General features: G+C 36.6%; 2 protein-coding genes and 1 pseudogene across 4 annotated transcripts in view; 1 reads left to right on the top strand and 2 right to left on the bottom strand.

The window, feature by feature from the left end:
* LOC112607733 (histone-arginine methyltransferase CARM1-like) overlaps positions 1–210,548 on the bottom strand; it is a 271,632-nt gene extending 61,084 nt beyond the window's left edge. Inside the window, 5 exon segments of the mRNA XM_025358879.1 lie at positions 26,602–26,702; positions 46,175–46,295; positions 47,329–47,435; positions 86,884–87,009; positions 210,380–210,548. Of these exon segments, the coding sequence (XP_025214664.1) occupies positions 26,602–26,702; positions 46,175–46,295; positions 47,329–47,435; positions 86,884–87,009; positions 210,380–210,548 (624 nt within the window).
* Positions 210,549–251,777: 41,229 nt separating this feature from the next.
* On the bottom strand, positions 251,778–563,266 carry RFX3 (regulatory factor X3). 3 transcript variants are annotated; one of them, XM_025360417.1, is made up of 18 exons: positions 563,016–563,266; positions 528,915–528,982; positions 435,048–435,172; positions 380,257–380,354; positions 363,755–364,013; positions 340,622–340,696; positions 332,064–332,245; positions 326,850–326,969; positions 315,866–315,987; positions 314,007–314,119; positions 309,731–309,846; positions 309,099–309,253; positions 304,698–304,795; positions 301,465–301,614; positions 295,583–295,791; positions 280,615–280,768; positions 262,307–262,349; positions 251,778–258,747 (listed from the first exon to the last, which is right to left on the bottom strand). In XM_025360417.1, exons 3-18 carry the CDS (start codon positions 435,162–435,164, stop codon positions 258,509–258,511), a joined length of 2,250 nt encoding a protein of 749 aa, XP_025216202.1. In that variant the 5' UTR covers positions 435,165–435,172; positions 528,915–528,982; positions 563,016–563,266; the 3' UTR covers positions 251,778–258,508. The 3 variants fall into 3 exon arrangements, with proteins under 3 accessions (XP_025216202.1, XP_025216201.1, XP_025216203.1); XM_025360416.1 differs by lacking the exon at positions 528,915–528,982; XM_025360418.1 differs by lacking the exons at positions 528,915–528,982; positions 563,016–563,266 and adding an exon at positions 562,662–562,759 and having other exon boundaries at positions 257,131–258,747.
* On the top strand, positions 505,426–506,126 carry LOC112608483 (annotated as a pseudogene).
* Positions 563,267–576,716: the final 13,450 nt, after the last annotated feature.

Raw genomic sequence — 576,716 nt, 5'->3', positions numbered from 1 at the left:
AATGACTATAGGAATGGTGCCTGGAGACATAGCAGTCAGATTTATAAAAATTCTGCCTACTATTGGCCTTATTTACCTTTGACAGGGTCGTTTTGGAAGTATTTTAGTTGCACTCACACATGCAAGCCGCTGGGCTTCTGAGGATTTATGAAGATTTCTTTTGTGACTTCATTATAAAGGCGCTTCTTTCCCAAGGGGTCTATTCATCAAGGCATCATGGCAGTGTGCTTCCTGCCTTTGGCCTTGCCGTGAAAGCCCTTTCAAACAAACTGTGCACAGCTGCAACGCAGAGCGTGCCGCCTCGAGCACATGAATTAAATTAAACATCATTCAGTAAGTATGAGAAACAGGCTGTCAAGACATCAGGAGGAAAAGTGAAAAATTCAGTCAATTTGTCCTGATCCTTCCTTGACATAATCTGCATATTCGCAGCTATTGGGATCTGGTTGGAGTGGAATATTTCTCCAAGAGAGGGGCTGCATATTACTCTTCTAGAATATCCCCTAGCACCAAGCCAGAAACATAATAGCACTCAGAAAATACGTACCACAGAATTTTTCATATTATGGCTGTATTATGTATGTCTTGCAGATGTAGTGTCATTCCTAAGTAATAAGCACCACTTCTGGGTTTAATACCTAACAGCTTTTGTCATTGACTTACTCCATTTGCTGGTAACCTCTTGCCTATTTATTACAACTTTACTTCGAACTAACTAAGTGTATAGAACAATAGTTGCCTGCCACCAACATTAATTTACCCAAGTAAATAATGTGGCTTTTTATTCCACCTGAAAGGAATAATAACAGCAATTAGCATTGGGACAATGCTTTAAAGCTTTAAACAAAAGGCTTTTACATGCTTCATTGTATTTAGAGTAGGGTAGGTATATGTTCGGTGTTCCAGCCAACTTCACCTGTACAGGATCTGTTCTTCCACCGGTAAATTCTGGTAAATTCTTTCTCCCCTATTCTGATCATATGAGGCTGGGGAGGCTGCTAATTACAGACAACTTCCCTTACCCTGGCCACAGAAATGGGCACGTGATTCAGGTCTAGGCAATCACCGTACTCCCATACTTCCCACAATAATGACTGGGAGGGTAGGCAGCCAGGCTAATCAAAATCTTTCCCCAGATTTTTTTCAATGTAGATGTGGAGGAGAAGATGACTTGTTTTCTGAGTCATGGATCTGAAAGGATATTATTCAGTGATTGTCAGTCATCTCCTCCACATGTAGATGGATTGTCTATAGTACAAGAATGAATCCAACAGAGAAGGAAACAGAGCTAAGGTTGTAACCACAGGACCAGCTCAAACCAGTTAACCATTGCTTAAGTTGTTACTGATGTTGCTAACCACGCCCTCTCTAGACTGCCTGGTTACATGACCGAGTAAATTTTCTTTTTTCTAAGCCAATATGAGTTAGCTTTCTGTGATTTGCAACCAAATACCTAGCTAATAGATTTTACAAAATCAGACAGATTTTTGAAGATGAAAAAACTAGACAGTTTTCCCATTGTCTAAAAATATTCTCTTCCCTTCTCCCAGGTAAAATCATACGTTCTTGCCCCATCCACATCAGCCTGAGACACATGACTTGCTTTAGTCAGTAAAATAAGCCATAGCCATGGACATGTATGTGAGCAAAAACTGGGCTTTAGGCCTAAGAAGTTGAAGTCCTGGCCGGGCGCGGTGGCTCAAGCCTGTAATCCCAGCACTTTGGGAGGCCGAGATGGGCGGATCACGAGGTCAGGAGATCGAGACCATCCTGGCGAACACAGTGAAACCCCGTCTCTACTAAGAAATACAAAAAATAGCCGGGCGAGATGGCGGGCGCCTGTAGTCCCAGCTACTCGGGAGGCTGAGGCCGGAGAATGGCATGAACCCGGGAGGCGGAGCTTGCAGTGAGCTGAGATCCGGCCACTGCACTCCAGCCTGGGCTACAGAGCGAGACTCCGTCTCAAAAAAAAAAAAAAAAAAAAAAGAAGTTGAAGTCCTTTGATATGTAGCAGACCTTGCCTATCCTGACTGATAACATCTATACTAAGTGCTACCCCAATATCAACCTAGCTTATTTGATTTCAAATTCTACAGTTCTTATTTACACCATACCAAGCTGCTTCTGGCAAACCTACTCTCCAAGTCTTCCAGTGCATCTCTGAAAAATAAGAATCTTATCAAAACACAAAGCAATATAAAACAAAAAATCCTGGTCTCATGGCAAATCCTGGATAGAGCTAGGATGACTGATGTGAATTAAAGTGATAACACTGATAATAACAACTAATATTAACATCCACTAAAAGGCAACCTTTATGAGAACAGGGGCCTAGGATGTTTTGCTTAATGTTTTGTCCTAAGAAGTTAGTACAGCATCTGGCACATTGTAAAGCTCAATAAATATTTGTTCAGTGTTAAAAGAAACACTTAGAATTTGCCAGATTTTGTACTAAATTCTTCGCCATATTCTCATCTGATTCAGTTACTTAACAGAAATGTATTGTGGACCTCCTATGTGCCAGGTTATAAACACCAGGGACAGCATAGACCAGGTTCCCGTTCTCATGCTGCTGAACCCTATAGCTGGCCTTCTCAATATTGATATTTTGGACCAGATAATTTTTTTTTTTTTTGCTGTAGGGAACTTCTCTGAGCATTTTAGGGTGCTTAACTGCATGTCTGGCCTCTACCCCTTCCCTCAGTGTGACAAAGAAAAATGTTTCCAGACATTACCAAATGTCTTCCAGGAGGCAAAGTCATCCAAAATTGAGAACCAGTGGGCTAGTGGCAGAAGACAGAAAAGCAGAGTATTGATTTGAAATGTATTTGATATAAAAGTGCCATTAATAAAAATAAACCAGGATAAAGGAAAAGAAAATGATCCAAAGGGAGATTCTTCTTTACATAGAGTGATCAGAGAAGACCTTCTAAGTGAACATTTGAAGGGAACTGAATGGAGTAAATGCTAGTCTTGTGGCTACCTGGGGGAAGAATTTTTCTAGAAAAGGGAACAGTTAGAGCAAGGTCCATGTGGTAGAAGTGTCCTTGCTGTGTTTGAGAAGAGCAATAAGGCCAGAAATGCTGGAGCAGAGTGAGCGACAGAAGCATGAGAGTAAACAGAAGGAATGGACGGTCAACCATGAATGGCTTTGCAGGCTACAGCAAGGACTCTGGATTTTATCCAGGTTGGAATGGGAAACCACCACAAAGTTCCAGAACAAAAGTGTCAGGTCCTAACTGACACTTTTAAAAAATTTATCTGACTGTATTGCGGAAAACAGAATAAAAGGAACAAGGGATGAAGCAAGTAGACTAGTTAGGAGGCTCCTCTTGTATTTCAGGTAGGAGATGGCTTAGCCTGAAGGGGAATGTTAGAGGGCTTGAGAAGTGGCTGAATTCTGGGTATGTTTTAAAGGTAGAGTTTACTAGATTTGATGTGTTGAATATGGAGAAAGAGGAAAAGGAGTTGATGATAAGGCTACATTATTATTGTCCTCATTTCACAGATGAGGAAACCAAAGTGCAGAGAGTTTAAGCAGTTTTGCAGGACCACATAGCTAGTAAATGAAACCCAGACACTTATTTCAGAGCTTATACTCTTCATTTTTATATTATATTACCAATAAAAAGCTGGCAACCTAGGTGGGAAAACAAAGCCAATTGAGGTGCTCTAGGCACCATTTTCTTCATACATAGCACTTTATTCACCCTCTTTCTGGCTCAAAGACATCTAAGACATACCTATATAGTCATAATACAAAAGTAAGCAACAATAAGAAAATGGCAGAGTTGGATCTTTTCATTACTGGCCCTTAGGCCCATTTTGATAAAAAGATCATGGATATCTGTCATGAGAATACAGTTGAAAATATTCAACATTACAAAAAACTTATTTGAAATATATATTTACACTAAATATCATTAACAACAAATCTTACCATAAGGGTATGTATTGTGCCACTAAAAATCATCAGAATTTGTAAGACATTTAAACAACTTATCTTTTGAGATATGAAGACAAACTTTTACGATTTTAAAGCAATGTTGAAAGTTTTGTATTACTCAGTTCAGTTCTTCATAAAATTTCCCCAAACTTTATAACCCAGTTATGATGTTCCTTATGTAATAAAAAAAGATAACAAGCCAAATATCAATGAGAAATACTTGTTTTCCCTGTAGTGGTAAAAATGGCTAAAATAATACACAGAATCAATGTAGCAAAAAACAGAAATAAATTCATTTGTCAGCAAATATTATTGATGATGCAGAGAAAACATTATTGATGATTTTAGAAAAATTCAGAAATATGTTATATGAGTGGTTTGCTATATATATTTGTATTGAGTATAGATCTTCTTAAGAAAAATGTGTTTCAATAACAAATATCAGATCAACTACTTTTTTGGGAATCAACTAAATGAAGGAGTTCTGGAAGAAGATCTCATGATCTTTAATAAACTCAGTGTTTCATGGGAAAACTGTATAACCATAACTACTGATAGAGCAATGACTTTGATGGAAATTTTGAAAATCTCACACAAAGAGAAAGTTGTAGAGATGGCTCTACATGTGATATTTATTCACAGCATCATGTTACTAGAGACAAGAAGTTAAGGTTACAAGTCCATAGGGGACTGTGTGGTGTGGTTAGTTTTATATTCAAGAGAATTTTTGAAAGATGAAGAAGTAGGAAGCACCATGAATCCAATGTCCCTACCTAGACAACAATTGCACAGGCAAAATCTGTTTTATGTAACTATGTTGAAATTCCGGTGTAAATTGAAGCCTTGCAATTTCCAGGACAAGGCTTAGATGGTAAATTGTGGTTAATTTTGGTCAGTTGCAACTTTTAGCTCAGCAACAGCTACCCATTCCCTACCTCCAGCCTAGCAGCAGGCAGCTGTGCAAAGTGTTACTGAAGAAGCTCTTATGCAGCCTGTGGGAGCAAGGGTGAACAATAGAAACTCTGTCCTCCAAATATCAGGGTTCTGTGTTCTGTTCATTGATTTTTGCTTCTGGTTATGGAGGTGCAGACACAGAGGCAGGAAGTCATTGTGGCCCCTTCCCTCCAATTTTCATAAGCTTCTCTCTCCAAAATTTGCAGGAAATTTCAAAAGTTGGTACCATGATTTCCATCATTTTTCTATTTTCCCCTTTTGGGAGTCAGACATTAAAGACTAGGGCATTCAAAAGCATCTGCATACATAGGGGAAATTAGTAAGTTACTGCACATGCCCAGTGAAAGTTTATACTTCAGGCTGATTCTTGGTATGGATACAGATTAAAATAATAAAAAACACAAATTTTAAAAACAGCAAACCCTGGGGAAAGAGAAGAATCTGGTTTCCTACTACCACACTAATACATTCAAATGTTCAGTTTCTTGGGGACAGAAATTGTCTTAAAGATGTCTTAAAGATGCTCAAAAAACTAAAGAAGAAATGGAGAAAGTAAAAAAAAAATGTATGAACAAAACTGAGATATCAGTAAAACGATAGGGAAACCAAGAAGAAACCAAAAAAAAAAAAATTGGAACTCAACAGCACAACAACTGAAATAAAAAATTTATTAGAGGGATTCAAAGCAGACTGAAGCAAGCAGAAAAAAGAATCAGCAAACTTGAAGATAGGACAATTGAAATTATCAAGTTTAAAGAACAAAATGGAAAAAGATTGAACAAAAATAAAGCCTAAGGGACCTATAGAGCACCCTCAAGCAGACCAACAGGTGCACTAATGGAGTTCAGAAAGAGAAACAGAAACAGATGGAGAGATTATCTGAAAAAAAATCATAGAAAACTTCCCAAATTTGATGAAAGATATGAATATAAATATCCAAGAAGCTCAACAAACTCCCAATAAGATGAACTCAATGAGACCCACACTGAGACACATTACAATCAAACTGTGGAAAATCAAAGACAAAGAGAGATTTTTTTTAAAGACAGGGTCTCACTCTGTCACCCAGGCTGGAGGGCAATGGCATGATCACAGCTAACTGCAGCCTTGAACTCCCAGGCTCAGTCAATCCTCCCACCTCAGCCTTTCAAGTAGCTGGGACTACAGGCATATGCCACCACATATGCCTAGTTATTGTATTTTTTGTAGAGACCAGGTCTTACTATGTTGCTTAGGCTTGTTTTGAACTCCCAGCCTCAGGTGATCCAGTCACCTCAGCTTCCCAAAGTGCTGGTATTACAGATGTAAGCCACTGCACCCAGTCTCCAAGAGAAAGTCTTGAAAGCAGCAAGAGGGTACAGGCATGGTGGCTCATACCTGTAATCCCAGCACTTTGGGAGGCCAACGTGGGTGGATCACTTGAGGCCAGGAGTTTGAAACCAGCCTGGCCAACATGGTGAAAATCCGTCTCTACTAAACATACAAAAATTAGCCAAGCATGGGGGTGCATGCCTGTAATCCCAGTCTTGGGAGGCTGAGGCAGGAGATTCGCTTCAACCCGGGAGGTAGAGGTTGCAGTGAGCCAAGATGGCACCACTGCACTCTAGCCTGGGTGACAGAGCAAGACTCTGTCTCAAACAAATAAACAAATAAACAAACAGAAAAGAAAGCAGCAAGAGAGAAGTGACTCATTACACACAATAGATCGTCGATATGATTACAAGTAGATTTCTCATCAGAAACTTTGCAGGCCAGAAGCCATCGGTGGATATATTTAATGTGCTAAAAAAAAAAATTTAAAAAAAACTGTCAACCAAGAATTTTATACCCAAAACATCTGTCCTTCAAGTATCAGGAAGAAATTAAGACATTCTCAGATAAACAAAAGCTGAGGGAATTTGTTACCCCTAGACATGTCCTACAAGAAATCCAAAGGGGGTCTTGCAGGTTAAAATGAAAAGGTATGGCTGGGTGCAGTGGCTCACACCTATAGTCCCAGCACTTCGGGAGGCCAAGGTGGGCAGATCACGAGGTCAAGAGATCAAGACCATCCTGGCTAACACGGTGAAACCCCATGTCTACTAAAAAATAGAAACAATTAGCTGGGCGTGGTGGTGGGTGCCTGTAGTCCCAGCTACTTGCGAGGCTGAGGCAGGAGAATGGCGTGAACCCAAGAGGTGGAGCTTTCAGTGAGTGGAGATTGTGCCACTATACCAATCCAGCCTGGGCTACAGAGTGAGACTCCATCTTTAAAATAAAATAATAAAAAAAAAGATAAGATATTAGACAGGGGCACAAAGTTGTATGAAGAAAAACATATCAATGTAGGTAAATACATGGACATTTATAAAAACTAGCATTGTTTTAACAATGGCTTGTAACTCTACTTTTCATTTTCTACATGATTTAAGAGGATAATTAACTTTTTAAAACATTTCTAGTTTATGTTTTTTTGTTGTTGTTTTTTAAGATGGAGTCTTGCTCTGTCACCCAGCCTGGAGTGCAGTGGCATGATCTTGGTTCACTGCAGCCTCCACATCCCAGGCTCAAGTGATTCTCCTGCCTCAGCCTCCCAAGAAGCTGGGATTACAGGTGCCTGCCATTGTGCCTGGCTAATTTTTGTATTTTTAGTAGAGACGGGGTTTCACCACATGGTCAGCCTGGTCTTGAACTCCTGAGCTCAAGCAATCTGCCAATGTTGGCCTCCCAAAGTGCTGGGTTATAGGCATGAGCCACCACGCCTGGCCTATTTTATGTTTTTGGATACACAATAATGTAATCATAATCATTACAATTACATTAAATGGGAAGGGGATGTAATCGTCCCCTTCAGCTTTATTGAGGTATGACTGACAAATAAAAATTGCAGATATTTAATGTATACAACATGATGGCTTAATCTGTATAAACACCGTGAGTTATTGTCATAATCAAGCAAATTAATATAACAAGGATGTAATTTAGTGACATCAGTGAATTAAAAGGAGTGGAGGCAAAGCTGGAAACAAAGGATTTAAACAACACAATAATCCAACTAGATCTAACATACATACACAGAACATTCTACCCACCAACAGAATGCATATTATTCTTTAGTGCAGATGAGACATTCTCCAGTATACACCAGATGTTATGTCACAAATTATGTTTTAAACATTTAAAAATAGAGATATTATACAAAGCTTCTCCAACCACAATGATATGAAGTTAGAAATCAATAATCAAAGGAAAACGAGAAAATCAGAAATTTGAGCAAATTGAAGAACAGCATCTTAAACAACCAATGGATTTAAAAAAAAACAGAAGGAAAAGCAGAAAACACTCAGAGATGAAAGAAAATGAAAGCATACCAAAACGTATGAAATACAGTGAAACCAATACAGGAAAATTTATAGCTGTATATTCTTACATTAAAAAACAATCAAAATCTCAAATTAACAACCTACCTTAATGACAAGGAACTAGAATAAGAAGGACTAGCCTTAAAGCTAGCAAAAAATAAAAATAAAATAACAATAAAGATTATAGCAGAGATAAATGAAATAGATAATAGAAAAACAATAGAGGACAATCAACAAAATAAAAAATTTAGTTCTTTAAAAAGATCAACAAAATTGACAAACTTATCTAGACTGACCGTATTTGTCAGGGTTCTTCTCCAAATAAGATGAACTCAAAGAGACCCACACTGAGACACATTATAATGTAGCTGTGGAAAATCAAAGACAAAGAGAGAATTATTTTTAAGACAGGGTCTCACTCTGTCACCCAGTCTGGAGAGCAATAGCATCTATCCTATTAGGGAGAGGACTAATAGGATAGATGAATATATGATGGGGAGTTTATTAAGGAATATTGACTCACATAATCACAAGGTGAAGTCCCACAATAGGCTGTCAAGGAAGCCAGTGTGAGTCTCCAAACCTCAAAAGTATGGATGCCAACAGTACAGCCTTCAGTGGCAAAAGGCCTGAGGCCCATGGCAAACCATTGGTGTAAGTCTAAGAATCCAAAAGCTGAAGAACTTGGAGTCCAATGTTCAAGGGCAGGAAGCATCCAGCATGGGAGACAGATGAAGGCCAGAAGACTCAGGAAGTCTTCTCTTTCCAACTTCTTCTGCCTGCTTTATTCTAGCGATGCTGGCAGCTGATTAGATGGTGCCCACCTAAATTTAAGGGTGAGTCTGCCTTTCCCAGCACACTGACTCAAATGTTAATCTCTGTCGGCAACAACCTCACAGACACACCCAGGAACAATACTTTGCCTCCTTCAATCCAATCAAGTTGACACTCAATAATAACCATCACACTGACTAAGAAAAAGAAAAGAAGAAACCTCAAGTTATTATAATCAGAAATGAAATTGGTATATTACTACTGAATTTACAGAAATGTATTATAAGAGAATACTACAAGCAATCATATGGCAACAAATTGGATAACCTAGATGAAATAGACAAATTCCTACAAACATAAAACCTACAAAGACAGAATCTTGAAGGAATAGAAAATCTGAGTAGACCTGTAACTAGTTAGGAGATTGAATTAGCAATAAAAAAATCATTGAAGCCGGGTGCGGTGGCTCAAGCCTGTAATCCCAGCACTTTGGGAGGCCGAGAGGGGCAGATCACGAGGTCAGGAGATTGAGACCATCCTGGCTAACACTGTGAAACCCCGTCTCTACTAAGAAATACAAAAAAAAAAAACTAGCCGGGCGAGGTGGCGGGCGCCTGTAGTCCCAGCTACTCGGGAGGCTGAGGCAGGAGAATGGCGTAAACCCGGGAGGCCGAGCTTGCAGTGAGCTGAGATCCGGCCACTGCACTCCAGCCTGGGCAACAGAGCGAGACTCCGCCTCAAAAAAAAAAAAAAATCATTGAACAAAAATATGCCCTGGTCCAGATGGCTTCACTGGTGAACTAACAGCAATCTTTCTCAAAGTTTTCCAAAACATTGAAGAGGAGGAAACGCTTCATAACACAGTTTATGAAGCTACTATTATCTGAATGTCAAAGCCTGACAAAGAAACTACAAGAAAATAAAACTGTAGACCAGTATCATGAACATCGATCCTGGTCTGATACAACAACACAAAATGCTAGCAAACAAAATTCACCAGCATATTAAAAGTGCGATTCACCACAACCGAGTGAGATTTATTCTTTGAACGGAAGGATGGTTCAACATATGAAAACTGATCAATGTATAATAATTCACCATATTATTATAACAGAATAAAAGGGAGAAAACACAAGTGATCATCTCAAATAATGCAGAAACAATATTTGACAAAATTCAACACTCTTTTATGATAAAAATACTCAAGAAACAGGAATAGAAGGAAAGTGCCTCAGCGTAATGGAAGCCATATAACAACATCCCATAGCAAACATCATACTCAATGGTGAAAGACTGAAAGGTTTTCTTCTAAGACAAGGAAGAGAGCAAGGATGCCCATTTTCATCACTTCTATCCAATATAGGACTAGAAGTCCTAACAAGTAATTTGGCAATAAAAAGAAACAAAAGACATCCAAATTGGAAATGAAAAAGTAAAATGATCTCTGTTAACAGAAAATATGACTTTATATGTAGAAATCTTAAGTATTCTACAAAAACCTGTTAAAACTAATGGACATATTCAGCAAAGGCAAGGGACTTGAATGGACATTTCTCCCAAGAAGATATATGAATGGCCACTAAGCATATAAAAAGATGCTCAACATCACTAGTCATTAGAGAAATTCAAATCAAAACCACAATTAGAATGGATATATATAAAAAAGAAAATAACAAGTGTTGGTGCAGATGTGGGAAAACTGGAACCCTTGTGTACTGTTGGTGGGAATGATACAGCTGTTGTTGAAAGCAATATGGCAGTTCCTCAAAAAATTAAATGTAGAATTACCATATGATCCAGCAATTTCATATCTGAGTATATACCCAAAAGAACTGAAAGCAGAATCTTGAAGATATATTTGTACTCCCATGTTCACAGGATTATTACTCATATAGGTGAAACAGTGAAACAACCTGCTATGACTTGAATGTGTGCCCTCTATAATTCAGTTGGGATGGTATTAACAGGCAGGCCCTTTACAAGGTGATTAGGCCATGAGGACCTTTCCCTGTGAATGGGATTAAGGCCTTTATAAACGATATTTCACGCAGTGTTCAGCTCATTTGTCCTTCCACCTGCCTTCCACCATATGAGGACACAGTGTTTCTCCCCTCCAGAGGATGTAGCCTTCACCAGACAACTAAACATACTGGCACCTTTATCTTGGACTTCCCAGGCTCCAGACCTGTGAGAAATAAATTTGTCCTTTATAAATTACCTAATCTCAGTATGTTGAGCAGAAAGTACCTCAGCAGCATAAAATGGACTCAGACACAATCTAAGTGTTCATCAGTAAATGCATGAATAGGTAAAACATGGCATACACATAAAATGAAAAATTATATAGCCTTAAAAAGCAAGGAAATTCTGACACATCCTACAACATGGATGAACTTTGAGAACATTATTCTAAGTGAAATAAATTAATCACAAAAAGAAAAATACTGTATGATACCACATATATGAAGTACCTACAGTAGTCAAAATTATAGCAACAGTGGTTACTGGGAGCTGAGAGGAGGAGGAATAGTGACTTACTGTTTAATGGACATAGAGGTTTCATTTTGTGAGATGAAAAAAGTTCTGTGGATGGATGGTGGTGATGGTTGCACAACAATATGAATGTAGTTATTGGCAGTGAACTGTACACTTAAAAATGGTTAAGATGGCAAATGTTATGGTGTGTGTGCTTTATCACAACAAGAATGTTGAAAAAATGACCTTTCAGAGATAGTAGACTGTTTATAGTACTTTGGAATAACACACAGATGTCCTTGAAAATCTTTTCAGGAATGGGCCTTTACTGGTATGGTTGTTTAAGAGCAAAGTATTTAGGAGAGTTGCTCCACTTACAAATCAATCATGGAATTTTCTTGTTAAAGACAAGAGTTGAAACTTTCTGTAATGACAAGTAGCTGTCAAAATTATCCCATCCAGGAAGTATTTTTGAAAAAATAAACTTATTTTGCCATTCTGAAATGATGATTTTTTAGTAATGAATGCAAGAAGAACTATTTTTCAAAAGAAACTCACACTATGGAAAGAACATTTTGAAAGTGGCTCACTGGAACATTTCATTGTTATATGGTTTTATCGCTAAAAATTATATAAAAACCTTATATCTGCAAATTTTAAAAACTTGGCAATACAATTTTAAAACTTAAAAACAATCTTTCAAAAGAATAATTTAAATAATTTTAAGTCTGTTTCTTAAAATGTAAAAATGCCACACATCCTGATTCATTTGTAAGAGAGCTTCTGATTGACATCAGGACAAAGAGAAATGCATTAAATGAATTTCACATGCTTCGCATAATGGTGAATGGGTTGAAAAGTGAATATTATTTACTTAGCTCAAACCATTTTACTTTTCTTCCATTTGAATTTGTATATCTGATGTTTGTTTTTTAACAGCTGCAACAGCCCTTATAACCAAATATCAAAATACACTTAACATGCAAACAGATCTTTAAATCACAATATCACCAAACAGTCAATCAATATGTTAAATTACATAACACTATAGGTTTCTGTGTGCCATTAGTGAAATCTATAGATTTTTAAAATATTGTTTATTTCATTCTTATATTTTCTCCCTCTTATTTTTTATATTATCACACTAATACTCACACAGGCTACAACATGGATGACTGGAAGTACATGTTGACCAGAAGTTTACTTTTGTTTTGGAGGTATGATTTACATATAATGAAACACTAATTTTAAATGTATAGTTTGATATGTTTTAATAAATATATATATCCATGTAACCACCACCACAATCAAGATATAGAAAATACCCATCCCCATCAAACTTCCTACATGCCTCTTCACAGTTCACAGTTCATCCTACCCCCCTTTAACATCCACCATCCCTCAGCCACCACTGATCTGCTTTCTGTCACTGTAGATTAGTTTTCCCTGTTTTAGAATTTCATACGAATGATTCATACAGTATACGCGTCTTTCGATTGGCATAATGTTTTTAAGATTCGTCTATATTGTTATGTACATAGATAGTTCACTTTTGTGGCTTAACAATAGTCCATTGTTTAGATTCACCACAATTGGTTTATTCTTTCATTTGTTAATAGGCATTTGGGTTGTTTCCAGGTTTTCAAGTACAAATCTTTGTGTGGACATAAATTTTCATTTCTCTTAGGGAAACACAAAAGAATAGGATTGCTGGGTTATAGGGGAGTGGATGTTTAATTGTGTGAGAAACTGCCCAGTTATTTTTGAAAGTGTGTCATTTTCTATTTCTACCAGCAATATATGAGGCTTCCACTGGCCCCACATCCTTGTCTACTTGCTTATTGTCATTCTTTTAAATTTTAGCTATTCATGGGTATACAGTGACATCTCATCATTTTAACTTTGGAGAATGTTTCTAACATACATAAAGTGTGAATACAGTAATACACGTATAGCTTCCAAATTAAATCACTACGTATATATTGGCAGGATCGCCCCAAATGTTCACTGGTCATGATACCCAGCCAAACCCTTGGAGATATACACGGTAATGTCCAGGTCACTGCCTTAAGTGCTAGCTACCACAGTACTTACAAATTTGTTTTTTCAGATACTACAGCATGAAGGTTTTAGAGTTTAAAATGTTGTATTTTTAAGGAGTTTAAGGAGGAGAAAGAATGATTTTCTTGCTTTTACTTCTAACTTTGGTAGGTGCTAGCAGAGGCTGCCTATCCACTGGGGTAGTGAGGAGACTATGCAGCGTGTTTTCGCTCCAGTGTTGTACCCTGTAGTGACAGCTTTGGTTTCACCTGTGATTGAAGTTCATTTGCACAGAGGGTGCCCCTAAAGAAAAACACATTTCCCCTTCCAGCATTGCCCAGAAGGCAGCTGGGCCCCAGCAGTTTCTTGGACACTTTACTTGCCGTTCACACTAAAGTTTAGGGACGCTCATCCGTCATTTCACGGCTTGTTGGCAGAAAAACAACAGTGCAAATACCAAGAAACCTCAGCAGTGAGTCAGTTTCAAGCAGGTCAGATGTCCCGTAATATGCGCAGTGTGATAGTTTAATCAGAGAATCATGCGGTATTATTGCTTCTGCCTGAGAGGAGAGCTTTTCTTTTCAAGAAAGCGCTTTTCAGATAGCTATTAGGTTGCTGAATGAGGAACTGCACAAAAGAAATGCTGGCTCCTTGTGGTCTTTCAGATCATTAAAAAGTAACCCAGGTGGCAAAACCAGTTATCATTTTCTCAGCTACAGTAGATAAAAGAGCAAGACTGGACACCAATCTGTGGCTACATGATGGTAAAACCATCAGCCCAGAGCAAAACAGGGTTCATCAATTCCGTGGAAAATACAGAGTCAAAGAGATTACCTGGCATTGTGCAGGCACCAACCTGTTGATTTGACTGATTTTGCTTTTTCAGATGTTGATCTAGTCTTGAAAAGTCTCACACACCCAAACTCACTGATCCTGATTTTCTCTCTGTTGCAGTACCTTGTACATACAGGATAAAATTCTTGAGGTACCCAGCTGGAAAAGGAAAAGTTGGGGGGACGTGAGGCCAATTCCCTGCTAGGGTTAAAGGAGTTCCAATACATTGTTAGCAATGATTAGTAATCAACCATCTGAATGCTTTTTAGTTTCATTATAATACAGAAATTATTAGGAAATAATTTTTAGGCAGATAGAAAGGGCAAAAGGAGTTCTTGGAAAGGCTTTTTTTTTTTAAATAAAAGCAACCCCCGAACCATTTATTTTCTAACAGAAAATGGCTTGAAGGGCCAGGTCGGCAAGATTTGATATGCAAATGCTGGCCATTAGAAACGGTCCACCCAATATGGCGATTCCTGCCTCCTTCTTCTTGTCACCAGGTGTGCCAAGAGTCATGGCTGCCTCCAAGTAACACCATGTGTTCAGAACATCATGGAGACCCATATTTGCATACTAAAGGGGTAAGGTAGGAGGGCCCGGTTTTTCCCGGGCTACCTAAATGACACACCTCATCAAAACCAATCCCCTGGGCCCTATGCAAACCAAACACCGCCTCCTACAGCATCCCAATATAAGCAATCACTTTCCATTGCACAGGAGATTTCTCTTTATTTGAGTCTCCCCTCCCTCTGTCTCTGTACAGGGGAGCTATTTTCTTCGTCCTTCCTTCTTCTTGCCTAATAAACTTTCTGCTCCTTAAAGCCACTCCATGTGTATTCATGTTGTTTTATCTAAATTGGCATGAGACCGAGGGCCCTGGTATTCCTCCAGTCACTGAAGCCATATCAATTATTTAGTGTACTTAAATTATAGTCCGTCCCAATGTTCCTTCTTTTCTTGCCAAGAAAACATGCAGACTAATTACAATCCCCCTAGAATGTGTGGCTGCTGCAGTAGAAAAATGCTTTAGATCAACAAGCATTTTCTCTAAACATGCTGCTTCTCTCCTGTAATGCCCAGAATCAAATGGGTCCTTAAATAGGGGCCCATGACAGCAATGCACAATAGTGGCTTCTAGGAGCAGATGGGTAAGCAGAAAACTAAAAGAGGAAGGTAGGTGGCTGAGAGAAAGACTTTGGCTTAGAAAAGTAGATTTCAGAAGCTGCAAAGTGAGCTAAGGAAGTTGCTTGAATTGTGGTTTAAATACTGAAATGACAGACATATCAATGTTGGAAACAAGAACAATTTCTCATGGCAGAGGTCTCTTAGTCTGTTTGTGCTGCTCATACAAAATACCCGAAACTGAGTATAAAGAAACGTATTGCTCCCAGTTCTGGAGTCTGGGTAGTCCAAGATTCAGGTGCTGCAGGTTTGGTGTCTGGTGAAGGTCCGTTTTACAAAGATAGATCTGTCTAGGTGTCCTCATATGGTGGAAGGGATGGATAAGGTCAAAAGGGGATGAACAGTGTCCTCATGCATCAAAGAAATGAAAGGGCAAAAGGGAACACCCTAAACTAGTTATCCCCAGCTCTTTTCTAGGGTACAAATACATTCATAAAGGCAGAACCCTCATGACTTAATCACTTCCTAAAAGGTCTTCCCCACCTCTTAATACCATCACAATGGAGATAAAGTTTCAATAGTGAATATTGTGGGCACTGATACCATAGCAAAAGGAAAAGCAACTGGGGATTTGGACAAACTACTTAACTTCTCTAGGCTCCCTCTGTTAATTAAGGAAATTGGATCTCAGCTTCCAAAGTTTTTCTTGATCTCCTTCTGCAAGCAAAAGTTAATCCAGAAGCCCAATAAGTAAAACTGATAGAAGGGGTGTTGTTCTCATGGTAGAGGTTTTTGGGGAGGTAGGCTTGCTGTTGAAGTTCAAGCTCCCTTACCCTTCTAACTTAGTCCCGGAAGGAACTTCTTGGTGCATCTTTCAATAGCACTGTGGTAAATCATTTTTAGGGGTTGTTTCAGTTTCGATGTTACATAATCCTACTGGTTCTCAAAGTGTGATGCCAGAAGCATCATTATTAGACATGCAGATTTTCAAGCGACTCCCCATACTTACTGAATCAGACACCCTGGAGATGGGCCCCAGCAATCTGTGTTTTAAAAGCCCTTCAGGGGATTCTAGTGCACCTCTTTGAGAGCCATTGTTTTGCTCCCCAATGCTAAAGAGCTGTGTTCCTTCTGAACAGTTGCCAATACTGAGACCATTCAAGGAGAATTGAGTAGACTGGGGTAAGCAAGGAAAGAAGCAAGTGGGGAAAGAACTTAGGAACAACTGTGAATTTCTCCTGAGAATCAGATACCAGAGAGCTGCTCAAGACACTGCCCTGCCAAGTCTTTAGATCCTTTGAGAAGAGTTGGGAAACAAGTACATCCTCAGCATCTGTAATGTTTGGGTTTTATTTAAAAAGCAGTGACAAAGGACATTTCAACATGCAATTGAAACACCATGCTCTTGAAAAAAATGTGCTCTGCCTGGCCCTGTCCTCACCACTGTTGCCTAGTGATCCCCCTTCCATGATATTTGTTTGGTTAGTTTATACAGAGATATGGATGAAATGAGGCCCCATAATAATGTCAATGATAACCATGATGACAATAATAGCAGTAGCTGGAGAATGGCAGGCACTGTGCTAATTTACATCGGTTTTCTTATTCAATCCTTATAATATCTTTATGAGGGACTATTGTTATCTATAATTTTATAGGTTAAAAAAATGAGGTCAGGAAAGGTCAAGTAACTTGTGTGGTAGGCAAAATAACGGCTTCCCAAAGATGTCCACATCCTGACTCCTGAAAACTGTTAATGTGTCATATTACATATCAAAGGGATTTTGGAGATATTAAAAATGGTGAAATGGGGAGATTATCTTAGATTATCTAGAAGGGTCCAAAATGGTCACCAGAATCCTTATAAGAGGAAGGCAGGAGGGTCAGAATCAGAGAAGGAGATATGATAATGGAAGCGGAAGTCAGAGTGATGTAGCCACGATCCAAGTAACGTGGGCAACCTCTAAAGGCTGGAAAAGGCAAGCAGCTGATTCTCCTCTAGAGTGTCCAGAAAGAACAGATTTCTGCAACACCTTCATTTTAGCCCCATGAGACCCATTTCTGACTTCTGACCTCCAGAGTTGTAAGATAATACAACTGTATTTTTTGTTTAGCTACTGTTTGCATTAATTTTTTACAGCAGCAATAGGAAACGTAATACATTTGTCAAGGTCACACAGCCATTAGGTCATGGGGCAGGGATACAACGTTACACTGTCTGATTCCAGAACCCACCCTCAATTTGAATCCTTGCAAAGGTATTTAGGATCTACCCTACAGGGATGTGAATGTCAAGCGAGATGAAGACACATGGATTCTCTCTCCCAAGTTGTCTTTTGTCCTCATCAATCACCAATCTAGCTATGAGAAGGCTCTTTATTTCTTGGATGAGGCTTTGTGGCAAACAGTGGGACATTCCACATGGACTACTTTAAACTCCTCCTCTAAATGTATTACTTGCTGAATTTGCCAATGGAGCAGGGTTCCTCTTTGGATGGCAGAACTGTCTCTGTGTTTAAGTGCTTCATAACAGGTTGCTTGGTAAGTGAATGGTTTTTCTCTTCCTTCCTGAATGAACTATCTACACGGGTAGGTGCTAGTCAAACACATTCACTTCTTCACTTTCAAGGGGACAACCAGTTCCTGCTTACCTGGACATTCTAGAAGGAAGCACCAAGGAATTGTTTTCACAAGTCATGCCCCACCTTCATGACTACCTTCTCTGAGGTTCTTTCTTAACTGTGTAATGTGGGGATGGTATTGTTTGCTCCAAGCACCACAAAGACTCTTCCTGAAGATCTATGAGTTTATAGATGTGGAAATGCTTTCAAAACTCAAAAACTTCAGCTCTGCCAAATGCTTATTATTGTTTCCTTAACAGATTCCTTATTGCCACCTTTTAACTTCATTGTCAGTGCAAAAATAAAAAGTGTTGACAGGCTGGATGGAATCTTGTGACTCAGGCATTTGGTGTCTGTGGGAGAGTGAGGAGGAAGGAGAAGTTAGCAATTGGAGACACTTAAGAAATTGGAGAAAAACCCTAGCTCAAAGAGTTGAAATCAGGATAAATTCATACAGAAAAACTTCAAAGTATATGCTTTTTCTAGTGTTCAAGATTGAAAATGAGAAGTACCTTTCCAATAATTGGCCTTCAAAGCATTTATGAAGACATTATCAACACATTTAAGATGGAGGACCCCATGTGTTTTCAAAAATCTCATTGCTAGCAGTAAGACATGAAAAATGAAAAGAGGGCCGGGCGCGGTGGCTCAAGCCTGTAATCCCAGCACTTTGGGAGGCCGAGGCGGGTGGATCACGAGGTCAGGAGATCCAGACCATGCTGGCTAACCTGGTGAAACCCCGTCTCTACTAAAAATACAAACAAAAACTAGCCGGGCGTGGTGGTGGGCGCCTGTAGTCCCAGCTACTTGGGAGGCTGAGGCGGGAGAATGGCGGGAACCCGGGAGGCGGAGCTTGCAGTGAGCCGAGATCACGCCACTGCACTCCAGCCCGGGAGACACAGCGAGACTCCGTCTCAAAAAAAAAAAAAGAAAAATGAAAAGAGGACCATTTAAGTTCTTCTCATCCTTCAGGATCCAATTGAAGTCACATATCTTTTCTGAAGGCTTCCCTAACCACCCCAGCTCATGGGAATGGTTCCTTGTGTAGACATGGCATGTTTCATCTCTGCCATTCATGGGCACTTGGCATTCACTGTGTGTCAGGAATTTTATTTGTTTGAAAACCAACTGGATTTTAAGTTATGTGCTCTATGTCCTCCCAGGTCTTAGAATAATATAGACTACATCAGATCAGGTGATGTATTCAATTTCTAGAAAACTTTTGCTTACAACTAAAGGACTCATACCATATCGCCTTGTGGCTTTTCCTAAGCTTTTGGTATTATCCTGCTTGCTCCCTCACTCTAACTATCCTCCTTTGATTTACTGTCATCTTTTCTTTACCTTACATCAGCTTCCTTTTGGTAGCCCAAAGTCAGAATCCTGGATCTTGAAGTACATGCTGTGACATACCAGACCAATCCTTGCTTCTGGACCAAGGTACCCATTCCCCCAGCTGCTGGGAATACTGGCAGATGATGGCTCTCAGGTGAGTCATATTCTAAGTGCTGCCCAGGAGAGCCATCTTACCCAAGGTCACACTTCTTCCTCAGTGTGTGTGCATAAAAAAATGTGGAATATAAAGTTCCCCGCCTCAAGGTGGTTCAACTCTGAAGGGCCACCCCAGCTCAAGAACTCCCTGTGCGATTGGCTGAGTCCTTTAGTATGACTATATTGCAGCTTAACTCCCCCCTCGGCCAATCTGTCCTGCTTCCTTCACTTCCCCAGAAGTGAGGCTCCTGAGAGCTTTCCCAATATACTTCCTGCTTACAAACCTCCACATAAGAGGATGTTTCCTAGAGAAGCTGCTCTATGACAGATCTTTCGTATAAATAAGAGGACAAACAGTGTCCACAGCAAGGAAGATTGATGGAGGCCTGTCTCACCTAAAGTCAAGCCAGACCAATCTGGCCACAGCTACCAATTCCTGGCAGTGAACACAGCCATCATTCTGGCCATAACATGCCAGAAAGGTGAACTTTGGCTATTTGTGGTCTCTGTCATTGCTCTCCAGTAGAACTTTCTGTGCCGATGGGAATGTATTCTACGTCTTTCCTGTCCAATGCAATAACCAATAGCTACTTGTGGCTACTGAGCACTAGAAATGCTATGGTGACTAAGGAGTTTAATTTTTTACTTTTATTTTTATTTTATTTTAGTCTCACTTTGTTGCTCAGACTAGAGGGCAGTGGTGTGATCTTGGCTCACTGCAACCCCTGCCTCCTGGGTTCAAGTAATTCTCATGCCTCAGTCTCCCGAGTAGCTGGGACTACAAGTGCTTGCCACCATACGTGACTAATTTCTTTTCTTTCTTTTCTTTTTTTTTTTTTTTTTTTATTTGAGGTGGAGTCTCGCTCTGTGCCCAGGCTGGAGTGCAGTGGCATGATCTCAGCTCACTGCAACCTCCACCTCCCTGGTTCAAGCAATTCCCCTGCCTCAACCTCCCAAGTAGCTGGGATTACAAGCACATGCCACCATGTCCAGCTAATTTTTTGTATTTTTAGTAGAGACAGGGTTTTACCATGTTGACCAGACTGGTCTTGACCTCCTGACCTCAGGCAATCCGCCTGATTTTTTGTATTTGTAGTAGAGACAAGGTTTTGCCATGTTGGCCAAGCTGGTCTCAAATGCCTGACCTCAAGTGATCCACCCACCTTAGCCTCCCAAAGTGCTGGGATTACAGGTGTGAGCCACTACACCCAGCCAGGAATTTAAATTTTATTAATTAATTTATATTTAAATAGCCACATGTGTGTGATGGCTACCATATTGCACAGAGCAGCTCAAGATGATGAGCTGCTCTACAGAGGGCATGTCACAACAGTTCCAGTTCCATATGCCTTTACTTCCACCACTTCATGATCTGGAAGACACTTGGTCTGACCCTTAAAAATCATTCTGATGAGGCATATCTAGGAACTGTATACTAGTGATGTCTAATTATATAGTGGCCCAATAATGACTCTGAACATTGTTAAATCTGAGTGCCAGAGAACTTTGTTGTAAGTTTAAGTTGATTATAGCACAGAAATCTAGTCATAATCACTCACTTTAATTGTCTTTTATTCTGGTGACCCTTTAAGGAGTTTCTCATTTAGGTAGAGAGATATAACATCTATCTGTGTATAAATTGAAATTAAGGAATTCCCTTTTCTCGATTTTATACTTGTATAGATTTCATGAATGCTTACTTCTTTTCCATTTTGTCTATATAATCTCGGGGACTTTGCTTTATGTTTCGTATATAAGAAAAGGAAAAAAAGAGCAAGAGATAGCTTCCAGCTTGAGGTGGGAAGGTTCACAGCTTGGAGACCCACGGGAGATCTTTATCCTGCCCTGTTCCTTAAACAGGAATGATATCTTATTACTGACCCAGAAATGTCACATGGGACCCACAGTGAGAGCATGTAGCCACACCTTGCCAAGCTTGTGACCACTCCTGCAAAAACATGTACATGCATGCCATACAGATAAGAAGTCATTGCCATCAGCCTGCCTACCAAGGACCAACCCTTACAAAATCAGGCTGTTCTACTAAGTGAAACTGAAATTGAATTCAATGCAATTTGAAAGTATTCTGTTTACTTAAAGCCTAGAAGCCTGGCGTGTGAAGAAGAATCCAGGGACAGGAGATGGTTGTTAAATTTGTACATTTTTCTTTCTTGTTGCAATTTTATCTTTGCCGAGAAATTTAATGAAGACTCCGGAGAAAAGAATTAAATGTCTGCTGGTTCAATTACCAAGTAATGAAAAGGTCGAAAGGAGCACCATGCACTGTGTGCGGAGCTGCTAGTTCAGCCTATTCTTAGAGTAAAATTCTTTTCCGTGCTGTTCACAGTCGCATTTTGCCACCCACAAACTGTACAGATGAGTGTTGGTGTGAGAAGCAAAAACCACGTGCTGGTACAGATCATCCTCCACAAGGTGAAAGGGCCTTGGTCCCTGGGGAGCATCTCATGACACCCACGCAGGAGCTATGGGCAGAGTAGAGGCCATGGATTTCAGGAGGGACCAGTCTGTTGTTAAATCCACACTTTGAGAAGATTCTAATCATCCTTGGCGCTGAATACATTTTTAACCAGCCTGTTCTTAGGACCACATGCAGGGGAAGCCTCAGGAGCAAAACAGACTTGCGAGCAAGGATTTCAAGGGCTCCCAGCAGTCCCTGACAGCATTTGGAAAACCACTGCTGTCCCCAACCTGCCCCAGTTGTACATAGAAAAGAAAGATTCCTGTAACACACAAATCCTCTACAGAAGCTAAAACCAAAGATAAACTATGGTGCTTTGGAATTCCTTAGAACTTTGGTTCTAATGTTTTCAAAATCAAGCCTCCAAGAGACTGAGGCAGGAGAATCGCTTGAACCCGGAAGGCAGAGTGTGCAGTGAGCCGAGACCACACCACTTCACTCCAGCCTGGGTGAAAGAGCAAGACCCAGTCCCCCCGCTGCCACCACCCCAAAAATCAAGCCTTCCTAGAAATACTATGCAAGGGAAGGGAAGAGGCAGTTAAGTATAGACTCCTCTCACCTCAGCACCATGGTGACAGTCTCCTTGCTCATGCTGGGACCACTGCAAACACCTGTTACCACCAACACTGAAAGACTGAATGAGAAAGTCATCATATAGCTTATTCTTCAGCTTTAAATCAAGTTCTCTTTTGGTTATATAAAAGTCTTGTTTTTAGGAAATACACACTGAAATGCTTAATGATAAAGGGTTATGGCTATGATATATATAACTGACCCATAGAAAAAGTATGTGTCTCTATATCTCTGGACATACATGTATGTGTTCATATACATACATGTATATGTGTTCATATACTTACATGTGTGTTCATATACATACATGTACACTCATAGTGTTCATATACATGTGTGTTTTTCATATATACATTCATGTTTATATAAATGTGTCTATATGTTCATAAATGTGTGTGATCATATACATATGTGTGTTCATATACATATGTGTATACATATTAATATTAATGTATGTTTGCATGTGGTGGGAAGGCAAGCTAGAACAAATGATAAAGCAAACAGGGTGAAATGTAAACAATAGGTGAATCTAGGGAAAGGGAATTTGAGTAGTCTTTGAGCTCTTTTTATTTACTTATTTGCTTATTTTATTTACTTATTAGAGATAGGGATTTGCTGTGTTGCCGAGGTTGGAGTACAGTGGCTATTCACAGGCACAATCACAGTGTACTTGCACTTGCTATGGCTGGAGACAGGATTATGGCTCAGGAAGGTGAGAATATCTCTAGCTAATTTCTTCCTCTTTTTCCTTAAAGTACTATATCCAAGGACATTAGATGTTTAAGGTTTTAAAAGTAGCTAAAGTATCTCAAACCACTTTAAAATATATGAAAAAAACAAACTATATGAAGAAAAGAAAACTCCCAAATTATCTATGCCACTCTTTTATTTTATTTTTTGGTCTCTTGTATAGGATACAACAAGATCAATACCTTATGAAAAATCAAAGCTCTTTGAATATAGGAAGAGACCTTGATTGTTACTGTTTCTCCTGTATTGCCCAACAATGGAATTGTAGAGTGCAATTGAGTAAAGACATGAATAAATGAATAAGCAGCACCTAAAATAAAGTTCTAAATTCAACCCCTCACCTTGAGAATTCATTTTAAAATCTACTAATATCTAAGCAGAGGCATTTTTATCTATGGAGTTCTCTCTACATATTTTTATCCTCCTTTTCTCTATTCTTTTTTAGACCTCTGTATCTAAAGCTGACTAGGGCCATTAGGAAAGAGAAAATGTAAGGTACAAAAGGGGAGAAGATATTTGCTACATACATTACTGATATAGGATTAATATCTAGAAAATAAAATTCATTCCTACAAATAAATTAGAATTAGACAATTCAAAAGAAAAATTGTCAAAAACCTGAATACGCATTTTACTGAAGAGAAAGCACAAATGGCCAAAATGCTTGCAAATATGTTCAAAGTCATCAGTAAGTGGAAAAAGCAAATTAAAACCACAAAGATCCTGTCATAACCACTAAATTGGCAAAAATTTCAAAGTCTGACAATACCAAAGTGCTGACAAAGACATAGAACAATTGCACGCATATACTGCTAGAGGGAATAAAAATGGGCACAGCCACTTTGGAAAACAATTTGGCATTACATAGCAAAGTCGAAGGTATGCACACCCTATGACTCAACATTTCCACTCCCGTGTATGCCTGAGAAACTTCAGCAAAGACGCAGTGGAGACCGTGTGCAAAACTATTCATAATAATACTTTCATAATGGAAGCCATCCAAAGTCTGCCAACAAGACCAGTAACTTGAGGCATATCATATCACGAGACACTCTACAGCATTGAAAATGTATAAACAACAGCTGTATGCACCAACAAAGATGGCCCTCAGGAACACGATGTTGGGTGAAAAAAAAGCAAATTGCAGGAGAATGCATACTTATGAGCCCATTGGTGGAAAGTTCATAAGTGATATGTTTTTAGGAATAGAAATATATGTGGTAAAAGTATAAAGAATAAGAGAGTGATAAATAAAAATTCACAGTAGTGACTACCTCTGTTTAGGGCAAAAAAAGTAATGTGGGCCGGGCGTGGTGGCTCACGCCTGTAATCCCAGCACTTTGGGAGGCCAAGGCGGGCGGATCACAAGGTCAGGAGATCAAGACCATCCTGGCTGACACGGTGAAACCCCGTCTCTATTAAAAAAAAATACCAAAAATTAGCCAGGCAGGGTGGCAGGCCCCTGTAGTCCCAGCTACTTGGGAGGCTGAGGCAGGAGAATGGCGTGAACTCGGGAGACGGAGCTTGCAGTGAGCCAAGATCATGCCACTGTGCTCCAGCCTGGGTGACAGAGCAAGACTCCTTCTCCAAAAAAAAAAAAAAAAAAAAAAAGGAATGTGATCAGGAAGGACAAGGTACATGGGCCTTTAAAGAAAATGCTAATGGTCTATTTCTTAAAAGGGGAAGCAGGCACACATTCATTGTATGTTTTTCTTTACACTATATATATACACACACACATATATATACATATATATATATACACACACACACACACACACACACACATACCCACAAATATTATTTGGCGTGTAGTCAATATTCAATAAAAATGACATTTAAGAACTGGTGAAGAAAAAAATGACTGAAAATATTTTCTTCAGGACTTGCTGGAAAAAGAAAAGAAAATACAACAACATACCAAGCCATTAGACTCTGACAATCTTTCCCTTCAAACATGCCAGAGTTGTTTACTTGTCTCTGGGTTCCTCTTTGCTCACTTATGCCAAAACCAACTATCACTCAGAGGTACCAGTTTTCCGGACTGGAAGAGGGTTTCATGATGCTCATCTGAAGCAGCAGCCAAGCTTTTCTCTCTATCTGTCATCCTACCCCTCATTAAAATTCAGCCCTCCTCCAGGTATGAATGACAAGCACATTACCCTGTTCACACGGGTGCACACATATCCAATTCTGCAGTTTGATTGGGTTATTATTACATCCAAATATTACTGAAAGCCATTATTACCTGACTCTTGACTTTGACTTATTTTATAATATTTGTACACATTTCATAACGATAATAGAGCACTACATTTAAAACAAATCTTCTCCCTCTCCTCCAATCAGAACCTGAAATCTTAAAAAGCTCCCTGAAACACAGAAACCTGTCTCTTCCTCTTACTACAACCATGTAGCAACAGCCCCTTAAACCAAAAGTAAAATTTAGAGTGGTGTAGCTATTGTCATTACAACACTTAAAAGGAAAAAAATAAATCTAACTGCAGTGAAATATTACTCCTCACCCGGATAATTAAAAGAAAACATTCATGCCTCCCTTCCTCTACCCCAGCTCCATCTGCCACCCAGTGGATGGGAAGGGAGAAGATTTTGCTACAATTTCAGTATCGTGACAATTAAAAAAATTAATTTTTTCATATCAATCACTATAGGGAAATCAGGCTTGATTGGTGGTAACATTCCAATACAGCAAAAATTAGAGACTGGTTTTATTAGTCCATTTTCACACTGCTGATAAAGACATACCTAATACTGAGTAATTTATAAAGAAAAGAGGTTTAATGGACTCACAGTTCCACGTAGCTGGGGAGGTCTCACAATCATGGTAGAAGGTGAAAGGCATGTCTTACATAGTGGCAGACAAGAGAGGATGAGAGTCAAGCAAAAAGGAGTTTTCCCTTGTAAAATCATCAGATCTTGTGAGACTTGTTCACTACCATGGAACAGTATGGGAAAACTGCTCCCATGATTCAATTATCTCCCACCGGCTCCCTCCCACAACACTAGCAATAAAGGGAGCTACAATTCCAGATGAGATTGGGGTGGAGACACAGTCAAACCATATCACTGGTTAAAAAAAAAAATTATTCTAAATGACCTACGTGGAAGACTCCATCGCTGGGTACCCTGAAGTATACTGAAGACCCACTTATTAACTGCCTTAAAACTACAACCACTTACCTCAGCATACTGTGCTGCTGAACTGGCTTCAACTGCATAAACTCTCCTAGCTCCAGCCTGTATGGCAAAAAATGACAGGATTCCCGATCCACAACCAACATCTAGAACCACCCGAAAGGAAAGAAGACAAAAAACAAAAAGTGTGAAAACACAAACAAGTGCTTGGCTACTGGCACAAAGCCAGCTTTGGGTGTTGAGGTCAGACTTATTAAAATACTAGCTTTGATGTTTCTAGTGGCCTTACCTTGGCAAGGTTATGAATCTCCGTGAACCTTGTTTTTCTCACATGTTAAATGGGGTTAATAACAAACACTCTTAGAATTGGATGTAGAGATTAAATAATATGAAAGCATGCAAAGCACTTGGCACATAATTGATGTTTCACGAATTATTGCTATTATGATAGTTTCTTTGTAACATGGACTGCTTTGAGGATGCTTAGGGCCAAGAGAAGTAGGTGTCACAAATGAGCTTGCTCCACCAATTCTATCAGCATAAACAAACAAAAACAGTGGCCGGTAATTTTTGGAATGATATATCTAGGTTTAGAAATCACTGAAGATAGTCTTGAAAAATTCAAAAGCGAGGTGTGTGCTTTTATACCAGGCCCCCTCCATAAAGTTGGAGAGGTTTCTCGGAGGGTAGGAGCAGATGAAGGTAGTGGAGTGATGAAATTTTTCTTCCACTCTCTGTGTTCAGATCTGGATCTTAGATCAAGAAAACCGCCATTTACTGGCACAAAAAGGCCAACACTGAACCCTGCATGCAAGGGGTGGATGGTATGTGGTCAGTCCCTTTCTCCAAGCACTGCTGGAGCTAAGGCTCGAATCTCAGCCTGATCATTGAAATTTTGAGTTACTGTATTTCTGTCTCATTGATGCCTTTTAGTCTCAGCATCTTTTGGCACTAACTTTGAACAAGACATTTTACTTGGCTTTACCTCCTCACAATAACAATATGAGTAGACAACATTATTATGCCCATGTAATAGGTTAAAAAAAATTCCTGAAAATCGGAGACACTGAACAACCACCTCAAGTTCAGCTGGCAATAAATAGGGAGGCTAAGAGTTGACTCTGAACATGTCTGCCTTCATGCTCATGTTTTTTATTATCATACATTGCTTGCTGACATTCGCCTTCTATAAAACTGACATTTCAACACGGCAATACCAATAGACAATGGTTGACAAGGAAACAAAGCAGTATGTTTGTTGGAAAAATTAGAAAAGTTAAAAAATTATAGCAGGAAAATTTGCCAAAACACAAGAATTATTAAGATGTGTGTGTGTGCATTTTAACTGCAATATCACACTGTGATGACACAGATACTGTGCCATTATTCTAAGAGAACATGCTGTTAGTAATGGGTTCACAGTGCTCACTTATATTAATCTAGAGCTGTGGCTGTATTCCATACGGTTTCCTAGGGTTTGGGTAATTAGGAGCATTACCAATTTAAAATGTCACCCAGACTCCAAAATTGGCTATCAGGCTGTCTATACTTTTAGAAATAACAGTATTCTCTTTTCCTCATCCTCCCCAGGAAATACATCATCTTCATGTGGCCATGGTCTGTTGTAAGAACACTCACAAGTGCCATTTAAGAAATGGAGGCTGTTAAGTTGGAGAATGCAATCCACGGTCCCAAAGAAAAATGCACTACATTCAGAAGAACCTTTCTAGAACTTTCTTCGATTAAAAACACAACACTCTAAATTTCAAGTTCAGCCCAGGGTATGGATGCAAAGTTAAGAGACAATGGAAATTGCACCTGGATGCTCTGGGAACAGGTGCCCTGGAAATGTGTAAATGAAGTTCTTTATCTAATTTATTAAGATGGCACAAAGCACATCTTAGAGCAGTGTTTTCCAGTTCTCGTGATGCTGAAGACTAAAAACTAAAGGAACATCTCACCATTAGCAGAGAGATGGGGGAAAGGAAATTGGGAGAAAGAAAAAGAGACAGAGATGGGAGGGAGCCTTATGTGGTTGGGCTTTTGGAAATTTGGTCCATTTGGTAAAAAGATACTTTAACAGACCCAGGCCATATCTAGAGAAGTAGTGACAAATTATAAGCTGAGAAAATTTTCTAAAAATGCAAGCCAAAGTAACTTTAATCATTTGGCTATTTCAAAACTGAGTTAGGCCTTGAAAAAGAATCCAATCTTTTGCTAGCACTGTCCAGATAAGTCCATCTGCTGCCCACTTATGTGGATATTAAAAAATCTTAACAAGTAAATTTTCAGTCATGCCACGGGAAGAGACAGTGAGGAGGTAGAGGGACATTTCCCTTTCTCTACATAAGCCATGCAACTTTGGAAAACAAAGCCTTGGAGGACCAAGGATAAATTCTGTGGGGAAAACACCCTAAGAGTCAAAGCAAATACTTAGGCTCTAATGGAAACACACTACCTCAGCCCTTTCCATCTGTGGTTTCCAAGACTGTGGAAGAAGAAAAGTCATTAACACAGGTAATTCCATTATGCTTTCTTACGTAGCACCTTAGGAAGCATTGGAGCTGCCTCTAATTGTATTTATTTCTTCTTATAGAGGTAATATTGAGCTCATTTCTTATTCTACCATTGGTAGGTCATCACAGAAGTGGATATATTTCAGGAACTTAGCAGTCATTGAGTTATACTTTCATGCTCTGGGAAAAAATATCTCCCCTCAGGCAGAGGCAAAGTAGAGCAACTAAAACCCTTTTATATGTAGAGCAGTTTGCAGTTGCCAAAGGATGTTTGCCTGACATTATTTGATCTTCATGCCTCTCTGGAATAGAGAGTACATATAGTTTTGTGCCCATTTTATTGATAAGCTGAGGCTCAGAGATACTAAGTAGCCAGCCTAAGTAGGTAGCAAGGGTTGGTAAGCAGCAGTTGGCAGAGTTAGGATGAAAATCCAGTGTTTAACTCTTTACACAACTCTCACTCTCTTTTTGTACAGAAAAAAAAAGAGAAATGAGTGTACTGTGAAGAGATGCAAATCTGGCCGTATCACACTTCTAACAGTTCCACACATCTGGGGGAGAAGGAGAAGGTCTCTCTGGTATGTTGTCCTGAGTCCTGAGCCATCCAGTAATGGCTGACCTTTTTAGTCTCTTCTTCTTTACTCCTCTCCTTTCTTCCACACACACCCTAGGCTAGGAATCACGTCCCTTTACTTCATTCTGTGCTCCCTCATGTGCAATTCCCTGTGGCAGTGGGAGCCATCACCCCATACCAAATGTTCACGCTCTCTCAGAATGCAGCTGCCAGGAAGCAGCTGCCTACCCAAGACTACATCTCTCCACCCCCTTGCATCTACATGCATGGCCAGTGGAATGTGAGGCAAAGTGATTAGTGTCACTTCTGGGCCAAGGTGGTTAAAGGTCCAGCATACATTCCCTGCACTGAAGATGAAAACAGCCTGAATCTCTGGATCACCACTTTGGGAAGAGCCACTCAGAACACACTGGACATGGCATGAGCAAGAAATAAATTTTATTATGATAAACAGCTGAGATTTAGAGATCGTTTTAGTAGTAGTTGGCATCCACTGATCAATACATTGCCCCTAGATAACATTCCCTCCTCTCATTTTTCTACCTGGGAAACATCCTTCAAGACCTAGCTCAAATCTCATATCTCAGGGATGCATTCCCTGATTCCCTAGTTGGGGTAGGCTGGGTTCTCTGGCACCTTGCATGCCACTCTCTAACAGCACTTATCACAGGATATGACAAGTAGTTATTTACACAGTTGTCTTTCCTGCTTAGCCTGTGAGCTTACCAAAGACAGGAGTCACATCATCTCTCAGTACCTAGTGAGCACAGTAGGAAACATAAAAACCATTAATAAATATTTGTTGCCTAAATGACTGAATGGGATGGCCCAAGATAGCAGTCTTCTAATTCCAACATCATTTTGAAATATCTTCAGGAAAGGCCTAAGACTTTTGTCTGCCATTTGGACTCTGGAAATGCTCTTGCATCACAAGGCAGCACCCAAAGAGGATGAGCTCAGCATGCCCTTGCTTCATTCAAGATTCATAGCCTGTAATGTTTCACTGAACCTTCCTTGTCTTCTGCATTCGGGCCTCTTTCTTATTTCTTGGCCTCCATGTTACCCCACGCATCTGACACTTTTTAGTCTTGATTTTCATGACCTCTATTCTTCCTCCTTGACTATGATTGGAACACGATCACCCTTCTGACTAGCTGAGGTAGCCTTCCGCCAAGTCCTTCTGCCTGAAAACAGGCGTTCTTAGAAGACTTTATGCTCATTCCTGCCACAGGCCTTAGTACATTCTGTTCCTTTTGCTTGCTATGCTCTCCATTACACACAATCTGCTTTCAGTCTGCGGTCATATTCTTTCACTTACTCAGTGACTATTGTGCTGGATATTTTCTATTTGCTCCTCCAGATCTATCCTCCACTCTTCTCATCTTGGTCTTTGGCAGGAGCCTGACCTATATCGACCGTAACAGTGGGCTTTCTTGCCACTGGATTCTAGTTGGGATAAGTCAAGGGAAATGACAATAGGAGATCAGAGGGAGTGAGGATGGTGAGGTCAGATTATTTATTCTTTTGGCTTCCTTTTTTCTGTGTCTCCACGGTTCTTGTCGGACTCCCATCTCTTACAGCTCTGATATTATGTCACATTTCCAGTAGCTACCTTTAGGTCCAGATAGAATAACAGGTTCACATTCTTGCTGGTAACAGAGTGCTTCACTATCCCTTCTTTGTTCCCCTAACTCTGCCTACATCTTTGTAAATAGTCACGTTATCTTTAACTCTCATTAAACACCCTGTGTGATGGTTAATACTGAGTGTGAACTTGATTGGAATGAAGGATACAAAGTATTCATCCTGGGTGTGTCTGAGTGGGTGTTGCCAAAAGAGATTAACATTTGAGTCAGTGGTCTGGGGAAGGTGGATCCTTAATCTGGTAGGCAAAATCTAATCAGCTTCTAGCAAATATAAAGCAGCCAGAAAAACTTGAAAAGGAAAGACTGGCCTAGCCCCCCAGCCTACATCTTTCTCCTGTGCTGGATGCTTCCTGCCCTTGGACATTGGACTCCAAGTTCTTCAGTTTTGGGACTTGGGCTGGCTCTCCTCGCTCCTCAGCTTGCAGACAGCCTATTGTGGGACCTTGTAATCACATAAGTTAATATTTAATAAACTCGCTTTTAGATAGATAGATAGATTATAGATATAGATATGGATATATCTCCAATTAGCTCTGTCCCTCTAAGAGAACCCTGACTAACACACCCTGTCATGTGTGCTGTCTCTCTCCTGCAGGGACCCTGGCTGTTAAACCAACTCATCCTTAAGGTCACAAACATCTCCACCTTTTAATCTTCAGTGTAGGGAAGGTATGCTGGACCATTAACCACTTTGGTCCAGAAGTGACACATCACTTCCTCTTACATTCCATTGGCCATGCATGTAGGTGCAAGGGGGTGGGGAAATGTAGTCTTGGCTAAGTCCCAAACATCTCCCCTGGTCTTTGCTCTCCTACCATGCTAAGTCCTCTTGTTGTATACTTTCTTATCAGCATCTCTTCATACTCTTTCTTCATAACATTCACCAGAATTTTAATTTTTCATATAATGAGTGATTATTTGATTAATATCTGCTCTCTCCCCTGGATAGTAATCTTCATTAAAGGAGAGACCCCATCTGTTTCTCACTATTGAATCTGACATGTAGTACAGGGTCTGGTGCACAGTGGAGACACTCACTAAATCTTTGTTGAACAAACTGAAGGAATGAAAAGGTCTCTCACTACCACAAAGAGAGGACAGATTCATGATCCAGAAAATATAGTACAAATCTGTCACCTTGCTGAGAAGCCACCTTATACCAACATAAGTCCTCACCAACCTAGTGAAATTAAGAATCTTTCAAAGGATTACTTTCTTTTGACCTTGCCATACTCTCCCTATATTACCATCCAGTTAGGTCTTGTGGACAATCACCTTCTAGAGAGTGAATTCATCCTCAGCTGCCTCTTGGATACACAGGCAGTGACTGTAGACATGGCTATTTTTTGGCTTATACATAGTGGTGCCTGAAGATAGTATGAAATCCCTGGCAGGACTAACTGGGAAAAGTCAACAACTGGTCCATGTAATCGTGACCAAATGTCCGGGGGATTTATTGGTAAGAAAAGTTTTAAAAATATTAGAAAGAAAGGGTTATCATTTTGCTTTACTGATTATTTTAATTACATGTTCTTGTAGTTTCCTGGGCAAAGAAATCCTGCAAAATGCTTGGACAGGGCTTACATAGCTCCAAGTCGATTCAAAACTATTCATTTGGATTTAGTAGGTTAAAATTAACAAGGAGTATATAGATCCTTATGAAAGTATGAAACAAAATTACCCTTGAATAAAAGAGTAAAAATAAATACAGTCATCTGTTGGTATACATGGGGGACTGGTTCCAGGAATCCCCTTGGATACCCAAAGCCTTGGATGCTCAAATCCCTTATATAAAATAGTGTGCTATTTACATATGACACATGCACATCCTCCTGAATACCTTAAGCAGTTTCTAGATTACTTATAATACCTAGTACAATGTAAGTGCTATGTAAATAGTTGTTGTACTACATTGTTTAGGGAATAATGACAAGAAAAAAGTGTCCATACATTTTCAGTACAGATACAACCACTCATCTTTTTTCCAAATATTTTGTTCCACAGTTGGTTGTATCCATAACATAGAACCCACAGAAACAGCGCAGGAATATGAAGGACCTATTGTATCTACTACTTCTTGTATACTTACTGTATGCTATGCCTGTTTAGTACTGTGTAGGAATTACCTTTTTAACTTGTGATGACAATTATTATTTTCTCCATTTTGTAGATAAGGAGGCTGAGAGTCAGAGATGAGATTTTTTAAATTATCTAAGTTGAATCCTATACTATCAGCCACTCTCTCAACTTCAATTCTAAATTATTATTTGTTCTATTCAGACTAGAGTAATACTGGCCATATTTAGACTTATTATTCACTCTAGCTTTTTATAATTGTCTTCAAATATGAAGGTTTCGATTATCCCACAATTGGTTCCTCAAGTGATATCAGTTATTATTTACTAATTCTTCTTTATTTTTTGAGCACATCAGTGGCTGCTCTGAATTGCAATGCCTGTTATTATTGCATGCCTTATATTCCTATGTTCTGTGTCCTACTTCCACAGACATCACTCCTTCCTGCCCTCATTTTATTCCATCTATAGTCAACTCACTAGACAGCCCAAAGCCACATGTGGCTGAAGCTTGTGCTCAGTGTCATGTGCTTCATTATCACTGTTGGCTGCCACAGGTTGCCGACCCCCATAGACTGCATCTAGTATCCGAATCTTCCAATATCCAAACTATGGACTGACAGGTAGACTGAGCAGCTCCTGGGCAGTAACAGAAAGAGGAAGCTGCACAGACTTTTGCAGTCCATCGCATCTCCTACTCCAGCTTTTATCAGAGAAGAGAATGTCCAAAACATCTCAGCAACTACAGAAGACATCCTCTTATGGCCTTTTCAGCCTGGACTTAAATCTTATTCAGATACTTAGCACTTTCATTATGGCAGGAAAATTCTGCAGTGATAGCTCCTCCTAAGACAGAACTCTACATCTGTGCAGTGAAACTTGCTTGCACGCAGAGGGTTGCCTGTGTTTAAATAATGCAGAATTAATGCTTATGAGCACATTCTGTTTAGTCTTCTGGAAGAAGACAGATAAACTTATTATCAACCTTTTAACCACCCTTCTACCAGTTCTATAACTATTTTCCTTTCTAATTAGGGAATATTCAAAACATGTGATCATGCTTAGTTTCTCTCCTCACAACTAACCCTGCTTTAGACCTGGGCGTGATCACTCAGCTCTAGACCCTTAAACACTCTTTCATTCATTCACCAATGTGCAAGCACTGCCAGGTGCTGAGAATACAAAGATGAATAGAGCAGGACTGTCTGGGAGGAGGAATAGGCATTAACAAAGAAGTACAATCATGTGCTACAGTGGCAATAATAGAATTATGTAAGGGCATAGTGTGAGCAGAAGGAAAAAGAGCCTACTTTACCACGGGGTCTGGAAAGATTTCATTGAGGTGACCTGGGTACTGGAAATTGAAAAGTGAGTCAATATTGTGCCGTTTAAATGATGGAAGACGCAGGACCTCCGGGAAGTATGGACAAAGGCATCTAAGAATGATAGAGCCAGTTGCATATGGGAGGCAGTAAATTGCATCAGGAGCATGATATGAGTATTAGAGGTAGAAGCAGGGCATGGTTAAGACATGAACATGGCAAGAGCAAAACCTGGAGAAACTGGCAGATGCTTGATCATAAATAGTCTTTTGTGCAAGACTTGGCTTGATTCTTCAGCAAAGAAGAATCATCGGAAAGTTTTAAGTAGAAGGATTATTTCATAGGATTATGTCATAGTTGCATTTCAGCAACATCATACTAGTGGCATGGATTGGAGGGCCACAACATCAAGGGTAACAGAACCTAGCAATCCTAACCAGTGTCAGTCCCCTCTCCCTTCCTCCTTCCAATCAGAACTTCAGTTTTATTGAGTATTTACCCTCCTCTATGTGGTTAACCATCCACAGATCCAGAGAGGGGATCTTGATTGGTCTAGGGCAATCAAAAGTGGTTCTATTCCTCTTGCCAATGATGGGTTTAGGCTTGGGCATGTGATACGATTTTCTTCATGAGTCTACTGAGAAAGACTACTTGGGAAAGATTTCCTCCCTCCTAAAGAGACACACAGAAAAGATCCCTCCTATTTCCTGAATGTGGTTAAATTTGGATGTGATGCTCAAAGTAATTGGCTAAAACAGTCAAAGGTAATGTGACTTCATAGATTAAAACACCATAAAGTTGCATTACCTTTGACTGTTTTAGCCAATTTGAGTAGGGATTTTTCCTATTCCGAGTCAAAGGTATCTTAACTGGTACAAGCAGGAAGAGTAGTTGCAAAACTTTTGCAATATTCCAGGAAAGAAACAGTAAGAATGAGAACTGGGGACTTTCTGTGGGACAGGAGAAGTGAAAAGATTGCAGAAATGCTGAGACCATTGAATCTAAGGGATTTAGACTTGAAAGGAGAATAAAAAGTATAGATTGACTCCTAGGTTCCTGGCTTGAGTGCTGGTTATAATGCATTCTGGTTTTGCCTCAAGCCAGAAGAGAACGCTTGCCTTGCTATCTAGCAGAGGGGTCCTAGAAATTGCTTACACTGATCTTTGAATCCTGGAGCTAGATTTTCTTGCTGATGTTGCTGCTGCTGCTGTTGCTGCTATATTCACTACTGCCTGAGGAACCTATTGCAATGATTTCTTCTAGGTCCTCATATCATTCATTAGCACAACAAACAGTGCACACTTCATTTGTGCCATGTGCGTCCTATAGTGGAATTTCCTTGTTTCTGTCGAGGCAGCAGAAAGCACTGCAGCACTTACTTGACGCTCATGCGCATGTACCCTTGAAGTGTAAGGGAGTTAATACCCAGTGAGGGAATACTTTGACCAATGGGAGATGGCAGCTAATGAATACATCATTCTCCATTTCTCCCCTTAGAGGAACTATTTGAGGATGAAGTGGCTTCATATTGCCCCTTTGAAGATGTCCTATGACACAAAGCAATCAGTTTTTCATAAAGCTGTGGCCAGCTCAGTAATGTACTGCTTTCTACTTGCTCTCCCTCCTTTCTCCTACTCCTGTTTTTCTGAGATTAATACTCCCTGATAAAGGGCCAGCCCAGAAGCCTTTGCCTCATGCTCTGCAATTTAGGGAATCTAGACTGAGAAATTGGTGGTAGTTACAGGAATATCAACATGTTTATTGAAATTTCCCTGTGACTCTGTCTTTTCTGGGTTTCCAGAACTTCTCAATTCTAAACCTAAGCCACCACTCTGAGGTTAAAGTGGACATGCCAATACTACAGACTTAGGAAATTAAGTGAAAAGAGAATTTAGGCAGAAGCTCTAAATTCATCAGAATTTTTCTGGTTCAGTGCCAGAAAAGACCAGGGTCTAGTACAGTTAGCCCTCAGTATCTGTGAGTTCTGCATCCAAAGATTCAATCAATAAATCAAAAATATTAAAAACAAAACACCCCATAAAATAACAATATAACAATTTAAAAATACAAATAAAAATACAATATAAAAATTATTCATATAGCATTTACACTGCATTAGATATTAATCTAGAGATTATTTAAAGCATACAGGAGGATGTGCATAGATTATATGAAAATGTCACGCCATTTTATACAAGAAATTTGAGAACCCACAAATTTTAATTTGGGGGGTATGTGTGTATCCTGAAACCAACCTCCCACAGATACCAAGGGATGAAAATACAATATTTTGAAGAGCTTATTGGTTGGTTGCTTCATCCAATTTAACTGCTTTTTAATGATCTTATCCTCTTTATTTACTTATATTCTTAGCCTGTAAGCAGACATTAAAACAAAGTCATCTGTTTTAGATACTACTATGTCATACAGAGCCTTCTATATAAGCCTTTGGGAAGTCAGTAGTTGCCCCAAATTGGCCCTTCATGGCACTGTCTTAGAGGAAGAGTGAAAGGGTTGGAAGTTCAACTCTAGGAACTTTCTAAAATGCTTTGTGTTCAGTGGCTAGGCAATCCACCAGGCAGAAGTTAATTTCAATGAAATCCTGTAAGTGAAGTATTAATCCATCAAGCCCCTCTTTTTCTAACCCCCTCCCATGCACAGCTGGTGCACTGAGAATATCACCTTATCAACATGTCCCTAATTTAAGGAGTTTGCAAAGGTAATATATAGTGCCATTTACCGAATATCTCTGGTTCTCCTTATGGGCAGATGTAGATGTGCATTTCCCTGCTTTGTTGAAATTAGGAGTGACCATATGACTTGCTTTGGCCAACGTAATGTGGTTAGAAGTAACACTGGCCACTTTCAGGTGGAAGATTTAAGAACTAGCTGTGTGATTTGCTAGGTCCTCCTTTTCTCTACAACAGGAAATAGTAATGCTTCTCATGGAGGCTGTTCCATCAGCCTGGGTCCTGGAGTGAGAATGATACAAAGTAGAGAAATAAAGCTCTGTTGGATTAAGCCACTGACATTTAGGAGTTGATTGTTACAGCAGTACAGCCCTGACTCACAAGCCTGGGTAAGCTGTATCTTTGAGGGTCCGATGATTTCTGATTCTGATTCCCCAGTCACGTGTGCAGCATTCCAAAGCTGTGCTGAGACTCTCCAAGAAGTTGCTTACTAAATTTTTACAGTCACCATGTGGTTAAGTGTGCTTACCACAATTTAAAATTAACTTCAAAAAGATCAAGGTCACATGTCGCCATCTTGAAAGGGGCAGAGATGTGCTTTGAGCACAAATATCTTGGTTAGAAAGCCACCTATTGCATTGTACCCTAAAACCCTCAGCTTTCTTTTCCCCAATTACTCTAAAAATTAGTCTGTGACCAATACTTATTCATAGTCTTCTTGGCTCCCCTGGGGAGCTGCACTTTGCTTTCATACCAAATGAAAGCATTTCCTTTTGCTGACTCTGGCATCTTTCTCCAGTAACCTTTCAGGAAGTAAGTCTACTCAAGCTCAAGATCCTGGCATAGATATACTCCTGCTTCACTCACAGGCAGAAGATCTGTTCAGTGGGTCCCCTTTGGGCTTAAGGGACCAAAGAGATCAGTTAAACCTAGACTCATTTTCTATCACTTTCTCTTCGCCTTTATTACAGGGAATTAGTCTCAGAAATGAGTTATTGTGATATCTAACTTAATGAAACTAGTCTCTATACTATACTGCATTGAATAGTATCTACCTCCCCAAAATTCATGTGTATCCAGAACCTGTGAATGTGACCTTATTTGGAAATAGGGTCTTTACAGAAGTAATCAAGTTAAGATAAGGTTATAATGAATTAGGGTGGGCCCTAAATCCCATATGGCTGGTGTCACTATGAAAGGAGAGAAATTTACACAGAAACACATACTGGGAGAATGCCATGTAACAACAGAGGCAGCAATTGGAACAATGCATCTATAAGCCAAGGAGCACTAAGGACTGCCAGCAACCAGCAGAAGCCAGGAAGAGGTAAGGAAGGATCCTCCCCTAAAGCCGTCAGAGAGAGCACGGCCCTGCAGACATCTTGATTTCAGACTTCTAGCCTCCAGAACAATGAGAGAACAAATTTCAGTTGCACTTAGCTACTAACTTTGTGGTAATTTGTTATGGCAGCCCGGGAAAACTGAATCACACTTCAAAGCCCAAGCTATAGAAAAAGCATACACACACACACACACACACATATATATATATATATATATGCAGATACTGTTTTTCACCATCACATCCTGCTCCCCTCACATTCCAAAAATCACATAGCGAAATGTCAGTTTATCAACCTAGAGCATAAAACAAATGACTTTCTGTCACCCCTAAAATCATCCTGCAGTACAGACTTTGCATACAGACAGACCTGAGTTTGCATGTAGCTCTGCCACGTAGCAGTTGTTTATGCTAAAGCAAGTTAGTTAACTTTCTGTAGCTCCAATCCCTTTATCTATACTATTAGCCTAACAATATGTACTGCATTTGTTTCTTGTACAGCACACAGGGCATTTGCCATTCTTTGGTGCCTCTCAGCATGAGAACTCCTTTCCTATGTTTGGGGAATGCCCCACATTCCACGGCAGCACCAGCCTCTTGCTAGGGAAGTGAAGGTGTCAGCTAAAGCACAAGCATGACCCAGGCTCTGCCAGGAAGATGTGCTTTGCATGGGAGCTCAGAGTGTGAAGATGTAGGGACTACATGGAATCCACTATGGTGAGGTCATATGGTGGCATCCGTTACCTCCAGATCCCAGAGAATCAGAGGGAAAGTTCTTAGGACAACATTCAAGATTGGTATTTAGTGAAAGTTGTGTACATTGCAGTATTTATGTCTGGCTGCACTGCTGTCTTTCTGAGATCAATTCTGCAACATGATTTTGAAAATTATTCCAGATATGTAGCTTCTAAGACTCATTATCTGAAGTTCCTGTAACCTTTAAGGAAATTCTTTTACTGTATTAATTTCTGATGCTGGCAACTAAGAACCTTGACTAACACACAAAGATTAAATTATATAGGATATGTGAAGCCCCTAGCAGAAATCATAAGTAATTTCTTTTTCTTTCTACTCCCACCCACAGGCTCTGAACAAGGATTCTGCCACCACAGGGTTAACATCTATGCTGGTCAAGAAGTAGAGAGACAGTAGAGATGGAAGGAAGCAAGCACTCACCGACAGCACTATGTGGCAGATCTAGGCTGTAGCCTTTATTCTGGTCAGTGATGAAGGTCAGGCCTCATTAGTGTGTGCAGTGTTTTAAAGTGAGGGAGAATTTCAGAACAGGACTAGAAATGGACTCAAAGGCCTTTGACCACACTGATGATAAGCACACACCAAAGAAAACTCATATCAGAAGAACTAAAGCTCAGGCTCTGCAGTCTGAATATCAGCTGATGGTCTGAACAGGTTGCTTTCCATGTTTGTTGTTATTTATGTTTTCTTTTAAGCTTTCAAATCCCTAAATCCCTTCTGCCTAAGCCAAACTCACATTTGGATGCACTAAGCAGCTGTTGCAACTGGGGATTCTCTCCTCTGTGAAAACACTGATTTAAAAAAATAATAAGCTCTCAGCTCCTGCTCACTCTCACAAGTTTCCAGCAACTGGTGCCCTGACAAATGAAGTGTCAAAACATTTCCAAATTAAAACCCCACAGCTCACACAGCCCCATACCCTCAGCAGGATGGACTTTCCCTGCTTGTGCCCAGTGCACACTTGAAGAAACTAAAAATAGCCAGATGGCAATTAACAGAAACTCCAAGAAGGGGAGATGGGTTGGATTCTAGTGGGGTCAGTTTCCTGGAAGGATTCCAAATGGAGTTCTCAGCCAGCAGTGTGCTCTGGCCAAGAAAGGATTTTCATTAAAACTGCATGGAGGAGGCAGAATGAAAAATCAAGATGTGGAAGCTTTAAAGTAATAGCAGAGGTGGAAACCCATGAACATCAATAATAATAATCCTTGCTAATACAGAGTTCATATACACTGTATCATCTTGAACTTGTAAAAGCTCTAGAAAATAGCTACTACTCTTATCGTTTTCCTACTTTTATAGATAAGGAAGCCAAAGCCCAGAGACTGTAGACAACCTGCCCAAGATCTCAAGACAAACAGGACAAAGGTCTATGGCAGGTATATGGTAAGTGGTCAAGCAGGAGTTTCAACTCAGCTCTCTGGTTCCAGAACTCATGAATGTAACCATCGTGCAAGGCAACCTCATTGTATTCACGGGGATGTTTAAGTAACCAAAATGTTTTTATCCCATCCTTAGGTTGGAGAAACAAAAATCTCCCTTAGCAATTTTAGCCAACCTTCCCATGGGCAATGCCTTTCAGGGATTATGTGTGCAGGCTCCAAAGTTAGACTAAGTAGGTCTTATTCTGGCCTTTTTATTTCTAGTTGTATAAAATCAGGTAAATTATCAACCTTCCTGGGCCTTTATTCTCTCATCTCTAAAAGACCAATAATATTAGTATTTATCTCATAAAGTTGTGATGAAGATTAAAAGAAATGGTGTGTGGAAAGCCCTTAGCATGGTGCTTGCCCATACTAAGCTGCTCAATAAATAATAGCCATTGTTATTGATCATTCTAAAACCCTGTGCTTTTAGGCAGTCAATTTCAATGCCCTTTTAAATAGTCAATTTCAATGAGAAAGAATGCAAGGATTTAGTGAAAAAGGAGCATCCTCCACAGACTCCCAGGCATTATTCCAGAATGCTCTTCAGTATGATGTAAGCAAACAAAAAAAGGACTAAAAAAGATGGAGTGAGGGGTCCCAACCATCCTGGTTTGTTTGGAACCAGGGGATTCCTGGGAAACTAAAGTAGGGCCAGTTTTCTCCTTCAATTTTCAGAAGGGAGGAAATATTTACTCCCAGGAGAGGGCAGTAATGGAATTAAGAGTGGTCATTTCCCCTCCCTCTTTTTTCCCCTTGGCAGGAATGACTCACCTTGATGATGACACTGGGAAATAGGATGGAGCAAGCATAGCACATGCACTTGTGAGGGGTCGGCCTGCCCACTCCCAACCAAGTGTGTGTCCTTGAGTTTCCCATGTGAGAACCTTATGGGGCAGGCTCTGGACTTGTTTGGGAGACCAGTTGTTTGGCATGCAAGTGAGTGGAAAAGTTCGGTTTGGGAGCAGAAGATTTAGGAAACTGCATTTGGCCATAGGTCTGAACCCTGTTCTGCAAACAACAACAATAATGTTGATACTGTGATTTCTTCCTGACATCTGTGTCTATTTCTAAATTGGTTCAGAACTCAAAGAAGAAAAGGGATATAATTAATTATCAACCATGTGATTAATTATCACCTTCATAACCCCTAACAGATGGATGCCTATTTCATTTCATTGGCAGAGGAACCTATTTCAGGAAGGCAGGGAAAGGGTATTTTGTAAAATCAAATGAAGTTAGAGCTGGGAGTGACCTTAAAGATAATCTAGTCCAATATCTTCATTGTTATAGATGAAAATATACAAAAATGAAATGGCCAAGTGATACAATCCATGTGAAAAGTCTGTGAAAGACTTTTATAATGTAAGTTATTAGTGTCATTAGTAATTTAGGGAGTGGTTTTTAAAGTGGTAACCAGAATTTAAAATAGATCATAGATAACATAGAAAATAGATTACAGATTAAAACTAAAACTAAGTCCCTATACAGAGAGAGAATATTTCCTAAATAAAACTAATGGCTCCAGGAAACATGCTCAAACCATGAAGAAGAAACCAGCAGTTCAGAGTTAAATTTTATTTTAATTGGAAAAAGCCTACCTTAGGTTGACAAGATTGCTTACTCACAACCTTGAAGACCAGATAAGCTCAAAAATGAACTAGTTTTTCTCCTTTGTCTTCATCCTGCCCATCTATCCTAGCAGATCCTCTTCATTGGGAATGTTTACTTCATAATTGTTAACCAGGCATGTCCCACTGGCAAAGTAAGGTTGTTTGCTGGGCACCTCAAGACATACGACATATAAGACTCTTTGGCTAAACCCCACCATTTCTGGTCTCACCTTTGCCTCTTACCCATTACTTTCACCCATCAGAGCACATAGAAGTGGCTTTTAGATAGTGTCCAGTCCTGGGTGGGTTGGAGGAGGCCCACTTCACCCTCTCTCTCTCTCTCTCTCTTTCTCACTGAATACAGCTGTAACACCTGGACAGAATGCCTCGAGCAACTATTTTAGGCCTTCGAAGAGTTAAGAATGTCAGGCAGATTAGGAAATGTATTAGTCCATTCTCATGCCGCTAATAAAGACATACCTGAGACTGGGTAATTTATAAAGAAAAGAGGTTTAATTGACTCACAATTCAACATGGCTAGGGAGGCCTTAGGAAATTTGTAATCATGGCAGAAGGGGAAGCAAACACATCCTTCTTCACATGATGGCAGGAAGGAGAAGTGCCAAGCAAAAGGGGAAAAGCCTTTTATAAAACCATCACATCTCATGAGAATTCACTCATTATCCCAAGAACAGCATGAGGGTAACCAATCCATGATTAAATTACCTCCCACCAGGTCCCTCCCAGGACATGTGGGGATTATGGGAACTACAATTCAAGATGAGATTTGGGTGGGGACACAGAGCCAAACCATATCAGGAGATAAGACTGGGATTTGAAATACTACCCAACCAACAGTGAGTTTACTCCTTTTTTCCTCCAGTAAACCCTGGCCTAAAGTCGACACACCAGAAATGGGCACCAGGGTACAAAGAGACCTCCTGAGACACCCTGTAGTTCTGGTTTTAGCAGCAGGAAAGTAAATTCCGTAGAGTCAGGGTGTGAAAATTCTCTGTGTTTCTCTCTTCTCCCCCTCCTCTCTTCCCTCTATTTCCCTCCTTTTCCTCCCTTCTTCCACACTCTTATCCCCAAGAATCTTGTGGTATTACCAACATCAGCCTGAATTAGACAAAACCATAAGGGAAGGAAACCTTCCTCCCCATTCAGTGGAGCTGTCATTCCCAAGGCTGGGCTGACCCCCAGTGCTTTTTTTTCTCTCTCGGTCTCTCTCTGCTTGGCCAATATGCAGGCAAAGTCATGGAAGTACATGGCAGAGTAAACTTGTTAGCAAGAGACTGAAAAGTGATCACAGGAAACCAAAAAGTATCACGGAAAGGAAGGAGCTTGGCAAAGCATCTTCATACACTTTCATTTATACATTCCTGGGGTCATCCTCAGCCTGTGCATGGATGGATCTGGTACTAATTAGCATACCAAACTTTGAGAACTCTGCCCAGGTGCCAGGCTGACCACTGGGTGACATACACAGTGGACAGATCCAAATAGCACCGCCAAGGCTTTGAAAAATGAATTGACATATGAAACATAGCCCTCAGAAGATCAACTATGGGGAGGGAAATTGCAGCCCAAATCCAACCAAGAAGAATTGGGAAAACCTCAATTCTTATGGGAAAAGATAATCAGCTGAAACTAACACTGCCATGACATAGAGGTCAGAACAATCTGACAAAGACTTTTAAAACAGCTATTATTAAAAAACTTCCAACCAGCAATCATGAACACCGCTAAAACCAATGGAAAATAGAAAGTGTCAGCCAAGACACAGATGACAGAACAAAGTGCCAAATGGAAATTTTGGCATTGAAAAATATGACAACTAAAATAAAAACTTCACTGATGGGCTCAATAGCAGAATGGAGATGACAAAGAATAGAAAGCCATGTGCAAACCAACTTCTAGCTGGGGGCCTATGTATCACTACCTTTCATTCATCTTTTCCTCTGTTTTCATTAAACGTTGTTGTATAACAATACCATACAGTTGTATATACTTGTATGCAGCTGTATAATTGTATTGTATACAACTATAACTACTGTTATGCAACAATAGTTAGTGAAAACAGAGGTAAAGATGCAACAATATTTAGTGACTTAAACCAGAAACAATTTATGAATTTTCTCAATTCTGTGGGAGGGCTGGGCAGTTTCTCTCCTGGTCTTGCTTGGATTTGTTCATTCTTCTGCAGCCAGCAGGAGGGTTGGTTGGACTGGAAGACCAAAGATGGCCTTGCTCACAGGTCTGGCAGCTGTTGGCTGAGATGCCTCAGCTCTCCATGTGACCTCTGAACTCTAGCAGGCTAGACTCCTTCACAGTATGGTAATCACTGGGTTCCAAGAAATTGAGAGAAAAGCTATGAGGCTCCTTAGGGCCTAGGCTCTAGAACTCAAACAACATCACCACTGTCATATTCTATTGGTCAAAGCAGTCACAAAGTCAGCACAGAGATAAGGGGCAAAATATTAGAATGCTTCTTGATGAGAGAAGGAGCTACATGACTATGTATGTGTGGATACAGGGAGGCATGATTATTGGGATAATTATTTCAATATCTTACCACAACCTTTCTGGGGAGTAATGCTGCAAAACTCAAAGACCATGGATCTACAATTATTATGTCAGTAGACTAGACTGTGAGGCTTAGAGAAGTTCAGCATTTTGCCTACGATCACACAGCTAGTTAAGGAGAAAATATGAAACTAGGTCCCATACTGCCGAGTCTTTGGACTAGTACTATTGCCTCAGAGATAAGCTGTTGAGTGTTTTGAATAGTTTTTCTCTTTAACAGGTAGAAGAACCCTAGACAACAGTTGTATAATGTGCTGGCAACCATTCATCATTCATATCCATTTCGTGAGGGAAATAAATGCATGTACTTGTGGAGTCTATGAAAAAACTGAAGTAGAGTGTCTCACGAAGAGTTATTTATTATGTAGCAATAGAGCTCCTAAACTGTTTGATGCACCAAAACAGTATATTCAGTCTCTCGACACTCAAAGGTTAATAATTTTAGTGAGATAAATTCACATAACATCAAATTAGCCATTAATTATTTTAAAGTGTACAGTACGGTGTCATTTAATACATTCATTACATTGGGTGACCATTACCTTTATCTGGTTATAAGATATTTTTATCATCCCCAAAGGAAACTCTGTCCCCATTAAGCAGTCACTTCCTATTTCCCTTTCTCCCTCATCCCTGGCAACCACTAGTGCACTTTCTATCTCAATAAATTTATCTATTCTGATGCTTCACATAAATGGAATCACATGATCTTTTGTGACTGGCTTCTTTCACTTAGCATGTTTTGGGGGTTCATCCATGGTGATGCATGTATCAGCATTGCATCCCTTCTTATGAATAATACAAATATGAATAATAGTCATAATATTCCATGCGTAAATATACCACATTTTGCTTATATATTCTTCAGTTGATGGGCATTTGGACTGTTTCCACTTTCTGGCTATTTTGAATAATGCTGTTATGAACATTTGTGTACAAGTATTTGTTTGAATGCCTGTTTCAATTCTTTTAGGTGTATAACTAGGAGGGGAATTGCTGGGTCATATGGTAATTCTACTAAAGTTTCATTTTGATTCTGGTCTTGAAAAGGTTTCTGAAATGCATGAGATTCATAACCTGCTGCCGGTATTACCTTGTCTCTAAAGTCAATGTGATTCTGGAGGACGGCTCTGTGGTAATTGGCTGTCCTCACAAAATCTTGCATCATGTTCTGCTGTTGAGAAATGCAGCCATAAAACTACAAGGGAAGGAGAAAAGAGGGGGAGTAAACAACCCACAAAGTCAGCACGATCATGAGCATCTGATTCTGACAGCCACTTTGGTCAAGAAAGACATGATCTTTCACAAACAGAGAAGCTGAGGCTCTGAGAGACACAGTGACTTGGCCATGTTGGCCCTATATGTAAAGCATAGAATTCTAAGTAGATCCCAGACTTCTGACTACATAGATTCAATAGATACAGGCCTAGATATTGATGAGATAAGTACTCAAGATCCCTTCCTAAATTAGAGGTTATGAGAGAGCACAAATCAAGAGTAATAGACAAGTTGGGATGGTTGACACCTGCAATCCCAGAACTTTGGGAGGTTAAAGTAGGAGGATCACTTGAGCCCAAGAGTTGGAAGCTGCAGTGAGCTATAATCACACCAGTGTGCTCCAGCCTAGGCAATAGAGCGAGACCCTATCAGAAAAAAAAAAAAAAAAAAAATAGAGTCAAGAGAGAAAGGATCCAGGGCCAAAAGGGATGGCCTGCCCTGATGAGCCCCATTAGCCTCAACAGAAAAACAGAACTTGGATAGAAATCCTGGTGGAGGTGGAAGTGGGGCAGAAGGTAGTAATCATGGTAATCCTGATGGAAACAGAGGCAAGCCAGTTGGGTGATGTGGTGTATATAAGTCCCTGAATGCTAGTAAGAAATATTGTTGTAATTGGCACCATTTAAGGCCTTTCTATGGGCCAGGTACCATGCTAAGTGCTTCACAGTCTCATCTAATTAAATTAAAGCATCATGACAATCAGGTGAATTATGTTTCTCAGATGAGGAAGCTGAGGCTCAGAAAGATCCAGCAACTTGCCCAAGTCCTGACAATGTAATAAGTGGCAGAATGGGGATTTAAATCCATGTAATGCTGATGCTGCTGGTCTGGCGACCACATTTTGAGAACCACTGCAGTATCAATTATCTCCTCTCCACCCACCCTGCCCAGATGTGTTCAGAGGCACACCTTGAAACAAATCAATTTATTCCACAAAGGATAACTCTGCTGACCTGGAAGTACTGTGCAGCAGACGCTTCTTCTGTCCACTGGCTGAACACCGAGTATTCCTTTTTTTGATTTCGGCATCTTTTCAAAGTATTTGCAAATGCACTGAATTCTACAAGGATATAAAGCAGATCCATTTCTTCACCTTGGAAACCATAGAGCTCACCATTGCACTCTGTAAAAAATTCCAACTGTGAAAATATTAGAATATGAAAATGGCATATTCATCCCTGAACACATACATGATAAGAGATGGCAAGGCGGAAATGGGTACTATTCCGAGCTGTGACACCCTTATTTACACTTGTCAGACATATTTGCATTCAGAAATGTCAAGTGAGAGAGCACAAAGAAACACAGGCAGAGACTGGGCTCCAGAAATTCTCCTGGTGCTGCGCTTACAAAGCTCATAGATTTATACTCAGAAAGTGCTCTAGGGAAGGTGATTGTTGATAATAAGAAAAAAAATATATGTGAATACAAAAAATAGAATGTATACATACATATACACACATATATTTTATATAGACATTCATATAACCTCATTCTATTGTCATGACCATTTTTTCTCTCTCATTTAGTATTACCTAAATGTATAGAGAAAAGGTAAAATAACTGGGGATATTTGAATACAAAGAAATGCTTTGTCATTGGAGGAAAGAATATTGAAGTGAAAGCTCAAAAAATTCCAGAAGTGATATTGCTAATAGATAACACAGTGTTCACAGTGGCCATTTCCTGTGACTTCTGCCTCAGAGATGTGAATACTGCCCAGTAGTCTCCACTGTCTGTGGCCTCTTTCCATTCCACCACAGGCACTGTGACCAGGTCTCTCCCTTATACTATAGCCTTGGCTGGATCCCTAATGCCCACACACTCTTGGTTCATGATAAGTTCTCTGGCCCCTCACATTCTAGACCCAACCTAGATAGTCTAGATGATCCTGTCCAGTAACCTGTATGCACTTTCCAGAACCCTCTCCGTGCTGTCTTCCTGCACACATGAGACCTGCCCTATGACCTCCATGCTTCCACCATGCTGAACACTTACAAATTCCCACATCAACCCAGTCCTGGCCAGGAATCTTGACTTTGAATCCCTCTATTTTTTTTTCTGTTAGATTATCCTTTGACGTCAAATTCTATTCATCCTCCCAGATTCTATTCAACTAGCATTTCTTCACTGCTGTATTCTGGAACATCATAGACAGAATTAATTGCTGTAATAGAGTGGATCTCAAACTTAGCTCTAGATCAGAATTACTCGGGAAGATTTTTTAACCTACAGGATACTGGACCCTCACCCTACATCTAGTAATTAAATGTTCTAGTGGTAGGGAAAAGGCATCTCTATTTTTAAAAAAGCCTCCAGAGTAAATTCTCCTGTGTAGCCAAGGATGACAAACATCTTTCCAATCTCATGTTCTAAGCTTACCATCATCATTCACGCTATACTGAACTTACAGATTTAAAAAAATCACCATCTCTCTACCTAAATCAAGTTTTTGGGAAACTGTTTAGGGGGTGTCTTAGTCCATTTTGTATTACTACATCAGAATACCACAGACTGGGTAGTTTATAAATAACAGTAATTAATTTCTTACAGTTCTGGAGTCTGGGAAGTCCAAGGTTAAGGGACGATATCTGGTGAGGACCTTCTTGCTGTGCCTTACCATGGCAGAAGGCAGAGGGCCTTCTCTGTGCAAGAGCAAGAGCAAGAGACAGAGAGGGTCCCCTTTATAACAACCCACTCTATTGACATTAACCATTACATGAGAGTGGAGCCCTCATGGCTTACTCTGTTGTGGGAAGTCAGGGACCCTGAACGGAGTGATTGACTGAAGCCGTGGCAGAAGAACATAAATTGTGATGATTTCATGGACATTTATTAGTTCCCTAAATTTATACTTTTATAATTTCTTATGACTGTCTTTATTGTAATCTCTGAACATAAATTGTGAAGATTTCATGGACATTTATCACTTCCCCAATCAATACCCTTGTGATTTCCTATGCCTGTCTTTACTTTCATCTCTTAATCCCATCATCTTCTTCGTAAACTGAGGAGGATGAATATCGCCTCAGGACCCTGTGATGGTTGTGTCAACTGCACAAATTGTTTGTAGAGCATGTGTGTTTGAATATGAAATCTGGGCATCTTGAAAAAAGAACAGGATAACATTGATGTTCAGGGAACAAGGGAGGTAACTTTGAACTGGCCGCCAGTGATCCGGATGGAACAGAGCCATATTTCTCCTCTTTCAAAAGCAAATAGGAGAAATATCGCTGAATTCTTTTTCTCAGCAAGGAACATCCTTGAGAAAGAGAATGCGCCCTGAGGGTAGGTTTGTAGATGGCCCCCTTAAGGTGTGCCGTCTTTTATGGTCAAGCGAAAAGGATGAAATAAGCCCCGGTCTCCTGTAGCGCTCCCAGGCTTATTAGGATGAGGAAATTCCCGCCTAATAAATTTTGGTCAGACATGTTGTCTGCTCTCAAACCCTGTTTCCTGATAAGATGTTATCAATTACAATGCGGGCTGGAAACTTCATTAGCAATTTTAATTTCGCCCCATCCGGTTGCTCCTGTGATCTCACCCTGCCTCCATTTGCTTTGTGATATTTTATTACCTGGTGAAGTATGTGATCTCTGTGACCCACACCCTATTCGTGTACTCCCTCCCCTTTTGAAAATTGTTAATAAAAACTTGCTGGTTTTACGACTCGAGGAACATCATGGATCCTGCCAACACATGATGTCTCCCCCGGACACCCAGCTTTAAATTTCTCTCTCTTGTGCTCTTTCTGTTTATTTCTCAAACCGGCGGAGACACCTAGGAAATAGAAAAGAACCCATGTAACCATCTGGAGCAGGTTCTCCCGAAATTACTCACTTCTTAAAAGTCATACTTCTTTTTTGTTTTTTTGTTTTGAGTCAAAGTTCACTCTTGTCACTCAGGGTGGAGTGCAATGGCATGATCTCAGCTCACTGCAACCTCCACCTCCTGGTTTCAAGCGATTCTCCTGCCTCAGCCTCCCGAGTAGCTGGGATTAGAAGCGCCTGCCACCATGCCCAGCTAATTTTTGTGTTTTTAGTAGAGATGGGTTTCACCATATTGGCCAGGCTGGTCTTGAACTCCTGACCTCAGGTGATACACCCACCTCGGTCTCCCAAAGTGCTGGGATTATAGGCGTGAGCCACCATGCCTAGCCAAAGTCACACTTATTAATACTGTCACAATGGCAATTAAATTTTAATATAAGTTTTGCAGGTGACACTTAAACCACAGCAGAAGTTTAAGCCTCATTTATCGCTAGTCTCTAGAACACAGTGCTAATGTAGTAGCCACCCTAACAAATAAGTCTGAAATGTAAATTCAATACATTTGGGAAAATGACCAATGAACTTGGTGAAACTATTTAATTTGAGAAGCAGCCCTGTGAGGCCCTGGGGCCATCCCATGTGGGGACAGATAGTTCGAAAAAAGATCTTGTTGGAAAATAAACATGCAAACACGTGTAACCACTGCCTCTCCTGCACAAGGGAATGCCATCTCCTCGAAAGGACCTCGAGAAGGATAATGGGAGGAGTTCTTGGTGGAAATGTAGATCAGGATTAGATTTACAGTATACCCTGAACAATCACTATTTCACCAATTTGTAAGGGATCATACCAAATAATTAACCTCACCTCACTAATGTTTCCATGTGGATTTTTAAAAATGAAAACAGAAGGATTCTTTGATTAAAAATGTCTCTTCATTATACAATTTCTGTCAACTCTATCTTTTGCAATTATACCTCTATAAAGGAAAGGATGCAAATGATGATTTAAAAATAACTACAAAACCAACAAATGAAAAGTATAAAAAATTTAGAAAAATGCAACAAATCAAAAAGAATAAAATAAAAAGAAAAATTCCATTATAGAAGTGACTAATTATGCTTAACATTTCGGGTATGCTTGTGTGTGTGTAAAAATTCCTCTTACTTATAAAATTACATTGTATTATTTTATAACCAGTAATTTTTATTTAACATGCTATGAATAATGTCCTAGGACATTAAGTAGTCTTCTCTACCTTATTGCTAATGGATATATGATTTCAGCTTAATAATGTGCCATAATTTGACCAATTCCCTGTGGCTAAATTTCCAAGCCTCACTCCAAGTCTACTGTATCAGAATGATAAAACCCAGAATCTGTATCCCTGGTGATTCTGGTAACAAGAAAGTTTCAGCCAATAAAGTATGGCAACATTCACATAGTAAGAATATCCTATTACAGTAAAAGCAATGCCATTTCTTCACAGCATCTTCCTACACATAAAAATCAATGTATTGGTGGACATTTCTGTTCTCCTATGATTTTTTTTTTTGACCTGTTCTTTCTCTTTCTTTCTTTTGTTTTCTCTTTTTTTTTTTTTTTTGAGATAGGGTTCACTCTGTCCGCTAGACTGGAGTTCAGTGGCACCATCTCAGCTCACCACAACCTCCACCTCCTAGGTTCAAGCAATTCTCCTGCTTCAGCCTCTCAGGTAGCTGGGATTATTGATGTGAGCCACTACCGCCTGGCTAATTTTTGTATTTTTAATAGAGACAGGGTTTCGCCATGTTGGCCAGGCTGGTCTTGAACTCCTGACCTCAAATGATTCACCCTTCTCAGCCTCCCAAAGTGCTGGGATTACAAGTGTGAGCCACCACACCCGGCCTTAACCATTTTCTTTTGCAATTAAAAAAAATTTTCTCTTACTTAACCATATAAAATTTAGAAATGCAGAAAAGCCAAAAAGGAAAAATAATTCCCAGAGATAATCACTGATAACATTTTGGGGCTTTCCCAGGAATTTTTATTTACATTTTTACATCTATCTCCATATTATATACAACAATACTATTGTACTCTATTGGTTTATGACCTGCTTTTTCACTACTAGCAATATACTGTTAGCTTTCTTCTGTGTCAACACTTTTCATAGAGACTCACTCAACTACACATAAAGCTACAAAGCTCCTTAATTGTCATGTCATTTTGCTCATTTCTCCAGTTTGTTCTCAGAGGCAACATCAGAGACTAAGTAGATCTTAATTTTTCTTAATTTCAACAATGTTTTTTGACTATATTCCCTTAAATTCTGGACTCAACTATTTGCTTATAAAATTTGATTGGGAGTCAAAAATATCAAGTCTGTTAAGCTACAATTTCCTATATTTGCGTTTTTCTCTTTTAAAAAGATATTGGACAATATTTACCCGGCTCTAGTTTCCTGGCACCTCTCCAATTCTCTCTGAGTTCTCAGAGATTGCCAGCAGTGGTTTCTGTCACCCATTTGTGAGTTCTTTGAGTCTCTGTTGTTTGGACTTTCAAAGCCTATGGTAAATTAATTTGTTCAACAAATAATCTTTTGAATATTCTCAACAGTTGCAAGTCTCTATCCTTTGGGGGAAATTTGAGCCCTTAATACAACCCAAAATAATGGATGCCCAATTAAGTTAATAGGATATATGGCAAGTTGAAAAATATCATTTTTGGTTAAAAAACAAGATTTTGACTATAAAGTTACACAGCTGGTCTTCTTGTGTAGCTCGCCAATTATCTCCAAAAAGAAAATGTAAAAGAGAAGCTTCAATAAAGTTTTGTGTTACACCAGCATCCATGCAATACATAAATAGCCTACAAAATAAGTACTAAGCTGGATGCGTCAGTTCTACTGTTTGATATTTTAAAAATCCAATTTTATTATATTATTAACAGTGTTAGTCTGCTTAGGCTGCCATAATAAAATTCCACAGATTAGGTGGCTTAAACAACAGAAATTTATTTTCTCAACGTTTTGGAGACTGGGAAGTCCAAGGTCAAGGTGCCAGATGGTTACGTTCCTGGCAAGGGTTCCCTTCCTTGCTTGTAGTTTTCTGCCTTTTCCACTGCATCCTTACATGGCAGGGACAGCAAGCTATTGACTCTCTGATGTCTCTTTTTATAAGGGCATGAATTCTGCAGAACCAAGGCTCCACCCCATGACCTCATTCAAACTTAAATTGCTTCGTTACTCCAAATACAGCCATACTGGGGTTAGGATTTCAACCTGTGAATCTGGACGGGACACAATTCAGTCCATCGCAGACACTATAGTCACAGCTATTTATAATCCTAATACAGGGGCCACATTTAACAAAGCAAAAATCACAGCCTCTTGTTTGACAAGTTTAAGATGTATTTATGGGATTGATGGGATTTAGAAAATCAGGAATATCCTGACAAGTCCAGGAATTATCATCAATTAATTCCTTCCTGTGGGGAATTCTGTCCAAAGAATGTTTTTGTTGTTGTTGTTTGTTTGTTTGTTTTCACAATTTACCCTCACTTTTATTTTAATGGTTAAATAAATGTGTATAAATTTTAAGAAGCATCTATGTTTCCACATGGTGTATAAAGAGTCAAAATAAATAAATAAATAAATAAATAAAAACCTGTGTAAAAAGGAAAAGAAACTTAATTGTTGATTTCTCCCCTCTCCTCAGCTACTTTGGAGAACCCAAAAGGAAGGGAGCAGTAATAGCCTATCCTCCTCCTCCTCATCCTCAGTTCTCCAAACTGAGGGACAGAATTTGGGGTAAGAGAAGTGAAGGGCTCTTTAAATCCAGCAGGTAATTTTGCTTTTGGAGAAGATTTTGGGAAGGAGTGCTCTTTTTTTTTTTTTTTTTTTTTTTTTGTGGAGGAGTCTTTTGATCTGCAGGTTCGATTTGTTTGAAGGACGCTGTTAATTCTGTAGAGCCAGAATGGTTACGAGGAGAGGGAAGAAGGGCCAGCTGGTTTAGAATATAAGAAAGTCAAAATGGATGTCCACATTAGAACAGTGGCTCCTTCAGCTGCTCAGGGTAGAGAGGTGAGAGGACATGGATTAGAACTGCTGCTCTGGAATAAAGAAGTCCCTATGGGGATATGGTCTAGAAGCCTGAGGGCAGTGGGCTGAGTATGTAAGGATGGAGAACTGCCCTCAGTTATTTGTAAAAGCCCAGTTCCTCTGACTAGAGCACATATCATGAGTAAAATGAGAACACCTTTCAAAGGACACATCTACCCACACTGTTTCTAAAAGGAATGACCTGGTGGAACTACGATTATAAACTGTCAGGCTGTAAACCATTGTGTCTTGCAATTGTTTTGGTCACAAATACATAAATGTAATTTTCTCTATCGTGTAGATGTTTTACCAAGGACATAGCTGCTCCATGCTACAGCCATGATTCCAATTATTTTCCTTCCATTCTCAGGCTTGATTTAGGCTTCTTCATGACAAACCATTACTTTTCAATTTTAGTATGTATTTCTACTCATGAATCAATACAGACTACTCAGATGTACCATTTTCTTTTTGTTCTGCTACTCCTAAAAGACCAGATTGAAGGGATCTGTTTTTGTTTGCTTGCTTTTCTTAAATAGCTGCTATTTACAAGTCACACTGCCTGTGGTGCTTTCCATACGAAGAGTTTATTTACCAAGACACTAGCGTCTTTCTGTGCCAGGAAAGGGTAATACCTGTCTGACTACCTCAGCTGTTCCGGCCACATGTCCCAACATTATACCAGAAAATATACAACTGTCAATATAATAGTCATGGTGTGGATTTTTATAAAATAATGTCAAACTCTAGACATTGCTGCCAAACTGATTCTGGGCTATCTTGAAGAATTTGCAGACAGCTCATTTCAATTCACTCTAGTCCATCAGCTTGAGCTTACCCAATTAAGCTCTCTTTACTGGACACTCAAGGAAGAAAAAGATACCATTTTAATCAGTGTACAAAGAAGAGAACAACACTAACCACTTGCTTCATTTAATTATTCTTCTCCCAGTTTCACGGTCTGAGCATTTCTCCCTTGAGATGGATGTGGTTTAAGGTAGACAGGTAGACTGTCTTAGGGTAGATTCCCCATATTCTTTTTTTTTTTTTTTTTTTTTTTTTGAGACAAAGTCTTGCTCTGTCGCCCAGGCTGGAGTGTGGTGGCACAATCTCAGCTCACTGCAAGCTCCGCCTCCTGGGTTCACGCTGTTCTCCCACCTCAGCCTCCCGAGTAGCTGAGACTACAGGCGCCCACCAACACATTTTGTTTTTGTATTTTTAGTAGAGGCAAGGTTTCACCGTGTAAACCAGGATGGTCTCGATCTCCTGACCTGGTCAGTGCTGGGAGAAGTGGGATTACACTCAGAACATCATTCAACAGGATGGATGTGATATCTACAGCTGGAATACTGGTCTTCTCTGTGTCTGTCTCTTATTAGTTCTGTGTATAACATATAGGATAATAATTACTATTTTGTCTAGTTACTTAGTTTTTTCTATCTTGCTCCATAGAATGTAAGCTTAAAATATTTAGCAAGTACAAAGATTTATTCACCATCAAATCCAAGAGCAAAGTATGATACCTGGCACATAATAAGTATGCAATAAATATCATTGAATGCATAAGTAAATGAATTAATGAAGGCATTCTTTGTTTTTCTTCCTTCCCATTCCTTCTCCTTCTTCTTCCTTTTCTCCTCCTGCTCCTCCTCCTCTCCTTCTTCTACCTCTTCTTCCTCATCTCTTCTTTCCTTCTTCTTCCTACTCCTTCTTTTTCTTCTTTTCCTCCTTCTCTTCCTCCTCCTTTTTTTATTCTTCTTTTTCTTTATTTTTCCTCCTTGTCCTCTTTCTCCTTTTTTAATCCATTTCCACTTCTACCTTTCGACTGGTTCACGTCTTCTAAAGCAATTACCTCAGAATAAGGAGTTTATTTTCTCATTGACTTATTTCTTCCCTAATCATAGGTGTGTAGACTTAACTATCTGGGCTCCACCTATTTACTTAAAAAGTCTAATCATAAAGTTCTTTGAGTTAATGTCTCAGTGGCAAAACTAAATTATCTGATCAATCATATATTTCAAGTCAAAATCCATTTATTATCTAAACTCCTAAATATGACAATGTACTTTTGCTTCTCTTTTTTTCAGTGGATAGCGACATATTTGCATAAGACAGTTCCCACACCTTCTTCATCCCAACTCCCAAAGTTAGATAAACGTAAACCAAATTTTAGGAATTTTCCTATACAGATATACTGTGTGTGTTATTCCAGAAAAAGGCACAGATATCTCAGGTGGTGAGAGTTGAAGTAGTATAGGAAAATGAATACATTCCAAACATGTATATAGACAGGGGACTCTGCTGCTTAGTGAAATTCAACATAAGGGTGGCCCTTCTTACACCTCATACAATGGTTTGTTTACTTAGCAAAGTAGCAGAAAGCAATATAAAGCAGATTCTCTAAGTGCCCAACATAAATAGCATTATTATAAGACACTGTATGTTCCTATCGCATACATGAAAAAACTATAAAAATGCACAGCTTCATCAAACTTCAAGCTAATTTCTCCCTTTTAGTGCTTTTGTCTCCTCTTTGAAAAGAACTTGTCAGCATTTCTTGAAAGCAGCCATCAAATCAAACTCTCTTAAAACAAAGTTACTTATAACTTCTAAGAAACTGAATATATTATTTGGGTTTCCTCTTCACTCAAAGCCTTACAATTAGCAACTAAACCTACAGTTCATAAGTTGTGTAACACTAACGTAACACAATTTTTGTCCAACCAAAAGATTGGTGCAAAGCACTGGGTAGGACTATTGGGAGTATTTTGTGTATTTGTCAAATCTTTAACTGTCAAGCATCTTATGGCAAAACAATTGAGATCATGTTTTTTCAAATCAGAGATGATCTTCATGCATATCTTCAAAACCAATGAACACTTATTGAGATGACAAGTAGTGACCTAAACATTAGTAAAATAGTAATGTTAAGCATTTATAAAGGCAAAGATGGTTTGTTCATTTGTTTGAACATTGAGTGAGATCCCTAATCCTTGTAGAATCCTGGTAGACTTACCCTGATGCTCTACCCATCAACAAAGAAAGCCCAAGATGTAAGAACTGCGTGGTCTCCAATAAACAGATGGAACAGGAGATCAACCTTAAATAGAGGAATAACTGACTGAACTGGAACAGAACCAAGATTCTAAGGTATTTCTGTGAAAACTCTTTTATTAACAAGTGGTGGAAAACTCAACTACGTATAATTTGAATAGGAGCTTCATGGCTCACAAAACCCAAAAATACAGGATTAAAGTTCAATTTTCAAGAATAGCTATTTTCAAGTTCTCCATTGCTGTTGTTAGGGCTTGCTCTCTCCCTTGTGTGTGCTCTCACTCTTTTGCTCTCTTTTTTTCTTGTTTTCTTGCTCTGCGTTTCTCTGTTTTCGCTTCCCCATTGGGCAGGCTTCCCCCTCATAGAACAAGATGATTACCAGCAACTGTAAAACAACAATGCTACAAGCTCAGCAACCTCTGTCCTTCCAAAACGTTCCAACAAAAGCCCAATATTGAGTTTTGTTGAACCATGTTAAATTAAAGACCCATCTCTGAATCCATTTCTGTGGCCAGGGGATCAATGCCAATGGACTAGCCTTGAGTCAGCCTTATCTAACCCAAAAGGAAGACTGGGCTTCCATTATCAGAAGAGAGGAGAGTATATTAAAGATAAGCAAAATCACAGCTAACTACTACTGAAAAAGAGGTAGAAACATTATAGAATAAGCTAAAAGAAACAGGACTGAGAAAATATCCATGCTTTGGGGGCAAATGGGAGGAAGGTGAGTCATGGAAAACACCCACTCTGGTCATCAACTTCTGAAATCTTGGAACTTGCATTAGCTTAAGCCCAGATTTTGCTTCCAGCAGCAGGTGGTTGTTGTGACAGGCTACTACAAGTCAATTGGTGGAAAATTTCTGGTTCTAGAACATGTTGAGTCTCTGACACTGCCTAGGTTGCCAACACTGTTTCTCTGTCCACACTCATTAAGAACAGGGGGCACTGCTCCAAGCTTCAGATGTTCTGTTTACACCACTGGACCCCATAGCCAACAAGTAGATTAAGAATGAGCTGTTGACCAGAGGGTAACTCAGCCTGAATCAAAAGACTAAGGCACTGTAATCAAAGAGGGACAGATTCTGAAGCTCTCACGTTGTCGGTGGTAGTCAGGTAATCCTATGTCTTGGTTCACCTGGAACATCTCAGTTTGTACCTGCTGTCCTGGAGAAATGATCGATCCCACTGCCTTTCACCCTCAAAAGATTCCTGATTTGGATGATAAATGATTGAATCATCCTGCCTATAAGTTCACGCAATTTTGGGGGAGGTAGCCACTCACAACTGAGAGAGATGGGGAGACAGAAAGATGATTATGAGGAGACAAAGCAACACCTAAAAGCTGGAGACGATGTATCTGCTTCCCCACCATGGTACCAGGACACTGTCTGGGCCTGAAATGCCTTAAATTCCAGGAGACATTTCACTTCGATAACTTTTTATTTTTGACTTGAGCTACTTCGTATAGGTAGCTTTGATTAAAACAGAAATTCCTCCAATTTAAAATAATGTATTTTTTTCCTGGGTCATTGCCAGACACTAGAGTTTGCTGAGAGTGTATTACTTTTGTTTGTTTTTACTAAAAATTTTATATGTTTTAATGTCTTACTCATTTCAAGTGCTTTTAAAATCTGCACCATGCTTTCCTGAACCCTAGCGGTGAATCAGTCTATTTGCAATTAGGCCTATTTCTACCACTGTGCTTTACCCAGTCCAGTGAAAACCACCCCATATTAAGATTACTTGGGATGAAGATGGAATTTCAAACAATCTGCTAGTCATTTGAAGGTCACCAGACTTGTAGAAAGACAAATGGTACCTTCATTCACTAAGTAAGGCCAGAATGCACCTTCTGGAGCATTTAACATGTATTCACAGAGGGACTAATTTATTTATGTTGCAGCATGAGCTATTATTCAATTAGTTCTCATAGCTTCCTGAGGCCTCTGCATGCCTCCCAGCAAAAAAAGCAGCACAGGTAAACACCGAACAGGTGGCATAAAGGTACATTTCCAATTTGATTAGATTTACATTGTTTAAAAAATGACACTTGACAAGTGAAATAAACATTTTCATGATTGCTTATGCCATAATCCCTCCATTCCCCTGACAAATAACTTTGGAGAAGCATTAGTGGAATCCTATATAGTATTTAAAAAATTGAAATAGCAGTCTGTATCTTCACTACATAATGCTTGGGGCACTTTATTTTGCCAAGAGAAAACTTTGCATAACAGGTAGACTTCAAAATCTCTCTGGGCTTTCCCTTTATATATTATCCATAAATGAATGAGACAAAAACACCTACAGACTCAGTTGAGAAATGCTATAGCTGTAACAAGACAGAGGAAAGAAAGTATTTTGTACCTGGAAGAGTTGAGATTTCAAATCAAATAAAAAGACCAGTTTGGATGACAAGTAACTGCTTTGTTAGTTTTGCGATGCGATTTTTAAGATCTAGCTCTCTTCCCATTCAAACATGCATTTAACAGTAATTCTACATGGTTGTACTACCTAATCCTATTCAATAAATTCATCTTGTATTCATTTTTTTAGAGAGCAAAATTTACCCACTGTAGTTCTCAGTGAAGTGAATCTATGATAATTGGCTAAAAGTGTGATGTGCATCTGTCCTCTTAGCTCAATCTCTTTGCTTTTATCTTGTTTTCTCTTTCATATTTATATTGATAGTCAACTGGGTATAAAATGAGCAGAGGCTAAATCTGGTCTAAATCTGGTCTATAGGAATATTTAATTTGGCCATGATATGTTTTAAAACTCAGAAGAATGTCACAGGAAACAAGGATTTCTACCTAAAATAGTATGGCAGGGCACACGAGGGTCTGAATTACTGTGTAGCAACAACCAACATGAGGGAAGTAGCTACTGCAACCTTTTGAATGGGTATGAGATCTCCAGTTGCCATAGTTGCCCCATTGTCTCTTCTTTGCAACTAGCCCACTTCATGCATTTCCATGACTTGCTTGGGCTGTATAGGCATTTGAGTCTGTGCCTCCCATATAATCAAGGACCCATTACAAAACTTCATGGATAACAAGTCCGTAACTTAAAATATCATGTACTTCCCTTCTATTATCCAGCACCACGAAATCATAAAAGCTAAGAAAAGTGATAGCCAAACATATTATTGTATGCTTGTTTCAATCAATTGACGATTTTATTTTAAATGTGTAAGAGAAGTAGTTGTGCTTCTTGGCAATGACCTTATTTGGTCATTTTGTGCAGATACTCATTAGGGCAGGTTTAAACTCAAAGTCTAGAGCTATCAGATAAGTTCTGGTGAGTCAGTGACTATCATTCCCAAACAACATGTTTTTATGTGAACATAGTACTGTTGATGGATCTCAGCTACGAATGTGAGTTTTTCTCAAACCATTCATCTCCCCAACCTTCCTGTATAGTTACTAATGATCCATGGGATCCTGGAGTATGGCATCTATATTGAAGAGTGATTCCACTCAGAGAGGATGCTCATGGCACCCACTGCCTTATCCTTCCCTAACAAAGTGATCAACCATCTACTCTATGACAAGCAACTGATAGATACAGCAATAGTTAAATTAGTGCTTTCCGGCTGACATCCATCTGCACTTTCCTTACATAGAAGAGGGGATAACATGGACTGAAAGTCAGGAGGATTCAATCCAGGGATATTGGTTATCATTCAATATTTTTAAAACCACAACCAGCAGATCTTTTTATATATGCGGCTTACCTGCAGCTTTAACAGCAATCCAGCTCTAGAATGAGTGTCAAATCTATAATTCTTTGATACTTTGATAAAAAGGGATATTCTAAATCTTATTGAGAATGCAGCTATTGAGTGACTGTTGAGTCTAGAATCCTTGACACTCTGGTATGAAGGCATACTCCAGGTCCTATTGGGAACCCATACAAAAAAATTTCTTCAGATCCAAATGCCGAAAGAAGCTTTGTTTGACATATTCTGCGCTCCTGCCACTACTCTATCTTTTATGGACTCTGGAGATCATGTAAATTCACAGTGTTTCCCCTTTTGCTTGAATGCCAAGATGCCCAGAGTCAAAAACATGGGTTGGCAGTCATACTTATGAGTCCTCTAATATGCAGATTTGTGTTTTAATTTCCTCTTGGCCTCAGACTTCTGTGCTTTGTATATGTTCTCTAATTTTGAACTTTATTTATATTTTACTATAGAGATGTGTGAGGAAACTCAAACTCTGCGGTAAAAGTTAGGAGATGGATACATGGATGGATAGATGGATGAATGGATGGATGGATGAACAGATAGGTAGAAAGACTGATCAATTAATCCCATCAAAACTACATGAAGATTTAACAGAGACTGATTAAATTATGCTGCAATTTTTCTGCCTCACTTTCCACACAATAACCCACCCTGCTCTGAACAGCAAACATGAGGACTTTGGAAGCAACAGCCTCGGTCCCATATGCTGAAAGCAGATGGGAGCTGCACTGTCTTCACAGTAGCAGCTGCCCAGGAACCAAAGTGAAGAGGAGGAGGCTGGGGGAAAGGAGCACAAGGGGACAGAAACACAAAAGAACAATCAGGAGTGGAGAGGAGATACTTCCTGCTGTCAGTCTCAGCCAGGGTCAAAAGCAAACACGCACTCAAGAAGTGCTCCATTTAGTACCATTTTCACATTCATGGTGTCACTTAATCCAATCCCCATTGCCAAGAGGTTTTATGATCTCCATCATACAGATGGAAGAGAGATACAGACACAGTTTGCTCAGAGACAAACCAGCCAGGCCACTGTTCATTCCAGCACCAGTATCTGCATTCCAGAAAGTGGGAAATTCTGAAACCCAGGATTACCCTGAGGGGCATATTCTACCTCAGAATAAACTGTTTATCAGTTGACGATGACTGAGAAGAAAAGACACACACAAAATTAAGATGTAACATATTCATGTAACATAACTAACAGGGAAATGGCTTCAGCTCCAACCAGAAAGATTGGCTAGATAGGGAAAGGTTTTTTGATCCTAAATTTTACAAAATCAAGACTGAAAATTTCTCTGTGTAACTGCAGATGTTTTTTCTTTGGAGATAATTATTTGAAAACTAGTCATCTATTATTCTGGACTGGCAAAGTGTTGCCAGAAATTTATGAAAAATACTCTAGCTGAACTCCTCCTGTACTTATAAAGCAGGTATCTATCAATTATACAATGTGTGATTTATTACAGTAAAGCAACAAGAACACCAAGTTTATATAATACTGTACCTTAAATTGTTTCCTGTGTTGTCTATACACAGGTACACATACACATGTACACACACACACAACACACACAAAAATATGAATTAATTCTAAGAGGTATAGTATAGAAGTATTCAGTGCAGAGGCACAGAGCTTAGACTCTCCCTCTTTCTCTCTTGCTAGGTAGACAGATAAAATCCGCATGCATACATATTATATGTACATGTGTTATATGTTAATACCTATTTATACACATGAGTGCAGGTGTGCATGCGTGCATGCACACACCCATATAGATATCATATAGTAAGCACTTAAATGAGTGTTAGTTTAGGTTAGAAATTCTGTTTCATTTTGATAAAGGAAAATGGACATAGGTGTGAATTTTTTCCAAGTGGCCCCTAGGTCTCCTCTCCACTGGGGATCTGTTTCTTTCACAATTACCCCAGGGTAGGATGGCCCTTTCTGAGTTTTTTCTTTGAAGGTCTAGCATTGAAATTCATACCAGCACTATGGAAGGAAGCCAAGAAAGCCAGCTTTTCTTGGAAGGCTGCATGCCTCAGAACAACCTGAGCCAAGGGGGCCAGAGTGCTGGCGGTGAGTCAGCTCCTTATTAAAAAGATTTATTGATCACCTGCTGTGTGCTAGGCACAGGAGTGGGGAAGATGGAGGGGGGCTACAAACAAAATTAGAAATGAGACTTTCCCCATCAAAGAATATGTGATGAGGGGAGAGAGAGAGAGAGAGAGAGAGAGAGAGAGAAGATAGAGACAGAAGAAACTGACACACATGAGAACTACTGCAAAGCAATACATTGTTACACACAAAATGGTTTTAGAATAATTTGTATTCAAAGATCCAGGGAGACAGAGCTCTGTGCATTCCATCATGGAAGGCTGCTTAGAAGAGGTGAACTGTGAGCCAAAGAAGAAGGAGACATTTGGATAGGCAGAAAGGAGGATGGAGGGTAAGGGCTTGAGGCAAAGCTTCCAGTGGAGAAATTTGGAATCACTATGCAGGCAAAGGTGTAGCCTGATTTTTCCAGTGTGAAAGAACTGAGATATGGAGTTACAGAAAAAAATAAAGGCTAAACAGAAAGTTCACTTGGTGATGTAATGTTACATGTAAGGTTGGATTTGTCATTTTATGCAACTGGTAGCCTGTGTGGGTCTTTGAGAAGGGTCTGATGGCAATTTCAGCAGTTTTCTTTGTGTTGAACTTTGGTCCTGCCATGAATAGCATAGCAGACTTTATGATCAAAATTCATTAGGTTGCAACCTACATGAGGAAAGGAAGCATGTTTCTGGCTTGTTCAGCATTATCCAGGTCAGTAACTGGTGCACTGCAAAAACCAATCATTCCTATGATGAATAGGAAAAAAATCTTCTATTAATTAATAACTTATTTATTTATTGAGACAGGGGTCTCATTCAATCATCCAGGCTGGAGTGCAGTGGCACCATCAGGGCTCATCGCAACCTTGGCCTCCTGTGCTCAAGCAATCCTCCTGCCTCAGCCCCCAGAGTAGCTGGGATTACAGGCATGTGCCATCACACCCGGCTAATTATTTTTATTTTTTAGTAGAAATGAGGTCTCACTATGTCGCCCAGGCTGATCTCAAACTCCTGAGCTGATGTGATTCTCCCACCTCAGCCTCCCAAAGGGCTGGAATACAGGTGTGAGCCACTGCAACCAGCTACCTATTTAGTAATTACAATTTAATATATTGTGTTAGTAAAGGTTCTGTAGAGGGACAGCACTAATAGGATAGATGTATATATGAAGGGGAGTTTATTGACTCACACAATCACAAGGTGAAGTCTCACAATAGGCCGTCTGCAAGCTGAGGGGCAAGGAAGTCTGTCTGAATCCCAAAACCTCGAAAGTAGGGAAGCTGACAGTGCAGCCTTCAGTCTGTGGTCAAAGGTCCAAGAGCCCCTGGCAAATCACTGGTGTAAGCCCAAGAGTCCAAAAACTGAAGAACTTGGAGTGCGATGTTTGAAGGCAGGACACATTCAGCATGGGAGAAGGATGCAGGCCCAAAGACTCAGCAAGTCTGCTCTTTCCATGCCTGCTTTTATGCTGGCAGCTGATTGGATGGTGCCCGCCCAGACTGACTGTGGGTCTGCCTCTCCCAGTCCACTGACTCAAATGTTAATCTTCTTTGGCAACAGCCTCACAGACACAACCAGGAACAATACTTTGCCTCTTTCAATCCAATCTAGTTGACGCTCAATATCAACCATCACATATATATAAAGTGCTTTGCAGACTGCCTAGCACAAAAGAAGCTCCATCAAAGTACTGTTCTTCTTTTCTCCTCTTTATCTGCATCCTCCTCCTCCTCTTCCTCTTTTTTCTTCATGAGAAAGGCAACAGAATACAGAGTACTCATCATCATCTCAAATGAGTCCTGTCCCCTGGGACCCCAGGGCAGCTGGGTATCACCATGCAGATTGTGCACTGCACAACTCCAGTTTACAACACGCACATAGGCTATGAAGAGAACAGTGTTCCTTGGAATTATGTTACACAGCAGCCCTATGCAGACAAGCTTTTCATGTCATACCCAACTTGGAAACTCCTTTCATATTTCAAAATTCTAGAATAACCTCAGAAACCCTTCCTGCCATCACAGCAGAAGGCAGATCAAAGAGTGGACAGAGCAGAAAGAAACTATAACAGTGCAAAAATGAGAGAAGTAATTCCCAAGGTAACTGGTAGCTGCAGCAGCATTTTTAAAGTGTATTGGAAGAAAAGAACTCTCCTAAAGGGTTTGCAGAAAGGAAGAATGGAGAGATTACTACTTGAGAAGCATGGACTTGAGTCACTACAGTCGAAGAAACATAAAAAAGCTCTGCAATTGTTATAAAATCCCTGATTCAAGATCCTGAGAGACGAATGGGGCATGGAACAGCACAGAACATGAGCAGACAGCACACGGAAGAACTCGTGGGTAATGTTGATCCAGGAAGACTTCAGGAGACAAACTGAATTTATCAGGACTGTTATTATGGGATTTATCGATTCTTTCTGGAAGCGAGATTAGCTGTTAGCATCTGAACATCACTTTTTATTATTTTAGTCTCAGAAGTATGTCCTATGATTTATACGTAATATAACAGAAAACAATTTGGAGAACCGTATGCTGTTAAAACCATATGGAGGTTCCAGTAATTTACAAGAAGTCACTTTGTTATCTTTGTCTTTAAGGGCTGAGCTTAAAAATTCTATAACTAAAGACAGGAACATAGTCTAGGTGGTCCCCAGGTGATATAGCCCAGTTAGGATTCTGGTTGGTGGCCAGATTGGGTGAAATCAGTTATCTCACAAAAAGAGGTAAGGGTATAGTTCATTTCTAAGTAGAAGTTAAAATAATGCTAACACATAAAAACATAGATTACCATATTTCTCACCTCACTTGTAAATGACTTATGAAAAAATGAATACATTTTATTAGAATACCTTCTATTTAATAGAAATTCACCAGTGACAAGGTGCTATCTGCCATAAGCTGAACTGCACTACATTACAAATGATGGAAAATGGAAGTTCTACTCCTGTGGCTGCCAAGGGACCGTGAGCAGATGAAAGGGCAAGGGGTGCTGGCAAAGGCAATGGTGATGCTGGATTTAAAATGTTGCAGCACAGTTGTGGGCTGCAGGAGATTAGCAGAAATGCAAGGACTGACCTTGTGTGGCAGTCCCAGGTGGGTCTGCTGTCTCTTTGAGCAGACACCCTGAGCATTCCAAAACCCTAAGAAGCAGTACTGCACGCAGTGAGATGACAAATTGTCACTGCTGTGCCTCTCTTGCAGACAAAATCACTCTGCCATGTGTGACAATTATTGGGGCACATGGCCACCTCCCTGCTAGACTCCATGTTCCTGGGGAGTGTACAGCTGTGTCTGGTTTATGTTTTGATCTCCTAGAGTGCCTAGCTCACCACTGGGCCCACAGTGGAGCCTCACAGTATCCTGAATGATATACATCTTTTTCTTTTTTCTTTCTTTCTTTTTTCTTTTTTTTCTTTGAGACAGGGTCTTGCTCTGTCACCGAGGCTGCAGTGCAGTGGCACAATAGCTCACTTCAGCCTTGAACTCCTGGGCTCAGGAGATCCTCCAGAGTAGCTGGAGTATCTCATTTAGTCAACTAGTAGCCCTCTGTAGTATGTATTGGAACTATCCCCATCTCATAAATGAGGACACTGAAGATTAGAAAGATGAAGCAGCAGACGTTAAGTTACACATCTGATTGCTAACATCCACAGGTTTTGCAAAAGGCCATGCTTTTAACCACCATATTCCTCTGCTTCTAGATCAGAGGTTGGCAAATTACAGCCCACAGGCCAAATCCAGCCCTTTGTCTCTTTCTATATAGCATATTAGCCAAGAATAGTTTTCATGTTTTTCACATGGTTTAAAAAATCAAAGGAAGAATAATATTTTGTGACAAATGAAAATCATATGAAATTCAAATTTCAGTGTCCATAAATAAAGTGTTACGGTAGCACAGCCACATTCATTTGTACACATATTGTCTCTGGCTGCTTTCATGCTACAGTGACAGAGCTGAGTGACTGCAACAAAGCCCATGGCCCATGGAGCCTAAAGTGTTTACTATCTGACCCTTTACAGAAAAAAAATTTTCATCCCTGCTCTGGGTCCAGATGCACTAAGAGGCAGACATGCTCCTCTGTCCAAAAGTGAAGACAGATTGACATGTAAGGCTAGAGAAATCCTGGAGTGATGAGTGCTAGGTCAGCTTACTTATATCCTATCCCAAAGGCCATGGCTACAGCCTGACCACACCTGAAACCAGCGAGGCAGGCAACACCAGGCAGTTGGCTCAGGCCATTTCTTGGCAGCGAGGATAGAACTAATGGTAGTTCTGAAGGTCAGTGAAGATGCTCAATAAACCATTGATTGATTTGGCCAACTTGCAAGCAATATGGGTCTTGTGGTTGACTGAGTTCTGCAAGTGGTATAAAATTACGTTTAGCTTTGAGTCGGCAACCTCCTTTCCCACTGAGCCCTCTGCAGAGCAGCCGACAAGCTGCAGAATTGACAGATTTGAGTATTACCGCCGTGTGCTAGGGACGGTAACTGAGGAATGCCATAGCCAGGAGGCAGACAGCAGGAAGAGAGAGATGTGCAAGCCAGGTGCCTGCACAATCCAGTACCTGCAGGATGAGAAAGGCTCAGTTGAATCTTCTCTCTGCTCAGCCAAGAGAACTCAGTGGAAGCAGGAGGGAACCCTGAGGGCCAGAAACTAGCCCTGGGATTGGGGACTCAGGAAAGGGGATGAGATGGTCGCATGATTGCCCAGATATTTTATGGACCTCCTGCCAGATGGTCAAGGCAAAGGCCACCCATGTCCTAGTAGGGGCTGGGACAAAGTGGCCACTACACTAGTTCATACCAGATGCTCCATACAGGATGTGACTGATTGTGACCTGGTACTCTATAGCCACTGTTCTGCACAGCTATCCTGAAAATGTGCAGAAATAGAGGGAAGAGAGTAGCAGAAAACCACATCCTCAGAAAAAAAAAATGGTACAATAAGTAAAGCACAGGCTTTGGGGGCCAGAATCCCCAGGCTTCAGTTTTACCTCTGACACTACTACTCCTTGTATGATGATTGTTTGGTCACTTAATTTTTCAGATTTTTGGTGAACTTCTCTGCAAAATGAGCTAATATAGTTAATATTAGGAACTTCCCTGTAAAATGAGCTAACATAGCTAATATTAGCTCATTTGTGAGTTATGTATTTTGTATCAGTCAAGATTAGATTTGTATGTATGTAAAAACAAAAAAACTCCCCAAAATTATAGTAGATTAAATGAATTAGTAATTTATTTTTCTCTCTCATAACAGAAGTCCAGAATTAGACAGTTCAGCAGTTCCACAGATGCAGACACAGAGAAGGACAAGGCAAAGGCATCCTTCTCTGATGTGCTTAGAACACACTTTCCATCCTTAGAGTGCCTTGAAGTCACAAAGTGACTGCTGCAGCTCTGGAAATCATGTCTACATTCCTGGCAGCGAGAAATAGGAGGAAGCAATGAAGAAATGACACGCCTTTTCTCTGAGTGTGCCTGTGTTAAGGAAATTTTGCAGAAACCCTACCCAACTTCAGCTACTGTCTTTACTTGCAAGGCTCACTGGGAGGTGCAGATTTTTAACTACACCCATTGCCACACCTAAAAATATAGGACTTCTGTTACTGTGGAAGAAGGAGAGAATAGAATGGGGAGACAACTAGCAGTCTTGATCACCACAAATGCCTACTTTGAGGGCTGCTGCTCTTCCCAAATGTTCTAGTGCACATGGAAGAACATTGTAAAGCTGAAGAGGGTCATGCACAGAAAATCACACTCCTTGGCTTCTCCTACAAGGCCCTTCATGACTGAGCCTCATTCTGCCTTTACTCAGCCGAGGTGTCTTCCTCTGGAAGCTTCCCTGGGGTTCCAGGTTGGGCTAAGTCTCCCTTTGCTGTGGTCTCACGACGCCTGCTGGACTTCTGTCCCATCACTCTCCCCATTACTTTGAAATAACCATCGGTGCCTTTATCTTTCCCTCAAGACCTGCACTGGGCAATACGATAGCCACTAGTCACAGGAGGTGATGGAGCCCTTGAAATGGGGCTAGTCAAAATTCACATGTGCTGTTAAGTACAAAATAAAATGTACTAGATTTCAAAAACATAGTAAAAAGAAAACCAATGTAAAACGTCTCATTAATAATTTTCTATACTGCTTTCATATTTAAATGATAACACTTTAGAGATACTGGGTTAAATGAAATATATTAGTTAAATGAAGGTCATCTGTTTCTTTTGGTTATTTTAACATGTACATCTGAGGCTTGCATTTACGGCTTATGTTGTACTTCTCTCCTAGAGGGCAGGAACTAGGCTCTATTGATTTTTGTGTCTCTAGCATCTGCATGGTGTCCGTTTGGTAAGTGTTAGATGGATGAAATCATGCATAGGATAAAAGCCTTGGTGCCAATGTAGCAAAGGTGGGAAATAGGGAAAGAAGATAGCAGTAAAGGACAATGACCTGGCAGAATCAAATGGGCCACACGAAGGGCCTTGAGAAAGCTTCAGAAGAACCAGTGTCCCCTATTGTGCAGTGGCTGCTACACAGCCCCTGGAATTACATGGGGCTTGGTTCAAATCCTGGCGCTCCTATTAACCAGCAAATGATCTTGACAAGAGATACTGACTCTGAGCCTCCTTCTTCATAAACTAGCAATGATTATAGCACCTTTTGAAAGAAATGAAGGGGATTATGTTGGTAGGATGCTTGGCATGGCCTCTGAAGCATAATGAATGATCAATACATGTTGGCTCTTTTCATTAGCTTTTATGGGCCTGTTGTAAAAGAAAAGCAATTTTTAAAAAGTTGCCCGAAGCCAACCAGCATTAAGTCATTTCCCTGCTGAATATTAAAACAGAATTTTTAATCTGAGATGACAAAAATAATTTGAGCTGGCAGATGGCATAGTGTTGTCACCCACTTTGTTGCTTGGAACTGAATGGATTATACATAAATACCACTGAACTCTTTCCTTGTTTTGAAAAGCACCTGACTCCAAGATCTGCTGCAGTGCTCTGCGGTGTTGCAATGGCCTGGCACCCTAGTGCTGTGGCACAGCAGTGCAGGCAACGGAACTGTTCATGTTGACCAAATCAGTCAGGACAATTGGCTGTGCTTTGTAACACACAATCTTCAAATCTCAGTGACCTACAACAAATTTACTTCTCAGTTATTCTGCATGTCCATCACAGACCACTGTAGGGCCTTTGCTGCATGTTACCCTTACCCAAAAACCCAGGCTAGAAAGTGCCTGGGATCATGGATGCAAGAAAACAGGAACATGATGATTCTCACAATGATGTGTAAAACCTTCAGTCAGAAGTGACACATTGCTCTCACTCACACTCATCGGACAAAGCAAGCCATATGTCCACACCTAACTTCGAGAGAGTAGGGAAGTATAATCTCATCATGTGACTAGAAGAAGGAGACAAGAATGAATGCCCATGAATGGCTCTTATGACCGCCACCGCACGAGTAGATGGTTTCTCGATGGCAGAGAGATGATGCCACCCAGTGTCCCAAGATCAAATTCTGGTATGTTAACAAAATCCTCCTCAGTTTCACATCAACAGAATGTAAAGAAATACAAATTTAAAGGATGTACTTTTTTTTTTAGACCAACTGAATTAGGCAGTATTTAAAAACCTCCAATGTCCAATTTTGTGAGGTTTCAGTGAAATGATACATTCAAACACTGCTGTAATCATCATAAATCACAAAACAGAACATGTGTTTTGGGAAGCAATTTGGCAGCACATAGCAGAGCAAAAAATAAAAGTTCATATCCTTTGGCAGAGTTGTCCAACCTCTTAGGATTGATCTGAATGAAATTATCCAAAACCTACCCACCCAAAGACATCTATTTATTCATAATTTTCAAAGTTGCTATCACCAATTATAATAGAAAAAAATATTGTTTATGACAGAAAAAAGCAGAAACTATTTAAATGTTCTACTATAGGTGATTGGTTAAGGAAATTACAGGAATTCTTGTGTGGAATATTATTTATATATTTTTGAAGTCATAAAGTCAAACAAAGGTGAAAATATGCTTATTATACAGCGTTAAATGAAGATGGTGAATATAACATTTAAATAATGATCACAACTATTCAAAAATGGATACAAAACAAAAATGCTGAAAATAATTAAACCAAAATAGTAATAGTGATATATTAACCTTATTTTTATCTCAAATACAATAATGAAAAATAAATTTGAACATGGAATCTGAACAAACTACAACGTATCTCCAGTTGAGAGGGGTTCTCTGAAGCACCTGCTTGTGCAGAAGCTCTATTTAGAACATGGTCTGTCAATGAGAACAGGGATCTGTAATAGTGCCTTTTCTTATAGGTGCTCAAAAACAGTTATTGTATAAATAAATGGAAAAAGATGAATAAAGAAAAATAGAAAAGGAATAAACGTATGTTGAGCTGAGAACATGAAAATGAAAGGGCCGTCTTAACCTATTCTTAAGAACCCTGAATAGGTAACAATAATCACTAATAAGAGAAGTCGTTTTCAGGCCCAGGAAAACAGCTTCCCAGGATCAGTTCTGTGTGGGCAAGAAGGTCTAGCAGCCACAAACCAAATGGAAAAAACTCTCTTCCTCCTTGACGTTACCTCTCAGAAATCTCCTCCACTTTTGTTTCCTTCTCCCATTCAACCATCCCTCCCTGGATTTTGCTCCTCCTACCCCCAAGACTGGTCCAGAACAGAGTTTGAGCTGGAACAGCTGCTTGTTAGAAAGAACAAGGTGTTTTCTCTTAACCAAAGAGAAAATGAGATAAGGGTGATCTTGCTGTCACTCTGTGATCTTCCTTGTTCTTTTAATGATCTGCTCCAAACTCAGATCACTTAATGGAATGCCCAGGAAAGCCTATAGGTTTTCCATAAGTTTTCCTATGAAATACAGACCTTACTTAATTTAAGTATACAAGACAGCCATGTACAGTTGGGCAGGATGTGCATTGCACAACCCTGGGACGATTTTTTTTTAATCAAAAGCATCATGGATTTATTTATTAGAAATTATTTAGCAAATGGCAGTGAATTCATTTTTCTAACAAAATCAGTATATCATGATAACTTTCTGACAGATGAAAGAAAAAACTATCTTAAGGAAGGTTGGTTTTTTTCTTCCCAATTTGGACAAGGTGCCATGTGGACTATGATAGTCCTTGAGCACACAAACTAGCCCTTGCCAGTTCCTCCATGGTCTACGCTAGAAAGGGGTGGCATACTCAAGTCCTTCACAGTCACACAGGTGCCATAATAGGTGAAGAAGGCCAAAGTGTGTGTATCTTTAGAAGGTAGGGAGGGTTGAAAAAGCTACATTGGAGGGCACAATATGGAAATTTCCCAATATGGAAATTCTATAAGTGGACTGACAACATATTGTCTCATCAATAAATTCTTAATAAAGAGTTTCCTTTCCTGAGGTGGGTTTAATATAGCACACCGCCTCTTCATACATGGTCAGTGGGTCCATAGGATGCAATATAACCTCCTGAGAGTCCATGAATCAAACTGGTTTGGGGGTATCACCTCATCTGGGAAGCACAGGGAGGTTTCTCTTACAAAGAGAAGTTGAGAGGTTTGTGGGAGGCACTTATCTGGTGACAAAGTGCTCAAAAAATAGAAAATCAATAAAATAAAATATTACATCCTTAGCACCCAGCACAGTACCTGAAGGACTGGGAGTTCTAAACACTGAATAAATAATTCTTAAACTGAGTAACGGACAGTATAAATAGTGTTCCCTAGTTAAGTCTAAAAAAGAGAAGGACCCTCAGTTCCAGGAGATATCCACCCCTTTCCCAGAAAACTCATGAATAATCCACCTCCTATTTAGCATGTAGTCAAGAAATAACTATAAGTATACTCAGTCAAGCAGCTCATGCCGCTGCTCTGCCTATGGAGTAGACATTTTTTTATCCTTTACTTTCTTAATAAACTTGCTTTAATTTTAGCCAAGAACAGAAAATGTCAATTGAACTAGAAGTTCTTTTCATAAGTAAAAAATTTTAAAATAGCTGTATGGTATTCCAAACCACCCATCACCTGAAGATGAACAGTTTTGTTTTGTTTGTTGTTTTCAGTATATTGCTATTATGAATAATGATTTAATGTTAATAGTTTCTTAAATTTCATTTTCCTCATTTATGAATATATTTAGGTTAAATTCCTAGAAGTTAGGTCAAAAGACATATTTTTTTTTTTATTTTAAAATATATTACCATCCAGGTGCAGTGGCTCATGCCTGTAATCCCAACACTTTGGGAGGCTGAGGTGGGCGGATCATTTAGGTCAGGAGTTCGAGACCAGCCTGGCCAACATGGTAAAGCCCCCATTTCTACCAAGTATACAAAAATTAGCCAGGTGTGGTGGCAGGTGCCTGTAATCCCAGCTACACTGGAGGCTGAGGCAGGAGAATCGCTTGTGCCCAGGAGGTGGACGTTGCAGTGAGATGAGATCACACTATTGCACTCCAGCCTGGGCAACAGAGTGAGACTCTTTCTCTCTCTCTCTCTCTGTTTCTCTCTCTGTCTCTTTCTCTGTGTATATACATGTATATATACACACACACATATATATTGCTGTATACATATATACACATATATTGAATACATATATATACACACACATATATATACAAATACATACATATATACATATACATGTAACAGGGGAATACCACTATGCCCAGCTCATTTTTTTTTTTTTTTTTGTAGAGTCAGGGTCTGCCTGTGTTGCCGAGGCTGGTCTCAAACCCCCAGCCTCAAGCAATTCTCCCATCTTGGCCTCTCAAAGTGCTGGGATCACAGGCGTGAGCCACTGCACCCTGCCAGAACATTTTCTTTTGTGTTAACTTATTAAATAATACATATTCCTTTCATGCTCCTAAGAGAACTAAGACATTTGAAAGCATTTTGAAGAAGAAAGAAGGGGATACAAATGTTAATGCTGAGCACAGTGTGTCCTATAACAAATAACTATGTTCTACTTCACCCAGAAGCTAATAGTCAAATGCAGCAAATTCCAAACCATAAAGATTTTCAAGTTCCATTAGCAAGCCACCCCATCCTCCTGCTATTGCTACTGTAATTGTTAAGAGAGCATTTCAAGGCAGCTCCAAAACTCTTGATCAATACACCTTAGATAGCCAGCAGATTAATCAACTTGTAGATGAGTAACATTGTTCCTTTGTAGTTCCTCATACCCTAAATCATGTTTTTGTGGACTTTTCAAACATTATGAGTTTTTTCAACTTTTATGATGAAAAATTTCAAATGTACATAGATAGATTGATATAGAGAATCCTATTCCCAAGATTTAACATTTGTTAAGATTTTGCCATCTTAATTCATCTGTACTGCCATGCCTTTTGGGGTTTTTTTTTGGCTGTACATTTTAAAGCAAATTCCAGACATCATGTTATTTTACCCATAAATCTTTCAGTAGAATGCATATTTTGTGCACATGCTAGCAGGAAACAGGGACCAGAGAATATGGTCTATAATAAATACTGAGAGCAGAGAGGCATGGAGCAGTCATGCTCCAGCTGGGTTTAAGTGAAGTATGAGTTTTCCCTATAAGAGAAAAAATTGAAAAACAACTGCTAGAAAAAAAATGGAAAAACAGCCGGTAGAAACTTGGAGTCTTTACTTTTTGCCTTCTTATGTAATTGTCTGAAGCCTAACCTCACATATACTCAATGAAATATCATCTATGATACAGGAAAGGGACATAAAACATAAACACTTATAGTTTGCAATTCCAATTATCCCCCCTCAATAATTAATAGGACAAGTAGACCAAGAACGATTAGGGATCAACCAACTTGACCCAACTGATATTTAGAGAAAACTCCACCCAACAAGAACAAAACATACATTCTTTTTAAGTGCGCATGGAACATTCACCAACATGGACCATATTGTGGGCCATAAAACAGACTCCAACAAACGTGAAACCATTCATATCGTACAGAGCATTTTACCATATCATGAAAGAATTCAACTAGAAATCATAAAAAGATATCTGGAAAATTCCCAAATAATTGGAAATTAAATGTGCCCAAATTATCCATGGATCAAAAAATAAATCCATAGTTCAAAGAGCAAATAACAATAAAAATTAGAAAATATATTGAACTGTATAGAAGGAAACCACAACATACCCAAATTTATGAGATGTTGCTAGAGCACAGGGTAGAAAGAAATGTCCAGCATTAAAGGAGTCCATACAACAAAGCAAAGAATTTAACAATCTAAGCTTAAGTTGGAGAAGTGTAATCAGAGAAACAAAGTAATCAGAGGAAAGAAAATAACAAAGACAAGAGAAAGAATCAATTAAGATAGAAAATGGACAAAATAGAGAAAAATGAATGAAACCAAAAGCTGTTTCACTGACAAGATCAATAAAGTTGATAAGCCTCTTGTTAGGCTAATCAAGAAAATAAAAAGACAAGACCTATTATCAATATAAAACATGAGATATTTGAAGAAATGACACCAATTCTATACAGTTCCCCAAAGATTAGGGAGCATGTCCCAACTCATTTTATAAGGCCAATATTACTCTGATACCAAAGCCCCACAAAGGCATTAAGAAAACTACAAAGCAATACCAAATGAACACAGAGACACAAATTATTTATAAAATTCTAGCAAAGTTAATCTAGCAATATATTAAAAGGGTCATACATCATGACAATGAGGTTTAACTCAGAAATTCAAGGTTGTTTTAACATTGAAAAATCAATATATTAACAGACTAAAATAAAAATGATATAATCATCTCTGTAGATTCAGAAAAAGCATTTCATGAAGCATACATTCAAAGTAGAAACTCTTAGCAAATTAGAAATAGAATGGACCTTTCTCAGCTTAATAAAGGGCATCTATCTTTTTAAAAATCTACAGCTAACATGAGGAAAACGAAATGTTCCTGAGTTCATGAAAGAGGCAAGGATGCTCACTCTCCTCTACACAACATTGTACATTGTACTAGAGGTCCTAGCTGGTGCAATAAGGCAAAAAAAGAAAAAAGAAAAAAAAAAAAGAAGAAGGAAGGCAAGATATACAGACAGGATAGGAAGAAAGTAAAACTGTCTCTAATCACAGCTGGTATAACCACTTAATGTAGAAAATTCTAGGAACCTATCCAAAAAATCTTATAAGAACGAAGTGACTTAGCAAGGTTGCAGGACACAAGGCTAACACAGAAAAAGATCAACTGTCTTTCCAAAGCCATGGATAACTATTGGATACTAAATTTGAGGTGAGAGGCTGTATGATGAGGAACAGGATATTTGTGGGATCTCAAAGTGCTTTTGCACAGATTGCTTATGAGTTATGGTTAACAGGGAAAGAAGAGTAACTTTGCAGTGGAGAAACTGGAAAAAACCCTGACTGGAAAAAAATTTGGTGACCAAATCCAGTGAGGGGTAGATAGACTTTGGTGCTCCCCGATGTGATATCCTGAGAAGGATACAATAGAAATTGGGTAGTTTTCTGCCTGGGGATGTGTAAACTAATCTTTTCATGAGGAAACCAGAAAAGAAACACAAATGGGGAATAATATAACATAACTGGTCCATATTCTTTGAATATCTCAATGTCATAAAAGAAAGAAAAGGCTGAAGAACTGTTTCAAATTAAAGGAGACTAAAGAAACATGACAACTAAATGCAAGACTTGATCCTGGGCCAGATCCAGTAATGGAGAGGGGAAAATATGGTTTAAAGGCATAAATTGGGACCATTTATGAAATTGGACTATGGGCTATAGATCAAACAAATATTGTATAAATGTTAAATTCCTAAATTTGATAACTCTACTGTGGTTATGTAAGAGAATATTCTTATTCATAGCAATGCCCAATGAAATACAAAGGGTAAAGGAATGTGTCATATGCAAATTACTCTCAAAAGGTTCAGAAATAAAATTATGTGATTATATATATGCACACACTCATACAGAGAAAGAGATAAACCCAATGTGACAAAATATTATACATTAATGAATCTATTTAAAGGGTATTCATAAGTTCTCTGTTATGTTTATGTAACTGTTCTGTAAGTTTGAAAATTTTTCTAATTCCTGAAGAAACCTTCCATGACTCATAAATCCCCAGAATAAAGTCTGCCAGTGTCTCTATTTGTTTTTTCAGTTAGTGAAATGTTGATAAAAGTTGGTTTTCCCATGTTCTTGATATCATCCCATATAATGACATGAGTTTTCTACGTTAGATGGCAGCAGCCAATGCAATGAAAGGTGAAGGGGAAGTCTGGAGGACATAGAAAGAGAAGGGGCCTTGTATTTTATTTTTTGTCACCTAGGCAATTTCCTTAATATTTGTGAGCCTTAGTGTCTTTGCTGAAAAATGTGAATAATCAAATATACCAACCTCATGGGTCTGCTATGAGAATTACAATGAGAGAGGGTATAAATGCATACCTTTAAAAAGTATATAAAAAGATATAATTCCCAGACATGTCAAGCCCCTGTTACAAGTTCTCCAAAGCTTCTTATCTCCCTCAGAACACAGCTAAAGTCCTCATTATGGTCCCCAGTGTCTCACCTGACCAGGCCTCTGGCAATCTGATCCTGTCTCCTGCCTTCTCCTCCATCCTTTGAACACATCCTGCCTCAGGGGCTTTGTAGTTCTGCTCCCTCTGTCTGGACCACCCTTAGCGCAGATGCACACGGTTTCTCCCCATCCCCATTGAAATTTTCTACTCAGATGTCATCTTATTATGAGGCTACCTCCCTCCAAAATTACCTATATACAGTACATTCATTTAATCCCCAGTCATTCTGTTTCTTATTCTGGTTTGTCTTTTCTGCACTTATCACACATAACTCACTATATATTTATTTGTTTATTGTCTGTGTCCCTTCCTTAAAATGTTCAGCTTTGTAATTGTAAGAGCTTCTATTTATTCAGGGCTCTATCTTCAGCACATAAAGAAGTACTTGGCACATAAGTGACTCTCAATAATTATTTGTTGAATGAATGGATGAATGGATAGATGAACAGGAATTAACCTTGCAGATATCTTGTAAGTACATAGTCAATGTTTCACAGGTATTACCATAAGTCCATTAAATAAACTTAAAAAAAAAAAAAGAACTTAAAAAAATTTTTGATACTTTGCCAGGTGCAGCGGCTAACGCATATAATCCCAGCACTTTGGGAGGCCGACGCAAGTGGATCACCTGAGATCAGGAGTTCAAGACCAGCCTGGACTACATGATAAAACCCCATCTCTACTAAAAATACAAAAATTAGCCAGGTGTGGTGGCGCGTGCCTGTAATCCTAGCTACTCAGGAGACTGAAGCATGAGAATCACTTGAACCTGGGAGGCAGAGGTTGCACTGAGCCGAGACTGTGTCATTGCAGTGAAGCCTGGGTGACAGAGCGAGACTCTGTTTAAAAAAAAAAAAAAGAAGAAAAAGAAAGGCACTCATTAAACATTCCCACTGCTTCCAAAATACAATGAATTAAAATACATTTTATTTTTAGGATTTCATACTAGTATTTGAGATTACTGGAGATTATCTGACATACGACTAAATCAGGCTTGGAAATCACTGAGTCACAATTCTGAAGAAGGAAGAGAGGGAAGAAATAGTCCTCACACTGTCATATTTATATATTTGATCATTTCTTTCCTAGTGGTGCCTCCTAATTATCAATACAGGTCAACTCCCCAGTAAAGGTGGATTTTTTCTTACCCAAGTTACAGATACTTGGCAGCTGTTCACTCACTTCTAAATATAAAATAAAAGCCTTGCATTTCAAACTCCATATCCTCTTATTCCAGGAAATCAGCACACATCTTGAAAACTCAGCGATTGTATCTGATAGGCAGTGATATAAGTAGACAGCGTTCTGTCAACACCCAGGCTGACAAATGACAATCAAGATCCACTGCCACCTGGGATCTGGGCCATCTGGGACCTTCCAAGGCACATCCTGAGTTAAGGCTTATCCTGATTTTCATTACTGAAGATAGGAATTTCTTGTTTTTATTAAAACTGACCCAAATGTACTCCAATCAGGATTGTAAGATATTATATTTGACCTATAAATATAAGTCAACATGGCTCTCTTTATCTGGGAACCAGTTGTTGTGAAGGCAGAATTCCTTCATATATGTTTTATTGCTGCAGATAAAACTCAGTATTCAAAAACTGGTTTTGTTTTTTTTTTTCATTTTTAACATAAAGGACTCACCAAGATGTCCACATGGACTGATCCACCAGGGCTTACCAAGCTGTACTGCCCACGAAGTATAACTTACAAACCCCTTATACGCATGCCTGTCTTCCTTGGCTTCTGGGTTGCATCTAACTCTGCTGACAGAGTGATTTTGCTCTCACTGAGTCTGTTTCTAAATTATTTCTGGTTTATTGCTATCTGGATATCTGGTTGTATTTCTGTTTCAAGCCTCCTTAAATTATTTTTATCTAATGGATATCTGGTCCCCTCAAATAAGTGAACAGCCCTAAGGTTAGTATTTATCCTCATTCTGTGTTGTTTCTCTATAGTTTTCAGGATATCTTGAATGACTGAAGCATCTGCTTCTCTACAACCAGGTTGGTGGGGGCACAATTTTTTAAGATGTGAGGCTTGTCACAGTTGAATTATTAAGAAAAGGTATACTATGGAATATCTTATACTACAAATATCATTTTATCTTAGCTGTAGAAGAAATTCTAAATTGCCTCATCCATGTCTGTTTTTCCTACAAAGATTGTTCGTGCATGTACGAGTGTCTGGTTTGATCGGATCTATGAATTAAGCTTCCTATACTAACATTCTCTCAGTGTTTGTGTGCCTATACATAGGAGTATCTTTTCACTTCTCCACATGGAGCAAAAGTATTGGGAGACATTCCTCCATCGGTCTCATACTGGGGTTCGTACCCATCTTGCTGAGTATGCCAAGAATGCAAGACTTTCTCTTTGCCTGGGCTATTTCTCAGAGTTATGTATGCAGCAAGCAACCTCAAGGGATGAAGTGACATCTTCCTCTGGAATCAAGGCAGGCTTTCTTACTTCTTGCTATAAAATAGCAGGTTCACCAAGCTCAGTGATCCTCTTCTATAATGCAACTGACTGCATCCATAGGTAACCACCTGGCCTCTGCATCTGCCTGTGGGAACTGGGGCTCACAGAACTGACAATTTGCTGACCCTCTGGCTACTGCTCTTTCTCTGAGTAATAAAGTCTTTTATCTCTGACCCAGGATTCCTATGTCCTTTGTCAGCATCCATGAAACAGTGACATTGTAACTTGTTACCTTGCAAAAAGGATAAAATCTCAGATTCTTCACGATTCTCGATTTAAAAATTGGCTTTTTAATATGGTCTGTAATGGTAGCCCTGTGTGTCAGTGGTCAGTATTTTGGAGACACACTTTAAGATCGCAGGAAGATTCCTGAAATAATAGAAACATGTTATTTGCATACATTATAGGAATATCAAAGTCTAAAAGGCTGATCTATCATTGATGGGAAGGAAGCATTTGCAAATATTTTATGAGTTGAAGTCTGCTTTGCCTGGCTTTGAGAGCAGAAGGTTCTGACTCTGTTCAATTGCATGAATGGGCAAGGATGTGTGTTAGAATGAGAATACAGAGGAATGGAAGTGTTGATTGAGTGTGGCTTTTCATCCAAATCTAAAGGGTTCTAAGTGTATGAATTTCTTTTTCTTCAAAGAAATATGGAGGACTTCTCTGCTCATAATCATGACATTAAGTGCTACCATACCTTCCCACCCATTGGCATAAGAAAACTAAGCAAAATATGTGAAACAATAGTTGTCACACAATGGAGAACAGTCCATGCCAAACTGTGATCCTTGAAAGAAGGTAAACCAATAAGGACAGTGCTGTGATTAAGTTGGTTTTCTGCCTTGAGGCACTATCCAGACTTCAGTGTAGGGAATGGGAAGCAAAATAGAGCAAAGTGGTCTTGCTGAGTTGAAAATACAAAGAATGGCATTCAGGGAGGCTGACGCTGCTGCTGGAATTTCCACAGTGGATTATCAAACAGAAAGTTATATCAAGAAGGAGCTCAAAATATCTGCAAAAGGCTCCCCTTGTGTTTCTAGCTTGATAAATTCTAAGCAGCACATGTATAGGGTAAGTTTCCACAAGTGGACAAAAACCTCTATGGGAAAAGAACAACTTTAAGGAGCTCTAATTGTTCTAAGCTGAACAATTCCCAGAGATAATACAACAAGGAGAAAGTTTATAGTTTCAACCAGTCAGTGTGAAAATACCTTGTTGAACACTTCAGACATATATCAGAAAACTCAGTTTGGTCACACTTTAGTAGCATATCTAAACTAGACCCGGAATAAAGATTTCTTAGCCATAGCAAAGCTAAAAATAAGCCTCAGAAGAATCAAGCTGGTCTATACTAGCTAATCTGTCTATCTGAGCAAACCTCAATTTTCCTTAAAGGAAGGTTACAAAATCCAGACACTTGACAGCACAACATTTAGAATGTCCAGCTTCAATAACTGAAAGATATATGAAAAATTCCCAAGTACATGGAAATTAAACCACTTCCCATTATCCCAGGGATCAAATAAGTAATTACAATAGAAAGTAGCATATATTTTAAACTGAATAATAATGATGATGCAACATACCAAAATTTGGTTATATAGATAATCCATGCTTAGTGGAAACCTAATGGTTTTAAGAAATTATATTAGAAAAAAATAAAAGAATGAAGTTAGTGACCTAAGTTTTCACTATAAGAAGCTGTAACAAAAGAGCAAAGTAAGCCCAAAGAATGCAGAATGAAGAAAATAATAAAAATAAGACTAGAGATCAATGAAATAAAAATATAGAAAAACTATAGAGAAACTAATACGGCCAAATTTGATTTGTTGAAAAACTAATAAAACTGCTAAACCCCTACCTGATCAAAAAAAAGGGAGAGGAAACATTAATAACAACCATCAGAAAAGAAACAGTAGAAATTATTACAAATCTTACAAAATTAAAAGGATAACAAGCAAATTATGAACAATGAATCTGACATCTCTGATGAAATGGAAAATTCCATGAAAGGATATAAAATATCAAATTGAAACAAGAAGAAAATCTGAAAATCCCCATATCTATTAAAGAATTACCATGAATATTACCATGAATAAAATTTCAAGCTTCAATAAATTCACAGGTGAATTCTATCAAACATTTAACAGACAAATAATATCAATTGTACACAAAGCACATCATTCAAAGAAATTAACCAAAGTTATAGAATATGATCATATCAATAGTTTTTTTTTTTTTTTAATACTTTAAGTTCTAGGGTACATGTGCATAACGTGCAGGTTTGTTACATATGTATACTTGTGCCATGTTGCCGTGCTGCACCCATCAACTCGTCAGCACCCATCAACTCGTCATTTACATCAGGTATAACTCCCATGCAATCACTCCCTGCCCCACCCCCCCATGATAGGCCCCGGTGTGTGATGTTCCCCTTCCCGAGTCCAAGTGATCTCATTGTTCAGTTCCCACCTGTGAGTGAGAACATGCGGTGTTTGGTTTTCTGTTCTTGCGATAGTTTGCTAAGAATGATGGTTTCCAGCTGCATCTATGTCCCTACAAAGGACACAATCTCATCCTTTTTTATGGCTGCATAGTATTCCATGGTGTATATGTGCCACATTTTCTTAATTCAGTCTGTCATTGATGGACATTTGGGTTGATTCTAAGTCTTTGCGATTGTGAATAGTGCTGCAATAAACATACGTGTGCATGTGTCTTTATAGCAGCATGATTTATAATCCTTTGGGTATATACCCAGTAATGGGATGGCTGGGTCATACGGTACTTCTAGTTCTAGATCCTTGAGGAATCGCCATACGGTTTTCCATAATGGTTGAACTAGTTTACAGTCCCACCAACAGTGTAAAAGTGTTCCTATTTCTCCACATCCTCTCCAGCACCTGTTGTTTCCTGACTTTTTAATGATTGCCATTCTAACTGGTGTGAGATGGTATCTCATTGTGGTTTTGATTTGCCTTTCTCTGATGGCCAGTGATGATGAGCATTTTTTCATGTGTCTGTTGGCTGTATGAATGTTTTGTTTTGAGAAATGTCTGTTTATATCCTTTGCCCACTTTTTGATGGGGTTGTTTGCTTTTTTCTTGTAAATTTGTCAGAGTTCTTTGTAGGTTCTGGATATTAGCCCTTTGTCAGATGAGTAGATTTTGCAAAAATTTTCTCCCATTCTGTAGGTTGCCTGTTCACTCTGATGGTAGTTTCTTTTGCTGTGCAGAAGCTCTTTAGTTTAATTAGATCCCATTTGTCAATTTTGGCTTTTGTTGCTATTGCTTTTGGTGTTTTAGACATGAAGTCCTTGCCCATGCCTGTGTCCTGAATAGTATTACCTAGGTTTTCTTCTAGGGTTTTTATGGTATTAGGTCTAACATTTAAGTCTCTAATCCATCTTGAATTCAAAATCTCCCTAAGCTGATAAGAAACTTCAGCAAAGTCTCAGGATACAAAATTAATGTGCAAAAATCACAAGCATTCTTATACACCAGTAACAGACAAACAGAGAGCCAAATCATGAATGAACTTCCATTCACAATTGCTTCAAAGAGAATAAAATACCTAGGGATCCAACTTACAAGGGATGTAAAGGACCTCTTCAAGGAGAACTACAAACCACTGCTCAGTGAAATAAAAGAGGACACAAACAAATGGAAGAACATTCCATGCTCATGGATAGGAAGAATCAATATCGTGAAAATGGCCATACTGCCCAAGGTAATTTATAGATTCAATGCCATCCCCATTAAGCTACCAATGACTTTCTTCACAGAATTAGAAAAAACTGCTTTAAAGTTCATATGGAACCAAAAAAGAGCCCGCATTGCCAAGACAGTCCTAAGCCAAAAGAACAAAGCTGGAGGCGTCATGCTACCTGACTTCAAACTATACTATAAGACTACGGTAACCAAAACAGCATGGTACTGGTACCAAAACAGAGATATAGACCAATGGAACAGAACAGAGCCCTCAGAAATAATACCACACATCTACAGCCATCTGATCTTTGACAAACCTGAGAGAAACAAGAAATGGGGAAAGGATTTCCTATTTAATAAATGGTGCTGGGAAAATTGGCTAGCCATAAGTAGAAAGCTGAAACTGGATCCTTTCCTTACTCCTCATATCAATAGTTTTTAAAAAGTTTGACAAAATCCAATGCCCAACAATGATAAAATTTTCTGCAAACTAAGGATAGAAGGGAATTTCCTGAATCTGAGAAAGATCATCCACAAAAATATATAACAAATATTATACTTTATGGTAGCATATTGGACTTTTATGTATAATTGGGAAACTGTCAAGGACAATTGCTCTCTTTTGCCTATTCAATAAATTGTTCAATATATTCAATAAATTGTTAAAAGTACAATTCTCACCAAACTGATCAATCTCAATTATAATTGGATCAAGCATTTTTGTAGAAATTGACAACTTAATTATAAATATATACAGAAATGCAAAGGACCAAAAGATCCAGAACAATCATGACAAAGAAGAATTAAGTTGAAGGATATAGACTATGAGACCTCAAGAGTTACTTTAAAGGTAATCCAGACAATATGATATTGGTATAAGGATAATCAAAGGAACAGAATAAAGTGTTCAAGACTTCTATTTGGTCATTTGACTTGAAAATGTCTTTTCAATAAACATTATTAGAATAGTGGAATATCTATATGAACTAAAAATAATTCTTGGCCTCATACCTAATACCATATGAAAAATAATTAAGATGAATTACATACCTAAAATATAAAAGCTAAAGCTATGAAACTTCTAGAAGGAAATAGAGGATAAATCACTCAGTATTGGAAGTAGCAAAGGGCTCTTAGGACACAGAGAACAATAAACAAAGAAGAAGAATGATTAATTAGACTTCAAATTTTAAAACTTCTGCTCAACATAAGACAACATTATGGAAATTAATAAGCAACTACAAAACATCCATAAATTACATATCTGATACAAGCCTGGTATCCTGGATATATACAGAACAACTACTCTATGGACACACAACCAATTAGTAACAGGAAAACAATTTGAATTCACAAGCATATGAAAAAGTGCTTAACATCATTAGACATCAGGAAAATGGAAATTGAAACTGTAATGAGATATAACTCGTATCTCATGAAAGATCAAATATTAGCAAGAATGTGGAACAACCAGAACTGTCATTCATTATTTCTTGCTGGGAGTGTAAAATGCTAAAACCACTTTGGAAAAAAATTCTGGCTATTTCCTATAAAACTCATCATGTGCTTACTCTATGACCCAGGAATTTTACTCTTAGATTTTTGACTCAAGAGAAATGAAAAAAACTATGTATAGAAATATATTGGAATGAGAAAATTTATAGCAGCCATATTCATAATAGCCAAAACCTGGAAACAGCCTCAATATCCATCAAAATGAGAATAAACAAATTGTGGCTATTACTTAGCAATAAAAATGAACAATACTAATACTTGTAACAACATAGACAAGCCTGAAAACACTATGCCGAGTGACCTTAATGAAGAGAGTATATATTGAATTATTTCATTTATAGGAAGTTCTAGAAAAGACAAAGCTACTCTATGGTGGGAAAAATATCAGAACAGTGATGATTACCCCTGGCAGAATGGCAGTGGGGAATGACTGGGAAAGGGCATGAGGTAATTTTCAGGAATGATAGCATCTTAAGATTTGTGTATTTCAATGGACAGTTTGGAAATTTAACCTCAATAGAAACAAATAAAAATCATCAACAAATTTTGAATTCTAATTAATGATATGCAAGTTGAAATATATGGAGGTGAAATATGCTATTAAAATTCACTCTGAAATTCATGATTAAAGATAAGGTAGTTTGATGGATAAATAGAGAGATAGATATATGGATAGATATATGATAAAGAAAGTTCCTCACTCTGGCTGACTCCAGATTCAGTTTAGAAATCACTTTAACTTCTTTATCCCAAGGTAGTTAATAATAAAAGAGCTTTGGATATTTTAGCTAACCAGAGAAGAATCCATACCACTGCTGGTATTTTACACTGTATGTGGATTAACACCATATGTGAGATGGAACAACTTATATCTAAGTTAAAGAAATGACACTCAACCATCCAAAGTTGACCCAAGGCATTGTTGGTTCTAATTTTCTTTATCAGACTGGAAATCTTTCAGAGGGTAGTTCAGTACTTTCTTAAAATACTTCTAGTTACACTTTCACTTACTTCTCTGTTGTTTGATTTTTGTTGTCCACAGTCTAAAAATGCTCAATAAATGATTCAAAGACAAAAACAGGATGAAATCATTCTGACCAACACTTAAACTGAAAGTCACATTTCTGCAAACAACCTCATTTTCAAGGAGAATTGACCACAGTGGTGAAGATCTGGACAACCTTTGGTGGTCTCCCCTGCAGCTTTGGATGACGGAAGACCAAAAGGAGGGCTAAGAATAAAAACATTCTCATACTCTAGGAAAAGATGGATTGTTCTCTAGCTATGGTATCAAGTAACTACCAAGACCAGTTTAAAATCATTTCATCAATGCATGAGAATTGACTTGTATCAGGAAACATGCTTTGAAAGCCAACTAATCAGTAACCACTGAAAGTGAGCCAATCAGGAGATTCTTCTCTGAATAAGACAGGGGGTCTGGATAGGCACAAAACTTACCAGCATGAGACTCAAACTTCAGCAAAGCACTGCTGTACCCCAGAGTAATCAAGATGGACTCTTTCCCCACACAGCAACATTCAGTGTCTCTGTTGAGTAAGCATTTAAAGACACAGACACCATCGTCTATATAGAGTAAAAAGAAAAAAGGGATTAGATAAACTCACTTTGGCCTTTGGAAAAAGTATTCACAAGTGTCATTCCTACTTTTCTCTCATGTTCCCAAGGTTCCACTTCTGTCTTCTTGATATAATGCCTCCTAGACATATGTGAATATGAGAATCAGAGATGAGAAGAATCTAATCATGGCCAAATACCAATTCTCTGCATGTGGATTAAAGCAGAGCTCAACACTGACTCCTATTTATTGGCTCTTGCCTCTATGTCCAGGGCCCCATTGCCCACAATTCTTACAGTGCCCAAGTCAACTGTGTGTCTCCTGACAGCATCCCAGGAGAGTTAAGTCAATGTCTCGAAGACATTCTCGATCGCCTGTTATTTGCCAGAGCTATCACAACAAATCTCCATTGTGTTATCATTGCCAAGGTTCCTAGTGAAGGCAAGACAGAAAGTTTTGGCCCAAATATGCACAGTTAATAAGTGGCAGAATTGGAATTCAAACCTAGGTGTTGTTAAAAGAAAAACTTTAGGCCAGGCACAGTGGCTCACGCCTGTAATCCCAGCACTTTGGGAGGCCGAGGCGGGCGGATCACGAGGTCAGGAGATCAAGACCATCCTGGCTAACACGGTGAAACCCTGTCTCTACTACAAAGTACCAAAAAAATTAGCCAGGCATGGTGACGGGCACATAGTCCCAGCTGCTCAGGAGGCTGAGGCAGGAGACTGGCGTGAACCCGGAAGGCAGAGCATACAGTGAGCCAAGACTGAGTCACTGCACTCCAGCCTGGGCGACAGAGTGAGACTCCATCTCAAAAAAAGAAAAAAGAAAAACTTTAAACAAATTAAATCCAACAGTGTTTAATTAAGCAAAGAATCCTTCATGAATCAGACAACTCCCAAACTAGAATAGGTTCAGAGCCACTGTGACTCTGCAATGTGATCTGGGAGGATTTACTGACAGAAAACAGCAAAGTGATGTACAGAGAAAGGAACGAAGTGAGGTGCAGCAACAGCTGGATTGATTCGAGCTTGGCTTTGGTCTTATCTGAATAGTTGGTTGCCTGTGATTGGCTGAAGCTTGGTGATTGGTACAAGAGTAGATTACAGTCTGTTCACACATCCCATTATGTTACTATGTTCACTATGTCCAGAGAAACCTTTAGGCTGAATTTACAAGGAGGTAGCTTTAGGCTAAACCAGACCGTATTTGACTCCAAAGCTCATGTTCCTTCTACCACAATGTGCTGACGAAATCATGATAAAGACGGAGCTTAGATAGTTGAGAACTTACTTGCTAAACCTCCTTTTACAGGTTACACAGGCCTTTAGCACAGTGTGATGTAGTGTGGTGGAAAGAGCAATGAACTTGGGGTTTTACTGTTATCTTTGAAAGCCAACAGGAACTTCAATTACCTAACCACACTGAGTCATAATTTTTAATCAATCATGTAAAATTAAAATATTGGTGCTTATTTCATAGGCTTTGGTGAAGACTGAATAATAAAAGTAAAATAATTTCTCAACTACTATTAAAATAATAAGGGATTATTATTGTTTCATCCATTTTTAAGACAGATTTTTTTTTTTTTTTGAGACAGAGTTTTGCTCTTGTTGCCCAGGCTGGAGTGTGGTGGCATGATCTTGGCTCACCACAACCTCCACCTTCCAGGTTCAAGTGATTCTCCTGCCTCAGTCTCCCAAGTAGCTGGGATTACAGGCATGCGCCACTACGCCCAGCTAATTTTTTTGTATTTTTAGTAGAGACAGGGTTTCTCCATGTTGGCCAGGCTGGTCTCAAACTCCTGACCTCAGGTGACCCACCCGCCTCGGCCTCCCAAAGTGCTGGGATTACAGGCGTGAGCCACCGCCCCCAGCCACCAAGATAGATTCTTATGGCCTTTCATTCTTTCTTATAAAATCAAATACAGAAAGTGTATTAACTTCAAGACATAATTATATGTAAAATTCTACTGTTACACATGAGCATATGCACCTTCATGCACACACATTCAACACACACACACTCACATACACAGAGTTAAGATGACCAAATATTTTCAAATGTTTTCATCTGTTACTTTAAGTGAATGAGTATCTCTTGATGAAAGCATTCACAAATATCTGTCACAAAATGTCTTGGCTGGTTAAATAGTACAGATGTTTTGAAAACATTTTCCTGGCATCAAACATGATTACAGGTTTAGGTATTACAGTCCAGTCAGTGTCTCAAAGGCATCAGTGCCTCCTTTCAGGGAAGTAACCATGGATGCAGATGCAGAACAAGGGATGCTGGGGCTCTTCTAAGTATGTTATCTTGAAATCATAAGAAATGTTTTTCAAGAAATTAGAATTTTTAGTATTTTGCATCTGTTCCTCCTATGGTTTAGAAGTAGAATAAGATAAAGAAGGGAGGAGGATTCTAGGCTCCTACTGTTTCTGGTACATACATGACTATTGTAGTCTGTAAGCTCTTTGCTGGCAGTAGTAATTTTACTTTATTTTCAGAATCAATGCCTCTTTTTTCTCAGTCAAAACTCAAGCACAGTGCCTCATACTTAATAGATATTTGTTGAATCAGTAAAAGCATTTCTCCACGTATTGGTACCATCCCAGAAGAGATAAAAACCTTCAAAATTTATCTGGTTCAATTTTCTTTATTCTGAAAGGCTCAGAATTTCTGTTTTGTAGTTGTTTGTTTTGTTGTGATTTGATTACAACATAAATTGAGTTTTTTCCCTATTTTTATAAATTGCAAAATGTCTGTCTATATATTATTCTCTTTCTTCACCTCTCCCTATCCTCTGTTAAAATATGGGTGGAGAAGGTATTTTTAAGCATGCCATAAAATCCAGAAAGTACAAGTAACTACTCAAAAATTTAAAATATACTGATGTAAAACAATTTTAAACACTTTAAACAAAATTGAAAAACAGTGATAAGCTGGGAAAATATTTTCAACATACATAAATACTTAATATTCCCAATATATAATTAGCTCTAAAAAATAAGAAGCAAGCATCCCTATTGAAAAGTCAGTAAGAGGCTGGGTGCAGTGGCTCACTCCTGTAATCCCAGCACTTTGGGAGACCAAGGCCGTTGGATCTTTTGAGCCCAGGAGTTCAAGATCAGCCTGGGCAACACATTGAAACCCCATCTCTACTAAAAAAAAACAAAAAATAGCCGAGTGTGGTGGCCCATGGGGGCTGAGGTGAGAAGATCACCTGAGCCTTGGGAGGTCGAGGCTTCAGTGAGCTGTGATTGGGCCACTGCCCTCCAGCCTGGGCAAGAGAGTGAAACCCTGTCTCAAAAAAATAAAAATAAAAATAGAATAAAAGTTAGTGAGAGGCATTAGCAACTAGAAAAATGCTAATAGCAAAAAAAAGTGAAAAAACAATCTCAGTAATAATAATAAATTTAAAAAATGAAGTCTTTATCTCATTAAAATTTTAAAAATATATTGATATATCAAATGTTGGAGAGAATATAAGAAAATAGTGAATGACTATTATTGGAACTGTACATTTCTGTATTTCTGGAATGTATTCTGCCCTTATGAGTCAAAATCTAAAATTTATATATTCTTTGCTAGACATTCTACTTATCATTATTTCTTCCAGGCTGTACTTTTTCAAGTGTGGATGGATGCATATTCAAGGATATTCTTAGAGTTGTTTACTATAGCTAGAAAATTCAAAGAAGCTGAGTCTATCACTTAACACAGTTGTTTAAATCAAATACAGTACACCTCCGTGTTCAGGTTGTAGACAGTATGTATCTATCTTAGTAGCAATTTAATTTTGTTTTTAGCTTCATAGAAAGCTGTTTAAGGCCAGGCACCGTGGCTCACACCTGTAATCTCAGCATTTTGGGAGGCCGAGGCAGGCAGATCACCTGAGGTCAGGAGTTCAAGACCAGCTGGCCAACATGGCAAAACCCTGTCTCTATAAAAGTACAAAAATTAGCCGGACATGATGGTGGGTGCCTGTAATTCCAGCTACTCGGGAACTGAGGCAGGAAATCGTCTGAATACCGGAGGCGGAGGTTGTAGTGAGCCGAGATCGCGCCATTGATTGAACTCCAGCCTGGGCGACAGAGCGAGACTCCATCTCGAAAAGGAAAAAAAGAAAAGAAAAGAAAGCTGTTTAAAAAGATACTCACCAAAGTGGGACTTGAACAGTGAAAACGCATGGACACAGGGTGGGGAACATCACACACCGGGGCCTGTCAGGGGGCGGAGGACTAGGGGAGGGATATCATTAGGAGAAATACCTAATGTAGATGACGGGTTGATGGGTGCCGCAAACCACCGTGGCACGTGTTTGCCTGTGTAACAAACCTACACGTTCTGCACATGTACCCCAGAACTTAAAGTATAATAGTAATAATAATAATAATAATAAAAGATACTGACCAAAATGTCAACAGTGGTTCCCTCTTGATGGGGAGATTTGGGGTCATTTTAATTTTTCCCTCTATACAGTTCTGCCTTGTTTGACATTTCTAGGTGACTACTTATTTTTATAATCAGAAACAAACAAAAAGAAACAAACAAAAAACGAACAAAAACAAGAAAACTATTTTCATTTGGTAAAAAGCAATCAAACAAAAAACAAACTACCATTAGTGTATTTCACCAGCCTCATTCTTTTAATTTTTTCTTTTATTAGATATTCATTGGTATTTCACTTAAACATATTTATTAAGGAATTACTACATCCAATATTACTATTATTCTAAAGTGTGGTAGTGGGATCACAGCTCACTGCACCTCCCCTTCCTGTGCTGAAGCTGTCCTCCCACCTCAGCCTCCTGAGTAGCTGGGACTACAGGCCCACATCACCCTGCCCGGCTAAGTGTTTTTGTTTTTGTTTTTGTTTTTTTTTTTTTTTTTTTTTGCAGAGATGGGGTTTCACCATGTTGCCCGGGCTGCTCTCCAATTCCTGGGCTCAAGTGATCTACCTACCCCAACCTCTCGAAGTACTAGGAATACAAGTGTGAGCCACCATGCCCGGCCTAATTCCCATTTTTAATCATCCATAAGAATGAACATCTTCCCATGTCTTTTTGCTAATGGTATAACTTCTTGTGTTGCATATTTTCCTGTCCTGTACTAACCAGGTTAATACATAAAACAAACATTCTAAATGATTTCTGTTAACTAATGAAATCAAGATTAAATTGCAGCTATTTTAGGGGAAAATATATTACCAAGTGAGAAATACGTCTTTTTTAGTATAAAAATTTACGTTAGAAAAATGAAATATGATTTAAAAATTATTGCAGAACACACATAACTCTAACAACAAGAAACGCCACAACCCTGATGGAGAATGAAGTGGTGGGGACTCTCTCCCAAATGCCTTAGGCTGAGACTCAGGGCAGTTACCTTTCTATGACTTTATTATTGCTGCTACTACTATGAATAACTATAAATAACTACATTTGCAGAACATTCTGACTCCCTTTCACAATCATCTCATTTCGTCTTTTCAGTGGCCCAGTTAGTTGACTGCCTCTGTATATTTACTATCATTTTACTTTTGAACTTTGCTTCCATCAGCAGGACTCTGCTACTTCTTCAAAGGGCAAGGCCTGAGCATCAAGGAACAGCAAAGGAACAAGCAGAAAAAGTTCATATCCACAGAACTTAGTCAGCTTTAGGAAAGCCCAAGCCTTGATGAAAAATCACATTTGCCCAGAGGTCTCTCAAAGAAAATTATGACGATGGTGACTCCAGACCCTTACCCTACCCCACTCCCTCAGCCTCTTCTGACAAAACTTCCGAAGGCACACCAAGAAATCCAGGATTCACTCATTTTACAAGTGCAGATGAGTAACCACAGAAAATGCCACAGAGTAAAGTCAAGAGTATTGTCCTTCCTTCTCTTAACCAACATTTCTCTACTTTTTAAATATATACCCCTTTCCTTTCAGCCTATACAAATGCAAAAGTCCAATCTTCATAGGAAAACTACAACACTAGTTGACCAAGAATATTAGAAATCAGGCAAAGTCTAGAACAGGGGTTCTACAAAATATTTTTATTCATAAATTATACTAAACAGAACATAACTCATTATCTAACAATATAGTACAGATGCAAACTCTATGCTAAGTGACCCTCTTAATATTTCCCTATCTAGAAATAGGAAGTTAGTCTACCTAAGGACTGTATTTCCCAGAAATCGGTAACTAAAAATAATTACCTAGGCAGCACCTATACAGATGGAATAAAGTATATAGATAACTGTGTAGTTATTATTTTTAATAAACAACCACAGAAAATGAATGAAAAGAAAGATTTGTTCCATAATCCAAAAAGAAAGAAACTTCCATAATGCATGATTCTGGAACTCCCAAAAAACCTAATATTAAAATTAGCTATCAATACTAATCATATTATACAGTTTTTTTATGAGATGTGACAAAAACAGTAATAAATTGCATATTCACAGCTTCTCTCACTTCTCTACCTACTAAGGAGAATTTTGTTTCTAAGATTAGATTTTAGTTTTCTTTTTCTTTTTTTTTTTTTTTTTCTGAAGTGATGATAGTGAAGAAAAACTGAAAAGGATTGATTCAGGTTGAAAGGGGCCAAAAGTTAATAGCAGAGGAGAAATGAAGAGAATGGAAAAATAAACTAGAAACGAAAGATTTGGAAGAGGCTTTAGAGTTAAGACAAGAGGTTGAACCAAATATGAGATTACCACAAGAGATGGAAAGACAGCTTTTAAAGAGCATATGTCAAACTCAAAATACAGATACTAATAATATCACCACCAATTATGAGTACTGAAACCGTTGTTTGGTTTTGTTGTAGGTTTGGTTTGGGAGATTATTTAGGTGAGTCTGAGGTAAACTCATGAATCCTTTAAATCTGAATCTATAGGTTAAATACAGGAAGTCAGAGATTTCAAGTATGACAAGAATTCAGCACGTTGTTACAGGCTTGAAGACAGAGGGAACAAGGAATGTGGGTGGCCTCTAGATGGTGAGAGCAACCCCAGCTAACACCCAGAAAGGAAATGGAACTTCAGTCTTACAACCACAAGGAACTGAATTCAGCTAACCACAAGATGAGCTGGGAAGCAGAGTTTTTTTTTTCTCAGATCCTCCAGACTAGAGCTCAATCCAGCCAGTACTTTGATTTCAGCCTTCTGAAACCCTGCAGAGAATTCAGCTACATTTTGCTGGACTTGTAACCTACTGAAACTGTGAGCTAATATTGGGTTATTGTTTTAAGCCACTAAGATTGGGGTAGTTTGTTAAGCAGCAATACAAATCTAGTACAGGCAGCTAGTCACCAGATTACCCTATATGAAGCCTAGAAGTCATACCAATAATCAAAACTTCAAAACTGCTTCTTAGAACCTCACATCAAAATGAATGATCAGCCAAAGTATACTAGCTATTTGAGGAAAGCCTCCAAAATGAAAAGAAAAGCAAAAACAGAAATAGAACTTCAAGGAGACAGAGATGAAACAGAAAACAGTAGAAAAAATTTAATATAATTAATATAGAAGACTTTTTCATTCAACAGTTGTTTATTAAGCACCTGTAAGTGTCAGGTAGCATTTTAGAAGCTAAGAAATCAGGAAAAAATATTGTGTTAATAAACTACCAACAGAATACTACGAAAAAGAAACAAAGCAAAGAAAAACAGTGAATTTTTAAATGTAGCTGAAATAAAACATTCAATAGAAGAATTAAATGGTAAGTCAAGAAAATCACCTAAAAATAATAGAACAAGAAGAAAAATGACAAAGAAAAGATGAGAGAAAAGAGAAGAATATTAAATAATTACTTTTGATGTTCCACTGTTCAGCCAATAGAAGTTCATTCATTCATTCAGAATGAATGAATAGAGAAAGCAGAGGGGAAGAATTTAGCAAAGAAACCAGGAATTTTTCAGAAATCAAGGACACATGTCTCCAGGTGATAAAGACTCCTCAAGTATCTAGATCAGTGAATGAAAAATTACATACACCAAGGCAAATTGTTGTGAAGTTCAGAGCATAGGGATAAAATTAAAATCCTAAAAGCCTCCAGAGAAAGAAAAAACAAAATAGGGCACAGATGAAAGAAGTGAAATAGAGTGACAGTGGACTTCCATAGTGACCCTGGAGGCTTGAGGTAAATTGAAGAATTTCTTTACAATCATAGGGCAAAATAATTTTCTATACCTAATCAATCAATCAATCATGCAAAGGTAGGATAATACATTTCCAGGCATACAATAATTCAAATGGCTTACCTTCCAAGAACTTTTTATTAGGAAACTACTAGAGAACATCTCAGTAATAATAACCAATACAGAGAAGTAGCTGGAAAAAACAGAGAGAAGGTTTTTCTCTAATATCCAGTATAAGGGATGAGTAATGGAAAGTATCATGATGACAGCCATGTCACAGGTGGAAGCTTTAAACAAAAAAATGTTTGCAAGATAGGAAATTTCACAGCTGCAATGAAGGATATCTGCATAAGTGCACAAATATTATAATACAACCACACTGGAAAGGGGCAGGAAGAGAAGTGAGGCTATGCGGATACTGTGAGGGTGTTGGATTTTCACCCACTAGAGTCATTAGGGAATGTCCAACATTGATAAATCAACAAACATCATCAAAAACATATTCTTTAGAAAATGGAATCAACACTAGAAAAAAAAGGAAAACAGCTAGTTTAGCTAAAAATGGTTGCCTCTAGGGAGTGGACTCAGGAGAAGTGATGGTTCAAGGAACTTTCATTTTTCATTATAAGCTCTAAAGTCCTGTTTGAATTTTAATTACATGTATGTGTTATTTTGAAAAAACGATTTGAATTAACAATAAATAACATCTACTTAGTGCTTACTTTATGCTAAACACAGTGCAAGACACTTCATGTACATAATCTCATGTAATCCTGAAAACCCTCTGACATGGGAAATGTTACTCCGGTTTTTTTAGACTGTGGATTTGAAGTACCCAGAGATTAAGCTCCCAGCCTGGGATTACACAGTTGCTAGCGTATCCATGATTTAAACCCAGGAAGCTTCATTCCAGAGGCCACATTCTTAACAAAACACCACATGTTCTCACTCGTAGGTGGGAACTGAACAATGAGATCACTTGGACTCGAGAAGGGGAACATCACACACCGGGGCCTGTTATGGGGAGGGGGGAGGGGGGAGGAATTGCATTGGGAGTTATATGATGTAAAGGACGAGTTGATGGGTGCTGACGAGTTGATGGGTGCAGCACAGCAACATGGCACAAGTATACATATGTAACAAACCTGCACGTTATGCACATGTACCCTAGAACTTAAAGTATAACAATAATTAAAAAAAACAAACAAACAAACAAAAAATTCTATTTTAATTGAGAAAAATAGAAATAAAAGAAATGAGTAGTAAAGTTATAACTGGGTTAATTTATTTGCTGGGTAATTCAACTTAAAAATAATTTTTTTATTAATAGTAAGGTGATGAGCAAAAATGAACATATTGCTTAAGCTATTAGATATTTCACCTTACATTTTCTTTTCATGATTTTAAAGATTATAATGACAACAAAAATTATAGTACAAAGGAAAAATGCAGACTACAAATTTGTAAACACTGCTTGATCACAAATATGTAAATCCTGAGATTCAGGATGAAAAGATAGATTTTTTTTCCCTTTGTACGCCAATAAAAATAGTTAATATATAAAAAAAGAAAAGAATAGGGAGAGAAGGTAGAGAACTAGGTGGATGCATTTGCGTAGAGGTCAAGATGCATTTTGAATAGAAAAGCCCTGAACCCCTAGACTCTATTCTTTTTTGAAATGCTATATTACCATAATGATCTGCTGGACCAACGTGGGCAGATTTCTTTGACAGGAAAAGCCAGTGAATTCCCCAATGAGAAATTCACCATGAGGAAAGGGAGAGTCTGGACCAGGGGCATGTGTTCAATAGTAGATTGTGGGGTTTTCGGGTATTCTGGTTCTGGCACAGTATGGCTGAATCTGGAAGCTTCTTTATGTCCGCTACCCAGGCATAGTACTGAGCAGCTGAGTGTGAGCCAATGAGTTATCACCTTGAGTGTGCACATATAGAGATTCCCTGCATAGCAATGCGGAAATGAGGGGTCTTCGGTTTTTTATATTTGTCAGCCGACAGTTTCTAAACCCCACCCCTCCATCTGCCTCTTGTGCCCCACATCTAGATAAACTGATAAGAAAGCCTAGATTATCCCTCCTGATTCAAACAGGCAATCCCTTGCCCATGTGCGGGAACTTCCACCCTGGTCCCACCTCCTGACCACAATAAAAACCTAGGCCAGTCTCCTTTCCTTGCTTTCTTTCAAGTCATTCAGAACTGCTTGAGAGGTCTGCCCTGCTCTTGCTAGAGATCTAAATTACATAAGCAATAAACTTTTGCATAGCCTCTTGGTGTATGTGGGGTCGTCAATCTCAACGTCTGCACAAAACAGCGTGGTAGTCCGTCTGCCACTGCAGGTAACCGTAACAATTGGATGAAGGCAGGCAAGACTGTGGGGCATCAGTTTTCAAAAGCAGCAGCACTCGTACTGGTAGCAATGACAGTCAAAACTGGTGAATGACCAATTTCGAGTCAGCCCCTTTGGTTCTCGCATGCTTGAAAGTAGGATTGGCCAAAGTAGGGTTGGCCCCTCATAATAAGTAAAACCTTGAAGTTCTTAGATGAAAAGTGAGACAGACATTGAGGAAAACGTTTACTTAATGTGGTTAAGAAGAGCCTCAAAATGATTAAGTGGAAAAATAAAAGTGATGTCATTATAACTGAACATCAAGTTAGCGAAGCTCATCTTGTCAGACTCCCTATTATTTGAGAGTCACTTGAGAGAGAAGCAGAAGGAATTGCAAGCGTTTTTTTTTTCTTTCTTTCTTTTTTTTTTTTTTTGCATGCCTCTGTGTCACAGATACTATAAAGGGAACAAAATGTAAACAGTTCATGGAAGGTAGGTCATAATATCTCCATGTTACACATAAAGAAACTGAGGCTCACATACATTTGTATAACTTGTCTAAGATCACAAAAGATAGGTGCAGCTGGGAAGACATCCCCTGCCAAAATGATTATCCTCAACTGGACTCTGAAATTCTACCTGAAAATTCTACCATTTAAAATTTATTTTTTAGGACTTTCCACTCTTTAAGAATCTTTTGTATCTAAAACATAAGTTCCTTTCTAGTAGGTTAATGCCTTAATACCTTATGCAAGGGAAGAAGGCTGATGGGTAACAGGGAAGAAAAGTATGAGGTTACTTGTTAAAAGGAAGATGAGTGCTTGAGAACAGAGCAAAGGTGCTGGTGAAATGGCTAAAAAAAGAAAAACACCGCCCAGGCAGATGCTGACTGGAGTATGGTGCAGAGAAAAGATGTCCTGGATATGCCCTACCATCCTGGAATGTCAAAGCTCTACTTGACCCTTACAGATAACCTAGCCCAATTTTACAAATGGAGAAACTGAACCTCAAAGATGTAGTTACTTCCCTTGGTTAATACCCATGTGTTGTTAATACCCATGTATTGCAGGACTAGAATGAGGGTCAGCCAGTGCTAGTCTCTATCTCAGGGCCACTTCGGTTCATTTGTCATGCAGAATGATGTCTTCCCTTTAGCATTTACTAGATCTAGACTATGACCAAATCCAATCCAGGCATTATATGAAAGCCTCTACTATTTGGAGGAAAAAATATTCTATCAAAACTTTAGTCCATTTGCATTTCCACTTTAATGGAAAATGTTATTGAGATCAGTAAGTTCATATGCAGTTGTACGAAAGAAATATAAAGTTACCATGTACATATCACCTAGTTTCCTCAAATGATAATATTTTGCAATGGTAATATTTAGCATTTTGCAATGGTAACATTTAGTATACTATCACAACCAGGTTATTGACATTGATACAATCCACCAATCTTATTCAAATGTCTTCAGTTTTACTTGTAATCATATATTCATGCCTCTATGTGTATATGTGTATTTTATCACATGTGTAAATCTGTACATTCACTACAACAGTCAAGATACTCACAAGTATTCTTTATGTTGTCCGTTTATAACTACACCACCTCCTTCCCACCCCACCCTACTTCTCTAACCTCTGTCAACCACTAATCTATTCTCTATTTCTAAAAATTGATCATTTCAAAAATATTATGTAAGTGGAGTTATGTAGTAAATAACCTTTTAGTAATTGGCTTTTTTTTTTCACATATCAAAGTTCCCTGGAGATTCAGCCAAATTGTTGCATGCATCAATATTTCATTCCTTTTTATTTCTGAGTAGTATTCCATGATGTGGATTTATCACAGTTTGTGGAATCATTCAAATGCTGAACCATTTATCTGGGTCAGTTTTGTTTTGGGCTAATACTAATAAAATTGCTATGAACATTTATGTGCAAGTTTGTGTGAACATAAGTTTTCATTTTCCTGGGATAAAAGCCCAAGGGTGCAATTGCTGCGTTGTATGGTAACCACACTTACAGTTTTATAAGAAACTGCCAAATTGTTTTCCATTGTGACTGTGCCACATAACATTCCCATCAGCAATAGAGGAATGATCCAATTTCTCCATATTCTCAGAAACATTTGGTGTTGTCACTATTTTTTATTTTAGACATCTTGATAGTTGTATAGTGATATCTCATTGTGGGTTTAATTTGCATTTCCCTGATGACTTTTGATGCTGAACATCTTTTCATATGGCTATTTGTCATCTGTATATCATCTTTGGTGAATGTCTGTTCATGTCTTTTACCCATTTTCAAATTTGATTTTTTTTTTTACTGTTGAGTTTTAAGAGTTCTTCACATAGCCTAGATACTAGCCCTTTGTCTGGTGTGCGGCTTGCAAATGTTTTCACCCATTCTGTACCTTATCTTTTCATCCTTTTTAACAAAATCTTTTACAGATCCAAAGTTTTTAATTTTGATAAGGTTCAACTTAACAATTTTTCCTTTTATGGATTGTACTTTTGGTGCCAAGTCTAAGAACATTTTGCTTGAATCCCTTGACGTTGCCCATTCTATGGTCTCATTGCACCTCAACTGGACAACCATGATAGTCTCTCCACTGCTATCTGCTCCTGCCATTGAAAATGAATTCATCCTACCCCAAACTGCCAGACTGTAATTAATGTAGCACAGGTACAATCACAGAAATGCTGTCCTCAAAGCTTCAAGAGGTCCCCACTGAATACTAAAGTACAATCTCTCCTACCTAGAATTGTAACTCATGCACCCCACCTGCCACTTTTTCTGCTTCTGCCCAGCCAACTCCCTTCCCCCTTAATATGCCATATTCTGGACAAAACAACTACTAGCTGCTTTCCAAGAAGCACTTATAATTATGGTAGTGGTAGAGATGTGAACTGGGAAGAATGGACTTCTGAAGTGATACATAAAACTCCCTTTCTGCCACTGAAAATTCTACCTAACTTATCAATACCCATTTAAAATGCCACCATCTCCATGGAACTGTTCTTGATTGCCCCCAACTGGCATGTGTTATCTCCCTCACTCCACTAAACTAACAGCACATTGCACCTCTCGTACCACACTTATTTCATTCTCCCATTTGTACCCCAGTCTTATACATTTTGCAAGATGTCAGTCTGCCCAACGGCAGGAATTGTATCCTCCTCATCTTTGATTCCCCTGCAGGACCTGGTACACAAAAAGGACCCAGAATTGTTTATTTGACTGGAACCACATCAGCGTCACACCAGTTCAGATGCACATGGCCTATTCACCATATAAAACAAAATAAAAAGGCAAACTATGCTCATTTTTCTAGCCGCCAGGCCAGCTTTAAGATTTTTCCTAACCATTTCCTCCTTTCTTCCACATCCTTCCCTCTACACATAACCAAAGCAGAAAGAAGAAAAAGAAATAAACGCTGAAGCTGACGCCACACTGAAATTTTATTTTATTTCTTTATTTTTTACAGGGCTTTGATGCCTGGGTCTGAAAAAGACAATGACTCCTGCCAAATGTTGTTGGTTTGTTTTTTATTTTTTAATTTTCAAAAAATTTTATGGGTTCAAGGTAGGTGTACATATTTATGGTATACATAAGATACTTTGATACAGGCATGCAACAAGCAATAATCACATTACGGAAAATGGAGAATCCATCCCCTGAAGCATTTATTCTTTGTGTTACAAACAATACAGTTATACTCTTTGAGTTATTTTAAAATGTACATTTAAAGTATTATTGACTTTGGTTGCCCTGTTCACACTGAAATTTTAAACACCTCTGTGAGCAATATTTTCAAATCAGAAGTAAGTAATGTTTCATTCTATCTTGAGTGCAATAGTGTGCCATGCCTCTAACAACTTCTCTAGGAGCCTACTGCACCCTCGAATTTACTTACAACTCCCATCTTGGCAATTCTTCAGCTCCCCTGTAATTCAAGGCAGAGAAGCAATGAGGTGGTATTGCCTCGGTTTTCTTCTAGGGTTTTTATGGTTTTAGGTCTAACATTTAAGTCTCTAATCCATCTTGAATTAATTTTTGCATAAGGTGTAAGGAAGGGATCCAGTTTCAGCTTTCTACTTATGGCTAGCCAGTTTCCCCAGCACCATTTATTAAATTGGGAATCCTATCCCCATTTCTTGTTTTTGTCAGGTTTGTCAAAGATCAGATGGTTGTAGATGTGTGGTATTATTTCTGAGGGCTCTGTTCTGTTTCATTGGTCTGTATCTCTGTTTTGGTACCAGTACCATGCTGTTTTGGTTACCGTAGTCTTGTAGTATAGTTTGAAGTCAGGTAGCATGATGCCTCCAGCTTTGTTCTTTCGGCTTAGGACTGTCTTGGCAATGCGGGCTCTTTTTTGGTTCCATATGAACTTTAAAGTAGTTTTTTCCAATTCTGTGAAGAAAGTCATTGGTAGCTTAATGGGGATGGCATTGAATCTATAAATTACCTTGGACAGTATGGCCATTTTCACGATATTGATTCTTCCTATCCATGAGCATGGAATGTTCTTCCATTTGTTTGTGTCCTCTTTTATTTCATTGAGCAGTGGTTTGTAGTTCTCCTTGAAGAGGTCCTTCACATCTCTTGTAAGTTGGATTCCTAGGTGTTTTATTCTCTTTGAAGCAATTGTGAATGGGAGTTCACTCATGATTTGGCTCTCTGCTTGTCTGTTATTGGTGTATAAGAATGCTAGTGACTTTTGCACATTGATTTTGTATCCTGAGACTTTGCTGAAGTTGCTTATCAGCTTAAGGAGATTTTGGGCTGAGACGATGGGGTTTTCTAAATATGCATGTGTAAGGACTTCATGTCTAAAACACCAAAAGCAATAGCAACAAAAGCCAAAATTGACAAATGGGATCTAATTAAACTAAAGAGCTTCTGCACAGCAAAAGAAACTACCATCAGAGTGAACAGGCAACCTACAGAATGGGAGAAAATTTTTGCAAAATCTACTCATCTGACAAAGGGCTAATATCCAGAACCTACAAAGAACTCTAACAAATTTACAAGAAAAAAACAAACAACTCCATCAAAAAGTGGGCAAAGGATATGAACAGACACTTCTGAAAAGAAGACATTTATGCAGACAACAGACACATGAAAAAATGCTCATCATCACTAGCCATCAGAGAAAGGCAAATCAAAACCACAATGAGATACCATCTCACACCAGTTAGAATGGCGATCATTAAAAAGTCAGAAAACAACAGGTGCTAGAGAGAATGCGGAGAAATAGGAACACTTTTACACTGTTGGTGGGACTGTAAACTAGTTCAACCATTGTGGAAGACAGTTTGGCAATTCCTCAAGGATCTAGAACTAGAAATACCATTTGACTCAGCCATCCCATTACTGGGTACATACCCAAAGGATTATAAATCATGCTGCTGTAAAGACACATGCACACATATGTTTATTGTGGCACTATTCACAATAGCAAAGACTTGGAACCAACCCAAATGTCCATCAATGACAGACTGAATTAAGAAAATGTGGCACATATACACCGTGGAATACTATGCAGCCATAAAAAAGGATGAGTTCATGTCCTTTGTAGGGACATGGACGAAGCTGGAAACCACCATTCTCAGCGAACTATCACAAGAGCAGAAAACCCAACACTGCATTTTCTCACTCATAGGTGGGAATTGAACAATGAGAACACGTGGTCACAGGAAGGGGAACATCACACACCGGTGCTGTTGTGGGGTTGGGGGAGGAGGGAGGGATAACTTTAGGCGATACACCTAATGTAAATGATGAGTTAATGGGTGCAGCACAGCATGTCCTTTGTAGGGACATGGATGCATACATGGCACATGTATACATATGTTACGAACCTGCACATTGTTCACATGTACCCTAGAACTTAAAGTATGATAAAAAAGAAAAAAAAAGAAAAGAAAAGCAATGAGGTGTCAGAGAGTCCATTGTTTCTAGCACTTTCAGGAAAAAGATTAGATCTTTTTCTTTTTACAATCCCAATTCTTGCTTATCAAATACATATCTACTATTTTGAGCACATAGATTATAATTTTTAAATGCTCATTGAATTAAACAAGTGAATCAAGTCACTGAAGCCTTGTTAGCTTCCTAAACCACATTAGAAACAAAAAGAATAAAAGAGCATTACAGATAACAACATATCAAAAACTTGGTATTTTTAGCTGACTTTTTTTTTAACACTGGCAAGTGGTTTGGATCTATTGGTGTATAAAAAAATGTTTTCTCCATTATAATAATATATCTAGAAAATGTGTATTTCTCCATAGGAGTGTAAAATTCTTTCTACTTTACCTGAAATGCTGCCTCTCTCAAATGTAAATGTAGTTTCATTGTGAAAGTCTCTTTAAGATAACCAAGTATTGTACAGTCTATATCTTGTCTGAGTAAAGGTTTTGTCAGATCAACAGATTTCTCCTTTTGGTTCTAGAAATTAACTATCCTCTTGTAGTCACCCACTCAAGAAGAGTTGCTCTGATGTGGATTCACCAGCCATACTAACAAAAAAGTGGGAGCTACCAATGAAAAGACATAAAATAACTTCACTTTCAAGAGCTGTTCTAGACATTCATTTTGGTTTTTGCCCTGCAGTAGATATGGTGAAAGCAGACGTCTGCAATCCTTGATTTGGGGATTCACTCTTACATGCACGTGCAACTAACATTTATGAGCATCTGATATAAGCCAGACACTGTCGATTGGCACTAAGGAAAAGTGCAAAAATAAATAAACTGTAGCCACAGCCTTGAGAGAGTGCACAGTGCAAGGAGAAGAGATGTGTTCAAAATGCTATGGTACCTCAGAAAAACAAGCAATGAATTTTGCCCGGAAGATTCCTCATAGGAGACATTACATTGAATCTGAGCCTTGGAAGAAATGTAAGAGCTTGCCAAGTAGAAAGGAAATACAAGGAAGATGGGGAAACAGTCTATATAATAGGCTAGCAAATAAATGTATCACAAATGAATGTGACAGATCCAGGAATAAGTGGTTCTGTGTGGTTTGCAGATGGAGTAATGAGTCTTAAAACATCAGCCTGCGTAGGGAGATTGGAGCAGGGATTTTAAAAGATTTTGATTTACCACAGTTAATGTTTCTCTTTTGATTGACAACAATTGCTCATAGCAACATGAAGAAATCTAGGAGAACTGCGCAGCTAACTGCCTGTGTTGAGTGTTTTCAAATCCTTTACCTCATTTGGGCCTCACAGCTATATCATGAGGTGGCGTTTCTTATGCCCATTCTGCAAATAGAAACCTAGGACCCTAGGTTATTAAGTCTCTGTATCAGCTCACCCCAGTCTGTGTTGCTTCAAAGTCTGTTTCCATTGCTCTGCGTTGTGTATCTCCTCGCTTGACAAGTTAAAAAAAAAAAAAAAAGGTCAGTGGGGGAGGAGGACAAAGAAAGGGACTTCAAATTTCTCAGTATATGAGTTCTAGGATCCTGTTTTCAAAGTGGTGTTTTGTTTATAAGTAGGTATAAACATCCCCTTTTCTATTTAATCTTAGCTACTCTTAAAAGCCCATTTTAAGCCCTATCTTGAAGGGTAGAGAATCACTTTGGCCCATGAGTATCACCTCACAGGAATTAAGCATAGCCTTCATTACATTCATTTCTTGCCATACATTGTCAATCTTCTCTTTCTGAACCAGTCTTATCACCCTCTTAGTTGATAAGCTCCTTCAGATGCCTTACTTATGGCCTTTTGCCAGCAGCCCCCACCTCAATGCCTTACACACAACACACATTCCCTACATGTTGGTTCCCTGAGTATAAATTAGGACTCTTTGGCCCGGTTCTGAGGAAAAAAATTGAAACACTCTATAGAATTTTCTCCAAGAAAATTTTGAAGCCAGATGGTTTCACAAACAATATTTTATCAAACATTTGAGGAAGAGGTAGTTTCTCTGCTATTTAAACTGCTTCAGAGCAAAGGAAAAGATGGAATGTATCCTAAATCATTTACAAAGCCAATATAATGCAATAATAAAACTTGATAAAGATACTCCCGAAATAAAGCTTAAATCCCATTAGGAGTATTGAGGCAAAATGGAGACAACACAGCTTTGCATCTGGGTTAGAGCACTTACTCACTTTATCTCCTTGGTAGTATGATTTAACTTTTTCATAACTATGGTTTTACTAACGATAAGATAAATCAAATAATAGTACGGTATGACAATATAGGGCTACTCCAGGTTCAACAAAAGTAGTCATGATGATGATGATGCTCACATTTATTATTTGTCTGGCACTGTTCTAAGACCTTTATATGCATGAATACCTAATCTTCTCAACAACCCTAAGGTAGGTATTACTCTAATCCCCATTTTGCAAGTGAAGTACCTGTGACAGCATGAAGAGAAGTACCACAGTTATACAACTTGTAAATGACAGTACTATGGTCTGAATGTCGTCTGTGTCTCTCCAAAATCTGTATATTGAAATTACAACCCGCAATTTGATGGGATTAGACCTTTGGGAAGTAACTCTAGTATCAGGGCAAAGCCCTCGCGAATGGGATTAATTCCGTTATAAAATACACACAAGGGAGCTTGTTTTCCCTTTCTGCTATGTGAGCATGCAGTGAGAAGGTGTTGTGTGTGGGGAACCAGCCCTCGCCAGACACTGAATCTGCCAGCACCTTCCAGCCTCCAGAACTGTGAGAAGTAAATTTCTCTTGTTTACAAACTTCCTAGTATTTTGTTATAGTGGCCCAAACAAACTAAGCTGAGTCAGGATTTGAACCTAGGCAGACTGGCTCCAGGTCTCATACCCTTAGCAGCTCCTCTAGTCATTAATATTAGTGTCATATTAACATGGCAAAGGAAAATATGTGCTATATTTTATCAATGCAGAAAAATAAAAGAACAAGAAAAAAAACAGCTTTTTGTTGACAAATAAACTTTAAGCGATTTAGGGTACATCTTTATTTAAAAAAATTTGTATTGAAACAAAGATCAATATTGGACTTAACTTTGAAATTCATTTAAAGTCACAAACAAGACCAATTAGTCTGCAGAAATTTCTATTAATTTACATTGTTCTTAGAATTTCTAATGATCATTATCCTGAGCATTGCAGCCAATGTAATTAGGCATGAAAATAAACAAGAAGTCTGGCTTAGCCCATTTGCATTGCTATAAAGCAATACCTGAGGTTGGGTAATTTATATTGAGAAGAGGTTTATCTGGCTTACAGTTCTGCAGGCTGTACAAGCATAGCACCAGCATCTGTTTCTGGTGAGGGTTTCAGGTGCCTTCTGCTCATGGCAGAAGGCTAAGGGGAGCCGGTGTACATAAATCACATGGCAGAAAGTGAGAGAGAGGGGAGGAGTTGCCATGCTTTTTAACAATTGGATCTCAAGGGAAGTAAGAGCTAGAATTCAATCCTGTGAGAATGACTTCAAGTCATTCATGAGGGACCTGCCCCCATGACCTAAATCCCTTCTACTAGGCCCACCTTTAACAATGGGGATCAAATTTTAACATGAGATTTAGAGGGGACAAAAATCCAAACAATAACAAGGTCTAAGCATTGTAAAGGAGACGGTATGATCATGGATCTGAAAGTATCAAGAAAATCAACTTAAAACTTATTCACGCTGGTAAGGGGAACTGGTTGCAAAATAAAATTACTCAACAGTTCTATATGTCTGCAAAAAACCCAAAGTTATAAAAAGTCTAATTCAAATAATTCTATTTTAAATAGCAGCACAATTATAAAACAAATAGAAATAAACTTAGCAAGATATGTGAAGGACCAGACCATATAAACAGAAAAGAACTACAAAATCTGCAATGCATAAAAGACAGATAAATGCAAAGTCTACAAGTTACCTATAATTCCAACAAGAAGTTCAATGTTTTTGTGAGGAAATTTTTCTATGATTCTAAATTTTGTTCAAGAAAGTAAAAAGATGAAAAAAAAAACCTATGGATTTCTTTTTTTGGAGGATAGGAGTGAAATGAATAAAAAGCCAGATACAATATCACAAATTATAAGTAAAAGTTGTGTTCTATCAGTACATTCATGGACAGACAGATGAATGTAACAGAGGGAAAATAAAAACAGAAATAAATGTATCTAATAATTTAGTATTTTATAAAAATCGCATTTCGAGTCAATATAGGATGAATTGATTTTTAAACAAATAATAAACAAATTTAGTCTCATGGCAGAGGGGAAATTTCCTTTAAGTGGAAGAAATCCACGCTTCTTTCCCCCTTTCTCCAACTCTGCTGTCTCAAAAGCAAATGTGATGGCTGGAGCTCTATCAGCCATTCTGTAGCCATTAATATGAGTAGGAGCAGAATGGTAGACTAGCGAGTTGAAGGGTAGCTCAGCACCTAAAGATGTCCTGAAGCCAACACTGGACTGATAACTACTGAACTTATTTTATGTCAGAGAAAACTGGACTTCAATATTTTTAGAGACATTTTTACTTGGGAGTTTCCTCTCATATGCAATTGAGCTGAATCCTACCTGATACAGATTCCTACCTAACAACTTAAATGCAAATAAACATTACCTTTTTAAAGAGTAAGTAGACATTTTAGAAATAAGCCAGACTATAGAGAAATGTTTCTCACATCTTAGGGAAGAGAAGGCATAAGTGTATACACAAAAGCAAAATATATAAAGAAAAATTGACAATGAAAGAATTAAACTTTTAAAATATAAAAATCAGGAAAATGTACATCTTGGGAAATAGTTAAATAAAAGGTATTCAAAATTATCTTAAAAAATGAAAAGTTTCATATACATCAACAAGAAAAAGCTCTCAAATAACTGAATAAATAATATTATGAAGCAATTTCTAAGGAAGAATAACATTTGGCCTGTTAACATGTGAAACATATAAAAATAGTAGTGTGTATTGTTTCCCTTCCTGTGTCCATGTGCTCTTATGTTCAGCTCCCACATATAAGTGAGAACATGCTGTGTTTGGTTTTCTGTCCCTGTGTTAGTTTGGTGGGGATAATGGTTTCCAGTTCCATCCTGTCCCTGCAAAGGACATGATCTTGTTCCTTTTTATGGCTGCATAGTGTACCATGGTATATACGTACCACATTTTCTTTATCCAGTCTATCATTGATGGGCATTTGGGTTGATTCCATGTCTTTGCTATTGTGAATAGTGCTGCAATGAACATACACGTGTATGTATCTTGGTAACAGAATGATTTCTATTCCTTTGAGTATATATCCAGTAATGGGATTGCTGGGTCAAATGGTATTTCTGGTTCTAGATCTTTAAGGAATTGCCACACAGTCTTCCACAATGGTTAAACTAATTTACATTCCCACGAACAGTGCAAAAGTGTTCCTATTTCTCCACAACCTCACCAGCATCTGTTGTTTCTTGAGTTTTTCATAATCACTGTTCTGACTGGTTGTGAGATGGTATCTCATTGTGGTTTTGATTTGCGTTTCTCTAATGATCAGTGATAAAGAGATTTTTTCATGTTTGTTGGCTGCATGAATGTCTTCTTTTGAGAAGTGTCTGTTCATGTCCTTTGCCCACTTTTTAATAGGGTTGTTTTCTTCTCATAAATTTAACTCCTTTAAACATGTTTAATATACAGAATTAGTGAATATTCAAGGAAATTGGCACATTTGTACAATATTAGTGGGAGTATCATCATTATAACTTGATCTATAGGGCAATTTATTAATATCTGTCAAAAATATTAATAGTATTTACAATATTTGATTTCAGAAATCTATAGGAATTTGTCCTAGAGAAATTATTACGGTAATGTGTGACAGTGTCTGATAAAACATTTTGCTGTAACAAAGTGTATAACCGTGCAAATGTGAAGCAAACTAAATGTTCAAATAGAAGACTAATTAAGTAAAGGCCGTCCACACATGAAACAACATCATTCAACCATTAGAAATATTTAGTTAAAAAATCATCATGAGAAAATATTCACAATATATTGTAATATAAAAGAAAAAAGACAAAATATTTGCAGGATAATCTTTTTGTATTTTTTTACAGTAGCATATACACAAAATATCAAAAGGACTAAAATTATATAAAGACCTTGGGAAAATGTTAATCTATAAAAGGGTGTTCGTGTTGATCCTCCATGGTCTGGCTGCAGCCTACCTTCTCAGACTGACTTCCCAACCTCCAACTCACATTTTAGTCCTATCCAACTACGTACCACCTCCAGAATAAACCAGTACTTCCCACATCCATGTCCAGGCTTATGAGATTCCCTTTATCCCTCTCACCCTCACTTCATGCATTCATGCCTTCTGTATCTTCTGAAGCTCTATTTCCAGCTCTCATGCTGTGGAGTTATCTTATTTCAAATCAGGACAAACTGCTTATATTTCCATTAAGGCAAATATTTAGATTAGCTTGAAATGCTAGATAGGTCTTCATAATTTGCCTTTTTGGCTATTTTGTTTTTATATGCCTCAGACCCAACTATTGTACTTTACATTTAATAAGGACTTGGTGAGCAAAAGGATGACAAGTAATTACTATTATTAATAACTAATAATCCTTCCAATGTTGTCTTGGCCAGTTCAGGCTGCTTTAACAAAGTAGCATACACTGGGTGGCAATAAACAACAGAAATTTATTTCTCAGAGTTCTGAAGCCTGGAAAGTTCAAGATCAAGATATGGCAGACTCAGTGTTTGTTGAAGGCCTGCCTCCATTTTTTACCAAGTCCACATGACTAGTCAGTGATGGATTTAAGCCCAACTGTCATTCCACTACATCTTCATGTGGCAGAAGCAGGAGAGAGCTCTCTGGATTCTTTCATGGGGCACTAATCTCATTCATGAGGGCTCCATCCTCATGACCTAATAACTTCACAAAGGTCCTCCCTCCTCATACCATCACACTGGGGGTTAGGTTTCAAACATATGAATTTTAGGATATAAACATTTAGCACATAGCAAACCTCTTCACCTTTTTTTTTTCCTGCTCCTTATGCATCTTTGCAATCATTTTCAATCCTTACTAAAAGGCAGCAAGGAATAAATTAATAACCACCAAAAGACCAGACATTCATGGAACACTTCCAACATTACAGTTAGGGGACTGAGCTTCATGAGGCTCATACTTTTCCTCAAAGCAGAGAAGCTGGTATTAGAAGCTGGCTGTTTCATTTACCCCAAAGACTGTGCTTGTTCCATGTGCATGTACTGTCTCAGCCATGTCCTAACAACTTCTCTGTCCATGGAATCTCCTCATTTTAAAGCAATAGCTGCAGCCTGCCCTAAAGTTGAGTAGGTTCTAGAAGCTTAAATAGAACAGATTTTAAATAAATAAAGCTTAAATAAAACAGATTTTAAAAAATTCTAAGGATACGATGGAAAAAGATCCACAATAATCACTGTGATATGCCTGTAGATAAGTTGAGTCCAAATGAAAAGCCACACTTAGAATTTCCCCGCCACCTATGGTCTACTGTAAAAACACTCTATGCTATTTGGACACTTACAATTTTATTATATAAATAATGATGACACTAATCACATCAGTCAGCAACAATAAAATGTGATTGCAATGTCAGCAGCAATAAAAGTCTCCATTGATGGGGTGCCTAATATGTGCTGAGCACTTCACATATATTCGTTTAATTAATTTTCATAATAACCCTTCAAGGCTGCTGTTACTCTAGAGATGAGAAAAGTGGAGCTAAAAATGGTAGAGCAACTTGCTTAAGTTTACAACTGGCAAATTATGGGATCAAGATTCATCTCCAAATCTAGTTGCCCCAGATCTCATGCTCTTTTTGCCTTGCAACTTTGTCTTCCATCTGTTTGAAGTGCGCAACAGTATAATTCATAATAATTCATTGTACTTTGACATTTATTAGACATCTACTATGAGGGTTGCGCTAGATAATGAGGATGTTAAGATGGACATGGCTTTGTCCTGACCCTAAGGTATGCACAATGTAGTAAATAAGACAAGGCCACTACCTATGATTGTGTAGGCTGTTTTTCTGTAACTTCATTAATCACCATCCCTACAAACTTCCAGCAAATAGTTCCACTTTGAGCCAGGCAACAAAGCAGTCCAGAGAAAGACAAACCTATACGCAACCAAGTTGTTCATTTTAAGTGACAAAGACACTTGGTTAATATGTCTTAACCCATTTCACTAACCCAAAGAAGAGACGAACTAGAAATTTGGGCAGTGAGGAAGAGTCTAGGGAGGAAATCTACTTCTGGGCAGAGTGCATAGCTTCACTCACTTCATGCCTGAGCCAGTCCTACCTGGTGGTAGGTTCAACAAAGACCTGCTGGCCATTACCTGCTGGACTTACCATGGGTTCCTTCAGTAAAACTATGTACATTTGAATGCACACAAACAATCATCCATTTGAAAAAGGTGCTTGGAAAAAGAGAACTGTCTAGCTCAAGTTGTCAGGGGCAGGAAGAATTGAACCATTCATTAGAAATAAAGATACAGCAATATGGTATGCTTTATACTCTCACATTTTGGAAAACATTTTCAAAAAGGGAGGCAAAGCTATAAGGAAATCTTTCTTCTCCCTCAGTACAAAGACCCCTGCCCTCTTAGGAGATGTTCCTTTACGTTCTTATTTCCAGCATGACCTCTTTTTAAAAAAATTACTGGGTTTTTTTTTTTTTTCATTTCAATAGCTTTGGGGTACAAGTGGTTTTTGGTTATGTGGATGAATTGTATAGTGGTGAAATCTGAGATTTTAGTGCACCCATCACCCAAGTAGTGCACATTGTACCTAGTATGTATTTTTTATCCCTATCCCCTCCCATCTTCCCTGTTATGAGTCTCCAAGGTCCATAATATCTCTCTGTAACATGGCCTCTTTTAAAAAGAAAAAAAGGATGAGTAGGTACAGGCAGAGGATGAGAGGTACAGGCAGATTTGGTTGTTGTGCGGAAAGGGAAATTAGGCAATTTGCTTATTTGCTTGTTATTCATTTATTCCTTCAAGAGGATGAATATATAAATGCTTTACAAAATTCAAAAGCTAGAAAAGAATATGCAGTGAAAGTAAGTCTCCCTCCTGCTTTTGACCCCCAGTCCCCAATTCCTCTCCCCAAAGGTAACCACTGTTACCATTTGAGTACCCTTCTAGAGATACTTTATGCACATACCAATCCATGTTTGGCTATATTGACATCGGGTTTAGCATTCACTCTATCCTATGTCTTGTTTTATATCATCTTAAAAAATATATCCTGGATTCTGCACCTTGAATTTTTTAAATGTAGCAATATATCTTGGCAATTATTCCATGTCAGTACATATAGAAGCGTTTTATCCTTTCCAATGGCTGTATGATATTCCCTCATACAACTGTATCAGGTTTTTTTCATATCACTTGCTATTACAAAAAAACATTGCAATGAAAATCATGTTACATACATCGCTGCATGCATGCGTAAGTGCGCATATGTTTTCTCTCCTCTCTGGCTTATTTTACTTTCTTTTAATCTCTGGTTTCTGTGATTATGCTATATTATATGCTGGAGTCTTTTTTTTTTTTAATTTGTTCTGCTTAGAATTCACTGGGCCTATTGAGTTGAAGATTCACCTTTCAGAAGTTACTGAAAATTATTAGCTCTTTATCTCTTCATATATAGCCCTTGGCTCATTTTTTCTTCTTTTCTCCTTCTGGAACTCCAATTCACAGTAGGTTATACCTTCTCAAACTGTTGTGCATGTCTCTTACCAACTCTTTTATGATGGTGCATGGGGCTTTGCTCTGTAGTGCTGTTCTCTAGGCTCAGGTAGAAGACTTAGATAATCTAAGTCTAGCACCACTCTAACCCATCAAAGAGTACGGAAACAGATTAGACAAAGCTGAATTAATGAACTGTAAACACAATTTAGGCAATCTTCTTGAATGCATGAGAGAAAGAAAGAGACAGAAACCATAAAAGCAGTTAGAAGACTGATGTCAGAGCAAGAAGATTGAATACACATCTAATTTAAGTTATATAAGGAGAGAATAGAGACAATAGGAGAAAAGTCATCCTCGCAAATATAATGGATAAGAACTTCCCAAACCTAATGGAAAATAGGAATCATCATATACTAGGAGCATGAGTTGTCATCAGGATAAGGAAAATAAATTCTATCTTTAGATACATGTAGCGACACTTCGGTATATCCAATCAAAGGTAAAATCAGAAAGCAGTAAGAGAATAAAAAACAAATCCACTATAAAAGAATGAAAATTATATTGGCATTGCCAAAAGAAAGGAAGCTGTATCTGTATCAACAATTTTCAGAATCATAAATTTTTTAAAGTACTTTTGACTTGGAAAGTGAACTACATGGTCACAAAATGTGGAATCTACTAATTCCTCATGAAAACAAAAGGCTCAAGGCCAAAGTTAAGTTGCTTTGTTTTGTTTTTGTTTTTGTTTTTTTGAGATGGAGTCTCGCTCTGTCGCACAGGCTAGAGTGCAGTGGCATGATCTCGGCTCACTGCGACTGCCGCCTCCCAGGTTCAAGCAATTCTCCTACCTCAGCCTCCCGAATAGCTGGGATTACAGGTGCACACCACCATACCCAGCTAATTTTTGTAATTTTTAGTAAAGATGGGGTTTCGTCATGTTGGCCAGGCTGGTCTTGAACTCCTGACATCAGGGTGATCTGCCCACCTCAGCCTCCCAAGGTGCTGGGATTACAGGTGTGAGCCACCATGCCCCACCCCAAGTTTAAGTTTTATGCCAAGCTCTTTTCATGAAATCATTGAGTTTAAAGCTGTATAAGACACTAGAGGTCATTTCATTCAACTTTCTCATTTAAAATTTGGACCTGAAGCTCAGGGAGTAAAGTGAGTTGTCTGTGTCATTAGTTCACAGCGGATCTGGAGCTAGGACTTTAACGTCTTCCACTCCTTGCAAGTGGCAATCTGCAAAGTTAAATTTTTCTTTATTTGGTTACATTTGCCTTAAAACACTTATTCAAAAAAACCTAAAATCATTCACCAATTTATGTACACACAGATTTCCTTCACAAACCCTCTTTCACACACCGATAGTGATTATCATAGATTAGAGAGCAGACCAAAGAATGGTCAGGCCTTTTGAAACTCTTGGTAAGTCAGAAGCAGCTCATGTGTACTTTAGGCAGCTTACTGCAGAGTTACTCCACAGTGACTGGCATTTTCTACACAATCTAAGAGAGTGCACACATTGTCCTTAGATGTGCTATAATTGCATTTTCATTGCTCAGCACTAGCAAGGTTCTGTAGGCTATGTTGTAGCTTTCCCATTTCTGCCTGGAAAAATCTGAGAACACACAATCACCTTCCTTATTAGTTTCAGGTAATTTGTTTGAGGGTCAAGATTCTAGATGTTAGCTTGGATAATTAAAACAGAAAGATATTTGGAAACATTAGGTCCAAGATATCTCTTTACCAAGTAAGTGAAGAATCTCTTATAGTTAATTAAATCTAGAATCATAGAGCTGAAAACAACTCGAATTCCTTGTTCAAATTCCTTTACCTTTGCTCAAAATGTTCTCCATGACCATTAGCATCACATTACATGGAAGCTTGTGTTGGAAAGGTAGACTCTCAGGCCCACCCCAGATACTGACTCAGAATATGTATATCAAGATCCCAGGGTGATGTGTATGAATAAGAAAGCTTGAAAAAAAACTGTTCTAACCATCCAAAAGTGAGGGTTGTCTATCCTATTTTTTACACCATACCACATAAATTCTTTTCTTATTATTTTATGCTAATTCATTCCTTTATAACACATATGCCTATATTCTCAGCACCTTTGCTGTTTGAAAAATAGAATCCCTAAGAAGTGAACATATACTTGGAAATACCATTAAAGCTATTAGACATTTGAGTAAATCTCTGTCCCATTCAAAAGTAATTTCTAACACCATTAAGTTAGGCTTAATTCAATGACTGCTTCAATTACCCTTGAGAAATAGATAATTTAATGTTTTTGCTCTTTTGTGTGCATAAAGGCAAAACAAAAAACAATCTAATCAGTTATTGAGTGAGTTCAACTCTATGTTCCACTTGCTATCATAATAATCAATGACTTTGGAGGCATTTCCAGGTTTCCTTAATAGCACTAAGTTTTTTTTAAGATGTGCAAAAGCAGCTAATGTTTCATTTTTCAAAGTGGTTACTAAATAGACAGATAAGCCATTTAGAATTTTAAAATGTAGAACATTTTCAATGTTCTTTCACAATTAGGGAGCAACTAGGCAATGTTTTTCTAGTGCTCTTCTAATGCAGGAAATCTTTCCTTGCAAGTTTTCAAGAAATCCTAGGTTTAAAGAAAGAGTGACACGATGACTATCTCAGAGGGTCCCCAATGTCAGTGACATGATAATTTAGCTCCACATTTTCAGTTTAGAAAGGAATCAAAAGTCCCCTTATAAAAGGCATTATGGGATGTGATCTGATACAGCACTTGCATTTTTACTGCAGCCACAAAAAGATGATTCAATATTTAGATCAGTATGTTTTTAATAAAACACAATGAAAATTTTCAAATAATTTGAATTACTTTTCAACTTTAGAAAGCACAAATAAGTGTGGATGGCATTATTTGTTCAATTATTTGTGTTGAGACAATTGGATAAACCTTTGAGAAATAAAAATAATTACATATTTACCTGTTACTTCTCCTCCAAAATAAGTATCAGTAGATTAAATATTTATTTGAAGAAAAAAATGAAACCATAAAAACATAACATGTGGGTAAATGGCTCTATCAACTTGGGCTGTATAATAGCTATATATTTTCCAGGCGTGATACTACAGGCAATAGCCATGAAAAACGAACCAAATACATTTGGCAACATATTCTTAAAAAGCACACAAACTTAAGACAAATTGCAAGCTGGAAAATAGGTTGTAATACATGACAAAAGGATAATATCTTTAAAGACCCATGAAGAGTTACATAACTGTTTTTGTCTACCAAATTTGTAAAGGTATTTTTCAGTATTTTAGCAAGGGTAGGTGAAGATGCAGAGAAATAGCATTCTCATACAATAAGGGTGTAAATGATATAATATTTTGTAAGAGTAATTTGGTAATATATATAAAAAGTTTTTAAATAGTCATGTCCTTTGACCTAGTAATTTCAGTTTGGTGAGTTTATCCTCAGAATACAATATAGATCGTGTGGAAAGATTTAATTGCAATTCTACTCATCACAGTGCTGCTTGCACTTTTGAAAAATTAGAAAATTTTAAATGTCAAGCAATAGGGGATTAATTAAATAGATTTTAGTTCTTCTACATAAAGGAACACCATGAAATTGCCAAAAATGTTAACACAGATAGTTGTTCCTCATGTATTTCAAAAGAATAAAATGTTTTACACGGCTCTAACTTTATAAGGAAAAAATATATACATTTAGAAAAGTGTCTGAAAGCATGCCAATAAAGCTTTAAAAGTATGGTTTTTTTCTTGGTAGGTAAAATTATGGTTTATCTTCTTCTTGCTTGTCTCCATATAAAAATTTTTCCAGTAATTAATATGCATTGCTTTTTAGTAAGAAAAGACAAAAAAGTTATTTCTACAAAAAAGAAAGAGAAATATAGCATATATCTCATATGCCTTGAAGTGGTAATAATAACTTAGTACTATTTTAAATGAAAAGTCACAGAAAGTGAATCTCATGTTTGCATAAGGCCTTACGATTTTTGCCCTCTAGGGAATTAGGGAATTATTAGAAAGTATTTGACACTGAATTCGGTAAGTGCATCCTCAAAAATGAGAAAATCAAGGCTGAGTGTTCTTAATTTCCCACATTTCCCTAAAAATTCACAGATTTCCCAAAAACATGAGTGTACATTCATAAATAGTATGGTCTGTTTGCATTTCTTCCCAACTCACTTTTATTTAAAACTGCCATGCTGTATTCTGAGTTGTGAGCTTTCCTGACCTGACCACCTGCTTTTTTTCTTCTTTTTACTTTTCTTATTTTTTTGTGGGGGGACAACTAATGATGAATTTATTACATCATTGAAATTCATATCTTACTCTTTATAGGAAAACTACCCTTAGTACATATTTTATGTTCGTCGACTTTGTGACACATTATATTTACTGGATCTGATAGCCTCTTTAACCATTCGTATCTTTCTTTTTTTAATTGATAAGTAAAAATTGTCTACATGGTATAAAGCATAATTTTTTTGATATATGTATACATTGTGGAATGGCTAAATCAAGCTATTTTATATATGCATTACCTTACATACTTATTTGTGTATGTGTGTGTGTGTGATGAGAACACTGAAAATTTCTTCTCTTAGTAATATTCAAGTATAGAATACATTAACTATGGTCACCATGATGTACAATAGGTCTCTTAAAATTCCTCCTAACAAATTTTGTGTCCTTTGACCAACATCTCCCAATTCTCCCAGCCCCTATCCTCACAAAATTGCTATTTTATCCTATTTCTATGAGGTCTTTTTCCTTAACTGTCTTCATCTGTTAAATTTTTCTAATAAATTCAGAACTTGAGACTTGTACACAGATGAGGGATCCTGAGTGTCCAGCTACCTACATACTAAGGCCACTTTCGGAAATCACAGAGGCCAAAATTTTCTTTGTCCTATTTTCTCTTCTCTGCCACATTTCTAACCTAGTTTCCATCACTGTGACATCTTGTGAGGACCAGGCTTTTCAGACTGTAGATCCTCAACTTTTGAAATACTCTGTCCTAAAATACATGTATGTATGCATACACATTTAGAGTCATAAAAATATGCCACACATACATATAGTATAGGTTTAAAGTAGTATTTGGCAATAAACAGAAAATAACTTAATAGTAACTTTGGATGTGTTTACCAGCTAATTATCAAATCACACAAATTTTTAAACTTAGATCCCCTTCATTTATTAGACACTATTTTTTGTATAAGTAGATTAAGATATGCCTTAATTTTACCATATTTGCAGTTTTGTGGAAAATATTTCTCATTTCTGCAAGCCCTTAAGTTACCCCTCTAGGGTAACTTAAATTAAGAAATACTTATTCTCCATAATGGACCTATTAACAGAGCCCCAGCTTATTCGCTTTTCTCTAAGGTATATTCTGGTAGTTTAATTTACTTTCTCAAGCTCATCTTTAGTCCTTACACAATGTTACACAAATATTAGTAGGAATGAATGCTTGTAAGCATTAGTTCAATTCTGCAAGCATTGATGGAGCCCTGTAATATGCCATTCTCTGCTAACTAAGAGGGTAACGCAGAGCAGGAAGAAGTTGTGCCTCAAGGTGTTCATAATCTCAACTTGCAAGTTGAGTGTTGCAATATGAATAGCGTTATGGTGACAGTGTGCACAGAAACAGAGCTGCTGCCCAGATCTGGAGAAGAGGGCAGGGGTTCCAGGAGACTTGCAGGAGAGAACTCTAAATTAAGGCTTAAAAAATTACTACACAAAGAAGTGAGAATGACCTGATCCAGTTTGACCTTGTGATCCGCCCCCCTCGGCCTCCCAAAGTGCTGGGATTACAGGTGTGAGCCACCGTGGCTGGCCCCCGGCTCACTTTCAACAGGAATTAACTCAACTAGCAGAAGCCCAATTCCAAGAAATAGGGCCACCTTTATTTAACCCAGGAGATTTGGTATTGGTGAAAGCCCTCCCTTCTCTCTCTCTCTCCTTCCCTAAACCCAAGCTGGGAAGGGCCTTACACCATTCTCCTTTCCACCCGCTCAGTAGCAAAGTTTCAGGAATTGACTCTTGGATACATTACACTTAAGTCAAAGCCTGGAAAGCTGAGAGAGCAAGCCCTGACAGCCCAGAGGAACACCCCGGATATCAATGCAAAGAAATAGGAGATCTTACACTGAAAATCATAAAACACAAATAAACGAGTAAGGGCTACTCATCCTACTCAGTCTCACCTTTACCTTACTAGACACTTTCAGTCATTTCTACTTTTCCTCTTGAGATTCACCATTAAACATTGGAGCTTCTTTTTGACACGTATTTGTAGGGAGATGATCCATGGGATTACGTTTGTAACTTCATAGACTCCCAAAGGGAAATTCTGTATCTTGGATTTTGCTTAATTATTATCCTTATAGTAGGGATAACAGTTACTGACAAGAAGTGAACATGAAGATTTTACTATCTCTGAGTCTGCTGGGATTTTTTATTGGATTTAGTGATATGTCACACCCTTTAGCTCCTACCATGATATAAGCCATGGCCCTTTTGTACAACAAGAGTAATTCCTGAGTCTGTCTTGAGCAGTTTGCTCAGTTCAATAACCATAAGAAACCTCTCAATGACCCAGAACTTACTGTCCTAGAGTTCCCTTTTTTAGCTTTACTTTTAACCCTTAAAGGCTTATCAGACATAACTGGGACATGATATGGGAGCACATTCAATCGGATAACTAACTCCTCTCAGGAAAACGTTCCCCGCAGACCTCTGTACCAGGAAACACTCTCCCCAATGATAAGCTTCATACCCTCAGGTTGGGAAAAGTTGACCGAATCATAGCAAATGCCTCTCTCTGCTTTAAAAGCAGCGGGGAAGGACCATACCTGGGATATCTCATATATTATAACATCACACTTGTAATTGCTGATAACTCAGAGATCCGGGGAGGAAAATGCAATAGAGGTATAGTAAAGGGATTGGAAGCTCTATAGGGGGGCTTTCAAAATCTAGCATCTCCTCCTGGTTGGAAGTCCTGATGGGAATGGCATGCTCTAAGTAACCACCTTGACACATGGTACTATAATGTAAAGAATAACACATGGGCCTCTTCTAACATGCCCCCTCATGAAATTCCAGACCCCTGTATGATGTTTGCTAATAGTAGTGGCCTACAAATCTGTGGGTGAACAGGAGACGTCTGGACTGACAGCTCTTGCTGCAAGGATTATCTGAGATATTGGCCAGGACATATTATGTTCCTAATTTTTCAAAACTCCCTTTGTCAGGTGTACCCTTCTCATTTAGCATGTAAAGTTCCAAGTGGCATTGTGAATGACTATCCTGAGTATGGATATCCCTATCCCAAAGATGCTCCTATTATCTGTAAGGGGGGAAGCTTCTAAGATATGAGAAAGATCTGCCTGTGTCCCTCACAAGCCAAAACTTAGAACCATCCCTTCAAGGGACAGGGCTATATTTCCTTTGTGACTCCTGGCTACACTTAATCCACCCCAGGCACTGGAAGGGAACCTGCACTATAGTAGCAGTGGTCCTCAACCTATTATTTTTAAATCCACTGACATGGCAGCATCATCTGGGGATACACCTAACCTAGGCTATTTATTTATTTATTCGAGATGGAGTTTCGCTCTGTCACCCAGGCTGGAGTGCAGTGGCAGAATCTTGGCTCACTGCAACCTCTGCCTCCCAGGTTCAAGCAATTCTCCTGCCTCAGCCTCCTGAGTAACTGGGATTACAGGCACCCACCACCACGCCTGGCTAATTTTTGTATTTTTAGTAGAGGCGGGGTTTCACCATATTGGCCAGACTTGTCTCGAATTCCTGACCTTGTGATCCGCCTGCCTTGGCCTCCCAAAGTGCTGGGATTACAGGTGTGAGCCACTGCTCCCAGCCTAACCTAGGCTCTTTTATATAGAGTGCACTATCTCAGATATGCTGAACAATAGAGATCTATCATTTTCATGCCCTCATATGGAGATGTAAGTGAAAGAGAAGACTGGAGTGGGGGCATGCACATGACAATCCCATCTTAGAAAAACCATGGATAGGGAGTTCTATAGTCAGAGGCCTATTCTGGTTCGCTGGTATTCCTCTCCTTGAAAGATCAGTGCTTAATATTTCCATTACGATGTAATGAGGATGGAAGGTGACAGTAGGGGCCACAGAAGTACAACAATACATAAACTCTTTAGCCTATGTAGTAGCACAAAATAGATGGGCCTTGGAGAAGTCCTTATGGCAGAGATGGGGGCTACCTGTGCAATTTTGAATGAAACATGCTGCTTCTGGATCAACACCTCTAGTCAAGCAGAAGAAACCCTACAGGTGCTTAAAAGTCAAATTAGAATCATTGACAGGTTAAGAGAAAAATGCTGGCTCCAGCCCCAGGTGGCTACAATCTCTCTTTAATTAACTCCAGTCTTCCTTGTGGAATTGGTTAGCTACTTTATTAAGCCCCCTCTTGATTGTATGTCTTATATTAATATTTGAACCTTGTATACTCACTACTATTAACTTGAATTGTTTCCTCTCGCCTAGAAGAAATCAAACTCCAAATGGTGCTGCAGGCTGAACCATACATGGACACACCTTTCTTTCAAGGACCCTTACTTAGGTCAACCTCAGGAGGAGCCTTAGCTACTGTTTCCCACACTAAGCCTCTTTTCAGCAGGAAGTAGCCAGGAAGAGTCATTGTCCAACACCCACTAACAGCAGTTATAGGGTTACCACTCCTGAGAGGGGAAATAATGCAGGAGCTAAAAAGAAATTATGTAGGCAGTTAGTGAGGGTAAAGGAGTCCTCGGCAAGGCTTCTCTTTAACAAAAAGCCGCCCCCAGATCATTTCTTTTCAACAGAAAGCAGTCTGTAAAATCGAGCTGCAGACATAGATAAGCGGGCTCGAAGCTTGCATGGGTGAATGCCGCCAGCTGTGCCAACAGGAAAAGGCTACCTAAGGGCCTGACAGGTTCAACATGGAGGCTCCATCTTCCCTTTTCCTTGTCAACCACATGTACGGTAAAGGAACAGGCACCATGGCGCCAGTCAGGTAGATAACTATCTGCATAATAAAAGATTAGGGTGGGGCCGCCAGCTCCTTCACACACTATGCAAATGGCATACCTGGTCTGACCAACCTCTCGTGCCCTATGTAAATTAGACACTGCCTCCTCAAGCTTATCTATAAAAACTCCTGCACTTCACCACAGGCTGGAAGACCCCCTCGGGAGCCCCTCTGTCTCTGCAGGAGAGAGAGCTTTTCGCTTTTTCTGTTTCCTCTCACCTATCAAAGCCCTGATCTTAAACTCACTTCTTGTGTGTCGCATCCTTGATTTCCTTGGTGTGAGATAATGAACCTTGGGTTTTTACTACAGACAATAACGCTACTTCACTGCTATGGACCTTCTTGTATACGTTTTTGCTTGAACGTATGTTTTCAATTCTCTTGAATATATCTAGGAGTAGAATTGCTAAGTCATATGATAGCTCTCTGTTAAATTTTTTGAGAAATTGCCAAACTATTTTCTACTAGGTCCACACCATTTTACATTACCCCCAGCAATGTATGAGGCTTTCAATTTTTCCGCATCCTCCCCAACACTAGTTATTGTCCCTTTGTGTTTATTATTATTATTATTATTATTATAGCTATCCTAATGGGAGTGAAGTGTATCTTATTCTGGTTCTGACTTGCATTTCTCTAATGATTAATGGTGGTGAGCATCTTTTCATGTGCTTATTGCTCATGTTATGTTTTCTTTAGAGAAATGGCCATTCAAAGCAAATTTTTTTAATTTTCAGCAAGTCCAGTTTATCTGTTTTTTCTTTACTGGCTTGTGCTTTTGGTATTATATCTAAGAAACCACCGTGAAAGATCAAAGTCACAAACATTCAGTACTATGTTTTCTTTCAAAAGTTTGATAGTTTTAACTCTTACACTTAGGCCTTTGATCTGCTTTTAGTTAATTTTTTGCTGTAATGAACAGATGCAAGTTACTTTCTTTGGATATCTAGTTGTCCCAGAACTATTTGCTGAAAAGACTTCCTTTTCCCCCATTACATTGACTTGTCACCTTTCCCAAAAATCAATAGATGTATTAATTTATTTTTGGACTCCCAATTCCAGTCTATTGTCTATCCTTATGCCAGTATTATATTGTCTTGATTACCATAGTTTTGTAGCAAGTTTTAGAACTTGGAACTGTGATTCCGTCAACTTTTTTTTTTTTAAGGATTATTTTTGTGTATTTCAGGCCACTTGCATTTTCATATGAACTTTAGGATCAGCTTATCCCTTTCTGCAGAAGAGGCAGTTGGATTTTTTATAGGGATTATATTGAATCGATAAATTTCAAGAGTATTTTCATCTTAAAGATATTAAGTCTCTCAATCTACGAGCATGAGGTGTCTCCCATTTATTTGTCTTATTTAATTTCTTTCAAAAGTGTTTTGTAGTTTTTAGTGTACAAGTCTTACATTTTTGTTAAATGTATTTCTAAATATTTTTTCTTTTATTCAAACAATTTGGAATTTTTTGAATATCACTGTCAGATTTGTCATAGCTATTGTAGAGAAATGCAACTGATTCTTATATGTTGATCTTGCATCCTACAGACTTGCTGAACTACTTCATTAGCTCTTAGAAGTCTTTTATGGGTACCAGAGGATTTTTTTTATATACAAGTAGAGATAATTTCACTTTTTCATTTTCACTCTGGATGCCTTTTATTTCATTTTCTTATCTATATGCCTTGACTAGAACCCCCAGCACAATGTTGAATAGAACTGGTGAGAACAGACATCCTTGTATTGCTCTCAGTCTTTGGAGGAAAGTGTTAAGTGTTTCCCCAGCAGGTGTGCTCTTAGCTCTACTTGAAGGATTCTAAGTAGATTGAAGGGTTACAAGACTGGAGGCATGGAGATGCAGGTTAATACCTGGAAAGTTTACTTTCTTTGCTTTATAAACTAAGGCCAATTACATTTTTACAATATTTAGCGTCTGCAGTGTTTCTCAGTGTATTGTTTCTCTCCATACTCTGTCCTCCTTACAAGGAAGAGGCAGCTCCTATCCTCCTGTTTCTAACAAGATCACTTCTCTCCCAAACTACCACACCGCCTCTGCAGAAAGGCTGAAACACTATCTCGTAGTCTCAGTCACTCAGAGAACAGCAGTTTGCCCCAAGAGAACTTTTCTTATCCTTTGCTGTTACACCACTAGGAACTGTAGAAGAGAGCAGTGGTCCAGTGGCCCCATATCTTCCAGCTGACTGCCCAATTTGCTGGTGTTCAACATTTGTCCCGTTATGCCTCACACTGCCATTACCTTATGTAGCACTAGAATTTCAAGCATTGTAGGTCTTTCAGTGATTTGACCTGGTGTCCCATAATTCACTGGTCATCAACACCCTGAAGTAGACTCTTCTTTTCCTCAATAACCTCAACCTTTTTTCTGAAGTTCCCTTCTCCTTCTCCTTCTTCTTTGACATTGTTTTGCTCTTGTTTCCCAGGCAGGAGTGCAGTGGCACAATCTGGGCTCACTGCCGATCGCCTGAACCTCCCAGGTTCAAGAAATTCTCCTGCCTCAGCCTCCCGAGTAGCTGGGATTACAGGCATGTACTACCACGCCTGGCTAATTTTATATGTTTAGTAGATACAGAGTTTCACTATGTTGGTCAGGCTGGTCTCGAATTCCTGACCTCAGGTGATCCACCTGCCTTGGCCTCCCAAAGTGCTGGGATCACAGCCATGAGCTACCGCACCCGGCTGCCTCATCTTCTTTTATAACAAATCTAGCTGACCCCTAATAAGCCCACATCTGCATGTCTCTCAATTCAAAACATTGACATACCCAATATATTACTTCTCTATTTCTACGTTAGCAACTTAAATCAATATAGATTTATTGATTAATTCAGTGTTCTGTAGGTGAGAAATTAATTCAGTGTTCTGTAGGTGAGAAGTCCTTTTGTTAATGACTGGCTCCTTTTTTGCATTTAGACTTCGGTTTAAACATCACCCCTGAATAAAGGCCCTCCCTGACCATTTTGTCTTAAATCATCTCTCAGTGACTCCTTATCACATAATACTATTTTATGTCTCCGCATAGCTTTATCACTATCTGACATTTTTATGTGTTCGTATATTGGAAACTCTCCATTAACATACTTATTTGGGGCCCCATTTTCCTTTATGTGCTCACTTTATTAAACTTTATTATTATGCCTATTATTTTTTTCAGTTGATTCTCTTAGCTTTTCTAAGTAAACAGTCTAACATTGTAAGGCAATAACTTTGTGTTTTTCTTTCTACTTATTTTTTAAATTATTTTATTGCCTAAAATTTTAATGACTACAACAAAGTCAGGCTGACATTTTAATAGATGAATTTGGTCATTTACCAATCAGAAATTAATCAAGTCTAAATTCCTAAAGAATCTTTCCTGTTATTGCAGAATTGCTCTAGTAAAGTAATAGTTGAGTAAATGGTCAGACTTAGAAGAAAAATGCTTCTTTGCATGGGAAGATTCAGATTTGAAAAACAACTATCAGACCATTAATGAAAAAAATCAGCTCCTCCCTAATACAACAATGTCAGTAGAAAGAAGCTATCCCAAGAACATGATTGAGCCTAAGCATATGGTTATATTATTTTAAAATGTATATTATTTGCACAAATTTCAAACAGTCTTTTTGACCTTGACTAACTCCAGATCCATTTCTCCTTTCTGAGGAGTATCGCAGAGCTCCTCCTCTCCCTGGAAGTCACAGAGCCTTGTCTGCCGATCACAGTGTGATGTTTGGAAAGGTCCTTAGGCTGTACTCATGCGAGGGGGTGGGGGGAAGACAGTGTAAAGACAAGCCACAGCAGAAAATATTTGCAAAAGACATATGTGATAAAGGACTGTTACCCACAATTTACAAAGAACTCTTAAAACTCAATCATAAGAAAACAACCTGATTTTTAAAATGGGCAAAAAACTTTAACAGACACCTCACCAGAGAAGATAAACAGATGAAAGTAAGCATATGAAAAGATGCTCCATATCATATGTCATTAGGGAAATGCAAATTAAAACAAGAATGAGCTACCACTACATATCTATTAGAATGGCCAAATTCCAGAACACTGACAACACCAAATGCTGATGAAGATGGGAAGCAACAGGAACTATCACTCATTGCTGGTGGGAATGCAAAATGGTACAGCCACTTTCGAAGGCATTTGGCAGTTTCTTAAAAAACAAAACATATTCTTATTTGATCCAGCAAACATAGTCCTTTATATTTATCCAAAGGAGTTGGAAAGTTATATCTGCACAGAAACCTTTCCATGGCTGTTTACAGCAGCTTTATTCATAATGGCCCAAACTTGGAGGTAACCGAGATGCCCTTTAATAGGTGAATGGATAAATAAACTGTGGCATATCGGACATGAATATTATTCAGTGCCAAAAAGAAATCAGCTATCAAGCCATAAAATGACACAGAGTAAACTTAAATGAATACTACTAACTGAAATAAGCCAGTCTGAAAAAGCTGCATGCCATATGATTCCAATTACATTAAAAGGCAAAATTGTGGAGGCAGTAAAAAGGGATAAATAGGCAAAGCCCAGAGGATTTCTAAGGCAATGGAAATACTTTATATGAACTATAATGGTGGCTACCTATCACTATACGTTTGACATTTGTCCAAACTCATAGACTGTACAACATCAAGAGTGAATCCTAATGTAAAGTAGACTTTGGGTGATAATGATGTGTCAATGTAAGTTCACCGATTGTAATAAATGTGTCACTCTGGTGGGGATGTTGATAATGGGGGAGGATATGCATGTGTTGGGGGCAGGTGGCATATGGGAAATCTCTGTACCTTCCTCTCAATTTTGTCTTGAATGTAAAACTACTCTTAAAAAGTCTTTAAAGGAAAATCAGAAATCTGTAAGTTTTTAATTTAAATTTTAAGTTCAGGGGTACCAGTGCAGGTTTGTTATATAGGCAAACTTGCGTCATGGAGGTTCGTTGTACAGATTATTTCATCACCCAGGTATTAAGCCTAGTACCCATTAGTTATTTTCCTGAACCTCTTCCTCCTCCCACCCTCCACCCTCTGATAGGCCCCAGTGTGTGTTGTTCCCCTCTATGTGTCCATGTGTTTTCATCATATTGCTGCCACTTGTAGGTGAGAACAAACAGCATTTGGTTTTCTATTCCTGTGTTAGTTTTGCTAAGGATAATATCCTCCAGCTCCATCCTCCAGGGATCCTCATCCCTGCAAGGACATGATCTTGTTCTTTTTTTGTGACTGCATAGTATTCCATGGTGTATATGTACCACATTTTCTTTACCCAGTCTATCATTGGTTGGCATTTACATTGATTCCATGTCTTTGCTATTGTGAATATGCTGCAATGAAAATACATGCATATGTATGTATATAACAGAACAATTTATATAACAGAACAATTCCTTTGGGTAAATAGCCAGTAACAGGATTCCTGGGTCAAATGGTATTTCTGTTTTTAGATCTTTGAGGAATCACCACAGTGTCTTCCACAATGGCTGAACTAATTTATACTCCCACCAACAGTAAATAAGCATTCTTTTTTCTCCACAACCTCCCCAGCATCTGTTCTTTTTTGAAAAAGCCTGTAATCTTAACGAGTTACGGAACATGGGTATGACAGTAACTATTAAATATTCATCTCCTTCCTGAAATGCAGTTCTTAAGCATGGCAAAAACCGAAACACTTCAATGGCACCACGTATGAAATAATAATGGTCAGAGTACCTTTATGTCATATTTTTAATTTTAGATTAATGTCTCAATTATTTGAACATTTAGTGTGATGTTTGCTATACATTCATGATATAAATTCTTTAACATGCTAAGTGAGTTTTAAAATATTAACTAATATTTTAACACAATGAAGATTAAATTTATTACTTTTTGCCATCTTTTTTTATTTTAGTATTTATGCATACTAAGTGCTAGATTTTATTAATAGGCATTCTATGTTAAATTATCCCTGCATTTCTTTGATAAACTGATGGCTGTTGTTAGTTATTATTTTACTAAACTTCTATATTTTATTATTCTAGCATAGAATCAATATGTGCAGACAAAGACCAAGAATTCTTTTTGCACAGATTATTTGGTTTATTTTTACATTTTTACTTCTGTGGAAGAGTAGCCTATTGTGGCTTTGCTCTTTTTGACATATTTTGGCAATCAGTGGCATGTTAACCTCATGAAAATGAATACAATGCCTTAGGAAGTTGACCAAAATGTTCCAACTGTGTAACAGTTTTAACAACATTGGAAATATCTAAGGATATTTAAATATTTGATAAAACTCTCCCAATTAACTATCTGAGTCCAGTAAAAAATGGTGTTAAAAAATTCCTCCAAATTATATACTTTCTTATCTTTGAGGGCATATTTTCTGTACTATTAATATATGCTGGCTTCTTGCTTGGCAAACTTGTAAACCCAGGTTTCTTAGGCCAGTGCATTAGCAAAAACAAGAAAAAAGGTGGAAAAGTGGGCAAGTAGGTAACTGCAGGGTTATTCCACTTCAAACCCATATGATACTGTAGCACTTCTAAAGAAGTCTAAAATGATCAATGCAAGAATATCTGACTGTTGCCATTTTCTTGTCCTTGTCCTTTGAGTCTAGAGGCACGGATTTGTTATTGATTAAAAGTTATTTACTCTCAATGTAGACCCATTATTTAGCTACCAAGACAATCAGAGTTCTGAGGAATCAACTCTGTCAATACTTGCTCATAAATAAAAAGATTTATTTTAACTTATTTCTTTTTAAATTTTGAAAACCATGCTACTTTTGAAGTAGTGAGACCCATGCACATGTGCATGTACACACACACTTTTTTTTTTTTTTTTTTTTTACTAAATGTGATTAAGACAGGCTTTAAGAAACTGGTCCTACTGTCTAAACAGTGCCACCACAAAGAACTTCAGAGGAACCATTCATTGGTTTCTATCAAATAATCCCATGTAGTTCATCATCTACTCAGTCTCCTTGGTTTACATTTTACAAATAATTAATCTTGGAGAACACACCAGGAGTTTATGCTGCTTAAATCTAGCCTCTGAATGCTTCTGATGAGTTATGGATATGGTAGATATTTGGTTGCACGAGCTTTAATAACTTCTCCAGATTAAAATTTACTTCATGCTATATGGAGTAGAACTCTTGGTCTTAGTCTGCACATATTGACTCTTTGTTAGCACAGATGGAAATTTTTTTTCTTTTTTTTTTTTTTCTTTTTTTTTTGAGACGGAGTCTCGCTCTGTCGCCCAGGCTGGAGTGCAGTGGCCGGATCTCAGCTCACTGCAAGCTCTGCCTCCTGGGTTTACGCCATTCTCCTGCCTCAGCCTCCCGAGTGGAGTGGCTGGGACTACAGGTGCCCGCCACCTCACCTGGCTAATTTTTTGTATTTTTTAGTAGAGACGGGGTTTCACCAGGTTAGCCAGCATGGTCTCGATCTCCTGATCTCATGATCCGCCTGTCTCGGCCTCCCAAAGTGCTGGGATTACAGGCTTGAGCCACCGCGCCCGGCCATTTTTTTTCTTATGATAATATTGATCTTACCTTAAGTCCCTAGCCTCAACCTCTACCCTGCAGTTCACTTCCAACCAAAATATGTGTGTGTGTGAGTGCATGAAAGGTAGTAAGGCATGGGGACTAGCTCTACTCAGGCATGCGACCTTCTCCACCACCATTTTCATATGAGAATGTTAATTGCATACCCAGCTCAGTTGATAGTTAAACCATATGACTCCTTACTCAACTGGCTACATCAATGGCTGTGTAAAAGGAACTTATCCAGAAACATAATTTGGAACTCTGCTGCCCAGTAGCTATCAAAACCTGGGCTAAGTAAGAGTAATATTTATGAAAAACTGTCTCCCTCTATATTAAGCCAAATCATCACAAAGATGTATATCAAATGTCCATCCTTCCTCTTATACCTCTCCCCTTTGGCTTACCATTCCTTCTATATATTTTATAGAGACCACAAATTAATTATTTTTCAATTTTCATGCTGGTGGCTAAAAAACTTAAAGTGAAACTTGTGGTATACCCTTAGCAAGTACATAGCACAGCACCATAGGTTATGTCTTTGACATAACACTAATGCCATTTCATAGCTTTACCTTTTTTTCTCTTTCTCCTTTTTCTACTTATAATTTACTTTTCTTACTATGTCTTACTTAAAACTTTGTCTCCTTAAATAAATTTTGGAACAAGATAGGGAACATATAAAGATAACACATAAATAGCTGATCGTTCTGCCTTTGAAATTCCTCCCTAATATTCACCCTCTCCATAGATGTTGAGTGAAATTTCTAATACACATGATTTATCATGGCACTGCCCTCCTTAAAACTCTTTGAAGGGCCTCCATCATACATGGTACTGATTCCAAATTCATTAGCCCGGGGCCTCCAACATCTGTTTCTCCAAATCTTCTATCTTATTTTAGGAGACAGTACAGCATAAGAGTTAAAAGTGTAAATTCTGGCTTCACCAAGTAACATATACTGGCCACTTGACAAGTAATTAACTCTTTTGGGCCTCAGTTTCCTCATCTGTGAAAAGACAGTAACAGTAACTACTGTACAGGCTATTGAGAAGATAGAAAGAGTTTTTATACACAAAACATTAAGAACAGTTTGTGAGAACCTTCAAAAGTAGCTATTGTTATTAATCTTTACTCCCTTCTTTATTAATTGTGATCTGTTCATAACAAACTACTTGGAGTGACCTGTAGCTCCCTCTATATTAAATAATTCCTAAAACACTCCATGTTATGTTCCCAACCTTATCTACTTTTTACAGCAGGTGAATTATTCTTTCACCAGACCCAGACCAAGTGTCTAGCATCTGCAAATAAGTAAATAGAGTCTTCCTACTCCCTTCATCCCACCCAACCTTCCTGGCCTGCAAAGTTGAACAGAACAACTCTTTGTCTTACTATACTTTACTTTGTGGAGTCTTGTATTAGAGCACTTAGCTCACTTCATTTCAAATATGCATTTATCTATTGGCCTTTCTTACTGAATTGGGAGTTCTTGGAAGCCCAAGATTATAACCTAACTACAGCTGTATTTCCAGCAAAATAAACTATCAATATTTGATGAGCTGTGAATAAATGAATAAACGAATGAGCAACTGAATGAATGAATGATGGTACCGTATTATGAATAAATAATGTAAACCAAAGAAGGGATTTAAGAACAGAAGTAATAAAAGGAATTAATGATTAATGATCTGGGGGATCACAAAGCAGATTATGTTTTAGCAAGCCTCGCAAAAATACACTGAGATTTATAAAGACCAAATGGATAGCAATACACATTTTATTTCAAAGGCAATGTCATTATAAGTGAAGTGCCCATCCTGGCTAAGTGTCTGCTTCTAAGTTAACTGAATTTGCTTCTCCATAGATTATACACATTGAATGAGATCTGTATATATGAGTAATGTTAGTCCCTTGAAAACTACTCAAAACTGTAAGATCAAAAAGTTAGGAAATGTACCTATGGGAACATTTTATGGTTAACTACATAACATGAACTCTTCTTCACATAATATTTATATTATTACAGTTCTCAGTATGATATGGTCACCCTGGATTTATATTGACGCCTATACATCCTTGCCCTTATGTCTCGGGGCCAATACTTAGCATTTTCAAGAAAGCTACTGGAGGTTACAAATGTTATCTGTGGCTCCATGACTCATTAAGAGTATTGTTCCATCCAAGAATGATCATGACATCTTTAGAACCACAGTCTAACCTATATATTTTCATAAAATTTCTTTCAACAGATCCATTAAAAATCTATGAATAAAATAAAACCTCACCTACCCAATTAAAAAAATCAGAAATCACCTAAAAGAACATACTTGAAAGAAAAAGAGACAGAGAGAGAGAATGGATTAGAAGGTCGTGTTTATTTTATTGACTGGATCAAATTAAGTGCCTGCCTATTAGATTTTAAAGAAATTTGGTATTTTAAAGAAATTAGTTATTTAAAATTAAGTCAAAATTATTTAAAAGATTATTGATTTTCATGATATGAAATAAATTTAATCAGAATTTCATTATATACTTGTTTCTTTCTTTGATTTTTCTAGATTAAAGCATGCACGTTTTCTGGGAAACAGTAAAACACTTTTCTATAGCCAAAATGTTTTAAAAACTCACAATTTCACTATTAAGAAAGTTCCAAAAATGCATTTCCTCATCCTGTATCATATTCTAAGTAAATTCAAAATATAACTTAGAAAAGAAGTATGAACAAATCATAAGTGTCCAGCTTGATAAATTTTCACAAATTACACATATATCCATTGGGGTATGTGTATGTTTAAATTGCCAATTTTCCAAAGTGGTTGTATCCATTTACACTCACATCAGGAGTATGTGAGAGGTCCAGTTGCTTCCCATTCTCACCATTTTATGTCAGCTTTAAATTTTATCTACTGTGGTATGTGTGTAATGATATATTATTATGTCTTTACTTTTCATTCCCCTAATAACTAGTGAGATTAAGGTCTTTTTTCTCGTATTTATTATCATGTGGATACTCACCTTTGTGAACAACCTATTGAAGTTTTGTCCATTTTTAAATTGAGGTTTCTGCCTTTTTCTTATTGATTCATAGGAGTTCTTTACATACTCCAGATAAAAGAACTTTACTGGAGATATACTCTAACACTTTGTGTATCACATGCTGTCAGTCCTCCACACTATGCCCAGCAGTTACCTGCAGCTTGGTGGATGCTTCCCATTTGTGCCACTGACATTTTAGCGTATGTTTCTGTGCCTCTTTGCATGGTAGCTTCTGGTTCAGAAATGGGCTCAGCCCATACTCAAGGCAGGCTAGAAGCGCCGGGGAGTGAATGTCCTCAGGAACAATTCTCCATAAATGTGGGGCAGGAGATGGTGGATAAATAACCTGGTTTTCTCAGTTCTCAGTGAAACAATTCTGAGGCCTGTCCAATACAATTTCTCAGGGGATCTTTGGAACTGAGCCACAACTACCCCATGAACTTTATTGGGTTTCCTTCATTTTCTGTCTCATTTCCCTACTTCCTTGTTGTAGTTTTTGCTTTTACATAAGATCAGTTCCCAAATAAACTACTTTCACCCAATCTTTATCTCATGGTCTGCATTTGAAAAAACTCAAACTTAGGACTTCTCAATATTTTCATGGAATCATTTGGTGAGTAAAAGTTTTTAATACACATTTCTATGCAGTCTAACTGTTGGAAAATTTTTTGTAGAAACTCTAGTTACCAGTTTTCTAGCTAAATTTGCTTCACTTCTTGAGTGTTATCAAAACTCCTTTTTTTTCTTCCAAAGAGCCTTTCTCATTGGCATTCTGTGCTCATTCTCTATTCATGACCTACCAGCACTTCCCTAAAAAAGAAACTCAACATTTGCCAGCAGAAATGTAGGTTGGCCTATTTGGAATAGATGGGTTAAATGTGTGTGCCAAACAAACACAGCTACAGACAGCATAGTGTTCACTAAGCAAGGTCTTTTATTCTCCCTTCTTTAAAATTCCATTGACAGACTACAAACAGAAAGTATCGGTCTATTCAGTGTGTATGGCACATAAAATCCAGCCAGCTAAAGCACTCTTTCCTGGTAGAGCCCACTCTCTTAATAGACAACTTATTGTCATGTAAAGACTCAGTAGGGTTGATGCACATAATGTCTGAGAATAAAATCAAAAGTTATAGAATGTTTCTTGATGCTCAGTGAGTTGTGCCGAGGACCACCAGCTGGACATTGCAAGTGTTTTCACCAGAATTCACTGAGAACCGTGCTTAAAGATAGAGCACTGTGATTTGATAATGATTTTTATATATGACTTGAGAGAATAGAATAACAGGGTTTTTTTTAGATTTAATTTTTAGAAAATAGAAAATAACCTAGACAAAGGGTACTGAATTCAAGATGAAAGTCAAAATTAGAGAAATGGTCTACAAGCACTATTATGAATTAGGAGGCAACTTGCTTTTTCAGTTAGTGAATCTGCTTTTTTTCACATTTGTATCTTTAGAATTTAGCACAAGCCTGGCACATATTAGAACTCAAAAATATTTTTCAATGAGTTAATAAATGAAAAAACATATAAACAATGCAGCATGTTAAATGCGTTAATTTTTATATCTAAAAATATGATCCATATAAATCAATGTTTTATGAAAGTAAATGATCCCTCTAAGAACTGAAACTTTTTGGGGGGGTTCAATAACTCTTTTTTTCTTTTTATGAGACAAGGTCTCACTCTGTCACCCAGGCTGGGGTGTAGTGGCGCAATCTCAGTTCACTGCAACAACCTCTACTTCCCAAATTTAGGTGCCTCTCCAACCTCAGCCTCCCAAGTAGCTGGGACTACAGGCACGTGCCACCACATCCAGCTAACTTTTTGTATTTTTTTCTAGAGACAGGGTTTTGCCACGTTGCCCAAGCTAGTCTCAAACTCCTGGGCTCAAGTGATCCACACACCTAGGCCTCCCAAAGTACTGGGACTAAAGGGGTGAGCCACCACACCCTGCCAATTTAATAACTCTTAATGAAATTTTTCTGGAAAAAGTTCACCACTAGATAAAATATGTATGCTAGTGGACAAGGTTTAGACTCTAACATGAAGAAATCAATAAATGACCTTCTTATACAAAACACTAAGCATAATTTAAATTCTATTAAGGACACAATCTTGCATCATCCTATGCTATAGTATTATATCCTCTGCAACTATTCATTCAACATACATTTATTGGTTGTGTCCTGTATTTAGGGTACGGGACTAAGTACTGGCAACAAAGTGCTTTACAAAATACACATGGCAGAGTTGGAAAAATAAACAATCATATAAAGAAAGAAAGAACAATATTCCATCATGATGGAAGGAAGTTGGAAAAGTAGACGTGCAGTGAGAGAATAGAACAGCAGATGTGATAGAGTACAATAACAGTACACAAGCAACTCACATTTATTGAATACTCACCATGTGCAAGACACTGTTATCTGCCCTAACTGGGAGATAAAAATAGAAAAGACAAAGATGTTGCCCTTGGGTAGGGGGCTACAATAATGAACCTTACAGACACATAATGCATTGGAGATACAACCATACAGACATACAATGCATTGGAGATGAAGAAGAGGGTCATAGCAAAACACAAATTGACTAAAATTAGTAAATAATTAAGATCACAGACTTTGAAGGCAAAATTTCTGGGTTCGAATCTAACTCTACCCCTTTCTGAGTGCCACTTGGTACATCACTTAACTTCTCTGTGAATGACAACAGTTATGAGGATTAAGTTAAATAATAAATATAAAGACCTTGCACAGGCCTGGTAGATTGTAAGCACTCAGTAATGTTAGCTGCCATTAAGATTATTCTAATTATGAGTACCATGCTACAAATGAAATCCTTGTTGTAAGAATGGGATTTCCACAGCAGACAAGCTCAGTTGTCTACAACATGATATTAATGAGAAGCAGGTCATATATTTGAAGCCTCAATGAGCTGATGGTTATCTCATTCTTTTCCATTATCATAGGCCTTAATTCTTGCTGACTGCCATGTAAATGGCTATAATGGTGCACAAAGAGCTCTGTGTGATTAAGGGTAAATAAGATGTGAAAAATAAGTTTGTGTATTACAGAAAAATTCTAGGAATAAGACCTATCAAACGAGACATATACTAGAAATAACGTATTTCTACAAGGAGAATGATAAGGAAGATCCAGGGAGTAAGCATTATGCTTTTCCATCATTAGTAGAATACTTCCATTTGGGTGTCCAAGTTTTGTTTAAAGAAGCATTAAATAAATTAGATTGAATTTGTAAAGATTCATAAAAATAATTAAATGAATAGAAACAGCACTTGTATACAATGGTGATATTGTCCCATCAACAATATAATCTAAAAAAAATATGAGGTTGCATTCCTGATAATGATTGACTATGCCCTATTAGAATTAGTATAGTGTGCCATTTTCAGAGCTTTTAGCTTGGGGGCAGGCTTCAGTCTGCATACCATGCAGGGTGGGCAAAGCTTTGAAAGAAAATGTGCAATAATTCTAGTCTGAAGAACAAGAAGACATAATTTAGGGTAACCACAGCTGCCAGGTAGTGAAGGAATAACCCCAGAAAGAAGAAAGTTAGAGAACTGGAGCCAATTCTGTAGATAAACTCCATGCAAACACCTTTTGATAGGTAACCCATTCATGTATGAGACAAGCATTAAACACTTTAGTTGAAGCTAAATAAACTAAATTAGATTTAGGCTTCTGACCAAGAGATAGAATTTGGAGTTTGAATCCAACCAAGTTACTTCCCTGCATTAAACAAAAATTCAAAATCTCCATAATGTAAAACTCACAATGTTCAGGATGCAACAACAAAACATTGACCTATAAGTAAACAGAAAAATGTAACCCACTCTCAAAGAAAAGACAACCAGCAGAAAATGCTTCTAAGATGATCCAGATGCGGAAAGAGCAGACCAAAATTTTAAAGCAGTTGTTTACATACGCCCAATGATGTAAAGGAGAATATAATTGTAATGAATTAAAAGATAGGAATATTAAGAGAAATAGAAACTATCCAAAAAAGAAAGGGAAATTCTAAGACATAAAAAAAAATGTGAAATAATTTATAGAATGGGCATAATAACAGAATGAGATGAAAGGAATTACACAGTGAACTTATAATGGGTCAAAATGATCCAATATGAAGAAAAAAATATTTTACAAGTTGTGAAAAAAGTCTCATTGGCTCGTGAGAAAATATAATTTGTGTTTTAGAAGGAGAGAGAGAAGAACACAGTAGAGAAAATATTTAAATAAATATTGACTGGATGTTTCCCAAATTTGGCCACAGACATAAAATGTTAGATACAAGAAGCTCAGCAAATCCTAAGAAAGAAAAATGTCAAAAAACATGCCTATTTAATCTTACAAAAAGTACATATAAAAATAAAATCTTAAAGTAGCCACAGAAAAATAATATAACATATAGGGGAACAGCAATTTGAATTACTCTTGTCTGTAACAATGGAGTTTACTAGAGGATGAAAAAACACTTTTTAAGGTCCTGAAAGGGGAAAAAAATTGTTACTGGTATAGTATACCAAAAATTCTATATTCAGAGAAAATATTCTTCAAGAATAAAAGCGAAAGTAAGACATTTTTAAATAATGGAAAACAAATTTGTTGCTAGCAGACTTGCAATATTTCAAAAAATCGGGAGAAAGTTATAAAGGCTGAAGTGAAATTATACCAGATGGAAACTTGAAGCATCAGGAAAAAATTTTTTAAAATCGGAAATGGTAAATATATGTGTAAATGTATAATATTATATTTTTCTTAATTTCTGTATACATAATAGTTTAAAACAAACATACATTATAGTTTAAAACAATAATTATAACATTGTCTTCTGAGGATTGTAATATGTGGAGATGTCATACATACACAAAATAACATGAACAATAGGAAAGTAGTAGAACTATATAGGTGCAAATTTTCTGCATTTTACATAAAATGGTACAATAGTAACTACCTGGCTGTGAAAAATTAAGATGTATGTTATAATCCCTTAATCAATCCCTAAAGGAGGCATAGCTATAAAGTTAACGAATAAGTTTAAGTGGATTTCTTTAAAATATTCAAATAATCCAAAATAAGGCAAGAAAGAAGGAAAAGAGAAACAAACTACAGAGGGGGCAAGCAAACATTAAATGACAGACCTAAATCCAATCATATAAATAATTATATTATATCATATTATTGGACTAAACACTTTAATTAAAAGGCAGAGATTATCAGGATTAAAAAACAAAACCCAATTATATGCTGTCTATAGTAACTTAAATACAAAGATACTGATATGTTGAAATAAATATGTGTGTGTGTGTGTGTGTATGTGTGTGTATATATATATGCAATTAGTAAGCCCAAAAAGGAAAAGTTTGGAGTGGTTGTATGTATAGTAGATAAAATATATTTCATGAGAAAGGTATTACCAGAAACAAAAATAATCATTTCATAATGATAATAGGATCAATTCACCAGGAAGACAATCATATAGGTATATGTTTCTAGTAACAAAGTTTCAAAATACGTGAAGCAAAAATTGACAGAAATAAGACCAATAAAAAGTAAAAACATACACAATGTGAACAATGCTATCAACTATCCTGATGTAATTAATATTTCTAGAATACTCTCCCCAAAGCTGTTGAATACATATTCTTTTCAAGCATACAATGTGCTGACACCAAGACAGACCATATTGTAAGCCATAAATGAAGTCTCAAAAATTCTAAAAGGTGTAAAATCATATTGAGTATGTTCTCTGACAACATAGAATTAAAATAAGAATCAATAACAGGAATATATCTATTTTTAAAAACTCAAAATTCAACATTTAGATGAAATGGACAAGTTTCTTGAAAAATATAACTTACTGAACCGACACAAAAGGAAACAAATAATCTGAATAGCCCTATATAATAAAGAACTTTTATTTGTTGTCAAAAACCTTGTCCACAAAGAATATTTTACCCTCACAGACTCAGATGGTTTTGTTGGTGAATTCAATGCCAAATATTTAAAGAAAAAGTAACATCAATCTCATATAAACTCTTTCAGAATATAGAGAAGGATCAATTTCCCAAGTCACTTTTGAGTTTCCCTAGCAAAACTGTAATACCAGAATCTACTCTGTAACAAAAATTAAAAATTACAAATTTCCCTCATGAACACATAAAAGTTCTTAGCAAAATAAAGCAAATTGAATACAGTAGTACATTAAAAAGGACAATACATCATGATCAATTAGGGTTTTTCAGGAATTTAAGGTTGCTTTAACATTCAAAAATCAATCACTGTAATTCAGCACATTAACAGTCTAAAGAATGATCAGTTCAACAGACAAAAAAATGACATAATTCAACAATCACTGAAAGTAAAAACTCTCAGAAAACTAGGAATAGAGAGAATTTTCTCAGTCTGATAAAAGGCATTTACAAAAGAAAACAACAACAAACATCATACTTAATGGTCTAAAAATGTTAATAGTCAAGCCACAGACTAGAAAACATTCTCAAAATATATTTGACAATATAATGGTACTGAGGATTTATGAAATACTCCCATAACTCAATCATGAGAAAACACAATCTCCCCTCAAAATGAGCAAAAGATATGACACCATTTTGTTTGTTTGTTTGTTTGTTTTTGTTGTTCTTGTTGTTGTTATTTAAAAAAAAAAAAAGGCCAGGAGCAGTGGCTCACGCCTGTAATCCCAGCACTTTGGGAGGCTGAGGCGGGCGGATCACGAGGTCAAGAGATCCTGGCCAATATGGTGAAACCCTATCCCTACTAAAAATACAAAAATTAGCTGGGGGTGGTGGCACACACCCGTAGTCCCAGCTACTCGGGAGACTGAGGCAGGAGAATCGCTTGAACCCGGGAGGTGGAGGTTGCAGTGAGCCGAGATCACACCACTGCACTCCAGCCTGTAAGACAGAGTGAGATTCCATCTCAAAAAAAAAAAAAAGAAAAGAAAAGAAAAGAAAAGAAAAACACATGGCATAAGCATCTGAAACAGTATTCAACATTATTACTCATTACTCACGAAAATTAAATTAAATTAAAATTACCAGGAAATACTACTGAATACTTGCCAGAATACTGAAATTAGAAAGAATGATAACACTAGTGGTGAGAATGTGAAGCATCCAAAACTTTTATGCGTTGTTGGTAGGAGTGTAAAATGATATAATCACAAGAAAAGGTCTAGCAGTTTCTTACAAAACTCAACATCTCCCCACTCTGTGACCCAATATTTTCAATCCTAGGTATTTTCCCCAGACAAATAAAAATATACGTCAAAAAAGGACTTGCACAAGAATATTTATAGGAGATTTATTCAGAATTCCCAGAAACTAGACAGAGCCCAGGTGACTATTGATAAAAATATATTTTAAAATTGCAGTATATTAGTACCATAGTATAAAACCCAGCAATAAAAACTGAACAAACTACTGATTCTCAATACAGCACGGATGAATCTGAAAAATATTATGTTATGTAAAAGAAGAATTATACAAAAGAGTACATAGTGTATGATTTCACATAGAAGACAGGCAAAACTAATTCAAGAAAAAGATACTGGAATAGTGGTTGCCTCTGGGGCAATGGATAGGTCCAGGACAGAGAAGGTTTCTAGGCAACGGTAATGTTCTCCTGCATGATAGGGTCTGGGGTGACATGGGTGGAAGCATGTGTACAACTCATCAACTGGTACTTGTAAGATTTATACATTTCATTTCATGTCTTCAAAAGAAAAAAGTAAACAAATACTGAACTTTATGGTATACACGTTGACATGTCTAGGGAGAAATGTATTGATGCTTACAACTTACTTTGGCTTTATTGTGGCTTTTCTGTAACATATTTATTCATTTAATCATAAGAATAATAAGTCAATACATGTTAATATAAATAGCGTATTTTATAATCATTATTTTTTTTAAACAGCAAAAAAAATTGTAAGTGTACCACTGTTTAAATTTTTGAAAGCCCTTTTATATCTGGCTCATTCAAAGACAGCTGGATTGTCATATTTGTTTCTGTATTAAATCTGTCGCTGTATCACATGTCATGTAGCCTCTGCAAAACTCCACCATACACTTGTGAGAGAATGAAACTGAAATGATTGTGGAGGTCCAAGTCCAGCATGTGCTGCATAGTTCAGACGGCTTGGAAACCCAGGAAAATGATGCAGTGTGACTCCAAATGCAGTCTCATGACAGAATTCCCTCTTGTTTGGGAGACGTAAATTTTTGTCTTATTAAGGGCCTTGGACAGATTGGATGAGGCCCATCCACATTATGATGGATTATCTGTTTTACTTAAAGTCCACTAATTTAAGTGCTTTATTATTATTATTTTAAATAGACAAATATTATATATATTTATGAGGTACAAAGATATGTCTTAAAATACATACACATTGTGGAATGACTATATCAAGTTAATCAATCTATGCATTACTCACATGCTTATCAATTTTTTTGTAGCGAGAACATTTAAAATCCACTCTCAGCAATGTTCAAGCATACAATACATTGTTATTAACTATAGTCACCAGATTTTAACTAGTTTCTTCTAACTGAAGTTTTGTATCCTTTGACCAACATATGCCCAATCCCCACCATTCTCCCAGCCCTCTGGTAATCACCATTTTACTCTGCTTCTATGAGTTCAGCTTTTTAGATTTCACCCATGAGTTACGTCACACAGTATTTGTCTTTCTATGCCTGGCCTATTCACTTAATATAATGTCCTCCAGGTTCATCTATGTTGCTGCAAAGACGGGATTTCCTTCTTTTGGGGGGACTGAATAGTATTCTATCGTGTATATATGCCTCATTTTATTTATCCATTCATCCACTGATAAACACTTAGGTTGATTCCATATTTTTGGCTATTGAGAATAATGCTGCAATAAACATGGGAATGTAGATATCTCTTTGACAAATTGATTTCATTTCCTTTGGATATATAACCTTCAGTAGAATTATTGGATCATATGGTAGTTCTATTTTCAATTTTTTTTGAGAACTTCAGAGTGTTTTCCATAATGGCTATACTCGAAAACTTATTTTGAAATGCAATAAGAAACAAAAAGGTGGATTTATGAATGGATAGAAAAATGCATTTATAGGTACATGATAAAGAAAACATAAGAAAATGTTAATGGTAGAAGCTGTGTATTGGGTATGCGAATGTTCGCTCACAATATAAAATTTTCATGTTAAATGGAGAAAATAGTACTTATGAAAATTTAGGTGACAATATTTTAAAGTGGTATTATCTTTAAAATGGAGAAACTGTGGCCATCATAACTATTTTGCATCATTTATATCATCAAAGCATACAAATCTGGAATATTACTTAAAATGTATATTTTTAAACAACTATGTTTATGTTATATAACATTTTAATCAAAACTGCATCAGAATATCCAATCTGTATCCACCACTAGAATATGATTTTGAAAGATGTATTTTGAAAGCCAGTTATGAATTGGTTTTGAATAATTATCTTCAAAATAGATAATTATTTACCTCAAACATTTTATATCAGTATGTATCAAGTTCTAATTACCTGAGAAACTTAATGGCTTTCTATTTTGAATTGTTTTGAATAAAGCAATCCTCTTTATTCAACTATTTTTATTACATAGGGAAGCAAAGAAAATAAACTTAAGTAGCAACATTTGTGTTAAAGTAGAATTTCTAAGTGGCAATTATAATTACTAATAATTTTACCAAGAAGGATTACAAAATTTCTGCTACTTCAGGTTTTTAAATATAACACAAATTATGAACATCTTGGAATTGTTTATGCTTTATGACAGATGGCTCCTTGATATATACCTGTAGTACTTCAGAACCGCTAACATAAACCAGAGAAGATAAACATATGGCAACTCATTTATTCAATGCAGACTATATTAATCCATCAGGGCACTCCTTCCCACCTAGTCCAATGCAGTCTCAGAATCCTTCTCAATACAGTGCCAAGCAGGCATTACTAGTTGGTCAAAGTCAACATAAAAGAAGAAATTTAGTGATCTTGACCCTTGTCTGTATGTGTATAGGTCATAGACATAGTAGTCGTGCTACTGCTGACTACAAATATGCCTTGATGGTCACATAGTTGAATTCTGTTGACTGTGGACACTCTTTGAAAACACAAGTTGGGCTGCTAAGAAATTTGTAAATTTTAAGTTTTCTGATAGTAGAGGCAAAATAATGCTTGTACTTTTAGCAAAACAAATTTGTATAGAATTGAAAGTAATATTAACAAAGAGAGTCAAAATTTGAAGATACCTGTATCATATTTTATTTAGTAACATATTCTACCTCATTCCCAAAAGGACTTAAATGTCCTGAAGAAGTCTTCATCGCGAGAGGCTTTGTTTATTTTTTGTGTATGTGGTTTTTAATGAGGAACTTCTGGTCAAAGATGGTGGAGAGAAGATGTTTTAATTCAATTTGTCTCATTATAAGCCCACAGGATGATGTAAATGTGATAAAAGGACAGGAGGTATGTTTTGACTCCATTTTTAAAAGGCCAGGACTAACCAAATATGAGAAACAATGACATTATTTGAATTCCTGGGTAAATGCCTGAAACCAGTTCATTCTTTGAAATTTGTTACATTACTCTTTCTTACTTATTGCAATTTAAGTTGTGTTTCTGACACCTGTAACAATCCCCAGAAGTACATTGTTATTCTAATAAAAATACATACATAACTTGATAAAATAAAAGGGAATTTAGAACACTGGTGAAAGAGCAAAAACATTATCTAACATGTATGAAGAATTACATGCATTGTTCTAATTGTTTTGTGTATGGTACTCATTTAATTCTTACAAGAAATCAATGAGAAAGATTCTGCTGTCATCTTCCTTTGACAGATAAGAAAATGGAAACACAAAACATTGAGAAATTAACTTACCCAAGGTCACAAAGTTAGTAAATGGGGACACTGGCAATTGAGCCCAAGGTTTTCAGCCTCAGAGACCACCCTGTTAATCAATAGCCTACTCTACCTCTCTGCTTAAAGGTGGAACAAGTACACAGACATACATCCCACAGTCCTATACATTTGCTGGAAATGAGCTATCAATTTTTCTGAGACCTTCCTATCTGGTTGATAGCCTGGTTACGCAGAAAGATAAACATAATCAGTTACTGGCCCGCAATGTCTAGACGATAAATATGTATTAGTTACTCATGGAAATCAAGGATACATAAAGAAATTTGTTCTCTGAATTTTCATGAGGAAAACACAGAATGGTGGACAATGGTTTCCACACATCTATAAGAAACACCAAGGTAAGTTTCATACTGCTTCTACTTAACGTCATTCTACTGAAGTTGAGAATTTCAGGACAAACTGTAATTAAATGAGAAGCTATGCTCCTAGAGCTCAAAAGAACACTCTCCGGTCATAAATAGCCTAGTTTTATCCAAGATAAAGCCTAATCTATCTACAGGAAGGGATTACCTGAATTGTTTAAGACACCTACCTCTATAGTATTATCTTATATTGTTGAGTTTGTAAACTCTGGGGCAGCACATGGTTGTGTTACATTCTCTCTTAAGAAATTTGAATGCCCATGATCTGGTAAAAAAAAAAAAAAAAAAAGAAAACCAGACAGACAGACAGACAGACCTACATGTTTTGATATTGAAAACTGGGAGGGCCAAGTAAGATAATTCCCCAAAGAATAAGCCACCCTGCTTTCACAGGGGGTAGACTCTATGATGGAGGACCAGTGGATAGAGCCAACATCTATTGAGGAAACAGCTCTGGATTTGTTTTTACCCAAATGAGGTGGAAAGGATGGTACTCCATGCTTCTTTTAAAGATAGCAGGATTGTGATATTCTTTTTCCTGGAAAACTAGGCGTTATCAATTGTGAGAAATGTAACTTTCTGTTGAACCCTCTGAGATGAATTATTTACAAAGTTAACCCCAAGGCAAGTCCTTGAGTTGACCTATTACATAGTTACATGATATAAACCAATTAAACACCACAGAACATCTGTTAAAAATAATTTCTTTGGTTAAGAAACAGTTTATTGTGGGCTGTAGTAGATTCTGTCAATAATTAGATTATCTAGCAGGACCAGCTGTCAGTTGAGTTCAATCCTAATTTGTGGTAATAAAACCAGTTCCCTTATATTTTTCTTGTCTATTTTAAAGGGATATGGTCTCAAAATTGTTTGACATCTTTCAAATCAAATTAAGGTAAGAGAAGAACTGGCCAAACTTATCCCAGCTTTACAGCATGAGGAATTCTTCCTTTCTGTGTAGATTCCCTGATTATTCCGATTTTCTAAGAGTATTAGGTTTGAAGCTCTATGTAAACGTCCGTAGACAAAGTTTTTACTGAGATTAAGCAGGTTAGCTGGCGTTTGTGCACTGAGTAAAAAAACAGAGGAAAGAATAATTTTAAAAATATGGAAAATATTACGTAGTTCCTGATATATTTCTCTATAAAATTATCTTGTATATTAGTAACCTGTTTTATGCTAGCTCTACCTAAAGCTCACTTGCTTTTTATTTAATTATTTTATTTTATTTCATCACAGTAAAAACACTTAGCATGATTTATACCCTCTTTAAAAAGTTTTAAGTGTACAATATATTACTGTTAACTATAGATACAATCTTATTAAGCAGATCTGTAGATATTATTTATCTTGCTTGACTGAAGTGGAATCATGCAGTATTTGTCTTTCTATGTCTGGCTTATTTCACCTAGCATAATGTCCTGAAGCTTCATCCACATTACAGCACATGTTAGAATTTCCTTCTTTTTAAAGGCTAAATAGTATTCCATCATATGTGTATACCACATTTCCTTTATTCATTCATCCATTGGTGGACATTTAGGTTGTTTCCACATCTTGGCTATGTTGAATATAGCCATAGCAATGAACATAGGAGTGCTAGTATCTCCTTGAGATCCTGATTTCAATTCTTTTGAAGAAATTCCCAGAAGTGGGAATGCTGCATCCTATGATAGTTCCATTTTTAATTCATTGAGGAACATCCACACCGCTTTCCATAGGACAGAACAAATTTGCCTTCTTACCAACAGTGTGCAAAGGTTCTGTTTTCTCCACAACCTTGCTAACACTTATCTGTTGGTTTTTTATAATATCCATTCCAATATGTGGTAGGGTGATATCACTTTGTGGTCTTGATTTGCATTTCTCTGATTAGTGAAACTGAACAATTTTTCATATTCTTGTTGGCCATTTGCATGTTTTCTTTGAAGAAATATTTATTCAAGATCAAAGTCCTTAGCCCATTTTTATTTGGGTTGTTAGGGTTTCTTTTACTATTAAGTTGCAGGAGTTCCTCATATATTTTGAATATTAACCCCTTATCAGATATATGGTTTGCAAATATTTTCTTCCATTCCACAGTTTGCTTTTTCCTTTTGTTGAATGTTTCCTTTGTTGTGCAGGAGTTTTTTAGTTTGAAGTAGTTCAATTTTTTTACTTTTGTTTTTGTTGCCTGTGCATTTTGTGTTATATCCATGATTCATTATCAAGATCTTTCTCTTACGTTTTTACTAGAACTTTTACAGTTTTGAGTCTTACATAAATGCCTATAATCCATTTTGACTTGATTTATGTTTATGGCATAAGATATGGGTCCAAATTAACTTTTTTGTATGTGTATATCCAGTTTTTCCAACACCATTTGTTAAGAGGCTATCCTTTCTCCATTATGTATTCTTGGAACCCTTGTCAAAGATCAGCTGAACATATATGAGTGAATTTATTTCTGGGCTCTCTGTTTCTGTCCCATTGGTCAATATGTCTCTCTTTGTGCCAGTGCCATTCTGTTTTGATTACTGTAGCTTTGTTATATATTCTGATATCAAGGAAGTTTTTTGCCTCTTAGTTTTTCTTTCTCAAAATTAATTTGGCTATTTTGGGTCTTTTGTGATGCCATAAGAATTTTAGAATTGTTTTATCTATTTCTGTGAAAATGTCATTGGAATTTGGATAGGGATTGCACTGAATCTGTGGATTTCTTTGGGTGGCATGTACATTTTAACAATATTAAGTTTTCCAATTCATGAACATAGGATGTTTTTCCATTTGTCTATGTCTTGTTTAATTTCTTTCATCAATGTTTTATAGTTTTCAGTATACAAGTCTTTTACCTCCTTAGTTAAGTTTATTCCTAGGTGTGTTATTCTTTTTGGTGCCATTGTAAATGAGATAGTTTTCCTAATGTCTGTTTCATGTAGTTCATTGCTATTGTATAGAAACACAATTGATTTTTGTATGTTGGTTTTTGTATCATGCAACTTTACTGAATTTGTTTATTAATCCTAACATTTTTTAAATGGAGTCTTTAGAGTTTTCTTATATTAAGATCATGTTGTCTGCAAACAGGGACAATTTTACTTCTTCCTTTCCAATTTGGATGCGTTTTATTCTTCCTGTTGCCTAATTGCTCTGGTTAGGACTTCCAGTACTATGTTGAATAGAAATAGGAAGAGTAGGCACATTTGCCTTGTTTCATATTTTAGAAGATAACCTTCCAGTTTTTCACTATTGAGTATAATGTTAACAATGGGTTTTTCTTATCTGGCCTTTATTATGTTGAGGTAATTTCCTTCTATTTCTAGTTTGTTGAGAATTTTTTATTATAAAACGGTGCTGAGTTTTGTCAAATGCCTTTTCTGCATGTATTAAGATGATCGTGTGTTTTTTTAATCCTTTATTCTGTTAGTTGTGACATGTCACATTAATTGACAAGGATATGTTTGAACCATTCTTGCATCCCAGGGATAAATCCCCCTTAGTCGTAGCATATGATCCTCTCAATGTGCTGTTGAATTTGGTTTGCTGGTATTTTGTTAAGAATTTTTGCATTTATGTTCATCAGGGTTATTGGCTTGAAATTCCTTTCCTTGCATGTCCTTATCTAGTTTTTGTATGAGTTAAATGCTGTCCTTTTAAAATGCATTTGGCAGTATTTCCTCCCTTTCAATGTTTTGGAAGAGTTTGAAAAGTAGTATTAATTCTTCTTTAAATGTTTGAGAGAATTCACCACAAAGCTATCTTATCCTGAGCTTTTCTTTGTTGGGAGATTTTTGATATCTTCATGATTTAGTCTTGGTAGTTTGTATGTTTCTAGAGATTTATTCATTTCTTCCAGGTTATAGTTTGTTGGCATATAATTATTCATAGTAGTCTCTAGTTTTCCTTTTATTTTTGTGGCATCCCTTGTAATTAATCTTCTTTCATTTCTGACTTTATTTATTTTAATCTCTTAATTTTTTTTAGGTTATCCAACTAAGGGGGTTTTCAACTTTGTTTATCTTGTCAAAAAAAAAAAAAACACATCTCTCAGTTTCATTGATTGTTCTATTGTTTTTCTTTATTTCTGCTTTAATATTTTGTTATTTTCTTCCATCTGCTAACTTTGGGTTTAATTTGTCCTTTTTCTATATCCTTGAGGAATAAAATTAGGTTCTGTATTTGAAATTTCTCCTTTTTAATGTAAGTGTTTATCTCAATGAATTGCCCTATAAGTACTTCTTTCGCTGAATCCCATAAATTTTGGTATGTTCCGTTTTCATTTTTATTTCTCTAGAGATATCTTCTAATTTCCTTTTTTATTTCTTCTTTGGACCAAGTGGTTAAGAGTGTATTGTTGAGTTTCCACATCATTGTGAATTTTACACTATTCCTTCTGCTATTGATTTCCAGCTTCATTCCATTGTGGCCAGAAAAAACTTTGTATGACATCATTCTTCTTAAACTTGTTAAGACTTGTTCTTGTGACCTAACATGTGATCTACAATGGAGGAAGATTGGTATGCACTTGAGAAGAATGTGTATTCTGCTGCTGTTGGGCGAAATGTTCTGTAAATGTCTGTTAGGTCCATTTAGGCTTATGGTATTATTCAACTTCTTTGTTTTCCTACTGATTTGGATGTTCTGTCCACTGTTGAAAATAGGGTGTTAATGTCCCCTACTATTATTTTGTTGCTTTCTATTTTTCCCTTCAGATCTGTCCATTTTTAAGTATATAGTTAGGTGCTTTGATGTTGGGTACATATACATTTGTGATTGTGTTTTCCTGATAGATTGACCTTTAATCATTATAAAATTCCTGGTCGCTGTGATACTTTTTGACAAAGTCTATTCTCTCCAATATAATGTAGATGCTTCAGCTCTCTTTTTGCTACCATTTGTATACAATATCTTTTTCTGTCCCTTCACTTACAGTCTATATGTGTTCTTAAATCTAAAGTTAATTTCTTATAGACAGTAGTTGAGTCTTATTTTCTTTCTACCACTCGGTATCTTTTTATTGGGGAGTTTAATCCATTCATATTTAAAATAATTATTGACAGAGCAAGATTTACTAATACCATTTCGTTAACTGCTTTCTGTTAGTCATGTAGGTTTTAAAAATCATTTCCTCTCTTGCTGTCTTCCTCTGTGTTTTGATGATTTTTTGCATTGATATATCAGCTTTTATTCCTTTTTCTTTTTCTTTTGTTTAACTCCTATGGATATTTGTGTGTGTGGTACATAGAATTAACCACCATAGGTACCAAGGTACTCAATCATGTCACTTCTCCAGTTGGTGATTTTAGATGACTAGTTATATTAATTAACATCTCAAGGTGGGGAGAAAAAATAGTCCTGAATGTAGGTTAAAACATTTCATAAAGACATAAGTAAAGGGAGACAGAGATTTTCTTATAACGACTCCATAAAGGAGGCAAGCACAATCCTCTGGGCCTGTTCTCTGAATTTAAGAATCTCCAACTGACTGAGACCAGCTCAAATGCGTGTGTCTGTATTCTCTTTGCCTGACTCTGATTTTTTTTTTATGAAAAATCTGTGATTCAAAAATTTTTGAGGTTATATTTGGAAAGTTCTTATTATTGGTGGCTCTATTTCACAGGTGAATCATCAGCTACAACTGGCATGGGGATGGTGATGTTTGACACAATTTGTGACATTTGTACCACATGCTATTTCCCAGATCCTGTTCATAGGCAAAACAAAACAAAACAAACAAAAACAAACAAACAAACAAAAACCACCACCACCAACAACAACAACAACAAAAAAACACAGAACACCAAATCCTAGGTTAGGCTAGGATTTGTAGCCATGTCATCCACGTTAGACTGACTGCATAGATTAGCTGACTGACTGGGATAAGAATTAGTGATAGGAAGAAATAAAGCATGACTTGTATCACTTAATCATATAAACAGACTCTCCTTTTAGCTCTGCCACTTGACTGAGTACTCTGGGAAAGATATTTCTCTGTAAAACTAGTTTTCTCTCGGAAAAGCAGGGATATCGCTTGTGCTTTCTCCCCTCATAGGATTTGCACAAACCTGCTACAGGAGGAAATCATACAGATACTCAAGCAATACTGTTATATAAAAGTCAAAGACTTCAGAAAACTTTGCCTGATGGTGGCTTTTCAAATATAAATTTATGGACCATTTCAGATATTGATAGCCACAACAAACTTATTAACGTTGGAGAGCCACATTGAAAACTCCTCATTTCAAGAGAATATTTACTAAAATTATTCTAGTCCCACTTACCCTAATTTGGAATTGGAAACACGAAACATGGAAATTCACACATTCTTACAGATTAACAAACTGACTACTTTAATTAATTCTTCTTTACTGGATACATGACAAAAATTTCCTTGATGTATATTCTATCTCAGAACATATGAATAGGTTGCTATAGGTTTTACAAGCTAAATAAATCCTCAATATTATGAAACTCTGAAATCAGATCTTTGTTAATAGATTAAAATTGTTATCTTAAAAAACAGTGAGCTGTGCACATTAGTTATACAATACTATAATTGCATTTTATTCTCTTAAATAAATCTTCACTCAAAATCAAATGTTGTCCAAATAAATACACCTATTCCTTTAATTCAAAACAATTACCAAATTTTCTCATTAAGAAGCTAATTAGAAAAACCTTAAGGGATATGGCATATCTCTTATTGCTATGGCACATTGCTGATTATATGACCATTTGTATAATGTCGGAAAATCAGACAAACAGAATATTAGTACATCAATATAGATTGTTACAAGAATATTTGAAGAAGAAAAAAAAAGCTCATGTCTCCAAAGCGCATTCTCACACAGTTTAAAAATAGACAAAGACATTACTAGCAACTGAACCCACTCAGCAATTGCAGGAAAAGGAAAAGAAAACAATGATTTCATTGCAACCATTTTTTTAAGTGGGGAGTACAAACATCATTTTTGTTCAATAGCAAAAGCTTGGGATTTTAGTATATTGGGCTTCATTATCAGTGATTATTATCTGATCATTAATTATTATTATTTTTTAACAATAATTGCATCAATCTCCTCTATCATCCTCCTAAAGCCATCTGACATTCTTCTTTTTTTATTATTATACTTTAAGTTCTGGGATACATGTGCAGAATATACAGGTTTGTTACATAGGTATACACATGCCATGGTGGTTTGCTGCACCCATCAACCTGTCATCCACATTAGGTATTTCTCCTAATGTTATCCCTCCCCTAGCCCCGACCCCCCAACAGCCCCCTCTATGTGATGTTCCCCTCCCTGTGTCCATGTGTTCTCATTGTTCAGCTCCTACTTATGAGTGAGAACATGCAGTGTTTGGTTTTCTGTTCCTGTGTTAGTTTGCTGAGAATGACGGTTTCCGGCTTCATCCATATCCCTGAAAAGGACATGAACTCATCCTTTATTGCGCAAGACAGTGTGGCAATTCCTCAAGGATCTAGAAACAGAAATATCATTTGACCCAGCAATCCCATTACTGGCTACCTACTCAAAGGATTATATATCATTCTGCTATAAAGACACATGCACATATATGTTTATTGCAGCACTATTCACAATAGCAAAGACTTGGAACCAACCCAAATGTCCATTAATGTTAGGCTGAATAAAGAAAATGTGGCACATATACACCATGAAATACTATGCAGCCATCTGACATTCTTATTCATAGTAAGTCACTATTCATAGTAAGTCACAATTAATTTTACCTTGGGAATTGTTTCTAGAATTTTCTAACACTGCTGAAATCACCGAATATATTCAGCATGTCACAAACCAGAAATGAGAATTCTTAGGTGATCAGAAAAATATCAAAGTTCATGATGGATTTGCTCCATCATGGGCAAGTTACATGGTGCAATTAAATAAAATGTATAGCACATTCCAAAGGAGCAATTATTCAGCCACATAATTCTTAGGTAATCTTGAGATGATCCCTCTACCTTCAACAATTAAAATGCTAGGGGTGTCAGCAACTTTGTATGTATTTCCAGTTGTTATTTGATAAAACAGTTATATGAATTTTACAAATCAAAATCCTACTTGACGGAGCCACAGAAATACAGTTTAGTAGAATTCTCTACAAAATAAATTGAACTATGAAGTAAGAGGAACTTAGTGAGCACCTACAGTATAAAAAGCAAAGAAAAATGAAAACAAAATAAATCAGACATAAATCAGATGGGCACCTCAGTGTGTGCCATGAAAAGGTCTGAGAAGCCCTCTAGAAAGCATGACAAACTTCCTCTGCTACAACAAAACAATCATTACATTCTCTCTGTGAGGATAAGAAGAGAACAACAACTGTGCTAGGCCTACAAAATTATTCTGCAGCATAAGAAAAACATATTAAGTAATAGTAAGGATCTGAAATAAAAATCACCTTTCTAAAACAACTGTATGGCAAGACATAAATTTTAATTATATACTTCAAGTTCTCAGTAAGATAAAAGGAGACACTGTCCTTTTAAGGTAAAATATTACAAGAGGAGTACAGGCTAAGATAAAGCTAACCTTTATGAAAATTACAAATATGGTAATTAAAAACTATAATTGGTGTAACCTTAAATTACTTTGAAATTTATTTTGCTATATGGTAAAAAGTAATATCTCACTTTTTTATCCCTGAAAATTTTGCTATATAATATTTTCTCCAGCTGATAATCACAGCAATTTTATCATATACTAAATATTTTAAACACTAAATTCTCTTCCTGGACTATTTATGGAATCACAAACTTACTGTCCAAATTTGCACCAGTACAAAACAATTTTAATTTGGATAGTTTTATACACAGTAAAACTGGTAAAGACAAGTCTCCCCTAAATTTTCTCCTTTTAAAAACTTATTTTAAAATTATTCTTGAAATCATTTCATTGAATTAAACTTCCAACAAATTCAATTGAGATTTTTATTGAAATCGTATTAAGCAAATTTATTAATTCTGAAACTCAAGAATGAATATTAATTCTGAAACACATAAATGAAAAATGAATCCAAAATAAAAGACACAAGAATATTAATGATGATTATTTTCAAGTAATGGAATTTTGGGTCATTCCAAATTTCTTCTTGACACCTTTTTGTGTTTTTCATACCTTCTACAACAGACATTTATTACTATTATAATCAAGGATTGCTTACCTATAATAGTATAGTAAATCATAGATTCAACATTGCAGAGAATTGAATCATAGAAATATCAAACTTATTTCTAAGGTGCTTCTAGAACCCAGGTGAAAATGATAGAGTTCATGATAATTAATGATGAGATGTGTGGGGACAGGAAAATATTATATTAATTTTCTTTTATTTCATAGGAGTCAAATGTTATTATATTTTCTTTATCTTTAATCATTATGTAAATGCAGATTTAAGAATACATTTAAACATTTGAAGTACGATATGTTAGGAAAAAATCAGGATGCCTAATTTTCCAAATATTTGAGGATGAAATAATATTAATGAACTCTACCATGTATTGACTGCATATCATGTCCTATTTAATCCTCGGTCCACTCCATGAGATGGGAACTATTACAACAGTGGTAAAAACAACAGCAAGCCATAAAACTTAGCAGATTTGGGGTTTTAATTCATGATTGTTTGATTCCACAGTGTTTTATCTTAAACTCCATATATACTCCCTTTCACAGTACCATCCCACAATATCTCACAATAACATCCATGGTATGTGAAATTGAATACTTAGGTCTGTTTCTGCGATACCAATTCTCTTCCACTGATGATTCTGTTAATTGTATTTTGGAGGAAATTTTACTATCTGCATTAACAACAGTGAATCTTTCCAACGTGCAACACAATATGTTTCTACATTTATCCAAGTTTTTCATGGATTTTTGTAAAGTTGTAAAGTTTCTTCATGTAGATCCCTAGACACTTATGAAGGCTATTCCTAGAGATTTTATATTTACAGCAACAACTTAAACAGAACTTATCCCATTACATGTTCTACTATGTTTTTGCTAATCTGTGATCATGTTATTGATTTTTGTATATTTGTTTTGAAAATCTGGTCACTTAGCTAAACTCTCAATAATTCCATTTTTTTTCAATTGATTCTCTTTAGTTTTTCTGGCTAGACAATCATATCAGCTATATATTTTATTTCTTCCCTTCTTTCTTATTTTTGATGATTGTTACTGAATTGGTTAGAATTTTCCAGAATAGTAATTGTTTATAGCAGGTGTCTTTGTCCTGGTCCTGACTCAAAGAAAAAGCCAGGACTAATTTTCAGCCAGTTGATTGGCATGCCTACAGGCAAATGAAGAACTACTGTCCTGACACCCCCAAGAAGCCCCCAGACTCCCACCAAAAATGTCAATGCCTGGCACAGCAGGGAACTTTAAAGAACTCTGCTTCAGCACAAAGGCTCCTGGCCATCCTGATAGATGGTGCCTACACTGTGCTTAGCAGCGGTTAAAGCTTCTCAGATTTCATCGTAAGGAAACAGGCTGTTAGGTGAAGGTATGTAGCTGTAAACATTAAGAAAGAATTCTTTTCTTCCCTAGTTTAATAGCAGAAAAAAAGTAGTTCGAATATTTTTTGATACAATGCCGCACAGTTATTTAGAATGGCATTTAGAGAAGTTATGTTTTAGCATACAGAAATGCTATGATATGATAAATTTTTTAAAATCACAGATTTTATGTACATTTGAAAAAATATTTTTTAAATGCTTAAAACAAAGAGACTTAGAAACACAAAGTATTAGTGATGATTGTCTTAGGGGATGGTTTTGGCTTTGTCTGCCTTCCAACTTTTTGTAGTTTCAAGTTTCCTTTACATAATGAGTCTGCAGTGCTTCTATACCAAGAAAAACCAAATGACTTTATGCTGAGAAATGAATGTACTTCAGTGCTCTCAAAAATGTTGACACAATTTGTATATATGTAAATTAAATAAAAATAATTACTGAGAAACATGTGGGGGAAAAAAGTACAAGAAATCAGTATACGCTGAAGCATAGACATGCAGCAGAATACACAGTACTAGAAATTATTCATTTATTATTTACATCCCTACATAGTTCTGATAAAGATTTCAGGTTGTTTACAAGATTTGATGAGGTCAAAAAAGGGAAAACTTCTGACAAATCTCCTTGGAGAGTACAGGTGAACTTGGCATACATCGGTCACAATGCTTTAATATTGTGCTATTTTAGTATATCCCTGTGCATACCAGTCACTCTTACAACTGCATAGAGTTCTGAATCAAAGCAATGTTAAATACATACTGACAGTATTCTGAAAGCACTAACTGTGCTAAGCCATAAAATCAAACCAGCACTGATACTTGACATCATTTGAACCCACCTATTCATTTTACTTCCTTGTTAGAAGAGCTGAAAAACAATGTCTAATGAATCCTTTTCTTTCACTGTTTGTCTGTAAGCGCTCACTGAAAGAAATAAAGACTTCAGGCTTAGAGCCCTTTCAGGTGTAACAAAGAAAATAACTGGAGTATTCTCTACTGCAGAATCACAAAACGTAATTGAAAGACAGCAGTGGCCATGCATTCGGTAGTTAAGGGGCTATGAACCAAGCCACCCTCCACTTTGTGGAGATGAATGCGTTAGCAATAAAACATGCAGTGCCAGCTCTCAACCGAAAGCTCCAACAAGATAATAGTCAAACTTTACCTGGTGTCCATGACATATAATTGGATCTGAGTGTGAATTAATCTAATAAAAGTCTTATATTCTCATTATAATTTAAATTAGCACAAAAATTGGGTATGTTACACTATGACAGTGCACTTCTGCCTAAATAACATATTGCCAGACATCTTTGTAATTACTACAAACAACCACCAAGGAGAAGTGAGCCAAATAAGTTTACTAAGCAACAGCAATTAGCTTGTGAGATTTTGGTTATTACCTGTGTAAGCGTCAATTTGCTCAACTCTAATCATGAAATGATGATGATGATGATGATGATGACACTTTTCTCATAAGGTTGTTGTACAGCTTAAGTGAAATAAAATGACCTACATGTAGTGCTTAGCATAATACCAATATGTGGTTTTGTAATCACTGCATAAACTTGTGCTGGTCTGTGACCCTCTAGTGGAGCATTTCATTTCTCTCTTTAATGCAGAAAATGTTCTAAACAAACTACTACAATGCCAACCAGTATATTTCATAACAAGCAGAGAGCAAGCCTAAATCCAGCAATCCCACGAAACCATTTTAAATTACTAGCAAATGGCCAAGGGACCAACCCAGGCAAATAGAGATGATAGCAGAACCCAGAGGTGCTGCTCCTTAACAACCAGCTTGAACATTCAGCCATGATAATGTGCTTAAAATGAATGGAGGTCAAGTGAGTAACACAATTTCTTAAATGCTAATAGGAAAATGGGAAGTGAATGTGTGAAATTGTCAGACTTGACAGGCTGCATAATGTTTCCAAATCCTTGCTGGGAAGTACAGCCATATCAAGGGTATTGCTTTATCAAATGATTCTTAGAAAAGTAAATTCATACCTCATGCAGCTGTGTCCGACTAACTGAAAATGTGTACTAAAGAGTTGAAAGGCCTCTTTTCTGACAATCCTCTTGAAAAGGTTCTGATAACTTCATAAAACCAGCACCTCTACCCAGTGGAAGCCTGGCCCACTAATAGTCCCAGTGAAAGACTTTTAACTAGAACATCAGGTAAATTGATGAATTAGGGCTCCTGATTTTTGTTTGCCAAGATGTTATGCCTTGATGAAACCCGTAGCAACTCTGAGTGCTGGAAACTGTGAATTTCCATAAATAACCTCATTTTAATTTCGCACTTCTTATAACTTTCAGATCAAAAACCTAGACTCTGCTAGGTCTTCTGTGTGGTTCATCTGTTAGTTCCCGTGAATCAATCTATACTCATCAAATCATCTCTCTTCACAATAAAGCAGTAAGTTGACTAATACATTTGAAAATTCACAGAATATTAGAGCTAAAAAGGTCCTTAAAATTTTCAGTCTGAAACCCTCATTACCTAAATTTTTTAAAATAGAGTAGTACAGACTGGTTAAGGCACTTGATCAAACTTGCACAGCAGATTAATTTCAAAACGAATAAGTGACACTAGCAATGAGCATTTTGATGCTTTTTGAATATTAGTGGTTTTCAAATAACTTTTAAAGCAGAAATTTGTATCATTTTAAAATAAAATCATATACAGAACTCCAACACTTATATTGGTTGGTGCAAAAACAATTGCAGTTTTGTCATTGAAAGTAAAGGTGAAAACTGAAATTACTTTTGCACCAACCTAATAATAATCAGAGATGCCTGCTGAAGGCCAGAGTAGGAATTGGCTAACCTAGCTTCTCCTTGCCCCTCTTCTCACTTATTGTCCCTCCCAAACCCTTTCCCAATTCTGTCATAGATAACTCCTCTGCAAAACCTTGGGATCTGATGGAGCGAACTCTGAAAACCTTTGTGCATATCATCATGGCCATTCTACCATTTCTGCTAAAATACTGGAGCTCGTTGTCTGTATCTTCACCATTGGGTTATATCACTATTGGGGATTATCCTCTGTGCTCACTGGACACATCCCTAGAGCCAGAGGCTCCTAGATTCCTATCCCCCATTCCTCTTCCTTTCCACCTGCTCCTGTTCCTGCACGTATGTGACTTAATTATTTCTCCTGCTGTTTCCTCTGCATTTAGGCTATAGCCATGGATAACTTTCTTAACTGTTTTGGATGCCTGAGCAAATCTATTTTATTCTAAAATATATCAAAGCAAAGAAAAACAGATTTTCTGGTTCAAAATGTCAATACTGTTTTACAGTTGGCCCCTTCTTAACTTGGCAGTCTGTTGGAAGAAAAAAAATGGAAATGTTCTTTCCTGGGATTTCATCATTCTGACAGTGATCTGAGTGAACTTATTCTCCAGGGGCTTGAGAAGCCCAGTGTCACCAGTATACATAGTCAAAACCAACATGTATCATTACTTTAGGCTTCAGGAAAATCATGGGCTTGAAAAACCAGTTCAGGGCATTCCAACTGAAAGCAATAGACAGAAAAAGAGTATTCTCAATTTCTAATTGCCTTTATTTTTACATATACTACAAGCTCAATGAAATTCTTTTCATACTATAGTATTTACACAACATAAATAATAATTTCTATTCCCTAGAATACCTTATTTCCCCTCTTCACTCAATGTTTCCTGTTGGCATTTGGGAAAGAACAGTTTTTGCCATGTGTAGATTATCCTGTACATCAAAAGACATTCAGCATCACTGGCCTCCACTCACCAAAGGCCAATAATGCCACTCTCCAACCATTTTGTGGCAAGCAAAAATGCCCCTGTATATTCTAAACACCTGCTAGGAGTATACAACCATCCCTGATTGAAAACCAATCCCTAATCATCACTTAGTCCATTATTTCTTTCGTGCTTTTCCCTAGGCCAGGCCAAGTACCCCTTGTCCTGTTCCCATAACACCTTTGCATTTCTTTGGCACTGTCCTTAATAAAGGTTTTTAGCAATATCCATTTATGCATCTGTTCCCATTGCCCTCCACCCCATCTATGAATATTTATATTTCATATCATATTTTGAATATCATATTTCAATTAGCCTTTGTATCCTATTAAATGCTCAGTTAATGTTCAGCAAATAAAATGAATAAAACAAAGATATATACCAGAGAGTCTAGTCTATGCTAAAGAAAAAAGGGGGAATATTTTTGAATTTTGCAAAATTTTGGTGCCTCCATCATTTCAACTCCCTGAAACTAGCCCCAAATTGGTAATTTTGGAAAAACTTTGTGGAGGCATTTGTCTTTTTTGGAAGAACTCATATTATTAGTTTCTAACTGCTATTGAACCTCTTTACTGTCATCATTAATAAGAAAAAATCTGATTCTACCACCAATAACAAATCCATTCCAAATAATTATACTAACCCTATGAAGATTTTGGTACAGTTTTAAAACCTCTGTGTGTAAAGGATTTTTTTTTTCTATTTATTACCCCTATGTAAAAGCATGAGGACGCAGTAGGTTAGCATAGTCAAACTAGTTGCAGAAAATGAAATAAAAACCCATATTTTACCTTAAGGGAATTTCAGGTACCAACACCAGATAAAAGGAGTATAACAGTACATTAGAAGGCTTCATCAGAGTATGTGAATTATAAGAGACACACCTAAAACATAAGGACCCAGAAAAGCATCCACGGACCCCTTATTGTATGAAGTTTCCACATGCTTCAATTTATTAAACTTTCACTATTTAATCCCCAAGAAGTGATACTAGTATTGTTTCCATTTAACAGATCAGGAAAGTAAGGTTCCCAGAGGTTAAGTAATCTCCCCAGAGTCACAAAACACATAAGTGGCAGAATCAAGATTTAAGCTTGGATCTGTCTGACACATCCACGCTCTAAAACACCATGCTCAACATTTACCCACACATAGAGGGCTAGACTCTTTCAGCTAAATTAAAGGTACTTAAACATAAGCTACTATATACTATTATTGCTACCAAGTCACACATTACACGGTCTTCATGTGTTACTGCTCCCACATCATGGCTGTTTTCCTAAGGGGAAAAGGTGTATGGGTTTTTTGATACCTATAATGTACAGGTGGTATGGTTTACAGTAAAATTTTAGTTAATCCTTATAATAAAGATTCCTGTGTTTTCAGATAAAGAAACTGAGATTCCAAGGTTAAGTCATCTGCCAAATATTATCTTTCTCTGAGGTCACACAACTAAGGAAGACTCAAACTGGGATTTTACAAAAGTTAAGACCCACTATTCCATTGTGCTGCCTATATAATATTTTAAAATAAAAACAATTAGAAGAGACTGAGTTTTCTAAGATGTATAGAAATATTGGCTCAGGCAGTATTTCCAAGATACCAACACTTTAATTAAAATAGCTAATCCTGTTAGGGCAATCACTTAGGCTGGTAATCAAACCAAATGATAAAAATATTTCCAAAGAAAAAGAGTGAGGGAGATTTCCACTAAATTAATTAATAAATTAATTTTTTAATTTATTTTTCTTTATTTATCTTTTTTACAGAATTAAGAAATAATTTAGAAGAGGTTTTTTTGACCAATATTCCTCATCTTCAAACAAATTCTGGTCCATTGGCCAATACTCAGGAAAAATTTCATGATTAATAATTATATTGAATTATGCAAATAGAGCTGTAGTTCTCATCTGACTGCATTTTGTGCTTTATAACAGTCTTTTCTAATCAGTAAAGATTAGTGACAATATGTTTTGTATAAGTAATTATAAAACTGCCATGGTATTTAGTACACTTCATTATATTTTCAAGCATCAGACTCTCAGGTTATTAAATTAGACATGCTACCACTGGGAAATCTGGCAATTTTTCCTAATTAACAATGACAAAGGGAGATAAAAGGAAATATTGTTTCATGGTCCAAATGTACTTAGAAGGTAGGATCTTCTAAGAGGCACCACGTTCAGCAATACTCGTGAAACACATACACACATCAGGCTCCACTTTCACTAAATAGCATAAAGGAGGCACTCAATAAAAAAGCAGTGCTAGATGAAATCTCTCTTTTCCCCCTATTTGTGCTTTGGATGCTATTTCAACACAATTAGAATCAAAATGATCATTTAAGGAAATGTTACAAGTTACATGTGGTCACCAATGAAATCAATATGGCCTCTCAAATAACAGTTCCAACGGAACAAATTATGCATAATTTTTACCTTCACAACTCAATGACGCTTGAAATGAAATCCCTTTAGACCCTTTATGCATGTATGTCTTAGTAGTTAATGACTTGAAAAGGGGGGTGGTTATCAGCAAGATTTCTGCTACTGCATGTCCACCTCAACTTAAGGGGTCAAGAAGAGGTGCTGAATAAATGTATTTAGGTGCTGAAAGCACACTGTTTCTTAGCCTACAGAAAAATGCTACCTATTGGGTCCTCATGCTCTTACATAGGGGTAATAAATGGAAAAAAGAATATAATCCTTTATATACAAAGGTCTTAAAACTGTATCAGAATCTTCATAAGTCTCAAAATCATAGTTTGAAAGAAAAAATTAGAGAAAAAAATTCTCAATTTCCCATCTCTCTCTCCTTTCCAATATAGAATGTTTTTCCTGGGATATTACCAAAGTAAATATGGGCAAGATTAGATACAAGGAAGTATTTACACTAAGTCATGAAAATTAAGTCATGGATACATATATATGTATACACACATACACAAATATATATATGTACATACTTTTTCTAGAATAATAATGATGGCTAACAATTACCATAGTGCTATGTGCTAGAGACTGTTCTAAATGCTTTTCTGCTAACTCATATAATCCTCATCAGGTAGGTACTAATACGATCCTCGTTTTGCAAATGAGAAAATGGAGGCAAAGAGACTTTCCCAAGGACGTAAGTGCTGGAGTTAGGATATAAACACAGGCAGTCTGGTCCCAGGGTCTGCACACTTAAAGGCAAGAGCTGCTTAGCATATCCCAAACACTGCATGTGCTAATACCTGCTACTCTCCAACTTCTTCAATATGCTCATCTTTGCTCTTCACTCCTAATCACACGGACTTCTTTTAGTCTATCCTATTCCCTATGCCAGTTGCAGGGCCGTTGAATATACTGTGCACTCTATCTGGATCACTCTGTTTGCTCCTATTCAATTTCAGCTTCTTTGTCACTTTCCCAGAAGCAGCCTTCCCTGACCTCCCTAATTACCTGCTGCCATGATTAGAGCTTCCGGCAGCACCATCAGCACCATACAGTCCTCCTTCAAAGATTATGATTATACTTGTCTGTATAACCATGTGATTGACATCACTTTCCCCCACTAAATAATCAGCTCTATGATGGCAGGAACTGGGTCCACTTCTGTTCATCCCCAGTGTTTCTGCCAGTGCCCCATACATAGTATGTATTGAATGACTGTAAGGGGAAATAATAAATAGACTGCTATCATAGCCTCTGAGCAGGTGTATCTTTCAGATGTGTTTTTCTGAGTTTGAAAAATAAAAATTACTCATGCATAAAAGACAAGTAAAAGGAGAGGGTATATATCAAAGAATAGAGGTTAGAGAAGGATAGACCATGGGCCTCATTCATCTGTTTAGCTAACAATCACTAAGCACCTTCCTGTTAAGTATCAAGTAACAGAGATTGATAAGGACAGTTCTAGAAGGGAATAATTTGTGATGAGTAGTTAAACAATTGCAATATAATTTAAGGGCAACATATAGAGGGAAGAAGATGGAGCATCAACTCAACATGGGCTAGTTAGGAATGTTTCCAGTGACAAACAGATCTCTAGCTAGGTCTAGGAGGAGGCAAATGTATTTTTCAGGCTGGCTGGAAAGAATTAGATACAATCTTATGTTCAAAGTTATAGACACATGGGAGAACTCAGTGTTCAAGTGACTACAAAGGGTTTGGAAATGCAATAGTGTATGGTAAAGTTGGGAATGAGTGGGAGAGGAGGTGGCTAAGCATTGGCCACATCTGGGGGTAATTTTATACCATGCACAATAGTCCTGACTCCGTGCATGATCAATGAGAAAAGTTTGAATAGTTAGTTATAAATGTATGACACACTTAATATAAAATGGCACAGATTATTACTCTATGCCTAAATGTTTCTTATCTGAACTTTATAGATTCTTCATGCCTTCGCCATCCTGGCCATATTTGCCAAGGCTTTTCGTTATCTCTACATTGGGGCCCTCTGGGTTTCTTTAACTTCCATGGCTTCAGGGATCCCCTCCATTGAGCTGATTCTGCAGACACCATATTTAACCCCGCACACTTTCTCAGTTTTATTCCCACAGTTTTTACTTTCATCTGGGCATTTTAACTTGGTTTTTGGCTCCCTTTGTCCTGACCATTCAGTAGCTCCCCATCGTGACTTCTCTGTATGTATTAATATAATTTCATTCATGATTGGGGCCTCAAACTCACACTTCCTCTCTTGCTGGGCAAGTGAAAAAGTTATATTTATGTATATTAGAGGAACCTTGCTGGTAGCAATGTAGAAATTATATTTAGGTGGGAACTGGGGTGGGTACTAGAAAGGCCACTGAAGCCTTCCATGTATCTCCCCTCACCCTGACAGAGCTCTTCAAATATTTAAAAAGAACTACACTCTGGGAGAGAGGACCTTAGGTCCTGAATGTGGGTAAGGCTTCCACATACAGCTGTGTAGGTTTGACTACACACATAGGTTCCCAGCAAGGGGTTTATCAGGAGCTGAAACCCAGGCCATGCTCTTGTTTATCAAATCTTTTGTATCTATACAGAGAGAAGTATGTTTTTCTAACTCAATAATAACAGTCCTATATTTAGAAGTCTAACAGAGCAAACAAAGTTTAAGGTAACTCTGGAATCACACAGCAGAGATGCAGGAGGAAAAAGAAGAAACATCATTCCACTTAGAGAACTGAAGTTGTCTGTATCTTACACAATTGGAGCAGAGGTCTCAGCTGATTGACTGCTCCATATCCACATCCAAGTGAAGCTTGACAACCAACACACCCTGCCCTCTTACACAGAGCTTAAAACCAGGCTTCTTCTCACTGAAAAGTAAAACGTGTTAGGGAAGCAGATACAAATGCAATGCTAGTGGAAACTCAGGCCAGTTTATAGAATTAATCACCACGCAATTGCATAAGAAACTTCTGTCAACCCTGTACAATATCAATCTAGTCTTTAAAATAATCTGCTAAGGATCATTTCTTCAAGGAAAACCAATGACATGAAAGAGAATAACCAAGAGAAATGATCAGACATTGACATCAGAAAAAATAGAAATAATTTACTAAACAAGAAAGATTATTTTAGAAGTTTTGATATCTTTGATAGAGAGATTTAAATGGATACTGCATCAAATGTTTGAATCTAGTTTGTGGGTTTAGGGTTCACTATACCCACCATTCAATGTTTTTTTTTTTCAAATGTTTTTCAATTGTGTTCAAATGTTTTTTAAAAGTTAGGTGTAATGCTACTATAATCAAAAGAGGGTAGTATTTGCAAAAGAACAGACCAAAAGATCAATGGAACAGAATACAGAGCCCAGAAATGCAAAGCTTGGTCAACTAAGCTTTGAAAACGAGTAAAGTCAATACAGTGGAAAAAAGATACTCTTTTCATAAAACAGCACTAGAATCACAGGACATCCATATGAAAAAAAAAAAAAAGAATCTAGACATAGACTTTACACCCTTTGCAAAATTAACTCAGAATGAATCGCAGATCTGTATCTAAAACTACAACCCCTCAAAGACAACATAAGAGAAAATTCAGATGATCCTGCATTGGTTGATGACTTTTTAGATGCCATGCCAAAAGCACAACCCATGAAGCAATTCATAAGCTGTACTTCATTAAAATTAAGTATTTCTGCTCTTTAAGAGACATTGTTAAGATAATGAAAAAATAAAACAGACTGAGAGAAAATATTTGCCAAAAAATCTTGTCTGATAAAGGATTGTTATCCAAAATATACAAAGAACTCTTAAAACTCAACAATAGGAAAACAACCCAATTTAAAAATGACTAAAAGACCTTAACAGACACTTCACCAAAGTATACAGATAGTAAAAAAGCATATGAAAAGATGTCCAACATCATCTCATTAGAGAAACATGACTGAGAATAACAATGAGATAAACCACTACAAGCCTACCAGAAAATGACCAAAATCCAGAACACTGACAACACCAAATGCTGATGAGGATGGGGAGCAACAGTTACTCTCATCCATTTTTGGTGGGAATGCTAATTAGCCCAACCACTTTGGAAAGTGGTCTGGCAGATTTTTATAAAAAACAAACATACTCTCACCATATAATCCAGGAGTCACACTTCTTGGTGTTCACCCAATGAAGTTGAAAACTTAGGTCCACACAAAAACATGCATACACATGTTTAAAGCAGCTTTATTCAAAATTGTCCAAATGTTAAGTCAACCAAAATGTTCTTCAGTAGATCAATGGATAAAATAGACTCTGGTACATCAGACAGTAAAATATTATTCAGCACTAAAAAGAAGCAAGCTGTCAAGTCATGAAATGACATAGAGGGAAATTGAATGCATTATTACTAAGTGAAAAGAAGCCGATCTGAAAAGGCTACATACTGTATGATTGTAACTATATAATGATCTAGAAAAGGCAAAACTTTGGAGACAGTAAAAAGTTCAGTGGTTGTTAGGGGTTAGGGGAAGGGGAAGGATGAATACGCAGGGCACAGAGGATTTTTAGGGCAGCGAAACTACTCCGTATTACTACAATGTTGGATTCATGTCATTACGAATTTGTCCAAACCTATAGAATGTCCAACACCAAGAGTGAATCCTAACTTAAACTATGGACTTTGGATGATAGTGATGTGTCAGTGTATATTCATCAAATGTGACAAATGACCCCCTCTTGTGGGCGATGCTGATAAGGGGGAGAGCTATGCGTGTGTAGGCACGGGAATATATGGGAAGTCTCTATACCTTCTACTCAATTTTCCTGTGAACCTAAAACTGATCTAAAAAATAAAGTTTGTTTGTTTGTTTATTGAGATGGAATCTTGCTCTGTCACCCAGGCTGGAATTCAATAGCACGATCTCGGCTCACTGCAACCTCTGCCTCCTGAGTTTAAGCAATTCTCCTGCCTCAGGCTCCAGAGTAACTGGGATTACAGGCACCCACCATTATGCCTGGCTAATTTTTTTTTTTTTTTTCTGTATTTTTAGTAGAGATGGAGTTTTGCCGTGTTGGCTAGGCTGGTCTTGAACTCCTGACTTCAAGTGATTCGCTTGCCTCGGCCTCCCAAAGAGCTGGGATTGTAGGCGTGAGCCACTGCGCCTGGCCAAATAAAGCTTATTTCTAAAAAGTTAACAGACAAAAGGATACTACTTCTATAAAAACAAAGACAAGGATAAGCTATTATAACTGAGGATGCAAAACAAACAAATAAAACTCTGAAATCAAATGGTGTGATTATTACAATGAAAAAGTCTAAAAACCAAATGAATGAAAGGGCCAGTAAATGCTGGTGAAGAAAAAATTTTAAAACAACAATAACAAAAGATTCAGACTCATTATGAGGTTTCAGAATACCAAGTATAGAAACAAAGTAAAACCACTAAAAAGAAAAAATGATTACCTATTAAAAATGATATCAAACCGGGGACAAACTTCTCAACACACACCAAACACTAGGAGACTACACAGAAACACATTCAAGTGTCTCAGGGAAAATCATCTCGAAGCCAGAATTAGATAGCCGGCACAGATAGAAATTAATTTCAGGGCAAAATAAAGACAGCATGGATCATGCAAGATTCAAAGAATTTACCTCCCACATCCCTAGTACAAGACACAACGACAGTAAGAATGATTTAGAAGTGGAAAGAAGGATCAAAAGAAATTAAAGAGAAACAAGGAACCCTTGATATTGGGACATTGTCCCTTGATTAGCAAGGGCTTAGAGATGTGAAATTACATCTTTTTTTAAATTTTAAAAAATAAATCCTAGGCAATACTTGGTTCTGTTTTCAGCACAAGTTAGATCATCATAACAGTAAGCTATGTTATTGAACTTAGAGACAAAACAAAGGATACTAACAGCTATGGAGCAAGGTATAAATGGTCAAAACATCGAAAACATGAACAAATATGTGCTTAAGAAAATCAATAGATGAAAGAAATAAGGTGAAAGTTAAAATGCTCTCACTTCTCATTCTGCCATAGCTAGAGCCAATACTTTGAACCCAAACTGCATAACAAAGAAAAGTATATCATTTGAAGCTGTAAACTTTTAAAGGTAGCTCCACATCAGGCATTGGATTTCAGCAAAGGCAAAAGTGAAGTTTTTAAGATGGTAGAGCCTTAAACATAGTCCACTTAAAAAATTCCTATTTAAAATGGACATATTGTAAAATTATCTTACATAAGGTGACAATAAATGTTCCTTTTAAAATATTTTCTCTTTTCATACTTTTTTTTTTTTTTAATCCCAGGAAGCCTCAATACAGTAGCAGGTGTATTTTACATAAATGACCAAAATGTAACAATATAAGTATGCCTCACATCTTGATCTCCATCTGTTTCCTTGTTAGAAAATTAAACAGTCTTAGAGCAGATAATCCTTTCACAAATTATTCTTTCAGATGGTCTCTGTGTGTGGCATATTCATTTGAGCCTTACATCTCTTAAAGTTAGAAAGACCTCTTTGGGCTCTGCTCTTGGGACATCACTGTTTTTCCAACACAAACTCCGTCTTTATATTGTGCCAGCTGACTATGAAATTCACTAGACTACAGTGAAGTCTGGCCTTCATGAGGAGTTCAGGAGTTAACCGCTACTGAAAAAAAAATCTGTGGGAGGAAAAGTCTGTCATGGTTAATGATATGATTTATTGCAATTACAGAAAACTACCCTGATTGTTCAAATTGCGGTCTGTGGGCCTCAGCCAGATTAAATGCCAGGCTGCGACTAGCACAGGGGAGGTAATCAAATAATTGCCTTTGCTAAATAACACTGTCCTTAATTCACCCAGAACACTTTTAAAAGTGTAAATTGATATGACATGACTGAGAGAAACAAAACACCAGGATTTTAAAAATTAGATTATGCAACACAAATGCACCTAGTGTTAGCTGACCAAAACTTATTTTTAATGCAATTTTTCTTCAAAGATATTTGAAGTCTAGTTGTTATATAGAGCCAGTGATGTCACATAACCTGAGATCTAGTTGTTACAAACTCTAACATCTGCCATTTGCAAAGCCAAGAAAAGCTTGTCATTCAAGAAATTTGAGGGAAAGAGGAAAAATTGCAAAAATCAAACTTGGAAAGAAAAAGAGGAAGAAGTGAAATAGAGGTATCATACATGTTCCAATGAGATATTATCCACTGAGAAGATAGTCTGCCTGCACTAAAGGGGATAGGGTAGCATATTGGAAAGTCTCTCAACTATCAACAATTTGTTCCAGTCAAAATTAAAAAAAAAAACCATTCTGGTCACCTGTATTATCAGTGATATATGTGATGATCTGAGTCCTCAGTAGTTAAACAAGGACATGCTTTTTCAGTCCAAAAGAAAACTGAGCAAAGGATAATAAGGATAAGAATAGTTAATAGAGGGGCTGGGCGCAGTGGCTCATCCTTGTAATCCCAGCACTTTAGGAGGCCAAGGCTCACTTGCACTCAGGAGTTCAAGACTACCCTGGGCAACAGGGTGAAACCCTGTCTCTACAAAATACAAAAAAATAGCCAGGTGTGGTGGCAGGTGCCTGTAGTCCCAGCTACTCAGGAGACTGGGAGGCAGAGGTTGCAGTGGGCCGAGATCATACCACTGCCCTCCACCCTAAGCGACAGAGCAAGACTTTGCCTCAAAAAAACAAAACAATGACAACAACAACAACAAAATGAATAGTTAATACAGTATGCTTGCTATGTGCATTATCTTCCAAAACCCATTATCATCCCTAGCACATCCAGATGCAGGCATTTCCAAACAAATACTAAAGGGTATACATTAATTATAGCTTACAATGAGGTCATCAGAATTGGAAGAAGCTTTATTACATCCTCCCAAGAAGCATGAACTTGAACTTTGTTCTAAAGTTTAGAGATGCCTACACTGATTTTAAAATCTACTGAGGAAAACAGAATGGACAGAGAGAGATACCACAAATAATCCACTATGAGTCACCAGAGACACACATGGATTCTATCAACACAAGGAAAAAATGAAAATACATACACATAATTTAGGCACCTTAACACACAAATCAGTTTGAGGGAATGAGGAAGTATGAGATATAGATTGACCTGGATTAAGGTTAACTAACTCCAAAAACTATGTGATTAGACATTAGAGGAAAAAAAAAAAACAGAAAGAGATGTGAAATGTCAGAAGAAAGAGTAGACAGGCAGATGTCCTCATCTATTTCAGGACATTGGCCATGGAGTGGGGCTTGATGGTATCAGAGGTATTTGCCTGAAAAGGCTTGTGGCTATCAGATCCACTCTGAGAAGCAAGAACCAACGTAAGTCATGAAGTTGAGGGCAAATACCAGGCACAGAACAATGCGGGGACAGGAACCAAAAGGAACCAAAATCAGAATCAAAGCTTTCCAAATATAGGAACATAAATAAAGAAAAAATAAGAAACCAAGAGAAACAAAGTTACAACAGAAGCAGGGAAAGGGGAAGAAAATAATTAACTACTTTCAACACTGGTGCTGGCTGTGAGCAGTTTTAGAGGACTGGACTTGTCATTCTCATGGCTAGGCATTTCCTTTGGCATCTGTTTGATTTGTTTTTGTGTTCTCCTTTTCCATAAACTTAACGTTCAGTAGAGACAAGAACTCTGACAACACAAAAAAAGGCCCGAGTCTCTGGGGTGAAAACCTGAGCTTGATATCTTTTCTCAGACATGCATCCTGTTCAGAAAAAGCTTGGTGATTATTTCCTCATCTTTCTGTAATATAGCAATATTTATTTATTTCTAAAAGCAATTGTTTCTGTCCTTCTGTGTACTGGTTTCTGTATCATTGCTATTCTTTCATTCCTGAAATACTGTCAGACAATTTACTAATACTGTTAGTTGTTTTAAAAATGCTACTACTAGAGTAACCAAGAGTAAATATTGAGATCCTTTGTAAAAGAAGAAACAAAATAGAAAATCTTCCAATATTAAAGTAACTTAACATGTCTACTTTATGCCAATAAGGAGCAGAACATATTATTATGTTAGTAAGAGAAACGCATGTGCTTAGCTGTCAAGATATATTGATGAATAAGCCACAGTACCTGAGTTTAGAATGTGTAAACAGCCACAGCAGAACATTACTCTAACCCTAATATTAAATATACAGTTGAAGAGTCGAGGGTACAAGACAACCAAATGAAATGAATTCAAAAGGTGACACGGCCCTCTGAGGAGAGATGAGAGACACAGATTGTTTCACTCTCAGCAGACTATGAAAGAAGGAGGTGACAGTCTTAAAAGCAGGAAGAAAAAGAACAACTGAAAGATAAATGCACTTGTGAAGACTGAAGGTGGACTAGCACAGCAGTTTAGAATCCCAGGGAGCCCAGCACAAGTGGAGTCCTCACTTACTCAGCAACTGTTTCCTGTGAGTCTCTGCTGGGTGCTTATGAGAAACACTGAAGACAGGGTAGGAAACCCAGGAGTGCCATCTCACCCCTGATGGCGCAGGACTCAGAGCCTGATGAGTTATGAGAGGAGCAGGATGACCCCGGGAAGCCCATTTGTGTTTGGGCCCTTGCATGAGAAGCAGTCTGTGATTGACTGCATCTGGAAGGCAAGTACAACCTCACGTGTACCCCAAATTTTACCCTGATGTAGACCAAAAGACATCTGCCCCTGGGGAAGGAGTAAGAATCTCAGAAGTTGACCCTTATTTGAATATCTGTCCCAGGAGAGGGATAGAAAACTTGTTCCCCACCCTACATTGACATTAGGTAAAATCCATATGCTATTAAAAAAGGATCAGAATGCCTGTTCATACCCAAATCTTGTAATGATATAAAGCAAAATTCTGCCGATCCTGAAGGGGAACCCACTTACACAAAAGACCACCCACCAATACAGGGTAGAGTTAGGCTGCTATGAAGGTAGAGACAGGGAATTTGCTTCTGACGTAAGCATAGACTGAATAGAAAGGGGAGACTATTTACCACTGGAGGAAGAGAAGTGAAGCTCAGGAAGTCCTGCTCCCAAAACTCAGGCCCACGGGGTCTGCCTAAGACTGAGACTGAGGAGGAAGTACTGGGAAATTGTCCCTCCTCACACTATGCTAACAGCACCTCAATGAGTAACAAGCAACAATCATGCAAAGAAACACCATCTGTGACACAGCCATGCAAAGCAAGATGAAAACTGAGGCACAGAAAGACAACAGCAAGAAAAAAGACCCATGTCAAGACATAAAAGCATCAGTAAAACCAGGCCCAGAGATGGCCCGGGTATTAGAACTGTCAGCCAAACAATTTCAAATAACTATGTTTAAAACATTAAAACTTCTATTGGAAAGAGTGAATAACACACACAAACAGCTGGAAAATTTCAGAAAAGAGATGGGAGCTGTCAAAAAGACTCAAATGGAAATGCTAAAAATGAAAAATATGATACCTATGAAGAATAATTTCAGAGAGTAATAGCCGACCAGACATAGCATAAGCGGGAATCGCCAAACGTGAAGACAGATCAATAGAAATTATCCAAATTGAAATACAAAGACTAAAAGTGGAAGAAATAAAAAGAACAAAACATCCAAGAACAAAGAGGTATCAGATGACCTAACATATACATAACTGGAACTCAAAAGAATAAGAGACACAGAAGAGTCCAGAAGACGTGTTTGAAAAAATAATAGAGCCGGACACAGTGGCTCCTGCCTGTAACACCAGCAGTTTGGGAGGCCGAGGCAGGTGGATCACGAGGTCAGGAGTTAGACACTAGCCTGGCCAATGTGGTGAAACCCCATCTCTACTAAAAATACAAAAATTAGCCAGGCATGGTGCCCAGCTACTGGGGAAGCTGAGGCAGGAGAATCGCTTAAACCCAGGAGGCAGAGGTTGCAGTGAGCCGAGATTGCACCACTGCACTCCAGCCTGGGTGATGGAGCAAGACTCTGTCTCAGGAAAAAACAAACAAACAAACAAACAATAGATTCAAGAAGTTCAAAAAATCCAAAGAAGAAAAACTGTAAATAAAAACACACTTCTGGCATATCATAGTGAAAATGTTAAAAGTCAAAGATAAAATTGGGAAAGGAGAGGGAAAAAGACATTTTACATAGAATGAAACAAAGCAAAGAATACAATAGAGATCTCATTGGAAACTATGCAGTCCAGAAGACAGTGGAGAGAAGACAGTGGAGAGACATCCTTAAATAAATAAAATATAATACAAACTGGTCACTGTATAAATATACAACAAGCAAAAATATCTTTAAAAAATAAAAATACATTAAAGCTTTTTCAGACAAAAAAATCAATGCTGAAATAATTTATTACCAGCATGCCTGCAATATTAAAGGAAATAGTAAAGGAAATTCTTCGAGCAGAAAGAAAATACCAAATGGAAATTTGGATCAACACAAGGAATGAAAAGCACTGAAAACATACATAAAAAGATGAGGGACAAATGTAAAAACATTTTCAATATTTCTTTTCTTTTTTAAAAAAATTATACTTTAACTTCTGGGATACATGTGCAGAACGTGCAGGTTTGTTACATAGGTATACACATACCATGGTGGTTTGCTGCACTCATCAACCTGTCATCTACATTAGGTATTTCTCCTAATGCTATCCCTTCCCTAACTCCCCACCCCCTGACAGGCCCCGGTGTGTGATGTTCCCCTCCCTGTGTCCATGTTTTCTCATTATTCAACTCCCACCTATGAGTGAGAACATGCAGTGTTGGGTTTTCTGTTCCTGTGTTAGTTTGCTGAGAATGATGGTTTCCAGCTTTATCTGTCCTTGCAAAGGACATGAACTCATCCTTTTTTATGGATGCATAGTATTCCATGGTGTATATATGCCATATTTTCCTTATCTAGTCTATCATTAATGGGCTCTCGGGTTGGTTCCAAGTCTTTACCATTGTGAACAGTGCTGTAATAAACGTACGTGTGCATGTGTCTTTATAGTAGAATGATTTACAATCCTTTGGGTATATACCCAGTAATGGGATTGCTGGGTCGAATGGTATTTCGGGTTCTAGGTCCTTGAGGAATCGTCACACTGTCTTCCACAATGGTTGAACTAATTTACACTCCCCCCAACAGTGCAAAAGTGTTCCTATTTCTCCACATCCTCTCCAGCATCTGTTGTTTCCTGACTTTTTAATGATCGCCATTCATTGGCATGAGATGGTATCTCATTGTGGTGCTGATTTGCTACAAAGAGAATAAAATACCTAGGAATACAACTTACAAGGAACTCCCTTTGTGAATGGGAGTTCACTGGTCTCTCTAATGACCAGTGAGGATGAGCTTTTTTTTATATGTTTATTGGCTGCATAAATGTCTTCTTTTGAGAAGCATCTGTTCATATCCTTTGCCCACGTTTTGATGGGTTTGTTTTTTCCTTGTAAATTTGTTTAAGTTCCTTGTAGGTTCTGGATATTAGCCCTTTGTCAGATGGATAGATTACAAAAATTTTCTCCCATTCTGTAGGTTTCCTGTTCACTCTGATGATAGGCTCTTTTGCTGTGCAGAGGCTCTTTAGTTTAATTAGATCCCATTTGTCAATTTGGGCTTTTGTTGCCATTGCTTTTGGTGTTTCAGTCATGAAGCCTTTGCCAATGCCTATGTCCTGAATAGTATTGTCTAGGTTTTCTTCTAGGGTTTTTATGGTTTTAGGTCTTACATTTAAGTCTTTAATCCATCTTGAGTTAATTTTTGTACAGGATGTAAGGAAGGGTCCAGTTTCAGTTTTCTGCACATGGCTAGACAGTTTTCCCAATACCATTTAATAAATAGGGAATCCGTTCCCCATTGCTTGTTTTTGTCAGGCTTGTCAAAGATCAGATGGCTGTAGATGTGTGGCATTATTTCTGAGGTCTCTGTTCTGTTCCATTGGTCTATATATCTGTTTTGGTACAAGTACCATGCTGTTTTTGTCACTGTAGCCTTATAGTATAGTTTGAAGTCAAGTAGCACGATGCCTCCAGCTTTGTTCTTTTTGCTTAGTATTGTCTTGGCTATATGGGCTCTTTTGTGGTTCCATATAAAATTTAAAGTGGTTTTTTCTAATTCTGTGAAAAAAGTCAATGGTAGCTTGATGGGGATGCCACTGAATCTATAAATTGCTTTGGGCAATACGGCCATTTTCATGATATTGATTCTTCCTAGCCACAAGCATGGATTTTTTTTTTTTTTTTCCTGTTCATTTGTGTCTTATTTCCTTGAGCAGTGGTCTATAGTTCTCCTTGAAGAGGTCTTTCGCATCCCTTGTAAGTTATATTCCTAGGTATTTTATTCTCTTTGTAGCAATTGTGAATGGAAGATCACTCATGATTTGGCTCTCTGTTTGTCTATTATTGGTGTATAGGAATGCTTGTGATTTTTGCACATTTATTTCGTATCCTGAGACTTTGCTGAAGTTTCTTATCAGCTTAAGGAGATTATGGGCTGAGATGATGGGGTTTTCTAAATATACAATCATGTCATCTGCAAACAGAGAGAATTTGACTTCTTCTCTTCGTATTTGAATATCCTTCATTTCTTTCTCTTGCCTGATTGCCCTGGCCAGAACTTCCAATACGATGTTGAATAGGAGTGGTAAGAGAGGGCATCCTTGTCTTATGCCAATTTTCAAAGGGAGTGCTTCCAGTTTTCCCCCATTCAGTATGACATTGGCTGTGGGTTTGTCATAAATAGCTCTTATTATTTTGAGATATGTTCCATCAATACCGAGTTTTTTGAGAGTTTTTAGCATGAAGGGGTATTGAATTTTATCGAAGGCCTTTTCTGCATCTATTGAGATAATCATGTGGTTTTTGTCATTGGTTCTGTTTATGTGATGGATTACATTTATTGATTTGCTTATGTTGAACCAGCCTTGCATCCCAGGGATGACGCTAACTTAATCGTAGTGGATAAGCTTTTTGATGTGCTGCTGGATTCAGTTTGCCAGTATTTTATTGAGGATTTTCGCATCGATGTTCATCAGGGATATTGGCTTGAAATTTTCTTTTGTGTTCTGTCTCTGCCAGGTTTTGGTATCAGGATGATGCCGGCCTCATAAAATGAGTTAGGGAGGAGTCCGTCTTTTTCTATTGTTTCGAATAGTTTCAGAAGGAATGGGACCAGCTCCTCTTTGTACCTCTGGTAGAATTCGGCTGTGAATCCATCTGGTCCTGGACTTTTATTGGTTGGTAGACTATTAATTACTGCCTCGATTTCAGAACTTGTTATTGGTCTATTAAGGGACTTGACTTCTTCCTGGCTTAGCCTTGGGAGGGTGTATTTGTCTAGGAATTTATCCATTTCTTCTAGATTTTGTAGTTTATTTGCTTTGAGGTGTTTATAGCATTCTCTGATGGTAGTTTCTATTTCTGTGGGATCAGTGGTGATACCCCATTTGTCATTTTTTATTGTATCTATTGGATTTTTCTCTCTTTTCTTCTTTATTAGTCTGGCTAGTGGTCTATCTATTTTGTTTATCTTTTCAAAAAGCCAGCTCCTGGATTCATGATTTTTTGAAGGGTTTTTTATGTCTCTATCACCTTCATTTCTGCTCTGATCTTAGTCGTTTCTTGTCTTCTGCTGGCTTTTGAATTTGTTTGCTCTTGCTTCTCTAGTTCTTTTAATTGTGATGTTAGGGTGTTCATATTAGATCTTTCCTGCTTTCTCCTATGGGCGTTTAGTGCTATAAATATCCCTCTAAACATTGCTTTTGCTGTGTCCCAGAGATTCTGGTACATTTTGTCTTTGTTCTCATTGGTTTCAAAGAACTTATTTATTTCTGCCTTAATTTCGTTATTTACTCAGTAGCCATTCAGGAGCAGGTTGTTCAGTTTCCATGTAGTTGTGTGGTTTTGAGTGAGTTTCTTAATCCTGAGTTCTAATTTAATTGCACTGTGGTCTGAAAACTGTTATCATTTCCATTCTTTTGCATTTGCTGAGGACTGTTATACTTCCAAGCACTTGGTCAGTTTTAGAATAAGTGCTATGTGGTACTGAGAAGAATGTATATTCTGTTGATTGGGAGTGGAGAGTTCCATAGATGTCTATTAGGTTTGCTTGGTCCAGAGCTGAGTTCAACTCCTGAATATCCTTGTTAATTTTCTGTCTTGTTGATCCATCTAATATTGACAGTGGGGTGTTAAAGTTGCCCACTGCTATTTTGTGGGAGTCTAAGTCTCTTTGTAGGTCTCTAAGAACTTGCTTTATGAATCTGGGTGCTCCTATATTGGGTGCATATTTAGGATAGTTACCTCTTCTTGTTGCATTGACCCCCTTACCATTATGTAATGCCCTTCTTTGTCTTTTTTCATCTTTGTTGGTTTAAAATCTGTTTTATCAGAGACTAAGATTGCAACCCCTACTTTTTCTTGCTTTCCATTTGCTTGGGAAATATTCCTCTATCTGTTTATTTTGAGCCTATGTGTGTCTTTGCACATGAGATGGGTCTCCTGAATATAGCACACTGATGGGTCTTGACTTTATTCAATTTGCTAGTCTGTGTCTTTGAATTGGGGCATTTAACCTGTTTACATTAAAGGTTAATATTGTTATGTGTGAATTTGATCCTATCATTATGATGCTAGCCGGTTATTTTGCCCGTTAGTTGATGCAGTTTCTTCATAATGTTGATGGACTTTACAATTTGGTATGTTTTTGCAGTGGCTGGTACCAGTTTTTCCTTTCCATATTTAGTGCTTCCCTCAGGATTGCTTGTAAGGCAGACCTGGTGGTGACAAAATCTCTCAGCATTTGCTTGTCTGTAAAGAATTTTATTTCTCCTTCACTTATGAAGCTTAGTTTGGCTGGATATGAAATTCTGGGTTGATAATTCTTTTCTTAAGAATGTTGAATATTGGCCCCCACTGTCTTCTGGCTTGTAGGGTTTCTGCAGAGACATCTCCTGTTAGTCTGATGGGCTTCCCTTTGTGGGTAACCTGACCTTTCTCTCTGGCTGCCCTTAACATTTTTCCTTCATTTCAGTCTTAGTGAATCTGAAGATTACGTGTCTTGGGGTTGCTCTTCTCGATGAGTATCTTTGTGGTGTTCTCTGTATTTCCTGAATTTGAATGTTGGCCTGTCTTGCTAGGTTGGGGAACGTCTCCTGGATAATGTCCTAAAGAGTGTTTTCCAACTTGGTTCCATTTTCTCCATCACTTTCAGGTACACCAATCAAACATAGGTTTGGTCTTTTCACATAGTCCCATTTTTTCTTGGAGGCTTTGTTCATTCATTTTCATTCTTTTTTTCTCAAATCTTGTCTTCACACTTTATTTCATTAAGTTGATCTTCAGTCTCTGATATCCTGTCTTCCAGTTGATTGATTCGGCTATTGATACTTGTGTATGTTTCACTAAGTCCTTGTGTTGTGTTTTTCAGCTCCATCATCAGGTCATTTATGTTCTTCTCCAAACTGGTTATTCTGGTTAGCAATTCCTGTAGCCTTTTTTCAAGCTTCTTAGCTTTCTTGCATTGGGTTAGAACGTGTTCCTTTAGTTCAGAGGAGTTTGTTATTACCCACCTTCTGAAGCCTACTTCTGTCAACTTGTCAAACTCGTTCTCCATCCAGTTTTGTTCCCTTGCTGGTGAGGAGTTGTGATCCTTTGGAGGAAAAGAGGCATTCTGGTTTAGGAATTTTCAGCCTTTTTCTGCTGGTTTTTCCTCATCTTCATGGATTTATCTACCTTTGGTCTTTGCTGTTGGTGACCTTCAGATGGGGTTTTTGTGTGGACGTCCTTTTTGTTGATGTTATTCCTGTTTGTTAGTTTTCCTTCTAACAGTCAGGCACCTCTGCTGCAGGTCTGCTAGAGTTTGCTAGAGGACCACTCCAGACCCTGTTTACCTGGGTATCACCAGTGGAGGCTGCAGAATAGCAAAGATTGCTGCCTGTTACTTCCTCTGGAAGCTTCGTCCCAGAGGGGCACCTGCCAGGGTGGAGGCTAGCTGGATGGTTACCTCTAGGCTAGCTGGAGCTCACCTGTATGAGACCCCTGCTCTGTTGTCCCCTGCTGGGGGGTGTCTCCCAGTCAGGAGACATGGGGGTCAGGGACCCACTTGAGGAGACAGTCTGTCCCTTAGCAGAGCTCGAGTGCTGTGCTGGGAGATCCACTGTTCTCTTCAGAGCCAGTAGGCAGGAACGTTTAAGTCTGTTGAAACTGGGCCTATAGCGCCCTTTCCTCCAGGTGCTCTGTCCCAGGGAGTTTTATCTATAAGCCCCTGATTAGGGTTGCTGCCTTTCTTTCAGAGATGCCCTGCCCAGAGAGGAGGAATCTAGAGTGGCAGTCTGGCTACAGCAGCTTTGCTGAGCTATGGAGGGCTCTCTCCAGTTCAAACTTCCCAGTAGCTTTGTTTAGACTGTGAGGGGAAAACTGCCTACTGAAGCCTCAGTAATGCCGGACGTCCCTCCCCCCACCAAGCTTGAACACCCCAAGTCTACTTCAGACTGCTGTGCTGCCAGCGAGAATTTCAAGCCAGTGGATCTCAGCTTGCTGGGCTCCGTGGGAGTGGGATCTGCTGAGACCACTTGGCTCCCTGGCTTCAGCCCCCTTTCCAGGAAAGTGAAAGTTCTGTCTTGGTGTTCCAGGTTCCACTGGGGTATGAAAAAAAAAAAAAACTCCTGCAGCTAGCTCGGTGTGTGCCCAAAGAGCAGCCCAGTTTTGTGTTTGAAACCCAGGGCCCTGGTAGCATAGGCACCCGAGGAAATCTCCTGGTCTGTGGGTTGCGAAGACCATGGGAAAAGCATAGTATCTGGGGCAGAATGCACCGTCCCTCACTGCAGGGTCCCTCACACTTCTCTTGGCTAGGGGAGGGAGTTCCCCAACCCCTTGAGCTTCCCGGGTGAGGTGATACCCCACCCTGCTTTGGCTCACCCTTCGTAGGCTGCAGCCACTGTCTAACTAGCCCCAATGAGATGAGCCAGGTACCTCAGTTAGAAACGCAGAAATCACTCATTTTCTGTGTTGATCTTGCTGGCAGCTGCAGACCAGAGCTGTTCCTATCTGGCCATCTTGCCAGCAACTTCAGTATTTCTTTAAATGATCATTAACTCTCTCCCTGGCTAGAAAGGGCAACACCAGCCTAGTCATAGGGAAAAGCCAGATGAAGACAAACCAGACAAAAAGGGGGACTCTGTTACCTACTGTCTATTGCCAATTAAGGGTAGTTCAACCATAAACCCATTTGTTCCCATTAATGTCATAATTTAGTTTTATTTTCTTTTTTCTTTTTGAGATGAGGTCTTGCTCTGTCACTCAGGTTGGAGTACAGTGGCAGCATTGAGGCTCACTGAGGCTTTGACCTCCCAGGCTCCAGCGATCCTCCCACCTCAACCTCCCAAGTAGCTGGAATTACAGGCACAGGCCACCACATCCAGCTATTTTTTAGATTTTTTGTAGAGACCGAGTCTTGCTATGTTGCCTAGGCTGGTCTTGAACTTCTGGGCTCAAGCGATCCTCCCACCTCTGCCTCCACCTCCCAAAGTGCTGGGATTACAGGCGTGAGCCACCATGCCCAACCTCATGATTTACTTTTTTTATGAAAAGGGTAACTGTGTATCTCTGCTTCCAGTCCAGATGAATTTACAGAGACTGAAATATGCTCCCACTTAAAACAACTGAAAAAAATATTCTCAAGAAATTGGACATCAGTCATCAAAGAATAGTAATGTCTGAGACATGGGAAACAAGTGAGGTGAGCCCCATGATTTTCCCAGCTTACTACATTAAAAATTTCCAGCTCAGTGTCAGGGGATGCAGTCAGAGCCATGCAAACTCCCAAATTAAAGAGGTGGAGTGCAGAGTCCAGAGAGACCAAGGCAGCTAAAGTTCATAGAACAGATTAACAGAAAGTAGAGAGCTATAGAGAAAAGATCTACAGACATCTGTAGATGATCCCCCTTGAGTATTTGCAGAGTAGTGATTCATGCATGCAATTTAGGCCAGGAAAGAACCCCCAAAATGATTAGAGGAAATAGTGATCAGAGATCACACATGGCCAGGAATAATGCCTGATCTCACTGGCCAGTTGGGAAAACCCAACTCCTGGGACATGGAGTCCAGTACTTCAGAAAAGTCCTGCCTCAATATAGGGTATAATTAGCCCTACACTAAACCCTGCTCTGTTTGTATCTAACAAATCTTAAAAGCAAGATCTATAAAGATAAAAATTTCCAAATAACTGCATCCCAGAACAAACTCAAGAATATTTATAGAAAAACAAAGATATTCAGCATCCACAAAGGTAAAATTCACAGTCAATGGAATGTGCAATCTGAATTCAACTGAAAAAATACCAGGCACGAAAGGAAATAGGAAAATAATCTATGTTGAAGATAAAAATCAATCAACATCAACTGAAAATTGATGCAAATGTTAGAATGATCAGATAAGGACATTAAAACAGCTATTATATTAATAACTACATTCCATATGTTCAAAAGCCCCAGGGTTCATTCGGTAGTTCATGGCTGTCATCAAGAGTTGAGGCTCTTTTCATCCTTCTGGTCTGCCATACTTATATATTGATTATCACCTTCAGGCTTATTTTTTATGATGCTAAATTGACTGCTGCAGTTTTAATCTCAGTGAATTACACAAATAATATCCACAACAATAAGAAAGGCAGAAAAAAGGCTTCTTCTAATGGGCCTTCCAACTTTGCCAGAAACCAAATTCTTTCCCCAAATCCCTAAGTAAATCTCATCTTACATATCATTGACCCAAACTGGGTCAGATGCCTAAACCTAAATTGGTCACTGGAAAGGAGAATGGGATGGCTACGAATGACTTACATCAATCACCATTTATCTCTTGAGGCTTTATTCTGGTTGCACGATCAAATTGGGATTATATCAACAAGAAAAAAAAAAACTTTGTTCTCCAACAAGGGTAACTGTTGGAGAATTGTAGAGAGCAGCCAGTTTCTCCACGACACCCCAGCAATCATGCATGTACCCACAGAGGTCATGCAAGCAAAAGTTTGTACTGTAACTAATCCAAGTATTGGAGGAATGCCCTATGATCATTCCAAAACACAAGCCGGTAGGAGGCTCCTGAGGAACCATCTTGAAGCCATCTCCCATTCATCTCCCTATTTTTCTTGGGAGGCTGTCAGTTTCCTACTGCCTCCAGGTTCTGATGAGTTATGGGGCTTCATGTCCCACTGCTCTTAGGATATATTAATAGCTCCACACTATAAAATTGCTTAGCTGTCATCACGAATTGGCTCCTCTGCCACAGGGCATCCCACAACTCACACTGTACTCATCTGGCCTTTTTTGTTTTGGTGTCATCATTTTCGGTGTGTGGAATGAGGACCCAGAGAATTGGCATCTCAGGGTACTCCTTCTTTAGCTATCTATGAAACTGATAAACAGTCTGAAAGTAGAAGGGCCTTATTGTATCTTACCAGCCATATCAGTCAGACGTTGGCCTCAGCCCTGCCTGCTGGGTACCTGACAGGAAATACCAATAGTATCTGCCATACCCAATAAACATCCAGCATAATTCGAGGGCGTATACACAGAAAATCAGCAAGCAGGATCCAAACTTCAGAGCCTCCATGGAAAACACTTATGTTGTATAAACCAGGGGTTGTCAAACTGCAGCTCATGGAACAAATCCTCAGTCTGATTTTGTATGATCTACGAGATAAAATGGCCTTCATGTTTATAAAGAGCTATGAAACACACACGGGGTCAGGGGTTAGGTGGAAGAGACTGAATGTGGTCCACAAAAGCCTCACATATTTACTATCTATCTGACATTTATAGAAAACGTTTGCTGGACCCTGGTCTAAGCCGTCAGTCTCGAGACTTCCTAGGTTCTTCCTCCTTTTATAACTTAAAGCTTTTAGCCTAAATTATCCTGGATTTATGAGTGAAAGAGCTGGGCCTCCAAGAGCTTACATAGTATGCCCAGTTAGTGAGTGGCAGAGCAGATTCAAACTTCTGACCTGCTTCAAAGTCCAATCCTCCTTTAAATCTTCTACGACCAGTCAATATTTGTTCCATAACTAGCTACCTTAAATTATTTTCCACAAAATGATTATTTGGGCATTCATAAATCTTCCAGTAGAGGAAAATTCTATAAATTTAGAATTTAGTCACTTAGTGATTCTACTAAGGGAAGCATTTGAATCTTAAAAAAGAAAAGAGAAGAAAAAAGAAAAAAGAAAAGAAAGCTACAAAATCAGCCAAATCCACGTTTAGATATTAGGTGTTTGTATCTTATATGCTCTTGTCTCCCTATTTTTGGCCAGTTCTACTTCCCTCTTTCAAAGAAAGTGGTTACAAAATGAAGATAAAATTCACTTAATCTTGCTAGCTATGAGGAGTTTTGAAAAATAGTTTTTAAAAAATGGACAGAGAAGAAAATGTAACTGTCAGTTTAAATATATGTAATTAACTCATTAAACAAAACATTTTATTAAACACTTATGTGCCAAACCTTGTGATAGGCAAATATTTTAGATAATATCAGAATTCCGTGTCCATTTTTACCTAGTCACTTCTGTCATAAATGAGATTCTGCTCTATTTAGTCTGGAATATTTTGCTTCAAATCCAACCTCATTCAGTTCTATGAGGTACCTACTACAGTGGTCACAAAGTGAAAGGCCTCCAGGGACCAGGCAGGGAAATTAAGAACTAGAGCTGATATCCAGGGGATGGAAACAGTAAGGAGGGATGTGGGCCACAGTGCAATGGAGAGAGTATTTCCTTGGCATGAGATGAGGCAAGCCTCTGTGGCAAGAGTTATAGATTTTTTGGAGGAAGCAGAAGTCTGGATTTTCATGTAAAATACCTCCATTGTTTAATGTGAGCTCGACTTTAAAAAAATACTCTATGGGCCAAACAAAACCCATCCCTGAGGCGCAGCTTCAAAGATGAGTTTTGTTTGATCCACAGCATCATGTAACTTCTGCATAATAGGTAAACTAGTTTTACAAGACCAGTCTCAAAAGGAATGTGCCTTATGCAAAATCCTTTCTTTTTTATAATTATTATTATTTTTTTACTTTGAGATAATTGTCGCCAAGGAAAGGGTTCACATGCAGTTGCAAGAAATAATACAGAGAAAACCCATATATTCTTTACCTTGTTTCTCCCAATGATAATATCCGGAAAAAACTATACTACAATATCACAATCAGGATGTTTTTCTTTTAGGGTTTATTATTCCACTACTTTTTAAATAGAGGAAAAAACTAATAGATAAGTAGATAGGTAGTTCTCCTGATATTCCTAGATAAATGGCAGCATACTGTATGTACATTTGCTATCACCCCTTAGAAGTGTATGTCTGTGAGTGTGTATCTGTATGTGTATATATCTATGTTCTTCATATTTTCATGCCTACTTATAGCTGTATAGTATTTCTCTTTATCAATTATCCAGTTTATTCAACTACTCTTTTATTGATGACATTGTATGTTTCCACTCTTTTGCTATTACTAATATTGCTGCAAATAATAGTTTTGACATTTGACTTTTAAAATTTTTGCCACTGTACCTTCAGGATGAATTCCTAGAAGTAGGTAAATGCCTGTATAATACTATTTTACACCCTCTCAGCAATGTGTAGGAGGGCTGTTTCCCCACAGCCTTGCCAACAAAGTACACTGTTAAAGTCTGATTTTTTTCCAAATGTAAATGGTGAGAAACGATATCTCAGTTTAGTTTTAATTTGCATCTCTTATTTTGATCAAAATTGAGCCTCTTTTTCACATGGATAGAAGCCATTTGCTTCTGTTTCTCTGTGAATGCTGTGCTCACATCTCTAGTCCATTTCTCCTGAATGCTGGCCTATTTCTTTGCTACTTAAGCCCCCCTTTATATGTTAGAAAAATCAACTCTTTATCTGTATTTTACATTTTACATACAACATTTTTAACATAATCAAATGTATCGATCTTATTCCTTATTGCATCTAAATTTTGAGTGTTTTAGAGAGTTTCCTCTATTCCCATGATACAGAGCTATTAACACATTTTCTCTTCTAGTATATGTAGAGTTTTCATTTTTACAATTAATCTCTGAATTTAACCTGGTATATGAAAAAGGAATGGATCCCATTTTTATTGTTTTCCATATGTCTATCCAAGTATTCCAAAACCAGTTATCTGTTCTCAATTATTTGAGTTGCCGTATTTACTGTTACTAAATTTATATATGAATTGGACCTATCATGTCAAATTTCTACTCTTTTCCACTGGCCTGTTTGCTAATACAATCCTTCATTGACTATTAAAGCTTTGTAACATGCAGGACTGTTACATGGTTATTGGTAGAGCTGCCCACCCCCACTCCCATCCCTACCCATTTCTCTTCTTTTTAAAGATTTTCCTGGCTAATCTTGATTAGTCATACTTTCAAGTGATTCTTATAAACAATTTGTCTATTTCCAGAAAAGAACCTGCAAAAACATAATTGTATATTTGGGGATTTGTGTGAAATCTATACATTAAATTACAGAGAACTGACAGCTTTATGAAGTTGAGTCTTCCAAACAAGAACAAGTGCATCCTTTCTTTTGTTCAAGGTTATTTGTATCATCTTTCATAAAAGTATTTTAGCATTCCACATATAGGTTCTGGACATTGTTCATTAAGTTTATACATAGATATTTTCTTTTTACTATCATAAATGGAGTCTTCCTTTCCAAATATCTTCTAACTTTTCTTTGCATATATATTGGCTATTTTTTTAGGGTTTTTTAAAATTTTTTAAGTTGATGAATAATAATTGCACATATTAATGGGGTACACAGTGATGTTTCTATACATATAAGGTACAGTGATCAGATCAATTAGCATGCCCATCATCTCAAACATTTATCATTTCTCTGTGTTGGGAACATTCAGTATCCTCCTTCCAGCTATTTGAAACTATATAACATTATCGTTAACTCTTGTCATCCTACGGTAGAACACTAGAACTTATTCCTCCTATCTAACTGAAATTTTGTTTCCTTTAACAAATCTCTTCCTATCCTTCCCTTTCTCTTACACTCCCCAGCCTCTGGTGCCTTCTGTTCTACTTTTTACTTCTGTGAGATCAACTCTTTTTAGCCTCCACATGAGTGAGAACATTCAGTGTCTAACTTTCTGCTCCTGGCTTGTTTCACTTAACATAATGTGTTCCCATTTCATCTATGTTGCTGCAAATGACAGGATTTCATTCTTTTTGTGGCTGCATAATATTCCATTGTGTATATATACCATGTTTTCTTCATCCATTCATCGGTTGTTGGACATCTAGTTTGATTCCAGATCTTGGCTATTATGAATAACGTTGCACAATGTGGTTGGAACTGTAAGCCCTTTTCCTAAGTGAAATGACTCAGAAACAAAAAGTTAATAACCACATGTTCTCACTTGTAACTGGGAACCAAAGAACAGGTGCACATGAACATATAGCATGGAATAATAGAACTGGAGACTCCAAAAGGTGGGAGGGTGGTGAAGGATGAAATGCTACCCATTGGGTACAATGTACACTACTCAGGTGATGGGTGCACTAAACTCCCAGACTTTACCACTGTGCAATGTATTCATTTAAGACAACTGCACTTGCACTCCTAAATCTATTTAAATTTTTTTTTTTTACATACTGCAATAAACATGGAGGTGCAGATGTCTCTGCAATATACTGATTTTCTTTCCTGTGGATAAATGCCCAGCACTACCTGGATTACATGGTAGTGCTATTTGTAGTTTTCTGAGGAAACTCCATACTCTTCTCCATAGTGGCTATACAGGTTTACATTCCCACAAACAGTATATAAAAGTTCTCTATTCACCACATCCTCACCAGCATTTGTTGTCTTTTTAATAATAGCCATCCTAACTGACGTAAGGTGATACCTCATTGTGATTTTGATTTGCATTTCCCTGATGCTAAGTGATGCTAAGCATTTCTTTATACATTTGCTGGCCATTTGTATGTCCTCTCTTGAACAATGTCTGTTCATATATTTGTCCATTTTTTAATTGTCTGGTTTTTTGGCTGTTGACATGTTTGACTTCTTTATATCTAATATTCTGGATATTAATCCCCAGTCAAATGAATAGTTTGCAAATATTTTCTCCATTCTGTAAATTGTCTTTTCACTCTGTTGATTGTTTCCTTTGATATGCAGATTTCTTTTTTTTCTTTTTTTTTTTGAGACAGAGTCTCGCTCTGTCGCCCCGGCTGGAGTGCAGTGGCCGGATCTCAGCTCACTGCAAGCTCCGTCCCCCGGGTTCGCGCCATTCTCCTGCCTCAGCCTCCTGAGTAGCTGGGACTACAGGCGTCCGCCACCTCGCCCGGGTAGTTTTTTGTATTTTTTTAGTAGAGACGGGGTTTCACCATGTTAGCCAGGATGGTCTTGATCTCCTGACCTCGTGATCCGCCCCGTCTCGGCCTCCCAAAGTGCTGGGATTACAGGCTTGAGCCACCGCGCCCGGCCGATATGCAGATTTTTTAGTTTGATATTGAAAGAGGAAAAGTTCCCTTGTCCCCCTTGCAGGGCCTGCAACACGGGGAGTTGCTTGCTTCTTCAGGGCTCTGCTGCTCAAACCTCTAGGGGAGCATACAGATGGAGGTGTAGGGCTCCAACCCCACAGCAGCATCTAGGGGTGGATATTTCCAGCTCCTGAAGCCCCAGTGGGCCTGTGCTACCGTGTGCTCTTTTAGTTTTGCCGTCTATAGGTGGCTTGTGTTAACAAGCTCAATTAGACCCTCTACCTTGTCACAAGGACATAGGGCTTTCTGTATCTCAGGCTCTTGCCTTGATGTACCAGAAGAATCAGATCACACCTTGGCCTGGAGAATGAGTCCAAGGTTTTATTGAGTGGAGGTAGCTCTCAGCAGATGGGGGAAGCCAGAAGGGAATGGAGCGGGAAGGCTTTCCCCTGGATTTGCACCACTTAGGGGCTGGGGCTTTCTTCGGACTGCCCTGGCCAAACTCCACCTGATTTTGCTCGTTCATGGCCTGCCAGAGTGCTGATGTCTTGTGCTCTTCCACCAGTGTGTTCCCCTAGACCCCCTCTCAACATCCAACCACTTCCGTCTTCTTCCGCCAATGACGTCCGGCTGCTTGTGTGTCTGCCTGCTAGGGTCTTGGGGATTTTATAGGCTCGGGATGGGGGCGTGGCAGGCCAGGGTGGTCTTGGAAATGCAACATTTGGGCAGGAAAACAAAAATGCCTGTCGTCTCCTAAGTCCACGGGCACAGGCCCAGTGGTGGAGCCCTAGCCAGGGACCACACCCTCCTTTACTCAGCACTTCCCTTCCCCCTTCTGTATCAGTATCATCTCATTTGTTTATTTTGCATTTGTTGCCTGTGCTTTTGAAGTCTTACTCATAAAGTATTTTCCCAGACCAATGTCTTGAAGCATTTCCCCTATGTTTTCTTCTAGTAGTTTTATTTTCTTTGGGTCTTACATGTAGGTCTTTGATCCATTTGGAGTTGATTTTTATATAGGGTGAGAGGTGGTGGTCTAGTTTCATTCTTGTGCGTATGGACATCCAGTTTCCCAGCACCATTTATTGAAGAGACTGTCCTTTCTGCAGTGAGTGTTCTTGGCACCTTTGTCAAAAATCAGTTGGCAGTAAATAAGTGGATTAATTTCTGGGTTCTCACCTCTGTTTTATTGGTCTATGTGTGTGTTTTATGCCAGTAGCTATTGACTGTTGAATTTTAATTTTGTAACCTTCCTAAGGAAGTTATGTTATTGTTTGTAATTGTTCTTCCATTGGTTATGCTATGTGTTTCATATATGAGACAGAAAAGGTTTAAACTCTTCATTTTTAATAATTGTTTTCCTAGCAGCTTTCTCTATTAATTTCATTGGGAAATACTTTCAATACAATGCTACAGAGTAGTGGAAATATGGGCACCCTTGTTCCCAATTTTAACAGATAAGCTTCTCATTTCTCATTTGTCCCCATTTGTTGGCTTTGGAGTTGAAGCTCATTTTTAAAAACACAAAGTAATTTCTATTTGATTGGTTTTAACATATGTGGTATTGAACTTTCTAAAATGCCTTTACTACCTGTATGGCGATCATACAATTTTTTTCTCCTTAATTCAATCAAAATAGTAAATTAAGTTACTAGATCACAGGAGTACTATGTACAGAGAGCCTTATGAGAACCACCACTCCAAGCCTTCCCAATCTATCTTTTTATTGCCTAATATGAGTCTGATATTAGTAAATATTAAGACCAATTTGACTGATCTAGAATAAATTAGAATATTTACTTATTTCTAATCATTAAGTACCTCTGTGACTCCCCACTTTTCCTCAAGATAACCAAGTTCAGTTCAGAATTCTTTCCATTCTCCAAACATCTGGAATATCCAACTCAGGAGACAAACTCACTTAGAGGAACTAAATCAGGCATTCTTAAATGCTTTCATGTTGAAGACCTCTTCAGCAGTCTGATGAAGCCTAATGGGAACCTTCTCAGAATAATACTTTTAAATGTATTAAAAAAAAAGATTATTAAGAAAACTAATATTAAAATACAGTTTTCAGAACATAATATGTGCTTTCTTTATTAAGAAGTCAAATAGCAAGATCTAGCTGCAGTTCTAATAACTACCATAATTTTGAAGCAGTGATGTGCATAAATATTTTGAGGCTGCTGCAATTATTGTGATATGGTATGAAAAAGTCTGTGATTTTATTTATGATAAAGTTCAATGATGACACTACTGTTGTTTGTTATCTACATTTAAAATGAAAGGAAACATCAAATTGCAGCTAAAAGTCAGTGAAAACAAAGATGTAATGATTCTTCATTCAAGTTTATGGACTTCTGGAGTTTATCCATGGTTTGCTTGGGAGTTTATAGATCCCAACTTAAGAACCTCTACAGTTGAACTTTTTCCATCCTTCCACCTACATTAGAATTCTGATCTCCCTTATTGGAGAACAGAGAAGCAAAATAGAGTCTGCTTTTTCTGTTTCCAATTAATATTCAACATTCACTCCAGAATGGTGGTCCATATAAGCAAAACATTTTTTTTTTTTTAGTTTTACTTTTGTTTCCTCAGTCTCAAACCATGCTAGATTGTATTTTTCTGATAAATGTTTATCGTTCTATATCAAGAAATTATTTATCCCTGGTTATACCTTTCCTTTATACTTGTTATTCATGGTCAATTACAATCTGTGCTAGAGTTCCTCATGCAGTTATACAGTCTTTTTACAATATCATCCATTTGTTCTTCATTGGAATGATACACAAGTTATTCTATCAGAATTTCATTTTGTATAAAATATCAATAATAATGGAAGAGCTTCCCAATCTGAATCTTGGGGAATAGTTATATACCCTTCCTAAAATCTAGAATATGTATCTCCCAATGCCCAGGGTTCTCCCTGACTATAAGAGGGCCACTTTTATTCAAGGTTCCTATCACTTTCACATCTCTAAATAATTATTCTCTAATGTGTTGAACTGGATCAACTATTTTGCTTTCTATCAGAAATTATCAACCAATTAAATCCAACATTTATTCAGTACAATATTTGGAGTACACAACAGGTAATTCAAGTTCCTCCCTAGTGGATATACAGATAACCAAATCCTCTTATCACTCCTATATCTCACTAAAGGCTAACCGGTGATTGCTGCCAGGCATGCAGCATATGCCCATGTCTTCCACTAGGTCGGGAATTCTACCTTACACTCCCAGCTTGACATCATCTCTGCTTGTCTCTTGTTACCTTCAGGCAAACGTTTTCCTGCCATCAATTTTGGATTTATATGTTTTTATAAACACTTGCTTTCCTGATACTTGGATTGGTTTTACTTCCTTTAAAAAAAGTTTATTTTCCTAAGAGACACCCTTCCCATTATAACCGTAAGTGTCCAAACCTCCTGGAAAGAGCCCTGAAAAATGTAATGCAACAAAATAAGCTGACTCAATCTAGTGGTCTTCCCAATATGCCATACTGTCTTATCTAAAAGGTGAAGGTGGATTTAGTTTGGTCTCAAACTATCCATTGACCTTTTTAGTACTTGCTTTTTTGTTTTGTTTTGTTTTGTTTTGTTTTGTTTTGTTTTTGAGATGGAGTCTTGCTTTGCTACTCAGGCTGGAGTGCAGTGGCTTGATCTTGACTCTCCGCAACCTCTGTCTCTCAGGTTCAAGCAATTCTCCTGCCTCAACTTCCCAAGTAGCTGGGACTATGGGCGCGTGCCACCACACCCAGCTATTTTTGTATTTTTAGTAAAGACCGGGTTCCATCATGTTGGCCAAGCTGGTCTCAAACTCCTGAACTCAGGATATCCGCCTGTCTCAGCCTCCCAAAGTGCTGAGATTACAGGTGTGAGCCACTGCACCCAGCCCCTTTTTTGTGCTTTAAAATGTTTAGTGACTTTCTAACACTCTGAAATACTTTTAAAGTGTCTGCCTCAAAGAAAAGTATCTTTATTTTTATGATATATCTTGTATGAGCAAATACTTCCTGAATTTCCAATTCTGTGTGGCTAGCCAAGATCACTGGGTGATCTATATCTAATTCTGAGGTCCAGAAGAATTTTATACTATATTTTTATTCACTCTCAGAGAACTACAATTTGCCCACATTACACTGAGACAATGCAGCATAAACTTTCTACTGGGAGGCATGGATTATGTTTAGAGACAAGTGGTTGTAAATTAAAAGAATGAATTGTCCAAATATTTGTTTTCTGTTTTTAAATAATCACATCCACATTATCTCAAAACATGAATGTAACTTACTGTTAGGTATTCATTTCCTGTGACTGCTGGAACAAATTACTATAGACTGGATGGCTGAAAACAACAGAAATTGGCTGGGCACAGTGGCTAATGCCTGTAATCCCAGCACTTTGGGAGGCCGAGGTGGGCAGATCACGAGGTCAGGAGTACATAACCAGCCTGACCAATAGGTGAAACCCCATCTCTACTAATAATACAAAAATTAGCCCAGTATGGAGGCGTGCGCCTGTAATCCCAGCTACTCAGGAGGCTGAGGTAGGAGAATTGCTTGAACCTGGGAGGCGGAGGTTGCAGTGAGCCGAGATCGCACCACTGCACTCCAACCAAGGCAACAGAATGAGACTCTGTCTCAAGAAAAAAACAAAACAAAACAAAACAGAAATTTAGTATCTCATAGTTCTGGAGGCCAGAAGCCCCAAATCAAGGTGTCAGCAAGGCTACGCTCCCTCTGGGGGGCTCAAGGGAGAATTCATTATTTTCCTATTCTAGCTTCTTGGTGGCTCCAGCTGTCATCTGACTTGTGCCTGCAACACTCCAGTCTCTGCCTCTGAGGTCACATCCCCTCCTCTTCTCCCTGTAATCTCCCTCTGCCTAGCTTGCATAAGGATACTTGTGATTGGATTTAGGGCTCACTCAGGTAATGAAGGATAAATGCCTCCTCTCAAAATCCTTAATCATTTATTTTCCCATATAACGCAATATTCACTCGTTTACCATATATGGTAACAGTCATAGCTTCGGGGATTAGGGCAGGGACATATCTTTTTGGATGCCACTACTCAGCCTGCTACATTTTTATTTATATAATCCACGAAATATGAATAGGGTAGATTTTTTTCATAAGAGAGCAACTAACATAATTTCTAAGACATTGGGTAATGTCTTAGATCTTAATAGAAAATTAGCATCTAAAATGTCTTAATGTCGATATTCAGGATGGTTTTTATAAGTCCATCATTAACGAAAACATACATTCATATTTTAGAACTAAACAACAAAGGTGTGATTATTTCTACACGTCTGCTTAATCACTGCTGCTATAGATATTATTCACTAAGTCATCAGTAGGTCTAATAAGAAAAGATTTTAGGCCAGGCGCGGTGGCTCATGCCTGTAATCCCAGCACTTTGGGAGGCCGAGGCGCGTGGATCACGAGGTCAGGAGATTGAGACCATCCTGGCTAACACAATGAAACCCCGTCTCTACTAAAAAAGACAAAAAAATTGGCTGGGCGTGGTAGTGGGCACCTGTAGTCCCAGCTACTCTCGGGAGGCTGAGGCAGGAGAATGGCGTGAACCCAGGAGGTGGAGCTTGCAGTGAGCCGAGATCGCGCCACTGCACTCCAGCCTGGGCAACAGAGGGAGACTCCGTCTCAAAAAAAAAAAAAAGAAAAAGAAAAGATTTTAATATTATTCCAAATTACACTGATGACTTTTTTTTAACTTATAAAAATTATAGTATTCTAAGATAAAACAAAGCACATTATATTTAGGCTACTTTCACACACTTTGAATCCATTTTTGTTGGCCAATATTCTGATCTAGTTTAAAGAAATGATATGTGAAAACAGTTATTTCTTTCAGGGAAAGCTCAAAACATAACTTAAAAAGTCTTAAATGCTTTATTTTTTATCCAATGTTGTTATGGCTGTCGTTATAATAGTAATTTACTGCTGTCTGTAAACCAGAATTAGAAGCATTAATAGCAAAGAGTGATAACCTAAGATACTGAATCTAGCAGCCACATCACAAGATCAGAATGTTTGAATCAGCTAAATTCTCCTGGCCCTACACTAATTTTAGAATGTCATTTCGTCTCTACCTGTCATTTGATTTCTAACCACACATTTTTGGTTTAAAGTACATGAAGACTTTTTTCCCCCCTATAACCACTGTGTCTTTGTCCTTTAACACAAATTTCTTTCTGAAAAGAAAATAATCAAAACGAGAGTTGAGGTAGATAGAATGTTTTTCAAGCTTACGATGCTCAAACATCATAGAATTTCTATTTCCTCTATTTGTCCATCTCAGATAACTTGAGTATGATTATATTATTCATTTGAAATACAGTTCAATTTATTTCTGTTTGTACTCCAATTTTTCTGCTATGTTTATTGTTTTTATTTATTTATATTGATTACACAAAATATTAGCATAGATCCAAAACTTAGAACTATACAAAAGCATATATTTTAAAAAGTGTTAAATTAATCCTCTTGCACCCTCAGTTATTTCTACCCTTTTTACCCCATTCCCACCCACTCACTTTAGGTAATCAATGTCCTTAGTTTCTCATTTATCTTCCCTTTCTTTTTGGTAAATCTTCAGATGCACATATTTTCTTATTTCCCCTTTTTGCTCATACAAAAGGCAATAGACTATATAGTTTTTTCCACTTTGCCTTTTTCACTTAATCTGAAAATCATTCCACAAAACTTCATAGAGACCTTCCTCATTCATTTATTTTACAACTGCATAGTTCTTCATTGTGTGTATTTAACATAGTTTAATCTGTTTCTAGTGTTTCAGCATTTAGGTCAAGTCCAACATTGCACAATTATGAATAATACTTAATGAAAAACTTACTATATGTGTTTTCATGCTGTTAAAAAGGTACCTTCAGCGTGAATTCCTAAGAGCAGAATTGCTGGATCAAAAGGTAAAGACGTATGTAGTTTATGTTCTTTTTTTAGATATTGCCAAACTCCCTTCCATAAGAATTATACCAATTTGCATTTCCACCTCCAATATGTGAGAGTGCTTGTTTCCTTAAGACCTTAAAAACAGAATGTATTGTTACATGTTTTAATTTTTGTCAATCTGATAGACAAGAAATGATACCACAATGTATTATTATTTTTCATTTTTCTTTTTAAAGTGAGGCTTTCATATGTTGAAGGTCCATTTTATATCTCTTTTAGTACATTGTTCATGTCTTTTGTACATTTTTCTATTGGATTTTAGTCTTTTCCTTTCATTTTTAATGATTTCTTATATATTAAGGATATTAACACTTTACTGCAAATATTTTCTCCCTGCTCAATTGTGCTTTGACTTGTAAACATTTTTAAATAATAAAATTTATTAATAGTTTTTAAAAAATTACATCAGCATTTTGAATCCTTGTTGGTCTTTTCCTTCACACCGGTAAAACAAGAACCATGCATGTTTTCTTCTGGTACTTACATGATTTTATTTTTTTATATTTAGATTTCTGATCCACCTGAAATGTATTCTTTTGTATGATGTGAGTTACAAATCTAATTTTAACTTTTTCCCAATGACTAACCTGTTGTCCTAAAACCATTTATTTAAAAGTTAATTTTTGCTCTACTGATTTGAGGTGCCATCTTTACAATATGTTATAGTTCCAGATGTTCTTGAATCTATTTCTAGACTTTGTATTTTATTCCATTGATCTGTCTCTTCATGCTTTAATTATAGTGACTTTGTGGTGTTTCAGTGTATAGTAGGGCTACTTTTATTGCATAGATGTTCTTTTTAGTGTTTTCCTGGCTATTTATTTTTTCATATAAACTCTAATATCAACTTATTAACTATTTTTAAAGTTTACTGGTATTTCATAAGGATCATGTTAAATTAATAAATTAACTTAGGGAGAACTGACATCTTCATGATATGAGTCATCCTTTCAAGTGCGGAGTAGAGAGGCTCTCAATTTACTCACATACTTTTGTATCATTCAGGAATGTTTTGAAGATTGCCTTACTCAATTTTGCAAACTTACTGCTGAATTCATTTTAAATATCTAATTTTCTTTGTTGCTATTTAAATGGTTTCTCTAGCATTATGTCATCAAACTGGTTATTGCTTCTGTATCTGAAAACTAGTAATTCTGTTATGTTAATTTTATATTCAGTGATTTACTGAATTATTTTTCTTATTGGAGGACGTTTTACCATTGTTTTTCTAGGTTTTTCCAGGTACATGGTCATATCACTTGCAAATATAGATAATTTTACTTCTTCGATTCCAATTCTTTTCCCTCTAATTGCCTTTGCTATTACTTCCAGGACAAGGTTACATTAAATAGATGGTAGGCATACTTTCCTGTTCCTGCTCTTAGTTGAAGTGTTTTCTCATTAAGCTTTCCCATTAAGATATGGGCTTTAAGAGTAAATTATATATATGAGGATAAGTTTAATATACATATACACACACACACATATACATACATATATATTTAAGCTGGATTTCACCCAAAGAATTCTGAGCATCCAAAGAAATTTGAGCAACATATGAGATATTCATATTTTTTTCTCCTTTGATCTGTTAACATAGTGTATTATTTGACTGCATTTCCTAATAGTGAACCAAGCTTACATTCCTGAAATAAATGTCATTTAATCATGTTTTATCAGTTTTTTATTACGATGTTGGATTCTGTTTGCTAATGCTTTATTAAGTATTTTTACATCAATATTCATACATGATATTGGTAATAATTTTCTAATTACATTGTCATTTGCATACTTCATTCTAAAAAATAATTGTAATACTCTGGAATAAGCTATACAGCCCTCAATCTATCTGGTCTTTGAATGTTTGGTAGAATTCCCCTGTGAAACTATCTGAGCCTGGTGCTTTCTTGTGAAGTAGCCCCCTTATAATTTTCTTTATTTCTTTGATGTCAGTTGGTTTCTTTAGATAGAGTAAATTTGTCTCTTTAAATCCAGTAAATTTCTTTAGGAAAGTGTTCAATTCATACAGGTTTCAGCATTTCAATTCAACATTTATTAGCATACATGTTGGCAAATGAGTGTCTAATTAGTTTTTTATAATTCTTCTGTTTCAATGATATTTCCCCTTGCCAATTTCTTATTTTGAATATTTGTGCTTTCTCCCTTTTATTCTTCATTAGGTTAATTAGCAGTTTTTATATTTTGCTAAGTTTTTCAAAGCCCAGACAGGCTTTTGACTTATTAATTATATCTACTTTTATTTATTTTTCTCATTTTTTTATTTTGTTTTACATCTTGACATTTTCTAGGTTTTTCAGTTGGAAATTTAATTTGTTAATTTTCATTCTTTCAGTTTTATTGATAAAAGTGTTTAGGGCTATGAATTTGCCTCTAGTCACTACTTTAGCATATATCATATATTCTTTTATCCTCATCTGCACTTGATTTAGTGTTAGATATGCAGTTAAGTATATTAAATCCTCATCATCAGTCCTTTAATGAACATCATCTACTCAGGCCTTAGTGGGTTTCTAGTAGATTCTCAAGAAAGTTTCCTGGATACAAATTCCTATACTCTTGCATATCTAAAACACACACACACACACACACACACACAGAAAACGGTGCTGCTCTACTGTTGATGTACTGTTTACTTTTTTTAAACAACAAACATTATGTTTTTGAATATACAAAGCCAGCCTAGTTCTTTTTACTTTGTAAGATATTTTATCTTTTCACCTTGTAGCTCTGAGGATTGTTTTTAATCTTTATAAATTCCAACAGTTTTACTCAAATAGGTCTCAGAGTTAGTAGTTATGGGTCAATATTCCCTGAGCTCTTTCAATATGTAGATTCTGATCTTTTATTTACAGAAATAGGGTTTTTAAATTATATTTTTAAATATGAACTTGTTCCATTGTTTTATATATCTCTTTCTAGAGAGCTAATTGGATTATTTTTGCTACATTTTATTTCAAATACTTTCTTAGTCTTTTAAGATATTTTATTTTAAAATTTTATTCATTTTTTAAAATTTCTTTTTGTTTTTTGTCATCTTGGTTGTTTTCCTGATTTTCTTCAATGTTCTCCTTAAATTTTTATTTGAATCTCTTATTCCTTAGAGACTTTCTAAATTAGTCTTCATTTTTTTGTATAACTTAGACTTCTATGTTTTCCTAAAATCAATCAACTTTTATTTTAGTTCTGCTTATTTTGCATTCATTTCTGTTCTTGGTGTTTTCATTTCTGTTTCAAAGTGGTTTGTACTGTATTTCATAGCCAAAAATGCTTATTTGAGGGTATTTTATTTAGTTGCATTTAGTGGATAAAATTTTTGTCATCTGGATTAATTTGATTCTCATTTTCTTCTATATTTTTATAGGGGTGATAGATCATTGAAGATTGCTGTGCCTCTGCATTTCTGTGTACAGGGCTGGTGGTTTAGGTTTGAATAGGTTTCAGAGATTCCTAGTTCAAGAGTTCTGTCTTATGTCAGGGCAGTAAAATACAGTTGACAGGGTTTTTGCTGTTGTTGTTGTTGTTGCTGTTGTTTTAAACAGGACTGTAGGGTAGGGTTACTTGTCCTTTGCCTTTTTTCTTTTGGTTTGTAGGACTGCAAATGTGCTCTCTTTTTATTTCGATTCAGCATGTAGCTTTGAAAGAATTCCTGTCTTTTTTAAATTGTTCTCCTCAAATGTTACCTTTCCAAGGCTTCCTCTTGAAGCACTGTGTACAATTTTACCTTCCTCCTGGTTGTCAGTTTCCTGATCCAGCAGATCACTTTTTTTCCTCTTTTTATGGTGACGGTTTTAGATCAATATCGGGCCTGCTGCTAAGTCTTCCTTCTCTGTTCCAATCAATTTTTCAGAGACTACCCTTGTACTTCACAAGGACCCTGGGAGGAGGACAAGAGATAACTCACAGAGATCTGTGTTCATTTTTGTAGCTGCAGGTCTTTTGAAGTTTGGACATTATTTGTCTTCTTGTTATGCTGAGAGCATGAATTTTATTTCTTCTCATTGTTATTTAGGTGTTGGGAATATGTTGGGAGATTAAGATTTACACCTTCACTATTACCTTGGTTACCCATCAAATTAAAGTGTTTAATAATATGCCACCACATAAAATATTTCTAATGACACTCTGCTGTGAGAGCTCTAGTTTTCTACCCTGGTCATAATACGTACCTCAAAACATGCTCTATCTAGTAAGTGGTTGGTGCATAGCATTATATTTGATTGACAGAGGAAAGCTGGGTATCCTAGAACCACAGAAGACTGATATATATTTGAGGGTCATTCCAAAAAGATGCCCACAACCCCAGCAGTTAACCAGCTGGAGGTGAAAAGTGTGAGAGAAAAAAGGAAGCAGAATGTTGAGGAGCAGTTACATAGCACATAGGTGTCCAATGAAAGACTTACCCAGAGTAGAAAATATATTTGGTAGTTACTCTCTGAAGGCTATTATAAAAAGATAACCATGGCTTCATGGTTCCTTCTAGACTTCACTACTCTACCTCTCATGCCTCAGTTCTTCTCTGTTGTCTCTTGTCTCCCTCTATTAGTATTGTGTTATTGATATCTTTAAAAGAAATTTCATTCCATGAGTGTTAGAGATAGTGGTCTCCATAGAGACAACCAGGAGCAACCAAGACCGAGTCAAGCAGTGAAGGGGCAAGAATGTACCTTTTCACAAGGTTAGGTACTCTTAGGTCTGCTAAGTACTGACATCAGTCTCTGTGTCTCTTAGGTCAAATCATCAAGAGTAAAAATCATATAAAATAACTGATTTTTTAATTACTGTTGGGTAGTATAATGGTGCAGGCACTGAAAGGTGCTCAACAAATAATTGTAAATGAGTGAATAACTATCAAAATTTATTAAAATGACCATCAAATATCATAATCCTCCTACTTGCGAATAGAAAATGCTGCTCTGGAAAAGGTTTTTTAAAGTCTACTGTTCTACATCAAACAATAAGTTACTGTTTGGGATCTAAGCCCCATGAAGAAAAGTGTCTTCTCTGGCTTTCTAAGGAACTTGATTTATTCGAAATCACAGGACCCTTTTGAGAGATGAGTGTTACCTACAAATTGCAAATATGTTTTGCCCCACATGAATTAACAAAAACCATAGCAATACATTGAAGTAAGAGCCAAGGGACAAAAGAGCGGAAGGACCTGGAGATTATTTCCAAAACACAAACTGATGGTTCATTGAAGCAGACATTGCGAATTAACTCAACTGCTTCCCTTTATTTGTCACATTATTATTTTAAAGTTCAGGCACAGGTTATCTGAATAATTTGCTCTAAGAGGGACAAAATTAACTAATAAAAGCAAAGAAGAATTTGACTGATTTATAACAAAGATTGCAGACAAACTGGCTCACTGTCATAATGGCTGAGAAAATGTGATAAAAATTATTGGTCCATATTTTCCAAGAATAAAAGTATACGTTCTGCTCCAGAAGCTGTATAACTATATTCACTAGGTCCTACTGTATATCTTCCTAGGAATACAGAAATTATAAAGACACAATCCCGAACCTGAAAAATCTGAAAGGGAAGAGCCATATCAGAATCTGGGAAGGCACAAAGAAAGCAGGCCATACTACTGAAATGCTTCAACCTAGAGAACATATTATCATTCTAACTGGAACTTCAAAGAGTCAAATGCTTTATGGTGGGGGGCAGAGGGCCAAAGATTTCCTGTAAATGGAAAAGAAACATCATGACTATTCCTGGGAGTCAAGAGATAAAAACTGTATTAAATTGGTTAAGAGAATGCATTCTAAATATCGTCTATGAAGACTGGTGGAGAGAGTAGAGCTGACCATTGGGAGGACTGAGCACCAGCCCTGGCTCTTTATGAACTAGCTAGAGGAGTCTGCCAATGTTTTCCACCTCTATGAACTCCAGTCTCTTCTGATGATATTCTCTAGATTAAAAACTTAATGTTCATTGCCTGTAGTTGACATGTTCTCTGCTTTTTTGACCTGCTAGCCTTGACATCTAAGAAACAGAATTCATATACTGAAGGATTTGCTATCTGTGGAAACAAAACAAGAAAACTTACTTCTCTGAGAAAGAAAAAAATATGAAATCAGAAGTGAATGCCCTTGTAAGGAAAAAATTAGCTTTGTCCACAGGAATTTACATGAAGCAATTCCATGGAACTGTTTTCTGAGCACAGAGAACCATTATGAAAGCTCAGCCTCTGGACAACAGCTGGGTATGCATCTCAGCTCTGCTCTTTCCTCCTAATGTCTTAGACCAGTTTTTGAACTGTGCCTCCATCTTCTTCCAAGAGCAGCAAAGCATCTCATATCAGTTTGCAATACAGTATTTACAAACACCATAGACTCTGCACTGCCATTAGCTAGACTTTGTTAGGCTAAGAATGTGTACAATTCAGATTCACTTTCCTCTTCCCCATTCCAATTAATGGATTTTCATTTATCTTTTATTTTTCTGACACCTAAGATCCAAGACATAAGTGTTCTCTCAAGATGGTACAGAGTCTATCTCCATGTCTTTTAATATATAAATTCTAAACCCAAGACTGTATAAATATCAAGGCTTATGAAATATGTTTAGATGATTACTTAAAGCCAGAAAACATAGCTAGTTTTTAAAAAATCAACATCCATAGAGTATACTATCCATCATCCCCTAAGATGCAACAAATCTAGTGAGGCTCCAGCTTCCTTTCTTTCTCCCTTCCTTATTTCCTTACTTCCTCCCTCCCCCTGTCTCCCTCCTTCTATTCCTTTCTTCCTTCCTTCCTCCTTTCTTCCTTCTTCTCTCTCACCTCTTTGTTTCATTCTATAAAACCTCGTTGTAATTTCTGGTGTTTGAAACAGCAGCTCAGTATGTCTCTTTGTGAATGAGTTAATACAATATTTCAAATAGCATCTGAACCAAGACACAAGGTAAAATTTATCTTCAATACACCTCTTCCCTACAGAGAAGAAAATCTAGCTAAACCTCCCCATAAAGAAATGAAGTTGTGATGCAATAAACCTGACAAAAAATTAAGCAGAGGTTACCACAGCAAGGTCTATCTTCTTCAGAAATAAGAGCCTCTTCCATCCAGCTATACAAAGTAAAGTAAAGGGCTTGGAAGCCAGAAGCATACTGGAGCTTTTCTATTCCATTGATCACTGCCACTCTGCTGAGAGATGTTTACATATTTTATGTACATTCTTTAGTTATGCAATTCAATTGCAAACACCCTGAGGGCTTCAGGGCAGGACCATATCTGATAACTAATTTAAAAAAAGATTTCTTCATATAGTGCTTAGCAATAAACCTATTAGAAGCACAAAGTATGTTTTTCTCAAACAGGCCTGTAGAAAGTCATGCACAGAAAAAAGACCCTGATGCTTACTGAATGGCACTAGAATGCAAGCTCCATAAAAATCAATGGATTTGTTTTATTCACAGTTCATGGCAGGTAGACTCCAAGACAGCCCCCAATAACCCCCACCTCCTGGATTCATGTCCCTGTGTAATCTCTACCCAAGTGTGGACAGAGCTTCTGACTAACCAATAGAATATGATAAAGGTCATGGAATGTCACTTCTACGATTGGGTTCCATAAAATTGAGACTTTTATCTTGCTATTAGACTCTCCCTCTTGCTGGCTTTCATAAAGCAAGATGCCATGTAAGGCAAGCCCATGTGCCAAGGAACTCAGGGCACCAGGGAACAGCTAGCAAGAAATTGAGTTGAATTAAGCCAACAATCACACAGTCGGCTCAGAAGAGGGTGCTTTACTAGTCAAGTCTTTATATGAGACTTTGGCACTAGCTGGATCCTTGATTGTAGCTCCTGAGAGATTGTAGCTCCTGACAGCAGTGGAGAACTCAGCTAAGCCATGCCCAGACTCCTGGCCACAGAAACTCTGAGATAATAAATGTGTATTGTTTTAAGCCACTAAGTTGGTGGTTATTTGTTACACAGCAATGCACAACTAACGCACTGCTATTTCCTCAGTTCCTTGAACAGTGCCTGGCTCATAGTACGTATGTAATAAATACAAGTTGCACAAATCAATAAATGAAATTAAGTCCTGTCACTGATACAGAGTTACTGAAGGTCAGTAAACTATTCATCACGGTGCTGCAATGTACAACTAGATGAATAAAGTCAATTTTTACAACAAGCCTTCTAACAAATTCAATTTTCTAAAAACAAACATGTAGTAAATAAATACAATTTCTCACCATAAACATGTTAAGCAAGCTTTTCGGTCATCGTAATAGCCTCAAGGTTGGCTTATATTTTCTAGGAGAGAACAATAAACTTTATAGTTTAAAACAAAATAGCACTGGAGACCCCTTTTACCCTTCTTGGCTAAGAAACTGACCAGGAATTCAATTTCACAGTAACAACATTCAGAGTATGCATTGCTCTAACCTAAATAGTCATTTAACCCAGCCTGGCTTGTGCTCTTTATTCTTTCTGCCTTTATGATTCCTAATTGGGAAATATGCTTCAATCTTCTCACTCACATTCTCAAAAGCATTTGGGTCAGCCTCTTCCCTTCCTCTCAAGGTTTCTCATTAAATTATCTTGCGATTTGTGGCCTGTGAGTCCAACTTCAATTTTAACCAAGGATAAATTTTTAAAAAATATTTTTAGTTCTCATTACCAGTTGTGATAATTGCTAGGAAAGAAAGAAGGCTGAGAGAAATGACAGCGGATGTGGTAGGAGCAGTGGGTGCTTAGCATGATGAGAACTTCTTTCTGAAAATGTGACTTTCAAACTTTGAACTAGAAGATGAAAAGAACCCAGATATACAAAGAGCCAGGATGGGGGTATGGGCGTAGAACAGCATTTCAAGCAAAAGGAACAGCACATCAAAAAGCCTGAGAAGAAGTTTCTCAGCAGAGTTGATTTTACAAAGTCAGCCATATTGTGAATGTGAAGGACAACCATACACAATCAGTTAGGATCACACACACACACACACACACACACGAAGTCCAGCACAAATTATCCTAATGCTTTTTTTTGGATGGTACTAGAATGTAAGCTCCACAAAAGTAGTAACCTCTCTTTACAACTGCTTGTAAAAAATATCTTGATGTTATTTATATTTGTTAATTTTGACTCCATTTATTTTCAAAATGAAAAGAAATCATTTTGCCTTTTTTTTACTTTTCATTATTCTATGTTATTATTATGATTTGAGGTAAAAATTACCCTAGCTTCCAAGAGAGAAAACTAAGGTTCAGGCAGGTTCCAATAAATCTTCTAAGGTCACAAAGCTCATAAATGGGGACATCTGACCTGGTCCCTCGCCAGCCTAGTCCTTATAAAACAGGGGTTAAAATGGTGAGAAGCGATTAAGAAAAGAAGGTCATGCATAATTTTATTTATATGGGTGTCCTGGATATTAGGAAACCTCAATTTTGTCCAAAATATGCCAAGAGTTACATTGTCAGTCACTCTACTGTCTCACTGAGGTTTCTAAGCTTATGAAGGGATCCAGCTCCCCCAAACAAAACTAACAAGCACTTCCTCATTCTATGGGCAAATCCAACTTGGTTTTGAGGCTAAAAGTCCAACTCTACCACAGGCCAAATGTTGGGTCACTAAATACAAGAAGGTATCATGGAAAGACGGAAATAATCAGATTTTGAGGACAACATACCCGCGATAAAATGGACCAGTAAAATGATGTCAATATTATCTACCCTCCAGATTACTGTATAAAGATAATTCATACAGCACATAACACAAAGGAACAGCTTAGGTGAATGAAGGTAAATATTTGGATCTGAGAGTGATCTGGAAAACCCAGAGGTCTCTCAGAGGTCTGACAAAAGACTTTAATCAAGCATGTAAGGTCATTCCTCTGAGCAAAGGGTTTGTTTCTTATTAAAATGCTGGTGCACTGGGGAAAACCCGACTCCTTCCACTTTTATCAGCAAATCTTCAGGGTGAAACACTGGCTGCATTGGAGGGGGCGTGGGGTGTGAGAAAGGCTCTTAGACACTGGGAGTTTACGAGGGAGGAAAATGGTGGAAGGAGAAGGAGGAGGGTTCTACTTGGTGACAGAATACACTCACTTCAGACTTCTGCTTCAAACTGCCAGGGGTATGAGCGTGCACCATCTGTGACAGAAGCATGGGGAAGAGGGGAAAAAGAGGGATTTTCATCAGCAGCATGGCTCTAGTCTAGTACATTTTTATAAGCCTCATATTTTAAAGTAGTTATTTCAAACACTAAGAGTAAATCTAGAGATCTAATATACAGCATGAGGACTATGGTAATATATTGTATTGCATAATGAAAATTTGCTAAGAGAACAGATCTGAGGTGCTCTCACCATACAATAAAAAATAGGTAACTACAGAAGCTGATGGATATGCTAATTTTCTTGACCACAGTAATCATTTCACTCCGTATATTATAACACATCATGCTGTACACCTTAAATACATACAATTAAAAATTAATTTTAAAGACTCTGCGATCAATCATAACACCAAGCATAAATATTATATCAATGATACTTTCTTTCTTGCCTCAATAACCTCTTTGTTTCCAGTATTAACTCTCAAAATCAGGGGCCGACTAACCATGCTGTCTACACTTTACTCACAAGATAGCCATACCTCTTTTTCTTCAAAATGGCATTTACTATAAGTATCAATCAGTGGAGTGCCTGTCTTCAAACTGGTTTATTTACCAGTACTGAATAAAGAACCACAACTTAGTGCAACTATTGAAAATGGAGGGGAAAAAGGACTATTTTAATCACTTTATTTTATTTTATTTTATTTTTTGAGACAGAGTTTTGTCACCCAGGCTGGAGTGCAATGGCACGATCTGGGGTCACTGCAACCGCCACCTCCTGGATTCAAGCAATTCTCCTGCCTCAGCCTCCAGAGTAGTTGGGATTACAGGTACACGCCACCATGCCCAGTTAATTTTTGTATTTTTTTAGTAGAGACGGGGTTTCAGCATGTTGGGCAGGCTGGTCTTGCACTGCAGACCTCAAGTGACCCACTTGCCTTGGCCTCCCAAAGTGCTGGGATTACAGGCGTGAGCCACCGCGCCTGGTTGAGAAAAGGAACCTTAAAGGGTCTTTATTTGGCCAGGAAAACAAGCCTTTTCGTCTATTTTCACTTCTTTGTCTTCAGACTCAGCCACGTGGGGTTTTGAACAGTTTTTCATTTGTCATCTGCTCAAGGTACCAGTCCTGCCTGACAGAGGAAGGAAACACTTTCGCTTCACTGATACACATTCCATAACTGGACCCACAAAACCAGGGCTACCTGGAATTCTCAGTTTAGTCTCATTAAAGATCTTTTTCCGAAAGTTATACTGAAACCATGAAAGTATTGCTCTTGGTAAAATAACAATAAAAGAAAGAAGATACTTAGCAGGATTCTGACTGTATTTCACATTTTTTATTGACTCTTCAGTACAACAACAATATCTAAATTGTTGCTCGGGCGAAATGGTAGCGAGGTTGAGTTTGATGATGAATGTGAGGCGTAGTCTGCTGTTTGGGAGAGGCACTGCTGTGTCAAAGATGAGTGTGGTGTTCTTCGGAGTTTAGATGGAAAAGTGTGAGAGAGTATTGTGAATCTGTGATTGTTTGTGGGGAAAGATGGTGGTTTGTGTATCCTTTTCTCCCTCATGTCCATGTGAAAGCAGTTGTTCTAGCAACGCAGGAAGGTTGTTCGTCATTATCGCAGTAATTGGGGAATGGGGATGCTGACATATGTTGCCAAGAGGCAAGGGGTCTTAACCACTCTGCAATGTCTTTACAGTGAAGAATTTTCCCAGCTTAAGTTATTCATGCTCTGTTGAGAAATACTGTGCTCCAGTAACAATTTTGGTCTCTCTCCCCAGCTCCATTCTCTCTCCCTGGAGTTATCTGATGGATATATTGGAAGAAGACATGAGCCTGCCCAGCCTAGCCCCCTCCACTCTTGCTTCCTTGTCTGTCGGCCTGCAGAGAAGTTGTTTTCTGGGATAGGCCTGCAGGTTGGTTGGTTTTGTTTTGTTTTTGAGGAGTGGGGTTAAGTTCAATTCAGGAGTGAAGAATTAGGAAGGCCATTGTGGGACACATCAAAAATCCATGCATTTACCTGCTTCAGTCAAAGCCCACCAATTTCAATATTAATCTCATCCAAAATATACCCTCACAGAAACATCCAGAATGCTTGATCAAATGTCTAGGCACTGTGGCCCAGCCAAGTGGACACATCACATCAGCTCCAGCGCCTGCCCAGAAGAGTGATGTGTTCTCGGATCTCCAGACCAGGCCAGTCACCAGCTGAGTGCCAGAGACTGACCTCAGTCAACGCCACAAAGGATCACCTGGCCAAGCCCTCCCTGGTCCTAACTCACACAATCTGGGAACATTATACATGGTTATTTTAAGTTACCGAGTTTGAGGTGGCTTGTTATGCTACAGTAATAAGTGGAACACTAATTTTAAACTTCCATTGCTCCCTCTCTCTCTTATGAAACTTCAGCTACACAGGCCACTACAAACACACATGCTCCCTCCTAGCCTCAGGCCCTTTCTACCTGCCATTCTTTCTGCCTGCAATATTTTTCCTCCAGCTCTTGGCTTAGCTGGCTCCTTTCATCTTTCCTTCCGGCTTCAGATCAAATATTACTTCCTCAGAGAAGTCTTCCCTGACCACACTCCCTAAATTGGCCTCCTTCCCTCTCTATGTAGCCTTTTTTCATTCTGTTCATTTTCTTCAAAACATTGATCTCAATCTGAAATTATCCTGGTTTCTATCTTTGACTATTGTTTTCCTCAATTAAAGCATTAGATCTGTAGGGTAGGTTCTTAGCTAGCTCATTTATGGCTCACACAATGATTGGCACAGAATATGTGTTCCATAGATATCTGTGGAAGGAAAATTAATGAATGCTTATCTCATATGTGGGTGACTGCCTTCAGGATCCTGTCCACAGGCCTCAACTTCCTAAGTCTGCTATCATAGAATTTAATGAAGGAAGATTAGAGTTCCCATGAGCTATAAAGGGTGTTTTTCTCTGACTTTTCTTCTGCTCTTTTTTTTCCCCCTCTAATGAGATGAGCATTCACCAGGGAACAAAAAGCCTAGTATCCTTTTACAATACCTCACAGACAAAAAATGCTGCATTTTCATATGTGATTATCTGTGGGACTTGTTTATAAATTTTCCTAACTCTTACGGATTAATTAAAAGACATCTCTAAACTGAAAAACGAAAAAAATTTTCTCTTATTTCCTGGAAATCCAGTCTACTCTTAGCCTTTGTGTAATACAGCCTCAGCTCTTAATTTCTTTCTTCTCCAGTCCCCCAGCATGGGGCTTACAGAGAGCTTAGGTTAAAGGGTTGGGGAGAGGCAGAGGCAGGTCCATCCCCTACTTTTTTTGTTCCCCCCTTTTCCAGTTACTGGTTTGGATACGCTTGAGGCATAAAAACCAACAAATATTTTTTCTCATCCCCTGAACTGAGGTTCTTATCCGAAGCCAGCACTCAACCCATGCTCTATACTTTCTTATTCTCTTGTATTCTGATTCTCCCTTGTTTTAACCATGTTTTTCATTTTCTGTATTCTGATGCTTCAACATCTGGGGTCTTTCTCACCCTGGAGAGACCGCCCCTCCCAAGGTATGCCAATTCCTAGAAAGAGTAAACAACTCACTTGAGAGCATGCCTTTCAAGTATAAATCAACCAGTCCAGAGTCCACAGCCCAACCACCTTTTTTATGGGGCTTTCACACTCTGGGCCACTATCGTCTGCCCTAATTACCCCAGGGCCAGGTACCGGACAACTAGAGACAACCTCTAAACCCTAAAGCCCACTGAAATCATTCAAATCAGCCAACCCCCTGCCTCACCCATTCCTTCCCACAGAAAGCACAATAAAGGTTCCTGCTTACAGCTCCCCCCACCGCCCCGCCCCCTGCTTCTGCCCCTGACCCACCCAGGTGCTTCTCCATGTGACCCCCTTGTGGTGTGGTATGCCCCCTCCCATTGGGAACTGTGAGTAACAAACCATCTTCTCAATGGCAATTGTCTCCTGATCTGTTGACCTTACTGTACCTCAAATTTCTATTACCATACTGCATTTTAAAACATCCCTCTAGACTGCAAGTCAAGCCAATGTCTTAACTGTCTTGGGCAACTTGGATTCTGCACACTCAGTGCTCAGTATTTTAAGTTTTATTTTAGCAAGACTTAGAAACCTGTTTTAAAGCACTGATTCATTCAAGAAACATTTTTTGATGTCTCATGTGTACTTGGTATTGTGGAAGGCCCTGGGGATAGGAGGATGAATAAAACACGCTTTTAAGCAGGCTCCTGGCAGGATGGGGACTCAAAAAATATTTGAGAAAAGAAGAAATGAATCAATGTCTTCCCAGAGCTCACAAGCTAGATTCCATTGCTTGCTGGATCCCCTGGTGTGTTACCTCTATAAAATTGTGGTCAATTTTGCAAAGTTTGAAATTAGAATAGACTGGTTTGTCTTGTTCTGTTCCATTTTTTACATGTCAAGCTATTGAAATCTGGACTCTAAAAGATTGTTCAAATTTTTCAAGTTATTATTTAGCAGATTTAATGGTTTCGTTTGGAACATCTTTACCAAAATCTAGCCTCACTCACTCTAAGAAGAGCCTAAGGAAACTGTTATCTGGGGGACATAAAGTAAATATAACATTAATAATAGGTCAGGTGCAGTGGTTCACGTCTGTAATCCCGATGGTTTGGGAAGCTGAGGAGGGAGGATGGCTTAAGGCCAGGAGTTCAAGGCCAGCCTGGACAATATAGCAAGATCCCATCTCTACAAAAAATTGTAAAAATTATTCGGGCATGGTGGTGCATGCCTGTAGTTCTAGCAACTCAGGAGGCTGAGGCAGGAGGATCGCACAAGCCCAGGAGTTTGAGGTTATACTGAGCTATGATCACTTCACTGCATTCCAGCCTGGGTGACAGAGTGAGAATTTGTCTCTACATAATAATAATAGCTAATACTTACTGAGCTCTTAATATATCCCAGGCATTGTCCTAAACATGGGACATGTAGTATTTTATTTAAACATTATAATTCATATTATCATCCTTATGTTACAGATGAGGAAATGAAGCTTAAATAGAGTGGATCATTCACTACAGGTAACATAGCCAGTGAGTACAGCCTGGATTCTAATTGAGGCAGCATTATCCCAGAATCTATCTACTTAACAACTAACTCTAGCTATGAGGTAAATCTGTATAATTTTCTCAGTGTACCTTGCTTAGACCCATTTCTCAAGTCCATGAAAGAATTTGGGCCAAATTTATTCCCAAAGAAATCCTAGACACTCAAAATTCTGCTACTAAATACACAATATTTGAGTCTGCCAGAATCTTTTTTCTTCCAATAATGTATTAGAATTTCTTTTTAAGCTTTCTCTCTCTGGTCCCCATCCACAGGGGCCTAGTTCGTGATATAATAAAATGAGCTACTTTAAAGAAAAACTCCAGAATAGTTTCTCTCCAAAACTTTCCATAAAAGGGAACTGAGCTTTAATAACTACATTCATGCATTGAATGCACCTTAGGACTGGAAAGTGAGTTTTATGCTTCCTTATTAATGAATCTTTCCCAAGGAATTCTGTCAAAATCTTGTGGCAATGACTACCTCCCTGCCTTAGCTTTAATTATTCTATTTCCATTAGCCTGTGTCAACACATACCACAGAGGTCATCTCTGGACTTGATGTAGTGCATTAAAGGTGAGCTTCTCTAGGATAATTATGTCCTCAAAGACCAGGCACTGGGGTAATGCCTTGGGGAGTCTGCAACTCCAATCACCTTGAACTTTGGATATGTCTTCGCTTAACATATATTTGTGGAAAAGAAAACCATAGGACATGAAATAATGCACAAGTTGCAAATGTGCTCTTTTCTCTATACATGACTAGAGATTAAATATTGACTATAGCAGGCAAACAGAACTCTTTTCTGGAATCTTGAGTTTCGGAATTCCCAAAAGAAACATTAAAAGCTACTTCCTTTCTTCTCTTGCATCCAAAAGAGAAATCAATGAGCTATTGAATAAGACTTTTGATCCATTACCAAGACTCAAGCTTCCTAAAACACTAGTCAAATGGTATTTAATACTTCGTTTTAAGACCTAAACTTGCCCATCCCGGCCTACAGTAAAGGGAGAAGACACATTCCAGGGCTTGCTTTTGCTCCACAACAAGCATTTATTGAGTGTCTACTATGTGCTTGATCATGTTCTAAGTCCTTGAAGATAGAGCAGTGAACTTGTATCCTTATCACTGAGGAGGGAGAAGGCAGTACCTGCCGGTTACTTGAAATTCCCACTGGAACCAATTCACAGGGCAGAACACTTTAAACTCTACTCAGACTCTCAGAAGTTGGGTAGGAAGAAACTCCTTAAGTCTTTGGAGCCTCACAGATGCCTTATGGGCTCTGCTTTCCACACTTACTAGAGCCAGGTATTTAATATGAGCTGGGGACAAGAAGCATGAACCCCTCCAATTTTTATGCAACGTTTTGTGAGCAAGTATGAGCATTTGCTGGAGCCAAAGTCTACACATGTCCTCAAATTCTCAAAAAGATCTGGGATCCCACCAAGGTTAAAAGCATTCCCCTAACATACCCACAACTCGTGGAGCCCAGGTGACTGCGCTTGTACTTTCTTGGTGAAGGCTACATTTTGAACCAAAAAGCAACGCCAAATGGATGCCACACTGACTGCAACAGCCACTTAGCCTGGTGTACACCCCGCTTAGTCCTTTCTCAGCTTCACAACTTCGCTCACCAGAAAGCTTCGGGTGCAACTGCAAGGCGGCCTATTCCTTTGGAAAGGAATGAGAAACAGGTAGGCTTGGAAGTACTGAGACATTGGTGCCTCTCCTGTTTTGGTCCTGAATGGATTCCCGGCGAAGAAATCACAGGCCTGTTTTCTCCTGACCCCACTTTTGGCATCTATTAAGGCCAAAGCTAGTTCTCAGAGCTCGTCCGCCTACAGCTACTAAGTTTTCTGAGAGCAATAAAGATAACGACGGGATCCATCTGGACGTCGTCGGGACAGGAGAGGCAGCCGGCATTTCCCTTCAGAGAGCTGCTGGGGGTGCACAGCGGCTCGGTGACAGCCGGAGTGCGCAACCCACACTTCACCCGTGCGCCGGGCAACATAGAGCACCTCGGTACACGCACGCGGACCGGACACACACGCAGTCCCGTACACGCCCAACGAGCGCGCACACACGCACTCCATGCACGCGCGATGGGCGCACACACTCGCATCCCTACACGTGCGCTAAAGCGCACACACCCGCGCTCCATGACCGCGCCCGCGCGAGAAAGAGCCGCAACTTCTGAGTGGGACTCGGCATACGGGGGTAGTGCCCGGTACTTCACCATCAGTCACCGTCGCGTCCGCCTCCTCCCCTGCTGGGTGCACCTCCAGCCGCAGAAATTTCCGGCTGGGGCACAAGAACTGCCCAGGCCGAAAGAGCTGCTCCTCCGTCACAAAACGCAGTTGCACGCTGTACTGCAGGCGCGCTGTGACCCGGGCCGGAGCCAGAGTCGCAGCCATGGACCAAGCGTCTCTGTCCGTGAGCCCTAGCAGTGCCTTCCCCGCGCTGCTCTGGGCACCGAAAAACTGCTAGGGCAAGGGGGAGGGACTTGGAAGCGCGCACCACCTTCCCCAGCTCCCGTTGCAAGTTCAATCTTCGACCTCCGAGACGCCCGGTGACTTCTGCTGGCACCTGTTGCCCTTGGTATCACCTCCCTCATCCCCCTGCAGGGCGAGCTGGAAAGCGGCGACTCCCCACCCACCGCACAGGAGCGCCCTGTAGACGCGCAGATGGGCCCAGCCACCCAGCGGGGCGGCAGCCCTGAACACACAAGTTTGGAGAGCGCGCGAGGCACCTGAAAGTGGTTGGGGTTTGGAAGCAAAAGGGTGACACCTGCTGTTCGCTGGGACCTCTCTGCGGGCGTGGGCGTCGGTTTGGAGACGGCCTTTGACTGGGCTCTTTGCTTGATGAGTGGGCACTCGCTCTTGGTGTGATTCTGCCGCAACTGGCACCCACGTGTGAGCGGCAGTCCCAAGGGCCGAGTTCTTCCCTCACTGACAGGGTCGAGAGAGCAGCAGCAATGTGGTAGGAAAGCCCGCAGACACTAGTGCAACTGGCTGGGCCCAAAAGACCATATTCGTCTTCCATTACTTAACTTGGGATTGCAGGTTTACTCGCTGCTGTATTGTGAACAATTTCCCTAGAAGTGGGCCGGCAGAGCCAGGGACTCTTGTCCCAAAGTTAATGCCTGTCTCCGGCAGCTACCCAGCATAGTCACTCGGCTCCAGCTTCAAAGGTTGGGCTCTCCAAGCCCTGAGTAACCCGATTCGCAGGTCCTTAGTCCTCTTTGCAGAGAAACTGATCTGCTGCAGAGTTAAGAAAAGGAAGTAGTTCTTCTTTTGACAAGAATCCCCCACACTTACAGATTCATGTGCCATAAAAGGACCTTTTCTTCAAAAGCTGAACTGCTTTCTGTGTGCCCCCAGTCTGTGACCTCCTAATAGAATGAATTGCAGCGAGGAAGCAAGGTTTATAAATCCATTCTGATCCTCTGGAGACAATGTTCCTCTTAACTAAGCAGGTTGACTTTAGAAGATCCAGCTTCCCTAGAAGTCCTGGGTTCTATGACTTCAGAGCTCCCAAGTGGGACTGTTAAACCCAGCCAAGCTGTATGAAATCCCGGGTCTCATTTATCTGCCTCCCACACCTTCTTCCTCCCAGTTCCTGATCAGGCTTCTCTGGCTTCTCCAATTTTCCTTTAAGACTTTTTCCTCCTCACCCTCCTTCTCTCTGTCTCTCATCTTTCTCAATCATCTAAGTACTCTACTCTTTTCCCTTTTTCTCATTCTCACATTTGGTTGCTGCATGGCTTTGATTCAGGCTCTGGAAGCCCTTAGGAATGAGATTTTCTCAGTCTGGCGTAAAGGCCATAGAACACTGCATCCCGCTTCACCCTCACACACCTTCCATCTGTTGGTGGATGAATGACAATGTTGTGACCAGAAGCTTGCAGGAACCTAACCCTGGGTATTTCCCCTAGGAGGAACTTTAGTGGCACCTTCATAGAACATAGCTGCCATAAATAACAACATTTGACTGTATTTTACAATGCCTTTTTTAGGGTGCTTAGCAAAGAGAGCCCAGTAACTACTAGATAATCTAAGTTCAGAGCTCCTGCCTTAACCCCAAAGAATGAATCCCTTTGACATTTAGGTCACATATTCTTGGTAGACGAGGTATTTTGGCTCCTAGGCTTCCCAGCCTCTCAGATCAAATCTTACACAGTGTTTCACTTATTCTGCCTGGATATAAGTCAGGATCTGGTCATAAAAAAAGAGGCTGCCTAATTATGAACTAACTCACCTTCCTGAACTCAGAGCTGGGCCCTCTCAAAAGTGCGGGTGACTCAGAATATAAAGTGCTTCCTCAAGCTCCTCTCACGTAGTTTACAGCCAAGAACAAAACTGGCCCATGTGGAAAGGACCTAAGTTTTTTCTGAAGTTCCTCATAACAAATCCTTTATGAAATCTTTATGGTAATGCTAATATTAATCATTGATAAAATTGGCTTGTTGTATTTCAATTATTATTTCTTTAGATGGATGTATTGGTTTCCAAGGGCTACTGTAACAAATTACCACAAACTTGGTGGCTTCAAACAACAGAAAATTTCCCCCACAGTTCCAGAGGACGGCAGCCTGAAATCAAGGCATCAGCATGGTCTTATTTCTTCTAGAGGCTCTGGGGAGAATCTTTCCTTGTCACTTCCGGCTTCTGGAAGCGTTCTCTGTTTCTTGGCTTCCTTCCCTGCATCATTCCAACCTCTGCCTCCATGGTCACATTACCTCCTCATTTTCATGTGTCTTCTCTTCTGTCTCTTACGAGGGCACTTGCCATTGGATTTAGGGCCCATCCAGGTTGTCTAAGATGATCTCCTCTCAATATCCTTGATTACATCTGCAAAGACCCTTTTTCCAGGGAGGGTCGCATTCACAGGTTTGGGAAGTTAGAATGTATATATGTCTTTTGGAGGGCAACCATTGAAAGAACCCACACATTCCCTGGTAGCCACCACTGGGGAGGAGAACATGCTTACAAGATATCAGTTCAAAGCTTAGGCCCAGCCCTTGCGTGTGTGACTTGGTGATGAGTACACTTTTTATACCTAGCAGACGTGAGAGAAGACAGGTTGAGAGAGGGATTGTGGGAGGAGATAGGGTGAGGAGATCATGGTAACTAGACCGGATTACTAGAGGAACTAAAATGTACTGCATATTCCAGGAAAAGATGGAGTTTGTTATGAAAGATGGGAAACATTATGAAGAAAGTAGAATGTTTATCTTTTTTTGTTTTGTTTTGTTTTTGAGACAGAGCTTCGCTCTGTTGCCCAGGCTGGAGTGCAGTGGCACAATCTCAGCTTCCTGCAACTTCCACCTCCCCAGTTCAAGCGATTCTCCTGTCTCAGCCTCCCAAGTAGCTGGGACTACAGGTGTGTGCCACCACACACAGCTAATTTTTTGTATTTTTTAAAAGTAGAGATGGAATTTCACCGTGTTAGCCAAGATGGTCTCTATCTCCTGATCTTGTGATCTCCCCACCTCGGCCTCCCAAAGTGCTGGGATTACAGGTATGAGCCACTGCACCTGGGCCATGTTTATCTTTCTTAAAAAATAAACTATATTGATTCTGCAAATCAGTGTTTTCCCAGGGACAGGAGAGGGAGAAAGAGAAAGAGAAAGAGAGTGAGAGCGAGCATGAGAGAGAAACAGAATGACCCAACCTTTACTCTTCATACCAGTGGTCTTCAAGCTGAGGTATGTTAAGACCCAGGATGGAGCATTTTAAGGAAACATATTTCCAGACTGTCTACTTCCACAAATAGTTTTTTAAAATTGATCTTCCTGAGAAACACTAATGAAGATGCAGATTCCCCTTCTCAGTGCTCACTTTTTAAAGGAAAGGCATACCTCTCACTCACCCTAAATTTTATGACATCTAGTGTTTAGTTGTCATAGGTATAAAAATATTTACAGCACCAAAAAAAAAAAAAAGATGCAATTCAAAATATTGCTGTCGCTGTAGAGAAAGTAAATGACTGTAATCATTTCAAAACTCAGATAGTAGCTAATTCTTTGTTCATAATAAAGTTGAGGGAGGCCTATTAAGTTGCCAACTGAGAGATCATTAAAACTAATCTTTGATGATAGATTACTATGTGACTTGGCAACTCCCAGCAATCACAGTGGCCATGGAATAAGGGGTCCTTAGACTTAAATTCCCTTACCTTCATAGCTATCTTCATCTATAATTAGTAATAAAAAGTATAGTGATAATTAAATCAAGAGTTTTTATGAGACATATGGTCATGGAAGTTTTTTTAAGTTGCATTTAAATTTATATACATTTTAGTTGTAGCAGGTATGATAAGGTTAGGATAACAGATGTTTAAGTGTAAAATATATTACAAGTAGGATAAAATTCTATGGAGAAAGTACATTGGAAATAAGATTTGGAGAAGATAAAGAAAATATATATGATTTCTGACTATAAGAACTTGTCCAATATTTTTAATGGATGATAATGAATATCAAATAACCATATTAATTAGAAGTTCTGGCTTCCTTTAAAATGTGACTATAACTATTCTTTAATGTCAATATTAGCAATGAACTGGAAATAATATTCATGTGAATATTTTAATTTGAAACATTCTAGATGTCAACTTTAAAATATGTGCAGGTAATGTTATAGTAGGTAGCTAGTCAGGCATGAGCAGGGCAGGAGAGGGCTACCCCACCACACACACACATCAGGAATATCAGGAGACCATCAGGTGTTGGTCAGGTGGTTGTCAACTTGCTCTCTAAAATAATAAAATAATTGGTCACAGCTGGCACCAGGGAAAGGCGGTCTACTAATGGATAGAAAACACCTGAAACTATTGATCAGCAGCTTCTCAATAAGATCTCGGGAGTTGGGTAAATGGGCTCAAGTATGTGCATTAAGAGGCAAATGGCGGAGTTTAACTGGTATATGACCTTCCTCTAGGAATGCTAGACTGATAAGGGAAGAACGCCTCAAGTGAGCATCTGTACAACTCCAGTGTCACTCTCACAGTTGGGATCCAGCCCCAGCTGAGGTCTGAAGAAAGTGGGTGGATGTGGGGCAGGGAGCTGGAAGAACACTTGAGAGACACCAGCTAAATGAGAGTTGACTTTATTCAGCAGCCCCTTCACAGGGTCAGTGTTACACTTATACATTACACAGACAATAGTGACTGAGAGCCAGGTGGGGAGCTTCTCTATGTTGTATCTACATGGTTATGATTATATAAGACATGAGACTGTGTGCTTGCACCCCAATCCCACTGAGTCGGCTAGGCTGCTTACCTCAGCCTACGCCTGCTGCCCCACGCCTGCTTACCTCAGCCTACGCCTGCTGCCCCATGCCTGCTTACCTCAGCCTACGCCTGCTGCCCCATGCCTGCTTACCTCAGCCTACGCCTGCTGCCCTATGCCTGCTTACCTCAGCCTACGCCTGCTGCCCTATGCCTTCTTACCTCAGCCTACGCCTGCTGCCCTATGCCTGCTTGGCTGTAACACAGCCATGTTCCTTACATACAGTAACCACACTGCGTGCTCCCCTCCCAAGGGCTGGCAGGCCACTATACATGTGGACAGCCCACGCCAAGGGAGGAATCAGGTGAGACATAACCCAAGACCCAGGAAGTATGCCAATGTATAAAACCCCAAGTCGAAAGGGCATTTTGACCCCCAAGTGCATTTGATCTCTCAAGTCACCCTCTTCCAAGTGTACTTGACTACCTTTCACTCCTGGTCTAAAGCTTTTTAATAAACATTCACTCCTGCTCTAAAACTTGCCTTGGTCTCTCCTTCTGCCTATGCCTTTCAGTCTAATTCTTTCTCTGAGGAGGCAAGAATTGAGGTTGCTGCAGATCTATACATTCCGCTGCTAACAGTAATCTCTGAATTTTCAGAATTATCTTAGGGACACACAGTAAATAAATAAATAAATAAATAAATAAATAAATAAATAACATTGCTGTAGATAAGCAGAATAAAGAAAGAGGCATGGCAACATCTCTTTGCTGTTAGGATCTTGAAGATGCTTTGCCCCCCCGCTCCCCCACTCTTTCCAGTGGAACCTGGGTGCCAGAGACTACCTGGGACAGCTCTGCTGACGTCATCAGCACAGGATTCTAGCCTCAATAACTCCAACTTGGGAAAAGGTGCTTCTGGAGGAGAGGGAAGAAATTCTAAGGTAAATGCAACTCTCAAGGGTGAGGTCAGGTGTTTTGAGAAGAGTGAATGGGATGGCCCAAGTTAGAAGTCACAGAGATGGTCTGGTCTTAGAGAGAGAGGGTGCGCCTGCCAAGAGAGAAGCAAAGGCAGGACCTGGGAGCATGCTGAGAGGGGCTTTCTGTAGCTCATGAGGAAAGTCTCATTTGGGGTATAGTTTCTCTTATTTCAGGGTAGAGTTTCTTCTCATTACCTCATTTCAATAGTTCAGTCTGTCAGTGTGGTGTGGGGTGAGATAGGGTAAGAGAGAGAAATGTGACCTGCATCTCAGGGAAGGAGCATTTTATCTAGAAGACTGAGTCCAGGATTGCTGGTCATTACTAGCAGGATGTGAAAGGGAGTCCCACAGGGATGGGAGGGCAAGGAAGGAGCAAGTCATGGTGGGGAGTATGTTAATGGGATCTGGAGGAGGCAGATTTGGGGTCCAACCCCAGCCCCACTCCTTATTGCCTGGGTAAATGGGGCCATTACTTAGATGCTTTGAATTTGGGGAAGCCTTTACAGCAAACCCAATATAACCCTATAGGCTTATTGTGAAAATTAAATGGCACTGTGTAGCAAGCACTCAACATATAGTTAGTGGTTATCATTAGTATTTGCTGAAGAAAATATGGAAAAGTTAAAAAAGAAGCTTGAATGAACCATATCCCCTAGGTTTGTGCATTTGATCTCTCAAGTCACCCTCTTCCAAGTGTACTTGACTACCTTTCACTCCTGGTCTAAAGCTTTTTAATAACCTTTAATAACCTCCTGGGTTCACGCCATTCTCCTGCCTCAGCCTCCCAAGTAGCTGGGACTACAGGCACCTGACATCACGCCCAGCTAATTTTTTTTATTTTTAGTAGAGCCGGGGTTTCACCATGTTAGCCCGGATGGTCTCGATCTCTTGACCTGAAGGCAATTATTGGAGTGATTTTAGAGTAGTTATTTCTTTTTTTTTTTTCTTTTTGAGACGGAGTCTCGCTCTGTCACCCTGGCTGGAGTGCAGTGGTGAGATCTCAGCTCACTGCAAGCTCTGCCTCCTGGGTTCACGCCATTCTCCTGCCTCAGCCTCCCAAGTAGCTGGGACTACAGGCACCCGACATCACACCCAGCTAATTTTTTTTATTTTTAGTAGAGCCGGGGTTTCACCATGTTAGCCAGGATGGTCTCGATCTCTTGACCTCGTGATCCACCCTCCTCGGCCTCCCAAAGTGCTGGGATTACAGGTGTGAGCCACTGCGCCCAGCCTATTTTTTCTTAATTTTGGCATTCAGTCAGCTTTTATTGAATAGAAAGAGAAAAAGAATGTGAATAACTCCTGTAAGAGAGGACCTGACTCAGTTGTTCCCTGACAAGAGAAAAGAGGTTCATTAGTTACAAAATCATGTGAGTTTCAGCTTTTACTTATTTTTGTTTTTGTTGTTCAGTCATTCGTTTATGGCTTGTGATTTATATCATACTTATACTGAGAGGCACAGTGGCATGTTTTGTAAATCTACCAAATACATAGATATCAGCTATATTTTCCTATTTGTATGGAAGTGAAAGCAAAGTAGATTGGGAAAACAAGCTGGAAAATTAAGAGAAGAGGAAGTTGGGGGGCATTTTCAAAAAATGATGTGATTATGCATAACTTGCCAATCCACATTCAAATCCAAGGTGAGACCCCCTGCAGGAGATGGCTACAAGGACATTATTTCCCTGATCATCAGCCTGGAGCTCTTTCCAGGGAGCTGATATGTCTGTGTGAGATCTGTACATGATTTCTCATAAGGTTCTTTTCTTGATCTTTTAAAGCAGGAATTATAAGACAGACATAGTAAGCTTGCTGACACATCTCTTATTCTCTCTGGAACTGACCATACACCAGAATACATTTGATTATCTGATTTAGTGGAGAACATAGTAAAAAGAATAAAATAGATGATATAAAAATTGCACCAGCATATACTTAACTAAGGTATCTATATCCTTTTCAATTTCTTCATACATAAAAGAAAGTGGCTACACCAGGTAATATTTCCTTCCAATTTTAATATTCCATGTATTGAGAATAATAGCTAATATTTATTCATTGCTCTACATGCATCGACTCATTTGTAAATATTATGTGGTTGCAGATTTACCTTTAGGCCAGTATTAACATCAGTCCACATTCTGAAGGGCAGTGCTGGTTAAAATTTATCATGCATGAGAATCACCTGGAGAGACTGTTAAAACGCAGATTGCTGGGCCCTGCCCTCAGTGATTCTGATTTAGCAGGCCTAGTGCAGTGCCCAAGAACTGTTATTTCTAATTCTACTTCTAACAAAGTCTTAGGTACTGCTGGTGCTGCCATTCTAACACCTGTGGACTGAATGCAGCTCTGTTCTAAGCTTGGGAGGAGTGGCGTCCAAAGTCAAGCTGCACATTAAAACGTGCAGCAGGAAGCTGAAGAATTACATACAGATAATGGAGGATAACTGCTACTGTCTGAATGTTTGCATCCCTCCCAAATTTATATTTTAGAATTCTAACCCCCAAGGTGATGGTATTAGGAGGTGGGGCCTTTTGGGAGGTGATTAGGTCCTGCAGGCAGAGCCTTCATGATTAGGATGAGTGCCCTAATAAAAAGGGACCCCTCTCAGGATCATTCTTGTTGGTTAAAAACATTAATAAGATAAAAACTAAAAGGGACCCCAGAGACCTGCCTTCTCCTTCCACTGTGTGGAGACACGCGAAAGGGCACCATCTGTGAACCAGGAAGCAGGTCCATACCAGACACTGGATCTGCCGGTGCCTGGATCTTGGGCTTCCCAGCCTCCAGAACTGTGAGAAATATATTTTTAGTTTTCATAAGTGACCCTGTCTATGGTATTTTGTCACAGCAGCCCACAGGGACTAAGACAATAACTGTATCATTTAATTACAAGTGTGTCGTACTTGTGGGCAGTTCACTTTGCCACACTTTATAACTATTTCCACATCATTTCAAAGCTATAATAGTAGCTTATCTTCTTAGGGACGGCTTGACACAAATAAAATTCCTAGAAGGGGCAAATGAAGGATAGAATGATCTTAAAGAGGCTTAACTCCATGTGTATACTGACAAATGAGCACTTCCCTTTCATTCATATTTGTTGCATAAGCATCTGAGGCATAGTACAAAGAGCACTTTAACCTCTTCCATGTTTCCACTTCTTTATCCACAAAGCGCAGATGGTTAACACCTGTACCAAAGACTTGCTGTGAAGACTTAGTGAATAACGCATATGAAAGCAACAACACTGCCCAGGAAAACCATCCCTGAGATGCCTGCAAATCAATCCCCATTCTCTCAGGTCACCTCATTCTTTTCTTTCAGAACACTTATCACGGATTGGAACTATATATTTGAGAGGGAGGATGGTAATTTGATTAATACATCTCTCCCTCATGCTACTGTAAACTCCATGAATATCTATTTTGCCCATCGTTAAATCCACAACACTTAACCTGGTTGTGGTTCATAGTAGACAATCAGAAAATATTTGTTGAATGAATGACAATGTTTGGTCCATGGTAAAAATTCAGTTAACATCCATGTAAAAATGAATACAGTTATATATATACACAAAATATGAGGTACAATCAAAATGAGAAATTAAGAAAAGGAAGGTATTCTTAATAATTAGGAACGGCAACATGACACTAGAACTGACCGCGCAGTCAACACAGCATTGACAGAAAACTGCTGAGGTCTCTAGCTCCTTGCAACTATAAAGCAAACATGAAGACTCTTGTGTTTAAGAATTGGATCATTACCTACTAGAAAAAGAAAGTAAGCTGAGCCACTAATCTCTGGGGTTGTCCTTCTTTGTTTAAGACTCTACTTCGTGTTTTTTAGTAGAGACAGGGTTTCACCGTATTAGCCAGGATGGTCTCTATCTCCTGACCTCATGATCCTCCTGCCTTGGCCTCCCGCAATGCTGGGATTACAGGCGTAGCTGGGTGTGGTGGCGGGCGCCTGCAGTCCCAGCTACTCGGGAGGCTGAGGCAGTAAAATGGCATGAGCCCAGGAGGCGGAGCTTGCAGTGAACTGAGATCTCGCCACTGCACTCCAGCCTGGGCAACAGAGTGAGACTGTCTCAAAAAAAAAAGAAAAAAAAAAGAATCTACTTCGTGACTGGGTGTGGTGGCTCACGCCTGTAATCTCAGCACTTTGGGAGGCCGAAGTGGGTAGTTCACGAGGTCAAAAAATCGAGACCATCCTGGGCAACATGGTGAAACCACATCTCTACTAAAAATACAAAAATTAGCTGGGCATGGTGGCACACGCCTGTAGTCCCAGCTACTCGGGAGGCTGAGGCAGGAGAATCTCTTGAACCTGGGAGGCTGAGGTTGCAGTGAGCCAAGATAGTGCCACTACACGCAAGCCTGGGCGACAGAGAGAGATGCCATCTCCAAAAAAGAATCTACTTCATCTGTGATTTCTTCAAATGCATTGCCTGTTCTTTCCGAGCTCTCCTTAACGGAAAATTGAAATCAGTGGTAAGCACAGAATCTTAGAATTTACAAGCACAATGCAGATTTGCAGCTCAATAGTTCCTATAGGTCTGCCAAATTTGTCAAATTTATAATGATGGTCTGGGGGAAAAATTGCTCAATTAGATTGCCAAGAACACTGACATGCACAGAGAACGTAAATTTTTACCTTTCAAGGATCAAAATTAATTTTTGGTATAAGGACATTATTAGTATGACAGTTTTACTGTAGGAGTTAAAAATAGGACTTGCATAATACGACAAAGACACTGTATCACTGAGCTCTTAGTCAAGGTGCACTGCAATGTGTGTTTTCTTGGAAGAAAGAGAAATAAACAGCTCACTTCCTGAGGCAGAAGACAAGGCAGCAGCATATACAAGCTAATTGCAGACAATAAAAATAAATCTTAAAACAATTTTTATATACACCTAAGTGTAAAATAGACCATTTTAGACAGCTTTCCTGAGCTCTGCAATCGGAACCAAGACTACTGTGCTGTGCTGTTTGTCAGATACTGCATTAGTTTGGGAAGCTTTCAAAATAAATTCGAGTTTTCTATAGTTTTACAGTAACGGTCTGTGCTTCTTCTTCTGCCACTAATTTTTATATTTGGAAATCACATCAATATAGAAAAAGGATTCCTAGTACATGCTGAGGAGGGAATATTTTTGACATTTATGTATATAGTTTTCGGTTTATTATGGTGAAAGGAAACAGGGTTCCACGTCAGAAGATCTGTTTCCATCTCGTTTTCACAAGCTGGCATACGTTTTTGACCTGTCCCTCAAGTGTCCCCTTTCTGATGAAAGGGGGATGATAATAAAACTAACCCCCAGGATAATGGCCAGGGTTGCCGTCTTCATTTTTATTTGGGCTAATTTAAAGCTAGTTTCCATTCCAGAAACAGGCACACTTCTATAGCCTAAGGCATGGCAATAGGAATAATACATACAAAAGTACTTAGTAATACCAAGAACTACACAAAGAAATTTATTGGTGTTATTTTACAAACCTTCCCAAATAAGGAAGGAACATAGCTGCTGGCCATTGGTAGAAACACTCCCAAATGGCCACTTGTGAGCCGAACCTCCTGCAGGTTTCCCAAGCCCAGGCCTCGTTAGGTCTTTCAGAGTGGGCAGTGCTCAGTGCATCGCATCGACCTTCAGTGGTACCTGCCAATTATCTTCCCCAGGTACCTGCTGAGAGGGCTGTGCTTTAGAACAGCTGCAATCTCTGCTCTTTAAAAATAGAAAACCACTTTAACTTGTGTAGGTTTAACACAAGTGGGAGCAGAGAGCTACCTCAACCTTAGTACTATCAAAGATTTTTCTCCTCCTTTGTATCTTAAAACAATCTAGATTTTTTCCTTGAACAAGAACAAGTTGTTTTTCTGAATATTTGAAATGAACTGGCCAAACAGCATATTTCTTAGTGAGCCAATTTTAATGAAAAATGGATTACTGCAACTTTTTCAGTTTCTTCATGTACATTACTACAATTGAGAGAAATGACCATCTTTGAGCATGATTTTCAAACATCACTAGTCTACAGGCTATAAACCGCTAAATCACACAAAATGCAAATTAGCATATATATGCATATGAGTGTATACATTGTATATACATACACGTGTGTGTATATAAGATCAGAGACTCAAGCTTATTAAATCTGGAAAATGTGAAATGAAGATCTAAAGAAAACATTCTTCCACTTTGTCGAATTGCAAAAGATGTTTCAAGTTGTTTCAGTTAAGGGACAGAGAAATAAGTAGCACGTCACTGATTATGGATAGGTAAACTGGCAAATCTCTTTGGAGGATGGCATCTACCAAATTTCAAAGTACTCATGTCTTATTACTCAGCAATTCTGCTTCTAAAAAATGGACTACAGATGAACTGGAATCAAAAATTATGATGAGACTAGATTTTAAAGTCAAAATCTAAGCAAAAATCACAAATTTACCCTGAAGTCCCCTCAGTTCCCCTCAAAGAACAACGTATCCTATAGAGTTATAATGGCATATTCTGCATAGAATTGACTACTATTCTTATATGGATTATTTTGGAAGTCTGAAGTTCAGAGTTGGCCAGTTTTCAGAGGTGTTGACATTGTGTGCAGAAGCTTGGTTACTGGGGTAAGGCCGTTGTTGCTTAGGATGAAGAGGCATGTTTATTGGAGTGAGTGCCGTCCCTACAGGCTGACTTTTAGAAGGGTGGGGTTAACACGGATCCGTTGGCTTATCTGTGTTCTGGTGGCTCCTTGTTTTCATGGCCACAAAACAATCTATCTTTTCCCGAATTTGTGACAATTTTAAATTTTCTTTAGAAGAGCTTACTCAAATGTCTTTTAATGCAACTCTACTTCATAATCACGCAAGTGCTGGACATGTGTGGACAGGGATATTTACTGCCTAAAGAGATTGCAAACAACTTAATAAGGTGATTCAATACATTTGGTATAGCCATACTATGGAATACAATGTAGCTGTGTTAAACAGGAGGAAGACTAGATAGTACTGATGTGGAGCAGTCCACATGACATGGTGGTAAGTGAAAAAAGCAAAGATGCACAATAGGTTCTGATCTATACATACAACTCTCTGGAAGGATTAAAAAAAAGAAACTGATTAAAAGTGCCTCAAGAGAGAAGAACTGGGAGCCTTTGGGCGAGGTGAGCAGAGGAGACTTACTCTTCACCACAGACTCATTTCTTTCTTCTTTCTTTTCAAGGCTGTGTGCTCTATTCTCATTATGCTACCTCAGAGGGTCTCAATCCTGGCTGGACATTGGAATCACTTGGAAAACTTTAAAAATAAAACCAAACCTGTGCTTGGGCCCTATCATAGGTGTTCACCACAGCTGTCAGTAAGTATCTGCAGCAAATTAGATCAGTGAGCACTTAGCCTACATGGAAGCAGAAGCAGCAGAGTGGCTTAAGATAGGTTAGGATTGCTGAATGCTGTGTCTCCATTTCCCTCAGCACCTGCATTTAAATAGTCACTGAGTCCTATGAACTGAATCTCCTGAAATACAGCTCCTTAGAGGCCACAAGTCATGGACATTAATGCACTATCCCATTTGATTTTCACAACTACTCAGAGGAGCCATTTTCCCATTTTTTTCTAGGGAGAGAAACTAAGGCTCCTACAAGGGATTAACAAGCTGGAAGTCAGCAGAGTCAGCGCTCAAAAACTGGAAATCTTCGACTCGAAATTCTATTCTCTTTCCACACTGCCCCATCAAACTCCTCTCTTTTACATGATTTTTCAGGTCAGTTTTCCAGACTGCTTTGCGTAATAGTAGTCCCAACACACACGTTGCATAACGATAGTCCCTTATCACGTCACGCCGTCAGCCAAAACTCTCCTCTTATTCTTCCCCTTTCCCTTTGTTAAATGTTTTCTCAAGGTTTGGCAGACCTGGGGTGAACACCCTTCTTAATTCTTAGGCCAAGTTAATCAGATTCCACTTTCTTCTTCATTTTAGGCAGAATTACCCAGACATCTGTGCATCATACACTTCCCACCCCACCCCCTGCTCCATGCCTCCTAAGGGGGTCTCACTTACCCTTTGGGATGTTTCTGGTATTTATGTTCTTCATAAACCGGAAGTCTGTTTTCCCTACATTCCCTATTTAGTTAGTGCAAGGTTGACATATTCGCATGTATGTCTTTCCTCCGCCTCCTAAATCAATGCCTCCAGGGCCCCTGAAGTAGTTTTAGCAATCTTCTCTCAAATCTTTCCAGCCTCTTGCATACAATTGAGAGGCTCAGAACTCAACACAGCCAGCCAGGTGTGGTCTCCAGAGAACTCCGTAGCAATTATTACTACAGTGAGAAAAGAACTCATTAATTCAAAATAAAGTGGAGCAGGAACAAAGTCATGTCAGAATGACTGAAATTTCTAGGGCTCCAGCCGGTGTTTGGTGAGGGTTGGTTGGGGGAGGGAGAAGAGGATACAAACCACCAGCAGAACACAATATTGACATGATGCGAGACCCGTGGTCAGATTGCTGAAGGCGCTGAAAGAGCAAAATATCCACACCGGCTGCCTGTTTTTTCTCTTGGGTTGGAGTGGGGTGGATTAAGTAGGTGGATTTATTCATTTTTATTTAACTTTCAACAATTGCACAAGTACTCCATAAGGAAAGTAGGAGCTACAGAAAGTAAAGAGAAGCAAATAAAAGTCATAATTCATGCATCCAGGGACAATCATTGTTAATATTTTGATGCATATCCTCCAGATAATTTTCCTACATGCCTGTGTCTAAAATTATTTTTAATCTGCACTTGAATGTGATAATATATCATGAACATCAAATATTTTCCATAACTTTGTACCTAATCATAAAAAAGCATGCTCTATTGTATAATTTTGACCACTGTACAATGTTAGGCATTTGGTTTTACCATCTTTTACTATTCAAAATTTTACACTACTGTAAGTAGCAACCACTTAGGTACCACATTGCACCCATTTTGTGTGGTTGGGTGCCCAGTGACAGAGAAGCAATAAATTGTTGTCGTTTTTAATGTAAGGAGGAGTCTGCCATTTGAGAGATTTTTGGCAAGTCTCTGCTTCCGAGGTGGAATGTGATTACTTTTGGAAGAGACTCCTTTTGTCTTTAAAACATTATCAAGATTGACCCTTCAGTAATCAAAAATCAAAACAATAGCCACAAATGTGTTTGTTTTGAGCTCAAAAGTTATCTCCACATCTGAATGTAGATACTGCAGACTCAAGAGGCAAGCATCTAGTTGAGCATCTAGTTTGTGGCATCTTTAGCTGGCCTAAAAGATATTCCAGTAAGAGTTAGGCAAGGGTTTTCCTACCAAATAGGTCTTTAACCTGAATGGTGGGTGTATTCGAACAAAATAGACTACTGGGTTAAACAACAGACATTTGTTTTCTCACATCGCTGAAGGCTAGAAGTTCAAGATCAAGGTTCAGCTGATTTGGTTTCTGGTGAGGGCTCTCTTCCTGGCTTGCAGACAGCCACCTTCTTGCTGCATCCCTTCTTTCTGTGTCCTCACATGAGCCTTTTCTTGGCTCATTTGCACAGAGGGAGTGAGCTCTCAGGTGTCTCATCTTCTAAGGTATTAATCCTTTAGGATCAAGGCCCCACCCTTATGCCCTTATTTAACCTTAATTTTTTCCTCCAAGGCCCCCCTCTCCAATTATAGTTACAGTGGAGGCTAGGATTTCAACATCTGAACTTGAGGGGGGACACAAACATTCAGTCTATAACAGTGAGCATCTACCTCCTGATGTTATTTAAGACTCAATAGCTTTTGGAGAGTGTAGTGTTAAGTTTCCTGATGGCCTTCTCTGGGTTGGGGAGATTATACTCTGAGATTGGCATAGAACTCCTCATGAAAGGGGTAGATATTCTTTCCATCTGTCGTACTCAGGTTAAAAAGTTGGTTATGATTGTAAAGTAGAGAAGATGAACCTACTGTCTCCAAACCCCCCAGCACCTGGGAATCTGTAGGATGTTGAGTTTGAGTTTAGGGCATTAGATCACCATAGTTAAGGGCTCTGGCTTGGAACTAACTGAATGCAAATTGCAGCTGCACCTCTTGTTTGCTGTTTTGGGAACATCAACTATTTAAGCCAGATTTTCCAGGCGGGCATATGGCAGCATGCTGGAGTACCACCTATGCTGTACCAAGGCCTGGGGTGGCCAGAACCCCTTGTTTATTTCCCTCCAGTCATGAGCAGCCTCCACAGACACTGTATAATGGTTATCAATGTATGTCATAACATGAAAAAGATTGGGAAGCACAAATTAAGCTTCCGTTTTCTTATCTGTTCTATAGGGTTTAGCTTGGCCCCAGTTTGTTCACTCACTTTCTGCATCTTCTTAGGTGAACATTGAATCTACCTGGACTTCAGTTTCTACATGGGGGAAAACAAAGGGTTCAACTAATTTATTATACATTCCAGGTGCTTTCCAAGTGCACAACTCTGCTATAAACACTAATGTCAAAGAGAAAGAAAACAAACTTAGCATTATGTTTAAGTACAGAACACGTCAGAAACACTTTTATTATGCCCATCACAGAGGACAGAAAACAATGCCAGTGTCATTTTCTCCTGTACAAACTAGAGGGTTCAACATGAGGTCATAACATGGTTAAGTGATTGACAAGAGACACAAATATGTATTGCTACTAACTCTGGTACTAACTATTCTTTATGACTATGCAGATCATTCACCCATTCTACCATTTACCAGAGAACTACTGACAGCCTACTGTGTGCCATGCACTGCTCTGCACTGATATATAGTTATTCAAAAAATCCAAATTGCCTTCTTCATTGAGCTGATAGCCTAGTGGAAGAAGCAGGCAATAAACAAATGAACGATTAAATATATGACATGTCAGGAGGTAGGAAGGGATCTGTATTAAATAAAGCAGGACAAAAGAGATGGAGGTATCAGGAGTTGGGGGTAGGAGTCAGGGAAGGCTTCTCTGATGACATTTGAGCAGAGGATAAAGGTGTGAGACTGAGCCACAAAGCTATCAGGGGACTAGTGTTCCAGGTCAAGTCTTGATGTCCGTAAGATTCACCCTTATAATGTTAAAAGACCTTAATAATACACACACAAATGTTTATTACATATGAACAAAGTACAAATAATACTACTAAAACAAACATTGACATACCTACTACCCAGCTTAGGATAAAATATATATTTACTAGTAATTGTGAGACAACCGCCATGCCAAAGTTTAATTTTTCAATGATCTTTAAATATTAATTTTGATCTGGGCACAGTGGCTAACGCCTGCATTCCCAACACTTTGGGAGAACGAGGTAGGGGGATCATTTGAGGCCAGGAGTTTGAGACCAGCCTGGGCAAAATAGTGAGACCCTGTCTGTATAAAAAAATTAAACATTAAATTAGCCAGGTATAGCGGCAAACTCCTGTAGTCCTAGCTACTTGGGAAGTTGAGGTTAGAGGACTGCCTAAACTTGGGAGTTCAAGGTTACACTGAGCTGTAATCACACCACTGCAGTCCAGCCTGGGCAACAGAGCAAGACCCTTTTCTAAAAAAAAAAGGAATTTTGTAGAAGAATATGAAAGAACAGGAGAAAATAGTCAAGCATATTATTAAATGAAAAAGGAAGGTTGAAAAGCAGCCTTACAATATGTTCCCCTTAATGTAGAAAACCCAGGTATATAATATTAAATAGCCAATAGTACTGGAAGCTAATTATGTGCACAGCTCTGTGTTTGTGTGTGTGTGTGTGTGTGTGTGTGTGTGTATGTGTGTGTGTGTGTTGTGGGTACCTAATGCAGAAATGCATTTAAAATTTATTTTTCATGGCTCTTTCTTAATAGTGGCATGCTAAACAATGTTTTACTCTTTTTGTATTGCCCTGTATTTTAAAGATTTCCACAGTGAGCACATATTACTTTGTATAAGCTGCTATTTAAAAATGATTGAAAGCTTTTTCAATCACTGATTGGGATGGGACTACAGGCATGATTGGCACATGTCTGTAGTCCCATCTATTTGGGAGGCTGAGGTAGAAGGATCACTTGAGTCTAGGAGTTAAAGGCCAGGCTAGGCAACATGGTAAGACCTTGTCTCTAAAAAAATAAAAGTGGTTTTTTAAAACATTACATTTTTCCACTAAAGGACATTTAAAAGGATTTACTTCAGGCAGAAGGCAAATGATCCCAAGTGGAAAGTGTGAGATACAAGAGATATGGTGAATGTGTGGGTAAATCTAAACCCAGCATTGGCTATGCAAAACAGCAGTAATAATGTCAAATGTGTGTGCATAGAGACAAGCCAGAAGTAAAAGACAGGCAACAGTGGTATCTAGCATGAGAGGGGGTTATCAGGGCCACCACATCACATAACTTCAACGGCATCGTTCACAAAGTGCAGACAGACCCAGGGAGTGGAAAGAGAAACGAAGTTTGCCTGAAGTGCTCTTTTCAAGCCATTGAAATTGAGAAAGAGAAAAAGGAGTTGCAGACCACATTTGAAGGAGGCATCTCCACAAAACATGAGGTCGAGATTTATATTTTAAAAGGTAAAGGCAGACAATACACCTTTGAGAATTGATAATCTCTTAGGAACTTAGGGTCAGGAAAACAAAGAATGGCAATAATTTATAAGTAAGCAAGCTTTTAGCAATTAGGCCATTTCATCTTAACAAATGTAGCTAACCACTCCCTATAGTTCATGAGGTATTCACAAATTCTCTAAACAAAAGCAATTTATTGTATGCAACACAGGCAACTAAAAGTTTGGTGAAATTGTTTCATAGTTTTAAAAATAATTTAACGTGATTTCTAATTGCACATTTTTTTCTCTTTCCACACTATGTATACATCAATGCATCTTGGTTCCATTCTTCATCATTTGCTGGTAGCTAAATTATGGTAAATTAAGCTAAGGACATCTTAAAATCCTGTTTAATTTGTCCACATGCTAAATACCCCAGCACACAAGAGAAAAGGCAGCATTTGTACTTGGATAAGACAAACCTAGGTCTTCCATCGAGTTAAAGAACGGTCTTGGAAGTCTTGTTATATTTAATGTTTATTGAGTGGATGAGCAAATGAATGAATATACAAATAGTTATGCACACAATTAAGCAAACTACTTGATCACATTCCTCCTTTCGGTTTTGCTTCCTCTACCCTGTCAGCTGTCCTGAACACCTGCAGAGGGATTTTGTGCAGGACGGTTTCCCACATTGGCCTTGGGAGTTGAGAAAGCACCAGCTTAGGTTCTGCCAGGATTGAGCCCGTGTGCTCTTCCCTGACAGTGAGCGCTGCTGGCTGCTGACGCCTAGAATCTCAGCACGGGAGGTGCCCTCGTCACAGACCTTGGTTCCCATTCAGTCGAGCACCTGTGCAGTTGCCCTGTGGTCTGGCATCCCAGGCTCAGCAGTGACAGCTCCTGATGGGCTTTCACCTGACTTTCTAAATCAGTGCTGCTCACTCAGTCAGAGCTTGGTCACCCCTGCATGGAGGAGGAGTGAAGCTTATGTAAAAGTGAGGTACCAAACACACAGAGGAGAACACGGAGGAGGCCATATTGTAATAAAGAGGTAAAAAAAGATTCTGATAACATGAGAACATGTTTGAAAGTTCTTCTGATCAAAGATACAAATCTTACTCCAAAGGCGTGTATGTGGAGAAACATGGCTTATGAGTCAGATGTCAGAGAATCATAGACCCTTCAGAAATAGTGGGCATCTTAAAGTCACATGGTTCAAAGCTCTTGCCATAGAGGAAGAAGACAGGAGGACTAACTCTTGTCTACTCTCATACAGTATTGCAGGGGTGGAAAGTCCTCATTCATCATAAGGGTCACAGACAACACTCTTATAACAAAAGACAGGTTAACATGAGAAAATAATAACAAATTTATTTAATCAAAATTTCACTTGATATAGGAACCTTCAGAAATGAAGACCCAAAGACCCAGGGAATACTGTCTATTTTTATGCTTAGGTTCAATGAAGAATGACCAGCCATGTAAAGATGTGAGTGGACAAAAGTTATGATCTTGTGGTAACAGACTGAGGGGAGTATCCCAGCAAGGCCTGTGTGTTCAGATTCTTCCTGGCTTCTCTGTGTAGCATTCCTTCTTCCTGGGTATAGGGAAGGATCTCTGGAAATGAGAGTCTTTAAAGGAAAAGAGAGGAAGGACAGAGTGACCTTTTTAGGTTTTGTCTTGCTTTGGGGTCTAGTTTCTATGGCTCACTTTGGGGAAGAGGAATTCTGGTTTCTATGACTCACTTCAAAGGAGGAAGGACAGGTGAGAGACAGGAGAACAGGAGGTCAGAGAAAGAGACTTTTCTTCTGAGCCTGCTTCTGTGACCTTCCAATCTCTTTTAGTTAAAAGTACAGTCATACCTCAGGAGATTGTAGGTTCAGTTTCAGACCACCACAATGTTGATGGTAAATATTGCAATAAAGCAAGGCACACTAATGGTTTGGTTTCCCAAATGCATATAAACGTTATGTTTATACCATATTGTAATCCACTGAGTGTCCAGTAGAATTATGTCTTAAAAACAATATAGCTACCTTAACTTCGTTTCTTTTTTTTCCTTGCTAAAAATACCATTTGAGCCTTCATTGAGTCATAATCTTTTTGCTGGTGGAAGGTCTTGCCTCAATGCTAAATGACTGCTGACTGATCAGGGTGCTGATTGCTGAAGGTTGGGGTGGCTGTGGCAATTTCTTAAAAATAAGACAACAATAAAGTTTGCCATATCAATGGACTTTCCCTTTCATGAAAGTCTTCTGTTGCATGTGATGCTGTTTGATAGTATTTCACCCACCATAGAACTTCTTTCAAAACTGGAGTAATCCTTGCAAACCCTGCGCTGCTTTCTCAATGAAGTTTTTTTTTTTTGTTTTTTTTTTGTTTTTTTGAGACGGAGTCTTGCTCTGTCACCCAGGCTGGAGTGCAGTGGCCGGATCTCAGCTCACTGCAAGCTCCGCCTCCCAGGTTTACGCCATTCTCCTGTCTCAGCCTCCCGAGTAGCTGGGACTACAGGCGCCCGCCACCTCGCCCGGCTAGTTTTTTGTATTTTTTAGTAGAGACAGGGTTTCACCGTGCTAGCCATGGTCTCGATCTCCTGACCTCGTGATCCGCCCGTCTCGGCCTCCCAAAGTGCTGGGATTACAGGCTTGAGCCACCGCGCCCGGCCCTCAATGAAGTTTATAAACATGTTCTAACTCCTTTGTTGGCATTTCAACAGTGTTCACAATCTCTTCACCAGAAGTATGTTCGCTCTTAAGAAATCACGTTCTTTGTTCAACTCCTTACCCATTACAGTTTTAACATGAGATTGCAGCAATGGTGAATCCTTTCTAGAAGTTTTTCAATTTACTTTGCCCAGATCCACCAGCGGAATCACCATCTATGGCAGCAATAACTTTATGAAGTATATTTCTCAAGTAATGAAACTTGAAACTCTAAATTGCTTCTAGATTAACTATGGCTACAGAATGAATGTTGTGTTTGCAGGCATTAAAACAACATTAACTTTTTTGTACATCTCCATCAGAGCTCTTGGATGACTAGGTGCATTGTCAGTGAGCAGTAATATTTTGAAGAGAACCTCTTTTCTTCTGAGCAGTGTGTGAAAATATTTAGTAATATATAAGTTCTTGTTACTACACCTGATTAGCACTCCAAAAAGTTAGTTATTAACTTTACTAGTTGATATGGTTTGGCTGTGTCCCCACCTAAATCTCATCTCGAATGGTAATCCGAATTGTAATCTCCATGTATTGAAAGAGGGACCTGGTGGGAGGTGATTGAATCATGGAGGCCGTTTCTCTATAGTGTTCTCATGATAGTGAGTGAATCTTACGAGATCTGATGGTTTTATAAGTGGCAGTTTCCCCTGCTCTCACTCTCTCTCTCCCTCTTATGTTGGCTGCCATGTAAGACGTGCCTTGCTTTCCCTTCACCTTCCACCATGATTGTAAGTTTCTTGAAGCCTCCCCAGTCATGGGGAATTTTGAGTCAATTACACCTCTTTCTCTCATAAATTACCCAGTCTCAGGTATTCCTTATGGCAGTCTGAAAACAGACTAATACAGTAGTCCAAAAAAAGAGGCTGAGATCCCAGAAAAATATTTCCCCCCACAGCATAACCATGGCAATGACTGGCCAAGCCCTCACCTCTGAACTGACCAGGGCAACATGTGTGGGACCCTCCCACATGGATGTCCTTGGGCCAGTCATAGAGCCCACTGATCCCTGGCAAAGCATATGTGTTATCTCATTTAATCTTCACACTGCTCTTATGTTGTGGGTTCCATTATTATCCCAATATTGCAGATTATAGAACTGAACTTTAGAAAATTGATTTCATGGCTACATAGCAGGTGGCATAGCAGGAATGGAGGCAGAAAACTGGACTGGAGAACTGAGTTCTTTCCTCTCCTCCGTAACTATATTATTGGTGGTACCCATGAGCATTTCAGCAGGAGCAGTCAGGGATATTTGGTTTCCCACAACACTCCTCTTCCTCAACACAGATGAAGCAGTGATGACTATTCAGAGAAGCATATGGCACTGGGAATTGACCTTTGAATAGCTATATCCAGAAGGTCGACATTCTGAAGTTCCTGCCATCATGCAATCTCAGGGAGTCAACCGTTAGCAGTCAAGTCGGCCAAGTGTTTAAAATAGCACTTGACTGATATTTATTGTCACCCAAAAACAGGGATTAATAAGAGAAACTATCCCGCAGGCTTGTTGGGAAAACTAAATGAGTTAATATGTCTTTTATATTATCCCCTAGAAAGCAAGCAGTCAGAAGTCACCCCCATACAACACCTTCCACCCTCTGAGCATGGCCAGCAAAGCGGTTTCTTCTTGTGGACGCTGCATCAGTCCAGCTCAAACTGCATTCCATTCTGATGAACATCCACACACAGTTATGAAGAAGACCCAAATGTCATGATTTTGTTCCTCTCAGAGAAGAAAAATATCATGATTCTAAAGGAGTGTTGGTGGGTGTTCAAGTCAATTCAGTTACAAGCATACACCTTACCCCAGTTCTCGTTTCTTCATCCTGAATTAGAGTTGTCCCCTGTCATCTGAATATATTTCCCATCGAGACACATTACTCTCACCCCTTCTATAGCTGTGCCAGGCTCAGTGCTTGATTTCTCAGAGATTTTTGTTATGTGAATCAGTCCAAAGTGTGTTACAGCAAGTCTAAGTCATCATAAGTCACGTGATCCACACATTTCCTATTTGTATCTTTGCTTGGTTAAGAGTGTTGTGGGGGGTTAGAATATATTTTGGTCTACTTGAACCTTTGTGTTCAAATTCACTCTTAGGTTGAAATAAAAATATAAACTCAAATTTAAAGAATAGCCTTCTTATAAAAGACAAACTTGGCTATGACTAAGCGGTTGTTACTTGGTGAGCAGAGAGAAGCCCCTTCTCGAGTAATTGGGGCTGCAGGAATGGAGTGGCTGTTTCCCCATCAGCATCCCGTCTCAGTCCTTCAGGTCTGAGCAAGAAGAGCGAGGGCCAGAGTCCCCCAGCAAGTAATTGTCTTGATACCACAGACAAAATAATTTAATTCATGTAGGCGTCCTCATAAATCTGACAAATGTTTAGAAAATGGAAGCTTTGAAATGTGCTGAATTTGAGAAAGAAAGGTGTACCTTTTACAGGACCATCAGGTCATCACTCTGTCCCAGGAATTTTTATGTAGTGCATACAGATTTCCCAGTCCATAAACTGAACTCTGTTACCAAAGTATTTTTAAAACTCAATTTACAGTTTTCATTCTGTGGGTTGGCAGAAAATTTAAACTAGTCGATTCTTGGTATTTTCAGGAATTTTGAAATTTTCTCTCTTTTAGGAGGTACAAGTCCCGTCTTCTCCCCCTCTTCCCCAAGTGGGTAGGCATTTGTGGCATCTAGCATTAGGATGAAAGTCCTTGCTCAGCCTCTCTCTGTGTTGGCATATCACACAGTGATAGGATCATAGTTAAAACTAACATTTATACTTTGCTCTCTATTTAAGAGCTTTAGATATAAAAATTAATTGAGGAGTAAATTATTAATAATTCATTTACTCCTCACAATGACTGTGCTGCTATTACACTAGTCCCCTCTTATCCAAGGGGGGCAGCTTCCAGGAACCCTGGTGGATGTCTGAAACTGCAGATAGCATAAAACGGTGTTTTTTCCTATACCTACATACCTATGATAATGTTTAATTTACCAATTGGGCATGGTAAGAGATCAACAAAAATAACTAATACAAAATAGAACAATTATAAGAAAACACTGTAATAAAATTTATGTGTGTGATCTCTCTCTCTCTCTCTCTTTCTCTCTCCCTCTCTTTCAAAATATTTTCAGACCACAGTTCACTTCAGATAACTGAAACCAAGGAAAGTGAACCTATGGATAAGGGGGAACTATTTTATGAACATTTTTATGAACATCCCCATTTTATAGATAAGGAAACTGACACAGAGAAAGGTCAGAGCCTAAAGTCATGAGGCTCGGAACAGGGGGAACTGAGATATGAATCCTATCTTCCAGCTGGAGAGTCAGTGCACTCACACCACACTACACTCCCCAGCCCATCATCTTTCTCATTCTTGGCACATTTTTTGTTTGGTTAAAGAGAGGGGAAGGGAAGGGAAGGGAAGGAAAGAGAAGACTCACTGAGAGGTTGATGTTGCTATAAAAGTGACAGACTTTGATCCCATGTCTGCCACTCTGCCTATCCGCCTCTCCAGCTATGACACCACTTGGAAGCCTGCTCATTTCTTTCTGCAGAATTTATCTGTAAACATTAAAAAAAAATGATTACTATTTATTGTGCTTTTTTTCTGTCTCACATCTGCTTCTCACTATCTTTGAATTTAGGGGACTTCAGATGACAGTTGATTCATTGCTAGTCCTTAAAGAGAAGGAGACTCTTGCAGACCATCGAAGCGCCTGATGTCACAGTGCCCAAACTCCCATAGAATGTAAATTCCCCAATGCCAGGCTCCTTTCCCTATAAGTCGATAGAAAAATGGACAGAGTCTGAACGTGATATTCAATGAGGAAGTAGAAATGATCTTTAAATATATAAAATTGATGCTCAATCTTACTAATAAAAAGAAGTACCAGTTTATGTGGTTTCCTAGGGCTGCCATGATAAATTGCCACAAACTGGTAGCTTACAACAACAGATACTTACAGTCTCACAGTTCAGGAACACAGAGGTCCCAAGTGGAACTGTCAGTAGGGCCATGCTTCCTGTGGAACTGGGTGGACTCCTTCCTGGACTCTTGTTAGCTTCTGGCAGTGGCCACCAATCCTTGTTCCTTGGCTTGCAGCTGCGTCACTCTGGTCTCTGCCCTGTCCTCAGGTATTTTCCCTCAGTGTGTGTGTGTGGTTGGGGGGGGCGGGGGAACTCATGTGCACTAAACGTCTCTTTATTTATTTATTTATTTTTCTACTTTCCCCCTCTTCTTATAAGGACACTAGTCATATTCAATAAGGGCTTACCTTATTTACCTCACCTTAACTTGATTACATCTGCAAATACCCTATTTCCAAATAAGGTCACACGCACAGGTACATGAGGATAGGACTTGAACCTATCTTTTTGAGGAACATAATTCAGTGCATAATATATGTTATTTTTGTCCATGAAACTGAAAATTTATAAAAGTTTGGCTGAGTATAGGAAATGCTTATACATGTACACTGAAAACTAGATAATAAAATGACAGAGCAATGTGAAAAAATAGAATGTATGTACACCATATTACCTAGTAATCACATGGTAATCTATTTCTTCTCCTACAGAAATATTAACACATGCATATAAAGGTAATATAGCTGTAGATACAGATGCTTATTGCAGTGTTTGTTATAGTAACAAAAAAAAAATTAAAAATCTAGATGTTGGCCGGGCACAGTGGCTCATGTCTGTAATCCCTGCATTTTGGGAGGCCAAGGTAGGTGGACCACCTGAGGTCAGGAGTTCAAGGCCAGCCTGGCCAACATGGTGAAACCCTGTCTCTACTAAAAATACAAAAATTAGTCGGGCTTGGTGGTACACACCTGTAATCCCAGCTACTCAGGAGGCTGAAGCAGGAGAATTGCTTGAACCCAGGAGGCGGAGGTTGCAGTGAGTCAAGATCAAGCTGTTGCACTCTAGCCTGGGGACAAGAGTGAAATTCTGTCTCAACAAAAAACAAAACAAAAACAAAACAAAAAAAATTAGATGTTGATAAGTAGAAAATGTATTAAAACATTAAGGCACAGTCGTAAAATTATACAAACATATTATTATTATAAAGAATATTTGATATAGATACACATGTATAACTTGAAAATAAGTTTTGATATATCACTATGATCGAATAGCAAATTATAGAAAAACATGTATGTTCAAACCTGCATGAGTTGTAAATAAATTTTATTTTTTAATAACTATGTTTTTATTCTGTAAGGATACACATCAATCTTTTAATAGCAGTTAACTTATAAAGTAGAATTCAATTGAGATAAAGAACTTTGACATTTTACTCTGTATACTCCTGTAAGATTTTACTTTATTATTTTATGAAAAAGGATACAGTCTTCCTAACTCCTAATTATAATCCACTTTGAGCCAGGCCCAGACAAACCCATCCAATGTTGTTACCCATGGAAAAGCAATTGATTGATGGTGATGCTTCAGAATATTCTCGATCCTCCCAGAAGAACATGGCAGGCAGATATTGGAACTCAGAACACAATACCCCAAAGTATGGCATCTTAGCCCGCTGAGTACTTTGAACTCAAGGAAATTGAAAGGACCGTAGAAGCAAGTAGTTCCCTCTGACCTTCTCTTGCCCTTCTTTCTCCTTTCCCCACTTCTCCTCCAAAGCAGGTTTTGAAGACTAAAACTCCCCTAAAGCAAGCCATAAAAACTAGAAATGTAGCTCTCTGGCTTTCTTTCTTTTCTCCTGCCATGATTAAAATGTGCCCCTCCAAGCTCATGTGTTGAAAACTTGATCCCCATTGTGGTGGTGTTGGGAGGTGGGGTCTAATGAGAGCTGTTTGAGTCGGGTGCACTGCCTCCATGAATAGATTAATGCCATTATCGGGGAGTGAGTTTGCTGTCACAGGAGTGGGTTCCTTATAAAAGAATGAGTTTGGCCCTCCTTTCTCTTTCTCTCTCACCCTCTTTTGTCCTTCCACTTTGGGATGACACAGCAAGAAGGCCCTTGACAGATGCTGGCCTCTTGATCTTGGACTTCCCAGCCTCCAGAACCATGAAAAAAGAATTTCCATTCATTATAAATTACCCAGTCTCCAGCATTCTTTTGTAGACGCACAAAATTAAGACATTCCCTGAAAGCCTTCATGTGACAGGTGTCCTGCCCTACACTCAGAGGAAGGAATGCTACATAGACAGGCTAAGAAGAACCTGAACAAACAGGCTTTGCTGGAGCAGTTTATGACCATAAAATTACACCCCTTTTTGTTAAATCACATTTCTACATGGCTGTCCATTCTTTATTGAACCTACAAAAACACTCAGTTTTCCCAGGGTCTTAGGGTCTTCATGTCACAGAAAACTTTGATTAAATAAATTTGTCATACATTTATCTTATTAATCTGTCTTCCATTATAGGAGTATCAGCCATGGTCTGTGAAATGGGTGAGGAAAAGCTATTACACCTTTTTGTCCCTACACAGCTATATTCTCCCAAGCCACCTCGTAAAACCAGATGTTAGGATGGATGCACCTCTAGATCATTGTCAGGATTGGGCCTCTAATAAGATGCTGAAATATTCTAGTGCTGGAAAATAAAGTTGTGTTCGATAAAAGCTGGAAATAGAATGGTGGGATGGAGAGGAGGGCAGAAACTGAGAGTGTGAGCATTCTCACTGCTCAGTAATTGAGAGTAAGCAAGGATGGGAGCAGCCAGAGGAGTGGGATGGACAAACCCTGGGGGTGACCCCTCTCAGACTCTCTTCATTTGTATGACACTGTTTAGCACAAGTGTTCCTGTGTATGATTGTTGCTGTTCCACTGGTCCTAAGCTGTGTGACATTTTGGATTCTGCAAATCATTCAGGATGGCCATATGGCATCCTAAATCTAATTGCCTGGGATTGGGCATATCACAGTGATAGCACACCTATCAAGCCAGTAAACTGTCCTATTTCTGCAACACAAACAGGTTGATTTCCTGACCATAATAGCTGCTGTTTCTTAAAGTTTCTCCTAGACATATTCTGTGGTCTTGGTTTGCTGCCACATGTCACACTGAGGTCTCTGTATTGTAAAGATTGCAGAGCTAGTACTCAAATGCACAGAGCCTGCTGACGTTAATCATCTGAATAGCCATTTGGACAAAGTGGAAAAACACTGGGCACTGCAGACCATTGAGAAACATTTCTGCAGAATAGAGACAGCTTGTGAATTTTGGAGACTTTCCAAAATTTCCTGTTCTGATTTTTTAAAGATGATCTAGTTAAAATTGTATCCTCTACTGGTAACTTATCAGATGCCCAGAGTTTTTTTTAAAAAGAAAATTCTTAATATTCATTTGTTAAATAAAATTCAACAAATCTATCCTTTTGTGATAAGATGTAAGAAATGGGGTAGGCAGTATTCATTTGTGATTATTAAACCATGAACATTTCATGGATACTTCTGGTCCAAGACATCACTGAAAAATGTGTTAAAAGTAGAGCTAGAATGCAGAAAATTATTCAGGATGTCTTTCAAGTAAAAGCTTAAGTTAAATGCCTCTTGGACTTCAAAAAATTATTGGATTTGGGGTTTTAAGCCATCAAGCTCTGCTAGAGAGGGGATTCTGGACCCAAACTAGTTTTAACTTTTTAAAATATCAGCTCAATTAATTATCTCTATGCAAATATAAAGATAGCCAATATACAGATCAAGAAAGAGAACATTGCTAGCACCTAAAAGTGGCCTTGAGCTCTTTTCTAAGAACCGCCGTTTTCTTCTCTTCAAAGGTAAACAATACTGTAGCATACTTCTGTTTTTGGGCTTTATAAATAGAATAACGTAACATGTATTTTTTCATATCTGGCCTCATGTTTCCATGTGTTTGTGAGATTTATCACGTTGTTACTTGTACTTGGTTCAATTTACTAATATATAGTTTCCACTGTATGAACAGCCTATAATTTCCTTATTCATTCCACATTTGAAAGGAACTTGGGTTGTTTTCAGTGTGATGCGATTATAAGTTACCTTTTTTAGGTGAGAAAGCTTTCTTTATAAAAATTATTTTTTTTGGCCGGGCGCGGTGGCTCAAGCCTGTAATCCCAGCACTTTGGGAGGCCGAGACGGGGGGATCACGAGGTCAGGAGGTTGAGACTATCCTGGCTAACCCGGTGAAACCCGTCTCTACTAAAAAACACAAAAGACTAGCCCGGCGAGGTGGCGGGCGCCTGTAGTCCCAGCTATTCGGGAGGCTGAGGCAGGAGAATGGCGTAAACCTGGGAGGCGGAGCTTGCAGTGAGCTGAGATCCGGCCACTGCACTCCAGCCTGGGCGACAGAGGGAGACTCCGTCTCAGAAAAAAAAAAAAAAAAAGTGTTTTTTTCACATTGAATTTAAAGAACATTTTCCTTAATACATATAATGAAGTGTTCTGAGAATATGAATATATGTTTAATGGGCTACAATTAAAATGACAGAGGTGTAATATGTTAACATAAGTGCTTAGCATTCTATTTACAATTCATACTCCAAATTTAACTTTAGGATGATCACTTGATGTATAAAATATTTATTTACCCGGAATGCATCTAAAATTAATATGACAATTATTGAGGGAAGAGTTCCAAATAATCAAATATCATTTTCTGAGTAATCAATTTGCTAGCTTATTTAGGAACTTTTGAAGTATTGGTTTCTCTGCTTGTAAAATGGCCAACAGCCCTAAATCAGATGTAAGATGTTTTTACTTTTTTTCAGTTAATTGGCTTCTAGTGATCTAATCCGGAGCTGTTGAAGGAATTATAAATTGGTTCAAGGTTTCAAAGTAGAGTTTGGCAACATGTCCCAAAGCTTAAAATTTTGCAATTTATTGGTCCCCAAATTCAGCTTTTAGAAATGTATGTGGAGAAGAATCATTAAGAGTTATTTGTAATAGCAGAGACAACTTTAAATCATATAATTATTAGGTACAATCATAAGACAATTGGTTCCTTAATTCATAAAACAAATACTCATTGATTAAATTATATACCAAACAGTGCTATATATTGGGAATTCTGTAGTAATCAAGACTGAAAGTTTCTTGAGATAATGACGTTTGAAATTTAAAGGGAGATAGATGTTAAGTAAATATTCATCCAAATATTATTTAATGTTAAAAGTTAAGTACTATGCACATACTTTCAACACCTTGGGGTTTCAGATTTTTTTTTTTTTTTAATAGAGAGAGGATTTTGTTCTGCCACCCAGTCTGGAGTGCAGTAGTGCTATCATAGTTCACTGAAACCTCCACCTTTTGGGCTCAAGCAATCCTCCTGCCTCAACCTCCCAAGTAGCTAGGACTACAGGCTCTCACCACCATGCCTGGCTAATTTTAAAACATTTTTATACAGATGGAATCTTGCTATGTTGCCCAGGCTAATCTCACACTCTTGGCCTCAGGAGATAGCTGCTTTGGCCTCCCAAAGTGCTGGGGTTACAGGTGTGAGCCAATGCATCCGACTTATTTATTTGTTGATTTATTTATTTATTTACCAGTGATTATGAGACCCCTCATGCCAGAATTTAATTTTTCAATTAGTTTTAAAAAGTGGTTTTTTAGAAGAATGTTAAAGGACAGGAAAAAATAGAACTTGAGAGTGCTTTACATCTTTTGGATACCAGTCCTTTATCAGATATATTATTTGTAAATATTTTTTCCCAGTCTGTGGTGTCAAGGACTGTGAAGGGTCTGGTATTTTACCCTGCTGTTGAACAAACAAGTGAGCCTGCCAGGTTCCAAGAAATGGGCAGGAGTTGGCAGCTCCTTGGTTAGAGTAAAGGGACTTGATAACATCACAACAAGAAGCATGAGCTTCACATTCACATCTGCTTCCATTGCCCACCCCTGACCCAAGACCCACGAGGATGTTGTGGCAAGGCCCAGGGAGGTCCTACAGACAAGGTGGGTTTATGTCACAGGTGAGATACTCCAAGCTTAGGAAATCCTAGATATTTAAAGGGGGCTGCTTGCAAGCCTACCCAACCTTTCCCCTCGCCCCTCCAAAAGACAATATCTTTATTATACTGGTCAGGAAAGAAATGACCCAAACCCACAGGGAGCCATTATCTCTATCTTCCAAGGCTTTTTGCTGCGTAAATATCTTCGATGAGATGGGTCAGAACAAAAGTGGTGAATGCATTTGCTTGGAACACCTGCAGAAACATGAGAGACCCAAAGAAAATTGCCTTATTATATGACTTTTTAAAATTCTCTTAGCAGTGTCTTTTGAAGAACAGAAAATTATTTTGTAATGAAGTGCAATTTATCAATTTGATTTTTCATAGATCATGCTTACAGTGATATCTAAATTTTTTTTTTTTTTTTTTTCTGAGACAGTTTCATTCTTGTTGCTCAGGCTGGAGTGCAATGGCATGATATCGGCTCACTGCAACCTCCACCTCCCGGGTTCAAGCGATTCTCCTGCCTCAGCCTCCCAAGTAGCTGGGATTATAGGGACGTGCCACCACGTCCAGCTAATTTTGTATTTTTTGTAGAGACGGGGTTTCTCCATGTTGGTCAGGCTGGTCTCAAACTCCCAACCTCAGGTGATTCGCCCACCTGAGCCTCCCAAAGTGCTGAGATTACAGGCATGAGCCACTGCACCCGACCTGGTATCTAAAATATTTCTACCTAACCCAAAGTCTCAAAGATTATGTCTATGTTTTCTTCTAAAAGTTTTACAGTTTTAGGTTTTACATTTACGTTTATAACTCATTTTAAGTTATTTTTGTATGTGGTTGGTGTGAAATAAGGATCAGATTTCGCATATGCATACCTAATTGTTCCAGCATCACTTTTTGAAAGACTATCTTTTCCACTGAATTGACTGCGTATTTGTAAAAATAAATCGTAAAAAAATCAATGGCCCATAAATGTGTGGGTCCATTTCTGCACTCTATTCTGCTCCATTGATTTGATAGGTTCCACTGAGGTATCTTGATGCAAATTCCACATTATTTTGAATATGGCATCTTTATAAAGGTCTTAGAGTCAGGTACTGGTATTCCTCCAATTTTGTCTTTCTTTTTCAAAGCTGTTTTAGCTATTCTAGGTCCTTTACATTTTCATATGTATTAAATTATACAATCAGCTTGCTATTTTCTATTAAAAGCTTGCTGGGATTTTGACTGGGATTGTGTTGAACCTATAAATCAATTTGGGGAGGATTAATATCTTAACAACATTGAGTCATCTGACCCATGAACACAGTATATCTCTACATTTATTTAAGTTTAAGTTTTCCCTAGTAATGTCTTATAGTTTTCAGGGTACAAGTCTTGCATATCTTTTGTCAGATTCATCATTAAGTTTTTAATAGTTTGTGTTTCTATTTCTATTTCTTTCCCTATCTTTAAACATTCAACCTTTCTGAGCCTTTTTACTTGTATGCAGTGTTATATTTTTAAAATCTCATTTGACAGTGTTTTCCTTTTAATTGGAGTATATAGTACATTTATATTTGTATTCAGACAACTCAGACACAGCTTCCCACGTCCCCAGTCATGCATGGAATACTTTGCGGTCTCAGGGCTAGCAATAAGCTGATGCAAATCAGGTCTCATCAGCATAGAGAAACTCTTTTGTCTAGGGTCCCTCGGCCTCAATACTCGGCTCGCCATCCAGCACCCATGAGGATAAGTGACTAACTTCCATTCTGTGGTATACATAAACATCACAAGTTACAAGTTTCTCAATGAGCAATCTTGACTGTCAAATACATTTTATGGAAGATTCTTTGATCAGTATCTTGTAGGTGGCAGATATTACAGGACTTTCTTCTCTCTTCAAGGATGATGTTCCAAGAAGTTCAAGGTCAATTCTTTAGCCTGGGGGAGAGACTCAGGGACCCATTCCTTCCTGGAACACCAGCATGAGAATTGAGAGGTGATGAGATAAATATGAATTATTTTGCTGCCTTGAGCTTTCCAGATTTCTGATCAAATAAGGAACTTTCTTTTCTTTGTTTTTGGAGATGGAGTCTTGCTCTGTTGCCCAGGTTGGAGTGCAGTGGCATGATCTCAGCTCACTGCAACCTCTACCTCCTGGGTTCAAGCAATTCTTCTGCCTCAGCCTCCCGAGTAGCTGGGACAACAGGCGTATGCTGCCACGCCCAGCTAATTTTTTGTATTTTAGTAGAGATGTGGTTTCACCGTGTTGCCCAGGTTGGTCTTGAACTCATGAGCTCAGGCAATCCACCCGCTTCTGCCTCCCAAAGTGCTAGGATTACAGGCGTGAGCCACCGCGCCTGGCCAGGAACTTTCTTTTCTAAAATTCTCCTTAGAAATCTTTTATTATCCCACAGAGTTGATTCCTTTTCTCTCAACTTTCTGTGTCTACTTTTGCTTTCTCTCTTCATTATGCAGCATCCCATTCTACTAGGCTAGACATATAAAAAGATCTTTGAAAATGGTAATCACACTTGTAAGAAATTAAGCATGTTAATTTGACATCTCCTTTACATTTTTTCCACAAAACAGAAGGACACCGTCTCTGTGGGTTCAGTCTGAAATATTTTTTACCAGTTGGTTTTAGGCCTTGTGTAAAGGAATTCAATTTTTAAAATGTTATTCAATCATCTTGAGACATAGCCTGTGCTTTGAAATCTTTCTTTCAATGTGAGAACCTTTGCTATTCTCTTTTCTTAAAAAATCTCTTGCCCCTTCCTCTGTCAGATGATAGTAATCTGACCCCTTTTCTTAAAGATATGTCCTGCTTTCTTGTTTTTAGGAAGCAAATAAAAGGCATTAATGAAGTGCCAACAGGTAGATAATGAGGCATACTCTTTGCCTTTTTTTCCTACTGTGTAAGTAATCGAAGAACCAAAAGTTATTGGTTGATTGCCAGATTTGTGAAACACTACAGCAAAGTCAAACAACCAGCAAACTTCAGTCAATCATTACAATGCAGCTAGCAAGGGCTACATGAAATAGAAAGAACTTGAAGAAATAATAAAAAGTAAAGTTTAACTTGTGCCAGGCAAATTCCCTGCAGGGCGCCCTCTCTAAAAGAAGGTTGGCCTTCTGCAGAACAGAGACTGTCAGGTGCCTGAAACCTGCTATCTCAAAGCTTTCTACATTTCTGGCATAAGGCAGTCAATTCTGGTTAATGCTGAAGTGAAGAATCAAGACCAAAGACACTGATTTTCCAGATCACACAACTCAAGGCTTAGAACATGTGTCTGGGGAGAAAATGGTGCTCTCCTGTTCAATGAATGCTGACATTTCAGAAGGAGACCACTTTTTCAACAGCACATACGGCTGCTGGGTACCAGCATCTAATCACTCCAAGGGAGGGGCTGGTGCTTCCCCTAATTATGTAGATTAAAGCTCACAACTCAAGGGCTGGTCTCTCTCTCTCTCAGAGTCTGATGTCCAGCCATGCTAGACACTCATTCTGTCTCACAGTGTGATAGGCAACAGGGAGACCACACACCTGCTACCAATTCCACTCTATGTGCCATGAGTGAGGACTGCCCATTTGTCCTTGCTTGATAGATAAATTATATCTGGCAGAGAAGTTCAAATGCTAAGAACATGTGAACCACAAGTCAAAAACTCAAATGCACTACTGGGTATGTATCCAAAGGAAATGAAATCAGTATGTCAGAGACATATCTGCACTTACATACTTATCACAGCACTATTCACAAGAGCCAAGATACAAAATCCACCTAAGTGTCCTTCAGTGGATGAATGGATAAAGAAAAACATGGTATACATACACAATGGAATACTATTCAGCCATAAAAATGAATGAAATCCCATCATTTGTGGCAACATGGATGAACCTGGAATGACATTATGTTAAGTGAAATGAGCCAGGCATGGAAAGACAAATATTGCACGTTCTCACTCATTGACCTCACAGAAATAGAGAGTAGAACAGTAATTAGCAGAGGCTGGGAGGTTGAGGAGGATGGAGAGAGGTTGGTCAGTGGGTACAAAGTTACAGTTTGATAGGAGGAACAGGTTCTGGTGTTCTAGTGCACAGGAGGGTGACTGTGGTTAATAATATTGTATTGTATATTTCAAAATAGCTATGGTATGGTTTGGATGTTTTGTCCCTCTAAATCTCATGTTGAAATGTGATCTCCAATGTTGGAGGTGGCGCCTGATGGGAGGTGTTTGGGGAATTGTGGGGCAGAGCCTGCGTGAAAGGCTTGGTGCCCTCCCCATGGTAGTGGGCAAGTTCTCGCTCTGTGAGTTCACGTGAGAGCTGGTTGTTTAAAAGAACGTGGCATCTTTCTCCCCCATCTCTCTCTTGCTCCCTCTATTGCCATGTGGCATGTCTGCTCCCCTTTCATCTTCTGTCATGATTGCAAGTTTTCTGAGGCCTCTCCAGAAACAGATGCTGGCACTATGTTTTTTTGTATAGCCTGCAGAACTGTGAGCCAAATAAACCTCTTTTCTTTATAAATTACCCAATCTCAGGTATTCCTTTATAGCAATGCAAAAATGAACTAATACAAGCTAGAAAAGAGAATTTTGAATGTTCTCACCACAAAGAAATGATAAATGTAGGAGATGATGAATAGGCTGAAAACCCTGTGTTGATCATTACACAATGTATACATGTATGGAATTACCACACTGTAGCCCACGAAAATGTAGTTACTATGTGTTGATTAAAAACAAAATTAAAAATACCTCACATGCCTACAGGGTAAGGAAGGTAATAGAGTGGATCCAAAGTAGCAATATGGACACAACATAAAGTAGACGGGCCAAGTGGAGTGTACACGCCCTGTCTCTCTGGTCCCAGAAGACTGCCATGGGGGCATGGAGGCTCAGTGTTGCCTGATCCTCCCATGCTCAAGAGAAACCACAAACTAGATTTTACTTTGACAGAATTACTGTGAGATCTTCTGGTATTTTCAAATTTCTGACAGTAAATTAAAATAAAACAAATACACACACACACACACACATAAAACCACAAAAGCCCTTTGTAGCCTAACACTATGTAAGCTGAACATCACCTTCCTGTGATCCATAGCCTGCTAATGCACAGCCTCTGATATAGATGATAAGTGCTATAAGATTTGAGGTGGGGCCAGGCATGGTGGCTCACACCTGTAATCCCAGCACATTGGGAGGCTGAGGCGGGCAGATCGCCTGAGGTCAGGAGTTTGAGACCAGCCTGGCCAACATGATGAAACCTCTTCTCTACTAAAAATACAAAAATTAGCTGGCCATGGTGGTGGGTGCCTGTAATCCCAGCTACTTTGGAGGCTGAGGCAGGAGAATGGCTTAAGCCCGGGAGGCAAAGGTTACAGTGAGCTGAGATTGTGCCACTGCACTCCAGCCTGGGCAACTGAGTGGGACTCTTGTCTCAAGAAAAAAACAAACAAACAAACAAAAAAGATTCAGAGGTGGGAGAAAGTCTGTCCAGCTACTATGTCCACTAAAAACAAGACAAACTTAAAAGGCAAATGAGCTGACTATAAAAAAAAATTTACAGAGAGAAATGGGGACAGTCTATCCCCAAACTGTTGTTAAGTTTTCTGGAATACTTAAAAGAAACTCTGGGAGATTCAATGGTTGTTTTTTGAATGCATGCAAGAAAGAAAAGCTCAGAAGCATCTAAGCATCCAGAAGAAATATTTTTACCTCCTGGGAAGCCTGAATTGATTGAATTAGAAAGTAAATTCTCTTTTGTCTGAAGTCTAGACTTCTGGAGATACCGTTTTTTTTTTTTTTTTTTTTTTTCCCCGTTTTCCTTTTTCTTTGTTTAAATCAAGAATGCACTTTATCGGCAAAGCTTAATCACAGTTAAATAATATCCTAGTTGAGTCAACCAGACTCCACTCTAGAGCAATTTCTGGAAATAATAGGATAAGCCCATTTTATAAGATTACTGACTGGCAGCTAATGAAGTTCTCACACTTTTTAGAGGGTAGTTAAAGCAGGTTACCTGCAATAGTTACCTTTTATTGAGGGCTTGCTACGTGTGAGCACCTGCTAAGCATTTAGCAAATATTACACAGTCTTATAAATGTGTATTCCTCAATCTACCCAGTGAGGTCACATAGTTAGTTAGTTGTGGGGTTGGGATTCAAGCCCAGGTTTACCTGACTTCTAAGACTATCTCTTAACCAGCATACATATACCAATCTTTCCAGTCACTGCTTAGGGAAGAGATCTCATCTTCCTTCTAAATATACTCAGATTTGTAGAGTTAAGTGAATTTCTCAAGAATAGAAATCTAGTAAGTTGCAGACTTGTAATAAGACAGACAGTTCAGGCTTCTGACTTCCAGTCCTGAACATTTCCCCCTATGTGATTATCTTATTTATCTCTAAGTCAGGAGAATGTTAATTACTTTAAGACTAAGATGGAAATCCCCCATGAACGTGGAAACTCAAATAGCAGAATGGATGACACTCTGCAGGGTCTCGGCAACTCAGCAACACAGACTTCCCCTCACCAAGGCCATTACTACTGCTGAGCTGCAGAGTGCCAACCTGCCCATAACAGAAGTCAACGCTAAGCTTCCTGAAGTGGCCCTATTCCCCAGGGCGACCAAGTGGCAGGTTTATTACATAGGATCTTTTTCATCAAAGAGGGAAAAGCAACTCTCTTAAAGGAATAGAGAAATATTCCAGATGTAGATTTGCCTTTTCCATCATTCTTCCATTTATAGTTATTTTATTCATGAATATGATATCCTACACAATCCTCTACTGATTATAGAACTACTTATATGGTGAAGGGATGTGGGCTTTCACCACAGAATTCAGAAGTCTCATGCATTTCATCACACGGAAACAGCTCACTCCATAGAACAAGAAATAGAACAGCCTGCTAAAGGCTCAGCCATGATGTCAGCTGGGAGACAATAAATAGCCATCAATATTTAGCACCATTTCTTTCAGTTAGAATACATGGTTCCTGGAATCAAGGAATCTAGTTGGGAGTAGCCCCTTTTTACACCAAACAAGCCATTTACAAGATTTTTGCTTTTCAGGCCTCAAACATTGAGCTTAGTGACTTTGGAGGCCCAAATATTGAAGGCAGGACTGCTTCCACTTGGGAATCAAGTCATGATTTTATTAAACTGGAAGCCGAGACAGTCAGTCCTAAGACTATCCCTTGGCCAGTTTGGGTTCCTCATGGTTCTGAACCAACAGGTAAGGAAGGCAATTGCTCTAGTGATTCAGGTAGTTAACCACAGTTATAAAAAGGAAGTTGGATTATTGCTTCATTATTGGAGTCAGGAGGACTATCCTGCTACTTGTCCTCTCAGGAGTCTCAGCTTCAGTCAATGGAAAACTGTGATAACCCAATAAACAAGACTGCAAGGAATGAAGGGTTGAGTCACCCTTTCAGCAACCTACCAAGCAGTCCCTAGCAGAGTAAGAATGTGCAATGAGTAGAGGAATTAGTAAGATGTGGTCATCAACTGAGGCCTAATGACCAACTAGGGAAGCGGGAACTATAGCAACCGTCTTAGTACTTATTTACCCAACTTGTATCTATTTTCTATATGAACAGAATTATCTTATATAAACATTTTATCATTAAAGACAAAAAAATTAACCATTAACACATCATTGCAAATACTCCATTAAGCTTTCCTCAATTCCTGTGGGAGTGTGCCACATAATTCTTGTCTTGAGTGGATACAGTTCTAGATGAAGAATTATCACCAATATCTTTAAAATCAGTTAATTCTTCAGAAGCTCCAACTGAATTATACCATTTTGACTTTGTCATTGTTTCTATTGCATTGCAACCTGAGTACAAAATCGAGAGTAAATGGTTTGAGTTTGAAGGCTTCACTATAACTTTTTGAACCCAAGAGAGCATAATCTTTTAAGATTATGCAAAGGCTTGGGGTTTGTTATTTACTGTTGATAATAACGAATCAACATGCTATTAGTAATTATTAATATGCTGTTTCTAGACTTGTCATTTTATATAAGTTTGAAATTTAGTGGTAGCATTCTAAACAGTGAGTTTTGGGTTGCACATACTTTTGAAAATGTGATGAAAACTATGAAACTTCTTCGCAGAAATATGGGCATACACACAAACTGCAAAACATTCAAGTGTTATACAAGTTAAAACCTCAGTTTTAGAGGCTGCTCCACATTCACATGAATGTTTGTCTCCTTCGAGGTTGTGATTATTGATCATGAGAGACTAGCTATGTGAACTCCATAGTCTCAAGAAACTTCATTATCTTTTATTTGTATTTTCAAAGAGAGAGAGAGAGAGAGAGAGAGAGAGAGCAACAGAGAGAAACTACATTACCTTTAGACCAAAATGAAAACATATTTGGTGATCGAATTGAATGGGTAAATAAAAACAAGTTACATTTCTCTGGTAGTAGGCTGAGTTCAAGTTTTGAAATGTCTGAGTTCCAAAGCAGAAGAAAATAACATAAAAACTCATCGCAGGACTAGTATTATAGCCAAGTAATGCACTAATTATAAGAGATTTGAAAGACCTAAAATTTCCAAGGGAAATCAAGTATGAAAATAAGATTAGAAACTGGGAACTCTTCATTTTGTATGAAAATTCCAAGTATCTCACAAGTGGCAACGGCTGCAACATAAAAATGCCTAAATTGGTCAGATTACTTTTCTTTCTACTCTAGTATTGTCTCTACTATTAGCTATAATTTTGCCTACGGTTCTTTCATTTGTTTATTAAATAACATTATTTGGATACGTTTCTAAGCTACTAGTTTAAATACCAATGTAAGTTAAAATGAATTTGGTGTTTCTGTGGGCTATGATGCCAATAGTGTAGCTGTTTTTATTTGTTTGTTTTTTAGACGGAGTCTCGCTCTGTTGACCAGGCTGGAGTGCAGTGGCACGATCTCGGCTCACTGCAATCTCCACCTCCTGGGTTCAAGCGATTCTTCTGCCTCAGTCTCCCAAGTAGCTGGGACTATGGGTGTGTGCCACCATGCCTGGGTAATTTTTGTATTTTCAGTAGGACGTGGTTTCACCATATTGGCCAGGCTGTTCTCGAACTCCTGACCTCGTGATCCGTCCGTCTTGGCCTCCCAAAGTGCTGGGATTACAGGCATGAGCCACTGCACCCAGCAATAGTGTAGTTTTAGAGATAACTTTAGACTACGATCTGGAAGTATCATGCGGGAGATTCCAAAAAGTGTATTTTTTGCCTTGTATTTCTTTTAAAGAAACCCCACATAAATGGGCTATTCCATATTCTAACAGGAGGCTATATATATATATATATATATATATATATATATATATATATATAGTGATTTGAAAGTAAATTAAATGTGACATAAATCATTTTAAACTTGATTAGGGTGGTGGCTACATGATTGTATGTGTCTGTCAATACTCATAGAATTGTACACCAAAAAGTGAATTTTCCTGTAGGTATTCTATGGAAAGACACTGGCAGCATATCTTCTTAAGTGCGTTAAATTTTAATAAGCAAGTTGAATGTAAGAAAGGAACTTGAGTGCCAAATATCTGTGAAGTGACATAAAACAAACACACTATGCACATCCAAAAATCTGGATTTACAATGGAAATGTGACAGCTTCTGAAATTATATAGCACTCAATCATTAATTTTCTTTGAGGGTAAGATTTGTACCCTGCTGGGCTTATAATTTTCTCTTTTTGTGCTGTTCATGTGTAAATATTGCCAATTTCATTTGACACAAAAAAGGAAAACAACTTAATTTTGTTTCTAAGTTAATGAATGACAGATACTACCCTCCAGATGAGGTACTGTATTATTAGCTTCCAGGCAGTGATTTGAGGGGAAAAAACCCAAGCCATTTCCAATGTATTTGTAACAAGGAAACAAATTTATTGATTTTAAAAGACAAGACACCATTTTGTTTTGAAAAACACAAGAAAGCTAGCCTGAGTTCAAGTCTGAAATATTCAGAAAAATCCTACTAATATCTTTAGTATGTTCCAGTCATTTGTTTAAACAACACACTAAAAGTTAATATATATTTTTATAATTATAAAAGTTCCCCAGTTATTGTACAGTACACAATACAAATCGCCCACAAACTATTATTTAGCTCCTGCCAATTTTGAGAGGACATGATATACTAAAAGATTTAGCATTTCTCACAAAAATCACATCAGGAAATACGTATTTACAAAATCAAATACATTATACAAAAAACCATCACATGTTATTCGGTAAAGATGTTTTTAAATAATTAAAAAGTTTATTCAACTGTAGTCCAAAAACTGGAAAAGAACATTACATTATCTCACACATACAATCTCTACAAAAGTTGCTTACCTCATTTACATAATATATTCAGTCGATTGTAAAATAAATGTTCGAATATCTCCTAGTGTTACTATGTTTCTGTGCTTGTGGGACTGAATAATGTAATCGGCCACTTACTAAGTGAAATTTAAATGATGGCACTTAAAAAAAATACAGTTATCTTAAAAAAACACAATGAAAGAAGTTTTACCTAGAAGGTACGAAAGCCCTGAGTGATAGTGAAGTTACTGATTGGTAAGCACTACAATTAACCTAATTAAAAGTTTACCACCTCAGGCACAAATTTCCAAGTTTTTTCAAGGCACTCACTTAAAGTTTCTGTAACCAATGCATTGGTCACCATCATAGGTCCAAATTGATGATGGAAATGAGTCGAGAAAAAAATTTGCTTTGGTACAAAAGATGCTTTTTAAACGAATAAAATTCAATAGCTTCTTTATTGGGTCATTTAAAATTGTTGTTTAGCAGGTTAAAACAAGGCGATCATTTCTTCAAAAACACTAATTTATTGAAGGAAAAATTTACTTGGTTATCAACAGTCAATGGGAGTTTTTATATTTTCTTTCCTCCCCAGAATCAAAATTCTTCTAAAAAAGATTTGTTGTCCTCATTATTGAGCTACATAGACAATTCTTACCAAAGATTTTCATTACTCAGGGCTTCCAATCCCAACATCATAATTTATTTAAAGAAACAAAGGAAAGAGGGGAGAAAAATAAAATAGAACAAAATAAAAGAAGAGACAAAACACATTTTTCTTTTTAAAAAAAGTATTACCAATTATTTCAAATGAAAGGAAAAAAAAATCCTAGGCAGTCACTTTGTAAGTGGCTTTTACTATTTAAGTAAAATTGGTAAACTAAACTCAGGTCTACTGGCACATAAAATCACTAGCAGCAATGATCAAGGCATGCAAACTGAGAAGCATTTACAGTAAATCATCATGAAGAATTCAAAAGAAGAGAGTTAAATTAAAACCCTTTGAGTATTGCATGTTAACACATGAGTAATTTGCATGGTTTGACTTCCTAAACTGCCTAAAAAGCAACGTTTACGGCATACTTGCACTATGCTATGGATGTCCTTTCACCAGACATCAGAATAGGTTACACTCTTATTTGCGCCCGGCTAGGGCAGCGCAAGCACATCTGCAGACAACACTGCTTTCATGTTCGATCACGCAGGGAACAGAGGGAATCAAGTGCACGGAGCGATTCCCTTGAACAAAATCAGCAATGGTGTAAGCAGACTGACATTTAGAGATATCAGAAGCAGTAGTCAGAGCATCTCCTGACAGATGAGCTTAAAATCAAGTGCTTTGCTCTCCATTCTATCTATATATAATTTTTTGACAAAGTATTAAAGTTTTGGAGCATAGATAAAATTATGCCCTGTGTGAAATTCCCAAACAATATTTTATGAGCGATCTAACTCCAAATAGCCTAACTGCCCCCAAAGAGTTCAGATTCTCTTAATCCACTCGAACTCGTTTCTTCCTAAGGCTTCACTTACACTTGTACTTTCTAAAGCTAAATAAATGAGATCTTTTGTTTCATTTTGGGAAAAAAAGAAAAAAAAAAGAAACTTAACCCTTTCCTTATACCTTTTAAAGGCAATCTAGGTACCTTCAATGTGCAGAAATCAGTTATGACATAGGTCTATCCAGGCCCATGTATTTGTCCTCCTTTTCTAGAAACTATGGTGTGATGCTAGAAAAGTTGATTTTTTTTTTTTTCTGTAAACAGTACACTTACTTAGATGGCAGTGAATATTTGGGAATAAATATATCAAGCCCTCTTGAAGAAAAATTAAGAGTTGTATACAAAATGCAAGTGTTCGGCGTGGAAACACTTTCTCTTCCTACCCCCCCCTTTAAAAAAACAGCATAATTAGACATTTGGATATAGAGTATACTTTACCGGTCTAAGTCTAAATAAATGATCTGAAAGGCTTTTGTCCCCCATTGTATATCTTACAATGCTCAAAGGGTTAATACAAGGCATTACATCAAAGGGGTTTTCTAATACTAGAACTAAGCACTGAATTAATGCTTCTATTCCAGTTTTTAAAAATCACCAAACTTGCAGAAATACTAGGATTCCATTAATTGATTTGTTCTAACCATATACATGGAGGTTGTTCTGATCTAGCAACAAGCCCAATTTTCAATAGCACTGCATGCCAATCCTCCTCCCCCATGATCGGTGTGATTCATACAGATCACAAAAGTTCTGATCTCAATTTGTGGATGGTTGTTATTTTCTCACCAAGAATGTGTGTGTCAGGGGGATCTAATAAAGGTCAATTTATTGTATATAACCACTGCCTCAAACTGTACACAAAAGTGACTTGCCAAGTTTTTACTTTCTACTTGTGTCCACACAGGGAGGACCAACATCACAGTGACACACATTTTTTTTTTCTTTTACACTAATGTTTCAAGCACAGCATTATTTTAGACATTTCAAATATATCATCTGAGGAATTTTTAAAAATTTGAAAATGCATTTAGCACTTTTAGACAGTGCATTCATATAAAAAGATTCATGATTACGGCACTAAAACCGTATTCATTCCTGAATGACTTTTACAGCATCTACAAGAACGTATTCATTTTTACTTGTTTACTACAAATCAAAGGCAGTCAATGCTGCACACTACTAATTTTAGGTATGCAGTGTTAAAACCATTTTCTAAATTTTACTTTGTTTTAAAGTACACCATCTAAAGAGAGGTGCATAAACCGTGCTATACAGTACGAGAAAAATCACACAAAGGAAAGCAGATTTCTGAAAAGGCAGTAAGACTTATACAGTCAGTCCAAACACAGTTTGGATGAAAATCCTGAATAAGTGACTAGCAACTTGATAGCCAAAGAAAAAATTGAAAATTGGGCCCTGTCTTCCAAGGAGCTGGTTCATCCATTCCACCCTATTGTTCATTGGTTTCATGAATGCAAATCTTCTGAGTATGATTTTCAAAGTATATATCAAGATCAAACTATACCCATGATACTCAATCCTATCATATGAAAATATCTTTTCTGAAACTTAAAAACAGTCAACATACCTTCCTTACATGCTTCCTCACTGAAAGTGTAGCACTTGGTTTACGTAGGTATATTTCATGACTAGTGATTGGTTATAATTGCAAGAAATACAAAGAAGTCTTAAAATGTGTACTTGTGTCATCTGTGAATAAATCTGTTAAGAGTGTTAGTGTCTAATATTATTTAGAAAACCCAGTTTCAATGAATGAAAAAAGGGAAAAATGGAAATAGATGCAATAAATGTGATTGCTCAATTTGCTCAAATGTATAAATTATGTTTTTATTTTCTCAAATATTTCACAATTCAAATTTGAAATTGATGAAAATGTTTGTGTGTATGTGTGTGCATGTTTTACTGTGAACTACAAATAACCAGAAGTAGCATAAACCATAGGTCTTCTTTTTATGTTTTGATCCAAACTACTTACATTAGTCACAAAGAATATTCCTAAATATTCATAAAGGAGATCAGAATATTTTTATTGAGTCTAGTTCAAATGTAATCATGTTTATTAGTTCTTAATCTGTCCTAATTTAGAACAAACCATGAACAATTGGAAGAAATGTTGAATCCTGGAGCATCCCCGATCCCTAAGCCTCATCAATCTAAATTTGCCCATTATTATCAGATTCCTGTAATGATACAAATATATCCAACATTAAATTAAAGGAAACAATGATAATAAATACATTTAAAGTCATCCAATAAACAAAATGCAACTAATAAATACATTTGGTCCAATACAGATATGGTATCATTCAAAGGATGGTGGGTAGAGACAGGAAACTGAAAAAATTCAGAAAGAAGAGCCAAAATGAAGAGTTTTTTTTCAATTTTTGATTTTAATTTTACCTGTAAACACTTCCTATGCACAATGAAGTAGATACATGATCTTTTGCAGCTTACCATGTTTTGTTTGCCTTTTGTGTGTGTGTTTTGGTACAAATCCATTGTCTTTTTGGGAGGAAAAAGGGAGACAGTAATTTAAATGATATTTAGATGAAGGTGATGCTACCATGCTAGTGAAGACTTTCAAATATATGAGTTGTAAAATAAAAAATTTGGATCAGTTTTTAAAATTGTATCTAAAATATTTAAATTTTACTTAAGAAATGTCGTTGATGTTATTTGAGTAGTCTGAGGCAATCAAGCAACAGCAGCTTAAATACACTGTGTATTACCTGATAAGCCATTTGGTATTTCTAACTTTACAGACTGGCTCACCTCTTCTTTCCAACCCCCCACCCCCCTTACCCCAATACCACTGGAAAGATAAACATCTTGGTTTTAATATAGGCCTCATTTGATAATCTGTCAATCATTTTGTGCTTTCCTTTTTTTTTGGCTTTATTATCTATTTATTTTTGCTGATTAGTTTTTTACAACTATTTAAATGAACAGATGTGCCTTTTTTGTGTTTTAATCATTAAATAATTTGAGTGCTTAAAAGAACCTTGGCTTTTCATGCAAATTAAAATGGGGCTGGGTATAACTCTCTAGGATCTCACCTTCTGACTTTGTAGCAGACTCCTGCCCCATGGGCACTCATGTGTGCATGTGGACACACCAGCACCTAGACACACAGACAAACATTTAGACTGAAAAGATGCACTTCGATAAGTACCTGCTTACTTTGTTAACTTTCTAAAATTGTAACTAAATAAGAATGGTCTAAAACATATATGATTTTATGTAACAAGTTGGTATTAAAACTAGCCTGCTATTCCACACCCTTAAGCAGTCTGATTTGTAATCAAGTAATATTCAGCTCTAAGAATAAAAAATAGATCCACGGTCACTCAAAGAGGGAAACTGATTTTTGTCTTTTTGTTTTGCTTTGTTTTCCCTAAATTTCCTTTGAAGAACATGTCACCTGTCCTTACTTCGGGAATCTGAAAATGACAGGCACACTTTGTCAAATGGATTGAAGAGTTAGTCACATGAACAAAATAAACCTTACTAAACCTTAGCTTCAGTTCTGTTTTAAGGCACCATGTAATAGCCGAGGTACGATGATCCCTGATGTACATTCTTCAATGGCAATGGTCCATCCAGCCACCTATCCAAATCCTACAGAATTGGGGATAAGTAACAGTGAGGTGTGCCAGTTACACTGCCTTCAGGTTCTGTTTACAATTTAAATCCACATACTTTAGAAACCAGGAAATAGTTTTGAAGGAAATAACATTATGTAGGTTGCTACATTCCGTGCATTCTATAAATTCTCGTTTATAATAGCAGCATATTGAACTACTATTAGGAAAAAGACCTGGAATAAAAGAAAGTCATCCAAATGGAATGGTTTCCTGTATGTCCAGCTCAGCATAAGTAGCATGTACACTTAAAAAAAAAAGTCAAGTCATTTTTTCCTGCTTCAGTATCTAACTATAACAGCCCCCACTTAACAGCAGAATGCATCTGTGCAGTGGTCCCAAATACAGAATCAGTAGTCTTTAAACAGAGGAATTGGTATGCAAATAATAGTTAAAATTCAATGTTTAACGGAAGCTTGCATTGTTAACATGGTTTAATAATTATGTACACAAACTATGTACCTATTAGCATAATCTCTTGCAATTCTGTCATTTACTCTGAACTGATAAATGCACAGCTCAATTTTTCCTCAGAGAAAAATAGATGACCTTCCAAACCCTCTAGCACTATAATAAAAATGCTCTGTATTCTCTCTCCGTACTCAAAATGTTATCAAAATAGTGTCTTATGGTTCTGTCCAATGAAAAGCACCTTTCAAAAGCAAATTTGATGCATCTGCTGCCAAATGGGCATGCCTCCAGTGTCAATCAAAACAATCATTTCTTTTGATATTTCACAGAAGTGCATCTAATTTAAAAACTTACACATGAAATCATACACCAAGACTAACAATCAACAAGAAAATATTTTAAGCTACAAAAAAATGTAAATTACTTTTTAATTATAAGAAATCAAAACATTGACATTAAGTGTTGTAAAAATCCTTCTTGACACCTGAAACTAAGGGAAAAAATTCATTATTAAGAGGCAAATAATTTGTTTACGTTAAAAAAAAAATCTGGCAAAATACATACACCCATTCCATTTCACAACTCCAAAAAGTTAATGTTCAGCACAGATAGAATTTGACAACAGTCGACCTTCAGGCTTATTAAATTTTCAACTTAAGCCCAATATCAACAGGGTTAATGTAAGCTGGAGAAATACGCTTTAATATTCTTTAGACTGCAGTGTAGGTATTTCCTGTAGCGCTGCACTGTCTGATAGTCTGAGTACTTGTGACAATGTGCTCGCTGTGAATTGGATTCAGGAGGCTTGGTTGTACGCTAGTCTCGAGAACAGGCTGCATGCAGCCCACTGGAAATGCCTGGCTCAGCTCTGTTTTCTCTCTTTTGGCTTGAGGCTCTGAAGAGTCATCCAGTTCTTCATCCATTTCACTTTCCACTTCACTGCCTTCATCTGCACAAATAAAATCAAGACTATTATCAGAAAACAAATTAGAAAATAGCAATCAACACGTGCTTTAGAAACACTTTAATATAGTACATTAAGAAAGCAACATCTTAGCTCTTCTCAGGAAACAAAGCTTATAGGTTTTCTTTTCATCGGAATGTATTCATATCAATGCTGTATTGATGCATCTATGATTCTTTCAAACATAGCGAGATTAATTTACTTTTGGCAATTTGTGATTGATACTTCATTAACTTTTTTAAAAAAGCCTTTGGAATTTCCATAAGTGTCTATATTAAATAATGGCATAATTTGTGTCATAATAAAGTAGTCACTTTGGTATGTTATGCTGACTTTTGAGGAATGTACTGAGCTGAAAACGCAAATACAAAAAAAGTTTTGTTTCCTCCAAAAATCTACACTAAATATACATTTTATCTGTGCTAGCGTTAATGTGAGTCAGAACTATGTTGATTCTTAATATTACTATTCCATGTATAAACAGAGGCTGCTGTAAGACTTTTTGGCATTCATCAATGTTATAGATGGTCACAGTATTAAATAAACCCTTAATTTTTATTATAAAAATTATTAAGGCTGAGGCAGTAGTATCAGATTAAAAATGTGCAATGGATTTCCATTCTTGGCAGCTGATACCGTTAATAGCTGGTATTCATTTCTGGAAATCAAATGTATTATATAATCACGGTTACCCCCAAATTGTAATACATTTTATATTAACTAAGGCATCATTATAATAGAATGCCATTTAATTTTTTTCCAGTATGCACTGTTAAAATTCAAAAGTACATTAGAGACAGAAAATGCACATATACAGCTTTACTATTGGGTGACAGTCTCCTCCGAATACCTCTTCATGAGGGATAATTACAGTGGCTTGTATAAACAAAGTCAGGTCTCCATTCTCTACTGTTCTATGGCATATCACATACAATGAATCTGCAACAAGTATCTCTTTAGTCAGATTAAGTTGGATTCTTTGCTAGCAGTAAAATTGTAGCTTTACCACTTGGCAGACACCCACAGCAAAAATCTCTGCTAATGCAGCTGTCTCTATAAACAAGGCCCCTTGACTTTTCTTATTTCATTATGATCGGGGTAAAGCTGGTTCTAGAAAAAAGCAGTGAGAGGTAAAAGTGCTTCCATATATGGTTGTACACTGTACAGCCACCAGGAGCAAGGTCTGAGAAATGGTAATTTGTGATTAAATAGGTGGAGATTAATATGCATTACCTAGAAATGTGTGTCATGCATTAGTGACCAATAAAACAAAGAAGTGCTCTTAGATGAGGCAAAAGATATCTTGGCCCACCTACTTTATCAAGTTACCTTTTTGCCTCTGGAAAATGAACTTAATGATAATATTTGAGTGTGTCAGAACAAGTATATTCAAAGTGTTGAAGGGCTACAGGGAGAGGGATACCTTTTGTAGACATTTGCTTCATCAAGAGGGTATACTTGAAACATGTTTGCATGAAATGTTTCGGTTTTTCATGTTTTTATACATAAAACAAAAATGTAAGGATCTTAACACAAACTCTTCATGGTGGTAGTCTCTTAGGGTTGTGATAATAAAGCTTCACTTTCTATAGTTTCTAATTCTCTGTATTATTTGAAATTTTTATATGGAGCAAATATCCCTTTTATTATCAGAACAAGAATTCTCATTTTGTGGGAGAAGACCTCAAAAACTCCTAGGATTTCACATTAAATCTTTAGGCCCTGAGTATGCCCATCGGGCTCTATCTCAAGAGCCATCAAGAGGTCTGGGGGTAAATGGGACCAGCGTGGCCACCTCCAGCAGGTGAGGACAAGTCACACTGCTTCTCTGCTCCCTGTCCACAGACTTCCCTGTGCCTAAGAAATTAGTGTCAAAATAATAAAAAAGGGAGCACTGAAAAGACAAAAACTCATTTTCAGGCAGGGAGGGCAGTGGAGACAAAGTGAGGAAAGTCCTTCTATCTATTTTGTTGTGGATGGAAAGGGTAGTGAGATAACAGACTGGACAAACTTAAGTGTTCCAGGTAGGTTTTGCTTACGTCTATCTCTGGGTGACAGGTTTCCTTTGGAAAATCTACAAAGCAACTTATAAAAGCAAGCCCGTTCTCCAGGTCCTAAGGACAAAGGGATGTAATTCTGTAGACATTTTATGCTTCTATAAAAACTTGAAGACATTTCCTAGGAATCTACGTCAGGTTATGGAAATTTGGTGCATAAAAACTAAAATTAGGTGCTACAGGAGTTTACAGAAGATTGTCGTTCAGCACTGTGTGAAGAAGCCTGGCTGGAATGCAGTCTCTGACTGAGTAGTAAATCTCTACTGCCCTTCTGGACACCCTGGGATGAAACCCCTAAATTTGGGTTATGAGGCTTTGGTGTGAGTACATCATCAGTGTTGCTTTATAATGGACATGGGTATCAGTTACCACGTTTCTTGCTCTAAAATTACTAATTAATATCATCATTGACTTATTTTTCTGAGGGTTATTTGGTTAATCTTATAGAGTATATATTTGTAGTAACAAATTTTTTGGCTATAATTTTCTAATTTCCCTGCATTGCTACTGTACTGAGTACCTTAATATAGCACGCTCTGGAGAACAGCGCTGAACCTCTTTACAGACTCCCCACGTACTTCCTTTCACCTTATTTTCCCCAGTGACTCTGGCCTGGAAGGGCTAAGTGCATAGTTCTCCCCAGTTTCTGTGCATTTTGTACCTGTCTCCAATAGTCAATAACCATAAAAATTCTTTAAAACCTCAAGATACCTCCCTCCCTCCATCACCTTTTAAAAGAAAGAGCTCTGTTTCCTGCAGTGTTTAACAGAAAATTTACTTGTTTTTAAAAATTGCACTGGTATTTTTATCAGTATTGTTTTGCTTGTGCTCTGCTTATAAAGGTGGGTAAGATTTGTGTGCTCTATCCCCATTCTATCTCCCCCTAAGTCCACCTTGCTTTTTTTATTGTGTGATTTTGTTGATCCTGAGGTTCTTCAGAAATATATATCATGTTATCATATTATACTGTATATTAGAGTGGCAATGCTATTAAAATTTCAGAAGTATATATGTTACCTTCTTTATCTATACCATTACTAATCTTGCATTTACAGTAAACCTCACTGCTATCTCTGAGTTCTTTTTCTACACAAAAGTATGAATTGGTGAGGTAGGTGAGCCGAGGAATCTTTTTTCTTGCCTGGTGGGCCTTGAATAAAAATGTCTCATCCAATTTTATCACTTATCTCCAGGACTCTAGCCATGGTCAGAAATAATTTCTTGTTACTTGTAATGAACTTCAGGCAAAAAGTGTAAAGAACTTTATAACTACATTTAAATTATCTGCAATTAAAATACCTCATATGTAGAAGGCATAGCGATGGGGAAAAATGGAGAAATAATGAAGACAGGAGTTTCACATTTATCTAGGATTTGTATGCCACTTCTGCAAAATCAGAGTATTGTAAACATACACTGTATTTTCCTCTATGAGAATTTGTTAGTGAAAAAAAGTTCTTAAAATGTACATTATTTTCAATTCTTACCTTTATCCAGATTTCCAGGAGACACGGCATTTAAATCACCAAACTGCAAAACAATAGTCATTTGTGCAATAGTTAATATGGGGCAGAATAATATCAGTCTGTGGTAAAAACACCAATCTATGACTCTTTAAAACTGCAAACTAATGGCCATTTTGATCTCTAATTACATGGGTCACATAATTTTCCAATCAAACTTGTCAAATTTGAACAGTTCAAATTATGTCACAATTTAGCTGTCTTAGCCGCTTTGCAGAAGGATAACAATTTTCTCTGCTTTCCATGCTCCATTTTACCTTTTATTATTTCAACTCAGCAATGAAGAAACAGGGGCCTGGATGACTTGGATGAAGACTGATGTGGCAAAATGAATTTGGAAAAGCCCCAATCAAGCAAGACACATCAGCTCCACCCCCCATGCTTGGCTGATGAGTCCACCTGGAAGTCTCTACATTAGAGAAACAATATCCAGCAGTTTGGCTGAACTCTATTTTTAAAGCCTTTATTAATAAACATAAAAATATAATAGAAACTCCAAAATTGAGGGCTATTTGTTTTTATAAAATCTTTAATTTGAGACTTCTCTCTTAGATAATAGGGTCTCACTTTGAAAAGAAAGGCATTTGATCATTACTAATGTCAACAAAAAAAGAGCTTGAAACAATATAGAACAATTAATAGCCTTTGGCTTAGCTATTATTTTCTAACTTAGTTCAACAGTTTGATAATTTTACAATGAGAAAACACATTTTGAGAATCTCAGAGTGAATAAAGATGGATACACTGAAATAAAAATTGAATAGAGTAACAAAGCTAATCAAAAAAAGGTTAAGAGAAACTGCAAAGCATCTACTTTTAAAACAGTAAACATTACTTTTTTAAGGTAATAAGTCATTATTAGAAGTCCAGATTTCTCAACAGGCTTAGAAAGGATGAGGCAGAAATTCTACTTACATTCGGAAGTTTGATTATAAAGAGTTCCATGATAGGAGTATTTTTTTCATCTACAAGGTTTGTCTATAAAGTAATAAAACTGATCTTATTTTGCAAACATACACATATTTTTTTCCCTACCTAGACAAGTACTGTTCTTCACAGTAGCTACCTTGGGAGCTTATACATTTATTCCAAGGTCCAAAGTTCTGGAATTCCTCTTTGACAATTTTAAGAGTTAGTTTATGCATCATTAGGAAAGCCCATCTTGTTATTTTACATCCAACTATGCCTCCAAGCAACACTCCAGATTTTATTTACTATACTTGTTCCTGGGATGATTTGACTACTCAACAAAATTCAATTCACCTCCGCCACAATTCAGGTTATTTAAAATAATGTCATTTTACCTTTACTTCTTAGCATTTCAGAGGCATTCCACAACATTTTTAAGCCATAGCAGCATTACTGGAACAAATGTGTAGCCTTCCTAGGTGACTGCTTTGAAGGAGACAGGGGCCTCCTAGACATGTAATTATTAGTATATTTATTTGAAAGTCTGCCCCACTGCTTTAGAGTTATTTTTTAGAGTTATTAAAAGTAAAGGCAAAAACCGCTATTACTTTTATACCAACCTAATACATCCCACGGGGCAACAAATATAAATCATAAATACTGAAATTTTGAAGTTGTTCCTGATCACATAGGTCAGGTCTTTGTATAAGTCTAAATAAAAATCCAGTGTGAATTATGTGGGTTTTCTTGAATTAAAGAATATAATCTAAACAACAAAAACCCAAAGGGATTCTTCATCAATTTTTGGTATTATTTAAGTATTTTAGAACTATAAACAGAGAATGTTCAAAACTGAAGGATCATTTACAAGTTATTACTAACTGACATAACACAAAAAGATATAGATTTAAGGGAATACTTAACACTTAAGTTCTTGAAACGAGTTGGCAGTGATGATTCTAAACACAACTTTATACTGATAAAAAGTGAGTATTCTATTTGCTGTTGAAAAGTCTCTGAAAGTTGTTTGTAGCTAAGTTATTGTTGCTATTGCTGATCAATAATATCACACAGAGTGTCTAAAACCAAACTCTGGATATATTTGAAAATCCTCTTCAAAAGAAACATTGCATTTAGTTGCTACTTAACTCTGAAAACATGACAACTTCCTTAATACAAAGATTTTCCCCTTAGACGTTTCTACTTAATATGAATAAGACATTTGATAATTCAAGAGGCTGAAAACAGAAACGAAAACAGCTGAAATTTCAGTGATGGTTATTATCATTAACAAAAATCCATTTACATACTAAATTCCGAGGCTTGTCATTATGCACTATGTTGGACAATCTACAAAGAATCTCAGAGACACTGTCAATGCCTCTAGGTGTTTCTGGGATCAACGACGAAGTTTTACATGTACGACAAACAGAGAAAGTAGATTATGATTTTTTTAAATCCTCTGAAGAAGAGATCAGATTTTACTATCCTATAGAGCTGAAGGTGAAGGCTTTTATATGCATTTTACATGTGAGGGGAAAATAGATGTAAAATTATAGAGGAAAAAACACTTTAACCCTGTAGATAGACTGCATGAGATCAGCAAAATCAGTTCACTTATTCATTAAAAGTCGATAAATACTTATTGAGGATTTACTATGCGCCAGGCACTATGCCAGCCAATTCTAGTCAGATCAATTTGGAAATACTCCTGTCTTCAGGAGGCAAGTAGTAGAAATTCCCTATATTCTGAAGGGTAGGTAGGTTAGCAGAAAAATGAGCAGCTTAGGAAACCTTAGGGAAGGTTTTAGAAGTATAGGGTTCAAGTCTTAGAAACGGAAACAAATTTCATGGGTTTATGGCATGCAGCAGGTCAAGCAGCAGGAAGGAAGGGTATGAACAGTGGCAGGGAAGATTGAGAGCAGGCAGAAGGAAAACAGTACCATAGATAGGGGCCAGATGACAAGATGAGGCCAGTACAAATCAAAAACAGAAGAGAGGCCAGGCATGGTGGCTCACACCTGTAATCCCAGCACTTTGGGAGGCTGAGGCAGGTGGATCACCTAAGGTTGAGAGTTCGAGATCAGCCTGACCAACATGGTGAAACCCTATCTCCACTAAAAATACAAAAATTAGCTGGGCATGGTGGTGGAGGCAGGAGAATCACCTGAACCTGGGAGGCAAAGGTTGCAGTGAGCTGCGATCACGCCACTGCACTCCAGCCTGGCAACAGGACCGAAAGTCTGTCTCAAAAACAAGCAAGCAAGCAAGCAAGCAAACAAACAAACAAAAAACAGAAGAGGAGAAAGTAGTAAAAGATTTAGATTTAAAAAAAAAAAAGGAGCTCACAAGAAAGTATAGTGATTATTACGAAGTTACAGCATCACAAATTGGGAAAACTTACTGTTTCGTAATTTTTCCTCTTGCACAAAGGATTAGAGGGGACTACTCTTCACTGACGTGACATCTTACCACTTACAAGGTGTGTTTGCAGTTCAGTAAACGGTAGGTTTTCTCTCAAACAGACTGCGAGTGTCACACTGTCAATATCGCTTCCCTGAAGAGGCTTTTCCTGGCAGCCCTATCTTGAGTATCGCTGTCCCTGTCACTCTCAGTCACCGCATCATGCTCACTTCCCGCAAAGCACCCACCACAACCTGCAAAACTTATTTTGTTTGTTTCCTCACCTATGTCTTCCCAACCAAAATGTCACTGCCATAGGTAAGAAAGTTCCTTTGTTCTCTTCATAAATGCATCCCAGAACCTAGTATAGTGCCTGATACACATTAAAGGCTGAATAAATACTTACCAGATGAATAAATTTACTTCCTCATTTCAGCCTCACCAAAACAACTTAGGGATCTGGCAAGTTAAGTGCTTAGATTTCATGTTACAGCTATTGAAAACAATGAGTTGATTTGTCTAACGTCAAGTAGTAAATATGGTGCTGTTAGATTTGAGACCAGATATTCTCCTTGGTTTAGAATCAGAGAGAGAGAGAAAAAAAAGAGAGAAATGGGATGGGATGTGGGGTGAGAGAGAGAGGGGAGGGAGGGGAAGGGGAAAGAGAGAGAGAGACACCCACACATGGAGGAAGAAATATAAATTAAGGGATTTTAAAAGTGCTCTGGAGTTAGAAAGCATATGGCCTTCAATGTATGAATTCACATTCCATCAGTCAGAGAGATAAATAGGAAACGTTCGAAGAGAAACTAGAACAGACGGTACAGAAAGCATGTCTATTGTTGAGAGAGGAAACACTTCCTATCCTATAGACTATTTCCTCCAGGTCCTGACTAGGGTCAAAATAATGAACACTTCACTGGACAACAGCGGGCTGGGAAATGCATGCTCGAGGTAGACAGTGAGAGTCTATTAGCACATATATTCATGTAAGACCAGCAATGTCCATGAAGTGTAAGTGGGCAACAGTTTAGCACAGTCAGGGCAACAATGGGCAGGATCCCTGAGAGACCCTGGGTTGTAGCCAGGCAGCTGGGTTGTTTATTACAGGATTTTGAGGCCTAGTACTTGTCCCTGAGCATGGTCACCATGAGAGGAACCTGGCTCAGCATGGGAGAATGCAGCCCACAGGTGCATTGAAGAGACTGTTGCACATTCAGTTCAGCAACAGCTGACTTTTCATAGTGAGGCAGGCAAGCCTTGTTCTGTAATGTTTGGGCACTGAAACAATGCAGAGGAAGTCAGGGTGCCTAGAGAGCAAACAGGTGGGGATCCATGCGGGGGGCAAGAAACATACTGGAACAGAAGTAGGGCAGAAGGAAAGAGCTCAGGGGATTGGGATGAAGACCTCACCCTTAGGGACACCTTCCCTGCTAGAAGAGCTTACCTCACCCTGAGAAAGAGTTAGTGAGTAATCATAATCACATTTATGTTATACGTATCATTAATTCTTTGTAAGCACAGCCATCGCTTGCTAATTGTTTAAGCAAATCTGTAACAAGTTCCCCAATAGTGTTAATTTGGGTCTTTCCAAAGAACCAAGTTAAAGTACTTCACATAGTGCCTGGCACATAGGAAGCACTTAACAAATGACCACCATTATCAATATTGTTATTATTTATAAGTATCATCATTATCTCCCAAGAACTGCAGACCAGACATGCAGAATCAGTCTGACTCTACTATCCCAGTACTCTGAAAGGATACCAAAAGCTGTATAGAAAAATTGCATCTTACAGAACATCTCCCTGTTAGTATATCCAGATTACAGATTTATGGGTAAGCACATTTTCATCCTTCCTCCCTGTCTCTTTCTCTATTTATAAGTCCAAGTCTAATGTCACTATGTTAACTATCACCCACAAAACAAAATAAAACAAAACTGATAGCAGCAAAGTACAAAAGTGTATTGTCAAGAAGAGGGGCTGGTAAAGTTTTTCAGTAAGGGACCAGATGGTAAATATTTTAGGCTTTATAGTGCATTGAGACTCTGTCACAGTTACTCAACTCTACCATTGTAGTGCAAAAATAGCCATAGATAACAGGTACATGAATGTGTGTGATGTAGCTCTAATAAAACTTTACAAAAACAGGGCTGGGCACAGTGGCTTATGCTTGTAATCCCAGCACTTTGGGAGGCACAGGTGTGCGGATTGCTTAAGCCCAGGAGTTTGAGACCCCTGGGCAACATGGCAAAACCCCATCTCTACAAAAAATACAAAAAAGTTAGCTGGGCGTGGTGGCACGTACCTCTAGTCCCAGCTAGTTGGGAGGCTAAGGTGGGAGGATCACCCTCCAAGGTGGTCGAGGCTGCAGTGAGCTGTGATTGTGCCACTGCACTCCAGCCTGGGTGACAGAGTGAGACTCAGTCTCCAAAAACAAACAAACAAACAAACCTACCCCAAGACCTTACCCCAAGACCAACCACTTCATTTACAAAAACAGATGATGAGCTGGATTTGGCATGTGGACCACTGTTTGCTGACATCTGACTAGAGGAAGAGCTTGTAAGACCCTAGAAGACCTGCTCCAGCTCATTAACAGTGAAGGGAACAGAAGATTTTTATCTTTGAGAAAGATATATAAGGACGTGGGTCACAGGAAGGATACGGAACCGGAGGCTTCAAGAGAGCACAGCTCATGCATATGGGCATCACTGATGAAGGTCACAAGGGAAAAAACAAGTGTCAGCTTTTAAAGACAGTTAGAAAAATAATCTTCCTCTACTTTTGCTGGGCACTTGCATATATAGGCAAAGAGAGACAGACCAAAGCTGGTGTTCAATTGTATGCATTCGTGGAAGAAGGAAGTCTAGAGTGACAGAAAAGATTGCATGAAAGTTTGCAAGACAAAATATTGGGGAAAAGTTACATGTATTATTAATTCAGGTGGGGCAAGCTTCCCTAATGGGACATTTGCTCCAATTTGGATGGCAGGTGAAGATGTAAAGAGAGAGTCTAATATAGAAGTTCTCCATAGGTAAAAGCAAATAGGGAGTGTTCCAGATGATGATGACTTTCAGGGTGGGTCATCAATGGAGAAAGGACAGTAAGATGTGTGGCAAGGAGAGGTGGAAGCAAGAAAAAAATAATGTACTGGAAGAAGAACCTATAATCCATAAGTCATCACTGAGCAATATTCATTCAGAGCAAGATAGCTTTCATTCTGTAACAGATACTTATTGCTGCTGCAACAAATTACCACACTTAGTGGCTAAAAACAAGACAAACTTACTATCTTGTCACTCTGGAGGTCAGAACTTCTAAATGGATTTGGAGTCACTAAAATCAAGGTGTTGGCAGAGTTGTGGTTCTTTCTGAAGTGTCTAGAAAACAATTTTTTTCCCCTCTTTTTCAGCTTCTAGAGGTTGTCACCATTCCTTGGTTTCTGGCCTCCTTCCATTCAAAGCCAGCGATGTTAGGTTGAGTCTCACACACTGCATCACTCTGACACAGATTCTTCCACCTCTCTCTTCAGGTTAGTATGTCGTATTCTACATATGGTTTCTGGCCTCCTTCCATTCAAAGCCAGCGATTAGTATTCTAGTTAGTATTCAGTTAGTATTCTACATACTAACAATGTAGTTACTCTTGTAACTACATTGGGCACACCTGGATAATCCAGGATAATCTCCCCATTTAAATTCAACCAATTAGCAACCTTAGTTCCATTTGTAACTTAATATATTCACAGGTTCCAGGGATTAAGATGTGGACATCTTAATGCCCACCCTACTGCTTATTACACATACATAAGTTATTTTTTAAAATTATCACATTTGCTTGAGTGAAACCATATGACATTTTTTTTTTCTAGTATCGGAGGAAACACATCCAACCAGATTAAGCTATTTGGAACATAGTAATTTTTTGCTGAATTTTGTTTATGTTCTTCACTAAGGGTAGGGTACAATGGTATGTAGGAATCAATTCATCTTTTATGATACATTTGTCACTAGTACATTTGTACTTTATTTTTCATTTACAGACTTTTAATTTTATATACAAGTTCCTACGGTCTGAAAGTGTTTACAGCATGCATTTCAAGGTCTAGACTGTTGAAACCATATATGCATCTAAAAAGTCTATGAGGTTCACAGAGCTGAACGTTGTTAAGGAAGTTGACAAGGAAGTCATTCAGAGAAAGAAGTGGAAACCAAAATTGAGGAAACCAAAATATACTGAGGGATAATGGGGCCAGAGCAGTCCTAAGCTCCATATCCAAGCGAATATGTTAAAGTACACACTAAAAAAGAGGATATATCCTGGTTCTCCGGACAGTTTCATGAGTACCAACCCATGCTACCAGCTGCACCACAAGCAGCCCCAAAGACCTTGGAAAGCCCTCTGTGTCAGCACTTCTCAATGGCTCCATGAAGATCCATGCTGTGCAGAGGAGAGCAGTAAGAGGCCAAGGTGCTGGCATGTGATCAGATGGAGGAAGTGACCACAGGCAGTGGACACGGCCCAGCACAGAAAGCAAACACCACATTGCCAGAAGCATTCCTGCTGACCTGGGAACATGATCATCAGCACAGATAGTCCACATATGTGAAAATGTTAACCAGAAAAGACTACTCACTTGAGGGTTATCAGGTACCTTGGAGACCAGTTCTGCCAGCAATGGTAACTTTAGATAAACAAATGCAGGGGATAAAATATGTATGTATGTGTATACGTATACATTTTGCCAGTTTCTGTGAATTAATCATTTGCTCTAGGAAAGAAGATTTTTAAGCTGTCACAGGCCCAAAGAACAAATGATTATACAGTTTTCTGAAATAGTTTCTATTTTGTGGCTGGAATAAGGTATCTCTTTGGGAAATTACCTTTTAACTTGCTTAAATTATATATATTATCCTTTTTCTCCATTTCACAAGTACTTATAAAACCTTTCATTCATTTCTACTAGTTAAGATTTAATTCAAGTCTAGCTATGACTGTCTAGTTAGAACTAATTATGTTTATGCTTCTTCTCTAATGTTCCCATTTTCTTTTCTAATTGACTTGTTTCCCCATTCTATTTTGTTGTTTGTATTTTTCAAAGCATTGAATTATTTTGCTTTTGATTACCACTTTGGCTACATACCAAAGAATGCTGTTGGATTCTTTGTAATTCCATGAATCATTTGACTCAACATTCAAAATCATGAATCATTTGACTCAAAAATTGTTTGCAGGGTATTCTTCCAGTTGCAGTACAATATTATCAATGCCTTCATGTGTCTTTTTGTCATCTGTTTTATCAATTTCAACTTTAAGTTTACCTTTGTATGGTCCAAAAAATGATGATCTAATTATATATAATTATTACTTGGATTGTCAATGCAGAATTGATTTTTAAAAATCTAATCCAGAGTAGAAGGCAATCAAATACTTATCAGATATGTATATATTTATGCAAAGGGAAGGAGATGGAACTAACAAAGATCGAGAACCTACTATGTTCCTGTCTGCCTGCCTATCTACTCTACTCACCTACGTAAATTAATCTTCACAAAAGCCCTATGAAGAAATGTCACCATTCCATACTTAGCTTGAACTTTGCAACATTCTGAATTTTACAAATAATATATAGCTTTGCAATCTTTTTATTAACCTTAGTTAATAAAAGTGATCAGGCCCAGGCAGGCAGATCATCTGAGGTCGGGAGTTTGACACCAGCCTGACCAACATGGAGAAACTCCGTCTCTACTAAAAATACAAATACAAAATTAGCCAGGCATGGTTGCGCATGCCTATAATTCCAGCTACTCGGGAGGCTGAGGCAGGAGAATTGCTTGAACCCGGGAGGCAGAGGTTGTGTCGTGGTGAGCTGAGATTGCCACTGCACTCCAGCCTGGGCAACAAGAAAGAAACTCCATCTCAAAGAAAAAAAAACAAAAAAAAGATAATAAAAGTGATTCAAAAAAGGTCGGTAATGGCAGCTATTCTGGATGTTTTTGATGGTGAAAAGAAACATCTTGAAATTTCAATATAAGGAGTCCAGAGCATTATTATTTTCTTTAAATGTTTCCCAAACAAGAACCAAATAAATCAAAGCATTTTGGATTTAGCATTGATACATGGTTTTACAACCAAGGAAAAGGTTGCTGACTTTAATTTCAGGTTTCATAATATTTGCAAGGATTACTAATATTCCATTTGGTAAAACTTTGTGTTCCTTGGTTACTTTTCTATGTATGTGTATGTGCACTTTTCTATGTATCTTTAAATAGTTTTTATTGAAACCTGCTAAGAAGGCCAAGATCTTTGGCAGTTTGCTCCACACGTGGGCAAATCCTACTGGTAGCCGCTGTTGGTCTTGCTCTTGTGGGCTAGACAGCTATCCTGGCAATGTGTGCTACTGGTCACTCTGTACACAGGGCAGCATGATTCTAACTGTTCAGGCTTTTCTGCCTGCCTTGGGCACACAGCAACAGGTGTACCTAAATGTTTTTAAATGCCTAAGACACACAAGTGAGTGTGCAGGCGGTGAAGTGTTCAGATTACAATATCAGCCTCAGTTGCCTTGGAAGAGAAAAGTGGTTTCAAAAACAGGAGCATTTAATACCACCATTAAGGCCAAAGTGAGAGGGGCCTTTGGCCCAAGACCCACACTATGGAGAACTCTGTTTTGTCTTTTCCATTGCCATTCCCTTTCTTACAGTGTAAGGAGTCCACAGAGCCAACTGGATGTGACTTCTTGGAGCCTGTGCTTTCCTCCCTCCTCCCAGATCACCTCTTGTTATCTGAGACCCTAGAATTCCCTGCCCCATGGCTCTGAGTTCCCTTCCAGGTCCCAGCAGCTCTCTTCTCCAACTCTACCATTCAGAGGCATGAAGAGATAGCCGAAAAGGGGCAGCTGTTTGCAAAACATAGACAAAACTTGAGGACTGGGCTGAGGTGTCCACAAATCTGAGCACAAAGCTGTTCATAATATAAGATGGGGAGTGATGAAGCAGTCTAGGGGCCAGAGGCTGGGGACAGGGGCTGGCTATGTATATGTCACTATTTTCTGGTATGGAACTCAGGGGAGACAGAATTTCAAATCCAAACTCAGCCTTCCAAGTTGTTATCAAGACCTATTTGTCAAGGCAGGTGGATAGAACAGATTTTATTTATAGTCTGATTCATAACTTTTAAAATATTTAGACATATGGTATCCTGGGCCCTGCAAATTGTAGGGCTAGGCCAGGCAGCACATCCTTTATGCAAGTAAAGCTATTGGGGAAATAGAATGAACCTTGCTCCTAATTTAATACTGGCTCCCCTTGAAAACACCTATATTATTTAATAGGAAAGCATAGCATTAATTTATTCTATCAGAGGACTATATCTTAAATTTGATTATACCACTTCTCTTTTCTGGAAATCATTAACTGGAGAGACAATCAGAGCGGCAATATAGAAACATGTTCCCTTTGTACTAAGAAAACCGTCACAACAAGCATCAACCACGTTTGAAGTGCTTGTATTATCATCACATAAGGCCCATATTCTTGCAGAAAATCTCTAATTTTTATGACATTTTATGGCAGTATATTTCACACAACGATGGTGTAAAGAAAGGCAGAAAACAATTCCTATGAGTTTAGAAATTTACCTATCCCAAACAAGAGCTATTTATTTATCGGGGGGGGCCAGCAACCACCATCTTCACCTGTGGTTGAGAGCAAAACCACCATAAAGACTATCTCAAAGCCAGAGCCACTTGATGACAGAGCGTGGCAAAGTGTCACAGGATGACAAAGTGTGGCAAAGTGGCCAGTAGGTGGCACCGTCATGCTTATTCTATGCCAGGGAATCTTTTTCTCTGGTTGGGTCTGCCCAAATAGCTGCAGTGCTACCAGAGAAACTCTTTACTAAACAAGTAACTTAGTGGTGGACTTTGCTGAAGAGGACTGTGTGCTGATGAGATTTCTCTCCTGATGTCTACAGTGACCATTTTAGTCCTTGAAATATGTTTAAAAGTCTTCAACTTCTATTTTGGTTTCTTTTCCCACTTCTAAGCTCTTTAGGAAAAGTGCTCTTATAAGCACCTATGAAAGTCCAACTTTATTGTATTTCTCTGAAATAGTATTGACAGGCACTTTCTGAGGAGAAGGTACACTTTTTGGTCTAGGAGTTCCCCCCTCCCCCGGGGTAAAGAAATCTAGTGTATCAATCATGAAATCCAAGACGTCCTATCAATTGGCAGTCTGTCCTTCTCTCACTCCTTTGTACTTCCTTCCTTGAGTGAGTAGTTTTTGGGTACCTATTGTGTGATTGTTTAGATCACATTATAAGCAAAATTTTCTCCATTCCCTGAAGAGGATGAGAGGAGAGGTTATAGCCCAGAGTCAGCAGGGAAGAAAGCCATGCATAGGAAGCTAATGAGCAGGGATCCCAGAGGGAAAGAACCGTAGCCCTGGGCTGCTGAGTCAACAGATTCTTTTCTCAAATGCAAGAAGAGAAATGAACAGAATGACAAACCAGGAAAAAGGAAGAAAAATGGGACAAGGTGCCAATTCTCTGGAACTTTGGGGTCACTTTTATAATTTATTTTCAAGTTGTCAGAAATTGTGCTAAAGTAGATGAGCAGATTTACAACTAAAACCAAACTATGAATTGTTTAAAAAAATGTTTGATTTAGGTCTGATCTCAGGATGGGTGTAGAGGAGCTGAAGGGTGTAATTTGTTATTTTCTGGCAGATTTAGTTTTCCAAATGCAATTTGCTTAGACTAATATCCATTTAGTTTTCATATTCCAAACATCTACTAACAAAAATTGCAAGGGGAAAAGATGGCAAGAGTATTAAGAGGCATCCTGTAAGGCAGAGGAAAAAAACTATGAAACAAAATAATAATAACTTATAAGCTAAGCACCTGGCTTGTGATTGTCAGAGAGAAAATGTGTGTCTATGTGTTTATGTGTTTTGGGGAGTTGCACACAGTTCCTATTCTGAAACACATAGTCCCTATTCTGAAACACATAGTCCCTATTCTGAAACTATGTAATTTATATGGTGAAAAACTGAAATATAGATTAAGCCCATCCCATTTGACTATTTGAAGTGAGGCAGTCCTACTTTCAAAACTTGCTAGTTTTGACTTGGGACAACTTTCAATTTCTGTTTTCCTCGCTGGTGAAATAGGGATACTAAGACATCTTTTCCAAGGTTTTGGTCAATATTAAATAAGAATGTAAGACACCTAGCATAGTGATTGGCACAAGGCCTGCCCTCAATTAGAAAAATACTAATATAGTAAATAATAAGGTTTACTATAAATAACAATCAACAATATAACTTTTGACAAACATTCCTTACATTTTCTAAGCTACTACTGTTCCAAGATTCTATTTTTTTTCCTGCAAACTATCTTGACTTGTGATAATGTTCTTTCCTTTTAAAATACTCTGTTATAACAAGTCTATTGTTCAACAGGCACATTTAAAGTGTATTCCCTAGTCACACTAGCACAATGCTCGCTAAACTTTGTTTTTCTTTGGTTTGATTTTACTTTAAGCACCAATACTTGTTTACTGTGACTGTAATTCTACTTCCACCAAATGGAATTCTTTCACTGAGCTTTTATCCCAAAAGCTTACATGTTCAATTATTATTGCACTTCTTCAGTTTTTAGGTTGAAGATTTTTTTTCCTTCCAAAAAAAATTAACCAAGTACATCAATTTTGATGAATCCAAGACATTTTTCTTTTGATGTTAAATTGTTACAGGTTAAATTTTTCTCAAAAAATATTACTGAAATATTATCTTTTCTATATTGATATTCACAATTAAATACTTAAAGACTCTACCGGTTCCTCTTTATTTGAAAATGGCTAAAGAGGTGGCTTAGATATAATATTAAGTATAAATTATGATTAAAAGAATTTAGATATATTTAATAGATTATTAAAAGATTTGTAACAAAATAATTTTATGAAGCAATAAAAATTTTACAGATTTAGTGAATATATTAATGCACTATGTATGTTTTAAAGAAATAAAGCAGAAAGATTCTAAACAGCCATAACACTTGAATAAAAGGACATTTTTCTGCTCAATTTTTCTGGTCAGAGTTGTACAGAAAGTTTTATGATTTTTAAAATTGTTTATTTAACAGGTGTGTAAACAGATGCAACTTGTTTATTTTATTCCTACTCTTAAAATTTCACCACTGCCAGAAAGCTTGTGGATAAATTTGTAATATTTAAATGAAAATTTAAAAATTATATAAATTCTAGCAATAAATAAATTGTTTCCTTTTTACCATTTAGGCAAAAATAAAAGAAACTCTAGAATTGCATATGCTTTAAATAATTTACTAGTCAGTATTAATGTAGTAGCATACTGACATTTAGAGGAAAATTTTTTGGGACTGTGAAGCTGCTTCCAGTTTAGGGGAGTCCACTGTATAGCAGTCTTTATTTCAGTAACACCAGCAACAATTGAAATGACAGTGTTACAGTGAATTCAAAAGTAATGGTTTGTATGCTTGTGTATTTTTATATGTAAAACATGTTCTTTCCTGCCTGCCTGCTCAAATAATGTTAAGTAATGTTAATTTTAAAACTCATTTACTGAGTTCACATTATTGAAAAGATACATTCATTGTTCTTAAGTCACTTTAAAAGGAAAGTCTTTTTCTTTGCTTATGAAACTATTTAACTGACACCTTTTCCAAAGCAAGCACCTATAAAGGCAAAACAAATGCCCAGCAAAGTTTGTGACTATTTTGCAGGTTTGCCCTTGAAACTGTTCTTACTCCAATCCTGCTCCAATCTGTAGCAGGTCATAAGCATGGTAGATTAACAGCAAAGACTTTGGTGCCTGACGGCATGGTTTCGGGACCTGATTTCACAATTTAGTAGTTGTGTGACCTCGGGCAAGTTACTTTTTGGTTCTGTGTCTCATTTGTTCTTCTTTTTATTTTTGGAGATGGAGTCCTGATTTGTCGCCCAGGCTGGAGTTCAGTGGTGTGACCTCGGCTCACTGCAACCTCCTCCGCCTCCTGGGTTCAGACAATTCTCCTGTCTCAGCCTCCTGAGTAGCTGGGACTAACTGTTTTGTATTTTCAGTAGAGACGGGGGTTCACCATGTTGGTCAGGCTGGTCTCGAACTCCTGACCTCAGGTGATCCACCGCCTTGGCCTCCCAAAGTGCTGGGATTACAGGCATGAGCCACTGCGCCTGGCCTCTCATTTCATCATCTGTAAAACAGGTGTAATAATAGTATCCACTTATAGGTCTGTGGTGAGTTATTAACACATATATATGGCACTTAGAACAGTACCTGGCACACAATTGCTATGTAGGTGTTAGCTTCATTTGAAATTTAGACTTTCTATCCTAATTCAATTTTTCCTCTTGTCAGTTGCATTTGACAGTGTTTATTTGGTCTCCGTGGTGCTTGAACGTTAGGTTTCCCAGAAAAACTTCACCTTGGCTGTGCCCCCTCCCATCTGTCAGGGCCTGAGCACATTCCCCTGTGCCTGGGGTGTTTTTCACCCCTTACCTTCAGATTCTCTCTTCACAGAGTTAACATCTTTTGTCCTTTAGTTCTCACCTCAAACATCACTTCCTTGGGAAAACCTTCCCTGGTCCTACCAGGCTAGATTTAGGGCCCCATGCTTTAAGCATTCTTATATCCCTTTAATTTTCTTTCATAGCATGTAACAAAGTTTGTGGCTATAATTATGTGACTATTTAAATATATATCCCCCACTTGAAATCTAAGCTCCTCAAAGGCAGGGTAAAAATCTATTTTGCTCATCATTGTGTCCCAATCATGATAGCTTTGGCATAGAGTATTTGCACAAGAAAAACTTGTTAATAAATGATAAATCAATTTCAGAGATCAGAAGTCTGGAGTTCAACACAAGTCAACATGATTTGCCCAAGATTATACTAGTAGACACGACAGAGTTAGAAGTAGAATTCACTTCTGACTCAAAGTCCTTTATTGTTTCCAGGTATTACATCTTTGATTATACAAATCAAACAAAGAACTGTGCAATTAGTATTGTGGAGCTTCTAGAATGACAAGTAAAAGTACAAATCAGAAAGACTTGAACTATTTAAGGTATTCTGGAGGAACTGAGTCTCCCTGAGAAACTGATTTTTACAACATGAAGTAGGAGTTAGAATGGGTGCGAGGAGATGGGCAGACGCTTCTAGGTAGAAAGAACCATTTATGCCGCAGTCCAAGGATGAGAAAGGCTTGGTGAATGAAAACAGAGAAAAGGCCACTGTGATTGCAACAGAAAGAGTAGGAAGTGGGAGGCTGACGTTGATCAGAGGGGCAGGGCCAGATCATGCAAAAGCTCATGTTCGTAACACAAGGGAAAGCCACTGAAGGGTTTCAAGCGGGGGATGACACAGTCAGCTTTGCATTTTCATAAGACGATACTGACTGCACTCTGAGGGATTTCAGAAACAGAAAACTTGGTAATTGGTTGGAGATGGGAGTCAAGATAGAAGGACATAAAAAGGGAATGCTGATGTGTCTGGTATAATCAACTGGGAGGATTGTGGCACCATTTACTGAGAGAGCCATTAGTAGATAGAGCAAGATTATTAATTTCGTTAAATATATGATATGCTCTCAATAAATAGTGACAATTGTTATTGTCTTTGTGGTTGCTATTATTAATCATTATTCCAAACCACCTGCTGTGACTGGGAGTGATGGTGATTTTTATGGATTTCAATGGATTTTGGCCTGATGTGTTACTCCCACTATGTACACAGGCACATCTGGAGTTGGTGATTGGAAAAGGAAGTCACCCAAGGGACCAAGAGAAGGTAGACTTAGGATAACGTGAGGAGAACATGAGAAAACAGACTTTTTAATTTTTTGAATTTCCTTCTCCTTTTTCCCAAATCATGAAATTTTAGATATGATAGTATGACCATGGCCACTAGATCTATGAGAGCAAACAGGTGTATGAGGCATCAATGCTGTATGGGGAGACCAACCTATAAAATTAGTCTGAATTTGCCTTTTGGGGTAAATAACGGATGAGCATAGGCAGGTCAAAGGGCTTTCCTATAAACTGAGTAAGCAAAGAAATCAAGAAGTATGCTTAGATCTTTGACCGCGTTTTTTTTTTTTTTTAATTTAGATTTTATGTATATATCTTTGCCTCATGTAAAATCTGTCATGTTCATTTAGATCGTTTACATGTAGTAAAAAAAAAAAAAAGAATACCTATTAGGATGGTTAGTTGGCACTATAGATTATGTAGCCCATTTTAATTCTGGTGCCACCTCTGCAAGCATACCAGGAGGTTGCTAAGCCTTCACACTGTGTGACTGGCTCATGTCCACTGCCTTTGTTCCCTAGAGATACAAGGAAAGCAAAGGCCATGCATCAGGATTAGCCACATGGTATTAATGAGAATCCCTGCCATCATTATCCTGTTTATCCTGTTAAAGAAGTCCTGGAGTGTATGAGGTAGATGGCAAATGTGTTAAGTATACTAAAAGACAAGGTCCATTTCTGAAGTCTTGAACCCTGAGTTAAGAAATTTTAGGGTACTGAGTCCACGTGCTAACTGGGCATTTTCCAACAAGGCATCTACAAAACAACTAAAGAAAGAGGCAACGAGGGGAAGTCAAATATAAGAAAAGTCCAGATTGCTTTGGTCACATGAGGTCCTGCTTACAATGAAAAGCCACAGTGATTCCTGCTTAATCTCACACATATATTTGGCATCATTAAAGCTTAACCATTATCAGGGAACATCATACAAAGACATTTAGACTGGTATACAGCAAGGGGTTTTAAAGAAGTGGAAAAGATGAATATTTCAAATGACCTTCTAGGCAAGTTTGACATGCATTTTATTTATACTAGAATATTAGGGAGGTCCTTGACGTATTTTAATGTATTTTTATTTATGCCTTATTATATTAAACTAGGAAAAGCATTGAATAATATCTATTTTCACTCTTTTTTATTTATATAAGCACATACACATAGCTTAAAAGTGAACATGTCTTTTTTACAGCCTTGGGAAATTTGTCACATTTTCTAATCTGGTATAATTCAACAAGGTATAAACTACCCCTGCCTCCTGCATTCAATGTAACAAAATAAGCCAGTGCTGAACCATTTGAGCATTTGCATCTATTCCTTATTATATGAACCAGCCCTTGTTTATATTCAGAGTTTTAGCTTTTTGATAAGCCATTTTGATTACTATTCAGAAATTCTGAAGAAGAGAATTTTCCCCCTCACATCACTAGTGGTTAGAAGCATGGGTCTGAAAATCAGACTGTGTTTGAAAAAAATTTCTACCATTTTTTAGCTGAGTAATCATTTAACCTTTCTGTGTCTTAGCTTTCTGCATAAACCTTGGATGCTTATTGTAAAATAGAATAAAGTAGAACCTATCTCAAAGACTTGCATTGAGTGCTTTATTACATGTAAAAAACATAGAACTGTGCCTGGCACATATTAAGTGTCCAAAAAATGTTAGTTATCATCATTACCATCTTTATCCTTCTAAAACAGAATCATTTACTTGTTCCTGGGGACTGGGGAAAAGAGTCTACAAAATACATATTTAACCTTTTCCATTGTATTCCTAGCCCTTTGCTTTATCAGGAGCATCAATCTTTTTCCCACTCAAAATATTTTTCATATTCCAGTGGTTCTCAAGTTTTTCTTTTAAATAGGCACCTGTATAATATAGAGAGACATTCCATGAACTTTCACGATATAATCTACAATTTTAGAATCTTTTGATTAAGCACATAAGAACAGAGGAATTTAAGGAACTCTTGCAATAACTCTACAGCCCCTCCTGAGTCTGAGGCTGACTTGGTTAGGAACCATAGTTTTAATCAGTAATTAATATATTTAGACTGAAGTATAATTCTGGTTTATTTTTAATAACCCAATGGGTCACAGCTCTTTCAGTCTCTCTTACCTCGCCCATGACTGCTATGGGAGTCTCTCCTGTTGCCTGAGCAACACGATGTTCTACTAAGTAAAACATATATTCGTCGTAGAGTAGACGGATCAGGTGGAAGGAGCCAAAGCTAGCAGCACTGCGTAAGGTTAAGTCCCGAATAACCATTGAGCTGTTCCAAGAGAAAAGACATATATGCAGCTAATATTAATGACAAAAATTAGCACTCTACCTATTTTTCCTCTCAAAAAAAGTCAAGCTGGGAGTCTATATGGTTGGTATAGTATAAAACCTGCCATGAAATCATTTCATTATTGAAAGCAGTTGCCTCAACTCATTTAAATAGAATGATAAAGAGGTAATCCTCACCGAGACTTGATCCTTATTAGAGATAGATAGTCTTAGTGGAAAAAGTCACTTTACTATCATAGGCAAGTCTGCTGCTTCTACCAAACTCACAAATAAATCAGAATTCAACAAAAAATATTTCTGAAAGATTCAGCACTCATCACTACCCTAAGAAAAAGCAACTTGAAGTAAAAATCTTACCGATGAAGGTTGGCAGTCTGTCCCCTCTCAGTGATAATGACCTCTGGGGTATGCTTTAGGAAAAATATGTATTTCTGCCAGACAAAGCTTACAAAATATACTAAGCAATATTCCTAGATGTGGCAATATAGACTACAGGCAAGTATGTACAAGGATTCCAGCAAGTTTTCTTGGAAGGTAAACGTATTAAGTGCTTCCAGTTTCTTATGATTTCCACTTAAATTATGGCATATTTACATTAGAAATAAGCACAATAAAATCAATTAAGAAATCCATTATTTTTGAAAATGCATTTAATGTATATAATATGAAAATATAAGCAATATTATTAATAAAATAATAATAAACTCTATTATATTTAAAATGGAAATGAGTCCAAAATAAAATCTTGGCTTCAACATGCCAATCATTAAGCTTGTTCACACACTTCAAACCTTAAAATAGTCAAAATTTAGAATCAGAGTGATGTGTGTGTGAGAGTGTGTGTATGTGTGTATTTCTTACCACTTTCATTTACTGGCCTTTTTCTAAAGACTTTTGGCATACGAACACTAAAACCACCATTGAATTCTCAGGAGAAAGAGGTAAAATCTCACCTCTGCCTTGTTTTACAGTAAAGAATTGTAACACATTAGGCAAATGGAAAAACAAAGACTGTACTTTTGTTTTCTGTTTCATTTTTCAACCTTGTTTAAAGAGAGGCTACTAATACATCAAATTGTATGCATTCAACTTGGCAAGTGACAAATCATCATTGTCCATCTGAAACACAGAAGCCTTGAATTCTGATTCTGTCTCTTCATTGACCGTTGACCTCAAAAAGATCATTTATTTCCCTGAGATGTTTTTCCTCTTGCATGAAAACAAAACACTGCCTTTAGTCTTATCTAACTTACATGCTTATTTCAAGGATAAAATAAGTTAAAGGATGTGAAATCAACTTATAACTAGAATGCTATTCAAATATAAGTGATTGTGATTATAATACACAGAAAAAGAGAAGCTGACCTTCTCATTCTCATTTATTTATGGTGGCAAGAATAGCAATTATTATATGATGATGGCAGAGGGCCTCTCAATTCTGTAGATCTATTTACTAAGTTATAAGAAGAAGAATAAGTGTGGGTTTGAAGTTACACAGACCCAGGTTACCACTGTGTGATTTCAATTGTGATCACGTAATTTTTTGTAAGGTTCAAAGGTTAGCCCAAGAGTCAAATGAAATAATGTATGTGAAATCTTAAGAAAACTACCCATGTAACTATACTGTTACCTACATTAGTGTTAATAATATATTCATTATCATAAATAGTAGGTCTAGTGAATAATATCTTGTAATTGATTACCTTAATGAATTCCTTAAGTTTACAACTCTATAAGTAATTATTAAAAATAAATGAATACTTTCATTTGCATGCCAAAATATATGACAAAATTCTATATATAACTCTATCCATGACTTTTCTAAAATTCAGTGACATATTACCAATTTGTAAAAATAATTTATAAGATCATAATATAAGAGCTATGTGAAAATAAATGTTTATATTCCTATGGAAAAAAATTTTAAAGCAGTGAATCACTTACTAAAAAAAAGCAAAAACAACACAAAAATAGAAATAAAATGTTATGTAACATTTTTACCCATACTAACAAAGACTTGAAATAAATGATTTTTAAAGTAAAGCATGAACAGAATATTTGCTCCTAATTGCATTTATCTTGCTGAAGAAAGATAGCAAGTCTCTAAAATTTTCAAATTTTAAAAATTTAAAGGATAAGACAAATGGCTAACAAACATAAAAAAATGACTCATTTTATTTGGAATTAAAGAAATGAAAATTAAAGTAAGATACCTTATATACTCTACAAAGCTGTCAGAGGTTAAAAGACCCAATGTTATAGTTGGTTTGGAAAAACTCTCCTTTACTGTCTCTATGAATATAAATTCATAAAACTTTTGTAGACGGAAATTTGGCAGTATTTGTCAAAATTTAAAATGTCAAAACTTTTGACCCAGAAATCGAATTCTAGAAATTTACACAAATAACCAAAGATAGTTACAACTGCAGCACAATATTTGTACTAGTGAGAAACTAGGAGGAGAAAGTAAATATCATTAAAAAGATAATCTAGTAGGATGCTGATTAAACAAGTTATGGCTCATTTAGATATAAAATTGTATGCATATAAGTAGTTAAAAATGAAGTAGACATATATCAGTAGTAACATGGAAAGATGTTTATAATGTAATGGTTAAGTTGAAGCAAGATATATGAGCTCATTTACATAAAAACACTCCATACGTCAAAATATTCCTACCCCCAAGTAAACTGGAATATCTACTACTTTATTAGCATTGAGATCACACATTTCATTAAAGTAGTATTAGTTACTTTAAATGTTTATATCCTTTTACTTGAACTTATCCAAAGATATATGTACGATTGTATATGAAGATAATCATGATAGCATTTTAAAAAACTGTATCAAAACACCAAAACCCATCTTAATGTTCAAGAATAAGGGAATGTCTAAATAATGTGTAAGGCATAAACATAATGAAATAGTACGAGGACATTAAACATTATGTTTCTGAAGATATTTAATGGCAAGAAATGCTTAAGATACAATTGCAAATAAAAAATGTTAAGAGAAAAATATAGTTAAATAGTTCACGGGAAACAACTGGATCCCAATTTTATTTAACCCAAAAAGAAAACATTTAACCAGTGGCAATTTCTGGGTAGAAGTTTTTGTATTTCCTAGATTATCTTTTTAAAAAATTAATTTTTTTTTTTTTAGAGATGGGGGTCTTGCTGTATTGTCCAGGCTGGGGTGCAGTGATGCCATTATAGTGATTCACTGCAGCATTGAACTCCTGGGTTCCAGTGATCTTATGCTCCTCACCTCCCATAGGCACTTGCTACCATGCCCAGCTTATTATTTTATTTTGTTAAAGATGGGGTCTCACTGTGTGGCCCAGGTTGGTCTCGAATTCCTGGACTCAACAGATCCTCCTGCCTCAGCCTCCCAAATAGCTGGGATTACAGGTGCAAGCCCCCATGCCTGGCCTGTATTTACCACATTTTCTAATGTGAGCATATATTAACTACATAATAAAAATATTTATTTTAAAAGATGTCATTCATTATATAATAATACAGAAAAACAATACCGAGTCAGGTGAATGTTAATAAATCTTTTCAGGAATGAATATCACAGATAGAGAATGAGTCTTTCTTTATACATTTCTAAGTTTGAGTTTTAGGTCTTTGTATTTCTCTTTCTCTTTTTTTGTTTTGGAGATGGAGTCTCGCTCTTGTTGCCCAGGCTGGAGTGCAAGGGCATGATCTCGGCTCACTGCCACCTCCGCCTCTTGGGTTCAAGCGATTCTCCTGCCTCAGCCTCCCGAGTAGCTGGGATTACAAACATGCGCCACCACGACTGGCTAATTTTGTATTTTTAGTACAGACAGGGTTTCTCCATGTTGGTCAGGTTGGTGTCGAACTCCCGACCTCAGGTGATCCGCCCACCTTGGCCTTCTGTTAAAATACAATAACCCTGAAATCATGTGAACAACTAAGGAGAATGTTCATAACAAATAGTTTTCTGGTATCATTTTAGAAATGCAAATTCAACTTTTCCAAGAAAATTCACATTTATTTATTCAGCAGATATTTATTGTGTTCCTACTCTGTAGCAGGGTCTTGGTTCAGACAAGAGAGACAAAATTTGGTTTCAAAAAAGATCACATTCTATTAGGCGAGACAGTCAGTAAATATACAAGTAGATAAAAAAATATAAAGTTAGAGAGTAAGAGATCCTATAAATCAGGGCCAGAGACTGGAGAGTGATGAGGGCAGGCATTTTAAGTTGGGGTATCTAGAAAATTCTTTCTGAGGAGGTGATATCTGAGCAGAAACTGGATTGAAGTGAGGAAATGAACACAGGTGAAGAATTTTCCTGGCAGAAAGGAGAGCAAATGAAAGAGCTTGAGACAGAACTGTTTGCTGTGTTCAAAGAGCAGCCAGAAGGCTAATGTGGTAGGAAGGCAGTGAGCAAAGAGAAGAATACGTGATAGGGTCTGTACGACTCTAGTGGCTGGACTGTGTAGGGTCTAGTGGGCCATGATAAGGCCTTTGGATTTCATTCTGAGTGTTCTGGAAACTTCTAGATGGTTAGGCAATCACCTTATTTCAGCATAAAATGCACATGTAATACTAAATTCTGTTGGAAGTTTTTTTAAAAAAATGTATTGATCCTCAATTATAATACCTAGTTATTTAAAAAATACTGATATGTATGTCACGAAATTATTGTCATATGTTTAGAAAAGAATCAGCTGAATTGTATCATTAACGCTATATCTACTTTATTCTCTCTGTGTCAGGCTTCCGCTCTACATGCCAAGTATTAAATGATACAATTAACAGTTTAATTGGAATCCTATTGTCCGATTCAGACTTCCGTAAGATATGTTGTAAAATTGACTCCACTGAAGTGTTGCTAAGTTACCATGAATTCAACTCTTTTTAAGATCAGAGTTGTAAACGTTAATTATTTTATAATGGACAAGAAATACCTTTGTATATTTATCTTTATAATTCATCATGTGGAAATTGAAACATATACCCTAACATGTGAGAGCCAACCTGCCTCTTCTGAGTGTTTGAAGATGTATCACACCCTTCGGGTGAGAACATCACACCTGTGATCCTTATGTGAACTCACTCTTTGAAAAGTGCTTACAGTTGATTCAGAAAAGAGTATTACTTTTTGGAAGATTCATATATTGTCCAGTTGTAGGCAAACTAGGCACCCTGTGCCTACTTTCAAGCCACAATATCAAAGCTATACATTCCATTCTTTAAAAATGGGATATCTGAATGACCTTCAGGGTGGCCCTGAAGAATGCTTTCTTCTGTTATCCACAAAACACACAAGCTGAGAAATGGCCCACATAACTTCTCCAATTCTGCCCAAGAAAGGCAGTGATTTTTTTTTCTGCCTCCCAGGGAACCACCATTAGTCACTGAAAGCCAGGTTAGGCAAGGAGAGAGCCCCCATTCAGAGCAGAGACTGTTTGTAGCGCTGTATCAACTGCTATCATGATTCTCTGCAAGTTCATTTCTATATTTCAATGTATGTAAATACATACAAAAAATGTTAGAAATTAAGAGATTAAGCATCTGATTTCAGAACATGAAGGGCCTACTATGTATGTGACTGCCAAATTTATAATGGCATTTACAAATTTACAAATTTTTGGCATCTGCAATGCCAAAAACATTAAAAAATATTCTAATTCTGCTTCTCTGATAGTTTGTGAATGCAATTTTCACTACTCAATATGTTCTTATGTCTCAGTAAAAAACAGTTCAGATATTAAAGGCTCAAGTTTCTAAGCTATTGACTTTGCCTACCAGCAGGAGGTATGCATCTGTCTGAATGTGCCTTTCCTTCAGGGGCCCTGAACTGTATGCCTTCAAGTCTTTTTGAAACGAAAATAATAACCATAATAGTGTCTAATAACAACAAGCCAATTATCCTCAACTCAGGGAGGACAGAGGCCAGGCAAGTGATGATCTACTGGGATTGTGTATCTGCAGAGAACAAGAAATGCAAGTAAGTAATTTTCTCTCCTTTCAAGATACCTGCAACAAATCTCTGTGGAGATGAAGGCTCCAGGGATGTATTTCTAAAATGACATCGACTAAATATAGAAAAAAAAAAAAAAAAAAAAAAACAACCAACAACCACAGGTAGAGGTAAGGGCAAGTCTGACACTAACAACATAAGAAAGCAGTAGGAAGAAAAAAAACACCTTGCTTTTTTGGATGTAGAGGATGGACTCTGACTTTGGTCATGTAAGTTTTGGAACAGCCAGTCAAGTGTACTGCCAGTCAGTGTACTGCCAGTCAGTGTACTGCTGTTTCATCAATCATTCATGGAGCACATATACCATTTATGTTATTTTCTGGGAAAAAAACTTGATGAATAAAAAACAAACTCTTGGGCAACTGGGAAAATATCTGAAATCTTAAAAAATGTTCCCAAATCAAATTTTCTAATTTTACCATTACTACAACTGTTGCTGCATCTACCTCGAGAACACTGTGATAATGCATTTCAAATCCTTCTGATGTATCAAGGGAAAACATAATTTCTCATCAACACATTTCTCATGAACACCCAGATCCAAATCTAGCACTGGCTTCACTGACGCATACTAGTGGGTCACAGAGCCAGACAATACCTTAATAATTTGCTTCTTGAATTATGTGGGCTAAAGGTGCTAAATATATGAGAGGCAGGACTATGGAATTGTACCACTAAAAAAACAAAAACAAAACAACAGCAAAAAACTGGCTGGCTTGCTTTCATTGCATTTGACCCTGGGCTAGACACTAGACGGCTATTTTCAGGACATAAGGATAATTTAACTCTTAATGAAACATATGATGTGGATCTATATGTCTACTTCAGTTTAAGAAATAAGAATCTGGACCAAATCAGTTGAGAAAGAAAAAAGTCACTTATAATAAAACCAAAGGAACTACCATCATAATTAAAAGACCTCTGATTCCATCATTATAACCAACGGTGGTCAATACAATATGGAAATCCTATAGTCTGGGTTTACTGAGTTCACAAGTACTATTCGTTCCTAAATTCTGTTACTTATTCATAGTCTTTCCCTCCTCACAACGAGCTTTGGACTCACCAGTGATATCCAGATGATGACCATAGTGTAGACACAGCTACATTCGGGCGTATGTCTTGTGGCCACCACTTTCTGATATGTGCATGGCTGCACAGACTCTACACTAGAGACTGCCTATGCTTTATAGCAGATATTAACCTTAGGGCCAAATCAGTGGGGCCAGCTTTCTCTAAAGCAGCTAAAACATGAACTCTTACCACAAGAACAAATGCCAGAGTTAAAAATATAATTTACCCGACTTATGAAAGAATTCCATCCTACATATATGGTAAAGACACTGACTTACAAAGGTCATAAATGCTGGTTTTTTCTTTTTTTTAATTATACTTTATGTTCTAGTGTACATGTGCACAACGTGCAGGTTTGTTACATATGTATACATGTGCCATGTTGGTGTGCTGCACCCATTAACTCGTCATTTACATTAGGTATATCTCCTAATGCTATCCCTCTCCCCTCCCCCAATCCCACAACAGGCCCTGGTGTGTGATGTTCCCCTTCCTGCGTCCAAGTGTTCTCATTGTTTAATTCCCACCTATGAGTGAGAACATGCGGTGTTTGGTTTTCTGCCCGTGCAATAGTTTGCTGAGAATGATGGTTTACAGCTGCATCCATGTCCCTACAAAGGACATGAACTCATCCTTTTTTATGGCTGCATGGTATTCCATGGTGTATATGTGCCACATTTTCTTAATCCAGTCTGTCACTGATGGACATTTGGGTTGGTTCCAAGTCTTTGCTATTGTGAATAGTGCCACAATAAACATACATATGTGTGTGTCTTATAGCAGCATGATTTCTAATCCTTTGGGTATATACCCAGTACTGGGATGGCTGAGTCAAATGGTATTTCTAGTTCTAGACCCTTAAGGAATCACCACACTGTCTTCCACAATGGTTGAAGTAGTTTACACTCCCACCAACAGTGTAAAAGTGTTCCTATTTCTCCACATCCTCTCTAGCACCTATTGTTTCCTGACTTTTTAATGATCGCCATTCTAACTGGTGTGAGACAGTATCTCATTGTGGTTTTGATTTGCCTTTCTCTGATGGCTAGTGATGGTGAACATTTTTTCATGTGTCTGTTGGCTGTATAAATGACTTCTTTTGAGAAGTGTCTGTTAATATCCTTTGCCCACTTTTTGATGGGGTTTTTTTCTTGTAAATTTGTTTGAATTCTTTGTAGGTTCTGGATATTAGCGCTTTGTCAGATGAGTAGATAGCAAAAATTTTCTCTCATTCTGTAGGTTGCCTGCTCACTCTGATGGTAGTTTCTTTTGTTGTGCAGAAGCTCTTTAGTTTAATTAGATCCCATTTGTCAATTCTGGCTTTTGTTGCCATTGCTTTTGGTGTTTTAGACATGAAGTCCTTGTCCATGCCTATCTCCTGAATGGTATTGCCTAGGTTTTCTTCCAGGGTTGTTATGGTTTTAGGTCTAACACGTACGTCTCTAATTCATCTTGAATTAATTTTTGTATAAGGTGTAAGGAAGAGATCCAGTTTCAGCTTTCTACTTATGGCTAGCCAGTTTTCCCAGCACCATTTATTAAATAGGGAATCCTTTCCACATTTCTTGTTTTTGTCAGGTTTGTCAAAGATCAGATGGCTGTAGATGTGTGGTATTATTTCTGAGGGCTCTGTTCTGTTCCATTGGTCTATATCTCTGTTTTGGTACCAGTACCATGCTGTTTTGGTTACTGTAGCCTTGTAGTATAGTTCGAAGTCAGGTAGTGTGATACCTCCAGCTTTGTTCTTTTGGCTTAGGATTATCTTGGCATTGCGGACTCTTTTTTGGTTCCATATGAACTTTAAAGTAGTTTTTTCCAATTCTGTGAAGAAGGTCATTGGTAGCTTAATGGGGATGGCATTGAATCTATCGATTACCTTGGGAAGTATGGCCATTTTCATGATATTGATTCTTCCCATCCATGAGTATGGATTGTTCTTCCATTTGTTTGTGTCCTCTTTTATTTCATTGAGCAGTGGTTTGTAGTTCTCCTTGAAGAGGTCCTTTACATCTCTTGTAAGTTGGATTCCTAGGTATTTTATTCTCTTTGAAGCAATTGTGAATGGGAGTTCATTCACGATTTGGCTCTCTGTTTGTCTGTTATCGGTGTATAAGAATGTCTGTGATTTCTGCACATTGATTTTGTATCCTGAGACTTTGCTGAAGTTGCTTATCAGCTTAAGGAGATTTTGGGCTGAGACGATGGGGTTTTCTAAATATACAATCATGTCATCTGTAAACAGGGACAATCTGACTTCCTCTTTTCCTAATTGAATACCCTTTATTTCTTTCTCTTGCCTGATTGCCCTGGCCAGAACTTCCAACACTATGTTGAATAGGAGTGGTGAGAGAGGACATCCCTGTCTTGTGCCAGTTTTTGAGGGGAATGCTTCAAGTTTTTGCCCATTCAGTGTGATATTGGCTGTGGGTTTGTCATAAACAGCTCTTATTATTTTGAGATAAGTTCCATCGGTACCTAATTTATTGAGAGTTTTTAGCATGAACGGCTGTTGAATTTTGTCAAAGGCCATTTCTGCATCTATTGAGATAATCAGGTAGTTTTGTCTTTGGTTCTGTTTATATGCTGGATTACGTTTATTGATTTGCATATACTGAACCAGCCTTGCATCCCAGGGATGAAGCCCACTTGATCATGATGTATAAGCTTTTTGATGTGCCGCTGAATTCGGTTTGCCAGGATTTTATTGAGGATTTTTGCATCGATGTTCATCAGGGATATTGTTCTAAAACTCTTTTTTTTTGTTGTGTCTCTGCCAGGCTTTGGTATCACGATGATGTTGGTCTCATAAAATGAGTTAGGGAGGATTCCCTCTTTTTCTATTGATTGGAATAGTTTCAGAAGGAATGGTACCAGCTCCTCCTTGTACCTCTGGTAGAATTCGGCTGTGAATCCATCTGGTCCTGGATTTTTTTTGGTTGGTAGGCTATTAATTATTGCCTCAATTTCAGAGCCTGTTATTGGAGTATTCAGGGATTCAACTTCTTCCTGGTTTAGCCTTGGGAGAGTGTAGGTGTCCAGGAATTCATCCATTTTTTCTAGGTTTTCTAGTTTATTTGCATAGAGGTGTTTATAGTATTCTTTGATGGTGGTCTGTATTTCTGTGGGGTTGGTGGTGATATCCCCTTTATCACTTTTTATTGCATGTATTTGATTCTTCTCTCTTCTTTATTAGTCTTGCTAGCGGTCTATCAATTTTGTTGATCTTTTCAAAAAAACAGCTCCTCTATTCATTGATTTTTTGAAGGGTTTTTTGTGTCTCTATCTCCTTCAGTTATGCTCTATTACTTGCCTTCTGCTAGCTTTTGAATGTGTTTGCTCTTGCTTCTCTAGTTCTTTTAATTGTGACATTAGCGTGTCAATTTTAGATCTTTCCTGCCTTCTCTTGTGGACATTTAGTGCTATAAATTTCCCTCTACACACTGCTTTAAATGTGTCCCAGAGATTCTGGTATGTTGTATCTTTGTTCTCATTGGTTTCAAAGAACATCTTTATTTCTGCCTTCATTTCGTTATGTACCCAGTAGTCATTCAGGAGCAGGTTGTTCAGTTTCCACGTGGTTGGGAGGTTTCGATTTTCTTAATCCTGAGTTTTAGTTTGATTGCACTGTGGTCTGAGAGACAGTTTGTTACAATTTCTGTTCTTTTACATTTGCTGAGGAGTGCTTTACTTCCAAATATGTGGTCAGTTTTGGAATAAGTGTGATGTGGTGCTGAGAAAAATGTACATTCTGTTGATTTGGGGTGGAGAATTCTGTAGATGTCTGTTAGGTCCGCTTGGTGCAGAGTTGAGTTCAATTCCTAGATATCCTAGTTAACTTTCTGTTTTGTTGATCTGTCTAATGTTGACAGTAGGGTGTTAAAGTCTCCCATTATTATTGTGTGGGAGTCTAAGTCTCTTTGTAAGTCTCTAAGGACTTGCTTTATGAATCTGGGTGCTCCTGTATTGGGTGCATATATATTTAGGGTAGTTAGCTCTTCTTGTTGAATTGATCCCTTTACCATTATGTAATGGCCTTCTTTGTCTCTTTTGATCTTTGTTGGTTTACAGTCTGTTTTATCAGAGACTAAGATTGCAACCCCTGACTTTGTTTTTGTTTTCCATTTGCTTGGTAGATCTTCCATCTCTTTATTTTGAGCCTACATGTGTCTCTGCACGTGAGATGGGTCTCCTGAATATAGCAAACTGATGGGTCTTGACTCTTTATCCAATTTGCCAGTCTGTTTTTTTTTTAATTGGAGCATTTAGCACATTTACATTTAAGGTTAATATTGTTATGTGTGAACTTGATCCTGTCATTATGATACTAGCTGGTTATTTTGCTCGTTAGTTGATGCAGTTTCTTCCTAGCATCGATGGTCTTTACATTTTGGCATGTTTTTGCAGTGGCTGGTACTGGCTGTTCCTTTCCAAGTTTAGTGCTTCCTTCAGGAGCTCTTGTTGGGCAGGCCTGGTGGTGACAAATCTCTCAGCATTTGCTTGTCTGTAGAGGATTTTATTTCTTCTTCACTTATGAAACTTAGTTTGGCTGGATATGAAATTCTGGGTTGAAAATCCTTTTCTTTAAGAAAGTTGAATATTGGCCCCCACTCTCTTCTGGCTTGTAGAGCTTCTGCCAAGAGATCCGCTGTTAGTCTGATGGGCTTCCCTTTGTGGGTAACCTGGCCCTTCTCTCTGGCTGCCCTTAACATTTCTTCCTTCATTTCAACTTTGGTGAATCTGACAATTATGTGTCTTGGAGTTGCTCTTCTCGAGGAGCATCTTTGTGGAGTTCTCTGTATTTCCTGAATTTGAACATTGGCCTGCCTTGCTAGGTTGGGGAAGTTCTCCTGGATAATATCCCGCAGAGTGTTTTCCAACTTGGTTCCATTTTCCCCGTCACTTTCAGGTACACCAATCAGATGTAGATTTGGTCTTTTCACATAGTGCCATATTTCTTGGAGGCTTTGTTCATTTCTTTTTACTCTTTTTTCCTTTAAACTTCGCTTCTCACTTCATTTCATGCATTTGATCTTCAATCACTGATACCCTTTCATCCAGTTGGTTGAGTCAGTTACTGAAGCTTGTGCATTTGTCATGTAGTTCTTGTGTCATGGTTTTCATCTCTATCAGGTTGTTTAAGGACTTCTCTACATTGGTTATTCTAGTTAGCCATTCACCAAATCTTTTTTCAAGGTTTTTAGCTTCTTTGTGCTGGGTTTGTACTTCCTCCTTTAGCTCAGAGAAGTTTGATTGTCTGAAGCCTTCTTCTCTCAATTTGTCAAAGTCATTCTCCATCCAGCTTTGTTCCATTGCTGGCGAGGACCTGCATTCCTTTGGAGGGGGAGAGGTACTCTGATTTTTAGAATGTTCAGCTTTTCTGTGCTGCTTTTTCCCCATCTTTGTGGTTTTATCTACCTTTGGTCTTTGATGATGGTGACATACAGATGGGGTTTTGGTGTGGATATCCTTTCTGTTTGTTAGTTTTCCTTCTAACAGTAAGGACCCTTAGCTGTAGGTCAGTTGGAGTTTGCTCGAGGTCCACTGCAGACCCTGTTTGCCTGCGTATCAGCAGCGGAGGCTGCAGAAGAGTGAATACTGCTAAACAGCAAATGTTGCTGCCTGATTGCTCCTCTGGAAGCTTCGTCTCAGAGGTGTACTCAGCCGTGTGAGGTGTGAGGTGTCAGTCTGCCCCTAGTGGGGGATGTCTCCCAGTTAGAGGATACTTGGGGATCAGGAACTCACTTGAGCAGGTAGTCTGTCAGTTCTCAGACCTCAAACTCTGTGCTGGGAGAATCACTACTCTCTCCAAAGCTGTCAGACAGGGACATTTACATCTGCAGACGTTTCTGCTGCCTTTTGTTTGGCTATGCCCTGTCCCCAGAGGTGGAGTCTACAGAGGCAGGCGGGCCTCCTTGAGCTGCAGTGGGCTCCACCCAGTTCGAGCTTCCTGGCTGCTTTGTCTACCTACTTAAGATTCAGCAACAGTGGGTGCCCCTCCCCCAGCCTCCCTGACGCCTTGTAGTTCGATCTCAGACTGCTGTGCTAGCAATGAGGGAGGCTCCATGGGCATGGGACCCTCTGAGCCAGGCGCGGGATATAATCTCCTGGTGTGCCATTTGCTAAGACCCTTGGTAAAGCGCAGTATTAGGGTGGGAGTGACCCAATTTTCCAGGTGTTGTGTGTCACAGTTTCCCTTGGCTAGGAAAGGGAATTCTCTGACCCCTCACGCTTCCCGGGTGAGGCGATGCCTCATCCTGCTTCGGCTCTCACTCACTGGGCTGCACCCACTGTCCTGCACCCACTGTCCGACATGCCCCAGTGAGGTGAACCCAGTACCTCAGTTGGAAATGCAGAAATCATCCGTCTTCTGTGTCGCTCATGCTGGGATCTGGAGGCTGGAGCTGTTCCTATTTGGCCATCTTGGAACCACCTCATAAATGCTGTTTTTAATTTTTGTGGTGGAGTTATGGTCAATAGCTCATCCCATCATTTGATATATGTCATGTAATCAGAAAGCCCTTTTCTTCTGGGTGCTTCTATGTCTACAAAAGTACACATTTCTATCTATACTATTTTAGTCAAAAACTGATTTATATTATTAATAAGCTATGTTACTGTCTACTAGATTACTGGCAATCATTAGAATCACCAGGAGAGCTTTGTGAAAAAAAAATCCTGATTATCTTCATTCCTAATCACTATCTTTTTTTTTTTTGAGACGGAGTCTCACTCTGTCGCCGAGGCTGGAGTGCAGTGGCATGATCTCGGCTCACTGCAAGCTCTGCCTCCTGGGTTCACGCCATTCTCCTGACTCAGTCTCCCAAGTAGCTGGGACTATAGGCTCCTGCCCCCATGCCCAGCTATTTTTTTGTATTTTTAGTGGAGATGGGGTTTCACTGTGTTAGTCAGGATGGTCTCCATCTCCTCAGCTCGTGATCCAACCACCTCGGCCTCCCAAAGTGCTGGGATTACAGGCATGAATCACCATGCTCAGCCACTAATCACTGTCTCTTACCCACCAAGATTTTGATTTAGTAGGTCTTGGGAGGCACTTAGGATTTGTTTCTTTGTTTTACATTAATTCTGATGTGCAGCCAGGTTTGATAACAGTTATAACTGATAGAAGTAAGAAGGTAGATAGTTCTGGGTATGCATCAGAATCAACTGAAGTACTTTTTAAGACATAAATTGCTGGGCCTTATCTCTACAGGTTCTGATACAGGTAGATTTGGAGGAAGTGCTAGGAATTTGCATTTCTAACATGTTTCCAATTGATAGTGATGCTACTGGTATAGGGACCACATTCTGAACATCACTAAACAGAGAACTAAAGGAGACTAGTGTTAGGCCTCAAGAAAGAAGTCTAAATAATGTATGTTGCAAGAGGGAGTACAGTAGCCTTTTCTGATTATTGCTGAATACATTATCTAGACTGGAATCTCAGATGTTCCCATCTGAGGACATTTAGGGCTTTGAGCAAGAGATTTCTTTTCCTAGCAGAAAGTTCATTTCTCTGTTTCCTGGTACATTTCCATGATGTTGTAATCACTGACTTGGGTTGAAGGTAGTTGTAACAGGGAGTTTCCACAAACTAAAGTCTTTACTCCTTTCTTTTCTTTTGTCACAGAAGCATATACACACACATACACACACATATTTGCAGAATATGAAGAAGCAAGTCTAGGAAAAACCTAGATGATACCTGTAGAAAGACCATTTTAGCAGAAATTGCCTGGCGGCTTTAGGAAAACTGGGTCTTCCTTCATAGGGTTTCAGTGCTTGCATCATCACATTGTCAAGCCACGCAGCCCACTGCTCCAGGGTGCTCTGCTGCTGAAGAGTCATCTTGAAATCTGTTTCTAGTCTCTGAACCATGTTGTCATCACACTGGCACACCCAGGAAGCCTGCTCCTGAGACAGTAACACAGAAAGCAAAGGAAAAGTTCAACTCAGCATCCTTTCATTGAACATCAGCACACACACCAGATGCAAGAACAGAGCTTCACACAGTTAAATGAATCCAGAAAATAAAAAACTACTTGTCAATTGTTAGGGTAACGCAATCTTTATCAGTTTTAAGGGATGAATATTTCTCGTTGCTCACTCTGGTACATAAAAAAGTGATGTCACATGTAAGTATGATTTGGTTTTTCTACATTAACTAGTCTGTGTAAAAGACTAAAATACATGATTACTTCAAAAAACAGAAGTCTGAACCTACAGTAGGCAGGGTCTTTCATTCTATTCAGCTTTCACACTGCTTTCAGAAGTTCTCCTTTTATTCCCCATGAGATAAAACTTTAAAACCAATTCATTTGAGAAGATTTAGGGTAAATCAGACAGATAAATAGATACAATCGGCCAAAAGTGGTCCCCTTAAGATTAAAACAGAAACAAACACTGAATGGTACTAGGTAGAAGCATATGCTGTTATGAGTTCTATGGATTGGGAACAGAAATCTCAAGGGCTATCAAGGCAAGGCTATGAATGCAAATTAATTCAGAGAACTGAAAACAACAATAACAACAACAACAAAAAATCTTTTGAGAAAATGTAGACATGCTTCCTGCCAAAAAATGTGATTATTGCAATTTTCCTTCTGGTTCTGGTTGGGAAATGTTTGGTAACAGCAATGAAAATAGCAAATTTTAAAGCTACTTTTCAGTGATTGCCATAAGTATTGTGATGTCTCCAGTGCTATGTTGTATTTTAAGATTTAAAAAAACCTATTCATTCAAGGCAAAACATAATTCTTTGGTAATGTAATATTTGACGGGGAATGAGAAGACATAGGCTTTAGGGTCTGAATTAACAAAACTAACCTCAAGCAATTAATTTAGGTGGGCCTCAGTTTCCCTAAGCATAAAATTAAACAAATGAAATTTAATGAAAAATTTTAAGCTGGGTTCGTTGTGTCCAGATAATTTTGTCAAGACAGATTTCTTTGGAGAAGTGTCTATGAGGCTCCCAATAAAACCCTGTGAATATATACGTATTTTTCTCAAAAGGGTGTCTATAGTTTTTTTTTTCTATATGCTCTCAAAAAACAAATTCATTCAAATTGACAACTTCAACGGAATAAATCCATTATCTCCTTCTTCTAGTTCCAGGATCTCTCCTGATCCTACAGACTTTACCTATTCAAGGGACATTTCAACCTGGAGGCACTTCAAATGCAAAATGCCCCAAACTTAACTTATTTTAAATTCTCAGGGAAACCTACTGTTTCTTCTGTATCTCAGCTGATGATATTATTCACTGTCTTTTTTCTCTTAACTAATTAATCATAAATCCATTCAGATGTTACCTTCTGAATACCACTTTTAAATATTTTAAGTATACTAAAATATAATTATAGAAAAAACTGTAAATACAAACAAGCTAAAAAGGAACAAAACATTAAGAATACTTAAAATGGCAACAGTAAGAAATTATAGCATGTCATGTTGATGTATGTACCTTTCAAACTTTTCTCTGCATATATAAATATATATATTTATGCATATATTATAATACACACATACACTATATTATTTATGCATACATTTATATTTTAAATATATATTTGTATTATGAAACACTCATATTTATACATACATTTTATATTATTATATGCTTATACATACTTAAATGTTTAAAATAAAAGAGGATCATATTATATTTTCTATTAGATATTCTGATTAGTTTCACTTAGAAATATATAGTAACCATCTTTCCATGTAGGCAAATTAGACCTATATTTATTGTCCACTGAATGAATTTGTTTTATTGCATAATGTACTATTATTTATATAACCAATCCCACATAGTTAGACATTTGTTTGATTTGTTTGTTCCAACATTTTAGTATTACAAATAAAGCTGAAATTAGCAGGATAGGTTTTTTTGTTTGTTTGCACATTGATAACTGGAAGGAGAAACTTACTAGTATCCATGAAGCAATTTAATTTCATATCTTACCATAAATTCAAACTCACTATTTACTTGGCAGTTAGTTTTTGCCAAGAAAAGATGATAATCTAAAACCTAACTTAGAGAAATAAACCACAGCACATTATTCTGACTTTTCAAACTAATTTATATTATACTTCATTTTACTACTCTCTTCAGTGAAAATATACTAACAATAGAGCACATTGTAAATATTTCCCTGTGAAACGAATGTAGATATTTCAAGTCTATAATTGAAAAAGCTAAGGACATTTACAGATGTTCTTAACTTAGAAAAAAATATATATCCAAAATGAAAAGTAGTCAGGAGCTTCAAAATCAGAATGCTTTTAAATACAGAAACATAAGTATATGCAATAGCTGAGTTATCAAGTCAGCCTACCCAAACCTATTTAGCCCATAATGTGGACTTCAAAAACCACCCATTTACACAAAAAAATTACAGAATGATGCCATTGTAATACTATCAAACAGGAAACCAACTGTACTGCAATAGAAAAATTATCTTAAATGCATAAAGAAAAGAAATTTTAATTAGAGAAGAATAGAGCAGTAAAAAGTGATATATGGATATCCTGAAAGGAACTTTTTAGCACTTTCAAGCTCTTAGTGTATTATAATATTGACACACATGTAATTTCATTGTTTTAAATAGAAGTCTCCTTATTACAAGAGCATCATTCTTATATTGTCAGATTATTGAGGTTCATGTTACAGGAGTTGGGACAACTTCCAAATGAACTGGAGATGGGGATAAAGGTAAAAAGGGAGGAAAGGGACTCTGGGAAAATCTGGCAAAACTAGGAAAAGAAAAGGAAAGAAATAAGGGTGTTAAAGACGAAAAGTGCTATCTTGAGAAAGAGATTACTCATTAAAATGTACAGAGCTGTGAAAAGTAAAATGTAGGGGGAAATGAAGGACTCACTACAGTGTCATGGTACTCTGAAAAAAGGAAGAAGGTTTTGGAGGGCAGATGCTGAATCATACGGGTTTCAGCAGTAATGACTATCATGGTGGACCCAGAAAAACATGATAGTCAAAAATAGAGGAAAAGAAAGGGTATTCTCAAAGTTGGCAGGTAGAGGATAAGTAGTACAGTAGACATATCACTGATCATTAATATGCAAAGATGTTCTCAAAGTTAATGCTTATAACCAGGGAAGAACTCATTTGTAGAAATACTTCACTGGAATGCAGATACACAAATACATTTATGTATTTATACATATAATAATACTAACAGAACACTGAAAAACTTTCTCAGATATTATTAGAAATAATTCTTTAAAATGTTTTCTGTTATTGAGTTTAAATTACTTTCTGAAACTAGAAGCTGCCTTCTTCAACTTTTCTTAAGACACTTTTAAACTTTTCTGAAAAAAGATTTGAAATAAATACTATAGTAAATTTTAAGGCAATATAAACTGTTAGTATTTTTGCATATTTAGTTAATATATCCTACTGAAATATGTAAAGTAAATGGTTTTGTAAAGCTGAGAAAGTTTGTTCTTGTAAAGATTATGTACTTGTATGTGTGTATGTGTTTTTGTAGATGGATAGATATTTTTTAAAACTTCATATATATAGTTTTACATTAGATACAAATAATATAAAATATTAGATATCGATATCTCTCTCTATATATATCTCAGAAGTTTGAACCCAGTCCATGAAAATCACAATGAACAACTAATTCATTGTACTCTAAAACCCAAATGTTACTTTTTGGTATATTTTAAATGACAAAACTAGGCAAGAAGTAGAAATTAAAATTTCTAGAAAATAAAATAATTAACAATTAGCTTATTTTTAAAACAACAGTATTGTTTTTTAACAGCTTTACTGAAATGTAATTCACACATTATACAGTTCATTCATCTAAAGAATACTATTCAAAGGTTTCTTCTAGTATATTCGCAAAGTTATACATCACTCACCACAATCAATTTTAGACCTTTTTCATTTTTCTAAAAATAAACCCCATGACTCTTATTTGTTACCTCCCAGTCTTCTCAATCCCCCAGCCCTAAGTAACCACCAATCTATCTTCTGTCGTATAGATTTATCTATTCCGGAATTTCATATGAATGGAATCACAGAACATGTGATCCTTTGTACCTGGCTTCTTTCACTTAGCATAATGTTTCCAAGGTTCGTCTATGTTGCAGAATGAATCAGAACTTCATTTCTTTTTATTGCCCAATAATATTCCATTGAATGGATAGATCACATTTTGTTTATCTATTAAATCAGTTGACGAACATTTGGGTTGTTTCTGCTTTTATGTGGCTGATATAAATAGTGCTGCTATGTACCTCTATGTATAAGTTTTGTGTGGACATGATTTCATTTCTCCTGGGTATACAACAAGGAGTAGAATTGCTGAGTCATATGGTAACTCTACGTTTATCTTTTTGATAAACTGCCACACTGTTTCCCAAAGTGGCTACAGCATTTTATATTCTGACCAGCAGTGTATGAGGTTCCAATTGTTTACATCCTCACCAATAGGATATGTTATTACATGTCTTTTTGAGTAAATGAAATTTTAGAGTAAATGAAATGGTACCTCGCTGTGGTTTTGACTTGTATTTCCCTTGTGGCTAACGAGATTGAGCATCTTTTAATGTGATTCTTGGCCATTTGTCTGTTTTCTTTGGGGAAATGTCTACTCAGATGTTTGTCCATATTTAATCAGGCTGTCTTTTATTACTGGGTTGTAATGATTCTTTACATATTCTATAAACAAATCCTTTATCACATATATGATTTGCAAAAATCTTCTCACATTCTGTGGGTTGTCATTTCGTGTTCTCGATGGTCTCTTTTGAAATCCCAAAGTTTTAAATGTTGATTACGTACAATTTATGTATTTTTCCTTTTGTTGCTTATGCTTTTGGTAGACAATGATATTGTTTTTATAGGGTAACATTTAGATTCATTACTTTAGAACCAGAAATAAAGTAGTGATTGATATTGAAATTCTATAATACTGTTTCTAACTCAGCTTTTAAAGTGTACTTTAAAGTACAAGTGGGTAATGTGATCACAAGGTTAAACAATATTTTTCATCTGAACTATCACAAGAGCCGAACTTATTGCCTATAATTCTTTTTAAGTGAATAAGTATTTACTAGGCAGCTATAGTAAACTCTGAAATAGAATTGTTCTTAGTTCTTTCAAGGAGGGGCACTAAAATAGAAGTATCTATGCATGTCATGGTACAAATTATTAAATATATAAACAATAATCTAAGATAGGTGTTATAAGGTGGGGAAAATGAAGCCTACAGTAGTTAAGTAACTTGCCCAAGATCTCACAGCTAGTATATGAAAGAGTTTAACTTCTTGCCTGTCTTACTTCAATGACTGTGACCTTTATTACTCTACTAACTATTCAGCAAACACTGGTGATATGTTGTCTTTTAGGACTGTAAATGTGAGCTTACTTTAACCACAAAATGGGAGCGGTATAGCTGTATCTGGGTCAAACTCCTCTCTTTCAGGACACTGTGAATATAGATGCTGCCGGTATATAGATGAGACTTTGAAAAGAAATTTGATGATCCTAATTAAGAAGAACAAACTGGGTATCTTGCCTTAAGAGACATACTTTGCAAGGAAATAGAGTACCTGGACATTGGCAAAGTCGACACGGTTGAGGTCATTAAGCATCTGGTTGATTTGGGAAGTGTTCTGAAGCACTGCACGAGCTGCCTGGGCCAGGTGATTGAGCGACGTGTATCTTCGCAGAGTCTGGGCAAAGGCACTTACAGCGGCAACCTGTAAAGCAATCCAATTAAGTTGGGATTCTGTTTTCTCCAGTAAAACAAACCACTGCAATCTTCAAATCTTTTTTCCCTTGTCAAATTTTAAATGCTTGCCTCTGATACTTATTTAAAATTCATTTGGTGAGAGAGTTTACTTGTAAATTATAGCATTTAAATCTCTAAACCAAGTATTATTTTCCTTTTGAGTAGGTTGAGGTCAAGACTAAAACAAACTCCCACATTCTTTGACATCTGAGTGTAGCATTAATTAAATCAGTCTTGCAAGTAACTTCTTATCCACGGTAAGCAGGAAAAATGTTGGTTTTCATTTCTTTTTTTACTGCTCTTTGGACAGTCAAGTACAAAGTAGGCAAATTTTAAAAGTAGGGATGTGCAGTTTGGCTTTTCAAATAAAAAGAGATCTGGACATTCCTACTCTAAACTGACTTTAAAAATGCATGTCAGAGCATTACCATTCAGATTTATTCTTGCTACCTTTATTTTATAGAAACGAGTAATTTTGAGGTGAAATTACCAGAGGTAAACAACCAGAATAACCCTTTTTCAGAATTACAGTTTCTTTAAAACGGCTATGCAGGAAGTTTCTATTTGTCTCTCAAAATCTACTTTCCATTTTTCTTCATCTTGAAGATTGATCTGAATGGACCACATTAACCTCCCTCCTTGTTCTCTGGCTTCCACTTGGGTTTGACCAATGACAGGCACTATCAGGAGACGGAAGGATGGGAAGAAAGAGTGGTTACCATGGTACCTATTCACTACAACCTCTGCTTGCTGCCTGTTAAGAGTGGAGCCTGCTTTCCTTTTCTAATGTTACCACAGTCCTGAGGGAAAGAGTGGATTTCCTAATGCCATAGCTTTTACCTCTCACCCCTTCATTCCTAGGGATGGTTAGGATTCTCACTATTGCTAGCCCTGGGATGCTTTACTATTCCTCCTTGGTTTTATCAACTTTGTTCATACCTTTGGAAATAAGCTCTTCTTAAACTCTCTTAGATTATCCCCACCTTTGGGTGCATGATTTATTTCCTGTTCACACCCTGAATAAAGCAGTTTTTTTGAAAGATAGCAAAGATAATGCAAAAAGTCTACATAAAGTCTACATTAGCTCATGGAAATTTGTTATGTGCACAATACAGATCTAATAATTTTAATCTTTTAAAAATATATTTTAAAAATGGACAATTTACAGGAATGTATAATATTGCACTCAATCACTTATATGGGTATATAAGGTGTGAGTAGTTGAATGATCATTTGGGAGTGGTAGACGGTGTTCACAGGGAACAGGATGCTCTATCCTGACAGTGAGATGTTTGAGGACTATTTGGAACTTGGGGAGAAGCTCACACATCCTCAAAAAAGAATCTTATTCCATTTTTGTGGTTTAAATTAATCCAGTATATACTATGTGCCAGGCTCTGGATTAAGTGCCTTACATATATTATCCTATTCAAATCTCTTAACTATCTTATTAGACACATATGATTTAAAGAAGATAAGTAGCTTGCTCAAGGTTGCAAAGAAACTCCATTAGTGATGGGAATTGACCTGGGCATTTTGCTTCCAAAAGCCACAGAAGTTGGAATGCTGTTTTCTCTGTCAGGGTAAATTATGTCTATTAATTGAATGCGGAGAGGAAAAGAGACTGCATATCAGTGAAACCAGAAGAACAGACGGCACCCTCTACTGTGGTGAATCATTCTGGTGAATCATTCAAGCAAACTCTGGAGGTCAATGAGACGGCCAATGTTGCAACTGGATTGTTACCACATTCACTTTGACAACACTGGGAAGGGAAGTGCTTTTAGCTGTTTGAGGCATTGTTATAAATGTGACCGAAAGTTGAAAGGATTCCTCGATCATAATCAAAGACCACCTCCTTTTTTGCACACCTCAATGTGGTACTTTACAACAGCACTGCCAAAGAGAAGAACTATCTGCAATGATGGACATGCTCTACATATATGCTGCCTAACATGGGTAGCCAGCAGCCAGAGGAGGCTACTGAGCACTCGAAATGTAACAAGTGTGACTGAGGAGCTAAATTTTTCATTTCACTTAATTTAAAATTCTAATTTAAATAGCCACATGAGGCTGGCCCTACTTGATAGCTACATGTGGCTGGCCCTACTGTGACAGCACAGCTCTAGAGGAACAATCTAATATGGGCATATCAGTGAAATGTTGCCTTCTATATATGTTTTAGAGAGAGAAAGCTTTATTGCAAACGTTAAGCCCAAGTGAACGAACTGGAGGCTACTTATGTTCCCACAGAGGTTTATCAGCTAAAATAACTTCAATTGACCAACTCTGCCCCCAGATTCAAAGGCAAAGTATATTGCTGGAGTCTGACAGTAAATACAGTCATTGACAAGAAGCCACAAATGTGATTTCTGGTACCAAAATTTAAATAAAATTTAGGATTAGTCCAATCTTGCTATGGGGATATGTTCACAGATTAACTGAAAGTAACATGGCTAGTAGGAGACAAAGTAGAGACTAAAATTTATATCTCTAGCTAAATAATCCACATTCCTGAGATATATTGATTAACTACGACTTAATTGTTCACTTGATTCACAAAAGCATCCTCCAGTGTTTAGAAAAACACCAAAACATCCTGAAAAAGCAAAACAATATTAATTTCTATGAATTTTTCAGGATATGATAGGTACAGTAAGAAATTTTAGAAATAGAAAATTCCTTCAAATGAAAACTATTTGAATATTCTAGGCTATTATTTTAATATCTGAAATTAAACACATAGTTTATATCTTTCTTATATATATAATTTAGAATATATATACCTAATATATTGTTTAGAAAGGGCTTGTAAATGCACCACGCTTGAAATGCTTCCCTATTCTCTTTGAAAGGAACATTGCCAAACATCTCTTGTGCAAGTTCTTTATTACATGGTTATAAAATACAAATATAAAAATCAGTTTTAAAAGATGATGTATATTATAACCTTAACATTTTACATAATACCGTTTGATAGGATAGATGTAAAGTTCACAGTTCAGAATAATTTCCTAAACACAAAAGAAAAAGCAAGGACATAAAGTATACCTTGGTTTGTATCATTCTCTGTGGAATGTTGTTCATGGCATTGGAAAGCCAACCTTCAAGGCTTTTTGCAAAATTTCGAATGGCTTGGGTCAAGGCACCTAAACATTAAAGAATAAAAGCAGAATAAAAAAGGTATGAAAGAATATTAATATTTGTGCTAGAATAAAAGAAAATGCTCGTACACAATATCTGATATAGCACAGAACTCATATTGTCCTCATTGATAAAACTTTATTTAACATTATTCCTAATTTTTAAAGCATCCAAGAATTATATTTTGGGCTTTTTCTTTTAAAGTTATTTTGTTCCCGGATACTTGTGACACTTTTTTGGGAAAGAAAGGATTCAAACATTTTTGCTTACAGCAACATATACCAGTTGTGAATATACTTATAGAATATTCTTGCTTGGAAAAAACACTCCTTTCATTAACAGTTTTGTGCTAAAGATTATGTATTTTCTTTAAAATTCTTCGTCTTGTTCTTTCAAGCTCTTAATCTATTTCCATTTCTTTTATTAAAAAGAAAAATAATGCAAAGCTTTCTCTGTTTCTCTATGCATCTATTTACTTAGAATCTATGAATTGGAGTAATTCTCTCTCATCCTTGTTGAAAAGGTAAAAATTAAAATTGTCTGAATTGAAATTTTTGGGCAATTATTTTCCATTTCATTTGGCAGGTAGAGATAAAAGATCAGTATGATAAAATTGCTGTTAGGGAAACCCATATTTTTTTTTTTTTTTGAGGCGGAGTCTCGCTCTGTGGCCCAGGCTGGAGTGCAGTGGCCGGATCTCAGCTCACTGCAAGCTCCGCCTCCCGGGTTCACGCCATTCTCCTTCCTTAGCCTCCCGAGTAGCTGGGACTACAGGCGCCCGCCACCTCGCCCCGCTAGATTTTTGTATTTTTTAGTAGAGACGGGGTTTCACCGTGTTAGCCAGGATGGTCTTGATTTCCTGACCTCGTGATCCGCCCGTCTCGGCCTCCCAAAGTGCTGGGATTACAGGCTTGAGCCACCGCGCCCGGCCGGAAACCCATATTCTTAAGATATTCCTAAAATAGCTCATTCTGTATTCTTGACATATCTGTTAAAACCTGAAATAGGGATAGGTCCCATGACAGAAGATTTGATGGTGGTCATAAAAATAATTAGAAGTATCTTCAGTTATCAGTGATGACTATGACTATTTAATAAGAAAAAATCTGCTTACTGAGATTGCTATATAGTAGGAGACAGAATACTTTTCTTGTACAACAAGTAATTCAGTTAATAGTATTTTACTTCCTCTGTGCCCAAGGCTCCATAGTAGTATAGAGGACAATTATAGACATTTAATAGATAAGTGCCTGAAGCACCTACAACATAAAATTCATCTTTGTAGGTTCTCTATAATGGGGTAGGTATCAAAATATGCTACTATAAGAAACACAGTTATATTTTGGGCCAAGGTCCCCAAGAATATTAATGTTACTGATGGGCTTAAATTCCTTGGTTTTTCTTTCTGTTGTCAAATGAGTCTGACATGATTCTCTATGCTTCTGTTAAAACCAGGTTTTATAAATAATTTCACTTACTCAAGTTATTTGCAAACAATATAAATTTTACTATTCCAATAATAAAGACAACTAAATGCATTTTTAAGAGATTTGTTTAACTGTTAAAAACTGGAGAGACGAGACTGGAACGGGCTAAATTTTGGTTAGGAAAAACACTCAAGCAGTGCAGATCCTTAACCACAAGGATCGTAACTGGAAACACTGAATTGGAAATTTCTTGAGAACCAATCTTTTGAAACCTTCAAAGCTTCCCACATTAGCCAAAAAAGGAAAAAAGAAAGAAAAATATTTTTCTGTTGTATTATGTGCTAAAACCATGGAGGGCAGGCATGAATGGAAATGAAAAAGAGTGAAAAAAATTAATAATCCCTTTTGAAACAGTAAAATTTTGTTCAAGGTTCATTTTGGCAATCTGCATTTTCCATTTTTCCTACAATTAATATACAATAATTATTTAATCTGAAAAATAACCCCCAAATATATAAATGTTACTTTAAAAATATTTATTATGGGCCTGTTTTATCTAGATAAATTTAATGCAAGGGTGATTAGATAAGAAAAGATATATTTTGCATTTTAAATAATTGTGAATTTTCACTTTTTCTACTAAATGATATTCTGGGCCACCTTTGGTTATACTTGTAATTGTACATTTAAGTGTTACCCATTGAGTGCTCATACAATTAACGTTTTTTCACTTTCAGATAAATGTATTTTAGAATATAGTAGCTTCAAGCTGACATTAAATTAGTGTGATGTGCAGACTTTTTTTTAGCTAAAAAAAGAAATCCCATCTGGACAGAAAATGGTACAGTGAAGTGCTAGTAGCCAGGAAAATACAATTTTTAAAAATAAAATTAAGTTTGCTCTCTCTATAGGGATTCATGTATGTACAAAATTGTGCAGATTGACTCTGACAACTTTCAAAGGCTCATGAATGGATGGTTTGGAATTTAAATTCTATTCCAACGCTGACTTGTCTCAACCTGCTCAAGATTAATATTAAAATGCATACAACCAGAAAACAGCTATCTAAGTTGTATTTTAAGCTTTATTTTGTTACACCTCATTGTAGAATGGGAATTAAATTTCCAAATTTCCTTGGTAGGATGGTATATCAATGCATCTTATAATTTCAGAGAGAGTATAAAACTATTTGGGCGTCTGCTTAATTTAGAGACAAGCTATTTGACAGAATAAACTGTTTTTAAAAATCAAAATTTGCAAAAGACAAAGGTCAGTGTGTTGTGTACTTAAAATTATGGGCTTGAATTAAACTAAAATTGATACAAGATTTAAAATAGAGAACTGTTAAACTCACAAGTTAAAGTCTTATGGTGCTGTTATAGAAGCAAAAGATGTTAGAACTGTTTAATGAATACTGATGTTGCTGATTTGCCTCAAAAAAGAAAGTACTTGCTGACATCCCTTCTTTTATCTCATGAGAAAAACTTTATGTTGGTAGTAAGATGTCAGAGGCTAACGAGCTACTCTATGCAACTTCTCATAAACATCTCTAGAGATTATCACTCAGAACACAGGGAGCAAGAGAAAAACAAGGAAAATCCGATTCTGGAACATAAATCAGTAGAGAGTTTAGCTAGTGAAACTTTCCATAACACCATTTTTAATCAACCTTTAGTCAGGAAACTTGGTGATAGAGTAGACTATATTAGCAATTTACAAAACTGTGAGATAATGTCAGCTAAGTTTTTTTTTTATTTCTTCCTATATAAATTTATGTGTGTTCATTAATATTATCTGGAAATATGTTTAAGCATATATTTTAAGGTGGTCGGGAACATATTAAAGATCTTATACCTTCTACTGCTGTCTATTGTTATTTAGAAAAAAAGAAAGTATAAGCATACAAATGTTAATATCTTCCCCTTTTGTTCTACTAAATTCCTATTTTTGTATTTTCTAGAATAATTTAACACAAATCATCCGTGAATAGTATAAGTACACAGTAGCGAATTTCACAAGCTCTACGCTTGCTTTTACTTTATTAATGTCAATGCAGAGTAGAAACTGTCTCATTTCTTAAAAAGTTAAGGTCACTAGTGTGTACTCATATAGATGTAGGCATAAAATAGTTTCAGCTGCTTCTAACAGTATCTGTGGTAGCATTTATATCATTGATATTTGCAGAAAATAGCTTTGTTTGCTACAAAGTAGTTTAAAAAGCACCATCACTTAAAAAGATAATCTAACCTATCTATGTAATTCCCATTTTCTTGGTAGTGGGATTACAATGCTTGTGTAGTTACAAAGATTTTTCTCTTAAAATGCCAGTTAACCATTACTGTTAATGGAAACTGCATTTGTAGTTCTTAACATGATGTAGGTGACAAAGTAAATGCTTTTATAATGGAATTCAACTTCAGTGGAAATCAAGATAGATTCACTTCAAATCAAAAGCAACCATGAAGGAGGTTGGCCTAGCAATGACAGGTTTCCATAATTTTTGGCTTTATGAAGGGGACTGTGTCCTTGGGTAGAATAATTTTGACATGGTTGACCGGCCTGCTAGTGTTCTTGCAATTAGTTTACTTGGGTTGTTACATCTACAGGTTGGCTTTTTTATCAAAAAAAAAAAAAAAAAAAAAAAGGAAGAAAGAAAGAAAAAAAAGAAAAACATAAGACAGACTGAAAAATAGATCATCTTTTCCCTTTTACTACTGTTTTGCTCTAGGCTGCTTTCACGCAATACTCTGTGTTGCATGTTTTCTATCTGGCATATCTAAATGAAATTAGAATCATTATAGATTGCAATGTCACTTCTCAAAACTTCCTGGGTGGAATGTATGAGAACAAAAGCATCCGTACTCGTCTGCATTTAACTTACTAGGAATAGGTCTAAGGACGTCGGGGATGAGAATCTCCACCAAAGCCTGGTACATCCCATGGTCACAGTTACACATCCATTTCAGGATAGACTCATGTTTGCACAGAGTTATCAGCTTTGCTTTCGGAAGTCGACTTTCTATTTCACTCAGATTGCTGGTGTGAATAAATGTAGCAAATGAATAGATGGCAAATGAGGATAAAAAAGAAAATGGACTTTAAAAATAGTTTAAGTTTACCAAATATTACTGAGGTTAGAACTATACCACTATTGCACTGGTGCCATACAGCTGGCTATATATATAGAGAGAGAGAGACATATATATAAAACACTCCCCCAGAGCTGTCTATGCACATTCGTATTTTCTGACGGTATGAAAGGCAGATATGATAGTAATTCCATGAGGATGAAATAACTACCACAGTCCCCCAAATCAATACAAATGGGAGTTATATACACACACTGAAACCTCAAGAGAGCAGTTCGTGGTTTATTTCTAGGATGGCCAAAACATCAATCTATTCACTTAATGTCATCAGGTAAGGTTCACAACTGGTATACATATCTCTAATTTATTAGCTGTGACATCTACTCAGCCATGAAAATGAATTGGAAAAGATGTTGATTCTGACCTCGATTCAGTAATAGTAGTGCCATCAGTTGGAGTAGAGGGAGAATAGCGCCAGAATGTTTGCCACAATTTTTCTATCAGGCTAAATTGAAGATTCACAACAACGTCCAATATTGCCTAAAATACAAAATGGTACCAGTATTACCTTACAATATTACTTATGCGACTGTGTGAGGACAACCTAACATGACAAGATTTTATATGGTCAAGTTCTCCCTTGGGGTCATAAGTTAACATGCTGAAACCACACTAAATTTTACCAAAGGAAGTGGAAGAAAAACAAAAAACAAACCAACAAAAAAACCAGCTAGCAAGAAGATAAAGGGGGGGAAAAAAACTCTTGGAAAATTAAGCAGGATAACATTCTTTTCATAATGTACTCATGCCACCCTCACTTCTACCTCTTTTTTCTTCCAGTTTTCATTCTTACTTTCCTTCCTCTCTAGTTACATTCATTCATTCATTCATTCATTCCTTTACCTACTGCTTTCTTCTGCCTCTACAGTTACTGTCACCCTACCTATTCTCAGACCTAGAAGGGTATAGAACATAGATTCAATTTACAGCAGTCCTCTTAGGGCTAGGTAACCACTGGCCATCAAAGTGGGTGGAAGTGAAGGGTGTGGAGTTGCTTTTGTGTGGCAGATGGAGTTAGGGCTGAACTAGCTTTGTCTAAGGAAGCTGACCACGGGTTCCAGTGTGTTCCCAGGTAAACAGAGGCTGGGGCAGAAACCATGGAGTCAGCAGGCCTTCAGTGGATACTGCCTGTCTGGGTATAGCATTCAACATTAAAGAGAATCCAATCCTATCTCTGTACATCTCCTTTACAGAACAACCTTAAGACTATCTACTTTTCAAATCTCAGGGGCCTCACCTCCTCTTTCTCCTTAATTTAATCTCCTGGAACTATTTCCCAGATGCATCAAAGACTTTTTTTTTTTATGGTGTTTAAATCTACCACTTTCCCTATTAACTGTCAATGATGATATTTAATTTTACCCTGCCTTTGCAATTAGTTTGTAAATAAGTCTTCAGGTAAAAGCAGGCATAAAACTAAAGAATAACTTGTTTGTGCCAATAACACATGATTGTGTGATTATTTTGGGAATTAAAAGACAAAGGTAGTCAGTATAGTATGACTGATGTCATCACCTTTGAGGCGAAGGTAAAACAGCCCCACAAATATCTATAAAATTCATGGAAGATAAAATAAATCGGGGGACAATCTAGAGAGTCTATCAGAGTAATGTAGGCAAAAACAGCAACCATAACTTCATGTTTGTCGAGTTTGGGCCACCTGTATAGAGCTGGCCCTATGCATGATACAGAGAATAACTGATATGAAATATGTTCTAAAAGTATAAAATGTTGCAAGTAGTTAAATATTGAAAATGAAGATAGGGAGACAAATTAATTAACACAGTCCTCAGTAACAATAAAAATGCAAAATGCAAGTCCTGAAAATAAAGGGCATGTAGATGTCCCTCATCCTAGCAAAGATCAAAATATTCTCAAGCAGCAAATTTTTTAACTGCTTTCTCAATTGTAGCTTAGGCACATTCCAAGAGACATCTCTAAAAGTGTGAGGCAACTATTAATACCTTATACATAATACCTTACATAGTTCTATGTAAGAGATTGCTGTAAGAACACTTTTCTTTTAACCTACATTAAAATTAAAAAGTGTTTCAGCAACTTGTATAAAAAGTTATACTTGTTCCTTATATAACAAATTAGTGATACAAAAATATCTTTGATAAACAAATTGTGAGAATTCCCAATAATAGGCAAAGTAGGTATATTAATCTTTCTTTAAAAATATGTACTGTAGGAAATGTTAAATATAATCAGTGTATCTTAAATTCAGTATCTCTTCAAATTAAATAATCTCAAATAACTCTTTCAAAAAAGACATTCATAACAGCTTCATTTGAGGCAGTTTTACACATGAATAAAACATTTTATCATTTGTCCACCTACTTTCAAATATGTTCAGACTAAAATATATAGGCAAATATAAATTAAAATAATCCATATTCTACTGGCTTAGGGCAAATGACTATGGGACTACATATGAGATTCAGGCAGCTGTATTTCAAAAGTTTTTTCATATTTATTCAAAATGAATATTTATTAAGAGGAAAAAATAATTAGAATTTTTCTTTTTTATATATGCAGCTCAACCCCATGAGAGAGACGGCATGAACACTGGTAATTCTGAAATAAATGGGGATCATTCTGTGGACTGCCATTTTCCACACAGATTATAATACATGCCTCTATTTCTTTGTATAAAGTATATTTATTTTTGAAAATGGTATGTTAATAAAAATCTTATAATCCAAAGGCTCTTTCAACCTTATTCAGGCGAGTTTGTCACTTAGAATAATCTTACTGTATGTTTTGTAGCAATATAAATAATTATGCTCCAACTTACATTTTGAATAAATAGGAGAAATTTTTAAAAAATCCATCATAGGTTGGGCGTGGTGGCTCATGCCTGTAATCCCAGCAATTTTGGGAGGCTGAGGTGGGTGGATCACTTGACGTCAGGAGTTCAAAACCAGCCTGGCCAACACAGTGAAACTCCATCTTTACTAAAAATACACAAAGTTAGTGGGGCATGGTGGTGCATGCCTGTAATCCCAGCTACTGGGGAGGCTGAGGCAGGAGAATCGCTTGAACCCAGGAGGTGGTGGTTACAGCAAGCCGAGATTGCACTATTGCACTCCAGCCTGGGTGACAGAGTGGGACTCTGTCTCAAAAAAAAAAAAAAAAAAAAAAAAAAAATTCCATATAGGTTGATTTGCTTAAAGCAAGGTTCACTTGAACACGCAGGAATGAGAAATTGTTTAGAGAATCTTTATACAAATCTTTATTGAATAAGATGATAGATGTAGAAAGGAATAATTTTTTTCTATATACATAAGGAAAATCCAGAACTTCTCTAATATGGGTAAAAGCATAGTAGTCAAAGGAAAATGAATATTAAGTGCTTTCATCATTCCAAGAAATGTTGGGAACCGGTAGGGCACGCTGAAGAACACTTCTGGAACATGCTATGTTAATAAGGAGAGAACCTGCCCTCAGTTGTTAATAATCTAGTACCCTTGACAAGCACTCAGATTTGCTCTAGCAATTCTTATTTCTGAAGTGGGGGAAAATATCTGTTAATGCTATGAGCTAAGACCTCTTACTGCATACTGCATTATCAGCAGCCAGGAGGACTGCCCAGGAAATCCAAAGGATTATCTTTTACTCCTAAGCAGATCACAAATATCCCTAGAATAAAGCTACTTAAATTCTAAATAGACTCTTCTTTCAAAAGGAGAAGCACTCGAGAAAACTCTTATTATAATCCATTATTCCCTTTTTGCCAGGTGAGCTGGCTAGAAAACACCAAAAGGAACACTAATTAACCACAAAAGTGAAACAAACAAAACTGGAGCCTCAATGATCCCTGGAAAGAACACGTAAGGTGCTTTATTAAACATTTCCAGAAATTATTTTAATAGAAATATACGCATGATATAAAATTCAAAAGATAAAACTGGTCTGTTGAAAAGTTGAGTCTCTCCCCTCTAACTCCCAGTCACCCAGTTTCCTTCACAAAGGCAACCACTGTTAACATTTTCTTGTTTTTCCTCCTTTTGGAAGGAAAAGGAAGATACATACATATATACACATACATATACACCCATGTTATTTTTCACTGAAGTGAAAATATGTATACATAATTTTTTGCATTTGCTTTTTCCTTTAATATTAAATCTCGAAGTGATCCATTTTGGTATGTTTATAGAGTTTCCTATTCTTTTTGATGGCTGTATAGTATTCTACTCTAAAGATTGTATTAATACCATATTTTATTTATGCAGCTCCCTATTAGATAAAGAAATAATAATCAACCTTTAATTATAACCAATCTTTTGCATTTAAAAGTAACGCAACAAATGTCCTTGTACGCTTCTCTTGTCACCCATATGTTAGTATTTTTGTAGGACAAATATGTAGACGTGGAATTCCTACATCAAAGGATTCATATCAGGATAGGCTTAAGAAATAGAGAATAAAATTTATTCTCAATTTTCTGCATTTCTCATCTCTCCACTCTGAGACCAGAAAGAAGAAAAATGAATTTGTTAGTGCTAAAAGATATGCTCAAAAGAATTAGTGCTAAGTTCGTCTGTCCTTTAGGAATAAGCTTGATTATTTTATTTTAGCAAGTTGTCTGGCAAAACCTAGCATGTGTTCATACTACATTTGAAAAGACTTACCTCACAGTGCTCTCTATAAAGACTCTGCAGTGACTTGATATCCTCAAAGGTAGTACCATCTGGCAGAGAAGAGATTTCAACTTCTCCAAACTCTGGAAGTGCTCGAGATGCATCTGTTACCATGACAACAGAACAGAAAAAAGCTATTGTGTATGGTGCCAATTACAGATTAATGAGGGAAAATTTAAGAAGACCAAAAAGAAAAACAAATTTTAAAGGTCAGGGGTCCAGAGAGCAAGGACTTTTTATATTAATATTTTACAAGTAAAACTAAGCACCATCATCAGCACAAAATATAAAACTGAAGGGAACACTTAAGAATTTTCTAGAAACAAAATCTGCACTACAATTGTACTGCAAATAGTATACTGCATATCACAGTTTCTCTCAACACAAGGCCCCTATTAAAAGAAAAATATCTCGAGTTTGCTAGTACCTATTTTAGATATTTTTATTATGTTACTTAACTACATAAAAAAACTAGCTTTAAAATCATTATGTTCTTAATTGTTATAGAGTTATAAACCTAAAGAGTTACAAAGCGGATACAAAGAAAACTACAAAAATAACATACAACTTAACAACATTAATTTGATGTGATGGATGATGCTCTTGTCCTGTAACTAAGTTATCTCTTGCAACAAGGATCAGTATTGACTGCTGCAGCAGAGGATCTTTTGGTTCTGACAGGTCTATACCAACATGTGCTTTGTGGTGGCTGCTTCTCCCATTACTCTTCTATGCACAAATGACTGTGAAACTTTCCTCCACACAGAATCCAGGGACATGATCTAGGCTTCCCTTGTGAGGGAGGCGTAATTTACATAGTAAGTCTCTCTCTCTGTTCTTTTCTTATTAGCTCTGGACAATTAATGTAAGACATTTTGGTGCCTATCTTATCATAAATCCAGGTACAAATATGGAAACTAAAATTGCAGAACGGTATTTAGTTCTAGTTTTCTAAGTAATCCAGAATATTCTTAGTTTTTAAGATGATAATTGAAGTGAAATCACAAAATAAAATTCTTGTTGAATGACCAAGGGTCCCCAAGAATATAACCCGAGGACTTCAGTCTGAGAAATGCTGCCATGATGTTTTCAACTTCAGTAATGATTCCAATCTGAGAGTCTATTTTAGTTGTCTTTGTCAGAAAGTGCACATAGACACATATACACACACACAGACACATACACACAGTCACTCTCTGATAGCTTCTACTTATCTTGACTCGTTATATGGAAAATATGCATGTTCATCTCTAGAAGAGCTGTCAATTAAATTAAAGTGCCACTTTTTTGCCCCTTTGGCTATGGCAAAAATATGAAAAATATGCAAGTTTTTCTTCCTAACTCTTTCAATAACAAGAAATATGTATTCCATCTTTAAATTACAAAAAATTACAAAAAGAAAGTACTGTGATTAATTTAAATGAATAAATTACTTTTAAAAAGTTTATAAAAATTTTTTTTCTAATCTGAGCCTGTGCATGTGTAACTTTATACACAGGAAATGAGAATTCTTTTTGGCACTTGAAGTTACTACTGAAAGTAAACAACATAATTTTGATCACAAAAGCCAATTAATACAAATTCTGGAAAACAATTTCATAGCAATGAGTCTTTAATTCATATGCATAAAAGTCCTATACAGCTTGAGATTTTTAAAAATAAGCTCTAATAAACACGAAAGGCAGACATGAACTAGGACTGTTATACATATGATGTGCATAATTTTGGCACCAAAAAAATCTTTCTATGTCATTGACATCTATAATAGACATTGCACTTGGAGAAAACACTACCATTGTTCTCTTTTCAAAATCCTAGTAGCAACTAATATGCATTACACCTTAACATACCTAAAAACTGTTGATGATGTTGGCTTTGGGCAATTACAGTTTGCTCAACAGATGTGCCTGTCTGTTGACCACTTCCTGTGAAACCATCTGCAACCCCATCCACTTTCTGCATAGGCTTGTACCTAAAAATATTAGATGGAAAAAAACAAATAAACCAAATTATTCCTTGCTTTTTTGTACTACCCGAAACTTCCAAAGCATTCAGTTTCATACTATCTTCTTTAATGTCTCATGATAGTTGTAGGATTTTTTTTTCCTTGATAGTCTCATAAAGTTAGAATACAATATTTTTTTTTCAATTGTGAAAAGAAAAAAGGGGAAAAGGGGTGCATGGAGGGTACCCATTTTTGGAAATCCAGAAATTTACCTAAGAATGAAAGAATTATAAGGTATTTCTTTGGACAGCAGGAGCAAAGATGTCCATGATTAAGTTTTAATACACAGCTTGAAAGTAACTTTTAATGGCCAATGGATATATTGGAACTTTAATCTGAACAATGATCTAGGAGCTCAGGCCTGAGAAATGTTGATGAATGGCTTTCAATTAGATAATATCTCTAAAACATGATCAACCTACAAATCCTATCATATTGTTTTTCATATTTCCTAGAACCTTTCGTGCATCTCAACACATTTATCTCCATGACACTTATCAACATCCTCAAATACAAAGGCCATAAGCATCATTTTGTAGCAAAATATATGCAAGAATCCATCTACAAACAGAGTTTATCAAATTAAAATGAAGAATCAAAGTCAGCTAAAGTTATGTATCTTTAGATCCTAGTCATACGAACTTATGTACTTTCCATACAGCTAAGAGAGAAAAAATGTGCTTCAGTGGCATGGGGAAGAAGGAAGATGTCTTGGAAAAGAAGTATCATACACCAAAAAAAAAAAACAAAAAACAAAACAAAACAAAAACACCTGGCCAAGTCTCCTAGGATAAGCAAAACAAAATAAGCAAGCAGCAACTGTAATTTCTTCTTTTTCTCTGATTCCACTTATTTTTCTTCATTTCAGAAATTTGGAAATAACAGAAAAGCATAAGAAAAAATTAAAATCTAAAATAAACTTACTATCTAGAGATAACATTCACATTATGCTATCTGGCCTCCCATTCTTTTTTTCCCCTATTTCTAATTATATTTACAAACAAAATAAACTAATATTCTCACCATCCAGACACTTGACCCCTATACTGATATTATAATTCAACTGCATCATTAATATGAAGTTACTATGAATAACAATGCCCCTAATATATGAACAGGACATACTCAAAGACACCTGCATGCTGACACCAGATATGAAGTGACTGAACCTGGCAGAACATCATACAAACTAATGCTCAGCTTGCCTTAGGAAATGAATCAATCTTCGATGTTATCAATTACAACTCAGATAAATGAAACTTTCAAAAAATTGCCAAATCTCTCATAATGACATTTACATGTATTTCTTATGTGACAATATCTTACAAACAACTATGAAAAACAAAAAATAAAGTCAGAGGGGGAAGAGACTGGAAATCAGTACGGCACTCTTCATCCTTATGAATATAATTTTAGTGATGACTCCTCATTACCAAAAAATTGATTGCTGTTTTCTAATGAGAGAAAAGAACTCATGCCTAATCTTTTATTTAATAGAAAAACCTTCTGGGAGGTACTTTACAACTGGGGCCATATCCAAAGATAACAGAAGAGTTAGTGTTGTGATGTGCTATATGTCTTGTTTATAAAAAATTTAATGTTTTTCTGATTTTTTTTCCTCCTTAAAGAATCATCTTTGAGAAGCAAAGAAACTTTATGAAGCAAGCACTTTGTGTACATGTATGGTAGAGCAATTGCTAACCATTCTGTTGTAGCAGATTTGAATGATTTTAACCTTATTTTGTTCAGGAAAGTTTCTTGTCCTTATTGATTCATTCCAAGTTTCAGTTGATTTTAGCTTCCCCTTTTCAGCTATGGAATTGTATCTCATTAATAAAATAGCCTAAAATTGTTTAACCATGTTTCTTCATTTAAGTTAATGGAATTTGGGATTCATGGAGCTTAAATAAAAGTGGTTAAAGGAATTTGAATTATTAGTATTTACCCTGGAGAAGGAAAAAATGAAAATAATTCCAATAGACTTCAATTGCATTAAGTTTTAATACAGGATTGTAAAGTTATTACAAGACTTTGCCCAGTTATGCTTTGCCCCACATTTCTTTGTCCTACACAGCATTTAACATACTACAGATGCTTAATAGGCACAAATATCAAGGGCAAATGGAATTTAACTATAAAAGAAAATGACTTATATTCCACTTAGACTAAGTTTTCAAAAGACAGATGTTACATCACAATCTAACTGCACACAATGCTTAGGAAGACTATAGCCTACAAGCAAGATTGTCTACTTCCTTAGGAAGATGGAGACAGCTGTTAGTATTGCAAATGGAAGTTCCTAATGAAAGGAGAGATTATAGTTTTAATAAGGAATCAAAATCATGATGCATCATAATTAACATATGATAATACTTAATGATACTGAGTGGGAAACACTAATTAGAGATAAACTATATTATGTGGGAGATGAAAAATGCATCAAGATCAACTTTCAGGGGAAAAAAGGAGGTAAGTTGGTAAATTCTGGAGAAACTACGCAGGTCAGTACTTAGGAAAAGATTTTATAATACACAGTAGAAATAAAGAAAAACGAAGAAAATATATTAAAACTTGGAAATGAGTGTTTTCATTCTAACCACAAGAGTAAGGGTAGCAAGGTGAACAGTGGATTGAAAGATGGACAAAATTGAGCAAAGACACAATATGTGCATCCATTCTTGGCTGCTTGGCTACAGGACCTCTGCAAGCCAGAAGCATATGTTATGCCTCCTGGGAAAAGGTCGAGGGATAAAGTTTAGGATGGGTTTGTGCCATAAAGAATGACATCAAGAAGGTAATATGGAATACAGCTCATGTACAAGAGGGCTAATGTGGGCCTGTAAGTATGAGAGAGCTTCCAGGTAGTGCTAACTTTTGCTTTTCCTGCTTTAAGTAATGAATCATGTAGTGGTATTTCTGGCAATGGATTAGAACTTAGAAAAAATCCCTAGAAATCAGAAATAATGGACTGAGAAAGCCTAGATCCTCATTTTCATGGTACCCTAACTAAGGAAAATATCCTATCCCTACCCTCACCTCAGAATTTTGTGTCTTCCCAAAGAAGGAGGGAGTTTAACAGGAAGTCAAGAACAATTACATTAAAAATAGGCTAAACAAATACCAGTAGCAAGTGATTCTTCTCAGAAACAGTGGTTGTAGATTATATATCACTGGTTTTGAAATCTAAGTGCATATCAGTATCTAGGTAGTTTCTCAAAAAATTCAGGTGCCTAGGCTCACCCTAGACCCACCCCCAAAATATTTGAGAGTGGAGCTTAGGAACTGGTTATTCTAACAAGTCTCTGAGGTATTTCTTAAGTAGGTTGTATAGCCCTAGTCCATAGGAGGCTGTTGGTCCCAAATAGATTCCTTCAGCCCAATGTTGTAGAAATACATCAAATAATATTTTTTTAAAAAACCACATCATTTTAAATAAAATAAGTCATCAATTTTTAATTTTTCTCAAAAAACTGTATTTGGAATGTACAATAAATATATTTGAATGAATAAATGTTTAAGGTAACATGCTTGATTTTATCATATCATCAACTGATTTTGTACATATATCAAATCAATTTAACAAATATTTATTGAGCACATACTGTATTATGGGTAGGCCACTATAGGCACATGGTTTTTAAAATGCTGGGTATAAAAATAATTTTTCCAAGATGTCTTTTACATTCTATTGGCTCACATAATAATTCTACATTATGTTAACCTTGGTTGAATTTCAACTGACATTTTAGCATTGAAACATGACGTGTAGATTTTCTGACTCTCTATACTCTTCATAAAATAATCACCGTAAACTTTATCAAATCTACCATATGTGGAGAATAAATTAAAAAAAACAGGTGAGCTTTCTGTTGGGAAAAAAAAAAAAGCCAAACAAAAAACCCTTTTTGTTGAATCCTTTAAAAATACTGAATTTTTAAATATTTAAGAGTATTTTCCTCCCTTTACTTCCATTTACTTTACAAATTAATTATTTTTAGATTCGGTTTTCCCAGAGTAAACTCTTAGTACTCTTGCATTGTGTGTGCTCTGAGAAAGACCTGTGCTTTATCAAATAATGAAACAGCTCCTGGTTTCAAAATTAGTAAGAGGCAAATGATAATTTTAACAGCTTGGAACTCTATGGGCAATCAGTGCTAAAGTTGTTAATGATTAAGAAATAAAAGAAACTCTAATGCTTTAATAGCTGACTGTATGCATAAAACCTGTCATTAACACAGAAAAATTAGAAAATAATTAGGAATCTTCCTCCATGGGGTTAGTTATAGCTGCCATTTAGGACTTGGAGAGTTGTAACTCTATTGTAAAAGTAACATTCTGTCAATCCCACACACATGGATACTAAAACAGTCCAATGGAAGGCAAGAATGGTACATATTTACCATTACATTCAACTAACAACACCAGGTGGAAGGATTTTCAACAGATTAAATGAAACATTTGGGAAATCCTTTCAAAATGGCTGAAAAACGCACATGCAAAACACAAAATATAAACTGTACAGGCAAAAGGAATCATCATTATGTTTTGTAATTCCAGAAATTACACAATCATTTTATTTGCATGAATAAATTGAAATACTGAGCTCAGAACAAGGTCAGGAGGCTAGAATTTTCTACTGGAATACTGTAATCTTCTTTGGAAAAAAACTGTCCCAGAAAGTCTTTAGATGACTTCATGTCTGAAATAAACCAAGTGATATAAACACTAATGGATCAGAAGAAAATAGTAAATATGAAGAGCTCCATTCTTTTAGAATAGTAACTAACTTTGATGTCACAATGAATATATTCATAATACATCCAAATGACTTTTAACATCAACCCTGCTGGTTAATATAGGTATTCCATCTCTTCAATTCTTATTGGTGGCTCTCTATTTGTCTCTTCATTAGCTTTACATCTATAATTGGGCAAGAAGAGGTAGAAACAATTAAATTGAAATGGGCTATATGTTAATTGCAGCAGGTAAAGGAGGCGGTTGAAGCTGCTGGCGAAAATCAGAGTTGTGGGACATTCATTCAACAAATATTTAGAGAGCACTGACAATGTGCTTAGAGCTCTCCCAGGTGCTGAGGATGCAGTGCTGAAAGAGAAAGACATGATTCCCTGATCTCATGAATTTCTTCATTGAGTCCTCTAAGCATAGGTGGTTTATGGTTAGCTATATAGAACTGATATATTCTTGCTACAAGTATGCATGACACTTCTTTTATCTCTTACCCTTTCCCACCTTCTTTATTTAGAGAATGACAATCTGGCTCCATCTGATGCCAAGAGATAAACAATAACAACAACAACAAAAAAGGCATCTGAGGCTCTATCTAGGAAAGAATAAATTAGTGAGTTTTTGAATACAGCAAAATTAAGTGGTCCTCAGTTTCCTTATTAGTAAGTAACAATATAATTGCCAAATGAGATCTTGCGTGTAATGTGTTTACTGGAAAACATTTTAAATGTTCAATAAATACTACTTAGGAGCATAAGTGGTGACTGTTATTATTAACAAACTACATAAATTACTATAGTTTGGTAGTTATTGAATTGTGATTATTTATGTTTGTCCTCTCTTCAATGGAAAAGACGATTATTACATCAGGGACAAGAGCAGTGGCACGGTGAACATTAAATATCTTAATGCCAACATTCCTTAGTTGTATCCAAAAGCCAATTACACAGGCACCTGATTATTTTCTCACTAAAGACTCCTGCCTCCCTCAGCTGCTTCAGAGCAATTTACCAGCACTAGATGCTTAACTCTGTAATGACCCCAGGGCATTAATGTCTAGGAAAGGAATGATAAACTATTAACATCAATCAAAGTTAGAAACCACTGGCCTAGAGGTATAGAGAAATGGAAGCCCAATTTGACCAACTGCCAGGCTTCATTCTCCTTCAAAACACTAAATATTCCATAAGAAAGATATTTTTCTCCAGTACTCATCATATAATAGTGATCCCAATAATAATTATCTAACACTTGAACACTTTCAGTTATTAAACAAAATTTCAGATACTTTAATTCCACTTGAACTTCAAAACAATCTGTGAGATAGTCTATTATGAATTTCTATTTCGCAGATGAAGAACCTGAGGCTCAGTGAGGTTAACTCATACACTCTGTAGAAGTGCCCATGTAGTCTGTACTCAATTCCCCATTTTCCAATTCTAAATATAGGGTTCGTTTAACTAGTCTTTGAACCCTATATTAAGAAAGGCCATCTAATGATAAAAGTTCTTAAATTTCCTCTCACTTCTAAAAGAATGTGCATACTTTTACATCTATCTACAGCCAAAACAAAAGTAGCCTTGCTGTACCATCTTTCTAAATGACCTCTCTTCTCTCTTCTTAGTGACATTCTTACTTCACATCCTGTGAAAGAAAGGTTTATTCTTTCACAGAATCCAATTGCCGTGAAGAGACCATGAAAAGAGGCAGGAGGTAGTACATTTCCTCAATTACTTGAAACATACTCATTAAAATGTGATTTCTCCCTTTATTTCATATGCAAAAATTTTATTACATGTGTGTTTCTGTTTGGGTTATCTTACTTCATTGAGGGTGGAATTCTCATGAGAATAAAGACAAGCGTTCTTATCCTGGTTGCTATATGACTGTGGATAAGTTATTTAAACTTTATGGACTTCGGTTTTCTCATTAAGAGGGTAAGTTGGACTAGGTGATCTCTTCCTTCCATCTCTAACACTCTATGATTCTGTGTTATGTCTTTTAGATGTGATTGACAGATTGTTATGCAAATAACAATTGATAAGTATTTGTTGAAGAAATGACAAATGACATTTAATATTTTGAGAACGGCTACTGGGATCAAACACAGCCAAGCACATTATCAAAAGTATTTGGCTTTCACTACTGGAATTTGGAAAAATATCTAAAATATATGTGTCAATACTCTCTATGTACTTCTTTTCATTATTAAAACTAAACTGCAGCAAACATTGTACTTGGTTTGGAGAGCTGGAAATTACTGATCTCCTTTTTGCTCTAAATAATCTAACTTACTTATTATCTAAATTAGGGTAAACAAATTAGTCCATGAGTGAATTTCATCAAAAACTGAAGATCACCTCACTTCAGTGCAAAAAAATTATTTTCATATGAAGTATTTTCAATAGAAGTTTTTTTTACAAAAACTGTTACACATTCTCCTGCCTCCTTAACCATGGTATTTTACCTCTCCTTGATTACCCATAATGCCATCAATACGCAAAGCAGTTGTTATATTGTGTTAGGCTAGATTTTAGTCATTAGAGTGATATTTGAAGTATCTACTGGAGTGCCTAAGTCCATTTGCCCCTCCACGGAGTGTCCACAAACTGTTGTACTGAATAACTTTAAAGTAAACAGAAGAGCCTGTCTACTTGTATTTCTTCTTGCCAGCTGTCATAGTTCATGATTGTCTGTGAACCAAGTGGGTTCTAATCTCCTTTATTTTAGGTAAAATGGCTTGAGAATGGCTTCATCTTTTCAACTAAGTGAAACTGCAGGCTCTGTGACATCTGCTTTCCAATCAGAAGTTGTTTACATTTATTTTCAGACTCATGGCTATGTTCCATACAGTTGTATTGCTGGGAACTGGATTTATAGATAAATGGAGATCTCCTCTACCACCCTATCAAACCTTCAAGTGATACCTTACATAAAGGAGCTCAAGAAATTGTGAGCTATATAAAAACAATAATCACTATTATCCCTACAGTAACAATAATTCCAAATTCACAAGAAAAATGTACAAATTGAGTTCCAAAAGTTGAATTCAATTAACAAAATAATCACTGCATAGACTTGCATTTCTTCACTATAACATATAAAACATAAATCTACATTATGAAAGATAAGCACACATGGATACATTTAATAAACCTTCAAGTATTCAAATAATGTGAATATTTTGAAATATCTTCTATTTTATACTTTAAACCTTTCACATGTCATTCGTATTTTTGCAAGAGACTGGCAGTCTCTTTACATAATTTTTACTGTATTCAGCAGAATCATTTGAATTTTGAAATCATCATTAAAAAATTTTTTAAGCCATAAAATATATTTTAAGAAGTTCTTTTCCCATTGTTTTCAACAAATATTCTTAAATTAGCCTATGTACACACCCATGAAAAGAAACTCCTTCTTTCCTGTCTAAATATTTCTGCACAACAGGGTAATTGGTTTCAGTTAAGTGTTGTCAGTGGACAGGTTCCTTCAGAGAGACCACAGAAGACTCCTGCTGCCCTATAAGAGAGGCCCATGCAATTGGCAACACTAACACTGCAATCAATTAGCAAGATACCATTTTAAGAGCAACTGTCTATAATCCTAAACTTGTATCATTAAAAAAGCCCAACAAATTAAAGGAAGTTTCAGTACTTTTATGGCTCTTTCACATTTTTGTTTCACAAGAAATAACAATCAAACTCAATTTATTAATACTACTGAGATTTTTATATCATTTCTCAAACGTCTCCATATTTTATCTGTTTCCAAACTCAAGTACCACTATCCTGAGAAGGTAGGGGTTTTTATGGCTTGCTAATCTTTATAGAATCTGTTTCATGAGGAGACCACAGAAAGTCCTAGGCTTTACTTATGTAACTCAGGTTTTTTATAAAGAATGTCCCTTGAAGGCTTCTGTTTCTATGAAAGCTTGCTAGAATTCCTTATAGTTAAATCACAGGAGATTCCTTGCAGTCAAATAATGGGCTTCAATTCCTAGGTATAATTTATTAAGTTTTTATTCATACTTAAGTTTGAGTATATGTTATTTCTGAAGCAAACTTTCTTTTTCTTGATTTCACCATCATCTCCACTGTGTAGTGCTGCTATGTATGAGTGCAGAAATCACACCAGAAAGTAAAGGCTATAAGTGCTGCCATTAACAGATGCAAAAAGCAATCATAATCCAAAACAGTAACAATTTATTGCAACTCACACAAACTCTATGAGGTACTATCCAACTCTATGAGGTACTAGTCTATAATTTATTTTACTATTTTTTTCAGAGACCTTATTTTTCACTGGCTATACATCAAAAAATAAGAATCAGCAATTAAAAAATAAGATTGAGAATGTGTAATAAAAAAAATCTAAAACCTTTAAGATACCTTTTATATAATAGCCAATCTTGAACTGAGTCTTCAGTCTGGTAAACTTACACTGGAAATTATGACTGTGTTAAAAAACCACTTAACAAGTATCCTTACCTCCAGTCTCTTTCCATTAAATATGTCTTGCCCAAAATCAAAAAGTCATCTCTCTAGAAAAAATCAAAGTTTCATTGTTTTGCTTCAAAGCCTTACATAGCTTCAAAGCTATGTTCTGCACAAAGAACAAACTTATTAGCTTTACATACAAGCAAATCCCTTAATATATGATCCAAACTACTTTTAAGATCTCATCTCCCACTAAACTACTCAATTAACTCCTTGATTCTCCTTCTGTAATACCAACCTCACTAAATATATCATGGACCATTTACCACAGACATCATGGACTTCACCCCTAGGTGAATTTTCCTTCTGCTTCAATATTTCTCTTTTTATGACTTCTCTAAGTTCCTACTCAAATAGCACTTTCTCTAGAAACTTCCCAATCTCCCTTTCTCCCAGAGTTTCCTGAAAACTCCTCTGTATTGTGATAGTTCCTTGATCAAAGTTTAATTTCAGCACTTCCCAGACTGCCTTCCATTTTTTTCCCATTCTCCATGTGCCTCCCCTTCTAATTTTTTAACTCTTCAAACATAAGAACTGTGTCTTATCTCTGCATGCAGGGTTTAACACACAGTAGAGACTCAATCAGTATTGGCTGACTAAATAGTATACAATTACTGTGTGATACATTCTTTTCTCTGACATTACCTTAGAGTTAATGCTTCTGAGTGAACTAGCATGGATGGGGAGATGTGGCCAAGGCAACTAATCACTACAGATCATTACATTGGGACCTATGCAGAGGCCTCCTTTCTCCTACCTAATTCTGCACGCTCACTTGAAAAGAAAAATCATAACTACTGTCTTGGTTGAGCTATGCTGGTAAAGAGGAAAGGATTTTTTCATTTTATTTACTCTAAATTGTGACATAAGTCACATGGGACTAGAAGGCCCTTTTGGCTATGCAACTTCATTATGGGCTTGTGCAAATCATTTAACCTCTCTGGGACTCATCTGAAAAAAACAGAGACTATTAATGCTTTGATTGTCATAAGGTTTTAAGGCCAGACTAGACTAACATATTTTTCAATTCTAAGATCTATGATTCTATTCATTCATCCATCCATCTGTCCATACGTCCATCCATCCATCATCCATCCATCCATTCATGAATGCTTGAGATCTCTTACAACTCTAATATCAGCAATTCTGTATCTATGAAAGTTGGATTCAAAGCAAATGTAAGACATCCCAAACATTCTGCAAAAATTCATACTGTGTCAAAAAGAATGACTTGAGGGATGTGCAGAATAGCAAGTCAGAAGCTCATGAATACTGAAACCAATTTCTCCAGTTGGTATTTGCTTGGGTTTGCTCCTTATGTTTGTGTTTCATTTCCCTGTCTGAACAGTTTGGGATGTCACACTTAAAAGGGACCAAACAGGCTGACTGATAAGTAATTTTTAAAAATTTGGAAAACAGGCGGGATCACTGAAATTCTAAATCATATTTAAGAACTATCCGTAGTGAAAGCATGCCAACAATAAGAACATTCTTTTATACTTAGGTATTTGTTCAGAAAAAAGGAGACCCGAACAACTAAGAAATACATAGCTTGGACATATCAACGATAACTTCAGAGTCTACCTTTGTTTCTGCTGCATGGGTTGTTGCCTCATAGCCATATACTGCATGTCTTCTTGCAGACGATTAAGAGGGGAATCTGGCTTGACACGAATCCCATAGTAGTGGTATTTGGAGTTTCCTCTTCATTAGCGAACAAGAAACATTAGAAACAAAAGTCAGTCAAACTAATATTAATCACATGGGATGTCCATTAAACTTCACACTTGGAAAAATTTGGTAAAAACAGTATATTAATGTTATATATTATGATTAACCTGTTCTGAATACTTTTATGTTTTTATGGTGATAAAATTTGAAGAATCAAAATAAGAGTCTAAATCAATCAGCTAAAGGCCCTGCTAAAGATATTTGTTCATAAACTTTCACTTAAATATTAGTCAAACAGTCCATTTGTTCTATACAAATTACATTTCACTTTCAAATTTCTATTTTAAATTTAGTTAAGAAGGGTAAAGATAGGAAAAAAGTTTTTAGCCAGTAAAAATTAGTTAACAGGCCAACAAAAATCAGTCAGTGAATATGCATTCATTGTAAAGTATGTATACAGAACAAAGAAAAAAAATCTTAATTCTACTTTCCTGGATAAGTTTGACATTTTTCTCTTTACTTCAGTGATGATGAAGTAAGATAACTTAATTATTTGTTACAAAATATTGTGGTAAAGACTTACTTAATATTTTGTAACCTAAAAAGAAAGTAAGTCTTTAATCTACTGATTTTGAAACACATTTTATTAGTTTCTGTTTTTATGGATTTGTATCAGTTCTGCAGGCTAAATAGGATTTGTCACAACAGACATGGGGAAATTTCTCTATGAAAATGGCAAATTTCCACCTGGAATAAAAATGTCACAATTTCGCCATGTTCATGAGAAAGACCATGTTTGCTATTAGAAATGATAAAGTTTTGCTCTGAATGGAATGTGCAAATTCTTGCAAAATATCATCTTATATATGTAAATTCTTGCAAAGAGAAAATAGTAGTTTTTCACAAGTCCATATATGGCAATACATCAGTGCTTTTTCCAATTTTTTCTTCCATTTACAAAAAGAAATGCAAGAAGAGTATGGATTAAATATTTTTTATAAAAATAGGGCAGAATTGTACTTCCAAGATTTAAAAACATATATTAAATGAACCTTATACATATTTGAAGACATTAAAATCATATTACATAAATTATACTGCTAGTTTAAAAAAAATGCAAGGCATCCAAATATCTACATGCTTTCAGCACAATAAAGCAGATAAAGAAACTTAATGCCCGTAAAGCAAGGCCTTCCACTTGCAGAGATTAGATCTTGTCTTGAAAATCCACTGCAGAAAGGTGCAATAAGCCAAACCAAAAAATTCCACATACCCAATTTGTGGTGTTCTCCTGTACAAACTGGGGGACACTAAGGAGTGGAGGTAGGGTAGGAAGCAGGAGGCATTACTTACAAGACAAAACTACAGAGGAAAATGACATCTCTCTTGTGAGACCTCAAATAGATGGGGTGCCTTTCCTACAAATTAACATTTTAGTTGGGTTGGGAGAGGTTCTTTTTATTTCATTGGGAATGGCTAGGGGAGAGAAGTATATCCATGGTCTTCTTTACTCAAACTTAACCTGGAGATGGGATCTAACAAAAGGTACCTTTTTATTTGCCTTTGTTTAAAACAGTGATTTGATTTACTTTTTGTTTACTAAGGTCCAAAAACTTTAGAAAAGATCTGGTTCTGGTTTGAGTGGTTTCACCAGATTATTTTATTGATGGATAATATTAATAATAGTTTTACATATAGTTCACTTTTTAAAAAAAGTATTTGATTTAGTTTGTCTCATGATTTACATTAATTTTCCATCTGTTCCTTTGATTAGGAGTAGAAAGTAAATGCAAAACAGTTTCTATGGTAGAAAGAATGTCTAGTACCTTACTCCTACAATTGCCAGTTTTTCTACATTAGAATTCTATCTTCGTAACACTTCATTTCTTTAAACTCCCTCCATAGTACTTATTTTTTCCTTATTTTTCTAGGCTTCGCTTCACAAACCTAATTGCAAACACTACATACAATTAAAAAAAAAAAACAGGAGACATAATTCATAATTGTTACATAGTGGTGGGTGGGAGGAACCCAGAACATCAGAAAGTAAAAGCTGCAATATTGCAATATGTACTTACAGAGTATGGATTCTACCCATTCACAAAACCAAACAACCCCAATTTTGTCCCTTTCTATTTTAAAGACGTGTTTCAAGGTTTGAACGGAGCCTCAAAATAGGACCCATTGAAATCCCTTTCAGTAACAAAAGAAGCACAACAATACAGCTATTAGAATGTTGAATAAAGCCCAGAGTTTCAAAATATTGGCATGGTATGCATAACTACAGAGCCACCAGCTAGGAGATAGTAGGTTAGGTCCCCAAATAATGATTTTTGTGGTTTTGGGGGAAAAAAAATACTATAGAAACAAAAAGCTTTTCTCAAGGGAATGAAAGCTATTCCTTTAGTGTGAATAGACAATCATATTCTTCAGTTTAAAATATACTATCTTTTGAAGTATAGAAAGAAGGAAACATATTTATGAGAGAGCTAAACCTTCAGCAATCTAAAAGCTGTATAATCACTTAAAATGCAACCGGAAAGGCCGGGCGCGGTGGCTCAAGCCTGTAATCCCAGCACTTTGGGAGGCCGAGACGGGCGGATCACGAGGTCAGGAGATCGAGACCATCCTGGCTAACACGGTGAAACCCCGTCTCCACTAAAAAATAAAAAAAAAATTAGCCGGGCGAGGTGGCGGGCGCCTGTAGTCCCAGCTACTCGGGAGGCTGAGGCAGGAGAATGGCGGGAACCCGGGAGGCGGAGCTTGCAGTGAGCTGAGATCCGGCCACTGCACTCCAGCCCGGGCGACAGAGAGAGACTCCGTCTCAAAAAAAAAAAAAAAAAAAATGCAACCGGAAAGCAATAATTCATGCTTTGAATACATACAGGCCTTGTAAATCTCATAAAACTGAGACAGTGAAGAGGTTTAGGACATGCTATCCCAAACTATGGCACCTTGGCATTTGAGGAAACAACAGAAGCAGGCCACAGAAACTAGAAAAAATTCCCCTCACTCCTTCTCCTCTGAAGCAGGCCATAAAACCTAGCTTACTTTCTCCTGAAAACAGGTAATGGGACCCTCATTCCAGAGGGGTCCTCCTATACCTTGCAGAAAAGAACGTTCTTACTTTTGAAGACACAGGGATGCAGAAAAATCTGAACAAACAGGTCTTGCTGGGCCGGATGCGGTGGCTCACGCCTATAATCCCACGATGTTGGGAGGCCGAGGCGGGTGGATCACCTGAGGTCAGAAGTTTGAGACCAGCCTGGCCAACATGGCGAAACCCCATCTCTACTAAAAACACAAATTATCTGGGCGTGGTGGGTGGGTGGGGGGGGGCGCCTGTAACCGGGGTTACTCGGGAGGCTGAGGCAGGGAGAATCACTTGAACCTAGGGGGCAGAGGTTGCAATGAACTGAGATCAGGCCACTGCACTCCAGCCTGGGCTACAGAGCGAGACTCCTTCTCAAAAAATAAAACAAAAACAAAAACAAAACAAAACAGGCCTTGCTTAGTTTCCCCCAGATTAGAACCATTAGATCATACCTCTAGAACCATTAGATTATACTCCTTTCTGTCCAATTTCTCCAGAACTATTCACTTCATCAGACTGCATAAAATACATACAGTTCTCTCTGTTTCTTTGGGCCTTCATTTCTGAAGGCACTCAGTCATGTAAAACTTATATTAAACAAATCTGTATGCTTTTCGCTTGTTAATCTTTTGCTATAGGGGTCCTAGCTATGAGTCTTGTGATGGTGACAAAAAGATCAATCTTTTCTCCCCACAACACTCACTCCTCTTTTTGGTATACATTTTTAATGAAGTCAATTACTAAGGCTGTGCTTATTTTATTAAGATTAAAAACTCTTCACTTTGGGAGGCCAAGGCAGGTGGATCACCAAAGAGATGGAGACCATCTGGGCTAATATGGTGAAACCCCATCTCTACTAAAAATACAATAATTAGCTGGACGTGGTGGCGCACACCTGTAGTCTCAGCTACTCGGGAGGCTGAGGCAGGAGAATCACTTGAACCTGCGAGGCGGAGGTTGCAGTGAAGAGATTATGCCACTGTACTCCAGCCTGGCAACAGAATGAGACTCCATCTCAAAAAAACAAACAAACAAAGAAAAAAAAAGCCAACAAAAAAAACCTCTTTGCTAAAATACTCTGAAGTTGTGCTTTATAGCTAATGAAGGGTAAATCACCTAATGTTGCATAGTATAGTATCTCTATTTTAACTTTTTATATGATTTCTATAAGATTTAGGAAATTAAAAACATCCATAGCCTTCTGTCCAGCTACTTAAAATAATTATCTTATGATAATTTATAGAAATATGGAAAGACAAAAATGAAGCTCCAGAGTTCTAAGTATTCTTTTCATGATGTTTCGGTTGGTGAAAACACTCTTATTTCCAAAGGAAGAAAAACCAGAGACTTCTTCTTCACATTGTTTCAATTCAATTGAACTATACTATGCTTTTCCTTCCACACACATATGGTTTCACATTAAGAGCAGAAAAAATAGTAGGGGCTAATGAGAGGTAAAATACAACTATCTTATCACTGAGGAATTTAAACACTATATTGCAAGTTTACCAAATGATTTTTAATTGGTCTCCAGAAATCAAATGAAAAAACTCTGCTTTAGCTTCTTACTCTAACTGAACAATTATTTATAAAGACAAATGTAAGTTTTCAAGAGTTAAGAGATACATAGTTTTCCATTTACTATGTCACTTAATGCATCATCATTAGTAGGATTTCTTTTAATAAGAGAATACATTTTTTTTGTGTGTGTGTGTGTATGTGTTTGTGTGTGTCTTAAAGCACCATATGCAAATCTTACATTAACAGGTTGGTCTACCAATTTCTATGTAGTTTGAGAATCAGCTCTTCTCAAAGCTTTGCTCGGTTAATGTTTTAGACAACATATAATTCTGGCTTGGAAATAGTCACTGAATAATGTCCTTTCCTTTTCCTGGGAATGTTATAAACTGAGCTCATTCTACGTATTTCCTTACATATTGTCTGTAATCAAGTACTTTTGTTTAAACAATATACTGAATTGCTCTAGTTTGAAAAACAGAGATTAGTTTATGATCTTATTTTTCAATACTAACCTAGTGCCCAATCTCCTGGTTCGTAGCCCCATAAAAATTGATCTTATTAATTTTCCAAAAGAGGCAGCATTGACTGGGTCCAGTTTGTGTTCCTGACAGTGTCGAAGGTAGTGGTTGTATAGAGTGCTTCTGGGAAGGCTCACTCCTTCTGCTGTCTCGTAATTGTCCAACAGCCATTGGAGCTAGGGAAATAAGACACAGTAAACACAGACAAATCACATAATTTGCCAAAATTTCTACAAGACACTGCAAACGCAACATACAGAAATACTCAGAAGTTCTTCATCAAGTCTTATGATAGAGTAAACTACTGTAATTCAGAAGCTGGTAATCTACCTTTGAAAATGCTCAGAAACACTGTAAATAGCTGAACATCACTAAGGATCTCAGACAATATCCATTTCTTCAAATATTCAAGCACACGTAGAGACATACTAATTTTCTCTGTATTGATTGCAATTTTGAAAATAGATACCACTTCAAGGAGTTCAAATAATCCCATTAACTGGTCACAAATATCAGAAATATAATTGCTACGGAACAAAACATGTTACCAAGCCTGGTAGCATGGTACATAAGATGTCTTTAGTGTTGGCTTGTTATAACACATGAACAGCAGCCTGCCTGGTATCAGTGTTTATATTAAAGTTATATTCATTTTTATAGAATTTTAATTTATCTCAAATTACCACTAGAAAATAACAATATGGTCTACTGGGACAGATTCTGAAAGCAGAAAGGACAAAATGCAGTCATTTTGTCCCCAAATGAAAATAAACTAACTAGACATTGGCAAAGAGTTTACATGCAATGAAAATGAATCATTTATTATAACCATTTGAATTTTTCTGCCTCAAAACTGTGTTTATTCATAATTTTGGAAGGCACACTGCAATGGTAGTGGGTAACGCAATACTTTTTCAGTCTATGTTCACATTTTAAAGTTTTATGTTGTCTTGTGTACATTACAAAAAAAATCTTTAAAGCACTGGATGTACAAGAAAATTTTAGAAAATTGAATCCAAGTCTGTATTACTGAATTTTAACATTAGCAAAATTAAATTTTTTATTCATTTATTTAGTTATAAAAGGAGAACTGAAATAGACTTAAATTACTTTCTCAAAGTCACATATTGTTTCCATGCCTGAGCTGGTTTCCAATTCACATATCCTGATTACTCCAGACCAATGTTTCACAAAAGCAGTAAATACTTCACATTACTTGCCTCAAAAAAAAATTTTCATGCCATATATAAGACAGGTGTAATAAAGAGCTGACATTTAACACACAATTCAAGTTAATATAAATTTTAGAAGCCAAAGAATTCATTTATTGAGCACCAACCATGAGCCAGGTAATGTGCCAGGCATCTAGTGATGCAAAAATGAATGTGATCTCATCCTTGTCCTCTAGGAATTTCCAGTGAAATGCTAAAAATGATAATACGAACATCTAAATAAATAAAAAATTTCTCCATTTTGCTTACATATTTTAAGATTTGCAGTCAAACTTAGAACCTGAATTTTCAGACTTTTAATTTAAAAATTCATTAAAAATATTTTCAGAATTACTGATTTTAGTCATGACAACTAATTTCCAAAAACCATTTTAATGTCAAATATTCCTACATGATGTTTATGTAATTAAACGTATGTCATTAAACCCATATTGATAGTTGGCTTACAAAACATAGCCACCAAATCTACAAGACAATCCAGAGTACTTTTAAAAATAAAATTCAAATTTTGATCAGAAAGACTTGAAGTCCTTCACAGGGCACATATAGGAATGAATATGCACATTTAAATGTACATAACACCTCTTAACATATACAAGGCTGACCTATACAAGTTTAAAAAGATTACACAAAATAAACATTCGTTTTTACAATGACATAAAAGTATTACAGGCCAGAAGAACTATTTTGTTATGAATCATCTGGAACCTGATTGTTAGTAAACAAGTTGTCCAGGGGCGCTTAAACATGATTTCTGAGTATTCTAAGTGACACACAGAATAGGTTTACTACACATATTCATTTAGTGTAAAAGAGATAAGGCAGTCTGATTGGGAAATTAAGTTACTGAGGTTCAAATTAGTATTTTGCTTACAACAGTGGGACAGCATGTATCTTTAGTGTTTTGTTTTGATTTTTAGTTTTAAGACTTTATTAGTTTTGAGTATAGTTGGGGGAGACTACACATAAAATGCAGCAATAAAATCCTGATTCATATATTTCATCCACATGCTTTGGTAAAATGATTGAGATTGGGAAGCACTTGAGTGATGTTATGGCAGTCCTAGTGAGCTGTACTGTACAACAGTGCTGGTTCTTGTTTTGTGTACGTATACTACACAGAGCAAGGGTTGACCACCTTCTATTGGCAGTCTTAATATATTAAAGAAAGGCATATAGGTTCTTGATATAAAGGACTATAAAGAAGACATGAAAGAAAAACATTCTGGAAAGGCAGACATAAAAAATGTTAATACTTTTTGAAACAGAGTAGTATTTTTCAACTAAACTAATGAAGTTTCCACATCCACAAGCATGGAACACACAATATGTGTAAGTTAAAAATGCATGGAACACACAATATGTGTAAGTTAAAAACGCCAAAGATATGTTTGTATGTACATCTACATATCCTCATAAAATAATGCATATTGTCAAAGGTATAATAGTATGATTTCTTCTGAGTGAAGAAATCAATATTACTTCCTTTGCTAATGAACAGAAGGCATACTATATAGAAAACTCTTAATTTAAAGGGCATTTTTTTTCAGAAATGGAATTAGTCAATATTATAATATGAACTTTACAACCAAAAGTATACAAATAATAAAAACAGATTAATGTAATTTTAGTCTGATAAAAGCAAATAAAAATAATTTTAATTAACCAGAAACAAATAAAACATTTTAAAAACTGCCCTACTTGTATACTAGTCTTCGTGCATCATTTAATTACTTAAAAATAAAGACAAATATGTAAACATGAGAGCTTACTTATTTTTCATGATCATAGGAATTATCTTGTAGATTAAAAATTGTACTACAAAATTTGAAAAACAAAATCCAATAATAGAATATTTGAAGGATACTGTAATAAATTACGTTTTATAAAAGTAAAAGTACAAATATTAAAGTTTAATATAAAATATTTTGAGTCCAATGGTATATTTACATTTATATACATATATATATATATGGGTTAATCAGCCCACTCTTAATAAAGAAAACTTTTCATAGAAATAGTGAGATAATTATAGCAAATGTTGGTACAAACTACTTAGAAGCCTAAATGATATTACTTATATCCCAATTGAATAATTTACAGGAAGTGAACCTTTTACTGGATTGGCTAGGCAGGCCTCTGAAATGGCTAGGTAAGTCAAAAAATCTGCACTGTTTTATAAACTGATTGTTCGTCTTATATAGTTTACATTCTTAAACTGAAGAAATTCTGTTTAATTCTGTTTAAATTCTTCTTCATTTCCAAACTAGTTCAAAAATGTTTACATGTATACATGCATATACATATATATATTTATATAAATCACTGGTTAGTTTGAAAAATGGTATAAGAACAGGTATTTTGATGACTATTACTTTGACACTAGCAAAGCTACGTTTTGTTCCCTACCCGATGTATGCAGAAAGAGGAACTGTATTCTTTGCCAGATGCCTGGAGAGCAGGTTGAGAGAGCATAAGGAAGTCAAGTGGAGGTAAAAGCCCTGAAAGGATGGAGATGGATTTGCTGTAGCCCTGCAGGTCCCAGCTAAGAAGACTGCCAACAACTGCCCCACCTCAGGCTATATCTCCTAGAAATTCACTGTATTAACAGAAATTGATTTAAAAGGATCCACCAGATAAGACTTTGGCTGGGGATTATAATCTCCATCCTATATGCCAGTATTTAACTTTTACGTTTTGATACAGTGATGGAATTATAAATCAGACATTTGTGTCTAAAACATAGTATTAGAAAGCATTACTTTAATTGTAAGAGAAACTTGGCAGTTAAGTTTTTGTGTAAGTTTAAGTGCAACCTAAAGGCACAGGCTCCATGAGCTACCCAAGGGAAGTTAATGCCTGGTAAATATTGCTTCCTTGGGTTTTGTCTTTAATACAATGTATTTGGACATTAGTATTCCCCAATCTTAACATTCAGCAATTTAGGACTAAACAATTATTATTTGTTTTGCTCTTTTATAAAATGTCTTGTAAAATGTTTCCTGACTTCAAAAACCCGTAAAATAACAAGGAATTATTTCAAAAGCCCATAAAATAACATAGCAACTTTTAACCTTTATCTTTAAAACTTGATTATTCTACTAATGAACTAACATACACTCATTTAAGGGTGGAAACCAAGATAACTGCATCTTTCAACCTCTGCATTTAATCTGTATTAATCAAGATAGATTAAAGATGAATGGTTCCTATTTTTCCCAAAGGGAAATCCTGATTGACAAATAAAAATAAACAAATATTGCACTGCCCAATTAACATCTAAATGTAACATTTGTCATTTTTTCCCAGATGGATTATTACCCATCAGGATTCATTTTTATTTCAGTTTACTAATGACACGCATTTTGACAGGCCTTATTTCTGTAATAACTTATATTTACAATACAGCAAAGTCAACGAAAAGTGAGTAAAAAACCAAGGTTTTGCTTTGAGCTGAATGTATTTTGGTAGCTAAAACTAGCAAACAACATGAAGTAATTATTTGCCAGATTGTGAGAAATACATAAAATAGATGGCTAGAGCTTTTCATAAACTTTAAATGGAATTTTAAAGAAATGTACAACCTTAAATTTTATGCGATTATTGGGGACAATTAACAACATTTCTGAATTCAAATTCACAATGTAAAATAAGTAGTTCGTAAACAAGTGAACACACCACAACCATTAAATACTAATTTGTATTAATTAACACCAAGAAAAAGTATAAAAAAATCTTAAGTCTGCAATGAAAAGAATTAGATATTCAAATTTGATTTAGGCAGACTATACATCACTTACCTATAGCATCTTCATATATAAAAAAATAAGAAACAAAAATATTTAAATAAAAAATTATCAGACTAATAGAATTCTGTAAAGCCAAATACAAAGAACCATTCTAAAATACCAGGAGACAAACAATGTCACTCTTGGCAAGAATTTTTTAAAAGATGAGATTGTTTAGAGAAAAAAAGAGTTATTTACTCTTAAACTGAAGGCTGCTTGTAGAGAAATAACAGAGTGGCCATATATTCTTTACTCAGATGGAATACCAGAACAAGACCACCCTTTACCAACAATGTTCACGTATACATCTACTAGAAGTAAACTTGAAAACAAAGGAAACAATACAATGAATATGAGTCTCCAAATAAATGTACACATGATTGGCAACGGCATCCTAGAATTCCTAAAATAATGAAGGTAACATAAGGCCTGATCCCTTTTATTGTTTTTTTTAATTCATTCAGCAAATATTTAGTGAGTATCTATGATGTACTAGGTACCATTCTAGGCACTAGGGATGCACTGGTGAACAAAACATACAAAAATCCTTACTTTCTTGGAACTATCATTTACAATAAAGATTTGCTAACTGCCTATTACAGATGCTGGTACTAAAATAACTACCACCATGTTAATTCTCTTAAGAATATGTTGAAAATGGGATAAGAATTCAATACCCCACCCCATTTTCTAATGTGTGGAAAGGTATAAAGCAAAGCAATCAAGTTGGATTCTGCTGAGAGGGGATTATTTATCTTATTTAGTCCTAATAAGAGTTTTTAAAATTACTGTGAATAAGCAAATATAGAAAGAGAAAATAGGAAATCTTTGCTTACCCATATTCCAAAATAGAATGAGAATAGACTTTTCACCTCAAAAGTCATGATTAACACCCCTCTTTAGAAACAGGAAAAATATGGGATGCAAATTATCAATAATTTCTCCCAATTTTTTTACATAATAAAATTGATCCTGTGGAGATAGTGATAAATCAGGGAACTAATCATCATAAGGCGGAATTCATGTTCACCTTACAGAATCCCACAAACCTCAAATAATTCTATATTATGCCCTATGTAGTGAGAAATAAAGGTAGCATAGTTTACTGACATTTAAAATATTAATAACACTTTTTTTAAAAAACCCAATCTCTCCAATGAAAAAATTCTACGCAACATAAAATCACCAGTTAGGTTCACAGAATGTAAAATATATTTAGCAAGTAGTTATCAACCAGAATGCATGCACTAGCAAATTCCAGCTGTTTTTGATAAATCTCAGAAACGTTAAAAGCATCCTCAAATTTCCAAGGAGGAAAAAGACAACTGGATCTTCTTCTGCGTTTAGGAAGAAACTAACCTCACTGATTAGTCAGCAGAAGCACTGATCCTTTCTCCACTGTTTATAAACCATCTGTAGAATCATTTGTATTTCTAAATATTTGACTATAAATATAATTTTGAATGAACTTCACTGTGCCTCAGAGGTGTAATAAAAATGAGTCAGGATAGCTGGAGAAAGATTATCACTGCACTATCAACATTTGCTCCCACTCTTTCCACATACTGAAGTGTCTCCGGCAGTTGTTAACAGTATGGAAGATCAGACATATTATGTAATAAAAAAAAATGAAGCCATGGAGTAATAAACATTTGTCATTGTTTATGCAGCTTAATTCACACATTTATTAACCTTAAACATTCTTTCATGAATTCTATAGAGAAAAGTAATTTTTAAAAATCTCTAACACAGTTGAAAAGCTTCAAACAAATCAACAAATACATCTTAAAAATGTATAAAAAACATGTTCTTATACTTCCATTATTGTCCATAAAAATATTAAGATGAATAACTGAAGTTAAATTTAAAATTAAACATAACATATTTTACTAAATTATACATGTCAAGTAAAAATGAACTCTAAGTTGAATACGAAAGCACAACTTGGAAGTCTGAAAGCTGAAACAGGTAACTAGAAACTTCAGGTTTTTTTTTTTTTTTCTTATGTCCTTGCACATTTCTGACTAAAAGGAAGAACAATTTCACTTGCCATTTTCAAAGCATAAATACAAGTTGGTCATCACCCCCCTGACACACACAGCCTAGTAGTATACAGGAAATCAACCTTTATAATACAATCACAGATACATACCAACATAGCAGGAATATACTTATGAAATATAAAGGAGTGACATACTAAATACCAATTTTCAGAAATGAAAAAACTTGTATTTCTTAAACTGTTTCAAAAGGAAGGGCCAGAATATATGTTATTATCTTTAAGTTTATATGTATGATTTTTCACCAAAATTATAGGCATTCTCCAAGTTGGCTAACCTGGTTTTGTTTTCCATGATACTTTCCTTTGAAAAAACAAACAAGATAAAATACCCCATCTAAAAACAAATGTGTAAGAACATAAGGAGGTATTTAGTGCTATTTTAAGATTTAAAATGAAAATGTTTCAAAAATCAAGTATTTAAAAAAACACAGTTAAAACATTTTCTACGAGTAAGTTTTAGGTTCACTGAAAAAAAATCGTTTCATTTGGGTGATCTAATTTCGAGCTTTTCAGTTACAAAATATGAAAAAGAAATAAGAAGGCATAATACTTTATCCCTAAATTTAAGAACAAATTGTCAGTTGGGGGAGAAATTCTAATTCTTACTAAAATGTCACTAGTGTTAAGTTAGCAGAAAATCAATCTAAAACGAATTTAAATCATGGGTCTATTTACTTTTTTCCATATATTCAGAAATCATCTTAACAAAACAAATTTTTATTCAGCATTTTCATGGGTTTCGCAAATGTGAACAGTTGATAAAAATGTTTATAATTTCACAAAACTATCATCACCTTTCTTACACTTACCAGTGTCATCTGCATCTGATAACAGGGAACAGCTTCAGGAAATAGTAATGGTAATTGTTTTATCTCAATTATTAGCAATTTATGACTTGTAGACAGTCTCCCTTTTTCTTCTGGTTCACTTTCACTTCTCTTTAGGTCTTAGGACCTGAGTTCAACTATAGGGCTGTCTACTGCCCACTTTACATAGTCTAACTGGCAAACAAATAATTTTCAAACAGTTTGTCATTGGATTTGACATTAATAATCTTTTTTCTACTTAAAGAATATTACCGGTCACACAAGTAGACATGGCTGTTTGACAGGGATGCAGATTACAAGTATTTGCTTCATAGTAAATGAATATCAAACCAGAACATTTTAGATATTGAAAATCACTATTATTACTTTTTACAAACACACGGCAACTTGTTACTAACTTGAAAATATTGTATCTGTACCCAAAGAGTACAGAAATCTAATAAGGCATTATACTGGAAACTCTTAGTTTTTGGATATTTCACTGTACAAAATAGCCATTAAATGACACAGAGATCATAAGGGGCTGAGAAAGGAAGGTTAAGAAGCAAAATAAATAAGTAAATAAATAAAACAAGCATTTAGAGGCAAGCAACACATGCAGAACAAGCAAGAGATTAGTGTACATGAAGAAGAGGCAACTTACATGGCTGTTGAGAAGAGAGCTTCTGTGAGTGGACAGACCGTCAGACTTTTGCAGCGTCTCAATCGCCATTTCAATCTGATAATAGATGTCATTAAAAAAAGGGCTCAAGACAAGATAGTAATAAAAGGCTGACCAGAGAATTTCTGATAGATTCTTTAAAGTTCAACTTCTTCCTCAATGGTTGTTAATGAATAGCTATCGCTTAATGTGTTTCCCCCCACTTCTTCCCCACCCTCCAGAGAATAAAATAAAAATATGCACACTAATAATAAGCCCATTCACAAAGTAAACCTTTTTTGAACATTCCATAATTATCAGAATGGAGACCTGAGGAGCAGGAACCCCGGTGGATTTTTCTCCTTATGAATAAACATTCTTGACTTACATAGTTCAGGATGTGGGATAGTAACCATTCTCTTTCTAAATAGTCTCCCACCTAAAGAGTATTTAATATTAGTGCTATTCTGTCATGAAAGGAAAATCATACTGCAGATTTTGAGTTTAATATGCATTAATATTTTAATGCAAATGAACAAGATTCTTTCATTAATGTCCAAAAGTTACTAAATCTATACATTCCTCCATTAATCCCGTATTAAAATATGGAAGTAGGGGGTGATTAGTACGACCAAATATGAAGAAGTAGTGCTGATCCCTACATTATATTTTAGGATATAGTGGTAAGGCAGAAATATTAGAAATGACAGCAGAAATGGAATGTAGAAGAGAAAATAATTCAGAGCCAACAAAGAGAAGGGACAACCACAGAAACAGCTTTATTCCATGAAATCTCAGCATAGCATGAGAAATTATTAAATACCAGCTGTTACTGATAAATGTGATATACTCTTAATAACCTCATATTTAAAGTTATCTATCTTTCAACTCCTGGAAGTATTGCAAGTTCCATTAAAAACAGGTACTGAACACCCTGTATTTGGACACTGAGCTATACTAACAATATTAGCTAAATTCAAAAGAAAAAAAATCACACCATGCAATTTAAGAGAGAAAATTGATTTCATTATTTTTAACAGTCTGATTACATCAACAATTCAGTATAAGCAGTTATAAAAATATTTAGAGCTTTAAAACATAGTTAACTGTCTTATACTTTGGCTATGGAAATCGAAAAAGATTTGAAATTTTAACATACTGCCCCCCCGCCAAGAAAAATAATGCAGTAATATCCATTGCAAAGTCTTAATTTTCTACCAAGTTGCCAATTTCTTTATGGTAAAACACTTTATACACAGAATATTCAGTATCAATTATATCAACATTAAATCTAATTTTCTTCTAAACAACTTAGGAATTAATAGCTTTAATTTTATTTTACATTATTTTCCCACATTGCTAATTCTTCCCTGGAGTTAATAAAATATAATACTGAAAAGCATATGTTAGGTTAAGAAATCATTAAAAAATTCTTAAAATAGATATTAAATTAATTCATAGGAGGATATAATACAATTTATCCTACTGCTAACTTTTTTTAGACAACAAAATTAAGTAAACTGGCTTCTAAAACATTCTCTGCCAGAATGGATGTTAATGCAGTTTATCACTATACTTGAAAATAGTGATACTGCACAAATGAAAACAGATATATTACAGAAAGAGTAATGTAAATGTAATGAATAAACAAACATTTTGCCAAAACATTAAACTGTGAAACTATAAAGGACTTTGGTATAACATCTCTTAAAACATGATCAATAAGTGCTTTGTTTTCAAAGGGAAAACAGAGCAGAAAACAAGTCAAAGGATTCATGTGACTACAATTCACTTATAGGAAGAATTTGCTCAAAACCCTAATTTGCCATTATACCTATATTTTCTTTAAAGTTTGAGTGTGGAGAATTTGAGGTAAGATTTCAGTCTAGCAAATAAAAATAAGATGATCTGTAACTTTTGATATTATAATTTTAAATGAAAGGTAAATTACCAGATATATAATTGCTGAGCAACACTAAAGAAGAAGTCCATGCTCTCAGTTTGTTAATAAGCACCTTTCAGTTGGATAAACCAGCACTTCTTTTTCTGGGGGAGAAAAAATCAGAGATCTGCTTCTGTTATTGAAGCTGTTATTTTATGGTGGTCCTAGATTTCCAGATGATTCCTTAGAAGTCCAGGCTTTTAGGAAACGGCCTTCTCATTTCTGGCCAGTTTTTTAAGAACTTTGGAAAGGAGCAAGGAAATATGTGGGTGAAACTGGATTCCCCAGGAATGTATACACTGACATTCCAGAATGCTTTGGACCTTCAGAATTTTGGTTCTTCTTTGTGTCACTTTGTAATATAGGTAACAAAAGGGGTATTTCTTTTGGCTTTAGGAATCTTCTGCCTAACCGACTTAGGCCTGTGCTGAATTTGTGGAGCCCGGGGAATGGAAAGGCAGAAACATGGAATGATAGGACAATCAAGAAACAAAGACTGAGTTTTTCTACAAGGAAGACACCAGTCTTAGCATGCATGTTAGAGCCTACTTGGAAACCCACTGGCTTCCAAATACTCATGAATTCTTTAAGGCTTATTAATTAGTCCAATGGGATAACCAGGTCATTTAGTTACCATCTCACTGATAAGAACTTCTGAGACGCATACAAAAAATTAACATTTATTATATTCATTTAAAAAATATATTGAAGGGAATTCCAATCTCATGAAAGGATCACAGCCCTGATTACATTTTTTAAAGATCAGTTTTTTTCTTTTTTAAGTACATAGTAACTGGGTGACTGTCATTTATAAAGTTGTGTGCAAAAGATCATGATTACAAAAATTTTTCATACTTCAATAGACATTACAATCCAGTAAGAGAGATAGGGTATATAGTCATATATATGAATAAATGCATAATTACCCAGATTTTATGGTTTGTCTGTGTCCCCAGCCAAATCTCATCTTGAATTGTAGCTCCCATAATTCTAACATGTTGTGGGAGGGAGCCAGAGGGAGGTAACTGAATCATGGGGGTGGTTTCCCCAACACTATTCTTGTAGTAGTAAGTCTCACGAGATCTGATGGCTTTATAAAGGGTTTCCCCTTTTGCTTGGCTCTCATTCTGTCTTGCCTGCTGCCATGTAAGATGTGCCTTTTGCCTTCTGCCATGACTGTGAGGTCTCCCCAGACACGTGGAACTGTGAGTTCATTAAACCTCTCTTTCTTTATAAATTACCCAGTCTCAGATAGGTCTTTATCAGCAGCATGAGAACGGACTAATACACCAAACAAGACTGTTTGTAACAAAAATACAAGTATAGTTCAGAAAGGTGGAAGAAAATAAGAGTAGTAGTCTTTAACTTTTGAGGAGTCTTTAACCCTTTTGAAGATGTAATGAAAACTGTGAACTCTCTACTTGGAAAAAATGTATGTAAGAACACCTACAAAATTCACATTTATTTTCTTAGTTTATTGACTCTCCGAATTCAAAACCCAAGTATTAAAAGATGGAAGTATTCAGGGGGTAAAAGGGAAATCTAGGAAGAATCGACTTAATAGAACCAGGAGTCAAAAAAGCACAGGGTGTGTCCATAATAGGGAAATGGCAAAAAACCTAGTTTGTAGGGCATGAGCTATAAATATACATTTCATATATATATGGTAGTGGTATGAGTGAGGCTGAAAAAAATAGGTTGGAAGTAGATAATATATGTGGGAATTAGGGAAAAAGCGATGTCATTAAGGTTTTGAGGAAAGTGTAGGGATGTATGAAAAATGCTAATTTTCAGATAAAGCCAGGAGATGGGTTTTGCTAGGTATAATGGGCCATGTTAGTAGTAAAGTTAAAATAGGTAAGAGGAAAGTGTGCCCAATAAATGCTTGTGTATTGAATAGAAGCTTCTGGGACAACAATAAGGGAAGAGACTATCACTCACAGGAATATATTATGACAATGGCGGGAAAGTGAGGGTGATGAAGAGGCAAGAGGAATAATGCAGAAATGGGGAAGAAGAGTAATAATGAGTTGGAATTTTGAAATTACAAAGATATGAAGGATTAACTAGCTGCATGATTCCAAATGGATTACTAATGTCACTCCTATGAATTCGTCCATGATTTGGGTTTATCATAGTTTCAAGGGGGTAGTTTCATGCATATGGGGAGGAGTTGGATAGAGGGACAGAGGGATAGTGTGCAAATTAGCTAGATGCTAGATAAAATGTTAGTGAATTAGGATAAGTTTCTACCAGTCTCTTCAAAGATTAAATCGATTTGTTAAATTTTCCATTATTGTAGATTAGATATTTAAGTAAATATTTGTTCAGTCTTCTGAGAGTTTACCAATCTCAAGAAAAAGATGGCACACATCAGAATTTGACACCCAAAATACTAATCCCAAAGTGGACTGGTGAGATCACATGCTTCCAGTTTATTGTGGATCACTTAAAAAGTTAAGTTCATTCCTTAGGAAAAATTCATAAATTCTGCTAAATAGAAATATGCGTAACACTAAATGATGTTTTACCATAATACTCATGACTGTCATATTTAAGACAGGAAATGATGATCAGTTAACACCGATGGAAAATTTGCCTAAAAGTAGGCTCACTGATCCAGAAGATTACTGGCCCAAATGTTCAATGCGATATTCTTATATATCATCTGAGGAAATGCTCCTAACCTCAACAAAGATATTATATCCCCATAGCTTCATGCAATGAAAATGATTACGTTACCAGGTAGCTAGAATTTAAAAGTGATTCAAATTCAAGCTTTTTTTTAAAGTATAAGAATAAAATCAACCAACTATTCCTCTTCCAGTATAACTATGGTGTGTGCTGCTGCTGATAGTGGGAAATTCGTTAAACTAGCAGAGTTTCAAAAATACATAAGTGATTAAAGGCAAACTGAATGAATTAAATAACTGAATACTACTGGAAGGAAGGGATATTACTTCTTGCTGTTACAGTTTGACAGAGCATGGGTAAGGTGGTTCTTTAGTAGATAATTGACAAATAATACCAGGCATTCTGATAGGGGCAGGTTAGTGAACATTTTAGGCAAAGCAAACAAGGTAAGATTGCATAATGTAGGTTCAAGGAAGGGTAAGATTGGTGATATGATTTGGCTCTGTGTCCCTCCACAAATCTAATCTTGTAGTTCCCATAATTCCCATGTGTTGTGGGAGGGATCCAGTGGGACATGACTGCATCATGGGGCCGGGTCTTTCCCGTGCTGTTCTCCTGATAATGAATGGATCTCATGAGATCTCATGGTTTTAAAAATGGGAGTTTCTCTGCACGAGCTCTCTTTTTGCCTGCCACCATCCACATAAGATGTGACTTGCTCTTCCTCGCCTTCTGCCATGATTGTGAGGCTTCCCCAGCCATGTTGTACTGTGAGTTATACATTAAACCTGTTTCCTTTGTAAATTGCCCAGTCTTGTGTATGTCTTTTTCAGCAGCATGAAAATGAACTAATACAATTGGCTGAATGATAACGTTCCTTTAAGGATAGGTAAATACGTACAGACTGCAATTTCATGGCTAGGAGTGTTCAGTTATACAGGATGTGGGCCATTGTTAAAAAGTCTTGAGAAAGGGAATTAATCTGGCATTACTTCATATATTATTAATAATTTGGGATATAATGTAGGATAGGAGAGAATCTAGACAGGGAAACCAACTTGGAAGCTATGATAATAGTCCAGGATTGAGGTGAGAAACTGGTGATAACACTGCAGTGAGAATGAAAGGGATGAATACAAATATTTTCAAATTATAGCTCTAACAGTGGGAGTCTAAGGGAGAAGGCTTGATAGTGCCGTATTTTTACTTGAAATGAACACAATGGCCTTTATTTCATCACTATGTGATTAGAACATTTCAAATACACATATCAAACACATTGACATGAATAGATTATAAAATGTTTTTCCTGCTCATTTCTTTGCTGCATAGTCTTTATTCTAAGAATACAGATCATTTTGTTATTGAAATTTCAACTGTAGTGCAAAGTACTGTAATCACATTAACAAGAGGCCTTGTGACAACCTAAGTTAGACGAATTCAAAGCCTCAGTGATATCTCTCTTCTTGAGCATTGCACCTTCCTCTCTTTTTCCTCTTAGATTCTTTCAATTTTTAAAAATGTTCTTCTGCCTTTTTTTACTTAATGGTACAGAACCAATTTTTTTTTAATATTAAAAAGTTCATTTTTTCCATTAAAAATGGGGATGGTAAACATTCTCCATTTTTTTCTTTAAACTTATAAACCTTTAGACTATGGATATTTGAAAAATCAATTCTCTGAACTAAGACACACTGTCTATATATAATCTATTAAATGACCCTGGGACTGAGTCACTAATAGTGTACACCTCCTCCCTATGATTATCTAATGTTAGGATACATAGTGCTTGGGAATTAAGACTGGTTCATGAGGGTCCTGGACTATTGCCTCACAATCAGATAAGAGGCTATGGCAACTCCTGTTAAGATCAAATGGTGGGGTGAGCCATTGTTGGTTCTCAGCTAAAGATGGGAACCCTCCATTCAGTGCTACTGGAAGCCAGACATATTTTCAGAAGATGAAGAGGGGGTTTCAGCACTGCCTTTAGACAGACTGCTGAAATGTCAGAGTGACTGATCTCTGGGGCAGAAAAGTGATAAACGACAATGAAAAGTTTCCCAGCCTTAGGAATTATATGTGGTCTCAAAGCCTGGCAAAGGTTGAAGAGTGAAAAGTTCAGGCAGTGTGAAGAACTTCCACATTACATGCCAATTTACATGTCAGATTTCTGATCACATACTACCAGGAAGATGAAAAGATCTCTTTGCAATGTGTCATACGACAAAGTGCTATGGAACATAAATAGAAAAATCAAACCTGGTTGGAATAACTTGCTGAGAGAGTGATTTACAATGAAGCCTATTCAGAGTAAATTAGATTTCATCAGAGGGTATAGAGACGACCCACCCCCATGCCATGACTTTTGCTGTGAATGAGTTCAACTGAGTGAAGAAAGAGAGGAAGGTGTATGGGTTGCTATGAGAAAATATCTGGAGCACCAGAGAGGAATTGGAGAGTTACAGTAAATATATTTGTGAGTAAGCTCCCCTAACCAAACTTTGAATCCTTGAAAGACACAATCCCAGGAGTTGCCTTTATTTGAGCAAAATGATCTCCACACTAAGCCTGGAGAGCTAGAGAGTATACCAATTAATTTGCTTCCAGTATAGAAAGTGGCATGGTCACAAATGTGATAAAAATATGACCACACAAGCACTCACCTGGCCTTTGTTCTTGTCGGGTAGATTCAAGAAAACAAAAATGCATAGATACTGTATGGCAGAGAATATTATTTCTTTTGAGTACATCAAGCATGGGTATTTTGTGACAGACTACAGCAGTGAAGGGAACTTCCATTATTTCTCAGGAATTAGGATTAGGAATTCAGAAAGGGCAAGGGAGATGTCATATTTCACACCCAGAGAGAAAAAATATCAAGTTTAGTGGAGCTCCAACAAAGATACAGCAACCCTTCTAGGAAGAACCTGTAGGGTACAGGGCACCTATCTCCTGGGGACAGAGACGGTGCAATAAATCCGTGGCCTAAAACTCAGGCTGAAAACAACTCCAATCACCAAGATGCTAATGCTGCCTTGTTGGAATGAGGGACAGGCAGACAGTCTCCAAGTATTCAAGAGCCACCCTGAGGCTTATGCCACATCTATCCAAAAATTAGCATCAAAAAAGAGATTTTGGGGAAAAGTTTTAACCTAAGCCAGGGGGAAAAGAGGATGAGGGTGGGGAGGAGAGGGTCAAATGATGTCCAGTAAATGTTGTGCTTGTGTTCTCTTCCCATGCTCAAAGAAGGCATCAATATTATATTTTTTCAAAGGCAATACATATTGTGAAAAAGAAAAATGTAATAGAAAAGAAAAAACACATTTTCCCTATTATAAGGGAATGCATTTTTTCTATTATAAGGGAACACATTTTCCCTATTATAAGTCCTCATTGCCTTCTAAAGGAGAGTCCTTCTCATAGGATGGCCCTTTGTTTTGCAGAGTTGCCCTCAGGTTTAAGTGTTCACTGAAACATTGAGAGATTTTGAGAGATTTAGAGGAGACAGAATGATCCCAGACCTGGAAAGACTGAAGGTGGAGGATCACTGGCAGAATAAAAGCACAGAGTGGGGAGAACAAGCTGGTACAAAGAGGCTTTGTGTGACCATCTTTTAGAGGGTGTGATGCTAAACAATGCTTTCCCCTACAAAATCTTCAGTAAAACCGATGCCACGTGCAGATACTTCTAGTACAAGTAATCAAGACTGGCTGGAGCACAGGGATCATTTAGGGGCAGTTGATAATGCCAAAAAGGTAAACCTCAGTTTGAAATGTAGCAAAATGGGAAGAGGTGTTGAGTCTTTTCTATGATTTACATGGAACCAAAAGAGGCTCCCTTGGACATGTTGGTTACATACACATCTATTGAACGTCCCAAACAAAGTATCATATATATGGACAATTAGAACTCTCTCTTAATGTAAATATCAACCTGTCATTCCATTATATGCTAATAAGGCAGGAAGAAAAAGAACAATTATATCATCTTATTTATTGTCTTTAGAGGTCAAGGCATGTTCTCTCGACTCTGAAATGGCTTTTTAATCTTTTGTTAAAAGATTAAAGGTCAAGATTGATATATTCAACTATCACTGTAATTAAAATTGGTTTCATGGTAGAAACTTTCTTTTCTAGAACTGTTAAAGTGATTTGAAAATGGAATAGTACAATGCTTTATGAATTATAAAGGCTTTCTATATTAATTCTCATTTTATCTTCACAACAACTTTGTAAAATAGGAAAGGTAAGGAATATTACCTCCTTTTTAACAGATTAGAAACCTGAGGCTATGTGGGATTGACAGATTTTCTTGAGCTTTGTAGACTTCCTTGGGTATTAACTATGAAGTTGAAATCCAAGATTTATCATGCTTAAATTCAACATCATTGCCATCATATACAAATATAACATGAATATAAATAAAGTATAAATATTTCAAATTGTTGTAATGAAATTATCTTCTGAGGAGTGAGTGGTTTATAAAACCAAAATTTGCTAAATGATTTACTGTTAACAAACAATTGACTTTCTAACTGGAAAAATTTAAATATGATCGATAAGCATTACTCAAAAATGACTTAAAATGATGAAGTTAATAGGCAACAAAAAGTTTTAACTAGATAGTTAAATTTTAATCATCAAAACAGTTACCTAATGTATAACAATTGCATTTTCTTGTTAATACAGGTTACTCTGTTAACCTCATCAGTGAGTGCTTTCTCAGAGACATAGCATTTCTGTTTTCTTGTGAAAACAGCAAATTATTTAAAGAAACTTAATGAAGAGGATACACTTAAAACCAGGAATTTCCTTCTGGGTAATTTCTCTTCTGATCTTTAGGACTTTAAATTTTGTTTGTATCTGAAATCAGGTAAGACAAAAACATTTCTACCTGGTTTGCGTCTTGAGATCAGGTAAGATAGAAACATTTCTACTTGGAGACTTATGTTTAGAAAAGATAATTGTGATGGCTGGCATCAGCATGTAGCCACCACTCACACCTGTGTGAAATGACAGCCTCCTGGTGTGTGTGAAGAGGAGGGTACATCCTACAGGAAGCCATTCAACCAGGAACAACAAAAGAACACTTTCCTTTTGCATTTAGTCTCTATAATCACTAAAATTGCGGTTCTTCAAATTGTGATCCTGAACCAGCAGTATCAAAATCATTTGGGTACCTGTTAGAAATGCCAAACAAGGCCGGGTGCGGTGGCTCTCACCTGTAATCCCAGCACTTTGGGAGGCAAAGGCAGGTGGATCACCTGAGGTTAGGAGTTCAAGACCAGCCTGGCCAACATGGCAAAACCCCATCTCTACTAAAAATACAACAAATTAGCTGGGAGTGGTAGTGGGCGCCTGTTATCCCAGCTACTCGGGAGGCTGAGGCAATTGCCTGACTCTGGGAGGCAGAGGTTCCAGTGAGCCAAGATTGCACCACTGCAAGCCAGCCAGGGCAACAGAGCGAGACTCTGCCCCCCACCCCCCCCCCCCCCCCTCCCCAAAAAATGCCAAACAAAACAAACCCCTACAATGGAGACTCTGTCCCCAGGCCTTTCATACATGTATTGTAAATGCTCTAACCTCCTCTTTCATTTGCCCAAAGCAGTGTTTTTCAGAATGTAAGGTGCAACTAATTAGTGGGTTACAGAATCAATAATGTAGGTACTGACCAGCATTTCTAAAAAATTAACTGAATAGAGTAGAAAATAATCAGAGTTAACTGCACACAGTATGGATAAGTATTGCTTCATGAAACTTCAGTTTCAGTCATATGTATATACGTACATGTATGTACATGTATGTAGATGTGCACTCATGAATGTATGTATGTGCATATGAGTGAGTATTGGGCCACAGTGTAAAGGTATTTCTCATTGTAGTTTGTGGCTTTAAAACTTCAAATACCCTGTAATAAGCAGTTGAAACAGTATCAGTTCCCGTCTGGTCAATGAATACTTTCTTCTAAGTATCTCCAGAGTGTTCCTTGAGCTCAGCAGACCTGGCAGATATATACAGAAACACCACCAATCAAGCAAAGGTTCTAGCTATGATACTGTTCTTTAAGTTGTATATTCAAACAATATGTAAATACATTACTTCCACAGCAATGTCAAGAAATAGCTTAACTGAAGAGATTGAGGATAAGCTGTTCTTTTAATCCTCAATTAAAAAAAAAAAAATCCAGAAAGCAAATCTAGCCATCTTTGTTTTTCACATCCTCTCGAACCAGAAAGTAGCTAGTAAAGACAAAATCTTGTCTGTTTTATAAATGTTCAAATACATGAAATCTTTTCCTTTCTATTCACTGATAATTTTATGACATCTAGAGAAAAAAATTAAGTTATTATGCTTTCAACCTGAAATTTTGGCAATTTTGTGCCAAAGTTGTAAACTGAAGTTATTCTGAACATTTTCATAAGGGGGAAAAAAATGGTTGTATAAGAAACCTGTATAAATTGAATGTGTTCTGAGAACATTTGGCTGATGCTGGGATGCTGGGTTGAAATCAAGATTGTCTTTTTGGACTTCTTTGATTATTCTGTGAAGCCCAGATTCCTCCACCCTCACTAGAAGCCTAAGAGTCTGTGATGATAAAACTAGTTTATGAGACATGAAGTACAAAAGCAGTTGGGAGTTGGAATTACCCCTCAGAAATTTGTTGGGTTACAATTAAATACAGGATTTAAACTCCATCTTACATTTTCAAATGGTCCCTGCCTTTTGCAGTTTATTCTGAGTACTAAGAACACTTTCACTTTGTAGTTAATCTCCATAATCACTAAAACAGGCTTTCTTAAAGTGTGGTCTTGGACCAGCATTTTCAGTATCCCCCAGGCACTTGTTGGAAATGCAAATTATGGGGTCCTTGCCCACACTGACTGAATCGAAAGTCACTGGGGTGAGATCCAGTGATGCATTTTATCAGTGCTCCAGAGGATGCACACTCAAGTTTGAAAACAGGTGCACTGAAACATGATCTTTTTTTTTTTCATTGCCAGAGTCAGACTGCAATGACTACTTAAGTGAATATAAGTAGGTTGGTAACGGGCATTCCCACAATGGTGCCAGTTAACTCTACTTAAAGGGTGATTCTGCAATCTTAAGTATCATTTGCATTCATGCTTCTCTTTCACTCTCTTGCTATCCAATCCTACCCAATCTTTAGGCAATTTTGAACTTATATAAGCAATATTATCAGAAGGTAAGTACAATTTTGATAAATCTAAAATTAATCAATTGATAACGTATTAACATTTGTGATTTAAAAAATAATGTGGAAAGAAAGTAGTTGAAACTAAGTCTAAAAAGAAGTCTGGAGGCTATTTGTGAATTTCTATTTTTGCCTTGCAGGATTAGGTACCTTTCAGTGCAGGAACTAGCTCCATTAGCCCATACTGTAAGTCTTCAAATTCACAGAAGCACAGTGCCTGGTCAACAGTAATACCTCAATAAATGTTTGAGAAAGTCAGTGACTAAAAAGAAAAACCCAGATTCTCAATACATAAATACAAATACAAACATCAACTTCCACTCCAAAATATTGAACAATAAGAATGGCTCTAAAAATTTCTACTAAATTTAATGCCAACTTTCACTGTTTAAACTTTCAACAGTCTAATAAATGAGGACTTTATCTGAAACCTAGGATCAGGGTTTAATGTGAACTGTGACACCTCACAGACAATATTAATACTGGGCACATAAAGGATTTGTTTTATCTACATGCATTTGGGGAATATGACCAAATAGATATAATGTATAATCATTAACAGCTTGTCCAAAATTTTAAAAAATAACAAACGACTTTTTTTTTAATAGATAATATATTCATGTCTCCCACCTTTTATTCTTCAAGTATCCTTCCTAAAGATATCTTTAGGATTGGCTGGGCGTGGTGGCTCATGCCTGTAATCCCAGCACTTCGGGAAGGCGAGGCAGGCGGATCACTTGAGGCCAGGAATTTGAGACCAGCCTGGCCAAAACAGGGAAACCCCATCTCTATCAAAAAATACAAAAACTAGCCGGGTGTGGTGGCGCGTGCCTGTAATCCCAGCTACTTGGGAGGATGAGGCAGGAGAATCACCTGAACCTGGGAGTCAGAGGTTGCAGTGAGCCGAGATCAAACCACTGCGCTCCAGCCTAGGTGACACAGCAAGACTCTGTCCCACCACCACCCCCCCCAACAAAAAAAAATTAGGATATCTTATATTATGCACATAGCAATATGTGTTTCTATTTACACACATACACTACTCTTTGCTTTGTCACTCAACAATATGATTTGGAGATTTTTTTCATATAAATGTGTATACACGTGTGTGTGCATATATATACACACACATATACTGCCTATATATACATATATAAGCATGCTACATAGCATATATATATACACACACATACACATACACATATATACTGCCTCATTATCTAGGGGCTATATGTAATTCCACTTAAGAGATAAAAGTACTAACATTTATTTACATATTTCCCTGCTAATGGATAAGGTGGTTTCGAATCTTTTTCTTTTTTGAGACAGAGTCTCTGTCACCCAGGCTGGAGTGCAATGGCACGATCTTGGCCCACTGCAACCTCCGCCTCCTGGGTTCCAGTGATTCTCCTGCCTCAGCCTCCCAAGTAGCTGGGATTACAAGTGCCTGCCACCAAACCCAGCTAATTTTTGTATTTTTAGTAGAGATGGGTTTCACCATGTTGGTGAGGCTGGTCTCGAACTCCTGACCTCGGGTGATCCACCCACCTCAGGCTCCCAAAGTGCTGGGATTGCACACGTGAAACACCGTGTCCGACCCCAATCTTTTTCTATTACAAATAAGTCTACCACAAATATAGTTTTTATGTAGCATTTGATATACATAAGAGTATTATCAGTATATGATAAATTCCTGGAAGCACACTCACTGAGTCAAAGGATATGTGTATTTTTAATTTTGACAAAAAATTTCCACATTGCTCTCCAATTTTGTGCCAATTTAGATTCCCATCAATCATGATTGAGAGTATCTGTTTCCTTACACACTTAGCAAGGCTTACCAACCTCTTCCACATTGCTTGTATGGGATGAAAGGTGGTATTTCTTTGTAGTTTATTTTTTCATTTCCTTTTCATTGGACTGCCTGTTCTTGTATTTGCTCCGTTTTCGTTATTTTTTTCTGATGGATTTGTAAGAGTGGTCTACATATTTAAAAAATTAGTCCTTTGAGTATAATACCTCAAAACTTTATGCCAGTTTGTTGTTTCACCATTGCCTTTGTTTACTGTGGTTTTCTCAGAAGAATGTTTTCACCATTATATAACTGAGTCTATCAATATTTTCCTTATAGCTTCTGGATTTTATATTATGCTTCCCACTCTAATAATAAAACACATTTTTCTATCCAAGTGAAATTAATTTTGATATAAAGACTAATATATGAACCAATCTAATTTTCTTTTATAAAATATTCAGTTGTTTCAAATATCATTTACTTATAATCCATGACTTCTCAACTCACAGGCAATGCCTCCTTTATTATATACAATATTCCTGCACGCATTTGGCCTACTTGGTCTCTACTCTTTCATTTACCAGTCTATTCATGTGCCTAGACAATTGTTTTAATTATTATAATTTTATATACATTGTAATATCTGATAGGTTGTTTCCCTCTACCCCATCCCTCATTACTTTTATTTTTACAAAATTTTCTATACAATTCTTGCAAGTTCATTTACATGAACAGTCTTTCTTGTCAAAAAATCTACTGGCATTATAACTGAGATTATGTTGAAACATTTTATGTTAACTTAGGGAGATTAAATGTTTAATACTGAAATTTCTTATCCAAGAATATGGCATGCCTTTCCAGTTATTCAAGTTTCCCTTTGTGTCCCTGGGGAACTTTAGGTATTTCTTATTCAGCAACTGGATCTTGCACACTTATTATTAGTTTGTTGCCAGGTATTTTTTGTTTTTATTATGAGATCTTTGTTTCTATTACATTTTCTAACTATCTAGAAAAGCTATTGATTTCTTTGTGTATTAATTTTGTGGCCGGGCGCGGTGGTTCAGGCCTGTAATTCCAGCACTTTGGGAGGCCGAGGCAGGTGGATCACTTGAGGTCAGGAGTTCAAGACTAACCCAGCCAACATGATGAAACCCTGTCTCCACTAAAAATACAAAAGATTAGCTGGGTTTGGTGACAGGTGCCTGTAATTCCAGTTACTAGGGAGGCTGAGGCAGGAGAATCGCTTGAACCCAGGAGGTGGAGGTTGCAGTGAGCTGAGATTGTGCCACTGCACTCCAGCCTGGGTGACAGAGTGACACTCTCTCTTGAAAGAAAAAAAATTGTACTGCCACCTTACTAAAATGTCTTATTAGTTGTTATAGTTTTTAATTTCATTCTCTATGATTTTTATCAAGTACACAATAATATCATCTGCAAGTTCTGACCTCTTTACCTCCCTTTGATTTTCACATTTCCTTTCTTTGGCCTAACTGCATCTTTCCTATAATTTTAAAAGCACAATTAAACATCACATCTTCCGTTCTTATGAGACAGATGAAAAAGTCACTCAAACTTACACTTAGTAAATTGGAAGTGTATATGTAAAATTATTTCTAAGTCCTTAGTTAGATTACAAAACTCCTATGTCATGGAATTTACTAACACCAATAGTTACAATCAAATGCTGTAACTAGAGTTTAAAGGAAACCAGATAATTCTGTGGCCAATAAACACAACAACTGGAGTTATGTGTACTGAGAAAGTGGTAATCAAATCACACACTTTGGGGGATGAACTAGTATGCACAGGAACATGGAGAAATTCTCTCTCAGAGAACTGACAATTGGTCATAGGCACTGTGTCGTATTTTTTCCCTTTAAATTAAACACATGGACCAGTAGAAGAGGCAGTATTGAAACTTTTTGAGTCTAATATTGACTCATATGTCACTCATAGACTATGATATTAATATTTTAATTAATATTTTAATCTGCACCAAAGCATTTCATATTTTATCTGGATTATCTAATCTTTATAAGTGAAGCATTAAGTTGGTGGAGCTTTTTTCTTTAAAAATTATGCTGGTTTCAAACTAGTAACTTAACGTAAAACTTGACTTATAGACCTAAGGAAGGATCAAGCAAAAGATATTTAAGAGGTTGCCTGAGATATAGGTTACTTTAATATTTATAAGTACAATTTTTGAGCATCATTAAACTTTGCTTATCTAGATCTTGTATGACAAAGAACCTAGCTTTTTCTGGCATGTTACCCATACACCTGTGTTCTGAAATGCTGTTTCAAATATGAAGTAGCTAAAAAATAAAATAATTCATTATATTTTGCTTTAAAATTCAGAGTAATTCACTGGCTATGCTCAGGAAAGAATGAAGGACCCTGTCATTCTCTTTGTCTTAACCTGCTAGTTTATCAAGATTTCTAGGAGTGGAATGTCTTACAGCTCTAATGGTAAAATTACTGCCTCTAGATCTTATCAGCTTCGAGGCTGGAGCAGTGTAGAACTGACTGACAGCTGAATGGAATACAGATGAAGTGATGGAGACTACAAGTCATTCAAAGTCCCATTTTATTAAATGCTTTGAAAATGAGGCCCAGATCCTTCAGTCAATTTATGGTTTAGTGTAGGAAGCAGACGGTTCATGGTACTCTGTCTGAGGAGTTTCATTTGAGGGACTGAGTTGGCCCAGGGGAAAAGGGACACAGGAAAACAGAAAAAGCTAAGATCATAATGGTGATACATGTTTCTGCCAAAATAAGTGGACAGAGTTTTTTAAAAAAATATATTGAGGCTAACTGTAAAACTTAGTAAATTATTTTAAACAGAAATTACTGTTTTTCACATAAAATAAGAACTGTGATTTATGCATAATTTATGCATACTTCTAACTTAAAATTTCTTTTAAGCGTATCTTCATATATGATAATTAGAAGTGTTCATCTCATGTGACTATATTGCTTTTCTGTCTCAATGTAGTCATAACCAATAATCTAATATTATTTCAACATTTTTTCCTCTGGTAAGATAGATGGGCAATTCAGCTCCTTCTAATATAATCATTTCCCTTAAATATAAGGAAGTCCTTCATATACTAATATGAAACAAAAAGTCTCCAAGACATAAGATGTGGCATTTTTCTTACCATTTGTGTAAAAAAAATGAAAAAGAGAGGGAGTGAAAAAATACATATTCTGCTTGCATATCCTGCTAGAATATTGCTAGAATAATACTTTAAAAACTTGGTGGCAGGGCACGGTGGCTCATGTCTGTAATCCCAGCATTTTGGGAGGCTGGGGTGGGCAGATCACCTGAGGTCAGGAGTTTGAGACCAGCCTGGCCAACATGGTGAAACACTGTCTCTATTAAAAATACAAAAAACTAGCCGAGCATGGTGGTGGACACCTGTAATCCCAGCTGCAAGGGAGGCTGAGGTGGCAGAATCTCTTGAACACGGGAGGCGGAGGTTGCAGTGAGCCGAGATCACGCCACTCAACTCCAGCCTGAGTGACAGAGTGAGACTCTGTCTCAAAATAATAATAATAATAATAATAATTATTATTATTATTATTTTAAAAAAAGATAAGAGAGAACGTGGTAATATTGGTTGCCTCTAAGGATGAGAATTGGGAAACAGGTGACAGAGACTCATGCACTTTCTTATATCTTTTGAACGTGCAACTTAAGAACGTGTAACTAATTCATATAAATAAATTAAAATTTTAAAATCAAACACATGGCCGTTTGTAACACAGAAGCAAAAGAATAAGAAGGTAAAATTATTTTGGAGAGCTAAACATATTTATCCTCTTAGAAAAAGCATTCTCTTACACCAAATTCATAAACATGCCAAGCCAAGAATAAATAAATAAAAGCACTCACAATTCTAAAATTAATTCTTAACTTTCTATTAATTATATAAACTAGGCCAAACTTTTACTTATATAGCAGCAGATGGACTTTCAAATTTTCCTCCAAATAATTAAATAAATTATAATATTTTACATTAATCAAAAGAGGTGGAAACATGAACAATATTAATTTCAACATATTTTTCTTGTGCCTCTTGGTGGGATCTAATTTTAGCAACATCCCATTAACATATATAAATACTAAATGTATATACATAAAGGTATAAAAATTAACTTTCATATCACAGTCTCAAAAATGATTAATGTAATCTTAAGTATTAAGAAGAATTTAAAAAAACTCCATACATAACCATCTAAGAATAAAAATATTATTTTATGTAAAAGTGAGTAAATAAGGCTTTTTAAAGCAAGTTGGTAATTACTGCATACTCTGGTATAAGATAAATTATGTTGTGATGAGCACCAAAAAAATCACTAACTACATTCACAAACTTTTAATCTTCAAGTGAAAAGTATGTTCAGTTCCAAAACTCTAAAATTCTATAAATGATGTGATTATATAGAAAAGTAATCATGAAAAATACATTAGAATATCAAATGAATGAAAACAGAGGGAAATATTATGCTGATATAGTTAGAAGACAGATGTATAATGAGTTCAGATTTATGACTGTAGCCAATTCTTCTACCTTAATGTCCATGTGCTACTGAAATAGTAGCAATAAACAGATCCCTAACATATTCAGGTCACAACTTAGCTGAACCCATATCCAGTGATAATTCAATAAAAATGTTATAAAATCTTTCTGAAAATTGCTATTTAATATTATCCACAGGAAATGTCTTTTAAATGTATGTGTATGTATTTACATAAGTAAAAACATGGATGTATATATCTATATACATAATTATACACACATGGACCATATAAAAGGAAACAGTAAATCAAAGGAGAAATAGTATTTTGACTAAATTTGAATATTAGTAGTTGACATAATGTATTCATCATATAAAATTTGTTACCAAATTAACAAATGCTGACTTTCTAAACTTTTAAGTTCAGGGATACTTGTGCAGGATGGGCAGGTTTGTTATACAAGTAAATGTGTGTCATGGGGATTTACTGTACCAATTATTTCATCACCTAGGTGTGAAGCCTATTATCCATTAGTTATTTTTCCTGATCCTCTCCCTCCTCCCACCCTCTACCCTCCTCTAAGGCCCAGTGTGTGTTGTTCCCCTCTATATGTCCATGTATTCTCATCATTTAGCTTCCACTTGTGAGAACATGCAGTATTTGGTTTTCTGTTCCTGCATTAGTTTGCTAAGGATAATGGCCTCCAGCTCCAACCATGTCCCTGCAAAGGACATGATCTCATTCTTTGTTATGGCTGCTTAGTATTCCATGGTGTATATGTACCATATTTTCTTTATCCAGTCTATCACTGATGGGCATTTGGGTTGATTCCATGTCTTTGCTATTGTGAATAGTGATGCAATAAACATATGCATGCATATGTCTTTATAACAGAATAATTTCTATTACTTTGGGTGTATACCCAGTAATGGGACTGATGGGTCAAATGGGAGTTCTGACTTTAGGCCTTTGAAGAATCGCGACACTGTCTTCCACAACGTTTGAAGTAATTTATACTGCAACCAGCAGTGTGTATAAGCGTTCCGTTTTCTCCACTACCTCACCAGAAAAATGCTGAGATTTCTAAGTACCTTGAAAACTGAAAAACTGTACAATGCATAAGCCAAATATTAAGACACCTTTATGCAAATTTTTTTCATTTAAAGTTATAAGAATAAATCATATGCTCAAATAAAATTTTTCTGTTAATGACTCAGAGATTCTTCCAGTATGAGAAAGACGGTGTTAGGTTTTATGTTGAACATTAGACTAAGTAAGAAAAGTGCTAATCATTTTTCTTAGTAGTGGCTTCAATATCAAATCAATTCACTTTTTTTCATTAATATATCTCAAGAAATTGATTTGCACATTAGGATAAACTTTTCATTTTGGTAAGAAATTATTCCTTAAAATTTTAAATAAAAGTGTTTTTGTATAGGTACAGGTAAATGTAAGAGAGAGTGTCAAGGCAATTATTCTAAGAACTGGAGCAGAAAACTTTGCCACAGGAACTGGGCCAAGTGTTTGGTTTGTGCTATTCCCAAGTACCCAAACACAGCTAGTTTTACATCAACTGAATTAACTGACTATGCATTACACTTACTGATAGTCCCCTAAGGAGTGACCCAAAGGACGATTTCTCAGTCAAGAATTTCGGCCACAGTATAGGCTACTATTGCACAGTAAGTTGCATCAGTCATTCTACAGGTTATATGTTGAACACTAAAGAACAGTAAGGAAAACTGAACTTATATGGTACAGATGGGCTCAATGTTTGCAAAGAAATGGCTTGAGTCTTGACCAACAAATCTTTAAAGATTGTGTTCATATACAATCTTTTGTACGATTCTCCAGTAAATGAAAAATATACATAAACTCAATTAAATCCCATTTAATGACATGGCATCTCCTTAAAAAAAAAAAACAAAAAAACAAAAAAAAACTTGATTTTTAGGAGTGAAAACAACCAAAAATCTATGGTTAGCATTTCTAACATTTGGCAAGAGGCGGATGATACGAAATCTTAAATAGGTTTCACGGGACTTCAACTTTGTTAATTTTACTACAGTAACAGATGTGAAACTGTAAACTGAGAATCACAACCTCACTGTGAGTCAAGCAGATCTTCAGTACAATTGAGAAGGGGATTTAAATCAAATATACTTTTCAATAATCAATTCAAGGTAATACAAAAACACTAGCAGAAGTATATTTAGACAAGTACCACACTATCAATCAATATGGGCTTTGGTGAGATCACTGTGATTTTTCCATGCAAAAGTTACCTTTTTTTTTTCTTAACTTTTTATTCCTTTTGTTAAAAAGGAAAATTTTCTTATAAAAAAGAAAGCAAAACCAAAAAAAAGAAAAAAATCACCTTAGAATTTTTATCCTTAACAAAACAACCTCAAATATGAATATTTTTAGTACAAAATTAATATATACAATTGATATTATAAATTGGTGTTTTGTAAAAGTTTTCAACTATTCCCAGTTTTTATAATTTAGTTACTTTATCTGTTTAATTTACCGGTTAGTATAATAAAAATCACACATCAAATTTGTATAATGGATAACTTAAGGAGTAATGCCACCTTTCATACCTACATACCTACATAGAAAGTGTATCCCTTATAAAAAAAAAAAATAGAAGAAGAAGAATCAAACTATAAAGGTTAGCAATGCAACTGTATTTACATGAGCTGGATTAACCAATTTGGTTAATTTAGTGAGACAGCAAGTAAATTTAGTAAACCCACATCCAGTTGATGAGGATGTTAAACAGGTATCAGAATCAGCATGAAGGCAAGTAGGAACACTTAGAGGAGGTAAGGCAGGAAAGGAATGGGGTTTCAAAGGATAGTATGTTAGAATAAGAGAGGGTGGGTGAAATGAAAGTGGGAAAGGCAAATTTTGCCCCGTTTTTCAGTTTTCCTAAGGCCTTGATAAGTGGTATTTTCCTTTCACTGAAAATAATTTTCTAGGTGGCCTATAGGAGGAGTGCTATATACTATTGCCACCTTTGTCTATCTCTTTTCTTTTTATGTTGAAGATATATTTTTACATCTAGAATATTTTATAATTCCTTTGTAAATCTAATGGTTCTAAAGTAGGAGGAAATTATGAAATCATTTAGTCTAACCAACGTCTTATTTTATTGATAAGGGGAACTGAGATACAGAAAAGCTATGGTTTATTAGTAGCAATTCCCTTGCTTCTAATCTACATAAATATACTAGTGTGACTAAAAGGTTTAAAATACTGTATTTAATATTATTAAAAGCAAGAGACAATAAATACACATAAGAAATGCTTCAAAATTACAAAGAAAAAAATTACAAAAAGGAACTCTCCGCTCAGAAGAGCTAGTCATCTATTCTGATGTTAGTAACAAATACTGAATTAAAATCAAGAGTTTTTAAAAAATGTATTAGGGAAAAGGCACTGAATGATTAAAGTAGGAACACAAGAAATTACTACAAATATACAAAGTATATACAGAGTACTTACCAAGCACATATAATATCCTGGAGAAAATCCATAAAATGAGAAATATAAAGCTTCTCATATTACTATTTTCTCCACAATTTATTTCTATCTCTATTTCATTGCAAGAACAAACTATATGATGAGATGATAAAATGGGATACATCTCCTTAATTCAAATCCCCAGCACCCTTTTATACGTAACACCTAGAAAATCTATTCCATTGCTGCTTTAGCTATGTGGTTCTAAATGACCATTCTCATATGCTTAGTTGAGGTGAAAAACAGAAGTTCAGGCTAGAGTTTGATGATATCAAATTCTGCAAAACTTTCTATGGCTATTTCTATTACATCATTTCAGTACATTAAAATACACTGTGTTGGCCGGGCTCAGTGGCTCACATGCTTGTAATCCCAGTACTTTGGGAGGCTGAAGAGGGTGGGTCACCTAAGGTCAGGAGTTTGAGACCAGCCTGGCCAGCATGGTGAAATTCCATCTCTACTAAAAAAAATACAACAATTAGCTGGGCATGGTGGCATGTGCCTGTAGTCCCAGCTACTTGGGAGGCTGAGGCAGGAGAATCACTTGAACCCAGAAGGAAGGGGTTGCAGTGAGCTGAGATTGCACTACTGCCACTCCAGCCTGGGCCAAAGAGTGAAACTTCATCTAAAAAAACAAAAACAAACAAACAAAAAAACCCCACAAACAAAGAATAACCCAATGTGTTAAAATAAATATATCTATTAAATTTAACTTAAATATGTATGTTCCTAAGACTAAGATACTATTCACTCATATCTATGATCAGAGCCAACACAAATATTTTTCATCTGAATCACCTATACTAATGCTTCCTAAAGTATCTCTCTGGTGGAATGAAACATGAATTTACACATGACACGTGAGTAAATATTTTTAATTTTACTATTTAAACACTGATTTCAATATGTATTAGGAAAAAATTACACACGATTTTCTATTTTAAAAGTGAGTCAACTTAGAAAACGTATTAAGTTAGTAATAATACAGTTGGCATGAGAATATGGCAAAATTTACATATTTAAGGTTTGGGAAATGCTGGCTTATATAATGTAACTTCTCTGGGGATGAGCTAGCATAAATATTATTGTTGAAAGAAGTGAAAATTCCAAGCTAAATTATATTTTATTCTCTGTATTACTGCCTGGCTTTTATCTCATAAAGTAAGCATAATATGAAAGTGAGTTCTTTCTATATAAATTTAAGATATTTTACTGATGGAAGACAGCTTATGAAAACCAGCAGTTCAATGAGCAAAACTCACCTTTCTAATTTGCCAGTAAAATTAAAAACTCTAATTCACCTGATTAGAGGGCATACGTATCAGTAACATTCTGCATAATACTACATAGACTATATTCTTCAAACTATCATAATATTAAAACTATCTAACACATTCTTGCCCCAGTCCCATCTGTGTTGTTCTTTTCCCTCTATAAAAGGAAATGTTCATTAGAGACTATTAAAAGCTAAATTAAACTACCAAAAACTCAAATACTTACTGTCGCTGGGGAGGCCCGAGTTGTGTGTGTCACTGAGTGACCAGAATTCTCCATTGAGTTGCCGATCAGATAGGTTCCTCCAGAGCTGCTGATGAGTTGTCCTCCTGTGACGCCCATCTGAATCCCACCAGTGCCCACCATACTGTGGGATGAGACCACGGTAGTCACCTGGGCGGAACTCCCTTGAGTATCAAAGTAATTCCCTCCAGTGTTTTGGCTGTACATCTGCGTCTCTGTGTAAGGATACGTTGTTGTTCGGCTTTAGAAGAAGAAGAAGAAAAAAGAAATTTACTAGCTTATTTATGTCATCTTATTAATTTTTTTCCTAATATGAATGTAATTGAAACATATTGGTTGGCTTAGCTCTCGGAATATGGCAAGTTTTGCATTTTGTACAAAACTTCATTCCCAGAAACAGTTTGATTTACTTTTCAAATTAAGGGTTTACCCATTTAAATAAGTACCTCAACTAGTTCTGTACTACAGAGATTTTGCCCTCTCCTGGTGCCTACCTCCAGCATATAAATAAGCTCAGGTCTCTTCCCTCCAAGAAATCTTGCTGAACAACTTCAATTGCTTATAAAACGTACTACAAATCCCAGTTTTAGAAAAGCTGGAACCTGGAATAAGTAGGAGTAGTGTGAGTAGTTGACTTAGCTCCTACTTTGCTAATACTCAGACTACTTAACATTCCTGGGTGAGTCCCAATAAACCTCCATGACTAAAGGAGCTAGCATGGATCTCTTTCTTACCTCTACAAGGATCTTAAGCAAATAGTTTACTCACCTTGGACACTAAGTCCCTCCCTCATCTCTCTCTATCCCTTCACACTTAAGCTCCTCTTTTATAAGATGACTATTCCAACTCTTCATGTCCTCACTTTCCACTTTCCAACAATTACAGTCAAGCTTCTGCCCTTAGCCTTTCATTAGAACTGCTTTTAATAAGGTCACTTGTGACCACAGCTAAATACCAAGCTAAAAGACTCCTGTCAGTCCTTATCTCTTGTGACCTATCTATAGTATGACACTGTTGGCCACTCCATGTTACCCTTTCCCTCCCTTTTCTGTTCTGATTAAGCTTATTTGATTCATCTATTTTTATTTTCAATTGACTATAACTTCAATTTTAAGAGGATCTTTTTAACTTTTTATTTTAAAATACTAAGTTCTCAAGAAGTTATAAAAATATATATAGAACATGTTTTAAACATTCAAATACAAAATAGAAATTCCCAGTTCTTTTGCTGTTATCTTCAATGCTACCTCCTAAAGCTAGCCATTCCTGAGAGTTTGGTGTGTATGTTTTCAGACATGTCCTATATGTATCTTAAAGTCTGGACATCTTAACCTCTTTTGTCCCTTAATTTCTACGGCCCTTCTTTTCCACTTTTTGCTTTTTACCATAACCTCTCAAGAGCCTTTTGGAATCTCCAATTTTTCTACCACATCATCAAATATTAATATTTTTCTGAGTTTTCTGTTTTGAGCTCTTATTTTTATTTAGATCAAAGACCTTTACTACATACAGTACCGTATAATCATTTACACGCTCTTAGTAAACAATCTTACGTAAGTTGGTATCACTGCTCTCTTTACTTCCTAGTTATACTTTAAGAATATTAAATCTGGGTTTCTAACAGCCAAGTGGTCATCACTACTCAGAACTCCTATGAAATATGGGAGGCTGTGTAAAATGTAACATGATGAGATTCCTTTCCTCTCTTGTTCTTTCTTCCACACTTCCGCTTCTCAGTAGAGGGCAGCACCACCATCCTCAGCATTGGAAATTATTGATTACTCTTCCTTCTGACTGACATGAGTTGCTGAGTCCTGTCAATTTTATCTTCTAAATAATTTTCCAATTCTCTTTTTCCATTATCATACACACTACTTTAATTCATAATGTTCTCTATTATACAGGCTGAGAATACCTTATCAACAATGCTTGGGACCACAAGTGTTTTGGATTTTGGATTTTTTTCAGATTTTGGAATATTTTCATATATAAAATGAGAGATCCTGGGGATAGGACCCATATCTAAATATGAAAGTCACTTATGTTTCATATACATCTTATACACATAGCCTGAAGGTAATTTTATAAAATATTTTAAATAATTTTGTGCATGACACAAAGTTTGTATATATTGAACCATCAGAAACCAAAGATGTCACTCTTATGTTGGTGCTCAAAAACTTTCAAATTTTGGAGCATTTCAGATTTCGGATTTTGCATTAGGGATGGTCAACCTGCAACTGCCTTCTAATTGATTTTCCCTTCTCTAATCAGTTGCTCTTGCAATCTATCTCCAACTTTGCTGCCAGGAGAATGTTCTATAATGCAAATATAAAAATAAAACTGCTTCAAAACCTTCCTATGATTCTCTCTTGCCTTCAGAAAAAAGTTCAAAACTCTTGTCCATCTTACAAAAATCATCAGGGGGTCGTGACTACATAATCTCAAGACTTGGTATTAGCCATGTTATCAAATGCTCTCTTCACTCGCATCATATTGACCATTTTTCTGGTCCTGCTAAAGTGCCCTTTTCTCTTGCCTTTCTACTTCACTACATAAGGATTCTTCTGCCTAAAAGGCCTTTTCATTTTTTTCCACCTCCCTTCCTTTGTCCTAATCATCCTTAAACTCCCAACAGAAGCTCCTTATCTCAAAATTATTTTCTGCATCCTTTGCCCTCTATGGCCACTCCTCACAGGGCTGTTATGTTTTATGCTCTGTACTTTCCCAACATGCTTTGAATTCCTGAAACATAGCTCTTGATGTGTTAATTTCCTCAAGTCTTCCTACTCCCATCAGTACTCTCAACACTTAACACACTTGCTGGTACATAGCTGGCACACTAAGCAGTCAACAAATAAAAATATTTAAAAGTACAGTAGACATAATAGCCAGTTTCATAAATTTCTGTATCACAAATCTTTTATTTTGTTAAAACATAAGAAATTATGCTAAACTACTCCAAGATTTTTGATTAATTTAAAACAAGTACTTTTAACTCATTATAAATTATACTTGTAATTTACAATACATACTTTAGTAAAATAATAAGAGTGTTCTGAAAATATTCCACACTGGGTAAAGTGCCCTTTCCAGAAAGAGCCGCAGCAAATCCAGGTAAAAAGTTTAGTCTGGGGTGATGATAGAAACAGATTCATAGAAAATGTTTTTTTTTTAAAGTGACATAGAAAAGTGTCACTTAAAATACATGTACCATTCTTCTCATCACTGCTGTATTTCCCAACTGGAAATCTCATTTGTTTCTTTATTTACATGTTTATTTAATAAAATAAAACAGCCATGTTGGTTTCAAATTTTGATAAAATGAGAACTGGGGTCATTTTAATTTTTGTCTACCAAATATGACAGTGGCCCCACTTAACTATGCTTAAAACAGCACAATCTGATGTTGATATTTAAGTATAGTCAAATAAGCTGTAGAAACAGATATAGGACAATAAATACTTTGACAGATGCAGGACATGGTGCCCCCTTTCCTTTTTATCATCCAAGCAGGATGATTCAGGATGCCCCCTACTAGTAAGCAGATTTCTCAAATAAAACATAATAATAGCTAAATATAGCTAATATTTACTGACCATTTACTATGCAACAGGTACTATTCTATGTGCTTTTTAGGCATTAGCTCATTAAATTTTCATAATAATTCCATGAGGTAGGTGTTGTTATATTAATAATTCCTGTTTCACATACAAGGTGAATAACTGAAGTTTGGATTGGTTAAATAACTTAGTCTACAGCACAGAGCTGATGAATCATGGATCTGGAATCTAAACAATCTATATTCTCAACCATTATGTCAAAAAAAAGGAACATAACTTTTTACATCTGTCAATGATACATGTCAACAACTACTAAGGAATAGCTTAACAAATGGAATAGGGACCATATGAACTTCTTGTTGCTATTTTGAGATTTCCTTACAGCTTACTTTACTGTTTTCTAGCACTACACTATTCTCCATTATTACCCAGAAAGAGGCCTATAGACGATGTACTTGCAACTGTAAAGAAGCAGCCATGGAAAAGGCAGGGCCATTTCAGAAGATACTTAGCACTTCAGATTGGAATTTTAGATGTTCTGTGATCATGGAAGTTGCTACCCCACCATAAGAAAAACATCCCAAGGGATCACTGCAGCTTTTGGGCCTGTCCTCTTTGTATCATTATACTCAGTAAAGGACAGTAATGCAAATAAATGCATCACAGATATATAAAATCTCTATATAGCCCTCAAAGTCAGTTCATAAGCTAAAAAATGACCAAAGAAGAGGAGAAGGGATAAAGTCACTAAAGAGTATGCCTAATCCATAAACTATCCCCATTACTATATTGTGCGACTGTGGACAAGGCTTGGCTACTCTATAAACACACACTGGGGTAAAGAGTAGCAATTTTTAGAGAGAAAAAGCACACAATTATATTAAGGAATGAAGTGTGATAAATTGTCTGAATTTGGCTTTGACAAAAATACACTTGCAATTGGAAATGGGGGAGACTTTCAAACACTGGGTTGAGTAATACAGGCAGATTATAATATCCTTAGCTGGGCCAGGCACGGTGGCTCATGCCCACAATCCCAGCACTTTGAGAGGCTGAGGTGGATGGATCACCTGAGGTCAGGAGTTTGAGACCAGCCTGGCCAACATGGTGAAACCCCGTCTTTACTAAAAAAAATACAAAAAATCAGACAGGCATGGTGGCACACACCTGTAATCCCAGCTACTTGGGAAGCCGAGGCAGAAGAATCGCTTGAACCTGGGAGATGGAGGTTGCAGTGAGCTGAGGTCACACCACTGCACTCCAGCCTGGGCAACAGAGCGAGACTCCATCTCCAAATTAATCATCATCATCATCATCATATCCTTAGCCACTGTCCCTTAAAGGTAAGAAGACAAGCATGAACCCACTTGTTGGAGTCCCTGGAGCCAGAGCCAGAGCCAGAAACATGCACAAGTAACAGGTAACTCCTAAAGGTTTTTTCCATGTCTAAATACTTTAAGTTCCTGAATAAATACTTAAGAATTAATTTTAAAAAGGAAGCACCAACAGCAAAAATAAACAGTTCTTTTTAAGGTACCAGAAATAGACTCTCTAATTCTGATATCTCAGATCAGCTCATCTTTTATATTGTATACTGAATATATTCTTCATAAGAGTTACTGCTTGCACACTATTTTCTCCAGAAATTTCCTAAACATATGTTCAAGAAAACGACTCAATTTTTGGCATATCAGATTGAAAGCAGCTAACTATTTCTGGACTGTACATTCCTGAAATAGATAAATCCCCAAGCAATTCTGTGCACATTTAAAAGATACCGCTGTGTTCATTTTGTTTGTTCTGTATTGATTACCATAGACTAAATCATGAAAATATGTTATATTATTTCTATAGCAGCAGAGAAATCTTTCCATTGTTCTGCATATGTATCCAGTAATGAATGTGAACACATCGATATGTGTATACTTGCTGACAGAAGCTTCTTCATAGCTGACTCTATTATAAGGTTCTATGTAAATGTCAGGACTCTGATTCATTGAATTCAGTAATTTTGTGCCGTTTGTTTCCCATTGTGCCTTAGCACTACCTTGGCTAAGGATGACCTTGAATATTCCCTACTTACTTATTCACTAGAATGATTATGGCAATTTATCTTAGCCATAACCAATTTTTTCTGTTTTCTTTATCTTCAGGTGTCTTATCCACAATTCCAGATACTCAGTATCTCTAAATTCTGTATTTTGTATTTTACTAAGATTTTGAATATCCTCCAACCAATAAGCTTGTCACTATAAAATCAAGCAATGGCATGAAAGTGATAAATTAAGGAAATAAAGTAGCTTGTAAATCTCATACCATAAATTGTATTATAAAGATGGAATATAGATATGGTAACCATTATCTTACATGGGTACAACATTTTATTGCTTTTAGGCTATTCTGCATACATTCTTTTAACAAATATTTAATAAGCATCTATTCTGGCACCTAGAATAAAAGGAACAACACAGACATGACCTCTACTGTTATTAGGGCTATATAACACAAGGAGAAAGTGGGCAAAAATAAGAAAGAAAATAAGACAATTAGAAGTTTTCTTCATTCCTATGAAAGCAAAAAAATACAATATAAAAGTAGAATAGGCCAGAGGCTTGGTGTCTCACGCCTGTAATCCCAGCACTTTGGGAGGCTGAGGCAGGCGGATCACAAGGTTAGGAGATCGAGATCATCCTGGCTAACACGGTGAGACCTTGTCTCTACTAAAAATACAAAAAATTAGCTGCACGTGGTGGCGGGTGCCTGTGGTCCCAGCTACTGGGGAGGCTGAGGCAGGAGAATGGCATGAACCCAGGAGGCAGAGCTTGCAGTGAGCCGAGATCGAGCCCCTGTACTCCAGCATGGGTGACAGAGCGAGACTCCGTCTCAAAAAAAAATGAAAAAAAAAAAAAAAGTAGAATAAATAAGAGAGAGCATACTAGATAGGATAGTTAAGGAAAGTTATCCCTGAAAGCCAGATTTTTTTTTTAGACTGAAACTAAAAGATGAAAAGGAGTCAGCCCCACAGAAAACAGGAAGAATAATATTTTAGGAAGAGAATACAAAAACTCACAACATAGCACACAACACAGGAAAGATACTGATATTTAGAAAGAAATTAGAAGTCTTAAGTATTTTAGATACAACAAATGAGAAAGCTGTTAGAAGGAAATGAGGTTAAAGTAGGTAAAAACTAAACATGCATGCAGTGTAAACAATTTTCTTAACTGCAGGCCATGATCCAGTAGTGGGTCATGAAATGAATTTTAATAGGTCACAACAGCATTTAAAAAAGAGACTAGACTAGACTAGAAAACATCAGTGCTTATTACACTGAATAAGAATCATTTTTAGAAATTTTGTTTCTATCATATACAGAATATACACATAAATGATGTATGTGTGAATGCCCGGGTATGTATGTATGTACTTACCAGAGTATGAAATGTATGCCTAACTTTCTCACAGTGGGTGATAGTTTTAAAAGCTTAAAAGCCACTGTTACAGACTATTGTAAGAAGTTTGGATTCTGATTTGGGCTGGGATAGTGGTAAAGGCCTTATGGGTAGGAGGAGGTAGGGCAATGTTCTAGCCAGAGAGCCAACCTACAAAGTCCTGAGGCCAGACAGGTAAAAATACACCATGAGAAAATGGAGTTGCAATCAGGGACCATGACTGTGATGGGCCATGTAAGATGATTCTGGAACCTGCGAATTAGATACAACAATAGGAGGTGATCTTATTGGAAGCTTGCTCAGGGAAGTGAGGGCATTTATATGTCTGATTGAACTAGACTGAGTTAATAACTAAAGGCAGTCAGAATGAGCCACTTTTTAGTATCTTAGAAAAGTCTGAGAGCACAAGAGGTGCATTTGGGAACCAGGGACAAATGTTTTTAAGAGACAGGGGGATATATTATCTTCCTTAATCTACATGAAGTTAATCATACAGGTTAGAAGTTGTTACCCACTTCTATAGATGGGGAAAGTAAGATGTGAGGAGGTAAGAACACTTGCTCTGAGGATGACACAGAGAGTGAAAAGATGAAGGAAGACTGGAACTCTGGTCTGGCTATCTCCCAGTCCAGCGCTCTTTCTTTTATGCTACCTGTTTGAAACGTGTACACACTACCAAATAAACTGGATTTAAAGAGGAATGGCAAATTAAAATTTTCTTAGAAAACTCGCTATATGATTAAGGAAATCAGCCATACGTTTTGGAGCAGGATAAAAACTGGCCCTACACTTTTTTGTTTTGTTTTTATTTCTAAGGACTTGGAAGAGAAAGTAATATTTGGTTTTTAGAGAAATCTAGTAAATATTTTATTTCTTGCTGTAGAATTTTCTTGTTTTTTTCAGAAAATGTCCCATGAATCCACACACTCCTTACCAAAAATAATTGACCAGGAAAACCATTTCAGTCAATATTAAAAACAAACAGTAAAAAGAAGGTAGGACGCTCTTTTCTTCTCATTATTTAATTACTTTTTAAATTACTTTCAAGCCCACTGGTGTGTAGACTCTTTTCCAATTAAATTTATATATTAACTTCAAAGTGTCAAATGGATAAAAGTAGAACATGCTCCAGTTGAAGGGGGGACACAGATGATGGAGCCGAGTCTGTTTCTCTCTTTCCTTCCCAGTACAGCCACCTCTGCGCCTCTCCTCCACCGTAGAACTCCAGGGCTCCACAGAACACAGACAACCAGTGATTAATTGATTGATTCCAGGGAACACAGACAACCAATAATTAATTAAGTGATTCTGTCAGTTGATCAACAGATAATTATTGAGTATGTCTCAAGAACCATATTTTGTAACAGATAAAACAGCATATAAAGCATAGCAAAGTCACTACCCACAAAGGATTTAAAATTCTTTAATTCAAAGGAATTACTAATATCCTAAATACTTATTCCACAATTTTAAGCATTGTGATTTATGGCCAGAAAGACCTATAGCCTATATCCCTGCCTAGGAATCTAGTCCATTTTTATCATGTTGAAGATTCATTGAAGTAGAGATACTTATCGTAATTTCTGTTCGTTATACAGCATCTGAACTCTCTATGTTTGTACAGTTTCTTAACTTGTGAATGTTGGTGGGAGACTAATCCCACTTCCAAATATAATAGCTCAAAAAGCCAGGTACTGGCTTTTCCAACCTCCCTTATAAACAAGCTAAAGGAAATCAACTTAGCACTCAAATAACCAGGTGGACTTGCTCTAAATAAGGAGCTAGGGGCACAAAGCAATGGAAATGGTGACACACTGTGAGAGACATGTCAAGTTTACAGTGGCAGTAGGGCCAGGATCCAAGATCAGTATCCAGGGGTAGCAATGGCAGACAGTGTTTGGGATGGCTGCAGTGGTGTGGTGTCTGTACTGCACTATCTCTGTGCTATGGTTTTGTGCAAGGTCTGCCTGCTGCCTGACATTACTTGTGCCTGCCTTTTCCCAGCGTGATTCTCCAGACTTCCTGGAAATTCTGTGAGTAACAAATATCTTTCAATAAATTCTTTGTCTTAAATAGGCCAGAGTTGGTTTCTGTTGCTTGAAACCAAGAACCTCTGCCTTAAACAGCTTCAAATTATGTAGTTTTTACATGGACCACCAAAGCCCTGCAAAGAAGTAGCTACATTATTTGGAATCTTCAACAAATTGCATACACACACACACACACACACACACACACACGTATATATGTAAAATCTCTGCCTGGCCCACATGCACTACTTATTGACTTATTTAAGTTTCAAAACAGATATTCTCAAGTGCTCCACATCAGACTGAAGGCAGAGGATACACCAGAAAGATGACATGTCTATTTTGTGGAAGACACCAAAAGGAAAACAGTACTTCAGAAAGGAATTCAAGTGACCTGATATTAAACCTCACCTTATTATATAAGAATAAAAAACAATAGGTTAAATATAAAGTGATAAATACTACTGAATATCACTAACAAAACATCTGCTTTCACTTATATTCAAAAGACATACTTATTTCTTCTAACTTCAACTGCCATAATAAAAAGTAAAACAATAAAAAGCATTTATTCAGCCATTGCTATACCTACTGGGGAGGAAATGCAAGAATAAATGTTAAAAGTCAGTAATACTTCTTGTAATAATTTACTGAGTTTTCTCCTTCATGTGTCATATTTTCATTACTATATATGCTGATAATATAGAGTACTGGAATCATAACTTTATACCATCGTATGATTATTTTGTAAGGAACTGCACATCTTTACTTAGCATTTAAATTCTTTATTTCTGTAGGGTAGAACAGTGGTTCTCACACTTTTGATGTGCATCAGAATCACCTGGAGTGCCTGTTGCAACACAGAGAGGTAGGTCCCACCCCCAAAGTTCCTAATTCTGTAGAACTGGGGTGGGCACCAAAAGCAGGCATTTCTAACAAGTTCTCAGTTGATGTGAATGCTACTGGTCTGGGGAATACACTTTGAGAACCATTGTACTAGTTGATACTACAATTATGAAACCTGATTTTCACAGGAATGAAAGGGAAAAGGTGTTTTAAAATTTATTCTAGGCCAGGTGCGGTGGCTCACGCCTGTAATTCCAGCACTTTGGGAGGCCAAGGCAGGCAGATCACGAGGTCAGGAGTTCAAGACCACCTTGGCCAATATGGAGAAACCCTGTTTCTACTAAAAAGTACAAAAATTAGCCAGCTGTGGTAGCGTGCGCCTGTAGTCCCAGCTACTCAGGAGGCTGAGGCAGGAGAATCGCTTGAACCCAGGAGACGGAGGTTGCATTGAGCTGAGATGGCACCACTGCACTCCAGCTTGGGTGACAGAGTGAGACTCCATCTCAAAAATAAAATAAAATAAATTAATTCTTTTAGCCTACTTGAGTTTAAAAAAAACCCCGAACTCTACTGTTATAAAAAGTAATTTTATATTCTGTGGCAGTTGCTCATGATAACATTACCAAAATTTCCAGTGCTATAATGGTTTTTGAAGCATACCAAAAAGATATACATAGTCAGTACATATATGAGTCACTTGCCCTGACAACAGAGGTCAGGGAAATAAATATGGACTTAAATCAATTTTAGCAGAAATGCCATTATAAAAGATTTGATTTGAAGTCACTGATAAAAATTTATAAACAAGAAAAACTGAGTAACCACACACATGTAAGTCTCAAAAGTTTTTCACCAGAGGAAAAAACACAACAAAACAAATAAGAAAGCTATGTGAATGCTACATCAGCAGCATCTCAATTCAGTTTCATTCATTTTTTCCCTGTGTACCTAAAGCCACCAAGTAGTCAGCTCCTCTCTCACCTATCATTCAATGCTAGTCTTTAATTCATTCAACAAATATAGATTGAGCACCTATCATGGGCCACTGTTCTAGGTATTAGAGAGAGAACAGGATGCAAACAAACCAGGTCCCTGCCCACATTAAGCTTACATTCTAGTGGGGGAGAGATAAGTGATCAGTTAAGAATGATAGCCAAGAGAATGACAGATAGTCATACATGTTATGGAAGAAATGTGGTCTCTCTTAGAGAATACCAGAGAAATATGTACACCAATATGCTTCTGAAGCTAAAGTCACAGAAAACTTATCTGGTCAATAATAAGAATGAGGAGAAGCAAATAAGATAGGAAGAGAAAAGAATATAGAGTCAGAGAAGCCAGAAAAAGACACTGATTTAAGGATAGAGTGGTTGACTGATTGATGGCTAGAGATTAAGTAAATTTAATCTAGAAGGATATCTGTTAGATTTAACAACTGAAGGTCATCAATGACCTTGATAAGGGCAATTGTATTGTAATGTGGAGAAGCAAGCAAGCTTGGAAGGGGCTGAAGAGCATGTGGGCAGCAGTATCTCAATTCAGTTTCATTCATTTTATCTCTGGTACTTAAAGCCACCAAGTAGTCAGCTCCTGTCTCATCCATCATTAAATGCTAATCTTCATTTAACTCATTCAGCAAATACAGATTGAGTACCTATCATGGGCCATTGTTTTAGGTATTAGACAGCGAACAGGGTGCCCTTTCATGGTCTTTTCCACATAAGGGCAGTCCTCTCTCCAAGAGAAATTTCTAAGTAACCAGCCATAATACAATTACTGAAATCTAAATGGCAAGTGGATTCAAAAACCAACTCCTATATCAGTCAGAATGTGTACACAAGTAGAAGCATAAATGAAGAAAGCACCTCCGCATCTCAATTACAGAATTCTACGTAACCATTTCTCTTAAGGAGACAGCATTTGAATAAGAAGAAGAAAGCATAATTTCACCTGCAAATACTGAAATTTCATATTCCACTTATAGAAGAAAAGAGACTGAAGAAATATTCCTTTTAAGGTTTCTTATTAATCATTTAAACTGTATGGGAAAATAATTAGATGACTTCAAAAATGCACTAATACATGATTTTTCAAGAGATGACTATAGGTATAGTACTTTAAAAATGGATTTTAAATTATTCAATGTCAACATATATTAGTGTACCATTTCCCAAAGCATAACATGTGATTTTATTAGATATTATTCAGGTAAAAGTGTTCTGTGGTTCTACACATTTCTATAGGACTTTTCAGAGCTTTTAAAAGGGTAACAGGAATTGAGTGTTCTAAAGAGAAAGTGAATCACATAGTGTTTCCCTGCTTGTGTAACCACAGAACTCTTAAGGGACTAATGTATAATGGATCATGGTATGAGAAGTTATGTATTGGAGTTGAGAAATCTATAATCTAAACAGGAACACTACTAGAACAGATATACACACAATGAACAATTTTGCGTTTTAAAACACTGATTATCTCTAAACAGTGGGCAAGCTTCAAAGAATGGTTTTATAAGAAAATCCTTTAAAATAAAGATTTCTTAATTTGACCACAATACAGCATGATGTCTCTATTTCCACTTTGACTAGCATGATGTAGGAGCAAGTGGGGGAGGTATGAGTCAAAAAAGAGTGGGGGAAGAAAAAATCTTTTTATTTAAAAAAAATATTTCTTAACTACACCAAGAAATTTCCATTGAAATGAACTCTCTACATGGTATGCAATGTTTCCCAGCAGGTTTAATCATAGTATTCTAAATGATTAAATATCATAAATAGTAAGAATTTATAGAAATAAAGATAATGATCAAGCCTTTGGGAAAATCTTGGAAAAACTATTGCAAGGAAATACACAAATGATGTAGCATAGGTTCCTACAGAAGCAAGGATAAAATAAACAGGGGCAAAAGTGAATTAAATTACCTTCTCCCTTGAGCAAAAAGCTACTATATTCCAACACACAGTGCTGTAAGGCAGTCTCAGTTGTTTAACTGAAATGTACGCTCACTCACTAACCCACACTGTTATGCCTGCTTTGCTGGCAGTAATTGTCCATATTCACAGGGAGAACCAGGTAAACACTTTAGTATCATCAAATTATAATGATTACACTTTTTCATAAGTGACGACACATATCTGTGAGAGCTGTCATCACCTCTTGAGTGAGACCCCATGCATTATGGCTACATGACATGGGGACACTGGTGACAAGACCATTAGTAAGCATGCACAGGTTGTAGGGCCATGTATTGGGTGCTCAAAAGTTCATGATAAAGATCAGAGTCCCTATCTTCTGGAAGTATCATTAGCAAAAAGCATTTATTATCATAGAAGTGGGACTCTGACTGTGATACAAGTCAGGGATCAAACACTAACTTGCTATTAATTCAGTGTGGTAGAATAGAAGAATATGGAATATTCTTTCCTAACATACATGGAAGTGTGCCAAATAAAAAGAAGTCACAGAAAGACCCTAAAATGAACATTAGAGACAAAAATTGTAATAGTCAAATGTCAGCACTACAAAATTACAGAAAGACTGAAATAGCTTATGCTGAAAAAAATTTTCTAGTCCTATTTGAGAAAAAATATTCATAGTCCCTAGTTGCTAAAATTTTGAGTATAATTCATGGCAACACAATGACATTTCCTTATTAAGTATAAAAATGATGCTACAGAACCTTTAGTCAAAAATCATCCTTGATAGTAAAGAAAGGTTTTTAAAGATGCATCTTCTCCCTCTTGACCAAAAGTGCACATTTGTGACATTATCGGCTAGAGTTGAGGATACAATTTGAGTCCACACAGACCAGATCAAAGCTAATTGGACTTTGTGACAAATGACCTCATGACCTAGACCTCATTAGTCATGATCTAACCAACTGAGCTAGTGGGCCATAGAAAATACATGTTAGCACTAGATATTTGCTTTGAATCATTTCTGCACTTAAACGGGCTCTATAGTTTTAAAGAACCTACCTTACAAATGCTGTTTTTCTAAGGTTTTGTGAATGAATGAATTCATTCAACTCATGTTCAGCTATTATGTGGAAGACCCTAAGATCATTGGTAAAGCAGTTTAAAAATGCACAAGACAATATGCAGAATTTAGAACTATAAGTAGTAGTGAAAAATGTAAACGAAGTGCATAATTTTACAGCAATAACTAATGTTTATTGAGTGCTTACTATTCTTTAGATGATACATAAAGCACTTTTGATTAACTGAGGTTACAGGTTGAGTATCCTATATCCAAAATGCTTGGAACAAGCACTGTTTCGAATTTTTTACTTTTTCACATTTTGAAATATTTGCATTATATACTTACCAGTTGAGCATCCTTAAGCTGAAAATCTAAAATCTGAAATGCATGATGAGTAGTTCCCTTAAGCATTATGTTGGTGCTCAAAAAGTTTCAGATTTGGGAGTATTTTGGATTTCTGATTTTCAGCTCAACTGGTACTCCATTTCATACTTAACAGACTAATCTCTCCACCTTAGCTTGGACCAATACAAAATGAGAAATAACTGTGATAGGTACTATACAGTTAACTCTCTCAATACCCATTCCAACTGCCCTTTTCCCTTGTCACATTCTACCACAACAGTCATGAAAGCTACAAACTCCCATTCTCACATTCCCCTGCAGGTGACCATTACTGCTTATCACAGACAAAGATGAAATGACAACTGACAACTGGGTGACCTCTAGCAGTGTCTAGAAAGCCATTTATTTTCCCTGAGAGCATAAAGGTCGAAGTGGCAGGCGTCTTTTTCATTTGGTATAAATGCCAACAATAGTTTAAGTTTACGGTAAAGATTCCAAAATCATGCTCCAGGGGGCCCTGGACCTAAACAACAAGTAAGTAGAGTGAAAAACATTCACAGTGTGTCTAAAATATGTAAAGAGGTATAGATTTAAGAGGGTAACAGAAATTTACTGACTTTATCATGGGCCAATCACCTAAGTAAATGTAAATAAAACAAAATGCCAAGTTTCCATTCAGGGAGAGTCCTTCCTACTATGGGAAACATAAACAAGCATTCATAGTACAATGCTGTAAGTAAAAGTCAGGGGATAATGTTGCCTTTTATAAGGGAAGGATAAGCTAACTGCAGAGAAGGAGAGTCAGGGTCCATGTCACAAAGAAGGGAGTAACATGTCTGTCTATAAAGATCACACTAGACTGGGTTTGGGGAGACTGGGAGGAAAGGAGAGAAGACAGAGAATGCTATTTCAGCAGAGAAAATGACATGTCCAAAAACATAGAAGTATGAAGGGGGAATATTTGGGGAAAAATGCACAAAGTTGGTTATGCCTAGAAGGTAGAAAATAAGGCTAGGGAAGTAGGAATGGGGAGAATGCCAGTGTGGAAAGTTAGATTTTATTTTATAGGGAATGGAGGTAGCGTTAGGCAGTAGTGATGTGGGTAGATTCAGTGACCAAATATAGCAAAAAATGAGAGAAGGAAGAGTCAATGAAAAGCTTCTAGTTTTGTATCATCTATTATGTACCAGGCTCTGTATTCAGTACTTTAAATATATTTCCTTGTATCCTCACAAAAACTCAATAAGAGTGAGATTATTCTCCTTCCACTTCCATGGAAACAATAACAAAAAGCTCAGAATATTTAAGTACATTGGTCACAATTATAAAATGAATATGAAGTTAACCAGAATTCTGTTTTTAGTTATAATAATAGATAACAACAACTGAACTCACAGGTCATGAATACTTCTGATGTTAAAAGTTATTACAGTGGTGAATAAAAAAAAAAAGTCCTGCCTTCATGGAACTTATAGGTTGAAATCATGGAAATAAATGAAATCACTCAAGGAAAGAGTAGATGTAGTAAGAATAAAGACAGCAGAGGTTATCATCCCGGGGTACACCAACATCCATGGGAGGTGGGCAGAAGAGTCAGTGAGAGAACCTGAATTCATTTTAGGTTAACCGAGGAAGCCTATGGGTTGCAAGCAAAAAAGCCAATTTGGAAACAATCCTAGTGACTTACAATAATTCTTAGTTCCTTTATTTACAATAACATTCTGCATCTTATTCCGAAGCAGCTAAGAAGCCCAAATAAAAATTTATATTATTGTTGAGGCAAAAGAGATAACCTGGTTTTAGGCAGGGGGTAGGTTTAGGTAGGAAAGTAAGATTTATTGAGTAGCAGGCAATTTTATGTGGAATATCTTATTTTAAAAATGTTTAAAAATCCCAAACTCCATCACATAAAAAATTGACCTTGTACATAAAAACAAAAAGCATAGAGTTTAGAAGCTATCATTAAAATACAGATATCACTAACAAGGGGTATATACATTTTTTCTCTGCACAAGAATAACTATTAAAGGGCATAAGACTTTTAATAATTTAAAATATCCTGTGGGGTTAAGTGAAAGGAAAATGAGTGCATATTCTTAATAAATGTAGATAAAAGCTCGAAACATCAGCTTAATTTCAGTAACTCTGTTCTAGTACAAAGTTACTTTGAAAAAAAGGAAAAAATCTGGGAATAGTGGGAGGTGTTCAAAAGTACATTATTTTTCTCTGAGTGGGGGAATTAAAAAGACTTCCACATATAAACTTACATTGCTCCATTGGTATAGACAGTATCGCTTCCTTCCACATACTGCACCTGAGCTGGATAGACATGTTGTACCTGCTGCACAGTCTGTACCTGCTGTACCTGAAAAACAAGTATTAGGACCTTAGTAAGAGGTAGGTATGATAGGAAGAATACACAGCATTAGATCTACCTCAAAGGTTTCTCTGGTATTATTGATAAATGTGAGAATGACTTATAAGAAAAACTATTAGATTCATGCTGTAGTTTCAAGATAAGTACGTGTTGGTTCCAGAGCAACTGCAACATTTATGTAGAATAAATTCTGTAACATTCCTGCAGGTATAAATGTATAGACACATTTCAACTGTTCAGGTTTAAAATTATAAAAGTTCTTGGCCAGCCACGGTGGCTCACGTCTATAATCCTAGCACTCTGGGAGGCCAAAGTGGGCAGACTGCCTGAGCTCAGGAGTTCAAGACCAGCCTGGGCAACACACTGAAATCCTGTCTCTATTAAAATACAAAAAATTAGCCGGGCATGGCGGCGTGTGCCTGTAGTCCCAGTTACTCGGGAGGCTGAGGCAGGAGAATTGCTTGAACCCGGAAGGTAGAGGTTGCAGTGAGCCAAGATTGTGCCACTGCACTACAGTCTGGGTGACACAGTGAGATTCTGTATCAAAAAAAAAAAAAGAAAAAGTAAAAAAAGAAGAAAGTTATTATTTTGATGACATGAAATTCTATTCCATTTTAATTTAAAAAATTAAAGCTGAATTTTTTAAAATTAAGAACAATTCATAATAGAAAATTTCAAACACTCAAATTTGTAAAAAATATTGTAATAACCCTATGTACTTGTCATCCAAGATAATGATCTTTTCTGTTTATTCCCTTCACAGGATTATTTAAAAGTATTAACAGAAGGCTGGGTGCAGTGGCTCACCCCTGTAATTCCAGTACTTTGGGAAGTGGAGGCAGCTGGATCACCTGAGGTCAGGAGTTCAAGACCAGCCTCCTGACCAACGTGATGAAACCCCATCTCTACTAAAAATACAAAATTAGCCAGGCATGGTGGCGCATGCCTGTAATCCTAGCTACTTGGGAGGCTGAGACAGGAGAATCACTTGAACCCAGGAGGCAGAGGTTGCAGTGAGCTGAGATTGTGCCATTGCACTCCAGCCTGGGCAACAGGAACGAAACTCTGTCTCAAAAAAAAAAAAAGGAATTCCAGAGATTATATCATTTCACTGGTAAATATTTTCATTTGTATTTCTAAGAGATAGGAATTGTTTTTAGCATGAACACAATAATATCACATATAAAACATTAACTATTCCTTAACATCATCTAAAACTCAAGTCATTGTTAAAATTTCCCTGATGAGTCCAATCACTATATCACTGGTTTTTTCAAAGTAAGATCCAAACATGGTCTACATAATGCATTTGGGTTGATATTTTCTTTCTCTTTGAATCTCCAACAGTTCCCCCATCATTTTTATTTCCTGCCTATTACTTATTCAAGAAACTGGGTCATTTATCTTGGAGAATTTCTGGCACCTAGATTTGATAAACAGCATCCTGAAATGTCATTTAATATGTTCCTCTATCTCATGTATGCTGTATAAACTGGTACACGTTGGGGCTTGAACAAGTTCAATTTTTTAAAAGTTGTGTACTTCCTATGGTACCATATCAGTTGACATATAACAACTAGCTGTCCCTCTTCAATGTTAAGTTTGACCAGTGGAGTCACATGTTGTCAGCTGGATCTGTCTATTAATAGTATCCTGCTCCCTATCCATGTTTTGCCTGAGGATATTAGTAGCCATTGATGATCATTTCCTACAGATATTATTTTAATAAATAAAGGTTGTTAACTTGCGGTAGTCTATTATTCTTTCTTCATTTATTAGCAAAATCCTTCTATAAAGAATAAATTCCTCTCATTAATTATTTAGTTACTTTGAGAAGTTTTTATGGGAAGAATAGGATAAGTACATGATTCTTTTATATTACAGCACTGAAAATGACTTTATCCCCCAGTAACCTCCAGAGGTGATCGATGTGTTTTTTCACTTTGTTTTGTTTGTATCCTTATGATTCCCAGCTTTTGAACATACTGAATGACTTTCAATCCTAGCAGTCTTTTTTCCTTGCTAAAATTGGCCAATGGTAGTCTCTTCAAACTGGTTCCTATGACATAACCTCATCTTTCTTAACTCTGCTACTTTCTGCTATAACAAATGTTCTAGACTTTTGTCATATTTTCTACTCAAGATCTGGAATCAGACATTTCTTCAAAAAGCCCTGGCTCTTCTCAGTGGAAAATGGTATTCAAAGACTACAACTGGAACCCATGAATGCTCACTGCTAGGATGCTATTCATATTTCTAGGTCCTTTCATTGATCAAAGCTAGATATACAAATATTTTTGAAGGATAAAAATACATATAAATTCATACTAATTTTTTCATTGAATTTTAAATAGATACAAATTAAATATATCTTTGATATATTTGCCCATCTTTGCTCTTAATGCTACAAATTTTGGTTACCAGAGATTTTAACACGATTACTTATTTGCTTTATCACGAAATTTTATGGTTTCAAAATAAAAATACCATATTACTAATATTTGAGTATCAAATATTATTTGTTTCCTCCAATTTTTCTGCCCTTAAGATATATGCCCCTAGAGATGTATAACTGTATTACTATAAAGTCACTTAAAATAAGTCATCAGCTTGATACACAGTTAAATTCATGTGTTTAATTTTCTTTTTAATTTTAGGATTTGCTGTATTTAATTTTGATTTAATTTTGCTTTATTATTACATAAAATATCTATGTGGTTCCAAAGCCAAAACTATAAAACAAGGAATATATTTGGACAGATGATCCTCCTTTCATCCCTGTTGCCTCTATCATACTAACTGCCCCCCACACCCCCCATAAGTAACCATTTTCACTATTTTTTGGTTTATCCTTTCATTGCCTTTTTCTCTGTATCTTTTTAGACATACATGCAAATGTATATGAATGTGTATAGAAGCACCCACATGTGAACACATACACACCTCATTCTAAGAAAAAAACCCAGCATTTTACACACACTGTTCTGAACCTTGCTTCTTAAACTTAACAATACAGCATACATTTGAAGATCATTCAAGTATGATACATTATGACATAAAATAAAAAAGGAACATATTTCTTTTTACTTGGAATTATGAAAAATTTTCCTCACTACAAAATTCAGAAGTGATAAAAAATACTTTTAAATAAAATTGTAAACCTGTTTGCAAGGTTAAAAATATAATAAGCAAAACCAAAGACAAATGAGCATCCAAAATTTTGAGAAAGACTGATAATCCTATTTTTAAAATGTATAGAAAATCTAGATAACCTTGGGTTGGGTGATGCCTTTTTAGATATAACACCAAAGGTGTAATTCATCGAACAAATAATTCACAAGCTGGATTTCATTAAAATGGAAAATTTCTACTTTGAAAGACACTGTGAAGAAAATGAAAAGACAAGTCCCAAACTGGGATAGAATATTTGCAAGACTGATCTGATTAAGGATTGTTACCCAAAATTTACAAAGAGCTCTTAAAACTCAACAATAGGCGGCGGAGCAAGATGGCCGAAAAGGAACAGCTCCAGTCTCCAACTCCCAGCGCCAGCAACACAGAAGACCTGTGATTTCTGCATTTTCAACTGAGCCTCTGCTGCTGATACCCAGGCAAACAGGGTCTGGAGTGGACCTCAAGCAATCTCCAACAGACCTACAGCTGAGGGTCCTGACTGGTAGAAGGAAAACTATACATCAGGAAGGACACCTACACCAAAACCCCATCAGTACGTCACCATCATCAAAGACCAGAGGCAGATAAAACCACAAAGATGGGGAAAAAGCAGGGCAGAAAAGCTGGAAATTCAAAAAATAAGAGCGCATCTCCCCCTGCAAAGGAGCGCAGCTCATCGCCAGCAACGGATCAAAGCTGGACGGAGAATGACTTTGACGAGATGAGAGAGGAAGGCTTCAGTCCATCAAACTTCTCAGAGCTAAAGGAAGAATTACGTACCCAGCGCAAAGAAACTAAAAATCTTGAAAAAAAAGTGGAAGAATTGATGGCTAGAGTAATTAATGCAGAGAAGGTCATAAATGAAAGAGATGAAAACCATGACACGAGAAATACGTGACAAATGCACAAGCTTCAGTAATCGACTCGATCAACTGGAAGAAAGAGTATCAGCGATTGAGAATCAAATGAACGAAATGAAGCGAGAAGAGAAACCAAAAGAAAAAAGAAGAAAAAGAAATGAACAAAGCCTGCAAGAAGTATGGGATTATGTAAAAAGACCAAATCTACGTCTGATTGGGGTGCCTGAAAGTGAGGGGGAAAATGGAACCAAGTTGGAAAACACTCTTCAGGATATCATCCAGGAGAACTTCCCCAACCTAGTAGGGCAGGCCAACATTCAAATCCAGGAAATACAGAGAACGCCACAAAGATACTCCTTGAGAAGAGCAACTCCAAGACACATAATTGCCAGATTTACCAAAGTTGAAATGAAGGGAAAAAATCTTAAGGGCAGCCAGAGAGAAAGGTCGGTTTACCCACAAAGGGAAGCCCATCAGACTAACAGCAGATCTCTCGGCAGAAACTCTACAAGCCAGAAGAGAGTGGGGGCCAATATTCAACTTTCTTAAAGAAAAGAATTTTCAACCCAGAATTTCATATCCAGCCAAACTAAGTTTCATAAGTGAAGGAGAAATAAAATCCTTTACAGATAAGCAAATGCTTAGAGATTTTGTCACCAGCAGGCCTGCCTTACAAGAGACCCTGAAGGAAGCACTAAACATGGAAAGGAACAACTGGTACCAGCCATTGCAAAAACATGCCAAAATGTAAAGACCATCGAGGCTAGGAAGAAACTGCATCAACTAACGAGCAAAATAACCAGTTAATATCATAATGGCAGGATCAAGTTCACACATAACAATATTAACCTTAAATGTAAATGGACTAAATGCTCCAATGAAAAGACACAGACTGGCAAACTGGATAAAGAGTCAAGACCCATCAATCTGCTGTATTCAGGAGACCCATCTCACATGCAGACATACATAAGCTCAAAATAAAGGGATGGAGGAAGATCTACCAAGCAAATGGAGAACAAAAAAAAGCAGGGTTTGTAATACCAGTCTCTGATAAAACAGACTTTAAACCATCAAAGATCAAAAGAGACAAAGAAGGCCATTACATAATGGTAAAGGGATCAATTCAACAGGAAGAGCTAACTATCCTAAATATATATGCACCCAATACAGGAGCACCCAGATTCATAAAGCAAGTCCTTAGAGACTTACAAAGAGACTTAGACTCCCATACAATAATAGTGGGAGACTTCAACACTCCACTGTCAACATTAGACAGATCAACAAGACAGAAAGTTAACATGGATATCCAGGAATTGAACTCATCTCTGCCGCAAGCAGACCTAATAGACATCTATAGAACTCTCCACCCCAAATCAACAGAATATACATTCTTCTCAGCACCACATCGCACTTATTCCAAAATTGACCACATAATTGGAAGTAAAGCACTCCTCAGCAAATGTACAAGAACAGAAATTATAGAAATTATAACAAACTGTCTCTCAGACCACAGTGCAATCAAACTAGAACTCAGGACTAAGAAACTCAATCAAAACCGCTCAGCTACATGGAAACTGAACAACCTGCTCCTGAATGACTACTGGGTACATAACGAAATGAAGGCAGAAATAAAGATGTTCTTTGAAACCAATGAGAACAAAGATACAACATACCAGAATCTCTGGGACACATTTAAAGCCGTCTGTAGAGGGAAATTTATAGCACTAAATGCCCACAAGAGAAAGCTGGAAAGATCTAAAATTGACACTCTAACATCACAATTAAAAGAACTAGAGAAGCAAGAGAAAACACATTCAAAAGATAGCAGAAGGCAAGAAATAACTAAGATCAGCACAGAACTGAAGGAGATAGAGACACAAAAAACCCTCCAAAAAATCAATGAATCCAGGAGTTGGTTTTTTGAAAAGATCAACAAAATTGATAGACCACTAGCAAGAGTAATAAAGAAGAAAAGAGAGAAGAATCAAATAGACACAATAAAAAATGATAAAGGGGATATCACCACCGGCCCCACAGAAATACAAACTACCATCAGAGAATACTATAAACACCTCTACGCAAATAAACTAGAAAATCTAGAAGAAATGGATAATTTCCTGGACACTTACACTCTTCCAAGACTAAACCAGGAAGAAGTTGAATCCCTGAATAGACCAATAGTAGGCTCTGAAATTGAGGCAATAATTAATAGCCTACCAACCAAAAAAAGTCCAGGACCAGATGGATTCACAGCTGAATTCTACCAGAGGTACAAGGAGGAGCTGGTACCATTCCTTCTGAAACTATTCCAATCAATAGAAAAAGAGGGAATCCTCCCTAACTCATTTTATGAGGCCAACATCATCCTGATACCAAAGCCTGGCAGAGACACAACAAAAAAAGAGAATTTTAGAACAATATCCCTGATGAACATCGATGCAAAAATCCTCAATAAAATACTGGCAAACCGGATTCAGCAGCACATCAAAAAACTTATCCACCATGATCAAGTGGGCTTCATCCCTGGGATGCAAGGCTGGTTCAACATTCGCAAATCAATAAACGTAATCCAGCATATAAACAGAACCAAAGACAAGAACCACATGATTATCTCAACAGATGCAGAAAAGGCTTTTGACAAAATTCAACAGCCCTTCATGCTAAAAATGCTCAATAAATTTGGTATTGATGGAACGTACTTCAAAATAATAAGACCTATTTATGACAAACCCACAGCCAATATCATACTGAATGGGCAAAAACTGGAAAAATTCCCTTTGAAAACTGGCACAAGACAGGGATGCCCTCTCTCACCACTCCTATTCAACATAGTGTTGGAAGTTCTGGCTAGGGCAATCAGCCAAGAGAAAGAAATCAAGGGTATTCAGTTAGGAAAAGAAGAAGTCAAATTGTCCCTCTTTGCAGGTGACATGATTGTATATTTAGAAAACCCCATTGTCTCAGCCCAAAATCTCCTTAAGCTGATAAGCAATTTCAGCAAAGTCTCAGGATGCAAAATTAATGTGCAAAAATCACAAGCATTCTTATACACCAGTAACAGACAAACAGAGAGCCAAATCATGAATGAACTTCCATTCACAATTGCTTCAAAGAGAATGAAATACCTAGGAATCCAACTTACTAGGGATGTAAAGGACCTCTTCAAGGAGAACTACAAACCACTGCTCAGTGAAATAAAAGAGGACACAAACAAATGGAAGAACATATCATGCTCATGGATAGGAAGAATCAATATCGTGAAAATGGCCATACTGCCCAAGGTTATTTATAGATTCAATGCCATCCCCATCAAGCTACCAATGACTTTCATCACAGAATTGGAAAAAACTGCTTTAAAGTTCATATGGAACCAAAGAAGAGCCCGCATTGCCAAGGCAATCCTAAGTCAAAAGAACAAAGCTGGAGGCATCATGCTACCTGACTTCAAACTATACTACAAGGCTACAGTAACCAAAACAGCATGGTACTTGTACCAAAACAGAGATATAGACCAATGGAACAGAACAGAGTCCTCAGAAATAATACCACACATCTACAGCCATCTGATCTTTGACAAACCTGACAAAAACAAGAAATGGGGAAAGGATTCCCTATTTAATAAATGGTGCTGGGAAAATTGGCTAGCCATAAGTAGAAAGCTGAAACTGGATCCTTTCCTTACTCCTTATATGAAAATTAATTCAAGATGGATTAGAGACTTAAATGTTAGACCTAATACCATAAAAACCCTAGAAGAAAACCTAGGTAGTACCATTCAGGACATAGGCATGGGCAAAGACTTCATGTCTAAAACACCAAAAGCAATGGCAGCAAAAGCCAAAATTGACAAATGGGATCTAATTAAACTAAAGAGCTTCTGCACAGCAAAAGAAACTACCATCAGAGTGAACAGGCAACCTACAGAATGGGAGAACATTTTTGCAATCTACTCATCTGACAAAGGGCTAATATCCAGAACCTACAAAGAACTCAAACAAATTTACAAGAAAAAAACAAACAACCCCATCAAAAAGTGGGCAAAGGATATGAACAGACATTTCTCAAAAGAAGACATTCATATAGCCAACAGACACATGAAAAAATGCTCATCATCACTGGCCATCAGAGAAATGCAAATCAAAACCACAATGAGATACCATCTCACACCAGGTAGAATGGCGATCATTAAAAAGTCAGGAAACAACAGGTGCTGGAGAGGATGTGGAGAAATAGGAACACTTTTACACTGTTGGTAGGAGTGTAAACTCGTTCAACCATTGTGGAAAACAGTGTGGTGATTCCTCAAGGATCTAGAACTAGAAATACCATTTGACCCAGCCATCTTGTTACTGGGTATATACCCAAAGGATTATAAATCATGCTGCTCTAAAGACACATGCACATGTATGTTTACTGTGGCACTATTCACAATAGCAAAGACTTGGAATCAACCCAAATGTCCATCAGTGACAGACTGGATTAAGAAAATGTGGCAAATATGCACCATGGAATACTATGCAGCCATAAAAAAGGATGAGTTTGTGTCCTTTGTAGGGACATGGATGCAGCTGGAAACCATCATTCTTAGCAAATTATCGCAAGAACAGAAAACCAAACACCACATGTTCTCACTCATAGGTGGGAACTGAACAATGAGATCACTTGGACTCGGGAAGGGGAACATCACACACCGGGGCCTATCATGGGGAGGGGGGAGGGGGGAGGGGGGAGGGATTGCATTGGGAGTTATACCTGATGTAAATGACGAGTTGATGGGTGCTGACGAATTAATGGGGCAGCACACAAACATGGCACAAGTATACATATGTAACAAATCTGCACATTATGCACATGTACCCTAGAACTTAAAGTATAATAATAATAATAAATAAATTAAAAAAAAACCCTCAACAATAAGAAAATAAACAAGCTGATCTTAAACAGGGCCAAAGACCTTAATACAGATGACAAATAAGGATATGAAAATATTCTCCCATCATAAGATACCAAAATCTAAAACACTGAATTACAATGGCCAAAACCCAGAACACTGACAATACTAAATGCTAGCAGGGATATGAAAAATATAGAAACTCTCATTCATTGCTGGGAGGGATGGAAAATGGTACAGATACTTGGGAAGGCAGGTTGGTAGTTTCTAACAACACTAAACATAATCTAGTCATATGATCCAGTAATCACGTTCCCTGGTATTTACCCAAGGAGTTGTAAACTTATGTATACACAAAAACAGGCATACACGTTTATAACAACTTTATTCGTAATTGCCAGAACTTGGAAACAGCCAAGATGGCCTTCAGAAGGTGGATGGAAGAATAAACTGCACTACACATCAAAACAATGAAATATTGTTTTCATTAATTCCAATAATGGAATATTATTTTGCACTGAAAAGAAATGAACTACCAAGCCATGAAATGACATGGAGAGAACTTGAATGCATATGACTAAGCGAAAGAAAGTAATCTGAAAAGGCTACATACTGTAGGATTTCAACCATCTCACATTCTGGAAAAGGCCAAATGATGGAGACAGTAAAAAGATCAGTGGCTGCCAGTGGGGGAAAGGAGAGATGAAAAGGCAGGGCCCGAAGGATTTGCAGAACAGTGAAACTACTCTGCATGATACTGTAATGGTGGATACACGTCATTATACATTTGTTCAAAACCATAGAATGTACAACACCAAGAATGAATTCTAATACAAATTTTAGACTTTGGTTGATAATGATGGGTCAATGTAGGTTCATCAGTAATAACAAATGTACCTCTCTGGCGGAGAATGTTTATAATGGAAGAGGCTATTCATGTGTGAAGCAAGGGGTTTTATGGAAATCTCTGTACCTTCCTCTCAATTTTGCAGTAATACCAAAGGTGATTTAGAAAAATGAAGTGTTCTCAAGAAACTAAAATCTTTTTTTAAATGTGACTGCACATACATATGTCAATATACAAACATATTCTAGTTTGTTTAAAGAATATACAAATGAATAGAATAAAATAAAATCATGGAAATATTTATAGACCTTGAAATGAAGAAACCTCCCTAGAAACATTCAAGAGCCAGATGCCAGAAAAGCCAGTCAGATTTGAACAACAACAACAACAAAGACAGTTTAGAACAAATAACACCATAAACAAAGTTCAGAATCTAGACATCATTGAATAAATAGTTTGCAATATACTTAATAAGATATAGTATCCCATATATATAAATACTCCCTATAAATAAAAAAAAAAGAACTAAAACATGTTGGAACATAGGTGTGTCACAAAATTAAAATTACAGATGAACGACAAATGTCAAAGTTAAAAGCTCAACATTAAACGTAATCAGAGAACTTCAAATGAAAAGAAAACTACTTTTTACTCTCTAGAACTATAAAAATTACCAAGGGATTATATTAATTAAAGACATTATTTTAAGAAAACAAGCATGCTTACATATAATCAGTAGTAATATAAATAGGTTCTTTAGGCAATTTAAAGGTAATTTATAAAATTTATAAATTATAAACAGGCATATCATTTGACATTTTTGTGAATTTCCTCAACAAGAAAACTCAGTATCTGAAGAGTTGCTGTACAAAAAAATTTCAAAAAATATGTAATTTATAAGAAAAAGGAAAACCTTAATGATGATGAAACCTGACATTATCAAGTCAATTTTAATTCGACCATTCCATAGAATACATGGCCGATATAAAGGAATAAAGTAAGATTTAGATGTATTTTAGTAGCAAGATTTCCAATATATATTACTAAGTTAAAAAAGTATGTTGTGGAACAATACTTATTCTTACAGTATTATTAGCTTTGTGCTTACAAAAATAAATTTATGAATATAGAAACATAAACGTAAATAAAATGTGTGTATGTGTGTGTGCATATATGTATCAGCATATATGTTTGCATGTGTATACGAATTCATATAAAAGAGAACCGAAAGATATACATCAAACTTCTAAAAATGGTAACTCTGCTGAATGACATGAAAAGAGGTGAGATGGGTGAAAAAACTATCTTTTATTCTGCATATTTATGTTGCTGTTAGATTTTTTAAGTGAAAATGAATTCATATATTATGTACATATTAAAATCATATTAAACATAAAATCATACTTAAGGTCTTACCACTATGGCTGGTCACATCTTAAACATCTCTGCACCTTACACATTAAACACCTTACACATCATATTAAAATATATTGAAAGTTTGTAAGACTTCCACTTCAGGCCATGCTGGAGTAAATACTACTGGAAATGCCCTGCCACATGAAACAAATAGAAAACTTGACAAAATATATAAAATAATGTTTTCAGTCATGTGACAAAAGGCATCATAAGATGGTGATCCTTAAGAGAACGGACACAAACAAGGTGAATCCTGCCATGATCCTGGCTTCTGACCTAGAACCATTTTCCACACTGCAGAAAAGGAAGAGAGAAACTAGGACAGAATGATGGTCTCACTGAGATAAGGAAACAAAGATTAGAAATGGGAAGGCTTAACGGCCGCTGAAAGGTGGGAGCGGAGTATTAGAGAAGGCATTAGAGAAAACGACAGTAACAGACCCAAGAGAATCTCTCATCATTTTCTGAACTGCACACGTGTAAGGTGCAGAGATGTTTTAAGATGTGACTACCCATAGTGGTAAGACTTTAGTGAACCCCTAGGGCATTCTGTAGATGTACCAGAAGGGGTAAAGCCTTAGTAGTAGGGCTATACTAGCTCTAGAGTAAAGACAACTTTAGGCTCATCCTAATGACGCTAAATAACAAGACTTGACAATATCAGTCTGAATTACAAGCAGTGTAACTGACTACCCAAAACAAAATGTAATATGTTTAAAGGAAGACAGCAAAATCCAGACTTACAATACCGTAAGAATCATAATGCCTAGCATACAATAAAAAAAAAATTACACATACAAAGAAGCAGGGAAATGTGACCTGTAATCAGGAGAAAAATCAATCAATAGCAACAGACCTCGAAAAGTCAGAAATGAACTATCAGGCAGAAACTTTAAAACAGCTATTATGAATAGACTTATGATTTAAGGGAAAACATGAACATGATGAGAAAACAAGAAAGAAGCTATAAAGAAGAACCAAGTACTATTTGTAGAGTAGGAAAATATAATATCTAAAATGAAAATTTCACTGATTAGGATTAAAAGCAGATAACACAATGAAGAAAAGACCACTTAAAATGAAAGCCTAGCAATAAAATCTACTCACCATGAAGAACAGAGACTTTAAAAAAGAAATGATGAGAAATAAAGTATCAATGAACTACGGGACAGTATTTAGCAGTCCCAGACAGAGAAGTAACAGAAAACATATTGAATAAAGAGTGGTAGATTTCTTTTTCCAAATTTGATTGAAATGACAAACACAAATGGAAGAACATCATCAATGTACAGACAAAGAAGCCAAAGTAGCAGGATCACCTGAGGCCAGGAATTTAGGACTAGCCAGGGCAACACAACAAGACCCTATCTCTACCAAAAAAAATTTTAAAAAATGAATAGAGAAAGAACATTAAACCAAAATGCATTATAATTAATGTGCTAGACCCAGTAATAAAGAGAAAAAAATTAAGCAGACAGAAAAAAAGATAGATACCAGGCAGCAAATATTAGAATGATTGAAAACTTCTCAGTCAAAAATAATGCAAGTCTGAGACAAAAAAATAACAGCTTTAAAATAGTGATAGAAAAAAAATTTCAACCTAAATTTCCATAACCAGTGAAATAGCCTTCAAAAATGAAGAGAGGATCCTTTTTCTGACAAACAAAAGCTGACAAATACTTCTCCATCAGACAGTCAATGAAGATAATGACAAAAGAAGTTCTTCAGACTGAAGAAAAAGAATACTAGATGGAAACTGAGATCTATATAAAGAAATGAGAAACATCAGAAATAATAAATTTTTAGGTAAGTTATAGGAATTTTTTGTTTTCTTTTACTTTTCTGTAAAAGGTAATTGACTACGTAGAGCAAAAATAATAATGCCTAGTGGGGCATTATTACAATACATGTAGAAGTGAAATGCATGAATGACAAAAATAGCACCAAGGACAGAAGAGAGAATTGAAAATACTCTTTTATAATATTCATATGTATTTAGTGGTAAATTATTGGTTGAACACAGACTGATAAATACATATTTTTAAAAATCATTGAATACTAAAGAAAAAAATAATGAAGATAGAGTGTCATACTAGAAAACAGTCAATAAATCAAATAGAAAGCAAAAATAAAGGAAATAAAAGAACAGATGGGACAAATAGAAAACAAATAACAAGATGCTAGAATTAAATGCAACCATATCAATAATTACCTGGAATCTACAAGATTCAAATCCTGATTGTCAAGAATGGGTAAAAATGGGTGAGATCCAACTATATGCTATCCACCAAAACACAATTTAAATATACAGAAACAGGTTAAAAATAAAAGGATGTAAAGAGATAAACTTTGCAAATACCAATTATAAGAAAAAATGAACTGGCTATATTAATATCAGTCAAAGTAGACTTCAGGACAAAGAGTATTACCAGATAAAAAGAGAAATATTTCATTAAGAAAAATATCAAGAAATAACAAATCCTATACGTGTCTGCTCCTAAAGACAGAGTTTCAGAATACCTGAAGCAAAAACTGATACAATGGAAAGAAGAAAATTGAAAAATCCAGTAACAGTTGGAGGTTTCAGGGTTCTTTTTTCCATAATTGATATGCAAAAAAGACAGAAAATCATTGAGAATATAGAAATTATCAATCAACTTAACCAAAATGACTTTCACGTCATAATCTACGTAACAACAGCAGAACAGGTATGTTCTGATGCACATGAACATGCTTCGTGAAAGTTCAAACAACGAGGAATAAAACAAGTCCCAACAAATTTAAAAGTATTAAAACAATACAGAGCATGCTCTCTGACCAAAAACATTAATTCGACATCAAAGACAAAAAGGTATCTTGGCTGGGCGCGGTGGCTCAAGCCTGTAATCCCAGCACTTTGGGAGGCCGAGACGGGCGGATCACGAGGTCAGGAGATCGAGACCACCCTGGCTAACACAGTGAAACCCCGTCTCTACTAAAAATTACAAAAAACTAGCCGGGCGAGGTGACGGGCGCCTGTAGTCCCAGCTACTCAGAAGGCTGAGGTAGGAGAATGGCGTAAAATCCGGGAGGCGGAGCTTGCAGTGAGCTGAGATCCGGCCACTGCCCTCCAGCCTGGGCGACAGAGCGAGACTCCGCCTCAAAAAAAAAAAAAAAAAAAAAAAGAAAAAAGAAAAAAAAAGATATCTTAAAAAGTCCAAAATATTTGTAAAATGAACAATATACTTATTAATATAATCTATGGTTTATATCATGAAGAAATCACAAGGGAAATTAGAAAATGTATTGAACTGAATGTTACTGAAAATATATCATAATTTTCAGAGTGCAGCCAGAGCCTCATATAGAGGGAAATATAAATTCCCCTCTATAAATATATATATGTTAGGGGGAAAATATCTAAGGCAATAACCTGTTTCCACTTTGTGTTAAAAACTGAAGAACAAATCAAACCTAGGATAAGAAGAAAAGAAAGAAAGAAAGAGAGAGAAGGAAGGAAGGAAGGAAGGAAGGAAGGAAGGAAGGAAGGAAGGAAGGAAGGAAGGAAGGAAGGAAGGAAAGAAAGAAAGAGAAAGAAAGGCTAATAAAAGAAATAAAAATCTGAAAACAGAAAAAAATAATTGAAACAATAGCAAGGTAGACTTATCAAAGAGAAAAAGAAGACATAAATTACAAATTCCAAGGATGAAAGGGGAAACATCACTATACATCTTTAAAAAGGTGGTAATAAAGACAATGTAGTGTCAGTAAATTCAACAACTAAGACGAAATGGGCAAAGTTTATAAAAGACACAAATGACCAAAACTTGCGCCAAAATACTCAATCCCAAATCATATATATAAACTTGAATTGATTCCCACAGAGGAAACTCCAGGCCTTGATGGCTTCACTGGTAAATTGTAGGAAACATGTCAAGAAGAAAAAAATTGCCAATCTAACACAAATGTTTTAAAAAACAGAGAACAACAGAACATCTCCCAACTGTTTTTATGAGCCTAGCCTAAAAGTGAGACCAAAACTAGAAAAGATATTACAAGAAAACAATACTACAAACTAATGTCTCGCATAAACCTAAATGCAAAAATCTTTAACAAAATATAAGTAGATCTAATTCAATAATATATTTACAGGACAATACATCATAATCAGGTAGGGTTTAACCCAAGAATGCAATGCCAGTTTAATATAAATATTAAACCCACAAATACAATCCACGATAAACCCACAAATACAATCCACGATATTTACAATATAAAAGAAAAAAACACATGATCACCTCAATAAATGCAACAAAACTCAACATCCATTCATGGACACACACACACACACACACACAGAGTAAGCTAAGGATAGAGAAAAATTTCCTTAACCTGACAAAGCATCTATAGAAAAAAATACAAATATTATATTTAATAGTAGGAAACAGAGTGTTAGCACTTTCAAAAATACTCACATTTTTCATAATATAATGCCTCTGTTTAAATTCTTAAGTGTGTCCCAATCATATTTTAGATAAAAACAAAATAACCAGGACATAAAATCATTTCATTTATAATATGTAAACCTTGATGGATATTTTCAAACATAGCCTCTCCCTCCTTTATAATCATCCACTAAAATCTTGCATATTCTTGCTACCTTCTCATCACTTATACTGTTTTCTCTGCAGAAATTATCTCATCAACCAATAAAAATCCACTATTTCCTGAGGCCTAATTAAAAATTTAGTTTCTCTACTTTTCTAAATTTTTAAACAACATAGTATTTTTATTTTTGCAGTTATAATTACAAGATAAATTAGAACATATTTTGAATTTAAAGATAATAAAAACAAAACATAAAATTTGTGGCACGCAAGAAAGTAGTGTTTAGAGAGAATTTTTACTTAATTGCTTATATTAGAACCAAATTTCACCAGAGGCTGGGAAGGGAAATGGGGAAGGAAGGATGAAGAGAAGTTGGTTAATGGGTACAAAAATACAGTTAGATGAAAGTATAAGTTCTAGTATTTGGTAGTACAGTAGGGAAATTGTAGTGAATAATAACTTATTATATATTTCAAAATAGCTAGAAGAATTGTAATGTTCCCAATACAAAGAAAAGATACATGTTTGAGGTGATGGATATCCGAACTACACTGACTGGTTCAGTACACATTGCATATGTATATCAAAATAACACATGTATCCCTGAAATATGTACAACTATAATATATATTTTAAAAATTAGTTTCTCTAAAAGGTCTTCTATAACTTATTTTATCCCATAAGAGACTATTCCTTTCTTTATGCTCTCAGGATTTATGAATACACAGGTAGCAACACATAGCTTAGTAATAATTCAGATTCTCAACTGGTTTCCTTCATGGTGGCCAATATGGTGAGATGGAAAAATTGGTTACTTTGAAATTAAGAGGTTCTTGTGCTGATACTGGATATTAGGGTGGTCAGTTATTTCTTTAAGCAATGATTTCCTTGTGTATAAAATACAAATGACATCGAATCTATCAAAAGGGTTTTTGTGAGGATCCAAAGCAATTAAGTGTAGATACAAAGCATGGTTTAGGTCTGTATGACAATTATAATACATCTTGAATAACTGGTGAAATTATGAAATACTTCAAAAACAAGAGTCTTATCTTTATGTCTGTGCAAATTTCATCTTTAGATCCCATTTGGTTTCAGCCATAAATGTGCACAATAAATGTTCATCAAGGGTCCCTTAAAATCATGAGATTCTATAATTAAAGTAGAAATGAAACTTGGAAAATGTCAAGAATCTTGGAAAAGAAATCAGGATAGATGCTGGCTAACTCGTCTAGGACAGCAATATATAAATATGTCTCTTGATCACATGGAGACTTTACAGTACAACGTAAAAATAGGGCATATTTCTTTACACTACCTACCAAATTAACAAATTGACAAAGTGAATGGAACACCAAATTAAATAGTGAAAATACTGAATTACAGCATATTTTGGAGGTAACACCATTTTTATGATTATCCAGTGTATCAGTCCATTCTCACCCTGCTATGGAAAAATACCCGAGACTGGGTAATTTATAAAGGAGAGAGGTTTAAGTAAATCACAGTTCCACAGGGCTTGGGAGGACTCAGGAAACTTCCAATCATGGCGGAGGGGGAAGTAAACACAAGTCCTTCTTCACATGGCGGCAGGAAGGAAAAAGATTGCCAAGTGAAGGGGAAAGCCCCTTATAAAACCATCAGATCTCAAGAGAACTCACTCACTATCAGGAGAACAGCATGGGGGAAACTGCTCCCATGATTCAATTATCTCCACCCAGTCCTGCCCTTGATACATGGGGATTATTACAATTCAAGGTGAGATTTGAGTGGGGACACACAGCCAAACCATATCATCTGGTATGTACGGTTTTTCTGCCAACCTTTAAGAATCTGGGCCTACGAGGCCCTTCAAACGATTTGGTGAAGGTAAGAAATGGAATTGGGCATAACGCTTATAATTTGAGAAGGGATTTTTTTCAAAGGCAAAAGATAGTGGAGGAAGGAAAGAGGGATTTTAAAAGGGCAGACAATGAAAAGAGGAACCAAAAAAGGGAAAGTATCTCATGTATACATATCTCATTCTACCAGTGAGAAGTTAAGAAGTTAAGACCCTCGAGAACATTTTCTTTACCCTAGTTTTTAGTTTAGAGTTTGTCATTTTTGTTGTTGTTGTTGTTGTTGTTTGGGCAATGAGGTTCTGCCTTTGTTATAACAGTAAAAGTGGACTGGAAAGCCATAGATATGCTCTCTTCTACCCAAAGTAAAGTCAGTTAGGTCCAGGAAGAGAACTGTGACCAGAGAGCCAGTCTATCAGGATGTATACATCCAGACACAGGATGGGAAATGAGAATGAAAGAATTCCAGCCCATCCCTAGCCCTGGCCCAAGTGCACATACAGAGAGAGCAGCAGCATTTTCTATATTTGTTGGTATGTTCCCAGAGTCCAGTAGAGGGCAAATACACTATAAATATTTAAAAATTATTCACTAACAAACAATGCCTAGAGAATATTATAAAATTGATAGAATCTTCTAAATGGGGATGTGTATTTTTTTAAATAAACAAAGAAATGTTTAGTTTTTCAAAGTGAACTGATATGATCACTTTTAATACCATTAGTGTATCAGTAAAAACCAAAGGTGAAATTTTAAAGTAAAGATGCATGCTATTTTCTTTCTAAAATAATCAAATGTGATTCAAATTGTTCAAATATTAGTTGCTACTATGTTAAACATTAATTTTTGTTCAAATATTTACTAAGTTATCTATTAAAGCTTATTTTCTATTTTAGTTGCCATTATCTTAGTGCAGGAACTATTCAGTTTGCTTTTCTAAAAGAGATGGGGAAACCAGCATCTTGTAGTCATTTCATTACCATCCCCAATAATTTTATTTCCTACCCATCTTTGTGAAGTCTTTAAACTAACACATTTACTATTTGTACTAAGCACTTAGAGAAGAGATAATTAAATAAACTCTCTATGAAATTAATCATCTCAATTTCATTGCCTTTCCCAAAATAAATTCCCAGAAGTATTTCCAAAGAGAATAAAAAATATTTTTCACTACTTTAAAATGTAAAAAAAACAGTGAAATGGGCAAAATGTGAACTGAAAAGAGAAGGACAAAGGTGGAATTAGCAGGAATAATCAGTAATTTCAATAATTAAGTGTTCAATGAATTAAAATGACCTGACCATATCAGGTTTAAAATGAACTTGAGTTAACTTTTAAATGGTTACCTAGTACTCATCAGTATGTTGGCAGCAATGAAGTCTGACTGTAATAACATTCTGTACCAGAATTTATTCTGTCAACTGAAGGGAAAAAAAATTATCCCCAAATATAAATACATGCATGATGTATTTACATTCATAAACACTAGATGAATTAAAAAACTTAACACTCTCTTACTGATGCATATTTAAATATATGGAAGCACCTCATACTACTATTCAAATGCTGTATTACAAATGCATTTGCTAATTTTGTGTACTTTTTTTGTAATTTGTATTATTTATAAAAAAGTGAGTATCAAAACAAATTATATACCACAGGAAAATGTGCTAGCTCAACAGAATCAATTAGTATATTTTGAGGACAAATTTATACAATATGTTATTTTGGATGTGCTTCAAGAAAATAAAATGAATCACACTTCAAAACAGAAATCCTTTTCAATAGTAAATGAGTTCATTTATAATTGTTAAGCTTATTAGTCAGCTAAGAACAATGCTAGTCTCTTTGTAAAAATTTCTTTATTATGTCAAGGCCTTCATTGCCTTTCACACAGAAGAGCATTTCTTACACATTTGGTTGGCACCAAACATTTCAAACCTTAGTTTTCAGAAATGTGAAAAACTGTATTAAGATCATTTTAACAGACCTACAAGAAATATGAGAGCTCTTAGCAGATTAAAAACATAGGATATTAGAACAGTTATGGTAGAGGCTGCTATGTGACTGACCAAATGTGAAACAGGAGGAAAAAGGACCCACATTATAACAGCTATTAATAAAAGGACAGTGGAGAAGTAAGCCATCCAGAGTAGCAGCAGGGAGGTTAATTACAAAAGTAACCTTGTGAGAAAAGAGAAGGAATAGAACTCAGTCGGTATTTCTGGCCCAGTAAAACCATAGGGAAATGAAACAATAGAGGAAAGAGAAGTCAAAAAGTTGAAAGCACAGTATGGGTATGCTAGAAGGGAAGACATAAGAAAAGAAAAAGCATACAGGAAAAACTGATTTTCTCCATAAGCAAGTGTTATGAAAATAGAAATCATAAACCTGAAAACAGCTTTTGCACCAGGCACAATGGCTCATTCCAATACTTTGGGAGGCTGAGGTGGGAGGACTGCTTGAGCCCAGTTCAAGACCAGCCTGAGCAACATAGTGAGACCTTGTTTATTTAGTGGAAAAAAAAAAGTAAAAAAATTGTGAGAACTTTGGGAGGCCAATATGGGAGGATCACTGGAGCCCAGGAGTTTAAGATCAGCCTAGACAACATAGGGAGAACCTGCCTCTACAAAAAATAAAAAATTAGCTGGGCATGGTGGCACACACCTGTAGTCCCAGCTACTCAGGAGACCAAGGCAGGAGGATTGCTTGAGCCCAGGAGGTTGAGACTGCAGTGAGTCATGATTGTGCCACTGCACTCCAGCCTAGTCAACAGAGCAAGACCCTATCTCAAAAATAAAGTAAAATAAAATAAAATAAATCATATGTCACAGGCTATTTAATAAACCTTGCCCAAAACAAGTTCTACAAGTATTATGAATGTTTGGTATAATTTGTAGGTAAAGGATGTTTATACTTTATGAGCACGGGATCACAGAGAACAAAAAGCATGGTTAAGGGGGTTGGAAAAAATATTAGTTAAATTCTCTCTCACTGTGTTTATTGCGCAAGAGCCAGGAGTTTCCCTGGATCTTTAACATTAATTTACAAAGGACTTCCTGGGATATTCAATGTTAAGTACAAAGTTGCTGTGAATCTTCTAGGAATGGTAGCCCTTCCATGTCAAAGAATGTGATGAATGTCAAAGATTAGAAAACAGTGTATTGTGAATTTAAATGACAGAATTCATTTTATGTAGAAAATAGAATTTGTTTATTTACATTATAAATTCACTCACTGCCCCTGTGCTAGATGACTCTATCACTTATAAACCATGTAGCTTCTTCTGTTTTTCAGAAAATCTTAGCTGTTTGGATATAGTTTTTTTTTTTTCATTAGACCTTAAAAGATGCTTCCAGCAGATTCAAATCCAATAAACACCAAAAGCCTGCTTCTTCTACAGGGTTGCAGCTAAACATGAAACTTATGCTTTATAGGAATTATTTACTAAAACTACATGATTGCTATAGGCAACTCTAACTTGTGAGGATAGCGTAAGTGTAACAGTGTTATGCTTGAACTTTTTGAGAGGAATAATATGAAGGCTAACATAGCAGTAGGGTCCTGGCTCTCTTGACCTTGTGACCATCTGAGAAAGGAGGAATTAAATGGAAGTGAATTAGTTCAATAAATCATCCCTAGATGCCTACCATTTATTTCTCCCAAAATAGACTGGCATCAAAGAGCAGAAGCTACTTGGGAGAAGTAAAGCAGGTTTCAAAGGCGAGAGGGGGAGTGTGTCTGGGAGCAGGAATGTTTCTCAGAAAAGATTTAGTTTAGAATAATTTCTCAGTGACAAAACAGGATAGATATTACATAAAATACATAAACCTATTTTTGTGAATCAAAAGGAACATGGTAACCATTACTTCTTACAAAGTGAATAATATTTTATCAGGATTATAATGCTGTCTTAAGTATTATTTCCCTTGGGTCCTAGCAGAGCCACCAATGCTAAGATTCTACTAAAGTAAGTAATAATTTATTGTGAAAAGCATTTACTAAATAATACTATGGTGACCAGAAAGAGCAAATGAGCAAAAGATGTCAAGCTTACTGCAGTATTAGGAGAGTTCTTTGTAACAAGAGGCTTCTCTAGTCTTTCTAGTAATACATGAAACTACAAAAACATAAAATATCAATAAATGTATGCAGCACATCAAAATATCTAACTGCACAAAATTAAGTTTGGCAACTCTAGGGAGATCATAAGAATATGTACTTTAAATGTATTTTCTGGTGTGAATACATAGATACAGATTCATATTTATTCCCAATGTCTATTGATATTATGCATATTTGCAGGAGAGTAAAGATGTTGGCTCTTTCAGGGTATAGTACTGGAAATTACAAGAATGAATTATTTGTTTCAGCCGAAGCACTATAGCCTAAATAACAGAACTTCTTACTTACACATGATTATTAAACTAGTGCTAATACTATTATTAATAGTGATATGCAATAATATTTCATTTGATCTTTGCAAAAATCCTAAGGTGAAGTAAAAATGGTAGGCATTTTTATCTCCATTTTATAAATAGTGACTTAAGTACAAAGATATAATGACAACGCAAAGACATGGTGTCAGCTGGCAGTGATTCCAGATCTTCTGACTTTAATCCTAGAATTCTTCTCACAATACCAGTGTTTCCCCAAATATGGAAATAATGATATTGGTAGTACAAAGGCAAGACATTAAATAATAATAAATCATATACTAAAAACTCCATTTTCTTTTTCTTTTTTTTTTTCTTTTGAGACACAGTCTCACTTTGTCACCCAGGCTGGAGTGTAGTGGCACGATCTTGGCTCGCTGCAGCCTCCGCCTCCCGGGTTCAAGCAATTCCCCTGTCTCAGCCTCCTGAGTAGCTAGGACCACAGGTGCATGCTGCCATGCCCGGCTAATTTTTGTACTTTTAGTAGAGACGGGGTTTCGCCATGTTGGGCAAGATGGTCTTGATCTCCTGACCTCCTGATCAACCTCGCCTCCCAAAGTGCTAGGATTACAGGCATGAGCCACGATGCCCAGCCCATTTTCAATTCTCTTTACAATCATTCTGTTTTGTCAAGGAAAAGGTCTCAGCCTTTACCATCTATAACAATTACTAATTTCACTTTTTTTTTTTTCAATTTGAAAGCAGTCACTTTAGTAACTGACTAGATTACATAAATAATCATGGGATACACCTTAGCTCATCCATTTAACAAGACTGTTGGTCTGGTCTTCCCTGTTGCCAGCATCTCCACCTTTTACAAAATGGGTGGTCTTTTTCTTCATTCCAACTCCTGAAGAAGTTAATTTGAAGGGCCACAGGAATTTATTTGTTTCTTTGAAGTGCTTTCCAACTGTATAGATCTCATGAATTAAATCCTCCAGGCAGATGATGGCATATTTACGAAGAGACTGAGCAATCAAAATGTTATCTATCAAGGCAATTTGCATCTTATTAATTTGGCCATAACCATGCTTGTAGATTAGTTCATTTGCTGACTTCAGGTTTGGATATTCCCATGCAATATATGGTTCTACAATCCTCAGTATGTTAACTGAAGCCTTCTTAAGCTTAACCAAGGTTCTATTGAAGAATAATCTCACTTTTTAAGAGAAGGTAGGTCTTAGGACTGGGTCTTTTCAAGCAAATGCAGCGAGCCAAATCTCATAAGTATTATTTCATTTTTACTATATTCAGTTTTATGAATACAAGATAAATCTTATATTTATATCAAGAGATGCTGGCTTTTCATTTTAGGTACAAAGTTTTTGTTTTAAATTAATTCTTTTAAGTAATTGTATAGAAAACAGTTAAGTAAAAAAAGTAACAGGCTGGGCGTGGTGGCTTAAGCCTGTAATCCCAGCACTTCAGGAGGCCGGGACAGGTGGATAACGAGATCAGGAGATCGAGACCATCCTGGCCAACATGATGAAACACAGCTCTACTGAAATACAAAAAATTAAATGGGCGTGGTGTTGCACACCTGTAGATCCAGCTACTCGGGAGGCTGAGGCAGGGGAATCACCTGAACCCGGGAAGTGGAGGTTGCAGTGAGCTGAGATTGTACCATTGCACTCCAACCTGGTGACAGAGCGAGATTCGTCTAAAATAAAAACAAACAAAAAAAGTAACAATATAATGGGCATCTTGGATAAAGCAAAAAAAATCATGAGGTAGTTTGCAAAAGATAGAACGTTAGAAAATAATGCACTGCATATCATACACTATAAATTACACTCTTCATAAAGACATGAACAAAAGACTTCTACTTTAAAGATTTACATTTCATGCATGAATTAAAACAGAAATAGCTGTTTCATTGTATCAACTTACTATTCATCTAAATCCCTGAAGAAAAGAAAAAGAGTAGCAATCATAATACTCCTCTAGCAAGAGTAAAGTTAATTTTGAAGCAAACTGCTAGTGTATTACCTACTTTTTAGGAGAATTGCATTTTATTGATCCCAGTATTCTGATAACAAAAATTATACATATACACAGTTTCATAAAGTATTCAGACAATGAAGAAACAATCCAAGTTAAATGCAACTGCATCCTTTATGCTCACAATTCCTGCTATTCCACTTCACAGAGATAATGTCTAACCACAGGATGGTATACAATCCTCCAACCCCCTACCAGTAATTTCACCCTCATGTGTTTATCTGTGTCTGCACTAACTAGGAGAGTTAACACTAACAGCCACAAACACAACTTCCCAGTGGCAACTCCAAAGTTACCTCTCTAACTTAGAAAATGTTTCTAAGTTAACTCTCTAACTTAGGAATTACCACTGGGAGGCTGTCTGTGTGGCAGTTAGTGGTGCAGCAGGTCCTGCTCCATATGCTCACTTAGGGACCCTGGTTAACAGAGGTTCCACCACCTTTTAGTTGTGTCACTCTGATGTAGGCTTGCAGCAGCTGAGAGATTGTAGAAGCATACTAACTCCTAAATGTCTTGGCTCACAAATAATACATGGTACTGTTGCTCATAGCTCACTATTGAGAATATGCTACAGGACCCAATATAAATACAAGAGAAACACTATAGGTGAGCATTTTATGCCCCTGATGCAGTGTCTTTTATAGGAGAGTACACATAGTATAGGAACCTAGGTGAGATATGTGTGTTTTCCTACTTCTTCTTTTTTTTTTTTTTTTGGCACTTAACAATACATCTTTGGATTGTTTCCAAGTGTGTATACGTGTGTGTCTGCACATACATACATGCACCAACTACTTTGGTTTCAGAGTACTCCACAGTATAGACGAAGCTTAACTTATTTAACTATTTTACTATTAATGAACATCATGAACTAAGTTTTCATTTATACAGTGATGTGCTTATTTATTCCTGGTCTGATATCACTTCAGTTTTGATTACCAAAACTGTATAGTATCTTCTGAGATTAAATAAAACAAGTCCTGTCTCTACCATTAGTCTGTTTTTGGCAAATTTTCTTTGCTTTGCTTTGCTTTGTCATGTCTTTTTTCTGTTCTTTTCTTTCTTTCCTTTCTTTCTTTTTTTTGGCTATTCTTATGTATATTCAAAAGTCATCTAGATGTTTCAGTTGGATTGTATTGAAACCATGCATGCACTTGGGAGATAAATGCATTATTTATAATAAGGAGCATTCCCATTCAAAAAAGTAGTAGTTTCCCCATATATCCTTTGTAGCAAAACTCTCATTTTTGAGATTTTGTAGCAAAACTCTCATTTTAAAATTTAGGCCTTCTTAATGCCCTTTCATATGTGAGTTATATGCTTCATTCTAGCTCACTGGCTATGAGTAAAGTATTATGAAGACTGATAATAGATTTCAAAGTGGTAGGGTAAGCAGAATTCTAAAAATGCCCCCCCCCAACCAAGATTAGAAACTCTAATTCCTGTAACTTGTGAATACAATGAGAAATCCCTCCCATGATTATGTTATGCTATGGTGCAGCTGACATTAAAATCGAGTAGGCCTGATCTAGCCCATGAGTCCTTAAAAGTGGAGTGCTTCTCTGGCTGGTGGCAGCAGTCAGAGTCAACACATAAGGCCATATTGTTGCTTTGAAAATGGAGGGGCCACAAGAGAAGTCAAGCAAGCAGCCTCTAGGAGTGGAAAACAGATCCCATCAGACAGCCAACAAGATAACACAGAGGCCTTAGTTTTGCAATTCTGCCAACAACTCAATGGGATTGGAATGGATCCTTCCCCAGGATCTCTAGACAAAAGCCCCATGTGACAGACACAATTTCAGTCTTGTGAGACATGGAACAGAGAACCCAATCAAGCTACCCTAGACTTATGACCTACAAAAATTGTGAGACAATAAGTGGGTGCTGTTTTGAGCTACTAAATCATTGTGATTTGATATACAGCAATAAGAAACATAAGTCCAGACAGACTCCAAAGGAATTGTTACCAACATTTTACACCTCCATGGGTTTTCAGAATTCCCCAGGGAAAAGGAAATACACTTAGAACCACTTCTGCTTTCTTTGCTTTTACCTTCATTGACATTCCCTAATTAAGAGTAACACACATAACAACCTAAATCCTTAATTTCCTGCTAAATGTTAAGGCTTTGGTAAAATACAAGGATAATTCCTCCTCAAAAAGTTCAAATATTTAAGTTACAAGCAAATTGAAAACTAAAAATATCAAAGGACAAGATGAAATCTCAAAGTCAATGAGTAAAGTATCTCACGAAAATTAAGGAGAATGCTATCATCAAACCCTAGAATCGGAAATCTATTTCACAAGAGGTTAGGATATATAAGATAACCAGAGCTATTTTAGTATTTCAGCTACATACATGCAGTGACTACAATGTTTACATGAGAATTCAACATTTTTGTAAAATAGGAATTAATCCACAATCTCAGTTCCACTAGCATAAATTGTTCCACTGCTGACCTTCTGCCTCTAAGTGAAAATGCAATTTATTGTATAATACATTACATTTCTAAAACTTTTCATACTCTAAGAAATATTACTCTGAAAGCAGTTTACAGAAATCCAAATGCTATATAGCTGATTTATGTAATTTTAAAAAAGATATCTTAAAAGACAATTTTAATGATACCAGGATGACAAGACAAAATAAAATAAGCTTTACTTTGTCTGTGTGCTTCTATTCTATCTGAATCCTTTTTAGTAAAATGTGTTGCCTTTAGCACTTGTATGACATTTTTAAAACAAAAGAATAAATAAGGTAAAGCAATAAAAAATTAGTGAATATTAAAGATAATGATTTCAGTTTCAAGAGGACTGAGAACAACATAATTAAGTTTTAGAATCTTAAATCTAGAGAAAAGAAAAGTAAAAGGGTATTGAAATAATTTAAAGATAAGAAAATGGTCTTACCAATAAGATAGACAGGGATCTCATTTCCTTAACTGATTTTCTTTGACATCTCCATGGTTTTTGGCTTAGTAAACAAAAGATATTATTGATCTAATTACCAAAGTGTCCCTGCACATTGATGTAACAAGTTTCAGTCAATTGACAGTCACTGGGAATGCCTAGTCACCTAAAATCCATCACCCACCTGCTTGGAACCCTTCAACAAAGAATGACTCCTAAGCACTGTTGTTTATAACGCGAATTGGATGACAGAGTTAATTTCCATGTTCTGTCATCCACTTACATCTTAGTATAACTAGCTTCCCTGCAAAAACAATGGTAGTTCTGATGCAGATGAGAGAAAGATAATTTTATTTTGTAAGTAAGCTCCATAAAGTCAGGAACAATGTCTATTTCTTCTTTACTACTTATCACAATTGCTATTAATAGTACAGAGGGAATCCTTAATAAGGATTTGGTGAAGGAAAGGAGGGAGATACAAACTGAAATATGACAAGTAGCTTTGAGCTTCCAAGGAAAAAATCACACAGGCAAATGGCATACCAGGAGAAAAAGTTATGAAGATAGTGAAGAGTGCTGGAACTATTCTTGTTTTAGTCTGTTCAGTCTGCTACAGCAAAAACTGGGTAACTTACGAACAACAGAAATTTATTTCTCACCATTCTGGATGCTGGGAATTTCAAGATCAAGGCAGATTCAATGCCTGATGAGGGCCTGCTTTCTGGCTCATAGACTGCACCTTCTTCCTATGTCCTCACATTGTAGATGGAAAGAGAGGTCTCTCTAGGTTCTCTTTTGTAAGTGCACTAATCCTATTCATAAGGACTACATCCTCATAACCTAATCATTTTTCAAAATCCCCACCTTCTAATACCATCACTTTGGGGGTAAGGATTTCAATATATAAATTTTTTCCGCAGACAAACACAAACATTCAGACCATAGATATTTCCAAATAAAGGAGTTTTATTTTTCCTTATTTCATGACTTTCTTATTTAATACCTCCACCCATATGCTATTTTATAAGAATAAAAGTTATTGAAATGGTAGAAATTAAAATCCTACCATAAAAGGACTGCTTCTGAAGATGTAAAAAAGCTTTGTACGCAGTGACAACAAATCAGATAATTACTTAAATACTTTTACACTAGAGGAAGCAAATGATATTTTGAAGCCAACAACAAATGACTAAAGAAATGGATCACAAATTGCTGATGACTAATTTGGGGCTGAATTAATGACCAATTAGGTTTACAGAGCAGTTATTTTAAGATTGCTGGTTAGGATGTTTCAAATTATTGAAAAAAAAATTAAATGATCCCTAGAGCAAGTTATCCAAAGAGTACATATAGGTAATATATATTAATTCAATTATTAATTCAATTATTTCCCCTCAGAAAACTGAACAAAATACTTATTAAAAAGTGAGTACTACTGGAAATTATGTTTTTATGATTCCTTTTTCCAATCATAGTATCAATATTCAGTCCCTTGCCTACTCAGTGGTTCAAAACAGTCTTCAATAAATTGACAACTGTACCATTTCAAATAGTCTATGGAGTACATGATTTTTAAAAATTATTTGTTAAAAAACTATTAATTATATAATCTGTGAATCGGAACAGTGTTTGTTTCTGGGATCGAGGGATGGGGAGGCTAGAGACTGGGATGAGCCAGAGGAAAGTTTTCTAGAGTGATAAAAATGCCTTAATTTAAATTGTGGGTTATACAATCACTTTTCAAAACACAATAAACTGCATAAACTGAGATCTGTGCCCTTTACTGTAAATAAATTATAGCTCCCTAAAAATTAAAAGCAAAAAAGTATATAAAATATTTCTGCTTTCTCTACTACATAAAATACATGCTTATACAATACAACTGCAAACTGAGATTAAGTATTTTACTTTACAATGTCCAGAGAAGTAATTCAGATTGGTGTGTGTGTCTATGACGTGTGGTGTTTCCCCTCAGAAAACTGAACAGAAATGTATTAAGTTTCTCATAATGACATATGGCCACAATAGAATGACAAAATGTCTGTTGGAGTAATGACCAAGAATGTAATTAAAAGCAAAGATTCTTGAAAGTACTGTTTTAACATAAGATGAATCCTTTTTTAAAAAAAGCAAAATAATTACTAAATTACTTAATGTTTGTGGGAAAGACTAATTAGAAGTAAAGTCATTCAATTTATTCGCTATTGTATATGTATAACTACAAGTGAATATTATTAGTTGCTATCAAGGGTAAGTTCTCTAAACATCAGGGTTGCCTGTTTATCATTTACAGTGGCTCCTATTTTCAAAAATTCAGATGTTTCTGTTTTAATAGCAACAGTACTTTTTTATTTGCTAGTGGAGTTAAGATAAAGCAAAATGAATTTAGATACTTTAAAATAATGTAACCAATTCCATTTCTTTAGCAGCACAATTAATTCTTACTCTTTAATTTTAATACTTTATATTAGAGCAAAGTACTTAGGATTAAATGAGTGTTTCCACTTACACAGCTCTAAAATATATTACAATAACTATCAAATAATTGATATAGATATGTTATGACTTTGGGGATAATTTCAGTGATCTGTATAACTAAAATCATTTAAATTACTATTCAAATGATGATAATTAATAAATTATGAAGTTTTACATGTGGCCAGAAATTTAAATTATATAAGACTTCTTTTCATTAATTGTATTATCTTGAAAAAGCAGCTATAGAAAATAGACTCATCAACTTAACTAGGATGAAAAGACACTGGAGGAAGTCCAAGAAAAAGTAATATAAATTACTAAATGATTGGGAAGTGGCATAACAAAGAAAACCTAAAATAATTTGGGTTAGTAGAGAACAGAAGGCTAGGGTAGAAAGTAATAATAGTCTTTATTCAAATAGATGAAGGAATACTACAGGAACTGACACTTTCAGTACTTTGCCCATTGAGAAAAGGATCTAAAAACAAACTCAAGAAGCAACTGGAAGGACTATGTTTAGGTACCAAGAAAAATTCCCTTTGCAGTTGCAAGACTTTACAGCCTAATAACAAAGGTGGCTATAAATTCATTTTATCTTTGAAAATGTTTAGCCACATTAGCTAAGGTAGTCATTATTCTAGTACCTAAGGGGTAAATATTATGTGCCCCAAGTCTGTATACATTCACTCTTACCTCTTCAGTGTACACCAGTCAAGCTTCTCACTACAGCACCTGTATTTCTTTGCCTGAGAGATTTCTTGGTCCCCTAGTACCTTCTTTGCCTACCAGCACATCAGCTAGCAATACCAGGAAATTAACCACCCCTGTATCTCTCTGCCTGTGACCAAACAAGTAAGTGTATAAACACCGTAGGCTTCCTCACACCTCAAGTGGGATAACTCTGAGATGTGGGATAATACTGGCTCCCAGATTTCTCCATTGTGATAATTATCCACAGCTGTATCTTATATAATAAGAAAAACTGTATTGGATAAAGCCCCTTTCTGTCTCATTTTCCCAATATCCTACCACTATTTCCAGGGATCACCTCCCAAATAAACTACTTGTACTCAAATCCTTGTATCAGTCTGCTTCTGCTTCTTTAGTACCCAAACTAAGGCAGTATATATGCCATCTCCATGTAGCACCTGCCAATTTTCTTTTTTTGAGACAGAGTCTCGCTCTGTCACACAGGCTGGAGTGCGGTGGCGCAATCTTGGCTCACTGCAACCTCTGCCTCCCAGGTTCGAGAGATTCTCCTGCCTCTACCTCTGCCTCCAGGGTTCGAGTGATTTCTCCTGCCTCAGCCTCCCGAGCAGCTGGGAGTACAGGTGCCCGCCACCACACCTAGCTAATTTTTGTGTTTTTAGTAGAGATGGGGGTTTTACCATGTTGGCCAGGCAGGCTGGTCTCGAACTCCTGACCTCAAGTGATTAGCCCGACTTGGCATCCCAAAGTGCTGGGATTATAGGCATGAGCCACTGTGCCCGGTCTCACCTCTTATCTTACATACTTAACAGTTCTTCCATTTTTTACTTAAATCTCTTGGAAAAAAAAAGTTGCAAACACAAGAAAAAAACAGAAAACTACTATCTTCCATCTTTCACTGTTTTAAAACAAAACTAAAAATAATATCAAAACAGGTATTTAGTACTAGCCAACTATTTGTTGCCATATCTCTATGTTTGTATCTCTAAGCTTGAATACTACTCCTTAGTTTCAGGTGTGTCAATAGGTATAGGGGAAGACTAGCAAACATTCATGAGGTTTTACCGATACTCTGCACCAAACTGACCTCACTGACTATTCCGAGAGAATGAGAGAGAATGGATGAGGGAATAATCTCATCACTCTGCAATTCAACATTTTCTTAAAGCTCTTTCCCAAAATCAACTGAAGTCCATCTTTTATCAGCTAAGGTCACCTAAAATCACTCCACATCCCAATAGAATAAACATTCCACACTTCAGACAATATCAAGCCACTGACTAGGTAACCTGAGAAAGTTAATTCACAGTCCCACCCAGAAAAAATCATTAGAGATCGTTTAAGATTTCTTTGACACCTATATAGTTTAAGAAAACTTTTAGAGAATTAAAAATTTTAGTCCTGATTTCCTGTGTGGCTGCAGCCAATGCACTTCATTTCCCTGGGTCTCAGTTTCCTCAGCCTTAAAATAAGAAAGTTAAAGAGATCTGTGTTTTCTCTTCTGTTCTCCTCCTGACCCCTTCAGGAATAAAAGGGATAAGGAAAGGTGAATCTCTAGGTTTCCCAGTCCTGTGAAGTTCTGGGAAGATCAATTTTATATACAAACCTGTTTGCCAGAAGCAGGAGGACAAAAAGTATAGGAGGAGGAGAAGGTGAAAGATTAGGAAGAGAGAAAGAAAAAGAAAAATCGACTTTTAAAAATACAAGTACTGGCCGAGCGCAGTGGCTCATGCCTGTAATCCCAGCACTTCAGGAGGCGGAGGCAGGTGGGTCACAAAACAGGAGATCGAGACCATCCTGGCTCACACGGTGAAATCCCTGTCTCTACTAAAAATACAAAAAAATTAGCCAGGAGTGGTGGCATGCGCCTATAGTTCCACCTACTCGGGAGGCTGAGGCAGAAGAATTGCTTGAACCTAGGAGGCAGAGGTTGCAGTGAGCCGAGATGGCACCACTGCACTCCAGCCTGGGCAACAGAGTGAGACTCCATCACACACACATACACACACACACATAAAACAAAACAAAAACCAACTACCACTTTACATCCATTAGGATGGTTACTCTCAAGAAAACAGAAAGTAAGTGTTGGTGAGGGTGTGGAGAAATTGGAACCCTTGTGCTCTGTTGGTGGGGATGTGAAATGGAAAACAGTATGGCAGTTTCTCAAAATTTTAAAAAAAGAATTACCATATGATCCAGCAATTCCGCTTCTCAGTATATACTCAAAATAATTGAAAGCAGAGTCTGAAAGAGATATTTGTACAGTCTGTTCATAGCATCATAATTCCCAATAGTACAGCTTGTTCATAGCATCATACTTCACAAGGGCCAAAAGGTGGAAGTAACCCAAGTGTCCATGGGAAGATGAATGAATAAACAAAATGTGGTATATATCTATACAATGGAATATTATTCAGCATTAAAAAGGAAATTCTGATACATGCTACAACACGGATGAACTTTGAGGACATTATGTGAAATAAACAGATCACAAAAAGACAAATACAGTATGATTCTACTTATGTGGCAACTAGAGAAGCCAAATTCATATAAACAAAATTACAACAGCAGTTACCAGGGGAAATGGGAAATTGTAATGGGTAGAGAGTTTCAGGTTTGCAAGATGAAAAGAATTCTGGAGACTGGTTGCACAACAATGTGAATGTAATTAATGCACTGAATTGTACACTTAAAAATGGTTAAGATGGTAAAGTTTGTATTTTACCATAATTTTTAAAAACACAGGTTAAAAAAAAAACTGGAGTAGATAATATTTAAGACTTCTTCCAGCTCCATAGTCTTCAAATTAGCATTAACAACAATTACGTAATTTATCATTGTCATGATACAAGATTCATGAACAAAATTAGAACAAAAAATTATTTATCCCATAAATATTATCCATACTATTTGCAGTATGTACATTATAACCATTAATCTCTATGATCCAAGAAATGAGCCTCAGGGACTAATACTCAAGTTCTCTACAGAGATTCTCTAAAGTATTACCTAAATGTTGAAAATCTTATGGTCAAATACAAAATTCTGCAGATTGAAGATTACTACTGATCTCTTTCCAAAGCTGTCATCTCCACTTTGAAGGCCACTAACTCCCAGTCAGAATTATAGGAGTGCACCTCATAATACTCTCTGGTCAGACAGGTATCAGGATGAGCTGTGCACATGTCTGCCATTTTACTTTGATTCTGATCCCAGTGAGCAAGCCCTCGCCATAATGTAGCTTATTTGCCTTATCTAACTCTGTCCATGGCATGCTGAGGCCACATTTAAATTTATTCAAATTAGCATACCATCTACCCATAAATTATCAAGTTTCTCAATACAAGCTGATAAGATTTCTAAATTAAACAAATTTCATATCATTTTTAGTATTCCATTTATTTCTTACCAAAAACATGACCTCACTTATGTTACTTTTTCATTATTAAAGTTATTTTATTCTTGCTTTCCTTGGTTTTAACTTAGAATTTTAAAAGGTTACTTACACCTATGTAAGTGTATTATAGAAATCCATTTAATTAGACACAAATTAGCCAGGCATGGTGGCTCACACCTGTAATCCCAGCACTTTGGGAGGCTGAAGCGGGTGGATTACAAGGTCAGGAGATCGAGACCATCCTGACTAACAAGGTGAAACCTCATCTCTACTAAAAACACAAAAAATTAGCTAGGCATCGTGGCACATGCCTGTAGTCCTAGCTACTTGGAAGGCTGAGGCAGGTGAATTGCTTGAACCCAGGAAGCAGAGGTTGCAGTGAGCTGAGATCGCACCACTGCACTCCAGTCTGGGTGACAGAGCGAGACTCTATCTCAAAAAAAAAAAGAGACACAAATTAGGTACTCACTATTTTAAATAAAAGTAGAAAGGGAAGAATAATAAGCTCTCAGTAGGCAAAGATATTAAAATATATAGTTGGTCAATAAGCACATAAGAAGATAGTATTATTAGTCATCAGAGAAATCAGATTAAAACCACAATGAGATACCATTATATAACTTACTTGCACAGCTAAAATTAAAAATATTGGCAATACCAAGTTTGACAAAGATGTCAAGCAACTAGAACTCCATATACTGCTGATGGGAATATAAAATAGTATAACGAGTTTGAAAAATAGTTTGGCAGTTTCTTATACGGTTCAAAAAACACTTACCACGGGACCCAACAAGTCCACTCCTAAGGATTTACCCATGACAAATAAAAACCTATGCCCAAAGAATATATGAATGTTCAAAACTAGAGACAACCCAAATGTTCAACAACAAGCGAAAGGATAAACCAACTGTAATAAATATTGGTATAATGAAACATCATTCAATTCATCAATTAAAAAAAAACCACACACTCATACACAGAATAACATGAACTCCCAAAACATTATGGTGAGTGCAAGAAGCCAGCTTGCACAAAAGAATATATGTTGTATGACATCATTTATTGGAAATTCAAATAAAAGTTGTGGAAAAGACAAAGCGATCTAACAGAAAGCAGACCAGTATTTTCCTAGAATTTGGATCAGGGAAGAGAGGTACTAACAACAAAGAATAGGGAAGTATTTGGGGTAACAAAAATGTTCAATATTTTGACTTTGGTGGTATTTATACAGGTATATATGTTTGCCAAAACTCATCAAATGGTACACTTAAATAAATGGATTTTATTGCATATAAATTATACTTCTTAGAAATTTTTTAGTTCAGTAGTTTCTGAATGTTTTTTATCATTTGCTTTTTGGTTAAAAATACTTACTTATAAATTATATACATGTTCTAGTGTATAAATATAAGTATACACTTTACAAAACATATAAAAATAGGAATTACAAAATAAAAAGCTAAAGATCAAAGATTTAAATATCCTGTTAATTGAGGCAACTTCATTAGTCTATTTTAGAGCACAATATATATTTGGGTAAGAATTCATCACCGAAAATAATAATACATACAATAGACACAAATCCATGTGTCAAAAATCTTAGAATTTGGAACTTTTAGAGCCAACTTCTTATTTAGGTAATGTCTTTAAATTGTTACATGACTGTCAAAGAATTGGACAGGTACTCATTCTGCCCTTTTCTTGTTTCTGCCTGTAATACTCATGCAATCTTCAATCTGTAAGCTATATGTGGAAAAATTTTTAAGCCACTTGTCAATATTATGAAGTTAGTTTAAAATCAGACTACATAATCCATTAATCCACCCTGCTGAAAACAGAAAGTGTAACAAACAAGTTGCATTTTTGCCCCTCAGGATGCCTCATTTATATATATGATATGTATAAGTTTCTATATCTTGGCCATATTTATTTTTAAGTAAAAATAAATAGAAATAAAAATTCTAATGCATCTTTTCTATACTTTTTTTCTTTTCTTTTCTTTTTTTGAGATGGAGTTTCACTCTTGTCGCCCAGGCTGGAGTGCAATGGCGCAATCTCGGCTCACTGCAACCTCTGCCTCCCGGGTTCAAGCGATTCTCCTGTTTCATCTTCCCAGGTAGGAAGAATTATAGGCATGCTCCACCATGCCCATCTAATTTTGTGTTTTTAGTAGAGATGGGGTTTCATCATGTTGGCCAGGCTGGTTTCGAACTCCCGACCTCATGTGGTCCGTCTGCCTCAGCCTCCCAAAAAGTGCTAGGATTACAGGCATGAACTACCATGCCTGGCCTTCTTTCTCATATTCTAGTAAGTCTTGTTGCACCAACCTGGAATAGAGATGCACCATTTTGGATACATCAGATAGTGACTGCTTACAGTATTCAGAAATTATAGTTTAAAAATTGGAGTGTGTGTGCCCGTACATATTTAACACTAAACATGTAAATAAATTACTGTCAATTTAGAAGGCAACTCAGTCATAACCTAGTTCACTCATTATTTCAACAAACATTTACTGAGGACCCATTATGTGCCAGACATACAGTGCGTGCAAGGTTGGACTATGGTGGGAGCAAAGGGAGACATGGTCCCTGGATCATCAATGTACGATACAGTTTTGGGGAGAGACACTAATTACATGAATCATTTAAGACCATAGTAATGAAACAGTCTGTGAAGGAAAAGTACATGGGCTAGGAGAGTGCATAACAGAAAGTTAACCTAGATAGGATGAACAAGAAGGATTCCCTGGGGCCATAACTGCTGACCTTCAGTATTCACAAAATATTATTAAAACATAAGCAAACACAAAGTGAGGAATAAACAATGACAGGGTGGGACCAACTAGTACAATGAGGTTGGGTTGTGGTTTTTTTTGTATTCAATTTGCCTGTGATATCACTTAGCTTTAACATTTTCATATTAAGACTGGTTCTCTTCCTCATTAGTGCAAGACAATTATAGTAGTTTAACCTAGAAGGAAAGACAACATAAGCAAATACGAAATACACTGAAATTGAGTGGCAATATCAGTTATAATGTGGTTATTCAGCTCATTTATTAATAGATTCAATTTGTAGTTTCATTATAAATTTTATCTAAACAAGCACATACACCTGCACACACACACGGAGATAACTGAGAATACATCCATATACTACACTTTGAGAAACACTACTCTTTGTAACCATTTGCCTATCTCCAGTTCTTAGCACAGTATGTGACATACAAATCAATAATTTGTACTTATATCTGTAAAATGCTTTGCAGTTTGCAAAACACCACTACATCAATTTTTTTTTCATTTGACCTTTATAACTTATGGGCAATTTATTTATTTATTCATTTATTTTTAATTTTAATTTTTTATTTTTGAGACAGAGTTTTGCTCTTGTTGCCAGGCTGGAGTACAATAGTGTGATCTCAGCTCACTGCAACTTCTGCCTCCCAGGTTCAAGCGATTCTCCTGCCTCAGCCTCCCAAGTAGCTGGTATTACTGGCATGCGCCACCATGCCAGGCTAATTTTTTGTATTTAGAAGAGATGGGGGTTTTAGTAACTATGTTGGTCAGGCTGGTCTTGAGCTCCTGACCTCAGGTGATCCACCCGCCTTGGCCTCCCAAAGTGCTGAGATTACAGGCATGAGCCACTGCACCCAGCCTCATTATGGGCAAATTATATTTCAAAGATAAGAAAACTAAGACTGAGGGGTACCTTGAAGAAGTACCACCCTCTCAAGAAAGTTTCCCACAGTTTCCTCCTCCCATCAACTGAGTCACCTCTTTGCTCCCACATCCCTGTATGTATACCTCAGGCACTACCATCCTCTATGTCATCTGTTTACCTGCCAGTCTCTTTGGCCTAACATCAAAGTTCTTTATATCACAGCACCAAACAGGTTCATGGCTCATAACAGATGCTCAACCAGTATTATAAAAAGTAGAGCTAAGGGAGGTTGAAGTGATTTGCTTAACACCATATAGCTTATAAGTGGCAGACCCGGGATTCTGATTCACCTACATCCCATTAGATCATATTCAAGTCACTATCCCTTTAGTTCATATCTCTAACATTTTAGGGCAATATTATTACTGCTTCATAAGAAACAGGACAAAAACCACATTAACTGAATGCTAACTTGAAGTACTACCAACCAAAACAAAGACAGAAATATAATTTAAGCTCAAACATTAACAATATTTTCCACGTGAAATAAATTGTCTACTTAGATTTAACACAATTAGTTAATAACCATCTAATTAATTAGCATTGTTAGTAATGCTATTTTTATACTGAACATTTTTATACTGAGCTATAAATTTAAAGAGTATGAATTTGTTTTATTACACTAGCTTCTCTAGATCCCTTTTTTCCCATGATAAAGTTTCTCAACTTCTCTGACGCACTTTTGCTTTGCTATTTTTATATCTAATACAGATATCTTAAAAATTAGATATTTTAAATATCTAATTAAAGTAATTAAAGAAACACTTCATTTTTCAAAATGTATTTCTAAAAGTGCTTGGGAAAATTAAGCATAATCACGAGTTTTAAATATTGTAGCTGTCTACGAAATCAATGAACCCATAGGCAACAAACTCTCAAAGTCAAGGGAACCTCAAATTCAAGGAAAAGCCTTGAAAATAAGCCCAAAACAAAGACCAAAAAAAAATTCCAAATATTATTGGTAAAAAGGCTTTTCATAGAATTATTATGTTATGAATGGTCATAAACAGGACTGTAACTGATGATCTTATCAGTCCCATAAAAAAAAATCCATAAAAAGGTTATCACTGGGATCTGAAGCTTAGGCTTGTTCAAAGTAAAATTAATTTATTTAGTATCACTTTCCAAAAAACTTCACAAATAATTTTCCTCTATCAATTCAACATGCAGATTTTATAGATATGTTTACAAACAAGAAGAAACATGTAAATCTGTATTATGGTTTAATTCTGCTAACGATGAGATACAAAGTTAACTTGAGATTCACAAATGGGACAATGCTTCTTTAAACCTAATTATATTCATAAGCATTTTTATTTAATAATATAATTCTGTTCTTCATACTTTCTTAATTAATATATTTTCCTTGATTTCTCTTCTTTAATCCTACTATTTATAAATAGCTGAAATTACTACTAATAAAAAGCACAGATTTAATAGGATCCAAAGCTATCAACACTTAATAACCTTGAAACTCCAAGTAATAAAGGAAGACAGAGAAAAAAAAATCATGAAAAATCATGTCCTTGGTTAGATAAGTAGATTTACGAGAAACAGCTTGACCAATCTGTAAACCAGAAATAAAAAGTTATATATATTACTACTTTCAGTTTTGAGCCTTTTTTGTTGGTTTGTTTGTTTTTTCAACTGGAGAACGTTCCATTTTTCTCCATTTGACACTTTGAGGTTAATATATAAATTTATTATATGTTAGGGGAAAAACAGATTCCACTCTATCTCCTGTGTCCCCCTTCAATCTCTCACCCAGGCTAGAGATGCAGTGGTGATCATAGCTCACAGCAGTTTTCAACTCCTGGGCTCCAGTGATCTTCCTGCCTAAGCCTCCCAAGTAGTTGGGACTACAGGCACATGCCACCACACTTGGCCTGAGGCTTACTTTTAAAAGTCACCTGTTAAAACTATACTTTACAGAAATAAAAGATAATATTTTAAAGCAACATTTAAGAAAATTATAAAATGATGAAAAGTTGTACCTTTGTATTTAATTTAAAAATTTGTGTTCTGCCCCACATTCGATAATTAATAGGCAATCATAATATGAATTTGGGTGAGTTTAACAGTTTTAAAAAAATGCTGATCAGTTGATTTAATTAATCTAGGTTTTCTTAGAGACTGGGGTGGAAACTGCGGGACTTCAGTCTACTAAGATATATATCCTACTAATTAAAACAAAAAGCAAAGCCACAAACTGGCAAATCATAATTTTGAGTTTAATACCTAATTTCTAATTTTTAATGCTTTTGTCTTTTTCTTGACAATCATTTAGTTTGTATTTTCTAGCAATGAGGTTTGTGAAGTAGTCCAATTGTACCACTAATTCCTTATACAGACCTGTTTTAAAAATAGTCCTTTAGAGTACCTGTAATTCTTAACTATCATCTGTTTTATGTGTTTTTCAGACAAATTTATTTTCTTGATAGTAATTATCAAGACAAGAGCTGATGGGAAATGTAGAGAAAATCAGGCAAAACTTCAGAATTTATTTTTCTCTAGATGATTTTCTAGGTGACAATAAAGTGGTTTAAACTGGATACCTTTTTAAAGAGCTCATATTGCTTAGAATATATAAGGCAAACTTTCAGTTTTCATTTACTTAAAGATAAAATACTAAATAAATACCTATGTCTATTGACTATAATTTATTAGTAGTTCATATTGCCACTTTTTAAACTTATTTCAGATTGGCAAAGTTATTTATTTTAAGATGTCCTTCTTTTAATACAACTTCAGATGCCCAGAAAAATTGCAAGAATTATACAAAACACTCCTTTCCACAGATTACTTGATTGCTAATATTTTACTACATGGATTTTACCATTTTTCCCTCTTTTTTTAAGGTTCTATATTTATTGATGTTCATACTTAGAGTCTGAGTTTAGACAGGGCATAGGAGGTTCAAGGACCATGTTTTAAAATTTGCTAGTTATTTTGCTCAAAAAAAAAAAAAAATATCCTGGGTGCTCTTCTTTGCTTTCCTACTTTTGCTTGTGACACTTCTTGATAATGCATAGTGATTGATAGAGCTAAAATTAATCCATCTTGACATAAAGTATATTATGTTCTTTGCCATGGGGCTGCCATGTTTAGTACTGCTGTCAGAGGGCTTATAGCACTTAACAGTTTATCTTGTTTAATTCATTTGACTGCTTTATCTCTGGAAGTAGAGCTTGAAAGCTCATGAAGTCAGGTGACTTGAGAATGACTCTTGGCCAAAAAAAAGGGCTACAGCAAGGTATGTTAGTTAAAATATTAGACTTAAGACTTAGCAATGAGCTACTAGGCAGCCAGGACAAAGAGAGTGGCTCCAGTTTGCTCTAAATAGAAAGCCTATCAGTTCATAAGGGCTGTAAGGAAAATGAACCATCAGAGTCTTTTCAGAAATGGTTTGACTGATGTCAACACAAGTTTTGTTTTGTTTTGTTTTGTTTCAGGCAGGGAGAGAGTGTTCTGCATGGGGATGGGGGTTTCTGGTAAGTGGAAAGCCTGATAAATTCTAGAAGATATGTAAAACTTTCAACACACATTTTCAAAGAAAATACAAAGGCATAACTTGTGCATCTATTTCTAAAATCAGCCCTGCATTTTAAAAAAGGTACAATACTTAATTTTCAGGGACAGGAAAGTAAGTGTTCCATTAAATTAACCCTCTGATATAACGGTTCAATTTGATATAGACGTTGAAATTTTTTGATGACCAATTCATTTGGCTACAGAAGAATCCAGGAGAGATGATTCTCAAACTGTATTCCATAAATCCCTAGAGGTTCCACAAAGGCATGGCAAGAGCTGCTATCAGGGGCAAGTGGAAACTAGCAAGGAAGGCCCAAGTCCTTTCCCTTCCACATACACAATGATGCTATCAGAATACCTCAGTGTTTCCATTATTTAATATATTTCTCGAATTCATACTGAGCATTTACTACTGGCCAAGTATTTACTGGTTTCATGAAAGAGCCTTTGAAAAAAAGAATCATTTGCTAAACAGATAATATGTGCCCCACTCCTGAAAGCAATGTAACATCAAGCTCACACACATTCATTTTATAATTACTGCCTTGGAGTATACCTCTCAAATACAAGCACAGGCTGTCAAGACCAAACATAAGACTTGTTTATCCAAAACAAGTTATTTAAATTCCTTTAGGCCAAGTTTCCTCATCCATAAAAGGCAGATAATGCCAATTACCTTATAGGGTTGTTTTAAGCTTGAGAAATAATGAGCCGTGCATTAAGCATAGGGAATGGCACATAGTAAGATGCTCAGTAGATGGTAGCTTCTATTACTATGATCCATTGTTTCAATTGGACTTCTGACAGAAGTAAAATGGTAGGTAAATTCAAAATGATAGCTATTATTGAAAACTTAAATACCTTATAGTACAGACGGAAATATTATTCATAAGCTGAGGATACCAAGACACCTGTTCAGGTGCCACCTAACACCCTACTTCAACTCTTACCACTCACCCCTCCCATGCTCTCCCCCAGCCATACAGACTCTGTTTCAACTCCACAAACCCACCAGCTCCTCTCTTGTGCCAGGTCTTCATACACACACTTCCCTGAATAAACACTCTCTTTTATTCCCTCACTGTTACCTCTATTCCTCAAACCTTAGCTTAAAAGTCAGTCCCTCTGGGGAAACTTCCTGGACCAGTTCATACTATAAATGACAAATTTGATTTGGACCTTAAAGTTTCCCTTTCTTTCATACACTGATGACAAACAGACTCAGCCATACATTGCGATCTGTTAGAATGAGGGTGTATTTTTAGCACACATAAATAATTCCTCTAATTTGCTGTGGCAAAAGGTAGGTGTTCTGTTTAAATTACGTTGCAAACTATTCAAATTATATCTAAGTGCAGGTGCCAGTTATCCTAAAGTTTTCTATTTTCTACTCATGTAAAACATTTTATAGGACACATTGAATTTTCCCAGCAAAAAAAGTACTAATGTTAAAATTGATAGTTTGATAGACAAATTAGATATTAATAGGAAAGAAATTACATGTCTCCAAGAACAAAACTATGGAATCAACTAATGTAAGTCTATACATAGTCTTACACAGTAAGTGATTTGTTGAAGAAGAAAACTCCTTGCTTGGTGCAGTGGCTCATGCCTGTAATCTGAGAACTTTGGGAGGCGAAGACAAGCAGATCACCTGAGGTCAGGAGTTCATGACCAGCCTGGCCAACATGGCGAAACCCTGTCTCTACTAAAAGCACAAAAATTAGCTGGGCATGGTAGTGTGCACCTGTAATCCCAGCTACTCGAGAGTCTGAGGCAGGAGAATCACTTGAACCCAGCAGGCAGAGGTTGCAGTGAGTCGAGATCGCGTCATTGCACTCCAGCCTGTCTCAAAAAATAAAAAATAAAAATAAAAATAAAGAAAGAAAAGAAAACTCCTTGCAATTCAACTCTGGGACATCCTTGGGAATAGTTGCACTACAGGAATAGTTTAAGCCTCTTCTAACTAGAAACTCAAATTCCAATAAGGTCATCTAAAATAATAATATATTATTTCCACCCTAATTTCCTAAAGTCTTCTATCCTATCACAATGCCACACTTGATCCAAAACTATTATATTTTATGAGGTAGATAAAATGGTGGAGGTATTTTTATTGAGAAATCTTCTGGCATTTTTTCAAATGACTGATGACTACACTGGGTGCCTATTCAAAGTGAAAGACACCACCACCACCCCTGCAGATCAGATGAAGTTGATGTTGGTTCTGATCTGGAGTCTGAGCGTCCTCGACTCTTAATCCAGTCCAATACAAGGAAGGAGGAAGAAAAGTTCTTGCCTAGTAAAGAAAATGAAGCACTGGTTTGAAGACTAAAATAGCTACAGAGGATAAGTTACTTGAAAGTGAGAGCAAAGAGAAAGTGGCCAAAAGCCAATGTTACAAAAAAGGGAGTTTAAAAACTCCTAATTTTTTTATTAGAAGATCATGAATTCTACTACTATTACTACTATTAATAACAACGACGAAAATAATAATAGTAAAAAATAATAAATGTATTAAAGGCTTATTTACTACCCTAAATATTTTAATAGAAGTATTATTTAATATTTTTAGCTAAAAATGAACAAGATATTGTTACAACTATTTTATAGATAAGAAAACTTGAGTTTCAGAAAAGCCAATAAGTTGCCCAGTCATATAAGTAAAAAGGGCTAGAGTCAGGATTTAAATTTATATCTTCCAACTATAAAGCCCACTCAGTTTCCACAAAATCTGCTTCCCTTTATGAAGTAGTCCTCAAAGAAATACAAGAGGAAGCCCAGAAGCCATGGAAGAAAAGAGAGATAATAGTCAATAGTATCAAGTGTCAAAGAAAAATCCAGAAAGATCCTAGAGAATAACATTGGATTTAGCTTGCTCAGAAGTGCACACGTTTCAATAGTTGGATGGGCAGAATCCAAATTTCATAGGATTAAGAACTGAACATACAGAAAGGAAATGTAGTAGGCAAGTTCAGATATCTCTATCAGGAAAACTGGCAGTGGGGGAATACCTAATGAAATAAGTCAACTGAGTAGGAAGAAAATGAAAATGCTAGGGAGGGGACACATATGAAGGCACCACAAATGAGTCATCTGATTCAACCTTCTGCAAAGAGGCTCTTGTGCAACACTGTTCCATATCCCTCACTTCCCAGGTTCCTCTCCCACTCACCTTTACAGATTGCCTTATTTCACTTGAAATCTTTCATGCTTTCCTTGACCAGAGATACTTTCTACCAGTTTGTTTTTCTTGTGAATTCCAACTTTTCCTTCAGCATGCAGCTCAAGAGTCACATCCTTCACATTACTGACCCTCACTCCCAAAGACAATCTTCCATCTTTGCTCCTAAGCACTTTGTATCCAATTCCATCAAACTTGTATTTTCTTCAAAAGCTGGCTTCCTACCCATCAAATACCATCTCAAATTTCCTTAGAAACCCCAGCATTTAGCATAGTGCCTGGCACATTCGTCTTAGAACATGGTATCTAGAACTGATCATGATGATCTAACTCTGGATAAAAAAATATTTTTAAAATTACTTAATAGAGAATCAAAGCATACTATTACTCAACTACTTAAATAGTACAGCTCTCATTTTCATAAATATTCAGTAGAGATGGACAACCAAAGGGCCTTAATATTAGATTGGTACAGCAAGATTTGTTTCCATTGTAAATCAGCACGGTCCTTCAAAACACCTTATTTCTTTATACTGGATACCAAAATTTTGCAGTTCTGGTTCTAAAAATAAATCTTTCCAAGAGCTAAAATCATTGTCTTTTTTTTTTTTTTAAAGACATTTATTTGGAATTCATTTTAAAATGTAACTCCACCTTTCAGGATGTCTGCCACAATCTTAATTATGAGAACACTGTCCCCCTCAGGGAACCAAGCCAATGGGAATCAAGTCCCAAATAAGAGCAAACCAGAAAAAAATGCCTTTGTTTCAACTGCTTATATGAAATAATGGTCTCAAATGAAAATAATTCTATTCATGTCCATCAATGCTAGGATTCACAGAAAGCAAACCTCTTGACCTTGAACAGAAAAGAAAGATAAAGACAAGAATGATGGAGTGCACTATCTTGGGCATAGCTCCCTAAACTAACAAATTCATTTAAGATATTTTTTAATCAAAATTCGATCCAAGAGAATATTCTATTATGAATTTAAGCAAACTATAGGCAATTTTAAAAAATCACTACTGATTGTTTTCACAGCAATAACTTTATCATAGATATAATTCTAATTATCAGGGTTTCTTGCTGGTTGTAATGACATACTACTTAGAATACGGCAAATAGAAGTGAAGATGGAAATGACACAGTATTGAAACTATGGTCTAAGGAATGTGAGGATCTGAGAAGTATTCATATTAAACTTAAATTACTAAAATCTATTTCCTAAAGATTAACAGATCATTTTGTAGATACCCAAAATAAAGAGATCTAATAGAGACTATTCATTTAAAACTTACCCCACTTGAAGATTGCCCTTCTCCTGCAACCTAATTTACAACTCTGGTTAGATTTGTTCCCCAAAGAAAATGTCATTTATCTTTTTGACCACAAGGATAATATGCTCAGTTTGCAGGATATACCATCTTTTATGTGGAAAGGGTAAATGTGTGACAGACTGATACCAACCAAAAAGAACCCAATATAGCCAACTAGCTATCCTATTCCTTTTAATGACTCAGATTATGAACAAAGTGTCCTTTTCTATTCTATTCAGGCAATTTATAGAAAAAACAAAGGTTCTTTCCTGAATATGGTCTTGAAATGAGCTTTTATCGCATAAAAAGGGGTTTCAAATATCCCAATTACAAACCAAAAATCTACCAGAAACAAACTCTCTGAGTCCCTTAGCAGGAAAAGGTAAAGACTACAATTTCTAATAAAAGAATTTCAGCAAAATTGAAAGCTTCTTTGAAAAAAAAAAAAAATCTGGCTTTGAATTCAATAGAAGTCCCTCAACCCCAGGGTTCCACTGTACCTTACGTGTTACATTTAGAAGAAACAATATAGAGACAATACATTTACTCATTTTGAGATAGAAAGATTTGTGCCCTTCTCCAAGAAAGAGGTAAGACAGACAGAGGTAGTACAGAGGAGGACTTCTGTTGCGAAGGCAGTTAAAACTGAAAAACCTAAAAAGGAGAAAAAAAAAATCTTAGAGCCGTGGTCAAGATGGTTTAGAAATTATCCTCGATGTTAGCAGTACTTGTGGAATACCTGGAGCCCAAGACTATAACAAGGAATAAAAGTTCTGACTTCTTTCAAAGTTCTACCTTGAAAATAAAACTAATCTGGCTGGCTATGGAATAGCAGGAAGACATTTTCTTTTGTCTTTCTCCTGGATGTTTAACTCAGTTCTAGGACAAGCAGGGGTTAGACAATCTCCTAGGTTGGGGCATAAAATGAAGAACAACAAAAATCTACAAGAAACTCTTTACTGAATCATTCAAGAATGAAGATTGAGAAGGAGCAATCCATTGCTAGTCATATTCTATAGAGACCCATCAGTCCAAAAAGTCTTTATAAAGATGATAAGACAGGTAATATCAAATTTTGAGTTTCTAGTCAAAATACTAAAGATATTTTTATCGATTTTATTGAATTGGACAACAATGTCTGTATCTGGAAATAAGATTCTATGATGTTCTGTGAGATAATGAAAAGACAGGAAATTTCATATAGCATTTCAGATTGAGTATCCCTAATCCAAAAATCAAAACGCTGAAATGCTCCAAAATTCTAAACTTTTTGAGTGCCAGTATGACACCACAAGAAGAAAATTCCACACCCGACCTCAAGTAATAGGCTGCACAAAATTACTTAAAATATTGTTTGAACTCATCCTCAGGATATGTGTATAAGGTATACATAAAAATACATATATTTCATGTTTAATGCCAGGTGCCACCCCCAAGATCTCTCATCATGTATATTGCAAATATTCCACAATCTGAAAAAAATTCCAAAGCAAAAGTACTTCTGTTCCCAGGTATTTCAGGTAAGTAATATTTGCCCTGTACATAGTAAGATCTTGCTATTCTCTGTTCAGAATTCTCTATCCTTGAACCATATTGTCTAAGAAAGTGTGACAAATGGATACTTGAGGTCATATAAAAAACAAAAAACCATAAAAACAATTTTAGAATTGTTTTATTCAGTACTTACTACACGGTGAAATTAGACGTCTTATGGCTTTGAAGAAACAGAAGAAGTGTGTAACACTGGAATCCTGAAATTTTCTGGTTTCTCACTGATATGGTTTGGCTGTGTCTCCACCCAAATTTCATCTTGAATTATAACTCCCACAATTCCCACATGTCTTGGGAGCAACCCTGTGGGAGGTGATTGAATCATGAGGGGTGGTACAGTAAATTGGTACCAGTAAAGTGGGGCACTGCTGAAAAGATACCCAAAAATGTAGAAGTGACTTTAGAACTGGGTAACAGGTAGAGGTTGGAACGGTTTGGAGAACTCAGAAGAAGTCAGGAAAATGTGAGAAAGTTTGGAACTCCCTAGAGACTTGTTGAATGGCTTTGACCAAAATGCTGATAATGATATGGACTATGAAATTCAGGCTGAGGTGGTCTCAGATGCAGATGATAAACTAATTGGGAACTGGAAAAAGGTGACTCTTGTTATGTTTTAGCAGAGACTGACAGCATGTTGCCCCTGCCCTAGAGATTCATGGAACTTTGAACTTGAGAGAGATGGTTTAGGGTATTTGGTGGAAGAAGTTTCTATGCAGCAAAGCATTTAAGATTTGATTCTTGGGTGCTGTTAAAAGCATTCAGTTTCAAAAGGGAAACAGAATATAAATGTTTGGTAAATTTGCAGCCTCACAATGCAATAGAAAAGACATTCCCATTTTCTGAGGAGAAATTCAAGTCAGCTGTAGAAATTTGCATAAGTAATGAGGAGCCGAATGGTAATCACCAAGACATTCTTGACTGAAAGGGACCAACACAGAGCTCGGGTGGTGGCTTCAGAGGGTGCAAGCCTCAAGCCTTGGCAACTTTCCACATGGTGTTGAGCCTGCTAGTGCACAGAAGTCAAGAACTGAAGTTGGAGAACCTCTGCCTAGATTTTAGAAGATGTATGAAAACACCTGGATGTCTAGGCAGAAGTTTGCTGTAGGAGCAGAGTCCTCATGGAGAACCTCTGCTAGGACAGTGTGAAAGGGAAATGTCAGGTAGGATTCCCCACACAGATTCCCTACCGGGGTACCACCTACTGGAGCTGTGATAAGAGGGCATCTGTGTTGCGGGAAGTCAGAGACCCCAAACGGAGGAACCGGCTGGAGCCGTGGCAGAGGAACATAAATTGTGAAGATTTCATGGACATTTATCAGTTCCCAAAATTAATACTTTTATAATTTCTTATGCCTGTCTTTACTGCAATCTCTGAACATAAATTGTGAATATTTCATGGACATTTACCAGTTCCCAAATAATACTCTTATAATTTCTTAGGCTCGTCTTTACTTTAATCTCTTAATCCTGTTATCTTCATAAATTGAGAATGTATGTCACCTCAGGACCACTATTGTACAAGCTGATTGTAAAACATGTGTGTTTGAACAATATGAAATCAGTGCACCTTGAAAAATAACAGAATAACAGCGATTTTCAGGGAACAAGGGAAGATAACCATAAGGTCTGACTGCCTGCAGGGTTGGGCAGAATAGAGCCATATTTTTCTTCTTGCAGAGAGCCTATAATTGGATGTGCAAGTAGGAGAGATATCGCTGAATTCTTTTCCCAGCATGGAATATTAATTAATACCCTGGGAAAGGAACACATTCCTGGGGGAGGTCTATAAATGGCTGCTCTGGGAGTGTCTGTCTTATGCGGTTGAAATAAGGATTGAAATACGCCATAGTCTCCTGCAGTACCCTCAGGCTTATAGGGTGGGGAAAAGATCCCGCCCTGGTAAATTTGAGGTCAGAACGGTTCTCTACTCTTGAACCCTGTTTTCTGTTGTTTAAGATGTTTATCAAGACAATATGTGCACAGCTGAACATAGACCCTCATTAGTAATTCTAATTTTGCCCATTGCCTTGTGATCTTTGTTTTGCCCATTGCCTTGTGATCTTTGTTTTGCCCTTTGCCTTGTGATCTTTATTGCCCTTTAAAGCATGTGATCTTTGTGACCTACTCCCTGTTTGTACACCTCCTTCCCCTTTTAATGTCGTTAATAAAAACCTGCTGGTTTTGCGTCTCAGGGGACATCACAGACTCACTGATATGTGATGTCACCCCCAGCAGCCCAGCTGTAAAATTCCTCTCTTTGTACTCTTTCTCTTTATTTCTCAGACCGGTCGACACTTAGGGAAAATAGAAAGAACTTACATCGAAATATTGGGAGTTGGTTCACCTGATACATCGGTCCTCCAGACCCCAGAATGACAGATCCACTGACAGCTTGAACTGTGCACGTGCAAAAGCCGCAAACACTCAAGGCTAGTCCATGAAAGTAGCCAGGAGGGAGGCTGTAGCCTGCAAAGCTACAGGAGCAGAACTTCCCAAGACCATAGGAACCCACCTCATGCATCAGCATAACCTGGATGTGAGACATGGAGTCAAAGGAGATAGTTTGGAACTTTAAGATTTGACTGCCCCACTGGATTTCAAACTTGCATGGGGCCTGTAGCCCATTTGTTTTGGCCAGTTTCTTCCATTTGGAATGGCTGCATTTACCCAATGCCTGTACCCCCATCATATCTAGGAAGTAACTAACTTGTTTTAATTTTACAGCCTCATAGGCAGAAAGGACTTGTCTTGTCTCAGATGAGACTTCGGACTGTGGACTTTTGAGTTAATGCTGAAATAAGTAAAGACTTTGGGGGACTGTTGGGAAGGCATGATTGGTTTTGAAATTTGAGGACATGAGATGTGGGAGGGGCTGGGGTGGAATGATATAGTTTGGCTATGACCCCACCCAAGTCTCATCTTGAATTGTAATTCCCACATTTCCTGCATGTTGTGGGAGGTAACTGACTCATGAGGGCAGGTCTTTTCTGTGCTGGTCTCATGATAGTGAATAAGTCTTATGAGATCTGATGGTTTGAGAAATGGGAGTTTCCCTGCAAAAGCTCTCTCTCTTGACCTGCTGCCATCTGTGTAAGATGTGATTTGTTCCTCCTTGCCTTGTGCCATGATTGTGAGGCCTCCCCAGTCACATGGAATTGTAAGTCCCTTAAGTGCTTTTTCCTATATAAATTACCCAGTCTCACATATGTCTTTATTACCAGCATGAAAATGGACTAATACACTCATCATTCTAGTATATTAGGTTGGTGCAAAAATTAAATTAAAATTAATGGCAAAAACCACAATTACTTTTGCACCAACCTATATATAATATTGAAATGTCTCAAAATTTTAAAACATTAGCTATAAACTTTCTCTTTATGTCAAAATCGACAAAGCAAAGTTACAATGAAAAATTGAATCAATAGAAGTAACTACCTTTGACATCAATATCATGATTGCTATATCCATTACGGGTCAGTAACAAAAGCTAGAAACTTTTAAAGGATTTTACTATAGTTTGCAAACCCAAGATAACAGCAGCACACTAACAATTCAAACATTATAGGCATGTCAGAGGAGTAAGGAATTACAGCACTAATCTTGTCAGTTATAGACAAGTTACATCCACAGGGATACCGCTGGAATATACTGGGGAGCTTAAACCTAATACTGTTCTACTTAAGAAAAAATAATAATAATAATGACAAAGAAGAAAAACAGGCTTCCAAATAATTCTGGGAGGACAACATAACAAGGGTCTCCAGGCAAATATCACAACAAAAAACTGCGTGAAATAAAACACTTTGTTGACAAAAAGAAAATGAGAGTTCTCACCTTCTTTGCTTGGTGTAAAGGAATATAAGGTATCACCTGCCTTGAATGTCCCAGAAGAAAAAGCTAACTTGAGGAACTGAAAAATATGCCTGCTAGGGGTGAGCCATATGGTACAGTACAATGTTTTTTCCAAAGTGTGGTCCAGGTGTACACAAGATTAATTTTTATGAGGTCAAGATTGAAGTGTTGCGGGGGGGTGGTGAGGGTGTGTATGTATAATCTTCTATTTATGGTTAGTGACACTGATTTTCCACTTCTGACAGAAATCCAATTTTTTGTTTTTAATATATGTATTTAATATAAAACGTGATTCTATTTAAGAAGCAATCAGGCTCCCTCTACCAACCCCTATGCAGTAAGGTGACTGGCCTTCCCTAACTTTAGTAAAATGTTTGGAGTTTGTTCTTTGGTTTAATCTCTGCATTGAGGAATACCAAGCACGGGTAATATCACATGAAAAAAGAGAAAGATTAATTAAATTAGTGCAATAAATACCCAACTCTTTCCCCAACTCAGCTCCCAGGCAGCCAAGCATTCCCCCACTAGGCAGGAAGTTGGACAAGTCTTCTTAAAAAAATTGACCAGCCAAAGAGGAAAAACAAAGATACTGAACATCAGAGGGTTCTTAATTAAAAAGCCTCGTCAGTGAGATGACCCCATTTTGAAGTCAATAAGACTCACTCATACATTCAAATCAGTATCTTATACCCACATTTTAAAATATGGATAAACACCCACAGATTATCAGACATCAGAGAAAAGCTGTTAACATGAAAGACAGAGACATAGTAAAAAACAAAAGAAAACAGAATAGGGTACCTTAAAAGAGACAAGATAAAGAGAAAAAAAAATTCAACAACTTAAAACAAATTAGTATCTTCAGAGAGGAAAAAGAAAACCATGAAATAAAACATAATATTACGAAAAGGAACACACAGGAACTTTTTTAAAGTTCTTGAAAATTTAAAAAAAAAAAAACCTGATAGAATTTAAAAATAATAGAAAGGCTAAACAATGAAATTGAAAATAGAACAAAAAAAGTCCAGAAAGTGAAAAACGCAAGAAAACAGAGGGGGAGGGAATCATAAATGAAAAAACTGAATAAAGTTTCCCAGAAATGAAAAAGCATGAATGTCCAGACTGAAATGGCCCATCAAAGGTTCTAGCACAGTATTTGAAAATAGGCCCGCATCAATGCACATCATCAAAAAGTTCATAAAACTGGAATTTCAAATATTCTACAAAGTTTCAGAGAAAAAAAATCACATAAACCACATAAAAAAGATCAGAAATCAAATTGGTGTTTGGCTTGTCCATGGCAATCCTGCAAACCAGAAGAAACACAATCATTAAATCTAAGAAAAATAAATGAGTTTTACGGGAAAGGAAGGTAATCAACGCTTACTACAAGGCTGGATTTGAAGAGCATTTATATATCATGGTAGTGTAAGCACTGAATACTTATTTACTAAAATTAAAACATAACATAGATTGAGACATATGAAATTATTGTTTTTGTACATAAAAAAAATATGGTTCGATCTGTCAAGAACATGAGGAATCTGAAGGGTGGGCGGGTGGGTCAGGTTGTGTGTTTGTGTGTCAGGGACCAGAAGAAGAGTATGCTAAGATAATGCTTTAAATGCTTAAAACTAAAAATTCAAGATGCAGTAAAATATGTATATTATCTTTAAGTAAATGGAAGTAAATATCAAAATAACAAGTTTAAAGAAGTCAGTGTAGTTGCCTATGAGGAGTGGTTTGTGGGAGAACGGAGAAGGTTAAAGATCATATTTTTAAAATAACAAACCGTGCGAAATTTTTCGACTCTTTACACTATTATATGACCTATTAAGACCTGGTGTAAATATTTGATAATATGTAAATTCAATAAAAAGAAAACTTTTTTCATGTTTACAGAAGGCATCTTCTGGAGATAGGAACACCATTTTCATCACACTCTTGTTAGTGACAGGCACTCTCTCAAAACCATTCTTCCATAGAGATGAAAACCAGAGTGAGTTAAATGTTCAACATTGCCTTTAAAAAGATAACTGTTATCTTTTTAAAGTTAGTTATAACAATGTCTGCATTGTTCTTTACTTGCTCTTTGGATGACATGACATAAGCTATCCCTTTCTCAATAAGGTTTGGAGTCTTAAAATTGGTGATGGCATTACTAATAGCAGAGCCTTTTAAATCACCATTTTGAGGACTCATTTTTAATGGTTAAAAAATATATAAAAAGATAAAAACATAACCAATAATGTGGGCACTAAACAATGGGTACACATGGACATACAGATGACAATAATAGATACTGGGGACTCTAAAAGGAGAGAGGGTGGGAAGGGGTAAGTGTTGAAAAATTACCGATTGGGTACAATGTTTGCCATCTGGGTAATGGGTACCCTAGAAGCCCAAACCCCACCATTATGTAATTTATCCATAAAGCAAACCTGCATATGTATCCTCTGGATCTGTAATTTTAAAAAAGACAGAATATGTTTAAAAGAAATAAAAGAAGCATAAGCAATAGATTGAAACATGTAACACTGTTTAAAGATCAAAACTACATATAGTTCAATCGAATAAACTGGGAGCTTGTGGGATGGGAAAGATGTGTATGTATATATGGTAGAGTATGCTAAGATTTTTTTTTTTAATGTCTAAAAAATAAACACAAAACAGCCAGGTGCAGTGGTTCACGCTTGTAATCCCAGCACTTTGGGAGGCTGAGGCGGGCAGATCACGAGGTCAGGAGATCGAGACCATCCTGGTTAACACGGTGAAACCCCATCTCTACTAAAAATACAAAAAATTAGCCGGGCGTGGTGGCGGGCCCCTGTAGTCCCAGCTACTTGGGAGGCTAAGGCAGAAGAATGGGGTGAACCCGGGAGGCGGAGCTTGCAGTGAGCCGAGACCGCGCCACTGCACTCCAACCTGGGAGACAGCAAGACTCCTATCTCAAAAAACAAACAAACAAACAAAAAGAATAAAACACAAAACGATTATTTCAGATGTCTTTACTTATCCCAAAAGCCAATGACTTCTGTACAATTCCACCACACTCCCTGCCCAACCCAATTCTATATCCTTTAAAGAATATAACCTTGTATCTATCATTTACAAAAATGTCCTTCATCATCTATAACCCATCTATATCCTTCTCCCTAACCACTTATTTATAATTGTAAGAGCAACGTTTGCTAAAGAGTCTCTTTAATACTAAGAAATTATAGGCAAATCTTGAATCTCAAGATAATGTTATATGACATATGATCTTTCTCACTTATGTTCTCACCACTCTTTAGAAGAAATCACAGGCCAGTGTGCTCACAATCCACATACATGAACAGCATTACTTTGTCAGTATCTTTCCAAAATAAGTCAACTGCCCTGCATATGAATAAGACCTGTAGTAAATATCTGATGATAAATTCGCTTCCAACTTTTAAATGGCATGAGTCAGATCTCCAGACCTTTAAGATTATTCTATTTTCATTCAACAGTATTTATCAGCCACCTAATGCCAAGGCACTTTCTAAAATACCACAAAGGCAAAATCTCTGCCTGGAAGGTACATACATCCTATTAAGTACTACAGTGAGTCACCTAATAATGAATAATATTGCTGACATTTCAATACGAAAGAAATAGAAAGTTGTGATAAACAATGGGGAGTGAAGAGAAGGAGAAAACTTTGGGTGGTCATGTCAGAAAAAATAACTCACTTCAGGAGTCAAGACAGGCTGTTTGAGAATAGAGATTGTAACTTAAGTATTCATTTTTGTATCCCTATAGCCTAGCACAGAAAGAAGCTGGCATATCCAAGAAATGCTCAAGAAACATTTGCTGAATGAACCTAAAAACTGAAGTATGCCTGTCATAGCAAGACAGTAAAGTCCAAATAATCTTTGGATACAGGTATGTTGGACAGCCAATATAATGAAAGTAACAGCATCTTATCTAAGTTCAGCAGCTCCTTACCTGTTGTTGTACTGGTACTTGCTGTACCACCTGCGTAGGCACTGCTGCTTGACTAGCCACCGAAGTTTGTAAGGTCACTGTCGAGCCTGTGTCTGACCCAGTCTCTGATGTCTGCATGATGGTCTCTGAAACAGATTAAAATGAAATTCAAGTTTAAAATGTTACTCCTCCATGACTAGCTTCCTTACAATTGTTCTTAAAATCCTATACTAAAACTAACTTTCAACTCTTATACCTCTTATCCCAACATACTACCATGACAGTCCATGCACATATGTATATAGTCATTTTGACCACTTAATAAATACAGAAAATTACTTATCCACGTTCTTTAAAAAAATTCCCATTAGCACCACTTATCCTGAGACTATCTGGGTTAAATTTCATTGAAAGCTACCTTCTATCTCATCTGTTACAAATTGTTTAAATCCCTTCATAAACTATCATCCAAAATTATGTCAAAATGCTCTTATAAGCCAATAAGCCTCCTGGGAATGCATATCAGAAGATAAAACTACCAATAAGCCACCTGGGAGAGCATATCAGAAAATAAAAGACACAGATTTGGAAATTCGCCTTCTATGGACTATATTCAACTCCCCACTCTGGTTTTGTTTGATGTAAATGTCATGAATTCTACTTTCTAGACACTTTTATAGGCTGTCAGGATGTCACCAGAGCATAATTTAGAGTAAATCATTTCTAAGGTCCTTTCCAACTTAAAACAGAGAGTCAAATCATGAGTGAATTCCCATTCACAATTGCTTCAAAGAGAATAAAATACCTAGGAATCCAACTTAAAGGGATGTGAAGGACCTCTTCAAGGAGAACTATAAACCACTGCTCAACGAAATAAAAGAGGACATGAACAAATGGAAAAACATTCCATGCCATCCCCATCAAGCTACCAATGACTTTCTTCACATTATTGGAAAAAACTACTTTAAAGTTCATACGGAACCAAAAAAGAGCCCACATTGCCAAGTCAATCCTAAGCCAAAAGAACAAAGCTAGAGGCATCACACTACCTGACTACAAACTATACTACAAGGCTACAGTAACCAAAACAGCATGGTACTGGTACCAAAACAGAGATATAGACTAATGGAACAGAACAGAGCCCTCAGAAATAATACCACACATCTACAACCATCTGATCTTTGACAAACCTGACAAAAGCAAGAAATGGGGAAAGAATTCCCTATTTAATAAATGGTGCTGGGAAAACTGGCTAGCCATCTGTAGAAAGCTGAAACTGGGTCCCTTCCTTACACCTTACACAAAAATTAATTCAAGATGGATTAAAGACTTAAATGTTAGACCTAAAACCATAAAAACCCTAGAAGAAAACCTAGGCAATACCATTTAGGAAATAGGCATGGGCAAGGACTTCATGTCTAAAACACCAAAAGCAATGGCAACAAAAGCCAAAATTGACAAATGGGATCTAATTAAACTAAAGAGCCTCTGCACAGCAAGAGAACTGCCATCAGAGTGAATAGGCAACCAACCTACAGAAAGGGAAAAAATTTTTGCAATCTGCTCATCTGACAAAGGGCTAATATCCAGAATCTACAAAGAACTCAAACAAATTTACAAGGAAAAAAAACCCCATCAAAAAGTGGGTGAAGGATATGAACAGACACTTCTCAGAAAAAGACATTTATGCAGCCAACAGACACAGGAAAAATACTCATCATCACTGGCCATCAGAGAAATGCAAATCAAAAACACAATGAGACACCATCTCACACAAATTAGAATGGCGATCATTAAAAAGTCAGGAAACAACAGGTACCGGAGAGGATGTGGAGAAACAGAACACTTTTACACTGTTGGCGGGACTGTAAACTAGTTCAACCATTGTAGGAGACAGTGTGGCAACTCCTCAAGGATCTAGAACTAAAAATACCATTTGACCCAGCAATCCCATTACTGGGTCTATACCCAAAGGATTAGAAATCATGGTGCTATAAAGACACATGCACACATATGTTTATTGCAGCACTATTCACAGTAGCAAGGACTTGGAACCAACCCAAATGTCCATCAATGACAGACTGGATTAGGAAAATGTGGCAAATATGCACCATGGAATACTATGCAGCCATAAAAAAGGATGAGTTCATGTCCTTTGTAGGGACATGGATGCAGCTGGAAACCATCATGCTCAGCAAACTATCGCAAGGACAAAAAACCAAACACTGCATGTTCTCACTCATAGGTGGGAACTGAACAATGAGAACACTTGGACACAGGAAGGGAAACATCACACACCAGGGCCTGTTGTGGGATTGGGGGAGGGGACATGTATACATGTGTAACAAACCTGCATGTTGTGCACACGTACCCTAGAACTTAAAGTATAATTTAAAAAAAACTATTTGGTGATCTAAAACAATTAATGTATATCCAAAAGCCAACTGATATACCCTAAACTTAGCCAAAGAATCAAGTTAACTAATTTTGTGTATCGTATAATATGGTACTAAAATCAAAATTTGATTATAGTCTTATACAAAGATAGCCCCAAATCCATAACATTTAACACAGTTGAAAGATGGGGGAGACTACTATCATGTAAGTGAGATTTGTAAACAAAGACATGTACTTTCTCTCATTCACAATTAAACATGCCACGTTTCTCAGTTTTGCCTGACCTGCCAACATAGGAGTAAATTTTGCATTGTTTACTCTAACAAGAATGCTTTCTCCAGCTTCCTGGCCTTGACATCCCCTTTTACTACTTATGCATTCAATGAAATGAATATGAATTTCCTTGTTATTGAGCAAAGACCAGATTTCTAACTTTCTTTCCTGGAGGAATGGAGCAAAAGAAACAGTGTTTAACTGGTAGCATAAGAAAAACACTGCATCATAGTTTAAATCTATATGAAGTATAGTGAACATGAAGTTTCATTAAGAAATTTTTGAAAGAGTATTCAGTTTTTCAAGGAGAAAATTAATCCCTCTTGGCATCTTTTGTCACAGCATGACTTCTTGTAATTTTCCCCCAAAACCTTCAATCATATTCAATTTCAGAAACGGACCTCTAAAGACAACACATGTATTTGTCTTTTTTATAAATGAGGACACTAAAGCCCAGAGAAATTAAGAGACTTGTTCAAGGTAACAGGAGTAGACTTGGGACTGCGCTTTTTCTCTTTGAATCTGTGCTTAATTTTCTTTCTACACTTTGACATTGGCATCGTTCTAAGTGATTATTTTCTCATTCTTTTGTTAGTCAACCCCTAAAGCGGCACAATAAACCTTGTACATACAAAAGGCATAGCAGTAACAACTAGCATTGATTAACATATGCTAAGAATTATTTTAAGTGCTTGATGTATTTATTAATTTAAAAATTAATCCGTGTAACAACCTAATGCGGTTGGTATGATCATAATTTGCATTTACAGATGAGGAACCTCAGGCATAGAGAGCAAAAGTGACTAGAGGTTTACAAAATAAAAGGAAAGTGATAAATTCAGTGGCTAATTCTCCTAGATGGGTTAGCTAACGTTCACTCCAGCTTATCGTATGTGGGAAACTTCCTTCCATTTTCCAAAAGAAGCTGAGAATCCAGATTTTTATGTGAAATCTCACAAATGGTGGTTTATTTAAATGTAGTACTGATCTCCAAACACACACGCACACACACATACACACCTTTGAACTAGCATTAAGACCACAGAAATGACCAAAAATGTTTACGAATGACAGTATTTTTTACTACACAAAATTCTTGCCTAACGAGTATTACTAGAGGACCTACAGTTCTCAAAATTTGTGGAGAGAATACACAAATTAAGAACCCAGTCTGTGCCTCTTCCTCTTTCTTCTACCATAGACGGGGGGGTGGTTAGGGGGAGTGGGGAAGAAAGCAAAAGCCAGGGTCCTTTGATTTATTATATATTTATATGTCATTTATGCCATAGCAGAGGAACTATTAGTAAGAGTGAGGCAATGCTTTTCTGGAAAGAATAAGGAATGAACCAGACATTAGATATCATCTTCTGTGAGGTTTTTTTCAGCCTCTCTTGCCAACTCCAAGATGGCTGGTGGCCTCTGTCAGTTTAGTGTACAGATGAGGAAGACAGCGTTGCCAGTTACAGCTTCGCCTTTAGGCTGTTCAATTAGGAGTAGATGAGTTTCTTACAATGATGTCACTTGCACTAAATCTGCCTATTTCCCCCAAAGCTGGATGGGAATGTTCCAGAGGCTAACTTGTTTGTGCATACATTGTATTACAGACTAGTCTGCATACTTTTTTGGTAAATGACCCATACTTTGACATCTACTGTTTTAGATCAAACACATGCAAGAATGTAAAGAAAAAAGTTCTCTTTAAAAATTAAAACTACCTTTAAAGTAATTCTTAACAACTCCCAATAAGCCTCCTGGGAGAGCACATCAGAAGATAAAACACATAGATTTGGAAATTGGCCTTCTATGGACTATATTCGACTCCCCACTCGGGTTTTGTTTGACTCAGAGTGATTACAAAATTCTTAATTGCTAACATTTGAAAATCAGAAAACTTTGTACTAGAAAACAAATTTCCAGGCTGGGCACAATGGCTCAAGTCTGTAATCCCAACACTTTGGGAGGCTAAGGTGAATGAATCACCTGAGGTCAGGAGTTCAAGACCACCCTGGCCAATATGGTGAATATGGTGAAACCCCATTTCTATTTTAAAAAAAACAAAAAAATAGCTGGGCGTGGTGGTGGGCGCCTGTAATCCCAGCTACTATGGAGGCTGAGACAGGAGAATCCCTTGATCTCAGCAGTGAGCTGAGATCGCGACACTGCACTCCAGCCTGGGTGACAAGAGCAAAACTCCGTCTCAAAACAAAACAAAACAAAACAAAAAAGTTTCCAGAATTTCTTGAAATATCTGAAAGTTTTAAAGAGGTGAGCACATATTATGTGTTCTACAGGCAAATTATTTAAATGGCTATACTCTTTTCAATTGACTGGCCTCTATAGGAATTTGAGTTTGTGACTCATTCGAGGGTAATCAGAAATCTATTTCTACAAATAAAGATTGAAAGTAGAAAACTGCTTTTTGAGGGGGCCAGGCGCGGTGGCTCTCGCATGTAATCCCAGTACTTTGGGAGACCAAGGGGAGCGGATCACAAGGTCAGGAGCTTGAGACCAGCCTGAACAACATGGTGAAACCTCGTCTCTACTAAAATACAAAAATCAGCTAGGCGTGGGGGCGCACGCCTGTAACCCCAGCTACTCAGGAGGCTGAGGCAGGAGAGTCGCTTGAACCTAGGAGGAGGAGGTTGATTTGAGCCGAGATCGTGCCACTGCACTCTAGCCTGGACGACAGAGAGACTCTCTCTCAAAAAAAAAAAAAGAAAGAAAGAAAATTGCTTTTCGGGTTTAAAACAATATTGATGACATTTATACAAATTTTACACAGAAAAGTAATACCCAAGCTTAGACCATTTTACTGCTAGAAATGTATCACTAGATTAAAACTATGATTTTCCTCATTTTAAAAATGAGTTAACTGAGGCCCAGAGATGTTACATCACTTACCCAAGGCCATATAGACACTGCACAAAGAGAAGTAAAGAAAGGCAAACTGATGAATTTTTAGAATGAGATGGGGAAAAAAGAAAAAGTTGTGAACTATTTAATAGGAGGAATCTTTATAGAATAGAGTGGGGGAAATAAGATAGGTAAAAAAACAATGGTTGTAAAACATAAGGCTAGTGGAGTCATACAGAACTTTCCATCTAGCCTCCAGCTATATCTATAAACCACATCCAAACTGTTACATAAAGCCTAGTCCTGCACAACCAAGTATCACATCAAGTATCAACCAAGTCCTAGCACATGTTCTGTTTATTCCCAAATGACTGCTCATAGGTCTGATCGACTTGGTTCCTGGATTATTGGGTCATGCCAGTTGATAAAAACTTAGCCTCTCTTTCGTGTCTCCATTTTCCTTCATAGACACAATTTCATTTTCCTCTGATTTCACTATCTTCGGCCTTGACAGAGAGGCTCTCTTTGCCATGCTTTATGACATTAGAGGGTATCAATCATATCCGTTCCACAGATTGACTGAAAAGATCATAATTTGGCCTCTCATTTAATAGGTCTTTTCCTGGTGCCAGGCATTACACTAAGTGCTTTAAATACATTTTCTAGTTCAATCTTCAGAAGAATCCCCTGATGGAGGTGTTATCCCCACTTAAGAAATAAAGAAACTGAGGCACAAATGGATTAAATAACTTGCCAAAAGCCACAAAACTAGAAAGAGAAAAAGCCTGAATTCACTTGATGTCTGTCTGACTCTAAAGCGCATGATATCAACCAGTACATAGACTGCTTTGCAATATCATGATGGTAGGGCTTCCAAAGAAAAGCTAGAGACTGTTGGTCTAGACAGCAATCTTTGGGGTTCTCAATCGACATTACATGATTTACACTTCCAACAACAATAGAAAGACATCCCCTCTTTCTGACACCAAAGTTAGGAAGTATTTCTTCTCTTTCAACTGAGACCATATAACCCAACGAATACGTATCTTTCCAGAGGCATTTTTAGTGATTAATTCTGAAGACCTGATAAAAACAGCAGATCAATTAGAATGTTAAAGCATGTTTGAGGAGTATAACCCTCCTGCCAAATTCTGCTAAACAGATCACTGAAGCCCACTGACATATTCATAGTATTCTGGTAGGCTTCCAACATTTCTGCAAAGTAAGGATCATCACAGGAGAGCAGTGTCCTAGCATGCTCCATTTTAGGTTTTGTTTTATTCCCAGCATAATCACTTATGAGTACATTTGAGGTGTTCCCATTCATCCAGCAGTGGTTTCTGGTGTTTTGTTTATGTTTGGGAGTAATTTGGTTAGTTTACTTTCTTCACAGCCTTCTTTCAAGTGATATTTGTTTATCAGTCACAAATGCCGTCACATTAATCCATTTTGATAAGCTAAATAAACCCCTGCAGTTTGTCAATGATGCAGCCCATATGTAAATGAGTTGTATATTCTTACAGGAGAGATATGCACAATTTCAGTCTAGTCATTCTCGTCTAATGTGGCTGTCAGGTGTGTCATGAGCAACAGATGCTTGTTTGACAAAGGACCTTTTTATTCTGGCTAATTAAGCAGTTGGACACACCCGCCTGTTAACGGTTCTGCTTTGTACAGCCAGCTCTGACTGAATCATTTGAATCTACAGCTAAATAGGCCACATTTTGAAAGAAGGCTAATTAACCCCTAGGAGAAGGAAAAGATATTGCAAAAACCCAGCTGCTGAATGGAACAAGATTAGCATTTCTTCAACCTGATGGGTAAAACCTAGGCAAAGCAAATGTGTTTGGAACAAACATGTATTATTGCAAGTTTTAAGGCATTCGAATGTTCTTTGTGGAACTTCCTGAATGTTATTTAATACACTCAAATTCACAGTTGGATTCCTTTTATCACTCACAATGTATATGCCAGATTAAATGGATTAATAGTCTGACCTAATCAATTACTTATCAAACACAACTATGTTACTGGGCTAGCTTAAAAATAGGTAGTATCCACCTAATTTTTATTGGGGTCTTTCATCCTGAAATAATTTGCTCTCCTAAAGAGCAAAGTGTGCAAAGTTTGGTTCCACTACACTTACTGTATTATTTTTAACACTGAGGAATGTAACAGGTTTTAATTCAGTATAGAAAACAAAGACCTGTAATTTAATTTTCAAGCTCAACAGAGAATTTCCTTCCTTTTTCCTTAGCATAGAAAGACAAAAGATGCTAGCTCCCATTCCTACTTGAACCAAATTAGCCAAAATTATGATGATAGTTACTTAATGGGTATAGTGAAAATAAACGACATCTAAAATGTGATCATATTCAAGAATAACTTATTTACAAGAGCATTAGAAACCTGGTTCAACATAAGATCATAGAAATGTCATTTACGGAAAAAAATGTTTTGCAGGTGAAAATTACTATTTTTAAAACATAGAACAAGGAGTTTAACATTGGTGTGTTGGTGTGCTTTTACATAAAGACCCAAAATTATTGTAATTGAAGTTCTGCAGCATAACACTTTTATTACTAATGCTCTGATTCAGCATCAGCATTCCTAAATAAAAGCTGGAAAATAATAGTAGCATATATAGTGTCTATAGCAATTAAAATTTCTATTAAAATTAAGACAACTAAAATGAACAATGCTTTTGGGGAGGAAATTACTGACATTTAACATAAATTTAGTACAAAATGTACAAAATTCTGACTATTCTGGAGTAGATAATGAACAATATTAAGATAACTGTAACAACAACAAAAAAAAAACCTAAGGACATTAGACAACTTCAAGAAAGACAATGTACAATGACGAGGCATAGTAGAAATTATTAATGCATATATATGTTACACATATATAAGTATTTTAAACATGTTTAGTCACATGCTACATTTAAATATATGTTTAAACAGTCACGTATTAAATTTAGTTTCTTAAAGCTCTGGCAAAAAATATATTGAGCTGATTACTTCACCTACAAATTTCTTCCACCTTCACCCAGTACAAATGAAAAAACTAGTTAAACTACAAACTGTAGTCAAACACCAACCCTTCTTTATATAAAACACATCCTTGTGAAAATTTATTCATTGTAAAACACGGGGCTTTACCAAATCAAGAAATCAAGTAAATGAGGAATGTAAAAAGAAAATTCATGATTTTCTGTATTATAAAAATGCTGCCTCTTTATTTAGGTTTGATGTTGTAATCCTCATGACTGTGTACAATAAATCTTTGTACTAAACTGATCTGTAGAAAAATGATGGAATGATAATAGTGTAGACTGTTCAGCAGTCATCTTCCTGTGATAACTGATGACAGTGATTAATGTTGAAGATGATTAATCAGCACACTGGTAACATATACAGGTTGCCTGGGTAACTTTTTTCACTTTTCAAAGGTTTTCTCTTAACTAATTCTTTCCTTGACTCGGAATAGATTATGAAAAACTATTACTTAAAGAGAGAAATGAAATTACTGTAATTTTTATCTTAAAGAACTAATTACCAAAATCTAAAATAAAACAATCCCCTTAACACTGAAGGCAAAGTGCTGGAAAGACATACAGGACAGGAGCAAAGGGAGGCAAAGATGAGCTTAAAAGGCAGCATTATTTACAGAGCCACAAAAGAAACGAGCAGGTAATACTGCACCAGAGTTTCCTTTAGATTTTATAGGGAGTGACAGCCAGAACAGAAATTCTTAATTTTCTTCACATCAGAAAAGACTCCAATGACAGTGTTCCTCTTAGATTATCTTGCCTACACAAGAATTTTTTTTTCCTCTCATCTCTTTTTCTTTTTATAAAAGTGCAGAATAGAGTCTTTTGCAGTTGCTAACTATTCTGACAGGCTCAAAGAGATCAACACATCTAAAAGAGAAAAATAATACTGTATAATAACATTGCTAATAATGGAAACAATATACCCCATTTTAAAAGTACAATATCTTAAAGAACAGAATTCTCATTACTGCCATTTTCTGGCAAATGTAGTGAACATGGGTGTAAGTGGACCTCAAAAAAACCTCTATATATTCATATACACATAAATTCTGAAAACACTTGCTGTAAAACATAATGCTATTAAATTTTTACATTGATTTTCATTATATGTATATATACTTGGAATAAAGACTTGGCCAAAGGATAAAAATGTAAACAGATTAAAGACTACAGCCAATTCTGTAAATTCAGATACTTAACAGAAAAATTATTTCTCTGTAAAAATCAGTAAAATTTGAAATAAGTCATATACTGAATTACAAACAGTTCCACTGGTACTTATCTATGGGAACTGGTGATGCACTCTGTGGATGGCTGTCCTTCCAATTTGGTATGAAGCATTTTCTTGCCTTCAGAAACAAGAATTCCTTTAAAATCTCATTACTATATAGCTACATCGTCTAAAGTTGGTTATCCTAGGCTATCTCATAAATCATGAGTTAATATCCTTAACTGGGTTTATTATAATGCTCAAAATCAACTGTAAATTCTTTACAAAAATATAGTTGTCATTATATAACATTTTAGATAAGTGTGAAATTTCATATAATAAGTTTCATTGTCATCTCTCTCATTATACTTTGGTGGTCTTCCATAGAGACTAAAATGGGGAAAAAACTCTTCTTTTATCCTTGATAATACATTAATTATAACATCCCAATCACTACTTTCATCACCAAACTTGTTCAGAAGAGTTATCTACAGTCACTGTCTTCATTTCTGCCCATTCTACTCCACTGCTGACACCTTGTTATTTAGTTTCTGCCATATCCCTCCAAGAGAAGATCATCTTTTCCAAAGTCACCAAGGAACAATCTTTTAATCTGCAAATTCTATGACCTTTTCTTATTTTTCACACTCATTGTACTATCAAATTACACTTGAAATTAATAACAATCTCTTTTATCAAAAAGCTCTTCCTCCTTGCCTTCCAAGACATTCAATTTTTCTGATTTTCTTCCTAGCTGTCTGGCCAGTCTTTCTATTTGCCTCAGAAGTTTAATTTCTTCCCTTTGAACAGGAAAAAAAAAAAAAAAGAGTTGAGCTGGGGTGTATTCTGCTCTCTCAACACTCTGTTTTAAAGAGTTTGGTCACTAATAACTATTATCCGTATGTGAATAACTCCCAAATCTGTAACTCTATCAATAATCTTTCCTTCTATTGAGCTACAGTTCTATATCTTTAACTACCCATTGAATCTTTTTAAATACCCTATCATCATTACTAGTCCACCTGTTTACATGAAATCATCAAAATTCAATTTAGATTTTCATCCTTTCTGTTAAACTTTCTGCCAATAACTGCTGTTACATGCCTTGGGGGATACACAGTCTGCCCTCAATGAATTCAAATTCTACTGACAGCATAAGAAAAAAGTGGTAATCTTGGGATCCAGTCATCTTGGCATCATTTTTTCTCAAAGAAGCCTAGTAAGAGCCAGATTTCTTTTTTTCTCTCATCTTCCAAATTTAATAAATTACTGAGTCTGCTTCCTAATTATGTCTCAAAAATATACCCACATATCTATATCTTGCCACACAGATCCCTAGAGTTCAGGCCACTACCTACAATAGGTTCTTAGTGCCCTCAGAATAAACTGCAAACCCTTAACAAGGCTTAGGAGGCTCTTTAGAATATAGCCCCTGCCTACTGCTGTCTTCCCAAGAGTATATACGGTCCAGCCTTATGGAACTACCCACAGTTCCCCAACCCTGGAGCATTTGGTTTTTTGTCTTGTTTTGTTTTTGTGAGACAAGGTCTCACTGTGATGCCCAGGCTGCAGTGCAGTGGCACAAACTTGGCTCACTCTGCAGCCTCGACCTCCCAGGCCCTGGTGATCCTCCCATCTCAGCCTCCTGAGTAGCTGGGACCACGTGCACGTACCACCACGCCTGGCAACTAATTTTTTGGATTTTTTTGTAGAGACAGGGTTTCACCATGTTGCCCACCCTAGTCTCAAAGTCCTGGATTCAAGCAACCCACCTGCCTCAGCCTCCCGAAATGCTGGGATTACAGGCATGAGCCACTGACTCAGCCAACTCTGGGGACATTTGAACAGGTATTTTCTTCTGCTTGAAACAATTTTTCCTTCTTACCTCCTCTAATCTTCACTTTGTCTTTCAGGTCTCAGGAGAAATCCTACTTTCTCCTGATAGCTTCCCAAACAACCACTGCTTTTCCACCTTGCTCTTAACAAGTCCGAATCTAGTGTCCTCCTGGTATTCCCATAGCACACTATCTTTACTCAGTACACAGCAATTATCACATCTATAGTGTAAGTGTGTCTCCAACAAGACTACAAACTCCATGAATTCACGCACTATACTTATCTTTTTCACCTACATATGTAGCCACAGCACCCAATATATACATAGAATCTTTGATTTGTTGAAAGAATAATCTCCAAAGATGATGAGTTTAAGACCCTATTGAAACATTAATATTAGAATATGCTGTACTAGAGGCATCTTCTATATAATTTTTTAAAAATTCTACATAAACGTAATTGTATATCACAGCCATTTTAAATCAAATTATTAAGTGTTTTTTCTTAATTTTCTAATGTGACTTCATGTTCAATTTCTATTACAACAGAATTTTATAACAATTCTCATATTCAAAGAATTAAAAGACTCAAAAGACTTTGGGTATAGTTTTTTAAAATAAAGAAACAAGATAAGGATTAAGTAAACTCAAATGAACAAATCAAGTCTTCAGCTATTGCTCTGAACCTTCTGACATATCATTTACTGTGTTTTAATAAGTACACCTGATTCACTGAATTGTGGATTCAGATCTAATGCTCTAATCATGTCATCTTAGAATAAGTGGCCTGGTATGATTCCTTTGTTTTTATGAGACAGAAGCACTCAGAGATCTTTAATAGCTGAAATGCTAAGAATAAGTAATTAGCCTAATAGTAATTGTTCTGACTTCATTGTTAATTAACCACTTGAAATATATTTGGGCTTGGTAACATTCAACTGATATTCTGCTATGTTCTCTTAATAATCATTGAAACTTTCTACCAAAAAAAGGTATTCTAAGAAGCCTCTAGTTACTAATTAGTTAACACACCTAGAAATCCTGATGTAGGTACTATTATTATCCCGTTTATTATGGATGAGAAAACTGAGGCATGTAACTTAAACAATTCTATCAGCACCAAGGTCATATAACTTCATATAACTAGAAATGGGCAGAGTGAGAACTTGAATATGCTATACCACCTACTAGGTCAAGGAGCAACATTTTGTTTCATTCTTTTCTAACCTACCCATATGCAGTATTAGGCTAAAAATATGACAACTATTTAGATGTTTAACACACCAACTATTATGTAGTCCTGTCTAGAGTCTTTTCTATGTTTTCATTCTTCTATATTATGGAAATTAGATATGCTGTAATTTTTTAATCCAGTTAATAGTTTTCCATGATAGATCATCCTCTAAAAAAATCTTAATTTCATTTCCAGCAATGCAGAGTATCTGACAAGATGACTGTCTATTCTGTAGATCTTAGCTAAGACTAATAAAAATGACTGAATCATGGAATATTCAGAGTTTCTATACTACCTCTGCTGAAGCATCCATACAGACGGGCTTGTTGGAATTTGAATTAGAGCTCAGAAAATGTTAAAAATCAATGTGCCACAATACAGTATCTTTTCTTTCTGAAATCTCAGAGTTGAGCTCTCAGGTACACAACATCACACCTACTTCTAAAGGAGTAGGAATGACGGCCTACAGCTTCTCAAGACGCCAAAAGAAAGGGCAATCTCAACTCATTCATTCACCAATGAGTTGGTTTCAGTGAGTCTCCGGTACAGGTGCCAGGGGTTGTTGCTCCCTGACCTTTACATTTGATCACAAATTGCATTCAGCAATGGCAAGAAAATGATATTTAACTCTACTTACTAATGGCACTGCAATCAAGAGCAATAACTGAGAAACAGACAGAGCTTTAAGGAAGGCTGTAGGCCAAAGACACTGTTCAGGGTAATTAAGCCCCATAGCAATCCCATAGGTAATCCTGCAGTACAACTAACGTCTCTATTCCTGCTTGAGCACAGGGCCACCCTTCCTTGGTGCATGCCAAATAATTCATCATATACCCTGATCTTTTCATTTTGTTGTTTCAGTCAATCATGCTTATATAGGACATGTTTTGTTACAAGGATCGGCCACGCAGAGGAAAGTAAAAAGCAATTTTTCAAGTCTCACCCAGGCCTTTTTATTGTACTACTTCGTTATTTCAAAAAAGTCTGTGCTGTAGGAGTTATCTCTGTCTCTCTCTCTGTCTCTCTCTGTCTCTCTCTCTCTCTCTCTCTCACACACACACACACACACACACACACACAGCCACACACACAGACAACAGGTCTTTGGTATCAAAAGTTAAGTTGGACACACAGTACATCACACAGGCACATGCAAATAAACACAGAGGGAGACCTTCCCAATGGTTCCTACTTGGCTTATAGGGTGTGACTGAGGAAAAAAGTGTTCTAACTCCAAATACAGTAGTCTTCCACTACTGCCTCTTTTTCCCCATCCCTGGCAGAGATGGTGATGGGGTATGATAAAACTAGGTCTACTTTGCCAAAAATAAACTTATTTTGCCAAATGGCCAATTTGACAAATTACCCATTCAGTCAAAACTTTTCTTTTAACCATTTACATTGTTAACAGCTATTTGTACTGAATAAAATAGTTTCAAAGAATCTTTTAAGAATTCTTTGATATTTAAGTTGACGAGTTCAAGCTTTTAATTTACCTGAAATACTGTTGTAATCCAGCACTGTGGTCTACCTATGTTATATTCTGCCATTTTGCTATTTTCTGGTCTAACAACTTTTGGGGATCAGAATCTATTTATTTTAAATCAAAGGGTTATGAATGTTTTGAATACCAAAAAGTGTATAAATTATAGTACAGAAGATTTGTTTCTTTTAACACACTTTCTATCCACTTAAATACATTCTATACTTCCCTTAATTCACACACTTCTTAACCAATAGAATTGGATGAACATGTTGCTTCCATTTTAAGTAACTAAAAAGCATGCAGTATTTGAAGTATCAATGATAAAATTGGCATTCAGCTGAGTTAGACTGATAAATAATTCTATTGCAAAATATCAGGTTTGAAATTGCGATGGAAAAATTAAAATCAAATTAAAACTTAATAATTACTTCCCACTAAAAATTTCAAAAACTTTTGCAGCTATTCTATGCAGCATGATTTGTGATAAACTTTCTATGTAGCTAATACAAACACATTTCAGGCAGTTTATAATTTAGAAAACTGGTCATTGGACAAAATGATAAATCAGAGTATTAGGTAAATTTAACAAAATAGCCATTCAGTGAATTTATGTTTCAGCAAACTGATTTTTAAAAAACTATCTATCTATTCAGTGAATTGATCACCCAGTAAATTTTCTTTTGGTGAAGGAGTAATCAGTTTTCAGATAATTGACCTGCTTCCCCAAATCACAGCCCTTTAAAGCTTAAAAGTATTCAGATCATCGAGTGCAGGCTCCCATTTCACAAAGAATCTGAGAAAAATCAACCAAATGGATCCAACAGTATCAGATCAAGCATTGGAATACAAGACTCCCAATTCCCAGTCAAAAGCTCTTTCTAACAGACTATGGTTAATAAAAAAAGGAGGAAGGCACTCAGAGGTAGGAAGGCCTGACATATGTGCAAAGCGCTTATTACACAATGAAAGAAATACTCATATAACATGGAGAATGCAATCTTAAGAGTTTCTCTTAGACGTTTCCAAGTTTCTTTCTCACATAAATGAGTAAGGCTCTGTTTCAGGATGTTTAACAAGATTTCAAGTGAGGCAAACTCTGCGTGTGTGTGTGTGTGTGTGTGTGTGTGTGTGTGTGGCGCTATCAACTAAAATGGTTCACAGGACTTTATATTCTATAGGAATTCTGAACCATCTTGCCAACTTGTTTTTCTCTATCTACCAAAAAACTTTACATGGAGTATCTTGGTGTTCCATGCTCAGTATTTTATTATTATACAGCGTTTCTGAGTGTTTCAGGCTCAGAATTTTATTATTACATCATCTCTGGATGCCATTTATAATATGCAAACTGACTCTATTTACACTGAAATAAAGAAACCAAAAACACTAATTTCTAGTTTTCCTGGAAGAGGCAAAAAGCAAAATTCAACACAACAGTAATTGTAACCAAAATAAACAGGAAACAAATTTCTGAATTTTCACTTGCAGCAAATAAGTGTAATTTTGGGGTGTGAGATGGAAACCTTTTCAATGTAATGGTTTGTGTAACAGCTTTTACAAGGTGCACTTTTCACTGTCAAACAGCATGAAATGCTCATAAGGGTAATCAGTTTTAGATGGCAGGTTTACAAGCTTTCCACAACATGTACTATTTATCCACGTTAAAATGCTTCCCAATTACCTCTTTACATATTATGTTCATGCATTCTTTTAAAAATATTTAAAAACTGCTTTGTATAAATATAACTCTGAAACCAACCATACTGCTTGATTTCTTTAATCATCTGATGCATACTATTGGCTTTTACTAGCTCACAAGTTGCCTATGCCTAATTTTCATAAAAGTAGTATTTCTACAATATGATATTAAGGCAAGGTAGAAGCAAACACCTCCCAGTATAACTGACTCAAAAATTTTATTTTCTATGTAATCTTCCTTATGAAGGTAATATAAATGATATTCTTGTTGTACCATAACAGTTAGCTAATATTTACATATTATATTCAAAATCAGATACAAATATGGGCTGATTATTTCTCATGATCCATGGAGCCACTTTTCTCACAAACCAAATTTATAAGGATGGTGTTTTCTAAATAAAACTAAAAGGTTATATACATACAAAAACTCTATTCCCTTTCCCTATAAGGTTTACTCAACATTGAATACATAAATTCTTTTTAAATTAAGACAGCAATGGAAGTTTTTTAAATGTAGGACAGCGAATCAATCCATCTTCCCCTCTCTCTCTCTTTCTCCCTTTCTCTCTTGCTCCTTTCTCTCCATTTTTTTTTTTTTTTTTTTTTTTTTTTTGAGACAGGGTCTCATTCTTTTGCCAAGGCTGAAGTGCAGTGGCACGATCTTGGCTCACTGCAACCTCCGCCTCCCAGGTTCAAGCAATTCTCCCAAGTAGCTGGGATTACAGGCACCTGCCACCAGCCTGGTTAATTTTTGTATTTTTAGTAGAGATGGAGTTTCAGCCTGGGGGAGCCTCTGCCTCCTGGGTTCAAGCGATCCTCCCACCTCAGCCTCTTGAGTAGCTGAGATTACAGGTGTGTGACACCACACCCAGCTAATTTTTTCTTTTTTTTTTTTTTTTTTTTTGTAGAGAGGGGATTTCACCATGTTGGCCAGGCTGCTCTAGAACGCTGGACCTAAAGTGATCCTCCTACTTTGGCCTCTCAAAGTGCTGGGATTACAGGGGTGAGCCACCACGCGGGCCTCTTGTTCTCTTCTCTACCTTTCCTCCACCTCCAGTTATAAGGACCTAGTCAGTCACACAGGCAAACACTGGCTACACAATGGCCCCTCCAAAATACTCTACATATAAAGCCGAATCAGGAGTGCAGCTTAATTGTATCATTTCCTTCTTTGAAATTATTTTCACACATCTGGATGACTACTTGTAACATTATCCATAGGATCTTATAGTCACACCATTTTAAACATTATGGGCATCAAAAATAACAGTTAAGCTATTTTCAGTACTTAGACATAAGCCACCTGGCCAAAATATTCAGTGTCTCAAAACAAAGCTTACTGTGAAATAGGATCAGTATCTGATTTGAGTATTCCTGGCTTGTTCTTTCCAAAGTACAGTAGAATTACTTCATAATAAGACCACTGAAGGTCAACACTAATCATGTCATATTACTTTACTTTATCTATGTTCAGAGAAATGTAAGCTCACAGACTCTAAAGCTGGACAGGCCTTCAAGGTGACCTTGAGTCATGGTTAGTGCCATGATCTATTTGAATATCCATAATGAAGCTCTACCATACCACTTTATAAGGAATGTTATGAATTATAGAATTGAGCTCTTAAGTTGACTCAACGATAATGCTATTTTTGTTTCAAGTAAATAAATAGTAATTACCTATAGAGAAGTAAAAGAAAGGCTTCAAACCATTTAATAAAGATATATTAATTCATTTTTTTTTTCTTCTTCTTGAGAGGGCTCTAAACAAAAATATCATCTTCCTAAGGTAAATATGTAAGTAAAAGGTTGTAAAAGAAAGGTGCAAAGGGTGAAGCTGGTATTTCCTGAAGCTCAGGGTTATTTCAGGACATGCAACATGGTTGCAGTAAAAGCTATCACCTGGCTTAAAATAATAGAATTCAGTCCACTTTTTAAGCATACCAATTCTGTTAGTTATTCTTAGAAAGAAAGGGAAATTTATAACTAGCTTTGAATGACCAGAAAAAACCTGCAAATTTCTTACTTTTAAAAGTTATTGATGCTGGCAATTCTACTGGTAAATTCATTTTTCTTCCAAACTGAATATTAACAAAGCTACCACCAATGTTGAAAATTTGTTTATTATTTAATGTCAGCTGAATAAAAATCGATAACTATAGAGAATAGGGTAACTTCAGAAAACAAGATTCTAATATGTTTTATATTGATTCTAAAAAATCACACTTCTTTAACTGGTTAAAGCACAGGCTTTACATATAGAAAATTTTCTCAATTTAACAGGAAAAACCCAAAAATCTCTCTCCTTGAGAAATACACAGAAATTTTTACAAAATTGTCATTTTATAGCAAGACTGAATTTTTTTTCAGTTACAACCTATTCTCCTAAGGATACTAGTCCCAGCTTTTAATCCAAATTTCCCAAACAGAAACAACGGCATCTTCCTAAGAGAATATTAAAATACTTGTTAAAGCACAAGGTAATGTATACCAAGTAGAACTCTTTCAGTGCATTCAATTTACTTAGTAAATTGTTTTGTGAAATACTATAAAACTTAATAAACAATTCATAATTTAGGTAATTTATGTTCTTTCTCAAGGATACACAATCAAATTATTTTTATATGGGAGTTTAATATTTTAGGAACATCATACTATAGCTTATGATTTGTTTAAGTTGCTAAGAAGTGAACACTTTTATTTTTAAGTGGCCCACCTTTAGTATTTAGATTATGCTCTTTTTCATGTTTCAGTTTAACTTTACAAGACAAAAAAAGAACCTCAATAAAGAAAAATATCTAAAACTACTGCAGATCCTAGACACAGTTTCTTTAAAGAATTCATCCCTGTTTATTTCTCCTTGCTCTGAAGACAAGGAACAAATGCTTCCTGAATGTGAAATTTACCCTAACAGTTCATTGCTTTAACACCTTTTGAGTAGAGGCAGTTGGAGCAAATATAAGCTAAGTTCTGCAGTGTACCAGTTCTCTTGACAATTCTTAGTAAGGTTGCAAGTGAAAAACCTTTATGCTTTTTTGAATAACATCCCAGTGTGGGAGGATGAATACTAAGTAATAAATCAGGAAAAGAAAAAAATTGTACTCTCCACCTAGATAACATGAAGAATGGTAAGGCTAGTGTTTGGTACTTGCAAATTCTCCCAATAAATCTATAAATCAAGATCCCAACAAATCAAGATTGTCTTCTTTCATCTTTACCTCCTCTGTTACATCCAATTAAAAATTTTAAAAGCTGCTATTTATTGAACACCTATCACATATCTGCTACTAAACTTAATACTTTAATTTTCACAACAACTTTGTGTGAAAATTATGTGTGTGTTGGTTGCGTACTTTATTGAAATGGGACACTGAGCTTCAGAAAGATCAAGTATTTTTCTTAAGAGCTCAGCATTGGCAAGACAAAACCAGGACACACATGAAACTACATCTGACTGTAAAGGCTATGCTCCTGCCATATTCCAGTCTGCTTAAAATACCTGTAATGTTTTCTGTATTTCCAAGCTAAAAGAAACAAAATTTGCATTTCATATTTGAAATATTCAAGTTATGAGAATGTCAATCTTGAGTAAAATCATTATCTTGCAAAATCAGTGAGAAATTAAAAACACTACAGAGTTAGTTAGCTTTCATTGTTCATACTAGTTGAAAGACCCAAAGACGTATTTGCTGCCTTACCAAAAGAGCACATTGCAGTAGATACCACTATATATATAAAGAGTTGGGATCTTGCTCTGTTGCCCAACCTGGAGTGCAGTGGTGCAATCATGACTCATTGCAGCCTCGAACCCTTGGGCTCAAGCAATCCTCTTGTATCAGTCTCTCAAAGTGCAGAGATTACAGGCATGAGCCACCACGGCTAGTCAACCAGTACCATTTTCCACCATGCCTGGCCAATGACTAGCATTTTTAATATACACAATAATAGTTCCAGATCTATTTAAGAATAAAACTAACAAGACCTACATCCACTATAAATTCAATAAAATATTCCATTACTGAAGGCAGGTCACTGTTGTTAGATGCTGGGAAAGATCCCAAGATGAGGAAAGCATTAACTTCCTTGGCTATCTCCTCTTTCTTCTCTCCTCAATAAGGACTAGTCCCCTAAGATACATCCTTTGCCTTTTCTGTTCCTCTCTGTACACACTCTCCCTGAAATATTATTTTGCAACTTCAACTTTCACTTGCGTATCATGATGACTTTCTAATCTCTTGCTCCAAATCCTTCTCATTTACCTAAATTCTAATTCTATAATATGAACTACCTCATTGCAAATGCAACACAATGAGATCCAAGATTATATTCCCTCTCACATCACATCAGTGCTGACCCCTCAATCTCTCTATCAATTCCTAGAAGACAGCAGGCAACGTTCCTGAATGTCCCCGCCACTAGCCTTCCTGAAGCTTTATTCACTACCTAGATCTCTTCAAACTCTGAACCTATTTGGTTTAATTATCATACCCGCTCATAGTAACTTCAGTTATATTAATCATTGCTTCTCTAACATGTGCACAAAATGTTCCAAGGTGTAAAGGACTGGTTAAAGTCTGTAGAGATAATTTACTGTGTAAGTAAAATAAGAGCACTTACTTGGGAGTCAGCCAATTACTTCCAGAATCTTTACATGACAAGTATATTTGAAGTCCTGCCAAGCAATTTAACTAGGTGCTTTATAAATACTATCCCATTTAGACAACCAAGATAGAAATCAAGTGTTGTATGAGCACATGGGACAAAAGCCCTATAAGGTGATTATTCTCCATATTTTAGCATGATCATTATACTGGTTAATTAACTTGTCCAAGATCACATATCTAGCAAGCAAGAGTTACTAGAGTTCAAATTCAGGTGTAACTGACTTAAAGACCAGTATTCATTATATTATGCTATGTTGGGCCTGTTTCTGTCATTTACTAAAGCCACTTTAACCTGAGCCTCAGTGTTCTCATCCAGAAAAAGAAAGGATGTTATGAGTATCCTTATTAGGGGGAAAAAAAAGGCAATAGAAGGGCATCTGAAGTGAGGAATTCTCAAAGCTCCTATATGTGTACCCAGTATGATTCCAGTATGGTCCTTTATCCCATTGTCCCAGGTGCTGTTGAGAATCACTGGCTTTTCTTACACTATACATGAAGTGACGCATTATTTGAAGGTACACTGTGATAAGTTAAAGCAGCATACATTAAACCATATAGTAACCACTGAAAGAGTAAAACATAAATAGAGCAATAAGCCAATTAACAACATAAAATGGAATCATAAAAATTATTCAATTAATCCAAGAGAAGGAAAGAAAAAAGGAAAAAAGGAACCAAAGAATAGACAGAACAAACAACAAATAAATGGCAACACAGCAGATTTAAACCCAACCATATCAATAATCACATTAAATAAAATTCAAAAACACCAATGAAGACACAGAGATTGTCAAACCATATAAAAAACAAAGACAAACTAAATGCTGTTTACAAGAAATGCACTTTAAATATGACACAGATTAAAATCAAAATTATGTAAATATATATAATGCTATATTAATGTCAAAGGAAATTTCAAAACAGGAAATATTACCAGGAATAAGAGGAGTCATTTCATAATGATAAAGGAGTCTATTCATCAAGAGAATATAACAATCCTAAATGTTTATGTACCTATTGTCAGAACTCCAATATACATAAAACAAAACCTAGCTAATCTGAAAAAGAAATAATAAAATGCAGTATTATTGATGGATACTTTATACTCTTCTTTTAATACTGGTATAACAAGTAGTAAAGATATAAAAAATTTGAACAGCATCTATCAATTTGTACAAACTGACATTTATAGAATATTCCACCCAGAAACAACAGAATTTATACCCTTCTCAAGTACATACAAAACATTTAAGAAGACAGACCATACCTGACCACAAAACAAATCTCAATGAATTTTAAAGGATTCAAATCTTACAAAGTAAGTTGTATGATCACAAAAGAATTAAGTTAAAAATCAATAACAAAAATATAAAGCAAATCAAATATTTGGAAACTGAATAATACATTTCTAACTAACCCATGGGTCAAAGAATTAAAAGAGAAAGTATTTTGAACTGAATGAAAATGAAAACATATTATCATCTGTGAGATGCAGAACCCCCTCAATAAATTTGGGTGAAGAACAAAAGAAAAAGAATTAAATGACTAAACAACAGTTTTACAAGTGAACAATTTCAGGAATTAAGATTAAAGGAAAGGGGATCATAAATTCATAAAATATTAGAACAGGAAGAATTCTAGAAATCCTTCTAAAATTTGTAAACTCACAAAATTCACATAGAAAACAGGAAGAACATATGATTTACTTAATAGGGTTTATAATAGCAAGTATTTTTTAATAAGCAGTCTTTGCCAGTAGTGACATTATATAAATATCTGAGTTCTTTAAATGACTATTTTCACCTAATAAAAGCAGATATAGATTCTACAAAATAGATGTGCATATTTGTTGGCCTTAATCTGAGTAATGTGAGCATTTTGTGCTTTATCTGTAAGTTTTCTATATTTCACAAAACACAATGAATAAGAATGCTGAATTCTCTATCCACATTGCCTAAATTCATACTGTAGCTTTACCACAGTTGAGTAGCCATGATATTGGTCAAGTTACTTAAGTAGTAATGCCTTAGTATTCTCAACTGTAAAATAAGAATAAACTATAAAATGAGTATAAATAGTTCTTACCTCCTTACAGTGATAATAAAGATTCAACAAGTTACTGCCTTCTGTGGGCTTACAACAGTGCCTGGTGCATGGTAAGAGCTCAATAAATGTTAACCATTATTACATAGCATAGCATTGATTTATAAATACTTGAAGCTTTTTTTTTTTTTTCCAGAGACGGAGTCTTGCTCTGTCACCCAGGCTGAAATACAGTGGCACGATTTCGGCTCACTGCAACCTCCGTCTCCTGGGTTCAAGCAATTCTCCTACCTCAGCCTCCCAAGTAGCTAGGATTACAGGCCCCTGCCACCATGCCCAGCTAATTTTCGCATTTTTAGTAGAGACGGGGTGTCACCCAGTTGGCCAGGCTGGTCTCAAACTCCTGACTTCAGGCGATCCGTCTGCCTTGGCCTCCCAAAGTACTGAGATTACAGGCATGAGTCACCGTGCCCAGCCAAATACTTGAAGCTTATTAATCAAAACACTGATTTGAATTTTTTAAATTAGGTAACATCAATTAAAATAGGACATCATCATAGAAAAATAAGTTGCTTAGAATTCATATTTTTAATAAGACAAGTTATTCAAGTTATTTGAATGCCAATGTTAAAACAAAGCTGGAACAATCTCTTTTCAAAGCAAGAGAGATGATCCAATGGGAAATTATGTATTACATGGAGTATTTTTGGATTAACCAATACATTTAATAATATCACATGAGATGATACAAAAGTTACCTATTAATGTTGTCCTGCTGCCTTCAACTATTTCTTATTATATGCTCCATTCAACCAGAATTTATAGATTTGAATACTTTAATTTTGAAGGTTAAAACATTTATTTATGAATTTGTTTTAAATGGCTAAAAGGCAACATTCAGCCTTTTAGCACTGGAACAATTTCCATTTGGTTAAAATAAATAAATAAATAAATAAATGTGGAACACATTTCACATTTTTTTATTTTGTGCAACTTCGATGCTTTCAACGCTGCATACATTACTAAAAGCATAAATAGATGCTGTACTATCAAATTGTAAAGAATACCAAATTGATATAATTATACTTTATAATTTCTTCCAAGTATCAAAAGGACAAGTTTTTGTTTTTTCTTTAATTAAAATAATCTCATGGGTCTCTTATATGTTTGAGAGAATAAGATAAAACAAGTATATTTTTTACTAAATATCTTAAAAATATCATATTTTAATAAAAACTGCTATTTGTAATCAATGCTGTGTTTTTTGACACTGAGGCAAACCCTTCTTACCTGGGCCAAATGAGCATGCACCTGAATCAATATGGTAATAAAATACCAAATAAGTCTGTAAAGTATCAACTTATCCTGTTGTACTCTTTTGATAACTAAGTGCATTATTAAATTTACTGTACCTTTAACAACCTGCAGTTGCCCCTTGGTATCTGCAGGGTATTGCTTCCAGGACCCCCTAAGGATAAAAGGATCCATGGATGCTCTAGTCCCTTATATAAAATTCTGTAGTGTAAATTCTATGTAATAGTTGTTATACTGTATCTTTCATTTTTTTATTAATTATGTTGGTACATATGTATGGGGTACATAGGAAATTTTGTTATACGTAGAATATTTAATACTTTTTAAATTGTTTTTATACTCAAATATTTTCAATCCATAATTGGTTGAATCTGCAGATGCAGAACTTGCTCACAGAGGGCAAACTGTAAAATGTCAACTACAACCTCTGCATTTGTAAAATCAATCACCTTTTTCTTCTCCTCCTACCACACTCAAAATTATAAGGAAGTTTGTCATCATGGTACACGAAGGCAGTGAGGAAGACTAGGTAAATGCGGCAGAAACGGGGCCCACAGCACCACTTGTTCCTCAGAACCACCTCCCAGCCACCATCCATCCTTCAGTTAGCCAGCAGTAGATTAAAGCTCTCACCATGTGTGCTGCCTTCTTCCAGATTTTTGCAATGAAGCACAATAATCAGCAGCTTTCACCACTTGGGAGAATGATCAAGGCCAGGAAAACACTCATACACAGGTTGAATACTAACAGGACATTCTATGGTTCATGAAACCAAATGCCTCTACACAGAGGACAGCTGAAATGTGAACACAGAAGCCCAGAGCAACATAAGAAAGCTATCGTAGTTGCGAAGACCAACTGTGGTCATAAATATCATCACCATCAGATACTTAGCTACAGCTTTACTATTTACAAAACATTTTTACATACATTATTTTACTTGAACCCCGCAACAGCCCTTTTAAGAGGCAGTATAGATATTTTTATTAATACCTGTATTTTGCAGGTGAAGAAACTGAAAAAGGTTAAGAGACTTGTCTAAGGTCATTTTAAGTGAGCAGTAACTTGACTTCTATCTTCCCCCAAACTAACTATAGATTTCAGAGTCTTTCAGCTGCAACACCATATCCCACATAGATAAAAGAGGAGTAAATTTTAAGAGGCAGGTTCCATAGCAAAGTCAGTAATTATTTCTATAAACCCCTGTATTCTTCCATAACTGCCTTTATTCATCAGTACTATTATTTCCTTTACTTCCTTACCTCCATTCATTCCTGGTTCTTTTCTTCAGATAATCCAAGATGTCAGAAACCATTTTGTCCATTTAAATCCCTTAGATCCTGATCTGCACAACCAAAGACATCCTTGGGTCAAATCTGAAACCAGTAAATATGGATCTTTCCCATCTGTAAAGTTCTGTGGCTACTACAGAAACTAGCCTAAGGAATAATGAAATCTGTGGACTCTCAGAGATAAATATTTCTACTATGTGCCAAAAAAAAAAAAACAAAAAACAAAACAAAACAAAACAAAAAAAACAACCAAGAAAGCAATAAATAATCAACACAGTATCTCCTGAGGCTCTGGACTGACTATTCGCTACAGGATGGCCACATTCAGTGACTGAGCCAGAACCAACATTGAGAATAACTATTAAGCCACAATCAACAGCAAAATAAGACATTAATGAACCTCTAAAGAACTACCCAGATCATCATGTTAAAGGTTTACAGTATGTTCTGAACTCAAAGCTTACAAAGTCTTGAGGAGCTAGTCAAAACCAAGTAGAGAAAGCTAACAAAAACAATGGAGAAGAAACCCCTATTGATTAAATGCAACTGTTAGGCAGCATTACTTATAAAGAGTGAATATCCTCCTTTCATCTAAAATTTAAAGTAAAATAAACTTTATTATAGAAAAAAGGAACATTTAAATTACCAAACATCCAATTCCATAGAAATAACCATGGTTAACACCTTCTAGTCTATTTTGTAAAAATATACGACAGAAGGTGCGCGCATTTTTAAAGTAAATACTTTAGTCCTTATTGTTGTACAGAATAGCAGAAGATTAAAACTCTCAGCATTTCAAGTCCTTGACCTATATGAATTCATTTGCTCATCCCATTAACCTAATGACACCGGTAGTATTACTCTGTTTACAGATGGACAAATCAAAGCACGGAGCTGGTTTACTGTCTTTGTAGGTAGAGTTGCTGTGTGACACAGATCACATATGGAAAGTAAACCCTCATAGACTAATGCTGGCTTCCTCTCACATCACCTCTAATATATTTTCTTATCCTCTGCCCCTCTGGTCTTCCATTCCTAATGCAATGGCACCTAAGAGAGCCTATCACAAAATTATTCTAGCAGGCAATTTTATTCCAACAACAGTATGTACGGTTCTGCTGACAGGAACTGATAGGAACTCTGAAGCCAGAGACTGTGCTCTTCTATATTCTCCTGGGGATCATGATAGTGTTGTAAGTGACTTTTCTTAAAAAATATAAATAAATAAAAGCTAAGGAGGCATTTGGATAAGGAGACCTGATTTCTTCTTCAGAGTAGAAAAGATACCTAAAGGAAGGCAGAAGAAGCCCTAAAAATGACTAGTATGACAAGAGGCTGAAGAACAAAACTCAACCCATGGGGTTTACCTCAGGTGAAAACTCTAAATCTTCCTGGCACATATATACAATGAACATTATCCCACTCACCCAAAATGAAAAGTAGTCTTGTTTCAGCTCGGCAGGGCTGACTCCAGAGTCAACAATGGCTTTTTTCTACATTCCCAAACTGATCCTGAAACAAACTTGGGCTTTGTGTTGCTGTTGTTGGTAATGGTGGTGGTAATGGTGGAAGTTCACGTGTGTGTGTATTTTAAAAGAGAAGAGATGACCTAAAGTTAAACACAGAAACACTGTGGCTGTTCCACCCTGGCATGGGGTAGATCTGCCCAACCTTACAAGATTATTTTGAATTACTAGACAAAGCAAAGGAGAAACCCTTCTGCCTTATTAGAAGAAACTCTTTTCTACCTTTGATGCTACTGGGAATCAAAGATCTTTTAAGTGATTTACAGATCAAATTCAACAACTTGAATCATTCATTATGCCAGTTAAGAAGACTTCAAAATAAGTCAGATTTATTATTTTACAGTTTTGTCCAATTTAGCTACTGGCATGAATGGTAAATAATATACATTATGAAGTAAAAATATGGTATTCAAAAAATGGGCACTGACTGAACATCTGCACTATGTAAGATATCTGCTATATATAAGACACTGGGGTTCAGGAGGTTTTATAAAAATAAATGGATTCAAAAAGAGAAATGTATTTCAGAAATGTGATTTCTATATGATTACAGTAGGATTGCCTATCTGGATTATGACAATGGAGCTATATTTTTAAAAATAATAAAAAACCTCTATAAAAATAGTACTTTTGTCAAGAAAATAAAGATCTATGTGAAAACTGACAACCTTGGGAAGATAAAAGACAAAAAAATAAGTTATTTCCTTATTGTTGAACTATCCTACAGTTTAGTCAGACCAAATACAGACTCCTGATGACTACAGGCTTCTTCCTTAATATTAATTTAACACTATCCAAACATATGGTGAGAATTCTATTCAACTTTAAAACAATGAGTAGATACAGAACAACTGGAGCTCTCTGTTAAGGAAGGAAATGTTTTCAAATGGTACAACCACTTCAGAAAGCACTTTGAAAGTTGCTTCTGAAGTCAAACATATAGTAACCATATGACCCAATGTTCCACTCCTAAGTATTGATCTAACAAAAATGAAAACATTTGTCTAAACAAAGACTTACAAAGATTCATAGAAACTATGTTCATAATAGCTAAAACTGAAAACCAAATATACCTCAAGAGGTGAACGGACAAACTGTAGTATATTCATAAAATGCACTACTACTCTGGAATAAAAAGAACTATTCATATGCTATTCATACACATAGCACATGAGTGAGTCTCAACATTAGGCTAAGCAAAAGAAGCCAGACACAAGTGTGCATAATGCATTTGTTAATCCATTTATATGAAATTCTAGAAAACAGAAATCTCACCTAGAGAGACAGAAAGTAGATCAGTGTTTGCCTGGGGCTGGGGATGGGTACAAGGGAGCTTTGGGGAGTATAAAAATGTTCTACAACTTGATTATGGTGGTGGTTACATGGATATAAATTTTAAAAACTCAACTGAACATTTTTTAAAAGGGTATATTTCATTTTATGTATTATATATTTTCATATATTATATATTTTGAGGTAATTTTTAAAAAGAACAAAATCTTAGAATACATTTAAAACAAGGAAAAAATATCCACACTATACTTATTGTACTGTTCAGATCATATTAAGGGAAAGAAAATTAACAGGAGGGTAAGCTGAATGGTGAGTATAGCTAGTAATACAGATACAGGTGGAACTAGGATCTATCTGATTGAATCAGAATAAATATCAGGACTTCTGTTAGAAATACTGAAAACAAATACTCTTTTTCCCAGTAGAGGTAAATATAGAACTAGTAAGTCTTAGAACCTATCAAAAGCCATAGCAGAACCATTTTATCAGAGCCATATCAGCCTATCAGTAGTAAAACGACTACTAAATGGCATACCAAGTAAATATGGAAATAATAAGCCTTAGGAGCTCCTAAAAGCCATATCAAGAGCATCACAATAAAGCAAACACCAGGAATCCAGAAGAAGGAAATGGATGTCACTAAGCTGGTGGAACACTGCTGAAATAGCCCTATCTTTGGACTTTTGAGTTAATTAGCTAATGTATTTCATTTGTGGCTTAAATCTACTGGAGTCATTTTTTAGGCTTTTTTACTTTTTTTTAATTATTATTTGCAACAAAAGTAAAGTAATGCAAAGGAAAATAGACTGGAATGAATAAGATGCCAGTAAGACTTTAAAACTGGTTTCAAAATTTATAGCTAAATCTGTAAAGTAATTCTGCTGTTGGATAATATAAGTTCCCATTCATTGAGCATCTTTTATTTGTCCTATGTGGATATTTCTCATAAGCACTTATTTTAAAACTTGTAAATATTTTTAGATTCATTTCAACTACCTGCTCCACATCAGCCCCAGACTTAATGGGTCTGGGCTATAATTCTTGAATTGGTGGAGCAAAAACAGGGATATGTTATCTCTAATCTCAATCTACCACAATCGAACAGAAGTTGGGTCGAGGTTCTGGATTTCAGGCGGTTAGCTCCAAAATGGTAAGGAAAATGTAGGTGCCCTCTTTTCTATGAAGTTTCTCACAATTTTTCTTGGACTTTTTTCCAGGTCCCAAATAAATCACAGCCCTGAGGATACAAACACAAAACTTCTAAAAAAGAGATTTACAAAGTTGCCAGATGATAAAACTGCTAAAAGAAAAGGTTTTATTAAATGCAAAGACTCCCAGAATTAATGTGATTCATGATTTTAAATATTTCAGTTAAAAACTATAGAGAAAAAATCATAATTAAATACTGGTAAGGAAAGACTTAACTGGTCTCACTAACCACTTTGGAATTTTGAGAACCATTGCAGATTCCAGTTTATATTCCTCTGATAAAAAAATCTCTGAATAAAGAAGAAATAGGAGGCTGTCCCTGGTGAACTTCAGGTACAAAATCACTTGAACTTCATTTTGTCCAAATATCACTTCAACGAGAAAAAAAATTAAATACCCAGAGATGTCTGTGGAAAATCTTCAGCAGGACAATATCTTCCCAAATGTGTGGGAGGAAGAAAGATAAATAGCAACAGTAGAGTCACTCTAATTCCATAATTAACTCTCTTAATAATTAATAAAGAAATTATGTATTCAGTTTTTGTAATACAGAAATTGCAAATATAAGCTACGTTCATGCTCTGTAATTCCATAATTTCTCATCTATAATTGGTATATCTCTAAAATTACACATATATAATACATACAGATTGAATTCACATCCTGAGATTTTCTCACAAAAAGAATAATACTAGTCTCAACTTAAGATAAAAACTTCAGGTGGAGATGAGAGTTTAGGGCTTGTTTTAGAGAGTAATATGCCTTAATAAGAAATGATTTTTTGTTGGCCAGGCACAGTGGCTCATACCTGTAATCCCAGCACTTTAGGAAACCAAGGCAGGTAGATCACTTCAGCTCAGGAGTTCAAGACCAGCCTGGGCAACATGGCAAAACCCTGTCTCTACAAAAAAATTAAAAATTTTAAAAATTAGCCAGGCATGGTGGCCCACATCTGTGGTCCCAGCTACTTGCAAGGCTAAAGTGGGAAGATTGCTTAAGTCCAGGAGGCGGAGGTTGAGTGAGCCAAGATCACACACCACTGCCCACCAGCCTGGCAATACAATGAGACCCTGTCTCAAAAAGAAAAGAAAATTTGTTTTTGTTTAATGATTCCCTACTACGTGGCAAAAACAAACAAACTAGAAATGTGGTAGGGTAAAAGGGTCAAAGGCCTTGTGATCACAGGCAAATTTTATATATCTGTATGGTTATGAATTTCTCCAGTGAGCCTGCATTATTTTATGATTTGAAAAACATTGTTTTTAGTTTTAAATAGACCCACACATTCAGCAAAACCTTATGATTCAACATTTTAAAATGTATAAAATAGCCCTGCCTTCCCTGTGCCATATCCTTCCCCATGTGAAAAAAGTTAGTGGCTTCTTCCTGAATAGTGTGGAACATATAGAACCCACTGAAATAACAATTAGGTATTTCAGCAGTTTAATGTGGCACATTATAGTATATTCATACTGCTTGGGGTTTGCTGAACTTATTGGATGTATAAGTCAATGTATTCTTAATCAAAAATGGAAAATTTTCAACAATTATTTCTTAAATACTTTTCATGCCCCATTTTCATGCTCTTCACCTCTGTAACTACAATTATACATATACTAGATCATAAGATATTGTACCTTAGGTCCCTGAATCTCTGTTCATTTTTCTTTAATTTTTTTCTAAGTTAATCAGATTGAATAAATTTCACTGATATGCATCAAGTTGAATGCTATTTCTTAACAGCACGTTGGAGATGGTAAAGTCAATAAATTTTTGATTACAGTTATTGTTCTTTTCAGTTCTTGAATTTTCACTTAGCTTTTCATACACAGTAGAATTTATTAAAAACAAAAACAAAAACAAAAAAACCCCACCATTCAATTATTTTGGAATAATCATCTTTTTTAAATATACAGAACTGGATTTACTTGTATTTTATTTACAACTTTAATACCATGTTTATGAACAATGTTTCTGTTTTTGCTTTTAAGCACAAAAGACAGTTTATTGGCTCATTTAACTGAAAAAGCCAGTCATAATTCCATCGATGCTTATAAATGAGTGATTGTTGAAGTTTTTGTTTAACTGACATATTCATGAGGTACACAGTGATGTTTTCATACATACAATGTATCAGGTCAGCATAATTAGTATATCCATCATCTCAAATACCTATCTTTTTTTTTTTTGTATTACAAACATTCAATACCCTTCTTCTGGCTATCTGAAACTATAAATAATTGATAACTATAGTCATCTTACAGTGGTATAGAACAAGGTTCGCAATCTCTCAACTGTCTGTGAAACCTACCCAGGTACCGGTCCATGTACTGTTAGGAACCAGACCACACAGTAGGAGGTGAGTAGCAGGAGAGCCAGTGAAGCTTCATCTGTATTTACAGTCACTCCCCATTGCTCACATTACCGCCTGAGCTCTGCCTCCTGTCAGAGTAGTGGCAGCATTCGATTCCCATAGGAGTGCAAACCCTGTTGTGAACTGCTCATGCGAGGGATCTAGGTTGCATGTCCTTATGAGAATCAAATGCCTAATCTGTCACTGTCTCCTGTCACCCCCAGATGGTACTGTCTACCTGGAGGGAAACAAACTCAGGGCTCCCACTGATTCTACATTATGATGAGTAGATAATTATTTCCTTATATATTACAATGTAATAATCATAGAAATAAAGCACACCATAAACGTAATGTATTTGAATCATTCCTCCACCCCCTAGTCCATGTTAAAACTGTCTTCTACAAAACTGGTCCCTGGTGCCAAAAAGGTTGGGGGCCACTGGTATAGAACACTAGTAGTTTCCATTTCTCTGCCAAGATTTCTAACCCATTTACTCATTAAGATCACTATTTGTTTGTTTAAGTCTTTTTGCTGGTATGCATACATGAGCCTTTGTCAGCTAAACGCAACAACTAGGCCATCTCAAGGTCTACTGCTAGTAACTTTATTTTCTTTTGACTATTGGTCACATTTTTCCCTTTTCTTTTGCATGTGTAGTAACTTATTATATACTATACTATATAATCTATAATACAATATATAAATAAAATTATATATAATATATATATAATATTATATATAATAATATATATAATAATAAAATGCAGAGAACCTGGATTCTGCTATGATCCTCTGAAGAATGATAATCTTTGTTCTCAGGCAGTATAATTACTGGCTAAACACTCTGAATTTGTTTATGTTTTGTTAGTATTAATTTGAGAAAATCCCAAGGTGTTTCTCAAGCTCCTCTCTTTTGGCAGAATTAAACGTCTATATGTCTTCCTGGTAGATTATGTTGAGATCTAGTTTTAAACATATGAGGTGAGACATGTTAGGTTGGACATTCTTACTCTAGGATGTGGTCCTTACTAAGTTACGGCCTTTTTTTTTTTTTTCCTCAGCTGGATGCCTATGATGTGTTCTTGGGACACAGCTCCAATATCTACCTACAATCTCAGATCCATAGTAGGAAATCTCTAGTAAGCCCACAGTTTGATTTGCCATATGTACACTTCATCACTCAGTCAAGGACTTGAAGTGAACCCATATTCAGAATTCTGGATCCCCATTTCTGTGCAGCCTTCACCCTTCTGGTGCCCCACTCCAGATTCCAGCTGCTTTAACAGCCCTAAATTCTGGTCTCTGCCTTCTCAGCTCAGAGATGCCACTGTTTCTGCTTGGGATCCAAGTCCTTGTTACACAGTCAGGAAAATGTCCCTACACAGAGACGCAGAGAAAATGTGGGGCTCTTTTTATGTATCTGCCTTCTGTCAACAATCACAGTCTTGCACTATTGTCCAACACGTGAAAAGTTGCCTCATATATTTTGTTCAGTTTTATCACAGTTTATGGCAGAAGAATCAATCCAGCATCAAGGTATTACATCAAGGCATTACATCAAGGGAAGTTGCAGAATCAAGATATTACATCAAGGCAAGTAGCAGAAGCTCTTGCACACATTCCTTTAAACTGTTGTTATTCTCTCTCTTTCAATTTCTATTTCTCCTCTTTTCTCCCTATCCCCAACTTGTATAATTTATGAGCTTGAGTTGAATGAATAGGTAGTGCTAAATAATTTTGATAGAATATCTCAGAACTTTAAGATCTTGTAATGATGATGGAACACTTTGAAAGTATTACAATCAAGTTTTGTAGAGTTTCTGAAGTTAAGCAAAAATGTTTAAAATTTATTTTAAAAAGTCTTTCCTCCCACACTTTTCCTTTTTCATGAACAAGCGAATATCAGCAATACTCTGCTACCATGTTGTCCTTCATAAACCTTCCTTTGCTTATTTTTATTCAAGTCAAAATAAAAAGAATAGAAAATTCAGAAAATCTCAAGTGATCCAAATTCTCATTTCCCTATTTGTGAAGTTAGTCTGATCTCACTGCCACACAACCAATAGAACATAAAGGTCTTTCTAGCCATATTTAAAGACTGTGGAAACCTATCTGTCCCCAGACAAACTACAAGAGATTTAAATGACAAAGTAAACAAAAGAAAGTTTAAAAAATTTTTAAAACATTTACATGAAATGAATAGCTCCACAAATAAAGCATATTTTTGCCAAGCATGAGTTTCTCAATTGTTCTAGATACTAGATATGCTCATTCAAACAAATGCTTAGAAATAGACAGGGTTAGCTTACCCATTAGGCATAGTGCCAAGGGCCCATAATACTCTCAAGGGCCCACGAAAAATGTTTTCATTTCTTTTAAACATTTCTTTTTAATTTTTAGTTATTCTTATGATTAAAAATTTAGGTCAAAGAAAATGTTTACCATATAATCTTAATATATGCCAATACTGTCGTAAAATATAATTGTGTGTTTGTGTCTGTGGAGATAGATATAAACTGACAACTATTTTCGGATTTTCTAGAAACCTCAGTTTCTCATAAAACCCGAACACTGTCTGATTGTAGGGTGTGAAGCCCCAGGTATTTTTCCACTGGACTAGATAAGGCATTTTTCCCTCTACGTTCCTTGAGGTGCTAATCTCATCCTAACCCATTCCCCTCTTACATTCTGGCTTGCCTGAACTACACTGACTTGCAAAGTAGTTGGGCAGGCCGATAATTAGAAGATATTGGCTAGATGGTACTCTGGGTAGCTACATATCTCCATGCCCTCTTTTAATTTACTATATAACAGATATATCTTAGCAGCTGCTATACATCTGCTTTACATTTGCTTTAAACAATAGAAAGATGGACTTGATATCTCCCTATTTCAAAGCCCTCAATCTCTTTGAAGCAGCCCACAACGTAACAGGTTTCTGTCTAAGCACTGGCTTCCAACCCACAGCCCATTTGCAGAGCCAGGATAATAATCACATTGACAACTCTTAAAGTCTCAAACCTTAGTTGACTTAGGTTACCAGGTTCACTGAGGTTCCCAAGTTTTCTTAAATACTTATCAGTCATAGCTGTTCAAGCAAGTGATTTCTATATTCAAATTACTAGTTTCATAACAGAAGTACTCTTTGTATTCAGAGTGACCAACATAATTTTCAACAAGAGAAAAGGATATGTAAGAAAATAAAATGCTGTTTTCAAAGGCATTCAAAAGAAATCTTACATGTAAATCTAATATGCAGGATAATTAATAGCAGAGTGTTCTGGGTTAAAGCTTGGAATGAAAGATGGATAGCATGCTAGGCTCTAACCATCAATCTCCTTAAATCTCTTTGATTCAGTGAATTTTAATCAGCTTAATCAGAAGGCATAGATCCCAGTTAGTTCCAGCTCTACTACTGTTGTACTCACTGGCAAAACACTTTTGCTTTAATTTTAGTATCAGTTTCCTCAGAAGTAAGACAGACATATAAACATAAGTCTTAGCAATCTTCAAAATACCATTACCATCAAATGAACATCTGTGCCTCAAAGGCATTTGGTAAAAATTTTTTAGATAAATAAATTTATACTATTGTTGTTCTTTTATTTCATCACAATGACACCAATATTTTAAATTTCCTAGGTCTTTTCTCCACTTGCCATAATGGTATCCATCACAAAATCTGATTCACTCTTTTGAATTTTTAAATGTTTTATATATCAGACTTCAATGTAACGCTGACCCTTGAAGAACACAGCTTTAAACTGTGAAGGTCCACTTATATGTGGATTTTTTCCAAAAAATATATTGGAACATTTTTTAAAGATGAATAACAATTTGAAAAAAAAATCACATAAAGAATGAGTACCCCAGAAATATCAAAAAATTAATTTGAAAGTATGTCATGAATGCATAAAATATATGCAGGTACTAGTCTATTTTATCATTTACTTCCATAAAATATATATAAATCTATGATAAAAAGTTAAAATGTATCAAAACTTATGAACTTAGAATGCACATGGTACCATTTGCAGTCGAGAAGTGCAAACAAATGTAAAGATGCAGTATTAAATAATAGCTGCATAAAATTAACTGTAATACCTACCGTACAACTATAATAATTTTGTAGCCACCTTGTGTTGCTATTGTGGGTGAGCTCAAGTGCTGGGAGTATCACCCTATGATGCTAATCATCTCTGAGTGAGCAGTTCATCTCACTATGACACGGATGCTTCTATGACATGGGCGTTAAAACACAGTGGAAGAAGGGTTGGTACTGTAAAGAAACATTTTTAGAGAAACGAAAAAGCAAAAAAGTCAGATACAAATTACAACGTACAGTTGTCCCTTAGTATACATGGGGGATTGGTTCTAGGTTAGCGTGTAAGCTTACCAAATCCACGTATACCTAAATCAATATATACAAAATCTCTGAATACTCAAGTCCTGCAGTCAGCCCTGCAGAACCCAAGTATACAAAAAGGCAGCCCTCCATACATGTGGGTTTTGCATCCCAAATACTGTACTTTTTATCCGCATGTGGTTGAAAAAAATCCAAATATAAGTGAATCCCTGTAGCTCAAGCCCATGTCGTTCAAGAGTCAACTGTATTTCCGTCAAGTCACACAAAGTGTGCCTACCTCTGCTTCTACCTCCTCCACCTCTTCCACTTCCCCAAGACAGCATGACCAACCCCTACTCTTCCTCCTTCTCATCCTACTCAATGTTAAGATAACCAGGATGAAGACTTTTATGATTCTCTACTTCCACTGAATGAATAGTAAATATATTTTTTCTTCTTATGATTTTCTTAGTAGCATTTTCTTTTCTCTAGCTTACTGTAAGAATACAGTACATAATACAGATACATAGAAAATACGTGTTAATCAACTGTTTATGTTATTGGTAAGCCTATTAATAGTTACGTTCTGAGAGAGTCAAAAGTTATAGCTGGCTTCTGTTTGGATGGGGGTGTTGCCACCCCAAACCTCTACATTGTTCAAGGGTCAACTGTATTTCATTTGTATTGTAGATTACAGGCTAAAAATGTGTTAAACCAATGCTTTTCAGAACCTTTCAAACACTGCCTGTTCCACAAAGCTTTTCACAATCAAATAAGTAAAAATATCTATCATGCTATTTGTTTATGGACTAGAACAAAGGGTGAGACACTTACTCTGTAAAGGGCCAAGTAGTAAATATTTTAGGCTTTGTGGGCTAGAGCCGCTGTCACAACTACTCAAATGCCCCATTGCCTGTGAAAGCAGTCACAGATAACATGTAAAGAAATGGGCATGGCTGTCCCAATAAAACATTATTTACAAAAATAGGCAGCCAGATGGATTTGGCACCAAGGCCATAGTCTGCCAAACCCTGCTCTAAAACAGTGTTTCTCAAGCTATACTGTTCATACTAATCATGTGAAATCTCAGTGGAGATTCTGATTCCGTACATCTGGGTGGGGCCTGAGATTCTGCATTTCTAACCATCTCATAGTTGACTGATGATGATACTATTCAAAGAATCATATTTCTGAGTAGCAAGGCTCTGATAAGCCCCATGAGAAGAGAGGTCCTACATAATTAGTAATTATTTACTATCTGGCCTGAGTGCCTAGAACAGTGTCTGACATGTAATAAAGCCACTCAATAAATATTTAAGAAATGAACAAATACACTTCTAATAGAATATCATGCTCTGCCTTATATCATTATTAAGTGTGTCATCCTTAATGAGGCTCATCCTTATGTTCACCTTATTAGCATGTAAGCTTACCAAATCTAGCAATCTCTGTAACACGGCAGATTTTCTAATAAATGCTAATTGATTAAATCAGAGCTTTGGTCTATGTACACACTACAAAAAGCAGTTGTTGGCAAATTCATCCCAAATTCTTCTACTGTGTTCCTCCACAATGATCATCTTGTATTTCCTTAAGCTTTCTACAGCCCTTGTACTTCAAGGTCGTTGTACATTCCACTTTCCTTGACAGGAACATCCTTCCCTAATCTTTCAAGTCTAAAGATAAATTTCACCTCTTTAGAAAGCAGTGCAGTAAGTGTCCTTACCTTCTCCCCACCCTCCTTCTGCACTCCAAATATAGTTCTCTAGCTCAGCCATGGGTGTCTTCTTTAAAGCACTTACCACATTTCACAATTACAGTCATGCATTGCTTAACAACAGGGATATGTTTTAAGAAGTGCATCATTGGCAATTTCATCATGTTGTAAACATCATGGAGTGTTCTTACACAAACCTGGATGGTACAGCCTACTATACACCTAGGATACATGATATAGCCTATTGCTCCTAGGCTACAAACCTATTCAGCATGTTACCATACTGAATACTACCGGCAATGGAAACACAGTGGTAAGTACTTATGTATCTAAACATATCTAAACAAAAAAAGTACAGTAAAAATATGGTATAAGAGATTTTTTTAAAAAGGTAGATTTTAATTAGGCACTTACCAGAAATGGAGCCTATAGGACTAGAAGTCAGGTCTGGGTGAGTCAATGAGTGAGTGAAGGCCTAAGACATTACTGTACTCTACTACAGACTTTATAAACACTGTATACTTAGGCTACATTAAATTTATAAAAATAAATTTTCATTCTTTAGTAATAAATTAACACTGGCTTACTGTAACCTTTCTACTTTACAAGCTTTTTAATTTTTTAACTCTGACTCTCGTGATAACACAGCTTAAACACAAATACCTTGCACAGCTCTACTAAAATATTTTCTTTATATCCTTATTCCATAATCTTTTTGTAGATTTAATTTTTTTTCCTTTTAAAACTTTTTTTGTTAAAAATTAAGACACAAACATACACATTAACCTAGGCCTACATAGGTTCAGGATCATCAAGACATCACTAGGCTATAATAATTTTTCAGCTCTATTATAACCTTAGGGGACCACTGTCATATATACAGTCCATCACTAACTGAAACATCATTATTCAGTTCATGACTACATTTTATTTACTTATATGGTGATTTTTAAAAATCCCATTTACTCTACTAGAATATAAGCTCAATACTGTATTTACCTTACTCACCACTGAATCCCTACCAATTAGCATAGTTTCTGACACATGTAAACACAAAATTGTATTTACTGACTGAATGGATAATTACTCACATTCACAAAGAATTTATTTCGTTATCCTTATATTTAAGAAGTATCTGCATTATTTAAAAAAAAAAAAAAAAACATAAAACAGTGCCTTTTATCTGAGTGGGACCACAGAAGCCAAATTTGCACTTCATGATGCTGCTCTCTCAACAATAACTAATTAGATCAAGAGGGAATATCTGCTCTGAGTTGGTCTACATTTTCTCTCGTGGTATTTTCGGGACTGGGACTGACACTCTGGTGTCTCTCTGCGGGTCACTTTAACTGATTAACTAAGTAGTAGTGGTAGGTAACTATATTTGGTCATGTACATCCTTGAAAGTGCTAAAAAGTAAATCTACAAAGTGTAAAGAAGGAAGAGACATGTAGATAGAAGCAAGCATAAAAGATGGGAAGAGTATTACCTATGTTCCTAACAGCTTTACCTATGGCAAATTCCAGTTCTTCATGAAGCCAAGATGTTCTTTGTGATTTCAGGAGTTATCCCAATATCCTTCTACATTTCCATTTTCAGATAGGCTGAAATGGGTTTCTGGTAATTACAACTGGTATTTTTCTAACTAAACATATGCAGTTTATAAAAGAACATACAGAAGCAAAAATACAGCCCAGAAAGTGTGTCAAAATTACAGGAGGGAAAAATGTTGAGTGATCTTCAAATTTTCAATAACTAGAGTCTAGTAATCAAAGGTATGATTATAAAATGTTATATTTTTAGTGAAAAGATAAACACTATCAACAAATAAGAGTATGTCAAAACTAATATACTTTAAAATGAATAAATACTTCAATAATTCCTCCAGCAAAACATTTGTCATCAATGGACACTTAGTTCCAAAATTATTCAAAATACTACCTGCGAGGTGGCTGGTCCTAAGTACATTTTTAAAAGTAAAAAATTAACAATCCTTTGCATGAACTAATTGAAATAAATACTTCTTTAACCCAAAAGAAACAGGAAAAGAGAGCAAAATGTTGTGCAATATTTGGGATAAAAATGAACTTGAGAAGAGAGAAAGGATAGGAAACGATCACACCCAACTAGAATTCTATTATTCAGACATACAGGGAAGGAGATGTGACAAGCAAGAAGCCTGAGCCAATAAACTCCCTAAGAATCTCCTACAAGCCAATCACCTCAAAATGTCAATCAGTTCTGGTTACTCCTGCAGCCAACTATTCCTATTAATTTAAAAAAAAAAAAATTGCTAATTGAGTAATCCGTGTTTTTGTTAGGAAGTTGAAATGGAAATGACAAAATCCTAGTAGTTTTATTTTATAGCACAATTCAAAGTATACATTATTTTCCAAGAGCAAATGAAAATGTCAAAAACATTCTTGCTGTAGATATTTAGTTGTTTTCTGCCAAATTAATGAAAGGAAAATATTGCACTTTGAATTGGTTAATTACCATGAATACTTCTGCAAAGGGCTCCTGCTTGCAGAATTAAGCCAGCTTTAGTTGGCACACTGCCCTAATATTCATGGAGACTAGACTATAGGCTCCACTGTACTCAAGAGACATTTTAGTTTTTGGCATCATTCATCAGCTTACAAATCATCAGTCCTAACTACTAACTACTATAGACATTCAACTGTCTGAAATAAACAGGGCAGAAAGCACCTACATTTAATGGGGATGTACCACATTCTGCTTCTTTGAAATTTTAAGAGCTAGACTTAGAATACAGAATGAACAAGAATACCCTGATTTATATAGCTTCTAGAAACTAGAGCTGCTTTAACAAAAATCCTCTGGTAACAAAGCTACTCCAAGGAAATCCTCTAAGAAGGCGGCAACTTCACACAAGGGGGATCTTAGAGAAGTTATTTTTCTTCAGTACTAGGCCAGGGTTCATGGAGCTATTTCAGGTTTAGGTCTCTTAAGAGTCCGTACATAGACCTCGTTCCACCCTACTTCCTGGGATTTGAAGTTAAAAGGTGCTGATTTGCCTATTTCAAAACCTCATTAAATAACCATTGCAGTATTCAAGCCTAATCCTATCTCTCCTTTCACCCTTCTTCATGTGATTCACTTACCTGGAGAAACTGCAAGACCTGAATGCCCTCTCTCTATGTGAGATGGCATATTAAATATATTTCCTTAAAATTGGGTAGGGAAATGCTTCTCAACTTTTTGAAAAATATATTCTACCAACCCTTCTATATTTTAGAATGGGTAGAGAAAGAATGGGTAGAGAGACAGAGATGAAAAAAACTAATTATGTATATATTTTCTTTTTCCTTTCCCTAAATAAAATGGAAAAAAGAAGATCTTGAATAAAGATAGAAACATACTGATAAACCTAAGAATACAAGCTGGCCATCTCTCCAAGATGTTCTCCATATGATCGTAAATAAGCATGTCAGGCTTCAGTGTGTCACTTCCTCAGAGTCTTGCATCCGGGAATGGGAAGAGCGAAGAAGCCAACGGTTGATCCTAAAAAAGGTCATTCAAAACCAACTATAATGTTCATATACTTTCACATTTAAGTATTATGGCAAATGAAAAATTAGCAAGCAGTGCTTTTTAGAACTGACAAAATAACCTGTACAAATCCTCAGTCAAAAATACTTAGATGACATTAGACTTCAGTCTTGAAGAACTTGATAGAGTAAGTCCATATCTATCTTTAAATAAATTGGAGTTATGTCAGGAGGACAGCTGAGATGCTTAAAGGGTCTAGAAACCATGAAAAATATAGTGTAATAACAGAAAGAAGGTAGAAAAAGAGAAAGAAAGAACAGATGGGATAAAGAACGAACGGCAAGATGACAAAAGGAACCATAGCAAAAATAATAGTAGTAAGTGCAAATGATCTAAACACTCCAATTAAAAATTAAAAGGCAGAGATTAATAGACTCCTATAAAAGCAAGACACAACAACATGCTGCCTTTAAGAAATACACATTAAATACAGACACATATAAGTTAAAAGCAAAAGGACAGAAAAAGATATACCACACTAATACCAGTCAAAAGAAATCTAGTGGCTATAGTAGTATCAGAAAGAAAGTTGATTTCAGAACAGAACTATTATCAGGAATACAGAGAATAATTTCATAATGATAAAGTATTCAATTCATCAAGACGACATAATAATTTTAAATGATTATGCACCAAATAACAGAGCTCAAAATATATGAATCAAAAACTGACAGAAACTAAGATTTATAACATTCTGGCCATAAAACAAGTCTCAAATTTAAAATGATTCAAGCTATAACAGTATGTTATCTGCTCACAATTGAACTAAATTAGAAAACAGTAACATAAAGGTCTCTAGAATACCCCCAAATATTTTGGAGCTAAGTATAAAACTTCTACATAAACCAGAGGGTCAAAGAAGAAACAAAAACAGGGATTAGAAAGTATTTTAAACTGAATGAAATTTTTTAAAAAACAAAAATTATAATAAGCCACTAAAACAGTACTTAGAGGGAAATTTATCCTACTAAATATCTATATCAGAAAATAAGAAAGGTCTTAACTTAATAGCCTCTGCTTCCACCTTGAGAAATCAGTAAAAGAGTAAATCAAGCCTCAAGAAATGAGAAGAGAGAAAGTAAGGATCATGGCCAAATTCACTGAAACAGAAAACAGAATAATAGAAAAAAAAATCAGTGAAAACGAAATCTCATTCTTTGAAATGGTCAACAAAACTGATAAACCTCTAGACAGACTGATCTGAAATTAAAAGATACAAATTAGGAATTCCACAAAGGAGAGGTGGCATCATTACAGAATCTATAGATAATATGAGAATATTTTAACAACTTTATGCCAGTAAGTTTGAGAATTTAATAGCAGAAGTAATCAATTCCTTGAAAGACTCAAATTACCTAATCTCACTCAAGAAGAAACAAATAATGTAATATACCTGTATCTATTAAAGAAATTGAATTTGTAATTTAAAACCCTTCCCACAAGAAAAACTCCAGGCCCAAACGACTTCTACCAAACTAAAGAAGAAACAATACTAACAATACTAACATGTTTGCCAAACATTGCAGAGGAGAGAATACGTCCCAACCTAGGCTATGAGACCAGCGTTACTTTAATACACACAGAGATATTACAAGAAAAGGAAACCACACACCAGTATTTCTCATGTACATAAATGTAAAAATCTTAAAAGGTTGAATCTAATATTCATAAAGTATAATACATCAGAACTACATAGAGTCAGTCTCAGGATCTGAAAGTTTGTTTAGGGCTTCAGATCACCTTAAATGTAATCTACCATACTAAGACACTAAAAAAGAAAAACTTAACGATCATCTAAATAGGCACCTGAAAGTATTTAACAAATTCTAACATTCATTTCCGATAAAAACTCTCAGCAAAGTAGCAATAAAAGAATTTTTTCCACCTATTAAAAGGCATCTATTAACAACTTGCAGTTAACATCATATTTAAAGATGAAAAATTAAGTATCTCTTCTCTTTGATCGGGAACAAGACAGAAATGTCTGCTTTCATCACTTCTATTCAATACTGTGCTGGACATTCTAGCTAGTGCAATCAGCAAAATAAAAGAAATAAAAAGTATCCAGATTTTAAAGAAAGAAATAAAATTATATTCAGACAACATAATCATCTACACAGAAAGTTAGCATCTATAAAATCATTATAAGAACGAGTGAGTTTAACAGGGTTGCAAGATACAAAACCAATATTTAAATCAATTGTATATCTACCTACTAGTTATTAAAACTTAAAAGCTGCAATTAAAAAATAAATTTATAATAGCATCCACAAACACAAAATACTTAGGAATAAATCTGACAAAAGATGTGCAAGATCTATACACTGAAAACTACAAAAAATACTTCTGAGAGAAATTAGAGGGCTAAGAGGTATAACTTGTTCATGGGTTACATGACCCAATATTGTTAACATGTCAAGTCTTGCTAAATTCATTTAAAGATCTAATGCAATCCAAATCCCAAATCCCAATAGGCTTTTTCAGCAGAAATTAACAAGTTGATTCTAAAATTCATATGGAAATCCAAAGGACTTAGAATAGCAAAAACACCTTTGATAAAGAAAAAGTAAAAAGGAGAGCTACCACTACCTGATTTGAAGACTTACTGTAAGTGTGCAACAACCAAGCCAGTATGTTATTGGGTTAAAGACAAACAAACACACCAATGAAATAGAATACAGAATTTCAAAACTGATCCATATATAAACAGATAACCAATTTTCAAGAAAGATGCAAAGGCATTCAAGTAAAGAAAGCATAGTTTAATAAGTATTGTTGGAAGAAATGGATATCCATATTTTCAAAAATGAACTTTGATCCACAGCTAACACCATATACAAAACTAACTAAAAATGAATTGCAGGATACAGGCTAACAACTCTGAAGTTGTTTTATATGTATACTGGGTTTGTACAACCAAGTAAATGGATGATGGAAGCCATGTTTCTTATTGTTGGAGAGAGACATTAACGATAATAAACCAAACTAAAAAGAATTACAGAGTATGAGATTAGAGTCAGAGACACCAGTATGAATGCATTTTGTTTATATATATATACAAATAGACAGCTACAGAATTAATTTGAGAGAGAGTGAGAGAGATCCATGGGTTAGCACATTTACATGTTTCCTGGTTCTGTCTGCCAAGCAAACCTAGACATAGTGACACCCTGTGGCAACAACCAGCATATTCAGTGTCCAGGTCTTAATTTCTATATAATAAGCTCTAAAAACAAGAACCAAGGTTCCTCTGAGAAATGGATGATTCTGGAGCTGGGGCATAGAAAATAAAAGACTTGGGCATCTCGTAGTATCAAAAAATAAAATGTGCTCAACAAAAAAGATGGAGGGTAACAAGTTAAGGAGACACAGGAGCCAACCTAAGAGTTCCCAATGGCCAAAGCTGGAACGAGTAACAAAATAATGTACTATTTGAATGTAAAGTATGAAATATGAGGCCATACTGATAAATGATTGAAGAAATAAATGGGAGAGAAGAGATAAATTATTTTTATAGAAGAATTTCAAATAACTTATGTAAATACCCACACCTCTAGGAGATAGAACATAATTCCCTCCTCTATAAAACCCTCCCATCCTCGGGCATAGGCTACGTGACTTGCTCCCAAAAAACAGAATATAGAAAGAGTAAAAAGATTGAACTTTACCGGCCTGGCATGGTGGCTCACGCCTGAATCCCAGCACTTTGGGTGGCCCAGGAGAGCAGATCACCTGAGGTCAGGAGTTCGAGACCAACCTGGTCAACATGGTGAAACCCCGTTTCTACTAAAAATACAAAAATTAATCAGGCGTGGTGGCATGCACCTGTAATCTCAGCTACTTGGGAGGCTGAGGCAGGAGAAACGCTTGAACCCAGGAGACAGAGGTTGCAGTGAGCTGAGATCACGCCATTGCACTCCAGCCTAGGCAACAAGAGCGAGACTCGGTCTCAAAAAAAAAAAAAGAATTAACTTTACCTTAGAGTAACCTGGCTAATATTACCTTAGTCAGGTAATCAAGGTTAAGCAACACCAATGATAAAGGTATGTTGTTATCATATGATGTGATGAAAAAGGCACTTCTCCCAAAAAAAAATCCAAACCCCTGTGTAATCAAGAAAAAAACATCGAACAAACCAAAATTTAAGGATACTCTACAAAATATCTGGTCAGTACTGCTCAAAACTGTCAAGGTCATGAAAAATAAGGGAAGACAGAAAAGTCATCAAGGATCAGAGCTAAGGAGACACAAAAACTAAACAAAATGTAGAAACCTGGAACAGAAACAGATATTGGTGGAAAAACTGATGAAATCCAAATAAAGTCTGAAATATAGCCAACAGTAATGTACCCTCTAGTTGCCTAGTTGTAACAAATATATCATGGTTATTTAAGACGCTCACAAAGGGAGAAAATGAATGGGGGTATATGCGAACCTCTGTACTACCTCTGCAACTTTTCTGCAAATCTAAAATTATTCCAAAGTAAAAAGTTTATTATAAAAATGGATTATAGACCTAAGTGTAAAAAAATAAAAACATAAAGCTTCCGGAAGAAGACACAAAAATATTTTTGGCATTGATTTTGGCAAAATTTATTAGTTATAATGCTAACAGCACAATCCATAAAAGATAAATTAGACTTAATCAAAATTAAAATTTTGTACTCTTTGAAAGACACTGTACAGGAAGGAAAAGAAAAAGCAGGCGAGGCTCTGCAAACATAATCGTCTTACATCTATAATGTAAAGAACTCGCAAAACTCAAAATAAACAACCCGATTAAAAGTGAGCAAAAGATTTGGACAGTCACTCAAGAAGACATAAAGTGGCAAATATGCACAAATTAAGAAGGTATAAATTAATACCACAGAAAGAAACCACTACACATCCATTAGAATGGCTAACATTTTATTTTCTTCAACTTTTAAGTTTAGGAGTACATGTGCAAGATGTGCAGGTTTGTTAAATAGGTAAATGTGTGTCATGATGGTTTGCTGCACAGATCATCCCGTCACCTAGGTATTAAGCCCAGCATCCATTAGCTATTCTTCCTGATGTCCTGCCTCTCACCACCAACCCTCTCCAAAAGGCCCCAGTGAATGTTGTTATCCTCCATGTGTCCATGTGTTATCATCATTCAGCTCCCACCTATAAGGGAGAACACGTGATGTTTGGTTTTCTGTTCCTGTGTTAGCTTGCTGAGGATAATGACTTCCAGCTCCATCCACGTCCCTGTAAAGGACATGATCTCATTCCTTTTTATGTCTGCATAATATTCCATGGTGTATATGTACCACATTTTCTTTATCCAGTCTATCATTGATGGGCATTTGGGTTGATTCCATGGCTTTGCTATTTTGAATAGAGCTGCAATAAACATACACATGCATGTATCTTTATAAAAGAATGATTTACATTCTCTTGACTATATACCCAGTAGTGGGGTTGCTGAGTCAAATGGTATTTCTGCCTCTAAGTCTTTGAGGGATTGCCACATTGTCTTCCACAATGGTTGAACTAATTTACACTCCCAATGATGTAAAAGTATTCCTTTTTCTCTGTAACCTTGCCAGCAGCTGTTTTTTGACTTGTTAATAATAGAATGTCTAAAATTTTAAAAATTGACTACATCAACTGTTGGTAAGGATGTAGAGAAATTGGAATTCCCAACAACGCTGTTTGGAATCTAAAACACGGCAACCAGTCTGTATAACAGTTTGGGAGTTTCTTAAACATTGAAATACATACTTACCATATCACCCAAGCAATTCTACTCCTAGGGATTTATCCAAAAGAAAGCATTTTTCCAAAATCATGTACACCAACAGTCAGAAGAGCTTTAATCATAACAATCAATAAATAGACATAACTCAATTATCTACCAACAGGTGAATATACAATAACTCACAATAAACTCATTGTGGTATATCTATGTGATGAAATACTACTCATCAATAAAAAGGAATGAACTGCTATTATAGACAACAATATAGATGAATTTCAAAATAATTATGCTAACTGAAAGAAGTCACACAGAAAGAATGCACGCTGTATTATTTTATTATTATAAAGTTCTGGAAAATGTAAACTAATACATAGTGACTGAAAACAGAAGACAAATTGCAAGGGTAAGGAGAGACAGAGCTTGGTGGGGCAGGGAGAGTCAAGAGAAAGAGAATAGGGACACGGAAACTTCTGGGGTGACAGTATATACACTATCTTGATTGTAGTGTTAGTTTTCACAGCTATATACTACATCAGAACTTACCAAATTACACACTTTAACTATATGCTGTTTATTGTATGCCAAATATACCACAACAAAGTTGTTTTTCACAAAATCATGACTGGCAAAACTGGGAATACACTAAACCCAGAAATGATGAAGCCTCAAAAAAGGAATCCTGGCATTTGCCAAACAGCTGATGGCAGAGCAAGATTTGGTCTGTGTGGTTTCAGGAGAGAATCAGTACCCACAGAGGAGAAATTAAAAGGAAGCTGTATCAGCTACACCAATGGAATATACTGACAATTGAAGCTGTCTGAACATAGAATGGACTGCCTTGTAAGATAAAGCTCTCTCTCAGTCACAGAAAGAGTTGAAGCAGAAACTCCAATGATCACTTTGTTAGGTGAGGGTCTAGGATAAACTTCCATGTGGGACAGGAGACAGACAGTACTTCCTGATCTTTAATGCCAGTCATCAGGAAATCAAAACAAACAGTTTGTACTTGGGGATAAATATATTTAATCACATTCATCAAACTTTAAAGCCACCAATACCCAACATTTTGAATGATTTAAAGTATTTGGGACCCTGTGGGTTAATGAATGCGCTTGTCAATGTTCAACTGAGTTATCTTTCACGTAGGGAAAGCAATAAAGAAATCTTCAAAGATAAAATAGTTTTCTAATGTGTATTTGTCTTTCTGTTTGTGTTTTTCATATAGTAAGTTATTACAAATTTATTCAGAGAAGGGAGCATTTATAATGTTTACTATGCAATTTTAAGCAGTTAAGAGTTCAATACATAATATTAATAGCCACTACTTACTGAATATTTATCATAGGCCTAGAAATTTAAGCAAAACATCTTGAACACATGAACTTAACAATACTTCAAGATAGCTATTTTTCCTATTTTACAGATGAAATATCTCAGGGTGAGTGAAGTTAAGGGGATCTGCAGGTTGAGGATCTGAAGTCAAGCCCATCTGGCTTCATAATCCAATCTTACAAAATCACTCCTAGTTCACTGAAGAAATAAGGGCCATCTGATGATCACTGCGTACAGACTCTTTCTTCATTCTCCAAATATTTCCTATATTCCCACCCAATTTATTTTTTAAAAATACAAATTTTCTCATGCTATGCATCCAACTTTGATGGCTTTTGTGCCTTATAATTCCTTAGAGGCAAAGTGTAAATTTGTCAACATGGTGGATAGATCTTCCCACCTACTTTTCCAGCATCATTTCCTGTTATTTCTCCTGTATTCTAGACATAATAAGATCTTTCAAAGTCCTTTAAAAATGCAATGCATTTGTACTTGCTGTTCTCACTTTTCTGCATGCCCTGATTTCTGGCCTTGTGAATGAACTTTTATCTTTTCAGGATCAGTTTAAATATTGTTTCCTTTGGTGAAGTCTTCTTTAACATTCCAGGCACATTTAGATGTACCTTCTTTTACATGTACACCACTCTATTCATACTGGTATTATTTATTTGTAGGTTTGCGTCCTGTAAAAACATCTCCTCAAAGACAGTTACTCATCCCTATATCTCCAGTGCCCAAGCCCAATGCCTGATATATGAGAACAGTTCAATAAATGTTGATTGACTGAATGGATAGATGATGGACAGGTGAATGAGTAAACAAACTGATACACAAACTAGTGGTTGAGATTAAGGGGTTACTGGAGGAGTATATAAAAGAAATAGTACTTACATAGGACAGAGGTATACAAGTTGCCATAATTATAATATAGAACTATACTTTATTAATTTATATTATTTCATCCTAAATGAAGTCTTCATTGAAGCAACTATTACTATCTGTCCTACTTGTGTGATCCTATTAAAAGAGTTTATTTAGTCAAAGGTAAAGGCATTATATAATTTGATGCAAAAACTAATTCTCAAGAATGTAAAATGGTTGGAAACCAGGAGATCTGTGAAATACTCTGATTACTTGTCAAGAAGGAGAAAGCCAGAGGAATAACCTTTCTGTGACCTCCTCCCACAAACAAAACTATTCAGAGATTTTACCATTTCAAGATGTAACCTTGTTTAGTGCAGTCCTTCTGCAGATAATGAGACTTACAAAAAAAAAAAAAAAAAACATACATACAACTCTCACCATTTAAAATTTCAGACTCCTTTCCCTCTCCATTCTTTATGATTTTCAAATAAAATATTTTTATGCCTGATCAATATGTTCGATTAGTTTCCTAAAATCAATCTTAATAAATTGGGGTAATGTATGATACATTTTGGTTTTAGGGGCTTCTTTTATCATCTATTCTCTCACACAGACTTAAAATGGAAATAATTTGGGTTCTTGCTGGACAATGCTGTTTTATGTTAAAATCAGGCTAAAACTAATTCTTTTTTAAAAATGCAAAATAAGATGGAACTTTAAAAAAGTCAAGAAGCTTTGAGAACAATCCTCAGCTAATGGAAAAATTATTTTAATTACATGAAAAATGTTCTAAAGCAATCTTCTGGGTGAAAACAAAGCATTACTTATTCGTTGAGGAAAATGCCTTCTCTAAAGAAGTGTTCACATGTCAGAAGCCCTTAGTCTATGAAATTAATGCCTTATACATGTAGGTTAAAAAAAATTCACACCTTGATAATTTTCTCCTAACATGCTGCCTCATTATAGCAATAACATTTTGATTTATGCTAAAAAGCATTCCTTTCTGAAGAATTAAAATGTCTTTTAAAAAACACACAGAAAGAAAAAACTGAAGTGCTCTATAAAGTACTCAGTCAATAACAGTGGACTTCACCTCAGAAGGACAAAAGAAGCAGCAATTTTAAACTCCATTAGGTATACTCATTTTTTTCTGAAACATGATAGTAACACGGAAATAATAACTGAATGATTTCAGAGCCCAGCAATGCAAAAGTTGACAAACGAAAAATGAAAAGACAAAAATAAAAACTTTGGGCTAAGATATCCATTAAACAAAAGAAGACTATTTCTCAAAAGCTGATATAATTTTCTCAGGTTAACCAGAGAACACAGGATATACAATTTGTTTTGATTTTTTCTTTTACTATTTTCATCTTTGTTCTTGCTCCTTTTATAAATATACAGGTTAACAAAAGGAGGTAACCGATTTATTATCACATTGTCATCTTTCAAGGGAAACATTTCAGTTCATTCAATATTTGGTTTCATTAAGCATTTTTTGTGTCTCCTGCATGAAGGGATAATAGCCTATAAAATGAAAGGACACCATGCATGAATTAAGAAAGAAGCATTCATAAGAGAATCAAAATCTAATTAGATAAACACACTTCCCTACAGGTGGATATGAATTCAAAAGTCTCTGAAATCTCATATTTAAAGGCTAGCAGTGCTTTTTTAATTATGCTAAAAGTCCCTTGTCTGCTTGATCTCTCATGAACAATTTTAATCAGGCAAGCCTAATATACTCCGTCTCACAGACAACTTAACAGAGCTTTCAACTATGAGCTAATGGGAAGACAAGGAATCACAAGCATTTTTATTAAAAGGGAAAAATGGCCAGCCTAGAGATTTGGCCAGCAATAAAGCAAGATTAAATCATGCTTTTCCCTCACTTAACCTACTTAACTTCAAGAACTACAGACATATAATTAATTTGCTCTTGAGATTTACTCTGTAAACATAAACACATGATTTTAAAAAAATTACATTCTTACAATTCACAGGGGTTTTAGTTATTTTTTTTCCCCACTCACAAATGGACTAATATACTAACAGTCCTTTTGCCAGAGTCTAAGAGTAATCTCTTAAAAACAATCCTTTCCAAAAAAGGAGAGTCAAAAATCATTCTCTACAGTTGGTAGGGATCTTGACAAAGGATCCTGTTCAAAGTTCCCTTTCGACCTTTGCATCCCCAAATCCATTTGCTACATCAGCTGTATCACCAAGAGTCCTCTGTCCATTCAGAGGCCCTCCCACAATACAGCAGTTTATTATAATCCACGTATTTCTTTTTCTTCTTTAAAAAAAAAAATAGAGAACGGTCTCACTCTGTCACCCAGGCTAGACTGCAGTGGCACCATCACAGCTTGAATTGCAGCCTCAAATTCCTTCCTAGTCCCAAGTGATCCTCCTGCCTCAGCCTCCCAAGTAGCTAGGACTACAGATGCATTCTACCACATCTGGCCAATTCTTCAAATTTTTTGTAAGGAAAGAGTCTTGCTATGTTGCCCAGGCTGGTCTCAAACGTCTGGCCTCAAGTGATCTTTCCACCTTGACCTCCCAAAGCACTGGGTTTGCAGGTGTAAGCCACTGCACCCAGCTATAACCCACATTTTTAAACTGCAATAAACTACCTAAATCTAAATGTAATAATTTTAAACTCTTTTCTTTTAACCAATTCAACCCAGAAAACTCCAAAGAAGTACTGATGGGTGACCTAGGCCCTAAAAATCTGCACCTATGCTACACCTAGTTGATTCTATTATCTTTATCCCCAAACTACTTTAAAATTAAAAATGAGGCCCTTTGAGTTTACCCCCAATTAGTTGCTGTGTGATTTGCAGCATGTTCTCAACCCCCTTTGTACCTCATTTTCTCCATCTGTCAAATTGTTACTAATAATACCCTCCCTCAAAGAACAGAGGTAAGAATTAAATGATATCATATTAATACATAGAAGAGCAACACCTAGCATACTGTAGACACTTAATTTCCTTCTGTCGTGTCCAAGATCATTGTTTCCAGGCTCTTCAAGTGTGGGCCTCAACATTTCAAAATTATTTCCCCATCTCTACACTCAGTTCCATCCCTCTTGAGGATTCCCAGCTATTTTCATCCTAGAGCTCTTGGAGCTTCTCTGCCTCGCACAGTTTTTCTATGCACTGGTCATGTTTGCTTATTTATTAGAGATAGTTTCATTTACCCTTGCCTCAGTTTTTACCTGCCTGGTTCTTTTCCTCATTGGTGCTGTGCTTCTTCACTAATTACAACTGTACACTATCGGTTTATTTGACACTTTTCTATTCACATTGATTTAAAAGACTATTCTTCACAGTTAAACTAAGATATGGAAAATTGGCCAGGCACAGTGCCCCACACCTGTAATCCCAGCAACTGGGGAGGCCAAGGAGCTCCTAAGCTCAGGAGTTCAAGACCAGCATGGGCAACATGGCAAGACCCTGTCTTTGCTAAAAAGGAAAAAAATTAGCAGGTGTGGAAGTGCATATCTGTAGTACCAGTCACTCCAGAGGCTGAGGGAGGAGGATCGTTTGAGCCCAAGAGATTGAAGCTACAATTACTGAGGCTGCAGTGAGCTATTATCACACCACTGCACTCTAGCCTAGGCAACTGAGCGAGACCCTGTCTCAAGAAAAAAAAAAAAAACCTAAGACACAGAAAATTAAAATGGTTTAGGACAAATAGTGATCATCATAGCCCAGGATAAAAACATTTGGTTAATTCTTTGAAAATGATTTTGGTTTTTATAGTTTATGTACTCACCTATCAGATCCTATGATTCTACTGACCTGGTTGCTTGATGGGCTGTAAAATTCAACTTGTTTATTGAAATGGTAGATGCTAAAGAGAATATTTGCCTGGCAAGGCAGAGAAAAAAATAAAATTAAAATATAAGCTTCAAAAAGGTTCATCAGTACTACTAAGATTGCAATCACACACATAACAAATAAATCCCTTTAAAACCTCTAAAAATGAGATGTTTGATCTATGTGAAAATATCCCAGATTAAGAAAATCTCAATTAGATTAAGAAAATCTCAATTCTGGTGTCAGAAAGACGAAATACATAAGAGGGAATGTCTGTTTAAAACAACATAAAACATAGTTAAAATGTATTTTAACTGTGCTGAGAAGTCATTTTTTTCTTTTTTTTAACTATTTTTTTGTTTTTCTCTTTCCTTAACAAAAGATTCTCCCCAATCATCTGTTCAACACACAAATTTGAAATGTTTGGTGATACAAAAGAAAGTACTATTATTTCTTTTAAAAAGAACATTTTTTAAAATCTTAGATGTCTGAAGGCGGAAGAAAGTATTATTCTTTTACATAAATATGAATTACGTGTCTTTCATAGACTACATGCTTGTTAATTTTCCTAATGGAGTTTAAAGTCTTTCCAATAATCCAGAGTTAATCTCAACCTGCTTCAGATGACCACGTTTTGAAGTTTTGCCTCAAGTTTTTTGGTCAAGGACACACACACAAAAAATCAAATCAAGTGATATCAAGTACAGAATTTTTTTTAAAGAGTAGCAGAAAAGAGTAATAAGAATTCTTAGAATTTTCCCTTAAAAATCCTAGGATCATTTCATTCAATTCACTCATGCAAATTTTACAGTCCAGTGAAATTAAATAAATTATTACAATGCCTAAATTTAGTACTACCTGGGAAAATGGCTAAAACTTCCTTTTCTATTCAATATTTGGTTTTAAAAGAGCTGCAATTACAACTGGCACCCAGATCTTGGTTTCCAACACTATTTTCCAGTAAAAAGAATCAGAATTCCATGGAAAAAGAGCTGAATCTAGGAGTGAAGCAGGAAATATAAAAGGCAAATCTGGAGCATCCTGTAGTGTAGGAAAGTGAAGAAGTGCTCAAAAAAGAAAACAAAAATAAAACACAATGATGAAAGTGTGTTAAAGAGATACAGAAGCCAATTAAAAGAGCTCTCAATGGCCAAAGCTGGAACAATTTGAGCAATAAAACTGTAGTACTGGATTATAACCCAAAAATGATATAATCCATGAGCCATATTTATGTATGTAAATGATTGAGGCTGGGGATGGTGACTCACACCAGCAATCTCAGAACTTTGGGAGCCTGAAGTGGGAAGTTCGCTTGAGCCCAGGAGTTCAAGATCAGCCTAGGTAACATGGTGAAACCCCATCTCTCAAAAATTACAAATATTAGCAGGGCATGGTGGTGTGTCTGTAGTCCCAGCTACTTAGGAGGCTGAGGTAGGGGGATGGCTTGAGCCCAGGAGGTCTAGGCTGCAGTGAGCTACAATTACACCACCGCACTCTAGCCTGGGCAACAAAGAGAGTCTCAAAAAGATAATAAATAAGTTTTGACTGAAAAAATAAACAGAATGAGAGACCTATCTCTTGTGTAGAAGCATTCCAAATAATTTACTTAGCCCTCATGAAAGTGGAACATAATCTTCCACTCCTTATGTGTGGGCTGCATATAGTGACTTCCTTCCAGAGTAACTTCATAGTGGAGAAACATATTAATAATAGGGGAAACTGGGTATAGCGTACATGGGAACTCCGTTTAATATCTTTACATGCTTTCTGTAAATCTAAATTTATTCTAAAATAACAAAAATGTATTTTAAAAGTTATTTTGGTTTTTTTTTTTTTTTTTTTTTAAATATCTGCTACTGACTTTGGTTATCTGAAGTTTGCTACTTAGCTTACCAGTAGAAACCCTTAGTCAATTTTGGAATTGTACAATTTCAATTGTACAACTCTTTGTTACACTCTCAAATCTGCAAGTCACTTGTGCTGAAATAGAATTGGAAAAATGAGAAGCATATCTCTGCATCTGAGTTGTGCTCCACCTGCAACTGTCTATATGACTTAAATAACCAATTTTCTCATCTATGAAACAAGGCAAACCTGCTGCAAGGGCTTTCTGTTACCCCTATGGGGACGGTGGGTAACGCTGATGCCCTGAAAGTGTGTCATCTGCATCCTTCTCCAGCCTTCTCTAGCTTGGCCCACTCAGATGTCAATCTGGTACAAGATCTGGCTCTTTTAGTTTTCTTAAGAATTGATGTTCAAATGTCATTTTATAAAAAACCAACTACTGGCCAGGTACAGTGGCTCAAGCCTCTAATCTCAGTGCTTTGGGAGGCCAAGGCAGGAGAATTGCTTGACACTAGGAGTTCGAATCCAGCTTGGGCAACATAGGGAGACACCAGCTCTATAAAATAATAAAAATAATAGCTGGGCCTGGTGGCACATGCTTGCTAGTCCCAGTTACCACAGAGGCTGAGGCAGGAAGATTGCTTGAGCTCAAGAGTTTGGCACTGCAGTGAACTATGATTGTGCCACTGTACTCCAGCCTGGGCAACAAAAATAAAAATAAAAATAAATTCATGTTAACACCATATTTGGAAGAATAACCATAATTTAGGTACAATGGTTGCTTCTGTGTGGGGGAATAGGAGGCTGGTGTGGGAAAAAGACATACTTTACACTCCATAGACACTCTGGCTATCTGAATTATTTTTTACTATGTGTATGCATTAGCTATTTAAAAACTTATTATAAAAGCAACAAGAAATCCACTATTACTCAGGGAATACTACAGGTTTCTGATTTCAACCTTTGTATCTGCTATCTGTGTATTATCTCTTTTTAATATAGTACCATAAACAGTAGTATGGCTCCAGGAGATTAGACTAAAATGATTTCAATCAAGTTCTTTTGTACCAAATCAGCTGTTTCAAGATAGCATAGCAGTCTTGGAATCAAAAGTGACTTAGGATGGAACATAGCCCTTTCTACTTACTAGTTATTTAACCTCACTAAATCCAAGCTTCTTCATCTGCAAAACAGGGATAACAGTACCCACATCCCATAAGACTGTTGGAAAGATTAAATAAAAACACATGTAAATTTCTTAGCCTAGTGACAGGCACATCTATTATGGTCATTATCAGTATAAATGGAAGTCTGCGGAGGAGATCTGATTTATCACTCTGTCATGTCTTCTACTCAGCTATGGATCCAGAAGCAACTCCCAAGTGTAAACACCCACCAAATGCAATTGACTTTCAGCAATTATTATTCCTAGTTCATTAGGGAACTAAATACTTATCAGTAACTAACTAAAATGAACAGTATTTCTTCTGCATAGAAATGCCCCAAATCCTAAGACACATGCAGAAGTCATACCTACTTAGAATTGAATAATTCCGTCTGGGCACGATGGTTCATGCCTGTAACGCTGGCAATGCCAGAACTTTGGGAGGCCAAGGAGGGTGGGTCACTTGAGGCCAGGAGTTCGAGACCAGCCTGGCCAACATAGTGAAACCCTGTCTCTACTAAAAATACAAAAATTAGCCAGGCATGGTGGCACATGCCTATAATCCCAGCTACTTGGGAGGCTGAGGCATGAGAATTACTTGAACCCAGAAGGCAGAAGTTGCAGTGAGCCAAGATGGTGCCACTGCAGTCCAGCCTGAGCACCAAAGCAAGACCCTGCCTCCAAAAAAAAAAAAAAAAAAAAAAAAAGTACTTCTAATGAACAATAAAGCAACAAAAAATTTAAGAACAGTGACATAAAACATGTTTAATTGTACAGAGTGCTACTGTTGAAATTGTCTTTGGCATTATCCCAGAAGATGGCATAAATTTAGATGTTTTAAATATTTTAAATATATTTTTAAATATACCCCAGCCTTTTGCCTTAGTTCACTGTAATAAAAGGTATGTCCACATTTAAATTGGGCATCAGTTTTTGAGACTAGTGATAAGATACATAAATAATTTTAGTAAAAATACAGGTTGGAGTAGTACATATAAATATATTAGCTGTTTAAATGGATATGTGAGATTTTGTGTGCACAAATATGTGAATAATTAATGTTACCTACACGCACTCTTTGCTATGAATTAGGAATGTTATTCCTTTCCTGCCTCAAGAAAGTAGCTAAACAGTATATTTTACCCTGATTTCTATTTTATCTTGGGTTGTAAAATAAACCATTTCAAAAACTAAAGGTATATTTCTAGTCATAGGATCTGTATTTGCATAGCTTCCCACAAAAACATACATACACACAGGCAACACTCAAAATACATGTATATCTCTTATGTACTTGAATGTAACTTCAGATATGTATGTTCTACCTTACCAAAAGATAAATTGAGAATTTTTTAATACTTTCTAATTCTTTGCTTTCGATTTTGCTACAAGATTCCTTAAATTGCCTCTTACATCTGAGATAACATATAAGAGAAAGACCATGTGTAAAACTGATTTAAAATCACATCAAGCTACTTGGTTGCCACTAGAAAGCCAAAAAGCATGGACCTGCTATAAATGTTTAGGCTGTCCTTGTTAGTAAATGCTCCAAAGCAACTGAGAAGAGATAGGGAAATCTGAAACTATGACGATTAAAATCTTAAAGAATCATCTATTCCAACTAGTTAAGACTAGGAACCACTGAAGAAATCCCATTTTATGACTAGGCTAACCTGTCCAATAATGGCTATTATTGACTATTTTTTCCAGACAAATCTTTCATTTTATATAATGTTTCACAGTTTATAAGCCATTCACATATGTATCAAATCATCTAATCTCAACAAAACCTATGAGAAAAATGTGGTACAATTAAATCAGGGACAGAGAAATAATGTGATTTACACAAGGCCACTAAACTATGAGTGGTAAAACTGAGAAGCATACCCAAGGCTCCTGCCCCTAAATGTATCTTCATTGTCTCCCACCTCATCTTCAGAACTGAATTCCACTTTCCCCGATAGGTCCTATTTCTTGCAGCACAATGCCCCCTCGTCCACCCAACTGGAGTTCTTCCTTAGGTGTTTTACTAAATGGTCTCTAGTCAATTCCCCACACTGTAGCCAGAAATATCTTCCCAAATTTAAATCAGAGAGTCTTCTATGTAAGACCAGCAAATGTTTCTCACTATTTCTACATAAGGAATAGACTTCTTTACCAAGGTCTTTACAGGCTAAGTGGCCTCATCCCTTCCTACCATTTCAGGTTTAGAGCAGCTTCTGTGCACATCAGACAGGCTGTTTTTCTTAAGCACCATGCTTACTCACCCTAGATCCTTCTCCACCTCTTTTCACCTAGTCAATGCATATTCTTTCTTACTTCAGGCAAGCCTTCCCTTCCCTTCCCTTACCTTACTAAGTAAATCAAATGCTCCTACTATATACTCTTTTTCATGACACCGTATACTTCTACTTCACTGAAGTTACCATAGTTGCAATTTACATTTACTCATGTAATTGGTTAATGTCTGCCTTTTCCATCAGACTGTGAGTGCCATAAAGAGTAAAAAGGAGGTCAGTTTTTCTGTTTTTAGTCACTATTATATCCCCAGTGCTTGGCACAATTTTCAGCCTGCTAATAGATAACATGATTTAAAAGCTGAGCAAATATAGAACTAGGTTAATTCTTTCAGCCTTAAATATCTGAAAATAGTTATTATTCTAATAATTTCTCTACACTACACACACAAAAGTTATATTAGAAAACCATTCTGATTCTTCGTAATTTTTTTTATAATAAAATTCAACAGCCCTTCATGCTAAAAACGCTCAATAAATTAGGTATTGATGGAACGTATCTCAAAATAATAAGAGCTATTTATGACAAACCCACAGCCAATATCATACTGAATGGGCAAAAACTGGAAAAATTCCCTTTGAAAACTGGCACAAGACAGGGATGCCCTCTCTCACCACTTTTATTCAACATAGTGTTGGAAGTTCTGGCTAGGGCAATCAGGCAAGAGAAAGAAATCAAGGGTATTCAGTTAGAAAAAGAAGAAGTCAAATTGACCCTCTTTGCAGATGACATGATTGTATATTTAGAAAATCCCATCGTCTCAGCCCAAAATCTCCTTAAGCTGATAAGAAACTTCAACAAAGTCTCAGGATACAAAATAAATGTGCAAAAATCACAAGCATTCTTTTACACCAGTAACAGACAAACAGAGAGCCGAATCATGAATGAACTTCCATTCACAATTGCTTCAAAGAGAATAAAATACCTAGGAATCCAACTTACAAGAGATGTAAAGGACCTCTTCAAGGAGAACCACAAACCACTGCTCAATGAAATAAAAGAGGACACAAACAAATGGAAGAACATACCATGCTCATGGATAGGAAGAATCAATATCATGAAAATGGCCATACTGCCCAAGGTAATTTATAGATTCAATGCCATCCCCATCAAGCTACCAATGAGTTCCTTCACAGAATTGGAAAAAACTGCTTTAAAGTTCATATGGAACCAAAAAAGAGCCTGCATTGCCAAGACAATCCTAAGTCAAAAGAACAAAGCTGGAGGCATCACGCTACCTGACTTCAAACTATACTACAAGGCTACAGTAACCAAAACAGCATGGTACTGGTACCAAAACAGAGATATAGACCAATGGAACAGAACAGAGCCCTCAGAAATAATACCACACATCTACAGCCATCTGATCTTTGACAAACCTGACAAAAACAAGAAATGGGGAAAGGATTCCCTATTTAATAAATGGTGCTGGGAAAATTGGCTAGCCATAAGTAGAAAGCTGAAACTGGATCCTTTCCTTACTCCTTATACAAAAATTAATTCAAGATGGATTAAAGACTTAAATGTAAGACCTAATACCATAAAAACCCTAGAAGAAAACCTAGGTAATACCATTCAGGACATAGGCATGGGCAAGGACTTCATGTCTAAAACACCAAAAGCAACGGCAACAAAAGCCAAAATTGACAAATGGGATCTAATTAAACTAAAGAGCTTCTGCACAGCAAAAGAAACTACCAACAGAGTGAACAGACAACCTACAGAATGGGAGAACATTTTTGCAATCTACTCATCTGACAAAGGGCTAACATCCAGAACCTACAAAGAACTCAAACAAATTTACAAGAAAAAAACAAACAACCCCATCAAAAAGTGGGCAAAGGATATGAACAGACATTTCTCAAAAGAAGACATTCATACAGCCAACAGACACATGAAAAATGCTCATCATCACTGGCCATCAGAGAAATGCAAATCAAAACCACAATGAGATACCATCTCACACCAGTTAGAATGGCAATCATTAAAAAGTCAGGAAACAACAGGTGCTGGAGAGGATGTGGAGAAATAGGAACACTTTTACACTGTTGGTGGGATTGTAAACTAGTTCAACCATTATGGAAAACAGTATGGCGATTCCTCAAGGATCTAGAACTAGAAGTACCATATGACCCAGCCATCCCATTACTGGGTATATACCCAAAGGATTATAAATCATGCTTCTATAAAACACATGCACACGTATGTTTATTGCGGCACTATTCACAATAGCAAAGACTTGGAATCAACCCAAATGTCCATCAGTGACAGACTGGATTAAGAAAATGTGGCACACATACACCATGGAATACTATGCAGCCATAAAAAAGGATGAGTTCATGTCCTTTGTAGGGACATGGATGCAGCTGGAAACCATCATTCTCAGCAAACTATCGCAAGAACAGAAAACCAAACACCGCATGTTCTCACTCATAGGTGGGAACTGAACAATGAGATCACTTGGACTCGGGAAGGGGAACATCACATACCGGGGCCTATCAAAGGGAGGAGGGAGGGGGGAGGGATTGCATTGGGAGTTATACCTGATATAAATGACGAGTTGATGGGTGCAGCACACCAGCATGGCACAAGTATACATATGTAACAAACCTGCACGTTATGCACATGTATCCTAGAACTTAAAGTATAATAATAATAATAATAATAATAATAAAACAAAAAATAAAGTTCCGAGATACTTCTTAAAACCTGGAAACCATAAATGAATACAATGGTATCTCATCATCAGTACAGAGACTGCACTTCCCCATTCCAAGTACTTCACTTCTATTAAAACAGTCTACACTTGTGTTTTAGTTTGTGCTGATAGAGCAATACCTGAGACTGGGTAATTTACAAAGAACAAAAACTTATATCTGGCAATCCGTGGCTGGAAGTCAAGGTGTAGGCAGGTTTGGTTGTCTGGTGAGGGCTGCATCCTCCAGAGTGGAGGAAAACTGTGTCCTCACATGGCAGAAGGCAGAAAAGCAAGCTCCTGAAGGCTGTGGAAAGCTGCTTTTACAGTGGTCTTATTCCCACTCACAAGGGAAGGAGTCCTCATGACCTTATGACCTCTTAAAGGTCCCACGCTCTAATGGTATCACATTGGCCCTTAAATTTCTACATCTCACTTTTGGAGGAGACACATTCAAACTATGGCACTGTGGGACATGGCAGTGACAGTTAAGCCACAACTTCCCAGGTCTTTTCACATGAAGTTCCTTTAAAACATATCCATTTGATTCGTGGCTAGTGTGATAATTTGACAAACCTATATGTAAAATTTTATGTTAATCATTATTACAGACCATCTTAGTTTCAGCCAATCACTTCAGATGGCTAAGCTTTTTTCAATCCTAATTCCTTCATCCAAACTATTAGCTTTTGCTCCCAGCTTTATGTGGTATGCAAATATGATGTGCCTGTTTAATCCAAGTCCATGATAAAAATGATTAATAGAACAGAGTGAGAAAAACGGCCACGTCATGTCACTGGAAATACCTTTCTCCAAGCTGACATCAATTCATTCATCAAAATATTTCAACCATCCATTAATTTACCTGGCCCAATAACCCAACTCCCAATTTGGCCATCTGTTAAATATTTCATAAACATTTCATGAGACACTGTCTGAAACCTTACTAAAATCAACTTACTCCAACTATATAGGGAGAAAAAAAAAATCACATGTTTAACATGACACACTCCTGGTGAGCCCATGTGGTCCCTAGAGGACTGCTCCTTTTCTAGGTAAGTCCTCACAAGTCATCTGTCTAATCATCAGTTAAAGAATTGTCCCAAGGTCCAGGCACGGTGGCTCATGCCTGTAATCCCAGCACTTTGGGAGGCTGAGGCAGATGGATCATGAGGTCAAGAGATCGAGACCATCTTGGCCAACATGGTGAAACCCTGTCTCTACTATAGAAATTAGCTGGGCGTGGTGGTATGTGCCTGTAATCACAGCTACTTGGTAGGCTACGGCAGGAGAATAGCTTGACCTGGAAGGCGGAGGTTGCTGTGAGCCGAGATCATGTCATTGCGCTCCAGCCTGGCAAGAGGGCGAGACTCCATCTCCAAAAAAAAAAAAAAAAAAAAAAAAAACAAAAAAAAAAAAAAGAAAAGAAAAGAATTGTCCCAAGGACAAACATAAAACCTACTAATCTTAAAATAGCAGAATTCTACCTTTTTCTCTCTTTTTTGAAAATAAAAAGAGTATCTCCATGATCATTAGTTTTCTGTCATCTCTGTTACTGGTCATAATGGTTCAAAGATTACCTAACCATTCATATTTGCAAGTCTTTTAATCCTAGGACATTAACTAGTTGAGAGCAAAAAAGTGCTTTCTTATCATTGTTTTACCTTTCTTAACTTCAATTCCCTTGCTACTGTCATTAGTGTTCTTTACTAAACTTGAATATCATTTTCTTTTGATAGAGAAATTAAAAACCCAGGAGTTCCATAACTCTGCTTTCACTCCACTATCCAGTGTTACATCTGTCCCAATCAGTAGTTTATTCTTTTATTATTATTTTTTTCATGATCTGAACATAACATGTTCCAGTACTTAGTATCTTTACAAGCCTCAATTCATTTTAGGATTCAGCTTCCTGTATGCTATTCTCTCAGCTTTATATGACATTTGTATTTGTGTCCCAACCTTTTCTTACTTATGAGAACCATTTTTGCTTAGATGGTCAGTGTTTCACTTTAAGGAACTCCACACAATTCACTCATTCAATGAATGTTTTACTGATTGCCATCTATACGCAATTCACCAAACTAGAGTAAAGAATACAAAGATACCTGAGATCTATCTGGTCTCTGTCTTCAAGGAATCTAGACAGATATATAGACTGCTAGGTGGAATTGTAGGCTTCTATATTCCCAAGATAAAAATAAGTGCTGTGTGAGCAGAGTACACAGCAACTAGCTCAAGCATGAAATAGCTGCTTAAGTCTTCATCAAGGAAATGACATCTGAGTTGAGTCGTGAGGAAGCAGTCATTAGAAGACTGGAAGTATCCTAGGGAACAGCATGTGCAAAGGCATGGCAATATAAAAAAGGACATTGTTTTCATACGGGAATGATGCAGCTAGGATTTAAGGTGCATGAAGTGTAATTCCAAGAGATAACTTAAAAATATGGGGTCAGTTATAAAAAAGGCCTTCTAATGTAAGTCTCCAATATATAGAATAAATAAAACAAAGCAAATGCTCTCTAAAGAATACTACGCAGCAGTTAGGAGTAGCAATACAGATGTATGCCAATGATACAGACAGATCTTTAAAACAGTGCTGAGGTCAAAATAAAAAATGTCTAGAGCATAACACAAGTAATGCAAATTTAAAATACAGGCACGTCCAGTATTTGTCTGCACACAAAATAAATCTACATGTTTTACAAGGACACATACAAATAAAAAGATTCAGATCAGAAACATCAGAATTTACCTATGGAGCAGAAGAGTAATGGGGGTGGGAAATAGAAACAAAGTGATTTTTTTTTAAAGCAGATATACACCTGTTTTATGACCCCCAAAGTCTGTATGTTTTCCTATAGGTGACAAAGGCTTTAAAGCCACGGAATGGCAAAATCTAATGTAGCTTTTAGGAATAAAGTTTGGCACAGTGTAAAGAATACAGTCCTGTAGTTGTAGTTTCTTCTGGAGTCAATGAACATGGGTTCATTACCTTTTATCTACACATGCTTAATAGATCTTTGTTATTCTGTAAGAAAAGGCTAAGTATAAGACTAAACTACCAATAAGTAAAGATGGATGTAGAAACTTTGGTAGTAGAAGAAAGTGAAGACAAGAGCTGACAGGGAATAAGTAGTTACAGATAAAAGCAGCATCTTAAAACTCAAATTTGATTATCTGCCAAGAATAGTATTGAAAACATTCCTGCATTGCAGCAGACACTGAATTAAATAAATGCTAAGAATTTCACCAAATTGAAGATCTGTTCATTTTCTTGTAAGTGTGCCAAAAGGAGAGCAATGAGAAATTAAAACAATGCCCCTCTGACTATGTCTTGGGAACTCAGAGTAAAGATCTCTGGAATAAACTCATATGCGCCCTATCACTTGAGAGATGAATCTTGCATTACACCAAGAACTGCTTCATCTGTACAAACAGACTTTCTATAGAACTGTAACTGAACACTACAGGCAATGAGCCAACACTTTTAAATTTCATCAAGCTCTAGTGCCAGGTGACAACTGTTTGCTGTGACATGATTTATGCAACACATTTCATCTAGTTATCTCAGAATCAAAGGAATTTTACCAAAGGGTTCTCATTCAGATAAACAGGAAGAATTTCTACCCCAATCACATCTGTGAAAAGTGGAAGACACGTGGTAAGTTTCAGGACAAGATTCTACTGATTAAATTCTGAGAATAAAGGACTGGAAAACATAAAATTGGCACACTTACTGGGCACTCCTCTATTATGAAGACACTGTTTTACATTTGGATGCAGTGAGCTAACTAAAAAGAGACACAAATCAAAATAAATGGTATGAATAATAAGTGAAAGTATACATAATACATAACAATACTTATTTATATAACTTTACATTTCCATAGACACACTCGTGAGGGTCAGAATTTTTTGTTTTGCTCTTCCCTTTTTGTTCTGTGCTTCAGTAATTTCATGGGGATTCTTTTCCTTCTCAATCTTCTCTTGAAGTATCACTTCAGCCCCTAGTTATCTCATCCTACTACATTCTTATCCATTTTACTCAGAGTAAGTTATAGTTTGATAGAAGGTAGAATTTAAAAGAGGACATTTTCCAATAATGACTCTAACACAATTTCATTTTGAAAGTATTTTACCTAAAGAAGGGTATCTATGTTATCCATGGATGGTAAGAGTATGGGTGTAGTTCCTTTCCTCTTCATAACGTATGTGTTCCTTTTGTAATCGAGGAAAGGGGTTTTAAACAATGATATAGTGACATGATGGAGGAAAAAAACTTTATTATAACAAATGTTCAACTAAAAATGATGGTTGGTTACACATCAAAGGACCCTAGTCTGGGATCTTCCTCTTGCCTTCTACCATTACTCTGGCTTACAACCCAGCTTAGATATGAATACACAAACCATAAGCTTTATTGTAGGGAATGTGACGAATTGAACGATGGAAGGCAGGGGCCAATAAAACCTAAAATTTACATTTCAGGTACTTAGAAAAGATACTAAATCTATTCTGGGCTCTACAAATTACATTGTATTTTACTAATATGCTCAATTTTCTTATGAGATGCAAATTAAATCAACACCAATTTAAGAACACAAATCCTCTTGCACCTCAATCTATGCATGGATGAAACTAATATTTTAACAACATCACATAATAGATTTAATATTATTTTTAAAAAGTCCTTGTTCCATAAAACAATCATCACCCTATTTGCCCAGTCTTCCTCTACCTTGTACTCATCAAGTAAGATAAACCAACATTTTAAAAAATATAATTTTCAATGTTCAATTTTACTTTTCTTAGCTCTAAACTTGAAGTTGATAAACTCAGTCATTGTAAAACCTTATTCATGTCACTTAGTTCATTTCGGTCTACTTTAAACGAAGCAGGATTTCACAGACTCTCAGAGCTAGTACCTTACCTCCCTTAATCCCATCCCAACCCCACCTCAGGCTTAGTTAAAAGCTACATGCCCACTATCAAAAAAAGTTTCAAAACACTGTACTATTTTCTTGCCATTTCCAAGTATGCATGCTTCTATTTCTACAGTAAGAAAAGACAACGCTTCCCTAATCACTTAACCAATTTCCTAACAACATATTTTTATTACATGTCTAACACAGAACTATAAACGCCTCTCAATACTTCTCCTATAGTCTTACTCTAATGTATTTAATATTCTCACAGATTATTTTTCTTATAAGATGACAGGTTTTCAATATTTATAAAATCTGGTATTTTTTGGTACATTTTAAACATCCATCGCTGAGATTTACTATTTCTTTTTTCTCATTATTTATTTAAAATATGTACTTAATATCAATAATATTTATCAAAACTAGGTAGACAAAATATATGTAGCAAATGTTTACAAAGCTCTTCACAAGGTTAAAATTCTAATATTTTTTAAATACATAAGGGAGCAACAAACTATTTTCATCACATAAAAATATAAGTTGAGTTTCATGTTTGTCACCCAATAAAGTTCACCATTTTTATTCATTTAATCCAACTTCCCAATCATCCAAAACAATTTTAACAGATACCGTTTTAGATGGTAGACAGCATTTGTCATCCTGATCCTAAAGTTCACAGAATGCGCTTTGGATGAAAATAGAACAGTTTTAACACCAACATGTAAAAAGTCACCCAATGAGGTCAAATCAGTGACTAAGCAATCTAAATACATCTATCAGTTTTCTCATCTAAATGGGATACAATTTAAAAACTACTGCATGTTCAAGGAATAGTTTCTTGCCACAAAGAACTGTTAATAGAACAATATTATGCTAGAAAAAGAATTTTTTTAAATTTAATGTAACGTAACAATTACCACTGACAAGTTGTTAAGTTGAAATATAAACAAAGTATGACAATGAGAATGTACAAGAGATTTCACAAAATGTTTACATGAACAAAAACAAAATAATATAAGTATTAACATCTCTGTGAATATATTTTCATATACCATATCTATGGTTTATTGATATTAAATTAATATCCAAGGTTATTAAATTTTAATTTGCATATCAATTTTTACAAATGCCTATATAAGCATACCTACATAAGCTGTTTTATTTTCTGTTTTACTTTTTGTTTTTACATACAAATAATCATTTGGAGAACATCTGAAAGGGAGAACACGCCCTTCAATACTAAAATATTTCTTATTTCAGTCACAAGAACTAAGTTGTTTGAGTGCCACAAGTGAACTTTTGTGGTTTCCAATTCATAATTAAGTTGGGGTTTACCCCTCCTGAAAACAAAAGGGGGAACATTTCCCAACTCATTTTATGAGGCCAGTGTTACCCTGATTTAAAAAAGAAAAAAGTGATAAACATACTACAAGAAAATTTAACTACAGACCAATATCCCTTAGGAAGACAAATAACAAAATATCTGTAACAAAATCCTATAAAACTCAGCAACATACATATAAACAGATAATGACAAAATGGGATTTATCCCAGAATTCAAGGTTGCTTTATCATTAGAATATCAATCAGTATATTTTACCAGATTAACAGACTAAAAGAAAAAGTATAAGGTCATCTCAATTTAACATTCACTCACAAATAACCCTCAGCAAACTGGGAATGGAAGGGAATTTCCTCAGCCTAATAAAAGGCATCCAGAAAGAAACTATAGCTAATATCATACTTAATAGGGAAGGACTGAATATTTTCTTTCTAATACAAGAGGGCAAGGATATCCTCCCTCTCCATTTTTACTCAACACTGTAGGTCCTAACCAAAGCAATAAGGTAAGAAAGATTAATAAAAGGCACACAAATTAGAAAAGAAGTAGTAAAAACTGTCTCTATTTGCAGACAACATGATTGTCTATGCAGAACACTTTTAAGAGTTTACCAAAAATTAAATAAAGCTATTAGAAATAGTGCATTTAGTACACCGCAATGTTACAAGGTCAAAATATAAAAAGCGTACCATACTTCAATACTAGTCATATTGTATTTCAATACTAGCATTGCTAATATTGCATTGCTAGCATTATAATAGCATGTGATGTCACTTATAATAGTATTAAACATATAATAGGAATAAACTTAACAAAAAATACATGCAAGAATTATGCACTAAAAACTGCAAGACACTGGTTAGAGAAATTAAAGACCTAAGTAAAGAAAGAGACATATCATGTTCGTGGATCATAACACCCAATATTGTTTAATGTATTAATTTTCTTGAAACAGATCTATAGAGTCAATGCAATTCCAGTCAAAATCCCAGTAGGCTTTTAAAATTTTATATGAAAATGTAGAGGATGTAAAGTAACCAAAACAATTTTGAGAAAGAGAAAGTGGGAGGACTTATATATTACTTAACTGTAAGACTATAAGCTACAATAATCAAGAAAATAGGGTATTGTCATAAAGATAGTAATTTAAAAATGTAATAGAAATAAACTCACATATATATGGTCAATTAATTTTTCAATGAAAACGCTAAGGTAATTAAATGGAAAAATTCTTGTCTTTTTCAGCAAATGGAACTGGAACAATCACATACCCATTTGGAAAGATACGACACATCACATCATATACAATAATTAATTCAAAATGTATCAGAAGCCTAAAAATGAGATTATAAGCTACTAGAAAAACATACGAGGCAATCTAAATGATATTCGTTTAGATAAAAATCTTTAACACTCCACAAAAAGCACAAAGGAAAAAAATCAATAAACTGGGCTTCATCAAAATTAAAGGCTTATTCTTTGAAAAGGCACACTTAACAAAATGAAAGCACAAGCCGATAGACTTGGAAAAAAAATTGGAAAACATCTCTGATAAAGGACTTGTACCTAGAATATGTAGAGGTATATATAGAACTCAATAAAAAGGAAAAAAAGAACTGTTTTTTCAAAACTAGGGGCTGGGCGCTGGGGCTCATGCTTATAATCCCAACATTTTGGGAGGCCAAGGCAGGAGGACTGTTTGAGCCTTGGAGTTCAAGACCAGCCTGGGCAACATAGGGAGACCCCAGTATCTACAAAAAGCTTAAAAATCAGCCAGGCATGGAGGTACACACCTACGTTCCCAGCTACTCAGGAGGGTGAGGTGGGAGGATTGTTCGGGCCCAGGAAGTCAAGGCTGCAGGGAGCTGTGATCATGCCATTGCACTGCTGCCTTCATAAATACAAATGAAAATAAAAAATAGGGAAATGGTTTGGACACTTTACATAAGTACATATGCAAATGACCAAGAAGTACATGAAAAAATGCTCAAACAATTAATCATTTTAGGGAAATAAAAAGTAATGTAACTGTAATGAGTTACCATTACACTTTCATTAGAATGATAGCTAAAATAAAAAGAACTGTTAATACCAAGTGTTGAAAAGGATATAGAGCAACTGGTAGGAATGCAAAATGGTACAGCCACTTTGGAAAACATTTTGGCAGTTACTCAGAAAAGTTAAAACATACCCTTATCATATGACTCAGCAATCGCTTCGTACACATTATCCGAGTAAAATAAAAACATATGTCCATAAAAACACTTATATTGCATAACACTGTGTCTGCATAACTGTTTTATTCATAATAGCTAAACCCTGAAAAAGAAAAATTCCAACATATAGTAATCAGAATAAACAAATTGTGGTATAGCCACACAGTAAACTACTGCTCAGCAATAAAAAGGAACAAACTGCTGATCCATATACAGGTAAAATCTAAAAGAGGCCAGGTGCAAAAACTACATACTGCATGATTCCATTTATATAAAATCCTAGAAACAGCAAAACTGTAGTAATATAAAGTAGATCTGTGGTTGCCAGGAGCAAGGAGATAGGGTAAAGGATCGACTACAAAAGGGCAGGAACAAACTTTTAAGGGTGATGGAAATGATCCATATTTGGTTGTAATGGTGGAACACAACTGTATACATCCGTCAAAACTCATCAAATTGTACACTTAAAATTGGTGAATTATACTGTAAGTAAATTACATCCTAATAAAGCTGATTTAACAAATAAAAGCAATTAAATATATGTTGAGGACTTTTACACTGGTGGTAATGTTTGATAACTTACCCATCCAAGAAACAGTTCCAACTTGTTAGATTTGAACAGGTCAAAATGTAAATACTAAAAAAAAAAAAAAAAAAAAAAAAAAAAATTCAAAAGGTATCAGTGGAAAAGTAAGTGTCTCTCTCATCCCTATGACTCTATGCCTTTTACCACTTAATTTATATTCACACGGAAACAATATTGGTATTTAAGAACAGTTAATTAACAATATGTTAAAGGGGTGCTTTATTAAAATAGAAGAATCACTAACTCATAACAATATGCAGGTCATTCTTTTCCAGAGGGGAACCCTCCCCCAAAGCCCTTGAAATCTGAATTCTTTACCCCTATAAATCAAGGGTATCAGTAGTCTGACAGCATCTTAGTATCTCACTTCTAACAACCTGCCAATCCTTGTTCTAATATCTTTTGGCAAATACAAACCATTTCTCATCATATGTTAATCTGTTTTTCTTTCTCTCTTTTTCTGAAACAGAGTCTCACTCTGTTTCCCAGGCTGGAGTGCAGTAGCATGATCTCAGCTCACCACAACCTCCGCCTCTGGGGTTCAAGTGATTCTCCTGCCTCAGCCTCCTTAGTAGTTGGGATTACAGACATGCACCATCACGCCCAGCTAACTTTTTTTTTTTTTTTTTTTTTTGTATTTTTAGTAGAGACAAAGTCTCATCATGTTAGCCAGCCTGGTCTTGAACTCCCAACCTTAGGTGATCTACCTGCCTCGGCCTCCCAAAGTACCAAGATTACAAACGTGAGCCACTGCACTTGACCCATATGTTAATCTGGATATACTACAAGTTCGATGAAAATATCTTTAAAGAGTAACTACAAAAATCAAAGCTATTATTCTTGTTCTACAGGAGTTTACAGTATACAAAGAAGAGAAGGTATATAAACAGGGCATTTTTATTAATAATACAAGATACCATATATCTCAAAACAGAGCAGTAAGTGGGAAAGACAGTAAGTATTGCTATGGTGAAAAAAAGCAAAAGCAAAAGTGGACTCAAAGGAGATGGGGGAACTTGACTATTCCTAAAAAACAGGATTTGAAAAAAAAAAAAAGTGAAGGACAGCATTCTTAGCAGGGCAAAGAATAGGAGAATGACGTAGCTGTGACCATATGAACAACATTTTCAGTGATCAGAGTAGAGACAACATATTTGAGTGGGAAAATAAGAGAGAAATACAAGATTTGAAGTACAGAGTTTATTCAAACAGCATTTATTAAGTACCTACTATATGCCATGCATAGTACAGAAATGAGCTGTTTGAAAAGAAATTCCAGACTAAGAAATTTTGTCTTTTTACTCTGTAGCAGGAAAATAGAGTTCTAAAGAACTCATGGCAATTTTATACCACATTATTTTAACCAATCTTGGCAACAAATAATTTTAAATAATAGAAAAACAGAGACTCAGGAAGGTATACGCATATGCTTAAAATCATATAGCCAAAACCAAAGCAAAAATCCCACATCTTCCTGTTCCTAGCTCCATGCTCCTTGTCTTGCTCTACTGGCTATATCCTTTAGTCTTCTTCATTTTCTCAAGCAAATAATAAATTATTAAAAGAAAAAAAAGTGATGCAATAAAAGTAAAGTTTTAGTCAAATGCATATGGCTAGGTTGTACGGGTTGAATTAAAAGGTGAAGAACATGGATAAAATGAAATCTATTAGCATAGGTTGGCACAAAAGTAACTGTGGCTTTTGCCAATTACTTTTGCACTAACCTAAAGTTACTGTAATAATCTAGGAATTGGTGGTAGCAGTAGGAACAGAAGCCATTGGATATGAGACTTTGTATTAAAAGATTCAATTTTGAAAATACCAAGAGATTCAAAGATAACTAGGTGATTGGTAAGTAGAGCCACTGGCAAGATGTAAATATCAAGAAATGAGTCTATTTTGTTGGGGAAATCATCTACTGTGGTCAAATTATTGCCCAAAGTCAAAGATATTAGATCAAACATTTCACAAGTTTCTATCCCTGAAACAGAATAATCCAGAGTTTACTACCATCCTTGGATCTTTTATTTACAAATACTTATCATTTTCTGTCTAGACTTAAAGCCTAGATACCACCGTCTATCCAATCCCCAGAGGTATTCATATCCATAAAGCCCAATAAGAGTTTATGCCCACTTCCTGGAAACCTCTCAGAGAGAGCTGATATACCTAAATCTAAAGAAATACACACACACACACACGTGTACAAGCTGCCAGTGTACAAGCACGTGTGTGTGTGTGTGTGTGTAATTAAGTCTATCATTGAGCCAAGGCTTTCTTTCAGGGAATCAGGGTTATTTGTCAGTCATAAGTAAATGACTAATCTCTATATCATACATTAAGGCTTGCAACTGAGAAAGTATTTTTAAACCTACATAAAGATGAATCTATCTTCCCTCTTACATGAAAATTATTTCTCAAGGAAAGGTTATATTCATAACTTCTTTCAAGGTCCTGAAGAACTCCATTCACTTATGATATTAATTTTTTAATGAAAATACTGGACTAGTAGCTCTTTAATAATTATAAATGAAGACATCCAACAGAATAACTAGTCTTCAAAAGAGGATAACAAAGAGGATGAGGATCAAAGAAGAGCTAAACCCAAGTAAAAGCATATGAAACCTGGAATGTAAAGAACAGAGGTCAATGCTGCTCTTTGCAATGGCCAGTAGAGGCTGCCAGTGTACAAGCACACACAGGGCTTCCCCTCCCCGCCTGCCACAGACACAGAGTTGTCAACAAAATAAGAAACATTTCCATGGTATAATATGAAGCCCAGCACTCTAGGCTCATCATAGAGCATCATGAAGCAGCAAACACCAAGGGTCCTTTCAACCGTGGCTTCTCAGTATATGTCATGGGAACAAAAGAATGCCAGAATATTTTTCGAGTACTTTTGAAACATGATCGCATTTAGCCACTGTCTGACCAAAAGAAACCACCAATCCTATGTCATTACCTTTCCAGAAATGATACCTCAAGTTTTATAGACATGTAAAAATGGGTACCTTCCATGAAAAATAACTCAATTTGGGGCCTTCAAAATCCTTATTTGAATAGATGTATTACTCGGCTTCTTCAAATACAGTGAATTGTTACAGCTAAAAGAAATTTTCAGTTACTGAGTACACAGACATAATTTTTGATCTAAAATTTATAAGTATCATTCTTAAATTACAAATACTAACATACTTAAAAGGAATTTATTGATATTCCGCAGTCAGGTGAGATTCTGTCCATCTGCGCCCCTCACCCAGAGCCAAAAACATAAAGACACTCAAGTACACCAAGTGGCAATCACTTTTTAAAATTCATTTCATGAATCTGCTCTACAATTTTAAGAATTATGTATCTGGCCCTTTTTGAGCTCCACAACACTGCTGTTTCTTGTAGAGAGAAACTTTGCCGTCAATCACTGCTCCCTTTTGCCACGCAAATATGTGCTGCAGCTTTCACTTGTCACTCCTATTATATGTAATGTAGGCAGCTTAGCACTAAATCAATTTAAGGAACTGCAGGAGTTAAATACATACATTATTATTATGATGACTGAAAAGGCAATGAATGTCTTGCAGCTCCATTTGCTTTCTTTGTTAAGAAAGAAAAAGCTAATTATCTGCAGCTGTCAACCATGAAGACCTAGACCTATTTAAGTCAACATCAGCCTTGGACAACTGAAAATATTTCTCAGATTTTTACCCGATTGTTTTCTTTTTGAAAAGAAAGAAAGAAAGAAAAACCACATACTTTCATTACAAAATATTAGACATTCTAAAGGGTAATGTAAAAACAAGTTGAAAAATGTAAAACTACATACTTGTATCCCTTTTCATAACCAACTCATTTAATATTTTTTAAAACTGCCTGTCAGTTTTTCATAATACCCACTCTCTAATTAGTGTAGTCAAAATTTAGAAAAATGCAAAGCATCTCCACATAAATTCATAAAAAGAAATTCAAGTGAAAGCCCAGACTATTGGTTACAATGAAACTATGTTACAGATGATCAAGGGATAAATTCTGTTCATTTATTTAACAAGAGAAAGAAACACACGTCCAAAGTTAAACTGCTGCAAAAAGACAGAAAATGCACACTGAATTTGTGTTCAATGTAGGAACACCAAGAGGTTATGCCTCTGTGTTCATATACTATTTCATATATATTATTTTCTTTACCTACCAATCTTCTATTTTCTAGTCTAGTATCATTAGAATCTAGAATTAAATACTTGGTTTTGAATTTTCTTTTTTCAAATTTAAGGATCAACTTGGGTATTTTTCCAGGACACCCAATAAGGATGAAAACAATATTTTCAGTAAGTCAAAGATAAAGTCAATATATAAACTATGAAACCTCTCAACGCTGTGTTCAAAAAGTGGACAAAGGTCATTATTCTTGATTGTGAACAAATTTTTTTGCACTTGTTTTTACTGGTAATGATTAAATATTATTTTCCTATTATTTTCTTTGGAAGAGTTCTTCTTCTCATGGGAATACACTTAAAACTATTTTACAATTTCATATTAAAATACTGTCCAGTTAGCTTTCAAATAATTTTTAGACACCAATATAGATAAATTCAACCGTACACAATCAACAATGTAAGAAAAACATGACATGTGACCAAAATAATTATAGTTTTAAAAATTATAGCTCATGTTGCAGTGAGCTGAGATCACACCACTGCACTCCAGCCTGGGCGACAGAATTTATTTATTCTGTATCAAAAAAATAAATAAATAAATAGCTCATGTGTAAGTCCCTAAACCAGTTTTAAAAAGGAAGTCTTTTCAAAGTACACCTGACCTAGAACTCCAAGATGCTGATTTGCCACAAGCACCCCCTGCAATCTTCAGGGATCACTATTGTAATCCCCAGTCTCAAATGTGTTAGAGACAAGAAAGAGAAGGTCAAGAACCATTAGTATAAGTAATATAAAAATCAAACACATCTCAGATCCAAAGAATGATATATAAAAATGGAGAGCCAGTCAGGTTTAAGTACAGACATAGACACAGCCTATGTGGTAGGTTAAAACAACAACAACAGAAACAACAACAACAAAAAAAACAGTATAGTTATGTGGCCACAAAATACTAAGTAAATTTTTCACTGTCACAAACTAGTAACTGACAGGAGCAAGATTCCATCTCAACTTTTCACAACAAAGCCCAGATTTTTTTTTTTTTTTTTTTTTTTTTTTTTGAGATGGAGTCTTGCTCTGTCACCCAGGCTGGAGTGCAGTGGTACGATATTGGCTCATGGCAAGCTCTACCTGCCGGGTTCATGCCATTCTCCTGCGTTGGCCTCCCGAGTAGCTGGGCCTACAAGGTGCCCACCACCACACCCAGCTAACTTTTTGTATTTTTTTTTTGTTTTAGTAGAGACAGGGTTTCACCGTGTTAGCAAGGATGGTCTCAATCTCCTGACCTCGTGATCCACCTGCCTCGGCCTCCCAAAGTGCTGGGATTACACCCAGCCAAAGCCCAAATTCTTTTCACAGCCTGATATTACCTCCAGAGTTCATCTCTGATATGGCTTTACATTTTCAGAAATCTGTATCTATTGTGATTGAGAGACAGTTGCTATCCTTTATAATTGATGATGCTAGTGAGAATGTTATCCTCTATGCATATAAACAGAGCAGAATTGATAAAAATATTAGGAGGTGATCCTTGTCTTAAAATGAGCAGGATAAGATAGATGACCTTCAAAGGTTCTTCCAGCATTCTAACATTCTATGAGTAATTTATTTTATTAAGATGTTTGGGAACAGATAAAAAATCTCTGGCTATTTTTTTCTAACTTTCTGAAATCTGTTCAGGATAATAACTCCTACCCCATCACTATTTTACAAACATTTAAATATAGTATCTACATTAATGTAATTCTCACAACTCTGTGATGTTGATTATTTTATACAGAGAGTACTGAAATTCAAAAAGATTGTGGTGCCTTGGCCCAAAGCACCAAATTACTAAACAGCAGAGCAATTCTAAAGGCAAATCTGTTCTACTCACAGCTCAGGACATTTACCCTTATATATACTAGATGCTGCCATAATAACAGCATCCATTTGTACATCACTGTACCTTTGTCACCTGTTCCCTAACGGTCCTCAGAACAACCCTGCAATAAAACAAGGCAAGTAATATCATTCTGGCATCATTTTACAAATAACTGAGTCTTGGAGAATTTAAATCACTTGCTCAAGGATCCTTACAGAGTAGTAGTAAAGCCAAGTCTCAAACAGAGGTCTCCTAACTCCAAGTCTAGTATTTCTTTTGTCACTATATCTGTCAACTACAAGTTTGGCTTCAACATACCTTTGAAACATTTCTATGCCTACCCTGCTTAAACTTGTCTCTCTACGCATGAAATTCATTAAGTGTAACTGAACTCATGAAAGTACTGTTTATGCTTATGTGTGGCACAATAACTTATGTTCCCAATATAGAATTACTTTTAAAATATATTTGTCTAAGACTTTCAAGAAAATTCTCACCCAGATTTTGAGTGATCAAGAATAAGGTGGCTAGTTATTAGAAAAAATCCTCCTTAAATCCCAGCAAGGGGGGGAAAAGGATGCCTAATTTGGGAGTTTGTTGAATTATAAATCAGCCTTTTCCATACATCCAATTTATAGAACAGACAGTAGTACTGCCTAGAATTCTGTCTTCAGTTCCTCAGAATCTTTCTACCAAATGCACTGCGATTACTGAATGATCTCATTTAGTAAACCAGCTTCTTGTCCCTTCATTAGGTCCTAATCTAAATTATAGTATAAAGACATAAGGTTTTCTACTCGTGGCTTACTTATGATAAACAGCACTGGCTGGCCATGTGGCCTGATGAGGTCCTGAGACACACAAGGGTCTTTTTTTGGACTTTATCAGTCTTAGGGCAGGCAATTTATTTTGAGCCAGAAAAATAAAATATAATCTTAGGCCATCTGGCTCTGTAACACACTGTATTTGTTTAGAAAGGTCACTGTTGTCAAGTTATTGAATGTTATCTCTAGAATTGACAGGAAGAGGGAAGTTTTTGAAAGAAGGCCAAGACTATTAAAGCACCGGATATTAAGGTGTAAAGCAGTATTTAAAAGCTTGGGCTTTAGTGTTAAATAGACTACAGTCCAAATCCCAGCTCCACCACTTACTACTTAAATGACCTTGGGCAAGTCACTTTCTTTCTTAATTCAATTTTCCCAATCTATAAAATCTAGATAACACAACCTAGTAAGATATAATGAGAAAAGGATGTAATACATACATGTCACTAGCTCATAGTTATTCAAAATTTATGTAATAATTATTTTCAGTCTAATTTTTGTTTTGTCTGAAACCAAAATTTTCATTACTTTTATAAACACTTTTCCAGACAGCAAAGTATAATTCCAATATAGAATCACAATTTATACTATACAAAAGATACAGATTGAGCCTATCCCTAACAAAAACTTCAATCTATCTTAAAGATTTAAGCAACATTCTTTTATTTGTTAAATCAGATATGTAGCAACTACTATTTTGTTAGTGAAATGACTGAGTTACTGTGTCAGTGAAGAATGAATACTCGGTATATCAAATCAACTTCAGGGGGACTAATACTGCTGTTTTATTGAACAACTGTTACAGTATCCTGACGTTGCTATGCAATAGTTATTTTCTGCACATGACATAGTTTTCTATTAATGCTGCAAAGCAGTACTGTGATCTAACTATTGCAGTAACAAGATGATCCAGAGTTGACTTAGGCTATTCAGGCCCTTTCCTTTTGTGGATTAGCAATGTGGTTAAAAATATACTAATAATTAAAACACTCATAAAAAAGTAGCTCAATCAAAACTCCATTTAGAACGTTGCTGAGGAGAAACGGTTTCGATTCAGCAGGCCCGAGTCTGGATCCACTTATATAACCCTTAAGGATCTCAATAGTAGGCAAACACTTCACCTGTGGAATTATCTCCACACATAATTGGATTTCCCAAATCAAAGTAGGCACTATAAGCCAGGGCAAAAGCTGGAGTCAGGCTAGAGAAGAAGATTTCCATCTGTTTTCTACTTCAAGTATTAGCTGCTACAGAGTTTCCCCTTTGGTGTCATAATAACAGGCACATATTTTTCATATGAACTACTGGGTTCTCTTATTTCTCCACAATACTGACCTGAGAGATCTGAAAATCATCAAAAACAAATTTCTAACTCTGGGGTCTAGCCAAAAAGACTACCTACAGACCAACAAAAGTCGAAAACATGCATATTGAATTAGGGGTTATAAAGATAAATGGATCCAAGAAATCTATAAGCCTATATAAAATAATACACATGAGAAGCTCTCTTGATCAAGCGTCACTTACCCAGCTTGCTATGTAAACGCACATTGTTCATTTCCTCTTTAACCATACTGACAAGATGCTCACAGAATACTGAAAACTCACAGCCTGCAGGACTCTCTCTAGCATGCCCCTCAACACTTCTGCTCCCAACTGCTGAGCTGTATATTCACCCAGAACAATATTTGTTCCAAAACCTCAACAGGGGAGTTTTATTGTTATTGTAATTAGCTAATTTAATTAAATATCACATAAACCATGAAAGCAAAAATAAAAGGTCTTGTATCTTTAAAAACTAAGTCAAATGCATTGAAAAGACTTGATAAAGGCAAGTCACTATAAAACACTGCTGTTGAAACAGGCAAAGGTAAGAGAAATTTTTAAAACTGGGAAAAATAATAAAATATAGAATATAATGTTTCTCAAAATATAGCATGGAAGCCAAGAATAGAACGCTGAGCCCCACCTTCCACAGTTTCTGATTCAGTAGGTCTGCAGTGAAATCAAAGAATTTGCATGCTATGAAATTCCCATGATGCTGACGCTGCTGGGCTGGGAACCACACTTTGAGAACCACTGCTCTGCAAGTGTCTCAATTTTTTAATCTATATTAAAGAAATACAGCATAAACTGGATATGATTTTTTATAGATATAGATTTATATAAGACTTGCAGTTGCAATCAGCAAGCCTATATTGAAAAAAAGGCCCTCGACCCTAGTCACAAAAACAGCCTATTTATACATTTTGCACATTTCAAGTTAAAACATTAGTGAGAAGTGTGCAGCAGTTTTTACGACCTACTGTTTTAACTGACTTTTTCTATTAACAGTCAAATGACAAGAACCAATCTCATCAGAAAAGATCCCTTGTCAAATACAGACTATGAAAGTACCACTGAAGTTTCAAAGTTTCTTTACCTTCACCATTTGCAAGAAGGAAACTCTGTGATTGTCTCATTGGTTATGAGACTTCCCAAAACACAAACTCATAGAAGCTCATATCAATGACGCTTTTAAAATAAAAGTTAAAAGGTTTAGTATCACTCTCTCCAATTTATACATGAGATTACTGACCCAGAAGAAACATATCTAAAGGTAAGTCAGCCAACAAGTGGCAGCCAAGACTCTGAATACAGATTTGTCTCCAAAAACAGTGCTTATTTTCCCAAACCACAAAATATTGCCGTATAATCTTTAAAAGAATCAAAGACAGGTTTGCAACAATACACCATTAGAACCCTAATCAATCCAAATGTCTGCAAAACAGAAAATGACCAAACTAGCAGCCAGGTATGGTGGCTCATGCCTGTAATCCCAGCACTTTGGGAAGCCAAGGAGGGAGAATCACTTGAGGCAATCCCATCTCCACAAAAAGTAAAAAATTAGCTAGGTGTGGTGACACAGTCCTATAGCCCCAGCTACTCGGGAGTCTGAGGCAGGAAGACTGCTTGAGCCCAGGTGATCGCGGCTGCAGTGAGCTATAATTGTGCCACTGCACTACAGCCTGGGCAACAGAGGGAGACCCTGTCTCTTAAAAAAAAAAAAAAAAAGAAGAAGAAGAAAGAAAGAAAGAAAATTGCCAAATGTAAACAGTTATAACCGGATGATTATAAACATTATATCTTTATCTTGAACATAATCATAAACACCATCCATAAGCTGAACTTATTAAGTGGCAAGAGAGGATCATCAAACATAGGGCACTGTAAGGGAGCTAGTTACCAGCATTGATGCAAAGTTTAGTATTTATGGAGTTCTTGAAAACAGAGGAAGAGATGAGGTAGCCCAGTGATGACAACTGCCATTAAGATAATGCCATTAAACCAAGTTAATTTTAGAAACTAGAGGCAGAGACAAACAGCACCTTATCTCTGCCTTATAAGGTAGTGATGCATTCATGTTGTATTATAAATTCCAGAAGAGAACCATATCTGTAAAACTATGAAGGAATCCATCTTTATGTATCACAAGCCCATCAATACAACTTCATAAGAATTGCTTTATTCAGTAGTGTTTTAAGTAACTGGAGAAAAATGCATGTATATGTATTTTTATATATGTCTTTCATAATGCCTGTAGTTACCTTTAACCATTCCTCTTTCTTTATTTCTTCACACTGATTAAAATTTACCATCAAGTGTCCTTTCATTTCAACCTGAAGGACTCCCTTTAACATTTCTTACGAGTTCGTGAGAATCCTTTCAGTTTCTGTTTATTTGGAAATCTTAATTTCACTTTCAGTTTTGAAGAACAGTTTAGCTACACAGAGAATTACTGGTTGACAGTCTTTTTATTTCAACGTTGAAAATGACTTCTGGCCTCCAGGGTTTCTCATAAGTGAGCTATTAAGCCTATTGAGGATTCCTTGTAACAAGTCATTTTTCTCTTGCTACTTTCAAGATTTTTCTTTAAATTCAACTATGATGGTCTAGGTATGGATCACTTTGGGCTTATTCAACTTGGATTACAGTGAGCTTCTTTAATGTGTAGCATAGAGTAATATTTTTCAGCAAATCTGGAAAGCTTTCCGCCATTATTTTTTTTAAATATTCTTTCTGCCTCTTTCTCATCTTCTCGGAATCCTATAATGCCTATGTTGGTACAACGTTCGATGGAGTCACCTAAGTCTTTTGAGGTTCTGTTCATTTTTCTTTCTGATCCTCACACTGAAAAATCTCTATTGTCCTAACTTTGTGTTAAAAGATTCCTTCATTTGCCGATTTATATCTGTTGCTGAGCTCCTCTAGTGAATTTTTCATTTCAGTTATTATACTTTTAAGATCCAGAATTCCCTTTTTAAATAATTTCTATCTTTATTAATATTCTTTCTCTGGTGAAATACCATTCTGATACTTCCCTTTAATTCTTTAGACATGGTTTCATTTAGTTCTTTGAAAAGCTAACTTAAAGACTATGAAGTCTAAAATCTAGGCTCCCACAGGGACTTTTTTTGTTAGTTTTTTATTATTATTTGTCTCTATGTGTGGCATATTTACTGCTTCTTTGCATTTCTCAATTTTTGTTGAAAACTGAACATTTTAGGTAATATATTTTAACAAATCTCATATCAGATTGCTCTACATTGTTCCCCTTTTTAATCATCAGTGTGTTGTTTTTCTTGATGCTGCTTATTTAGTACTTTCATGAACTAATTTTAAGATCCTGTATTACCTGTAGTATGTGGCCCCCAAGTTCTCCACTAGAACTTTTTTTTTTTTTTTAGGATCTTGTGTTTATTTACAAGCCTGGCTTCCTAGAAGTCATACCTGGACCAGTATAATGTAGCAGTCAACCAATCATCATTTAAAAGATTTCCTTAAATGCTTTACCTATATGTCTTCTACCCTTTGCCAAAGAAATCATGAAAAATCATACCTTCAAACTTCAGGAAGCTTACAAATAGCATTGATTTTCACTTCCTGCTTACTCAGTGCCTCAAAATCAGTCAGAGTTGACATTCTCCATTCCCAGGTCATTTCTGGGCATGTGTACAGACTTACACTTTGTACAACCTTTTAAATACCCAGGAATATGTCAGAACTTTCCAAAGTTCCCTATAGTTGGCTAGTTCTCCAGACTTTCCTTGTAAATTCTTGGCCAGCTTCTTCCTTTGCCTCAACTGAAATCACAGTCTTAGGCAGTTGACATTTTGCCAAGTATGCTATTGTTTCAGTAATGCCCTGGGGGTAAGCTTTTTCTTCCCCCAACTGAGCTGAGTTCAGAGTCAAATCAAATATCCAACCACTCTCCAAAAAGAGTTTTCCCAGGGAGCTGCAAGTTGGGACAAAATATTAACTATGCTCTGGGGATGGTGCCTTTAATGGAGATCCAAAAGTGGTCAGCTATCTCCATTGTCTGCAATACTGCCAGCTTTTGGCTACACCACTAAGCTGGAGAGAGAGACGAGAATAACCCCAAGTTAAAATATCACAGATCCCACTGGTCTTCCCAAGATTCACTAGTTTTCTCTTCAACAGATAATTTTCAATTTACACTCCTGCTTAATTGCCAGAATTCTAAAATGGCTGATTTTCATTATTTTACCCATATTTTTGTTGTTGTATAGGGAGCACAAATTCACCGAGGCCCTCACTCCACCCTCCTGGAAGTTGATCAAGTTCTGTAATATTCTGAATTCATAATTTTCATGACAAAAAGATCTTACCCAAAAAAAAAAAAAAAAAACCCTCAGTTTGGTTTTTTCAAAAATACTTAAAATTTTTAGGTCACTGATTCTTATCTCTAATAGAAAGTTACGAAAAAAATCTGTATTTCAGTACTTAAATGAGAGTGAAACAGATCTGTGAGACAGGAAAAAATAAACTGCATAAACAATTTATCACATCTTTCCTGTTAACTAATACGTGAATCATCAAAAACAAAGGTGATTACTGGTCTCAGAGCCACTCTCAGACCCAAACAGCCTCTCAAATCTTTTGGGGACAACAGAAACAAGTCAAAGTGAGGAGGAAAGCCTAGTCCATCTTGTCTTACTTGGCTGACTGAGGCCAAAACCAACTATACTCTGATAGTAAGAAATTTTTTAAAACCACAGAAAACTGGAAGTGGGAAATCGACAGAAAAGAAGAATCAGACACTTGACTTAGGAGGCAACCCTATCTCTTGAGATTTCTCTGAAGAGACTCAGAACAAAGATTGAGTTTACCTCAGATTCACCCAAGTATAGGCCAAAATCATGGGCTTCTGGAAGAGAAAAGAGTTGTTCATTACTATTTCTCTTTTGTTAGCTGGTATTGGCAAGCCAAGGAAAGACCAAAACTGTCAAGGTAGGCCAAGAAAAGTAAACATCTTTTAGCAAAGCTTTTATTTTCAAGAATATTGTCGCATGTTTCTTTTGCTTTTCTATTGTTGTATAACAAACCACCCCAAAACTTACCAGCACAAAACCACCACCATTTTATTTGGTTATAATTCTGCAATCTGAGCAGGGCTCAGCTGGGTAGTTCTTACACTCATCTTGCTGGTGGCCATTCATACTACTGCTTTCAGCCAGCAGATGAGAAATGAGATCAGCTAAGATACTAGCATGGCTGAGTGTCACTCTCCATGAAATCTCAGAAATTCTCCCTTCCACGTGGCCTCTTTTCCACTGGGTCTCTCCAGGAGAATGGTCAGATTTCTTACATGATAATCCTGTCTCTCAAAAACATAAAAGCTTAAGTTGTTAGGTCTGTTTGCACCCAGACCTGGAAGAGCTTTAATTCCTTTGCATTCTCTTTGTTAAAACAAGCTACAGGCCCAACTCAAACTGAAAGGAAAGTGACTTCACAAGGGCATGAATGTCATCAATGTAATAGACAACTAAAACATTCAGGCCAATGTTCAGATGACTGGAATGGATGCAACCACAAGAAACTATAAAATGGCTAAAGCCTGAAGACTGGGCAATTATAGTCAGATTCTATTCTCTGTTCTTTCCCACAAAAAGAGTCAATCTAGGTTCACCAGGAATCTTAATTATAAGTGGAACCTGTTAATCACTTAAAAGCCATATGACCTTAGACAAGTCAATGAATCTCTCTTAAGCTTCAGCTGCTGTATTGCAAAACAGGAAAAATTACACATACCCTGCCTGCCTTAAGAGGAATGCTGTAGAATAAATAAGACAAGAGCTTTGAAAACTGTAAACTGCTATACAAATACAAGGAAATATTATTTACCTGACAGGATGGTAAGTATAATCAACCTAGCTAGGCTCCATCTCCCTATTAATAAAATTATAATCATCATCATTAATTACCCTATATGCTAAATTACTACCCTTGCAATAATATATGTAATAGCAAGCTAAAATCACATTATGTTTTGTTACTATGAAGAATAATAATACTAACTACAATTTATTGTTGTCCAATTATATGTCAGGTGCTGTTGGTTACTTTCAGTAATGTATAATTAACCCTTACAATAACTCAATAAGGTAGGTATTATCCCTCATTTACAAATAAAGAAACTGACACTTGGCTACTTTAAGTAACCTGCTCATAGTTACACAGCTAGTAAACGAAAAATCCATTCTTAGTATCTAATGCATAATAGGCACTTGATAAATATTTGTTGGATAAATTAAAGAACAAATAAAGCCAAGGCTATCTGGCTTTAATGTAACGTTGTTCAACTATTATCAAAGAATTTCTCTCTCACAATCCTTATTTTTATATACAGCTATTAAAACTGTAATCATGGCAAACACATCTAACTAACATGAACAATTTCACCTTGTGCATCAAGAAAATAGTTTCCCATCTGAAAAGTACCTTTTTTTAAAAAAAAAATCTAATATTTAACCTATCTAATGAATTATTTTGAGTTATAATAATCGTGTTACAATGTGGGGACATCAACTGGAATGAAAAGCAAAAAAAAAAAAATTTGCATACAAAAAATCACTAAAACAAAAAACCTATTTTTAAATAAAAAAATAGGTGCATGATGGATTACAAATTTCCATATCCTATAATATGAAGAGATCTTGAAATTTAAGAGGAGGAAAAGAAACTGCCCAACAGAAAAACAGACGGAAGATATAAATGGACACTCAACAAAAGAAATATGAACAGCTAACGAATTCTTTATATTTTTGTCATTAGTTATTGAAGAAATGTGAATCCAAGTGAGATTTTTTTCAACTATGCGATTGCCAAAATAAAAAATAAATAAATATAAAGACTGATTATATCCAGTGTCAGAGTAAACAAAGAAACAAAACATCAAAGCATTACTGCTTGGCATATGAAATGGTACAACCTTTCTAGAGAACAATCTGATAATTGACAAAAAATATTCTAAATGTACCCAGCATTTACTCAGCAATTCCATTCCTAGGAATTCATATAAAGAAAATAATTGGACAGCTACACAAAGATGCACATACATGCCAAAATACTGTATAGGATACCACCCAAATGTCTAGGTACAGAATTGTTTAAATACATGATACATACATACGATGCTAACAGAGATATAAAATTTTATTCATTACCATGAAAAGATGTTCAAAATATGAGTGTGAAAGTAAAAAACAAACGGTATGACCCAATTTTCATAATAAAGTGCACAAACTTTCATTTGTAGGAGAAAAGAGTGCATACACACACAAGCAGAAGCACACCAAGACTGCCAGGGTGAGCCCATATGCACTCACAGAGAAATCCCGAGAAGACATGACAGTAATGCTGCAAGCAGATACGTAGTCATCTGTGAGCAGAAGAATATATATATTTTTACTTTCTTTGTACATTTGTATATTTTCTGAATGTTTCCCATTAAGCATATACAACTTTCGTAATTGTAATTTAATAAAATCATTTTCACTTAAAATAATGTCAACTGTCATAAGCATGGACAGGTTCTGTGAACTTTGAATGTTAATTACATTTAACATAAAATATTGCCCAAAAAGCAGCTTATGTGGATACTCAATGAAGATTTACATTTTATTCCTTTTTCAAATGATGGATTCAAAATCATAAAACCTTCATAGTTGTTTCTATTCACATGTATTAGAATTGGGAATTTATTTTAAAATGTAACTTAAAAATGAAAAGTGAAACAGATATGTATAAGTGTTACAAGATACACTTAGTGTAAGTGTGCTATATTATATGTCTTTGAATAACTTGCATATGTAAGGGCCTAGAGACCTTGATTCTATAATGAAAAAAATCCAACATCACTTGGTATGTCCACTTGGGAGCTTATTAACTTATGCTTATTATTTACACAGTACAATGGGAATTCTCAATTAGCCATGGGTAGTCTATCCACAACCAATCTTGCTTTTGAGTTTAGCCATTGTACCGAGAGTATAAGCAGTTTAGCTATTTGCTTCCTAGATCTCTCAGCTGTTTATTTTGTATTATGCCAGGATTTAGCAAAAGAAATACTTAAAATCAATTATTCCACTTGGACAGTGGATAGGCAGGCAAGTGGGCAGCTACTACTCTCAGGGCTGAGGCTGAGTATCACTCAGATACACCACTACCTGATCCCTGAACAGGAGACTCTGGGAAATGTTTAGGGTCATTTTAGTTGTCCCAATGATGCGGGGAGGGGAGTGATTCTAATGCCATTTTGGCCCAGAGATGCCAAATATGCTGCAACATGGGGTACCCCACCAAGATATGTCTAATCTATAGTAACAATAGTGTCCCTGTTAAGACAAGTACCATTTTCTTGCTCAATGTTGTATTTCCAGCCTACTGCGTAACAGGTATTAAATAAATATTTGTTGAATAAAATCAAAATATGCAATTTATGGCACTGAATGAGACACAGATAATACAAAGGAGGAAAAAGAAGTGACAACAGAGAAACTAGATTCTACCTCTACCCTAAGACAGGCCATAGTGGCCAGGCTCTGTTATACTTAGGGGAACTCTATAATCAGACACATTGATACCTAAGATACTTATAAAAGCACAATAATTCACATTCAAATCCAGATTATAAATATCCAGGTATATGCTTTCCTCTATTAGTAAAGATCAGCAACTGTGTCAATTGAAGACATACATACCAGTGCCAATCTTGCCGTGGCAACACCGTGGTTTTAGAGTACAGTTTCTGGAGTCAACTGCTGGGTTTGAGTCTGATTTTATACATGCATCACCTGAGTAAATTACTTGATATCTTAACATACTATTTATAAACCTGGCAACTTACCTAATGTCTTCTAGTATCAGCCTTCTTATCTACAAAATGGAGTAATGAAATAGGTTCACCACCCGCTACTCTAAATATATGGGCCAGATATATTACACAACTCAAAATTTTTTGAATTTTGTAAAGTAATACCAAATATATATAACATCCCAGGTGAATACAGGGCAGCAACTCATAATCATACACACTAATGTTTCTGTAGCAAAAAATTAAAATAATGTTCCAGATGTAGGATACATAAAGACCCTTATGTAGCTTCATCTCACTTAGTTCAGGTTTTTTAGCCAAATTAGTTTGCTATAAACATAGGGAAACATCTTCAAAACCTCTGAATTTCAGAAATGAATAGAAAAGATCACCTACTTCCCTCGGAGACAGCAAGTAAAAATTAAATGAGTTTATATAAGGTGCTTACCCCAGTGCCTGGCACACAACTAGCACTTAATAAATATTAGTTATTGTTATGAAATGGTAGCTAGCTAGTGTATGAAATACAAGACAATGCAAGGTAGCTAAAGGAGTCAGCAGACTTACAGAGCAGGAGGTGGGTAGGGATGAGTAGTGGTCAGAGGGACCTAAGATAACTAGCTAATCAAAATAAAACAAAATGAGAGTTGACTAACCATAAATTGCAAGAAAATAATGTATCTGCCACACTGAACTCTTAAGTACACATTTACTTCCTTTTGATAGATGGGAGTTTCTCCAAAAGTTAGTATTTGAAAACATTTACTATTTTCTACTTCACATGTGGTTTTCTACTTACAACTCTATGTAGCTTTCTTACTAAAAGGAGATCAAGTTTTTGAAGATTTTTAATCAAAGTAGGACCAAAACTGGTTTCTCCCTAAGGTAATAAACCAATTAAGTTTTTGTTGCCTACCACAGAATATAGTAAACTTTGGGCAGTTAAATAGTACACAAAGGCTGGGTGCAGAGGCTCACACTTGTAATCCTAACCCTTTGGGAGACCAAAAAGGAAGGCTCACTTCAGGCCAGGAGTTCAAGACCAGCCTGAGCAAAACAGGGAGACCCCCTCCTCTCTACAAAACAAAAAAAAAACTGGGCATGGTGACACACCTCTAGTCCTAGCTACTTGGGAGGCTAAGGCAGGAGGCTGAAGCAGGAGGGCTGCTGGAGCCAGGGAGTTCAAGGCTTCAGTGAACTATGAAGGTATCACCGCACTCCAGCCTGGGAAACAGAGCAAGAGCCTGTCTCAAAACAAAATTAATTAAATTAATAGTAAATGCAAAAAATAAAAATAAAAAACATACTGAATACCATTTCCCCTTGGAAATGACTGGAGTTAAATCTGCCCCTATATCACCTCCCTGTTCTATTAGTTTTTCCTAATCCAATCTACTGAATAAACTTTCACATTTACATAAGAAATGAATGAAACTATTACTTCTGAAGCACTGTTCTGTGCCAGGCACTGGATTACGCACTTTGCATAAGTCCTTTATGTAATTTTCACAAGTCTTCAGGGTAACAATTAATGTCCTCACATTACATAAAAATATTGAATTAGTAAGTGAGTGACTCAATAGTAAAACTCAGGTTTGACTGACTCAAAAAACCATGAGCTGCTTACACTAGACCACTTTGCCAAACGATGCTGCTTCATTCTCACATTGTTGATAACTTTTTTGCTTCCCTCTGTATTTGTTATCAATTATTTTTAAAGTGTACATAATACGGAATTTGTAATCTCTCCCAGAATAAAAGAATTTTAATTCTTTCTATAATCCCAAATTTGAAATGAACTTGTAATTTTTATCTTAGTTTATCTCTGAAAAACAATTTAAAATTTCCAAAAATTACATGCATCATCTTTAGTTATAAGAGCATATTCATAAATATATAGCAATACATTTCCAAGCAATTAGCATCCGAACTATAATCAAAGAACTTTAAACCTGGTAAAGACTTTAACAATAATAGATGCTGGCTGGGCACAGCGGCTCACACCTGTAATCCCAACACTTTCGGAGGCCGAGGCAGGCGGATCACCTGAAGTCGGGAAATCGAGACCAGCCTGACCAACATGGAGAAACCTTGTCTCCACTAAAAATACAAAAATAGCCAAGCATGGTGGCGCATGCCTGTAATCCCAGCTACTCGGCAGGCTGAGGCAGAAGACTCGCTTGAACCCGGGAGGCGGAGGTTGCAGTAAGCCAAGATTGTCCCATTGCACCCCAGCCTGGGCAACAAAAGCGAAACTCCGCCTAAAAAAAAAAATAATAATAATAATAATAATACAGATATTATTTAGATGAATTACTAACCATTCTGGTCTTAAAAAATTTTTGTGGGGTATAACCTACCAAATATCCCTCTATACCCTACTCCAGAGCCCAATGAACTTTTAGGGTCTGTCTTCTTTTTTTTTTTTTTTTTTTTTTGAAAACGAAGTTTACTCTTTCACCCAGGCTGGACTGCAGTGGCCGGATCTCAGCTCACTGCAAGCTCCGCCTCCCGGGTTCACGCCATTCTCCGGCCTCAGCCTCCCGAGTAGCTGGGACTACAGGCGCCCGCCACCTCGCCCGGCTAGTTTTTTGTATTTCTTAATAGAGACGGGGTTTCACCGTGTTAGCCAGGATGGTCTCGATCTCCTGACCTCGTGATCCGCCCGTCTCGGCCTCCCAAAGTGCTGGGATTACAGGCTTGAGCCACCGCGCCCGGCCTTAGGGTCTGTCTTCTTTATGACAAATAAAAATCACCCTTTCTAAAAGCTTTCAAGGCAACAATTTACGGCTCTCTAACATATTATGCTGCCTTACCGATTTTAGCTGGCAGTTTGTAACAAAGAGTAAAGAGAAATACAAATAAATTTGAAAACTAATTTTATTTCCCCTCCTTTCCTATATGAAATAGTTTCCACGGCTCCAATCTTTTCTCACTGCTGTCAATATCCATTTTTTCTGCCCTTTTCAGTCTCTCCAACTGTTTTATGCGCAGAATAAACTATGGACAAAGTAATCAAACTTTATCAGTTCAGAGTGTTTAGTGTAGTACTCTAAACTAAAAGCTCAATGACCAAGTTAAAGAAAAATAATAATCACCAGCTTTTGAATATTAAACTCCAGAGTCATGTTCATATCTAAAAGCACAAAATCGTTAATACATATTCAATTTGTAGACTGCTATGATTTGTGTCTAAACAATTTTTTTGAATTTGTGTGATTAACTTCTAACCCTTATTAAATGTTATCACGTTTTTGATGGGCCCCGATATGGTTTATTTCCTGTGTGCACATAAGTAATTTCATAGACTGTTACAATAAGATTTAAATGCACATTTGAGTAAAGTGAAACCATTATTTTGGAACTCATTATTATCAAAGACTCTAGAATTCTACAATATGAAGAAGGAGCCATTTCTAGAAACTATTACCATTACTCATAAATCCTATCATAACTTAGAATTTTCTTTCTTTTTTTTAATAGAGACAGGCTTCCCTGTATTGCCCAGGCTGGTCTCCAATTCCTGGGCTCAAGGGATCCTTCTACCTTGACATCCCAAAGTGCTGAGATTACAGGCAGAAGCCACCACGTCCGGCCTAGAATTTTCAAAGTTCTATAAACAGACAATAGCTTATGAAAATTATTTTCAACAACCAATGTACTTAATTAAATACCAGACTTGGGGTTACGAAATTCAAGCAATATTTTAATTGTATAAAGAATGATGATACTTACTAATGTCACTTTATGCCCAAGACATGCTATGTTTAATATGGATAGTTTCTATTTTAATGTTTACAATTTTTCACATTTATATTTTTAAAACTATATTACTCTTTAAAGACCAATTGTTATTGGCCCTGGTAAAAGGTTAGTAACTTGTATATCCTGTGTGCAGTATTAAGTCAGTAAATATTAGTTGGAAAGCAATAAAAGTAAAGGACACTGCCAAGAGTCTAATTCTTATTTCTAGATCCACAATGCCATTAGAAAAAGCAGCATATAACTTTAATCATCACTTCTAGCAACTGCAATAACAAAAAGAGAGGTATAGTTTACTACTCTAATTTAAAGTCCTTCCACCTAGGAAAGCAATATAGAACAGCAGCTTTGAAACAGTCTCCCAATAAAGTACTAGAGTCCTAATTTAAAAAGAGACAAAAATGGACCTGCTCTGCTTTCAATCATCCCTCCAAAGGTGTCCCCTGAAAAATTTCAGTAGAAATTTTTCAAATTATTAAAAATATAATTTAAAAATTATTAATAGAGTGGATACAAATACTAGAGTAAGAGTCAAAAGATCTAGAAAAGTGTTTCTTGACCTTTCTGTCTTGGTTTCCTCACCCTTAATTTGGAAACAATTCCTTCCCCATATAACTTACTGTTGGGAAAAGCTAAATAAGATGCTACACACAAAAGAGCTTTGTAAAGCATGACCTTTGTGTAGCATGACCCGTGAAAATATGAGGCATATTATGATTACTGTTCTATATGCTAGGCAATATTTTAAAATAAACGTACTTCTTTTCCTACCACTCCAGTTCCCAAGATACTTCCTTACTTCACATACCACAAAGGAGTTTAATGTCATCAAAATGAAAAGAGGTCCAAAAATCAAATTAAAAGAGAAAAAGAGGGAAGGAGAAACACATATAGAATTGTTCTCTATTGCTTCTCTCAGATAATTTAAGATAAGCTCATTTCCTATTACTTCACCAACACATGTATTGATTAATTTCCTCTAAACTACTTTTGATAAATAAGTTTGTAAGCACTTTTAATAAAATATACTATGGAAATGCTTTTCTTCAAATCCATAAAAACATTCACAATTATTAGGTATAATATCAATGTCCATAGTCAGATATCTTCAATCATGAAAACTGATAAGGGAAAAGAATGTCCGACTGGTTTGTTTGACACAGACAACTCAAATGGTTTGAGAAATATAATAAAACTGTAATTATTTCCTAGGAAAAATACTTAAAAGAGTTGGTACTAAGTCCCTTTAAATATACTACCTATGATAAGGATTATTATAACTCTTAAATTGTAACTTCTATACATAAATGCAATTACTAACTATAAGTAATGTTGTGAAGGCCTTAGACACAAAACTACTCAATTTCTCTTTCAACCGTATATCCATAAAATTTTAGAAAATGCGTAGGGTAATTTTTGATGTATTTTACAGAGGACTTATGCAGAATCACAAGTTTGAAATGAAGGATACAACTTCAGCTTATTCCTCTTGAGTTTTGTCTCTTAACTAGCAGATTGAGTGTTTATCTTCCCAAAGAAACTAAAGAGTATCCTCCATGGTAATGGCTACTAAAACAGAGACCATACATCAAATTGAAATAAGGAACACCTTGTTCTCTGTGACGACTGATGGATTCTATTTCATCATCACATCTTTGATTGAAACAATATGAACACAATTTTTAGAACTTAGAAATTAAAGTGTAGTATTTAAATTATTAACACTTTTTTAAAAATTACTAGATTATATATGCTTACAAAAAAGTGAACCACATGATTATTTTTAAATAATACCAATTTTAATCATATAGGTTTCATTTATAAAAATTAAGAAACATTATAATAGCAATGTTTGATCATCCTCAATGGGCTGGCAATTGCATTTCAACTCTTTGGAAAGGTAAGGAAGTAATTTGGGTGCAAACATAACCTCAAAGACCAATGATGATGAACAGCTTACAAGTACTCAGAGACACTATGCCTATCCCTCTGACACCCTTCCCACCTATCCACCCCATCCTGACTCCTGCTCTTTTCACCTTTCTGAATGCCAGTGGAAGGCCTCTCTTTAAAGCACTGTTTGTAGTGGAAGCAGAAGTTCACACAAACAAGCTGCTGTATCTTCCTACATAACAAAACTATTATTGAGTAGGGGAATTATGACATCAGCAGTATGTTAACCAATTACTCTACAAATACTTAATATCTACTGATAAGCATGCTATTGTATCATTGGCTGAACTTCAGAAAGTCAACTATTATTTTTCTACCTTTAAGTGTAACTTACTTTGATATAGGCTTAATGCTTAGTCTATGAAACTACTGTGAAAATATATGTGGCATATACACTTATTTGACTCCCATTTTAGAATGACAAACCCACACATTATGCAGGGTCACATATGGTTATCAAAGGACAGGAAAAGACTAACCGATGAGTCTCACATTTGTGCTCTCAAACCACTCTGAGTACTGCCTGAAAATCTTACATTATTGGAGTTCCAGTGCTCTTTCTTTATAGTTCCTCTATAAACTCTGTGCGGCAGTTATGACTTTTAAATGCAGCATGACCTTAATCCTACCTAAGGCAGGTTTGGTTGGTATGGGAACTGGGTAGGTAGAAAGGAATTATCTTGTGGTTTTTACAGCACCACAGAAAGCTAGGTTAACGGAAGCATTTAAAAATATGAACTGAAAACACATAACTATGTAAAGAATAATACTGTTTTCTTGAAAACATATATAGTAGTGACAGAAAATAAAGTTCTTCACTATATTAACTATTGCCAACCATCAAGAAAGGAAAAACATCAAAATATGAAAAAAGAAAATTACTATTGAAAAAATCCAGATATGAGATTCCATATATGACATCTCAAAATACTCTGTATTGTATATAAACAGTTCATTATTTATAAAGAACATGTGTTCAAATTACCTCATATTCTTTCCATGAGCCAAACTCAATGTATTCTCTACCATAAAATGCGAGAATGACCAAGAGGCCTAAAATATTAAAAGCAAGAACAATTAGTTCACATTAAAAATGAATTTTTTGATATGTAGAAGGCATGTGACTATTTAAAATTATTAAGTTTATAGCTAAGTATTATATTAATTACATAAATTAAAAGTATTTCTTCACATGAATGCACTGATATTTTTAAATGTTTGTGATTTAGTCAAAAAAGATAGTGTTTTTGATTTTACATGAGAGAATTTTTAGTTTTCAAAGAATTATAATTCAAAGAATAATCATGGTATTGTGATAGTAAGAAAAATAAATTAGGGGAAATCTGAGAAAAAGGATTCTTTAAAAGAATACATGCTTTTACACTGTGAAGATGAGACAGCAAACGATTCTGAAAATCACCCTGCTAATTTCTTGCAGAAAAGCAAAAGTGAGAATGATTTAGCAGCTGACATGCATTTGCTCATTCCTTAAAAATAATTTCGTGTTATGGAAATTTTTAAAAGAAAGATCTTTTGTTCAGGGAAGGAGAATACACAAGTTATTTTTAAACTAATGATCTTTATTGGCTAATAAAGTAAATGTGGAGTAGCAATGATATACAAACATACTTACATGTATGTATTTATATATGTTCCCTAAATTTGGCCCATGATATCAGAGATCAACTTATTACAAAGTATATCTGATAATTTAGTTAACTATAAAGAGCATCGTAGTTACCTGGCACGATCTGGCTTTACCTTTTTTCTTTAAAGGTAAAGGTGACATTAAGTGACAGTTGCCATCAATTTTTATATTGCTCCATTAGACACAGAAAAGTAACAAAGCAAACAGGCACAGCTGAGTATATATGAATAGGCAACAGTCTAAATACACATATTTGGGATTACTTGAAGAAGACAAGACAAGGATCACTAAAACAATCACAGGTGTTTGCTGTGTATTTAGGTGATAACAAACCAGATACATCAAAAATGCAATAATCTACAATAATCAACACACTTGGATTCTCAAAAAGAACTTGGCAATTTTAACCATATTATTATATTTTCTTACTTTACTCTCATTATAAAAATATTTTCTGACATGAGGCCTTATTTGTAGTACACATACATGACTAACTAAGCGACTACAAAATACTTCTTAACAATTTTGAGCAACATGAGTCTAACATATCTGCAGTTAAATGTTTATAAAATTCAACTTACTCCATTAATTATAATCCTTTTCTCCTACTACCTTTCCCTATGTATACCTTGTAAATATCAAGTGAAAAAGTCAGGCCAGTCTACAGTCATCTGTGTCCTTTACTTCTTTCCAAATTGATTACAAATAAAACCTATTCTTTGAACGTATCTTTCACTGTTTCCTATCTCATTGTGAGCAAAAACCACAATTGTTCAGGATCTCCCTGTTTTTTATGATTACAACTTCCTCAGTTACACCAGTTTACTGATGATACTAATTTTTGTCATTCATCATAACTTGAAAATCCAATTCATTTCTTAAAAGTTCCTTCTTGGCCGGGCACGGTGGCTCACGCCTGTAATCCCAGCACTTTGGGAGGCCGAGGCGGGTGGATCATGAGGTCAGGAGATCAAGACCACCCTGGCTAACACGGTGAAACCCCATCTCTACTAAAAATAAAAAAAAATTAGCCGGGTGTGGTGGCGGGCGCCTGTGGTCCCAGCTACTCGGGAGGCTGAGGCAGGACAATGGCGTGAACCCAGGACGCACAGCTTGCAGTGAGCCCAGATCACGCCACTGCACTCCAGAATGGGCGACAGAGAGAGACTCCGTCTCAAAAAAAAAAAAAAAAAAAAGTTCCTTCTTGTATAGTATTCAAGTATTCAAGAAAGACCAGCTGTTTGGTATCACACATACAAAAATTAAATATATAATACAGTCCCCCCACACTAATAGTTTACAGATGACTATGCTAATCAATGCTATCTACCTCACATCCAAAGTGCTACATTGGCCTCACCCACAAGACCTTATTTTCCTTCTTTCTATATTCTACAATGACTTTATTTTCATCTCTGGCACAGCTATTCAAAGTATCTATCCTGTCCTTCAAAATTTATTGAGTCAATACTAGATGTTTGGCAATGTGCTAGGAGGTAATTAGGTGCTGGAGGATATAATGGTGAGCAAAACATGGCTATTCTACATTCAGGTCCCATTTTACCGACTCCCAAATACTGTCTTACTTTCTCAGTGGCTCCATCATTCTCCTGAAACCCAGTGATCTTTCATTTTTTTTCACTCGCACTTTCTCATACCCCATAACTAACAGTAAATAAGCCATGTTCATTTGTCACTCATGTCAGATGTCCCTTCCAGCACAACCCTGAGACTCAGGCGAGACGGGCCATTGCCCTTGGGCCACACACTTTAGAGAGCTTGCTTTGGCCCTCTGGCCCGGTACCTCCTCAGGAGGCAAGAAGTCTGCACAGCCCAGGGCCACGCTCCTTGAATCCTTCAGACTCTACTTCAGCACATTCCCAGTACCCCAAATTCCCATGCAAAGTTCTGGACTACACTCCCCATGACAGAAGGAGATTCAGGCATACTCAACTCTAGGCATACGGGGTTGTCAACAGATAGCTTGCAAGGGGTGGGGCAACGTTGCTTGCAGGAGGATCTTGTGGGCATGCTATGGCAAAGAGCCCAGGATATGAAAAATGGAGGTAGACTGCAGGACACAGACAGGTGACAGACTCAGCTCTCCCTTTGCCACTATGCTCTAGAACAGAACTGCTAAAAAAATCTGAGAATTCTAAGTGGTTATTTATGTCATTATAAAGCTGCTTCTGGTCATGTTAGGAGGTCACAGGATGTTTGATTTAACCATTTCTTTACTGACACGCAACATTTAAGTATGTAGAAATATAATGAGTGAGGTTTCATTTGTATTCTTGCTCTTACTGGTGTTGGGGTGGGACTGATTCCCACACATCCTATTTCCAAGGATGGTTCCCCAGCCTGAATCTTCATTATAATCCATCAAATAATAATAATATTATTATTATAGTAGTAGAAGTAGTAGTCATAAATGTTGTATTGATAATAACTTACTGAGGGTCCTAGCATGGTGCCAGACATCTAACCTGTATTAGGCTCTTTCACACCCTTAGTAATATTTACAACCCCACTGGCTAGTTGTTATCTACATCTTATCCATGAACTGAAAGTAAAAGACTAGCAGAAAAAGGATTTCAACCAAAGTCTTTCTGAATTAAAAGCCCAAGTTCTATACTCTATGCTTCCTTTCAGATGATTGACAGGTTTCCCTGACTTCAGATACACTCTGCTATCTATACTACACAGACCTGTCAGATTAGTCTCCCTAAAGGGCCACTTTCATCTTAACATGTGATCTACGTTTAAAAAATATACAATGGGCCGGGCGCGGTGGCTCACGCCTGTAATCCCAGCACTTTGGGAGGCCGAGGCGGGTGGATCACGAGGTCAGGAGATCAAGACCAACCTGGCTAACATAGTGAAACCCCGTCTCTACTAAAAATACAAAAAATTAGCTGGGCGTGGTGGCGGGCACCTGCAGTCCCAGCTACCCAGGAGGCTGAGGCAGGAGAATGGTGTGAACCCAGGAGGCGGAGCTTGCAGTGAGCCGAGATGGCACCACTGTACTCCAGCCTGGGTGACAGAGCGAGACTCCATCTCAAAAAAAAAAAAATATATATATATATATATATAGACACACACACACACACACACACACACACACACACACACACAGAGGCTAGTTATCCTATAAACTTAGTTAAGGTCCAAATCCTAAGCCTTTTCCTTTCCAGTCCATCTGCTTCACAATTTCCCAACAAACTCTTCAAACTCTTTATACCAAAATCACACTTGCCTCTATGCCATCACGTGCTTAACCTCTTCCCCACAGCCAGTATACCTCTAAAACAACCTTTTAAGATCCATGCCCTGCTTTAACTCATCTCTGAAGGTTTCCCTAACCACTCAAGCCCATAACCCTTTTTCTTTCCATTTTTCTATATGCCCATAATACCAACAGTCTCGAACCAGTCAACAAGTAATTAACCTATGTACTTAGTATGATGAGAGCCACAAAAGATATCACATATCTTTTGACTTCAAATCACTTTGTGGAGTTAATCTTGTTGGAAGACACTAGAGAAAAAAAGACTGGTAAAGTGACTCTACAGACAAGAGTACCTGGCTGAAAATTCTGCCTCAATCATATATTTGCATAGACTCTGGTGTTAAATTTGCATAGTATAGTAACAAGCAGCAGTTCTGTGATAAGCAGAGTTGTTGACCTGGAACCCCTTCAGATCTTAAATTTTTTGAGAATCCCAAAGAACTTTTGTTGGGATGTGTTATATTCAGTAATGTACTGATAAATGTTTAAAACCAACTCTTCCCCTTTTCCCTCTCCCTTTTCCACTCTTTAACTCCCTACCAAAAAAAGTCAGATTTGTGATTTCTACTAATTTCCATGGTGTGTATAATTCTGGAATGGCTACTTTTCAACCTAGAAATGTGACATTCTGAATGCAGAATTAAGAAGAGATGAGCAACAGTGGCTCTCTCCAGCTGGTAAGGCTTCAGAAAATCATAGTTGTATCTATCTATACTCATCCTATTAGAAAATAAAATGGAGAAATATAATATTCATTAATTTAAAATAATAATCATTTTATGTTAATAATTTTTAAATTATAAAATAAATCTAAATTTTCCAAATAAAAAAATCTGATAAGTATGGAACTGGTTTACGTTTTTATAAAGTCCATTAATGTCTTGCTTAACAGAAGGCAGATTCTCACATCTGGTTCTGCACTCAATCTGGTGTTTTATCGGAAGTTATGAAGAAAATGCAGCCTCACACAGAGAGGGAATTGAAAAAGGGCCTCCAGGGGTCTTCCATTCACACTTTGAGAAGCATTTATATATAGTGTACAGTTTGCATAAAAGATTTTGGTGTTAAAAGGCCATACCAATAGTGAGAATCTGCAAAAGTTTGGTAGTTTAATTAGTTTTTCTCACCTAGTAATTGTATCAATATGAAGAACTCCAACTTTAAATTGACCTGAAAAGTCCACACTATTTCACATGTGTATGTATATTTACATATGTATGTATATTAATGTATATGTATATATAAAATACTTTCCCCTATTCAACCATTCAAACTGCTCAGAATATCAAGGAAAAAAGATAACCATAAAGCAAGAACTTCTCCATTTTTAGGAAAAAAGAATTCTATGTAGCAAGAAAATTTATGAAGCTAATGTATGAATCTTCACTGAGCTAGACATAATATGCAATTAAGCATAAAAGGTACAATTATGTTCTACATCTCTACAAGTGGTCAACTGTACTGTAGCATACATAAGTGAAACATTGCACCACACAAAATAAATCAGAATTACATATTCATTGATGTAAAAAAAAGGCAGCTATCAATAGAATATATTTTAACTCTGAAATTTAACATTTCTGGATTTATTTTTGGCAGTATTTAATTCTTTAAAATGTCATTAAACGGCTTAACAATATGCACACATAAGTTGTACTCAAGAAAAAAATCATTAATTTAAAATGTGCAGAACGACAGAATCAGCTAGTGGTTTTAGCTGAAAGACTGTATCTGCGTAACTGTATCTGTGTAAGTACTGTTTCCCCTAGCTCTAAAAGTATCACTTTAGCCTGGTTTTCTTCTCACTCTTAAAATATCAAGGCAATGTTAAACATGTTCTGTGCCTCTTTCTTTCATTAATCTTAGGCTGGATTTACCCTCCTCAAAGAATAGAATAGCCACTACCTAAACCAGTTTAATCACACTAGCTACTTCAAACCGTTATTATATTTCAAACCACTTCTACTCTTTTAAAAATGTTACCTTCTAATTAAAATAAATGCCTTTATGGTCACTTAAGCAACAACAGAATATATTCAAACATAATTACCATATTTTGTAAATCAATGATGAACACATTAAATAGTTTTAAGGGGTGGGCCAAAAAGTGCCAAAAGGTAATCAAACTTTTATGTGACTCCACTGTTGCCTTGCTTCTTCTAAGCAGAAGCTATATTCATTTTCAGTTCTCTTATATCAACATTGTAAGGTGCTTACACAAGCCTGGGCAGTTTAGTCACTTCTGCTCGTACAGATTTTTACACGGAAGAAAATTTTAAAGAGAGGCTGTTTAAATAATACAAGCCTCATTGTATATATGTACTAAAATAACTAAGCTTGTTCTATTAATTAAATTTTACTCTTTGGCCAAAGTCATAAGTATTTCATCTCTTAGTGCATATTTTTTTCTATCACTGCTCCTGTAATCTTTAAAGATCCTGCCTCAAGATTGAAATCTGAGAGGTCATTTTATAAAAGTTTAAAGAATTCTTAAATCACTTACCAATACTGAAAATGACTTATTATATAGTACATAACATTCCTCTTTGAAAACAAATTTGTTTCCGATTGTCTACTGCCATGTTACTATTTTCAGCAGCTACCCTCTCCTGCAAAACTCTCCTCATATCCTACACCACAAAGACTAAGACAGAAAGATGAAAATAAGAATACTAGTTTCCACAGTTTGAGTACTAATTCTGTACCATCATGTTAAGCTCTCTATATACACTTATCTCATTTTCCCTCTCACTTTATCTTTCATTTTAAACCCCTAAAGAGTAGGTAATAGTCCCATTTTTACACTAAAAATCTGGGATCAAGGAAGTTAAGGAACTTATTTAAAAATAATTAGCTATCAAAAGACAAAACCAGGATTTGAACTCTGGTTTCTCTTATTCAGTAGAACTCACATTTTTCCCTAACAATTTTGCAAGCTAACACACCTTATGCAAGATGCATCAGATTAAAATAATTAAGCTAAAGATGTAAGTCAAAGATATTTGTGTATGTGGAACTGGCATACAAGTGTCTCACACAGCACAGTTTGCATCTTTGTGGAAATTTTACAGATCCACGCAAGTACTACAACAAGCCTTCTATTAATGTTGTGACAGTCCTGACAAAAATCTACATTCAAGATTAGTTGCAGGAGGTAACCTTCCCACAAATCTGCTTCATATTGAACCTGTGTTTGTGTCTTCAAGAGTGAGCTGTGATTTGATACTCACAGGCTGATCTACAGTGTTTATGCCTTACCTCATGATGTCAAATATAGGGACAAAGTCTTGGAATGTTACAATATGTACCAAGACAGGCTACTTAACTGCTAAGCTACAATCAGAATAATTGATAGGCAGTACTATTCTATAAAGTGCTACAGTCACTATGTAACTCACTATACTATATAACAAAGTAAATAGAAATATCTTGAAGGTAACAAGTGCCACAAGGAATTCTTCCCTAAAAAAGCAAACAATTCAGTGTTCTGAAAGTGATGCCCAAATTCAAATATTAAATTCACAGTGGCTCCAGTGGATTATTAAAGAAAATAACAACCTCGTGGTGAAACTTCCAAAAATTAGAGTTTTGCCTGGTAAAGGCAGTATTTACATTGAATTGGAGCTGTAACTCATCACTTATCAGGAAAAAGATTCTTCGGTGAAGTCATGCTGATCTCTCGAACTATGATGCCTCATAATAAGGTCCCCTAGTAGGAACTAGTATGATATTAGATGGGTGTATAAAAATATCTCAATGGGAAATGCCACTGTGGGCAAACTATTATAGGAATATGAAAGAATATACCACTTAATCACTGATAAACATCTCTACCTCAAGTAAATGTGTTACAAAAAAAAAAAAAAAATGCTTACTCTATACCATTTACTTGTTCTATGCCATAAGCTTGCTTAAAGAGGTTGATTTTACCTTTAGCTGAAGCTGTGTATGTTCTAATCTGTTTAGGGCAGCTGTCAAGTAATCAGAGTAAGCAGTGCCATTTTAATAAGGAAGTCTTTTAATGAAATATAATAGGTCACAAATACCTAATTTCTGTTCTTTACTGTAATTGCCAGTCTTTACTATAACTGCCACTTTAACAATCTTTTCCAAATGCTGACACAAAAGATGAACAAATCAAGGGTATTAGCATGTGTGTATATTTACAGCTTATTGCTGTCAAAGACTGTAGTTCCAACTCCAGCAGCTATATGGGGATCTGATTCTTTTGATGGGAACATCTTGTTTCAGGTTGTGAATGTATCTGAATTAATCTCCTTTTCATGTCTACATTAGCAATCACACACTAAAGGACACAAAGGAGAAATGTTAAGTTACAGCACAATATTACACTCTTAGGAATATCACAGATACTTTTACTGTCACTGTAAAGGATTATATGTTTTAACAAAACTTTACTCTTCTTGAATAAATTCTGTGCTCCACTACTTATTAGTTCTTAATTTCAAAAAATGTTGTTTACATAAAGTTCAAATAGCCTGTTTTTTTAAGTTTATTATAATCATCAGTTTTATATAAACATCACTTAAATCACACAAAACTACAAGAAGCTGCTGCAAAATTAAATAGAGGATTACAACAAGAGAAAACACAAATAAAAATTTTTTATTTTTAAAAAGCATGATTATTTTGCTATAGTACACTTTTTAAGTTTTTGATAAACTCTTTAAAAATACTTCTCTGAAAACTTCTTTACATGATATCCTTTTTGTTGTTGCTGTTTTATTTTGGGTATACTATTTTTAAGCAGTAGCTGTTTAAATTTGGTACTATTATTGCTATTTTAATACCACAAGTCCTGTGCACAAACAGTAGTAGTTTTATAAGAAGGTTGCCCATTTTTGAAAGGCTAAGCTTCCCCAAATCAAACTAGCTTACCGTGAAAAGAAAACCATGACAACTGTTTGTACCTCTTGCTTTATTATTACATCCGGCCTGGTCACTCTTAGAAATTCAATCTATTATGGTTGCTAGGCGTCTGTTGCTGTGCAACCTAAAAGGGTATGCTGTGCTTTCAGGCTAAGGAGTGCTAATAAACCTGTAGGCTTCCCTCTATGGGTCCAACCAGTGTGTTTAAAGGGCTTAATACTTTTCAAGAGTGATTGGCCCACAATTCAAGACACATCCTATTAAAAACAAGTCACACTGAGAGATTTCTAACAAAGGGACAAAATGTTAAACATACACAAATATTCAAAATGTATCCTCAGAATCCCTAACTAATTTGGTAAAACAAACAATGAACAGATTATGATCTACATTTCAATTATACCACCTACCATCCCCAAGTTTTTATTTTCATAGAGTCCCCTAAAAGGTCATAATGGGTATAAATGAACTGAGCAACTTTTAGGGAAATAAGCAGTACTAAGTACCTTCAACTTTTATAAACTTCAATAATAGAAAAATAAGTTAAACCTAGGAACCCAGAAGTCATGAAGTTAGTAAAAATAAAAACCATTCCCCCCAAAATATTATTTTAAAAATAAAGAAGTTCCACATTTCATTATAAAAATGGAGAATTTTTTTTCATCACTTCTGGACAGTAATAATTTTATATTAATTATAAAATCTATACCAGTCTATCATATGCACATTCTATAACTTTAAAGATTTAGCACTTAATAAATTATTCACATAAATTTACTAAAATTAGATAGCATTATTTGAATGTAAATGAGAAGAAAAGCACAGCACAGTTTATCAATGAAATACTGTTAAATCAAATTGTGTGAAATGGATTTTGAAAAGTGGATAGACATTAAGGGAGAGCTTCTAATTCCTTTAGAAATTATACTAATTTGTGTTACTTATTTTTAAATAAGCCGTTTTCATAAGATATTTGGAGACCAAGATGAAGGTGTTCTATCATAAAATACCAAAGACCACACAGACAAAAATAACAATAATCATCTTAACTGAAAATCTATCCAGAACTTTACACGGATATTTTTGCTATATTAATATTGCCTGCAACTTTGGAAAGTTAATTTTTTTTAAGTTAGACATTTTCTCTACATTCTTGGAAGCATTTAGCCCTTCAACTTAACTATTCTGAGCTGGGAACCCTTTAAATAACCTGTCAACTGCACTACCTTATTCTTTTTTAAGAGCCATGGTTATCTGTCCTTCAATGGTTGGTTTCATTTCTTCTCATTACACACTATAGAAAGCAGAGTAAAAGAAATTAACTGTTTCTCTAAAAGTACCCCAGAGCAACAAACAGAGGAATGTGGAACAACTATCCAAAAAAGAAAGGCCAAGAAATCAACAATGAAGGAGAGCTGAAGTACGCTGAAAGGTGTAAAGGCAACATCTGACGAAAGAACTGAGGCTGAAGCAAGAAGAGAATGGGTTCACTAAGGTGGCTGAGAACTGAAACAGCCTATAGCAAAGCAAAGCACAGCAGAGCAGAGCAAATGGGATAAAAGGGGTAGAAAAAAATGAGAGACAAGAACATGTTAGAAAGAGAATTAAAAGAGGATTTGTTAAAAGAAATGTGGATTCATTTTCCGAATGAAAAGGAAAAAAGAGAAAGCAAATATGAAAGTTTATATTCAATAATTACATATTCCTTGCTTCATCCTTACTTCTTAAAAAAATGCAACTCAGAAAAAAAGTTCTTAAAGGATTCAGTGATGTCAGCAGACACAATGTGAAAACCAAGATTAGTAACTTCTAGGCTTCACTTAATTTTACAAAGAATTAATTTGAATACTTTCTAGTTCTCCTGTATGACAAGAAAAATTTAACTTGATTCTGTAGGGTCTAATGTATGAAAACCTTTTAAAAGCAATTTTAAAAATTGATATTTCCCAAATAAGAACAAATCATTCGCCGGGCGCGGTGGCTCAAGCCTGTAATCCCAGCACTTTGGGAGGCCGAGGCGGGTGGATCACGAGGTCAGGAGATCGAGACCATCCTGGCTAACATGGTGAAACCCCGTCTCTACTAAAAATACAAAAAACTAGCCGGGCGTGGTGGCGGGCGCCTGTAGTCCCAGCTACTCGGAGGCTGAGGCAGGAGAATGGCGTGAACCTGGGAGGTGGAGCTTGCAGTGAGCCGAGATCGCGCCACTGCACTCCAGCCTGGGTGACACACCGCGAGACTCCGTCTCAAAAAAAAAAAAAAAAAAAAAAACAAATCATTCAAACACACACGCTATACATACACACACATTAGTCAATAAAGTTATTAAAGGCAGATTCTACTGAGGAGTATACTAGTCACGAGGCATGTGTTAGGCAAATGTGTTAACTTCCAAAACAGTTATTTAATACTTGGTCAATTACTAGTTGAATATATTAAATAATTCTGTAAGGATCTGATCTTAAAGAATCAAAGTTCCAAACTGGTTACATGAATACTTAGGATCCTGTCAATACTATTAACTGAATGCCAAAAATAAAACCAGCAAGTAAGGATATCTATATTGGCAGTGTCATCGGAATGTGCCTTCTGGTATTCATTGGGTCCTTGTCTCCTCAAGGCTACAAAGCTTCAATATAATTAAGTGTGGCATCCTTAAAAGAAACTATATACTATGTAGCTATAGAAAATAACATATTCCTCCATGCAATTAAGCCTCTTTTTGGAAAATTCCAGTTTTCTTGGACTAGTAACACCCTATTACATTTGCTTCATCTCCATTTACCCACCTTCCTAAAAGAAAATTTTTAAAAATCAAAGATCTTCAGTAAATGCTGCCAAACAGATTTTTTAAATTTCATAATTTTTATCAAGAATTGTAAATTCTTTGATACATAATTAGAGTTGGTAACCAAGGACTTGACTTACAGGTTAGAATACTTTTTTGTACACACGTATTACCAAGTATAAAAAGAAAAATAAAATTACTCCGAGGGCCAAAATTAAAATTATTCCTTTCTCCTGACAGAATACTTCCTTATTTTGTTTCTTCAAATTATTTCAACAATTCATTTAGCCAAGTTCAAAAAGGATGTTGATATACAACAAGATTTTTTTTTTTTTTTCCTGAGATAGAGTCTCACTCTGTCACCCAGGCTGGAGTGCAATGGTGCAATCTCAGCTCACTGCAACCTCCACCTCCCGGGTTCAAGCGATTCTCATGCCTCAACCTCCAGAGTAGCTGGGATTACAAGCATGCACCACCACACCCAGCTAATATTTGTATTTTTAGTAAAGACAGGGCTTCACCACGTTTGCCAGGCTGGTCTCGAACTTCTGGCCTCAAGTGATCCACCCACCTCAGCCTCCCAAAGTGCTAGGATTATAGATGTGAGCCACCATGCCCTGCCCAAAGAAATTTTTAATATTAAAATTTATTACAGGAATGTGATACTGATTAGAACTAACTAGAAGAGTAACCTCAGTTAAACATATTTTCTAACTTCTATTAAAAATCACTTTCACTTTTTTACTACCATTCACCTTTATACATCTAAAAACTTGAGATACTGACATGAGCTGATTTTTGAAATTCATAATTGAGGATACTGAAAAGGTATCTTGAAGTACATTGTATAAATCCAAAGGATCATTTCAATCACATCATATTATGAATGCCAAAAACTCACTTATATATTTCATAATTTTTAATGAAAGAAAAATACACAGAAAATCTTTCAAAAACATAAAAGCCATCTTAATAAAGATGTAAATGATACCATCTCACAGAACACTTTCAGTCTTTGTGCAGTCTATACTAAATTTGAAAAATTATACAGTATTTAATTCCAACTCTAACATCAGAAATATGACAGTTCACAATTCAAAATATTAAATTTAACACTTGTTTAGAAACTTTCATTATTTTCATGATTTTTTTTTCCTCACCCCTCCATCCACAGGGTAGATAACACAACATACAAGGCAGAGCAACGGACTGGCAATGTGAGTGTTAGCCCTGAGTCATCTTTGTCGGCTCTCTTTCCAAAGGTAAAAAGTAATGGGAATAAGAAGATAGGTGGGGAATAAAGGATTATAGCTGGAACCAGATTAACCATAAGTTGTTAACTTTAAAGGAGAGTGATGGATACATGGAAATTCACTTCATCATTTCATCAAACTGCTCTATGCTGTAATATGCTTAAATGCTTCCTAATCAAAAGAGTTACGAGGAAAAACACGAGAGAAGACTCATGGGTCACCAAAGTCTCTCATACCTCACGTATCTTTTCACACACACGACGGTGGTACAAACAAGTGGAGATACTAAATCTTGCTTAATTTTTTACTTTTTTAATAGTAGAAATAACCAGGTACTCGTCTTCAAAAGACTCTGGCCCACAGCTTGATAAAATGTGTGCACAGCTGACTCACTTCAGACATAAATGCCTGGGCATATTTGCAAGTATAATCATTGAACCGGCCTTTCAGGATAGAAACCTAGATTAAAAATAAATACTGTATATATAATTGTATAAGTTCAAACAGAGAAAGGTATTTTTTTGTTTTGCTTAAGGTTCCATAAAAATGTCTACTTCCTCAAATAACTTAAAACATATACACATTTATGTTATATTCATATTTTATTTTGTACCATTTTTTAAGTAATCCAACAGAGTACAATAGCCTCGAATACTGTGAAACTGTACATTTCACAATGGATGACAGGCACATAACGCTGAATATCTGACACCGAACTGAATATCTGACATCGAACTGAAATGGAAAATATGATTGTGACACTAGTACACAGAAAATCCCATTCTAAAAATATCAGTATGACAATCTATTTGTCAAAATAATAGAATTTAAGACAAATTTGTCTCCATTAGTAACTTTTATTTAAACAACCTCTCATTTATGTCTTTTTACATGTACAAAGTTTTACAAATAAATACAATTCATAAATCATTATTATAGATGACTAGATGATAGCTATGCTATATAAACAATGACATTCTGTTTCATATAAAACACTGAAGAGCATTTTTATCACAGAAGCCATCATATGCAAAGATTCTGTCCAATTTAAATTAGCCATAAGTAAACTAAGTGTATAACCAACCAAATTAGCAGTCTGGCTAACTCTAATTTCTATTTGCCTGTTATTGTGATATTTACTTTTAACACTTCATGTGTACATGATATTCAATTTTTTAAGTGTTTCCAAAGAGCCTCCAACTTGGAAGAACGTAGGGTGGACTTCAAGAATTTAATTTTGAAAGTGTATCAATCTGCTTGATTCCTTAGTTTTGGTCAATACATCTCTCTCTCTCTCTCTCTCTCTCTATATATATATATATATATCAGGGAAAAGCATATAAAAATGATAAAAGGAGGCAAAGAGAAAGGCAAAAAGTGCTGTGTGAGGACAGATGTAAAAATTAGGACTCTTTAATATAAAAGGAAGGCCAGCAGCTATCAAAGTATCAATATTATAAATATACAAAGCCACATTTGAAGACATACCCAAAACCTCCTTCTTTCAGGTCTTTGTTCAAATGTTACCTTACCTGCAAGGTGTTCTTAATCACCCTATTTAAAATTACAACCTTCTCCACCCCCATCATTTACATATCATTTACACTCTCTATCCCCCTGCTTCTCACATGTTTTTTCCATAGCATTGACAACTATCTATTATAATACATACTCATTTATTTTCTCTCTCCCTCATCCCCAATTGTTTGACTATGAGTTCCTTCAAGGGCAGAGGCCCTTGAAGAATGATCAGTTTTATTCATTCCTGTATCCTTCACAGCAGTTCACTTCTTAGCCCCTACTTTATGTGCCAATATTTGCACAAGAATTGAATGAAATAATTTTTAAAAAGTGAAATGAGCATGTATATTAAAACTTACAGAAATTGAAGAGCACTCCTTAAGTCTGAAAAAGAGGTTAAGATGGCTTCACAAATGGCACTAAATTCAGCAACTCATCATCTCGAGAGATGGTATACAATGAAAACACACTGATTAAAATGAGGGCTGGGTAGAATCATGAATGACAACTCTGTTTTTTGTTTTTTGTTTTTTTTTTAAAGTTTTTTAGGGTAAAATCTCTGTAGTAGACATAAAGGCAGATATTCATACCTTTGCATAGTACAACCCTAATTAAACTATCACAAATGCAAATACGGATCTCACTTCCATAGTAATTCCATTCTGATATTACCTGCCTTGATACTGATACTGGCATTCTGATACCGGCTGCCTTGGTGTAACCCTGGAACTCAAGTCCAGATCCTTTACTTTTGACATCCCAGCAGGCACAGGAAAGTTAGGCAGCAGAAGGAAAAACCCAAGAGGTTTAGGATATTCAAAGTAGTCCCCCAAAGCAAGGTTCCCATAATGCCCCACATCTCTCCTATATTAAGGAATTCCTGCACCCTGTCACAACTAGAAAATAGAAATAAAGTATAGAATCCTAAAAGGCATTCCCCAACTTCTGAAAGTAAAATATTAGTCTTGTTGGATACTAAGAAAATCCAAACAGGTCTGGAATTATATCTGTATATAGGTAAGTGAGTCTAGCATTTCATATATAGAGAAATTTATACATAAAAATACAGAATGAGGTGACAAAATGTCATTTGAAAAGAAGAAAAAGACCTGGATTAAGGTCAGCCCAATCTACTGCCAGCTACATGATCCTCTATTTGAAGAAATATTCAAAATTCATGAATTCAAGCCATTAAATTCATTTTGGAAAAAAAAAAAAAAAAGGAAGTAAATAAATCCAATGGAAATAATAACAATAAAACTGCATTGCTTGAAAGGTCATTGTAAAATCAGAACTAGACAAAATTTTTAAACAGTTAAATGTGTTTTCTAAACTTTCATCAGAGATTCGAAATCAGCAATCTGAAGCTTAAACAACTATTCATTGTTTCTACTAGAAAAAGACACTGGGTCTCATGCTGAGTTCAAAAATCTTGATTATGGAGTCTTCTGCCCTCAGTAAGCTTACAAACAATTTAGAAAGATTAAGCATTTACAACTGAACAAACAAAAGTCTAAATCACAATTTCCAATTAGCAGAGATAATAAGAAATTACTACAAATGATCCCATCAAGTTAGGGACCACTCAAATTTCAGAAGAGATTAATTTACACAGGGTAGAAAACACATTCTAAGTAGAATAAAGGATGAGAACCAAGTTTTAGAGAAAAGAAATGACAAGGCAGGATTCAGGAGACCATATAGGATAATAATAGCAATTGCCATTTATTAAATACTTATGTGTCAGACACAGTGCTATTTTGATTATGTCATATACTATAATCTTTGAAACAATCTTTTCAGGTTGATTTTATTAATCCTATTTCACAGAATGCAAGTAATCTGCCTAACATTAAACTGCTAGTCAGTAGCAGAGCTAGAATTCACAACCAGGGCTGTTCATTTTGAATTTCATGCTCTTAACCAATACATAATACAGTTGTCCCTCCATAACCATGGGGAATTTGTTCCAGGACCCCCATCTTAAAAAAGGGTGTCCAACTCTCTTTTATAAAAAATAGCATAGTATTTGTGTATAGCCTGTACACAACCTCCTGTGTATACTTTAAATCATCTCTAGATTATAATTCCTAATACAATGTAAGTGCTATGTAAATAGTCGTTATACTATATTCACTTTTTTTTATTGTTGTGTTGTTATTTATTATTGTCTTTTTTCAAGTGTTTCCCATCCTCAGCTGGTTGAATTCACAAATGCAGATCCCACAGACAACGAAATGTAGACTGGTCAGAAAAGGGGAAGTACGGAGAAGAGTCATGAAATGCTAGTTTGAAAATGGACATGAGACTGTAAGCTTCCTAACAGCAAAGACTGTGGTTGTTCTGTGGGACACTGTGAAAAAAAAAATTTCTTAAACGACTCTGATGAAGAAGCAATGAGGAATCCTGAAAAGATTCTGACAGACGGAAACATAAAACTCTGAGCTATTTCTAAAAATTCAAAAAAAACCTTCTTTTTAGAGGATTCTATTAATCCGAATTTAAAAGTTAAGTAAAAATGTATCTAGATTACAAATTCATAAGACATTAAGACCACATTCCATATTTGAGTTTCCTTCTCTGTACATCCAACAAATATAGCAGTCTAGTATTTAGTTACTCTGGTAACTCAATCTCTATATTCAAATCTCAATTTAAGACTTGCAAGTATTTAGCACTTTCTATTCATTTGAATTACACTTTCAATATTTGTATTTTCCATTCTAATTTATGAGTCAGTATATATGCCGATACATCAGAAATACAGTTCAATCTAAAAGTATATTATTTAGATCTCTCTGCTAAAAACAATTTCATTAACAGAAAGCAAAATGAATGTAATGCATTACATTCTGACTCTCTCAATTCATCTGAAACAGCAGAATTAAATTTTTAAAAATGATAAAGAATAAAAATGAGGAACTTCTAGGCAAAATATGCAAGAGCTAACTAATATTTCATCATACTTCTGTTTATTGCATCTCCCTTTTTATTGAAGGTGAGGTTAAATCCAAAGGGAACAGTTTTACAAGAAGGTTTATCTGTGGGGATTTACACCTTGTTAAAAGCAAATGACAAGTGGTTTTCCCCCACAGGAAACATACTCCTGTTTTATATAAATGTATCCTTTCAGATTTGTTACCACAAATGAGGCTGCAGAGAGCATCAGGTTACATTGGGAAGTTCAGTTGTCATATTCTTGGTTTCTCTTAAACGGACTGTTTCAAATAATTAACAGAGTTAGGGCTCAAATTGTTCATCTTTAGCACAATATCGAAACTAAATTCAAGCCTGAGCTCACTGATTTACTTCTAATTGTAAAACAGACACACACATACACACACCCACAGAGACAGAGAGGAGAGAGAGAGAAACAATTAGACAAAATCTTGGTAATTACAATTCCTGCCACAGTCCCATACTATTAAAAAGTAAACAACATAACCTTCTAAAAACTCAGCTTAAGAAAATAAAAAATCAGATAATAGCATAGTTGCTGGTATTGCGTCTGGTTGCTATGGAATAAAGGGCAGTTTGTTCATATATTCCTTCTGTTCGTTCACTGCTACTTAAGAGTGCTGCCACACTTTTAAAGCCCAGCTGAGCAAGTCTCAGCTTGTTCCACCTATATCAGCTGCCAGTATTTTACTTTTGTTCCACAAGAGAGTGACCTACAAGAACAAACATTTCCATTTTTAAAATTCATAATTAAATGAATTTTTACAAAAATTCTTAAAATAATTAAAAGCACCTTTACCCTCATCAAAAAAGTAAAGACACGCATACTAGGACAGAAAATTATTTACACTAATACACTGATTATGACATACACCATTAATTCCCAATAAGAGGAAATACAAATAATAGGAATTAAATATGTAATATTTTTCTTTTTTAAAAAACCTAACAAGTATGGCATTTCTCCTTAACATAAAGCCTACTTATGGTTTGGAAAACATTTTTAAATTTTATTTCTATGTCATTCTAAAATAAAATAATCCACATACCAAAAATTATAGTTGGAAATAATTAAAACAATATTTATGCAAATTTTGAATGCAGATTTATAAAACTTGCTTTTTCTAGCTCAAAATTATAGATAAACAGGTATTTTAAACACTAAAGGCAGTACATTTGAGTTGTTTGCCTTCAAAAAAAAGCTTTGTATTAGCCCTAAGAACATTTGTCAAGGAGTGTGGAGGCTGGAGTTCAACAGTCCTAATTCTGATGTTCTATGTCATTGTACAAGTCACTTACCCTCAGTTTTCTTACCTGTAAAATAAGTGGGGAGGAGGAAGGAGGGGGTTCAACTTGATAACCTCCCAAGTCCATTCCAACTAAAAAAATCTGACTCAAATAAAACATTCTAATTATGTCTCTACTGAAATCCTATATATTTGGGCCATTTGGAAATAAGTGTAACTCTAGTGAGAGACCTTTTCACCTCTCTAATCTGCTGTAGTCCCACGGCTGTCTCTTTTGGTCTGCTGTGCAGGGCCAGACACAGTAAAGGGACAGAGGAATATGGCAGTAAAATAAGTAGAGATAGGAAGGAAGGCTGAAGTTGGCCACTGAGAAAGAAAGATACTCATCATAGGGGATTTGAGGTTCCAGACACAAAAGCTTAGCTGCTATGCAAACAGGGTCAGTTTATAAAATACAGATCATTTCTTGCAAAAAAAAAAAAAAAAAAAAAAGCAACAAACAAAACTCTCCTTTAAATGTGAAGAGACAGTGTTCTTCCAAATTAGAGCATTAAGTTATTGGGGAGTTACTCAAGCATAGAATATGTGGGTCAATATTATTATCCCCACACTGAAAATGGCTGATTTTTAAATTATATCCTATAACACAAATGTAGTAGTGGTCAAATTTAAAACTAAACAACTTAGAAACACTAGAATAAAAATGCCTGTGCTTTCACTGATACTAAACAGAATGTAAAATAATAAAAAGCCAAATAAAATTATACTTTGATTTTAAGTACAAGGTATCTAATAGAAAGCACAGAAAAAGTTACTATAAATGTTGAAATTGATATTGCATTAAATGCATAAGGAAATCTATAAATATTTCTGAAATTAACATATACATTCTATAATCTTCTGTTTTGCAGGGTTCCATTTATGTTTTATTCACATATTGTTTGGCTCATTAAACTTTATACTGGTGTTTTCTTCATACACTGTATTTTCTATCTACTTTTGAAAAGTATAAAAATCTAACAGGCAGAATTACGTAATGAAGACATTTCCTAATGTCGGATAGAATTATATACAACCCTTTGAGAAAAGAAAGAGTAGTTTAGTTCTGAAATAAGATCATTTAATTAGTATATCACTTTGGTTATTTTTGTATCACTTTACTATTCAGTTTGTCTAGTTACCCTGTATAGAAACATTTTTAAAGACTGCCTCAAAATATATTAAGTCATACACAATTCCACTGAACCCTCTGGATCATAAGGAAGTTTAGCAATTAAAGTTATTATATAAACAAAAAATGCAAGCTTATTTAATGTACTGTATTTACCTCTTCATATCTTAATCATTGAATTAGGTTCAAACAAGGAAACATCAGCTTTTAAAAAGATTTAGGTATACATTTTGTGTTGTTTACTAAAATGCCATTAATCACTATTTGTTATACATACTAGTCTGCTCATTACAGAATAGTTTCATGTAATAATAATATTATTACATGAATAATGATTTTTTTTTGGCTATAGATTTTAGCATTGTAAAATAAACTTCTTTCATACCAGTCTGGCCTCGGTCAAATAAAAAAACTCAGAAAAGTAACTTCCTCATTCTCTGAAGATACTAAATCACAAAATATTAAAACTGCTTTGAGTGATATCATAAACTATCAGTACATTAATTCTTGGATGTCTCTTCCTTTATGTTCTATTACAAACAAAATGAGTAGCAAACTTTGAAGGAAATATTCCAGAAGAAGCGGAAGATAGTTCTCTTCCCTCATTAACTTACAAAATGACTCAACTGTTTACTCAAATCTACCCACAAACAAAGTTAAAAGAATGGCAGACAAAAGATAACCCCATTTCACCCTTGGAGAGTTAGTCTTCAACACAGGTTTCTTCAAATGCGGGCTACTGTCCCTGGACTTTCTCCCTTTCTTAATGATGGGTCAGGATTCAAGTAAAGGAGCCTTGAATTCAATTACTGAACAAAAGATATGACCGGAAACCAAGAACAAACTTCCTGATTTAGAAATGCTGTGCCTGTAGGATGACTACAGTCAACAATAATTTATTGTACACTTTAAAATAACTAAAAGTATAATTAGAATGTGTGTAACACAAGGAAATGGTAAATGCTTAAGGTGATAGATACCCCATTTACCCTTATGTGACTACTATGCTTTGTATGTATGTATCAAAATATCTCATGTACCCCATAAATATATATCATTACCATGTACCCACAAAAATGAAAATAATAAAGAGAAATGCTGTGCTGAGAGAAAAAACAACATCAATCATTTTTAAATATTTTGTTTTAAACACAAGCATTTTTTCAAGTATACATTGAATCTGTTCTTAGCATAAGATTTAAATATTTTCAAAGCAACACAAAGTAAAGAATGATTCAAGGTTATTTCAATAAACAAATACCTCAAATTATACAGCTTTAGAGCAATAGAAGGTACTAATTTGTTAAATCCGTGTAATGGGCATATGGGAGCTTACCAGACTACTCCAATATAAGTTTTAAATGTCCCAAAATATAAAATGTTTTAGGAATACATACACTTAAGGGACACAGTTTTTTTACTATATACTGACTTTACAAATGTAGGCTGCTTTAGATATCAGATAAACTAATCAGATATCTCAACTGGATATACTAATTTTATGTATTTTATATATTAATATATTACCTTGTAATAATAAAATAAGTACAAGAAAACTCTGATGCAACATCTCAATTTAATTTCTATATACAATGTCTAGAAATAGCCAAACCTTATACAATACTAGTCAAAGATCCCAGCACCTTGTTAGAATAATTTCCAACAAACAAACAAACAAAACACAAATGTGGCGCTCAAAAAGAGGCTAGGTACAATCTTTTTCCTCGGGTCCTCCCATTAGGTAAAAATCACAGTAAAGATTTTAAAAAGAAATTGTTCATTCAAAAAATTATTTCATCATTCATATTGTGATTTTTCCATCTTACCTTAATTTATCTTTATTTACAAATTCTCTACTAATTTCATTCAACTCCACTTTTCAGTATCTCTTCCTACCCTTTTTTATCTTTCTTGATTCCCAAATATCGTATGTCCTTTTTGTAACACTCTACAATTCGAAACCTTAAAAAATATGTCCACATAGCTGAGAATATCCAGTTTTGTATCTAATAACCCATTTCCCTCATTACTTTATGCTCCTTAAAACTCAATGGAAATCTAAGTCATTTCAGGATTCCTAAATTAACCAAAATAATACTACACTAAATATACATTGATATAAATCCTTTAATTCCTCATTCAAAATTAAAGCTAAAGGACAAAATAAAAAACCAAAAGCTTAGAGACTAATTTATCCAATTATCTTAGGTCTCTGCTAGAATGTTTTTGAATCAAATATTAGAAATGTCATCAGTCATGACAGCGATATTATTATTAGATATGCAGAATATGGTGAACTGGGATTCATATTTAGTCCCTGAAATGATACTTCTTTTTCTCTACATTGTACTAGTCACTGTTCATACTCCAGTTTTTCAAATTATATGATCCTGCTCTTCATTTTCTACCCCATTCCTTCAGATTAAGGTGCTGTTCTGGGCATGGGGTGCCATCTATTGGCATTCTTTCTAAGGTTTATAATCCAAAAGGTAAATTGGGACTTTCAAAGCTCCCAGATAATGTACATTTAGGAAATTCCAGGCAGCAATGAAAATTAACAAAAACACATTTTAATAGAGAGGCTTACATTATTCAATAAAGAAGTCTTTACCTTAAAGTTTATCACAGGCAACAGGACTGGAAGTGAGTGCTGCATCAGGATCGCTACAATTACCTCCTCTCACAAATTACTCTGATCTGTATCTCCAGTCCATGGTCATTTGCATTTCTATCAACCCCCAAAAATGCTCAAGCAAACCTAACCCAATCAAAATATTAAAATAAATCTCTTTCCAAGTTCCAAGATAAAAGAATCCCACCTTACTTCCAAGACATATGGCACTCAAATCTTTTCTGAAATATAAACCTGCAACTATTATACAGCTCTACTCATTCAATATTATTCAAAAGGTTTTACATTTCAAAACTCAGCAGACTTCTAAAAATAAGGAGATCAAATGTTGATCCAACAGCACAATATCTTAACCTTCTATAATTGGAATGAATTACAATTTTTGTCTTTAACTACAATTTAATTCTATTTCAACATTCATGGTCTTTATTAACTAAAAGTAGCCTCTAAAAATCATCATATAATGCGAGACACTATTAAAAATTGCTCACAAAACCACACGAAGGTCATTCAAAGAATTTCATTAAACAGTTCCCCTAATTTTCTTTGCCTCAAGAAAACAGCGCTGAGGTGGAAATACTAAATGTTCCTAATGATCCTCCAAGAGATGGATAATGCAAACATCAGTGCACAAAAACAATACAGATAGTTCTACAACACCAAGCAAAATGTAAACTAAAATGACTTTCTAAATATCTACATACACACACACAAAACACATTATCTAAGTTAAACTCCATTTTTCTTAATATATCTACTACACTCTAATTGAAAAGCAATTTTTTTTAGCAAAGTTTTGTTTTGTTTTGTTTTGTTTGAGACAGAGTTTCCCTCTGTTGCCCAGGTTCTGGGTTCACTACAGCCTCCACCTTGAGGGCTAAAGCAATCCACCCACCTCAGTCCAGAGGGGGTGGTACTACAGGCAGGCACCTTTGCACCTCGCTAATTTTTTAATTTTTTGTAGAAACAGGGTCTCACTATGTTGCCCACACTAGTCTTGAACTCCTGAGCTCAAGGGATTCTCCCACCTCGGCCTCCCAACGTGCTGGGATTACAAGTGTGAGCTAAACAAAGTATTTTAAAATGCTCTTAAGACATATGCAATATAATTATTTTATAAAACAAAGAATCTAAATTTATGAGTTTGCATGTTATGTACTGATTTTTCATGTTGGGTTTTCAACATGGCACATCAAAATACATATTGTACTTTTAAAGTTGTAAAGGTGAATTTCACATTACTCATATAATAGCTTTGGATGTTTTTTATTAATGACCCTTAAACTGACACTTCATCAAAATTCATCTCTGAGACTGTCATCAGATATAATCAGATGCCAATAAGCAAATGCCTGATGTGATAGGTTTTGCTCTTTGGTTATTTAAAATAGTATAAATAGTATCAGGGGAAAACTAAATTCTAATGCAAAAATATATATCCACAAAACCATTTATCCAAAGCAAAACATAAAAAGGTAGATTTAAGGAATCACTACTGTTATCTTGTTTATGAACTAGATTTTCTCATGTCTTTTTTTTTAATTCCTACCTTTCTAAAATTTGTACATGACTAAATCAAAATTCTGGTTCCTTAAAAAAGAAAGATATTATTTTACATCTACTAATGTACTAATGGATAGATATATACAGATATATTGAGTCTTTAGAAAAAAGGAATCACTAACAAAATTAAACAGAATGCCCATCTTCACAAAAATAGTTGTACTCTGCACACTATTTCAACAGATAAGAAATCTGGAAGAAATACTGGATCACCTAAGTCTTCTGTCTCCCAACTCCCCATGCCCCCTAAGTCCCATCTCAAGCCCCCACACCCACCAGAACTTAATGGTCCAGGAAAATTAACTGGGGAAAATATGTAATGCACTGATGTCTAACAATAGAAACAGGATATGATTTCTAAATGTATCTGCTTTTCCTGCCCTTCTACAGCAACCTCCCCCATTCCTCCACAACTAAAACATGGAAGACACTTAACTGACAAGCAAAGAATCTCTAAAATGGTTTTGCACATTAAACTATGCTGACTGAGACGGAAGGGGATGAGATATATTTTAAAGATGAAAGTTATACTGAAGTACATAAATGCTATTAGGCATGCAAATCTGAATGTAGTCCAGAAAATTGAATATGTTATATTAATCAGTAAAAAAGCATGCAAAGATAAATTTTTTAAAGCAACAACAATTACAATCTAAGCTTTAATATACTCCCCTATTAGGCTGGTAAAAGAGTTGAGATACAGCAGAATATATGACTTATCTTGAATAAATGTAAAAATGCTTCCTCTCCTAGCCTGCTATGTTCTAAAATCTTGGTAAGTCTACAAACCAAAGTAGTATTAAAGTAAAAATGTATTTAAATTTAAGAAAATGTATACTTCTTAAAGGACTATTTTTCTCTACCAAAGTTTAATTAAAAGAATGCTTATCCAAATATAAACAATATTAAGAGAAAGTAAAGCAGTAAATTATTACCGATGGAAAAATATGAGACTAGTGTGGAGGATGGCAATGCTTTCCAGACCAGGGACACCAAAGTAGTCCAAAGGCTCTCAGAGTTTGTCTAGGCCTTGACAGGATTTTTAGCACTTCTTAAAAACCCACTGAATAGCTTCAATAATTGGGGAAGAAACATCTTAAAAACGAGATCAACAGAAACCTAAATTAATTTTTATTCTGATAAGAGAGTGAGCATGCGCTCGCTCGCTCTCGCACTCTCTCTCGCTCTCTCTCTCTCTGTTAAATTGCTTATCCACATACTTGGGAAATTATGTCCTGTTTTAAATATCTCATTGGTGAGCAACAGACAGTAGGAGCCCCAAATGTCAGACACTTGTCTGGCACACATACATAGAGAAGCTGGCTCCGGCAGGAACTCAAGCTGTGAGACTCAGCTAATTCCTATGTGGGTGAGAAAATGAGGGCACTTGGCCACCGCTCTCTACAGAAGCCATTGAAATGGTGGAACCTTCTGAGATTTTGCTATAGGTATGGCCATTATGCTAGTACCAGGCTGTGGGTTTTCTTTCTTTCTTGTTCTTATCAGAAGAAACAATAAGCAAACAACTTGCTAGCCTTTGAGAACATGAGCAAGGGAAATGCCAATTCCTGGCTCCATGTCATTGGCATGTTTCCCTTTTCCCAGTGTCTATCTTGCTACAGAATCATAGACTGGAAAGGGCTTTAGAGATCCCACAGCCCTATTGTTTCATTTTACAGATGGAGAAGCTGAGGCCTATTAAGTGACTACACTAAGACTTTACAGTTAGAAATAGAGTGAGAACCTTTATTTTCTTTTTAACCTCCTTTGGCTAGCATTTTTGAAGTCCTTTATATCTTGGCCTGGTCACTCGTCCTTTCTCCTTTTATCATCTTTCATTTTATCTGTCTCCTCTTACCAACTAACACACTATTATTTTGAGGACAGCTGCCTCACTCTCAACTCCTATTATCCAATACCTCATTTTTGCCTAAACAGGAATTACCAAGAACCTCCAGAAATCTAGACCAAGCACTGTAAAGCAAAGGCAAGCAGTAGTAGCTGGGTATTACTGCTTCTAATATAAGTGAGAAAGAAGAATCCAGGAATTAAAAGTCAGCAATGGCAGGCATCTGTGATTGTGCAAACACAATATTTATGGACTAGAGATTTAACCCTAAAGTACTTAGCCAGAGGCCAGCACATAGCCAGGACTAAAAAGGGAGCCTTATGAATCAAAACCACACTCAGATTACACAGTTAGTGGAACAAGGTTATATATTTGTCCGAGAGGACAGTCAGATAAGTAGAAATTGTAAGACAATAACAGACTATTGGAAATGGTAAGAATAACCATACAGTCACGCACCACATAATGTTTCTGTCGACAGCAAACCACATCCCACAACATAATGGAGCTCAAAAATTCCTCTAGCTCAGTGGCATCATAACCAACTAAACACCTTAACACAATGCATTACCTTTTCTATGTTTAGATATGTTCAGGTACACAAATACTCCAGTAACATGCTATGCAGGTTTATAGACAAGAATAATATGCTATACTATACAGCGTAGGCATGTAGCAGGATATACGATCTAGGTTTGTGTTAGGTACACTCTATGATGTTCACACAATGATAAAATCACCTAACTACGTAATTCCCAGAACATATCCACATCATTAAGCAATGTATGACTGCATAACCTGACCATCCAAATCACATTTCCTAACGTTTTCCCAAAAGTTCCTTTTAAATGTGTGTCAAATTTACTGGCAAAAGGAAGCTGAGGAGGTGGCTAAGCTAAGAGTCAGTCTAATTGATACGTTGGGGCTAATTATCTACAAAAATAATGCAAAAGGGGTCACATAACTAAACACTTAACGGGAGTGGGGAGAATGGTGAAATGAGTGACACAGACAAACATCTGTACAATATACAATGCTTTGGCAAAAAAGAAAAGACATATAGTATCAGGTAAATTTTCAACTGAAATATATAAATCAAATTTCCAGTTTGAGAAAGATTAGAACTATTTATAGATCACTCTAAAATGAGAAAACTATTTCATTTCAATGAAAATACTCAGGAAAAATATAGAAATAAAGGAAATTACTGAATAGCAACTTTAACAATTAAGCAGCCAACTTGAAAATGTTACTTAAACATCTTTAATATCCAATGAAAGGCAGCCACAGGTGACATATTTCCTCTATGATTTCATATTATATATTACACTAAACAATGTTCCAAGGTTACTTTACAACTGAAGATTGGGATTGACAAATTATGCCAAAATTATTTATTGCTGTAGGTACACAAGTAGTGACCTCACACATTTTTCTACCCTTAGTAAAGTAACAATACTAAGCAATGTATTATAAAAATGTAGAATAATTCCTTGATAAACTCATCTTTACACAACTGACTAGACTATTTATCATTATTAAACATTACTGACTGCATTCGGTATAAAGTTTATAAACAGGGCTCAGACTGTTTTAAAATAATTCGTGTCTAACATGAAAATAAAAATATAAGTGGGACAATGAACTGAACAATGACAGTATAACAGATAATGAAATATTACATCATTAGATCTTAACCTAAAATCCTTTGACCAGGAGAGTTATGCAAACCTAGTAAAAGCAACCCATTATAAGGCTGCAGAATAAAACTAAAACATAACTTTGGGCTAGCATTCTATTAATTCAGTGTGATAAGACTGGTTATCAAATGATAATCCAAGCCTGTGATTGGCAGCTTGTCTGTGCTTTATTTTTTAAAGTGGAGGAAAAGGAATAATTATTATTTAATGAGTATAGATTGGTAAGCAAAGTCTTTCAAAACTTTTTGGGCTCATTAAAAAAGGAATGGTCAAAGGATTCTTAGGTAGCAAAAAGATTAGAATAGGTATTTTCTCAGCCTTCCCTAATAATAAAGCCAACACGTATTGAACACATATTGTGTCACATACTGAGCAAAGTACATTACATAAATTATCTCCTTTAATCCTCACAAAACCCCATAAGGCAGGCAAGATTGATCCTATTTTTCAAATGAGAAAACTGAGGTTAAGTGAAGGTAATAACTTGTCCAAAGTCACACAGCTAATGAGATTATCTGAAATCTGACTCCAAAGCCTGTTCTTCACCAGTATACTTATTCTATCCATCTATTTAAAGAAAAAACCTATTTATACCTATTTATTGATACTCTAAATATATTTCAATTTTTAACTGATTTGTTTTCACTAAGAACACTCTGCATTTGATATGAAATAAAAACTACAAAAGTAAAGATTTTTTAAGCAATATAACTTGTCATAAAATACACTTTCAAAAATCTAGCCTGCAACACAAGACCTTGTCTCTACAAAAAAAAAAAAAAAAAAATTGAAATGTTTTAAATTTTAAAATGATGGCAATAGCCTGTAGTCCTAGCTACTCAGGAGGCTGAAGCAGGAGGACTACTTGAGCACAGGAGATCGAGGCTGCAGTGAGCTATGACTATGCCACTGCACTCCAGCCTGAGTGACAGAGCAAGACCCTGTTTCAAAAAAGGAAAAATCTTACTGGCAAAAACTAACTGGTAAACTGTAGGACTATATTTTTAAACAAAAATACATAACCTATTTTAGCAAGACCAGTATTTAAACATAGTGTTACTTTACTAAATGTTTTGGATTCTTTGAGGCAGTCCAACACACATGAACTACTATGCCTGGTAAGGTTACTTTATAAAAATATCGCAATTAATTATAGTAAAATGTGTAATAGTACAGATAAATCCATTATCAAGATTTAAAAGTTTATATGCTGTTACTATGTCTTTCTAAGCTTACTTAAGGAAGATATTACTGTTTCAGTATGTCTTTTAGAGTATATATATTGCTGTGAAAAGAGAATCGATGATACAAGAAGCAGCCCAAGATTGGACTCAGTAGTTCTCCTGAAAATCTCTCACTGAACAAATAAAATACAAAAAGTAATATAAGATCACTCCCAGTTTAAAAGTATATGGCACACAGTAAGCCAGAGAATCTAAAAGTTTTCAGATAAAGAGCCAAATTAAACAATCAAACCAGCCTATTCCAACAGCGTGAAGTAGGGATTGCATTCGTTTCTGTTTTTGGTTTTTTAAGACAAGGTCTTGATCTGTCACCCAGGCTGAAGTGCAGTAGCATGATCACAGCCCACTGTAACCTTAAACTCCTGGGCTAAACAACTCTCTCACCTCAGCCTCCTGAGTAGCTTGGACTACAGGCACACACCACCAAGCCTGGCTAATTTTATTTTTCTTTTTTTTTGTAGAAATGAAATCTTGCGGCCTTGTTGCCCAGGCTGCTCTTGAACTCATAGCCTCAGGTGATCCTTCCGCCTCAGCCCCAAAGTTCTGGGATTCTAAACGTGAACCAATACACCCAGCCAGTGTTATCTAGATAATGTTAATACTATTTTATTATGAATTAGCCTGATAATCACTATTGCCATTTATTTTTCCAGTGCCATTTATTTTTTCAGTGCAGTTTTTTAAAGATTATACAATAAAAAGTATATCACTAATTATGCCATGTAAAAGTGTTATAAGAATGTACAATTACTGATATATGCTAACCATATGAAATTTAACAAGTATAAAGTCACATATCACCAAATAGTATGATTCTCAGGGTAATCTAAGTTTTGAAATAAAGATTAAAATATCTACATAAGATAATCAACATTATGCCCATAGGACTAATGCTGATATTCAGACAGTGCCAAAGATACCAATCTTTATATTGTTATATGTTGCGGTAATATGTATTAGTACACGAAGATAGGTTTTGATATAAAAGTGCCAATTAAGATCGTATGTTAAACTCCATAAAAATAAGCCTATTATATGCTTCAATGCATATATAATTAAAAAATTTTTCTTTAAATAAAAGTTCTAGTGAGTTCACATTCTTAGTGATAATAATCTCATGTTGCAAACAGCACAGCACCCTCTGGTGCATCTGTTATAAGAAATATAAAATTCCCACAGAAAAGGACAGAATTATACAGTAACGTGAACCTTAGAAATCAATAGGTTGATAGTTTTTTATTTACTGCAGTACATATTTTTGAACATTAATACTTAAAAATATTATCATTTTTAAAAATCACTATAAACATTATAGCAGTAAATGAAGTCAGGAAAACGCTTAGTTTGAAAATATTTAACCAACAAAAACAATACCTATTTCCAACATATAAAAAATGCTGTCAAAAAATTATTTCAGTGAAGGACGACAAAAGTTAACTTGTCATGTTAACCAAATTTCACTTTATTCAAATCGGCCCTGGGGTTTGACTTGGGTGTGTAAAATGTTCCTGTGTACTTTTTCTGGATTCAAAGGGAATTTACCATTATTTATAAGAATTGATAAGTGTTTTGTGAAAGAATCTGCAAGTTCTACAACTTAAAAATAGAATAATATTCAGAAACAAAAGTTACGTTAAATTATGAATCTTTAGTAGTTCAAAACTTATACTTTATTTAAAAAAAACTTTTCCTAGGAAAATAATTAACTGTTAAAGTAGATTTTACTAACAACAAAAGCAAAGGATGCCACCTGCTTTAGACAGCCCTTTTGTCAACCACTGGAAGTCCCAATACAATGCAGTAAAAAATGAAAGTGACACCTGTTTAAAGCAGCCATCTGTCCCTAACAAGCTAGATTCAATCAAATCCACTTAATCTTGGATTTCCAAAATATGGGAACACTATGTAACTGAATAGAGAGGAATTTAAAACATACTTTGTGATGGCCACTGGGAATATATACCAAAAAGTTAAAGGCAAATTATTCAGTTATGAAAACTGTTTTTAAAGTAATTAAGCTCAAATAGAGGATTTTTAGCCAATGGTTCAGCATAAAAACAAAATAATCAGGAGCCGCTCCAAAATGTTAAAGTTTACTTCTTCCCTATTCTCATTTCTTGTAACACATTCTCACTATGAATACTAAGAACAAAGTAACATTCCTATTAGTGTTCTGGAAAAGTGTGTTTGTGTGTGAGTGTGTGTGTGTAACTCTTGCCACATATCTTCTGCTATGCCCACCCATTTAAACACAAACACACACACAAATATACCCACACTTTAAAATCTGAAAACCAAAAATCATTATATTCTACCTGCTAATTTCTTCAGCTGGAGAATACCAACACAATATCAACTTTCTCAAGAAATGAAAAACGTTATCAAAAAGTAACATATATTATCATTTAAACGATGCATAAAATCCAACTTGCTTTTAAGATTCATTCATTTTTTAATCGCTATTTTTAACGGTAAAAAAATTACCATAATAAATTTGTTTAGGGTAAAATACACTGTTTCGGGTTAAAGCATATTAAGCTTATAAACTATAACCTTTTATTTGAGTACCAGAGTACAGGACTATGTGAGTACTGGAGGAATAATACAGAAAAACTAAGCACCACTACAACATTTAATGAAAACATTGTGAAACGATGCAAAATTTCTAGAAATTCATTAGTTTGCCAAATATGTGTATACGTATGATGCCTACACCATTTAATATAATTCACAGGCAAAACAAACCAGAAACACTGAGGCATTATGGCATACATTGAATCACAGATATTTAACTATTCAAAACAAGTTACAAGTGACTTCTGCTAAAATAGTTTTAGTTTCAAAGCATGATCACTTTTACAAATTTCTATTAGTATAAAAACTAAAAACACAAGAAAGTATCAATATGTAATACAGTCCCTTCTAGGAAAAATATTAAGAAAGAATAAAGTAAAAGCTAAGTATCTACTCTTGGGTTTAATTTTTAAATTTACCATTTCTTAGTGTTTCTGATTATTTAAACAATTCCACAGCAGCTCTAATAGCAATTTTATTCCACATATATGCTTCAAAAAATGGAAAAGTAATGAAATTCAATTTAAGTTCTGCTCTCAAATCAACTTGTGAATGAAAATCTAAATCACAGAAAACTTGAGCTATACATGAGTGAAATGCCTCAAAAAAGTTCTCAGACACTGCAAATATTAAATTGTAACATTCCAGCATATAATTTACTTAACTGAAAACCTATTATGTAAATGGCATAAGGTCTGAAACTGTCCCAAGACAGCAAAACTCCTATTAACTTCACAGAGTTTATAGGACCCAGGAGCTTCATCATCCAAAAGTGTTCAGGCATTTGACACTCAATCTGAACAAAAAAACGTACAAGTTAGTATTAGAGATTTGCATGGAACCCAGTTTGGGGAGGGGAGGAATAATTATAAAGAATTCTGAGTACTCTGAGAAAGACTTCTTTCAGAACAAAATATCGTCTTCATTTAAAATAGCAATCGCAAGGAAATGAATTGAAAAAGTTTTTTAAAATCCCAACTCTTAGTTTACAAAATATTAGCCTTAATAGCATTATAATTACCTACCCTGCTCATTGACAATCTCAAGATTAGTACTGTCACATTATTCACAAGCTGCTGTCAGTTAAATCAATATATGTTTGCTGTTAGAAGACTATTTGAATAAGCATTTTAAAACTGTAAATTAAAAACTTCAATATGTGCAACTATAATAGTACGTTGTATTTGTTTTAGCACACATTCATTTTCAAAACTCTTTATTGATAAATCTATTAACTAAAAGTTAAGCTGAAAAAAATGAACAAATTTAGGGGATCTGTAAAACTGGGTTAACGCTAACCAAGAACCTACTACATAAGGACTAATAAGTATTCAAATCTACAGAGAAATATAATTTTTAAAAGAAATATAATTTTTAAAAGAAATACTTAAAAAGGAAAAAGTTCTCTCTCCTGAGCAGGTTCAAGTCACTGTCCAAAGAAAATCAAAAAGTAAATAAAAAGAATATGTTAAGTAACATGCCTAGATCTTAACCACAAAGAAAGTGAAATATACACACGTTTCAAGTTGAGAAGCTTCATACATTCTTTATGAACTTGACTTCAATTTCAACTCTCAAAGGAAAATGAACAGAGTAGATTAAAAAAAAAAACTCTTAAAGTACCATAACTGTCACAAATAACATTGTGAACTGAGTTCTCACAAAGCTTCCTTGTGTCCCTTCCCTGTTCATCACAAAGTCTCATAACCACAATGAAAATTGTTAACACTCTACTGCGGAGAAAGAGGATCATCAAAGTGAAACGGAACCTCACTACTACCCCTCCCACCTCCACATGAAGGATAAAGCACTGTCAATAACTACTAACCCAAGTATCACAGATGCCGTGCATCCGGTTTAAATCACAAGCACACACACACACACCCCCCAAAGAAGAGAGAGGAGACAGACTTTAAAAAAGAAAAATCTCTTTCCCAGTACAGCAAAGAGAGCCCAACGAAGAGGCCCCAGGTTTCCGTGTGTGTGCAAGGGGTGTGGGGGGGTGGGGGAGTAGAAAGAGGGGGAGGGAAGAGTGCTGAATGGATATTAAGACTGTTTGCCGCACAAAGAAAACACAGTTTTAAAAAGAAAAAGGAAAACCGTGAAGCTGATGATGGTGAAAGAAGAGCAGCCCATTCAGCACCAAGCAAAGAGGGGCAAAAATGAAGGGAATAGGCGGTGGGAAAAGTTCACCAACGTACGAGGATAAAAATAACAAAACCCATAACAAGGCCCCACAAGTGAACAACAACAACAACAAAACACCACCTCTTGGGTCCCCCCCTGCACACTGTTGTCTATTTCGGCTTTGAAAGAAGCAGGAAACAAGCAGCGTTAGAAAAGAAGAAAATTAAAGAAAGAACAAATTCTTATCTCTTCACCTGACCCTTCTCCTCATACCAGACCTAAGGGAAAGATCCGGCATCCGCATCGGAAAACTGTGGCTCCCTCTCCCGCTCGGCTCGCAGCCCCCCAATCTCCCGCTCCATCCCTGAAGTGCGGCCGGCGCAGGGCCGGGGCCGGCGGGCAGCGCGGCGCCCACACCCCCGACCCAGCCGCGGCGCGCAGGGTCCATTGTAAACAAGCCCGGGGAACAGAGCCCCTCGGCGGCGGCGCCGCAACGGCAGCCCCCGTGTCAGGAGTGAGACCCCTGCACAGCCACACTCGGCTCGCACACACGAACACACACACGCACGGACACACGCGTTCACACGCAGCCACACGCTCCCACACACATGTAGAGACCGAAGAATATTCACCTTGGCTGTGGATTATTGTGGTGTTGTTGGTGGGTGATGGAGATGGTGGTGGTGGGGAGGAGGAGGAGGAAGAGGAGGAGGAGGAGGAGAGGAGTAGTTGTTGTTGATGGGTAACAGTCGCCAGGACTACGGTGACTATGGCGCTTGATTCACAAGGCAACGGTTGCTATAACTCACAAAAGAGAGAGAGAGAGGGAGAGAGAGAGCGAGAGGGAGAGGGAGACACTCGCACGGGGAGGGGTGGGGGAGGGAAGAGGGGAGGAGGCGGGCCCGGCCAAGCCGCCGGAAGGGGAGGGAGCAGCGCTGTGACTGACGGCCCCCGAAGCCGGGCGGCGGGGCGGGGTGGAGGGGTGACGGGGCACGAGGCCGGGATTCCAACACAGGACTCCGAAGAGGTGCGCCTATGCTTGGTTGGGGCTGAGGTCACCAAGAGTCCTCTCAGAGGGACGTTACTACACGCGCTGGCGAAGCCCAGGAGAATTTAGAGTCGCGGTGCGAGGATTACTATCTGTGAAACGAGGGCTGCCTTTCCCGGCAGCCAGCTTTGTGCAGAGACGTCCCGGAGCCACGAGAGAGTAACGGCTAACCCGAGGGAGGGGGTAGCGAGGGTGATTCCAGGCACTTTGGAAAGACGAGCTATGGCTAAGGAAGAATCCACTTTGAAGAGCAACCCCCGCCCCTGCCCGATACGTTACTTCCGGGGCGGGGCGGGCAGAGGGGCCCGGATGTGCCGCCGTTTTTTTCGTTTCTGAGGTGCCGGCGGTGTTCCTGGTCGCGTCAGCCTGCTGGCTTTTCGCTTTCCTGGACGCTTCAGGGCTCCGCGGCCTGCGCTGGACTGGAGGATCCGCGTCACTCTCGCGCTTCTGCTTTCCGCGCTCTGACCCACTCCCGCCTCCTGAGGGCACGACTTGGAGGAGCGCGGGCGGCGGGGCGTGAGCGAGCAGCCTCTGCCGCCATCTTAAGAGAAGGCGAGCGTGGGGTGTGCGTGGGCGCGAGCCGGCCTCTCGCGGCCCCGCAGCAGAGTGGCGCGGAGAGGTGAGGTCCAAGCGTGTCCGGCCCTCACTCCAGAACGAAAAGGCGAGGTCATCCCTCCTTGCTTACAGGGCTGGGAGTAATTGCCTGTAGAGAGCAAGAAATTGCCCTGCCCGTAGGCTGAGAAAACGCATTTGGCGAGTCTCCTCGACGGAGGGCGTAGAGGGGCGGGGTAACTTACACCTGCCTGCGACACCATCCTGTTAGTTTCTAGTTCTGTTAGTTTAAGCCCTTACGTGCTCATCCCTCTTTAAAGACAACCGGGGCTTGAGCTCAAGCCTGGATCCTGTTACCTACCTTGCCCTCAGCCCCACTTACTCAGCCTACTGTAGCTGAGGGTCTTGCTATTTCCGGCTGAATTGAGATAGACGAATGGCTTCCGGCTATGTTGAATGTTGTTAACACAACCTGCCATCTCAAACACGCGTTGATAAGGCACAGCGTCTAATGCCTCATGGTTCGAACAGACTCCTCCAGTTTTCTGCAGACTCGAGTCCAGCAGGCACATGCCCCCAGGCCCTGCCAATACCCAAAATCTGCCAACATTTGCCACTAAGCTGCTTATCCAAGACAATGACATATTAGAAGTAGAGCGTTAGGAAGTCAGTTCTCTTGAGGCTTAATTTTTGCACCTGCAAATAAGGGATTTGGGCCGGCATGAGTTCACCAGCGCTAAAATAATACTGAGCTCATTCTGTTTCCCAGAACTGGTGCGAAGTGTTTTACATACATTATCCCATGTAATCCCAACAACACCAGTGCTAGGTAATATTCGCATTTGAGGAAAAACAGGCACAGAGTGCTACAAGTCCGTGGTTTTAGTTTATGGCTGTGTGCCATGGAATACAAGGTTACCGTGTTTTGGGAACCAGCTACTTTGGGTACATTTTAAAAAGTAATATTGTTGCCTTTGATAATCTCATGAGTTAGAGATGTTCTTACAATAATAATGTGTTGCAGTAGTGAACAGTGGTGAGCCTAGTGCTAAAGCTAAAAGGTTTCCTGACCCACTGTGGTAGTAAGGGTTTCTAGTCAGACAAATGACTGTGGTGACCAATGTGGGTCCCATTTTACATACAGATGAGAAATGAGGTATATATTCCAGCTTTATGAAAACTGGTAGTCCTTATGAATATTCACTTTATTACATTTACTGATAAAGTCCTCTTTCCTATAATGGTGCGTCGGGCTGTATGCCCACACTACATGGCTCTCTGAATCGCTTTGTTTTTTAAGTTCCATTGTCTGTTACAGTTTGCCTGTCCCTTCTTTCATTGTCAGCTGTTGCTTTTTACTGCTGTCAGTGAACATAGTTCTATTATCCTCACCACCCTTTTAATTTACTACTCTTAATCTACAGGCAAGAAAACCACATAGTGAAGCTTGTGCAAAACTGTATCTCAAGAGTATAAATAGGTACTTTGAGGGGCTATTAAAAAATAAGTGCAACCCTTGTGCTAGAACATTATAAAATTAGTTTTAAGCTGCTTAATCTTTTTTTTTTTTTTTAATGCCTTACAGGTTTGATCTTTTCCAGAGTTAGGAATAGATACATTTCCTGAAGTTAATTCTTGAAAATTTAGAATTTAAAATATTTACCCATGTTTTAGGATACTTGATGATGATACAATTCTAACCATATTGAGGTTAATATTTGAAATGTTCAGTGTTCCTGCCTGATAGGGTTTGGCTTTGTGTCTCCACCCAGCTCTCATGTCAAATCGTAATCTGCATGTGTTGAAGGAGGGGCCCCGTGGGAGATAATTGGGTCCTGGGGGCAGTTTCTGATGGTTTAGCACCATCCCGAACTAGTGCTGTTTCATGAATGAGTTCTCAAGAGATCTGGTTGTTTAAAAGTATTTATCACTACCCCTGTCTCACCTGCCACAATGTGAAGAAAGTCCTTGTACCCTTCACCTTCTGCCATGATCGTAAGTTTCCCTGAGGCCTCCCAGTCATGCTTACTCTTAAGCCTGCAGAACTGTGAGTCAGTTAAACCTCTCTTCTTCATAAATTACCCAGTCTCAGGTAGTTCTTTATAGCAGTGTGAAAATGTACGAATACACCACCACACTGAATCAAATAAGCAAGATACCAATTCAAGCTATAGAATCGAAAATACGGATTTTACATGCATCTATTGTTTAATACTGTTAATTAGTTACAAAAGAACCCAGAAACCTTTTAACCCATGGTCATTGCTTGTAGGATGTTTTTTTAACGATTTTTTAAAGCTGCATAGATGCATCTTCACATATGTTGCATGTATGTTTCAGAAATAAATTATTTGCTAAGAAGTCACAGAAAAGACCCAGTATTGGACCACTCTTAACAGTTATCACCTATTATAGTACAAAACACACTGTGTGATCGATTAAAAAAAAGTACATAACCAAGCTAAAGTGGGGCAGACATAGTTCCTGAATGTAAAATGTTCAACATTATCTATTAATTTAGAATGTTGTGTTTCAACTTTGGATTCTTTCCTTTCTCTCCGATCAGAATGATTGGAAGAGACAGGGAATAACACATTTGTATCTGAACTACTTGAAGAAAAATCTGAAGCCCTGATTATATATATAGATTGTGCATTTCGTAAGTTACTTTTAACACATTCATAGTGGTACATTTTCTTTTCTGTATTATCTATTAGGGTGTTTTTGCCTATTCATATCCACTGCATATTCAAGGACTTAATAAGTTTTTTCATTATTAATACTTTAAAAAAGAAAGGATGCATATGAAAAGATAAAATACTGATATGTGATAGGCTTGCTTCTGAAAATATCAGAGTTTTAAAAAGTAATACAGTCCGTGGCACCTTATTGTTGAATTTGTGATGAATCTTTATAAGAAAGAAATCACACCTGTTTTAAATTTTTTCATTTGATTATACCCTATTTTCTTCAATTGAGAGAGAGAGGTGTAGAGTCGTGGATTCTCTTATATAAAATGTATTGTTTCATTTCTACCAGTATTTATTGAGCACTTATGTAGAATACTGGATAATTATATTACTGGATTACTAATTGCCTTTACTAGATCTGAAATTCTGTGGATATGTGATAATTATTTAAAAATGACAGAGAGTGGTAGGGGCCAAGATAATTCAAAACTGAACATAATTTGCCACCATTCTCTGGAGCACCCTCAAGCCTACCTATCCCCACCTAAAGTATGTTTTGGTTTGGAAAACAGTGCAATAATATTTTCTTCTAGATTTGTCTTTCTTTGTTTTCTTTAAGTAATACAAACCAGCTGATTACTCCAGCAGTTCTGAAGAGTGTGTGTAGAGTGTGTATGCCCATGTGTACACACGTTTGTGTGCATCTGTGTGTCTTGGAATTACATTTTTACTCCAACACAGAAAGATGATAATAGAATCATAAGTTGACTACCTTTGCCTAACACCAAAGTAAATTACCTTTTGATGTACACATGCAGCTTTAAAAGAAGTAGTCTGGGGCCAGGCGCGGTGACTCACGCCTGTAGTCTCAACACTGGGAGGCCGAGGCAAGTGGATCACCTGAGGTCGGGAGTTTAAGACCAGCCTGACCAACATGGAGAAACCCCATCTCTACTAAAAATACAAAATTAGCCGGGTGTAGTGGCACATACCTGTAATCACAGCTACTTGGGAGGCTGAGGCAGGAGAATCACTTGAACCTGGGAGGTGGAGGTTGCGGTGAGCCGAGATCACACCATTGCACTCCAGCCTGGCCAACAAGAGCAAAACTCCGTCTCAAAAAAAGAAATAGTCTGGAAACAATTCAAATGTGTATCAATAGGAGGATGGGAAAACTGTGGGCCCAGCACAAGGACTAACACCTGTAATCCCAACACTCTGGGAGGCCAAGCCATGAGAATCACTTGAGGCCAGGAGTTTGAGACCAGCCTGAGCAACATAGCGAGACCCTGTCTTTACAAAAAAAGTTAAAGCTTAGCTGAGCATGTTGGCACATGCCTGGAGTCCCAGCTACTTGGGAGACTGAAGCAAGAGGATTGCATGAATCCAGGAGTTCAAGTTTGCAGTGAGCCATGATCACTCCATTGTACTTCAGCCTGGGTGAGAGCAAGACCTTGTCTTAAAGAAGTAAAAGAAAGAGTAAAACAAATTGTGATACAGTCATACAATGGAGTACCATTGAGCAAGTCAAAGGAAAGGACTGCTGATACAACAGAGATAAATCTCAAAAACGTTGCATTTGGCAAAAAAAGCCAGACTCATAGCATATGAGTCCATTTATATAAAATTTAAGACCAGGAAAAAGTAATCTATGTTTAGTGTCTTCTTATGGCAGAGGCAGTAGGTTGGGATTTTAGTGGAAAGGATTATGAGGGAACGTGATAGGATGATGAAAATGTTCTGCACTGTCTAAGCTGCACTAATGACATGTAGCTATTAAAATCTAAATATTAATTAAAACAAATTTAAAATTCAGTTCCACAGTCACACTAGCTACATTTTAAGTGTTCAATAGCCATATGTGGCTACTGCCTGCTAAGTTGGACAGTGCAAATACAGAACACTTCTATTATCTCAGAAGTTCTAGAGAGTTCTAGTCTAGATCTTGTTTTATGCAGGTGTTTACATTTTTCAAAATTGTAATTAATATGCATTATGTATTTATTATATGCCAGTAATACCTGCCCCCAAACACTATAAATCATTAATAGAATTTTTGTTACTATATTATCTACCTCATTAGTCCACGTTTTCTGTAATATTTTTGTTCAACCCTGCAGAGAAAGGATAAATAGTAAAATTCTTGGCAAATTTTCAAATATGTAAGTGTGACATACAATAGATAACATTGATTTTCTGCTCAAAAAAATGAGTTCTGCTACTTTATAATTCTGAATGCATCTAGAAACAAGGAATTTCTTTTGAGGGCTTAAAGTGAGCTCTAGATGAATACAGAAAAAATTTTTTCTGTTAGAATCAACTATCTTAAATATGGTGGAGATCATACAACCTTCTAAGGTAACACTTAAGAGTGTTTGGGAGATATTGGTGCTAACTCTATGACTAGGTTTAGAAAGTCAAATAAGCTCTGTAGGTAACACTTCAGACTTAAACCTTTTGGAGGTACAAGAAAACTCAATTTGTAAGTCAAGGATAAAAAGACCGGAATGATCTCAATTCTAAAATTCTGATTTTAATGGATTTTAAGAGATGGAATACCAGGGAAACTGATTCAAAATACTAAATATATGTGTTTATATAGTACTTCAGTGAAATTAAGAAAAATTGTTGATAGAGTAAGTACCTTAATAATGTTAATAAATATTTCTACCAGCATTTTTTAAGACCTTTGTGAACCCCAAGTAGATTTTTACAAGACAATGAACTTTAACTGTTAAAGATTAATTCCTATAAATGAATCAGCAATTCATGTCAATAATACGTACTGAAAAGTATTTTATTTACTAAATTATTGTCAATTATATATTAAAAAAGATTTTATTTATCCAAATTCTTTAACAAATTCTTGTTTTCTGTCTCTCCCTCCCCCTCCCCAATCCTCTCCCTGTCCCTTCCCTTCCCTCCCACTTCCTCCCTCCCCTTCCCTTCCTCCCTCCCTCTACCTTTTTTTTTTCTATTAGTATAATCTGTAGTCTGGAGAAAACATCTCCCAAGTTCTGTTGGGCCATTCTTCCTATTGGAAGTATACTAATCGTATCTTCTCACTGGAACATGTCATAGATATCACCCGCCCCACACACCAATATCACAGTAATAATACATAAAACCTTCATTTAAATTGTTTTTGAATGTGTATATCAATGGTTACAGCATATGACTGAACTTTTTTCATCCTTAAAAATGTTTTTTTAAAGCAATATATAACCACTAATGAAGAAAAATAAAGATTACTGATTGACGTAACATGTATTTGTCTCATGATGTCTTTTTTGTTTGTTTTGAAAGGGGGATTTATATGCATGCAATATCTTTCCAAAAATTTATTTTAGCTTATTTACATTTTTGTTTTGAGGGCAAGGAACACAAAAATATACATTTTACAGTGGAATGTTTAAAACACTTGCCTGCAAGTACTATTTGAAATGTTATGTGGTACTACTTTCTCTCATAAAAGAGATTAAGGGCCAAGTGCCATTCCTTACACCTTTAGTCCCAGCACTTTGGGAGGCCCAGCCTGGGCAAGAAAGAGACTCTGTCTCTACCAAAAAAAATTAAATTAGCTAGGCGTGGTGTGTGCCTGTAGTCCCAGCTATGTGGAAGGCTGAAGCAAGAGGATCACTTGAGCTCAGGAGTTCGAGGCTGCAGAGCCATGGTCACACCACTGCATTCCAGCCCTAGTAACAGAGTAAGACCCTGTCTCAAAAAAAATTGTAAAGATTAAGGCCATTTTAAAGACTTGGTTTGAAGACCTCCAATTCCAAATAATATTAAACACATGAAAATACATCCACATCACATAAAATATACATGACTAAAAATTGAGTTTAAAAATGACATAAGTTTAAAACTGAGTTTAAAAATGTTTTGTAGACGTGTTTTTTTTGCAGCTTTTCATATTTTGAAGTCAACTTTTTTTCTTAGATCCCCAACATTTTCAAAGGACCTTGAGAACTATATAAATCCTAAGCATAGTGATTGATGGATAAAATGGCCCTGAAATAACAGTGGCAAAAGTGAATTTAAAACAATTTTGTTTCTTAGGCTTTTTTCCTTCTTCTTATAGAGGGAGGGATTAGTTAATAGATCCACTGAGATAAATTATAGTGAACTTTCTGCTAGTTTCACAAAGATCAGAAAAAAACTAATAAAAGGGTGATTACTTAAGTGTACTTGAACTCAGTACCCTAATTTGGCACTGCAACCTTTCCTTCATTAAAAATTGATATACGTCTTTATGAAAAAATAAAGACAGTTGGATTTGCTTTATAGGGTTATCTTACTTTTAACTTCAAATGTGTGACAAGAGTAATTATAGACTACTTGTTAAATGTTACATCGTTTTTCACCCAGAAGAAACAATCTTTAAAGGAAGAACACTAATTTGTTTGAAGATTGATAATAGACGAGAATTTTTAAGTGAGTAATAAAAAGATTATATAAAACTGTATGACAAAGATTTTTATAGGGTTAAACATGCCTATTTTGAAAGTGGATAAGTTTAAGATTAAATTCCTCCTTAAATGAAATAAGTAAAATTGCATAAAATATCCATATTATTTTCTTTTGAGCCAGTACTGACTCAATGATCCTACTATGAAAGACAAAGCACTGACTTTCTGGAAAAACCAGAAACCATCGACTGCTAAGAAACCAGCTGCAGAGGTGGCAGAATTGAATGATGTTTAATAAGTGGATCTACACTGGAGTTTAGGTGGAAGTTCTTCTCACTGCTGAGTGCAAATTAAGGAAGTATCTACTACAAAAGTAATTTCTATAAGACTATATTTAAGTTAATTTAGTTGTACAATTAAAACATTATAACTTATTAGCATCTCTTGAAAAAGCCATACCTCTGTATTTGACAATCATCTTTGGAAAAGAAACAAAATTCTGAAAGTTTATTGTAGACTTCAAAAAATATAATGCTTACCTGCCACAAACAGGTAAGACAGGCTGGAAGTTGTAATAACTTTTGGGAAGGAAGTTGACAGGAATGTTACTGGAATATCCACAATCAATCTTAATCTCATGTCAACTATAATGAAGCAATGTAAAGGTGAGAAAAGGAAGAAACATCATAATCTACTGAGATGGTTAGTGTGGTCTTCTTTTTTTTTTTTTTTTTCTTTAAGTATTGTGGTCTCATGGGTTGATTGTCTTTTGTTTGTTTTTTTCATTTGTGTAAATGAGCCAAAAGAAACAGGGAAGCAGTAGTTGTAGAGGTAAGATATGGTTGAGACTTGGGTTTAAGCTATAACTAGGAATAGTGAGAGAGGATATATTCTAAAAAATACAATGGAGGAAATGTTTACAGTACTTGAAAATGTCAAGCATGGTCAATTTTCTAATATTTATTGAGGACTGGCTATATCTGCTATATTGGTTATTATGGACACATGGGGATAAGGAACAAGGAAGAGTGAAAAGTACAAAAGAACTTAAAGTCTAAGTTCCTTGTTATGCCAGATTATCTTCTATTTATGTCTCCATATTCATTCTTGACTCTTTTTTACCTGCCTTTCTAGAAAGCTGACCTTCATGCATTCTGACCACATCATTGCTTTGTGGCTGCCAGTTGGTTTCCATCAGTGGGCAGCACTGGCAGGAAATTGGAGACATGGAGAGAGGAGAGTAAAGTCAGGTTATTTATTACCTTGTCTCCTACCTTGCAAAGTTGCTTCAAGATAGCCATATCCATTGACTAAGGAATTCTGGTAAAGGCTCCTTCCTCTCTTTAGGCTTATGGGCGGTAACAGTTCCACTGCTCTCTAGGTTACTGCACCATTCTTTCAGTTTCTCTACACCCACATCTTGGTAAATAGGCCCTTTATACTTAAATTCTCATCAAACTGCCCCTTTTCTAGTGTATCATCTGTTTCTTGATGGGACTTTGATAACACCAAATAAACTCTCAGACTAGGAAAAATTTTGCTTGAATTGCCATAAAAAAACACTATAGACTGAGTGGCTTAAACAACAGAAATTTTTCTCACACTTCAAGAGACTAGAAATCGGAGATCAAGGTGTCACTGCTTGACACCAAGAGATGGTCTCTTCTGAGGACTTTCTGCCTGGCTTGTAGGTGTCCATCTTCCCCCTGTATCTCCACATGGTCTTTCCTCCATGTGTCTGTGTTCTGTCTCATAAGAACATCAGTCATATTGGATTAGGGCTCAGCCTAATGACCTCATTTTAACTAAATTATTTCGTTAAATGTGCTATCTCCAAATACAATCTGAGGCACTACTGGTTAGGACTTCAACATATGAATTTGGATGGGACACAATTCAGTGTATAACACTCTAGTTGAAGAAGAAAGGCATAAGATAAATTAGAAAATATTTCAAGATTATGAGTGTAGGTATGAATATAAGAAAAGGACAGTATTGGACTTACTCTGAGCAGAACATTAGAAAGGGGAAAAGATAGGACTTTTTTTTAATAAGCAGTTTTATAAATAAGCAAATTTCAGTGACAGATTCAAGTGGAGAGGCACATACAAAAGAAGTCCCATGAGCTAAGAACTATCAGATGAGGAGACTGATCTAGGAGCCATGTAAGTAACAGAGTAACAATGATTACCAACATTTATGAAGCATTCTGACAGATTATTATCTGCTCCCCTTCTTTTATGAAAACAGAATTATTCATGTTTTGGGCTGAGCCTGAAGACTTCCTTTCCTGGTTTCCCTTAAAGTTGGATGGAGTCTTTTGACTAAGCTCTGGTCAACTAAGTGTTCACAGGGCCACTTCAAAAAAATTTTGAGCCAGCTTACTTATGTCCTTCACCCTTTCATCCTTTCATTTTCATTCCCTTCTCCATCCCACTGTTTAGAAGGATGCCACCAAGTCAAGCACATGGAGCAACAGAGTAGGAGACTAAGACCCCAATGACTGTGAGGCCACTATACTGCTCTGCATTATGTTTACATGAAAAAGAAACATCAGTCTTGTTTTCTGTCTCATAGTTAAACCTAATCCTATAGTACAAGCATTTTCTATGTGCTAGGTATTGTTCTCAGTTTGTATGTATTATTTTGCTTAATCCTGTAGCAATTCTATATGTAGATTACCATTATTATCCCCTATAAGGAAACAGACACAGAGAGATTAAATAATTTTCCCTAGACAACACACCTCATTTTTGCTGAAGTTGGAACTTGAACCAGACTAACAGACTCCGACTACAGAGTCTGCCCTCTTAACTGCTATGTTGAACTGCCTGCCTCTTATCTCTAATCCTACACCCAACCCGTTTGCATCTGAGAAACAGAATTATTTTTTAAAGCAGTAGTCTAAACAAGGGAATCTTGAATTTGGAACTCCACACGGTGTACCAGGGAAAACAACTTACATGAAAAAATTTGGTAAAGATTTCTATATACCTATAATCTTATTTTCTTTCTTATTTTGGTCTAAATTTTGCCTAAGTTGCTTTGTCTTTTGAAATACTGATAATGTGTCTCTTTCTAAAATTAATTTTTAAAAAAGACTTTACTCTGGAGAGCCTCTTGTGGAGGCTCTCTATAAATCTAAAAGGCAGTCTCTTCCTAGTTATCTGACTGTGATCAGCCCCATAGGGTAGGGTGTTTTCGATCTGTGCCACAAAGGGCCTTCCCTTGCCATATTCTGCCACAGTCCTTCTCAGAACCCCAGCTGGGATAATCTTTGGTGCAATCCAAGGGCAACTTCTGCACTTAATTGTCAGATTTCTCTTGAGAAAGACTCAGCTCTCAGTCAGGAGTCAGTCCTTATGGTGACAGTCTCTGTTGCACTCCCCTTAGCAGCAGGAGAGCTTTAAGAGTGTTACAGGGCTTTGTTAACCCCTCTCTTAAAGAAACTGGAGAAAAAGGGATTTTAAGGGTGTCTTGATTTTTTTTTTTTCTTTTTAGTGTTTAGTAAGAGAAAAAACTGGGCCAGTGGAGATTGTTTTATTCCCTTCCCATCTGGCCACATAAAAGGCCATGGGATCTACTCAGAGGATATTAATGCATTAAAATTCTCTAAAGAAATGAGGCATTAAATAAGGAATCCATTTATCCACTTGAAGTAAGTTCAGAAGGAAGAACACAGAAGGCAACGGACCTATGATATCTCTTACCCAATTTACTTTCAGGCTAGAAGTAATACTGATAATCAAGAACAGTTTTATTAGGAAGAAATTTTGAAATCTATTCCAACACATACTGTAGTTTTTAATTTCTACTGCTTCTAACCAATTTTTTCAGCTAACAAAGGTATTGGAATAGTACATTGATGATAATCGGTATTGTCATGCCATCTTGGGGGTATAAAAGAGTTCTTAATCCTTTATTAAAATACAATTCACATGTAATAAATTCACTCCTATTAAGAATACAATTAGATACATGTTTGCAAAGTATGCAGTCATTTGACCACCACCACAATCAGATATTGGACATTTCTATCAACATCAAAAGCTTCCTTGTGCTTTTGTAGTCAATTCTCTCTTACCAATTACCTCACCCCATCCTCAGGAAAACTTAGATCTGCTGCCACTATATTATTCCTTTAACTAGAATGTTATGTAAATGGAACATACAATATTTAAATTTTCCTGAGGGGGTGCTGTGGCATCTTTCATTTAGCAGAATGTTTCTGACGTTCACCTATATTGTTGTGTGTATCAATACTTCATTTATTTTTATTGCTGAGTAGTAGTCCATCGTATGGATATACCGCAGTTTGTTTTAAGATATTTGTTGTTATGAATAATGCTGCCATCATTATATATAAGTGTTCTTGCCACAGTAATGCTGCCACAATTTATGTATAAGTGGGCTTGTAGATAGATGTTTTCATTTCACTTTAGTAGACATCTAGGAGTGAAATTACTGGGTCATATACCAAATGTATGTTTAAGAAATTGCCAAAATGCTTTCCTAGTGCCTTTATCATTTTGTATTCCTACCAAAAACGTATGAGATTCCTAATTGCTCCACATCCCTGCCAACTCTCATTGTGATTTTAATTTGTATTTCCCTAATAACTAGTAACGTTAAGCTGCATATCCTGTGTTATTGACTAGTCCCATTTCTTCTTTTGTGAGATATCTGTTCATGTTTTACCTCCCCACTTTTTTGTTTGTTTGTTTGTTTGTCATCTTCTTCTTGGATTATAAAAGTTCATATATTTTGGACACAAATCCTTCATCAGACATACATATTTTGCAAATATTTCTCCCAGTGTACGGTTTGCCTTTTTACTTCCTTGAAGGTATCTTTCAAAGAACAAAGACTTTAATTTTGATGGTCTAATCTATTAGTATCTTTTTTATTTTATCTTTTTTGTTTTATCTAAAAAGTCTTTGCCTGATCCAAAATTTATCTCATCTGTTTTCTTAACACAGTTTTATGATTTTTGCTAAGTTTAGGTCTATGAGATGTTTTGAATTAAATGGTGTGTAAGATATGAGATAAGGATGAAGGGTCACAACTTTCCGTATAGATTGTTTCATATCCTATTGTTCCAGCACCATTCATTAAAAAGACTACTGGTCTCCACTGAATTCCCTTTCTATCTTTGTCAACAATAAGTTGTCCATATGTAGGTGGGTGTATTTTGGGATTCTCTATTCTGTTCTATTGATATGTTTGTCTGTCGTATACCACACTATCTTGATTACTGTAAATTTATAATTTTGAAGTCGGAGTATTTTTGTTTTTCTTCTTAAAGGTTGTTTTATATATTCTCAGTCTTTTGTATTTCCATATGAATTTTAGAATCATTGATTTGGGTTAACATTTTGTTGAATCTAAGGAATAATCTGGTAAGAATTTATATGTTAATAATATTAAGTCTTCCTAACCCATGAAAAAGGTACATCTTTTATTCTGGTCTTCTTTAATTTCTCTCGGTAATTTTTTTTAGTTTTTAGTGTACAGATCTTTCACATCTTTTATCAGATTTATCCCTAAGTAATCATAATTTTGATGCTATTGCAAATAATATTGTTTTTAAATTTCTTTTGTTCATTACTAGTGTAGAGAAATATAGCTGAT

Source organism: Theropithecus gelada, chromosome 15 (genome assembly GCF_003255815.1).
Source record: "Theropithecus gelada isolate Dixy chromosome 15, Tgel_1.0, whole genome shotgun sequence".
NCBI lineage: Eukaryota > Metazoa > Chordata > Mammalia > Primates > Cercopithecidae > Theropithecus > Theropithecus gelada.
This window is presented reverse-complemented; position numbering and strand designations above follow the sequence as displayed.

Coding starts and splice junctions, on each gene's coding strand:
- RFX3 (XM_025360417.1), bottom strand. CDS start 435,164: ATGCAGACATCAGAGACTGGGTCAGACACAGGCTCGACAGTGACCTTA. Junction 364,014..380,256: donor GTCTATACCAATGGAGCAAT/GTAAGTTTATAT, acceptor CTTCTTCTAAAG/CCGAACAACAACGTATCCTT. Junction 309,847..314,006: donor TTTATAGAGAGCACTGTGAG/GTAAGTCTTTTC, acceptor TTTGTATTTTAG/GCAATATTGGACGTTGTTGT.